General features: G+C 33.8%; 1 pseudogene; it reads left to right on the top strand.

Moving 5' to 3' along the window:
* The first annotated feature begins 109,969 nt into the window (after window positions 1-109,969).
* LOC127541479 (myosin light polypeptide 6-like) lies at window positions 109,970-110,469 on the top strand (annotated as a pseudogene).
* Window positions 110,470-576,716: the final 466,247 nt, after the last annotated feature.

The following is a 576,716-nucleotide window of genomic DNA, read 5'->3' as shown; positions in this document are numbered from 1 at the left end:
GAAGAAAGATGACATTGATTTTGTTTGGCCCTAGGTGGTAGAATTTGGAATATTAAATATAAGTTGCTAAGAACAAGATTTAAATTTGATTTAAAAAAAAAAAAAACACTTTTTAACAATTAGAGCTGTCCTAAAATGCTATGGATGGCCTTGGGAAATGGTGGATTTTCCTTCCAAGGTCATCCATCACATTTTCATGAAGAGGGGCTTTTATTTCCTCTATTTTACAATTGAAGAAACAGAGGCAAATAAATATTAAAGATTAAGTGTCTGGGAGTCTATATGAACTCAGACCTTACTGACTCCTGGGCTATTTTTCTAATTACTTCATCACTTAGCTGCTACATGTTGGGGAAGGGGAGATACAGCTATACGCACACATATATATGTATACACACACACATGCATATGTATATATACACATATTACATATATGTATAATTTGTTAATGAGAGACCTAAGAGTTTTCATGTGACTAGAAAGTAGTAGAAACTAGGAAATGATGGACTACAGAAATACAATCATTAAGATTGACCAGTATATTCTATGACGTTTTCTGGTGTGAATCATGTGAGCATTAGGCAGCAAGAACCACAACATGATAGCAAAACAAAACTTTTATAGAATGTATTTAAGGTCAAGTTTCAAAGAATGGGGAGGAAAATGTGAAGCAGTAACCCATTAAGGAATCTTCTGGATTTCTGGCATCATCTGGTGAGAGATTTTGAAGAGATTAGAGTAATTTTTGCATTTTTTTCTTTTATCCATAAAATAAAATAAAATAATCCAAAAAATAGAGATTTTTATGCAGACCCTTCTTAGATATGCAGTCACAGAAGTTTTTTTGGTATTTACAGATAAGGGAATTTCTCTGGACAGATTCATGCCATAATACAGCAGAGCAGGCACAGGATTTAATTCTGCTGCCCAGTTTCAGATGAGTATCATTATTGGAAATGGAAACAGAAAAAGAGCCTTTTGTTCTTCTTGTCTTTTTGTATTGACCTGCTTCCGTTAACTGTCTCTGGCTATTGGACAACCCATTAAAGTCATTGTGTTGAGAGAGAAAAAGATGTTAGAAGAAATTCTCCAAAAGATGAAAAAAAGCTAAGGCCCGGAATTGGTAAGGACTGTATCTCAAAGCTGACAATCTTGCATTTTGAGTTGAAAGATGCTATTAATATAGGAAAGTAAAGAAAACAACTCTTGAGGAAAATGAATCTTGCTATTGTGTACTGATAGTTCGGAAAAGATATTCCATTAGTCTTGGCCAGTTGTTGGAGTCCCAGCTCTGCCACTAACTTTGATAAGAGACTTTGATAAGCCATTTAATCTATTCATGTTTCTGTTCACTCATCTATAAAATGAAAATAGCATAACTCTTACTATTGTAATTATCTAAAGTAATATCAAAATTCTAGATCATTCAGCTATAACAACTGGCTTTAAGTGGCTTAAACTGAAATTATTGCAAGTCAATTCCAAGATGAGTTCTAGTACTGGGATGCATGGATAGTTGTGTCACTCATTTAAAGATTCTTGAAATGGAGAAAGAATTTTGCATAATGGATAAAGGAATGACTGAAGCCTGAAGACCTGCATTTATTTCTCACCTCTGAAATACACTGGCTATACAAGGTCCTTAATCTATGCAACTATGATTGTAAACTGCAAAGAAGATGTAGACTTGCATTGGTAGAGGTGGTTTCCACAATTTAGAATTCCCTATACCAATGAAGCTACAGGTGCCATTCCTATCCCTTAAAATTCAATATTAATATTTCTGGAATATACCAATGGAATGAACTTAAGAAAAGGAAATGTTTCAAATTAGAATGCTATAAGAAAGCTCTGGATTGGTAATTTTAAGGCTACATTTCTTGTTTTTAGCAAATCTGTAATTTCACTGATACGGTGACATTCTCCCAAGATAGAATAAATATTTGTTTTATTTGGGAATTTTGAAAATTTTAATATGGATTATTCTGATCATGAATATCCATGCTAATGAGTTTTCAAATTTCCAAATAAAATAAACATTAAGCAAACATATCTCTTAATTAATACAATTCCTAATGGTTCAACCATATGATTTAGAAATGAGCATTTGTTTCATTGGAAATCTTTTCTAATAGGATTTGTTCTTTCTGTAGGGATGCCCAAATATTTTGGCAGTTGGTCTGTGAAAATGTTTCCAAGTTGTCTCTGTATCCCAGTACTCTTATTGCTCCTTCTTATCTTACCCATTTCTGCTATGAATTAGTCAGTCAGTAAATATATATAAAGTGCCTATCATGTGCCATACATTGTGCTAAGTACTAAGAATAGAAAGAATAACAAAAGGCAATTCCTTATCTCAAGAAATTTGTAATTTAATGGAGAAGACAATCTGCAGATAAATGTGGACAAACATGTTATATATAAGTTTAATAGGAATTTATTAACAGAGGGAAGATACTAACTAGGTTTAGAAGGAATTGGAAAAGGCTTCTGTAGAAAGGTGAGATTTAGTTAGAACTATGAGTTTTATCATGAGTGGGAAAATGATCTTCTAATTTTTTGTTTTGGAGGCTTTTGGTTAGACATGTTTACATAGCTACAAAGATGTGAACATTTTAAATAATTTCTAACAGGCAACATTTAGATTTGTCCATTCAGGTCTCCTTAATGGGTGGTAGAGATCTGAGAGATCTGAGTCACTCAGGTACACTTCATTTGGTTAATATAAATGCAATTTTACCAGGCCTGCCAAAGCCAATAAGAAGGCTGCCAAGTTATTGGGTCAATTAAGAATACATATCATCACAGTCTACTTTCATGGAGACTTACATAGTCTCTCTGATTTGAATTAATATTTATTGGTCCAAATTCACTAACCAAAAATATAGTTCTTTATCTTCTGTGGAAGTATCAACCTAATTGTGCTTTTCAAGGGATATGTTGAAAACAACATTGTTAATGACTGTTCAAGCAAAATTGGAGAAAATATTTGAAGTTGAATTGACATAAGAAATCCTGTTCTTATACAATAGCGGGCCACATGCTTTCATTTCTTCCTTGATTTATCTTTCTTTTAGAAATGCGGTGCTTCTTTGAATCTGCTCTGAAATTATGTAATTCTGAACCCTTCCTGAAGCTAGGCTGATAAAACATCTGTAGTAGGAGATAAAATATGAGCCACATGGGGATCATGATGTAGTAGCTTCAGATCTGAAAGATTCAAATGATCTCATTTATGAAAAGGGATGATTTCATCAAATCTGTAGCTCTACTTAGGTTTAGACTGTCAATGTTCAGTGAATGTTTATTATCTTACTACAAATTTTAGTTAGCATCCTTAGTTAGTTCATAGGTTAGACAAGTTCTTGACATTACATGACAGCTAGAATTATCAGGTTGTATAAATTTAACAACTGAGTTATAAATTAGAGGGGGAATTCTATTCTAAGGATTCCAGCAAGATTTTAGTGCCAGGTGCTTAATGATACCCTTTTAAAAGAGCAGTGGGTATACTAACTCACTTACTCAAGAAAGAGGAAGTTATGTTGCATAGAGAACATTATACTCTGTACTGGTGTTTGAGATCCCTTTCTGTCTTTGGCAAGTTCTCTGGTTCTTGAGTACTGATTTTGCACAGCCTGTCATCAACAACTCCTTCTCTCACCCTTATAAAAGCACTCCCCTAACCTTTCTTCTTTTTCCAACTTCTAACTTACTTCATATTTCTTCAAATAATCATAAACACCCATCTCTTTTTATGCTATGCTATTGTTCAATAACTTTCAGTCATGTCTTATTCTTTATAACTCCATTTGGGGTTTTCTTGGCAGAGATGCTAGAGCAGAGATGCTGGACCTCTTCCAGCTCATTTTACCCTTGAGGAAATCAAGGTAAACAGAGTTAAGTGAGTTGCCCAGGGTCACACAGCTAGTAAGCATTTGAGGCTAGATTTGAAATCAGGAAGATGAGTCTTCTTCATCCCAGGCTTGGTACTTGAGCTATATCTTCCCTGCTCCCTCCCTCTCCCTTCTCAATTGGTATGTATACTCTTTGAGACTAGATTGCTTTTCATTTGAATTTGTATCATCATAATCTTTCATGTAGCAGAGAGTGACACTGCACTTAAGATTGTATTGGTATAGGGAACTTTTGGGTAAGAAAACCCTATCTACCAATGAAGGCTACCATAGTCCTTGCCACTTAGAGTCACAGAGATTTGTATAGATCACTGAGATCTTAAGACAGTTACATAGGGTTAAATAAGCCAGAATGTCTTTTAAGTAGAACTTGAACCCAGGTCTTTTTGGATGTAAGGAGAGTACTCAATATGCTGCTGTGATAGCCCCCCTCTAGTATATAATAACTACTTAATAAATGCTAATTGTATTGAATGATACTATCCATAGCTTAGCACAATACCTGCCACATATTAGGTACTCAATAAATATTAATTGCCTATATTATATTGTATTGTATTTGGAGCATATTGGAAAACATGACCAAATAGGTTTTTTTTATCTATAACTCATTAAAGGCAAAATTCTGCTACAAATATATTACCCCTTGAATGTAGCTCTTCCTAAGAACTAATGATTAGAATACTTATGAAGCTCATAAAGACTTCAGTCAAAATGAAGGAAATATTATAGTGTCTCTTTTCTTTTAATTTGCTATTAAAATAGGCTGAAACCCTAAATGATTTTTGGCAGCTGATCTTACAACTGACTAAATAGGACCTCAAGGTGCTCGAGGCACCTTCCTTAGAATTCTTTGGATCTCTTTTTTCACTTTGGCAGTCTTGGAATGATAAATTGCAAGTGTCAATTAATTACTGCTTGCTTTTGCCTCTCCAAATTCAGAGAAAAAGCCTCATTTGCTGGGGCATTATTGCCTTAAATCTAGAACTCTATTAGCCATTTCTTCAATCAAATATGAGAATAGAAGGGAAGTAAATAAAGAGCACATAAGAAAACATACTCCAGATTCCAGAGTATGTGCTGTTATTGTTGTTTTTATGAGCTAATGAAATTTAAGAATAGAAATATAAAAGTTGGTAATTAGAGAAGAATCATCATGTGCCAAGTAACTAATAATGGCTGACTTTATAGAGCACTTTAAGGTTTGCAAAGCACTTTGCATACATTATCTCATAAAATCCTCACAACGGCAGGGGAAGGTAGATTCTATTATTAACTCTATTTTGTACTTGAAGAAATTGAGACTTAGCAAGGTGGTCTTCTTCAGAGCCACCCAGATAGTAATTGTTCATGGCATGATTTGACCCTAAGTCTATAGGAGTCTAAGGCTATTTTTCTTTTGTACTTTTTCTCTCTCTGTCTCTCTTTTTTCTTTATCTCTCTCTCTCTCTCTCTCTCTATATATATATATATATATTCATATAAATATGGATATATACATATCCACATATATATGTATATCCACACGCACACACATACACACACATATATATATGCATTTATACATACATACTCATGTGTATATTGTGTTTGTGTCTATGTCTATATATGTAGTCAATCCTCAATATTTGTGCATTTAACTTTCTCAATTTCAAGCATTTGAGTGATTTTATTAGTAACTTTAGTTTCACTTTCCTGCTAGCAATTGAACACATTCTTGTCTATACTGAGTAGAGAGAAAAAAAAGAAAGAGAATATAGACAAGTTTATGGAGTGGCTGGTCTTCTATTAGAGTGGTTTGGCCATATTTAACCAGCTGGCTAGAGACAAGGCTGCCACCCCATAATCAGTGACCCCATAATCAAGGTTAAACCTTGAGTAAAGAGTTACTCATTTAATTAAGCAATTTGCCAGTAAACTTAATGTGATGGTTAGAGGACCAATTTCCAACTCCTGCCTCTGACATATCTGTATGATTTTGGGCAAGTTACTTAACTTATCTAAGGTGACTTTCTTCAACTTTAACTTACAGATATTGTAGAAGGAATTTCTATACTGGGAATTACTGATGTGAATCACCTCTGGTAATGCTCTCATACTCTGAGACCCTTAAGGATCTAAAATAACTGATGCTGCTGATAGATTATTTCGAGCTGGTGTGCCCTTTATGATATCTAGTGCTATCTACTATTTATAAAGGATAGAGAGTCAGAAGTGTTGCCAGGACCTTCTCAGTCTCGGTGTCTTCCTATAGCAGGAACTAAAATCTCAGCAATCTGTCTTTTAGCTTTTAGCCAAGGTAGAGAGGTTTACAGTAGTACAGTATACAATGTAACATCCAAACATAGCCATCTAACACAATATAAGGTAAAATTCAGGTTAAAAATGTTTGAATTTAAGAATTTTATTTGTTATATAGTATTTGTGGTACTATATATTTCATGTGTTATGAAAAATGAATATTATCTGAAATCAACCAAATTCCAGGGAATTTGAGCAAAAATGTTTTGCATGTTACCAATTTTATTTTGTATATTGTGTTTTATGAAAATTTCTTTGGTTACTGTGTTAGGGAAAGTGCATATTATTAGAATTAATGCTTTGTTGTTGTTTTACTGTCTCATTTTTCCCTCTTTTGATCTAATTTTTCTTGCACAGCATGATAAATGTGGAAATATGTTTAGAAGAATTGCACGTGTTTAACCTATATTAGATTACATACTGTGTAGGGGAAGGGAGAGAGTGGGAGGAAGGGAAAAAAATTTGGAACACAAGGCTTTGCAAGGGTGAGTGTTTAAAGCTATCTTTATATGTATTTTGAAAAAATAAAAAGCTATTATTTAAAAATTTAAAAAAATAATTATTTGTTTAAAAGAATTGTATGTGGAAAAGTGTATTTTCAGAAATTTCTAGTGAAAAATTGTTTTTTGGTGGTCAAGAGAACCTAACCCCTATTTCCCATAGGTTTAATGTATCAATATTTGCACTTTTTTGTCTTGAGCTATTTTCTAGTAATGTTATTCCTCAAAAGTTGTGGTTTGACTCTATATAAATACACACACATTTATGTGTATGTATGTATATACATATATATGTCTGTGCATGAATGTATGTATAACATTCATTTCCTCAGTAAAGAATTCCTCATTTAATTGAGGAATTTACCAGTAAACTTAATGTAATGGTTAGAGAACTAGTCTTCAAGTAAAAATGACTTGTGTTTAACTCTTGCCTCTGACATAACTGTGTGATTTTGAGCAAGTTACTAAGGCAACATTATTCAACTCTAACTTACATATATTGTGGAAGGAGTTTCTATACTGGGAGTTACTGATGTGAATTCAAAGCTGCCTTCTACATATATGTGTATATGTACACACATAAATATATACCTGTGAATGTGGTATATATACATGTTATATATATATACATACATATACATGTTCTCTTTCTCTCTCTTCTCTCTTTTTCTCTGTCTTCCCCTTTTTGTCTCTCCATACAGATATCTATATCCATATACATACAGATACATACAAGTGTGTGCCATACTCTCTGCTGTCTTTTTCATAGTAAGTGTTCTTTTTTATTTTACAGAATAGGATATCTATATGCAAATATTTAGGCAAATTGAAATTATTGTCAAATTATAGATTCATAAGCTTAGAGCTAAAAGGACTTCAGAGACCATCTTTTCCAATTCCTTCATTTTAGAAATGAAGAAATTGAGAGAGGCTAAATTAAGGACCTTGAAAATAACTATGATCTTGTGAGCTTTAAGAAGTTATGAAAATAAACTATCCGGTATCTACCTGCCAAGACAAACCCAGGAACTATATGAATGCAATTACAAAATACTGTTCGTACACATAAAGTCAAATTTAAAGAATTGGAAAAATATCAATTATTCATGGATAGGCTGAGCTCATATAAAATAAATGACAATTCTACCTAAATTAGTCTACTTGCTCAGTGTCATACCAATAAAACTGCCAAAAAATTATTTTACAGAGCTAGAAAAATAATTACAAAATTCATCTGGAATAATAAAAGGTCAAGAATATAAAGGGAATTAATGAAAAAAATTACAAAGGATAGTGGCTTAGCAGTATCAGACCTAAAACAATCATTAAAACCATCTGTTACTAGCTAAGAAACAGAATGGTGGATCAGTGGAATACATTAGGTGCAAATGACATAATTATCATTGGACTATAGTCATCTAGTACTTGATAAATCTCAAAATGCCAGCTTCTGGATAAAAAGCTATTTCACAAAAATTTCTGGGAAAACTAGAAAATAATATGTCAGAAACTCAGCCTAGGCTCACACCCCATATCAAACTAAGGTCAAAATGGATACATGATTTAGGCAGTAAGGGTGATAATATAAGCAAATTGGGAGGAAAAGGGTTAATTTACCTATCAGATCTTTGGAAAAGAGAGGTTTTTATGGCCAAAGAAGAACTGGTGAATAATATGAAATGCAAAATGGACAACTTTAATTACATTAAATTTATAAGCTTTTGCACAAACAAAATCAATGCAGCCAAGATTAGAAGGGAAGTAAAAAGCTGGGGAAAAAAACTTTTTTACAGCCAGTGTTTTTGATAAAGGTCTCATTTCTTATATATGTATATATATATAAAGAACCCAAGGTTCAAAGTTAAGTCCACACTAGATTTTTTCAGTCCACCCAGTTTCAAGCCTTAAAGAACAACCTTTAGGATCCATGCAGCCCAAGATAACTGAGACAAGTGTTCATTCAGGAGTAATGGTGCATTTGGATATAAACTTGGTAGGTCAATGTTACATAGAAACTGTTCAGTTTGAGCCATTTCTGCCAAAGACCTAGAAGGTATATGTGAGAGTACTTAATCTCAAAGTGTGTGAATATGTTTTCACTTCTTCCTTTGTTACACTTTTTAAAGCAAATATCCTTTTTTACAATATAATTTATATTGTTTAAATGGAACTGGGATTCTAATCCACTAGTGGTTAACAGTGGAAAGACTACCCTTGATGGGAGCTTAAGCCAATGAGAAAGACATTCTAATCTTCAGGTATTATGTAGCCAGTTTTATTCTGAGAGAGTAAGGCCAGAAAGTATTAATTTAAGAATATTCAACAAGACAATTGTTTTGAAATATGGAATAAATGTAAAATGTAAAAATAGGATTTAATAAATAAATAATAAAAATAGGATGTTCTCAATTCACTCTTACTTGGCCCATCTGAATTAAAATAAGTGTAAATTTCTTTTTCCTCTTTAATACTTAGGTTAAGCAGATTTAAAATTTTTCTGTCCCACCTGACTATAATGAACTTACTCAAGATATCTTACCTGTTGAATTCAACTCCTGAAACATATTTTTTCTTTTTTCAACTTCTCATCAGTCTCTGTGATTGCATATAATTTTGATTCAGACATATGAAAAAAAGATTCTGAAAGGAATCAACTGTTTTTTTGACATTAATTAAAGAAATCTATAAATTTTAAAAGCATAAACATTTTGTTTATTCATGTTGAAGCATTTAAAAACATGCATTACCAAATTCTTCCAAAGCTATATATAGACATGCTTTGTGGCAATCAACTAGTTAAGCTCTTAAATTAATCCAAGTGTCCTGTTGGTGATTTGGAGCCAAAGACTACAATAAACCATCTGTTGGCTTTTCCATATGTTATTCTCTTTGATCATAACCAGCTTTCTTTACATTATTTTAAAAGATGTCTTTTGTGATGAGTAATTTGGGTAATTCACAGAAGTGGTTATTCACAATTCATTATTTGAATGATCTTTATTGCTATTCATTGGTAATAATAAGTAACATTACAATGAGAGACAGTAAAGTCTCTCCTCAGCTATATGTTGAACATATGATCTTGGGAAACTCACTTCAGCTCTCAATGATTCACTTTTTTTTTTCATCTGGAAAATGAGGGAGATGGACTCAATGGCCTCTAACTTTAAATCTGTAATTCTTTGATAATTCATGGTTCAAGTGTTACCTTTGATACATATTGGCTGTGTTACCCTAGGCAAATCAGTAGCCTACTCCAAGCCCCAGGTAACTCTCTAAGAGTATAAATCATAGAAAAAGAGCCAATCTTCACTGTCAGAGACAGTTTTCTCATTAGAAGTTCCCAATAACAATTATCTCCCAAGTTCAACCTCATTCAGTCCCATCATCAAAGTTTACATGTAGTACATTAAAGTTTACAAAGTGTGAGGGATGATGAAGACCCTTTGTTGGTCATATAAAAAAATACTGATGATTTATGTGGATTTTATCTTATGTCCCACAATGTTGCTAAAATTATTAATTCAAGTAATTTTTTTTTTAGTTGACTCTTTAGGGTTCTATGATAGGTATGCTATCATATCATCTACAAATAGTGATAATTATGTTTCCTTATTGCCTATTCTACTTCTTTTGATTTCTTTTTCTTCTCTTGTTGCTTTAGCTAACATTTCTAGTATTATATTAAATTATAATGGTGATGATGAGCATCAATGCTTCAACCCTTATTGAGAAGGCTTTTAACTTATTCTCATTACAGATAATGTTTGCTTATGGTTTTAAATAGATACTGCTTATCATTGTAAGGAATTTCCCATTTATTCCTATACTCTTTAGTATATTTTAATAGGAAAGGGTATTGTGTGTTGTCAAAACTTTTCCTGAATCTTTTGAAATGCTTGTTATGTATCTCAAAATGATTCCTCAATTATCTTTTGTACTTTTTTATGTAGCAATTGTACTTTTTAAGGAGTCTTTTTTTAGTACATTATTGGAACTCCTTTTTCATGTGTCTAATTCTATATTTTTTAGCAGTTCTTTTCTTTCTCCAGGCTGTTGATTTTTTTTTCATAATTGTCTCATATCACACTCATTTCCTCCAAATTTCATAATATTTTATTTATTCCCTTACTCCTCTAAATATCTTCCACATCCTTACTGTTCATAAAGTTCTTTTTATTGTCAAGGTTATCAACAGAAAACCTGTTCTGCAAGTTCTATGAGGTCTGAGTCAAAAATCTACTTTTTTACCATGGTTATTTTTGGTATTTGCCCTTGCCAATATGCTGCTGAATGAATATGGAGAAAATCATGTAATAATTATGGTTGGATCCATAAGAAACTTATGTGTACAATCTTGACTAGGCTGTTACTGCTTATTATACTTCCCTTATCAACTCATTATTCCATTCTCCACAGCAGCTCTTCTAAACCTTTTCATTCCTTCTCAGACCCCTTGCTCAGCTCTCTCTCAGCTCAGAACCTTGCATCCTATTTTACAGGAAAATAAATGAGACCATCTGTTAGGAAAATAAATGAGACCATCTTTCCTCTTCCTCTTTCACCTCCTAGATGATGAGAGGTCCTAAGGTCTTTCTTTTCCATAACTCAAGTTGCTTCTGCCTCTTTTTCCACCTTCATCCTATCTCACATGATTATGTTTCCTTACTTCTTACCAAGGTTAACTAACTTTTCTACTTATTCAAGAAATGCCATTCCAACCCATCTCCTCTTACAGATTACCCCCTCTGTCATCTTTGCCTTTTCACTTATTTTTAATCTTTCCCTATCTACTGGCTCATACCCTACTGTCTACAACTATGCCCATGTTTCTCTCATTCTGAACAAACTTATTTTTTTCCTTCCATTTTTGCTATAATGCAATATCTCTTCTGCCCTTTGTAGCTAAACTCCTCAAAAAGGTCACATATAACAGATACCTCTACTTTCTTCCTTTTCACTCTTTTCTTAATCCTTTACAACGTAGCTTCCAATTTAATTGGTTTTCATTCTTCATTTTCAGTGAGGACTACTGATAAATTGGGTGATATCTTCATTTGCACAGGAACTGAAATGAGTCAAAGTTACCAAAAATCTTAGCCTCACTCTCTCTTCCAGAGGAATCAAAGCCAAGATAATTGGCTATGACAGTAGATGACCTTGATATCTTTGATGCTATACTGAGCTCTAGGTCTTCCACAGCATCTCCTTCAGCCACCTTCATGCTATTGGAACACTGGAACGTTCAGTCAAGGGAAATCTTCATATGTTCCAGGGAGATATCCCCCTATAGCTTCGATGGATTTAAAGCCTATTGTTAGCTCTCAACTATAGCAAAGAGCTTTATTTGTGTGTTTTGTGCACATTATCAGATTATCTTCTAGTCTTTGCTAATAGTCAAAGAATCATCTGGCAGTCACTTGATATCTGTCTCCTGACTAAGTGTCTTTAGGCATCAACTGAAATCTCCATGAACCTTCACCCTCATGTACTTACTCGAGGGTTCACAGAAGGAGAGAATGCTTACAGCTCAGAGCATCAATGTGGGAGGTAGACTTTTGCTAAGTCTTGAAAGAAACTAAACATTCAAGGGTTGGAAGTGAAGGAGAATAGATTTTGTGAATGTAGAATACTTTTACAAAGGCATACAGGTGAAAGATGGAAAGTCAAGTTTTTGGGAATAGGATAATCTGCTTCTTTCATAGTGTGTAAAATAAGTCTGGAAGTGTAGGGAAGAAAGACTATTTGCTATAGTTTCCCCAGCATATTCTCTCCTTAAGGAAGTGAATGTAATTGCAATTACATGAGGAAGTGATAGATCAATAAAGCTTTATTTATAGGCAATGGAACTTGTATGTTCTAAGTGCTATACCTCAAGCCTATCTTTTTCCTTAAATGCTATAATTTTTAATTATTAAATTATTATTAATAATTAATAAAATATTAAATTATTAAATTAAATTCAGTTGTGGAATGGGGCTAGCTTCTACTGCTTCTAGAAAACTGACTATTTTCTGTGATAATTTATACTTCAGAAATTGGCAAAGACTATGTATCAGGACTTGATCTATTGTTTTGTTGATTTGTATAGACTTAAGAAAGTGATGGAAGAAATGCTGATAATGTTAATTAAACTTAAAAATGTGTCAAAACAATTGTTATGATCTGTGCTCAGGTGATATGGCAGACATTTTGCTAAATCTCAAGTAAGTGGACCAAGATTTAATTCTGATGCTGTCATTTATCATATAAGTGAAGTTGGGTAAGTCATGTCTTCTGCCTTTAAATCAAGAATGTTCATTTTTATCTCTACGTTTTCCTTTCCTGGCTTTTATAAAGTCTCATATGAAATTCTACCATCTTTCTTCATCCCTCATCATACTAGTACTTTCCTCTGTTGAAATAATTTTCTAATTCATAGTATATTCAGTTTGTATACAGTTCTCTGCCTGTTTTCTCTTCCAATAAATTGTGAGACTACCTTTCTTTGTAGCTGTGGTGCTTAACATAGTGTCTGAGCAATACATGTTTATTGGTTGACTATAACATAAAGTACCCAGGAACTTAGTAATAAACAAGAATAGCATTAATAGAATTAGCATCCTATCACAATGAAAATGGAATATAATGGACAAGAAATAGAATAGGAAATAGCTGGTGATGTAGTGGATAGAGTATCAGACCCTAGAATCAAGAAGAATTGAGTTCAAATTCAGCTTCAGATATTTACTATCTATATAATCCTGGGTAAGTCGCTTGACCCTGCTTGCTTTAGTTTCCTCAACTGTAAAATGAGCTGGAGGACAAAATGGCAAATATTTCCAGTATCCTGGCCAAAAAAATCCCAAATGAAGTCACAAAGTGTTGGTAACAACTGGGCAATGACAGCAACCTGATTAGTGTAAATAGTAAATCCCCTGAAGTGGTGCTATTATTCAAATTTTCATAAAATATTTGCACTGGACTAGAATCAAATACCATGTTTTATACAATTAGAGCTTTGAATAGTGCCAATTATATTGCAAGTGATTACTTTGTGGGATTCATCTTTCAAATCATTCAAAAGCTATAAATAGAGGTAGACATTAGTTGGTGATTAATATCATGATTAATATACATGTATTAAATTTAAAAAATGGAAAAGTATATGTGTATATATGCATGTACACATTCACATACATGCATTGGAGAAGCAGTATACTGCCATAGATAACAGTATAATGTATTTGATGGTAGTATAATTTGCATAAATTACAAATTTTTACATGGAAAGCAGGATCTAGCTTTAATTGGACTTACTTTGTCTTGTTATATTCATTAAAGCTGTTTTGTCTAGGTACAAAGCAACATAGTCATGTTTGAATATGTAAAGATAAACTTTGGGATCAGTGGGGAGAAATAACTGAATATATTATAAATGCTGACTACATAAAGAAATTCTTGTATTTTCCTTCTCTTAGTTATAAGGAGGAGACTGTGATTTCATTATACTTTTAGAAACTTCAGAGTGTTCCACATAAGAAAATAGTGCAGGAGAATATTTTTTCCCTTTTTAATCAAAATAAAATGCTGGTAAATGTTTCTTTTTCTTGATTCTTTGAGAAAAAAAAAATCCATTAATATTTCCACATTCTGGGAATTCCAGGAACTCTATCAATCCTGGATAACCCTTTCCTGAAACTTAGTGAATCTTGGAAATCTGGTTTCCTAGATAATTGAGAGGTTAAGTGATTTATCCAGTCACATAACTAATATGAGGACAGATTTATGACAAAGTCAAATGTTCCTAATTCTGAGTCAAGTTCTCTATCTACTGTACCAGTACCTATTTTCTTCCTCAAGTCAATATTTATTAAGTACTTATTATACATCAAGCATGAGCTTGAAATGAGAGGTGGGGATAAAAGGGAGGTTAGGGATACAGATGGCAGAAAAGAAAGATAGCCCTTATTCTCAAGAAGCTTATATTCTAACAGGGGAAGACAATACATGAAAAAAAAACTGAAAAAAGGGAGGAGGAGGGTAGAAAGTTCAGAGTAGAGGCTGAGCAGGTTTAAAAGCATGGGGAGTTTTCCTTAAAATGGAGTTCCTGGGCCAATCAGAGGAAGGGGCCATAGGGGCAGAATGTGCTTCCAGCGTGCCATATCCAGAGCTGAAGAAACATATATATATATATATGTATGTATGTATGTATCTATTTATTTATTTATTTATAGTGGTGTCTTTTGAGATTGATTTGTGATATTTCTTCCTTTCTTCTTTTATTTGCATTTATAAATGAGAAAACAAATCTTGACATAGATCTATGATGTGTGAATTTTTTCTAAATCTTTAGTGTAAAAAGAATCAGAGATATTGCAAGAAAGTGTTTTGTTTTTAATATTCTGTGGATGCAAATTTTGTCCTGTGTTAGTTTCTAAGCAACACTTATTATTGGAAATGGAGAGGTCATGAACATGATGAAGGAGAATGAAGGAATGTGACTTGAAAATGTTTCTATTAAACTATAGAGTTCAAAGCAATTTGATTGTCAGTGGTGTTTATATTATAATTGCTCTTAGCTAGAGTTCATATATCAGGGAAGGAAATTTCACTTAATGTAAGAAAGAACCTTTATTTTATTTTTTCAATAGTATTTTGTTTTTCCAAATATATGTAAAGATAATTTACAACATTCATTTTTTTTAAACTTTGTGTTCTAAATTTCCCCCCCTCCTTCCATTACTTTCCCCCTCCCCAAGATAGCAAGCAATCTGGTATTGGTTAAATATGTGCAATCCTTTTAAACATATTTTTATATTTGTCATGTTATGTAAGAAAAATTAGATCAAAAGGGAAAAAAATACAAGAAAAAAAACAAAACAAAAGATGAAACTATTATGCTTTGATCCACATTCATTCTCCATAGTTTTTTCCCTGGATATGATCGACATTTCCATTCTAAGTCTATTGGGATTGCCTTGAATCACTACATAGTTGAGAAGAGCCAAGTCCATCACAGCTGATGATCACCCAATATTGCTGTTACTGTGTACAATGTTCTCCTATTATACTCACAAAAAAAGAAGTTTTAAGCATGAAATGGACATCTTGTTGTAAGAGTATCTTAGGTTGAGAACTGGAAGAAATCTTATAGATTATATATTTCAACCTTATTTTAAAAGTAGAGTCTGTTTGAACATCCATGGCATATTTGTACTGTGATATTTTTTGGAGCATGTCACCATATATTTGAGATCCTTATTCCATTTGGATGCTGCATCAGTCATCTCCTATCACAATGACAAACTACTTTGGTGAACATACACCTTTCTATTTTCTACCTCATTTGCTATTAAAAATCAGAAAGTTATAAAAGCTGAATTTCAATAGCACCAAGGAAATGTGAGCTGTGCAAATCCAGAGATATCTCCATCCCAAATGTACTAATGATACTCATGTTTGAACTCTTATTGGACTAATGAGCCACAGTCAACACACTGTACCCTAACCCCCAAATTATAATGAAGAAGGGACCCCGAAACTCTAAAAATCTTTGAAGGAGAAAATCTCCTTCAACTCTGCCTCAGTGAGGGACCTCACCTGAGAGAAACAAGACAGTTTCATTCTGTTATCTAGGTAGGGTTGGTTCTAGTCCTTAGGAAAATAATTCCTTTTTTTTTTTTTTTTTTAATAACTTTTTATTGATAGAACCCATGCCAGGGTAATTTTTTTTTTTTTTTTAACAGCATTATCCCTTGCATTCACTTCTGTTCCGATTTTTCCCCTCCCTCCCTCCACCCCCTCCCCTAGATGGCAAGCAATCCTTTACATGTTGAATAGGTTACAGTATATCCTAGATACAATATATGTGTGCAGAACTGAACAGTTTTCTTGTTACACAGGGAGAATTGAATTCAGAAGGTAGAAATAACCCGGGAAGAAAAACAAAAATGCAAGCAGTTTATATTCATTTCCCAGTGTTCTTTCTTTGGGTGTAGCTGCTTCTGTCCATCTTTGATCTGAATTAGCTCTCTTTATTGAAGAGATCCACTTCCATCAGAATATATCCTCAAACAGTATCATTGTTGAGGTATATAATGATCTCCTGGTTCTGCTTGTTTCACTTAGCATCAGTTCATGTAAGTCTCATCAGTCCTCTCTGTATTCATCCTGCTGGTCATTCCTTACAGAACAATAATATTCCATAACGTTCATATACCACAATTTACTCAACCATTCTCCAATTGATGGACATCCATTCATTTTCCAGCTTCTAGCCACTACAAACAGGGCTGCCACAAACATTTTGGCACATACAGGTCCCTTTCTTAGGAAAAGAATTCCAACTCTATTCAATTAAAGAAACTCATTCAATTCAAATTCTAGCTCAAGCTAAAACCCAACAAGTAGATGAGCCAAAGGACTCCACGAGTTCCCTTCAGCATGTAGTCAAAGCTTCTATTATAAAAGAGCCAATCTAAAATCCTCTCTTGGCAGAAGTTCTAAACATGCCATGCTATGCCAAGGAAGCCTCTGCCCGCTGGAATAATATTCTTTTCCAGTGCAATGCTCTCTTTACTCTCACCTATTTCCCTAATGAGACTTTATGCCTCTCTGTCAGGATTTCTAACCTTACTTCCCAATCCCTATAATAAACCTCTTTTATCCATCTAGGTTTTTGGGTTTGTAAATTCCTTTACAGAGAATCTGCACCACTAGAAGGGGATTTCCCAAAACCCTCTATCCTTGCACTGAATCCCAAGGAGGTGCAGGGATGCCAAACCTCTCTGTTTGGGTCCCTGAACCCTCAACCTGCCACTAGACTTTATCATTTAACTCCCTGACCACCAGAAACCTTAATCTCATTTTGGTTCCCTAAATCTAAACCTTGTCATTTGGTTCCCTATGAAAGGGAACCCCAAAATCTAAACCTCATCATATTTTTGGTTCCCATACCAGGAGCTCCCAAAACATCAATAATGTCATCATTCCCTGTCCAAAACAAAGGATGAACAATATTTGCATATTATCTCTCCCAATTATGAGATTACAAGTTTTTTGAGTTCAGATCAGGGTTGTACTTACTCTCTCTCCCTCTCTCTCTCTCTCTCTCTCTCTCTCTCTCTCTCTCTCTCTCTCTCTCTGCCTTTTGTCTTTCTTCATATCTTTAAAATGCTAGATGCAGTGCAGGATGCTGTACTGGATACAAGGCTGGGTATATTGGCCGACAGCTCATCACTATGCTAAGTGCCAGGAGATAAAACAATAGATAAAAGCAAGATAGTTTCTGCTCTCAGGAAGTTCACATTCTAATAGGAGGAGATAATACATACATACATACATACATACATATATATGTGTATATATATATGTGTGTGTTTCATCTGTTAGGTGGAATTAATATTTCATAATTGAAAGTTGTTAGTGTTATTATTTATTATAACTAATTAATTGTATTTGCTCTAGAGCTGTGATTTCATTAATATAGGGAACTTAGCAAGAAATTTCCTCTGTAAATTCAGATTAGAGTCTATCCTTCAATTTATAATCTTATATGGTTGTTTGAAGTACTCAGACATTGTGACTTACCCAGATAGTTTGTGCCAAATCAAACTGGAAGTTGATTTTTTTCTCATTCTGAGGACCAGTTATGCTGTGTTGTTTGACTAATTAATACATTATTATACCATACTCATTAATATTATAATCATAATAAGATCAAGTCTATCTTTCATTTCTGCAAAAATGAAAGAAATAGGTGGGGGGGAAGGAATCTGGTATCACAGTGAAGAGAAAAATGCTTCTCAGCATTTCAGATCCTTCTTCCCATTTTACCAATTAAGTTAAGTATTCATATGTTTATATAGGATGTAGAGGTTTGCATTTATGTGGATAGGTATGAAAGTCTTTCCTTCTTTTTTATATTATCCTAAAAAGTGGGGAAGGGGGGAAGCCAAGGACTTAGGAAAAAAGTTAATACTTATATACCACTTTATACAAATGTTATCTCATTTTATGCTTGCAACAATTGTGGGAAGTACCTAATAATAGGTACTATTATTATTATCAATGTTTTATAGACAAAAAGACCAATCTAGATTGAAGATAAGTGACTAGCCCAAATTCACACAGCTAGTAAGTGTCTGAGGTGGAATTCAAACTCAGGTTTTTTTTACTCAGGGTCTGGTACTTTATTCATTTACCTCCTAGCTACCTAAAGACAAGTTGTTTATATGCGTATTCTAGGGGATAATAATGGTAACTAACTAACTTACTTCTTTACTCTTTGTATTTGTTCTATATTCTGACCCATATAAATGAAGGAAATGATTTAGATTTTAAGAGGTAGGTCCTTTCTAATTAATGTCTACCAGGTAGGACATATCCTCTCTATGATTGGCCCATTAGAAATGTGCTCTGTTCCTGTTATGTTCTCTGTTATGTTTTTAATCTTTAATCAGAGAACTTTAGTGATTGGTAAAAATATTTTGGGGGAAATAGGGCCATGAATTTTTTTTTCCATAGCCTGGGAAGTCTGAGGCTAATTAATGTAGTCATTTAGGGCCTAATGAAGAATAAAGAGAATGTTCACACCCAGGCAATTGAATTGAAGCCAAATGAAAACTGGTGTTTTAATGTTTGAGTGGTAGTTCCTCTTGATTCACCTTCACTGAACAAGCTGGCCCTCATTGCTTTTTATTGGGATTCTCATGGAGTGTCAGTCTGATGGATGAATACAGTGTTTACTTGAAGGCACACAGTTAGAATGCATTAGAGGTATAGTGTGGGGTCATTTTGCAATGTTTGTAGCATGTTTCTGGGTTATTTTATTCCTCTTTGATATTTAAACATGCAGTCTACATTTCATTCCTATTTCACATTATTTTCTTCAATGCAGTGAACACTGAAGCATCTCTTCTCTCTCTTGCTCTTTCCTTTGATCTCTTTATTTCTATCTACCTGTCTTTATCTCTGTTTCTGTCTAATTTATATGGGATAAACTGAGTGAAGATCTGTCATGGGAATATAGCCTGAAACTACCTTAATTGTGACTTGAGCCTTAATAATAGCAAGTAGAGCTATAGCTAAAAAAGTTGCAGGTGTTCATCCCCTATTTCTCAGCATCTCTTAATTAGCATTTAAGTACCTCTTTAAAAGTAACTTATTCTTTTATTTCTGGAATAGATTTTGTCCATTAGAATATAATCCCAAATGAGTGTGAACCACAACATAGCATTTCCTTTTTTTTTTTTTTTTTTTTTTTTTTTTTTTTTTTTTTTTTTTTTTTTTTTTATAATAAATTTTATTTTATTTAATAATAACTTCGCATTGACAGAATCCATGCCAGGATAATTTCTACACGACATTATCTCTTGCAATCACTTATGTTTCGTTTTTTCCCCTCCCTCCCTCCTCCCCCCCCCCCAGGATGGCAAGCAGTCCTATATATGCTAAACATGTTGCAGTATATCCTAGATACAATACATATTTGCAGAACCAAACAGTTCTCTTGTTGCACAGGGAGAATTGGATTCAGAAGGTAAAAATAACTCGGGAAGAAAATCAAAATTGCAAATAGTTCACATTCATTTCCCAGTATTCCTTCTTTGGGTGTAGCTGTTTCTGTCCATCATTTCTCCAATGAAACTCAGTTAAGTCTCTTTGTCAGAGAAATCCACTTCCATCAGAATACATCCTCATACAATATCGTTGTCGAAGTGTATAATGATCTCCTGGTTCTGCTCATCTCACTTAGCATCAGTCCATGTAGGTCTCTCCAAGCCTCTCTGTATTCATCCTGCTGGTCATTCCTTACAGAGCAATAATATTCCATAACGTTCATATACCACAATTTACCCAGCCATTCTCCAATTGATGGGCATCCATTCATTTTCCAGTTTCTAGCCACTACAAACAGGGCTGCTACAAACATTTTGGCACATACAGGTCCCCTTCCCTTTTTTAGTATCTCTTTGGGGTATAAGCCCAATAGAAACACTGTTGGATCAAAGGGTATGCACAGTTTGATAACTTTTTGGGCATAATTCCAGATCGCTCTCCAGAATGGCTGGATTCGTTCACAACTCCACCAACAATGCATCAATGTCCCCGTTTTCCCGCATCCCCTCCAACATTCATCATTGTTTTTTCCTGTCATCTTAGCCAATCTGACAGGAGTGTAGTGATATCTCAGAGTTGTCTTAATTTGCATTTCTCTGATCAATAGTGATTTGGAACACTCTTTCATGTGAGTGGTAATAGTTTCAATTTCTTCATCTGAAAATTGTCTGTTCATATCCTTTGACCATTTATCAATTGGAGAATGGCTTGATTTTTTATAAATTTGAGTCAGTTCTCTATATATTTTGGAAATGAGGCCTTTATCAGAACCTTTAATTGTAAAGATGTTTTCCCAGTTAGTTACTTCCCTACTAATCTTGTTTGCATTCGTTCTGTTTGTACAAAGGCTTTTTAATTTGATATAATCAAAATTTTCTATTTTGTGATTGGTAATGGTCTCTAGTTCATCTTTGGTCACAAATTTCTTTCTCCTCCACAAGTCTGAGAGATAAACTATCCTATGTTCTTCTAATTTATATATAATCTCGTTCTTTATGCCTAGGTCATGGACCCATTTTGATCTTATCTTGGTATGTGGTGTTAAGTGTGGGTCCTTGCCTAATTTCTGCCATACTAATTTCCAGTTATCCCAGCAGTTTTTATCAAATAATGAAATCTTATCCCAAAATTTAGAATCTTTGGGTTTGTCAAACACTAGATTGCTATAGTTGACTATTCTGTCTTGTGAACCTAACCTATTCCACTGATCAACTAATCTATTTCTAAGCCAATACCAGATGGTTTTGGTGACTGCTGCTTTATAATATAATTTTAGATCAGGTACAGCTAGACCACCTTCATTTGATTTTTTTTTCATTAATTCCCTTGAGATTCTCGACTTTTTATTGTTCCATATGAATTTTGTTGTTATTTTTTCTAAATCATTAAAATATTTTCTTGGAAGTCTGATTGGTATAGCACTAAATAAATAGATTAGTTTAGGGAGTATTGTCATCTTTATTATATTTGCTCGGCCTATCCAAGAGCACTTAATATTTTTCCAATTATTTAAGTCTGACTTTATTTGTGTGAAAACTTTTTTGTAATTTTGCTCATATAATTCCTGACTTTCCTTTGGTAGGTAGATTCCCAAATATTTTATGCTATCAACAGTTATTTTGAATGGAATTTCTCTTTGTATCTCTTGCTCTTGGATTTTGTTGGTGGTGTATAAGAATGCTGAGGATTTATGGGGATTTATTTTGTATCCTGCTACTTTGCTAAAATTATGAATTATTTCTAATAGCTTTTTAGTAGAATCTCTGGGGTTTTCTAGGTATACCATCATATCATCTGCAAAGAGTGATAGTTTGGTTTCCTCATTGCCTACTCTAATTCCTTTAATCTCTTTCTCGACTCTTATTGCAGAGGCCAGTGTTTCTAATACAATATTGAATAATAATGGTGATAGTGGGCAACCTTGCTTCACTCCAGATCTTACCGGAAAGGTTCCAGTTTTTCCCCATTGCATATGATGCTTACTGAAGGTTTAAAATATATGCTCCTAACTATTTTAAGGAAAAGTCCTTTTATTCCTATGCTCTCAAGTGTTTTTATTAGGAATGGCTGTTGGATTTTATCAAATGCTTTTTCTGCATCTATTGAAATGATCATATGGTTTTTGTTTGGTTGGTTGTTGATATAGTCAATTATGTTAATAGTTTTCCTAATATTGAACCAGCCCTGCATTCCTGGTATAAATCCTACTTGGTCATAGTGTATTATCCTGGGGATGATTTTCTGTAATCTTTTTGCTAATATTTTATTTAAGATTTTAGCATCAATATTCATTAGGGAGATTGGTCTATAATTTTCTTTCTCTGTTTTCAGCCTACCTGGTTTAGGTATCAGTACCATATCTGTGTCATAAAAGGAGTTTGGTAGGACTCCTTCAATCCCTACTTCTTCAAATAGTTTATTTAGCATTGGAGTTAATTGATCTTTAAATGTTTGATAGAATTCAGATGTAAATCCATCTGGTCCTGGGTTTTTTTTCTTAGGGAGTTGATTGATAGTTTGTTCTATTTCTTTTTCTGAGATAGGAGTGTTTAGGATATTTACTTCTTCCTCTGTTAGTTTAGGTAAGCTATATTTTTGGAGGTATTCTTCTATTTCATTTAAGTTGTCGAATTTATTGGCGTAAAGTTGGGCAAAGTAACTCCTAATTATTGCTCTAATTTCCTCTTCGTTAGTGGTGAGTTCTCCCTTTTCATTTTTAAGACTAACAATTTGATTTTCCTCTTTCCTTTTTTTAATCAGATTTACTAAGGGTTTGTCTATTTTGTTGGTTTTTTCATAGAACCAACTCTTAGTTTTATTAATCAATTCAATAGTTTTTTTACTTTCAATTTTATTGATCTCTCCTTTTATTTTTTGAATTTCAAGTTTAGTGTTTGATTGGGGGTTTTTAATTTGTTCCTTTTCTAGCATTTTTAGTTGCAAGCCCAATTCATTGATCTTCTCTTTCTCTATTTTATACAAATAGGCCTCTAGAGATATGAGATTTCCCCTTATTACCGCTTTGGCTGCATCCCATACATTTTGGTATGATGTCTCATTATTATCATTTTCTTGGATGAAGTTATTAATTATGTCTATAATTTGCTGTTTCACCCAATCATTCTTTAGTATGAGATTATTTAGTTTCCAATTATTTTTTGGTCTACTTTCCTGTGGCTTTTTATTGAATGTAATTTTCAATGCATCATGGTCTGAAAAGGATGCATTCACTATTTCTGCCTAACTGCATTTGAGTTTGAGGTTTTTATGTCCTAATATATGATCAATTTTTGTATAAGTTCCATGAACTGCTGAAAAGAAGGTGTACTCCTTTCTGTCCCCATTACATTTTCTCCAGAGATCTATCATATCTAATTTTTCTAGTATTCTATTTATCTCTTTGACTTCTTTCTTATTTATTTTGTGGTTTGATTTATCTAATTCTGAGAGTGCAAGGTTGAGATCTCCCACTATTATAGTTTTACTGTCTATTTCTTCTTGCAGCTCTCTTAATTTCTCTTTTAGGAATTTAGATGCTACACTACTTGGTGCATATATATTTAATATAGATACTTCTTCATTATTCATTCTACCCTTTAGCAAGATATAGTGCCCTTCCTTATCTCTTTTGATTAGATCAATTTTTGCTTTAGCTTGATCTGAGATCAGGATGGCTACCCCTGCTTTTTTGGCTTCACCTGAAGCATAGTAGATTTTGCTCCAACCTTTTACCTTTAACCTGCATGTATCACCCCGCTTCAGGTGTGTTTCCTGTATACAACATATTGTAGGATTCTGGCTTTTAATCCATTCTGCTAACCGCTTCCTCTTTATAGAGGAGTTTACCCCGTTCACATTTATGGTTAAAATGACCAATTCTGTATTACTTGCCATCTTGTTGACCCCGGTTTATGCTTTTCTCCCTTCTTACTCCCTTACCCCCTCCCTTACCCCCCTTCCCAGTATTAAGCTTGTGAGCTCCCCTTGCTTCTCACAGCCCTCCCTTTTTCAGTATCCCTCCCTCCCCTTAGAGTTCCCCCCCCCCAACTTACCCCTTTCCCTCCCAGTTCCCGTATTCCCTTCCACTTAGCTTATTCCTTCCTTTTTCACTTTTCCCTTCTCACTTTTCAATGAGGTGGGAGAAGTTTCACCATAGATTGAATATGTCTAAAATTCTTCTCTTACTGCCAATTCTGAAAGCAGTAAAATACTCACTATTTTCATTCCTCTCCATTCTTTCTCTCAGATATACTAGGTTTTCTTTGCCTCTTCATGAAATGTAGTACCCCCACTTTCCCTTTTTTCTAGTACAATGTCCTTTCCTCAACTAGTTTCTAGAACAAGGTATACATGTATTTTTTATACATCTTTACAGCCGAAATATAGTTCCCAAGATTAATCTTTACCTTTTTAGATTTCTCTTGAGTTCTGTGCTTGTAGATCAAATTTTTTGTTAAGTTCTGGCTTTTTCATCAGAAATAGATGAAATTCGCTTATTTCGTTGAATGACCATCTTCTTCCCTGGAAAAAGATGCTCAATCTCGCTGGGTAAGTTATTTTTGGTTGCATACCAAGTTCCTTAGCCTTTCGGAATATCATATTCCAGGCCCTTCGATCCTTTAATGTGGATGCTGCCAGATCCTGGGTGATCCTTATTGTGGCTCCTTGATACTTGAATTGGGTTTTTCTAGCCGCTTGCAGTATTTTTTCCTTTGCCTGAGGGTTCTGGCATTTGGCCACTATATTCCTTGGTGTTTTGATTTTAGGATCCCTTTCAGTAGGGGATCGATGAATTCTTTCAATGTCTATTTTACCTTCTGTTTCTATGACTTCTGGGCAGTTCTCTTTGATAATTTCCTGGAAGATAGTGTTCAGGGTTTTTTTTTCATCATACTTTTCTGGAAGTCCGATGATTCTCAGGTTGTCTCTCCTGGATCTGTTTTCCAGGTCTGTTGTCTTCCCCAGAAGGTATTTCACATCCTTTTCCATTGTTTGATTTTTTTGGATTTGCTTGACTGATTCTTCTTGTCTCCTCGAGTCATTCAATTCCAATTGTTCGACCCTGATTTTCAGTGAGGTATTTTCTTCACTCACTTTTTTAAGATCTTTTTCTAATTGTCCAATTGAGTTCTTTTGTTCTGTGGAATTTTTTTCCATTTCGCCAATTTTGTTTTTTAGAGAGCTGTTTTCTGTTTCCAGTTCACTAATCCTATTTTTCAAGGATTTGGTTTCTTTATCCACTCTCTCTTTAACTGACTTCTCCAGGCTCTTTTGCCAAGCCTCCCTCTCCTTTTGCAGAGCCTCCCTCTCCTTTTCCCATTTTTCTTCTAGCTCCCTTGTGAGAGCCTTTTTAATTTCCTCCATGAGATTCATCTGTGCTGAGGGATATAAGGTCTCCTCCTTCGGGGATTCACCTGGGGACTGTTTGTTTTTAGTCTCCTCAGGGTTTGGAGTCTGCTCTTTATCTGTATAAAAGCTGTCCAGGGTTAAATTCTTTTTCAGTTTCTTGCTCATTCTGTCTATTTATCAAAGAAACAGAAGGAAAAAAAACCCCTTGAATGGAGGCTGCTTTCTTTGGGGGAGGGGCAGGGTATTCGTGAGGCACAGGTCCTACTGTGCTATGGCGCCTGCGCACTGAGATCCGAGCGCTCTGAGATCCGAGCGGGCTAAGACACTGTGGGGGAGGGGTGGCCAGGTCCCTAGAAACTCCAGCTGTTTGGGATTGTATTCTTCACCCCCGGTGTTTTTAGCTTCTCTGCTGGGCTGCTGACTTGCTCCTATAGCAAAGCTCTCACCGCAGAGACGGCTGCGGTCCTACCCCCTCTCCGCTCCACCGGTTCTGAGCTGCTATCTGTGCTCTGGTTGCAGCTGCTGCTACCCGCAGACTGCTTCCAAATACCGTCCCCGCCCTCGCGCAAAAACAGACCTTTCTTGACGAGTCTCAAGGATGGTTTCTCTTGGTAAGTAATTGTATGGTTTTTTTTTCAGTCGAGCATTAATTCAGAGGCATGAAATGAAATGAATAGTGAGAGAAAAACACGGAGATTACACAGAAGTGTATTTCCTCTCCGCCATCTTGGCCGGAAGTCGCCCACAACATAGCATTTCCAATCCCTCTGTTTTTGTCTGCTTGCATCTTTGATTTCCTTCTTAAGTTAATTTTACCTTATTTCTAAGTCCAGTTTTTCTTGTGCAGAAAAATAACTGTGTGGCTGTGTGTGTGTGTGTGTATACATACATACATACATATATATATATAATATATATATATATATATAGTATTTAACATATATTTTAACATATTTAACAAGTATTGGTCTGCCTGCTATCTGGGGGAAGGGGGGGGGAAGGAAGGGAAAAGTTGGAACAGAAGGCTTTGCAAGGGTCAATGCTGAAAAATTACCCATGCATATATCTTGTAAATAAAAAGCTATTTTAAAAAAAGAATATAATCCCAGACTCCCCCAAATAATGGGAGAAAAAGCCAGGCAGGGAATTGGGGGCTTCTGCATTCAGGCTATTTAATCTTGTGTTTTTCAGTTTTTACCTTTGCACTCCTTTTACTGACAAACATTTTGCATTTTCTCAGAAAGATCTCACAAGATCGTAATAAATCTCTTTTTACTTTTTTCTTACTCTAAGAGTCTCTGATTTTTTTTTTTTTTTGTGGTCTATACTATCCCACACAGTTTGGGGGTTCATCTGGGATGTTTCCTGTTACTGAGGTATCTCTCCTATACTGAATACTTGGGCAGGCACTTTCCAGAGAGTTCTCTGGTGGTCCTTGGACTTGATTCGGTAAATCCCACAAAGATAGAGGATTAATTGCCTAGGAGATAAGGCAGCTCAGTCAGACAAATTGTACATAACCCAGATGAGCAAGAACTGGTCAGGGGGGAAGAGACTTTATCCCTATTCATAAGAGAACTTTCCTCTACCTGAGTAACTGGGATTGGAATTGTGAGAATTTAGGCAGTTAAGAGTCTGTAAGGATTTCTCTTTGATATTGGAAAATCCTAGTTGGTTTGAGTCTGTAAGGATTTTCCCATTTTTCTTTGGTAAGATCAGATGAGTCCTCTATTAAAAGAGGATAAAATATTGTGACCCTTGGGGGAAAAAAAAGGTAGCTGGCTCTAAACCTATCTGGTCTCTTGGGAAGATAGCTCTTTAGGAAGAATTGGCAAAATGTATAGGGAAATACTCTTGTTTTGTTTGAGTAGATGCTCCACTCGTTAGGAGAAACTGTCCATCCAAGGGTTGAGTATAAATTCAAAAGAGTTTTTAATACCTGGCCCACAAGTTCCTAAGGCTTTGGTTTTGGGATTCACCTCTTGGCTTCCACTTCAAGGTGGGGCAAAGAACAAGAGCCTGATTGATTTAGAAAAGTAGTGTGTGTCCAGCCATTCTGGAGAGCAATTTGGAACTATGCTCAAAAAGTTATCAAACTGTGCATACCCTTTGATCCAGAAGTGCTACTACTGGGCTTAAACCCTAAAGAGATACTAAAGAAGGGAAAGGGACCTGTATGTGCCAAAATGTTTGTAGCAGCCCTGTTTGTAGTGGCTAGAAGCTGGAAAATGAATGGATGCCCATCAATTGGAGAATGGTTGAGTAAATTGTGGTATATGAATGTTATGGAATATTATTATTCTGTAAGAAATGACCAGCAGGATGAATACAGAGAGGACAGGTGAGACTTACATGAACTGATGCTGAGTGAAATGAGGAGAACCAGGAGATCATTATATACCTCAACAACGATACTGTTTGAGGATGTATTCTGATGGAAGTGGATCTCTTCGATAAAGAGAGCTAATTCAGTTTCAATTGATCAAGGATGGACAGAAGCAGCTACACCCAAAGAAAGAACACTGGGAGATGAATATAAACTGCTGCATTTTTGTTTTTCTTCCCGGGTTATTTCTACCTTCTGAACGCATTTCTCCCTATGCAACAAGAAAACTGTTCGGTTCTGCACACATATATTGTATCTAAGATATACTGTAACCTATTCAACATGTAAAGGACTGCTTGCCATCTGGGGGAGGGGGTGGAGGGAGGGAGGGGAAAAATCGGAACAGAAGTGAGTGCAAGGGATCATGCTGTAAAAAATTACCCTGGCATGGGTTCTGTCAATAAAAAGTTATTAAAAAAAAAAAAAAAAGAAAAGAAAAGCACTGTGTGTGTGCCCGCATGGAGGAGAGCTGTTTGTTTTCTGTATTTCTCTCAGTTAGTCCAATTAGAAAGGAAAATATGTGGCTATTTGGAATTTTAAAAGTACTTGTTTTGCATGTTACTTGACTTATGCAAGTAGCTTTTAGCTAGAGGGAGGAAGGATTCGTTCTCAAATAGGAAAAGCTTTTAACTGCCACACCAAAAAGAAAAAACAAAACAAAACAAAAGTGACATTTCTGTGGATCTAGAACTGCTTAATTTGAGTCTGCAGAAATAAAGTTATGAACTGTTAAAATATTTTAGCAGATTCTGGGGTTTTTAAGACTAAGTTTTAAGTTGCTTGGCACTATCAGCTAGATTTAGTTGGTCTATTAGCATTTTTAAGTTAAGTCTAATTTACAAGATTTAAAGCCTTCTGAGGGCCAGAATTTGAAGTTTATAGGGGAAAAAAAAAAAAAAAACTGCTGAAGCAAAAAATACTCTCTGGGATTTTCCATGCTTCTCAGGTTTGTGGAAGCTATTCTGGCTAGGGTGGTGTCCCTGATTCGGTTGAATTTTTCTGGGATTTGTGCTGGTGCTCCAAATCTATGACATGTTTCCCCCTGCCCCCTTCCCATTTCTGGAATGGAGGGTGACGTGCCAGGGTCCTAAAGTCTGCCAATTTCTTAAAGCCCTGTGGATGGACTTGAAAGGCCAATTTTCTGCTAGCTTAAATTTTTTTTTTTAGATATTTCTGCCATATTTTATTTATATATTTCTACCTATTGAGATGCTGAAATGTATAACTTTAAGTTTTAAAATCCAAATTTTTCTTTCTTTCTTCCTTCCTTCCTTCTTTCCTTCTTTCCTTCCTCCCTCCCTCCCTCCCTCCCTCCCTTTCTTTCTTTTCTTTCTTTCTTTCTTTCTTTCTTCCTTCCTTCCTTCCTTCCTTCCTTCCTTCCTTCCTTCCTTCCTTCCTTCCTTCCTTCCTTCCTTCTTCCTTCCTTCCTTCTTCCTTCTTTCTTTCTTTCTTTTTCTTTCTTTCTTTCTTTCTTCTTTCTTTCTTTCTTTCTTTCTTTCTTTCTTTCTTTCTTTCTTTCTTTCTTTCTTTCTTTCTTTCTTTCTTTCTTTTTCTTTCTTTTAAATAAGGTGTACAGGGTAAAATAGTCAGTGGGAAAACTCTGGGTGAGGTCAGCCCAGAGGGAACCTGCTAATAATGTCTGGTTCTGCGCCCCATCTTCCCTAAGGGCTCTCTGCCTTCCTGAGAAGTCAGGGGGCAGTGACAACCTGTGTTGTGATTGAAGCAGAGTAATACCAGGTGGCAAACTATGTACAATAACAAGTTTTGTTATGCCACAGTTCTCAGGGCTGACTCAGTTTCCCTAATTATCTTGACTCAGCCTCCCTAAATTGTCCTAATTGCTCTACTCAATCCTGCAAAACCATTCCTCTCTCTTAATCATCAGAATATTTGATATGGATAAAAGATCTTATGTTTTAGAATATTAGAATGCCTCTCCCCATCTTAAGCTATCGGAATGTCAGATACCATCTTATCAAGATGCCTCTCCCCATATCCAGGGGCCTCCCCCTATTATGTCATCCCATCTCCGGTGGCTCGCCCCACCCTGTCAGAGTCCTGTTCCTGCTCTCAGCATCCTGACTCCGCCCCTGCCTCAGTCTACCCTCTGTGTGTATGTATGTATGTATATATATATATATCATTGAGAACTCAGTTTGCTGAATTCTTGAAGACAATAGTCTCATTCAGCCCTGGGACCAAACCATGCATCCATTTGGTCCCAGTAAATCTCTCCCTTTCAAATAAAATATTAAATACTCTTTAATCTCTATCTTGGCAGTTTCTCCAGCATTACAGTTTATGTGGTCCCACGTGTGCAGTATATACTGGGTGCATGCCCAGTGTTTTTGTTACTTAAGGTTATGGTGGTATAAAAGGGGAAAAGACCTTGCAATAAATGGATTCCATTTTTCCACCATTCTCAGGAGTCTCCCTTATCACTTCTCACTAGGAAGTATATTTTAATCATCGCTGCCTGGAGGCTGTAGAAAGCAGGACACAACAATAAGGCTTTTTATTTTCAAAACATATGCATGGATAATTTGACAACACTGACGCTTGCATAGCCTTGTGTTTCAGATTTCCCCCCACCCCCTCCCCTAGATGGCAAGCATATATGTTAAATCCAATATATATATAAACATATTTATACAATTCTCTCATTGCACAAGAGAAATCAGATCCAAAAAAAAAAAAGAAAATAGGAAAACAAAGTTCAAGTGAACACCAACAAAAAGAGTGAGAATGTTATGCTGTGATCCATATTCAGTTCCCATAGTCCTCTCTGTGGGTGATGATGGCTCTTACAAGATTACAAGATTATTGGAACTGGCATCAATCATCTCATTGTTGGAAAGAATCATGTTCATCAGAATTGAACATCATATAATATTGATGTTGTCTGTACGATGATCTCTTGGTTCTGCTCATTTCACTTAACATCAGTTCATGCAAGTCTCTCCAGGTCTCTCTAAAATCATCTTCCTGATCATTTCTTATAGAACAATAATATTCCATAACATTCATCTACCATAACTTATTCAGCCATTCTCCAACTGATGGGCATCTACAAAGCCAGTTTCTTGCCATTATGAAAAGGGCTGCCACAAACATTTTTGCACATGTTGGTCTATTTCCTTCCTTTAAGATCTCTCTGGGATATAGGCTCAATAGCAATACTGCTGGATCAAAGGATATGCACAGTATAAATCTAAGTTAATTTTTTATATATTTTAGAAACGCCTTTATCTGAACCCTTAAATGTAAAAATGATTTTCCAATTTATTGCTTCCCTTCTGATCTTGTCTGCATTAGTTTTGTTTGTACAAAAACTTTTTAAACTTAATATAACCAAAATTATCTATCTGGAATTCAGTTATGAGTTCCAGTGCTTCTTTGGACACAAATTCCTTTCTTCTCCATTAATCTGAGAGGTACATTATCCTATGTTCTTCTAATTTGCTTATAATATCACTCTTTATGTCTAAATCATAAACCCATTTAGATTTTACCTTGGTCTGTGGTGTTAGGTGTGGATCAGACCCTAATTTCTTTCATACTAGTTTCCAGTTTTCCAAGCAATTTTTGTCAAATAGTGAATTCTTATCCCAAAAGTTGGGGTCTTTGGGTTTGTCTAACACTAGATTGCTATAGTTATTGCTATTTTGTTCTGTAATCCTAACCTATTCCACTGATCGATTACTCTATTTCTTAGCCAGTACCAAATGGTTTTGATGACTTCTGCTTTATAATATAGTTTTAGGTCTGGCACAGCTAGGCCACCTTCATTAGCATTTTTTCACTAATTCCTTTGAAATTCTTGACCTTTTGTTCTTCCAGATCAACTTTGCTACTATTTTTTCTAGATCTGTAAAATAATTTCTTGGGAGTTTGATTGTTATGGCACTAAATACGTAGATTAATTTAGATAGTATTGTCACTTTTATTATATTTGCTCAGCCTACCCATGAGCACTTGGTATTTTTCCTGAATAAGTCTAACTTTATTTGTGTGGAAAGTGTTTTGTAGTTGTTTTCATATAGTTCCTGACTTTCTCTTGGCAGATAGATTCCCAAATATTTTATACTATAGACAATTTTAAATGGAATTTCTCTTTGTATCTCTTGCTTCCCACCACCTCTTAATTAGCATTTAAGTACCATTTTTAAAGGCTAGTTATTCTTTTATTTCTGGAATAGATTTCCTCCATTAGAATGTAAGCCCAGACTCCCCCAAACAATGGGAGAAAAGGCCAGGCAGGGACTGGGGGCTTCTGTGTTCAGGCTATTTAAATCTTGTGCTTTACAGTTTTTCTTTGCACTCTTTTTACTGACAAACATCCTGTCAGATGGGAAATGCCCTTTCTCATGCGATCATAATAAATCCTTTTTTGCCTTTTTCTTACTCTGAGTCTCTGTTTTTGTGGTTAATACTGTCCTATATACAGTCTTTCTAGTTTTCTGAATCTTCATCTCTCAATGGAGTTGAAGTTGAAGATTTTATCTGCTTTACCCAATAGTCTTATTTATATAAAGAAGTGATAGAGGAATGCTTTCTTTGCTCTTTGAGTAGTTTAAAGAATAAGGAAAAAAACTAGTCTAGACAAGTCAAAAAACCCTTTATTAAGCCCTTATTATATACCAGACATTTGCTGGAAATACAAATACAAAGAGTCCCTGCCCTCAAGAAATTTATATTTTAATTAAGGAAGATAGATAATGTAGTTCTTAACTTCATAAAAGATAAAAGAATAGTATGAATGAAATGAGCAAATACCGAATCCTGGAGAAAAATGAGGACATGGTTGACAGACCTTCTTTGGGGGTGCTGGATGGAAACAGTGAAATAGAAGGAGAAACTGCAGGGATGGAAGGTGATTCCAATGTGAGAAATAGTCCAAGACTGGAGTGCATTTCCAAGGTCTAGGGCTTTTTAATGGCATGGTAGGCAAAGTCCTATGGAGGTGAGTCAGCAGGGAAGCCTGGGGAAGATCTACACAAAATAATATATTATATAAATTATGCAAAATAAACTAACATTGTTCATTTTCTCTGAGAAAAGAAAAGATTTCTCTCCTTTAATCTTCATAGTCAAGATTCTTTCTGGGTAGTTACAATAAGCTGAACTATACCTCTGCTAGCTCCCTCCAATAAAGATCAAATAGCCATAATAAAATAAGATTTGATGTGTAGAAAAAAGTAGGATCCAAATAATAAAAACAATTAGGGAATAACAAAAGAACAAATTGTAATGGATGCTGGTCAACAAGAAGTGAATGAATAAGGTGGCTTTGAGAAATAAAGCTTTGTAGAGTGTCCACAGAATTCTCACTTAGGTTGGGAGCATTGGGCAACACCATTGGTTACTCTGGATTAAGGTGGGAGGCTGAATCTCTTTGGTCTAATAATAATAGTGTAAGGTAAGTCCTGGGTAAGTCTTAAAGACTGGTGCAGTCTCCTGGCTCTCCCAGTCACTTCCCTATTTTTTCCAGTTCTTGTAGTATCTTTCTTCTTTTATGTTTTTCTCTATTTCTGTATCTCTGTGCCTGCCTGATTGCCTATCTTTCCCCTTTCCCCTAAGTATAGAGCTCAACATTGTGGTTCTGTTCCCAGATGTGAGTGCTCTGTCCCATCCCCTGTCCCACCTCCAACCAGTCTCCTCTGGTGGATACATCCCATACCACTTTTACTCTTTTGGTTTAAGCTTTTTGAGGGTGTATAATCTTTCATAATTCAGTCTAAGGCTTATTCCTTGTTTCAAAAGTTGGGCAAAAATACCCAAATCTCATAATTATTAGTGAGAATTGAAGCAATTTCTCTCAATTAATGAAGTCACTAAAACTATCCTCTAACTACAAAAAGATGGCCCTTAAAGGGAGTCAGACACCTTGTCACATATGAATCTTTTAGTCCATTTTATTTAAAACCTTCTGGACATTTAGTCTTGTAACCTAAAATGGAAAGGACGGGAAAATGTGAAGGGAAAAAACAGGCAGAATGCTATTAGTGGAGCCTTAAACTGATCTAGCTAACCTGGAAAGATATAGGGTACCATAGTTCCCCTCTGACCTGGCAATACCACTATTAGGCCTATACCTTAAGAAGGTCAAAAAAAGAGGAAAAGGACCCAAAAGAGAAGAAATATTTATAGCAGCTCTTTTTTTGTGTGTGGTAGCAGAGAAATGGTAACTGAGGGGATGCCCATCAACTGATTAGTAGCCGAATCATTTATAGTATGTAAATATGATGGACTATTACAGTTATGTCTTTCATATCACAACTTTCTTCTTGGTTCTTTATGTTGTGGATTGCCATAAGAAATTAAATGGAAATTTTGGGGGAATTTTACAAAAGGCATGGACAAAATATGAAAGCCAGTAGATGACAGAGAAAAAATTTAGAAACTCAGAAATGAATCAAATATATGTACAGTATTACATAATGTCGGCACAATTTATCTTTTAAAACCAATTCAGATTTCTCCAGTATGGGGGGAAAGTCAAAAATTTTACCTGGATTTTTTAGATTGCCTTGGGATAGGGATAGGAGAGTACTACCCTCCTCCCTGCTCCCAATTCCCTTGATTTAAAAGGTTTAAATGTATTCTGCTTTAATAAATGAAGAATATGGGAAGACTTATAAGAACTGAGGCAGAGTAAAGTGAGTAGAGTAATTTATAAAATAGAGGAAGGGAAAGGAACTAATATTAAGCATCTATTTGGTACCAGGCACTATGTTAAAGTACTTTACTAATATTACAACTGTGTTGTGAAAATAAATAGCCCTGAAAAACATAAGACTCTAACTAATCAGACTTCCAGACAACAATTTAATATATTACCCATTTCCTGATAGAGGGGAGGATGATGGAATCAAAGATTTAGACTTTTTGGAGGTATGAAGGGGTATTTCCAATGTGAGATTTTGTTTTGCTTGACTATATATAAATATTTGTAACAGGGGTTTTGTTTTTCTTGCCTTCTTCATTGGTGAAAGAAGGGAGAATTTGTAGAGAGAGAGTGAAACTCTGAAAATACTATTTAATATAAAAAAAAAGAGTGATAGGGATGAATAACTGGAAAAGAAGATAAACAGTTCATCTATTCCTGGATTACTAGGTGGGATTGGCAGAGAAAGCTTATAGTACTGAGGCAAGCAGGGAAGGACATTGATGGAATTCAGTTCAACATTACAGTCCCATTCCCTGTGGAAGTCTTGTGTAATTCTATTTTATTGTATCCAATCAGAAAGCCAAGTTATGATGTCAAATCTTGTTTGTTGAGTTAACAAACTGTTAACCTGTTTGTTAAATTTCCTTTATAAATCCATCCATGGCCTATATCATCTTTGTTAAATCTCTTTTTGGGTTAGCCCAACATGGCATTGTGCCTCATGGTGTGTTTCTCCTCACTTCTTCCTCATGTCTCATGATATTTTTTCTCTCATCTCCTCTCCTATGCCTCATAATATCTTTTTCCTTATTAAAGCTAACTAACTCTTTTAGGACGCTAAATCTCTTTTAGGATTTTAGCCTGCCAGTCAATGGCATGCTCTTCCCTTATGGTATATTCCCTTTCTCCTGATTAATTGTGAGTTTCCTTGGGAAACTTGTTCCTTGTTAATTTGTTTTTGTTATTGTTAAATATTGCTAAAAATTGTTTAAAAATATCTTTCTTGATGATATGCCCTCCCAAATCTGTCATATTTATTACTTCTGGTATCTATTTTACCTTTTTATTTTGTCTGTAACCTCTTCTCATAAATAAATATACTTTTTGGCAAGGAGAAGGCCTTTATAAATTCTTCACATGTTAATTATTACCAAACCCCATCATTTGGTATGCCTACACTAATTTCAACATTTGGTGTCAATTGCTCTTCTCAATCTCATTATTTGGGGCTGCTCCCAAATCTCATCACTATGGAAACTATAGTGTCAAGAGTAGAATAAAGTCCCTGGTACATAGAGTGGAAGATTTTTCAGAGGACAAAGATAAGGATCACACAATGATGAGATGGAGCTGTTCATTGCGGCATGCCTCCATTAATGAGTCATGATTCAACTGTCAGTCTGTCAACATGCATCTATTTATCAGTCATTCAATAATCAAATTTGACCACATTATTCCCTGCCCAAGAATCTTCTGGGTCCCCACTTTATTACCTTGAGAATAAAATATTAACTCCTCAGTGTGCTAAGTAATGTCCTTCAACATCTAGCCTAAATTTTTGGAATTATAATCCACTTCACATATATAACATTTTTTGTCAAAATGGCCTAATTACTGTTCTCCATTTCATCTTTTGTTTCCACCTCTGCCCAGGCTGTCTGTTATACCCACTCATATGTTCCTGCTTCTGCTCCTCTACAGCCTCATTTTCCTTCAGGGAAGAGTTTTTCTCCTCAAAACACTTTTCTGATCTCATTTTTGAGGTTCTTCCCTCCTTAGCTGATCTTGTTTTTACTACTTTATACTCCTGGAGAACATAAACTACTTGAGAAAAGGACTGTTGTTTTTCAATTATTTCTTACACATATACCTTTTTTTTTTTTTGGTCTAGACTAGGAGTTCTTAACTTGGGTGCAAGAATTTGCTTTTTTATCTTTTCACCGTTATGATTCCTGCATTTCAATGTAATCAATTTACTTAGCAACCTTTTTATTTTATTATTTTATTTTACTTTATATTTTTACTATTTTGTTTTTATAATATTTTACTTCATTATTTAAAAAAAATTTCCAAATTCATTTTCCAAAATTTCAAAAGATTCCTTTGAAATGAATGATAAGAATAATGAGGAGGATGATAACTATTAAGGTTCACAAAGTGTTTTATATTTGTTAATTTCTGTGATCCTCATAGCAGTCTTGTGAGATAGGTACTATTATTACCTATTTTATAGATGGAAAACTGAGGCAGAAAGCAATTAAATAATTTGCTTATGGTTTACTCAGTTGCTGAAGAGAGAAATGGCAAACCACTTGAAGGTCTCTGCCAACAAAAGCCCATCTGAGATCACAAAACCTTGGATGCAACTGAAAAATGCCTAACCACTCAGTTAGTAAGTGTGTAAAGCAGGATTCAAACTTAGTTCTTCTTAACTCCAAGTCCTGGATTTTATCCACCAGGTTATCTAGTTGTTTTCTGGTACCTGCGGTTTATCTATAGCTTATCATGTTAACAAGTTATCAGAGAGCACTGAGCAGTTAAGTAACTAGTCTATCATCACTTGTCCTTATGACCCATATGAATTAATCACTAGAATCTCAATATATGCTCTTTGATACTCTTGTCATACATCATACATAATTCTCTGATCTCATCCAGTCATTTATATTCATATCTGAGTTTTCACAACAACCTTTGAGGTTTTCTTGGCAAAGATACTGGAGTGGTTTGCTATGCACTTCTCCAGCTCATTTTACAGCTGAAGAAACTGAGTAAACACCTGTAAAATGAGATGGAGACGGAAATGGCAAATCACTCCAGTATCTTCACCAAGAAAACCCCAAAGGGGGTTGTGAAGAGTCAAACAAGAATTAAAATGACTCAACAACACCAATAGATGAACTAAAACATGGAACTATGTAATAGATAGAGAGCATAGCACACAGAAAGAGAAGACTTGGGTTTGAATACTGCCTTAGACACTGACTAGTTATTTGAACACTAACAAATCTCAATCTTTTTGAGACACAGTTTTGACTTCTATAAAATTAGGATAATATTTACTGCATTTGATTCACCAATTTGTTATGAGAAAAACAATTTTTAAACTTTAAGGAACCGTAGGAATGTGAGTTATTTTAGAGATAATGATCACATTCTGTCACCTACTGACGTTTACTGTTAGATGAGTAGCCAACAGAATGAAAGTCTATGGAGATTCTCTGAAGCCCCCATGGAGCTCCCCAATATTTCAGTGATAGAGGTATGAGGAAGAAAATTTGTCCTAGCCAGTCAGCTGACAATTCTAGGTTGTGACTGGAGTCTTTTGTTTTTCCAGGATAGTGTAATAGACTGAAGGAGCTCCACAAATATTTGTTGAATAAATAAATTAATGACAGGACAAATGACTGACCCACCCCACCCACCCCCAGCCCAAGTCTTGTCACATTCTTCAGAGCTCTCACTAAAGAATAATAAACAATATGAGGAGACAGGGTAAGGATTTGGAGTCAGAGTACCAAGATTTGAGTGCTAATTCCTTTATTTGCTTCCTTGGTGACCTTTAGGGAACCATTTATTCCTCCTAGAACTCAGTTTTCTCCTCTATAAAATATGGACATCCTATTAAGTGACAGTTAAGATTAGTTGCAACTCTAAATCCTATGAATTTATCTAAATCTTGTCTCCAAAATGTGTCTTTTGCAGTATCTAGACATCTTTTCTATATATTCCTTTCTTTCCATTCACTTAGCTCCTACCCAGATTCAGCTCATCACTGGGACATATGAAAATATCCTTTGTTTTGATCTCTCATCCTCAAGTCTCTCCCTACTTCTTCATTCAGTTGTCAAGGAGAATTTTCTAATGCATATTCTGATGATGTAACCCCAGCCCCCTCACCAATACAATAAGGGAATGCTTCCCTATTATGTCTGGGACAGAATATAACACCTGATTGACATTTAAAATGTGGGTCCTTTTTACCTTTTGCAGGCTTCTTATAGTTAATTCCTTTCTTCCCCTGAACTCTGGCATTCATTTGCATTGTCTTAACTTAATGTTCCTCACTTATGACATTCTATCCACTGTCTCTATGAAAAGTCTGTGTTCCTTGCCTGGAATGATCTCCTTCTTTCTTTCTACCTCAATTACTTTGATTTTGCAATTCCATCTCCTGGAGTCAAAAAGACCTGAGTTTAAATCCCATCTGAGACGCCTCCTAGCTATGTAATCATTAACAAATTTTTTAATCTATGTCTGCCTCAATTTTCTCATCTGTTAAAATTAGGGTAATAATAGCACCTACCTCTTTGAGTTGTTTTGAGGATAAAATAAGAAAATATTTGTAAAATATATAATGTATTTTAAGAAGTTGAGGAATGGAGTCATAGAGAAATAAGGAGTACTTCCGGCCAGGAAAGCTAAGGAAGGTAACCAAAAAGAGGTAGGTTGTCCTTAGAATAAATGGAAAAGTTTGACATATCAAATGACCTTTTATCAATCCTCTTCCTTCTTTATCTCTCTACCATTTTTGACATTGTTGTTTATCCTCTTCTCATTGATAATCTCTTCTCCTGGTTCTCTTCTAATCCATCTGATGCATCCTCTTCCTTCTTTATCTCTCTACCATTTTTTGACATTGTTGTTTATCCTCTTCTCATTGATAATCTCTTCTCCTGGTTCTCTTCTAATCCATCTGATGCATCCTCTTCCTTCTTTATCTCTCTACCATTTTTGACATTGTTGTTTATCCTCTTCTCATTGATAATCTCTTCTCCTGGTTCTCTTCTAATCCATCTGATGCATCCTCTTCCTTCTTTATCTCTCTACCATTTTTGACATTGTTGTTTATTCTCTTCTCATTGATAATCTCTTCTCCTGGTTCTCTTCTAATCCATTCTGTTTTCTTTGCTACATATTCATCCAGGTCACATATATTAACTGACTGTCCCATTGCATTCTGTAATATGCCCTCTTCTCTTCTATACTGTTTCACTTAAGTATTCTCATCTCTTTTTTAAGGATTTAGTTATTGTAATGTTCCTCTAAAATGTAATGTTCTTTGTTGAGGTTTTTTGGGGTCTCTGGAAGCAGCCTTCATTTCAATTCAGTAATCACCACAAGTGCAGCCAGGTGTTAAAGTCCAAATCCTTTATTGTCTCCTTCAAAGTCTTATCTCCTTCACCAGTTTTCTGGGGGCCTTCTGGAGCCTTGGTTTCAAAGGAGAAGCGAAGGAGACCCTGCCACCAAGGTAGTGTGAGATGGGATGAATCTGTCTCAGCCTCCAAGAGCTTCTAGTGCTCTTGCCCCTTCTGGCTCTGAGAGTTTCTAGTTTATATGCCCCACACTGAGTATATATCAATCATTATATCACCAGGAAACCATTATTTGTGGTAGGATTAAATCAATGCTAAACTAGATTTAACCATTGCCTCCTCAATTCCACTTAGTACTGAGTTTCAAGTTCTTGGCCCATAACATCTTCTTGTAGGATTAAACCAATCATACTGAACCATGCTAAATTAGATAACTATTGTCTCTATCAATTCCACTGACTTAGTATCTTGTAAGAATCCTTTGTTCCAAGTTCGGAATTCTGGCCCATAAGAAGTTATCTTCTCTATGTTAATGATTCTCAGATCTACTAAACCAGCCCTAACCTCTTTGCTGCTCACTTCTCTATTAAACATTTTGAACTGGATATTTTATAGATATCTTAAACTCAATATGTCCTACCTTTCCTAACTTACTTTTTTCTCCAGATCCTCTCCTCTTCCGAACTTCCATGGTACTCTGAGCATACTGCCATCCTCCTAATCATCCAGATTTGCAATCTAGATTTTATTTCTTGACCCTTTACTATGTCTCAACTCTCCCAATCTCTATATCCAACTTTTTGATAAGGCTTGTGACCTTCCAAACATCTTCTTCATTGCCTTTTTCTATCATCTGACTCTACCATCACCTGATAGATGTTTTAATCACATTATTCCTATCCCATTGCAATAGCCTGCTGGTGGGTCTTCTTACTTCATATCTCTCCCTACTCTAGTCTATTCTCCACTCAGCTACCAAACTTATGTTCTTAAAATATAGATCTGAACATATTGCCTCCCTACTCAATAAACTCCAGTAACTTCCTGTCACTCTCAAGATTATATATAAAAACCTCTATTTTCCATTAAAAGCCCTTCATATTCTACCTCCTCCCACCCTACGCCTTTCCAGTCTTTTTACACTCTCCATCGTTCTTCCTCTATGTACTCTGCTGACCAGAGACGCTAACTTCCATGTCATTTCTTTCACAGGAAATTTTATCCTAAGACTCTAGAAATTTCCCCTAGCTATCCCCCATTTACTCCCTCTTTATTTCTGCCTACTGACTTCTTTCAAGTCCAGATTAAAATTCCATCTTCTACTGAAGCCCTTTCTTATTGCCATTATTTCTAGTGCTTTTGCTCCTTTAATTATCTCTAATTTATTCTCTAATATCCATAATTCTTCACATGTTTTTCCCCTATTAGACAGTAAAGCTATTTTTTGTCTTTCATTACATCTCTAGTACTTAGCACACGACACATATTGGTATTTAATATTTATTAACTTGTTTAATGGGGGTGTGTATAAAGGAAGCAAGATACAATGGTTATGCCATGAAAAGAGAGGCACCTAAAATGTATAGAGTTCATGTTGGAAGTGGAGGAGAGAAAATAGGAGAAATATTTATGTAGCACCTGCTATGTTTTATGCACTGTGCTAAGCACTTTAAAATTGTTATCTCATTTGATCCTCACAACAGGCCAGTGGGGTGGATGCTGTTACTTCCTCTATTGAACAATTGAGAAAAACCAGGAAATCAGAAGTTAAATGACTTTCCCAGGGTCATACATATAAGAATATCTGAATCTGAAGTTGGGCTGAGATCTTCATAGCTTCAGATCAAGAGCTTTAGACAGCATTAGAAATAGCTAAAAGATGTCAGAGCAACTAATCACTTTAAAATTCATGAAGTCCAATTCTCTTATTTAATAGATGAGTCAATTTAATGAGAGGACTCAATGAATAGGACATTGGGACTGGTATCAGGAAGACCTAAGTTCAAATTCAGCCTCAGATACTCACTAGCTATGTAATCATGGACAAGTCACTTAACATCTATTTGTACTGGAAACAGTCCTTTTATAGGTGAAGAAATTAATGCCATAGGGATTTGTCCAGTCCCATTGTCAATAAAGGTCTGAGACAGGATTCAAATTCAGTTTTCTGGATGCAAGTCCCAGGCTTTGTCCTCAAGAAAACCTAGCTGTCTCTGGTTCAGGTATAAATTTTAATCCACATAAAAATTGGTGATTTCTAATAGCATAATGTAGAATCTCTTCGGGGTTCCATCATGGCTTAGCTATGTTTTCTATGGATAACTTAAAACTAACTTAACCTTTTATTGATGCAATGAGATTACAAGTTTCTCAACACTCTTACAAAAGCATTAGCAAGGAAATACCCATATATCTTTGATTCCCTCTGAGACCATGTGCTATTTTCCTCTTTATCTTATACTTCTCTGTTATATGAATCATACCTCCCTCTCCTCCTACTTCCAAAGGGATGCTGACTCATTGAGAAAGGCCTTATAATGGTCTAGTGGGAAGAGTACTGAGCTCTGTGTAAAGAAAGGTTTGGAATCAATGGTTTTTAATATCCTTTTTATTTCCAAATAGGGGATCAGGAAGACCTGAATTTGAGTCCAAGCTCTGACAGTGCCCTTGAGCAACGAAGATGGGGGGGAGGGGGGAGTGAATAGGGCATTGGCCCTGGTGTCAGGAGAACCTGAATTCAAATTCAACCTCAGACATTAGCTATAAGACCTTTACTCTACCCCCAAAAGCTATGTCCTTATCTGAAAAATGAGGGGGCTGGCTCAAATGGCTTTGAGGTTTCCTTCCTACTCTAAATCTATGATGCTGTTGTTTATCCTTCATTTTTGAAGATGACCAATAACATCATGGAGTGATGTCTTGACTTTCATGTGAAATAGTTTTAAGTGAGACAGAGTTTCACAGAGTCATAAGCCTTATTCTGTCTTCCAGAAACACAAAAATTCAGCGATAAGACAAAATTTAGGATCACTGGTGATGGCCTGGGATAAAGTCCTAACTCATCTGGTGAAATCCTACCTCATCCTAACTCACTGATGAATTAAAGGCTTGTTTACTACCCTCAACCTGGTTTAATCCATCTTCTGAGAGGTTTTAATGGGGTGTGGATGCCGCTCATTCTATAACTTCTTAGAATGAGAATGACACATATACTAAAATATTAAAATAAGGACTACATAATCACCAATTAGGGGCTTATTAATAGGGGCTAAAATCCATCCAGTTATCAAGGAGGACAGCACCTAATACTATAATTAGAACCATACTAGTCTTATTTCATCTCCCTAGATGCCTTGTTTAATTTCTACCAAAAAAAAATATTATGAAGGGGGAGGGTCAATAAATTAATTAGTTAATTCCAAAGACCCCCACATGATAAAGAAGGCTCTCTGATTTGTGGATGCTTATCAGGGTGTGTAAAGAAAGCCAAAGGATGCCAAAAAGTCATTCTATAGTAAGGATGTATAATCAGGAATTATTCAAGCTCACACAATACATCTAATCAGCCTGTGCTAAGGTACCCTAGAGAGTCTGATATATTACAGAGGCATAGCTGCTATGCCCCAGCTGTGACTTCTAAAGTTTACAAAGGCAATGTTTTTAGAATTCTATCTTCTAACTAAGATTTCACACCCACTCAGCCCTTTGAGAAAACTCATTTATAGTTTTTTCTGTTATATTGGACAGATTGGCTATGCATAGACATAGATGAACTCCAGGTTTTTATTGTGTATTAAAAGTGACAAAGATGTCCCCTATCTCATACTCCACCCTCAATCCCCCAACTTTAATTCCCGAGTTTCCTTTTTTAATGAAAAAAAAAAAAACTACATACCATTTTTGGTGTCCAGATGTTTCTCAGAAATGCAAATGGGTCTTGTCATTGAAGATCCACATGGTTCTCAGATTTTCTTCATATTCACTGAGGAGCAAATCCCTATCAGCGAGGAAGAGGATAAATGAATGATGTTTGGGACTAGCATATGGCTCATTGGGCTCCACAGCCTAAAGACCACCAGCGTATTGCAGACTCTTGGACCTAAAAATACTGAATTTTGCCAAATCAGTCGCTAAATGTGGTCATTACATTCATTTGTTTATTTATTTTGGCAACTCATTCAAATGAAATTAATGCCCTACAGGAGGCTAAGAGGCAGCATTTTGTAGTGGGTAAAATGCTGGATCTGGAGTCAAGAAGACTCCTATTGAAGTCCTATTTCTTTGTTGCCCTGTTAAATTCATTAAACTCCTCTCAACCTCTATTTTCTCCTCTGCAAAACAAATGGTTGAACTGGATGATTTCTAATGTCCTTTCCAGCTCTCAATTTGTTATCTTATAAACTCTGACAGTGATAATATTCACACAGGGAAAATAACAATGGGTATCTATACAGGAAATCTGAAAAGTCTTAGTGTAGTTTTAAGGTATAATAGCTTAACAGTCATAATTTTATATCTGTATTTATAAGCTTATTATATAATACATAATGATAACAAAAATAACAAATATCAAGAGAATATAATCAAAGTTCTAAATACAATAATATAAAATAATAGCTTTAAACTCCACTAAGACTTTTAGAACATTGTATTATTGGACATATCAACTTGAAAGTAAAAATTCAAATATTGACTGATATTCTCTGATAAATAAAAGAGCATTTGTAATATCTTTCTTTCTGCATGTTTATTGCATCACAAAATTTTAGAGCTAGGAAAAATTTCAGGGATTATGGAAGCCAACTTCCAATGGAAACTAAGATCAGTTATAAGCCTTCTGTTTATCCTCTTCTACTCAATATTGTGTAAGCTAAGGGAATGATATAAGTGAAAAGAGTACCTCAGATACTCAATATGTCCAACATCTCTATTTACCACAATTTGGGGTAAAGTGAGCTATAACTATAAAGTTAGCTTATATGTTATGAGACAAGTTTTAATCAATAGCGCATCTCCAGTCTTCTGCCCAAGGTGTTTATTGTCTTTCTTTTATTATTTTTAAACAGAGTAATCTTTATTCATTAAGCATATTCCTTATCATGTCGTTTTGTAAGGCAAAAAAAAAGTACAGAAAATGAAAAGAAAAACAGGAAGTGGGAAGGGAAAAAAAGGTAGTAAAAAGGAGAGAGAAGGGAAGAAGCAATAGCTATAGCTCTAGAGAAGGAATTCAACAAATCACAGATCCTGAAATAAGTCAAACACTCAGCTCAACCAACCTGGACTTATTAAATAAGTATCCTTCTCTTCTTTCCCATAAAATTACCAAGGAAGGTCAAAAGGTAATAATTATTTGAGTCTCCTCAGTGTTAACACACATCTACACATAGATATTCATATAAATAAAATCCAGAAACACATATAAAGTAATACCTCAGAAATATGAAATCATTAGGGAGAAAATGGGTTTCTCAACTTTGTTAGTTACGTGTGGTACTCTAAGCATGGTAGTGGTGGTGGTGGTAGCCAAAGCCCTGCTACTTTTAGAATCAGATACAACATTTAGAGTTAGGAGAGTAAATATTCTGTCAGGACAATTTCCTTCTGAGATATTTTTACCACTCTTTGTGCATCTTCTTGACCCATTCTCCTTTCTTTCCAATGATGCTTCCAACTTCCTTTCCATGCAGAAGTAGCTGAATGGGAGAGTGACACTGAATCTCCCTTCAATCACATCGGTAGTGTTCAAAAGAATCTTGACTTTGTAAAGTGATTAAGTCTTTATTGGTGGGAATAGAAGGTAAAAATTTGATACACTGGGTGAATGAAAGGGAAAGAGGGAATAAATGGGAAAGAAAGGATGCTGGGGACAGAAGAATAGAGACAGATGGGAAGGTAAGGGGTTCCTACAGGCTGGCAGAGGAGAAATGGGGAGAGAAGAAAGAGTGAAGAGTGACTCTGGGTTGGGTGGAGGGTAGTAGAGGGCAAGCAGGTTGGAGAGGGTGAAGGCTATGGCTGCTCAGGCTAGTGGATCTGTTGGTCTGAGCTTTCTATTGTCATATATATAATTTGTACCAGATTTCTGGTTGTAATTTCATTCTGATATGTTTGTAACCACAAGGAAAACATATGAATAAGAGACACATACAGTGCTTTAATGTATACAAAATTCTTTGTATACATTTTGATGTAAATTGTCACAAAGTGATACAAATTAATTTGCATACATTATCTTCTTTAAATCTCACTGTCCTGTGAGATAAGAGGAAACTTTTGAGCTGAATAATTTTCCTGTTTGTTATTATACATTTGGTATATCATATGAAAAAAATATCATGTTAATCTTCATTAACCAAGCTTTGTATGTTGCAAATATTATCTTTTGATTATGATTCAACATGCCAATTGGTTTCAAAAGATTATTTGTTAGGATGCCCTAATGAAATGAATTATTCATTAGAAAGTTATGGTCAGATGTGAAATGAAACGTTCCTTCCCTTAGCATCTTCCTTTTTTCATATCCTCACGCTCTAACCATTACTTTTTTCTTATGTAAAATAAACAAATGCACAGAGAAACAAACAAAAACCTTTTTAGAGAATTGAGTAAAGATTTTTCCTATTCACAAAAGAACTGATGGCTAAATCACTTTATTTCTTCTTTGAATGCCAGATTTTCAGAAACAGCAGTTGTTTGGCCCAAAGCTGAAGTGTTTAATTTGAAATAAAAAAAAGGAAAATATGTTTGATCAATGCATGTGTCCTAATGGCATTTCGTCATTATGTAATGAGCAAATGACATTACCTTCACATCACTAGGAACTAAATATAGCTGCTTTTATTTTAGGACACAGAGAGTAAGCTATCCTTTTTCTCTTCTGAGGGGCTTGCCTACAACTTTACAAGGTGATGGGATGGGATGGGGAGGAAGATAAAAAAGTCCACTACACTTAAGTGGAAATCATAATGATTGTCAATAATTGCAGCAATTTAAGGGCTGAGTGGTGAATGCCACTCATCCTTAATCAGCCCAGACTGGAAGCACAATGTTGTATAATGCAAAGTATTGAGCACAGCCTAATTAGAATTGCCTATGCATACAGTTTTCAAAGATGACATTGGCAAGTGTATTTTTACTGTGTTCAGTCTATCCAAGAGAAAATAGCAATCAAGGAGTCTGTAGATTTTTTGTTTTTAAACAAGTAACACCCTCTAAATGTACTAGAACACGAAGTAGATTCTTTCAGCTGTTAGCTGGTAGTATCAATGTCAGGATTTTAGAATTCATGCCTCTTTTATTTTCAAAGGGTATTTTTTTCTAGTTGTAAAATGGATACAGATTTGACAGATTAAGGCACTCTTTCCAACTACATAACATTTGTGATGCTTATCTATCTCCCTTTTCAAATTATACAGTATGACCACAAGTCAAAGAATATTATTATAATCTCCCCAGAATTAAAGTGGAAAATAATAACATATTTACATAGAGTTTTAATATTTGTAAATCACTTTAAAGATCTCATTTGATTCTTTTTATGTCATTATTTTGCTTATTTTATAAAAGAAGAAACTGAAATTGAGAGATGCTGAAGGACTTTCTCATAGATAAATTCTAAGACAGAATCTGAACTTGACCCCATGTTCAGTGTTTTATTCGTTATGCCATGCCACCTACTTGCTTCAAAATGAAGCAAAGGGCAGTGGAAAAGTCCATGTTCATTGTGGACAATCTATATTGTATTACAGTTAAGTAATTAACAAGAAGAGATAAAAAGGATGTCATTGAGGCAACTAGGTAGTGTGGTGGATAGATCACTGGCCCTGGAATCAGGAGGACTTGAATTCAAATCAAATTTACTATCTGTGTAACCTTGAGCAACTCACATAAGCCCAATTGCCTCTTCCCCTTCCCGCCTTGCCCCCCCCCAAAAAAAAAAAAAAAAAAAAGGAAAGGATATTATCATTAGCTAGTAACATGTGAGTAGTACTCTATTGAGATGCTTGTGATATTGTCAGATAGTAAGAAAGATGCATATTGGATAGCTGGAATCCTGTGGCAAAGGCAGTTTTAATGAATTCAAGTTCATATGCCCAAAGGGCTATAAAACTGTCCATGTCCTTTGATCCAGCAGTGTTTCCACTGGGTACTATCATCCCAAAGACATCATAGAAGAGGGAAAAGAACCCACATGTGCAAAAAAAAAAAAATTATAGCAGTTTTTTTTTTTTTTTATAGTGGCAAGGAACTAGAAATTGAATGGATGTTCATCAAGGGAGTAGCTGAATAATTTATGATTCATGAATGTAATGAAATATTATTATTTTGTAAGAAATGATGAGCAAGATAATCTCAAAAAAGCCTGAAAAGATTTAATTGAAATGAAGGTAAATGAAGTGAACAGAACCAAGAGAACACTATATACAGCAGCAACATGATTTTCTGATGTCAGCTGGGATGGACTTAGCTCTTTTCAATAATGAGATGATTAAAGGTAATACCCATAGACTTGTGATGGCAAATACCATCTATATCCAGAAAGAGAACTATGGAGAATAAATGTAGATTAAGGCCTACTATTTTCACCTTTTGTTGCTGTTGTTTGCTTGCTCTTTTTCTCATGGTTTTTAAAGATTCTTGATCTAATTTTTCTTGAATAATAAATATGTAAATATGCTTAGAAGAATTTCACATGTTTAACTTATATTGGGTTGTTTGCTGTCTTGGGGAGTGGGAAAAGAGAAAAAAAATTACAGATTCAAGGTTTTGCAAAAGTGAATGTTGAAAACTATCTTTGCATGTATTTGGAAAAATAAAATACTATTAAAAATGAATCCAAGTTCAGTATATTCAACTGAAGGACTTATTCTGCTCTTACTATGAGCTAAACTCTATGCTAAGCATGGGAGATACAAAGAAATGCAACACAGTCTCTGATCTCAAAGAACTCAATCAAATGTGGAAGATAGTCTATTAGTAACTATGTATAAATGAGCCATGCAAATACTTTGTATATATACACACATGTGCCATGTATTGTATATTATATTAATATATACACAAGTATACACATGTATGTTGGAAATCATCTCTGAGGAAAAGCATCAAAAAGTCTAGAAATTCTTCCTATAAAAAGTGGGACTTTAATTGGGAACTATTGGGAAACCAGAAAGTGTAGCTGAGAGAATTCCAAGCAGAAGGGGAAAACAATGAATGTGCAGAATTAAGAGATGGAGTGTCTTGTACCAGAAACAAGAAGTAGATCAGTATCACTGGCTCAAAGTGCATAGAAGGGAAAAAGGTAAGGGAAGATTAGAAAGGAGGATAGGTAGCTCTTTAAAAGACCCTTAAAAGCTATAGCGCTTTCTATTTGATTCTGGAGGTAATAGGAATATGTTGGATTTTATTGAATTTTATTTTATGGAGTCAGGGGCATTATGGTCAGACATGTATTTAAGGAAATTCAATCTGATAGTTATGTGGAAGATGGACGAGGATAGAAATTGACTTGAAGCAGAAAGACCAAACTAAAGACTAGTTGAAGATGTGAAGTGAGAGCAAAAGCTAACAGATAGATAACCTCTGGGCTACTAAACAGATCTAGAAGAAGGCATCAAACCTTGGGCTTTTTCTTCTATGGAAGAAAGTGGAGAAAAATCTCCCAGAATGGGAAACTGTGGTTGTATTCTTTTCAGCACTAACCCAGAGACAGAAAGACAGAGACACCCAGAGACATCATGAACACCATAGAAACACTGAATGAGTTTAGTCCACTCTCTATAAGTTTAAAGCCACCATTCTAGTATCCAGTCTTTTGAAGAAGGGAAAGATCTTTTGAAGCCTTGGACTGTGGTTCTTGGACTGCTAACCCCTTTTCTATTGTTTTCTTCTTCTTGGGAGGTTTACACACACACACACACACACGTCTATATACACACTGGTATATATATATATGCGCATTTGATATACATATGTGTATTCATCTCTGTATATTTATATCTATAATTGTGTATGTGTATATGTACATACATAAATATATAAAACATTTTATATATTCTATATTACATATTTATGATATATAACATATAATGTATGTGTGTAATGTACCCACATAAGTTTCATATATATGTATTGTGTATATACACACATTATATTATGACACATGTTCATAGCTTATGATCAGATTTTACTTTTGTTTTTTAGATATATCTTAAAGTCTTCATCTACAGCTAAATGGTCAGATAATAAATTTAGCATTGGAAAAAACATTACAGGCAATCTAGCTAACAGAAGGGACAAAGATGACTGGCTGATGAAGGCTGAGGCTTGGGAACATGTACAAATGCTTGGTGAGCCTCCACTTCAGAGCATTCACATGTATTCTGTGACTATTTCTTTTTATCTTACTTCATAGGAAGAAAGGCCTTTTTGCTTGGCTAATGAGCCAGAACTGTGTGTGCATATAATAGGCATGAATTGGCCACATCAAATTCTTCATGGCTGTATTTGAATAAAGGGATGAACAGCTGGGGGAGTGGGAGGAAGGAAGGGGAGCAGTACTTCTCATGTCCCAGCCTAGAAGGATCCTGCTATAGGATCATCTCTGGGTTGCCCTACAGAACAAGATCTCTTCCATTTCTTGCTTTCTAAGATTTTCTTCAGGATAAGCAAATCACCCTGGTCTCCCAACTAGCCTCGCAGCCAACTGTCCTTGACTGCCATGAAACTGGTCCATTTGGCCAAGGGCACAGCATCTTTCTTTGCTAGAAGACTAAACTTCAAGAAAATTGACTCAAACAGTCTAAAGTCCTTTCCCCTGCAATGAATTTTTCTGAAGCCATTGTTTCTCCACCTAAACTCACTTATTGCTCAATAATTATCATGCTTTTATCCCTTCACACTCATGATTTCAGTGATCTTCAGCCCCAGGTAATTGATCATGATTCCAATCCTCCTTTCACTGATCTCGTAGGTTTACCTACTTCATTAACCAATATGCTTTTGAGATATATCTACCCCAGTCTACTGAGTTGTTTAGAATGTTGGCTCATAACTAGCAAGCTTTCTTTTATATATTTTTAAAAAATATGTAATAAAAATCATTTCTATAACATAGTAGAATAAAAAGAAAAGATTACACAAAGTTTCCATGTAAACTTCTTTTTCCCCTTCCCTCCCATCCTAGAGATAGCTACCATTAGACACAAATATATATGTTTATGTAGATATGTAAGTGTGTGTGGATGTATATATATATATATATATATATATATATATATATATATACACACATCATTAGTATGAAGGCATAAAAACATGCTAACCATTGAGTGAGTTTAGGTAGAGAAATAATGGCTGCAGAAAAATTCATTGCAGAAAAAAGGAGCTTAGACAATTTGAGTCAACTTTCTTGAGGTTTAACCTCTTAGCCCAGAGAAATGATATACCCTTGAGATCCAAATGTGCCAGCTTCATGGCAGGCAAGAACAGTAGGATGCGAGGCCAGCTGGGAGGCCAGGGAGAGTTGCTTATCCTGAAAAAAGTCTTAATTAACTAACAAGGTTTCTTTTATCTTAAACCTTCTTTAAGATACAACTCAAATCTCTTCTTATATAGGAGATCATTTCTGATTGTCCACCTGCTCTTTCTTCTTCTCTCAGTTTACCCTCTACCTACTCTGTTAGGCATCTCGCATATACTTTATATTTTTATTTACTTTAGATGTGATCTTCATTAGAATGTGAGTTCCTTGAGTGGAAAGGACTGGAGTTCTGTTGACCTTTTTTGTATTACCCTTCCTTAACACAATATCTAGTCCATCAGCAGCAGTTAATAAATTTGTTGTTCAGTCATTTTCAGCCATATCTAACTCTATATGACACGATTTGGAGTTTTCTTGGCAAAGATCTGGAATGGTTTACCATTTTCTTCTCCAGCTTATTTTTTACAAATAAGGAAACTGAGGTAAATAGGTTAAGTGATTAGCCCAATATTGCACAGCTAGTGTCCAAGGCCAGATTTTGTCACAATGATTAGTTTTCCTAACTGCAGACCTGGCCATTCTCTGTATTGTGACTGGCTGTTGTCCTATTTATAAACTGTTAAGCCATATGTAAAGGACACTAGTTCTAATTAAAGTATTCTGGGACATTTTGTTGACCTTATTTACTAGGTAATATAAATCATGAGTGCAATGATAAAAGCAGCACATAATTTTCTAAAACCCTTTTTTCATTTAACAAATATTTTTTAAGAGACTACATGAAATCCCCTAGTGTATTTGTTTTTCTATTATGTTTGATCTTCCTGTGCTCAAAAGATTGAACCAAGCTGATGTGCTTTTCATTTCCTAAGTTTTGACATATCTTGCAAGCTTATTCCAGCGGAAAATCATAATTCGATGTACAAATGAAGAGTTGATGTGGTGTAATTTGTGGCTTTCCATGAAGCATAGAAAGACATCAGAATAAATGTTCATTTTCTTTTGAGCTCAAGCATAGTGGAATTGGATTTTTTCCCCTTTAAGTATGATGGGTTTTTTTTATCATTTGGCAATAAACTGTTTTTTGTGTGTTTTTACTTTCTGAGAATATTTTCAGAAGAATGCTCCTGTTTGAAATAATTCAATCCAAGAAGTATTTATTGTTGTCCTGTTATTTCTAACTCTTTGTGATCCCATTTGGAGTTTTCTTGGCAAAGATATTGGAGTGGTTTGTCATTTCCTTCTATGGTTCATTTTACAAATGAGTAAACTGAGACAAACACTATTAAGGGACTTACCCAGGGACACATATCTAATGAGCATCTGAGGACAGATTTGAACTTATGCCTCTTGACTCCAGGCCCAATGCTCTATCCACTGTGCCACTTAATTACCCTGGGCAAGTAGGGCAAAAGAAATATTTATTAAGTGTTCGCTATTGCCATACATTAACTACAGATTAAAAACAGAAATAAAACATTTTTTACCCTCAAAAAGTTTGCATTTTCTCAGGAGAAATAATATGCCAATATTAATGACACATTAGTTAAAAATAACAACAACATTAAAACAACAATAGAAACCAAACTATAGACAATTATCTCTTCCACATTGTAAAGATTAAAGGCGTTAATACCCCCAGGATCTAGAAAATCCACTTAATTTTTTTTTTTTCATACCAGAAAAGAAATCTTAATTTTTAATTTTTCTATTATGTGGTACATCTAGTACTGTATGATTTTTTTTTTTTTGCATTTCTGAGTTTCTAAACTTTGCGTCATCAACTGTCCTTCTTGTTTTCTGCAAATTTCCATAAAAATTCCTATGAAATTTCTTATGACAATCTTTGATACAGTGAAACTGAGATATAGTGAAAGTCACAATGTGGAAGCGACATACATAGAATACAAAGTGATGCAAAGTGATTTTAGTGGAAGGATGAGAAGCACAGAAGAGGCGTCAAAAAATGTTTCTCCTAGAAGATCAATGAATTGGGCATGCAACTAAAAAAAAGCTAGAAAAAGAACAAATTAACATCCCCAATTAAATACCAAATTTAAAATTCTGAAAATAAAGGAAGAGATTAATAAAATTGGAAGTAAGAAAAATATTGAACTAATAAACAAAACTAAGAATTGGTTTTATGGGAAAAAAACACCAAAATAGATAAACCTTTAGTTAATTTGATTAGAAAAAGGAAAGAAAATTAAATTGCTAATATAAAAAATGAAAAGAGTGAACTTTCTACCAATGAAGAGGAAATTAGAGCAATAATTAGAAGCTATTTTACTCAACTGATTTATAATAAATTTGATAATCTAAGTGAAATGGATGAATACTTATAAAAATGTAGATTGCCCAGATTAATAGAGGAGGAAATAAATTACTTAAATAGCTCCATTTTAGAAAAAGAAATTGAACAAGTGATTAATGAACTCCCCCCCCCAAAAAAAAAATCTCCAGGGTCACATAGATTTACAAGTGAATTCTATTAAACATTTAAAGAATAATTGTTTCTAATACAATACAATTGGAATATTTTTGTTCTATAAGAAACGGATGATTTCAGAAAGGCCTGAAGGGACTTATTTGAACTGATGCTAAGTGAAATGAGTAGAACCAAGAGAACATTGTATAGAGCAACTATGAGATTATATAATGATCAAGGCTGATGTATGTGACTCTCTTCAACAATAAGATGATGCAGGCCAATTCTAACAGACTTGTGATGGAGAGAGCCATCTGCATCCAGAAAGAGGACTGTTGGGACTGAATGTGATTCATAACATAGCATTTTCACCTTTTTTGTTGTTTGCTTGCTTTTTGTTTTCTTTCTCATTTTTTTCTCCTTTTTGATCTGATTTTTTTTTTTTTTTTTTTTTTTTGGTGCAGCATGATAAACGTGGAAATATGTATAGAAGAATATCCAGGGGAAGAGGTGGGAAGAAGGGAAGGAAAAAAATTTGGAATACAAAAGTTTTGCAATTGTGAGTGTTAAAAATTATTTTTGCATATATTTTTTAAAATAAAAGGCTGTTATTAGACAAAAACAAAATAAAATAAAAGTATCTTATTTCAATCTCAAAAAAAAGTAATATCTCTTCTAAGAGGGGCCACTAAAATTGGTGGGAAACTAGGGTTTACAACAAGTAATGGATAAGCCATGTCTGTGTAAAATCAAAGAGGAATTGAAGAAACAAAAGAAGGAAAGTCCAAGATCAGACAAGGGATAAAGAGAATGACAGATTAAGTGGGTAGTTGTGTTTAAATAAAAATAAATTAAAAAATAAAATAAAATAAATTGTATAAATAAATCTAATAAGACTAATATAAAAAGGAAGCAATTAACTTAGGAGGAAAGTTTTCAACAAGTTTCTGTGATAAAGATCTCATTTCTAAGATATATAAAAGGAACTGATTTAAATTTTAACAAAAAAATCAATTGCCTCATTGTTACCAGTTTAAAGGTATGAACAGATGGTTCTAAAAAATCTACTTATCTATAATTATATTAAAAATTATTCAAAATCACTATTTGGAAAAATGAAAATTCAAACAAATCAATTTCATTTCACAATCATGAAAGGGACAAAGATGACAAAAGAAAAAGAAAAATGAAACTATTAAGCTTATGCAAATGGAAGATTGAAACACTGGGAATGAATTTGAAGATGGACCTAACAATTTTGGAGAGTAATTTGAAATTATATAGAAATTTACTGAAGAGTATGTGTCCTTTGATTTAGTTAGACTACTCACTGATAGGACTATATTCAATAAAGGTCAAAGAAAGAGGAAAAGGTCCTTTATGTACAAAAATATTTATAGCAACTCTTTTAATGGGGGCAAAACATTGGAAACTAAGAGTGAAATAATTGAGGACATTCATTCTAATGAAGAAGACTACATGTAAAGTACTGGTATATGCAAAATGTCTAACAGAATAGATAGAGGATAAATAAAGAGAGGAGGGGAGCAGCCCAGAAATGATTAAGATTTGAATTAAATTTTAAAGGAGTTTTAAGATAAAAGGAAGTAATGATTAAAACAAACAAATAAACATTGAAAGTCTTATATGAACTAATTCAGAGTAAAATGAGAACCAGTAAATAATTTATATAATAAGAACAGCATTATTTAAAAAAAAAAAAAAACTAAAATTATAGGAACCATGAGTAATGTGATAATCATTCATGGTTCCAGAAGACCAAAGAAACATGTTATTCATGATAGAGAAGTGATGGATTTAGAGGGCAGAATGAGATACACACACACACACACACACACACATACATACATGCACATGTTTGTATATAGACCATTAAGGGAATTTGTTTTGCTTGACTATTTTTTTTTTTTTAACCATTTTGTTTATTTATTTGATTATTTGTTAGATTTTTTTTTTTTTAGTTTTTCTTTATTTTTTTTCCCCAATAGAATGGGAAGGGAGGGAGGGGGAGAGAAAAAAATAGATTTTTGTTCATTAAAAATAATAAAAAATAGGGGTGCTTTAAAGATGTTGGTGAACATTAATAAAATATTACTTTTACTTAACTGTTCTCTTATAAATCATGAATAATCTGTAAGTATATCAATGTATAAGTTAAGATATAATAACAAAATATCAATAAAACTAATCAAAAACCATAAGAGGTATTCTCAATAGCACAGTGAACAAGGCATAATGGGTACTTGATAGATATTATTCATTTTAAATAATGTGCAAATGGGGAATATTTTCACAATGAGAAAGTTTCTACAACAAAAAAAGGCAATATAGAATAAGAACCAGAGAGACCTGTTTTCAAGTCCCATTTTCCTATGTAAAACTGTGCTACCTAGAGCAAGTTGCAACTTCTTAATGGTTGTGTATATAAGGTAAATATTCTAAGCATATAAGTTGCAGAGAAAATACCAATCTGATTTCATAGAAAAAAATTCCTTTTTGGGAGTAGTCACTACTTTTGAAGACATAATACTAGTCCCTATCCAATCCCCAATCCTTCTCTATTTCCTCTACAAATTTCCTCTATATTTCCTCAATAAATACAATAACTCTTTCACTTCCTGCCATTCATTTTAATTCCTGTATATGACATTCCATCTAGCATTCCATGTCTTTGTACAATGGTTCTCTCAAACTTGGAATGCCCTCCTTTCTCCCTTCTGATAGATAGAATCACTAATATATCAAATCATATCAGATGATCTTTGAAATCTAAATCCTTTCCTAATCCTGCAATTATTATCTTTCTTTTCTTCTTAAATTAATTTTATATACACTTTGTATTTGGGGATCATCAGTTTAAAACTGGAAGGAATGTTAGATTTTGAGTCTAGTCCATTCATTTTTTACATATGAGGAAAAGAGAGATTAAGTGACATCTCCAGAGTCAAACAACTAGTTGATGTCTCAAAGTGAAATTGGAAACCAGGTCATTGTGACCGAAAAATCTAGGGTTCTTTATAACATGACTCATGGATAAGTTATATCTCTATTAGAAGGCAAGCCTTTTGAGTCAGAGGATACCTAATTTTAACATTTTCATCTTTAGTATCTAACACAGTTTTACACACATAGCACATGCAGATACATAGACTCGTAGACATAGAGACACAATGTATAAAATAGATATTTAATAAAATTTAAAATGACAATAGAAGAAGACATAGTAAAAAAAAAAAAGCCAACCTTAAAAAATTACAGATTTTAATAAATATTTGCAACAATTTTTTATCTTTACTTGAAAATATTCTTGAAAGTTTCACCAAGAGCACTGTGGGTTATCATGTTCTTGGCCTTCAAGGAAAGTCACCTGGAAGTTTCAGATAAAAATGGAAATTCTAAAATGAAAGTGAACATTTGTATAGTTCCTCAAACTGACTAGTTCTAATTGCAAGCAACTGAAAAAGTGACTTAATGTATTAGCCTAAAACAGTATGAGAAAAGATAGTATGGAAGGAAATTAGATGAATTAAGAGTGAATTAGAAGGTTCCCAGGAGAATTAAGAATTGTGTTAATAAAGACAGTTTGAAACCTTATACTTACAACAAAAGCATGTAGCTAAGAAAATACACCCTAAGTGAAGTATGAACAATAGAAGGATGGGAGAACTATTTTGAGAAGACCTTTAGTATATAAATTTCAAGGTCCCAGTGGTGAAATGTCAAGACCATGTTGTTTCTAAACCTAACTAGAGAAAGCTTTTAGTGGGAAAGAAATTTGGAGGACAGAAATATAACAACATTTTAAGTCTTTATGATTTCATTCATACAAATACTCCTTCTACCAATGCAGTTCACAACTCCTCTGTTCTCTAATGGGCATCTAGATTGACATGATGGATAGAGTGATGGACTTAAAGTCTGGAAGATGTGAGTTCAAATTCAGTCTTAAATACTTAATAACTGTGTGATCTTGGACAAATCATCTAACTTCTCCCACCTCGGTTTTGTCTTCTGTAAAATAGGGACAATAATAGCATCTGACTCCCAGGGTTATTATGAGGATAAAATGAGATAATAACTGTAAGGTGTTTTGTAAACTTTAAAATACTATATAAATGCTAGTAATTATTGTTGTCATCATCTATTAAGAGATCTTTCATTTTCAGAACTCCCACCCTAGGGTCTTGCTGATTTGATTGGTGAGTTTCTCCTAGTGCACCAACTGTATGACTACAGGACTAGAAACTGTGTCTTGAGTACTTAATTGTTTCCTCCCTCAATCAGTATCCAAGAGTTTGATTGATATGTTTACTTTGGGTGGGTCCAAGCATGCTGGCCATCATCTTACTAGACGCCTTACAAATCCTCTCCTTTTTCAGGTTCTGGAACAATAATGAAATTAAACATTATTATTACTTCTAGAAAGGTCCAGTTAAGATGACCGTGTCAAGGAATTTCTGGGCATTGAGATAGGGTAAATGACCAAGCCTGGAGGACCATAGAAAACAGCAGCAAAGCAGATGGTAAAGTCTGGTGCTCCTCCATTTCATTAGAGTAAAAGGAGCTGATGGCTACTACTTCATTACAAATTTTGAATAGCAAGCAGTCTAGGTCAGGGGTGAAGTCATCCCCAGTGGTGATGTTCTTTCTGCCCAACAATTTTAAGTGGGTACTGAAATGACCCCACTAAAGGAGAGACCAAAGGAACCTCTTCTTCACTTTCTCTAGCTGCTGCTGCTGGTAAACAAAAAAAGCTACCTACTTTCAAGATTTTAAGGGGTACTAACAACTGACGGGAATAGGAAACTTTCATGGAGGAGGTACAGCTTCATGGACATGGATGATCTTACAAAAGACTCAGTTTTTGAAGGAAGTAAGAGAAAAGAAAGCAGAATATAGATAACTTTTTTTCTGAGTATGATTCTTCAAAGAACGGTTCATAGATTTTTCATCAGAAGGAACTTTATAAATCATCTTGTCTAATTTCTCACTCTTGTTCAGGCTCTGTTCTCCCAATGGTTCAAGGAATAATTCAAGTCAGAACTCCTATAGTTCATGAACCCCAACTGGTGAGCTTGTTTTTTAGGAATCAGTTATTAGATACAATAAACTCAAAACAAAGGCATATACTAAAATAACATGGCATCTCCCTGTAAGCCTGGGCATACTCTTCCAAAAATACCAAAAAGACATCTTTTTGAAGATTGGGCATAAACCTAGAATACATTGAAAATGAGTTATACACATGAGAAATGCATTTGGTCAGGTCAACTCATGTGTCTGGTACCAAAGATTTTCGATATCTTTGTTGTCCTCATGGAGTCTTCATTTTCCTTTCTCATGGGTACATTGGTGAGAGCAAATTTTGACCCCACTTTTGGAAGAATTCTCCCATAGAATGGGACTAATATACTTAGAATTCCAGAATGGGGTAATAAAAGAAAAGTGCAGGTATTGGAACTAGAGTATAGATGGTGAATAGGGAGTTATTTGTTCATAATGGACTAAGCAAAAACTCTCCTTTTAGATCTAATAGGCAAAATTAGAATATGGCCAAGAAAAATAAAAAATTGATGCTATAACCTGAAATTAGTTATGTACTTGAAAAAATGCTGGATTTAGAACCTTAAGAACAAAGGTTCAAATCTTATCTCTGCCACTTACCATCTATCAGACCTTGGCTAAACCACTTTTAAGCCTCTAGATATGTATTTTACCAATAAATTTAGGTGATTGAAGTATATGACTTTTAAGTTACTTTATAATTTTAAATCTATGATCCTGTGAGTTTTATGAGTTTTATATTCTCCAGATTATGAAAGAATATATCAAGAAATATTTATTAAGTACCTTCATTGTGCCAAACTTTATGCTGTGCTAGAGATGTGAATAGAAAAGCTAAATAATCTTTGCTCTCACTTTTTAATGGGAGATACAACACATATGGTTCTTCTGCAAAGCAGATGGAAAGGTCCAAAGATCTCTACACTCCAGTGACAAGGTAGATGGTAATTTATCTTCCTTAGTATCATTTCTATTGATAAAATCTTATGTTTTCCCTAATGTTGAACCATTTCATAGAGCTAGGGTTCATGATAGTGAGAATTTTCTTCTCTGGGTCTTCAATAGCTATCAGTTTTAAGGATGTAGGGACTAAAATGCCTGTAGAAGCATTTCATAGAGCTCCACAAGTATTATTTCCACAGACAATAGCTATAGAAATCAATTTGTTAGCAGGTTTGGATATTTGGGGGGCATTATTATTTCTGGGGCACTTGGTCCTACCTGCTTATTGGTTTACTTGATTAATGATGTGTGATGGTAGCAGTTGAAATGGCAACTCACTTTTCAATAGAGCTTGCTTGTCCTAATGTTGATAATTTGGGTTGGTCTAGAAGCAGATCTAGTGGTCTGAAAGGCTTGATATTCCCAGAGCTCTTTGACGCTGGGTCCTCGCCTATTTTTATGAAAGTTTGAGGGGAAATGAGAGTCAAGGTGATGTCAGTGGTTTGAAGAGCATGGGATATGCTGCCTCCTATCTCTTTAGCTAGAAGGCTCATTTGCCCAAGCAGTGGCAGATGATTGGCATCTGGTGAGAGATAGAATGATAGTCCTTTTTGTCCCCCAAAGAGGAATACCTAGAGACTGGAGAAAATCTGGAAGCAGGGCCAGTGACCTCTGTGATGCTACTATTCATGAGGTTTTTGGATTACCTGCCTTTCAGTAGTAGTTGCCTGAGGTGGTGATAGTAATGAGGATGCTATTTCCCATCTCTATAAAATTTGTTCTTCTTGATAATATCTGCAAGGATTTTTGTTTTTCTTCCCGGGTTATTTCTACCTTCTGAATCCAATTCTCCCTGTGCAACAAGAGAACTGTTCGGTTCTGCACACATATATGGTATCTAGGATATACTATAACCTATTTAACATGTAAAGGACTGCTTGCCATCTGGGGAAGGGGGTGGAGGGAGGGAGGGGAAAAATCGGAACAGAAGTGAGTGCAAGGGATAATGCTGTAAAAAATTACTCTGGCGTGGGTTCTGTCAATAAAAAGTTATTTAAAAAAGAAAAGATAATATCTGCAAGGCCAGGCTGGAAATTAGACAGATGATCTGTAGATATTGGGGCTCTTGAGACTTGGGCTCTAGATTATAGCCCAAGAGAATTCAAGGACATAGGACTCATAGTAGAATTCATCTCTGTAGTAGAGAAGTGGGCAATGGAGTATTCAATAGTCCCATCTGGTAGCAAGTAGCTTCCTCACAGCAGCATAATATTAAAAAAACAAACAAAAAAAACTAACAAACTGCAGTTTAATAGACTATCTAGGCTTGAGTCCTATCTTGGCCACTTACTAGTTGTGTTACCATGAACAAATCACTTGTCCTCACTATATTTTAATTTCTTCATTTGTAAAACAAAGATGACAACGTTTCTCTTTTTACATTTTAGCTAGGAAGGCACTTTGAAAACCGCACACAACTGTAAACTATTTATTAATCTCAATATAATCGCAAGGACATTAGAATCAAATTTCCTTTGGGCATAGCCAGAGCTTACTTTTAGAATAAGGGTGGAAATTCCCAAGATATTCTTTTAAGAATAAGATGATTTCTTGATACAAACAAATTATAAAGCTCTTCAGTCCTATCCTTTCTATCATTATATACAGAATACCCAGAATAGAAGAGAAAGGAACCAAGGAAAGCATCTGCCTCAAGCAATCATTAGGAGAGATTATAGGAAATTGACTGGGATCTCTGTTTAGTGGAGTTGGTTCCTGGGGAAGGTCATTTTTCAAGAAACTAAACTTTTCTCAGATACTAGAAAGAATTATCCCTGTGTATCAAGATTTCGTATTCATTTCAGGGTAGTCTGTGAACTTGGATGGGGAAATATAAATCTTTATTTTAATGTAATTGCCTTTCTTAACAATCCTGTGTATTTTAGTTTTTACATTTAAAAATATTCTTAGAAAATATCCCTAGTCTTCACCAGATTGCTGTGGGGTCCTTGACATACAAACAGGCTGAAACCCCCCACTATATATCTGAAGGATTTTTTCATTTAATAAATAGGAAATGACCCCACTGACGTATTCCTTAACCCTGTTACTATAAGCAGATAACCTTCACTTTGAAGACAGGATTCCTTTTGTGTATTCATTCAGGAAACTGATAATCCTAAAAGATAGTATGACAGAACACTTAAGGGTTCTAATGTGCATTGTACACTTATTTGCCTGTAAAATAGTGATTTTAGTTAAAGGAAGACTCCAACTGAAGATTACAAAGGCAGGATTTTGGGGTTTGCTTTTTCAGTTTTTCTTATGGATGTTTCCAAATATAGCCTAAACATTCACATCCATGTTTCCTGGAGAAGGAGGAGGTGATGCAATTTTCCTATAAATACCCCTCTTCTCAAAGCAAAAGAGTGGAATTTAGAACTTGTCTTATTCTTTTCCTCTTCCTTTTATGGGGCTGCCCATTTCTGCTGAGCAGCAAAAAATCATATCTGAGAAAAAAAAAGAAAGACAGCTTGGCTTTTAGAGATAGAAAGAGGAACAGGGAAAGAATAAGATAGGAAAAATAATGGCCTGTTTACCCAGCTTTTTCCAGGAAAATTATGGGACAATTTAAATAGGAAGACTTATGGTCTTTTGTCTAAGACAGAAAAATATGGAAGCAATGTCTTTTGGACATATTGCGAACTTTGGAAAGCAGTGTTTCTTTTAAGTAAAAATGTCTATTTTTTATCATGGTGTTTCTAAACTCAATATATTTAATAATATTTTGTAATTATATATAATATTGCTAGTCATACTACATAAATTATAGATCGTAAACCTAATTCAACAAGCATTTATTAAATATCTATTACATGCCTAGTATTATGTCAGAATGAGGATACAAAGACAAAAATGAGAATAGTTCATGACCTCATGCAACTACCACTCTATTGGGGGGATAAAGCATACATGAAGGTAAGGTACAAAGAAAATTGAGGCGAGTGAGAAAATTGAGGTTTTGCACAAATGTAATTGACATTTCTGAATTTTCTCTTTGATCTTCACAACAATCCTGTAGGGCAAGTATGTAAAGTACCATTATGATCTCAATTTTATAGATGAAGAGAACGAAGTTCAGAGACATCAACTAATCCACGGTCACATAGCTAGTAAATGTTACAGTGAATAGAGTTTGGACTTGGAGTCTGACCTCTAATATTTACTTACTGTCTATGAGATTCTAGGTAAGTCACTTTGCTTATTTATACAATAGTACCTCCCTTATACAAATGTTGTGAGAATAAAATGAGATAATATTCGTAAAGTTCTTTGCAAACTGAAAAGTCCTATATGTCAGATGCTATTCTTATTACTACCACCACCATTAGCACTACTATTTTCACTACCACCATAAGAATTACTACAACTATATTTCTAAAGCTAAGCATAGTGGTCTGATATTTAATCAATGCTTAGTAAATGTTTTTTTGACTTCATGAATTGGAAATGCAGAGATAAAAAGCTCTAGGCAAAAGGGCTCAAATTTGTACTTAAATAATACAAGATATTTTAAGAAAAACGAAAATTTTAATTCTTCCTTGGCAATCTGACAACTGTAGATCTGATTGCCAAATTAAGTGAAGAACAAATAAATTTTTTGGAGGTAGGAAAAAGGAAGTTTTTACAGTTTGGGGATTATGTAAACATTTCTTACTACAAAATTATTCTTAAGCTAAATTAAGGAGGAATATACTAATTTACAAGAGAAATAGAAGTAGTAGGAAATTAAAAAGGAATTAAAATAGAAAATTCTAGGCGAGCTTCCTGAGGCTAATATTAAGAAGGAAAAATATTGTGCACAATCTCAGCTGAGACTCTGATGGATTGCAGAGAAATCTAAAGTGATAATTGTACTGACAGATGCTCTGGAAGAAAGTAGCAAACAAAAGATCATAATAGAAATCAAGAAGGTAACTATAAACATTAAATACCCAGTGAAATTGATTACAACCTTCTGGCATTTCCTTCTTATTATATTTATATCTGAATAGATAGATAGATAGACATAGATTACAGATATGTCTACATATATAATCTATATCTATCTAGCTATAATATTTAAAAAGATGAGTCATAATTGTATAGAAAAACAATTGTGAAAGTAGAAAAATGGTAACTAATGGCAGTGAAGTAACAGAAAGAGATGATGATGACTAAAAGACTGCAAATCAGAATAACTACTGGAAGAATATTTGGTGCTTTCACAAAAACATGAATATTTAGAGAATTTGAAACACTTATAAAACATTCATGTAGAAATGTCTGTCAAGAACTCAATATTGGTGCACTTGAATTTAGGAGAGTTGTTGTTTATCATTTAATTTTGAAGAGGATCAGTGACATCACAATTGATATCTTGATCAGCTTGTGAATTGGATTTAGGTGGGGCAGAGTTGTGCAATGTTGTCAGCTTCATTCTTTTTTCCTGAGACATCAAAGTCCAGTAGAAGACAACATCCAGGTTGCAGTGGATGAAAATGAAAACCTTCAATGCCTGACCAAGCTCTAAGTACGCCACAATACCTGCTTCAGTTGCCTTCATGGCTGTTGGAACAAGTTGTTCTTATTGGTTCATTCCTCCCCAAAAGAAGTCTTTCCATAGTTGGGGTAGATATCCCTCTTTCTGATAGAGCTGAAGTTTGTCATTTACCCTGAAACTGATTTATCCTTTTTGTGGAGATACAGTTTATTGGGATCATAACTGTTGAGTATGCAATAGCTTCTCAGAGCTACAAGTAAGAGATGGGTGAAGGTGGACATGAAAAGTGAATGGAAGGCACTCTGTTCTGAAAAAAAAAATTTAGCAAGCCCTCAGATCAAAGTTGCTAGATCCTCTTGAATACTCCATACACCCTTTGAGAGTTAAAGGATAAATACAAAGAGATGACAATTATCTAATTGAACTCATGGTGTAGGTAGTCTCAGGGGTCCTCAAACTTTTTAAACAGGGGGCCAGTTCACTGTCCCTCAGACTGTTGGAGGGCCGGACTATAGTAAAAACAAAAACTTTGTTTTGTGGGCCTTTAAATAAAGAAACTTCATAACCCTGGGTGAGGGGGATAAACATCCTCAGCTGCCGCATCTGGCCCGCAAGCCGTAGTTTGAGGACCCCTATAAGTAGACCATCAGGGATAGTAGGTCATCAGGAATAGTTTGTAGAAAAAACAAAGAGAGAGGCTTTGAGATAGAGCTTTGAGGAGCAGTCAGTAGGACAAATGGAAAAAAATAGGTAAGAGGAGACCTATGGAAAGAATATCATATAAGCCAAGGAAGGAGAATGTACTCAGGAGAAGATTTTTTTATTTTTTATTATTATTATTTTTTTGATCTGTCAACAATGTCAGAGGTGTCAAGAAGGTGATTGGATGAGAAAAGGCCATTGAATGTTAACAGGTAAGGGATCATTCCTAATGCTAAGAGCACTTTTAATTCAGTGGAAGTCTGATGGCATGAAGTGGGAGTTGAAATGGCAACAATGAATCTATGAGCCTTTGAAGAGTTTGATGAAGAAAGGGAGAAGAGAAATATGTTTTAGCATGAGAAAATAGCAAAGTCAAATCAAAGTTCTTTTAATTTTTTTTTTTTTTTTAAGGATGGGGACACTAGCTTGTTTGTAGATAGTGAGGAAAGAACCATTAGGTAAGGAGAAATTGATGATGAGAAAATAAAAAGGATGGACGATTCAAGTTCTCAAAGTAAATGGAAAGAGTTGGGATCTAGAACACTAGTTAAAGACCTATCTTTGGCTTGAGTTATGTAAAAATCTTCACAGAATTGCTTATAAGACAGTATTTCTACAGACATTTTTGTCAACTTCTCTTTAACATTACTTTTTCTCTTTCTTCTCCTTTCTCCATCCCTTCAGCCTTATCTTCCTTCTTTCCTGTCTGCTTGTCTATTTGCCTAAATGTCTACCTGATTATCTGTATAATCTGCCTGTTAGCCAACCTGCCTACTTCCTTACATGCTTGCTTCCTTCCCTGTTTGCTGTCTACATGCTGTTTTTATTTAAGTGGACTTCTGGAATTCACAAGGCCACTGTTAAAGTGGGGAAATTTGTATCTTTCCCCATCAGGGCTTACTTAGAGCAGTAAATTACAATATTTATAGTTTATTGTTATCAGTAGGATTAGAAAGACAAACTAATAAGATGTCATGAATATGCTGCAATCTGAGAATGATTTTAATGGAACCATCTTCACAAGTTTCTGAAGGAAAATTAACTCCCCCTCCTCCTTCCATGCTTCCTTTGTAAATCTGCAATTTAAGCAAACAGCACCAGATCATTTCTTTTCTTTTAGTTTTATTTCAGACATTCAAAAGGATTGCTACCAAATGGAAATTAAATTGTACCAGGTGTTGGGGAAGCAACTCTTAGATGCTATGAATCACAATCCTGGAATTTAGAGAATAAATTATTCTGATAAGGAGTGGATTTCTTGGACTTTTGATTTCTTAAGCTTAAATTTCATGGAAAAAGACAATAGTTTGAATTCAGGAAAACATTTGAAATTTCACTTTTCCTTTAGTCTGTTGTGACTCATGTGGAGTCACAGACTGTCTATTTATCTTTCTGCATGTCTGTCTGTCTGTCTCTCTCTGCCTTTCTGTCTCTCTATCTCTGTCTCTGTCTCTGTTTGTCTTTGTCTTTTTCTCTCTGTCTTTTTTTGGCTCTCTGTCTCTCTCTAGTTCTTTTTCTCCCCACTTTATTTAAAAAGTCTGCAAGATTCAAGATTACTTATAGGATTCTATTTTCTTGTTTCTTTGTTTTGCTTTTATATTTGTCTGTGTTTTTCTTTCATCATAGAAATCTCAGAGCAAGAAGGCAGTTCAGTTCCATTATATCCAATCCCAACCTGATTTGAAATATCCTCTACAATCACCCACAAGTGATCATCAAACTTCTATCTGAAGACTTCCAATGAGTCTAGGACTTCCCAAGGCAATTCATTCCCCTTTTTGACATCTCTAATTGTAAACTAGTTTTTCTGACATTGTGTCTAAACTATGCTATTCTCTTGGAATTCCACTTTTCTTTGAGTAGAATCACAGGTTATATTTCTACTTCTGTGCAAGTGGGTGAGTATGTGTAATTTGGCCTGCAACTGAAACATCTAAAGAACCCTTGAAAACATTTCTGCAGATGCTAAAATAGCTGTTATAAAAAACAAAGACCTCCTAGAGTTTTCTCTTTCTTCTCTTCTTGTAACATGGAATAATGGGAAGGTTCCCACTTCTTTTATTTGACTAAGCAATCCTATATGATGACAGTGTTTGCTAAACTAAAGCTGATGAATGTTCAGTCAAGTTTTCCTGAAGGAACTTACTGTTTTTCAATAAAATATCTCCACTAAAAATAAGCAGTAGATAACATTCTCATCACATCTATGTAAATATTTATCTTGGTTAACAGTTAGAAGCTCCTTGGTCTTGTAATGATTCTCAAAGGAAATTCCTTTTTCCTTCTTTCTTCTAGAACCTTGTTTCTCAGCAGTCTGGGAGTCCAGGGACATTTCCAAGATGTTTCAGGGGATCTTCAAAATCAAAATATTTCCTAATAGCACAAACACATTTTAATTTCTAATACAGTAAATTTTAGTAGATATAACCTATACAAACACAAGCTCTTTGGAGTTAAGGAATCCAGAGATCACAAAGTTTGAGAAGTACTGATGTAGAAAAAGGCTTCTCAATCTGAGGAACTTTGTCAAGGAATTATATGGACTATTTAATTACTATATTAGATTGCAATTAATCTCTTGCATTTCTTATCACTAATTCTGTGTACATTCTAAATTTTATTGCCTTTCATATTGAAGTAGGGGTTCTAAAAGTTAACTAAAAGCCAAGAAAAATAAAATAGACTCTAAAAAAAGATTTGGATCTCCCAATGCAGAAGGAAATACAAGAAGTTCTCAGTTGAAGATGAGTAATTAAGCTCCAAAGTTCCATTGTATCATATTTCTCTAATTCATCAAGTTCAAATTCTCCCAAGCTTATTGTGGGACAGAATGAACTCTTAAAAAATTTTTATATTTCGTTTCAAGCTTGATTCTGCTGACCAATAGTCAGTAGCAATCTTATAAGCTCTCAAGATTGGGGGAGGAACTGGAGGTTTTAATTGTTTTCACATGGGAATATAAAGCAAGAGCAGCCCAGCTCATAATAAATTCAAAACTGGAAGGGACATGAGAGGCCATATACACCAGACCCCTTCTTTTATGGAGTCAACCAAGAACTGAGAAAAATTAAATCATTTACTCCAAGCTAATAAAGGAAGCAAGCAGTAGCTATATCCTTTGCCTGAAGATCTAGTCCTTTCTCCCAACTGCACCAAGATGATTCCCTAAAAATAATGAATGATGTAATAAATGACATCTAACTATGGCATCCTAGTAAGATGGTATCTTTTTAATGGGAGCCACATTTCCTCAGTATGGAATTTACCTGCAGAATCTGCATACATTCTGAATGCTGATGTGCATTTTTGCTTTCCCACAGACATCCCATAACCATTTCAACCTGTAATTAAGCTTTGGGTCACATGGTCATTAAAGAAATTTTAGAGGTCCTCATTTTAATTTCTTTCTCATTAGGTATTTTAAAAACTTGAATAGAGTTCTGTCTCTAATAATCTCAGAATTATGAGATCCTTCTGGCCATTTGGAGGCTAAATACCTCTTCTCTCTATCACTTCCAATAAATAGTTCAGTAAATCCTATTTTCTAGTATCAACCTTCAGCAAAACACCTCAATTAATTTTGTTTTGGGTTTCTTGTCCATAAGATAATAAATTCTTAGCTGGAACATAGAAAGGGTAACTCAAAGGAATAAATCTTTCACTCTCCTAGTTAGTAAAACTTTTCTTCTTCAATCTTATTCAACACTTGGTTGACATTTTCCAATGTGCTATCATGTAATTGTGTGCATTATACTCATTAGAGCTCTTGAAGGTCATGAATGATTTATTTTTAACTGCCAAGGTTCATAGCCTTTTCCTCAATTATCATTCTTTTTCATCAGAGTTCAAATCCAATCTTAGTCACTTATTAACTGCAACTTTGAGCAATTCACTTAACCCTGCTTCCCTCAGTTTCCTCGTTTATAAAATGAACTGAAGAAGGAAATGGCAAATTAGTTTAGTATCTTTGCTAAGAAAAACTCAAACGGAGTAACTGAAAGTTAGACATGCTGATAAAAGACTAAAAAACAACAACTATGACTACTCCATTCTTCTTGAATATAATTTTCCCCTTATTTTCATGGCACAACTCTATCCTAATTCTCCTACCTTGTCAAATTCTTCTTGAAGGGAAGCCAAGAATAAATGGTGAGTATAATGGTGGATTGATCAGTGAGATGCATGTTCAAGAACATGTGCAGAGTGCTTAGCTGAAGCAATTGTCATGAGGATTTTGAAACCCAGTAGAAATTCTGTTTTTGTCTGCTAACCACTTGATCTCTTTAATAGTCTTTAGACCTAGAAATGGGTAGGGAGTCATAGGAAGCATTCAAAAAGCATTGATCATTCAGAGCTCAGGTATCCCCTTTTTTGAGGATTCCTTTAAGGAGGAAGAGAGACAATGCTACGAAGGAAAAGGTTTTATGTCCTTACTTTCTGTGACTTATTAATAGACATTTTGTTTTGCTGTGTTTAGTTGCTTTATTTCCCCCCCTTTTTTATTTTTGGTGAAGGATATTGCAGGGTAAGAGCTTGTAAGTTTGAAAGTTCAGGAGTGTGGGCCATCATGGAGTCCAACAGTGAAGTCTCTTCAGAGGTTGGCATTCAGCTGGTCCAGTTTTAAATCTCAAGGACAACCTTTAGAACCCAGTCCAGCTATAGCCTAGTCATCAATAATAGAGTATTTGGATGTGAACTTTGGGGTTCAGTGCTGCATAGAAAATGGGTAAAGTTTGTCTCAGAGGCTGAGGTCTTACAGGAATAGTATGCCCCTCAACATAGTTGGAGGGGCCAGATTTATACTTCTTGATATTATTTTGAAGTAAATATCTTTTTGCAAAAGCTAATTGGCATTAATTACATAATTGAAATGGGATACTGGCCATTGGCAGTTAATAGTGGGGTAAACAACACTAGAATGGAGAACCAATTTTATAGAATTAGAAAAAGATGCACACCAGATGTTTTACAATATGAGGGAAAGTTATTGCCAGTCCTGCTCCATGAGAAGAAGACCAAAGAACTTGTGAGCTATGTTTATGACTACTCAATGAGGATCTATAATTGACTTTCTGAGCTATCTCATTTCAATTAAAGCTACTCCATTTACAAATGAGGAAACTGTGGAGGTGAAATGTTTTGCCCAAGGTCATACAGCTAGGAAACATCACAGGCAGGATTTAAACCCAAATCTGATTCCCAGGAGTAAGACATGACTGAAACAATTGAGCAACCACTGTTGACTCAAGAATCAGGGTGTTTCCCACTGTGCCAGGTCACTTGAAATCCAATCCCAAATCTACAAGTGTTTGTTGATTGCTCCCTTTAGAAAGAATTGCTATCGTCATCAACTCACCCATTCCTAATGTAAAATAAATCTTTCCTGCATTCATCAGTGAGTCAGTGGAGTTCCTGAACCTCTTCTTGGCTCCTTTGAATAATAGCAAAACAGAAAAATAGAAGATGACTCTAGTCAACATGAACAGAAGCCTCTACAGAGAAGACTGAAGAGAAGATCAAACTAGAAGAATAGCTGAAACAAATTTTGGAGAAGCTAGTCTCACCAGATATAGAGAACTTGTAGTGGCAGAGCCAGAAATTGGTAGAAAAAACAAAATTATATAGCATTCAAGGTTTCTGTAAAGATTTATTATAAATTGCTGACATTTTGGAAAAGGCAACAACAAGTGTCCCAAAAGATGAAATAAAGGAAGAAAATCTCCTTTTGAAGAACTTGTATGCGGGTCTTGTTATGACTGAAGTCCAAATTCAAAAAGTATTCAAAAGGCATAGTTTGCTCACACTAAATCCTGTTGATGCTAGATTTGATCCCTATGAACATGAAGTCTTGCTCCATACTCCAGTAGGGGGGAAGGAGTCTGGCAACATTGCACTAGTAACCAAAGTTGGGTATGAAATACATGGGAGAACCTGATTTGGCGGGTATTGTTAAAGAACCATAGCAATCTGACTTCTGACACCTAGATGCTGAATAGCTATTCAATGAATATTTTTCCTTCAAATAGTTTTTACATTTTCTCACCCTTTGTGGAAGGCTTAAAGTAACTAGTGGCTCAACAGAAAGTTCACCTAATCTTGAAATCGCATTATTTAATGAACTGAATAATTTGAAAGGTCTGCAAATTGATTCTAATATTACATATTTAAAAACACAGAGTCTCTAAAGTATTCTTGGAGTTGTATAGTATCTTAAATAATGATTTATCTGTTAAAAACCCTAACTTTTTTAAAGATATGTTCAGATAATAAAATAGCTCCAGAAATTCTTTAAAAAAAATTTTAATGCTCCCTAACTCTAATTATTGTATCAATAATAAAAGTAACTTGGCATTTCTTAAATCATTTTCCAAATAACTGATTTATCCTTCAAAATCAGTAACACAGTGAAGATTATGTAATAAACACTAAAGCCATTCTTGGCTAATTGACTGATTTATCAGTAATCAATTGACAAGCATTTCTTAAGGTTATTTATTTAATATATATTACCTTTGTGCTATGCACTGTTCTAAGCTTTGGGGATAATACAAATGTAAATAAAGAAACAGTTCCCATTCTTAATTACCTTTTGCTCTAAAGGAGAAGATAAAATGTACATGTAAAAATTAAAAACTACCTATCCATAAAATGGATTTATAAATGCATATCCATTGATACATGCATGTATGCATACATATACATACACATATATATGCATATTTTCAGGTGTGTTGTTCAGTGTCCCTATTTGAGATTTTCTTTTTTTTTTTTTTATAAAGCTTTTTATTTTCAAAACAAATGCACAGATAATTTGACAACAATGACCTTTGTATAGCTTTGTGTTTCAGATTTTGTCCTCCTCCCCCCCAACCCCCTCCCCTAGATGGCAAGCAATTCAATATATGTTAAACATGTTAAAATATATATTAAATCCAATATATATAAATGTATTTATACAATTCTCTTTCTGCACAAGAGATATCATATTAAAAAAAAGTAAATGAGTAAGAAAACAAAATACAAGCAAACAACAACAAAAAGACTGACAATGTTATGTTGTGATCCACATTCAGTTCCCACAGTCATTTCTGTGGGTGTTGATGGCTCTCTTCATCACAAGATCCTTGGAACTGGCATTATCATCTCATTGTTGGAAAGAGTCATGTTTTTTGACAAGGATTTTGGAGTAGTTTATCATATATTTCCTTCTCTAGCTCATTTTACAAATGAGAAAACTGATGTAACCAGAGTTAAGTGACTTGCCCAAAGTTACATAACTGTTAACTATATGAGGCTAGACTTGAACTGACAAAGTAGAATTTTCCTGATTCCAGATTCAATGCTCTATCCACTATACCACCTCACTGCCCTACAGACATATATAGTAATTAAAGACAATTTTCCATATATGCTGGGTGAGTGTGGAGGGCACTAAAAGTTAGAAAATACTTCAAACAGAAAGTGTTTCCTGATCTGCATCTTTTTTAAAAAATAGTTTTTATTGTTTTATTTTTTTTCCTGGGTATGTATGCACATTAATTTTTTTAAATACACATATTTTTTTTTAATGAATTATGTTGGGAGAGAAAAATCAGAATAAAAGGGAAAAACAATGAGAGAAAAACAAAACAGAAGGAAAAGAAAAAAAAGTGAACATAGCATGTGTTGATTCACACTCAGTCTTTATATTTTTATCTCTGGATGCAGATGGTGTTTTTTATCCAAAGTTTATTGGGATTGCCTTGGATCATTGAACCACTGAGTAGAATTCAAGACTTTCATAGTTGATCATTTTACAATCTTGCTGTCACTGTGTACACTGTATTCCTGGTTTTACTTATTTTGTTCAGCACTAGTTCATGCTGAACTACATATTAAAGAAAGACATGAATTATATGAGATTGAAGTAAAGAAAAATTCAAGGCAAGGGAAATGGCCAGTGCAAAGGAACAGAAATGGGAGGCGTGGTGCTGTGAGTGAGAATTAAAGAGTAGGCCAGTCTGTCTGGTTGAAAGAGTGTGGCAACTACAGTGAAGTAGTACAATAAGGCTGGAAAGATTGGATGGGGATCAGATTGGGAAAGACTTAAAACCAAAGTAGAAGAATCCTAAATTCAATAGGAAATAATTGAGTAGGTTGGGAAAGACTTAAACCCAAAGTAGAAGAATCCTAAATTCAATAGGAAATGACTGAGTAGACAGAAAAAAAAGATGTCCTTAAGTATTGTTGCTTAAGGAAAACTACTCCATAGTGGATTGGAATAGGGGAATTTAAGGAAGGGAGACCAATTGCAAAAGTCTAGGGAAGAGGTGATATGGGCCTATAAGATAAAAGTTGTCCTACCTCTAATAAGATCAAAGGTCTTGTTTTGACTTGCTAATTTGATTTAAGTGAGACAGAATTGTGAAATGGTTCAAAAATTAGCTAAGACATAGATGATAAGGGCCTATGAAATAATAGTAATTATTTTGGAATCTGAAGGTCTGGGTTCAGATTCTAGCTTAACTTATTTAAAAGTTTCATCACCTAATTAGTCACTTTTTTTTTTTTTTTTTTTTTTTTTGTACTGAGGCAATTGGGGTTAAGTGACTTGCCCAAGATCATGTGAAGTGTTAAGTGTCTGAGACCAGATTTGAACTCAGGTCCTCCTGATTCAGGGTTGGTGCTCTATCCACTGTGTCACCTAGATGCCCCAAGCCTCTTCATGTTTTGAAGCCTCAGTTTCCTCATGAGAAATGAGGGTAATTTGAGGCAGCTAGATGGTGCAGTGGATAGAGCCGGAGGACCTGAGTTCAAATGCGACCAAATTTGCACATTTAACATTTTCTAGCTGTGAGATCCTGGACAGTTACTTAACCCTAATTGCCTCATGAAAAAGAAATTATCGGAATGGAATCAGCGATCTCTAAGTCTATTATTATTATTTTTTCTCTTAAGGATTTTTTTTTTCTATAAATGTAGTGGATTTGATATCAGGTTACCTGAGTTTTAGATTTTGGTTTTGCCTCTTGCTACTTGTGTGACTTTAAGTCAATCATTTGCCCTTTCTAAGACTTCGTTTTCTTATCTGTAAAATTAATTTGGATTTGATGGCCTCTAAATTCTTTATAACTCTAACTTTTTGATCTTGTGATACTTTCTTTTTGAGGGGAGTGAGGAAGAGACAACCTTCTACATGAATAGGCTAAAGCATAACAATATTTGAAGTAGAGATAGTACATTCTATAGATTTTTTTTTTAAATAATAGTATCAAATAACCGAGAAAAATTCAATTTAATTACACCTTTCACATGATACTTCTCTGGATCCAACCTCTACAGATCATGTGTTGTAAAGCCGGCTAAATTGAATGCTCCGATTCATGACAGAGTGTTTGGTTTGTGGTTTCTCTGACCTTTGTTAATGATGTGTGTAATGATAGGTTTGCTTCTTACAGTTTTGCAACATCGAGTGTCTTCCTTTTGGGGAATGTAAAGGCTTTACTTGTTTAAAAAAAATCCATGCATGCAAATATACATAGCTGTATTAATTATTAAGGCTTTTCTTCCCTTATTAGGGTGTTTGTGCCTTGGAAGTTGAATCTTTTTCTTATTGAATCTGAATTAGCCATCCCAAAGAGAAACCCATGGGAAAAAGCTTTAAGTGCCTCAATTTGCCTTTGATTCTTACTCTGGGAGATCATCCTGACGCCTGAATCCTGACACTGGGCAGGCAATTTTTAAAAAAGAGCTCCCTGGGAAGAATTATGCCAAATTAACCATCCATTCTACTCTATAGCTACATGGCTTTAATTGACTCTTGCTTTTTTTTTCCTTCTTTAAAACCAGCCTAAAAGGCCTGATCCCCCTGTTTTCCAATGATCATTTCATGGATAAGTGTCCACCTGAGCCCAAGATTTCTCAAAGCATCTGGCAACATATAGAGGTATGTGAATTAACTGGGAAAAAGTAAATTAAGTTTATTGACATACAATAAACTTTAAAACTTTTCATATCCTTACAAAACTCTTAACATGGATTTGTTCTTCTTTGGTTAAAGTCACTGACTTTACACAATTTGGTGTCAACTTCATAAGATTTTGACACGTGCCTTTTAAAGAATTTTAATTAAAAATTTTAATTCTTTATTGCAAAATCATATATCATATTGGATACTATAAATATATCCTTAACAAATGGTACAGTTTTTCTAAGTTTAGTGTTGATTACCCATTTAAAAAATAGAAGTATTGTTTTAACAATAATAACAATACTATAATAACAGTAATTTTAGTATTAACAATAGTAATAATCATAGTAGACAAATACACCAAAAGCCTATTTTCTTTCATGGACAGAACAAATCCCTATACTAAAAATACAGATTCCAAAATTTTCTTGAGGATTTAACCAATATTGGAAACAAGCCATTCTCATGGGAAAAAAAAACAAAAAAAAAACAAACCTGTCCCCTACAATCTCCTAGACATAATATTAATCCATAAAAAACTTAAGAACAATGTTTTTTATACATGTCACCATCCAAAATACTCATAATCTCTAACTTACTTGGGAAAAAAATCTTCTAAAATACAGAAAACAGGCAGAGAAAATTAATAGCATATGGGGACAGCATGAGGTACGCATCCCATCCATCATCCAGTCTTCTAGTAGAGGAGTATTCTGAGTACTTGTACTGAATTTAGAAATCATGAGCTTACATTTGAAGACATTAACCTTCAAAGTCATTCACAACTTAAACCCACATGTAGATTTTTAAAATGGGTTTTATTTAATTCAGGTGAATTACATATACATATGCACAAATACACATGAGACAATACAGATTGAATGAGAGCTCCCTTTACAAGCTCAAAGTTTTCCAGTGAGAATTTCCTTGTTGTCTACTATAGGAAGCTAGGAATAGGGATGTAACAGACACTGCTAGCTCTTTCATGTCAGCTTCTTTCCAGAATTATTTTCTCCCTTCAGTGATAGAAAAAAGGTTTGGAATCTTCTCTCCATTTTCTTTTTCTCTCCATTTTGAAAGCCAGAAGAGCCCAAGAGAACTCTTTGTTTTTCTCTCCTACACTAATCAGTTCTGTCACTCTTTATTCAAGTTCTGGGTATTGAGTAACCAATCTTCACCAATGAGGAGAGAGTCCTATCAATTGTTCCTTTGAGCCAAAGATTACAACAGCACTGATTGGAAGCTATTTTTATTTTACTGGATTTTTTTCTGCTCTCCTAAATTCAGGAAAGTCATGGAATATCAATGTGGAGGAATAAAACAAACAAACAAATAAAAAACAAAAACAAAAACTCCTTTAGTTATCCAATCTCTCTGACATTTTTACTACCTTTTTAAGATTAATGAGGATATATCATCATAATACTTTGTAATTTTTGATATTATTGTTAGTTTTCAATTGTACTTTTCTTTGTACTTTCCGGTGACTGGTTTTCTTTCATTGTGGGCTTGGATGATCCTCAAAACATTTGATTTCCTCGCATCAACAATTGCTCTAATATCTCTGAATGTACTCTTCAAAAGCTGAAGCTTTTACATGTTTTCTTGCAGTAACATTTATTCTTTTGTAAAAAATATGAAGAATTTAAAAAGCAACAGAAGAAAGAGAATTGAAATAAGTATATAGCACAAAACCTAACATTCACCTGTCATAGCTCTATCTAAAGATGGGGGAACTAATTCTAACCAAAGACACATAATATAAAAGGAAACCAACATCAAAATAATTATCCTTGCCAAATAATTCCATTGTAGAGAAGATCCCCAACATGTATCTTATTCACTAACAGGAAGTGAGTGGGCACCCTTCCAGGCTGATAGTTATACCTCTCCTCAGCCACCTACTGCTCTTGATGATCCCACAACATAGATATTAGAGTGGAGATAAGATATTAAATTTCACTCCCCACAAATTATCATCCTAGAGTCTCAGGAGGAGGGAAAAACTCTAGCATACGTCATAGATGGGACTTTCCCTGTACAAAAAGGGAAAACTGAGAAGCTATTTTTGGTTATACCAACATTCCAATATGGATCCAGATTTGGAAACCCACAGTATTCCATTTCCAACACCAGTTGTCCTGTGGCTTTGGTTAATTGTACAGAATACCTTTAAGATATTTCTCTAAGATATAAAAATTTTGTATGTGGGTATCTTTCTTCCTCTCCCTGCCCCCTCTTTCTAGTGCAGATTTGAATTACCATATACTCATTCATTTGGAGAGCCTTTCCTAACAAATGTAGGAACTCACAGGCAGCCTTCCACTGCAGTTAGTGTCCCTAGTTTATCATGCCCTAGCCAAGTCAAAACAACTAGCATTTATTAAACACCCACTATATGCCAGACAGTATGCTAAATGCTGAAGATACAAATAAAAGGCAAAAAAAGATCCTTGTCCTCAGGGAACTTACAATCTGACACATGTCTATCTTTGTATAGAGTTTATTCTGAAAAAATGAAGACTTAACAGTATGGTATAAGAGGAATATCTTGAGGCAGAGAAAAGCCTAATAATCATTAGAGTTATTCAAAATGGAATGAATCACCTTGAGAAGCATTGAGTTGCCTCTCCCTCGAGGTAGCCAAGAAGAAATTCAAATGATTCTAGCTTGGATCAAGATTTGGAGTCAGGTTTAGTTGCAATACACAGTTTATGAAATTGCTTTAAAATTCAGTGACTTCTTTTCCAATGTTCAATTCACTGAGGTTGAATGAGTGTCATTCTAAGAAGTCACTTTAGTTTCTTCACCTATTTTTTTCATCTATAAGGTGAAGAAGTTTGGTCTCATAATCTCTAAATTTCTAAATTCTGGGTTATATTCTGGGTTCTAAATCCTCTGACCTCCTTTAACATACATCCTCTTGTATCCTCTTCCTCTCTTTGCATCTTCTTTCTCAGTCTCTCATGTAACTTCCACTATGGTTCAGCTGAGAATAACCCATCATTATACTATATAGAGCTTTAAGTTGTATTTTGGCAAGAGATTTTCATTTCTACAGAAAAAGAGAAAAACACAGTCTATTTCAACAGTCACCTTGGCACCCAGAAATGTTATCTATAATGCTAGTCTGATTCAGTTTCACAAAAACACCAGGGAACTGGACAGTTTCTGCCATTCAACAGCCCAGACTCATTCCCTGAATAAATACTCCCCTTTGTCTATTGATACAGAAAGGAATCAGCATTGTTTATGAAAGTGATGTAAGGCATTTAGTTAAGTGGGGGTTAAGTACTGAAGTTGTAAATTCACTCTGTGCCCCTAGGAGCTGTTATTGAGAGCATCGGGAAGGGAGGAAGGGAAAAGAGAGGATTCACATGTAGATGTACTCTGCTTATAATTCTGATCAATTTAAAATTAATTTTTTTTGATATTTAAGTTTTATTGCCCCAGTGGAACCATTTAGAGCCAAAAAGGACCACAAAGGCCACATAGTCTCCCACCCCCATCCATTTTACATGTGAGGGTACTGAAATCCCAGTAATTAAATGACTATCTAGAAATACACCATATAAAAAGAATTAGAGATAGAATTAGGCTTCCAGTTTTCTGACTCTATACTCCCTGTTCATTTCACAGTGCCATGCTGTTTTCCCTAATTTGACTTTCTGGAGTGATACATAGTACTTGTGGTTTCCCTCATTCTTTAAACTCTTTCAGCTTTTCCTTTAGCTTTCCCTCTGTTCTCTCAGCTGTTTACCTCTTGTCTCCACTGACTTTTGTTTTTCTCTCACTTTTCTGATAGGGAACAACTGTGATAACTCCTGATGGTGACAGAGTGACTAGACTAAAATAACTAAACCTGAATACTTGATGTTAATGATGGTATCCTGCCCCGCCTCTGAATGACTATTTATTCATACATAAGTAGTGGTCAGAGATCCTTAGTACTTACACTGATATGGTCTTATAGTTGTCAAAAATAATTAAAGCAGGAACTCCAGTTTGTAAGCCAAAAGACTTAATCTCTTTACATATAATTAATGTGACCTTGGTTGAGCCATAACTCCTTGGACTTAAGTTTTCTCATCCACAGAACGAGGGCACTGGGCTAGATGATGTTCAAGATTTCTACTGGCTGTAATTCAAATTATCCTATAACAATTTAGAGATGAACCAAAGTAGCTGAATAGCTGAGAAAATGTCTTGTTGGCTTATCTATGACCATGACCTCTTTCATCAGCTTGAGGATAAGAGCCTTGTTCTAGTTCCCACCAACTATATGTAAATGGTACTTGATTTCAATCTGGAAGCTTGAGCCTTCTAGCTACCAACTTTCATTCCACATACATTTCTGTCCCAATCTTGTGTACATTTGATTGTTCTAAAAATGACCATCAGGGTATGTGGTAACTGAAAAAGCTCAAACATTCTGAATCATATGCAAGTTTTGATTCAAGATTTTCAATTGTGTCTATAATTGTTAGAAATAAACACCAGATTTTTGTGTTGAAGATTATAGTAAAACATTCCTTTTTAGAGTGAGGCAAATTTCTCACTTGCATTGGCCATAAGGACCAAAGCACATTCACCTTAAGCAGTGTCTCTTATGGTTTTTTTTATCCTTGCATGACATATTTGCTTGATTTTTCTAAGGACTCATGTGCTAGTCAGTGCTCATGACTCACCATGGTATGGAAGGTATTCCTCCTTGTTCAGACAGCTATTCTACTTCTGGTTTTCTTACTTCAAATTTAGATTCCTCTCATACTTCTAAGGCCAGAAAATGCAACCTGTGTTTCTTGTAAAGCTCATGTGCTCCTTTTGTGTTATCTAAAAGAGTCTATGAGGATATATCTAAGATGTTTTCAAACATGAAGAATAAAATAGTTCCAATTCTTATAGCTTACAAAACACATTCTTCACAGCAATCCAGTAATATGTATAAGGATTGTTCTCATTTTGCAGAGAGGGAAACTGGTCCTCACATAGGTCAATTGACTTGCCCTGTATTACACAGGTCAAATGGGTGTTATGATTTGAATCCAGATATATCTTGTCTCTAAGTCCAGAGCACTCTTTCTGCTATTTAAAATATCTGCTTCTTATAATCCATAATTTTAGGTATAGAGTTGGACAATTTTCTTCATTGAGAGGGAAGTAGATTGAACCTTGCACTTGGAGTCAGAAGATAGATGGTATCTTTCCTCTGACACTGACTGTCTTTGTGAGTCTGGGCAAATCATTTCATCTTTTGAGAGCTCTGGTGTTCCTATCTGTACCGTGGTATAATCTTACCTATAATATGATACTTACCACAGAAGAATGTTGTAGGGCTCAAATGAGGTAATGTCTATAAAGTTCTTTGCAAATTTTAAATAAGAACAGAATCTGTGATTTAATTGATAGGAAGAACTTCTGGATGAAGAAACCACCTCTACCTATACAGGACAGCATCTTCTCTGCAATTTATATTCCTATGAAGTTGCCTGCAGAACTGAGAAGTTGTATGATTTGCTAACTGTTATGTATAGGAATGGGACTCCACCCAAATTACCCTGTCTCTCTGTCCACTATGTCATATCTCATTGTACTTTAAAGTTCCATATATCTGTTATTATTTGCTTTTCTTAAAGTAGCAAACATTTGGTTTTTATAAATATGTCAGAAACTAGAATAGTGATGTACTTTTCATATGTAAATTCTGTTCTCAAATGTGCATTAAAATAATACCCTTCCTATGGCTTCTCAGACTATCAATATATTTTGTATAATTTTCATATAGGAACTTCTACCCTATTTTGCCAAGATCTATCACTTCCCCAAACAAAACAGTACCCATTCATAATGCCTTGCTTCTCATTATTTGCACTATGTGAGGTGGGAGGTTTCTTCTCCAAAGAAAAGCAAGATAAGCAAAATTTTCTGGACTAAGTTATTCCAAGTTCAGCAGTGTTAAGAAGCAAGCTTTCCCAATTATCATTCCAATATTATTCAGTTACTTGCTTTGAATACTTTGGAGACCGGCCACTGCTTTGTTGACAGTATTTCTCAAAAAGTGGCCATTGAAGAAGTAACACTCTCCAGTTTGATGGGAATTGTTTATTGTTTGTGGCCGCGGGGAGAAGCAGGGTTTGGGGCAGCCTGCAGAGCCTGTCAGACTGGCTTGGCTTGATGCTAAGGCTTCTGAGCTGTAGAAGGGAAAACCCTGAACAAAACATTTACCACAAACTATAGAGCCTTCCATTTATAAGGGCTGATAACCATTGATGAGGAATGAATTCCTCAATGGAGAAAGACATACTTAACACATGATGGAATGAATCTAAAATCGTTGGGGTTTTTTTGGTGATTATTCAGGTATTCAATTCTATCTCTGTTCCATTGTGGGAGAGATGTCTGGTCATGTTGTTCAGTGGGAGGGAAACACAGACACAGACACAGACACACACACACACACACACACACACACACACAATCGACTTTCTGTGTCACAATGATAAAGATGGATTGTGGACTTTTTCTTTCCTTTTCCTCATTTGAACTGTCCAATAGAGATCATTTAAACCATCCCTCTCACTATTACAGTGGTTCAAAGAGAGGAAGTGACTTGACTTGTTCGACATCAAACAGGTAGAAAGTGATTAATAATAGCAATCATTGTCATCATCATCTTACTATCTAGGATGCATATGATTAGAATATCTGTATATGTTTATAGAATATATAAAGCTAAAGGGCTTTACATTTGCAAAACACTTTGTAATTACCTAAAAGAATCTATATACACAAGTTCTTTTATAGCAACTCTTTTCTACATTTCTACAATTTTAAAATTTTAAAAATCCAACAGCATCTAATTGGTAAGAGAACTAATGGTCAGATCACTGATGTGTTTTCCTGGCAGCCTAAGCACAAAATTTTCTGAAGAGCTCCAGTTGGGACCTGAAGCTTGACCAAAGGGCCATAATAGTTAGCACAAAAGCAAAAAAGCTATTTTCAAGGGTCTGAAGGGCTGTCCTGAGGGAGAGGGATTAGATTTGCTCTTTGTTGTTCAATCATTTCAATCATGTTTGACTTTGTGACCTCATTTGTGGTTTTCTTAGCAAAGACACTGGAATGGTTTGCCATTTCCACTTCAGCTCATTTTACACATGTAGAAATCAGGGCAAAGAAGGTTAAATGACTTTCCCAGAGTCACACAACTGTAAATAATTGTTTGAGACCAGATTTGAAGTTAGGAAGGCAAATCTTCATGACTCCAGATTTGACACTCTATGTTTCCCTTCTTTGTTACTTAACTTCCCTAAGAGGGCAAGAAATTTGCTCTGCTTGGTCTCAAAAGACAAAATTAGGAAATACGTTAGAAACTATAGAGTGAAAATTTAAATTTGATGAAGATAATTGAATAAACTGAATCAATATTGAATCATCAGCTGAAAATCCTTTCTCTCCTCTGAAGGTTCATTTCCCTGCTATGGCTGTTTCCTTTTGCTAACCGTCAGAGAGACAAAAGAGTGTCTCATTTCATTCCAGTCTCGAAATCAGTCTGACCTGGCCCGTCTTGGATTATTACACCAGGGTCACATAGCTAGTTATGTGTCTGAAGCAACATTCAAACTCATGTCTTCCTGACACCATTCCAATGCCTTATCCATATGCAACCTGACTGCCTAGCAGCGACATCCATTCTTCTAATATAATAGCAACCATATCAGCAGAGTTAGCTTTTATTCTTGATAGAAATGGTGGTTATGCCTAGTTGAGAGATGGAAACAAAGAACCTCTCTTCATTAAAGAATTGCATCATACCCTGGGAGTGCTAATACCAAAAAGAGTTAGAAGCAGTGTATGACTGTGGAAAGAAAAGTTGATATAGAATCTGATGACCTGCAATTGAAAACTGGTCTTACTTAGTACTTGCTTGAAACTTATTGAGATTTTTAATTTCTTAAAGATAGACTTTTCTCAGCTTTGAAATAAAGATGATTTCTTTTTTAAATTAAAAAAATAATTAAATAATTTAAGCTATTTGTTTATTTTTAAAGAAAAAAAATTGAGTTCTAAATTTGCTCCCTTTTTCTAGCCCCTTCTACTTCCATTAAGAATGGAACATATCAGTTACATGTGTAAAATAATGCCATTCACATTTCCATATTAGTCATATAAGAAAAAGGCAAAAAAAAAAATAAAGCGTGTGTGTGTGTGTGTGTGTGTGTGTGTATGTGTATGTATGTATTATCATCAATATGCATTCAAAATTCATCATTTATCTCTGGAAGTTGATATCATTTTTCATTATAACTCCTTCAGAATTTTATAGGATCATTGTCTTGATCTGAATAACTAAAATTTTCACAATTGATCATTACAATATTGATGTCACTATGTATAATATTTTGGTTCTATTCACTTCACTCTGCATAGATTCACACACACACACACACACACACACTTATTTATTTACTTATTCCCAAGATTTTTTGAAACCACCCCCTTGTTATTTTTTATAACATAATATTACATTATAATCTTATACACAACTTGTTTATCCATTCTCTAGTTAAGTATTCCTTCAATTTTTAATTCTTTGATAACATAAAAAGAGCTGCTATAAATATCATTTGACCATTTATCAATTGGAGAATTGCCCTTATTTTAATAAATCTGGCACAATTCATGATATATTTGAGAAATGAGGCCATTATAAAAGAAACTTGTTAATGCCACCCCCTTCTGATCTCCTTCTAATTTTGACTACATTACTTCTGATGCATTTTTAGTTTAATGTAAACAAAATTATCCATTTTACTTACCACAATTCTCTCTGTCTCTTTTTTGGTCATAAACTTTTTCTTTAGTCATAGCTCTGACAAATAAAATGTATTATGTTCCCTTATTTTCCTCATGATATCACCCTTTAGGTCTAAATCATGTACCAATTTTGATCTTATTTTGGTCTATGGTGGGAGATGTTAGTCTATGTCTGGTGTTTGTCAAATTGCTTTTCTGTTTTTGCAACAATTTTTGTCTAATAGTGAGTTCTTCCCTCTAAAACTTTGACCTTTAGCTTTATCATATAGCAGACTATGATTATTTACTACTACATATTTAAATCTATGTATTAAATATATTTCTGCTTGCCATCTGGGGGAGGGGGTGGAGGAGGGAGGGGAAAAATCGGAACAGAAGTGAGTGCAAGGGATAATGTTGTAAAAAATTACCCTGGCATGGGTTCTGTCAATAAAAAGTTATTTTAAAAAAAATAAAAAAAGAATGATGTAATAGAAAAAAATATATATATTTCTCTGATGGACCATTCTATTTCTTAGCCAGTTTCTGATTACTTTGTACTATAGTTTGAAATTTGGTACTGCTAAACACTTTCCTTCATATTATTTTCCTTGCTTCCTTGCTTCCTTGAATTTTTGTTCTTTCAGATGAATTTTCATATTATTTTTTTCTAGCTCTTTAAAATAATTCTTTGGCAGTTTGATTGGTGTATAAGTAAACTGTATAAATAAATGAATTTAGGTAGAATAGCCATTTTTATTATATTGACATACTATTATTTAGATTGATTTTTATTTGTGTGAAAAGCATTTTGTAATTGTATTCATTTAATTCATGGATTTGTCTTGGCAGATTGTACCCCAACTTTTAAAAAAATGTCTGCAGTTATTTACAATGCAATTTCTTTTCCTATCTCTTTTTACTATGTTTTGCTAGTAATATATAGATTAAATATAACTACATAAAAATCCTAATGATTTATGTAGTTTATTTTATATGCTGCAACTTTGCTAAATTTGTTATTTCAGCTAGTATTTCAGTTGAGTTTCTATGGTTCTCTAAATATACCAGCTGATTATCTGTAAGAAAGGATAGCTTTATTTCCTCATTGCCTATTCTTATTCTTTTAACTATTTTTTTTGCTATTATTGTTATAGATAGCATTTATGGTACAATATTGAATAATGATGGTAATAAGAGATATCCTTGTTTCATTTCTGATCTTATCAGGAAGGCTTCTAGTTTATCTCTGTTACAAATAATGATTTCACTTACTTATAGATAAAAACCATTTTAAGAAAGACTCCATTTATTTCTATGCCTAGTAATCTTCTTGCTAAACATTTAATTAAAAAATCTTTGATTCATTAGGGAAATAGATCTATAATTTTCTTTCCCTGTTTGTACTCTTTCTGGTTTAGATATTGAAACCATATTGGTCTCATAGAAGGAATTTATTAATACTCCTTTTTTCCCCCTATTTTTCAAATAGTATATATAATATTAGAATTAATTGACCTTTAAATATTTGGTAGAATTCATTTGAGAATCCATGTAGTTTGGGGAAATTTTTTCTTAAGGAGTTCATTAATGGCTTGGTCAATGCCTTTTTCTAAGATAAGATTATTTAAATATTCTATTTCCTCTTCTGTTAACCAGGGAAATTTATATTTTTGTAAATATTCATTTCACTTAGGGTGTTAGATTTATTGGCATATAATTAGGCAAAATATCTAACAATAGTAGAATTAATTTCATCTTTCTTAGTAGTGAATACACCCTTTTTGTTTTTGTCACTGGAAATTTTGTTTTCTTCTTTCCTTTTTTTTTAAAATCAAACTAACCAATGGTCTATATATTTTATTAAGTTTTTTTTTTCATAGAATTAGCTTTTAGTTTTGTTTATTAGTTCAATGGTTTTCTTATTTTCAACTTTATTAATCTCTCCTTTGATTTTTCAGGATTTCTATTTTGGTGTTTAATTGGGGATTTTAAATTTGTTTTCTAGTTTTTTTAGAATGAATTTCTAATCTATTCTCTCTCTCTCTTTTTCTCTCTCTCTAAATTACTGTGAGCATTAAGAGATATATTTTCCCTTAACAACTTTGGCTTCATTGTACAAATTTTATTAGGAGGTCTAATTTTTATTATTCTCTTTAAAGAAATTATTGATTGTTTCTATATTTTGTCCTTTGTCCCACTCATGCTTTAATATTTAGTTTCTAAATAATTTAAATCTGTGTATATAATTTTTATTGCACTATAGTTCAAAAAGGGTGCATTTAATAATTCTGTTTTTCTGCATTTGATTGTGAGTTTTTTAATGCCCTAATGTTGTTGTAGTTATTGTTATTATTTAGTTGTTTCAGTCATGTTGAAATCTTCATGACCTCTTTTTGAGGTTTTCTTGGCAGAGATACTTTAGTGATTTTCCATTTCCTTCTCCAACTCATTTTTACAGATGAGGAAATTGAGGTAAACATGTTTAAATGATTTCCCCAAGGTCATACAGCTAAAAAGTATCTGAGGCTGGATTTGAATTCAGGAAGTTGGCTCCATGTGTCACGTAGCTGTCTGTACTTTTAGACTCTAAATATATAGTCAGTTTTTGTGAAAGTGCCATGTACAGCAAAAAAAAAAACTATACTGCTTTTGTATTCCAATTCCATTTTCTATGGAGGCCTATCATGTTTAACTTTTCCAAATTTTATTTATCTTCTTAACTTTTTATTTATTTTATCATGAAATTAATCTAGAAGGTAAAATTGAGTACCATCACTAGTATAACTTTACTGCCTATTTCCTCCTATAAATTATTTAACTTTCTTTTAAAAATGTAGATGTTACACCATACAAAGATATCTTTGAGTGTATTTATTTTACTTCATTGTCTATGATACCTTTTAGCAAGATGTAATTTCCCTGATTATCTCTTTTATTTAGTTTTGTTTTTGTTTTTGCTTTGTTTGGTAATCATGATTGGTACCTATGTGGGTTTTTGTTTGTTTTTTTACTTTAGACTGAAGAATAATAACATCTACTCCACTACATCATTTTAATTATGGGTATGTCTTTTTATTTCAAGTCTATTTTTTGTAAACAATGTTTTGTTGAATTCTGCTTTCTACTTTTGTTTCATGGGTGAATTTAACCTATTTACAGTCACAATTGTGATTACTAATTGTTCATTTTACTCCATTCTATGTTCTTCTCTTTCATTTTACCTTGTTTCATAAAATGCATTTTATTTATGACTACTGCTTTTCATATTCTTTCCTAACTTTTATTACCATTTTCTCCTTTCTTTTATTTTTTCCCCTTTTGGGTGAGATATGTACACACACAGACACACACACACACACACACACACACACACACACACAAAATGAGGTTCAAATGTTACCTGCCAGTGAACCCCATTTCCCTTCCATTGTAAAAACTCTTCCTTGTGTGCCTCTTTTATGTAAGATAATTTCCCCTATTTTTTCTCCCAGTACGTACCTCATTCTTATCCTTTCATTTTTAAAATTCCAACACAATTGATTTATATCCATAGCCTCTATCTATAGAGATTCTTAATAACTGCCCTAATAATGATAAAATTATTTGGAATTATATACATTATCTTTCCATTTAGGAATGTAAACGATTTAACTTTATTAAGTCCCTTGTGATTTTTAATTCACATTTACCTTTTTATGCCTTTCTTGAGTCTTATATTTGAATATCAGATTTTCTATTCAGATTTGATTTTGTCATCAGGAATGCTTGTATGTCTTTTATGTCATTAAATATTCACTTTTTTCCCCAGCAGATTATATTGTTTCCTTCTGGATGCTTGCAATTTTTTTCTATTTGACCTGGGAACTCTGGAATTTGGCTATAATATTCCTGGCAGTGATAATTTTGATATCTCTTTCAAAAAATGATCAGCAGGTTTTTAAATTTTTATTTTATTCTCTGCAAGGTATCAGAAATTTTTCTTTGATAATTTCTTGAAATACTATGTCTAGGTTTTTTAAAAAATGATTTTCAGGTAGTCCTATAATTATTGAGTTATCCCATTTTGATCTATTTTCTAGTTCAGTTCTTTTTTTTTTTCTATGAAATAGTTCACATTTTCTCTTATTTTAATAAAAATCATTTAAAATGTTTGTTTCTTTATGTTTCATGGAGTCATTAGCTTAATTCTGATTTTGGAGGTATCATTTTCTTCAATGAAAATTTTTATTTAAAAAAGAAAAAACATTTGGACAATTCTTTCTTTCAAGATGTTATTTTCTTCAGCATATTTGTTCCTATTTTACCAAGGTATTAATTTTCTTTTCATAATTTTCTTGCACCATTTTTATTTCTTTTCCCATTTTTCCTCTACCATTCTTATTTTTCTTTTGCTCTTTCAGGAATTTTGTTTGGCTTGTGTCAAGTTTTGCATTTTCCATTTTCCTTATAACTATTTTTGTGTTACTATCTTCTGAATTTTTCTTTATGTTCCTTGTCTCCATGATATCTTTTCATGGTCAGATTCTTCATTGGTTGTTTGCTTATTTTTTTCTAGTCTATTTCTTGATTTTGAATTTTATGTTAAAGTTGATCTCTGCTCATCTGTGAGTGTAAAGGTACTATTCTAAGCTTCAGATTTTTTCATACTGTTGTTTTCAGTGTTAGTTCTGGAAATCTGTATATTTTTGGTGCTTCTAGTAAGGTATGATATAGGCTAGAGCTGGGTTAACTATTTTGATCTGTATTCTATATCTAGGAATGCCCCCTGATTCCATATAGCTACCAGTACTAGTTCCCTTTTCTGCGCTAGAACTGCGATCCAAAACTGCTTATGGGTTTTGGAGCTATCAAACAACATTCAGTCCTGTACCCAGTGCCAACAGTCCCATGTAATTTCTGTATAACCAGTTTTATAATTCCTTTTTGTTTCTTGCTTAAAAGCTCCTGAAGCAACCCTTATAGCTGTCATATCCACGTCCTAGGCCTATGAATGTTGTTGTTTCTATATATGCTCTTGGACTAGAAAATTTCTATGATCCCTTCTAGCTCTACATCCTATGAATTTAGAACCCCATGTAGTAGATCACTTAATATATCCAAATGCCTCAAATATCTTTATTTTTAATATCTTTAACATCTCCCAAGAATAAGAATCAATCATGTTCCAAAGATTTTACAAAAAAAAAAAAAAAAAAAAAAACAAAAAACAAAAAGGAAGAAATTCATCATTCTTTTTATTTGAATATTTCCTATTAGTTGTCCTAGAATTAAATTCTAATACATCTACCTCCTACAAAGGTGTCTCTCAGAGAAAGATCCAGGCTTTACTATTATTCCCCCTTATAGAGGAACTTAATTACTGATGATTCAGAGAGAAATGGATTTCTTGGTATTGAAAGTTTTTGATGTAAAAATTCAACCTTAAAAGTACAATTGGAAAATGAAAGTTTTATTCTCTACTACAATAAATGATGTAATCAGAGAAAAAAATAATAGAACAGGTAGATATATGGTCATATGGTAAGATCTAAGAACAACTTATAGAAAACATTAGTATATCATTGGTCGCTTTGTTTTATCAAGAGAAAGCAAAAAAAAAAAAAATCCTTAGCACAGTAGATAGGCTTATCATATCATGGTAATGAGAAGACATGAGTAAGGGTTATATAGGATGTGCAAATATGGATGATCTCCAATCTGTATCATTTAAGGATATTTCTATATTAGAGAGATTTCAGATACATTTGATTCTACTTCCTTTTACATCACGTGTAAATATACACATACATGCGTGCACACACACACACACACACACACACACACATACACTTTCAGGGAGGAGGAAAATAATAGGGTCAGATGAACATAAAATGTTAGAACTAGGAGAAACTTAGAAGTCATCTAGTCCAACCCTCTCATTTTACAGATAAGGCATCTGACAGATAAAATGATTTGTCTAAGATTACAGCAATAGTAGTAATGATTAAAAGAAACTAAACAAGTAAATAAGGCATAATTTATGGTCACTTACCATCCCTAGATGATTGTAGGATCCATGTAAAATATAAGGGGGAAGAAAAACTGCTCATTTAATTCATATGTAGATATCAATTAAGATGGACTTAAAATAGGCTGAATTATTTGGCTCACTGGTCATTAATAATAATATTAATATTTATATAGTGCTTTAAGATTTACAAAACCCTTTATAAATACCATCTCATTTTTATCCTTACAAAAATCCTAAAGATTATTGTTATTATTCTCATTTTAAAGAAAATATTGAGTCAGACAGAGGTTAAGGAATTTGCTCAGAGAATCAAAACAAGAAAGTATCTGAGGCAAGATTTGAATTCAGGTCTTCCTGACTCCAGAGTCCATTTCTCTTATGAAGTGAGTCATTAACCTTCTTTTTTTTTTTAGTGGTTTTCTGTCAGCTTGGAGTGACATTTCTCATTGAATTCCCCAGGGTTTACTCCTTAGTTCTGTGTTATTTAGCACTTTTGTGAAAAAATTGACCAAAGATGGCATAGTTGTTACAGTTAAGGAGAGTGAGCATATTTATGTCAGTCAGATCTCAAGAGGATATGAACAGGCTCAAGTAAGAGCCTGAAGGAAGAGAAAATATAACAACAAGGAATAAAATGCAGTTCTATACTTGGATTCAGAAGGTCAACATATGTACATAGGAAGGGAGAGGGGGAAAGATAAAATATTTTAATAGAATATAAGCTGAGTATTGTTTAACGATATGACATAGAAATAATAATTACATTTTTTAAAAGGGGGTAATCTCAGGTTCCATCAAGAGCCCGGAGGTGATAATGTTGACTGTGTTCTGTCTTTTTCAGACTACATTGATAGATTTGGAGGATGTCTACTCCAAGCATATGGAATTTTTCCCTGATGGAATGAGTGGATAAGAACAATTTATTTCAATGTCCATGAAGGTAGCTGAATACTTAGAGCTTGGTCAAACACTAAAGACGCAAAGATTATCTACCAGGCCATCATCAGTTATTGTGAATTTTGTCTTACCACTGAACTTTGATAACTCTGGATAAGATTGTAAAGTTTGAACTTTGTGCAACTCTGTCTCATATGTAAATCCATTTCAGTCATGAGTCAAGACATGCTCCGCAATGTCGTTGGGCCTCTCGAAAATGAAGGATGAAAAAACAAAAACAATGACACCTGGGGAATTGCATCCAGTTATAAGCATCACATTTCAGAAGAGCATTAACAAGCTGAAACATGTCCAGAAGAGAGGAACCAATATGGTAAGGGAGATTGAAAAAGGCAATGAGAATAGCTTCTTTATATTAGGGATATTTGTTAAGTCTAAAAATCTCCAAATCACAAAAAGGACCTCACATGGAAAATAAATGAGAATTCTGTTGTGCCTTAGAAAACAGAGGTATAAGCAATAGGCGAACTCTTGTTGATTACCTCCAATTTGTTCCATCTATATCTTGTTTGCACATATTTGTTTGCATATTGTCCTCTCATTGAGATGGTGAGCTTGAGAACACAGACTTTTGGGCTTTTCTTTGTAACACAATGCTTAGTACAGTGTCTAGTACATAAGAGTTTCAGAGAGGATGATTTAGGCTCAATGTCAGGAAAAGCATCCTAAAAATTCCAAAGGTAAATATAGACCATTTCAGTAATGAGTGTGCTCTTCATTGAAGATTTTCAAAGGTGGAATGATTAAGTTTAGGGAATGGTTTTGAGGAGATTCTTAGTCAAGTATAGGTTGAATTAGATTTACAATTTTCAACCTTTTGGTCTCAGAATTCCCTTCTAAAGATTATTGAAGACATGTCCCAAAGGACTTTAGTTTATGCTGTTTATATATGTGGACATATTAGAAATGAAAATATCTTAGTATTGTTATAAAAATAATTTTGATCTCTATGACTCTTTGAAAGGGTCTTTGGGTCCCCTAAGGATCATTGGTGCAGATGAATGGTACAATGGATAGAGGCTAGGACTGAAGTCTAAAAGACTTCCTGAGTTTAAAAATTGAAGAGGAAACTGAAACTCTGAAAATCCTTAAAGACGAAAATCTCCTTCAACTCTGCCTCAATGAGGGACCCCACCCCGAAGGACAAAGAGTTCCATCTTTGTTATCTGGGTGGGATCCGCTCAGTCCTGAAACTCATTGAATTCAAGTCAAATTCTACCTCTAACTGAAACCCAGCAAGGAGCTAACTTGGGACTCCACCCATGGCCCCCCTTTAGCTAAATCTCTCATAAAAAGAGCCAAACTAAAATCCTCTCTTTGCAGAGGTTCCAAACATGCCATGCTATGCCATTCTAGGCTATACCATGGTATGCCAAGAGCCTCTGTCCACTGGAATACTCTTTCCAATGCTATCCTCTCTTTACCCTCACTTATTTCCCTAACCAGACTTTATGCCTCTCTGTCAGGATTTCTAACCTTACTTCCAATCCCCATAATAAACCCTTTTATCAATCTAGGTTTTTGGGTCTGTAAATTCCTTTACACCTCTGCTCTGCTTTGCCCCATTTCTCTGCCCCACCAGAAAGGAGTCCCCAAAACTCTCTACCCTTGCGCCGAATTCCAAGGAGTTTCAGGGGAGCCAAACCTCTCCATTTGGTTCCCTGAATCCCGAACCTGCCATTAGACCTTATCATTTAACTCCCTGACCATCAGAAATCCAAATTTCATTTTGGTTTCCTTTTGATTTGACACTTACAAGTTATGTAACCCTGTTTGCCTTAGTTTCCTCATCTATAAAATAGCAAACCATTCCATTATCTTTGCCAAGAAGACCCTAAATGAGATCACAGATTCAAATATGACTGAAATGGGTCAATAACAATAACAATAGTAGAAAGGAATCCCTAGACCAAACTTTGAGAACTGCTGGTCTAAGTTATCCATCTAAAACTCTGTGGTTCTTTTTAAGCTCTTAGGTTGTGAGATTTAGTGTTTCTGAGCCAGGAGCTGTATGATCATAACACCTCTAATCAGGATGTTGATCTGTTGTCCTTACTGTAGCGTGTTTAAAACCAGAAAGTTATTTTAGGAAACATCTTCCTTAGAGATCTAGCAGAGCAGAGGGAAAGGAGAAAACAAATAAGACTTTCGGATTCCCATGACCAGTGCCTGCTGATAGCCATAGACTCAGGTCATGAGAAAGTTAGTGGGGAAAATGGCCTTGTGTCCTGTTTGAATTTGTAAGGCTTAAAAAATGATGACCTGAATCAATATGTGTTTTGATTCTGAAGAATCTTTGCCCAATTAGCCTTTTAAAAAAATCTGTGGCTGCTAAAGAAAAAAAACACCAGTGTTCCTTACTCTTATTCAGGAATAGATGGGAACACCTCAGTACAGATGAAAATCTATTTGGAATCTATTGATAATCTGGGACACTGACCTTCTCAATATATGTTTACAGATTGTATTGAGTCCTAATATGATAATTTTAATCATTATATCATGGAAAGGACCCCAGATTTGGAGACAAAAAGTATGTTTTTAATTTCTGCCTTAGCTACTTGTATTATTGTATGTTACTTTTATATTGTTGCATATTTCCTTGTATTATTTTATACTGCCTTGGGGAAATCATTTAAGTTATCAATGAGTTAAAGTGAGTTTCAATGAGTTCAGTGAATCAGTTGGACTATGTAGCCTCTGAGGACTCTCCTTATTCTAACTCCTTTCCTCTGTTGAGTCTATGAATTTCCCCAGGATGATAGTGAATGGCAATTTAGGAAAAGCAATTTCAAAAAGGGGAACAAGCCATTGCCTGGGTTAATTCTAGCATTCAAGGTAGTGCCCAGCTGGAACTGAATTGAATTGAATTGAAAGATTTTCTGGCTTAGGAAGAACCTATTTTCATGACAATTTGCCTCTATCAAAAGGTGAATTGTAAATTATAATTGTGGCAGAAGCCTGTTTCAATTTTTCTGTACAGTGGTCAAAGCTTGATAACTTTAGACCAAATACTATTATTAAAGCACAATGAATCTATTAGATTTTCTATTGTGTGAAACACTTTAGAGAACTATCAAATTCATTTATCTCCTTGATTCATCACCAAATTCATTCTTATAATCTTAAAATACAGGATGTCTGGGGTATACGTGGATATTTTGTCATTAATTATTGAATGAAAATATTTTTCATTAATTATACAATCAAGCTCTGATCCCTCATATCAGTTTTAAAAATATTGCTTATTTAATAAACTAGAAAAATCTTTTTCTCAATAAGTAATTGCTCACCTCTCTATGCATGTCAAAATCCTTAATTTCCTAAGACTAAATAAAGACTGAATTTACTCATTATTTATTTTATCAACAATAGAATTGTTGGGCTTCAGGAGTATTGGGCCCATGCACATATTGGGGTTATAGGCTGATATAGTGAGATGGCTCACAAGAATTCGTAGACTTAGACCTCCAAATTAAAAGACAAAGATTTTATTGTGCTACTTACAGTGGATTAAATCCATAATGGTTTTTAGTAAGGAAAGGACTTTTAAGAATTAACAAGGAAATGATTAGAGCTAAGTACTCTAGCAGAACTCACATTTAAGAAGAAGAAGATGCCTTTTAGGGGTAAGACATCATTATAGGGAAGATATCATTAAGGCAAGGCAAGTAGGGGATTATACCATTGATTGATTGGCTAAATTCCTAAAAAGTTGGGAGGGAGGAGAGGTTTACAGTATGAATAGGTCTTTTAAAAAAAATTATGTTTGGGGGTTATCATAATTTGGTTTTCTGATTGGATAAGGTGACTGTGGGGTTATGATGATTTTGTCTATATAAGGTATTCACAAAAAACAAAGGGCTTACTTACGAACAAAAGGCTCACTTAAAGTTCAAATGATCCTATCTGTACTCCTTTCTGTTGCTTCTAGGAGTAGCTAGACTTCCATTTTATACATAATAATTCTGACTTTATCAGTGCCCATATAGCTACTCTGGACCTCATCAGAATTGATAGCAACATAACACATGTATTATTATTTACAATATTTCTACTATAAGAAAAATCAAAGCTAGAATCACCTGTGATTCTATTATTCTATTCTATAATCTATAATGGTGTTCCACTTTTACCATGCATTCCATTAAAATAAGAAAGACATCACTTTTCAATAATAGAAGGAAAGTTTGTGTAGTGCTAAGTACCAAGGTATTGTGAATAGAGTTCAAGAGTTGGAGCAGAGGAAATTGAGGCAGACTCCTTAGAGACTGACTACCTTGATGTAAGTCAAGTCATCTCTCAGAGTCTCAAGTTTCTCATCTGTGAAACAGAGATAATAGCTCCAAGGGATGTTATAAGAAAAATGCTTTGAAATAAAAGTGACATGAACATTGTAGCAATTATCAGAAGAAAATATTGCATTAGGCACATCTATTAATTACTGAACCTTCCAGAATCTCCAGTCCAATATTGAACACTTAATTACAGGCAATAAAATGTAGCTAAAAGTCTATTTGGAGCCAGATTTGGGGGGCTTTTTTTATATTTCAATAACTTAAAGTCTAGTGCTATCAGATTGCAAAAAATATATTTGCATATTGTTTACTCTGGCTAAAAAAGAAAAAAGACAGATGGACAGCATAGGAGGCTTGTTAACCTCACATGGCAAAATGCATGTTAGTATTTTGGGCTTTGCTGCTTCAAATACGTATACACATGAAAGAGGAATAGAAAAGATGCAGAAAAGTGGCAGTGGGTGGTGGAGGAGGGGGGAGATCACACATTTATTCATAGCTTTGTCACTCAGATTCCTCTGATTCTTTTCAGTAACATAAAAAAGAAAAAGCATGTCCCATCCATTCGGCAAGACTAACAAATGCCTCACTTTTGCATTAGCAAGGAACAGAAATGAGAGCAAAACAATGACCCTCAATGTCTCCAAGGAACATTCCTCATTGCTCATTCAACAGGCTGTGAATATCTTTGCCACAAGTCACTTGGGAATTTGTGGAAAGAGAATGGGTTTATTTACTGCCTCAATGAATTCCCTTGTGATATCTGACACTACGAATAATAGAGGGACAGCAAAGTTAGAAGCTCACAAGTATGGGTATTTATATTTGCAACATCAGAAAACACAGTAGGACTTCATGTATGTGACTTTCTCATTCCCCAACTCATCAATTTTTATTTTCCCTGAAAGAGAGAAGACAGGAATCCAGAAAGGAAAGAAATGAATGGACCACAACTCTCAGAAAGTGTCACTGTTGTTGAGTTTCTTTTATTTATTTATTTTAATTTTCCAGGGAGAGAGTTGGGAAAAGTGGTAGGCCACCAAAAATGGATGTGCATAAATGTGTACTATCTTGCTGAAAAATTTCCAGATTGTATTAATTGGTTATTCATTATCTCATTGACTCAACAAATATTTAATAATAAGAACTCAATATTGCCTGTACAAGAAACAGCTTTCATTTATTTGGTTTTCTGTAGAAGATGGTTGACCAAATCCCTGGGCCCTTATAATTTAGAAGATTTTGCAATGTTCCAACAAGTGATACCATCAGTAGAGTGTCATTTGTAACTGGGAACTTCTGGAGGACCTTGACAATTATAGCAATCTCTCTTCCATCTGAACTCTAAGCTAGATATACTCTTGTGAGAAATGTATGGACATTTGTTTTCCACAGTTATGAAAATGAAATTGGAGAAACAAAACTTAAATTAGAAAACTGAAACCCATGTAGACATCAAGAGTGGAGTTTATCATCCCTCAAAAGAATGTAAGCTCTAGGGTGCAGGGATTGACTTTTGTAATCAGGGGTCGGGGCTGAGATTTGAAAAGAATCTTTTTGTTCTTTTCCCTTAGTCCTTCTCTGCTATCCTTCCCACTTTTAGAATGTAAGCTCCTTGGGAGCAGGAACTAGCTATGTAATGATTGGTGGAAATTCATTACATATAATTTCTGTAACATCCAATTAATGGGGAATGAGTGGTGGTGGTGGTGGTGGGGAATTTATGCTATTATGCCACAGTTCTCTTTTATTATCCTGACTCAGTTTCCTTAATTATCCTGACCCAGTCTTGACTCAGTTTCTCTAATTGTTCTGCTTCACTTTATAATTATCAGCTCAAAGCTCAGTCCTGCAAAATCTCCCCTTCCTTTTTATCAGAATATTTGATAAGGATAAAAGATCTTATGTTTTAGAATATCAGAATGCCTCTCCCCATCCCAAGCTATAGGAATGTCAGATACCATCTTCTTTTGATGCCTCCCCCCATCTCCAGAGGCTCACCCCACCCTGTCAGAGTCCCATTCCAGCTCTCAGCACCTGGACTTCCCCCCCTGCCTCGCTCTACCCCCTGAGTCTGAGCCATGTGTATATAAATCATTGAGAACTCACATGGTTTGCTGGATTCTTGGAGACCATAGTCTCATTCAGCCCTGGGACCAAACCATGGATTCATTTGGTCCCAGTAAATCTCTCCCTTTTAAGTAAATTATTAAATACTCTCTAATTTCTACCTTGCCTCAGTTTCTCTGGCATTACAGTGCTTCAGGATAGGAAATAAAATTCTGCCCTTGGAGTCTCAAAGGGGTAACTAGGCACTCATTTTTGCAAGAATGTAAAATAATCTTTTCTGCATTCATCAGCCAGTCAGTGGAGTTCTTGGGAAGATACTCTTGTTACACTCTGTAACAATAACAATAACAAGTGATTTGGGTACTATAATACCTGTAATATATAAAGCATAGCTTTTTCAATTTAATTTTTATTTCTATAAACTTCTAAAAAATATTATTTAAGGAATTAATTAAGGAATTATTTAAGGAATAAGAGTGGTTGATGTCTACAAAGGGAAGCACAGATCACTTAGAGCTAATATGGTGTTCTAAGAACAAATAGTTCAAAAGAGCTTTTATATGAACAGAATCAATGTAGCTAGAAAAAAGGAAATAAACTATCAAGTGGGAAGAAGATAACTTCATTAAATTGTAGATAAAAGTGTGATAGCTATGTATAGTATATGGAATTAATACTATATTTAAACCTAAGAATCATTCTTTAAAAATAAGTAGTATAGGTCATCAAAAGAAGAAAAGCAATTTATTAATAACTACATGAGAAATGTTTTAAATCTCTTAGAAGAAATGCAGATTGGGCAACTCAGATGTCACTTCACCTTTATCAAAATAGCAATAATTATAGGATAAAAGATTTAAATCTGAAGAGTATCTTAAAAGTCATATTTTGCCTTCTCATTTTTTAAATAGAATTGTCAGTGTTTGAAAAGCTACAGGAAGATACACTAATACAACATTGGTGGAACTGTAATTGGCCTACATAATACTGAAAAACAATTTGAAATCTCACCAAAAAAGTTATCAAATTATTCATACACTTTGACTATTCTTTGTTAAAAATGGAAACAAAGGACAGGAGATAATAAAAGACAAAATTTCTTCCTGCAAAAAAGAAAGAAAGAAAGAAAGAAAGAAAGAAAGAAAGAAAGAAAGAAAGAAAGAAAGAAAGAAAGAAAGAAAGAAAGAAAAAAACTATAATATTTAATAAAAGAAAAAATGTTATTGTAGTTTATCCCTTGACTCACTCCATTTTTCTTTTGGGAGCAGCTTTTGTAGTAAAAAATAGTGATGTGTGAGACAAAGACCACCGACTCAAATAAGTCAAACAAATTAAGGAGATTTCTCAAGGCAAAAGCAGAAAAGAATTTTATTACCATCTCTCAAGAAAGGGAGTCTCCTTCCCCACAAGTAGTTAGGCAAAGAGAGGCAAGGCCCAGTTAAGAGACAAGAATTATATAGGAGCCTGGGATAATACTCCATATAAGCTAGAGCTTTGCCCTGAGTAGCCAGGACAAATGATTTCACTTTCTAAGTCATAAATGAGGAAAAACTTTCAACCCAATTACCTCTTTAGTGTTACTAAATTACCTTATATGTGAATTTCAAAGCCAAGGTGGCCCCAACTTAGTCTTCACAAAGAAAAGGTCTCATTCCTTGTAAACCCCGTAGTTTCTGGAGAAAGAAACCTGGCCCTGGGGCACAGCCAACCTTCCTCAGTCTTTAGAACACTGTCTCCATCTTGTGAGACAGCTTTCATAGTTCACTTCATTCAGTGGGATGATATAGATATATAGTCCTAGATTTCAGGAAAACATTTGGCAGCCTTGTGAACAAGGTGAAAAAATGTGGGCTTAATGATATTTGTAGGTGGAGATAAACTGCTTAAATGAATGGAACTTCAGAAATCCATAACCCATTTGGAAAGAATAGTTGCTACAACTCCTTTGGTCTTGAGGAGTTTGGAATTTCTAACAATGATTTGGAAGATATTAAATATGATTGTTGATAATTGTTTAGTTCATAATTTCAAACTTTTTTTTTAAATAGTGCTACATATGGGAAAAGATAAACTGCTTTCTTAGACCAAATAACCTCAAGTGGAACTAAATCATCATTAAAGTCTTTTTGCTATTAGTATTTTAAGAAAAACTACTAGAATTAATAAGATTTTAAGGATTACAAAATGAATGAAACCCATGTTAGGGCCAAGGAACTTAGTGTGAGGGAGTTATAGATGAAATCTGTGTTCACTTTTACTCTTTCTTTCCATAGAGCTATCATAGATATTAATATATCATTAAGAATTATCATTATTATAGTGCTTTAATGATTGTAAAAATACTTTACATGCATCATTTTGTTTGAACCTTACAAGAGTCCTGTTGAATTCTCAGGGCGAAATAATGGATAAGTTATAGGTTCAACTTACATATTAGTTTTATGATCCTGGGCAAGTCACTTACTTTCTTGGCATCCTAGGCAACTTTCCTAAGACTGCTATGTGTAGAGAAAGTAGCCTACATTGGTAGAGGAAATTTTCTATAACCAATGAAATCACAGAATTACATAAGAAATGTCTGAGGTGGCTATTATTCCCATTTTATGGTTGAAAAACTGATTATTTCACTATTTTATTATTGCTGGTCAGTTGTTTCAGTCATGACTGACTCTTCATGACCTCATTTCTAGCTTTCTTGGTAAAGATACTGAGGTAGTTTTTCATTTCCTTCTCCAGCTACATTTACAGATGAGGAACTGAGGCAAATAAGTGACTTAAATGGCTTGTCCAGGGTCACACAACAGGTAAATGTCTGATGCTAGATTTGAACTCAGGAAGGTGAGTCCTACTGCCTGTAGACCTGATGTTTTATCCACTAAACCACCCAGCTGCCCTATTTTATGAGGTCACACTGTAATTAATAACAGAAGCAAAATTTATACTCAACTAGCTGTCTTTTGACACCAAGTTTAGCATCTATTTCTCTATTTCATATTTCTTCTCATACTAGAAACACAAAAAAAATTTTTCATCATAATTTAGGTTCTTATTTTACATATATTAAAATAAAAATATTCTGGTTAAAGAAAGATTGACTTTGTATACTGGGGGAAAGGATGAATTATTTATTGATTTTACAGTTGTCACTAACATTATAAGTAGTTCATTTCTTTTCTTATACCCACATACCCACTTAAAAATAACCCAGTGATAATATGATTCAGGATGGAAGATAATTTTGTTTAATATAAGGTTAATGAACTTGTCCTGAACTCCAAGAAATTTGTACGTTTGATTTATTGTCTTTTATGGGGACCTTAAATTACATACTTTTACAAATAATTACTAATGATTTCATGGATATACTTAATCAAATATGATGAGCATTAAGAAGATTGTTAATCATTCTTACAACTTTAATTGTTTCAAATATGCCTCACTTTACATTTTTTTAAAATTGGTACTTAATTCTTATAGAGCCTCAATCCTGAGTTAATAAACATATTTTATTCCTAAATGTGGTTTGCTGATTGAAAAATTAAATATTTATTACCTAAGAATGCTTCAACAGAACATTCCATCCATCGACTTGGACCATTTCATTAGCTTTCCCTTACACTGTTGCGTAATAAAATATTTCTCCATAGTCACTACTATAAGTGTTGTCTTCCCCTATTAGCTTGGAAATGTCTTGAGGTGAGAGATTTTCTCTTTTTAAAATATTTGCATCCTTGACACTTGGTACAGAATTTGACACATAGTGGTTACTTAGCAATACTTTCAATTCATAACCAATGATATCATATTAGAAACAATGACAAACTGAACAAGCAAATCATAGATGTACAGAATTATTGAATGTTAGAGATGGGAAGAGATCTTAGGGATAAAGTCCTTTATTTAATAGATGATAAACCTGTTTCCCAGTATGAGGAAGGAACATGTTTAATGTTTCTCATAGCTTGTAAATGTCCAAGTAAATGTAAATGTAAAAGAACAGATACTGGAATGTCCTTTCAAATGTTAGTTACTAATCAAGTATATTTCTCTTTGTTGATCTGAATAAGAGGAGAAATAGTGAATTTTTTCTTAGAATAAACTCTACCATATTATTCTGTGATAGTAACTTTCAGAAGATCCTTAAAGTCATCTATACATTGGCTTGAGAAACCTTTATTTTCTTTTATTCATTTATTTCTCTCCTCTTTTTCCTTCCACTGATAATATAACCTTGCCTTAATGGTCTATCCCAACAGACTATAACCCTTTCTATATCTCTATAATTATCATGAATATGACAGTGGGCATGGAACCAAAGACTTTTTTTTCCCATTATCTTTCTTGACTGTTGATAAGACAGAACTCATTAACAATGAATAGATTCAGGAAACTTAGAATCCTAATTTTACAACTAAGATTTAAATAGTGAAGAACTTGGGAAAGAAGGAAAGAATTACTTTTGTCAATGTCATCAAATATGTCAGATGTTGAAAATTCTCTGGAGGTTTAAGCCAGGAGGACCAAGAGCACTCTCCCCCTCTGCCTCTTCCTTTCTCCCTCTCTCCCTTTCATCTTCTCTTTCTCTTTTTCTCTTCTTCTTCCTCTCCCTCTGTCTTTCTTCCTCTCCTTCTCCTTCTCTCCCTCTCCCTGTCCTCTCTCTCTCTCCTTCTCCTTTTCCCACTCTCCCTCTCTTCTTCCTCTCCCTCTCTTTTTCCTTTTCTTCTCCCTCTCTCTTTCTCCATCTCCCTCTTCCCGTACTTTCCCTCTCTTTTTTTCCCTCTTCTCCCTCTCTCTTTCTTCCTCTCCTTCTTTTTCCTCTCCTTCTTCCTCTCCTTCTCTCCCCTGTTTTTCCTTTCCCTCTCCTTCTCCCTTTTCCCTGCTTCCCCCTCCAATGAAATAGATATGGAACTTGACTCTTTGAAGTCTGAAATTTTGTTATCATGGGAACCCAGGACAGAGGCTTAGGAGGCATCTGTTTTTGAGGATTTAGAGGTTGCTAAAGATAGTCAAATAGTTCAGTGGATACAGGATTAACCTTGGAGTTAAAAAGCCCTGACTTCATCCTATTTTGGACATAATAGCTGTATATTACTGAGCAAGTCACTTAACTTTTCTTATCTTCAGTTTCCTTATCGATGAAACAGAGATGATAATAGTAGCATCTATCTCTTAGAGTTATTGTGAGGTTTAAATGAAGTAATATACATAAAATTCTTTGCAAACTTTAAAATGCTATGTAAATTCTGGATATTATTCAATTATGCAATTATGGGAAAGGCTTCAACACATAACTTTTATGATTTTTATAATGTGTCTGGAGAGAGTGGATTGGACACTTCTAATGGAGCTAGATATATACTCTGGTCATACTGAGTTCTTTCTCTGAACCTTTTTAAAGACATTTTTGGATCCTTATTAAAATATGCACATGATGCAGTGACTTCCTTGGTCCTCGTGACCAAAGGTATATTTAAGAATATTGACCACAAAATCAAAAAAATAATGCTCTCTTGGTCAGCTATAAATGAGAGGCTCTGGTCCTCTTTTAAATACATTACTTTTGGACTTTGTCATGTCACCCTTGAAATTAAAGCAAGAGAAGAGAGTAAGGTAATTTTTTTTCCTTTTCCGGAATGCACCTTCCTTCTTGACTCACCCCAGCAGTAATGCCAGTCTATAAAGCTCAAGAATAATGTGGTAAGAGCATGTACTTATCCTCATGGCTTTGAGTTAAGAGCTCAAGTTTATGGATTCCTCTTTTGACTTAAAAAAAAATTTTTTTTCCCTCTCTGCATCCTGGTCAACAAAAAGTCATTCTAAGAAAGGAATATTTCCTCTTAATAAGATTGTATATAGAGTGGTCTGGAGTTCCTGAGAATCAGCTTCCCAGAAGATGCTTCCTGCAAGTACTTTGCTTTTCATAGATGACTCCTAAAACACCATCTTAAACCTGAACAGATCAAAGAGCCATGCCAAACTGCCTAGGAGATTTGAACCTAAAGAAAATTATTTAATTTCTGTGTGCCTCAGTTTCCTTTTTTTTTCTGGTAAAATGAGAGGATTTGACCTCTGAGGTCTTTTAAAATTTCAAATCAAAGATCCTATGAAAAAGTTCACATTTGTCTTGAGTGATTGGGAGTTCCTTAGCAGAAGTAGCAGGAAAGCAGGAATTCAGTGCTTGTGCAAAAGGGTTGAATCTGTGATATATAGCATGGTTAAAGGCTGGATTCTTGGCACTTAGAAAGAGCCAATCAATGAGTGATGGATGAGGAAAGAAATCAGTGAGTAAGAAAGTGAATTAGAAAGGAGTGTTTGGGCATGTTACTGAATTGGTAAAAGATTGGCCAGGACTATATGGGGCATGCTGGGTCATTGCCCCAGCCCATCCTATGCCAACAGAGTACATTAATCAAATCTGGATTTTTGCACCCATCTGAGTTCCTATTTTGTGTCTTGTGAAAAAGAGAAGGTCCATGAACAAAGTTTGGAATAAGGTATTAAATGTTTTTAAATTAAATTACATGGCATTAAGTTGAATAATTAAAATTATCTCTGTTAACTTTCACCTTAAAATATAAAGTCAATTTATTTCTTTTAAAATGTCTCTACTTTCAAAATTTCATCAAACTGATATATTTAAAAACTGACAATTTCTACTTAGCTATCATTTTTGGTTTATATATTCAATTTTCTTTATTTTTAATTAAAGCTTTTTATTTACAAAACATATGCATGGATAGTTTTTCAACAATGATCCTTGCAATTTTTTCTCTTCTTCTCCCACCCTCTCCCCTAGATGGCAGATAGTCCAATACATTAAATATATTAAAATATATGTTAAATCCAATATATGCATACATATTTGTACAGTTATCTTGCTGCATAAGAAAAATCAGATCAAGGTGGAAGAAAAAAAAAACTGAGAAAGAAAACAAAATGCAAGCAAACAACAACAGAGAGAGTGAGAATGCTATGTTGTGGTCCACACTCAGTTCTCACTGTCCCCTCTCTGGGTGTAGATGGCTGTCTTCATCACTGAGCAAATGGAACAGGTTTGAATCATCTCATTGTTGAAGAAGCTGTGTCCATTAGAATTGATCATTGTATATCTTGCTGCCATGTATAATAATCTCCTGGTTCTGCTCTTTTCATTTAGCATAAGTTCATGTAAGTCTCTCCAGGCTTCTCTGAAATCATTTTGCTGTTGTTTCTTTCTTTCTTTATTTTTTTGTTAGGGCAATTGGGGTTAAGTGACTTGCCCAGAGTCACACAGCCAAGAAATGTTAAGTATCTGAGACTAGATTTAAACTCAGGTCCTCCTGACTTCAGGGCTGGTGCTCTATCCACTATACTAACTAGCTGCTCCTCCTACCCCTCTGTAATTTTTTACAAAACAGTAATATTCCATAACATTCATATACCATAATTTATTCAGCCATTCTCCAATTGATGGGCATTCACTCACTTTCCGATTCTTTGCCACTACAAAAAAGCTGCCACAAACATTTTTGCACATGTGGGTCCTTTTCCTTCCTTTAAGATCTCTTTGAAATATAAGCCCACTAGAAACTCTGCTGGATCAAAGGGTATGCACAGTTTGATAACTTTTTGAGCATAGTTCCAAATTCTTGGCTATCATTGCATCCAGAAGTTTTAATATTTTTTGTTTTACATTGAGGTTTCCATCTTGTTATAAGACTTAAAAAATCAATGTCAAAAGTTCTGCTTCTGACTTTGCATTTTGAAAAAAAAAATTCAAAAGCTTTTCCATAAATAGTTATAAACTGAGTCTTCTTTGATACCAAATATAGTGAAAAGGAAACTGTTTAAGCCTGGATCAGCTGGAAGAGATCATTCAAGGTAAATGACTCAGGTTATTTCATTAAATTGAGAACCTGAGTATCAAGGAAGTGAAATTTTATTTCCTCCCTGAAAATGAATAGTCAAGTTTGCCTAAAGTCCCTGAGAGAATTCTCTTTTGGCAGTCTCTTCACCTCTGGAAAATGGAACACTTGCGGGTCACACATTCATCACCCAAAATAGATGTGTCATGAAGAACGAGAGAAGTTTTGCCAAGCTTAGCACGCATTTGGAAATTGAGTTAAGAATTTGCTGTATTTAATTTTCAAAAGTTTTTTGCTATTTCACAAAAAAGAAGTCATTAAAATTTAAAGTTTCTATTAGAACCATTGAAATCCCTGGATCTTTATTCAATTCAAACCAGATCAATCACTACTAATTGAATACAAAAATGTAGAAGGAACTGTGCTGTCCTATTTTCTTCTGTTATTTCATTCCTTCATGCTTATTCAGTCAGAATCATTTACATTTGGGAAAATTGACTTTGATCATTTAGAAATGTGATTGTCTTCTCACTTTCCAAAATACAATCATCTCTTAAACATTTTGTAGCCATTTTCATTTATAATATATTGTGAAACATGGAAACATCATCACCTCAAGAATAATTCAGAATGTAAACAAATCAGAGTACAATGGAGCCATTTGAAACACATTTTACTCCTCACCATAGAGATTTATCCAAAAAAATGTCACGAAAGCCCCTATTAAGAATCTGATCCAAAAAGGAGTAGATCTATTCCATTATCAAAATGGTGGGAAAAAATAGAACAGCTCAAGAATTACAGGGGTCCTATGAAATTTTTAAAAATCTCAGAGACAAAATCTTGTATGGACATGAAATGGAGGTAGACAAGATTCAGGAAGTGCTGTCCTTGGAGCATGCACAGATATTCCCTGCCTGTTCCTTGTGAACAGTTGGTATAAAACTACCTGTGGTCATGATGAGTCAGGGGAGGATACTGTGTGAGGCTGGGTTTTATAACTGGCTGAGCAACAGAAAAACCGATGATTCAGGGATTACTGATCCAGAACTCAGTGTGCTTAAAAAGAAGTGTTCTATCAATTTTTCACTTCCTTTTCTTTAAATCTAATGAGGAGTCAGAATTTCAAGCTTCCTCTGAGGATGAGGTGCTGAAATGGGCAATGCTTTATGAGCCACCCTGTGAGCATGTCTCTGTTTCTCTGTTTGTTTTTTTCCCCCTGATTTTATATAAACAGATATTGTAAGATAGACATTTATAAATTAATTTGTGAATCCAAGAAATAAAGAGATCCTGTCAAAAAGAGGCACTGCCATATTTGTGAGTGGCCCCTTTATCAATGTGCTTTCTCTACACATATGCTTCTCTACCATTGTATAGTAGGCTTTATCCTACTCTTTCCATGTTTGGTGCCAACTATTTCTTGCTAGAAACACAACTAAAACCAAATAAATACACCTCAACTAATGAATAGTTAAGCAAAGTGTGGTAAATGAATATATTGGAATATTACTATGTTGTAATAAGTTATAAATATGATGAATACAGAGAAACATGAAAAAACATGTACTGCTACAAAATTAAATAAGTAAAGCAGGAAAAATATATAATAACAAAATGTATGATGTAGAAGTAAAGAATCTCCCCCACAAAGCTATTAAAATTGAATGCTTTAAAAATGATCAAGAAAAAGCTTGACTGCAAAGAAAAGCTGGTAGCAGTCCCTTTTTGCTCCTTGAGAATGCAACATTGAATATAACAGTAGATTTTTAAAGTGTTGATTGATTTTATTGAATTTTTTCTTCTTTTTTCTAAAAAAATCTATTTTCAGGGAGTGTTCTATAGGAAGGAAAAGATAGAAATCCAGGCAATGTTAAAAAAAATAAAATTTATTTTAAAAAATCTAAATTAAAAAAATGATTGAATAAACAATGATTTCTAATCCTGAAGGGACTCATGAGCTCCAGTGTTAGAAGCATCTTTATTTTTTTATTTTTATTTTTATTTTTAGCTGAGGCAATTGGGATTAAGCGACTTGCCCAGGGTTATAGTTAGGAAATGTTAAGTAATGAGGTCATGTTTGAACTCAGGTCTTCCTGACTTCAGGGCTGGTTCTCTATCTACTGCGCCTCCTACCTGCCCCAGAAGTATGGTTTCTTATGGTTATTCTTATAACCTTGAATAATAATAAATAGCAGTTATTGCTTTGGGAACTCAAATTGCCAGTATTCTCACTGAAAGTTGTGGGAATGCTGCAGAAGAGATATAGAAGGATATGGGCAGGAGATGCGAGGAAAAATCCTGAAAGGCCAACATATATGTATATTACTTTTACACTTACAGTTAATATTTACAAATCTTCATATAAGTGGGGTTTATATTGGTATTATGAAATTTGTAGTTTTTTTTTTTCAATCCAGGAAGAGAGAAGATCTATCCAGACTGGAAAGATTATAAATTTCATAATGCCAGTCTGAGTACCAAGTACATTTTAAAATAATAGATAAAAGAATATGGTGAGCATAAACCAAATAAAAGATGAACACACTGATGAATAAAATACATATTGGCTAAGTAGAAATAAAATGCATCAAGATGCTTTGATGGATAGAATGATAGAATTGGAGCTAGGGAGATCTGTATTCTAATCTTGCATCTAGATGCATATTACATATAATAGTAGCTATTATGTCTCATCAGGCTTTGGATCATGTCCCCTTTTCTTACAATATTTGCTAACAGTTTTATATTTTCTTTGAAGATTGTCTACTTATTTTTCCTTCTGATTTTAGATTCTGCTCTATTGATTAATTTGCTTAAGATTTTTATAAAAAATCTCCAATTATCCACTTTTTGTTTCACTCCCTTTGTTGGGTGATTGTGTTTCTGAGGATGTGCTGCAAAACTTCCTTAGCATCCTTATATTAGTGATATAAAATTCACTATTCTAGCTTTGGACAGTTAGATGGCACAGTTGATAGATCATTGAGCTTGGAATCGGAAAGACATATTCATGGGTTCAAATCCATCCTCGGACATTTACTAGCTGTGTGACTTAAGGCAAGTCACTTAACCTTGTTTGTCTCAGTTTCCTCATCAGTAAAAAGAGTGAGAAAAAGGAAATTGAAAACCATTCCAGGATCCTTGGCAAGAAAACTCCTGATGGCACTTATGAACAGTGGGCACAAGTGAAACTACTCAACAAAATCTAAGTTAGTACCATAAGACTTCCCAGAAAAGACTTCCCCCAACTAAGATTTAGTCCTTTTACCTTCAGACCCAGGGCAGCTGAACACACTGGTAAAGCAGTCCGATTCTTACCTCTGATATCCTTTTCTTTTTGCTAGGATGATTCAACTTTTTGTGGTTTTGGGTGAGGTTAGGGAGTGGGGGGACAGGTTTCAAGCAGAGTCACCTTTCCAGCCTTGTAACTACCTAACCTAGGGGCAGCCCTTAATCAAAATCAGCACCCTTCTCTCCCCTCTCCCTAACCTTTCCCCTTCTATTTTAATTATACATACATATCTAGGCAGAATCTGCTACTCCTTAATAAGTGGGAAAGGTTAAGATGTTCCCAAAGAGTTTCTATAGCACCAAACAATTGCAGGTGGCTACTATGCAAATTTTTGAATTAATTTGTGCTCATTAATTTGTGATTGATTGATTGATCTGTTTTTGGAGGGTAGAGAAAAGAGTGCTGAGAGATCACTTTTAGCTTTAATATTCTCTGGTATTAATTGCTAAGGATTTTACCTTAGAGGTGTCTTTTGTGTGTGTGTGTGTGTGTAAAAAAATTTGAATTTAGCTAGAATCACTCTACATGTGGTATAAAATTCTCCCTTTTTTTTGTTGTTTTGAAGGTTTGAAGAGTTTGAATGGTTTTGAGAAAGTGATCAATATACCATTTTGCAGGTAATATGACTGTATGGATAAATTTATCTAAAAATAGTGTAATGTAGGAAATAAATTTAAAATATTGTTTGTTCTAATGTAAAAATTTGATAATTGTCATAATTTTAAAAAATTAAAAATACAGAAATAAAATAATCAAATTCCCTATGAGAGGGAATTTATACATTCAACAAATAGTTAACTAGTAAACATTTATTATGAGTCAATTTCTATGCTATCTCTAAGTGTCTCTAAGTGAAGAATTAGACAGCCCCTCTCCTCAAGGAGATTCTATTCTGTTGGGATGTGACTACTAATCAATGAGGCTCATATATATAAAAAATTTTGAACTTTAAATGAGGATAGAAAATTTAAATCTTAATTTTGATTCATTAGTGTGATCAGGGGCAAATCACTTCATGTTTCATCTTTAAAATCATCATAATACAATAATAAATTATACAATACAATACAATAATAAAATAGTATTAATACAAAGTAGTGGAAAAGTCCCTTTTTTGTGGTGTTAAAAAATTAGAAACTAAAGATGAGGTTCCATCAATTAGAATGGTTGAACAAATAGAGCAATATTGGTTTACCCTAAGAAAAGATGAAGAAGGAAGTTATTGAGAAATCTTGAATGAATTAATGCAAAGGGAAGTAAGAATCAGGAGAATGATCCATACTTTAATAACATTGTTAAACGTTGACTATCTTTGAAATCAACGTACCAATGAGCATTACATGATTCTACAGGACTGATGATAAAGAATGCTACCCATATCCTAATAGATGGGAGATTAAAGGAGACATCCATTTTTGGATCTGGCTAATATAATACTTTGTTTTGTTTTGTTTTGTTTTGGTTTTGACTATGCATTTTTACTACAAGTTTTTAGTTTTCTTTTTTTTTTTTTTTTCCAGTGGGGAGAGAGAGAGTAAGTAGGAAGAAATGTTTTTTACTTGGGATAAAAACAAAGAAACAAAAAGGCACTACTAATCTTCTTGTCTTTCCATAGCCTCTCCAACATGGACTATTTCATTCTTTTTTCTATTTTTGCTAATTTTCTAGGTATGAAATAAAACTACAGAATGTTTTTGATTTGAATTTCTCTTATTATTGATTTTATTCTGTCTTAAAAATATAAAACAAAATGGTAATAATAGCTATAACAGCAGCAGAAGGACTGAACAGCATGACCATGATATATGATTTTACTGAGGATCAGAAAGTGGAATTCATGGAAGTCTTACAGCTGTTTGATTGAACAGAAACTGGAAAGATCTTAGACAGAATGGTATTGTGATATGATCCCTGGACCAGAACTCTACTAATTCTGAGGTACTCAAGGCCTTAGAGAATTTTAAAAATCATAAGATAAATATGAAGGTACAAGACTTTGAACATTTTCTGCCAATGCTGCAGACCATAGCAAAGAATAAGGGCTAGGACATATACAATGACTAGTAGAGGTATTTTGGGCATTTGATAATGAAGGGAAAAACATGGTCACAGGGGTTGAACTATGACATGTCCTTATCACTCTGGATGAGATGACAGAAGAACAAGTGAAAAGTGTTATTGTCAGAACATGAGAACAGCAATAATTATATCAACTCTGAAGAGTTAGTCTGGATATTGTTAAATGGATGAGAATAATTTCCTTTTCCACAAAGAATCCCTCTAATTTTCTCAGTGTGAAAATAATCTTCTTGACCCTAATGCAGTTAGCTACATTTTCAAAACTACCAATTCCTATCATATTGCTCTTTGGACTATTTACTCTCTCTTTCTACCAAACAGAGAGATATTATTTATATGCTCCTAAAACAATAGTAATAACAATTTTAATGGTACCAACCTCTGTAAAAATGGAAGTTAGCATTATATACATCTTTTCTCTCTCATCCCTGAGGATTCTATATTAGATTCCTAGAATAACTTAGATGAGAAATAGGTAGCCTTAAGAAGCTGTAAATAGTAACAAATTTCTGGGTTCCTACTCCAGATTTTGGGGCTTGTGAGAACTCTTTTTGGAAAGAATAGAAGAACAAAAGAGGAAGGACAGCATGTCCCATTTCTGGTTGTGCCCTTTGCTTGCTGACCTGAGGCAACTGGGGATACTCCTTCACTAATAGATTTAAAGATAAAAGGGACGTGAGAGACATCAGATTCAATCCTCTCATTTTTTATATAAGGAAACAAAAGTCTAGCAATATTAATCAATTTTGTTAAGGTTACATAGATTACAAGTGTCAAAATTGGCTTCTCTGCCTCTGAATGTCATCTTCATGCAATTAGCATGCATTATCTCTCTAGCCCATGATGGTCTGATCCCTATTGCTCAGTTAGATAATGTTAACAGCATTTAGACAATCATCCCATTTTCTCAAGGTGTGACCTCAATTAATGCCCATGAATGGGGAATGGGGGGAGAGAGACAGAGAGAGACATAGACAGAGACAGCCACACACACACACACACACACACACATACACACACTCACACAGATAGAGATTGACAGAGAAAGAGACAAAGACAGATTCAAAGGAGACTGAGACAGTTGGACATAGACTGTGTGTGTGAGAGAGAGGGAAAGAAAGAGAAACAAGAAAAGAGAAAGGAAGAGAGACAGGGAGAGAGAGAGGAAGGAAAGGGAGAGGAGAGGGAAGTTTTAATCATCCCCAAAAAAGAGAGACAGAGACAGAGACAGAAAGAGACAGAAACACAGAGACAGAGAAAGACAGAGAGAGAGAGAGAAACAGAGAGAGACAGAGAGAGACACAGAGACAGAGACAGAAAGAGACAGAAACACAGAGACAGAGAAAGACAGAGAGAGAGAGAGAGAGAGATAGTGATACAGAGGTAGTCAGAAAAAAAAAAAACTGGCTATATGTAAGAGAAAGAGAGAGGGAGAGAGAGAGAGAGAAAGAGAGAGAGAGAGAGAGGAGAGAGAGAGAGAGAGAGAGAGAGAGAGAGAATGAGAAACAGAGAGAGACAGAGAGAGACACAGAGAGAGACAGAGAAAGACAGAGAGAGAGAGAGAGAGAGATAGTGATACAGAGGTAGTCAGAAAAAAACTGGCTATATATAAGAGAAAGAGAGAGGGAGAGAGGGAGGGGGAGAGAGAGAGAGAGAGAGAGAGAGAGAGAGAGAGAGAGAGAGAGAGAGAGAGAGAGAGAGAGAGAGACAATGAGAAACAGAGAGAGACAGAGAGAGACACAGAGACAGAGAAAGACAGAGAGAGAGAGAGATAGTGATACAGAAGTAGTCAGAAAAAAACTGGCTATATGTAGGAGAAAGAGAGAGGGAGAGAAGGAGAGAGAGAGAGAGAGAGAGAGAGAGAGAGAGAGAGAGAGAGAGAGAGAGAGAAGAAGAAGAGAGAAGAAGAAGAGGGAAAGAGAGAGAGAAAAGGAGTAGGAGAAAGGTTTCAATCATCCCCAACAAATATTACACAGTTCCATTTTTCTATTCATGCCTCCTTCGAGAGCACAGGATAGATGTAGTTTTAAGAGCTCAGGCTTCTCTTGCCAACTCCACATCTTATATAAAAACCAATTATTTCTGTTGGGAGAAAAGAAATCTCATTAATTTTTTTTTCTGTTAATAGTTTCATTGGTTTATAAAAGAGACAGTTATGCCTGAGAGAAGTCATTGCAGTTTAATTAAAGTATGGATACCTGAAAAGTTAAGCTTATTAACTCTTTTAAATGACTCTGGTCTCTAATATACTGGGCCTGTAGCATGCTTAGCCATAGTTAGAGTATAGTCGATCCTGCCTTGGAAATTATCAGCCCAAATGTTGTTAACACAGGCATTATCAAAGGAAGTATGGGTTAGGAACAAAGTTGAAATCTAGGAGTTCAAAAACATAGATCAAAGTCAAAATGTTGGCCTTCCTCATCCCTCTGCCTTCTGATCTCTTGGGACCTCCCTGATCGGATACATGTTTTTATCAAATAAGATGACCTTTTGTTTCCAGAGGTCAGTTATGCACACATGGTCATACAGAGAGATCAGGGTGTTAGGATTTCATGGTGAGAGACCACTAGAAAGGCAGAAATTAGACACTGCTATACTGTTCTTATACCAGATACAAAAAATGAAGACTTATTATAATCACAGTGTATTATGAAAAAGCTGAAAACTATTAGAGCCCCTCTTAAAATTTAACTTTGTTTTTAAAGATACCAAAGAATAGGAGGCTTCAATTTTTTTTTCTTGAGATTTCTTTGGTATCAAAACAAGATGTGACTTCCTTTCATTTTTTATTTCCTTGAAAATTTAAACTCATTGATATGTCAAGAATGCTTATAAAGAAGTTCCTCATGGAATAAATAAGGAAGATATATAGTGTAATGGATAGAGCCCAGGACTTGGAGTTAGGATAAATATGAGTTTTAATCCCCATTCAAACATTTTAGTTGCGTGACCTTGGATAATCCATTTAACCTCGGAATGTCTATTTCTCCATCTGTAAAATGAGGATAATGGCATGCAATGTTGTGAGGATTAAATAAGATAACATTCGTAAACCACTTAGCATGATGTTCAACACAAAGTAGGTCTTAATCGATATTCTTTTCCATCTAGAACCAGTCTTCTTCCTAATTTTTCTATTTTTGGTAAAGATAGTACCATTCTGTTAGTCATCCAGGTTCTTAAATGAGATAATTTTTGTAAGGCAGTGCCTGGCACATAGTAGATGTTTAATAAATATTTATTTTGTATTTGTATTGTATGCTCCCTGTCCCTTTCCCCCAGTCCCACAGAGTAGATGGATAGAGATTGTAAAAAACATTTACATGTAAGAGATTATATCTTGCACCACAGGCAGCAGGGAAATATAAAAGCTTCTAAAGTAGAAAACTGATGAGGAGAAAATTGTATTTAAGGAATATCAATTTGACAGTTATGTGGAGAATGAATTAGAATTTCACCCTGTTGTGAAAAGTTCTATTTATTACTATATTTTCCAGGTAGTTCTGTTTTGTTTTGTTTTTAGTTATGTCTTTTATTTTGTCAAAGTAGTTTTCTGCATCTAATGATGTGATCATATAATTTTTGCTTTTGTTATTCATAGTCAATAATACTTATAGTTTTTTCTAATATTAAACCAATCCTTCAATCCTCATATAAATTCAGGCTGATGATAATGTGTGGCCTTTGTAATCCTTGCTGTAATCTTCTTGCTAGTGTTTTATATAACTTTTTTTGCCTCAATATTCATTAGATGCTAATAGTTTTCTTTCCCTATTTTGGCTTTCCTTAGTTTATTTATCAAAACCACACCTCTGTCAGAAAAAAAAAAAAGCTGTCAGAATTTCTTCTTTACTTAATTTTTTTTAAGTTTGTATAATATTGGAATTAATTTTTCTTTAAATATTTGATAGAACTTTCTTGTTAATCCATTTGGTTCTGGGGCTTTTACTTAGAAAATTCATTTATGGTTTATTCAAATTAAAAAAAAACAACTGGTATTATTTAAGTATTCTGTTAATCTGCTCAATTTATATTTTGGTAAGTATTTATCCAATTCATTTATACTGTTAATTTTTATGGGGGGGGAGGATATAATTGGACCAAATAGCATTTAGATGTTTTCATTTCATCTTCATTGGTTGTACATTTTTTTTTTTTGAAACTGGTAATTTGATTTTGTTTCTTTTTTTAAAGCAAAATAGTCATTTTAAAATTTATTTTATTCCCCTCCCACACCCATGAAATTAGTTCCAATTTTATTTTTTAGTTCAATTAAAAAAAATTTTTTTCCCCATTCCATTAATCTCTTCAATGATATTCAGGATTTCTAATATTTTATTTTGAATTTTAACTTGTACATCTTCTGGTTTATTTGTTTGCATGATCATTTTATCGATTTGTACTATTTTTATATCCTGTTCTTATCTATTTATTTTCCTATGTCCCCTTCTCAAAAATCTGTTCCATTTCTGATTATTTAATCTACTTACTCTCTAAACATCACACCTCCTCTTTCTCTTAAATCTTTTGTCTCCTACTTCCCAGTTGGATAAGATGAATTTCTATGCTCAACTCTATGTATGTATATGTGTGAGTGAATTCAAGCATTACCCACTTTCCATTTTCCATTTTCCCTTTTTTATAAACTCTTCTTTGTGTACATATTTTATTTGAGAAAATTCTCCCCATTCTTCCTATATTGTTTAGTTTTTTCCCAATGCAACCCTCTTCCTCATCTATCCATTATTTTTTGGAGATCATCCCAACATAATAGACCCACACCCATGCTATCTGTTTAAGTAGACTCTTTCTAATTGCTTTAATGAGAATAAAGTTCTTGGGAGTTACATGTATCATCTTCCCCTTTGGGAATGTAAACAACTTAACCTTATTAAGTTCCTTATGACTTCTCACTCCTATTTACGTTTAATGTTTGAGTCTTGTGTTTATCACATTTTCTGTTCAGCTCTAATCTTTTCATCAAAAATTCATGAAAATTCCCTATTTCATTAATTGCCTATTTTTCCTTAGTATTCTTCTTGGTTTTGCTGGTTTAGATTATTCTTCTTTGTTATCCTAGCTCCTTTGTCTTTGGAACATCATATTCTAAATTCTGTGTCCTTTTACTGTGATAGCTGCTAGATCTTGTTTGATCCTGACTATGAGTCTATTGTATTTTAATTGTTTCTTTCTGGTTGCTTTCAATGTTTTCTCCCTGACTTGGATACTTTGGAATTTGATTGTAATATTTCTGGGAATTTTCAGTTCATTTTTTCTTTTAGGAAGTGGTTAGTAAAATCTTTCAATTTCTAATTTTTATCTTCTGTGTCTAAGATATCTGGACAGTTCTTTCTAAGTTCTTGAAAAATGATGTCTAGAATGCTTTTGTAAAAGTCATTGCTTCAGGTAATCCAATAATTCTTTATCTTTCCTTGACCTATTTTCCAGTTGAGTTTTTTTTTTTTTTTCCTGATAAGGTTTCACTTTTTTTTTTTTTTTTAAACCAACTATAGGAACTGCTTCTTGCCATCTCAGCTACAGCCCACATCCTGTACTGTACATAGTTTTCTTGGTGTCCAAAGTATTTTTTTTTTGTCTTCTAGATTTTGTTTTCTAGATTTGTCTGGGCAGAAAAATTAATAACTCAATGTTATTTTTTGTGGGTTTCTTCACTCAGAAGTGTTTTTGTTTTTTTTTTTCCTGGTAGAGGTTTTGTAGAAAGTTTGGTAGTTGTGACCTTATATTGTTCCATCTTGGCTCCTCTCTCAATTTACCCCTTTTTTTAGAAAGAGGACTTATGAACAATAATTCATTTAATTGCTAACTCATTCTTCTAATTTATATTCTTTAAAAGAGGGTTCTTCATGAACTCAAGAGGAAGAACTGGAGAGCAAGTGGGTAAACATTCAGGAGGGAAGAATACACACAAGCAAGGTCTAATTTTCCTGGAGGGATGGACAACCATGTGGGCCCTGCTGAAAATTTTGAAGCCTCAAGGGAGGCAACAGTCGAGAGTGAGGTTTCTGTGAATCAAGCACTATTTCAAATGTATAAGAAATAGCTGGTTCAAATATTAAGAGCATTATTTCATAGAAGGAAAAAAAGTATTAAATTTATTCAGTTTCATCCCAAAGGACAGAACTAGTTAATTGCAGTGGCTGGTGGTTGGTAAGGCTGATTTAGGAATAATGTCAGGAAGTTATTTTCTAACCAATAGAACTATCTGTAAGTAGATGGGTTTTCCTTGGGTAGCAGTGACACAGTGTATAGCATGCTAGATGTGGAGGTAACAAGGCATCTTCCCGAGTTCAAATCTAGCCTCAGATATTATTGGCTATTTGACCCTGACCAAGCCATTTTACATTGTTTGCCTCAGTTTCCTCATCTGCAAAATAGGCTTGAGGGAAAAAAAAGTCAAATTGCTCTAGCATTTTTGCCATGAAAACTTCAAATGGGGTCATAAAAAGACAAATATTACTGAAATGATTCAACAATGAGTTCCATCTCAGTTGAGATCTTCAACAGGAAGCCAGATGACCAGTTGTTGGTTATGTGAGATGTTTTCTGAGAAGTGAAGTCAGGTCTTTTCCAATGATAAAATTTTATGATTACATGAAAATCAGATGGATTTTATTATTGTATTGTAATATGTGCATATTTTCATTTTCTAGCAAAATATTCATTTTGATTCCTGATTTTATTATTGTGATGGTGGTAGACTTCTGGTTTCTTTGTAGAGGAAACTCTCAGTGCAGAAATTCCCTGTACCAAGGCAGATCAGCTACTTGTGATTTTAGGACTGCTTGGAGTATTGAGAGGTTTGGTGACTTCTTGGGTCACGCAGAACTCTACTTGTTGCTAATTGATTCCTGACTTGCTTCTGGGAAATTGAATTTATTATGATTAAAGTAAATCCAAAATAAAACAAAACAAAACTTCTCCTGGTAAGATAATGTATGGTTCTTCCTTCAAAGAGGGAAAGAATAGTAAAAAAAAGTAAAATAACTATTTCAGACTAACGAGTGAGTGGAATTTTTGTTTAGATGCATGAATGTAACAGATGGTTAAGCAGAAGGATAGCTAGCTAGCTAGCTAGCAAGCTAGCTAACTAGCGAGATATGCATGCATTTAAAGCAGGATTTTTAAAATCTCCCAAATGGCACATTGCTTCAATTTGCCAAACCTCTGTTCATTTTCAGTAGAACTTCTACAAAGGCTGTAAAATTATGCCACTGTTGAATTCAAAGACCATCTTTTATTGCTTTTAATAAACTATTTGACAGCTACATTATGATTTACCATTTAGGGAGATGAACTAGAAAATATTGCATTCTTTCAATTTCATATTATATTAAAGACTGGACAGATGAATGACATAGTTACAAGTTCTCCTTTCCATCCATTCACCCCTTTAAATAATATATTTAGTATATTGATGTCCTCAGTGTATCTCTTTAAAATTTATATTGGGAGCAATTTAGAAGATGATTTTTTTTTTTTTTTTGGTCTGCCCTTAGATTTTCTCCAAAAGTGGTACCAATGAATACTTTTAAAGAGATACTCCAAAATGAATGGATAATGAATTGCTGTGTGTTAAAATTTAGCTTCATTTAGCCTCTGGATTCACTTCAACTTTATCCTTTGATCTGAAATTCAAGATCTATGATTTATTGCAATGGCTAAGAATTTAAAGACTGCTGTAGTCTTATATTCAGGGGCCTTCTCTTTATTTCTAAATTGTGATTAAGTAACATGATAGTTCTGACTTGGTCAGTCTTAATCCTTCTATACATTGATACATCATGGGGGGTGAGGTTTGGAAGGAGTCTTCCGTCTTCCTTGTCATGCCTTTTTATCTCCTGGGATTCTTGCCCTCTATCATCTACCGAATAGGTCAGGAGACTTTCTTCAAGGTTGTTTTTTAAATATTCTGACAATGTCAGTGCTACACTTGGCTTAGCTAATATGTTAAAACAATTTACTATAGTTTTTCTCAGTAAATGTGGGCCTAAGTAAAGAATTATTAAAATATACTGAATTTCAGTACCATTTTCTTGAGATGGAAGAATCATCTCTACTTGGACATGGTGGTCATAGGGATTGTACTTAGCATATTCTAGATCTCATAACCCAGAATAAGTCACTGGAATGGGAAATTTACCATTCTGATTGGAGTTAATATAGTTACTATTTCCATAGGATTCAGTGCTAAAAAAGAATCTTAGATAAAACCCACCAGTCAATGGGATCCAATAAGGAGTTTCCACACTATGCTATATCAACTAACAAGAAGCTAGGAAAGAATTAGAATGCATGTATAGCTCCATGGGAAATACCTCAGACCAGAAAATCAGGGGTTCCCTTGACTACTCATTATATTTATTTTCTAAATATATTATACACCCACTAGATATAAATATATCCACTTCATGTCATCCAGAGTTATCTTTGACTCAATCTTCCTCAGTTAACATATTGAAGAGATTATCAAGTTTCATCAATTCTATTTCTACAACCTCTCTCCCATTTGTACCCTTTTCTCCATTTACATAGCTATCACCCTTGTTTAGGAGCTAATTATCTCTTCCCTAAAATAGAATCCTAATTGCCCTCCCTGACTCAAGCATCTGCTTTTTCTAATCTACCTTCCATACTGTTTGCCAAAGATATTTTGCCAAAGTGTAATGCAAGTCTTTCCAGGTCACTCCCCTACTCAATAAGTTTCAGTGAATTCCCATTATCTCTAGGATTAAGCATACATTTTTATACTTGGCATTCTGAACTCTTCATAAACAATCTTATACACTGTTTAAACATTCGATGGTCCAGTCAAACTGTTCATTTCTCTGTTTCTTATACCCAAATAATCCCTTTCCTATCTCCATATCTTTTCTTAGGCTGTCTCCATATCTACAATATACTATTTACCTCTGCCCTTTAAGATCCCTTCATTACTCGCCCCCCCCCAAAAAAAATCTCACTTGAAACACTTTTTCTAATAGGTGATCTATTGCCCTTGTGGGCATCCCCATCCCCTGGACTTATAGCATATATAGTCTACCTTTATTCCACTTTGTATGCACTTGTGGATCTATGTATATATTATATTCCACATTAGAATGGAAGTTTGTTCAGGACATGGATTATTTTTGTCTTTCTTTTGTATCCCAAACACTTGGTATACTACCTAGTACACAGTGACTGTTTTTTTTTTTTTTTTTTTAATTTTGATAATAGTTTTCGATTTTCAAAATACAGGCAAAGACAGTTTTCAACATTTACCTTGCAAAATCTTGTGCTCCAAATTTTTCCTCCTTTCCTTTGCCGCACTTCCCTCCCTTAGAAAGCAAGTAAACTAACATGTTAAACATTCAATTTTATCATGCAGCACAAGGAAAATCAAATCAGCTCAAAAAAGGGTAAAAAAAATGAGAAAAAAGCAAGCAAACAACAACAAAAAAGATGAAAATACTATGTTGTGATCCACATCAGTCCCCACAGTTTCTCTTTCTATCTCTCTCTCTCCATCACAAGTCTTTTGGAATTGGCCTGAAAAGAGCTAAGTCCATCACAGTTGATCATCACATAATTTTGTTGTTGCTGTGTGCAATGTTCCTTTGGTTCTACTCACTTAGCATCAGTTCATGGAAGTCTCTCCAGCCTTATTGGAGAAATCAACCTTCTGATCGTTTCTTATAGAACAATAAATAATATTCCATTACATTCATATGCTATAACTTATTCAGCCATTCCCAACTGATAGGCAGCCACTCAGTTTCCAAATCCTTGCCACTACAAAAAGGGCTATTAAAAACATTTTTGCACATGTAGGTCTTTTTCCCTTTTTTATGATCTCTTTGGGATACAGACTCGTAGAAATACTGCTGGATCAAAGGTATACACAGTTTGATAGCCCTTTGAGCATAGTTCCAAATTGCTCTCCAGAATGGTTGGATCAGTCATGGTGAGTGCTTTATTGATTGATTAATTTTGTCTCTTATATTAGAATGTAAGGTTTTTGAGACCAACATTCATAACATTTCTTTATTTAGAACATCAGCACTGTGCTTAGTGCCTGGCACATAGTAGGCACTTCATAAAAGCTTATTAATTGATTAATAACGTTACTCAAGCAGTAAATAACACAGCCAAGTTTTTTTTCTAGTTTTTCACTGTAGAAAAATACCAGTCTTTGTTTTCAGATGATAGATACCTTCCTCACCTTGCTGCTTGTGGTTAGAGGAGAATATCTCCAGACTTCAGAAATGTGGATGACAGTGTGATAGTAGAAAAGTCCCAACTCCTTATTTCAGTACAAGTGCTCAAGTAAGCAGAGGCAGAAAGTAATCACATCAACTACAGGTGACTACAGAGTAAGAATCCGTACAGTCCTAGAGACAGATATTTTCTCACATTCACTGTACAATGTTAACACGAAAGATACAAGGTGCCTGTGCATACCAGCAGACATAAGACAACAACAGGTCATTCACAGCTCCTTCAGCAATGTCAAAGCTGCTGTTTGCTGCCTGGGACAACTTGTTATCACAGCAGCTGACAGAAACAGCTGTGAAAGCTTTGTAGCTTTGTTGAGTGCTAAGGAGGAAAAACTTCATGACTAGCTCAGGGATTATTATCAGAGCATTGAATTTCAAGATTGTATGCTTGTATGAAAGGTCTGGCTATGTAGTAAAATGGGTAGATTGCAGAGAATTAGCAAGATTCAGGTTCCAATCTACCTCAGACATTTATTAGCTGTGTGGTCCTAGGTAAGTCACTGACTCTGTGTCTCAATCTATTCATCTATAAAATAGGGATCAGAAAACCTACTCTATAGGGTTGTTGTGAAGATCAAGTGAAATAATATATAGCAAAATTTTTGTAAACTTTATCCAATAGATAAGAAATGAATATCTATATGTTTCATGTCTGATAGGAGAATGCCAGTGCATAATTAGGGCAAAATCAAGGGATCTCTTTGTTTTGTTTTCCTGCTTTATGTATCTTTATTCTTCTGTACTTAATGGGGGCCAGAAGTGCTATAGTTGGGGTCCACAATTAAGAGGATTATCTTCCAAAACAATCTGTCTTTACAGAAATATGGTAAGAGAGACAGAGAAGAACAAAGAGACTAAGAGATAGAAAGACACATACAGAGAGATACAAATAGTGCGAAAGAGAAACACACAGAAAGCAAGTCAGATACTGGGACAGTGAAAAAGATATATAGAAAAATAAGGATAGGAAAATAAATATAGAGTGAAGGGAAAAAAAGAATGAGAGACAGACTAGACAGATAGATAGATAGACAAACACACAGAGAAACAGAGAGACAGAAACAGGGAAAGAGAGATAGAGACAGAGATAGATAGATTATTCAAATCAAGAGGTCCAAAATTCAGTAAGTGGCAAGCAACAGCTAAAGTAAGGGAAATGAGAACTATGCTCCAGCTGTAAGGAATGAATTCAGAAAACTATGCTATGGGTAAGATGGGAATATTTTTTACACTATTTTTCCAAGGAAATTGGAACAAGCCCCTTCCCTGAGAACATGCATTTCCAAAAGTCACATGAGACTTCTCTTTAGCCCTGAATGCCTGTGGGAGACACCACATTTTTAAAACAACCTTTGGATTTATGCCTCTGTCAGAGAAGACATTGTCAACATTTAGAATAATCCTGGGTATTTGTGCTCTGAAGCATATTTCCGTTTGTAAACTATAAGGCATGTATTTTAATCCAAGGCATGGATAATATGGAATACTGTCATATACTAAAACTAGTTTGAGTAACAGAAAGAAACATGGTGAGAGCCTTATGAAAGAAGAGTAGAAAAGCAAAACTAGAGCCCTCTCAGACCCTATTCAGAGAGGATTTATTGAAAATGAATGGACAAAGAAAGAAACCATGATGAAGACCCAGGGGAAAATAGCTATAAAAACTGGTATTAATTTTTGTCTTGAAATTTTTTTTTCCAGTTCTGTAATTTCATCAGAGTAGGTAACTCTAGCTTCAGAAATTACCTCCTGCATCCACTGATGGAAACTAATAGCTAATCTTTAATTTATAATCTTAGTTGCTTGAGTGTACCTATAGGATAAGTTATTTGCCTATAGCCACAAAATAACCAAGGCAGGATTTGAACCTGTCATTAAATTTTTTAATTTCAAGACCTGCTCATCATGCACTATTCAATAACATTCTATATTATGTTATATATTGAAATTAATTTTAATGACTTATTTATTTGATTGAATCAATTTTATTTAAAATAATCAGATAATTGATGTATTTATGCAGACATTAATTTAAATACACTAAACAAGTTTATTAGTTATATTGCTGTTTAACATTAAATTTAGATTTTTTTTCTTCTCCACAAACATATTTTTCTAGAGAAAATAACATATACACACATAAGAAAATAAACAAAATGTGCGAAGTAAACATAAGATTTTTTTTTTTTTTTTTTTGAGGTAAAAGGCACTAGAAGCTTATAAGATCTGGAAAGGTCTCATATAGGAGGTGACATTTAGGGTAGTCTTGAGTTAAGGTTAAGATTTTTTAAAATTACTTTTTGAAAGGCAAAAAAAAAATTGTAAGCTAAATTCCATGTATTACTTCAATTCTGTTTTTCTTATCTGTGCTTTTCTCTGAAATTCTTTCTGTTCTCTTCTGTGCTTTAAACAAAACAAAACAAAAAGTTAGAATGATCCTCTTTGAGAAGTCATCACTGTCGCTAACTCTCTGTCTCACTAGAGGCAGCAAGATGGAACAGTGAGTAGAGTGCCCAATATGGAGTCAGGAAGACTGAATTCAAATCTAATCTCAGACACTTACAAGATGTGTGACCATAGGCAAATCACTCATCCTCTGTTTGCCCCAGTTTTCTCAATAGTAAAATGGGGATAATAATAGCAACTCTTCTATAGAGTTGTTGTAAGAATCAAATAAGATAATATTTGTAAATCACTTAGCATAATGCTTGGTAAATATTAGGTGCTTAATAATTGCTTGGTCTTCCTCCTACCAACACCCCCCAATTAAAAGTCAAAAAAAAATGGTAAAACTACCCATAATAAATAATCACAATCAAACAAAATAAAGTCAACAATGGCAATGTTTAAAAATGAATGTCATTATGATAGATTTTTGTATTGATCAGAATTCTCAAGCTTTTCAAAGTTTTTTTTTCTTTCTTTCCAACACTGGTATCCTTTTAAAAAGTATTCTTCTGGTTTTGATTACTTCATTGTTTATGTTATTAGGTTTCTTTGAAATCTTCTTTTTGTGAATTCAAATCTGGCTTTAAACTTTTATTAGCTGTGTAATCGTGGGTAAGTTACTGAACCTTATTTGCCTCAGTTTCCTCATCTGTAAAATGAACTGGAGAAGGAAATGGCAAACTACTTCAGTATCTTTGCCAAAAACAAAACAAAACCCTAAATGAGATCATGAAGAGTCAGATATGACTGAAATGATTGAACAACAGGACTCATCATTGAGAAAGAAAAAGAAAATCTTTGCAACAAACATGAATAGTCAAGTCAGATAAATTTGAGCATTGGCCTTGTCCTATGAATATATGTGTCATTCTGCATTCTTCTTTTATCACTTCTCTTTCAAGAAGTGATTGCATACTTTAGCATAGGTCTAAAATCAGTCAGCCGTTTCATTGAATTTTACTAGAATTAGGCTTTTCTGTACAAACACTTTTGAAATTTTATATAGTCAAAATAATCCACTTCATTTTGTGAAATCTTTTTTGTTACTTATTTGATTATGAAATGTTCTCTCCATAAATCTTATATGATGTCTTTTATGCCAAGACCATGTATATATTTGGAGCTTTTTTTGGATAATATTAAATTAAAACACATAATTTTAAAAATCTTTGAGATTGAATTTCTTTCAGAAATTTTAGAAATCTTTATCCTATGACAAAATCTACAAACCAAAATAATACACAAACAAAAGAATAAATAAAACAAAACAAAGAAAAACTTCTTAAGAAAAAATCCTAAAAAGAAAACCAATAACTAAAAAAATTTGGAGAAGAAAAGGAAAAGAAAATTTTAACTAATCACTTAGCTGAGAAGGGAAGGAGAAGAAAAAAACCAGGGGAAGAATTATACATAGCTTTTTAAAAATGAGTGAAAAATAAATTTAAGTAAATCCCCTAAATTGAAGAGAAGGTAGGTAAATAGTCAATAAGCAAGACTGAGAAGATATTATAATAGGACAAAATAAAATATTTTAAAAAGAAAAATAATTGCAGATTAAAGTATTGACAAAAGAGGAAATGGTAAAAATTTCTAAAAAAAAAAGAAAAAGAAAATTTTAATTTGGATAGATTAACAATCTGTTACAATGAAAGAGTTGAAAAATAGATTATAAAAAGAAAGTCACACAAATTGTTATATAAAAGAAACATATCTTTTTTAAAAAAAGGAAAAGGAAACAAAAACAAGAAAAAATGCAAAGAATCAAAGTAAGAGAGTTGAATAAAATTTAATATTTATCAAATGAATTTTTAAAAGTCAGAGCTAAATGATCCTAACAGACAAAGCAAAAATAGAATTCATTTCTTGCATACAACATATATAGTGAACCAATATCAATAATAAATATGTAAGCATCAAAATGTATCTAAATTTCTAAAAAAAAAAAAAAAGTTAACCAAATTGTAAAGGAAACTATACACATATATTAGCAAAATAATAGAATATTAAAAGGGGCCTTCATTATTGACAGGAGAGTTTAATATTCTTCTCTCAGAGCTGGACAACTGTAAGAGAAAATATAGAGAGGAACAAATAAGTGTAGAATTTAGAGCTGAAGATTTATGCTATTTTCCAAATGGAAGCTTTAAATAATATGAATATTTCTCAGCAGCATAGACAGCCCACACAGTAGAGAACAATGATATAAATAAAAGAAAGTTCTTATATGCACCAAAATACTTATAGCGTTCCTTTTTGTAGCATCATAAAGCTGGAAACAAAGTAGCTAAATGCCTGGCATTTGGGGAGTGAAAAACAAGTGACACATGATTTTAAATTTTTTATACATTGGGTAAAGCAATTTACAGCTTCACTGACAATGTGGAAAGTGTCCTTCTTTCTCAAATCCTTCCAATATTGGCCAACCTTTTTTTTTTTTTTTTTTTTTTTTTAATGATCCTTTCCTCTATTCTGAAGGTTAGGGAATGAAACCTCAGAATTACTTTTATTTACATGTCTCTTGTTAGTAGGCATTTGGAGCATTCTTTAGTTTTTTTTTTTTTTTTCATTGCTAATAATTTGTAATTATTTTCTTAAGAATTGTTCATAGTCTTTGACCACTTATCTGGTGGGGGGATAAATTTTAGTCTTATACATTTCTATTAGATGTCTATATATCTTAAATATCACACCCTACTTAGAGATACATGATCCAAAAATTATTGGATTTTTAAAAATCCTAGTTGAATTAATGTTATGGATGTGAATGTTTTCTTTTTTTTTTTTTCTTTTTCTCTTCTTTTTTTTATTAATATTTTATTTTATTTTATAATAACTTTATATTGACAGAATCCATGCCAGGGTAATTTTTTTTACAACATTATCCCTTGCACTCGCTTCTGTTCCAATTTTTCCCCTCCCTCATTCTACCCTCTCCCCTAGATGGCAAGCAGTCCTATATATGTTAGATATGTTGCAGTATATCCTAGATACAATATATGTTTGCAGAACCGAGTAGTTCTCTTGTTGCACAGGGAGAATTGGATTCAGAAGGTAAAAACAACTCAGAAAGAAAAACAAAAATGCAAATAGTTCAGGATGTGAATGTTTTCAACTTCAAGTAATGGACATTCTCTTTTTCAGATTTTTTAAAATTGCATTATTTATTTCAATCACTTATTTCATCAATTTCTACCTCTTATTAGGTGAGGAATAAATTTCTTTTCCATAGATTTTAAATGTGTATGGTTGTGTCCACCTATTCTGAGTTTATTGTATAACATTTTAGAATATATTGGTCTAAACCCAAATTGGTCTAAACTTTTTTTTCTGAGGACTTTCCATTTTTTTCAACATTAATTCTTGTTAGAGAATTCTTTTCAAGGTAATGTAAGGTTTTATTTTTGTCTTATACTCAGTTATGTTCAATTAAGATTCTTCATTGTCTATTATGTTCTATTGAGCTGCTTTCATGTTTTTAATTAATATTAATATATTATATCTTAATTAGTATTAATTTCATTGAGAAGAAAAATATACAAATTTCATGTCAAACAGCAATACAACTAATAAAATTTGCTTAGTAACTAGTTAGTAACTGATTTAATGCATAAATGAATCAATTATTTGATTAATTTGAATAAAATTGATTGATTTAAATAATAATTCATTAAAATTAATTTCAATGCATAATGTAACATAGAATTTAATTTCATAAATGAATGGTGAGCTTGTCTTGAAATTAAAAAATAAATGACAGGTTCAAATGCTGCCTTGGTTATATACTTATTTTGTGATCATATCCAAACTACTTATTCTGTTGGTGTACCCGGGAAACTCTCTAAAATTTTAAATTAAAGAATAGTTGCTATTTTCCATCAGTGGATGCAGGAGGTAGTTTCTGAAGCTAGAGTTATCCACTTTGATGAAACTACAGGAATGGATAAAAAAAAAAATCTCAAGGAAAAAACAAAACAAAACAACAACACCAGCTTTTTATTGCCATTCTCCCTGGGTCTCCATCATGGTTTCTTTCTTTGCCCATTCATTTTCAATACATCCTCTCTTAATATGGTCAGAGAGGGCCCTAGTTCTGCTTTTGTACTTTTCTTTCATAAGGGTCTCACCATGTTTCTTTCTGTTATTCAAACAAACCAGTTTTAGTATATGACAGTATTTATCATATGGACATATTATCCATTCCTTGGATTAAAATATGTGCATTACACTTGTAAATTAGTTTTGAGAATTGTAGAGTATGGGCTAGCTCCCTGGAGGGCTTCAGGGTCAGCAGAGTCAGGATGAATTAAAGTTCTTGGTCTTTAGGGGGAGAAGTAAAGGAGGCAAGCAAGCAGAATCCTGGAGTCCGGAGTCACCAGTTTCTCTCCTCCTCATCCTGCCACCAATTGACTCTGGCCTCCTTCTCTACGCCCTCCAATCTTTGCTTCTGATTATCTTAACATCAAACATTCAGCAAGCACCAATGGTGAGAAGAGCCATTTATCCAAATATATGCTAATAGAGTCATTGTCTCATATCGGATAGGTAATTAGCTTTAAGTGTTCCGTTGTCTGATTCAAGCATACCACCTTTTTGGAGTTTTAACCTCTACAGAGATTATTATTATTATTTTTTAATTTTGTTGGGATGGCCCAGTCATGAGTGCTAAATATACCACCAGCTCTTTGTCATTCTTTACTTCTTTAAGAACTGTTTCCTGACTTTATTTATACAAATCTGGAATATGCTTTAGACCAGGGAATGGACTGCCAATTATTATGTACACTTTATGTTCATTTTAAGTAAGGCTTTCTTTTGTATTGCAGCTTTCTGAATCTTGTTTTTGGTATATAGAAATGCTGTTCATTGAGAAGATAAATATTTATTTAACTGAAGCTATTATTAATCTAAATTAATTTCTTTCTGATTTCTTTGGACTTTCCAAATAAATCATATTGTCAACAGCAAATAGGGAAAGTTTTATCTGTTCTTTTTCTGTCTTCATGACTAAATTATTTCTCTTATTGTAATTTGTCTTATTTGGTCTTGAGCAGATGCTCAATCTTATTTCAAAAGAGATTTCTGTGACTATACTTTGTAGAATTTTTAACAACACAAATGTTTATTCTTTTTAAAATATTTTTCTCTATATAAAGACATTTTCATGTGATTTCTGTCTTTAAAATTTAAAAATATTAATAATGTTATTTTCTCTAATGTTGGTTTATACTTATATCCTAAGCAAAACTTTAACTTGATCTTAATGAATGACTCCTTGGATAAATTGATGTAGATTTTGTGTTGCTATTTAATACAAAATTCTTCAATGAATTCAATGATATCACTCTATAGTTTTTTTTTTTTTTTTGCTCTATCTTCCCTAATTTAGGTATTAAGATAGTTCCTATATTCTCATCATTGATATGTGTTGGGTTTTTTAATATGAAGATTTTGTAAAGATGAAGGAAATCTGTAAAATGTCCTAATAGTCCTTAAAAAATTCATCCATCTTGTTTTTCTTTAACAGTCATTCTCTTTAAATTATCATAATTTATTTTTCCATTATGTTTCATTTTTAATTTTTTATCAATTATATGTAAAGAAAAATTTTAACTTTGAAGTTTTAAAATTTTGAGTTACATATTCTGTCCCTTCTTCCCCTCTCTCTCCTTGACAAGACAAGCAATTTGATATAGATTACATATATGTCATCTGTAATAGCCATGTTGTAAAAAATGCAAATAAAAATAAAAACAGGAATAACCTTTGTGTGTAAATATATAAAATATATGACATATTTTATATATATGTATATATATATATTATATATGTGTATATATAATCTGCATTCAAGATCCAGCAATTCTTTCTCTAGATGTGAGTAATTTTTCATCCTATGTGCTTTAGAATTGTCTTCTATAACTATTAATTCAATATAATTCTTCTAAAATTGTGTTTTATTTGCGTCGATTTCTCTTGTTAAAATTTGGTCATCAGTAGCTGATCTTTTCAATTTCTTTTCAAATGCCATCTCCATTTCTCCATGAAGCCTATGAGATAGTAATGAATTATATTCTAGAGGTGATAGTACTATTGTCATCAAAAAAAGAAAATAGTGTTTCCCTATAGAAACATTATAAATATGTTCCACATCTTGTCTACTTGTGGTTCTCCTTCTAGTTTTATTTATAAATTGTCTTGGGATAATCCAGTTTAGTTTGGTCTCATACCAAGTTGTTGACAGATTTTTTTCTCTTCCACTCCTTTCAAAATTTTGTGTGGCAACACATTTTATAATCTTTCCTTTCTCTTGTGTAATACTATGCAAATGAGTTTGTGCTTTAAATGAGAATATTCTTTGATTTTCAGATCTTTCTGGCAAAGCAATTGATTTTTTTTGACAATTTCTGGGCTCTTTTGACCACCTCATTATGGCAGTTACTTTACACTGGTTAAATTGAAATGAAAGAGTTATAACTAGAATTGATGCCTTTAATTTTTTCCATTTTCTGTTTCATTCAAAGGCAGGCTTATTGTTTGTTTAATTATGTGTAGTTTTATCTCAATTCTATCTTTTAACTTTTTCTTGAACTTGACTCTTGCTTTAACAAGTATCTACCTACCTTCACAATGAAGTCACTAAACATCTGTTCACAACTTCAGAGCTATTCTTGATTTCACATTATTTATCCTTTATACCCCCTCCTATTATCTTGTATTTATTATGTATAAGCTTATATAGGTAGGTACATGCAACATCTTTTTGAGAAGTTCCTTGAGGGTAGGAATTTTTTTCATTTTTTTTTTTTGTATTCTTAGAACCTAGTACAGTCCCTGACAAAGAGTAGATAAATTATAAATTTTTATTGAATGAATGAATGGTTAAAAAAGAAGTTTTAGAAATGTGGAACACCTAGATGCTACAGTACTGGTCCTAGAGTCAGGAGGATCCAGGTTACTAGCTGTGGGAAGTCATTTAACTCTGATTGCCTCAAAAAAAAAGTTTCAGAAGTATATAGGTAAAAATCCCTTCAAAACAGAGAATATGTCATAGACTAGGGCACTGAGAAGGCTTGAATTCAGATTTTTGCCTAACAACACTGCCACTTCTATTCTCAGATACTGACTGTAACTTTTTAGCTCATCTCTTATATTGGGACCAAAACAAGGTGGGTGATTTCTTGTAAATAGTCACTATGTATAGCTTCCCCCTCTCATGTATATTTTTAACAAGAAGCATGGTCTAGTGAACATAATATTGAAATTGGAGTAAGGTGAAAAGGTATATAACACCAATACATATTGTAAGACATCAGCTTGAAGCTAGAACCATCCTCATTCAAATTCAGTTTGAAGGGGAAATAAGACTGTGCTGTATCATTGAAAAAAATATTTTTACTGTTATCCTGCTGGCATAGTTGACTCTGAAATGGCTTGCTATAATATATATAAGGTATATTGCACTTCTTCAGCCAATCTCCAAAACTTCCAAATGGTGGCACCTGATTAAATCATAATCAAAGTTCTTTCCTCTCAAAGTTAGGAATCCTTTTCTTCGAGGTTTTACATGTAACTGGTCTGGACTTACTGTGTGTGATTGCAGCTTTGGGGAGAATCCATCCCCTTGTGTCTGTCTATATTTATCTAATGATAGATAATATTATGTTCACATAACTTACCTAATTATATATTTTTTTTGCCTATATAGAGAAAGGCAAGGGCATTTTTATAAGAAAAATATTCAAGGTCAGCAAACAGGTAATTGAAATTTTTTTTGTCTTTAATTTTCAATAAAATGTTGGTACACAGTGAGGATTCTAAAATGATTTTTCTTTTTGCTGAGGCAATTAGGGATAAGTGACTTGCCCAGGGTCACACAGCGAGGAAGTGTTAAGTGTCTGACAGTAGATTTGAACTCAGATCCTCCTGACTTTAGGGCTGGTGCTCTATTTTCTACACCAACTAGCTGCCCTTAGATTTTTAAAAATATAATCCGTGGTGATGTCAAAATATTAGGAGACATCGTATGTTCCAGAGCTACTTTCCAGCAAGAAGCTGTGCCTTGAACTTGGCATAACAACAATCCTTTGCATTCACCATCAGGATGAACTCACCCTTTGGCAAAATCACATAATTATTGTATTGTTTTTGCCAGTACCAGGTGTTCTCTCAGCTTAGACAAGCACCAGACAAGCTTGGAGAAGTATTCATGTTTTGGTCATGAAGTTCTAGTATAAACCAAATGAGCCTTATTGTGACCATTACCCTTCAGTGCCAGGGGTAGCTCACTGCATAGCCATTGATAGAAATATTGAGGTCTCCCCACACTGCCTAGAGTTCCCCCAATACAGGCAGAGCCCCGCCAAATGTGTCCAATCTCCCCTTTTTGCTGCAAGTCATTTCTCTTACTTTGAAATTAATTTATGTTTGATTTCTGAGTCTTCTGTCTCTAGCATTCTCTGTTTACCTCTGGCTTCTCATACGGTAGAGGCCAGTTCGGTCCGATTGACAATGGAAAAAATGAGTAGCATTCGCTGGAATTTGAAATTACCTCAAAATGAGTAATGTTTCTCTCTTGAGACATATAAAATATCATAGTGTTTCTTGACTTTATTTATGTACTTTCTATATGTAGTTGTCATTAGAGGATATTGTCTTACTCAATATAGACTTAGTCACATTCAATACAACTGAGGGTAGAACAGAACAGAAAGTGGTTTAGAATAAATTGCCAAACTTAGCTGGTGGCAAGACCAGATTTTGAGCTTAGCTTGGTTTATTCACTTTCTCATGGTTGGCTGCCAAGCTGACTGACATATTGGGCAAGTCATTCAGCTGCTTTGTAACCTAGTTTTATTCTTGTCTGTGAAATGAGTGAAAATGACAATAAAACTAATAAAATTTTAAAAAGTATAAAGTTTGTAGGGAAAACTATATAAGATAACCTGTGTATTATTTAACAAAATTTAAAGTGTTATACAAATGTAATCTTTTTTTTAGTATAGTCTCTTATTTTCTTCTACTCTTTTAATTTGAATGTTCTATGGATGTTTTTTGAAGGTGAGTAAAAGATCTGCTTTTCATAGTTGAATTTAGGTATTAGGGTATAAGCTCATGCTCTTAGAAGGTCATTGAAAACATCCTTGGTACAATTCCAGTGACAAAAAGGATGGCATATACCTCACCTTATTCTCATGTTTTCCCCCTCTATATTTTGAAAGGTTTTCATTCTATGTAGCTTAGAAACCAAGTCTGTGGTATTTTTCAGAATAATACAGTTTTTGGTTTTATTATTATTATTTTTTTCTTTTTGCTTTGTGTCATTTTATCAAACAACTTGGATTTACATAGATTTACCTCATATGTAGTCTATTTTATTCCTGCCTCTGATTTTTATTTTATTTTATGTATGACCTTTTAAAATTTGTTAAGCAACACATTTTGGGAATTTGTTATACAATCTGTCACTGTCTTTACTTTTAGTGTATGGCTCAATTCATTTATCTTTAAAGGTAACTATAGTTTTACTGTTTTTTTCTAAATTGTGTTTTTTTTTTTTTTTTGGACCCCATTGGTTGTCCTTCCTCATTTAAATCTATACTTTGTCTTTATGACTGGGATTTTTTTTTCCTGTTTCTTTTTAAAAATAAAAATTTACTATAATTCTGGATATTCTGGCCTCACTGTCTTAAGGCTTTACAGGCTAGATTTCACCTCACCATCAGAATTCTCCAGATTCCTGAAGGGAGTCTAGGTATCTAGATTCTCTGCAAATGTCTTCTGTTCTCATCAAATGTTCCCTCCAATTACAGGAATTCTCCACACCTTAGTATATAGTCACTAGTTATTAGATTAGCTTTTCTAAAGCAATATTTACTTTCAAAAGATATAATCACAAATATATAAATTTACTTCCCCAATAAATGTGAGACATAATCCCTTCCTGTCATACCACTTCATTCTCTGGGAAGGGAAAGAGGATTAGATTAATATTTTAGCTCAGTTACTATAGAGAAGAATCCCAGTTCCAAGTCAAAACCTACCTTAGGCATAAGTCCAGGCTTCTCCCAGGATTTCTTGTCTGATTGCAACATTTCACCTATTATCCTGGCTCCAAGGTCTATATGGCTCAAACTCCCAGGTCCAGCAGGAATCACTATAATACATGAAACTGAGAAGGACAAATGAAACAACGGAAAAAAAACAAAAAAAAAAAAAAAAAACATACTCAGGCCTTTTTCTCAGAGCCTGGATAAAAGAGATGGAGACAAGGCAAGGGAATCTTTTATTTCTCCTTAGATCAGTGTTTCAGTTAATATTGTTTGTTGGATGAATTAGCTATCTACCCTCTACACAGAGTAGGAAATAATGTGCAATATTTTTACTGCATGGCCAATCAAAGGAAGATGTACCCATCCACATAGAAGAGGGGAAAGAGTGTCTCTCTCTTAGGAGATTTGGCAAACTTCCCTCAAGACACATTCATGTTAGGTGACCTGTGGGCATGCTCCAAAAACCTTTGTAATACTGCTTTAAGGAAATCCTAATCCTACAAATTCTTATTGCCCCCAATCAATCCACCTTCCATGTTGAAACTTTTATTCTAGTTTTGAAGTTTTATTTCACATGTTGATTTCTTTTTTTAATTACCTAATTATTTTCCTCTCTTTTTCTTCTCTGGTTTCTCTCCTGTCTTTTAAATGATTAGTTTAAAATCTCCAACATCTTCTCTTTCAAAATTATTTTCTTAGTTTATTTTTTCCATGACTTTTTCTAAAAAAGGGGTTCTTTACCACATTGTCTTCATTAATTATTTTCTCTTTTGGTCTGTTTCAAACATTTAGCTTTTGTTATATTGTCATGTATAATTATTTATTCCTGGTGTATCTTGCTTGAGTTTCTCATATAATTAAAGTTTCTGAAGTTTTGAGTCCCCTAAATAATCATAAGTTACTTCCTTTGCACAGATTGTCTCTTTGTCTCCTTTCTCTGACTTTTTCTGTTGTGTCTTCCTCTTTGAAGAAACAATTCATGATGGAGATAATGAACCAAATCATGCTATCAGTTATTACTCCTGCAGCCATTATGATTATTTATGTCCCATTTATCATTCTATCTACTATCTCGATCCATATTCTCCCACTCTTTCTTCAAGATAAAGTTTTCCTCTAGGAACTCTAAATTTCCTTTTCCTGAATAGGGATATTTTCCAGGGAAGCAAAACGTATTCCTGGACAAGTGATTACTCTGTGTACTAACTCACAACAGATTATTGCCATTATAAAGTCCCCAACTCCAAATTTACATCTCTCCTGCCATATTGCCCATTTTTCTTTATTTTTCCTCTGAGAGAATGTAGGAGTTACCTTTATTCACATTTTTTTTCGATTATATTTGGAGGTCTTTCACAGGGCTGCTTGCAGATGTTATTTATCATTGGAAACATTAAATTTAACATTACATGCATATTAATTTATTAGTGTTCATATTAATTTATTAAGTATTTATAGTATACCAGATTCATAGTATCACCTGCTAAAGGATAGGAGACAAATATAAGTAGATCACCCCTGCCTTCTTACATTCTAATGAGAAAGGACAACATACACACACATGCACACACATACAACTGAAAAGCAGAGGGGGTAGAGAGAGAAATTCTGGCAAAGGAATAAAGGATGACTGCTCTTTTCTGAAATGAAGATCTTAATAAAAATTCAACAATGTGAGAAAGAGATATGATGTACCGGAGAGAGAAAGCCACAGATATCAAGGGAACTTAGTTCCCTTAGTTGAGAAGGCTTGAATAATTGAGAAGGCAGTTGAATAATGATGGCAAAGTTTGGAGAATTTCTATGTATCTTGGAGTTTGAACCGTAAGTTGTTTAAAAAATGTTTTTGGACTCTTTAGAGTTGTATTTTTCTGTTTTCAAAAGTTCTGGGTATTTTTCTTATATTTCTTTTTTTTCATTTTAGTTTTAAAAGTTTTGACTCATCATATTCTGGCAGTTCCGGTCCTAAAATTGTCTCTATGTATTCCTTTTTACAAATTATTGTGTTTTGCTTATAGAGAGCTCATATGTTCTTTTTATCACTATTAGTTTTTGCTTCTCTTCTTTCAGATCATTCTCCACTTCAATATATTTATATTCCCAACCTTTTGTTCTCTTTCACTTCCTTGAAAAAATTCAAGACTGTAAATTCAAATTTTGCTTTTTGTCTATTTGATTCTGCTTATCAGGTCAAAAAAACCTGCCATTTTTTTCCTCCTAATTTCTTTCAAAATTCTGAAGGGCTCTGCTTAATAGGAAGAATTTGTAAGGAAATGGATAAATTAGTGGAACACTGTAACTTTGCTCCCCTCATCTACTTAGCCTACTGAATTAGCACTACAAGTATCTAAGAGCATTGTTTTGGAGCATTATAAGGGGCATACACATTACATTATATTAGCATTGTATTGTCTCTAGGTAAGCCTTTGAATATTGGCTGTCATATTAGGCAGGGAGAACATTTCAAACTTATTTATTTTTTATAATAGCTTTTTTATTTTTCAAAATATACACAAAGATAATTTTTAACAGTCACTCTTGCAAAACTTTGCATTTCATATTTTCCTCCCCTCCCTCCTTACCTTACCCCTCTCCTACATAGCAAGTAATCAAATATAGTTAAACATGTGCAATTCTTCTAAACATATTTCCACACATCATGCTGCACAAGAAAAATCAGATCAAAAGGGGAAAAAACGAGAGAGGAAAAAACAAGCAAGCAAACAATAAGAACAACAATGGTGAAAATATTATATTGTGATCCACATATAGTCTCCACAATCCTCTCTCTGGATGCAGATGGCTCTCTCCATTACAAGTCTATTGGAATTGGCCTGAATCAATTAATTAATCTCATGGACAAAGACCCATGTCCATCATCAGAGTTGATCATCACATACTATGTTTAAAAGAAAAAATGGTAAGGGATGCATTGAGTCTGGTGCAAAGAGATATTCAGCAGGAAAAAAAAAAGCTGGAGAGGAACCACTTATAGTAGAGTAAGGATATGACCTTGGTGGCCATTTCTAAGCCAGTTAGAAAAGATTAAAACCAGCTAAAGGGAGGATCAAACAATGAATAATCTTCATCTCAATTCCAAATGCTATGTCCTTTTGATATCATGCTTGGCCCCTTGTGATGTCTTTAAAATATGAGACTTGAAAAACAGGAAAGCCTTCTTTGAAACACCTGAATTTATCCTGGGAACCATTAAATGTATTGAATAGGCTTGGCATGGCAATGAAATTTATGGGAAACTTAACCAGGATCTGGCTAAAAATCTGGCATCCTTCCTTGGTAAATGCAGATCAAGTTTGTTTAAAAGGTCTGTGAACCTCGGGAAAACTCCCAATAACCCTTATTCCAGTTGGATGAGTTTTCATCCAGACTGAAACTAAGCATGTTATGAGTTGCTTTTGACTTTTGTGTGGAAAGCCTCATCCATTTCTAGTTATTGCCCAATAAATTAAGTAACTAGGTAATGCTTTTATTCCATAAGGTGATATCTGCAAGAGATATATTTTTCACTTATAAGTATTATGATACTTTTATTTATTGTGTGTAGATAATTGTTACTTTCATAGGTTCTCAAGTTCTGAAGAGATGTTCTAGTTCAACTTCTTCAGTCCTTCATGAGGAGACAGAGTTCCAAAAGGATGGAGTTACCTAAGGTCAGATTGTCAGAACTGAGATTTGAATTATCTTTCTTTGGGTCCAAGACTTTCCCCTTTATACTATGCTACCATATATATCTATATATCTATGCAATAGGCATATATATATGCACATAGATGAGATGTATTGTATATGTATATATATAATGTATATATATATATATATATATATATATATATATTTAATACATACCTATGTCTGTGTGTTTCTGTGTGTGAGAGAAAAAGAGAGTAAGAGAAAAGAAGAAGAGGAAGAAGAAGAAGAGGAGGAGAAAGAAGAGGAAGAAGAGGAAAGAGAAGGAGAGAAAGGGGAGGAGAAGGGGAAGAGAAGAGTTGAAGAGGAAGAGAGAGAGGGGTAAGAGAAGATGTAAAAAGAAAGCCAACTTTAGTGTGAAGACCTCAGTTGTCTCTGACAGAAATTGGCAGAACACCTATGTGGCTCTGGTGAAATCACTTAATCTTTGAGTGTCCTAGGCAACTAGACTAGATATTGCCAAGAATATGGCAATCTCCATTGGTAGAAGAAATAACTCACTGGGAGCTCCCAAAACCAATGAAATCACAGGTTCAGTTCCATCCCATACTCATATGTATGTATGTGGTAACTTGCTTATTAAAAATTAACTAAAATTATTAAAAATAGGTGGACTCAATCCCATGGAAATTTTATATATCATTTGTTGACTTGAACTCCAAATTAACAAATATAGATGGAATGAATTGTCATAGAAATGGTAACTGATCCAAGCTAATGAAGGAAGGAAGGAAGGAAGCATGTATTAAACTCTTACTGTGTGCTGGGCACTATACTGAGCTCTATAGATATAGTCAAAAATGAACAAGCAAATCAGTCCCTGCTTATAGCAGCCTACATTTTAAAGAGGTGGAAGACAATATATATGTGTGTGTGTGTGTGTGTGTGTGTGTGTGAGATATATAAGGGGATATTGGTTAGAGAGGAGTCTTCTGGAGAGAGAAGCCATAGGACTGGGGATTGCAGATATAGGACATTGATTAACATGTTCTTTCTGGGAATGGGAGAATGGAAGATAAATGACATGTTGTGAAAATTTTCCTGAAATAGGAAGGTAGATTGATGAATAAGATTTAGTGATCAAGACATAATATTTATTAATCAACGCCTTGGGCTTGAAAGGTAGAGATAAAAGGGGAGTATAATTCAGGAAGTGGGGAAAGTTTCTGTAAACGGGTAGAATTGTATTAGTACTATGATAATAATAAAAAATAGTCAGGCATTTGCTCTGGAACAGTGAATGATTGAAAAGGAATAGTGAAAGACATAGCTAAAAAGTTAAAGTTAAGCCAGAAAGTGGAAGGCCATAAGTGCCAGAGTAAAACATTACAATTTCCCCCAAAAGGGAGACACTTGGTGGTTTTGCTTTGTTGTTGTTTTAGTAGTAAAATAACATGATCGGTCCAGCACATTAGGAAAACCTTTTCTTTCTATTTGGCAATTAGGTCAAAGATAGAATGGAGAAAGACAAGACTGACAGTAAAGATACTGATCAGGAGGCTATTCTGCTAATCTAGGAGAAGTAATAAAGGCATGGGCCTGCTTATTAAATTATAGATGATTTTATGTTAAAGAACATTTTAATGGACACCTCATATATCATATTAATGTTTTATCTGTGTCAAGTTGTATTTGAGCTTTTCAAAGTGGGTTATACTTTATTCCTTTACAACTCATAGCTTCAAACTGACAGCCCAAATTTCTGAGCACTTAAGAAAGGATAGAAGGAATATTGATGAAAGATATGACATTAAAACATAACAATATCCCGAAGCAAAGTCATGCACTCTTTCATATTTTCTAGTCAAGCTGTGTCTCTGGAGATACTGGGATGTCTACATCTTTTCCTCCTCACAGTCATTTAGCTCAGTAATTACCAACTAGACACAACTGGCCATGGAAAACATTTAAAGTTATTTGGAGCCTTGTTCCCTTGCACAGGTCTTTCTTGGAAATGTTTTCAATAAGCATTGAATGTGAACAAAATGGCAGATTGATAGTCTTGAGATTCACCAGAATGAAGTCAAAGGCAATTCAGGTTTTCTGTTCTTGCACCTTCATAATGTGCTGGATTTTCCTTTGAATTTTCCATTGATGATAGTTACAATGTCCCTGACTCAGCAGTAACTTACAGCAACATCTGGATTGAAAGTTGTTGACAAACTAGACACTCTGAAAAATCAGCTTCAGGACTCTATAAAGCATCAACTCTCAGAGCCTAGAAGGAATTACACACATAAAAGGGGAAGTTCATCTGGGTTCCAGAAGAGGAGAGAGAGAATTGTAGAAACCTAGAATTATGAATTACCACCCCCTTTGCTAGTTGTGGGCCCATTTCCCTAGGGATGTAGTGTGAATAAGGAAAATAATATACCCCTGTTTTCTGATGGGAATGTTTCTGTAACAACTCTTATCTTTTTCTAAAAGGTAATTATTATTAACCCATAATGGTGGATAAGGGGTTTATGAGGAATAATACCCCAAAAAATGTTATTTCTCACAGTTACCTCTAGAATCCCAATAAGGGAAGGAGCCAGACTCTTTCAGGACTCAATCCAATGACCCTAGTGGGAGTTGGAAGAGTGAGCTCAGAGGGAATATTACATAGAGAAAAATAATATAAACAATTAATACAACATTAATTCAAAACATTCAGATTTTAAGAGGAAGAGTAATAGTAATCGGAAAGACATCAAATAGAAGTAAAAACTTGATGGGAATGAGATTCTACAAAGTAGAGATAATGAGGGAATACATTTCAGGGAGAACCTAATAGTATACAGAAAGGAAATGTGGACAGGAGGAAACAAAGAAGCCAAATTAAGTGAACTTTAGAAATTGGGGAAGGTGGGAGAAGCACAGAGAAAATAGTGTGTAAAAAAATCTGGAAAGGAAGTTTGGACCAAGGTTGTGAAGGGCTTTAAATTCATATTCATGAATTTAGTTCATATTTCAAACTCAAAACAATAGGGAGCCACTGAAGTTTCTTAAATAGGATGGTAGCATGATCAGACCTAAAGATGAGAAAAATCAGGTTGACATCTAAGTTGAAGATGGATTAGAATGGGGAATGACTAGAGCTAAAGGACTCTAATTAGTCTTGGAAGTGTCCAGATGAGAGATGCTGATGAGCCAACTGAGATGGTAGCTATTTGAATAAAGAGAAGGAATGATGTAAGAGATATAGATAAGTAATTGGATATGTAGAGAGGGAGAGAGGGAGGAATTGAGGATCAATTGTAGATTTGGATCAATTGTAGATTTAGGTGATTGAAAAGAGGGAAAGAGTAATTATGACTCAGATACAACCATGGAGCTCAGAGTCAGTTGGGGAGTACCCACACATCAAGGGTACCTGTAATAAAAGGTATGGATGGGGAAGAGGAAGGAAATTTTCTCAACAACTTCTGAAAAGGTGTTATGGGTTCCTGAGTCATGTGACCACTTTGAAGTGCTAACCTTAGCACCGAAGAGGAGAGCTTGGAAGCTTACATAGCAAGGGAGGATAAAGGGAGTTTTAGCACATAAGGAAACAGAGATTAAGTAACTTGTTGATGAGCTGTGTGACCTGAGACAAGTCATTTAATCTCTCTGTATTTTTATATGTCATCTAAGGATAACAGTAGTATCTACTTCCCAGGGTCATTAAAAATATCAAATGACAATATGTAAAGTTCACTGCAAACCTGAGAAAAGCTGGATTCAATTTATGCCATTCAGTGCCATTCAGATGCCCAAACAATATTTTTTTCACAATTAATTTTCAATGAATATGTGGTTGTGGAAAATATATAAAAAGAACATTAAAGTGTTCCTATTTCCTACTCTCTGAGACAGCCCTTTCCCAGCTCATGAGTAGGAATCTTTTTCATTATTTTGTCAGCAACCTCAACTGTACTGAAAAAATGCAAACTACAAAAGCAGGAAGCTAAAGCAGGTAGACTTGAATATTTCAGCCTTTTCCTAAGGGGAGATGAACAGAACTTTCTCTTTATATCCATTTTCAAAACAAGATTATCACATTGCACTTTTCTTTCCCCCCAACTTAAAAAAATTTCAAACAGGACACACAAATAGTTGTCAGGAAGTGGGAATTCCATAAAATCTTGACCAACTCAGCAGGTGAGTCTGGAGATGAATGGGGTGGGTGACTTTCCTATCTTTTTGGAGATAGCCTAAATCTTAGAATCTCATGATTGTACTTGTATGCAGTCTTTATCTTCTTTCTAATTACATACTCTATTCAATGCACTTGTAGTGGAAAGAATCTTGGCTTTGAAATCAAAGGACTAGTGTTCAAATTGAACTTTGCCACTTATTACTTTTGTAACCTTCCACAAGTCACAATCTTTGTGCCTTAGTTTCTTTACTTATAAAATGAAGGGAATTATCCTCAAAGACCAAATCTATGACCCTTGCTTTCTTAGGCTTTTAGAAAGCTACAAGGGATCTGGAGATGCTTTTGGTAAGTCCCCTCATTTTTTCTAGTGAAGAAATAGAAATCTAAAAAACTGTAGTGGCTTAAATAAGGCTACATGAGAATTTAATACCTAATAATTCCCAATTAATTAAAATTTTGCATTGCATCATACTGTTCTTTGAATTAGCCACTTGGTGGTGAGGGTAAAGCCGTAGTCTTAATAATATTAATAAATAATTGTTAACATTTACACAATGCATATTATGTGCCATACATTCTGCTAAATGTTTTATAAATAGTATTTCATTTGATATTTATAACAAATCCCAGAAGTTAGGTGCTGGTATTATTCGTATTTGTATGATTGAGGAAACAAAAGCAAGCAGAGGATCATGTAGCTCATAAGCATCTGAGGCTAGATTTGAACTCAGATTTTTCTGACTCTAAATCATAATGAGCCATACAGCTGTTTTTTGTTTGTTTCCCCTCCCTCTTTCCCCTTGATGGAATGTGAAAAGCAGTGCATGTTAATTAGGACCAGTACCGGACTAGGGTTGCTGAGTGGTGAATAGAATAAGTGTTGGGAAAGGTCTTAAACTTCTCATTTTTATTGCTGCTGATTGATAACAGATGCTATAGTTATATCAGCTTTAAAGAGTGCTTGAAGGTCACAGATCATTCATAAGGCTATAGGATTTCAAGTTGGGTATTTAGGAATCATCATTTTACATATGGGTAAAATGAGGCATGGGAATAATTTGATTGAATAGTGAACAAATGGGGCTGGGAATCGGACTATGGTGTCTGGTCACAGATCTAACATTTTTCCCATTAGATCCCAGTAACTTCCATGGGGTTTGATGGATAAGTAAACTGTATATTCTAAGTAGTTTAATCCTTTGGACCAGCTGTTATTCCTAGCACTTCTATACTTGCCTTCAAGAGCATTGGGCTACACTTCTGGGCAGCTGTGAACAGGAGTCATTAATTGTATATTTCTTTCTTTTTAAAGGTCAGTGCTTCTCACCTTGACAGCAACATTTGTAAAATCTCAACTCTAATTTCCTTCCAAGTAGGGGCTTTCTTTTATCTTTTCTTTAAGAACATTGTGTTTTCTTTCCTTCTCAGCCCAATCTTCTTTATCTCTTTTCCTCTTTGCATCACCCATGCAGAATCCTTTCAAAGAGTAGATTCTTAATGAGTGTTTTTTTTTTTTTTAATCTATATTGAATTAACAAAGGCTGTTGCTTAAGATTTAATTTTGAATGGAAGTGTACCATGGAAACTCGAGGGATACAGAGGGGGAAAAGCCTAGTAGGAAGTGTTGTAAAGCCAAAAGAAGCAGTATACTGGCATCAAGGAGCAGGAAAAATTCCTGATTTGGGGAGTAGAGGATGTGGGTCCGAAAACCTAACTCTGTTGCCTGTTACCTATCTTCCTTTGGGCAAACTCCTTTACCTCTCTGAAATTCATCTGCTAAATGTGGGGGGCAGTAGATTTGCTGATCTCCAAGATTGGTGGGAACTCTAAATCTTATATTAATAATATGTGTGTATATTATATTAATATAAACAATATTAATAATAATAACTAGCATTTATATAGCAGTGTAAGACTTTAGGGACATTTTACAAATAACATCTCAACTGATACAACTGTAGGAAGGAGGTAGCTATTATTACTTCCATTTTACTGATGAAAAAACTGAGGCAGGAAGAGATTAAGAGACTTGACCAGAATTTGAGGCCAGATTTGAACTTCAGGTACATTATTCCATAGACTTCTCCACTTAACACCCTTTGATTCTATTTGGGTCTACAAACTTTCAAGGCTGGCCAAAATTCATGAGGTAATTTGGGATCTAGTGGAAACTTATTTGACATGGGTAAACCTCAGTTGTTCTGAGTGAACTGAAATATGTATGAAATATGAAAGACTCCTTAGAAGGATAAGGATCCACATTTTCCCCATTTTCTCCCCTTGACCTTAAGGCAACCACACTAGTTTCTCTAGATCCAGATTTCATAACCTTTTTTGTGTCATCAATCCCTTTGGCAGTCTAATGGAGTCTATTGACCCCTTCCAAATAGTGTTTTTAAATGTGTAAAATAAAATACATAAGAACAAAGAAAATAAATAATAAATATGTACATATATGCCTATATGAAATACATATACATATACATGGTTATTCATATAAACCCACATGTGTTAAATATACATATATGTAGATATGTGAATGGACATTATGGCTTTTTTTTTTATTGTGGACCTCAATTTTCTCATTGTAAAATAGACTATAAGATTGCTTCCAGAAAGAATCCCTCCAAATGAAGAGTTCCAACATAACTGACCCTTACTTAGGTTGTAAAAACATAGGTTTAGAGCTGAAAATAATCTTATGATCTGTTTTATAATGAAAAAATTGGGGTCATCAGAGGCTAGAAGGTTCAAACTCCCATTTTACATATGAAGAAACAGAAACATACAGAGAGGAAAGGGACTTGTCCTGGGTTTCAGATGACTAGTGTTTCAAGTAAGATTTGAATTTTGGTCTTTCTCATATTAAGTCTAGCATTCTATCCATTCCTCTGTCTTTCAGAAACTACTCTGGAAATTTAAAATTTTCTCTCTGTGTGTCTCTTTCTCTTCTTCCTTCCCTCTTTTCTCTCTTTTTAATAGACACATACACACATATATACATACACATACATTGAGGAATTTACAGACTACATCCCATTAATCAATAGAGAATAACAGAGAAGGGATACTAGGTCTGTATGGCATCTTGGTGGCATACAGCAAACACAAATAATAAAGGACCCCAGCTTTTAAGGTAACTTTTCAAGATTCTATCAGGAGTAGTAGCAAGGATGAATCATTTTCCCAGGTAGAAGCCAGGAAGTTCAGTATCACAACCATAGCCTGGAAATGGGAATAACTATAAAATGAGAATACTAATGTTACTCACTTCACAAGATTGTGATTACCATAAAAATCAAATGAAGTAACATTATAAAAATATTTCATGAACTTTGGAGCAATAAATGCTAACTTTCGTAATCATCACTATCACCACCATCATCAGTTTCATTAGTTTTATCCTTATTATCTATTGGACTATGTTTTAAGAGTGAAAAATATTTGAGAGAGACTCTAAAGGAACCAGAGTTTTCTCTAGAGTAGCCTTTGCTAAATAGAAAAATCAAAAGATTCTTTTGATGTCCAAGGACTTGTTTCTTTATTAGGCAAAGGCTTTTATGTGGTAGTAGATTGTTTTTGGCCCAAAGAGGATCCATAATAATAATAAATAGTAATTATGGTGCTGTTCAATGATCTTGTAGGTGGTAATTCAGTAGGCCAGCCATATACTTGTCAACAGCATTATTATAAGGTGTTAATGAATGATCTGGAGTGCTTTGGTATTGGTGAAATAGAATCTCTATAACTGACAGCATATTAAGCAAGCCTGGAAGTAGTGGTAGATTGGGTTATTTTCAGCTTTCACAATTTACTTTTTCATTTCTTTCTATCCATATATAGCTCATAGGTTGCTCTTCTCATAGAAATAAATAATGAAAGATATTAGAAGCCATTTTGGAAGTCATCAAGTTCTCCTCTCTTCCCTGACAAACACTTCCACTTAATAGATAAAGAAACTGAGGTTCTAAGAAGTTGAATCATTAGTCTTAGTCTTTCTTGCTTGTTGATTAGATTTTCATTGTTCTTACATAGAATGCTGCATCTGGAAGAAATGGTGGAGACCTTCCAGTCTAATTGATTACCTAATTTTTTAGAAGCCCCAAATGGCTATGGATTTATATACAGTGAATCTGCTACTTGAGAACAAAACTAGGTTGATCTTACAGATTTCCTTACACCCAGTTCACTGCCCCTTCCAATCCTGTGTTGCCTCTCTATTCATTTTTACCCCTTTCAAAATAAAATACTCCCTCCAGCTACCATTTGCTACTAAATGTTGTCTCTCCCTATTAGAATATAAGTTTTTGAAGGCAGGGACCATTTTCACTTTTATGTGGCATATACAGAACATAGCACAATGTTTGAAAAAATACTTTCAAACTATCCCGATTTGTGACCTTTTTTTGCATACCCCATGCTTAGCTCAGTGACTAAACTAAAGCAGACACATAATAAATATCGACTGGATGATTTGACTTGTTGACTATTTGATTTACATATTTTAATTGCCATCTTCTCCTTGTCATCTTTGTAGTGAGGTGACTTAGTGGATAGAGCATTGAGCTTAGAATCACAGAGACTCATCTTTGTGACTTCAAGACCTCAGAAACTTACTATATATATATATATATATATATCAATGAATGAATCTGGGACAGTCAGTTGACTCTGTTTGTCTCAGTTTCCTCAGAGGAGATGGAAATGGTGAACCATGCCAGAATCTCTGCCCAAAATAAAAAAATCCCAAATGGAATCATAGTTAGACACAACTGAACAACAGCAACAACAATCTGTGTCATCTTTAAAGATTCATGAGAATTTTTTCCCAGCTAGAGTAGCCCAAGTACTTTACTTGTGTTTTCTCTTCAGACATCTGACTGTTTTTATTTTTACTGTTTCAAAAATGAGTTTACACAATTATTTCTGTCTTGTTGACTCTTGTTTTCTCTTAATTAGCCTTCTATTTTCCAGGCATTGTACTAAGCACTTTATAAATATTAATTCAATTGATCATGGCTTTTTTTAGAATAGTATTGCTTCTATTATTATTGTAGCTATTATCATGCCATTTTTAGAGACATCAAAGAATTATTAATATTCTAATTCCTATCCCTATCCCCACACCCTTAAATGTTAACATCTAAGAATCAAGAACCACTGTCTAAGAGTAATTGAGTTACATCCTAAAGGCAGGTCCCATGCAGAATTAACAATTGATACCACAAGAGCTGGTTGGTGCTAGGCAAAAGTATCTCTCCTCTCCTTTCACAAAGTATCTTACCTTAAGTATCCCCTTTAAAGAATGCTCACATCCTAGGTTTTCTCCTCACTTTCAGCTGTGTTTTTCCCCATTGAATTTTTTTGACAGGTACTTAATTCTTTCAGTGCCTACTTAGTCACAATTTGACTGGTCCTTAATCTTCTCAGTGCTTAACTAGCCAAACTGAATAGACAGAACATCTGCCTTGGGAAGAGCTGTCCATTTTGAAGATAAACTTTAGGACTGTTTGCTTGGTGGGATAGGCAGATTTTGTAGTCTTCTAAAATCACATCATATAATTGTAGAAATATGTAGAGAAGAATTGCATATGCTTAATATATATTTGATTACTTGCTGTCTAAGGAATGGAATGCAGATAGTGGGAAGGCAGGGAGAAAAACATTTGGAACACAAGGTTTTGCAAGGATGAATGTTAAAAAATTATCTATGTATATATTTTGAAAATAGAAAGCAAAAAAATAAAATCACATCATATCTGTCTTTCATACAACCCTAGCCTCAACTCCAGAGATTTCTCTCTAATTTACATTGATTACTTTTCAATAATATGATGGTATTCATAGCTGCCATTTCCATAGATCTTTAAGGTTTATGAGGCAAATTATTTTGCTCAGTTTGTCTTTTGCTTTTATATAATTTATATTTTTCTAGTATCTTTTCCTTTCTTCCCATCACAAATCATCTCATAGAAGAAAGAATATTTTTCTAAAGAAAAAAAAATGAACAAAACTGATAATTACATGGAAAACTTGAAAAATATGTGACATTTGTATCCATGGAATCCCCTTTCTGCAAAGGAGAGGGAGGGAGATGTTTTCTCATATCTTTTTGGAACCAAGCTTGTCTGGGAGGGAGAAGGAAGGAGAGGAGGAAGGGGCGAGAGGAAGAGAAATAATAACAATGTAAAAGTGATGTAAACATTTCTTCTCTGGCTCTATAGTGAAGATTGTCCATTGGTAAGTTTATCAGCAATGTGATACATTAAAAAGTTGAATGGATTTGAAACCCAAGAGCCAGGTTTGTCATCTCTCCTTTGTATGCCCTTATATAATACTCTTAAATGATTTTTGTGACCTCAATTTCCCCCAAGAGTTAGGGGTTGGATTTTAGCTTTGTCATCTCTACCTATATGTCCTTATGTAATGCTCTTAAATGATCTCTTGGAACCTCAATTTCTTCTTTTGTGAAATAAGAGCATTGGGCATGATGATCTCAGAGATCCCTCCCAATTTTCATGTTTGTAACAGACCCTATAGTTAAAATCTAGGGAAAAAACAAAACCACAAACCACCATTTCTATGTTCTACCTTAAAGAATTGGGGAAGACAAACCCATATAGTTCATACTCCTTCGGGCAAAGAAGCAAAGAGGAATGGTGGTAACTGATGACTTAGCAGGAGACCTTAATTTGAACCTTAGGTTTGCTCTAACTTGTGAAAATTAAAATAAATGGTTCTCTTCCATTTTTCAAAGAATAAAATGCAGATACTCCCTCACCTCCAGCTCTTCAATAAGGTTTTTAGTTAATAGGGCGGTTGTATCTGTAAAAATGCTTTGAACTTTGTAAGGAGAATATTGTATTTGGATACAAGGTATAATTAATTATAAAGACTGTCAGTCAAGGAGGCTCCATAATTTATCAGTGGGAGAACAGCAGATAGAAAACCAAGAGAAAGATGCTGTACCTAATTGGAATGCATGCCTGCTGGGGGAACATTAAGGTTACTATAGGAATGCTAACAAAATATTTCTCAGCTGGAATCATCACCATTTTCTAGTAGCATATTTGTCTAGGAATATGAATATGAATAAAGAACTGACTTTTGCTCTCAGATCTACTTCTGGAATTTTCCCATCACTTTTGTCAACTATATTCTTGCTATTTTTTTGGGGGGGGCAGGCTATAGACTTTTGATTTTATTGAAATGGGGAACTCCCGGTTTTTAATTTTCCTTTACCATTAACAAGTGACTTCCAAAATCTATAGGCTTGGAGAGTACCTGGAGTATAGAGGGATTGAGTGGTTTGCTGATAGATGCTCATATAGCCAGGATGTATCAATACCATGGCTGGCTCTACATCCAGTACATTAGGTGATCTCTTCTTACAATGATTTGTGTGGTTCATTCATTTCAGTTATGTCCAACTTTTTGTGACTCCATTTGGGTTTTCTTTTTTTCAAAGATGCTGAAATGGTTTTCCACTTCTTTTTACAGCTAATTTTTACAGATGAGGAACCTGAGGCAAATAGGGTTAAATAACTTGCTCAGCGTCACATAATTAATGAATATCTGAGGCCAGATTTCAACTCAGGAAGATGAATCTTGATGCTGACTTCAGGACCAAGGTTCTATTCACTTTGCCACTTAGCTGCTCCTGTTACTATGATATGCAACATTATTAGGAATAGGAATTGGCTAGCCCCCACATTAGGCTAGGAAACACATAGAATCAATCTGTAGAAACACTTTTTCTTTGAGAGTGAAGAATCCTCAAAAAATTTCTACTACTGCTGCTGCTGCTGCTACTCCTCCTCATACATGTACTTGTTACAACTTCACAGTGATTTTTAATTTTAATATCATATAGTTCTAGGTCAGACCAAACTTAGAGGAATCTAGTCATTTAGGCTCAGAATTAGAATTCAATGAAATGATCCTGGAATATAAAATGCAATGAAAAAATATTATTAACAAAGGATGAATAAAAATAATTTCAAAAAGGAGACTAACTCAAATAAAATGCTCTCTCTCTCCACTTTCATATTTGGCAATTACTATGGCCAATATTATCGCTCTTTATATTTTTAGTGCTGTAGTCATTGTATATATTCTTCTTATTTTGCATACTCCACTCCATATCAGTTCATATATGTCTTTCTACACTTCCTTGAAATCTTCTTATTTACCATTCTTTATATTGCAATAATATTTTATTTTGCTCATATCTTATGATGTTTGTCATTTCACACTCAAAAGACATCTAATTCATTTCCAATTCTTTGCTACCACAAAAAAAGTGATGCTATGAATAATCTAGTACCTATAATTGGACCCTTCTATTTGTCATTTTCTATATACTGCCTAAGAATGATAATCTCTGGAATATTTTAGTGATATTTCAGTCACTTTTTAAAGCACTCCACCAAAAAAAAGTATTTGTATTTATACATCATCCAACATTGACTTTCTATTACCAGTCTTTCCAGTTAGCTGAGAATGAGGTGAAATCTTGGAATTTTTTCTTTGCATTTTTCCTGTTTTCGTGATTTGGCACAGTCTTTCAAAAGGCTGCTAAAGTTTGCAATTCTACTTTAAGACTTGTTCATTCATTTCCCTTGGCTACTTATCCATTGGGGGAACTAGTCATTTAATTTTCAGAGAGACAGGTTTTCCAAGGAGATACCGTTATCCCTGAGGATTTACTCTGCATGTAAAGCAAGTACTGTGTGGAAACAGGGTTATAAAGGCAAGTCTGGCAGTAGGAATTCCCCAAAGAGCCAAGGCCAAGGCTGAGTGTAGAGATAGCCACAGCTGCAAAGACAAACCAGGCATTTTTCAATCAATGATAGTTTTCAAAAATCTCATTTGTTAGGAAAGAAACCTAGCCTGCTTAGACAGAGGATAGCTTTTCTCTTTGGCCTATTTTGAACCCCCAGATCACACATTCCTTTTACTATAGATGTCTATTTTGTCAGACAGATGAGAGAGCATTTGTCTGTAACCCATTTGAATATTTTGAGAACTGGAGGTGCTCATGGTGAGAACTGGGGGTCCTACTGGCCAATATCTGAGTATTTCACCCTGACACATTTTCACTTTTCTATAAGTGAGATCCTTGAATCCTCCCTACCCCTACCCCACCTTGTTTGTTTCTAACAGTCTACATTCAAGCCAGAATAACTTTAGTTAAAATTTGGCTTCAGATACCTACTAGCTATGTGACCTGGGCAAATCCTTAATATCTGTTTATCTAAGTTCATTCATCTATAAAATAGTGATAATAGTAGATCTACTTACCAATGTTATTGTCAGAATAAAATGAGTTGGTATTGTAAAGTGCTTTGCGAATTTCATTACATAAATGCTAGTTATTATACAATTATTGTGGTGGTAGTGTTTATCAAAATGATTTCAGCTTTAAAAAGTCAATCAGAAGTACTTATTCAATACCTACTATGTATGCCAGGATTAATGTTAGGTTACAAAAAAGAAAAAATTCTATCATTCAAGGCCTTCTATAATCAGGTTTCTACTTATTAGTCCAGCCTTCTCTGCTGTTCTGAACAAACTGGGACACCATTTCAGCTTCAGAGACAACCACTTCCTAAATCCAAAATTGAATACCAGTTATGTGAAATGCTAAAAGAAAGGGAGAAAATTCCAGATTTGGTCAAACCAAGTGACAATAGAAGAGATGGGTATGAAAAAAGAGGAACATATATTACAGATTTAGAACCAGATGGGGATTTTCAAGTCACAGAATCTAAATGCAGAATTTAACAAAGGAGAAAACTGAGATTAGAGACTTATTCAAGCTAACACAACTAGTAAGCTTGTGAGATAGAATTTGAATTCAGGTTTTCCTAAGTTGTAGTCCAAGAGAGAGTAACACATAGATCTCAACAGAAATGATATTGTAGCATAGTTAAAAATCAAAATTTTACTTTTTTTAACCAGCCTTATGATTTCTTGCCTCATATCTACCACAAACATATTAGTTTTTAGAGTAAAATTTTGTGGGCTTGGATGTCAGCCAAAAATAAATGCCTTTCACTAATCTTGATTAAAATCCACTCAGTTATTTTAATGTTCTTTGAATATGTGGAGAAAGGTATTCATTGGTTTCATTTTATGCTCAAATAACTCTCAACAAGGTTTTTGCTAATGCTTCCAGACCTGGTGGGTGGGTAGGTAATTTTAAAAGAGGAATGTGTGCTTGACCTTGCTTAAAGAAACTTGGTATTGAAAAAACAAATTATAGATGTGTCTAAATACTTTAAGGAACTCCTAGACATGGTATCCGAGCACATAGCTAAAATTATTATCCTGAATTTTTTGTTGTTGTTCAGCTATTTTCAATTACATCCAACTCTTTGAGATACCACTTGGGGTTTTCTTGGCAAAGAAAGTGGAGTTGTTTGTTGGTTTTTTCTCCAGATCATTTTATAGATGAGGAAACTGAGGCAAATTAGATTAAGTGACTTGACCAGGGACACACCACTAAGATTTATCTGAGCCCAAATTTGAACTCAGGATGATGAGTCTAACTCCAGGTTCTGCCACCTCTATCCATTGTACTGCCTAGCTGTCCATATCCTGATTTGCATTGTTTAATTTTCCCTAATTTCACTAAGGCCTAACTCTGTGTATCTCTTCTAGTATTGATAAAGTTGGAATGATCAGTCACATTTTCATTAGTGATATATTTCTACAACTATTACTTTATTTTCTCTTTATACAACTCCTTTTCAATTTTCATGCATATATATGTATTACATATACATATATATATGGGGGGGCCAAAACAGATTCCCCAAAAATGCTGCCATTTTCAATCCAGGAGCAATATTTGCTTAGAAGATCAGACTGCATCTAACTATTGAGTTCTGCCTTTTGGAAAATTCCAAATTGGTCCTTCATTTGATCTGGTTTCATGTATACTTTCTCTTTGTCTATGACCTCTTCCCTTTTATATTTTCCCTTTCCCCTTTTACACTTTTAATTAAATTAAGAAAATATTTATTAAAGCAAAGCACTAGGTGCTAAGGATATAAAGACAAAAGTAAAATCTCTGTCCTACAGAAAGTTAAAGTTTATTGTGGGGAAACTGCTCAAATACAGCCAGTTAAGCAATCAGTCAACCAACATTTATCAACCAACAAGTAGGCACTGTGCTAAATAAACATTGGGGATATAAAAAAAAGCAAAAAACCTCCCTGTCCTCAAGGCACTTACCTTCCAATAGGAACAGTAAACATAAATCAATGTGTGTTTATCATATATATATATAAGCTACTAATGGTTCTACTAATATTTGTCCATTAATGAATTGATTCATTTGAGGAATCTGGGCCTTTGTGATTACATCAGTCTGGTTGAGGTAGAATCTCCCCTTTATACAAGTATAAAGATTTACATTTATCCCTATTAAATTGAATCTTATTAGAGTTATCTCAAAATTCTAGTTTTTCAAGATTTATTTGAATACTAACTCTGTTATTCAACACATTAACTATCTTTCTAGTTTTTATTCAAATTTCTGATAAAAACCCAAGGATAGATGTTAGAAGCATTCTGTTAGAAACCTTAAAAATTTCATTGACTTACTAATGATCATTCTTTGGAATTAGTTATTCAGTCAATTTTGTAAACACCTATCTATAAAATTATCAGTCTACATTTTTCTAACTTATCCACCAATACAGCATATGAGAAACTGCCAAACCCTTTGTTGAACTCTGAGGATGCTATACTTATGGTTTCATGACTCTGGATTAGGATTACAACCAAGTGATATATTTAAAGACCATATGACATTTTAAAAAGACATTTACTTAACAATAGCATGGGGGGGGAAGGATACAATATAGATTCTTTACCAACACTTTTGCCATGGCTGTATGCCTAGTTGATTGTATGTTTGAAGCTTAGCAAATTCCAATTCCTCATAAACAAACCTTTTATACTTAGGAGAATTTAAAAAAATAGGTACATCAATGATACCTTTGTCCTTTGTAATCTAGATTAATTAATCTGTGGATATGTTCAGGTTCATGGATACAGAAGCACTGAACCCTCACATTTATATTAGGTTCCAGGACTCTCCCCATATGGGTCACCAAATGATGAGGTATAGAGTTGAGCTCCCAAAATTATTGGGGCTTCAGGCTGGTGTCATGACGTACCTCAAAAGAATTTGTATACTTATACCATCTCCAAATCAAGAGGAAAAATTTTTTGTTTTGCCCATTGACAGTGGGCTAACTTCCAAAAAGAAGCTTAGTGCTTAAGAAGGGGAAAGGCTCAGCTAAGTTCCCTAGCAGAACTCACTATTAACAAAGGAGAAGACGTCATAAGATGGACACAGCTCCTAGTAAACTCATCATAAGGAGAAAGATGTCACAAGGCAGGCAAAGAGAACTTGCTTGAAATGTGGGCAGTTCCTAATGAATCCTCAAAGAAATGGGGGACAAGCAAGTTCTTTTATAGGAGAAAAATGACTCCTGGAATTGTTATCTATAGCTTAGCCTTCTGATTGGGATACACTAACTGTGAGATCATGATAATTTTGTCATGCCCACTGCACCAAAACCCACTTAAATCCTACAAAAGTCTTCTCCTATCACTGCCTCTCCTATGATCTACCCAAGTACAAAAGACCTGGGGTCTTTTGGCTGGGGTCTTGTTTATTCCATCAGATAGTACCATTTACTTTTAGAAAAACAAAACAACATAACATTACCTAAGCCTAGAAGCTTATGGTGCTCTTGCTATACTTGCTGTCTGGTAACCCTTTCCAGTAAAGGAAATCAGATTAGTCTGACTCAAACCATTCCTAATCAAGCTTTGTGGATCTTTGGTAATTCCCTTTCCCTTTCTATTTAGCAGGTTTTGGGGTTGTCATAAACATTTGTAGTAGAGTTTAGGTGAATGCTATGACACTGGTATAGATCAGAATTGTTTATTGATATTCATAGATGGACACAAAATCAAAGAGCATGTAAAAATAGGCAGGTATAGTCCATAGAGTCCTCTGACCATTCAAGGAACCTCTAACAAGAAATTACTGTTTATTTTTCTCAATTCTGAAAACAGTTCCACCATTCAACTGTCTCAGGATGCTATTGTAACTGTGTTTCTGCTCAAGCATTGGGTGTTGTGCATGAGAAATGACTCTTTATCTTTTGAGAAGTTGCTTAAGAATTCTCCTCATGCATCTTTTCAAGATAAGAGTAAAACTCATTTTTCTTAGGAAATAAGTTTTCTTAGTTTTTTTCTATATGTCTTCTCACAGTTAATAATCGCTCTAGAATGGAATTAAATGCTCCATTTCTTCAGGACACCTCACAAAAATGAGTGAAGCCCTTAACTGTCCAAGATATAGTCAAGTAAGAATTACATACCCCATTTTGGTTCTGAGCTATTGTTTCTTATATGAGTCTCAAAGAAAATGTACTATATGCATAATGAGAGGCAGGGGGGAACTAGCTGGATAAAGATTTGCAGATGACAGCAAGAATAAGGAGGTATGAAGGGCATCTGTGTGCCATCCAGTGATTCATCTGTAAACCTATTAATCCTAGCACAAATCTGTTTTAGGCATTTTGCAAAGTAATAACTACTATGTTTTTGAAAAAGCAAGAAAATTATAGAGCTGCTAGAAGCTGGTAGCATTAATGCCAGTAATGGTTGAAAAGCATATCCTGCCTCACAAGGCCCTGCTTATAGGAACAAAGATGAATCACTTCTATTTTGCCAGGTCTGCTGGGATTCATTCAGAAAGATTACATAATGACTTGTTGTGTGATTAGATGAAACTAAAAAAAGAAATCCTCAGCCAGCTGCCTGGTCATTAATGTCAAGGTTGCTGGGGACCCTAATCCAGTGTTTTACCTTCATGATATATATCATTATTTCATGGGCCTACTTGCAGATATCTGTGTGTGAGTCCATTTGTGTGCATGTGCCTTGTAGAGTAATTCAAAGACCTTTTAGGAGATACCACGTGAATCTGACAAGTCATCTGGGGTCAAGTGTTTTATTTACATTATATTTCAGTTCATATCCACAAAATTAATTTTAACATTTATTTATCCATTGAGAACCTTTGCTATTTATTCAATAAATAAACACTTATTGAGCTGATGCTGTTGCAGTTGTTCATCTTTCATTTTCAAAGACCAGTGACATCATAGCATAATGTCTTAACTTGTGTGTGAATTGGATTTGTGAGGCAAAATTGCACAGTCATCAATTATAATCTCTCTTCCAGAGTCAATGAAGCCCAGTGGGAAAACAAAAATCAGGACCACCGGTGATGGCCAGAATACATTGGATATCCTTGATGTCTTCAATGTCTAACCAAGCTTGAAGTGTTCCATACTATCTGTTTCAGTCAGCTTCGTGGCTAATGGAACAAATTGTTCTTGGCTACTCCTTGTGCAGAGAAAAGTCTTTATACAATTGGGATAAACATTCCCCTGATTGGTTATGTGGTGTGAGGGAGAAGAAGAAGTCAAAGAGAATATCAAGGTCATAGAACTGGGAGACAAGGGAAACTGGTGGTGTTTTGCATAGAAACATGGTAATATGCTTTTCATGTATTTTGAAAAATAAAATGCTTTAATTATTTAAAAAAATGAAATATGGGAATATGGTAGAAGGACTGGTGTGGGGAAGGAAATAACGAGTTCTATTTTAAGCATGCTGTCCATTTTAAAAGTTTTAATAGACAATTGGTGATTCAGGAGTCAAGTTCAAGAAGGAATCTGGGACTGGAAATATAGATATGTGAGTCATCTTTATAAAAGTAACTAAGATTATTGGGAGCTTATGAGATCATGATTAGAAAATAGTATATACAGAAAGAAGACAGTCCTGGACAAAGCTTTGAGGAAAACCGAGTTAAAGGGCATGAGATAAACAAATAATCTTATACATATACACATATATATGACATATGATATACATCTTTATCTATCTGTGTTAGAAAAGAAGACTGAAAGGGGATCAGACAAGTTGGAGAACTAGGAGAGAAGAGCATCATGAAAATTTAAAGATGTGAAAACATTCAGGAATATGTGGTTAATCTTGTCTAATGTAGCCAGGAGGTCAAGACAACTGAGGACTGAGAAAAGTCCATCAGGTTTGGCTAACTTTGGAGAGAGTAGTTTTAGTCAAATGATGAGGCCGGAATCCAGACTGGAAAAGGATGATGAGTAATTGGATGAGAGGATGAGCAGCAATTAGCATAGACTGCTTTTTTCTAAGAGTTTGGCTGAGAAACAGAGTAGAAATATTAAAGTAATGGTTGAAGGATCTGATCAAAGCTTTTTTAAAAAAAAAAAAAAACCTTTCTACTTATTTTTTATATCTTACCCTCTACAACAGCTGTTCTAAACTTTCTTGCCTGTTCCTTGGCCTTCTACAGATGCTCTCAGATAAGGTATTAATTCCTATTTCACTAAAATAATTGAGGCTATCTATTGAGGTTCACCTTTCTTCCTTCCTACTTCACCATCATTTATATCATTGTTAGTAACTTCTTTCACTTTCACTCCAGGTGAGGAGTTGACCTTCCTTCTCACCAAGGCAAACTTTACTACATGTGCTTGGACATTTCATCTACTCCACAAGGTTGTTTCTTTTATTATCCTTACTCTGTCTTATCTTTAATTTCTCCCCATTTATACTGCCAACAAACAAACCCATGTTTCTCCAACCCTTACAAAAAGAAAAAAAAAAGGTTACTTGAGCCTAGAAAACAACTTTTCTATATTTTTCCTCTTCTTAATGAAATTTCTTGAGAAAACTACTTATAGTTGGTAATTTACTTCTTCATCTCTCACTCTTTGTAAACCCTCTTCAGTCTGGATCTCAACCCATCCTACTCTCTTCAAAGTTGCCACTAACTTTAATTATCAAATGTAATAGTCTTTTCTTCAATCCATATTTTTGGAGACCTCTCTGCAGCCTTTGGCATTGTAAATTATTCTAGCAGGGGTCCTCAAACTATGATCCATGGGCCAGATGTGGCATCTGAGGACGATTATCCCCCTCACCCAGGGCTATGAAGTTTCTTTATTTAAAGGCCCACAAAACAAAGTTTTTGTTTTTACTATAGTCCGGCCCTGCAACAGTGAACTGGCCCCCTATTTAAAAAGTTTGAGGACCCCTGCATCTATTCTCTTTGTTATCCTGTTATCTGAGTGCTCACTCTTCATTTTCTTTTGCTATTTTTTCATCCATGAAATGCTCACTAATTGTGAGTATCCCCTAAGACTCACTCTTTGGTCCTCTTCTCATTTTCTGCTATAACATCTCACTTGTTATTCTCATTGGCTCCCATTAGTTTAATTATGATCTCTATGAAGTTGATTCTCAGATTTATTTAGGCCAGATTTATCTTTACCCTCTTTCTTGATTTCCAATCTCACATTTCCAACTGCCTATCAACTATGTTTAATTTGATGTCCCAAGGATATCTCAAACTCATTATGTCCAAAACAAAACTTGTTATTTCTTCCAATCCTCAACCCTCCCATCATTTGAACCTCCTGGTACTATAAAGAATAGCACCACCTTTACAGTCACCCAGATTCACAACCTAAGATCACTTTACTCCCTTTCACATATTCTACAATCAACTATATTGGCCTACTTGTATTTCTTTCAATATGACCCAATATCATCCATCTCCCCCTCTCCCTGCCTTTGTACAGAATATCACCACCCAAAATCCTCTGTTATCTTACCTCAGCCTTTTTCTTTTTCTTTTCTTTTTAGTTTCCTTACCTTCCTTCAAGACATATGAAATTCCACACTCTTCAGAAGATCTTTCTTATATTTGCTCCTACTCCTACTAGTGCCTTTCTTTCTTTCACTACAAAGTTTTCTGTTTTGTCTTGTTCGTTTTTGCATACTATCTCCCTCTTTAGAGTGTGAATAACTTGAGGACAGAGATTGTTTTTGTCTTCCTTGATATCCCTAGCTTAGTATGATTTCTGGCATATTTGTTGAATCATTTCAGTCATATCCAAATCTTCATGGCCCTATTTGGGGTTTTCTTGGCAAAAATACTGGAATTGTTTCCAGTTCATTTTATAGCTAAGAAAACTGAGGCAAACAGGTTAAACCTCTGCACAGGATCGCATAGCTAGTAAGTATCTGAGGCCAGATTTGAACTCATGAAGATGAGTCTTCCTGACTCCAAACCAGTCATCTATTTATTGTACCAACTAGCTAATAGATAGTAAACCTTTAATAAATGCCTATTGACTGATAGGCTGATTGACAAACTAATGGTGAAATTGATGTTGTAGCCATCTCTCCACGTAGGTCATGGAATTGAGAACATTGAGGAATCAGGGGATTAGAAAGTAGAGGAAGAAAGAATGAATCAAGTACAGAATTTCTTGAGAAAAGAACAATGACCTTAGTGTGGATATGCAAAAGCCACTATAATCTAAAAAGATTGGATATTTTAATGGAATGAACTTCAAAGGAGGAATATTACAAGAGACTTTGGAAGTCTCAATGGGGAAAAGGGAATATTCCAAGTCCTTCCCAGAATTGGTATGTCTATGAAGTGGCAAGTTAAAAGAGATATGGGTAGGAGTTGAATGAAGTTATAGCCAGTACTGGAGTGAATGGCAAAAGCTGTGTGATCCTGGGCAAATTATTTAACTACTTTCTATCTTAGTCTGTAAAATGAGAATTACAGTACTTCTTACTTTACAGGAATGTTTTAATTTATTCAATAAGATAATTTGAGAAAAAATGCTGTGCTCCCTTAAATTTGCTATATAAATACTATATGTTATGATTATGGATATGGGGGTGAGGATGCAAAGACAAAATTGAAATATGCTTTGTTAAATGTTTTATGTGATAGTTATAATCTATATCAAATTGCTTGCCTTAACAAAGATAGGAAAAGATAGAGACTGGAAGGAATTTGACATTCAAAATTTTAGAAATAAATATTAAAATTTTTGTTTACATATAATTTAGAAAAACAAAAGTTAAATGTAAAAAAGGGAGAAATATTCTTTGTCCCCAAAAGGCTCTCATTCTAGTGATAATATATAGGATGTATGCAAATTGAGAAAGGAAAGAGAGGAGAAAGAAGGAAAGACTTTAAAGAAGAGATGGTATCTGACTTGAACTTTTTGGAAGACAAGTTTTCTAAGAACAGAGATGAGGCTGGAGTATATTGCAGAACAAATGCTTGGAGATGAGTGATGATGTATTATATTCTGCAAAAGGATAGTAGTCCATTTTGGCTTGAAAAGTGAGATTGTAAAGAAAAATAATATGAAATAAAACTGAAAAGACAGGTGGAAGTAGAGGGTCTTAAGTGCTGGATTAATAATTTTCTTTATACTCTCTAGATAGTACTGAAGAGTTTTAAAACATGTAATAAAATGCTAAGACTCAAGCATCAAATGACTGTCTGGAGATTAGATTGGAGTGGGGAGAGATTAGGAAAATTAGGGAGAAAAACCAATTTTATAGCTATTGGATTGTTACCAGTGAGAGGTGATTGGAGGCTGTAGTAGGGTGGTGGAGAGAAGACATTTGAGAGATGTAGTAAAGATAAGGTTGAGAGCCTTGGTAATCAACTAATTATGAATGGAAATAAGGGAAAAAGGAGTTTAAGAATGGTTCCAAGTTTTTGAATCTGAGTGGTCAAGAGGATGGTGTACCCTTAGCAGAAAGAAAGGAGATGGAAAGAGGACTGTTTTGTAGGAAAAATAATAAATATTATTTTAGAGATTTTTATCCTATGGGATATATGGAAAGAAACTTCCATTAGGCAATTATTGGCATGTGAATGGAATTCAGAAGCAAGATAAAGGTTGGGTTTTTGGAAGTGTCAACTACATTTTGAACTCTCCATATACAGCTACATTAAAACATAAATAACTGAATACATATATGCATATATAAAGTAATATATAAACATGCACACATATACATATATAAATTTATTTCTATGTATGTATATATACATACAAATACACATGTATGCGTATACATATACGTATGCATATAACACAACCTGGTGATAGAAACTACAGCTTATCTTGTTGTCTGTACATCTTTGCCTAACTTGATGTTTTAATTTCTTAAAAATATTCCTATAGTTCTGTCAGATAGTGAAGAAATGAAATCATCATTTTAAAACAAGGAGAAAATTTGAAGAAACAAGATACTGAAGTATTTCTGATTTATCTGAAGCTATTAATATTAATGCAAATGTTAATTGAACTCTTGATATCACATTTAAATATCAATAATTATTCTCCTAATGTAGAATTATAAAATGTACATGTCAGTATAAATCTCACTTTAATCTCAGCAGATGGCCATTAAAGATTCCTTTTTACACTAATTATAGTGAATTGTCCAGGAAAAACTATCTGGGCTTTCTTTAAAATGTGTGCTATGTAACAAAACCATAGGAAGATTAGAGGAAAGAAGAGAACTTGAACTCTTCACATAAGTCCATTGTTTGGTTAAAAAGAAAACATTTGGACCAACTTTCATTGGATAAAGTAGTTTGGACAATTTGTGAATCTCACTTCCTAATTTCTTGACTCCCATTTTGTACCTGATAGAGCCAAGGTCAGTGTGCTAGGAATGGGGAAGAGAGTCCAGCCTGATATGAAATCACATGTTGGCCTGTGAGTCTGACAAAATTTTTTGATCATTATTTAAAGTTGAGTGTGACCCAGCAGTTAATTTTTCTTGGTTAAGTGTGAAAGTCTAAGTAGGGCCTAAGAATACCAGCAATCATCCCAAATAGTGATTTGCTACTGATCTTTGGTCACAATGATGCCCTTCATTCAGGCCTGTAAACATTAAAGCTTAGCTCCTCACAGAGAAGAGACTGATGCATCTTCTTAGTAAATATTATTTTTGTGTGAGTGATAATAGTTTCAATTTCATCATCTGAAAACTATCTGTTCATATCCTTTGACCATTTATCAATTGGAGAATGGCTTGATTCTTATAAATTAAAGTCAATTCTCTATATATTTTGGAAATGAGGCCTTTATCAGAACCTTTAACTGTGAAGATGGTTTCCCAATTTGTTGCTTCCTTCTAATCTTGTTTGCATTAGTTTTGTTTGTTCAAAGGCCTTTTAATTTGATATAATCAAAATTTTCTATTTTGTGATCAGTAATGGTCTCTAGTTCATTTTTGATCACAAATTTCTTCCTCCTCCACAAATCTGAGAAATAAAATATCCTATGTTTCTCTAATTTATTTATAACCTTGTTCTTTATGCCTAAATCATGCACCCATTTTGATCTTATCTTGGTATATGGTGTTAAGTGTGGGTCCATGCCTAATTTCTGCCATACTAATTTCCAATTATCCCAGCAGTTTTTATCAAATAATGAATTCTTATCCCAAAAGTTAGGATCTTTGGGTTTGTCAAACACTAGATTGCTATAGTTGACTATTCTGTCTTGTGAACCTAACCTTTTCCACTGATCAACTAATCTATTTCTTAGCCAATACCAAATGGTTTTGGTGACTGCTGTTTTATAATATAATTTTAGATCAGGTACAGCTAGGCCACCTTCATTTGATTTTTTTTCATTAATTCCCTTGAGATTCTCGACTTTATTGTTCCATATGAATTTTGTTGTTATTTTTTCTAGATCATTAAAATATTTTCTTGGAAGTCTGATTGATATAGCACTAAATAAATAAATTAATTTAGGGAATATTGTCATCTTTATTATATTCGCTCGGCCTATCCAGAGCACTTAATATTTTTCCAATTATTTAAGTCTGACTTTATTTGTGTGGAAAGTTTTTTGTGATTTTGCTCTTATAATTCCTGACTTTCCTATGATAGATAGATTCCCAAATATTTTATGCTGTCGACAGTGGGAGCCTGATTTTAAGAAAGCTAAGACAAAGGCTTACCTACCAGGGCCTGGTACATTGATGCATTGTTGGTGGAGTTGTGAATGAATCCAACCATTCTGGAGAACAATCTGGAACTATGCCCAAAAAGTTATCAAACTGTGCATACCCTTTGATCTAGCAGTGCTACTACTGCACTTATACCCCAAAGAAATACTAAAAAAGGGAAAGGAACTTGCATGTGCCAAAATGTTTGTGGCAGCCCTGTTTGTAGTGGCTAGAAACTGGAAAATAAATGCATGCCCATCAATTGGAGAATGGTTGAGTAAATTGTGGTATATGAATGTTATGGAATGTTATTGTTCTGTAAGAAATGACCAGCAGGATGAATACAGAGAGGACTGGCGAGACTTACATGAACTGATGCTGAGTGAAATGAGCAGAACCAGGAGGAGATCATTATATACCTCGACAACAATACTGTATGAGGATGTATTCTGATGAAAGTGGATATCTTCGATAAAGAGAGCTAATTCAGTTTCAATTGATCAATGATGGACAGAAGCAGCTACACCCAAAGAAAGAACACTGGGAAATGAATGCAAATTGTTTGCATTTTTGTTTTTCTTCCTGGGTTATTTCTACCTTCTGAATCCAATTCTCCCTGTGCAACAAGAGACTGTTCGGTTCTGCAAACATATATTGTATCTAGGATATACTGTAATCTATTTAACATGTAAAGGACTGCTTGCCATCTAGGGGAGGGGGTGGAGGGAGGGAGGGAAAAAATCAGAACGGAAGTGAGTGCAAGGGATAATGCTGTAAAAAATTACCCTGGCATGGGTTCTGTCAATAAAAAGTCATTATAAAAAAAAAATCAGGCTCCCACTCCACTTCCAAGATACCTCCACACTATGCTATCACTTCCTCTAACTTTTCAGTCCCTACCATTCTTTTATAAGCTTATTGACTGTCTTTTTTGCTTATATCCTTAGTGCTTAGCACAATGCATGGCATACAGCAAGGACTTAATAAATGTTTTTTCTATCTGTCTACTTATCTATATCTGTCTATTTTTGTGTCTTATCTGTCATCTATTTACTTGAATATCTATCTGCTTGTCCATCCATCTATCATCTATCTATCTATCTATTTTTATCATCTACCTAGCTGGCTAGCTACTTATCTACAAAAACTTTTCATTTTATAAGTGAGAAAATAGAAACCCCAAAAGCTGAAGTGATTTGCACAGAGAACCCCAAGCAAGACAGATCCTAGATCTTCAAATTCTTACTTTAATCTACCTTATACATTATTCTGCCTTTATCTTGGAAAGTAGGACTCCTGAATTCATACATTCTAGGGAAGAGGAATGATGTAATGGAAAGCATAGAGCCTTAAGTCTGAGGTCTTATTTCACATCTTGGCTGTTCCATCTAAGTGACCAAAGTCAAGCCATTGAAACTCTTCATTTCTCCTTTTTCCTATTTGTAAAATGAGGGGATGGGACCCAGGGACTGGTAAGGGTGCTTCCTGTTCTAAATCTAGGCTACTGTTTGCATAAAGAGTCTTTCTTTGCTTTTCTTTCCAAAGTAACAGCTGACCGCCACCTGCCTCTAGGTCAAAAGCTTTTCTCTATCTGTTTCTCTCTGAGTTTGCTCTCTTTGAAGGAGTTCACAGCCCTGTAAGAGGCTCCAGTGTTTGCCCACTCTGCTTGTGTCAACAGAAATCTGGGAGATCTGAGCCCCAGTTTGACTGAGAATGCTGTCCTTTGACAGTTACATGAAACCCCCTCTTCTAGAATTGCTTCCTGACAGTGTTCTTTCTTGCCCTCTAAATAGGGAGGCACAAAGAAATGAGGATAGCTCAGCTGCCCACTCAGCAAACATCAAAGACTCAGGTCTATAGGTGATTGCAATAAGGTTCCAGGAATGGATTTTAAGGAAAAAAGGAAAGAAAAGCAGTTTTAAAAATTAGGACAGTAAAAAAATGGTTCTTTGAGAAAAAAAAGAAATTTAAAAAACTTAAATTTTGACTCATCAATGTAACGGACACTGGCAATCTTTAAGGATATTTTGCTTAGTAAAATCCAGATACATAGACGCAGTACGATCAGAACTTACTTTTTCCCATTATTTATTCACTATTCCAATATTTATAAAGCAATTTACTCATGTATTATAATTGAACTAAAGTAAAACCTTAATATTTCTAACATAAAATAAATCCATTTTTTCAGAGAAGTTCAGTATGACTAAATTATGAACCTTTCCTTTGGTTTGAATAGTATGTGTATATATTTGTAATATTCATTATCATTAGTCCAGGAGTACATATCTATAATTCATTCTTCAGGAAATAAACATATATCAAGGGTACATGTTCAAAATGTTTACAAATGTAGGTGTGTTTATATGTATATACATCTATTTATAAATTTTAAAATCTTCATATGTTTTATTTATATATATTATAAATATTATAATGAAGAATATACTTTATGAATTTATAATACCCATTTATATTTATATTAAATATACTATATAGTATGAATTCACACATGCATACAGATACACACACACACACATACACAAGTAGTGGAGAGGGAAGCTAGCCTCAGTCAGGAAGACAGGTTGAAACATTGTAAAGCTAATGGGTAGTCATCCTCTACTTTCTTTAAAAGGATCTATAAGCCTTACTTGTGACCATCTGGTTCTTCAAGACTAATGAATCCAGAGTTGGGCTTCTCCACTGCCATCCCCTGCTTTTCACCTGGAGTTTCTCCCATTCACTCTTGGAATAACAGCTGAAGGCTTTTATTTTATTGTTCTCACTCTCAGTGGGAAGCATTAGACAGTGGATTCTAATGGTATATCCTGCTGTTTCAGGTCAGATGCCTTAGTTCTTGCTGCCATCCCCACTCACTATCCACTTGAGGATAAAACTGTTTAATTCCCATTGGTTTCTCCAAAGTCAAAATAGGGCTATTCAGAAACTTTAGATTGTAGAATTTAGGAGTATATAGATTTTGAAATTATGAAATTATTTTTCATATTTGGGATGGTTTACAAAATAGAAGGACCTTCTCCAAAGGTTATTCTTCTGCTTTTCCTGAAAATATTTATATGAGATCAGTGGGTGTAATAGAGTGCAAGTACTAGAATTAGGAAGACCCTGGTTCAAATTCCAACTGGAACACTAATTAGCTATGTGATTTTGGACAATACTCTATAATCTTTCTTTGCCTCTGTAGCTCTGAATGAAAAATCATAATAATAACACCTGCAGTACTTATCTCATGGAGTTGTTATTAGAATCAAATGAAATAAAGTTCGATTATAATTATAAACAAGATATATTTCTACTATTACTATCATTGCCACCATACTACAGCTGTGGCTGCTAAACAAGGTTGGTTGAAGATATGGGAGAAGGTATATAAATATATGAGGAGAGAGGCAAATTATAAGTAATAGGTTTCTCTACAGTGAATGAAGTAGTAGGAAGGGAGGTAGTGAAAGGCTAAGTGATATAATAGACAGAATGCTGACCCTAAGATCAGGAAAACCCAGGTTTTTTACACTTATGAACTGTATAGCCAAGAGAACATTTTTTTCATTGACCTTAAATATTCTCATTTCCAGAATGGAAATAAGAATACCTATCTAGCCTGCTTCAAGTGTTACTAGGTTTCCATGAGATAAAGCATATGACATGCTCTGAAAACTTTAAAACACTATTTAGATAAGGTGTAAGGATTGAGTATTTTATTCTGGGGGGGTTGGGGTAACTTTCCAGAGGAACAGATACCTTTAGACATGTATAGTCATTTTGTGTGAAAAGCAGGAGCTAAACTCATGCCTTCTTGACTCTGAAGCAGGCTCTCTACTTGATCCCACATACTCTTTCCATAGTATTGTTCCATTAAAAAAAAGCAATAGAATCAGAGAAACCTGGAAAGATTTGTATGAACTGAGACAGAAGGAAATAACCAAACTATGATAACAATTTATATATTGCTCACAATTTTGTGAAGGAAAATAATTGTAGAAAATATAACAATTCTTATCAATAAAATGACCAATCTCAAGTCAAGAAGACTAATGGCACTCTTTGGCAAAACAGTGAAGAACTAGAAATGCAGAAAGGTTTTAAATATAGCCAAAATCTGGATTACTTTACTATTTCTATTTGTTATTTTCAGGCTGCTCTCTCATTAGATTGTAAACTTCTTGAGGGCAGAGATTCATTTCCCTTTTTTTTTCTATTCCCATACTTAGCACAATGTTTGGCACATAATAGGCATTTAATATATGTTTATTGATTGATGACAAAAGACGGCTTTTATTTTGGAGAGTGTTAGGGATGGGAATTTAGAAGGAAGTAATGGAATAGTGATAAAATTGTTAAAAAAAGAAAAAAGGAGAAAGATAAAATCTTCAAAGAATCACTTGTAAATACATAAGAGAAAAATGAATTTCAGGAGACAGACAATGTAACATAGTAACTAGCATGTTACATTTGGAACTGAAACAAGGAAAAATTAAGAACATGAAGCTACATATACTAAAAATTGATGGTATCATATAGAATATTTTTTAAACCAATTCTTTGCATGGAGAAATGTTTGTTATTGTTGATGGTTATTAATTACATAATAATATAAAAGGGGGGAATTAAATGATCCAGATTAAGAAAACTATTTGGAATAGTTTAAAAGAATTGAAGAATCCTAAACCAAGTGTTCCTGAGGGCATTCTCCTAAGAGCTACATGAGGTTGGTACACTCAGATTACCAGGAAGCCTAATAAAAGATCACCTTTTTATTTGACTATGTCATGAATTAAACTCTGTCTGGGGCAAGATGACAGAGGTGTCTGGAAGTATATTTAAATGTTAATTTGGATTCCAGTCATATTAGCTCAGTGAGTTCAAGAGTTCAAAATAACATAATCCACAAATAGCCTATAATGGGATTTCTGGAGTCAGAAGTGATTTATGGACTTTGAGATACATGAGTGAAATATGATGATGAAGTCGTAAGATCTTAGACCAGGTAGTCTGAGAAATGAGTTCCACCATGACCAGTTTACCAAGTTTAGATCTAGTTAGACAATGCAAAATGATTTGTAGGGCATAAAGGACTATGCAAACATGAATTCATCAATATTTTGTTTTTGTTATTTTGAAGTTAATTAGAGTACATGCTATAAAATTAGTGGTGGTTAATATAATTCCATTTTCCATCCCTCCTTACTTGGTGAGTCATCCCTTGTAAAGATTAAAAAAAAAAGAAAAAAATACAACTTCAGCCAAACCAACTCCTCTATAAAGTTTGATGGTATATTTAATATTCTGTGCCCATGTAATGAAGAAAGAATTGTAAAATTTCTCACTCATTTCTAGGATCTAATTTGGTTGATATACAGTATTTAATTTGTTTTTCTTGGAGTAGTACTTTCCAAATATTCTATAAATAAATTTATTAGTCCTTTATATACATTTATATTCTGTCCCTCCTATTGCATCCCAGGAGCAGCTAGGTGGCAAAGTGGATAGGATGCTGGGACTAGAATCAGGATGCCTCATCCTGAATTCAAATCTGACCCTACTAGCTGTGTGATCCTGGACAAGTCATTTAACCTTGTTTGCCTCAGTTTCCTCATCTGTAAAATGATCTGGAAAAGGAAATGACAAACCATTCCATTCTCCTTGTCAAGAAAATGACAACTGAAGTCATGAAGAGTCAATTATGGCCGAAATATCTGAACACTAAAGCATCAAAAAAAATTATTCCTCTATTGGAAAACAACAAAATAATATTTGATTGCTCTTCATAAACATTCATAATCCGATAAATTCTCACATTAAACTTTCTTTTAAAAGTATGTGTCACTCTGCATTTTGAGTTATCAGTCTGTTAGGAAGCAATGATTTGCATTGCTTCAGCTTCAGTGTTTTGGACTTATGATTTATCATAGTATTCTTTATAATAACTGTTACTATTTGGTGGAGCTGTCATCTGTTACTGGGAATTTTTCCTCAAAGGGAATGTTACTGTTCTTTTATGAGCCCAGGCAACATGCCTGGGGCTAATCAACAGATTTTTGTTTTCAGCTTTACTGCTGTAGTTCAGTAACCATATAAAAGGATCCAATAGGCTACCATTTTCAGCCTTCCTTTTCTTTCAGTTAGTTTTGGAATAGATAAATTCCTTTTAATTTCTGCTTGGTTCCTGGCAACTATTGTTAGGGTCATGGTCATAGAAATTCCCTTGAAAAGGCAAATAACTTCAAGAAGTGTCTTAGCAAATATGGAGGGATTAGTAGAAGAACCAGGAACTTTTGTCCCAATTTTTTTTTCCTTTTTAATTTTTTTCTGGTTATACAGGTACATTCATTTTTTTTCTTAACAATTTAACATTTCTTTATGAATCATATTGAGAGAGAAAAATCAAAATGAAGGGGGAAAACCATGAGAGGAAAAAAATGAAGAAGAAGAAAAAGAAAAAAACTGAGCTTGGTATGTGTTGATTTATTTTCAGGCTCCAATTTCCTGATATTGTGGCCTGTGCCCATGTTCCCTCACACTTATTGCAATAAGGAATGAAACCTGAAAAGGTGAGAGTCCAACTCATCTACTGGTTTGAATTAAAAATGTTACAGGTCAAAGAAAGAGATATAATAAGAGATGAGGTAAAAAATAAATAATGGTCTTTGAAAAGAATTTACATATTTAATTTTATTTTAAGATTCTCAGGGATGGTTTAGTGATAGTCAAGAGCAATGGAAAATGAAGTGATAGTGGAAAATGTTCAAGCCTTTCTGAAAGCTACAATTCTGGAATATAATCCCCACTGACTCATAAAATTTTTCTTGCTAATCTGTTTTATTAATAGCTGACAATGAATGTAGTTCTACATGGTTAAGAAAGAACTTTGCATTCATTACCAAATTTACTCCTCAAAAGAATTCTGGGAAATACTCCCATTTTACAGAGTAGGTAAGTGGATACCAGCTTCTTTCATTGTGGTAGAACTGTATCACTTTTGTTCTTGACCCTTTAGAAATTGGAACAGCTCATGGCACATTTATTGAATTGTATTGTAGTGTTAGGAGCATCATTCAAACCCGTCTTTCTTGATTATAACACTACTTCTTTCACTTCATCAATTGTGTCACCTAGCTGCCAAGATGCTATATAAATGATAGCTATTATTGTGAATTTTTTAAAATATGAAAATAAGAAAAAAAACTTAAGAATGATGACTTTCCTCAGAATTCTTTAAAAATCAGATTCTTTCTCTGCAGGAAGCTGTATGTATATTTAGAGAAAATAAATTAGGATCATGGTTCTCTCCTCTGGCAATTCTAATGTGATATCTATCAGCAGTCAACAGCCAGATCATTGTCTTATTTGATTAGCAAAGAAATGTTCAGAATTTTCTAAAAATCTTTTTTTGTGGAATTAGCAAATACAGATTTCTCATCATGTTATGAGAACATATTATGAAACAAATCCAAAAGCTAATTAATAGAATGGACAAATTAATCTATGACTTTGAAACATTAATTAATGTTTATTAGTTTGTTTCATGTACTTATTGATGCTCTTTGATTTCTGCTGCCTTGACAAGAAGCCACAATAAACCCATTCAGACCTGTGTAAATATGACTAATGTAAGTAAAGGTGTGAGCTTGCTAGTGTTTCTTTCCTCCCCCTTGCTCCCACTGTCTATAAAAATAAATAAAATTTGGGTTTCACCTGCTGGTAGTGGTCATTTGAAGCTAACAATATATTTTTCTGCTAATAGGATTTACAGATGATAGGAATCATATCTGCTAGTAATCTTGAAATTTACTACCAAATATGAATCTTGCTGTCTGTGATTACCTGGTTACTCTTTATTCCTCTTTGCAGGAACTGGAGCAGAGGCTTTGGACAGAGACTTATGGAAAACCAGATCCACCGTTTATATATTTTAGTATCTAAAGATAGGTTCATTTTAAACTCTAAGCAAGAATTTTGGCAATATAGTGATAACATTGGATATATTTATTCATTGATCTCTGGGTTGACAATGTGCTTTCTCTCAACAGCTCTGTGAGGTCAGGAATGCTTCAAATCATTCCCAGTAGTCAGAGGCAACAGGACATAAAGGAGAGAGAAACAGTTCAATTTCAGGAAGATCTTGCCTCAAAATCCTGACTTCCATGTCTGTTGGAAGTATGGAGATGGACAAGCGAATTCATTGCTCAAGATTCTAAATGGAAAAAATTTTAAGTTACAGAGAAGCTTTGACATGTATTAGTAGAGGGAATTTCCTTACCCAAGAGTTCCCTATATCGATGAAAGGACAGATTCAATTATTCCAAACATTTCCAGGACAAAGGTAATTTTCTTTGTCAGAGACAGCAAGCAAAATACAAATTGAGCCAGTCTGCCTTTTCTCTGTCAGTCACCAAGAATGCATTATTTGCTTGTGTTCTTATCAGGGGCAGAAAAGATGGCATAGCAAATAAAATACAAAACTTGAGGTCAGAAAGACTCATCTTGATGAGTTCAAATTTGACCTCAGAGACTTATTAGTTGTGTGATCCTGGGCAAGTCATTTAATCCGGTTTGTTGAGTTCCTTCTTCTGTAAAAAGAGCTGGAGAAGGAAATGACAAGTCCACTATTTTTGCCAAGAAAACCTCAAATGGGAGCACAAAGAATTGTACGTGACTGAAACAACAAAATGTACCTGGAATTATGCTTAATCTTGGGGACAAAGAAAGGCAAAAACTGTCTGTGAACTCAGGTTATATACTAACGAGGGATGGAAGAAATAACTATAAACGTTTTAGCTTTATCCCTTAACCCTGTTTGCCTGCACAAGTAACTGCTTAATTTACTCATGTGTAAAATGAGTTAGAGAAGGAAATAGCAGGCAAACCACTCTATTCTCTTTGCTAAGGGAACCTCAAATAGTGTCACAGAGTTAAACATGATTGAAAAAGACTCAATGGCAACAACAATAACATACACTCACAGCAATATATGCTACATGACCATAGATGTGAGAAAAATCTTAAAATGAAACCTTGTCATTGACCAATCTACTACAGAAAAATGTTCTTTGATCCTCTTTTTTCTTTAATGAAAGGACCAAAGTTTTTCTGATTTAATCTCCTTCCACCCCAATGGAAGGGCTCTGGTTTCCTTCCCCAACACAACCCAATTGACTCCAGCTTCCCTGATTCACCTTCCTGTTCCAGAAGCATTAAAAAGCCCATCCAACCCCTCTAGTCTGGGACTCTCAGACTTGGTGGGTGCCTGAGATGACAGTAGTCACCATTTACTAATGACTTACCAGTGCAGGCAGTGATCCAGAATTTTGCAATGATTTTACAAACAAGGATGGTTGAGTCCCTCTAAAGGGCAAATTCTAGGGACCCTGAAATAGGTACTGAATGATGAGGTCAAGTATAGAATAATATTTGTAATGTTAAGATTAGTCCAAAATGCACAAGGTCCCAGACCTAGCTATTTTGAGGCCTGAATTGAAACCTTTGGGTAGAAGTGTCCTACTACTGCCATAATTTCCAAATGGAGAAGTGGGTGTTTCCATCCAGAGGAGTCAAGAGGTACTGTATCCTTTTGCATGTTCTTACTATGTTAAGGCAAAATAACCTTCCGCTTTTGTTAAATAGTAAGTAACTCTTTTCATCAAATCTGAATGAAGAAGGTGCTGATGTTAAAGCTTCACTTAACAACATTTTCCCATATAGGAAGACAGAACAAATCAAAAGAAACAACCATCCCAAGTTTTTGTTGCCCATAGCTTGCTTCCCTCATCAGCATCAGCTTGGAATGAACTTTATATTTCCTGAAACTATTATTACATTATGTCACATCCATATTCATCCACTGTTATCTAACATTTCCTTCTTCCTGTATTTTTCCTGAGTTGGATAATGATTTCTGTGTGCAGTTACATTGGTCTTTTTAGACAATCACATTTTTTCCTCCTTGCTAGTATTGTTTTCCATTATGTTTTGAGAATTTCAGTATTGAATATCTCTCATCCCTCCTAAGGCTAACTTCCCCTGTAACATTTTCTATCCATTGTTTCTGTTCTTTCATTCCTCTGAAAGTTTGAAATCTGCAATCTAAAGTAGATAGATATCAGGTTATGACCAGATTAAACATGAACTTTTAGGATGGAGTAGTTACTTTTCTCTTGTGGTTCCAGTAATTTTGACCCAGTCAACAATTCTTCCCTATCAGTAAGATGTCAATGAGATGAGTATAGGTGTAAAGAAATTACTTCTATAAATGCATGTTGGCAATCCTCTGCCTCTTATTATTGCAGAGTTACCTAAAGCAGTCAGAAGTTAATTGAATGTTCAGGATCACCCACGCAGTAAATTTAGGAGGACAGAATTGAACTCAAGTATTCCTGGTGCCAAGACTGGCTCTTTCTCTACTATGCTTCCTTGATTGTTAAAGAGTAGCTATTTTATTAATGTTTGTTGAACTGAATTGGATTAAAACAAACAAATAGCAAACTTGAAACCAAAAGAAAAGTTGTGGCTACAAGCAGTCAGAAGTGTCAGAGTAAACACTGCAATTTCCCAAATGTATATTCTTTAACTCTTCCATTCCAGACTAAAGTCATTGGAAAACTAGGAATAAGAGTTCTGAGTTCAAATTCTGACTTTCACCTGATCTATAATCTGAATATAATTTATGACATGGGGAAATCTAGTTCAATGTAAATAGCATAATAGATTTACAGCTCCAAAGGACCATAGATGGTATCTAATTCAACCCACTCATTCTCCAGATGAGAAACTGAGGTGAAAGAGTTAAGTGATTTACCAAGAGAACCCAGATCTGCTAAGAGCAAACTTAATTTTTTCTCCATTGAACTCCATTACCTACCAAAATACCGGTTCCCTTATTTATAAAATGAACAGACTTGAGCTAGGTGGCCTCTTAGTTCACTTCCAACATTCCATTTTTTGCTTTAAATATTCAATCTTAGACATTGATATTTCCTGAAGTTTTCTGTTGAGTTCTCAAAGACTACAAAAGATGATGTTGGAATTACAAGAAGCATGATTAGGGGAAGGGGAAAAGAAGGAGTCAGGTGCTTTTTGTTTAAGTTTATAGGCTTTAGACTCTTTGGTTGTAAATGGTCTGTGGAGGAGTAAATATTTGCCACCTGAAAGTGAAGAAATTCTGCAGAAGCTATAATGAGTCTCCCTTACTATACAGAAGTGATTTGGAGGTTAAAAAAAAAAAAGAACTTATGGCTCTTTTATAGATGGCCTTCGACAGAGAGCCTTTAAGACAGTGACTTTCTTTACCTTCAACTGTATTTTACTTTATTGTTTTTATAAATTTATTTTATTTTTATTTATGGAACAAAATAAACATTTCCAAAACATAATGCAAAAAAACAAAAGATGATTGTACATTAAATTGCAAATCTACTATGGACAACTTACTTTTCCTTTCAAATACACAACAAAATGATAATGTAAATTTCTTTTCTCCTCCCTTTATTCTTCCCTACTTTAAAACTTTGCAGAAACAGGGTCTTACTATTTGAGATCTTGCAAAGCACTCAGTGATGATTTTTTGACTATTGACTACTAAAAATAATGTGAGAAACTTCTTGCTCCTTTGGAGAACTATAAGACATCACATTTCACATTCTCCAATGATCTCTCAAGCAAAGGGTAGTGTCAAGAACACTGAAATAGGACTGAGAAAACTCCTAAATACCAGTTCCACTTGTCTTTGACAAGACATGGTACTTCACTGAGCCTTAGTTTCCTCCTCTGTTCAATGATTTTCAAAATGTTAAAATTCTATGCAGTGAGTTGAAAGTATCACAGTGACTAGCAACTCCCCACAACCCATCCAACCACATTCTGTTGTTTACAACCCTTCAGCATAACAGCTGTTATAAAAGCACATTTCACACACAACCTGGCAGGCATCTATAAACCTTGAGAGAGACAAATGGAGATGCACCAGGTGTCAATGATCTTTTAGAATGAGTAGTAGCAACTAATTGCAAACAGGTTATTGATACAGAAAAGGGATCGGAGGGTGAAGGACAGCTTTCGGTCATAAATACCCTTTCTCAATTAATGCTATTTACCTGAGAAATAATTCAGGAGACCTGCTGCTTTATTATACTATTCCCCCCTGGAAGGCTGTTAGCACATTTCAGTTACAAAGGACAGAGAAGAAAGGAAGAGCAACAAACAAGAATCCCCCTTTTAGTTTGATTTTTATGTTTTACACTGTGAACTTACCAATAGCCTTCACCTGCTTATTTGCCCTGAAACCCTCAATCTTCTTGTTCAGCACAAACACTGGATCCCAAGGGATGTCTTCTTAGTAGGGACAAAAGTAGATCTTTCTCAGCTATTAAAGCTCATTTGAAATAAAACAAATAAGCAGGAATAGTCTGTTTTCTTGTAGTGTCCACAATTTAGTGCAAAGACTAAGACTATAACATATATGTAGACATACATACATACATATTTATCTGAGGCTCAATTTGAACTCAGATTTTCCTGATGCCAAATCAAGATCTCTATGTACTATGATATCTTTCTTTTCCAATATACCCTTCCTTAATCCCATAACTAGCTATCTAATTCTCTTAATAAGCCACTGAAAAGGAAAAGCAAAGCAAAAATAACAAGCTATTTAGCAAAACTAAACAACACCAAACATGACATTATATGCAACACTCTATACTTATAGTTCTCCACCTCTGCAAAGAAAGGAAAGAAATGCATTCTCATATCCCTTGGGACCAAGTTTGAGAATCATGAATACAGTAATGTAACATTTGTTCTTATTTTTTTGGCTATTTCCAACTACATTTTTTATAGTTGATGGAATGTTGTTTTCTTGTTTCTACTTCATTTTACATTAGTTCATAGAAATCTTCCTATGGTTCTCTGTAATCTTTACCTTTTTAATGTTTCTTACAACATAGTGATATCCTATTACATTCATGTATCACATATCACACTTTATTTAGACAATTCAAAACTGACACAAAAAATGTTGCTATGGAGATTTTGGTACCTATATGCCAAAAATATCTAAATTAGTATTCTCTCTATCTCTGATTTTTTAGGGCACTAGTTCTTAACTCATGTTCTCATTATAATCTTTTGTGTCCTGCTTTCTAAACATACTGTATTCCGTGCTTTCTAGAGCCCCCATGCCGGGGTGATTAAAATATACTTTCCTAGTGAAGAAGTGATAAAGTGGGACTCCTGAGGATGGTGGGAAAATGGAGTTCATTTATTATAAGGTCTTTTCCCCTTTTATACCCTCATACTCTTAAGTAACAAAAAACACTGGGCATATGCTAAGTATCTACCTGGTATCACTCTTCCACCTGGTATCACTCTGCTTCAATCACAACACAGGTTGTCACAGCCCCCTGACTTCTCAGGAAGTCCAAGAGCCCTTAGGGGAGATGGGGAGCCAAACCAGACATTGTTAACAGGTTCCCTCTGGGCTGAAGGGTCTTATACTTTACCTAGAGTTTCCCCACTGTCTGTGACCCTCTACAATAATCCCTTTACAGTCTTAATTGTTTTTCAGGGACCCCAAACTTTGGCTTATTTGGGTTATATCTATCAAAATCTGCCATAGTAGAAATTAAAAGACAGTATTATTTTTAAAATAGTTTTGATCTCATGGATCCAGACTTCTGCCTTAGAATATATGCATATATGCTTTATGGAATATGCCTATATTCAGTCATATGTCTAGATCAAAGGGTGAGGACATTTCAGTCATTTTCTTAACATCTGTCTAAATTGTTTTCCAGTTTAGTTTAAAGAAAAAGGAAGGAAAGGAGGAAGGGAGGAAGGGAGGGAAGAAAAGAGGGCGGGAAGGAGAGAGAGAGGGAGAAAGGGAAAAAGGAAGGAAGGGAGGGAGGGAGGGAGAAAAATAAAGAAGGAATGAAGGAAGGAAAAACATGTAATCAGCAGCATATATCAGAGTGCTCATCATTCTGCAACAACTCCATTGTTCTCATTTACTGTCTTTGAAAATTACAAGATAGTTTTAAAATGAAAAAAAAATTAGAGACTAATTTTAGATGAATTCTCTTCTTCATGCTCTACCATTATATATTACTCTACATTTGAAATTTTCTACTTTTACTATATAGTTCTGTTTCCAAGGACCTAATCTTAGTACTTATCTTTCAGTGGAAAGAAAATTAAGTGGATATTTCCTTAAAAAGCAAAACATTTAATCCATTTTATTGCTGCTTTAACACCCCTTTATATCACAGACACTTCTTTCATTTCTAAATGAATCCTCCAATGAAAACCAAATAAACAAAATATATGATATGGAAACTGCAAATCACTATGTAGGAAATACTCTATCCTAGTAGTTATCTACCTCTACTGGAAAAGAGGAGGTATGTTTCATTATCTCTTCTCTATGATTTTATTACTTATTTTTAGATATTTAAAGAGCTCTTTTTAGTTACAAATTGTAGTCACTATTTATATTATTCCCTCAGTTCCGTTTTCTTACTTTGCTTATTTTATAAGTTAATTTGTACTAATCTTTCCAGATTTTTCCAAATTCCTTAGAGTCATCATTTCTCACCCCCAATACCAGCCCCAGACCTGTAAATTCATTTACATAGTGAAATATTATTGAAGACTTTTTACTAAATGCAGAGGTACAGATATTCTTCAATTTATAAAACTAGAATGATGACTGAGAGATGACTTAACTGAGGCATAGAATCAGTATATATAGGAAACATAGCCTGAATCTAAGCTTTCATTCTCTGACACACTATCTATTATGCCATGATGCCTTATCACTTCTTGATGCAGAATAACATTTCATTATATCCACATACAATACCTTTTATATCTATTTCCCAATCAATAGAGTTCTAATTTGATTCTAGTTTTTTTGGCTACCACAGAGGATGATGATATTGTCATTATTTTGTTATTTATTGGAACTTTGTTTCCATATTTAACTCTGTTGGGATTTCTGGACCAATGAAATTTGGAAAATTTAATCATTTTCCTGGCATAATTCCAAATTGATTTTAATAAATGTTAAACCATTTTCACAGCTTCACCACAAACAACTCATCAATGTTATTGACTTCATTGACTGCTCCCATCTTTTGTGATCTTTGCCTATTTGTTTAGCAAAAACAAGCAAAGAAAAATTCTCATACAGAGACAAAATCTGTGTTAATTTAATTTACATTTATCTTGTTATTAATGATGTAGAACATATATTTAGAATTGAAAGTTAAAAGTAACACAAGGGATAAATTGGCATTTTTTACAATAGCTGCCTAGGCTCTTTTTAGTGAATTTTATTTTAAATTGAAATATATAAACAGAAAAAAAAAACTTGCATTTACTTGCTTTCTTGGGCAGTTTATAGAGATCCTTTTAAGGATTGTTTAGATGTTCTTAAAATAAATTTAGATCTGTAACATCAAGGCAGGTGACAAGGACATGATTTTGATAATTTTTCATTCTTATGGAAAACTAAAGACAATCATTTATTATGGGCCAGTCCAGACTCAAACTAGGCTGTTGATTCCTTACTGGAATTGCAATGACATAAGACACTCACAGACCATATAAAATTGTGTGGGGTTGGTGGGAGGACAAAAGAAGGTTTGCTTAACAAGTGCATTGAAAGGATATTCAGCAAATATAGCATATCTCTTCTCACCTCCACATTTGTATGCTGGTTTAAAAAGGACTTACATGTTTGGACTCCCATGGCAGAAGAGTTCCAGGAAGGCTCATATGAACTTTTATGCTTTAAGTTACTAGAAAACTAGGCCAAAAATTTGAACCTTAGTTCCATGGACTAGTTACAAGTCATAAGAATGGTTTCATTGTTTTTTTTTTTTTTTTTTTTTTTTAAAGGCAGAAAAGTTAGCGTGCATGTCAAGAACCTTCCATTTGTTTTCATTAGTAGTAGATATTGTTCATACCATCTCCCAACTGTTAGTGGAAAGATGTGAAGGTCTTTGCAAGTTTCCACCACTTAAATAACCTTATGACTATTGGTCACCAGATTTGGACAAATCTAAGCATGGGTATGAAAGAAACTTAGTGTTTATGATTGTTGTCCTTCATTCACAAAGAGGACCAAAAAGACATCATTATTTGAGGGTCAAGGACATAGTGTGTCCAGCTGTTTCTGATCAGGCCAATATGAGTTCAGAAGGCTCTACCACAGGTTGGGTACAAATAGTCCAATATGAATATTTCAAGTAGAGATATCTCTACATTTGCACATCTCATGTTTCTTTTTTTATTAATTTTTAGGAGCAACTAAGTTTTCTTTCTTTTTTTAATTATAGCTTTTTATTTTCAACATATATATAGAGAGAGATTGAAAATTTTTGACATTCACTTTTACAAAATCTTGTGTTCTATTTTTTTTTTCTCTCCCTCTCACCCCTTCCCCAGTCAGCAAGTGATCTAATATATGTTAAACATGTGCAATTCCTCTACATATATTTCCACAAATATCATGCTGCACAAGAAAAATCAGATTAAAAAGGAAAAAATGAGAAAGAAAACAAAATTCAAGCAAACAATAAAAAAGTGAAAATACTATGTTATAGTCCATATTCAGTTCTCACTGTCCTCTCTCTGGGTGTAGATGGCTCTCTTCATCACAAGATCATGGGAACTGGCCTCAATCATTTCATTGTTGACATGGGTCATGACCATCAGAATTGATCATCATATAATCTTGTTGTCGCTGTGTATAATGATCTCCTGGTCCTGCTCATTTCACTTAGCATCAGTTCGTGTTAAGTCTCTCCAAGCCTCTCTGTATTCATCCTGCTGATCTTTTCTTATAGAACAATAATATTCCATAACAATCATATACCATAACTTATTCTGCCATTCTCCAATTGATGGGCATCCATTCAGTTTCCAGTTTCTTGCTACTACAAAAAGGGCCACCACAAACATTTTTGCATAGCACCTCTCATGTTTCATTTGAACTACTACAATTCTGCTTTGCTCATGGAGCACAGTGCCTTTTTAAATGCAAATACACCGTGGTGCATAATCCCCTGTCAGTGTCTCCCATGTCTCAAAATCAGTTCCAAAGATATGTGAAGAGACCTTGAGAGTGTCCTTTTATTGCTTCTTCTGACCTTCCTATGAGTGCTTGTTGTGTGAGTTCCTTATTAAAAAATAGTCTTTTAGGTAAATATGCATTTGGCATTCAAACATTATGTCCAATCCATCGAAGTTGTGCTTTTTGCAGTAGATTTTGAATGCTTAGCAGTTTAGCTTGAGAAAGGAGCTCAGTGTCCATTACTTTATCTAGCTAGGTTTTCTCCAAAATCTTAAAATAATTCAAATGGAAGCAATTCAGTTTTCTAGCATGACAATGACATACTATCCAGACACACAATAATGAAGTCAGCACAAAAGCTCTGTAGTCATTCAAGTTGGTGAGCAGTCTAATATCTCTTCTCTCTCATACTTCCCTTAGAGACCTCCCAAACAATAAGATGGATCTGGAAATGTGTATGTCATCCTCATCATCTATATATACATCCCTGGGAAGTATAATGCCAAGATAAATAAACTTATCTGCAGTACTCCAAATTTCTCCATTCCACATATAGATGGTGTGGTGCTGACTGATAGTGAACATAAGTTTTCTTGGTATTAATTGTCATGCCAAAATTAAAATAAATAGGAGAAAAGGGATCCTTACTTCATTGCATCTTTGCCTCAGAATCTGAACTGAGTGCAGAATCATCTGCAAACACAATTTTTGTTTCCCTCCACTTTAGTCTTAGTTTGTAGCCTTTTCAGGCTACTATGTCATTTTCATATTTATTCATGGCATCCAACAACATCATAAAAAACATCATGTTAAAAAGAATGGAAACAAGCACACAACTGTGCCTCACTCTATTGGTGACTGGGAAAGCCTGAGTATGTAGCCTACTATCCAGAACCTGTAAACATGTTGTCATGAAACTAAAGTTCAATATTGATTGATTAATTTCTCTGGCAAACCAAATTTTTCTATAATTTTCTACAAACCCTTACAATTGATTGATTAGATCAATGGATGTTGTGCATAGATCTCTGTTCTGCTCCCGGCATTTCTCCTGGAGTTGTCAAACATCAAACACTATATAAACCATTCCTCAGCCCTTTCTGAAGAGCCACACTGGCTCTCAAATAGATGAACATCTTCTAAGTGAAGCATCAGACAATTAGGGAAGACTCTGATCAAGAATCTTGTCAGCCATGAGTTAGAGAGAGACTTAATTGTGATTTTCACAAAACATTTTTCCTTTATAGTGATGGACAATGGAGGCATCCATGAACTTTGGTGGGGATAACCTCCTTTCACCATATAACCCAGAAAATTTCTACATCTTTTGTATGGGCAGTAGATCCTCCCACTTTACAAATAAAATCAGCACCAGGCACTTTCCCACACAAGAGAAGTCAATTGACATGCAAAACCTCTTCTTCAGTCAGAAGTTCAGCTAGAGAGATATTAACTTCACCTTGAGTTATAGAGTCAATGGCTTCAGCATTGATTGGTGATAATTTGTTGAGAACAGTATAGAATTGTTTAGGATTTTGTTCTTATCATTAATCAATATGGTTCCATTGTTACTACGTACTTGAGATGCACCATAGGCCCATAAATAGACTTCAATGCTTTGAATTATTACTATAAGCATAAAACTGAATTTCATCTGCCTTCTTACTGAACTAAGAATAATTCTGCATCTCTTGTACTTTACTTTTGAAGAAATTATACACTACCTTCTTAGGGATGGACAAACCATCCTGTTGGTAAACCCTGCAGAATTTTCAATTTTTGTTTAACAGCTTCTGAAACTTCACTGGTATAGATAGTAGTGGAAAAAGAGACACCAGAAAAGAATTGCACCCTTAATCAAACAGATCAGAAATACCAGGCTTTTGCCACCATCTTGAAAAGGATTCCATGATATTTTTAATACTCTAATCTATGAAGGGAGTTATGTTAGGGTCAGTCCCATAGCAAATTTCCCAATGTAAAGCAATAATTTGGAAGCAGCAGAAACTTCAGGGTCACATCACACAGGATGATATGTTTTTCTTTTTCTTTTTAAAAATTGTTTATTGATATTAATATCTCAATCTTAAACACTAGATTAAAACTTCTGCAGGTAATTATCATATCTTTTTATTATAGTTTTTTTTTATTTACAAGACATATGCATGGGTAATTTTTCAGCATTGATCCTTGCGAAACCTTCTGTTCCAACTTTTCCCCTCCTTTCCCCCATCCCCTCCCCTAGATGTCAGGTAGTACAATGCATGTTAAATATATTAAAGTATATGTTAAATACTATATATATATATATATATATATATATATATATATATATATATATATATATATATACACATTTATACAGTTATCTTGCTGCACAAGAAAAATCGGATTTAGAAATAAGGTGAAAATAACCTGAGAAGGAAAACAAAAATGCAAGGGGATAATAACAGAAGAAATGGAAATACTATGTTGTGGTCCACAGTCATTTCCCATAGTTCTGTGTAGCTGGTTCTCTTCATTACTGAACAATTGGAACTGATTTGGTTCATCTCATTGTTGAAGAGAGTCACGACCATCAGTATTGATCATCATACAGTATTGTTGTTGAAGTGTATAATAATCTCCTGGTTCTGCTCATTTCACTCAGCATCAGTTCATGTAAGTCTCTCTAGGCCTTTCTGAAATCACCCTGCTGGTCATTTCTTACAGAACAATAATATTCCATAACATTCATATACCACAACTTATTCAGCCATTCTCCAATTGATGGGCATCTATTAAATTTCCAGTTTCTAACCACTATAAAAAGGGCTGTCACAAACATTTTTGCACATACGAGTCCCTTTCCCTTCTTTAATATCTCTTTGGGATATAAGCCCAGTAGAAACACTGTTGGGTCGAAAGGTAGGCAGTTTGATAACTTTTTAAGCATAGTTCCAAATTGCTCTTCAGAATGGCTGGATTCGTTTACAATTCCACCAATAACGTATCATTGTCCCAGTTTTCCCACATCCCCTCCAACATTCCGCATTATCTTTCCCTGTCATTCTAGCCAATCTGAGAGGTATGTAGTGGTATCTCAGAGTTGTCTCAATTTGCATTTCTCTGATCAATAATGATTTGGAGCATCTTTTCATATGGTTAGAAATAGTTTCCATTTCTTCATTTGAAAACTGTCTGTTCATATCCTTTGACCATTTATCAATTGGAGAATGGCTTGATTTCTTATAAATTAGAGTCAATTCTCTATATATTTTGGAAATGAGGCCTTTATCAGAATCTTTTATTGTAAAGATGTTTTCCTAGTTTATTGCTTTCCTTCTAATCTTGTCTGCATTTGTTTTGTTTGTACAAAAACTTTTTAACTTGATATAATCAAAATTTTCTATTTTGTGATCAATAATGATCTCTAGTTCTTCTTTGCTCACAAATTCCTTCCTCCTCAACAGATCTGAGAGGTAAACTACCCTGTGTTCTTCTAATTTATTTATAATTTCATACTTTATGCCTCGAACATGAACCCATTTTGACCTTATCTTGGTGCAAAATGTTAAGTGTGGGTCAATGCCTAGTTTCTGCCATATTAATGTCCAATTTTTCCAACAGTTTTTGGATGACATGTTTTTCAAAGTCACTTTCACTCATTATGGATCAGGGGTGTTTTTCATAGTCAAGTCTGTCAAGAAATCATAGTGCTCTTGTATATAATTTGTCTCTGGGCCCAAGTCTTGCTCCATAATAATTTATTCACTTATTGTTCCTCTTATCACAGCTAACTATCCTCTCACTAAGAGTTCTATGATGGTGGTGGTGAGAATATTAAACATTTGCCTCTTTCGAGACTTTTACTGAAATACCACCCATCACTTCAGTGGAGGTTGGGTAAGGACTCTCCCTTATTCTCTTTCAGAGATAAATGATTGCCACTGAATAAACTAAGGGATTACCTTTTCCACATAGGTTTATCTCTCCCATCTTTTTAGAGAGCAAGACAGTCTCCAGTAATCCCAATTATTTTTCATCCAAACTCTAACTCCAAAGGGATTGTCTGGCCATCCCAAGGGAAAATAGACCTATATAAAAGATTGAGCTCTATTTTTATAGTATAAACAGAGATCTCTGAGGGAACAGAGAACATGAGGCCAAAAAAAAAAAACCCACAAAGAAGATAGGATAAGGGAACTTTGTTCAAAAATAGCCCATCCACTACAGGTTAGTATTCTTGAAAACTAAAACCAATAGAATCTATTGAATGAGAGCTCCTTCCTTCTTCCTTGTGTAGTACTGGTTCTATGAATATGGCTTCTGGGTGTGGGACATGGAAATCACTAGTAAGGAGCATGGTGATGCAATTGTTTTGGTAATTCATTCCTCTGTCAATCTGTAGTTCTATTTCCACTCCTTCATCCTTGGGTAGATGATGATTATGGGCTTAGACATTTAGTACTCCTCTGGCAGCAGAATAGAAGTATCTGATAAGTACCAGATTATGAGAAAAATACTATGATTATCCAGCCTGTGCAGCTATGCCTATTGGTGCCTCTGTGACTCTCTGCACTAGTATCCATATATTTCCTCTGTTGCTGCCTCTTTCATTAACGATCATACCAATACTTTTTACTTCCATCATACTGATCACTTTTTCAGAGCCTGGTTGCTGTGAGGGTCCAATGTCAGTGCCTGGGACACCGCTTACTCTGTTAGGACATGTAGACACTTCTCTCTGCTTCTTACTACTTAATGAAAGCCAGTACATTATCAGCACTGGCTGGTTGATAAACTCAGAATTGGCTAAGTAATTTTCATCAATTCCTTCTGGCCATTTCTAAAAAGTGGCAATAGAGTGGTCCTAACAAGGTGATATAAGGAGAAGAGGCAAAATAAAGCACTCTGTCCTCCTTCATCTCCATCACCAGAGAGGAACTCCTTCTTGGGACCAGTACCATTTGGTAATAACACAGGATGGCTCAGACAACTCAAAGGGCTTCCATTTGATCACGCCCACCATAATTAGCAAAAAGGTTACAGTCGATGATCATACAGAACATATAGTAGTCCCAATTACTCACAATATCTGTTATCAAAATGTACTTACCTTTATTAACTACCATATTTAGGGTTCAAACCTTTCAATTCTGCATGAATAAAAATGACCTTTCTGTTGGTCCTATCCCTTAAGTTACTGTTGGAATTGAGATTCCCCAGCATGCCTTTTGGGAGATCCTTAGTGCCAACTTAGCTGCTGGTATCCAGCAATCCTTTATATATATGATAACTCTTTCCTTTCTTGGCTAAGTTTACAAAGGCATATAGCCTCTGTCTCCTCATGGTCCTGTTGTCCCTCAAGTATGAATATAAGAACTTGGATAGATTGGTACCATTGAGTGAGGTAGGGACTTTAAGGAGTATCTTAAGCTTAGATGGTATTGAAGGTCTTGTATAACCTTTTCATGTATATTATGATATAATTTTCTCAGCACTCTGCCTAGACTGGTCATCAAACTCTACCTCATCAATATCAGGTTCTATGTCCAAAGTTCTTAACAAAGAAGTTGTCATCATCTTCTCCCCACTGAGTGGAGTGGCAAGCAGAGTGCTTCATCTTAGCATGCCCAGTGTCCCAAACCCAGATCTATTAAGGCAACCATATAAGTATTCTTCATCTATCTATCTCTCAAATTTCAACATTGCCTGTACTGATAAGGTAGTGCAGTGTGGGAAGCCCAACATCTTTATATCACTTGGATAGGCTCGACTCAAAAGGCAATGTCTCAATTGACATCTATTCCAAGTTTTTGAGAGCTGTGATAAGAGAGCATAGGACAAGCTCATCAAATCCATATCTTAGGAATTTCAGCACAATTCACAATATATGACCAGAATTTTGGGAACTGTAGAGTTCCAAGTCCTGTCAAGCCATTCAATGTATCAAGGCACTCAATGACTCACAGCTTCCCTCCCTTCACATCACCTTTCCTCTTCTTCAACCAGATCATCTACAAGACCAGTTCAAAGCCATTCTTTTAGCTGTACCAAATGTTCTGGGTCATAGAACAACTAAACAGTTATTTAAATATATTGTTTGCAAGTCCACAAACTATAAATGAGTATGCTTGCTTTTTATTATTCTGTAAGAATTAAATTTGCTTCCCCCCCAATATAGTGACTCTACATCGGTATGTAAAAGTTGTTTATATGTATAAATACAAAATCACTTTAGTGGTGGAGATATATTTGGGAAGGTTCCTAACATCAGATATTTCAGGAAAAGTTTTTTGGAGGAAATTCCACCTTCATTGAACTTTGAAGGGATGTGTATTCTGGGGCAGAGGAAATATGGAATCATTGTAGACATGGGGAGAGCGCCACTTGTTCAAAGGTACAGAAGCAAGAGATAAAATTTCAACCACAAATAGTCACATTTATCTGGAAAATGGAGTGCATGCGGGAAAGTAATATAAAATCAGCCAAGAGAAACAATTGCAAGCCAAACACAAGTGGTTTTAAATACCAAACAGAAAAGTAGCAATATGAAGTGTCTTTGAACAGGGAGATAACACAGTTCAAGCTGTACTATATTGAGATCAATTTGGCGGTAGCATAAAAATGGGCTGGACAGAAGAGAAGTTGGACTGAAGAAGACCTATTTCAGATTAATTCAATAGAAAGTGTCCATTTTCTGCTAGTTTCTCTGAGTCTTGTAGAGTAGTTATTCCAGTTAAAGCAAAACTATCAATCAATAAGAATTTCATATATCTTTTTTTTTTCATATAAACTTACCCATAGAGTTTTCTGTAATCTGAAAAGAAACTTCTTTATTCTTTTTGTCAAACTCCTCCCTAATCCTCAATTTTCTAACATTCAGGTTTCTCCAGTAACAGTTAATAGAGCATAGAGGTTTGCCTAATGATGTGGTCAATTAGAAAGCTCTTGTCTAATCTGGTTTAGTTTTTTTTTTTCCCTTTTAGGAATTATGAAGATAAAATCAAGAGCCTCCCAGGGCTATATTTCTGAGCAGAATTCAAGTGGCTGAGATTAGGGAAGATATTCACCTCATTATTTAAATCGGATCTGAATTCCTGTGGAAAAAAAATCCCATCCAAGGGAAATAAATGGACTTAGGTAGAATTTAAACTATTGTACTTTCCTCTCAGCCAACAACCTTGACAGAAATAATTGGAAATGTCTTTGTATGGTAAGAATAGAGTCGATCTAATGTATGTGGGAATTCTAAATATGCTGTAAAAACTGTATTCAGGAGATATGTGGGGATTAGGGCAAGAATTTTTTTAAAAGCTTGGAAATTTTTTCACATGAAATATGTATAAACATACACTCACATTTGTCGGCTAAATAATTTAGTGCAATAATGCTAATGGTGAAACATACTGCATTTAAAACATTGAGGGCCAAACACAAATTTTATTAATCTTTAAAAATGCCTTTTTCTGCCAGAGATAAATGCCTAATGAGTGCACAGCAGAGGCTTTTTAGCTCCACCAATTTCTCTAACCATCTTTAATAGATAACATAATAGCCGTCTTTTGACCATCAAGGAGATACTAGTGAAATTAATTATATTTGTAATATACAAATTCTAGCCTTTTGTATAATTGGAAATATACATGCAGCACAGGCTGTAGATGTCAGTTTTTCCACTGACATCTCTCCAAATAATGAATGGTATTTAGATGCCAGAGTAGAGACTGGACAAGCATTACCCAAGTGCCTATTTTAGAACAAAGCCAACATATGCTGATCATGTTTATTACAGCTGGAGATCTCAAATTACTCTGTTACCTCCTGAGAAGCAGAATCTACAAAGTTCACATGACCTTGATATAGCTATGGACTTTTCCCCACGATAGCTTTTTGCATAGAGTCATGTCCGCTGTCTTATCTTGATAGGTTTCAGGGACTCTGGCTTTTGTCCAGCAGTGCAGCCCCAGTTGTTTGCCTATTTGCAAGAGACAAAAAAATCTTAGTTGTTTATTATGGACTATTTGTTACCCTATGCATGCTGGGTAATTTCAAGTCCCCAGATTTCAGTATTTGTAATTGTATCTTGCATACAAAAATAATTTAACTTTATAGCCATTAATTGCTTCACATATAAGAAGGACCAGAGTTATATGGATGGCAAGTGTGCATAAATCAAAACAAGGAGACATTTCAAATTATCTATGATGACTTCTTAGAGAAGTTGTGTTTTCATTTGGGTTGTGTGTTCATTTTATTTCATTTAATTTCTTTTCTTCTTTCTTTTTTTTTTCCTTTGTTTTATTTTGGGTCTGATCTATAATTTCCTTGGCAAGAGAAATTCTCAATAAAGAAAATCTCCTTATCAGTGCAAAACTGTACCTACCTGGCATTTTACAATCTTAGATTATTGTCTTGTGCTCCTCTTTTGTTCTTGAAGAGAACCAATGGCATCAGGGGGGTGATGTTTTGACCTGCAAATGAATTGGATTAAATGAGACAGGACTATGCAAAGACATGAACCTCCTCTGTCCTCTAGCCACTGGAGTCCAGGGAAAAGACATCTATCAAGATGACTGGTGGTGGCCTGCAATGTAGTGAGAAATCCCAATCTTCTTAAGCTAGAGTCTTTCCCAGGTCTTAGTTTGTCTGAAGCAACACCAATTCAGCAATTAAAGAAAATTAGAAGTTAAGACAAAATATGTCCTATGAACTTTGTTCACAAAAAAATCAGTTTGGATCAGGAAGACTCTCAGAGATTCTCATCAGAACAAATTCCAATTTTCACTCTGATCCATCAAAGCCCAAACAATGAGCAAGTGAAGCTTGTGCTGGGACTTATCATTGGCCAATTAGTGAAAGCCAGAGTGATTTGATTTTAAAGCTATAGTCAAATAACTCAATTTCAATCATAATGGACTTTAATAAAGCCTAGTTTTCCCAGAGCTTATGTTTCAGAAAATCATAAATGAAAACTACATGAGACAAATGAGTTAATTGTCCTAGTTTTAAATCAAACAAACAAACAAAAGAAGGAAAGAATAAGAAGGGAAAGAAAAAAAAATCTGGACTCCAAGTCCCAAGATACCTTATAAAAGTGATCCAAATTTATATTCCTTTGAACATAATTACCACATTATGGGTATGACTTCCCATGTGGACAGAGGGAGATGAGGAAGGGCACTGGTGTGTTAAATGATTTGATTTAGGTCACATAGACAATGTGTCTCAGAACTGAAACTGAAACCCAATTCTTTCAAGTACTGTGATCAGTTTTCTATCTAGAGAAAGTTTTATCTTGTTGGTCAGTCTAATATTTATAAATTACTTTGCAATTTAAGGATTGTGAATTATAAGGTTTCTGAAAGCATGGACAACATGCCATTTTATACTAGACCAGAAGCCAGGATCATGTGGGGTTCTGATCCCAACTCAAATACATATGACCAGGATGACCATAGGAAAATCATTTAACCTGTTTCAGAGTGCCATAGTTTCCCCACTCATCAACAAATCATAGACTCTATGGTCTATCTTAGCTCTGATTGTCCAGTCCATTTTCCAGAGCTCTTTTCCTTCTTATACCTCAGATTCTTCATCCAAAGAACGGGACAACTGCTAATACTATTTAGAGCAAAGAACATTACAAGGATCAAATAAAATAGTATGTAAAATGTATATGTGTGTGTGTGTTTGTGTGTGCATGTATAAGTGTATATGTATATATATATGTATATATACATAATTATATGTGACATGTTAGTGTGAATTATTATTTTTTATACTACATTGGGAGTTAAAAGGGAAATGTATTGGGGGAAGGGAACACATGCCCATTTTCCCATTAAGTTGACTGATCGAGGCAGATAATTTTTTTTCTAGGTCCAGAAACAACATTGAGTTTTACATTTTTCATTTTAGCTTTCTGCAAGCAAAACTGAAATTGACCAGCTTTTATAAATACTTTCAAGGCCTGAATGACTTTGATTATATGATCAGTTAAGACAGAAGTTAGCTACGTCCTGATTTGTAGTAAGAGGATGAAACTTCACCTATAAAAATTCCTAGAGTGTCATATTTACCTGCTGATTGGTCAAATAATCAAAAAAGTCATTTTTTCCTTTTCAGACTTTTTAATGAGAGAAAGGCTACCAAGGAAAAATCAATATTAAATTGACTTTTTCAAACTAACTCTTTTGGATCGTTATATTAAACAGAATTCTTAGCTTTCCCTTTATGAATACTGCCCAATGAGTTTTATTGATGATGGGCTTCTGTAGGTGACATTTTGATAAATTGCTGCTGTAATTCTAATTTTATTGGTATTTAGAAGTGTGGATATTCAGAGCTAGAAAGGATTTTGGAGGTCATCTACCCCAACCTGTTTGTAATACAGATGAGGCTCTTGAAAACCAATGGATTAAGTGAATTGTTAGAGATCATATAGCTCATTAGTAGCAAAGACAGGACTGGAAACTAGATTTTCTAATTACTTGTGACATTTATAATATTACATCTTATTTAAAAGATTTATTTCTAATTACCCAAAATAATCTTATAGTGATAAAAATTCACATTTGCATGGTACTCAAAATTTATTGAATGTTTTCCTCATAGCATCTTTGTGTAGTAAGCTCTTGAGTGAGATAAGGGAGACCCAGAGAAATGAAGGAAATTACCCAATAACTATAACTGCCATAGTTGAAGTCAGGGTTCACACTAAGATCTTCTGACTTTAAATCTAGGGTTCTTCCCACTCACCAGGCCAGTAATGTCATGAAAATTCCCAAAGCCTCAGACAGTCAAAAGCTTAGTTTTACTCTGAACTTTGCCTAAGATAACACACTGAACAACAGAATAAAAACTGGGGCCCCAAATGTCCAGCCTGACAGAGAGCTGAGGGCAGGTTATATGTATGGAATATGTCCTGGTTCTGTTTCATCAGCATTAATCTCAAGGTGAAATGACAGAGTTTGGAAGTTCAGTGAATATGGTCCCATATATTTCCCAGAACCTAGATTAGCCTGAACTTCTCATTCTATCCTAATCTCAGCTCCTGGATCATTCTCTGTGTTACTTTCTGCACTCAAATGTAAGACTCCTGAAAACAGAGACCTCTTCAAATCTCTGAGCCTCAATTTTCTCCTCTATTAAATTTTTTGTTCTGTTGGAACCCTTGCTCTCTCCAATAAACATTGCATTCCTGGATGCCCTCTTCAATACCTTCTTTCACCACCATCCCCATCCCTGTCTCAATACAAAGGGACAAGAAGAGACAAGATATTCCAATGCCTTCACCAGACTCCTCCTTTGTCATTATCATTTAGCATTTCTCCTCTGATAGATTGTTTATTTATTCATCTATATCACACTGTGTGACTAATGTTTTGCTTATTGTTCTAATAATCTCATCAACTATCCCAAAACTTTTCTCTTTTGCAATCTCCATTTCTTTCTAAATAGATATTTCAGTCTCCTACATGAGGAAATGGAGAAATAGAATGCTAGCAGATTGTAGTCAATGAGAAAAATGGCATAATTTCATGGAGAGGATACTATAAGAAATGATAATAAGGACTAACCTATAAACATTTCTGTTTATGGATGTGAGAGAATAAAGGTATACATTCATGGGAAGAAAGGTTGATGAATTAGGAGACTAGGATGTTGAAAGGAATACCAGTAGGTTTATGGAAGTCCCCAAGTATATGGTAGACCAATAAGTATATGCATCTCCAAGGCCGATTTTTAGGGTAGAAAGGAAAATTGCTATATAGAAACTGAAATTAAGAAGGTATTATATCAATACTTTATATATATACACACATACAATTATGCATAGAAATTGTTAACCTTAGAGTTTGGTCTAAGAAAGACCGAGTTAATCCATATATGTGCTTTATTCCTTTCAAGAAGGCAGGCAAGCAAGTGGAGTTAGAACTAAGCTTAGGATGGGGTAAGGCAGCAGGAGTTCAATAGATAAAAACCACAAGTGTGTGTGCACATTAGGTTCAACCTTTGGTTCCCTTCTACCCTACCTGGCAGTTTCTCAAAAATAGCTTTGAGCCTAATCAGGGTCAGTCACTGGGCTAGGCTGTTCTTAGAGATTACAATATATTTTCTGATTACAGGTATGTGGGTCAGAGTGGAAGATACTCAAGACCCCCTTAGTTGGTTGGCATGAGTCAGTGTGAGCCAGTTCTGTGGCTACTGGCACAGCAGAGGGAGTTTGGGGTTCAGCAAGTAAACACTCCAAAGAATTTCTGCTCTATCCAGGGTAAGGAAGGCTCAGTTTGACTGATTCTGATTCCCATGTCAGTTCAATCTCTTTTGCTTAGTAAGGTAGCTCAAACAAATCAAGATGTTTAGTGAAGTCATTAACCATTCAATTTTCACAAAATATGCATATGTGTATATATGTATGTATATATCTATGCACACACAAAATATATACAAAAAATTCATGTTTGTGCATACATATATATGCAAATATATGTATATTTGTATATATATATATACATATATATATATATATATATATATATCCATGTACACACACATACACACACACACACAAAATGAATAGCATAGCATCTATGTATTTAAAAGGAAAGCTAGAAAATTAGGTTTCTATCAGGAGATGATATTTGCATAATTGAAACCAGATGAGATCACCAAGTGACAGTAGAAAGAACCAAAAAAAAAAAAGATTCTGGGGAGTAATAATATATAAAAAGGAGATGGATCAGGGAGATGACCATGTTTGGAAAGAATGAAAAAACTGATAGGGAGTGAAAGAAGATGAGACATATAGTATCATAAAGGATAGGGCAAGACCCAGGAAGAGACAAGACAGGATGTGATCAAGCATACAAGGAGAAAGGGAAGAAAGTTCACTTCTTCCTCAAAGACTGAGGAGAGAGGAAAGAATTATTGAAAATGAAGATGAGCTGATGGGATAGCTTGTTTTATGTTTTGATTATGAAGTAGGCAAGTAGGTAGCAAAGATTTAATATATGCAGTGTACTTTGCTAAATTCTGAAGATAAAAAGAAAAAAATGCAAGTAAAAAAAATAAAAATCCCTACCTTCAAGGAGTTTACATTTTTTTATTAAAGTTTTTTATTTTCCAAACATAAGCAAGCATAATTTTTCAAAACAGACTCTTGCAAAACTTTGTGTTCCAAATTTTTCTTCCCTTTCCCCGACCCCTCCCCTAGATGGCAGATAATCCAATATATGTTAAATATGTTTAAAATTTATGTTAAAGCCAATATATGCATATATTTATACAATTATTTTGCTGCAGAAGAAAAATCAGAACAAAAAAGAAAAAATGAAAAAAGAAAACAAAATGCAAGCGAACAGCAACAAAAGAGTAAAAATGCTATGCTGTGATCCACAATCACTTCCTACAGTCCTCTATCTGGATGTAGATGGCTTCTCTTCACTGAAACTGGTCTCAATCATCTCATTGTTGAAAAGAGCCACATCCATCATAAGTAATCATTATATAATTTTGTTGCCATGTACAAGGATCTCTTGATTCTGCTCATTCCACTTATTACCAGTTCATGTAAGTCTTTCCAGGCCTTTCTGAAATCATCCTGCTGACTACTTCTTACAGAACAATAGTATTCCATAGCATTCATATACCATAATTTATTCAGCCATTCTCCCACTGATGGGCATCCACTTACTTTCCAGCTTCTTGCCACTACAAAAAAAGCTGCCACAAATAGTTCTGCAAGTGGGTCCCCTTTCCAAGGAGTTTACATGCAAATGAAGGGAAAAATAAAATAAAAGAGCTGAAAAATCTAAAGAGATAGGAGATAGCTAGAAAGGGGATGGAGGATATTTGGTGTGAGCCCAGGCTTATCCCCCAAATGAGGACATCTCAGAAGTAAATCACCAGTGGAAGAACTGGCATCATGGAGGGATATTCCAGAGTGAGAAAACCCCAGGCAATGAGAGATAATTCAATAGTGAGAAGGCAGCTGGGATGTGATAAACAAAGTATTGTGGATCAGCACAGTTGGGAGGGGAATAACATGTAACAAAAGACTAAATTGATGAGTAGTTTGAAAAATGACAGGAATAAATATACCTCTAATATATCTTTCCCCCTCCCTAAGAGAGGCTTTAATTCCTTCCAGGGTCTAAACATGAAAGAAGGAGATTAGGGGTAGAGACTCTCCTCAGAAAGGGTAAGTACAATATTAAGATTATATCAATTTGCTCCCTTAAATAATATTAGTCTAGACCGGGTCCTCAAACTTTTTAAATAGGGGGCCAGTTCATTGTCCCTCAGACTGTTGGAGGGCCGGACTATAGTAAAAACAAAAATTTTGTTTTGTGGGCCTTTAAATAAAGAAACTTCATAGCCCTGTATGAGGGGGATAAACGTCCTCAGCTGCCTCATGTGGCCCGCAGGCCGTAGTTTGAGGACCCCTGGGGGATGTAGTTTTTAGGTTCAAGCTCAACCCTTGATCACCATGCATTAATGCGGGAAATATCCAGTGTCAAACTTCCATCACCTCAAATACCAGTGCCACAGCAAACACACATAACAAAAAATAAAGAAACTTAAAATTCAGCTCAATTACAAAAGAGAAATCAGAGAAAGCACACATTTGAAAATATATGCCAAACAGTACAAATTGAATGAGCTTTTCCATTGGGAATGAGGTAATTCAGCTGAACCAAGAAACAGAGTCTCTGATCTTATCCAGAGGAAAACTCCTCAGTCTGTGATATATTAAACTGGAGATAGAGACATAATGGAGATTGACAGCTTCTCTCAAGTTAGCTTCTTCCCAGAATCTTGGTTTTCTTATAAAAAGATAGGTTGGCATCTTCCATCTTCTTTCTTAAACCTGAAGGCTAAGAGACCCCAAAAAGATTAAAAACAAAGAGAGTGGATCTCTGTTCACCCCTCCTCTGCCCCTTCTGCAGGTATAGGGCATTAATCTCCATCAAGGAGGAGAAAATCTCATACCAAAGTATCCTGAGCCTTGGTTTACAGAAGCATCACTAGTATAGGCCTATCCCCAAAAGGAATATTGAAAAAACTCAGTGGTATAGTACAGTGGGAAGCAATGATAATAAGAACAAAGTAAGAAGAATAAGGCTACAAACCCTAACAAGACCACCAAGATCAACAACAGACATTTTAAGTAAAAAAAATCTGGACTTAAATCCTAGCTCTGGCATTCACCTTAGACAAGTCATTTTAACTGTCTCAGTTTCCACACAGAAGGAAAGTGAGACTGGATGACCTGTGATATCTTTTCTAGCACTCAAGGAATTTTATTGATTCAAAAAATAAGTGTTCTTAATCCTCCTGGGATAAGACAGTCCAAACATGGCCAGGACAGTCCTGCTCTGGGCTTCCCTTTTAAAAATATCAGCAAAATCCTCTTTGAAAAATGCTGCCAATTCCCATATGCAAAGATAATTGAAATGTCAATCTATCTTTTATATATATTTTAAGCTTATATTAAGATTCATTCATTCTATTTCTGTCAGTGTGATATTTTAATCTTCGGCCTTTTTTTGTTTTGTTTTTTAAAACATATCTGTAATTTCATTGGTTCCTTATGAGAATTCTACTCCATCCCACATCACTGCATATATGCGATTGTTTTGCAATTTACACTCTTTTTTTATTATAGCTTTTTATTTACAAGACATATGCATAGGTAATTTTTCAGTAATGACTCTTACAAAATCTTCTGTTCCCCTCCTTTCTCCCACCTACTCCACTAAATGGCAGGTAGACCAATACATGTTAAATACAATATATGTATACATATTTATACAGTTACTTTGCTGCACAAGAAAAATCGAATTTAGAAATAAGGTAAAAATAACCTGAGAAGGAAAACAAAAATGCAAGTGGACAAAAACAGGAGTAGAAATGCTATGTTGTGGTCAACACTCATTTCTCATAGTTCTTTCACTGGGTGTAGCTGGTTCTTTTCATTACTGCACTATTGGAACTGATTTGGTTCATCTCATTGGTGAAGAGGGCCATGTCCATCAGAATTGATCATCATAGTATTGTTGTTGCCGTGTATAATAATGATCTTCTGGTCCTGCTCATTTCACTCAGCATCCATTCATGTAAGTCTCTCCAGGCCTTTCTGAAATCATCCTGCTGGTCATTTCTTACAGAACAATAATATTCCACAACATTTATACACCATAACTTATTCAGCCATTCTCCAATTGATGGGCATCCATTCAATTTCCAGTTTCTAGCCATTACAAAAAGGGCTGCCACAAACATTATGCAATTTACACTCTTAAAGAATTGTTTAATTCTTTAATTAAATTAAATTAGTCACATAGTCAAAATTGATTAGTGGCAGTTCTTGACCCAGCACTTTTTGACTATAAGGCTGCCTTTTATTAACTATACCATCCTGCTTCATACATGTGAAAATATTGATTACATTTTCTCCTTTGAATTTCTTCTCAATGAATCATCCTTGAAGTACTAGTTGGGCAAAAATCTTCATTGAGTATTGTTTTTTAAGTTAAATTTTACTTATTTCTCTCCTCTCTTTCCTAATTCTTCTCACCTTTTATTGAGAAATTAAGGAAATTAAAGCCCCTGTTACAAATGAAGAGATAATTAGATTGCCATCTTATTTTGAGAAATTCATCAGAATTGATGGCTGCAGGGAGGCATCTACTTTGTTAATGGACAGCTGCCATGATACTAAGAATCTTAGACTTAGAAGCAGATAGACCTGATTTAAAATCCTGTCTTTGACCTATCTGAGTCATATGATGCTATAATGATCACTTAGTTCTTCTAAGTTTTCCTTTTCTTATTTGTAAAATAAGAATGTTGTTTTCCCTTCATTTTTGAAGAGGACCAATATCATCATGGGTTTTACTTTGACTCATATGTGAAGTGGATTTAAGTGAGGCAGAGTTGCACAAAGTCATCAGCCTCATTCTCTATCCTGTAATCATCCAAGTTCAGTGGCAAGACCAAAAACAGGATCTCTGGCGATGGCCTAGAATGCAGTGAATGACCTTTGTATCTTCCATGTCTAACCAGGCTCTAAGTGTTCCACAGTATCTGCTTCAGTACTTTCATTGCTCTTGTAATAAATTGTTCTCATCTGATCATTTCACTGGAAGAAATCTTCACATGCTCGAGGTAAACAACCCTCTAAATCACTGATGGGTTTATAGCCCATTGGTTACTCTTAAAAATGGGTATGAAATATAGTATCAATACCCACATAATCATTGTGTTTTCTGGAAAAGTGTTGTATTTCAATTATTGTTATTCTCATTATAATTAACATCATTATCATTATAATTACTATTATTATTATTATTATTATTCATAAATATTCACAGTGGGGTGAGACTGGAGAATGTTTTTAGATCTTCTTCATTTAAGTCACTTTTTCTCCTCTTTCTATAATTGCTATTGGTGCCCAGAGCCATTTCTATTGTACTGTAAGCAGAGCCAGGCATGTGGTGCCTTTCCTGAAGGGCTTGCTGACTCAGAGGAGCACAGAAAATTGGAAATGGGCTACAGTCAGACACAATGATTAATGCCTCAGCCAGCCACTGCCTTCTTGCTGGAGGAGCTCACAATGCTCATATCTTAATAGTACTATTCAGCTTTGGAGAGCTTTAGGATACTGGTATGTGTTTTCTATTCCAAAAGTGACCTGCCTGCTGGGTTCAAGAGCAAAGAAGGCTAGAAGAGGAAAACATAAAACTACTGAAAACATTTCTAATCAACAGCATCATTTTTCAAAAAAACAAAAACAAAAAAACTTTTCTTGCAGCTTATTCACAATGGCAGTGGAAAAAAAATCAATATAGTCACTGCTTCTCTGATGCTTACTGCTTATGTGACCTTGAATAAACAACCTCTCAGTGATTCAGTTTCCTTATCAATAAAATAAAAAAAATAGATTGGATTAAATTGTCTCACAGAATACTGCTATTTCTAAATTTATGATCCTATTAGCCAACCCTCTCTGCAAAGAGATTATCATGGATATTGCTCTTTATTTTTATTTTTCTTTATTTTTCTAATGTTTATATATATACATACATACATATATATATATATATATATATATATATATATATATATCAGTAGTTTAAGTATTAATCTTCAGTTAAGTCATAAATTCTGGTACTTACTAATGGCTAACTGGGCAAGAGCAACATTATTTTCCATCATTTGGATGTGATCATGAGAAAAAAAAATGGCACCCTCTTGAGATGAAGGGATTTTTGTTGTTGTTGTTGTATCACCTATGACTAACAGAGTAATGACTAACAGAGAACCATTTATATCATGCATTTCATTGGTCTTCATGAATGTATATTGAATTGAATTTTGTTACTTGAAAAAGGGTAAATACTAGCCATTTCTTTTATTTCCTGACTCTGGAGCTTAATGACCTAAATTTACCTTAATTCAAGGACAATTTATCAGTTTGTTAACTACTATATTCAAGGCACTTGTCAAGAGAATGGAGATTCAAAGTCATAAATGAAGCAATCTTTCCGCAAAAACTAAACTTGGTAGAAAGGTTTAGACAACCTTAGAAAGAAATCAGTTCACCTTTAAGCTTGCTTTTAGGTTATTATTTTGCTCCTTTTTCAGGCATGTCTGACTCTTCATGACCCAATTTGAGGTTTCTTGGCAAACATACTAGAGTAGTTTGCTATTTGCATTTTCTTTACAGAGAAAGAAACTGAGGCATAAAAGGGTTATTTGCTCAGAGCCCCACAACTATCTAAAGCTATATTTGAACATACAAAGATGAGTCTTCCTGACTCCAGGCCTGATATTCTATCCACTGTACCACTCTGATACCTCCTTCCAGATAGCCAATCTGTTAATCAAACATTTATTAAGTACCTATTAAGTGCCAGGTATTGTACTAGGTACTGGGGATTAAAGGGAAAAAAAACAAAAACAACAACAAAAAAACACAAACCTGTTCTCAGGGAGATTATATTCTATGAGGGAGAAATTATGCGCACATATATATGTATGTGTTTTTGTACAGAATAAATACAAGATAAGCACAGAGTAATTAATTAGATTGTGATTAGTGAGGAAGGGTACTATTAATTAAGTAGGTCAAGAAAGGCATGAATAATATAGAAGAAACTCCATCTTCTAGGACATGAGAAATTATATTAATCATTCTTTTTTTTTTTTTTTAATTGTTTTTCAGTCACGGCCAACTCTTCATGATACCATTTGGAGTTTTCTTGGCAAAGATAATGGAATGGTTTGCTATTTCCTTTTCCAGCTTATTTTATAGATGAGGAATTGAAGCAAACCAGGTTAACCTACCCAGTGTCACATAGCTATAAGTGTCTGAATCCAGATTAACACAAAAGGATTAAGGATTTAGTTTTTAAATTCTTAGGTATTTATTTTTTTAGTGATCATTTTTGGAGCCTTTAAAAACTTGGCCTTGACTCATTTTCCCAATCTGATTTTGTATCACTCTCCTTCCCTCAAAAGAGCCTGGCCTGTCTATCTATATGGGAAAATTAGGATGAATGAAAATCTCTTGTTCAGATTTTAACATGTGTTTGAATGGACAATCTATAGAATAAAAGTTTTTACTTTTTTAACTTTTTAATTTAACTTTTTTTTTTAACCCCTTTGAAAGACAGTTGAAGTCAATGGGTCCTTATTTAGAATGTTTTGTTTCCTTCACCCAAAAGAGAAGGAAATGTGAAAGTTCAGCCAGAGGTTAATAAAAATCAAAATGGATTTTTTTCCTCCATCCAAGTTCACAGATCTCCTTCAATCTTTTGCTCAGATCCCAAATTAATAATCTCTTTTACAGTTTATCCAATAATATGTATGTCTTGGATAACCAATACAGAGCAACATTGAACCCAGGCCAGAAAGAAAAAGGAGGACTAGGGTGAGTAGGGCTGTCTTTCAGGTATTTCAAAGTTCTTTTACTAATAACAAACTTCCCATTGAAATAAAGATCCAACATCTGAGTACAACTATGCTAGTTTTTCTTTGTACCAACAAAATGTGAAGAGGGTGGAGCTCCAGATATTTGATAGCTCAGTAAGATAGCTAGGAATGGCATTATCTGGAGAAAGCCACAATTTTACAGCTTAAACAGCTCCCTGAAGCAGACAGGGAGGAACAATGATTATCTTGACCTTTTGATTTTAATTGGATCTTTTCATTCTTTATCATAGTCTCACACCCTTGGTTGAAACCTTTGGTAGAATTCACAGTTAAATTCCTTGCATTGACAAAACCATCATGGCTCCACAAGTACTGTATCCAATCAGAAAGCCAAGTTATGATGGTCCCTCTCCCAGGTGATATTTCCCTTATAAAGGACCTGCTCTACTGTAATTTCCTTGCTAACTCCTTTGGGGGTTAGTGGGCTTGCTAAAAGCTATGCTTATTAGGTCCCTAACTCTTTTTAGTTTTAGCCCTCCAGTCAATAGTGTAATCCCTCCTTAAGGCTGTTTTCTCCTTGTTACAGAAATCTAGCCTGCGGGTTGGTGATATAATCCTGCCTTAATGGCATCTTTCCCTTAATGGCATTTTAGGCCCCTTGCTAATTGCTAAAACTCCTTTCTTTGCTAAAAACCCTTATGGATTTAGAACACTGTTAATAATAAAACCTTTGTCTCTTGATTTGGAGAAGATCTATATCTATAATTTTTGGGGGGAACTTCATGACACCAGATTGTAACCCCAATATACTTTTGGGGTCCAACATCTCTGAAAACCAACATTTCATGACCCATACTGGGGGAGTGTGACTGTATCCCCATAATCTTAATAACAGTATTAGCTCTGAAAATTGAAAATGAATTTGGCACTCTTTTTTTTTCAGCAGTGTCCAGCTCTTTGTGACCTGATTTGGAGTTTTCTCAGTAGAGATACTAATATGGTTTGACATTTCCTTTTCCAGATCATTTTAAAGATGGATAAACTAAGATAAACAGTTAAATGACTTGTCTAGAAGTCATTTAGCTAATGAGTGTTTTGAGATCAGATTTAAACTCAGGAAGATGAGTCTTTCTGATTCCAGGCTTGGCTCTTAATACACTGAACCACCCAGCTGCCCATTATCACAAACAAAGGACAATGGAGTGATATTTTTATTCATCCTTAGACTCCATTGTTGACAATGAATTTTTTTCACAGCAGTTTCACTGTCCTTGGAAAGTGGCCTTCTCACTGGCCTTCTCACACTGAAAGTACACTTTACTTCTTCTGGATCAGTTCTTCTTCTCAGAACTTCCATTTTTCAAAGGAAAATATCTAGGCTTGCTGCCTTCACTTCTGTCCAGGCTCTACCTCTGAATCTCCAGGCTTTGTTTATCATATAAATTTGTGAGTTTATGGGTTTCCTTTCTCCATAAGAAAATAAACTCACATTGAATTTTAAAAATCTTTTTTAAAAATTAATGTAAACTCCTTGAAAGTAGGAGTCAGCTTTCTTTTGCATTGTATTTATATTCCTAGAACTTGGTACAGTGTCCTGAACACAGGACATACTTAATACATACTTGTTGACTTTGACATAGTGAGTGTGGGAAGCCATAAAATCAACAAGGAGATTTGAAGAAGGATTAGAGTAAATAAGGTCATCAAGAAATGTATAATTGAACTAAAAGCTGGCCTGGTGATATGCCAAAATCAAGGAACGACAGTTAGACACCCAAAGGTCTTCATTGCTAACATCAGGAGAGAGATAGAATGACCCCCAGAACATTGGAAGGACCCTTGCCTCACCTCCATCTACTGTGGCAAACTTTGAGATAACATGGATGAGGGCATTTTACATAGGATTGCCATAGCTGTGATCTGCAATATTAGTGAGAACTTTTGAATTTATAGAATTATGAATTTATTTGATATACTTAAGAGAGTGTAAAATGATTACCATTAGCAAGAGATTTCAAAATAAGCTTTTTGTTTTAATTTCTGCAGGTGAAAATAACATACTTGTGTTATCCATAAAATCCTTTAAATCTGCACATTTAAATAAAAACTTACAGAGAATTTTAAAGTCTTCTAAATAAAGAATTCAATGGGTTTTCACTTTTTTAATTAAATTAAACATTATAAATATTCAATGCCTTTAAAATATTTTGTAAGCAATTTATAACTAAAAAACCTCGAGATAGATGGAAATTTACTAGCTGAATTTCAACAAAAAACTTCTGCATAATTTGTAGATGGAACTGAAATAATTTAATATTATAGTGAAGATCACATTTTATGGATCATATTTAAAATTAACCTGTTAATTTCCAAGAATATATGTAGTTCAATACTGTAGTTGCTTTATCAGTTAAGAAAGGGAGAATGAGGGAGGGAAAACCTCTGCTCTCTGCCTTTTTACTTGGGGAAAATCTATGACAAATGTCCCTAGATCTGACCATGAAGGATTAAAAAAAAAAAAAAAATCCTGATCTTTTTCTCTTACCCTGACAGAAATGGCTGTTCCCATCACAGTTATGATCCTGGCCTAGGTAAGCCTGAGACTGAATTTTAATTCTGTATTTGCCTCTTCTGCTTTGCATTTTCCCCCCCTGAGCTGATGGAACAGAGATTCTGACATGGACATTGACAACTCTGGAATTAATCTTGTGATTTGAGAGGTTGGGAGCATTTGGGTCCATAGTTTTTCCTGACTGAATTTCAGAAGTAGCTCCTGGCAACTCCTCTAGTACTTCTTAGAGATGAATATCAATTAGAGGATGGTTAAACCATGGTCTAAATATCTAGAAGACATAGACCTAGAGGCAACTGTTTGGACTGTGCAGAGACAAGATAAAAGTGAAATAGAGATTCAACAGCCTCACAAAATGCTTATTATTTTTTTTTAATATCAACTAACAAGTAGGGCAAAATAATAGTTTTTACTGTTTTTTTTTATCTTTGCTAATTTATATCTTTGCTAATCATCACATATGAGTATCTTAAGCATTTCATTTATTTGGAAGAAATAATTGATTGACATTTTACCTGAGTGCTTTTCTATTTTCTCTTTTGGAAAGATCCTATACCTGAGACAAAGCTAAACTTTCAATGATTCTTCCCTTGACCCCTGAGAGTGATAGGGTGGGAAGCAGTGTAAACATAATAGACTTCAAGGAACAGAGCCTAACCAACCCCTCTCTTTAGAATCTAAAGGACAGATTTCCCTTAGACTGAATTAGGTTTGCACATGTCTTGGTCAAAATTGAGAGGGGCCCCTGAGTGGAGAAGAAGGTGAGTACCCCAACCCCTTTTCCCTAGCAGTGTTTTTTGTTATAGCATTAAGGCAAACCAGCTGTTTTTGTTTGAATAGATATATGACTCAGTGCATAGAACATTGGGTCTAAAAATCAGGAAGGCTCATCCTTGTAAGTTCAAATCTGGCTTCAGATACTTACTAGCTGAATGATCCTGGATAAGCCATTTAACCCTGTTTACCTCAGTTTTCTCATCTGTAAAATGAACTGGAGAAGGAAATGGCAAACTACTCCAATATCTTTCCCAAGAAAACACCAACTGGAGTCATGAAGAATCATAAATGATACTACAACAACAAATTTTGTGAGTCAAGTGTGAAATAAGTTTAGAGACTAGAGCAGTGAATTTATTGGTATAAAGAACTCCCAAGTAACAAAATACCCCTTTACCAATGTAGAATGAAGATCTAATCTTTTCTGCAATTTACAGTCAGGGAGCTGAAAAGCTAAATGACTTATCCATTTCTAGTCACAAAGCTAGAATATTAAGAGTTCTTCTTTAGTCTAAGGAAAACCTTCTAATCATCATGTAAAATCAAATATTTAAATAAATTGAACCTAGGATCAGATCTTTGAATCATAAATCACAAAGTAGAAAAAATGAAGTCTTTCCAGTCACATTGCTTCCACAAAATATTATCTTCAACATAAAGTTAATGATAAAATGTAAAATTAATGTTACTGACATTCTTTGGTGAGAGGGAAAAGCTTTCAATATTAGAAAGCAAAATTAATTTTAAAATATTTATTTTACCTTTATCTCATTTTTTCATCTCTTTTCTTCCCCTCTTACCTGGGGCAATTAGGGTTGTCACACACATTTAGCAAGTGGGAAATATCTAAGGCTAGATTTGAACTCAAGTCCTCCTGACTCCAGGGCTTGTGCTCTCCCCACCATGCTATCTAGCTGCCCCATCTCATCTTTTAAAATATTTTATTTCTACATGTATAAATTATATTCATCTATTATTGTATACATATAATTTAGGAACATATAATTATGCAAATTTTACTATTATTTATTACTATCATTTTATTATTTTGGATCAATAATATTTGCAAGCCATTCTTGTATACAATAAGAATAGGGAAGCTCTTAAGAGATCATTCAGACAACTTATTTGTTTTTTTTAAATTTACAGAGAACTATACCTTTCAGTTGGTTCTTTTGAAGCTTTTTGGAACCAGGAGGGCACAGAGAAATTCTCAAATTTCTATGTAAGACAAAAACAACAAGCTAAACAAAACAAAAACTATAAGCATGCAATCCAGTATTTACTATACCATGACAACTCCCTTATTGGAGGGGGCAGGGTTAACATATAAATGAGAATCCAAATGATTGTATTTCTATATAGATATTTCTTTGTCACAAAATCAAGGAATTCTAAAATCAGTAGGGAATGAAAATTATATCACTACCATTGTCTAACCAACATGGTAAAGTAGGAAGGACATGGAATTTTGGTCCTTAACAAATCTAATTCAGAGCATGACTCTGGGTAAACTTTTCATGCCTTAGAGTTTGTTTCAATCTCATTTAAATGGAGACCACAATACTTTCAGCATTTAGTCTGTGAGATTGTTGGAAAGTAGCACTTTATTAAACTTTAACATAAAACCTTAGTGCTTAGCATGCAATGCTGGCACACAGTAGGCGCTCTATAAATATTTATTCCCTTTCTCCTTCTCTTTTCCCCTATGGGGTTAAGGATTGGACCAAAAGTTTCATTGATATAGAGGCCTTGCATATTAGGAAACTCCCTCTTTCAAAGCCAGTCAATAGATCTCTGTAAGCCAGTCTTGGAAAGTTGTCTAAGATCTTTGATCACATAGCAAACATAGGTCAGAGTTAGGTCTTGAATCCAGATCTTTCAAATTCTGAGACCAGTCTTCTAGTTTTAATGCTACATTGTCTCTTTAAAGAGAAATTATTTTATTTTCTAAACCAACTAAGCACTAATGACAGAATTAAAAACCAAATCACTGATGAGTCTCCATTGACACATGCAAGCATGAAAAATGAAGATAGTGTATTGTTCCTACATGAGATGGGAGCATAGGGAGAGTCTGTTGTGGATGAGCTTTGGAGAAGAGCCAAGAGCACCAGGTTGAATGAATGAATGAATGAAGCGTTTATTAATCACTTATGTGAAAAGCACTATGCTAAGTGCTGAGAATATAAATAGAAAAGCCAGACAGTCCTAATTCTGAAGGAGCTCACATTCTAATGGGGAAAACAATATATAAGAATGCTTCAATAGCATATCTCATATTCCTGGGAGTGAAGTGGAAAAATGTCTTCCCTATTTCCAGCAATTAAATCATATCTGTTTCTGATGTTGAACCATTTACTCATATTAAGGATTTTGGTGACAAGGACTTTCCTTTCTGGAGTTTCAATAGCCATAACTATGACTTTGGCAAGAGCAGTAACAAGGCTGCATCTCCACAGAGTTTGCTTCATAGAATGATGGCTAATGGTAGTAGACTACAATTATTATTATTCCCAAAGCTCTTAACTTGACTCCTATTTCCAATTACCAATGGAGATAAAGATGGTGATGGTGATTTGATTTGCTTAGAATTTGCTGCTACCTGTCTTTCTCTCAGGACATCTTACTGCTTCAGGTCGGCTGGTTTACTTGCCTTGTATATGGTTCTAATCTGCATTTTGCACCTTAAGGTATGTGATCTTGGGGAGGTTTTATATTCCTCTCAAGTAAAATGAGATAATCCTCTTATTCCCTTCTAATTCAAGATTCTTTGATTCTATGACACAAAGATATCAATATAGAAATGTAATCATCTGGATTCTCATTTATATGATTTCCAATAGATATCTGTCCTATGATTGAATGAATGAAAACATTTGGTCAAAATAGCTAGAATCTTTCCCCTTCCTTCTATAACATGGGGATAATTATATTTGCCCTAATTCCTTTGAAATCTGTCAGGAACAAATAAGATAACTGATGTAAATGTTCTTTGAAAGAAGTAACTATTCAAGTTAAACTAGTCCAACTTCTGGTATATCACTGTCTATCCCTTCTACTAAACTGGTGAGAATACCAGTGATATAAGCAAAATCAGGAACATCTAGATTTCAAACATACCTTAGATATTTAATAACTATACTCAGCCTACCTGAATCTCAGTTTCCTCATGTGGATAATAATTTCTATAAGCCTTACTTCAGAGAGTTGTTACAATAAAATTATTTCATATAGGGGAATTGTTTACAAAACTTTCAAGGTCTAGGTAAATGCTAGCCATTGGTTATTTTTTCTTGTCACTTATTATTTTTAATTTAAAGAATAAAACAAGCATTTCCATAATGTAATCTAGAAAATTGATTACAGATAAAACTGCAAATTTATTATGTATAACTTACTATTCATTTTTAAATATAAAATAAAGTTATCATGTAAACGTCATTTTTTCTTCCTTTCTTTTTTTTCCCTTCCCCACTGACCTTGGATTTGGCTCCCATTAGATATAAATAGGTGTGTGCATGTGTAAACATACACAATACATATATATGTATATATGCACATGTGTGTATGTATATGTATGTGCAAAATTGATCAATACAGACTTCTATTTATCAGTTCTTTTTCTGGATACAGATAGAAATTTTCTTCATAAGTCTTTTAGAGTTATTTTGGGTATTTATAACAGTCAAAATGATTTAATGGCTCTTATTACAGTTATTATAAGGAATTGATAGATTTTCTATTAACTTAAGTTTTAACTTATTTTTCCCACCTTTGCCTTTCTGATCTTCCCCTCATCCCATCTCCCAGTTTTTCTTTCCTATTGATCTCTTATTAATCTTATTTTGTATCTCTTAAATTGACTCATTATTTTGTTTCAAGAAATATTTAAAGCACCTCTTGAAAATTACAAGCAACATGAGTGCTTAAAGCATGCAGTGAACCTAGTAATACTTGGAAATAGAGGCAACAGGGAAGCTGGAAACAAATTGAAGCATGAATTCTGCCGATTGGAGGGACAGTGGGTAGAATAATAATTTGAAGGTCAAGTAATTGTATGTTCTTGGATTTTATTCCTTTAAACTTTGTAAGATTTCCAAACTGGGGAGTGTGTGTGTGTGTGTGTGTGTGTGTGTGTGTGTATGCGCGTGTGTGTGTGTGTGTGTGTGTGTGTGTGTGTGAGCAGGCTTCTCTGGAGCTGTTTTTGTGTGTCTGGAAGCATGGGCATTGATCCATCTTCGAAAGCACTGCTTGGTTAAAGCCTTCAATTGATATTCTTGTCGGTTCCTCATTTATCTTTGCATGACTCTAGGTGATTGACACCTTGACAACAGAAACAGATGCTACCCTGGGAAGTCCATGAAATCTGTGGGGAGGGAAGGAGGAAGGGAATGAGAGAAGCTCAATCTTTGCTTCCATTAGGGCAAACCCCCTTCCTTCTGAGCTCAGGAGATTTGGCCAGATGGGTTCAGCTGCAAATGGGAATATAAGAAGAGAGGGGATTAGGGCTTCATGGGAAAAAGAAAAGGATATTTCAAGCAGCTTTTCAAGCTTATTAAGGCCACTAAGAAGCATTTAAAGTATTTTTTCCTAAACTTAAAAGAGCAGTATAAATGTCAGATATGAGCATTATTATTATGATGATAGAGTATAAAATAATCTAATATAAAATTATACAATATGAAATGAAATGTATAATAATTACTTCTAAAAGTACAATTTAGCATTTATAGTATAAGGGTGAGGCAAAGGATTGTAGATTGAGAGCTGGAAGGAACCTAAGAGTTCATCAAGTCTAATGGTTTCATTTTATTTTACTTTAAAATATATATTTTTCCAATTACATAGTGAATCAATTTTGACCATTTTCTTTTGTTTTTAATTTTGAGTTCTGAATTCTCTTGCTTCTTCCTCCATGTCCTTGAAAAAACAAACAATTTGATACAGGTTATAAGCATGTGGTCATGAAAAACCTATTTCCATATTACTCATGTTATAAAAGAAAACATGGACAAAAATAAAACAAGGAAAAAAGTTTACAAAAAAGTATTCTTTGATCTACATTCAGACTCAATCATTTCTGTTTTTGGAGGTGAATAGCACTTTTTAGCATAAGTCCTTTGGAATTATAGATCATTGTGTTTCTGAGAAGAGTTAAGCCATTCATAGTTGTTCAATAGACAATATTGTTACATGTGTTCAATGATTTCATGGTCCTGCTCATTTCATTTTCATGTGAAATGAAGTTCTTTCAGGTTTTTCTGAAATCATCTTCTCTTTATTTCTTACAGTATAATAGTATGCCATCACAATCATATGCAAGTTGTAAAGGCATTCCATAATTAATGGGTATCACCTCAATAGCTAATTCTTTGCCACCACAAAAAAGCTCTTATAAATATTTTTGAAGATAGAGGTTTTCCCCCTTTCCTCCCTTTTTTTTGGGAAACAGATTTAGTAGGAGTATTGCTGAATCAAAGGATATGCATGTTTTATGACACGTTGGACATAGTTCCACATTGCTCTCTAGAATGCTTAGATCAGTTTACAACTCCAACAACGATGTATTAATGTTACTGTCCCAATTTTCCCATATCTCCAGCATTTTTCCTTTTCCTTTTCCTTAGTGTTAGCAAGTCTGCTAAGTGGGAGGTGGTACCACAGAGCTGTTTTAATTTGTATTTCTCTAATTAATAGTGATTTAAAGCATTTTTTGTATGAGTATAGTTTTTTTTTCCTTTTTTTTAATTTAATAATAACTTTATATTGACAGAATCCATGCCAGGGTAATTTTTTTTTTTTTACAACATTATCTCTTGCACTTGTCTCTGTTCTGATTTTTCCCCTCCCTCCCTCCACCCCCTCCCCTAGATGGCAAGCAGTCCTATATATGTTAGATATGCTGCAGTATATCCTAGATACAATATATGTTTGCAGAACCAAACAGTTCTCTTGTTGCACAGGGAGAATTGGATTCAGAAGATAAAAATAACCCGGGAAGAAAAACAAAGATGCAGATAGTTCACATTCGTTTCCCAGTGTTCTTTCTTTGGGTGTAGCTGCTTCTGTCTATCATTTATCAATTGAAACTCAGTTAGGTCTCTTTGTCAAAGAAGTCCACTTCCATCAGAATACATCCTCATACAATATCGTTGTCGAAGTGTATAATGATCTCCTGGTTCTGCTCATTTCACTTAGCATCAGTTCATGTAAGTCTCACCAAGCCTCTCTGTATTCATCCTGCTGTCCATTTCTTGCAGAACAATAATATTCCATAACATTCATATACCACAATTTACCCAGCCATTCTCCATTAATGGGCATCCATTCAATTTCCAGTTTCTAACCTCTACAAACAGGGCTGCCACAAACATTTTGGCACATACAGGTCCCTTTCCCTTCTTTAGTATTTCTTTGGGATATAAACCCAATAGAAACACTGCTGGATCAAAGGGTATGCACAATTTGATAACTTTTTGGGCATAATTCCATATTGCTCTCCAGAATGGTTGGATTTGTTCACAACTCCACCAACAATGCATCAGTGTCCCAGTTTTCCCGCATCCCCTCCAACATTCATCATTATTTTTTCCTGTCATCTTAGCCAATCTGACAGGTGTGTAGTGGTATCTCAGAGTTGTCTTAATTTGCATTTCTCTGATCAATAATGATTTGGAACACTCTTTCATATGAGTAGTAATGGTTTCAATTTCATCATCTGAAAATTGTCTGTTCATATCCTTTGACCATTTATCAATTGGAGAATGGCTTGATTTCTTATCAATTAGAGTCAGTTCTCTATATATTTTGGAATGAGTATAGTTTTTATTTCTTCATCTTAAAATTACTTGTTCATATTCTTTGAGCATGTATTGATTGGAAAATGATTCTTGTTTTTCTAAATTTGACTCCATTTTCTATATATTTGAGAAATGAAGCCTTGATCAGAGACACTTGGCTATCTTTTCTACTTTTCTTCTAATCTTATTGCCAATAATATTGCTTAGCCAATTTCTTTTAAATTTGATATAATGAAAATTATTTTTTTTATATCTCATGGTGTTCTCTATCTCTTGTTTGTTCATAAATTCTTCCCTTATCCACTGATTTAACAGAAAAGATATTTCATGCTCTTCTAATTTGCTTATGATACTATCTTTTCTAAGTCATGTATTCATTTTGACCTTATTTTGGCATATGATATGAAATGTTGATCTATACCTAGTTTCTGCCCAACAACTTTCTAACTTTCCCTACAATTTTTTTGTCTAAATAGTGATTTCTTGTCCTAAAAGCTTGGATCTTAGGGATTATCAAACACTATGGTCATGTATTATCATGTATGGTCATTACCATCATGTATGTTGTACCTTATCTACTAATCCACCACTCTATTTCTTACTAATTTCTCCTTCTATTTCTTAGCCAGTACCAGATTGTTTTGATGATTACTGCTTTGTAATACAGTTTGAGATTTGGTATATTTGGCCTCATTTTATACAGGGGAAAAAAAAAAAAAACTAAGGGCTTAGGATCATACAGCTAAGAAACTTCTAAAGCAAGATTTGAATTCATGTATTCTTGATTCCAAGTCCAAGTTTCTATCCATTATACCACTCAAAATAATAGAGTAAGTACTAGGGAATTTTTGTCTACTGAGGAACCTCCTTGATAATGCAATGATAGATGAAAAGGCCTGGCCAGTGAGGTTCTGCCAATATTATTGGGCTCACTAAAGTGAGCATTCATGAAATGGAGTGGAAATATGATTTTTAAAAACTATGTGACAGTACTACATCATAAGAAAACATCTTAGTAGCAATAAATATGGAATCCATATTCTTTTTTTTTGGTCAATGTTATTTTCAACTCAATTATACAAAAATATATTATCAATATCTACTCAGTAGTCACAACAGAAAACTTGTGAGCCATGTTGTCCAATTAAATACAACAACAATAAAAAAGAAATATATGCAATGAAATCATGGAAATAAAGGCACATAGGAAAATATTTTAAAATAATAAAAAGCATATCAAAATTTTGATACCCTTAATCAACAACTGATAAAAAAAGTTAAAATTTATATAGTGCTTTAAGGCATGCAAAGTTTTTTACATATGTTATTTCATTTGATTAAAAAAACAGCGTTATAAAGTAAAAGCAAGTATTATTCCCATTTCACAGGTGTGCAAACTCCTATAAAGAAAAGTTAAATTAGTTGCCTAAAATGAAACATTGTAAGTATCTGAGACAGGATTTAAACTCAGATCTTCCTGACTCCATTTTCAGCATCTACTTTGCCACCTGGCTGCACTATATTGAAAACAAAAGTCAAAATGTTAACATGACAGAGTAGTCAAATCAGTGCAAGTAACAAAATAAGCAACTTAATGTAAAAAAAAGAACAATTTAACAGCAAAAAATACCACAGAAACTTGATAATCAAAGAAATTAGAGGAGAATTAACTCCCAAAGGAAAAAAAAAAAAACATGGAACATTTCTAATCCTAAAGACCAATTTAAATAAAACATGGTTTGGAATAATTGAGAAATTATAAAATAGCATTTATATGGTGCCACTTTTCTAAGCATTTTTAAACAGTTATCTCATTTGATCCTTATAAGAGCCTTGTGAGATAAATACTATTATGATCTCCATTTTATAGTTGTGGAAACTGTGGCAAGGAAAGGTTAAGTAACTAGCCCAGAGTCGTGCAGCAAATAAGTGTCTGAGGTCAGATATTACCAGCTGTCAAAATGGTGACTGAAACTCTAGCTTCTCTGCAAAGCTAAAAAGTTTGGGATTGACAGGGAGAACATGAATAGCATCCAGAGCTATTAGGAAATATGGTAATGCTTGAATTATTAACAAAGTATCTAACCAACTTCTTTGAGGGAAACCAAGTCAATTTTTATTAACAGAAGACATTGCAAATATATTTTCAAAATGTAAGAACATCAGGGCAAAGAGATGATAAAGTAGATAGAGCACCAGCCCTGAAATCAGGAGGACCTGAATTAAAATCTGGCCTCAGACACTTAACACTTCCTAACTGTGTGACCCTCAGAAAAAAAAAAAAAAGTGAGAACACCAAATGATTCTTACAAATACAGGTCAATTATTTCTTTAGGCGAATTACAAAAGGCATTCACAACTTGTATCACAAGACAGATGATATAAGATAGACATTTGAAAGAAAATAGTATATTGGCTGACAAACAGAAAGGGTGTATCAAAACATCCCAGACATATAAAGATTAAATTACTTTAAATTCAGTAATTGATGAACAAGATGTCTGAAAATGTTTTCCATTCACACCATTCTTTTTGATTGACATAGATCTTTTTACTTAAATCTGTGTCTTGTTCATTTTTGGCAAATGAACCAAATAGGCCAAATGGTGAGTATATATACATTGAATATTTAATATCCATATGGAAAATCTTCTCTAGTTTATATATGAAGCCAATACAGAAATATGAACAATTAGTATAAAGCATGACATTTTTTTCAGGGAGATACTTTATTATGGTTCTGCTTAGCCTTAATTTCAATATCATCTCTCTTAAATAGAACTAGGGATGGTTTCCAACTTAGAGAGGTAGTTGAATCACAGCTTATTAATCAAATGATATACATGGATGACCTTAAGCTATAGAGAGCTAAAGGGGGAAATTATTAATAGCTATAACTAATAATTATTAAAAGTGTCTAAAGTTATTAATATCTACAACAATATAAATTTTTCTTGATATGTATGAAATTCTCAACTAATGCTACATAAGATAGAGATTAAAGACTTCAAATTTGAATCTGGAGGTGAAATTGAACTGGTAGATATAGACATCATAAATATTTTGTTCTCCTTCAGGCAAAACACATCTGTGATAAATTTTTCATGGAGCAATCTGTGACTGAATATATTAAGAGTCCTACTTGGAATCCTGAAATCAAAGCTTAATGGGAGGAATATGTTTATAGGAATTAACACCCCTACATTATATTTAGTCAGTGTCAGTATCAGTAAATATTTAAGTACTTATTATTTGCCCATCATTATATTAAACACTTAGGATACAGATATAAAAAAAAAATAGTTTCTGCCCTCTAGGAGCTTACAATCTAATTGGAGAAAACAATATATAGAAAATTGAAAATCCAGGGGTTAGTAGGAATGATGGAGAGGCTAGAGAAGTCTCATAGTAAAGCAACTAGAAGAGAAAGGAAATGTCTGAGCTGAGCTTTTTCCTTATATGGAGGTTTTAGAAATCATGACTCCTCAATGAGAGAGTCAGAATGTATTGAGACAGAGGAAAAATTGTTGATGCAATTTTGTAGGTTGCTGTGACCACTTTGAGAACTGTAAAATAGACCATAACAGATTTGGAAAATATCTTGACAAAAATGAGGGCAATATTAAGGAATCATGAGGTCTAGAATGCTAAGGTGTTGTTTTTCTTTAGTCATTTTTGTTATATCTAAGTCTTCGTGACCCCATTTGATGGGACGGTTCTTGGCAAAGATACTAGAGTATTTTGCTAGTTCCTTCTCTAGCTCATTTTAGAGATAAGGAACTGAGTCAGACATGATTAAGTGATTTGTTCAGGGTCACAAAGCTAGCAAGTGTTTGAGGCCAGATTTGAGCTCACAAAGATGATCTAAGCCCAGGACTCTGTCCACTGTGCCAGCCAGTTTTCCCAATACTAAAGTAGCTATATGAATATTGACATGTCTTCATCATTAAGAAGGAAAATAATTGATAGACATTTACAGATCACAAGGAAAACAGACCATAATCCTATAATGATTCTTTTGGACCAAGCAGGCATCACTACACTACAGAATGAAGAATAATAGGTATTTGTTGAATCTAACTGAAAATGATTTATCTCCATCCCAATATGTAATCAAAATGGCCTGCATGGGAGCTTGTTCATGAACTTAGTCAAATATATGTCAACAATTAAATATCAAATGCTTAAGTCATGTGGATTTATTGCAAACCATGATACCACAAGAAATTGTAAAATAGTTCTTCTTGAGGAGCCCAGTCTTAATGATCAATGGAGATTGTGCAAAGAACTAGTAGAACTAGTAGGGGGAAATCGGAACAGAAGTGAATGCAAGGGATAATGCTGTAAAAAATTACCCTGGCATGGGTTCTGTCAATAAAAAGTTATTTAAAAAAAGAAAGAAAAAAAAAGAAATTATAGGACCTCATCATCCAGTGAGAAATATTCTTCAATTTTGATTTCATCATAGTGCGAAATAAACACCTTAGCTAAATATACATCTTTCTGTTTATTCCTTGATTGATGTTTAAAATTATTGAACATTTTTCTTTTGTTATATTTTTCAAAGAATCTATATTTACCCAGAAGTTACTTTCATGCACAAAAATTCAGTATCACAGAAGGAGCAATGGAGAAACAAACCCATGGCAGTGTAAATAGGGTGCAACATGTTGGCAATGAGGATCTTTAAAGCCAAATGGGACAATATGTCATTAAACAAAAGTGATTGTTACTTATTTGTTTTTTCATCCTTCAGTCTAGAAAAGGAACAATGACATCAGGAGGGAGATGTCTTGATTTGCAAGTGAATTGGATTTAAGTGCTGCAGAGCTGTGAAAAGTCATCAGTCTTACTCTTTCCTCCAGAGTCATTTGAGTCCAGTGGTAAGATATCAGTCAAAACAACTGATGATGGATCAGCCAAAAAAATATAAAAGGGGAAAGTGGAATGATATATCATATGATGAAGGTAAGGAATGGCAGATGAGTAGCCAGAGAACTCTTACAGCTTAAGGAGAAAACAAGTCCTCAAGTACATTGGGAAAGACTTGAACAAAATTTACACAAAATGAGTAAGTATAATGGACTGTGATCTATATTTATGAACCCTCAAGCTGATGAAATTTATTTGAACATTTAAATATTTGGCTTTTTTTTCTTTTTCTTGACTTTTATTTAAACTTTGGTCCAGTTTCACAAAACATTAAAAAAAAAAATGATGGTTAGCACATAAAGTTAAATTGTCCAAGTTGCTTTCACAATGTTCAAATTTTGAGCCTCTGTTCAAAACTGCATTCTCTCTCATAAATTTAATATAATTGAAACTCTATGTATTTCTCCTCTTCTGCCCTTCTCATATCATGTCACTAATATGCTTTCTGACACTATTTTCTCTCCCACCCCTATTACACATGAAAGTAGACAAGACCGCAAGCATTGACATGTATATGACAGGCACTGTGGTATAACTAAAGATACAAATAGCCAAAAAAAAAAAAAAAAAGACAATTCTTGCCCTCAGGGAGCTTATTTTCTAATGGAGACATTCAACACACAAAATGAGGCTGTATATTTGGGGGTAGGGAAGAGGGAGGAGTGCCTGCACAGAGGCATAGTTTTGAAGTTCCCAAGTGAATAGCAGAGTCAGATAGAAAATGAAGGCTTGGCCACTTGCGTCCTTCCACAAAAATGAAACCCTTGGAGGAAGACACTGATGAGAGAAGGGAAATGGTGGGTGGATGTTTCTAGGTAAGAAAACCAAAAGGATAGGTAAGCGATTACTTTGGTAATGCACATACAAAAATTAAAATGATATAGAGAAAAAAGAACATGTGGCTGTTCCAGCATGAGGAAGCACTGAGATTGCAGCAGAGACATGGTTGAAGTCCAGAGCTAGGAGGATAATGAAAGTGATTAGATCTGGATTATTCTCTATGCCAAGGCAAACTCTTCTACATGACAACATGATTTTATTATAACTCTTCTTCTCTACTAAATTGTTATCTCTATCCTCCCAATTCTCTTATTAATATTCAGTCTCTCTGTGTCTTCTTCTGCTTCCCCACCACCAACAAATAAATCCTTGACTCCTCTGTTCTCAAAAAAGTCTCACTTAAGTCATCTACTACAACTAGCTTTCCTTCCTCATCGCTCCTCCCTACAAGTCAATGCTTCCACTTCTTTTCGTCTTGCTTTCTTCTTTAACTTCCTGCAGTTTAGCTTCTGAGGTCATCGTTTAATTGAAAATACTCTCTCCAAAATTACCAGTGATTTTTGTATTTTCTCAATAATTATCTGTAACCTTTGACACTGTTAATCACTGTCTTTTTTTTTTTTTTGATACTTTCTTTTCTCTAGGTTTTCCTGACACTGATCTTTCCTGATTCTCCTCCTACCTATATGTAGCTCCTTCATCTCTTTGTCTGAATATTCATCCAGCCAATTCTTTCCAATCAAGGCTAAGTGTTGGGCCCTCTCTCTTCTCTCTCCATAGTATTTTACTTGATGATTTTATCAGCTCTCAGAGATGCAATCATCTACCTTCAGATTTACTAATCCAGTCCTAAACTCTCTCCTAACCTCCAGAAGTTAAAATTGTCTATCAAACATTTTGAATTAAATGTCACATAGACACTTTAAATTCAACAAGGTTAAATTTGAACTTTTCTTTCCCCCCTCATATTCTCCCTGCTTCTTAACTTTCCTATTACTGTCAAAGCACTACCCTTCTTCCAGGCACTATATTCATAATCAAGTCATACTTGACTCCTCTTCTTCGCCCCCAACTTGCCAAGTCCTATTCATTTTACCTTCATAATTTTTCATATATACTCCCTTTCTTTTCTTTGACACTGCCACAACCTTGATACAATCCCTTACCACCTTGTACCTTGATTATTGCAATATAATTCTGGTTAGTTTTCTTGCATCAAGTCTTTCTCTGCTCTATTCCATCCTCCATGCATCTGTCAAACAATTTTTCTTAAGTGCTCACCATGTTGCTTCCCCCATTCTTCCCTTCCTTCCCCTCCCACTTCATACAATAACAACAACAACAACAACAAATTCCATTGGATCCCTATCATCTAGAAGATCAAAAATAAATTTCTTGGGCATTCAAAGCCCTTCCTAACCTCCCTTCCTACTATTATAGTCTTCTTAAATTTTATACTCATATCCTCCATGTATTCTGTAGTTCAGCGATTCATGTTTCCTGGTACTTTTTCAAATGATATAGTCCCATCTCTCAACTCTAAACATTTTCACTGGTTATCCTCCATTCATGGAATACCCTCTTCCTTATATTCACTTTCTATTTTTCTTAACTTCTTTCAAATCTTGTCTTGCACAAAAAAGGTTTTTCTAATATCCCTTAATGATAGTACCTATCCTCTATTAATAATCTCTAATTTATCATTATATATACACATATGTTTATATGTGTGTATATGTGTATATGTATAACACATGTATATATTTATATTCATATGTGTTTTTATGAAGAGTTGTTTGCGTGTTGTGTCCCTCATTAAATGATAAGCTCCTTGAAAGCAGAGACTATTCTTTTTGTGGTGGCAAAGAATTAGAAATTGAATGGATGCTTACCAAATGGGAAATGGTTGAATAAGTATGTGGATATAATAGAATATTATTGTTCTATAAGAAATGATGAGCAGGCTGATTTCAGAAAAGCCTAGAAAGACTTACATGAATTGATAATGAGTGAGGTAAGCTGAACAAGGAGAACATTACACACAAGATTATGTGATGATCAACTATGACAGACTTAGCTCTTCTCACCAGCACAATGATACAAGAAAAATACAATAAACTTTGAACAGAAAATATCATTCTCATCCAGAAAGAGAATAATGCATACTGAATGTGGGTCTAAGCCTACTATTTTCATCTTTGTAATTGTTGTTTGTTTGTTTCTTTCTTTCTTTCTCATTCTTTTCCCCCTTTTGTTCTGGTTTTTCTTTTAGAACATGATTAATATGGAAATATGTTTAAAATGATTATACATATATAACCTACATCAGATTATTTTTGTCTTGGAGAGGGGGTCCTTGGAGAGGACCTTGGAAAGGTCCTTGGAAAGGGAAGGAGAAAAAAATGCAATTCAAAATCTTGCAAAAATTAATATTGAAAACTATTTTCACATGTAATTGGAAAAATAAATTATTTTTCAAAAAGAGGCTGTTTTTGTTTTTAATTTTGTTTGTCTTTTTTTGCATGCCAAGTGCTTAGTGCAGTGCTTGATCCCTAGTAAGTAATAAATGCTTGGTCGATTTGACTTTATCTCCTTGATTCCCAATTTCCTTATCTGTAAAATAAAGGGTTTAGGTAGAGGGACTCTAAAGGTCTCTCTGTGATCCTGATCCTAAAGTTTCAGTATTGGATCCTAGAATAGCTTCTAGGGAATTCCACTTAGAAATTTCTTAAGTGCAAGACAAAAATGGAAATAATACCCAACTAGAGCTACTCAATAGCTTGGATGCTGGAAATTTTGTTGTTTTTTGGATTTTTTGTTTCTAGTCAATGGTTATAAAGCAAGAAATATTTTTAAAAGTGGAAACTCCTTTTGTTCTAAAGAGCAAAGAAAATATTTTTCTTCAGAAAAATGAACAATCTTATAGTGTGATTTCTACTTATGGTATATGAAATCCATATGTTTCAGTTTTTAAACAAAAGAAAACCCCCAAAATGTGAAATTAAATAACCAAAGGAAGAGGAATATATCTTTGATGATCTTTGAAAACAAATAATATTAAAGAACTATTCAGAGAAAGGAAATTGTTGGCAAATGAGTGTTTCCATCAAGCACACACACACACACACACACACATACATACATGTATATACATGATAGTTTGTATGCTAATTTTGAATCAAAGCAAAGAAGGAATTGTTTGATTCAGTTAAATCAGGTGGACTGAATACACATTAGCTGTAAGACTCTGGGAAATTATTTAGCTTTTCACTGATCCAGGCAACTTTCAACTACTGGAAATTGCAGACAATCTCTATTAGTAAAGGGAATTCCTTGATTCTGAGTTTCCTGTTGTAATGAAATCACAAGATTAGCTCACCCCTCACCTCTCAAAAAAAGTCATGTGAATAAGAATATATAATCAAAGTAAAAATATTTGCTCTTAAATTTCACAATTAAAGATTGATATTAAATGGATATTGCTTATAAACTAGAGAAAGCCGTGGATGATGATAGTAGAATTAATTCTGCATCATTACAAAAGGACGAATCCAGAAAGCCATGTTGTTGTCGTTGTTCAATCATTTCAATCTAGGAAGACTCATCTGGGATTTTCTTAGAAAAGATGTTGGGGTGGTATGCCATTCCCCTTCCCACCCCATATTTATTTGATGGGGAAACAAGGCAAACAAGGTTGTGACTTGCCCAGGGTCACAGAGCTAATAAGTATCTGAGGCTAGATTTGAACTTAGGAAGATATCTTCCTGACTCTATTTCCAAAAGTAGACCCATTGTACCATTTACTTGCCTCAGAAGTTTACTTAGTTCTTTTAAACCCATTTCTTTCATGTTTGTGCCCCTCCCCCCACCTGTCACTGCTGCATGATACTTTCTACCTTTCGATACAACAAACTCAGTATTTTCTCTTTGAGATGCTTAATAATTTTTTTCCCCTATAATGGAGATGATGATGGAGCTGTTGGAGAGACAAAATTAAATTTGGTTAAAAACAACATAAAACTAACTTTAAAAAATCAACTTAGATTTTGATATAATCAACAACCAGGAACATCTATACAATCTTACCTTCCACCAGGATTTTTTTTTCAACATAGACTCAATGGCAAGAATGAATACCTTTGATGATCATACATTACTTTTTTTCTTTTTCTTTTTCTAAAGATGGAAGAAAGTTTATTTTTATTGTTTTATTTTTCTGGTTATACATGTATATTAACTTTTAAAATGCACATTTCTTTATGAATCATATTGGGAAATGGAAATCAGAAAAAAAGAAAAAAACCACAAGAGAGGGGGGAAAAATGGAAAAAGTAGTAAACATAGCATTTGCTGATTTACATTCAATATCCATAGTTTTCTTTCTGCATGCAGATGACGTTTTCTAAACAAAGTTTATTAGAATTGCCTTGGCTCACTGAACCACTCAGAAGAATCTAGTCTTTCATAGTTGAGGTAATCATACATTTCATAATTTTGTGCCTCACTTGTTGGTAAGAGAAATGATTACTAATAACTAAAGATGTGGGAAGATCCAGTCTTCCCCCCCACCTTTTTTTTCCTAAAGTTCTGACCTTAAAAATTTAGTCCTTTGAAGGACATTTCTGAGAATGAGATAGGGCTAGTTTTCTGATTTTGACTACACTGAAGTAACCATTGTAGTCTCAGGCTTGGGTAAGGCATGAATTCATTTAATAGATTGTCTAAGGCTGGAATGGTCTGAATACAGAGATAAATCTGTCCAAGGGGGAAGCTGGGCATTATATTAGGCTTTGAGGACAAAGTCTAAAAGGACATAGCTACGCCCCTCCAAAATCTTACATTCTATGTGGGGAAATAATATGTACACATGAATGTAAAGGGACATTTGTACCTGCTCAGATCACCTAAGATGAAGGCACCCACGTGAAAGATGCCAGGAAATTTCTTCTGGGAAAATATATTTTGAGTTGGTCTACTACATTGTTAGAAACAATTTTTTTTCCATATACATATATATATATATGCATCCATATGCAATTGCCTGAATCTTTAAAACAACCTGATTGAGGCACTTGGATCTCTAATTAGTGGCAGAAATGATAGATTCTCCATTGTCTAAATCTTATGAACCCTAGGTAAAGGAGTGAAATGTAACACATTTGTCTTCAGGCATGTTAGGGTCCAAAATTCCTCAACCAAAAGAACTCTGAGCCCCCTAACTTTACCTCCCAAACAAGGGGCAAACTAATTTTACCGAAGAAAAAGAGAGGTAGTTCCATTATAATTATATAAATGGTTAATTAAGAATACAGATTATTTAAGTAGGGGCTGTCTGAGAGTGGCCAGCAGACAATTAATTGGATCTCTGATCCCTGCCATGCAGTCTAAGGTGGTAGTCAGACTATGTAGTGGTTCCCCACAAATACTCCCAAAAGTCTCATGAAATTTATAGAAGTCAGACAAAGGGAGGAAGATATATAAAGCATCACATATACATTAATGTGGATTGGCTAATGTTTTGATTTACTACTTGGGAACTGGGCCTGGTTCTAGAACCTGGGGTACAAGACCAGTACAGGTGGTTAGATGTTTAGACATATAAGGCTGTGTTTTAGTCAGTTTAAGTAAATTCCCAAAGTTATTTGCTGGATACTGTGGCCCCATAATGTCTTTTATCTACCTTGTTATGGCTTTCACAGATTGAGATCCCATAGGCAGTAGAAGCCAGAAGATCACTGTTATATATTTATATACAAAATATCTAAATCATAAATGCAATAAAATACACATGTGTCATATGAGTAATTATTATTGTTATTATTTGCCCTTCATTTTTGAAGAGGACCAATGACATAATGAGTAATATTTTTACTCATTCATGAATTGGATTGAAGTGAAGCAGAATTGTACAATGTCTTCTACCTTACTCTTTCTTCCAGTCATCAGAGTTCAGTGACAAGACAAAAATCAGGACATATGGAAATGGTTTGGTATGCACTGGATGACTTGGCGTCTTTGATGCTTGACATAGCTCTAAACTCTCCATTCTGCCTGCTTTGGTGTTCTTCATGACCATTGGAACAAATTGTTCTCACTTGTCCATTCCAAGGGAGATTTTCACATGCTTGGAATAGACATCACTCTAATTCACTTATGGGTTTGAAGTCCTTTAAACCCAATCTGATTTAGCCTATCTGCCAAAATAGTTTTACTAATGGTGGCCATTATGCATTTTATGCTTTGCTGAAGTCATAGGTGAAAATTGAGTGTCAGGTGGACACTAAAGGTAGAAAAGCAGCCTTGAATAAAGGTTCAGCAAACCCTCACACTAGAGGGCTAGTCTCCCTAAACATCATGTGCATTCTAGTGGCTATGTGGATCAGGAAAATAATATATATCATGATGCTTGAATTCAATTTTGAAGGAAACTAGTCATTCTAACATATGAAAGTGGTGAGTGCAAACCAGAAATGAAGGGTGGCCAATGAAAAGGCATAGAGCAATGGGAGCTGGAGTGTTGTGCATGAATAATAGCTAATAGGTCAATCTGGATGTACTATTGAATATGTGAAGTAGGATGATACCTAAAAGGGAGGAAAAGATAGATTGGGGTCAGCTTATGAAGGGCATTAAATGCCAGATAGAGGAATTCCTATTTGATATTAAAGGAAACAGAGAATATGAGGGAGCTGGACTTGAGGGAGAGGGGTAAATGGCAGTTGTGTGGAAAATGGACCAGAGAGGGGAGATACTTGAGGAAGAGAGATCAATTATTTCAATGCTTAGGGTAAGAGATGATGAGGGCCTGAAATGATATAGTAACTTTGAGAGGGAAAGGGATGTATGAATAAGATATTGTAGAAATATAACAGGTAAGATTTAGCAATTGAGATTTGACATTGTGTGTGTGTGTGTGGGGGTGAGAGTAAGGACTCAAGTCTCACATCAATTTTGAAATTATATTATAGCAGGGAATATTCATTCTATTGAGATCATGGATCCATTGGAGGCCTAGACCACTGAAATTAAGTTTGATCTATTGTTCTTTAAGGAAGAAAGATTATATATTATCTCTTGCTTTATGAAAAGTTACTGTTGTAATCAATGAAATATAGCTTCTCTAAAGAATTATTTACTTAATACATCCCTCTTCTCTCATAGTTGAGATATAACTGATCTATATTTTCAATCTAAACAAATCAATATATCATTAGCTCCTTAGAAACAAATGCTAGTTCCTGTGAAATGTTTCATTTCACAGCTGATGAAAGAACAGTGTGTGTGTGTGTGTGTGTGTGTGTGTGTGTGTGTGTGTGTGCTGGGAATAGGGATAATAGATGAGGGAAGTGATGACTAATTTATATTCCCCTTTGCCCACTTGAACAAATTAATGAATGCAGTGTACAAATAGCAGGCACTGGAGGTATTGAGACTTTAACTAGAATATAAAGAACTGGCTATAGTTTGTTACTCATTTAGGAAGAGGGGAAATGTTCTTCAATCAAACATGATGAAATTATAGAACAGTTGATCACTGGCTAGATAAATAATCAGCTACAATCTTGGTCATTTTTAAAAAGTAGGAGAGCCTCTAAGGTGTGAGTGAAGGCCGGCGAGAACTCTGCTGATCATGAGATTTGGCAATCAAGCAGTGAGCCAACTGAGGAAGGAAAAAAAAAAACCACATAAGAAAGCTCTAATAAGAGTGAGCTTCAGCAGTCAAGAAGGGAGCCAAATGTAATAAAAGAAACTTATTCTTGAGGTAAAATTTCCTTACCCCTTAAACAGAGATTTCTCTCTCTCCTCACATTCACCTAGATAATGTCTTATAGTGAAATTACTTATCTAGTAGGAGAAATGCTGACCCAGCAGGGTGAAGACTCAGGGAGCCAACCTAGCTAAGTTATCTGTCCAGTAGAAATGCTGTGTCCAATAAGTACCAAAGTGAGGAGACCAATGAAAAAAGAAATGATAGCAAATATCATATATGCTAGAGATAGCAGAGCCCTGAAGTATCAGATAAATGAATTGCTCTTGGACCTTATTTTCCTTAAATACATGCCTCTCTAATGTGTTTGATATTTTATGTAGTTATTAAATAATGCACCTCAAGTTATTGGTGGGGTATGTCTTGTTATTAGTAAACCCATTTTGTTTAGGCTAATTGTGTCAACTGCCTAATTCATAAAGATAAAAATTCCATTGGGATTCTTGACATACAATTTTAGAGATATGGATCAACAGAGTACTTTAAACTATGAAAAATCATTTACCCTTCAAGTAACATAATCTGTGATTGCTCTGATGGAAGACTCAGAGGACACACTTCATAGAGACTGAGGAACCCACTCTTACTCCAAACAACATAATCTATTATCCATAGAACTGAAAAAAGCACAAAATGGAACATATTCCATGTTTTAAGTTAATTGTCCACGAGAAAAAAGGATATGTACTTCTATTTTTTGGCCAGGAGGTTAATCTCAGTAGAGAGCTTCATTTTCCTAAAAAAGAAGAAAAATGCCTCTCATATGGTCCTTGAGGATGATGAGCTCAGGATATCATTAGTAGAGGGATTCTTAAATGTTGTATATCTTCATTGAAAAACTGCAGCATCTGTTTTCAGAGTGATGGCTTCCCTTGGTGGCTGTAAATTAAGAGAGGTCACTATTAAATTTAATTAGTTTCTGTACCAGCATGCAGCTGGGGAAGATTCAGCTTCCCAAATGAGAGTGATTACTCAAGGAGGGAGGCTCTTAAACAAAGATCACAGCATCCTGGTTCTGTGCATTTATAGAATGGTGATGGGAAAAGGCTATACTCATCAGAGTAAGAACAGCTAGGTTAAAGGGATGGGAGGTTAACTCAACTTGTTCTGAGTACAGTGAAAGCAATACAAGTCACAGTGCTGAAGGTTCCTTTTCAAGAAATGATTTCAATATTATTTTCATTTTGTACTATATAAAAGGAGTTGTTTAATATTTTATTTTTATTAATTTATCTTATTTTAAATTTCAAACATTCACAAGGTAATCAGAAAAAAAAGCAATATAAGAACACTCTCAAGGTATCCCTTAAGAACTTTAGAATCAATTGTAGGACATGGGAGACACTGGCACAGGACTTTCTGGCATGGTATGCCCTCATCATAGAAGGTACTGTGCTCTATGAGCAAAACAGAATTGAATTATCTCAAAAGAAAGACTAGATGTACAAAATTAGAGAAGTACTCCAAATGTTGATCTAGATTATTTGTGTCCAACCTGTGGCAGAGCATATGAGCTCATAGTGGTCTGATCAGCCACAGTCAGATATACTGTAACTCGATTCTAACATAGTGATGTCATTTTGGTCCTCTTTGAGAACTAAGGACAACAACCAAACAATTTCTGGAATAAAACAAAAATTTCCATGACATAGCATTACAAAAATATGCCTGCATCTGGAACTACAAACCTACTATGTAACATCTTATTGTTACTTTCAAATATATGACAAAATTATCATGTAATTTTTTTCTCCTTCTCTCCTCCCCACCTCTATTCTAGCAGTAGGTACCATCCACACACACACACACACACACACACACACACACACAGACACATACAAATACACACACACAATTAAATATATATATATATGTAATATAGGTAAATGTAAAGTTATTCTATCCATTTATCTATTTTATCTATTTATCAATGTTTTCCTCTGGTGATGTCTTTCTTCATATGTCCTTATAGTCAATATCTTAATTTATAAGAAAAATTAGTATGGCATTCCTCACAAACTACCCACTAATAGAAAATCTCAAGTACAATATACAATAATCAATATCATAGGTTCAATATTGATTTAGGTTTTCTTCTGAAAGACTGAAAAGAATTTATCAACACTTGAAATCCTACCTGTTATTTCATCACGTTAGAGAGCTTCTAAGATTAAAAACCTTCTGTGCTTTCTCCTTTCTCTCCCCCTCTTCAACTTCAGAGTTATTACTGACAAAATAAAATCCAGTGGTTTTGAACTATCCTAGACTATATTTCAAACTCCCTTGACATCATTCTCTGCTCCTCAGAGTTAAGATCAGGAAGATCTTGACAGGCTATAGTACTGGGCTGAATTTAATAAAATGAAATTTAATAAGGATAAATGTAAAGTCTTATATATGGGTATAAAAACCCCTAGTCTCACAAGCACAATATAGTAGAGGAATCAATAGACAGCGATTATTTTGTAAAGGGCCTGGGGATTCAAGTAAACTCATTACGAATCGAAGTGTGATGTTGTAGCTTTAAAAAAAAAAAAAAAAGGTTACTATCATCCAGGGCTTCCTAAACACAGGCATAGCTTCCAAGAAAAGGAATGAATAAAAGAAAATACATTTATTCAGTGCTTACTATACTGAGGGCTAAGTATATTTGTATCAATAGAAAGACACAATAGTCCCTACTCTCAAGGAATTCATATTGTAATAATGTGGGAAGACAAATATTGATGGTTTCTAGCGACAAATGAGATGGAAAGGTTCTGTGGCCCTTAGGGTAAATTAGCTATTCTGAATAGAATACATCTTTCATTGACAAAACCATATCTATATTTATGATGTCAAACCATTTGACAATGACAAGGATTTTGGTGGTGAGAGCCCTCTTTTCTAGGTTTTTAGTAGCTAGAGAGGCTAAGGAAGCAAGGGACTGCACTGCTCACAGAAGCAGTTAGAGACTGCATCTTGATTCCTTGGCTAACACATATAAGAGTTGTACTGGAAGCAGGGCTAGTACTGTTGTTCTCAGGATTTTTGAGCTCTTCCACCTTTTGGAGTCACTTGGTGGGCAGAAAGGGCCCCATGATCATATATATCAACTGTAATGAGTTCAGAGTTCTAGTTCAAACAAGGTAAATAGTCTTGATGTTGCTGCCATTCCCAGTTGTCTTGACCTAGATTATTTTCATAGGTGTGTGATGGATAGTCATTTGAGGTATGATGGTGGTCTAAGTGGTAACAGTGGTTTTTAAGCACTTGTATCATGTTACCTTTTGCCTCACTTTTAGGAGTTCTTGCAAAACTAGGAATTTTCATTCTTCCACCTAAAATTTTAGAATTTTCAACTATAGAATTTGCAAAATTCATTTTCACTTATGTCAGGTAAACAACAACAATAAAACATATTTCCTCATAATGAGGGATGTCCAAAAGAAGAATGTTTTTTTCAAGAACTGATAGGTTTCCCCTACTTGCTGATATTTAAACAGAGGTAAGATAACTACTATCTGTTATATTATAGAGGTGATTCCTTAAACTCATGTTTAAATTGGACTACATAAAAACTGAGGTCCCTTGAACGTGCAGGTTCTTTAATCTATCACTTAATATATACCCATTAATCTTATCAGATGCTATGGGAATTACATCTGATTATAGTTGAACATACATCCTGCTATAGATTCTGTCTTGATCTCCAGTCATGTGTATATTCTTGGATAATTCAAATAATAATTCAAATTAGTTGCCAAATCTTACCATTTCTGCCTCTGATTCTCTAGCCAGCCACAACCTTCTTTCAGGCCTTCATAACCATGTGCTGGGCCAATAGAATTTTAATTGGTCTCCCTGTCTCCATTCTTTTTTTTTTTTTTTCTTTTTCACAGAGCTGTCACTCCCCCTCCCCCAAAAGAGATCTAACCATCCTCATTAAACTAATAGTTCCTTATTGCCATTAGGATAAAATATAAGCTTTTATATTTGACTTTGGCAGGGAGAAGAGCAATTGGGTCTAAGTGACTTGCCCAGAGTAACACAGCTAAAAAGTATATGAGGCCAAATTTGAACTCAGATATTCTTACCTCTAGGCCTGTATTCTATCCACTGCATTATTTAGCTGCCCCTTTAAACAATGGAGAAATGAGCATATTTGTATTCAGCAAAGGAAGTAATCAGCTGATAAAGAGGGAACATGAGATGACTATTTCAAAAAATTCTAATATAAAAGATGGTTTTTTGAATAAGGAAATGGGAAAACAATTATTTGGAAAATAAGGTAAAATAAAAACAAAATAGGTAAGTAGAAGATTTGTTCCCCTCTCCCCCCCCAAAAAGGGGGGCTGTATGGCAGGCAGGTTTTCTGTATGAGAAAAAAAGGGGATATGAACAGAGAGACAAGGTACCATCTCATTCTCCAAGCCTAAAGAAAAATAAAAGTATATAGATAAAGTTTTTTGAGAATTTTTGATGTAGGAAAAAAAAAAGGTCTTCTATATGGATGGTCCAGATTTTTACAGTAGAGTAGATTGTTGTTCTGTCATTTCAGTCATGTCTAATTCTTCATGACACCATTTGGGGTTTTCTGGCAAAGATATTAGAATTGCTTGCCATTTCCTTCTCTAGCTCATTTTAAAGATGTGGCACTGAGATCAATTTAATTAAATAACTTGCTTAGGATCACTTAGTTAATAAGTGTTTCAGGCCAGATTTGAACTCATGAAGATAAGTCTTTCTATCTCTGGGCCCAGTACTCTATTCACTGAAGCATTCAGCTACCCATTCAAGCAGGAGGTGATGTCATTTTCTTACAGACATAGGGATGAGAATATCATTGATGTTTTGAGAAGTTTAGAAATTTGGAATAGTTTGGAATGGTTGCTGTAGAAGTATGATTCTTGTAGATCATGTAGAAGTAATGAGAAAAAAAATTAAGTTAAAAAAACTTAGATACTATAGTAACATTTTAAAGTATTTATTAGTTGAAGGAATTAAGATGTTTAACCTGAAGAAAAGACTCAAGGGCAATTCAATTATGTGAACTTGTTAAGTTCTTACTATATGACAGACATTTTGCGAAGAGCTGGGGATACAAAAAGAGATAAAAGACAGTACCTGACCTTAAATAACTTACAATGCCAAGGGGGAGACAACAACGAATATATACAAGGCAAGCTATATTCAGGATAAATAGGAATTAATTAAAAGAGGGAACGAACTACAAATAAGTTGGGTAGGGAACCTCCCTATAGAAGCAAGGATTTTAGTTAGAACTTGGAGGAAGACAGGAAGGAAGAGAACACATTTTAGGCATAGGAGATAGTCACAAAAAATGCCTAGAACCAAGACATGAGGCATCTAGTTTATAGCACAATTATGAAGCCAGTATCACTGGATCAAGGAATACATATTGGAGTGTAGGGTAACTGGAAAGGGGACTAATCTATGAAGGACTAATATACAAAAGTTTGAATGTGAACCACAACATATTATATTTGCTCCTGGAGGTAACAGAAACCCACTGGAGTTTGTTGAATAACAGGACAACATATACAGATACATTTTAGAAAAATCACTTAAGAGGATGATTCCACAATGGATTGGAGTGGGGAGAGACTTAAAGCAACATTTTACTAACAGTCTATTGCAATAATCATGAAGTATTGAGGGTCTGCACTAGAGAGATGGCAGTGTCGGATGAGGTAAGGGGATTTATTAACTTCAATTTTAATTTCTTTTGAAATTGAAAGGCCTTTCCAATAGGTTGGAGGTGGAGTGTGTGTGAGAGAAAAATAATGAAGACTCAAGGAGAGCCCCTGAGGGACTAGGAAGCTGGTACTGATTTTGACAGTGTAAGAGAAGAAATTAGTTCTATTTTTAGATATATTGAATTTAAGACATCTGAAAATATTTGGAGATATGAAATTGGAAGTCAGTAGAGAAATTGGTACAAAAAAGGGATATTTGAAAATCATAGGCATAAAGATGGTCATTAGATCTATGAGAGTTGATGGGTTCACTAGAGAGCGAAGCAGTATAGAAGGAGAAGATAAGAGGACTCAGAACCGAACTCTGAGAGATACCTGCTATTAGAGGATGTCTTCTGGAAGCAGACCCAGGAGACAGAAAAGTGGTCCAATAGGTAGGAGAAAAACCAGGAAAAAGTCCTTGAAAATCTAGGAAGAAGAGAGTGTCAAGGAAAAGAAAGTGATTAACAGTGTCAAAGATTACAAAGATGACAAGGAGAATAAGAATTGAGAAAAGGTCACTTGATTTGCTAACTAAGACCTCACTGGTAACTTTTTAGGGAGCTGTTACAGTAGTACTATAACAATAGGGAAATTATGGGAACATTTGGAAACAAACAGTAGGAAATGAGCTCCTAGATAAAGATAGATTGAAAAGTGAAAGAGTAAATACGACAGAGGAGGAAGTCTGATGAAGGAGAAGAGATGGAATAAGATTACTTACAGAGGTAGAAGGGTTAGCCTTGGTAAGGAATAAGACAATCTCACTGTGTGAGATGGGGATAAAAGAGGAAAAAGCCCCAGAAAGCATCTGAATGATAAGAAATGAAGAGGAGAGAAGAGGGAACTTATGGATGATGGATTAAATTTTTTCTGTGAAACATGAGGCATTATTCTCAGATGAGGTATAGAGGGAAGGAGACCCATGGGAGGGTGATAAAATGGTTTGATGAGCCAGTGTGGATAGTGACCTCATGAATTTATAAAAGATGTGTGGTAAGATTTCCTAGTAGTAATAGTGAGGGTCCCAACACCATTATATAATATAAATTTGCAGTGGACCTAGTCAGCACAATTGCATGATTTTCTCTTGCATATTTGCTCAAGAGCATGTGTGTAGGTGCAAAGGCAAAGTACTGGTCCAAGCTTGAGTCTTGACTGGGCATAAACAGCAATATAATAAGGGGACTAGAGATTCAAAAAAGGTGAGTATAGAGTTGAAATGATTAATAAACACTCAAGATGGGAAGAAGAAGATGGAGTGCCTAGTACAAGCAAGATGGTCTAGGAGAAAATAGAACCATCAAGAGACTGGAGTGCATAGTGAGGATGAAGAGCAAAGTTATGAAAAGGAAAGCAGAAGGAGAGGTGAAAAGTGAATAGATTTAGGTGAGATAAGAGGATTTCAGAATTCTTGAATGTGGAGGTGGTACATTTGTGGATTATGGCAAAATCAAAGAAATAACCATTTTTGTGTGTAGCTAAAGGGGATAGATGATTACCTCATGGGAGAATGAGAAACTGAGCTGTTAGAATATTTGTGGAAGAATCTATATGTGTGTTGAAGTTTCTTAGTATGAGTTGGAGAGGACAGAAAAAGTGTAAATCAGGTATCAAATCTTTTGCAAAAAGAAGAGAAGTGACCTAGGGATCTGTAGACAGCCACGACCAGGATTTTGACTGAGTAGTAGATATGAATTGTAGTAACCTCAAAGGAAGAGAGGTTGTTGAGTGAAGGAGAAGGGGAGAAACTAGAAGTGTCAATGAAGAACAAGGAATATTTTAACTCCTCTGTCTTGGACAGTTAGTTGAAGAAAACTAGTTAGAACTCAAAAGAATAACCAAGGAGCTAGTGCTGCCAAAGGAAATCAAAATTTCAAGAAAAATAGTAAATAGAAGGAGCAGGAGAGAAATAGATATACTAAGGGAAGTTTGTTGACTATGGAACCAAAATTCCAGAGGGCATTGTGGAATAGTTGAGTAGGGTTAAGATGAATATTTTTGGGGGGGTAATGTTGAGAGAAATGGAAATGAGGAATTGAGTCATAAGGAATGCTGAGTGGGATTTAGATGGGGATTTACAGGCGTTCAGAGTTACCAAAGTGAAAAATATGACAAAATATGAAAATGTTCATCGAGTGGAGAGTGCCACATCTATCTACCTTCAAAAGATAGATAAAGCAGGAGATGAGAGGTCTGAAGATGAAGAGATGGTTGATCTTCTTGCCACCAAAATTGAGATATTGTGCTTACTACAAAGTGAAAGATACCTTGTGATGACATAAATGAAAGTGACTGCTTTGAGGAAGATAGAAAACACTTAACCCAGCCTCAAGAGCCTTTCTTTAGGGGATTTGTTGTGCCTGTGTTGTACTCTTATGTACATATATATAAGAAAGCCTTATGTAAGGTTTTCTTATATAAGGCAGCAGCAGGAAATGGCTGACTTCCTGAGCAGATGAAAGACACTTAGCTTAGCCCCTAATAGGCTTTCTTCAGGGGCCTCAAACCTGAGACTTTTGATTACTGAGTAGAAGTTGCAAAGACAACAATTTTAGCTCTAGGCAATTCATTTATGTGGAAAAATTAGTTTTCATAATTAATTTTCAAGGAAACATATTGATTATCAAGTTGTTAGAATTTTTTTTTCCCTATATATAATATTCCAAGCATCACAGAATGGTGAGATTAGAAAAGGAGCTAGTTCAGCTCACAACCCTAAAGCAACCTCCATTAGAATATACCCAATGAATGATCAGACAACTTCAAAGAAGGAAAAAAAAAGAACATGCCTTCTCTCCAGCAGCCCATTTTCCTATTAAACAACTCTAATTTTTAGGAAGTGCTTTCTTGTCTAAAGCCTAAATTGTTCTTTGCAACTTCTACTAATTATTCCTGGCTCTACCCTCTGGTACCAAACAGAACTAGTCACTAAGGTCTCTATTCTACTTTTGGTTCCAAGAGATCAAATAATAATAAAGTTGTTAGAGTTTAATTCTATTTTTCACTGTCACTTGTTTTCCAAATTGATTGCCTGGAACTTTTGATTTATTTCTTGAAACCAAAACCAAGATGGAGACCCTGGTGGCCATGAGAAATTAATACTTTTTCCTTTTCTTTAATAACTAGTATATTAGAATCAAGGTTCTTCTCCTTTTCTACTCCTCCATCTAAAAATGAATAAATGTGAGAAATCTCTTTTAAAGATTTGCTAAGATCAAGATATGATCAGTAAAAGAAATTCTAAGTTTAAACTAATGGGTGTATTTTTCTTTATTGTGTTTACTCAGACAGGTCTAGGAAAATATTGTTACTTTTATCAAGACAGGTGATTTGGAAATTGATGACTCTTTGACCAAGATTTGAGTGAGCTAAGACATATACTCCAAGATTATAATTTTAAAATAGCCCATCTTCCATTGTGTTAACTAATCAGAATTGATTCTGCCTCTTTTCAAGATACTTATTGTTCAAAGAATATATAAATGTTGAACCACTGCCATTGTCTTTGGTCTAAAAGAGATGACAAATGATCGTCCTTTAATTAAGATGTTGACATTATTAATAAAATGATAAAACAAGACATAAACTTTATCTCAGAAACATTTTTATTATCACATGGCACATGTGTCCATTTGCCTTTTTTCAACAAGGCTAATTTCTATACTACTTATGAAATTCAGAATTAGATCCATTGAGTATAAGATTCTCTGTACCTTAAAATATCAATCTTGACTGGCAGATAAATAATGGAAAGGAATAAGTAACTAAAATAACTCAACTTTAGATCACTTTATGATAGCAATAGTCAATTTTTCTCTAGATGGAGGGTTAGTGGTCCCCTGATATATCCTGTCACCATAGAAGCTAATGGACTTGTCATGGATGACTTCATGCTCTCAAAACAGTGGTATTGAAATAGCATAAAATATTTGGGCTGAGGATATAGATGCCCATTAAATGCCAACACAAAGAAGAAACCAATCCAATTCTGGCTTTTTATTGGCTGGTTTTCTCATGATATGACAGGGACATAAAACAAAATAAACCTATAGTTAAATGCTATGCTCTATTTCCTATATCGAGTTAATGATTGAATTTTAAAATCCTATCTGCTTTATGAGGTTTCTAATAATTTTTATTTTCTCTGACTTTAAACAACTCAGAAATAATGGGAAAAATTATTAACAATGCATAGAGGGAGATGGTGAAACTCAAGTTAAATGTTCAGATGAATCTCAATATGGAGACTAATTTTGTCTTTTCCCCCTCCTTAGAAAACAAATATTTTATTTTTAAAATTTTATTCCCCTTTCACTTTCTGATACATGTCTCCTTTCAAAACATTCCCTTGTAGCAAAAAAAAGAAAAGAAATTAATGCCAAAATTATATCTAACAGGATAGACAACATTTAACATAGAACAGAGAAAAGAATGTATCCTCACTGGTCCTCTGGAACCACAATGAATCACTATATTTAATCTGAATTCTGATATCTTTTGCTATTTTTCATTTACATTATTGTGAATATTGTTCTTTTGGTTCTACTTTCTTTACTCTTTGTCATCTTATGTCTTCCTATGTTTTTTTCTCCACTTCCTCTTCTTGCTCTTCCTCCTCTTTGTCCTCCTTTCTTCTTCTCCTCCTCCTCCTTCTCCTTCTTCTCCTCCTTCTCTTCCTTCTCTTCCTCCTCCTTTTTTCTCCTTTTTTTGTCTTTCTTCTTCTTCTTTTCTCATCTTCTTTCTTCCTTCTCTTCTTCTTCCTTTTCCTCCTATTCCTTTTCTTCTTCATCCTTTTCCTTCCCACCCATTTCTGCCAATAGCTTACCCATCAATTTAGACTTCACAGTTACATGGTTTATAATATATTTTAAATAAAAAATGTTTTGGTCCTTTTAAAACTAGCATTAAGAAAGAGAAGAAGCTAAAATGCTTCTAATTTCAGTTTCCAGTGATTCCTGTAAATTGACACGACAGGATTTCAGTGTCCTCCTTCTGTCTATATACCTTCAGCAAATGTTGAAATCAATCACAATTCTTCTCAGGCAGTTTTATTGTATTCAAAAGAAAGCAATTGAAATGTAAATAAAAAAAATAATTCCAGGAATCCAAGATTGCATCCCTGCTACCCTAAATTATCCAAATAATGGAAATTTTGTTTTTAAAATGCTTGTTTACTTAGAAGGAAATACTGTCAGAGACAAAAACAAACAAAGAATTACTGACTATCTATTGCCTTCAACATTTCATCATGTTTATCAATTTTTTCCCTTTTAGAGAAACTAGGGAGAAAAAGAATATCAGAGCTGGAAAAGATTGTAAAGAACATTTAATTTTTTAAATTGTTGATGAAGAAATGAATGAAAAGGTAAAGCAATGAGATTTTTATAAGAGAAAATTTAGAGATGGTTTCATTTAATTTTCTTCTTTTATATGCAGAAAGCTTTGTGACATATGGATGGATAACATAAGATTCCTCAAGTTCACTTGTGAAAGAACATATGAAGTCTTCATCTCTCAAATTGGGACTGCCTAATCACATGACTATTTCTTTGTTCCTTTGGATTCAAAAGATAATCTAGGAGCATAATTTAGAATTTTGAGATTATAAAAATTTGTTCATTTCTCTAATCAGTTTTGCTTATGCTCCAATCCTGACAAATGAAAACTTGGAGGAATCTTTCCTCTCATAAGATATCCCTTCTTCCTCAACCTCAAATCCTAAATCTGTAGTCTTTAACAGTCATCACAATACTTCCATGAGATTTGTTAACAGTAATATAATAAAAAATCGATAAATATGTAAACAACATATTGGCTGGCTGCTATATCATAGATTTATCTCTATGAAAGGAGAAAGTAAAACATTTTTCATTTTTGTTTTACCACTAATGCCCAGTTATTGGTTCAGCCTGATCACCCATTCCATTCATATCACACTGTTATCAATGTGTAGCTTAGCTACATTTCTGGGAAATATATATCTTCCTTCAAAATCCTTCTCAATTCTCCTTCACATAGAATACTGTTAATTCTGCCAATATGTCTCTTAATTTCTTCCTCCCAAAATGACACTTACTTCAATTCCAAAATTTTTGAGTAAAGTTCTCCCAATTTTATATAATCCAGTTAAAAAGCACATTGACATTTCAAAAGACTTTGTAGGAAAAGCTCTTTGAGATATAAGTATAGCAAAATGGAGACTCGTGGAAAAGAAGTAAGTTGCTCAAAGTAAATGCCACTAATCTTATGTGACTGAGAGAATCTTATGGCTCTTGGCTTCAGTGTATTCATCTGTAAAATGATGTAATTGGACAAGTTAGATACTAAGGTCTTCTGGGTTCAGATCATTGGTAATTTGTTCTGGAATGAATGCTGCTCCTATAAGGAAGTATAGTATATGGGAATGAAAATGGCTTCTGAGTCAAATTTTCTTCTAGTTACCTGAGTGACCTTTGGTAAATTACTTCCCCTGAGGTTCTCTCTGTTCCTCAGTCTCCTCATCTATTAAATGATGGAATAAGGTCAGAACAATCCTCCAGGCTTCCTTACAGATTTATATCTGAGACCCTCTTATTCTATAATCTCAAATCAACTGTTTTTTCCACTACCTCACATTCCCTCATCCAACTAATTAAATGCATAATGAAGGGTGAGAATCCCATATCAGCTTTTTTTTTTTACTCCTAAAACAACATTAAAAAGGATATTTTTATCTCATTTTTTCATCAGCTATGATCATTAGTTCTGTACTAAAGCTTATACAACTAAGAATCTCAATAAATATATCCTAAGAAAGAGCCATTGTGTACTTGCCTATACAGAGCATCCCTTGCTTGGTGTGGGGGAGAGGAGCCATAGAAAACAGAAAGAAAAAATGACCATTAGATAAAATAAACAAACTAACCTCCAGATACATATTTTCCAGAAGAACCCATTCAAGCACTTTATTTTTTAAATACTAATTTCACTTTAATTAATAGGCATTTATTTTCTCTTACCTCCCACTCCCTCTTTTAAAAAAATAATCAGGAAAAATAAATTATGACTGTGACCCTATCAAAAATAAGTATGTGACATTTTGTACAAAAGGAACCATGGAGCTCACAGCAAGATAGTAAAGCAAGCTAGCTTTTCTAAGGGGTGCTACTTACAAAATGAGTGGATGTAAGGGACAAATTTGGAAACAGGTCTATTGGGCATCGTATTGCATTTCCAGAGGATCAACTCGTAAATCGGCAAAGTCTGGAGGATTTTTATAAAATTCTTAACTGAGCCTAGCATGACCTTCTAGGGGAGAGGAATGAAAAGCCAGAACCTGAGGGATGCTGCTAAATCATACTGAGATGCTTGGGGTAGGGAAGGGAAAACTCTAAGGGAAGTGAAGGACAGTTGATAGTCAACTGGTTTTATTCTGACAGAGTGACTCAATTTCCCTGTCAACTATTTTTGATCTTCCCCAGGGCTTCTTTTTTTAGTGTGTCAGGGAGGATATTACACTATACAAAAGAATTGTGGCTTTATCACCTTCTGTGTTTCTCATCCTATTTTGTCTTTTGACTTTTAAAATAGCTACATAGAGGTATCTGTGATTTCATTATTACAGGGAAGTTACAGATGGGGAGGTAGATTTCTTCTCAGCAATTTATAATAATAGAGAGTTTTCCTGGGCACTGAGCAATTAAGTGACTTTCCCAGTGTCGTTTATTTAACCAATATTTGTCAGAAAGAGGATTTGAACTAGATCTTTCTGGTTTTAAGACTGATTAGTCACTATGCCACACTGCTTTTTCAAAACATAGAGGACCTTAATAAATGTTTGTTGAATTGAATTGAGTTCATTTTTTTTTCTGCTGTTGTCTTTCTGTTGACACACTGAGCTTACAGTTCATTACAATCCCCAGTCCCTTTTCACATTATGTATTATCTCGTCATGCTCCCATAATTCTGTATTTGTGAAATGGATTTTTGGAAGCCAAGTGTAGGACTTAATTACATTTATTTTCATTAAATTTCAACTTATTTGATTCTGCCCATTAATTTAGCCTGTCAAGATATTTGATGATTCAGATTCAGTCATCTAATGCTTTTCTGCACTGTTTTATCTGCAAATTGAATACAGATGTCACCTATGCCTTTATTAACATCTGATTGAAATGTATAATAGCACAGGGCCATATGCCATCTCTTTATTTTGCTCTGCTTTTTTCATTTCTTCTCATTTACTTTATACACCAAAGAAGAAATAATCCTTCTCTTGCCATAACCAATTTGGTACTACAGATGATGATTCCATCTCTTCATATCTCTGTAGTAATTGTGTTTTGGGACATTGCAAACTCTCTTCCTCTCAGTTTCTTTCCAGCTAATGGCTTCTTCTCTGATGCCTACAAACATCATCAGCTCTAACTCATCCTTGAAAAACATTCATTTGGACCAGCAGGATGACTTCAGAAAGTCCTGGAGAGACTTACATGAATTGATGCTGAATGAAATGAGCAGGACCAGGAGATCATTATATACTTCAACAACAATACTATATGATGATCAATTCGGATGGACGTGGCCCTCTTCAACAGTGAGATGAACCAAATCAATTCCAATAGAGCAGTAATGAATTGAACCAGCTACACCCAGCAAAAGAACTCTGGGAGATGAATATGAACTACTGCATAGAATTCCCAATCCCTCTATTTTTGTCTGCCTGCATTTTTTATTTCTTTCACAGGCTAATTGTACACTATTTCAAAGTCTGATTCTTTTTGTACAGCAAAATAACTGTATAGATATGTATACATATATTGTATTTAAATTATACTCTAACATATTTAATGTGTATTGGTCAACCTGCCATCTGGGGGAGGGGATGGAGGGAAGGAGGGGAAAAGTTGGAACAAAAGGTTTTGCAATTGTCAATGCTGAAAAATTACTCATGCATATATATAGCAATAAAAAGCTATAATAAAAAAGAAAAAAAAAAGAAAAAAAAACATTCATTTGGATTTGGAATCACCTCAAAGTATCACCCTCTATTGTTTCTCTCTTTTCAGTTGCCCAGTACTTAAGGTGAATTCCCCTGAACCACTTCTTCCTTCCAGTTCTATCATTGTATTGAGATGTTTTACTCCCAGGTTAACAAAGATTTTTTAGATGCTAAATTAGATGACTTTTACTTGGTCTTCCTCTTTGACCTGTCTTGTCTTTTTGATGCTCTTACTTACTCTTTTCTTCTAGATACTCTTTCTTGTATTGATTCATGTGATATTGCTTTTTCCTGATTCTCTTCTTTCCTGTTTGAACAATCATCAGTTCATTTTGTTGGAATCAATCTCATGCTTTAATCTGTAGTCAGATCTCTGCCTAGTGATCTCTTCTTTATTTTTTTTCACTCTTTCTTTGGTGATATTGATGTTTCAAACACTCAATTATCATTTCTATACCAATGACTTCTATATCTCTATATAACCCCAATCACTCTGCTAACTCCAACATGCCTTTTGCAGTTATCTTCTAAGTATCTATGTGGATCTTCTGTCAATATCTCAAACTCAACATATCCAAAACAGAATTTATTTTCTATTTCACCCTCATCTTCCACATATCATATCTAGTCCTTATCCAAATTCTTCTCTATTTCTTCTGAGAGCACTACCATCTACTATAATCTCTCTCTTACTCTTGACTCTTTCCTTTTATGCAGTCAATGACTGTGAAGTTCCATTGATTTAAAACATATATACATATATATATATATATATATATATATATATAAAACATATACACACACATAGATGCATACATATATACACATTTACATACTCACATATATATATTCTGCTGTTTATTCTCATAGCTATTATTTTTAGTTATTATTATTATTATCTCTCTTAGATTACCATAATAACCTTATAAGTATTTGTCCTACTTTCAGTCTTTTTCCTCTTCAATCTATTTACTATACTAATGCCAAAATAATCTCCCTAAGGCACAGGATAGCCATGCCAGTCTTCTATCCAAACCCCTTCAATAAGTCCTTGTTGCCATTACTATGATTAAAAAAAAATTAACCCTCTTCTACTTTATATTTATGGTCTTCTTTTATCTGTGTTCAACTTTTCTCCCTTTGTTTTACATTACTCTTTCATTTAATTGATTGCCCAAATGGACTATGGCTGTCCCCTAAACTTACTATGTCATTTCCCAACTCTATGCATGGCCATCTCCCATACATAAAAAAACATCTCCTTCCCTCCTACCATCTACAGATTATTTTCCTTTAAGGCCCAGCTTTCATGCTCTCTCATCTAATGTTTTCCTGATCTGATTTCAACTTACTGGATATTTCCTTTTTTGTACATATTCTATATAGTCAGGAAAATGTAAGATTATGGAGGGTTGGGATTGTGTTTTGACCTTCAAATTCTGAATGCTGAGTAATAAAATTAATAGCTAGTATTGATATAGAGATTTAAGATTTTCCAAGCATTTTATAAATGTCATCTTATTGTATCCTCATAGTAATCTTGGGAGGGAGCTGCTATTATTTTTTCACTCTTTTAGAGCTGAGGAAACTGAGACAGACAAAGATTATGAGGCCAGGGGTTACAGATATTTAATATGTATTTGATTTTATACTTTATTATGTTTATCTATATATCTATATATTATTATGATATAATAAAATATTATAATTATATAATATATTAATATTTAATATTTGAGACTAAGTTGGGACTCAGCATTCTAGTCTCTATGCCACCTTGATGCTCCTCACACACAGTAGGCATTTAGTAAATGATGAATTAAATTGGAATTACTTGTTCTTGATGATATCATTTTGATCCTTAGTAATCACTTTAATTTCCTAATCAAATATTTCTAAACCATCCCTTTAATATGTTCTAGATTTTTTTTTCGAGGAATTGAAGTCTAGATCATTAGTTCATATTATTCCTCATCCTCTCACTATTTTCAAAACTGGAATATTCTTTGCTCTTCTCTAGACTGATAACATCTATGTCAGCCAGCCTCTTCAATCTTGTCAAGATCTCCAAACCTGGCTTATGAATCTCTTTTTATCTATGGAAATCTGACTAGTACAGGAGTTTGTTAACTTAAAATTATCAGCTAGATGCTGTCCTTTAGTCTTTTATGTATGTGTGTATAATTACATGATTTCAGAATTTTTTCCTATTATCACTTTTTTTGTCAATTCCAATCCCAAAATAATTTAGCTTTGTAGATAAAACAGAAAGGAAATGTTTTGAGTAGATTTATCTACTCTCCAGTGTCTGTTATGATTGTTGATTACCCAAGCATTGTATCCTTTTCCAATCTTCAATTTTCTGAGAAAATAGCTAACATAAATTCTGATTTGGTTTGGATTAACTAGTAATCTGGGACATCAAGTGAAAAGTACTAGCTTGTCAAAGAAGGCTTGTTTCTCAACCAAATTATTCTTCATTTTTCTTTCCCTCTCTATCCAATATAAACAAAAAAACCCAAACAAACAAAACCCAAGAAATTTATAAGTTTTTATTTTGTTCAGTAACTTATTAATTTTTCCTTCCTCCTGTTTCTCTAAGGATTGAACATCATCAATTGAACAGGCACTATGCTTTGATAAAGTCTAGTTGTAGAATGAAAAGATGAAATATAGACTTTTATAAGTCTTTTTCCTTCCTTCCTTCTTCCTTCCTTTCTTCCTTCCTTCCTTCCTTCCTTCCTTCATCCCTCTCTCCTTCTCCCCCTTTCTCCTTCCCTCTCTTTTTCCCTCCCTGTCTTCCTTCCTTCTTTTCTTTTTTCCTCTTTCTTCCCTTTTTCTTACTTCCTTTTTATTTTCTTCAAAACTAAAGAAGATCCTATAGTTTCTGAACAAAGATTCTAGTTTGAAATGAATCATAAGAAGCCTGTTTTGAATGACTCTGAAAGTAGCCAGAAAGATCCTGGTAAAGGGAAAAGAAGTCTGAAATCCTGGTGGATGTTTATCCCACTTACCAGGAGACAGTGGACATAAAGAATTTTAATTTTCTACTGTCTGATTCCTAATTTCCATATTGTGGACAATGAAGTAACACATAAGAGAAGGAATTTCCAAAATTCAGAAAGCTTAGCATGTAGTTCAGTTGAGTAGTTTGTAGCCTGATCAAGTCAGAGGTCAGCAGCACTGGGTTAGAAATTTCAGCTGCTCTTCTGGTATTTCTAATAGAATTTGAGGTCATCAACAGCACACAAGTGCTTTCTTCCAAAGAAGAGATTTTACATTTTTGAGGCTGTTGCTACCTCACAAGTTTTACATTTGTGCAGCCATGGAACATAGTATGGCTTAAATTTTTGTCAAAAATAGAAGTGATGTATAATAATGCAAAACACAGAAAAATCTCTACTTGTGGTGATTCTGGATAACAAAAATTAAAAAAAAAATTTAAAAAAATTATTGATATATTTTTCACATTCATTTTTTTAAATTTAAGTTTAGAAATTTTTTCTCCTTCCTCCCCTGTCTTCCACCCACTGAGAAGGCAAGAAATATAACATCACTTTTATATACAAAATCATTCAAAACACATTTTTATATTAGCTCTGTTACAAAATGAACAACAAGAAAAATAAAGTGGAAAAATTATGCTTCAATTTGCATTCAAATTCCATAAGTTGTCTCTCTAGAAGTAGATAGGATTTTTCACCATGAATCCTTTGGAATTGTTTTAGATCTATTTATTATTGAGAATAGGTAAGTTATTCATAGTTGATCATCATTACAATATAACTGTTAAAAGGCACTATGTTCTCATGGCTTTGCTCCCTTCACTCAGCATCAGTTCTTATTAGACTTGCCAGTTTTTCTTTTCCTGAAACTATAGTCTTTGTCATTTCTTACAACAACAAAGCATTCTATCACAATCATATACCACAACTTTTCCAGCCGTTTCCCAATTGATGGGCATTCCTCTCAATTTCCATTTTTTACCATCATAAAAGAACTACTTTATTTTTATACATATGGATCATTTCCCTTTTTTCTATCTTTTCTATCAACTGGTTGTATTGCTGCATTAAAGGGTATACTTTGTTATATATCCTTTTGGGCATAGTTCCAAATTTTTCTCTAGAATGGTTATACCAGTCACAACTTCACTAATAATGCATTAGTGCCCCAACTTTTCCACATCCCCTCCAACATTTATCATTTTGTTTTTTGTCATGTTAGTCAATCTGTTAAATTTGAGGTGGTACCTCAATTGTCATAATTTGTAGCGCTTTAATCAATAGAAATTTAGAGCATTTTCACATTTGACTATAGATAGCTCTAATTTCTTCTGAAAACTGCCTCTTTATGACCGTTGACCATTTATCAGTTTGAGAAAGTTATAATTTTAAAAATTTGACTCAGTTCTCTATATATTTGAACAATGAGGACTTTATCAGAGAAAGTTATAAAAATTTCCTCGTTTCCTGCTTTCCTTCTAATTTTGGCTATATTGTTTTTGTTTGTACAAACCCTTTTTAAAATAATGCAATCAAAACTACCCATTTTATTTTCTGCAATCCTCTTTATCCTTTGGTCATATATTTTTTCCCTTATTCATAGATCTGACATGCAAAATTTTCCATGCTCCCCTAATTATGATTTTATACTTTAATGTCTAAATCATATACTCTGGTATATCTTGGTATATGGTATAAGATGTTGGTCTATACCTAGTTTCTCCCACGTTTCTTTTCAGTTTTCTCAGGAATAATTCTTGACAAAAAATGAATTCCTTTCTCAAAATCTTGGTGCTTCCAAGGTAGTATATTCCATGGTCACTGTTCTCCTGTTCAATACTCTAGTATTTACCCAGGAAGAGACTCTGATATCCTGCAGCCACAAACACTAATGCTTCTTTGCCTTAAAACTGCAACCAGGACCCCTGCTTCCTTGTGACTGACCTTCAGTATTCTTTTCATCACAGAAATTGTGACCCAGAACTGCATCTGAACAATATAGTTATTATTTAGTAACAGCTATACCTAATGTTAGCAGACTATTCTCTATAATCTCCTTTTGACCAGTTGTTCAAACCCTTTTATCATTTCTTGGCTGGAAGCTTTTGATTTCGTTGTTGCTGTGATTACTATTGTCACTACTGCCTAGGAAGGCCAGAGACACTTTTCTACCCAGTGTCACAAAATCTTTTTGTCAACCATCCAAGTTATTTTAGGCCAAAAAAAAAAGTCTCGCCCTAACTTTTTTTTTAATTTAATAATAACTTTATATTGACAGAATCCATGCTAGGGTAATTTTTTTTTTACAACATTATCCCTTGCACTCGCTTCTGTTCCAATTTTTTCCCCTCCCTCCCTCCACCGCCTCCCCTAAATGGCAAGCAGTCCTATATATGTTAGATATGTTGCAGTATATCCTAGATACAATTTGCAGAACTGAACAGTTCTCTTGTTGCACAGGGAGAATTGGATTCAGAAGGTAAAAATAACCTGGGAAGAAAAACAAAAATGCAAATAGTTCATATTCGTTTCCCAGTGTTCTTTCTTTGGGTGTAGCTGCTTGTGTCCATCATTTATCAATTGAAACTCAGGTCCCTTTGTCAAAGAAATCCACTTCCATCAGAATACATCCTTATACAATATCATTGTCGAAGTGTATAATGATCTTCTGGTTCTGCTCATTTCACTTAGCATCAGTTCATGTAAGTCTCGCCAAGCCTCTTTGTATTCATCCTGCTGGTCATTCCTTACAGAACAATAATATTCCATAACATTCATATACCACAATTTACCCAGCCATTCTCCAATTGATGGGCATCCATTCATTTTCCAGTTTCTAGCCACTACAAACAGGGCTGCCACAAACATTTTGGCACATACAGGTCCCTTTCCCTTCTTTAGTATCTCTTTGGGGTATAAGCCCAATAGTAGCACTGTTGGATCAAAGGGTATGCACAGTTTGATAATTTTTTGTTGCTCTAACTTTTTTTGTTGATTCTGTCTCTCTCAAATTTGACCTGATACATCAGTTTTAAAGATGTTTGTAGGAGAATGTTGAGAGAGTTCAGCTGAATTGCCTCTTATTCATTTTTGTACCTTTTACCATTAGGCCAATTCTGTTTTTTAAATTGCAGTTTTCTCCATTTTTATGTGTGTGTGTGTGTGCTCTTTTACTAAGCTGTTTAGTTTCCTTTCACATTTTTTGCATCACTGTAATTTATTTTTCCATTCTTTTCTTCTATCTCTTGTATCTGATATTTAAATCCTTTTTAAGCTCTTCTGGGAATTCTTTTTTAGGGAGTGTGTACAAATCACATTTTTTTCATTGAAGCTTAACTTGTAGGCTTTTTTTCAATTTCTCTGCCCTCCTTGCTTAGTCTTGGATGAGAGCTCCTGAAGCTGCTTCTGCTGCTTTTGGAGCTATCTCCAAGGCCTGTTGCTTTTAATGTGGCCTGATGTGGTTCACTTCACTTTAGGTCAGTCACTACCCCTGAGGTCATAGGCCTTTTCTAATGACTTCCAAATTTGTCTTAGACTGCAATAATATTTAATCCTAATCTTTGTTTAATCTACCTCCTTCCCTCCCACATCAAATTTTATTTGAGGCATATTTTTATTTTGTTTATTTTATTTTTATTTAAAATATTTTTATTTACTTATAAATAAAATTTATAAAATTTTTATTTTATTTTCAAAACATATGCATAGATAATTTTCAACACTCATCCTTGCAAAATCTTGTAGTCCAAATGTTTTTCCTCCCTTCCTCCCACTCCCTCCTCTAGACAGCAAGTAATCCAATATGTTAAACATGTGCAATTTTTCTATATATATTTCCACAATTATCATGCTGCACAAGAAAAATCAGATCAAAAAGGAAAAAAAAATGAAAAACAAAACCAAAATTAAAGAAAACAATAACAAAATAGTGAAAATACTGTTATGATCCACACTCAGTTCCCACAGTCTGAATGCAGATGGCTCTCTTCATCACAAGACTATTGGAACTGGCCTGAATCACATCAGTGTCAAAAAGAGCCACATCCAGAATTGATCATCATATAATCTTGCTGTTGCTGTGAAAACGTTCTCCTGGTTCTACTCAGTTCATGTAAGCTAAGGCATTATTTTAAAGGTTTGTTTGTTTTTTTTTGTTTGTTTTTTGTTTGTTTTTTTTGAGGGGAATGTTAGGAGAATTCAGCTGAGTTGCTATCTCTTTTCTACCATCTTGGCTTTGCCTTTCATTTTTTAAAAAAGGAATATGAGTGAAATAAGCAAATCCAGATCCAAAAGTGTGTATTGTTACACAGCAAAAATAGTTATATTATTTGATTAACATTTAGGTGACTTAGCTATTCTCAGCATACAATGAAAGACAATCCCAAAGGACTCATGATGAAAAATATTATCTGCCTCTAGAGAAAGAATTGATGGCATGTGAATGCAGACTAAAGTATACTATTTTTCTCTTACTTTTTTTCTTTCTTTCCTTTCTCTCTCTCTCTCTCTCTCTCTCTCTCTCTCCTCTCTATTTCATCCACAAAATGACTCAAACGAAAATATTTTACATGATTACATATATATATATATATATATATATATATATATATATATATATGTATATATGTATATATAAAAAGCATCTCAGGAAACAGGAGATAAGGAGGAATAGAAATTGGAATTCAAACAAAACAAAACAAAATGTCAAATTGTTTTTACATGTAACCAGGAGAAAATAAAATAGTATTAAAAAGAATTTATATGATTAATGATAGTTTATCTTATTGTGCATACATTAAAAAAAATTCCTTGCCATCAAAGAATTAATATCCTATATCTCTGATCAAGCAACTTGTACCTATTATTGCGTATCCACCCTCAACTTTGATTATAGGAGGTACTCAAAAGAATTGAATGATTTTAAGAGGTCTAATAAAGCAGATTCATGTTTCACTTAAAAGGATTGGTCAAGAAGAGGTACTGAATCTTTTTGTATCTAAATTTTATTTAAATCTTCCAATTGTCTGATAAATGGTCAAAGGATATGAACAGACAATTTTCAGATGATGAAATTGAAACTATTACCACTCACATGAAAGAGCGTTCCAAATCACTATTGATCAGAGAAATGCAAATTAAGACAACTCTGAGATATCACTACACACCTGTCAGATTGGCTAAGATGACAGGAAAAAATAATGATGAATGTTGGAGGGGATGCAGGAAAACGGGGACACTGATGCATTGTTGGTGGAGTTGTGAACGAATCCAACCATTCTGGAGAGCAATCTGGAATTATGTCCAAAAAGTTATCAAACTGTGAATACCCTTTGATCCAGCAGTGTTTCTATTGGGCTTATATCCCAAAGAAATACTAAAGAAGGGAAAGGGACCTGTATGTGCCAAAATGTTTGTAGCAGCCCTGTTTGTAGTGGCTAGAAACTGGAAAATGAATGGATGCCCATCAATTGGAGAATGGCTGGGTAAATTGTGGTATATGAATGTTATGGAATATTATTGTTCTGTAAGGAATGACCAGCAGGATGAATACAGAGAGGCTTGGAGAGACCTACATGGACTGATGCTAAGTGAGATGAGCAGAATCAGGAGATCATTATACACTTCAACAACGATATTGTATGAGGATGTATTCTGATGGAAGTGGATTTCTATGACAAAGAGACCTAATTGAGTTTCAATGGATAAATGATGGTCAGAGACAGCTACACCCAGAGAAGGAACACTGGGAAACGAATGTGAACTATTTGCATTTTTGATTTTCTTCCTGAGTTATTTTTACCTTTTGAATCCAATTCTCCCTGTGCAACAGGAGAATTGTTCAGTTCTGCAAATATGTATTATATCTAGGATATACTGCAACATACTTAACATATATAGGACTGCTTGCCATCTTGGGGGGGGGTGGAGGGAGGGAGGGGGAAAAAATGAAACATAAGCGAGTGCAAGGGATAATGTTGTAAAAAATTACCCTGGCATGGATTCTGTCAATACAAAGTTATTATTAAATAAAATAAAATTAAAAAAAAATCTTCCAATTGTCTTTAGTGGAAAGAGTTTCTGTAACAGGAGTTCTCTGTGCTGGTGAAATTCTACAGAATTCTATATTTTTACCTTGATAAGTGTAATGTTCAGGCTAGCTTTCTGAAGAACCTCAGGATCAGCCTGAATCCTTGGTCTTAGTGGAGAAGTGATGAAGGCAGGACAGCCACCACAAGGCTGGTCAAAGATGGAATGTTTCATTTCCGGTTCTTCTCAGCCTTTATATACCTTAATACAATTACATAATTACAGCATGCTGAATATGTATGAACTAGAGAACCATTACATTATTATACTAAGTACTAAGTATATATGTGACCTAGAGAACCATCATCTCATCAATTCCACTGAGTTAACATCTTGTTTCAAGTAAACTTCTCTAGAATTTTGGCCCTCTACATCTCCTGCTTTCTTTTGTTTTAGAACACAGATGGTTATGCCCTCATTGACTTCTCAGGGAGGTGAGAACACCAAACCAGATATTGTTAGCAGGTTTCCTTTGGACTGAAGGGTCTTACTTGAAACAGATATACATAAATCCATCAACATGGAAAGTATTACAAGCACATAGTAATATAACGCAGGCTAGTAGTAATATAACACACAACATGAATCAACATAGTGATATAACAAACAATATGAATATACATGTCCATAAGTCCTAGAAGGAGGATATATAAATTACAATCACACATACACCTCCTTCAGCAACCAAGAGATAGTTTCTCTTGTATTGCCTGTTACTTTACCTGTCAGGGAATCCAATGATCCCTATAAGTTTTTTGAAGTCCTGCAACAGTCTCATCAACAAGTTTTGATGTTCATTGTCATGCTTTTTCAGTGGTCCATATTGTCAGAGACTGAACCATCTGATGTTTCTTGGGTTTTTTCCTTTATTTCAAGTGTCTTTTCCTTTTCTGTCTTTCTTCAGTGGACAAGGCAAATACGGCTTGTTGGTACCCATCTGATTCCTTCTCCACCTGTAGAGATACAAACAAACTCTCTCCCCCAAGCAGTCAACCTATCTGGTCCCTTGAATTCACCACTTTCTGGGTCTCTCCACATCACCTGGTGATTATCTAAAGATAGTGGAGCTGCTGGCATTGGACACTGCCCTTCCAGTGGGTTATAAAACCTGTCTGCCGGAGCCAGTGCATCTTTGTCAAAAAAATAATAATAATAATAATAATAGTGTAGACAGCTAAATTTAAAAGTTCTCTAGGGTTATCTGTGACTCCCTCTTTTTTTTTGTTTTTGGAGTGTCTTGATGTCTCTGTTTCTCCTCTCTACTATTGCCTGTCCTTGAGGATTAAAAGATATGCCAGTGGTGTGTAAAATGTTATACAGACAAGTGCTGTTTTAGGCTTTAAAAGGGGGAAAAAAGAAGTAGAAGGTATGCTATTTTCTTTATCCCTGACATAATCAAACTTGTGTTGTACCTGAATGTGGTTAGAATGTAAATAAAGACCCTGCTGATGACAACAGGGTACTAATAAAGCCAAACTCATGAGTTCTGGCCCCTTATCATTCATTTAGGTTTCCTTCATCATAGTGTTTGAAGACACTATGCTAATTCTTCCCTGTCTTCTTTTTTAAAAAATTTAAAAAATCAATTTAATTTATTTAAATTAATTTAATTAATAATTAATCATTATATATAATTAATAAATTAAATTAAATTTTAAAATTAAAAAAATTTATCAAGTGTAACTATTCCCATAGTCCTTTGAACATTGATGATTTCTTTCACATGTCATCTTGGGCAATTTAATAAATGTAGCTCAAAATCTCATATTGGTTTTAATTTATGTATCTCTTCTTAGTAATTTGTAAACCTAACTATCTTAGTAATTTAAAAATAGAACTATGAGGTCATCTTGCATAAATATATATGTATAAAGGGATTAAGGCAAGGATTCAGGTAACATATAATGATCTTGATTTTCTTGCTTCAGAAACGAGCACTCTTTCTACTACTAACAACACTATTGCACTATTAGAAATGGTCATTGTCTTTATTATGTGAATAGAAGAAATTTATGAAATGTATCTCAACTTTTATTCAAGAGCAAGACATAAAAGGGTACCATTAGAAGGTGAGTACTTAAGGCTCCTAGGTGGCTTAATGAATAAAGCACTGGTGTTGTTGGACCTGAGTTCAAGTCCAGACTCAAACACTTAGTAGGTGTGTGATCTTAGGCAAGTCATTCAATCCTAATTGCCTCCTAAAAAAAGAAGAGGAGGAGAAGAGAAAGGAGGAGGAAAAAGAAAACGAAAAGAGGAAGGAGGAGGAGGAGGAGGAGGAAGAGGAGGAAAAAGAGAAGCAACAGAAGCAGAAGAATGCTTCTCACTATTTTAAGTCTTCTGATCCAGACTAATAGTGAATACTTAATGTGGTTATTGATTTTTATTGCTTTTGATCTTAAAGGAATCATGGACAATGAGAAAACTGCCAGGAGACTTGAAATAGGGAAAGGTATTGACTTTCAAATGGAAAAGGGATATTTCAGAACAACAGAATTGTGATCTTCATATCTATCCTTGGCAAAAAAATATAGCATTTATTTATCATTGGATAGTTTACAAACAAAACAAACAAAATACCTAAATTGCCAAATAGATTTATGATCTGTTCAGTTTGAGGGTTCATAAGAGCAGATTACTACCTATCCATACCTATCAATCCTGAGCAAATCTTGTATAAATTTTGACATAAGAGAAAGAGCATCTCATACTCCTCTGAGTAGAGGTTTGGACTCTACTTTGTAGACTTTTAGTCCTAATAGTTGAAGTTTTACTCAGGCTACAGCCTATGTAACACATCCTTCCCACTCCCAGAATCTGTTATCTGCTTCCATTAGAATTTATGTTTTTTGAAAGCAGACGTTGAATTGTTTGTATTTGTATCTCAATGTTTAGCACAATGTTTGGCAAATCATAAAACTTAATAGTTGATTTATTTAACTATCAATTTATCTAATACTGTTATTATAGTTCATGTATATGACTCTCTGTGACCCCATTTGGAGTTTTCTTGGCAAAGACACCAGAATGGTCTGCTATTTCCTTTGCTAGCTCATTTTAAAGATGAAGAAACTAAAGCAATCAAGGTCAGGTAATTTGCACAGGGTCACACACTAGGAAGTGTTGAGGCCAGATTTGAACTCAGGAAGATGCATCTTCCTGATTCCAGACCCTTCATTCTATCCACTGCACCATTTAGCTGTCATTTCTGCTCTATTGTCCTTCTTACATTTATTTCCCTTCCTCTACTTCCATTGAAGGATTTTACTTTTTGTTTTCCTTTTGTTTTTTTTTTTTCCTTTTTGTTTTTCTCATTTTGATTACCTTTTCATGCTTCCTCCCCAAAACAGCAGAGAATTATTTTTTCTTTATATTTGCTCCTTCACCTATCCCGTTCTTCCTCTTAAATTATCCTTCATCCTGTTTCCATCTATTTCCCTATTGATTTGAAATTATTTTATTCCATACTCTTTGAGAATATATGTAAATGTGTTTGTGTGTATATGGATATACATGCCCAAAAGTATGACTACATTCAATCTTTCTTTCTCCAGTTCAGATGCAAATTAAATTCACTGATGCCTCTTTCCACCCCATTCTTTCCTCTGTGTTTGTATACCATTCAACTTCAGTTCTATCTTGTGGATTATTTTCTTCCTTTCCTTTTCTATTCCTTTCCAGTATATTGCCCCCCTGTCGCATTTCATACTTTTATTAAGACCATCAACATTCAGAATCCTCTCTAATAATACTTATGTAAAGGGGGAGCATCATACTAAAAGGGCCCACAAATATTTATGTTCAGTTTTAAATCACGTAAATTTATGGACAAATTTTCTTTTAGGTTGATGCATATCATAAGCCAATGAACATTTTTATCTCACTAAATGAGCCTGTTATTTAGAGACAATTCATTGTTTTGACATTTATGTTGGTACACGCTATTATTAATTTTTGGTAGCTTTATCATTTCACTCAAAATTTAAAATAGGGGACATATTTGCACATGAATATTCACAGAATCTATAGTGACTTCCATAAATACAAATGTAAATTTTATTTATTTTGAGGAGAAACATAATTCAACTTTAACATTTCTTGGGTTATCTCCCAGAATGTGCTACAAATCCTGTGATCATTATTTTCAAATGCCCATACATTAGTGTATAAGACTATAAAATCAATTTACTTTGCAGGAAACCATATCAATTACAAATGCAGATTTTTATGGCTTATGTTTATTCCTGTTATTAGTAATCTTTTATGATGAGGAAAGGAAAAAAGAGTATAGGAATTTTACAAACATTGAGTAGAATATTCTTCAGAAGTGTTATTCTAAATCTTTATTGACAAGTCAGTCTGCTAATACTTATTATGCAATGTATTGTGCTAAGTATAGGTACGAAAAAGTAGTTTTGCTGGTAGTGTTTAACAACTAGTTCTACATATATATGTGTATACACACATACACACACACACACACACAGCATTTGACATATTTTTAATTTGATTTACATTATTAACATTTTCATTATTGCTTTCTATATTTAGAATTATCATCTAACAATATAGACCTGATTTGTTAATTTCCAAGATGTAAATATTCATGCTGAAACTTAATGTTTTTTTTTTAACCAGTTCAAGTTGGCTTCAGCACATATCTGGATACAAAATAAATAAATATCTGATCTAAAACTCCTTATATACCAATGGAAGAGACAATATGAAGAAACCACACATATACGTATGTATGTGTATAACATACCTATTCATATATATATATATATATATATACATATATACATATACACACACACACACAAACACACACTCATACACACACACACACACGCATATATATATGGAGAAAGAGAGAGAGAGAGAGATTATATACATAGTTCCAATGGAAGGTCATTTCATTTCAGAGGAAAAAGGTGGTTATGGAGCAGGAAAAAAAAAAAAAAAAACTCCTCTTGAAGGAATACAAGGGAGAAAGGAAGGAACAAAGGAAAGGAGGGATAGAGGGAAAAAAAAAACCCATATCCTAAGAATAGAGAAGAACTAGTAGAAAGGTATAGAGATATAGAGAAAGAACTTGGAAAGAACAGAAAATGGAGCGGTGTTGCCATGGTATAGAAATGAGGACTTTAATATGATGTCATTAAGAATTAATACTCTTTAGCACAACTAGAACTAAAGTATAATTAGGTAATAATTAACAAAATAAATAAAAATATAATAGAACATTTGTTGTTACTTGTTTAAGTCATGTCCAAATCTTCATGCCCCATTTGGGGTTTTATTAGAGTAATTTGCCATTTTTTGAAATTAGATTTGAACCCAAGAATTTGAGTCTTCCTGATCCCAAATTTGCTGCTCTATGCATTGTATTAACAACTTCTAAAAGAGAATAGATAATGTTAACACTTGTTTTGTTGAAACAATATGTGGTCAGCAGGGACCCTCATGTGTGATTTAGTGGAGTTAGTAAGGGCAAGAAAGAGTAAGAAAACTGGAAAGGAATAAAGAGGCCAAGTTAGGAAGAGTTTTAAAAGTTGAGGAACTTTTATTTTTATTAAGTTTTTACTGATGATTTTCTTCTTTTTAAACATCATCAGAGTTTTCCTCAATGTCTGTTCTTTTTGTTACTCCCAGAGCCATCCCGTATAATAAAGAGTACTTAAGAGAACAAAAAGAAAAGATAATCTGGATTAATTAATGCATTGAAAAAATCTGAATATATGTGTAATTTTTCAATATTTGTATAGGTACTACTTTCGAAGAGGTGGACTGGCAATATCTTTTTATATCTCTTTTTTGAACAAGACTTATTCTTAATAATATTGCAATATTCATTTTACAATTTTGGACAATTATTCTTTCCATTTATATTGTTGCAATCATTTTGTATATTGTTTTCTTTATTCTGTGTACTTCACTTTTCATCAGTACATTTAGATCTGTTCACATTTCTCTATATTCATCACATTTGTCATTTCTTATAGCACAATAATATTTCAATATACTCATGAACCACAATTTATTGAGTCATTCTTATATTCTTATATAGATAAAAGAAATCACCCATACATTCTCCTTCACTTCATATCAAGGAAGCAAGACCTCCAACTGTCAAACAAATTGGCTTATGCACAACATTTTATTTATCTCTCTAAAACATAGCAAAAATATCTGTCATCTCTTTGGTAGAAACAAATCAAGAAAGTATTACTAGCATTAGTATCTCTACCAACTCTGATAAATCTGCTAATTTGTTGATTAAGTCAGAAATATTAAATATCAGAGAACCAACCACAGATCTTTGGGGGAATTCCATTTGAAAATTCCAATCATGTAGACATGGAACCATTAATAGTTAATCTTTGATTTCCATCTTCCAAATAGTTCTGAATTCATCTAATTATAGTATCTTCTGATATACATCTCTCCATTCTTCTCTGGAAGAATTTCAAACACAAATAATCGAAAGCTTTAATAAAACATAGATATGCCATATTTATACATTTTTCTTACAAGCTACTTAAATAATAGTATTTAAAAAAGGTCATGAGATTTCATCTGGCATTCTCTGTCCTTGAGGAAGACAAGCTTTACAATCAACTCTTTCTTTTCTATATGTTAATCAATTACCTCTTTTACAAACTGTTTTAGAATTGATTCAGGAATCAATGTCAAATTCACTGGCCTATGGTGTGACAATTAATTTCTTCTTTTTTTAAAATATCAAACATTTGTATCTTTCCATTTTCCCATGATTTTTCAATGGCTTAAAAATTGTCATGGTTCCAGCATCTGAAAATGTAATTTTCTTTGGTAGAGAAAATAGAAGAAAAATAAAATTGAGCATCTCTATTCTCTCTTTGTTTTCAATTATCAACATCCCAAGCAAAGATCACACTTTCAGTACAGTGAAACAAAAACAAAATTACACCACTCAAATAACAACTTTTTTTCTTGTCTTTTGCTTTTTTGTCCTGTTTCAATTGATCTAGAATATTTCTGCCATTACAGGCATGCAGTCAGTGAATCATTTCATTTATGTCTGACTCTTTGTGACCCCACTTTGGAGTTTTCTTGGCAGATACTAGAGTGGTTGACATTTCCTTTTGCCACTCATTTTACAAATGAGAAATTGAGGCAAACAGGGTTAAGTGATTTTACCATAGTGAAATCTGAAGCCAGATTTGAATTCTAATTCCAAGTTTGCTGCTCTATCCATTGTACCAACTAACTACCCCATTAAAATCATAGAAGGCTTCTGTATTAATGCTTACTCATCTTCTATTACTTTCCTTTGTTTCAACCTTCTTTACATTTGTTTTTATTTCCTTCTTTTACACTTAATAGTATTTTATTTTTTCCAAGTACATGTAAAATAGTTTTAGACATTCACTTTTGTAAGATTTTGAGTGTCAAGGGGTAGCTAGGTGGCACAGTGGATAGATTAGCATCCCTGAAGTCAGGAGGACCTGAGTTTAAATCTGACCTCAGACACTTAACACTTCCTAGCTGTGTGACCCTGGGTAACCCCAATTGCCTCAGAAAAAAAAATTAAGTGTCAAATTTTTCTCTCTTCCTTTTCTCTCTCTATATGTACAATCACATTAACCAAGTTTCCTTATTAGTCATGTTTGAAAGAAGAATCAGAACAAAAAAGAAAACATAAGAAAGAAAGAAAAAAAACAGCAAAAAATTAAAATAGTATGTTTTAATATGCTCAGACACTATAATTCTTGCTCTGAATATGGACAGTATTTTCCATGACAAAGTTTTTGGAATATTTTAGTATTATTGAATTGCTGAGGAGAGCTAAGTCTATCAAAGTTGATCATTATGCAGTGTTGCAGTTATGTGTACAGTGTTCTGTTTTTTTTTTCCACTTCACTCAGCATCAGTTTATGTAAGTCTTTTCAGATTTCTCTGCTAGTCATCATTTCTTTTGGCAAAATCATATTCTATTATGTTCATATGCCACAACTTGTTCGGTCATCCCCCAATATGCTCATCCCCTCAATTTCTAATTCTTTGTCATTACAAAAGAAATTGTTATAAATATTTTTACATGTAAGCCATTTTCCTTTTCTATGATCTCTTTAAGATATAGAACAAATGGTGGCAATCCTGGATCAAAGGGCATGCACTGTTTTAAAACCCTTTTAGCATAGATCCAAATTGCTTTCCACAGTGAATGGATCAGTGCACAAAGTCCAACAGCAGTGAATTCATGTTCCAATTTTTCCACATCTTCTGTCATATTGGCCAATCTGATAGGTAGGAGGTGGCACCTCAGGGTTGTTTTAATTTTCATTTCTCTAATAAAAATCTTTTAGAGCATTTTTATATGACTAGAAATAGCTTTAATTTCTTCATCTGAAAACTGCCTATTCATATCCTTCGACCAATGGGGAATGACTTCTATTTTTATAAATTTGTTTCAGTTCTCTATATATTTGAACAATGAGCCTCTTATCAGAAACACTGGCTATGAAAATTCTTTGCCAGATTTTTTCATTAAAGCTTTGGAATTTTCAAAAGATATGCATGGATAATTTTTCAACATTAACTCTTGCAAAACCTTGTGTTGCAATTTCCCCTCTACTCCCATCCCCTCACCTAGATAGCAAATAATTCAATATATGTTAAACATGGTAAAATATATGTTAAATCCAATATATGTATACATATTTATACAATTATCTTGCTGCACAAGAAAGATCAAATCAAAAAGGGAAAAAATGATAAAGAAAATAAAATGCAAGCAAACAACAAAAAGAGTGAAAATGCTATGTTGTGATCCACACTCAGTTCCCACAGTGTTCTTTCTGGGTGTAGATGGCTCTTTTCAATCACAAGATCATTGGAACTGGTCTAAATTATCTCATTGTTGAAAAAAGCCACATCCATCAGAATTGATTATCCCATAATCTTATTGCTGTGTGCAATGATCGCCTGGTTCTACTCATTTCAAGTAAGTCTCTTCAGACCTCTCTGAAATCATCCTGTGTAGAGGGTTGAAACTCCAAAAAGGTATGTTTGAATCAGACAATCAAACACTTAAGGCTAATTACCTATTTGATGTAATTCAATGACTATTAGCATATATTTGGATAAATGACTCTTCTCACCTTTGGTGCTTGCTGAATGTTTGGTGTTAAGATAATCAGAAACAAGGATTGGATGGTGGAGGGAGAGAAGGCAGAGTCACTTGGTGGCAGGATGAGGAGGAGAGAGGCTGGTGACTCTGAACTCCAGAATCAAGAATTTTGTTTATCTGCCTCCTTCACTTCTTCCCCAAAAGACCAAGGACTTTAATGTATGCTGACTTTGGAAGACTTTGAGGCCCTGCAGGGAACTAGCCTGTACTTTATAATCCTGCTGATCATTTCTTATAAAAATGATAATATTTCATAACATTCATATGCCATAACTTATTCAGCCATTCTCCAACTGAAGGCATCCTCTCAATTTCCATTTTCTTGCCACTACAAAGAGGGTTGCCACAAATATTTCTGCACATGTAGGGTCCTTTCCCTCCTTTAAGTTCTGTTTGGGATATAAGCCCAGTAGAATCACTGCTGGATCAAAGGGTATTGATAGTATGATAGTCCTTTGGGTATAGTTCCAAGTCTCTCTCCAGGATGGTTGGATCTGTTCACAACTCCACCAACAATGTATCAGTGTCCCAGTTTTCCCACATCCCCTTCAACATTCATCATTATCTTTTCCTGTCATCTTAGCCAATCTGAGAGGTGTGTAGTGGTACCTCAGAGTTGTCTTAATTTACATTTCTCTGATCAATAGTGATTTAGAGCACCTTTTCATATGACTAGAAATGGTTTTAATTTCTTCATCTGAAAATTGTCTATTCTTGTTATTTGATCATTTATCAATTGGAGAATGTGTTTGCCACATTTTTTCTCTTCTTCCAGTCTTGGTTATATTGGCTTTGTGTAAAAAATTGTTCCCTTATCTACAATTTTGAGAGGCAACTATTCATTGCTCTCCTAATTTGCTTTTGATATCACCCTTTATGTCTAAATCATTGATAAATGGTGTGAGATGTAGGTCTATGCCTAATTTCTGCAATACCATTTTCCAGTTTTCCCAGCTACTTTTGACAAATAATGAGCTCTTGTTTAAGTTCTCTGATAAAACACCTGTCAGATTGGCTAAGGTGACAGAATATATTATAGAATATTATTATTCTATAAGAAATGACCAGCACAATAATTTCAGAGAGGCCTGGAGAGACTTACATGAACTGATGCTAAGTGAAATGAGCAGAACCAGGAGATCATTATACACAGCAACAGCAAGACTATAATAGGATGATCAATTCTGATGGATATGGCTCTTTTCAACAATAAGATAATTCAAACTAATTCCAGTTTATTCAATGATGAAGAGAGCCATCTACATCCAGAGAGAGGACCATGGGATCCCATGGGACCATGGGAGGTATGAGTATGGACCACAACATAGCATTCTTACTCTCTCTGTTGTTGTTTGTTTGCATTTTGTTTTTTTTTCCTCAGTTTTTCTTTACTTTCTTGATTCAATTTTTCTTGTGCAGCAAGATAACTGTGTGTATACACACACACACACACACACACACACACACACACACACACACGTATTGGATTTAACATATATTTTAACATGTATTGGACTACCTGCCATCTAGGGGAAGGAGTGGGGAAAAGGAGAGGATAATTTGGAACAAAAGGCTTTGCAAGAGTCAATGTTGAAAAATTACCCATGCATATGTTTTGTAAATAAAAAGCTTTAATAAAAAAAAATTGCTGGCAAATTTTTTGTTCATCTACATCAGTACTTTTAGAAAAATATTCTATTTCTTCCTTATTAAAAATTATCTGCCTCTATGTCTTTAAGATTCCATACCTGATTTTCTCCCATTCTTCTTGGATTGACTTTGCCGCTATCATTTTAGCTTATCAGATCATTTCTATTCTTCTTCTGAATGCTTTGAAATCTGCTTTCTCCTAATGTAAGATGCTTCTCAGTTTAAATCTTCATTTACTCTTTCCTATCATAAATTACAGGACATGGTAATCTCTTCTCATCATCCCAGTGACATTTCAGGGCTCCAAGCATTTATATTCTAGCAACTCATCCCTCCACATTACTGGGCATCAGATCCAGATTAAAATTACCTCCATCCTTTGAAATATGAAATTATTAGACAAGTAAAGAAATTATAAGATACTATTGATTGAGAGAGTGAACTCTAGCAGATGTCTATACAATTGTTGTTCTCCATCAATAGTATAACATGCATCTGCTTCAAGTTTATAATCTGCTTTCTAAACTCATCTAATTTTTTTCTGTCCAAGTACTTTTTGTACTATATATTGATAGAAAAAAAAAAAACTTTTCTAATTCTCCCTCTGTTGACCTTTATCCAAATTCTCTCCATAGCTCTTCCCTCTTCTGTTACTTAGATTTTTTTGAGAGTGAGGGAAGGTGAAAGGGAAAACTTCCCAGATCTCTTTCTCTGATTATATCTTCTTACTATCCAATGTCACCCCTACCCCTTTCTCTTTTAATTGTTTTTCTTTTAATAGCATACATTGCTGCAAAGTCATGCTTCCATTCTTGGTTTCATTCTACAAAGTTTCAGTAATAGCTATGAGGTGTTTTTTTTTTCTTTTTATAAAAACTTTTACTTTTTCTTATTAACAGGTATAGATATTTGAGCCAAAGGCTTTTACAACTGACTCCTTTCTTAGATTGTATCTCCTGTGAATATCTGACTGTTTTAATGACCACTCTTTCCTCCTCATGGATATTATATCAAACTTGATCAATATACATAGGCAATGTTCTTTCTCCCCATTACACACACACACACACTCACAAACTTTTAAGCAATTTTGTTTGGATTTGTAGGTCAGGTGGCACATAAATACCTTTGATATGTATGTGCTGATCAGCACAAGGAATGTGTTATTATGGTATTTTAAGCAGTGTTTTAGAAATCCAAGTTAAAATCCCAAACACCATTTTTTTTTTTTTTTTGGCTGAGGCAATTGGGGATTAAGTGACTTGCCCAGAGTCACACAGTGAGGAAGTGTTAAGTATCTGAGGTCAGATTTGAACTCAGGTCCTCCTGACTTCAGGGCTGGTGCTGTGTCCATTGCACCACCTAGCTGCCCCTCCCAAACACCATTTTCTTAGCCAGTTGTTCATTTTCAGAATTAATTCCTCCTCCTCCTCCTCCTCCTTCTCCTCCTCCTCCTTCTTCTTCATTCCTTGCTTTCAATGCATAACAAGGAGAAAAATACCATGTGTTCTCTTATGTTATTTAGTTTCTTACTCATCATTTGTTAATGTTTGGTAATACTTTTTAGGTTCCTTCTGGGAGGAATGAAGCTGAAATAAGAGCAATAAGACATGAAACAGATTTATAAGCATTTGTATAATCAACTTTTCTAGTATAGATGAAAACAGATTTAAATGTAAACTTTTTAATACTTGGTGTACTATGTGAAAATTGAAATTAGCATTCAAGATAATAAATTTGGGAAAAGAAGTTATATTAGTCCAAAGATACCCTCTGGAGGAAATATTTTCTGGACATGCTGCAGTTCTGAAAACATTCAAGGATTGATTTTTCAAGGTGCAAATACAAGAGCTATTGAATAGGGGGGAGAAGATAATATTATTCTTGCCTTAAAAAAATGTGATTCATCGATCATCAGTAACTACCTAAATTCCTTACTTCGTCATCTTTAAGCAATTTTCTAAAGGCATGTCCTTAATCATAGTATGTCCTTAATTGTAATAAATATTCTTATTATAATTCCTACCTATACAAGAGAATGGACAGAATTTATAAACAAACTGATAATAGCTGTAAGTAACTTCAAAATCACAAAATGAATTTGAAAAATATAGAGAAAATGAAATCTAAGTATATTTATTGTTTGTTGATGATAAGAAAATATTTTATCTTATAAGGGATAATATCACTCTGAGGATTCTCTCCCAAGAAGGACTATTGCATATATATGTTAAGATGACACAGATTACCTTGAAAGCAGTGCACTATTGGAGTGCTCTAAAGTTGGAGTGATGGAATTTGAATTCACAGGGCAAATCCTGTATATACCATTTACTCACCTTGTAAAATCTTGAGCCTATTTAAGGCTTACTCAGTCTTACTGAGCTCATTTACTGTTACTGAACCTCATTTTCCTATTTATAAAACAAAGGGGTTCAGTTCTTTGCAACTTGAGTTATATGATTCACTCATTGATAGAATCACTGTTAGGCATTTGTAAACAAACTGACAATAGCTGTCAGCAACTTCAAAGACACAAAATAGATTTGAAAAATATAGAGAAAAGGAAATCTAAGTGTATTTATTGTTTGCTGATGATAAGAAAATATTTCACCCTATAAAGGATAATATCATCCTGAAGATTTGGCAATACTCTGAATGCTAATAATGGGCAATGCATTAAGCCATGTGATATCTGCTCATCTAAAATAGTTGCCCCAATTGTAAATGATATACAAAAAGAAAAAAAAGTTTTCCTATACAATAATATATATGCATATATATATATATATATATATATATATATATATATATATCCATATTACACACAGACACACACACACACACAATCACACTCTTTGTCTCAGTCTCTGCCTCTTTCTGGTCCAGAGTCAAGAAGATATAAGTTCATATCTGGACATAGATTTTCTAGCTGTGTGACTTTGGACAAGTCATTTAACCTATGTTGACCTTAATCCACTGGAAAAGAAAATGGCATTCCAAAATTTTTGCCAAGAAAACTCCCTGGACAAAAAGATCTGTGTGATTATGAAGAATCAGACATGACTGAAACACTCAACAACCATAGCAACTGCTCTTGGCTATGGATGACACTGTACTCATTTTATTAAGTCCTATTCCAAGAAATCCAGAGACTTAGGTAAGATATGAGACTATGCAGAAGAGATTTTTCTAACAATCCATGTAGGAAAAAAAAATAGATGGATTGAGAATGAGTAACCAAGTAGAGTATGTTAGATGGATACGCCCTCTTAAAAATGATATTTTGGACAGTTAAATCAGTCAATGACATTCCAGGTAAATGAGCCTATGTTTAGAACTTCAAAGCAGCAAAAGGGTTGATTGAATTGCATTTGAAGAAATGTGTAGTATTTTCAAAGACCCCAAATTGCTACCTGGCAGTTACATATCTAGTGAGTCTTCGTGACTGTGAACCATATGTAATGGTTACTCAGTCAGAACCAGTTACAGAAAGTATATGCATGCTTCAATGTTTCTTCAAGGCTCTTCCAATTCACATAATTATGAATCTCCTAGGAATAGGCTTAGTAGAACAAATGCTTTATTCTGTCTTATGGGCACAAAGAAGTAATTTTTGCAAGAAGTATTTTTTCTTACTTTATAATTATACTAATTCAAGCATTTCTTGTTAAAGAAAAGCATAATCTAAATAGAGTCTCCTTGTGCCTTAAGATAACTCTCTAATGCATGATATTTTGAAGTCACATTAATAGAATTCTCAAAGAAGGAAAAATTCACAATAAGATGAAACATAATTCCACATCTCAGTGTAAGGTAATAGTTAACATGTTATTGTATCAACCAAAATAATAGTCTGCTTCATCTTTTGGCACAAACTTGGAATAACAAACCCTCAATTCCTTTATGAATATACCTCCCCCAAAATACTTCTTTCCTCCTTAGTGGATCAAAGCAGAATTAAAATAATCAAAAAGACCTTTTCCCTCTGATCAATACCTTAATCTTTTTGAGACCTCGGGAAGAACATAACTTAATTAGATATGACTTTTTAAAGTTCTAAATTTGATTCCCACTCATTTTTATTAATTTCCCAGAACCTTAATTTACCTTAAAAGGAAGGTATCAAGTCAAAGGGGAAAAAATGACCAAAGTCATCACCTCCTTAGAAGTTTTAAATAGGGATGCAATTCTTTTTATTGGTATCTTTTTGGAAAGGATTTTAGATTGGAAAACATAATTTCTTAATATTTTCATTATTAAAATGATAATAATAGAGAGAAAGGGAGGGAGGGAAGGAGGGAAGGAGAGGGAGAAGGAGAGGAGGAGAAGGGGAGAGGGAAATGGAGAGGAAGGGGGAGATGGAGAGGGAGGGGGAGAGAGAAAGGGAGGGAGGAAGAGAAAGAGAGAGAGAAAAAAGAGAGAAAGAGAAAGAGAGAGAGAGAGAGAGAGAGAGAGAGAGAGAGAGAGAGAGAGAAAGAGAGACTTTAATATAATTTCAGTCAAAGAATATCACCAAATTTGAGGAACTAAAATTATATGTGACAGTCACTAATACTCAGTTATATTTAACACAGCTTTTAAAAAGATATTTACTTTGAAGATATAATAAAATAGAATACAAACATTTTCTTTTGATTCCTCAGGGGTTACCTTTTCCCCTACATCACCTGAGTCTATGAGGAAAGTGAGCTCAAAGTAAGCTCGGTTTTTACATGACATGCGTCATGTAAATTCAAATGGGAATTCATGTTAATTCAAATTCACATTCAATTGTAGCATCACTCCTTGTCTGAGTGATTATTTGGCAGGATTCCAAAGGTTTCTCCTGAAAGTTATTCATCATTCCTCAGGACTTTGATGCTGAGATAGATATAAATTCTAGAATAAGCTTGGACTCTCCAATTCTGAAAGCTTGCTCTTCTGACTTTTTGAAACATATTTGATGGAAGTTTCCTTCACCTATAAAGAGAAAAATCCCCAGCAACATAAGAAGATGGAGACCTGTTTTAATGGGATCACATATCAGCCTTATATGAGAGAAGTCCCAAAGTTCTTAATGGGCATCATCAGTGAAGTCAAACCAAGGAGCAAAGTAACCTAGGATTTAATAATTAGTCCTTTTCAAATGCCTTCACCATAAGGTATTCAGTCAGAAACAGTTACAGAACAACTATATGACATACTTCAATGTCTCTCCAAGGCTCTTCCAATACACATAATTATGACTCTCTTGGCAATAAGTTTAGTTATCTCTCCTCGTGGCAAGAAGTCATTGGAGTTACTTGGTCCCTATTACACATAAAATAAAATATATAGCATGTGAAAGAAGCCAATTATATTGAAATAGTTATCAAAATATTTTTTTAAAAACAAGTTCATGGAATTCAGATTAAGGACTCCTACGGGATCAACAGAAAGACCTGTAGTATTCCGGAAATATCTTCTAAGGAGGATTTTCAAAATGATATAGATTTAAAAAAAACTCTCACGGAAGGTGATGACATTATAGAAGATAATCTGTCCCATTTAAGGAAGTTCCTTTAACAGTTAAGAGATCACAAATCCATTTAATTTCATAAGTGGAAGTCATGAAAAAGTATTTTTTAAATGTGAGTGGTAGGGTATGTGTGAGAAATGCTACCCAAATTATTCTTCACACCATATTTTTACCCTAGGAAAACTTATTCTTCTGACAAGTAATATTAAATATAGAACAAAATTTAAGAAGTAATAAAAACCTTTTGACTTTTCAAGCTTTTTCTAAAAAAGAAAATAAGGGAATTACATTAAATATATGAAGTTACAATTATTTACAGCTTTTTCTTAAATAACAGGAAATAAACTAGGCCTTCTATTTTATTACTGCCTACAATGTCTCTTCTCTCTGCCTCTCACAATTTTTAAAAATAAATCATCCAGAGTTCTCCGGTTTCTCACTCCAACACAATTATTTTAAAAGTTATTTAAGTAGTTCATTTAAAAAATCTGTTTTTGTTTATTGAAACTAAGCTTTGTGGCAAATGGGATATACTTGTCCTTTTGTTGCATGAAATGGGCCTTTAATCTATAAATAATGAGAATGATGCATAGCAGTGTCTTTCATGGATTCCAGGGACAGGGCAATTTCTATTGTGAGAGAATGGAAACAGTGCTGATGGGAATGAATGAAGTATTTGCTACATATCCAGGGCACAATACTCTACTCTCTTTTCATTGGCCTGAAAGCAAAGTTTGCCCATGGTTGACTTTTTAAAGTAATATTTCAAAAAGTTTTGGCTCCACATGAAAATGCACATATCTCAAAGTGATGGATGATTCTTGATTTATTTTTATTCTTTTTCATTTGTGTAAATATGTATTTCCAGCTGTTCTTCACAAAATTCTCTGTTTCCTCTTTGGACCTCCTGGGTGCCTTTGTATCTTCTCAGTTCTTAAGGATGAAAATATTTTCATTATATACTGGGATTGTAGCCCTCTGTATATAATGTCTTACATTAGCTTAATTTGGTCATGATGTTCAATGACCATTGTTAGAACATAGGACTAGAAGGATTCATGGGGTTATAGAATTTGGAACAATAGAATACTCTTTGCTGTTCTTCAATCATTTTCAGTCATCTGACCCTTTCTGTGACCCCATTTGGGGTTTTCTTGGCAGATACTGGAATGGTATGCCATTTCCTTCTTCAGCTCATTTTACAGATGAGGAAACTGAGATGAATAAGGTTAAACACAGCTAAGTAAGTGTCTGAGGCTGGATTTGAACTCAGGAAGATGAGTTTTTATGACTCTAGGTTCAGCACTCTATTTATTGTGCCAGCTACCTATTCCATAATAGTCATTAGGGATCATCTAAGCTAAATGCCTCATTTAACAATGAAAAAACAAAAACATAGACAAATGATTTTCCTAGGACCACACAACTAGCAGATTCCAGTATTCTTACCAGCTGTTGTTACTGTTACTCCATGTTTGATCATGAATCTGTTATCTCTATATTTTTAAAATGGTTCAAATAGTTCAAACCCCATTCTCAATTCCCTCATTTTCTAATTTCAAATACAGTTCTATTTCCACTTTAAAAAATTCTTATAATAAGAGCAACATCTACATGAATTCAATCAATGATATATAGATGAAGAAATATTGGATAGGTAAGTCATGTGGATGTGTTTGTAATATAGAAAGATTTAGTATTGCAATTCAAGATTAGATCATTGTTAGTAGAAACCACCCAAGAATCATGACAAATGAGTATTATGTAAGGGAGAAAGATATATGAAACATATCACTCCAAACTGCAAAAAATAGAATACATACTAAGTACCAGTGAGATGTCAACTGATAACCAAAATTATACTAAGTAGTTCTATAACTTTTATATTATGATAGATGATAGATTCCCATGGTATATTTATACCATTATTATTATTATTATATAATATTATTATTAATTATTCAACAAATAAACTCTACTAGAAAACCATTATTGCAAAACAGAACTGTTTTTGATCATTGATTAACATAATATTGATCTAAAGATTTAGATTTTTTGCACCAAAAATTGTCTTCAAGGCATATAGAATAAAAAGCTTCAAACTATATACACCTACTTTCTGACTTCCTTTTTGATAGAGGTTTCCCAAGGATTAGAATTCAAAGCTATCTCAACTCACTTACTGCTAAATTGGAAAATCATTTTTCACTGGTCTCAGGCTTTATTTCAAGTGATTTCTTGGAGAACAGAATTGATGTGAACTGTATACCAGTCCTCTTTTCCTTCATATATAATGCCTATGTGCTCATTCTTTCTGTTCCATAGTTCACTGACAAACTCCTATTGCAACACAGTGCACTGCCATTTCAATCAAAATAAGCTTCATCTTTCCCATTTCTCCACTTCTTTCTCAAATGGTGAAAGCTAAAGGGAAGAACCAACTTTTGTCATTTATTGTCATAGAATGATGGAAGGAGGGAAGGAGCATAGGGGTGGGGCTATCAGAGACTTCAGCAGTAGGAACAGATTTTCTGAGTATATCTTGGAGAACAATCCCATGCTTTCCATAGTGTGGCCCTACCTGATTGAAAGCACTTTGAAGGACAGGGCAGTATGAATGAGTATGTTGGGGATTTGTTTTCTCTCCTGCTAATTCAACAGGTTACTTGGTTGGCATTCCTATGTATCTTAGTTTTTGGAGATAGTTATAATTAGTTTTTCTTTTGTGCTTAATTCTAACTTTGGGAAGGTTAGAGAGGCCCTGAGGATCCACGAAAATGTCAAACACTCCATCTTGTCAATCACATGATCCAGAAATGTTACTTCTAATTATAACACTGCCTCCATGCCCCATGAAAAGGATTAAAATAGGATGAAAAGGATAGCTAATAAGGGACTCTCTCCCTATATTTACATAGGAGACAAAGGTTAGTTTAGAACAATTAAAAAAATTATTGTTATAAAATTTATATAATTAAAATTTTGAACTCACCAAAAATTTATTAAATACATACTATGTTCCAGGTAGAGATAGCTAGAAGTCTGAGTAGAGAGAGTATTGTGCCTGGACTCAAAAACCTAAGTTCAAATTCAATCTCAAATACTTTGTTATCCTTGGCAAGTCACTTAACTTCTGTTTGCCTTGATCCATTGGAGAAAGAAATGGCAAACCATTACAATATCTTTGTCAAAAACAAAACAAAATAACACAACAACAAACTAAGCAAAGGAAAAAAGTATGACTAGTATTTGGTGTATTATGGTCTATAGGGTCATGAAGTGTCAGTCAAGAGAATAACTGAACAACAACAAAGTACAAAATACTGTGCTAAGTTCTGAGAATATAAATACAAGCAGAATGATGATGTTCTTTGCCATCAAGAAGCTTATATTCTAATAGGGGAAGATATCACATAAAAGGAAGGTAAAAAAGAGGATTGGGGAAAGTACTCACCCAGGGGTATAATAGGGAAAATCTGTTGATCAAGAAATGGAAACTGAAGAAGATTTCCATGGGTATTTAAAAATATATATAAATTCTGGTCCAAAATGGCAGAGAAAAGCAATGACAGAATTGGCTCAATAGAAAAAAAATTCTCTGGGAGATAAAAAACTCTTCAAAAAGTAGAATTGACCAAATGAAAAAGGAGATAGAAAAGGTCAATGAATGAACTAATTCCTTAATATATATATATATATTCTAGAGGGCAAAAGAGCATATATATATGCTCTTCTGGTCCTGTTCATTTCACTCAGCATAAGTTCATGTAAATCTCAGGAGAGATATTTTTTTAAAAAATGGATTACCGAAAGTCATGATCAAAACAAGAACCTAGACAACACCTTTCAAGAAATTATCAAGAAAAACTGCCCTGATATTCAGGAACTAGAGGGTAAAATAGAAATTGAAAGACTCTATCAATCACTTCCTAAAAGAGATCCCAAAATAAAAATATTCGGGAATATTATACTGAAATTCAAGAGCTCCTAGGTGAAGGAGAAAATATTACAACCAGCCAGAAAGAAACAATTCAAGTATCATAGAGCCACAGTAAGAGCAACACAAGATTTAGCAACTTCTACATTAAAGAATCAGAGGGCTTGGAATATGATATTCTAGAGGGCAAAAGAGCTAGAATTACAACTCAAGAATCACCTACCAGCAAAATTGAGCATGATCTTCAGAAGGAAAAATGAATATTCAATGAAATGAACTTTCAAGTATTCTTGATGAAAAGCTGAAGAGCTAAATAGAAAATTTGACTTTCAAATATGTCTCAATAGAAGCATAAAAAGGTAAACAGGAAAGGAAAATTGCAAGGGACTTAATAAGACTGAAGTGTTTACATTCCTACATGGGCAGATGATATTTGTAGCCAAAAAGAACTTTCTCATCACACACACACACACACACACACACACACACACACACACACACACACACCATTCTACCATTAAGGGGAAATAAAAGGAGAGGGAGAGATAGAATGGAATAAATTATCTCACATAAAAGAGGCAACAAAAAAAAGTTATAGTAGAGGGGAAGAGAAGGAAGTTAAGGGGGAATGAAGGAACCTTATTCTTACCAGAAAGGGCTTACTGATAATAATAATAAAGAAATGGCTTAGAGAAAGAATAACATACATACTGATTTGGAGGTAAAAATCCATCTTAACCTATAGGAAAGTAAGGGAAAGAGGGGATAAGAGAAGGATTGGGGGGTTGTAGAAGTGAAAGCAGATTCAGGGAGAGGATAGTCAGAAGGAAAACACTTTTGAGAAGGGACAGGATAAAAGATGAGGAAAAATAGAATAAACAAAAGGGAAATAGTATAGTAATTGTGAAAAAAATTGAAGCAAATTTCTCTAAAAAATGCCTCATTTAAGATAGAGAACTAAATCAAATTTACAAAATAAAAATGTCATTTCCCAATGATAAATGATTTTAAAAATAATAGTTTTTAGGTGAAGTAATCACAGATATAGTCAAGTGAAAAAAAGGCTCTAAATCACTATTGATTGGAACAATGAAAATTAAAATAATTCTGTGGTACTGCTATCTCATATCTGTTAGAGTGACTAAAAGGAAAGAAAAAGACAATGAGAAGTGATGGAAGGGATGTGGGAGAATTGAGACACTAATGCATTGTTGATGAAATTGCAAACTGATTCAACCCTTCTGCAGAGCAATTTGAAACTATGCCCAAAGGGTTATAAAATCATATATATCTTTTTGACTAGCAATACTACTCCTTGATCTATAGTCCAAAATATATTTTTAAAAGGAAAAAAAAAGACCTAGGTATGCATAAATATTTATAATACCTCTTTTCTGGAGGCAAAGAATTAGGAAGTGAGGGGATACCTATCAATTAGGAAATGGTTGAAAAAAAATGTGACGTGATAAAGATGGAATACCATTGTACTAGAAAGAATAATAACAGAATGCTCTCAGAAAAACCTGAACATGAGCTGATACAAAGTGAAATGTACTGTGCACAAACAAAACATACTATTGTAAGATAATTCGCTGTGAATGAATCAGCTATTCTTCGCAAAACAATTATCAAAGACAATTCTGAAGGATTTAAGATGAAAAATGCTAACTACCCCTACAGAAAGAACCAAGAGAGTCTGAATACGGATTAAAGCACACTTTTGTAAAATTTTTTCCTGAAACAATTGGGGTTGAGTGACTTGCCCAGGGTCATACAGGTAGGAAGTATTAAGTATCTGAGGGCAGATTCAAACTCAGGTCCTCCACTTCAGGGCTGGTGCTCTATCCACTGCACCACCTAGCTTCTCCCCTTGAAGCATGTTTTTTTAAAAGCCTTTTTTAAATTTTCCTGGAGGTTTTTTTTTTTTGTTGTTGTTTTTTTGTATATTTTCTTTCACAACATGATAAAGGTGGAAATGTTTTCATGATTTTGCATGTGTAACCTATATTAGATTGCCTGCCTTCTCATTTAGGACAAGTGACAAGGGAGGAAGAAAGAGAACTCAAAGTTTTAGAAATAAAATGTTAAAGAAAAAAATTTTTACATGTAACTAGTGAAAAATAAAATATTAAATAAATTCAAAAAAATAAATAAAATGTAAATTCTGGGAGGAATTGATCAATCAGAAAAGTATGTGACAGGGACAGAATATATTTTCAGTAAAAAAAACTCCAGAGTTAGAGAGAACTTTCATCGGGAGAAAGTTTTTTTTTGCAATGGCAAGAAAAAAAAATTATAGAGAGTCAGGAATAGGGCTTGGAAAAGAATGAAGACATATTTATTTCTCTCTTAGGAGGGTTTTGGTCCTGTGATAGATCAATGGTTATACTGCTATAAGCTTTTTTTTTTTTTTAATCCAGATCACATTTCCTTCCATGTACTTCTCATCCAAAATAAGAAACCTATTTGCTCTTTGCAAAGAGCCTTGATAAGTGATTTTCTTTCTAGTTTCCTGTAGTAGCTATATTAAAGGGAAATAATTTAATTTGAAAATTAGGGGGAAAGAAAAAGCTTTGGTTTTGAATTTAGAGGAAAAGAGCTTCAGGAGAGCTTTACAAAGAGAAATATTCTTTGGAGACAGAAACAGTGATTGGGGGAATGATAAGCATATATATATATATATATTTTATTATAACTTTTTGTTATTTACAAGACATATGCATGGGTAATTTTTCAGCATTGATTCTTGCAAAACCTTCTGTTCCAACTTTTCCCTCCTTCTCCCCACCCCCTCCCCTAGATGGCAGGTAGATCAATACATGTTAAATATGTTAAAGTATATATTAAGTGCAATATATGTATACATATTTATACAGTTACCTTGCTGCACAAGAAAAATTGGATTTAGAAATAAGGCAAAAGTACCCTGAGAAGGAAAACAAAAATGTTAAGTGGACAAAAACAGAAGGAGTAGAAATGCTATGTGGTGGTCCACACTCATGTCCCATAGTTATTTCACTGTGTGTGAAATAACTTCATTTTGAACAATTGGAAATGATTTGGTTCATTTCATTGTTGAAGAGAGCCACGATCAGCATTGATCATCAAATAGTAATATTGTTGAAGTGTAAAATGATCTCCTGGTTCTGCTCATTTCACTTTGCATCAGCTCATTTCACTTTGCATCAGCTCATGTAAAACTCTCTAGGCCTTTCTGAAATCATCCTGCTGGTCATTTCTTACAGAACAATAATATTCCATAATATTCATATACCTCAATTTATTCAGCCATTCTCCAACTGATGGGCATCCATTCAATTTCCAGTTTCTAGCCACTACGACAAAGGCTGTCACAAACACCTTTGCCCATGTGGGTCCCTTTCTTTAAGATCTCTTTGGGATATAAGCCCAGTAGAAACACTGCTGGATCAAAGTGTATAAACAGTTTGATAACTTTTTGGGCATAGTTCCAAATTGCTCTCCAGAATGGCTGGATATATTCACAATTTCACCAACAATGTATCAGTGTCCCAATTTTTCTACATCCCCTCCAACATTCATCATTATCTTTCCCTGTCATCCTAGTCAATCTGAGAGGTGTGTAGTGGTATCTCAGAGTTGTCTTAATTTGCATTTCTCTGATCAATAATGATTTGGAGCATCTTTTCATATGGCTAAAAATAGTTTCCATTTCTTCATCTGAAAATTGTCTGTTCATATCCTTTGACCATTTATCAGTTGGAGAATGGCTATGATTTCTTATGATTTTTTTTATTAAGAATCTTACATTCTTAGAATCAATCCTCTATATATTTTGGAAATGAGGCCTTTATCAGAACCTTTGACTGTAAAAAATGTTTTCCCAGTTTATTGCTTCTCTTCTAATCTTGTCTGCATTGATTTTGTTTGTACAAAAACTTTTTAACTTGATATAATCAAAATTTTCTATTTTGTGATCAATAATGATCTCTAGTTCTTCTTTGGTCACAAATTCCTTCCTACTCTACAGGTCTGAGGAATAAACTATACTATGTTCTTCTAATTTATTTATAATCTTATTCTTTATGCCTAGATCATGAACCAATTTTGACCTTATCTTGGTATACAGTGTTAAGTATGGGCCAATGCCTAGTTTTTGTCATACTAATTTCCAATTTTCCCAACAGTTTTTGTCAAACAATGAATTCTTATCCCAAAAGCTGGGGGTTTTGTGTTTGTTACAAGCACATATTTTAGCATCATAGTTCCAGAAGGAGAAGGAAACAAGAATGGGATGGCTTTGAGGCCATGTATTTCAACCCCTCACTTTACATCGGCCAGAGGAGTGAAGCAATTTGCCCAAAATTCTATAGATTCTAAATAACAGAACTACGATTTGGAAACAGATTCTTTTCATCCAAATTCAGGGTTCTTTCCCCTGCAATATGTTGTAAGGGTAGTACTTTTGCTTCAGGAGAAAAAATAATGCTAGTATTTGTATATACACACATATTAGCATTAAAATTTATGTATATGTATATGTATAAATGAGAACTAAAACATTAATCATGAGAATAAATTAATTCTAATCAAATACATATTAATAGAACATGTGGGTAAAGGTACCTCATGCATCATTCTTTATGACCTACTAATAATAAATAATTGTTGTATGTAATTTAAAGTTTTGTAAAGTATTATATTTCATTTATATTAACACATTTAATCTTCATAATGATCTTACAAAGCAGGTCTTGTCATTATTCCCATTTTAGAGCTGACAAGGCTGAGGGAAATTAAATGAATTGCCCAGAGTCACATAGCTAAGAAGTCTTTAAGGCAAAATTTGAATTCAGGCCTTCCTGATGCTGGGGCCAGTGCTTTATTCACTATACTACCTAGCTGTCTCAACTGGAAAATGTCAATCTGAATAAAAATATTTCTAGTTCTTGTTAAATAGTTCATTAGAAAGCAATAATAAACCTAGAAGGAAACTTTTTCATCATTTAGTCTCAATCTTCATCTTATTTCCACAGATGAAGTATTTGAAATAGAGTCATTTCTTTGTGCTCACATATGCCTTAGCAACAGACTTTATTTTGAATGATTATCTGAAGGCACAGCAGCTAAAGGAGTGATTTTCTTTCTCTATCCCCTTTCTTTTACAGCTTTCTCTACCTTCTTTGTTTTACAGTAACAGGTACTGAATCAATCCCCAAATCTGCACAACTAAGTCAACCCAGAGTATATGTATCCAGCCAGAAAAAACATCTTTGGAGTTTAAGCCCTCCAAGCTTTCAGTTTAGAGATTCGGGTATAAATATGGCAGCTTGCCAAAGCAAAGCTCAGAGCACTTCTTATCTGGCCTAAGTTTGGTGATGTTGCCTTTTTTGGTGTCATTTTTCGGGGACTGTTTCCCTTCAACAGACCAGTCTTGGGCTCTGAGTGGATTTGCCCTACATGGTTTGCTGCTGTTGAGAATTCCACATTTTCTGGCCTGAAGGATGGATGGCCTTCAAGAAAAATTGTTCATGTCAGCAATGTATGGCAATGCATTTGTAGTGATACACCCAGATGCAACAACATCATTAGGCCAGGGAGAAAGCCCAGTATTCCCTGGAATTCCACTCCAATCACATGACAAAACATCAAGGGTCTAACCACCACCTCTGAAGCCTGGACTTAGAATCAGAATCAAATTATCTTTGGTCTTCTTAGCCTTACTTTCTTCATTCATAAAAAGAACTTATTAAATAATACTGGACCCCCTCACAACAATATTGTGAGGAAAGTGTTTCATAATAAAAATAGCCAATAGGGACAGCTAGATGGCATAGTGGATAGAGCACTGGCCCTGAAATCAGGAGTTCCTGACTTCAAATCCAGTCTAAAATACTTAATACCTCCTAGCTGTATGATCCTGGGCAAGTCATTTAACCCCAATTACCTCAGGGGAAAAAAAGTGAATTATAAAAGTAGCTGACATTAATAGAGTGCTTTTTTTGAATTTTCCAAATCATTTTAGATACTATTTTATTTGTATTCTATCACACTACATTGGATTAGGTTCTGGATGTATCTGTTCTCATATTATATGTGAAACAATTGAAGTTCAAATAGGTTGAATGATTTGTCCATGACTACAAAGTTAGTGGAACACAAACCCAGGCCTAGTCCTCTACTTTGTCATGCTACAGAGAAGGTAATTTACCAAGAGAAACCTGGTTCTGAATTAAAAAAACTTTAAGGGAACAAAGAAAAAACAGAACCTTTCAGAGTAAAAATACGGCAAATTGAAAAATTTCACTTTAGCACAGAGTCTAAACCAGCCATGTGATTGGCAGGCACAAGAAAGGCAATCTTGGGCAACATAAAGAGAAATCAAGTCCAGGTCAAAGGAGGTTGTGATTACTCTGCATGCTGACCTGATTAGGTCCCGTGTAGATTTCAAATCTAGGTGTCACATTTTAGAAAGGACATAGATAAGCTAGATCACATCAAAGAACTGCTGTTCTAAAAGGGTGAGAGAAATGAAGATCATACAATGTGAAAAAGCAAAGAATACTACCTAGAAGAGAAGATTTAGGGGAGATATGCTTGATGCTCCCAAGTATTTTTAGAACAAAGATTAGGATGGTTTTATTTGGGTCCAAAGAGCAGATTTGGTAAGCATGATTGGATATTGCTGATTAACCAATACAGACTTAATATTTGGAAAGATTTTTCTAACAACAACAAAAAAATCATCCAAGTGTGAAATAGGCTTTGCAAGAGGTTGATTCCACTTCTCTAGATGTGTTCTAGACCATATTGGATAACTATTAATTAGGTATATCATGTATTAAATTGATTTTCATGGAGTGGGTTGCAAATAATAATTACAAAATTAACATATATTTACAAAGTTTACAAATATGATGTCAATTGATCTTCACAATAACTCAGATAAGCAGATAGTATTTTTTATCTTCATTTTAAGATTAGGAAATTGATATTGAGAAAGCTGAGATAACTTATCAAGGATCACACAATTGGTATATATGTAAAACCAGATTTTAATTCAGGTCTTGCTGACTCCAGATCAAGTACTCTATCTACTGTGTAAAATTTCCAAGTTTCCCCTGGACATGTCAGCAGTGATCCTGAATTTCCTAGTCATTCAAAAACTATTAAATCCTATTATGTGCAAAACAGTGTGCCAGATAGTCATGATACAAATACAAATAACTTTGTGCACTGAAAGAGCAGATATTTTAATAGAGACATATGTATCCAGAGAAACATAAAGTATATATACATTGATTTCTAGGGTATGAAGTATGAAAAAACTGGAAAAGAATAAAGAAAAACTTGTTGTAGGGATAAGCAGCTGAATTGTGGTAAAGACAACTAGGGATTCTAAAAAGGAATTGTGAAGAAAGAGTGAACCCCAGACTTGTGAAACAGCATACATACTGGTATGAAAGAAAGAAATAGAATTTTCCATTCATTTACTCTCCTACAGAAAACTTGCTATGTTTCAAATTCTGATATGGAATCCAAAACATCTCTTTCAATCATTCCTCATCATTTCATTCTCAACAAGCCAATATACTGGTCTTCAGGAGTACAACTACTGAATTGTAGGATACTAAACTTAAAAAATAGCTTTAGTTTATACTTTTAAGTTGTTTTCTTTTGTACATTTATAACTTATAGCCTAGTGTCCTTGACTTTAGGCTTACAAGAGTTCAATTTGGCAGCTGCTTTCCCTTCCTCCATGTCAAAAGCATATCTCTTTGACTTATTTGGCCTTAACCTGTAGTTTCCTCTGGAAAATTTTAAAATATAATTCAAATACATCTTGTGTCCAGTTCCCCACAAATATAAGGAAAAAGTCCCCAGCAATCATATAAACATGAATTGGACCAATTTAAATATTGAATATGAGGTCATCTTATTCGTTCATGTATAGTTAATACATTTCTCCTATCTCAAAGATTATTAGAATAGAAGTCAAGTTCCAGCAGTTCAATCAAGTGGGAAAGCTTCAATATGGGCCCAATGATAGACTATATTTATTCTCTCAAGACTACCATAAATAAGTCCAGAAAGGCTCATTAACAGTCACCAAGGGTTCTACTTTTCCTTCCTTCTTTCTTTCTATCCTTCCTTCCTTTCCTTCCTTCTTTCCTTCCCCTCCTTCCTTTCTTCTTTCTTCCCTTCCTGCCTGCCTCCCTCCCTCCTCTTTTCTTCCCTCTCTCCCTTCTTTCCTCCCTTCCTTCCTTCCTTCCTTCCTTCCTTCCTTCCTTCCTTCCTTCCTTCTTCCTACTTTTGAAGATTGAAGGAAGGAGGTTCAACATATATGAAACCATACATCTTTGCCATATCAATGTATAAATTATTTCAGAGTATCTTTTTGTGAGCCTGAAACTAGATTTATATTTTTCTACTGGGTTTGCAAATTAAATCACAAGCAAAATTTCCTTATTTGAGGTTAAAGACTTTTTTTTTTATCACACTGGGAAACTACGTTTTAATAATAAATCACTTCTTTAGCAAAACTGTTTATGTGGTTCTCCTTTTGAAGAAAGTTAAAGATTTTATTTCCTCCCCAGCTATATATTAAATTGGCAGCTAAACTAACAAATGCATTCCTTTTGAAACTATGTCTCTTAACTCTCAACGTTCAGAAAAATGACAGCATTATTGGTTAAGGTATAGAGACAAAAGCTTGGATTGAGGACCAGAGACCCCAGATTCAAATTCTATCTCATTTACTATGTTACTTAGCCAAAGATATTTCACTTTATTAGTCTTTTATTAGAGGGATTTGATCTAATATTCCTTATAATGTTGAAACTTGTACTGATAGGAACAACTTTGCTGTGCCTTAAAATACTGCCTTTTAGTTTTAGAAACTATTGTCATTCCAAACTTGGAAGTGAGAAGGAAAATCTGGTCTCCCTTCAAGACCAAATGGGAACCTAAATTTCTACCTAATTACAAAAAATGGCATATATATGATAATGGTGGAGGTTTTAAAGAATAATCTCTAAATGAGAAACACATTTGCTAAGGCCATCTGACCACAAAGTTTCTGGACATGGGATCCAGGAAAAGCTGGATTCACATCCAGCATTTACTAACTGTGTGACCTTAAGACAAGTCATTTAATCACTCTAATTCTACTTTAAAAATAAATAAAATAAATTAAAATTATAATATTACCTGTCAGGGTTGAAATAATACATGCAAGTGGATTTGCAAACTTAAGATATTATATAAGTATTTGCTACTATTATTGTTATTGTTACTATTACTAAAAATTAAATCCTATGTGGAAAATTGAGGATGAAAATTTAAATTTTCTTTTAAATCTTTCTACATAAAAAACTAATTTGTGCCTAAAGATAACTTGTAATTTGGAACTGTGAGCTTTTACATTTTTTCCTAGTTCCTTCATATTATACAGTTGTTCTCCTATATCTAATCAACTTTTCACATTGCTAGCCATTTGAATTTTGGCAATCACTAAACCTGTAAGAGTCTCAGTTTCCTTAAGTATTAAATGGAATAATAATGGTAACTTCTGTTGTCTCCACTGGTCCCAAACTGCACAGAATGACCAGTTTTTTCAGCTATATTGCCATGTCCTCTCATAGTGGCTACCTCCTCCCACTGACATACCATAATTCTGTGCCTTGTAGGATTCCAGAAACAGCAATGGCAAAAAGCAGCACGTGCCAACCCCACTAACATCAGCTTCTGCATTTTCTGTGGCCCCTTCATTCACCATTCCAACTGAATTTGTCCACATGCCTGAAGAGCTATAGTGGATACTTGCACTATCTACCTGACAGGGTTTCTGTGAAACAGATCTTGAGAGCTGAGATGAAATCTCTAAGGACATGCATCCAGTTAGGACTAGAACTAGGAATAGAAGCTGGAGTTCCCAAGTTCTAGGTTAGTATACAAACATGCCTTATTTTATTGCACTTTATAGATGTGGAGTGGGAAGAAAAGGAGTTTTTTTTTTTTTTTTTAAACAAATTGAATACCTATGGCAACACTTCATCATTGTGTCTCTAGGTTACATTTTGGTAATTCTCATAATAGTTCAATTATTTTCATTATTATTATGTCTGTTATAGTGATCTGTGATCAGTGATCTTTGAAGTTATTATTGTAATTTTGTTTTGAGGTACCACAAACTATGCCCATGTAAGATGGCAAACTTAATTCATAAATGTAGTGTGCTTGACTATTTCACCAACCTGGCCATTCCCCCATCTCTCTCCTTCTCCTCGGGTCTTCTATTCCCTGAGACACAACAATATTGAAGAATATTACATAAACAGTTAGTAAAGTAACAGAAGGGTTTGAGAGGATTGATTCCAACTTTGAAACAAGTTCTATTATGGGTAAAATGTTATTAAACAGCATTGTTTGCTACTGAGAAATCTTTCATGACAGGAAGAGTCAATCAATGTGGTGAAATTCATTGTTATCTTATTTCAAGAAATTGCCAACTTTCAGCAACCAACCTTCAGCAAACACTTCCCTGATCGGTCATCAGCAATTAACATCAAAGCAAGATCTTCCACCAGCAAAAATCTTTGCTTTGACTCAGTGAAAGCTCAAATGATGACTAGCACTTTTTTAGCAAGAATATTTTTAATTAAGGTATATACATTTTTAAACATAATATTGTGCACTAATAGACTACACAGCACAGTGTAAACATAATTTTTATATTCATCGGAAAACCAAAAAATTCATGTGACTCATTTTATTGCAATATTCACTTTATTATGGTGATCTGGAACTGAACCCAGATGTCTTCAAGATATACTTGTATTTTGTACAAAAGATGTATTAATACTACTGCCCAAAACAGACTAAAGTGTAATTTGGAAATGCTTAACAAAAATAAATGAAAGCCTTAATAATGTTAATTTTCAGTTTTTTTTTAAGTCAATCAGCAGTAGCAGAGATGGTTTCTATTTGAGTTTGACACCAACATTATAAAACATTACTTATACCTCTAATATTTAAAGTCAAGTAATATTGACATGTTTTCTTGTTTAATTCATTGATTAAATTCATATTTAAGAAATATGTCTGTGGTTACAATCCTGTTTTCAATAATACCTTTTTTGGGTGTTTTAGTCTTAAAAATTATTTTTATAAGTTATGGTATATGAATGTTATGGAATATTATTGTTCTATAAGAAATGATCAGCAGAATGATTTCAGAGAGGCCTGGAGAGACTGACATGAACTGATGCTAAGTGAAATGAGCCATATCAGGAGATCACTGTACATGGCAACAAGACTATACAATGATCAATTCTGATGGACATGGTTCTTTTCAACAATGAGATGATTCAGGCCAATTTCAATGGTTTTGTGATGAAGAAAGCCATCTGCACCCAGAAAGAGGACAGTGGGAATGGAATGTGGATCACAAAATAGTATTTTCACTCTTTTTATTGTTATTTGCTCATTTTTTCCCTTTCTAATATGATTTTTCTTGTGCAGCATGACATTTGTGGAAATATGTATAGAAGAATTGCACATGTTTAACATATATTGGATTACTCGCCATCTAGGGGAGGGAGTGGAAGGAAGGGAAGGAAAAATTAGAACACAAGGTTTTGTAAGAATGAATGTTGAAAATTATCCATGTATATATTTTGAAAATAAAAAAAAAATTTAAATTACTCTTTGGGTGTCATGTTATTCTTAGATCTGAAACTGTGGTATTTTGGCAAGACTGAGTGTGTCCAGTACAAGAAGGAAACTTATGGATCCAAAAACTTGATCTTGGGAATTTTTCCTTAAAGATTAATGAATATATAGTTTGTATATTCACATTAAGAATTCAGTAGTATGTGAGATACTAGGAAAGGAAAGAATTAAGAAGCTTAGTATTCTCACCAAAAAGGGTTTGGCAAAGAACAAATATTTCTTTATACCTTAAAGAATGTTCACCAGTTCGATTCCACTTTCCATTTTTACAAGTCATTTTTAGCTTCCCTTAACTTTCTTTCACCTTTAATGTATTTTGTGAGGCTAATGACATAGCACCGGTTTGTTTCACTCCAGTGAAGGGGTCAGAAAAGTTGTTAAAAATCAGACATGCTTTTTGAGTCACTACCATTCATTGTGTGTGCTGTCATATCATTTTATCAGGAATGCTTGATACTAGAACCCTCTCCTCTAAGATTATCTTCTATCTACACCTATTGTAAAGCCCGAGAACTGAACATGACAGAGATTAGAGAGTAATTAATAATTTATTAAATGGGAGAGATTTCCTGGGACCAACGGATCTATGTTTGGTCCCAGGGCTGGATGAGACTATCATCTCAAAGAATCCAGCTGTGAATGTCAGATACAAGATTCTTTTATAGGATAACAAAAACAATGACATAATGGGGGAGGTACCTGGATGGGAATGACTTAATGGGGGGAGGCACCTAGGATGACATAATGGGAGATACTAGAGAAGCTCGTGCTATTCTAATGATGTCTAAAATGGATAAAGATCTTTATCCCATTAAACATTAAGAGGGAATAAGTATAGCCTAAGGTCTAAGATATAAGACCTTTATCCTATCAAACATTAAAAGGGAATAGTTATAACTCAAGGCAGAATTAAACAGGACAATTAGGGAAACTGGGTCAAGACATTAAAAGAGAACTGTGGCACAACACTATAAGCATGCATTTTTCTCTACTCTTATAGAACTTAAGTTCTGTGGGAGCAGGATTTTTTTTTTCTTTTCTTATTTTTCTTCTTTTTTTGTTTTGTTATCATGGTGCCTAACACACAGTGAGCCCTTTATAAATGTTTGCTTGATGGGACATCACTGTTTTTTGTTGTTTTTCCCAGCAGAATGTAAGTTTCCTGAAAGCAAGGACTTTCATTTCTGTTTTTTTTATCAACTGTACTTAACTAAGTTGATAGGTGTTTATCAAAATGAACTGAATGACAAAGATAAAGGATGATTGCAAAAATTTCAGTGAAAGGGAGTCAGTGTCATTTTAGGGTTAAGAAAATGAAAAGATGGGTGAAGACAACACTACTGAATAAGTGAGTGACCAAGAAGGTAAGAATTTCAAGTTCCAGAAGGAACAATGGACCAGCAACTTTCAAATTAAAGTTGTTGATGTTTGAAATGATTCTTCTGAATCTTCTTCAGGGAATATATCAAAGAAGGGAAGGAATGATGTCATTTCATAGCAATCAATCAACAAGTATTGGTTAACCCTAGGTATTAGAGAAAAAAAGAGTAAAACTAGTCATTGTCTTAAGAAACATATTCTAATAGTAGAGATAAAATGTATAAAATATTACATCCAAGATAAAGTCAAAGTAGGTGGAAGGTGTTTATATAAATGGGTAGCTAGATAGTGATTTGATCACCAAAATCAAAAGTCAGGAATAACTGAATTCAAATCCAGCCTGAGATACAAGATTTTGTGATTCTGAGCAAGTCACCAAATCCTGTTTGCCTCACTTTCCTCATCTGTAAAATGAGCTGGAAAAGGAATTAGCAAACTACTCCAGTATATTTGCTAAGAGAACCATAAAAGGGGTCATGAAGAATCAGACATGACCAAAATAAATAAATAAATCACATAAGAGAAGGCTCTAATGATAAGCATTCCTTATAGTCCATACATACAAAATACACATGTGTATTCATAAATGTTATATGACATATTTTAAAAGAAGGATAAAAGAGGTACAAGGGACCTTAGGGCATATTTAGACTGATTTATTCATATTACAGATAGAGAAACTGAGGTCCAAGGTTGACCTAATGCCTCACAAGTCTATGTGCCTAATAGTACTGGGATTCAAATTTTGGTTTCTTGACTCCAAATTCAGTGCTCTCTCCAGACTATCATGATTTTTTCAATTCTACTTTGAGACCAGAGAGATGGCTAGGTGATAATGGATAGAGTTTTCAACTGAGAGTAAGGAAAACCTCAGTTCTAATCCTGCCTCAGATGCTGCCTAATTATTTGACCCTTTTGTTGTAGTTCACTTGTTTTTCAGTCATGTTCAACTCTTTATGATGCCATTTGGGGTTTTCTTGCAAAGATACAGGAGTGGTTTGCCATTTCCTTCTCCAGCTCATTTTACAGATGAGGAAACTGAGACAAACAGGGTTAAGTGACTTGCCCAGGGTCACAGTTAGGTAGTGTCTACTTTGAACTCTGGGAGATATATCTTCCTGAATCCAGTCTCCACACTATCCACTGTACCATCTAGCTGTCTAAGGAAATTATTTAATTTCTCTCTTTTTCTTCATCAAGAAAATGGAATAAAAATAACAGATACCTTACTAGATGGTGATGAGAAGCAAATGAGAGAATATTTGTAAAGTACTTTGTAAAACTTCAAAAAATTTATATAAAAATTAGTGATTATTATTATAATACTCAAGTGTCTGGCTTTCAAATAATCTTCCTTACTTTCTGCATATTAAAAGAAAGTGAAAAAAGGGGTTTTGATTTATAGAACAGAGATATTGTTGAAATTCTCAGTTTACACATTAAATCCATCCTACATCCTCTAAAAACAATTTTTTGTTGCTATGTTTCATGTTTGAATTTTGTAACATTATATATGCTACAGGCCCTTTTAAAAATTGCCTCTCAATTTCTGACTTACTGTGTGAATGAAATGAGTTATTGCCTTTTGAGAATGTGAAAATTTCTTGTGAAAATGTAAATTCCAGCTGATCTCTCAAACCCCTCTGCTATTCTCTTCTTGCTTTTGAGAATCCAGAGAAGGCTCCACCTTTTCCTTTGTCCATGACTCCGAGACCCTGCCATCATTTCTTTCCCATATAGAAAAACATTTTAAAATGCATCCTTTCTGCATGCAAATGGGGTTGGCTTCTACACATAGGAAACCCATCCCCCTTTGGGGAACTGTGCCCTGCTAAATGCCACGCTTCCCCAGATGAATTACAGCCCTGCGCCTGCTCTTCCCCAGTGTGGGCTGGGCTATGTGGCCAGGAAACAAAGTAAACCAGAAAATGGCCTGGCAGCTGGAATGTGCCCTCTCAACAAGAAGCTTCCACAAAAGAAAAAAAGAACAAAAACTGGAGCACCAACTTAAGTAGCTACTGACCAGTTCTTCTGAGGGGCAGAATGTTATATAGGCTTGAATAAGGCAACCTTTCAACTACTTTTCATAGAGTCAAAGGTTTAGAGCTGGAAAGGACCTTAATTCATCTAATTCAGCCCTGTCTTTTGCAGAGAACGATTCTGAAGAATAGAAAAGGCGACGTCCAAAACTATACAAGTAATAAGGTGCAGAGACCAAGCTTCTGGCTACAAATATGGTACTCTGCCCACTCTACTACTATCGAATGGATTTAAAACTCTGCTATTCAGAGAAGGAAAGAAGTAGGAAGAGATAGACAGAGACAGAGAGAAAGACAGAGAGAGAGACAGAGAAACAGAGAGAGAGACAGAGACAGAGACAGACAGAGAGACAGAGAGACAGAGAAACAGAGAGAGACAGAGAGACAGAGATGGCGAGAGAGACAGAAACAGAGAAAAAGAGACACACAAAGAGAGACAGAGACAGGCAGAGAGAGGCAGACAGAGAGACAGAGAGGCAGACAGAAAGTTACAGATAGACCAAAAGAAGCAGAGATAGAGACAGAAAGACAGAAAGAGGTAGAAAGAAAGAGACAGAGGCAGAGAGAAAGAGACAAGAGACAGACAGAGAGACAGAGCGAGAGATCCAGAGACAGACAGAAAGAGGCAGAGATAGAGACAGAAAGACAGAGGCAGAAAGAGACAGAAACAGAGAGACAAAGAGTGAGAGACAGGAGAAACACACACACATATACACGCACACACACACACACACAGAGAGAGAGACAGAGAGAGAGAGAGAGAGAGAGAGAGAGAGAGAGAGAGAGAATGTTTTTTGCATTGAACACTCCATCTCCATCCCCAGCACCAACAGTCTCTAGTTCCTTCATTAAGCACTAAGCAAAAGATACATTAGATTAAAGTGAAGCAGAAATTTTAAGCAAGCTGGCCACTGGAAAAGGATTTATTGAAACATAGCTCAAGACTCCTTATGATGTCATTCTACTTCTAAGACATTGTACCTTGGAAAATATATTGTAGCAAAAGAGTCTGAACACCAAGATACTTTGTCACACATCAACATCACTTCTGTATCATTTTGAAGCTTGTTTGCAAAGCACTTTATAAATATTTCATTATATCCTCCCCAAAACCCTGTGAGTACATGCTATTAATGTTCTTATTTTATAGATAACGATGTAGGACAGACAAATGTTAATAGATTTGTCCAGAGTCATGCAACTAGAAACTGTCTTCTTGACTCCAGATATGATGCCTGAAGATCTATTAAATCAATGCTTTAAATTTTCAATTTAACATTTTCAATACCCCTTCCTTCTGAGTAAGTTTTGTATTCCTATGCATCTGTGTTTTTTACACAATGCCTTAAGACGTAGTTGCAGTTTTGCATCTACAGATTCATTTTTATAACATGATGATTTCATCAAGGGATATCATAATAGTTAAGAAACAAATCTCTTTAGTGTAAAGGTCTGAAACTCTGAATAGGTGCACTTGAATCAGACAACCAAGCACTTAAGGCTAATTACCTATTCGACAATGACTCTATTAGCTATGTTTGGAATTGCTCTTCTCACAGTTAATGCTAGCTCAATGTTTGGGGTTAAGAGAATTGTAGAGAAGGATTAGGAGTGGGGTAAGAGAGGCCAGAGGATTTCACTTGGTCCGAAGGACATGGAGGAGAGAGGTGGTGACTTTGGACTCAAGAATCCAGGAGCCTTGTGTCAGTTTTGTCTATCTCCTTCACTTCTCTCCTTAAAGATCAAGGGCTTTTACTTATCCTAACTCCAGCTGTTCCTGAGGCCTCCAGGAGCTATTCTGGACTTTACACTTTAGCTCACATTGAAAGAAATTATTTTTCTATTGTATTAATAACCAATTAGGATTCAGGTTTTTTTTTTTTTTTCTCTCTTCTGTTCCTTCATTAAGGTCCAGTCCAGTGGAAGGTGGTTGACCTCAAGCAATACTCCTAACCCTCAGGGAAATGGTCTTGGACGAGACCCCACCCAATTAGGAGACCTTACTTCTGTTTTAAGTATAAACATAAACTAATCTAGGCAACTTCTTACCCTGAAGATGATGAACTCCTGTCTTTGGATTCTTAGAATTAGGAGATGAAAGTTCACAGAGATGAAAGACAACCAGAGTTGTCTAGGTGAAGATGAATTCATTCCTCTGTTTAGATTGCTAGAGATAGCTGAATTTCATAGTCAAGTCATATTCTCAGTAGTCAGAGCTAAAGACTTCTCTCTCCCTCACTAAATGTCCACCAAAGTTGATTTTTACTTGTGGGGCATTCCCTTTTGCAAAAGGTATTTTAAGGCATTAAGTGTGTTTAATGAGAATCTTTGGTTATTTAGGAAACCACTGATCATTAATTTAGTGATTATGAATCGATTATGAATTACTCAGAAATTCTCTCTCTCAGATTTTTTCATTCATCACAACACTGAAATTTTTATTCAGTCTGAGCAACACCTTAAAGATTGTTGTTGTTGTTTGTCCTTTGTTCTCCAGGAGGCCCAGGACATTGGAGAGATGATGCCATGACATTCAAGTGAATTGGACTTAAATGAGGGAAGGCTGTGCAAGCCCTCACTTTCCCCTTTAGATTCATCTGAGTCTACTGGCCAGATATAGATCAGGACAACTGGAGTTGGCTCTGCATGCAGTGAGAGACCTGGGCCTTTTTAAGCTAAGGTCTTCAAGCAGTCTCAGTTTGACTGAAACCATGCTCATTCAGTAATTAAGGCTAGGTAGCAATGGAGGCAAAAAAATCTCCCTTTTCACCTAGCCTAAAAAATTCTAAACATATGAATGAATAAATTAATGAATCTGGGACGGGAAGACTCTTAAGATTTCTGGCCAAAGCAGAAATGACTGCTGTATATATTCAATCTGAGTCAATCAGGACACAAATAATGATCAAATGGAGTTTAGCCTAGGACCTAAGTGGCCAATTAGAATCAGATTGGTTTTGCTTTGAGGTCTTGTTCTTATAAAAGAAATCTAGCCAGTAAACCCCAAATCTATCTTGGAAGTGTTCAGAGGTACCACTTAGACTAAGCTAGTTTCTTCCCCAAAGGCAAAAATTAGTCCTGAGACTTGATTTGTCCAGATGGCTGTAGCTTCCTGCTTACCTAAATACAAAATCCCAGTCACTGGGGAGTTGAAAGCTCTTTCTGCTTGCCAGGTGCTTCTGACTAGGCACAACAACAAATCAAATATAGTGGTGGGGTTGTGAGTTGAATTGAACTGCTATTGTATCCTTACTGGATAACCTTTCCATGTTATTACGCCTAAACTTCCATTTAAAAAAAGGTATGATAGATGGTTTACAAGAGAGTCATTTCATTCCCAATCCTAAATCTGAACCACAAGACCCACCTGAGTGAAGTTGGTTCAGAATACTTGTTTCATGGAGTCTTAAAATCCTAAACACTGAGATAGTTTTAAGATCACAAATCATCCTGACCCCATCCCCCAAAACCTTACACTTTTGCACATTCATGATAACTACTTTCTATAACCACTGACTTGGAAGTTATATCTTTTTCATTTCTCAAGCAGCTGGTAATAAATTTCTTTGCTAAGTTATGATGAAAAGAGATTAAAATAAATCACTAAAACGTTCCCACCTCACAAATATTCTAATGAGGCTATGAATAAATTACAAGACATGAATTCCTATTTCTTCAATTCTGTTCCAAATGTGTATCCTCCTAAAGGATAGAGAAGTATGAAATCAAATCAAAGCCAGCTGTGAAAACCGTTTGATTCCTCCTACCACCATGTCCTTTTCTACAATCTTATATTAAAGAATCTTAGACAAACACAGATCCTCCTTTTAGGAAAAAATGCCCTTTATTGTAATTCTAACAAGGAAGAAAACACAATACTTTTGTGATCACAGATGCCACATAATATGAAATTTTTTCCCAAAACAGCTCGTCATCTATCTCTACTACCCCCAATAAAATCATTCCTCAATTTTTTTTTTTATTGCAGATAGATTTATAAACCTGAAGTCATCTTTGACCTTGCCTCTTCCTCACTTCACACATCTGATTAGTTGTCACTTTCTATCTCTGTAATCTCTCATTTCTGACCTCTCTTTGCCATTTATACCATTAACATCATGCTTTGAGTACACTTATTTTTTCACCTGTACCATTCTAATGGCCTTAAAACTAGTGTCCTGCCTTCAGAGTCATCTTACCTGTTTTCTTGACTGGTAAGAGTGGTTTGTAATATGCCCATCCCATCCCAGTTTCTACCCCTCTTCATGATATGTCTCCATCAATGTTCTATGCCCTGTCCCCTCTCTCACATTCATGACATTTCCTCCATTCTTGGAATAGATCCCTCCACCACACATATATAACCCATTTCTGTCTGTTTAAGCATTTCCTTTCTTTAAGGCTCAGCTCAGAATCCAACTGCTCACTGACTCACTCTAACACTTTTTTAGGTGAAAATTTAAAAACAAACAAAAAGACCAAAGTTTTTCTTGGAAATATGCCTTAGACCTCTCTTTTGTACTAATTTCACTTAACTTATATAATTGTAAATTGAATTCATGTCTTTCCCCATATTGGCTTACAAGTTTTTCTTTACAAAAATAAACTAAAATTTGTTATAAATGTATTATGGAGGTTGGAGAGGAAAACAATTTCTAAAACTGAGCATGGCAGTGAACAGCAATATATCTGAAAAAAAGAAATATGGAATTTTAAAGTTGTAGTAAGGTCAGTAGGAATCAAGCCAAAATGATAACTGGATCTTTAGTTGTATTAAGAGAAGCCTGGTTTCTAGGACTGAGGAGGTAATATACATAGAATCACAGGTTGAGAACTGAAAGGGACCTCACTGGTCCATCAAGTGCAGTCCATTTTATAGATGAGGAAATCGAGACAGTGAGAGTCTACTAACTTAATGAGGAGGGTGCCATCATCAGACCATCACTTTATGGTTGTGTTCAACTCTACAGAACTCCTTTTGAAGAAGGACATTGGCAAGGCTTTATGCCTAGATATCCATCTAGGATGTAGATGAGTCCCAAGTATGAGACATATAAGAACTGGTAGAAAGAAATGGGGATGTTGAATGTGAAGAAAGCAAGAATCATGGGGACAATGATAGTTGTCTTCAAGTGCTTCAGAGTTTATCTGTCATGTGGAAAAGTAACTAAACTTAGGCTGCTGGACTTCTGAAAATAGAACAAATAATATGGGTAGAAATTATAAAGAGGCAAAATTTAAGCTTGATGGAAGGGGAAAAAATCCTGACAAGTCTTCTTGTTGAGTTGTGTTACATCTGTCTGACCTTTGGTGGCAGGTTCACTGGGCCTTGATCCTTGGCAAAGATATGGAAATGTTTTGTCTTTTCTTTCTCTAATGGCAGACAGAAGTTAAAGGACTTGCCCAATGTTTCATAGGTAAAAAGTTTCTGAAGCTAGATTTGAACTAATCTTCTTGACTTGAAATCCTGAGTTCCATGGCCACCTAGCTACCCCTATAAGAAGAGCTCTCTGAAAGGAGAATATTGTTATTGGAAATAGTTGATTTTCCCTAATTAGAAGATTTCATGTAGAAACTGAATTATGGGTGTATGTATACTTGTGTGTGTGTGTGTGTGTGTGTGTGTGTGTGTGTGTGTGTGTGAGCTAAGTGATGTAGAAGATGTAAGAGTGCTGGATTTTGAATCAAGAAGACCCATTTTCTTGAATCCAAATCTGATTTCAGACACTTTCTAAATATGTGATTCTGGGCAAGTCACTTAACCTGTTTGTCTCAGTTTCCTCAGTTGTAAAAGAAATTAGAGAAGGAAATGGCAAACCACTTTAATTTATTTGCCAAGAAAATCCTAAAAGGGATCCTGAAGAACTAGACAGGATTGAAACAATAAATAAAACAATTTATACACACACACACATATGTATATCCATGTGTGTATATATTTATATATATACACACATATATACATATATATATTCATATGCTGCCACTTATACAAAACTTCTAAAATTTTTTCTTTTTCTTTTTTTTTTTTTTTTTTACACAAAATCCTTCCTGATGCCATTATCCTATTTGTTAGCACTCTCTCTTCTCAAATTATGTTTAACTTTTTAAAGAATGAGTTTGATTGAGTAGATCAATTAACTACAAACCTCCCATCCCACAATCCCATACCTCAAATAAAATGCCCTGCTATTTTAAAGAGATGAGAAGAAATCACAATCAACCAGTCTTTAATTTGTGTGAAAAATTCTTACATAAACCGCAGTGTTATGGAGATTCCTGCCTCAATAGAAGATCAATTTCAGAACCCAATTTTTTTGAGCATCCTGCAGAAATTCAGATTCTAGGTATTGAAGATCAAAGAGAACATCTTCCAGATAAAATCTTGTAGAGGTGCTTATGGAAAGGAGAGGAACATTTCAATTTTGGCCTTTCCAGCCCCTTGGTTGGAGGGACATCTTACAAGCTTTGAGAGGGTCTGAAGGATTTTGAACTTTCTATTTCTTCTTCAGTCTTAGCATTATCCCTCAGGATAAGCACAGGCTGGAAGCATTATCTGCAGCAGGAGCCAAGGACACCTTGGGTACAGCTCTACAGAGAGTCAATCAAAGAAACTATAATATGTTTTATGGGAACTTCTTGAATATTCTGACAAAAGAAAGAAAAGGAATTAACCATCAGAAGCCAGGTTATCTCTTTGCCACAAGTGCTTTCACTTGAATATACTCTTTCCTATACTCTCTTTGTACTTGTGGGATAGTATAGTAGATTATCCTTTTTTGGAGGAAAGGATATTTTGTTTCAACCATTCTTTTTGTACCATTTAAGTAAGTCCCCTCTTTCTACAAGGCACTGAATATGGTGGATAACATAAATGATTCTCAAATGATAATTTATAGCAGAAAAGATGGGATGCAGCATGAAAACTCTATAGCAGTAGGAAAATGGTCTCCTAAGTCCCTAAAGTCCCTTAGAGCCCAAAAGGGATTGAATGATAATACTCTGGGCATCCACCCTGACAGTGGGAATGAGAATTGGGTTAATAGCTCCAAAGTACTTCTGCAAATCTTTTCTTACCCTATATTTCTGCAATATAACTCCTTGAAATCAGGAATTTATTCTTTCATTTATCTATTTATTATTCTATCCATTCACAAATTTATCTATTTCTCAAGCTATACATTTATGCTTTTGTTCCATACTTCTCATCCCCCCACCCCAATACATCATGCATAATAGGAGATTAATAAATACTGAGTAGATTGGATTCACTGTGGCTTTTCCATTTCATTATAGATTTTTTGAAGCTTTGATGCATCAAAAAACAATAATGATGACATTGATGTTAAAGATATTGACTCTCCTATCCAAGATGGGAAATGGAGAATTATTAAGCACATTGATGTGACAAAAGTCACTGCTTTATTTCATATGGTCTCTACCTTCAGTTACCAAAGAAATATGACATGTATAACTAGGTGCTGACCTTTGAATAATATAATTTTGATGAGGTAGGCTCCCTATCTTTTGCTCTCTTCTCTGGCACATTGACAAGGCTTTTCTTTCCTGAGAGAGTCTCATAATCCATCCTGGATGACTTATTGATCAGCCTTTCTGCCCTTGCTCTGCTCTTTCTGGTGTTCATTTGTCTTACTTGACTTAAAAAAATCAGCTCCACTTATCAGTTTTGTGGTGTTTGCAAGCTATTTAATTCTTTCCTGAGCTCTCTATTTTTATTAGCTAGATAGCTGATACTATGACTTTAATTATTGGAGAGGCAGCAGAATATAGTCAAAGAATGTCAGATTTGGAATCATGAGAGATAAAGCTTAACATTCTCCCTCTGAAATATACCTGCTCTGTAGCCAAAAGCACATCACTTCATTTCTCAGATCCTCAATTTCAAAATTTGTAAAAATGAGGATGATAGTCTTTAACTCATAGTTGTCATGAGAAACAAATAATATTTCAGTTAAGGGTACTTTTTATAACTTTAAGCACCATAAAAAGATTAAGCCTTTATTTTTATATGAAGCTTCATTCTAAGTACTAAAAATTGGAGCTAAAGAAGTAAAAATATTGTAGCCATGAGGTTGTACCATAGCTAAGAGTATTGGTATAATACACTGCTAGTAGACAATTCTGAGCCATTGGCACTTGAATGGCATTTCATGGCATGATTGCACTATGGGGAAAGTTATCTTAATGAGGGTATTTGAAAAACATGAAGGATTATTACAGAGGACATTAAATTTATTTGAATTATTTAGATTGATTTATGATAAATAATTTATACTTTACTTAAATTATTTAGACTTATTTGTAATAAATAATTCATATTTGTCCACTTGTGTGCTTTTTGGAGAGCTGGATTTATTTTTTTTTCTTTAGAAAGTTTTATTTTTTCTCAATTACATGTAAAAAACAATTTTTACCATTCTTTATTTAAAATAATTTTTGAGTTCTAAACTCTCTCTCTCCCTCTTCTCCCTACTTGAGAAGGCAAATACTTTAATATAGATTATACATGTGCAGTCATGCAAAGAATATTTCCATATTAGCCATGTTACAAAAGAGAATATAGATCAAAAAATAAATATATCAAGAAAAATAAAGTTTAAAATATGCTTTGATCTACATTCAGCCTTTCTCAATTCTTACTCTGGAGGTGAATAGCATTTTTTATAAGTCTCTCAGAATTGTCTTGATTCTTGGTATTGTTGAAAATAGCTAAGTCATTCATAGATGATCAACTTGTAATATTGCTATTATTGTATACAATGATCTCTGCTCTGATCACTTAATTTTGTATCAATTCATTAATGTCTTTTCAGGTTTTTTCTTGAAACCATCCTGCTTAATATTTCTAATAGCACAATAATATTCCATCATACTCATATATTAGAACTTATTCAATCATTCCCCAATTGATGGGTATGCCCTCAATATTCAATTCTTTGTCCCCACAAAAATATTCTTGTATGATATGTGTGTGTGTTTGTATGTGTATTATTCTATAAATATTCTTGCACATATAGGACATTTTCCTATTTTTGGTTCTCTTTGGGATGTATACTTAGTAGTAGTAGTGCTCAATCAAAAGGAATGCACAATTTTATATCTCTTTGTCATAGTTCCAAATTGTTCTCCAAAATGTTGAGATCAATTCACACTTCCCTCAAGAGAGTGTTAGTGTCCCATTTTTCCACATTCCCTTCAGTGGGTTGGATTTTTTAAAGAGCCAGAGTGAAAATCAGGTGGGATGCTGAGCTCTCAGAAAGCCTTAGATTTCCCCAATGTGGGTATGTCTTTGTGTATATTGGGAAGTGTGCAGACTGAGCACAGGAGCATTCTGGGGATATGTATACATGTTACTGTCCTGAATATTATGATTTTTGTGGCAACACTTGGTAAGTAAAGTAAGAAGTCAGTGTTTTGATAGAGCCAGAGTCTTTGATGAGAGGGTCTTTCAGAATTAGCTTTGACTATATTTTCAAAAGAACATTGACTCTGACATCCTGCCGATCTCCCTAAGGATATGTTCTGAAACTCAAATGAAGGTGGAGACTCTTTAACTACTGAGTATCTTGGTGAATTAAGTTTCTGATAAGAGGAAAATAAGATGACTCTGACAACTTTGGTACTGATTTCAGTAAATAATGTCAAATCTCTTTAAAATATAATTCACCACAACATAGCCTTAAATATCTTATCCTCTGCTTGGCACATAAGAACAAAGTTTTACTGTTATAAGGAGTTAAGAGTCACAAATGGTCTTTATGTTTATCCCCACTCTTTCTAGCTCAATTGAATAGACTAGTTCTTCTTTGCTGGCATTTCCCCCCATAGTATAATTTATTTATTATGATTTGTCAACTTTTTAAAGATCTAGTATTTCATCAGTGTGGCAGCTCCTTCAATTCATGTGTTTTGAAATCATTCTATTTTGAGAGTCTTCATAAGTTATTCTGACTAAATTTTTTTTTAAATTAAAAAGGATGGGAGGGGGCAGCTAAGTGGCACAGTAGATAGGGCACCAGCCCTGATGTCAGAAGGACCTGAGTTCAAATGTGATCTTAGACACTTAACACTTAATAGCTGTGCAAGTCACTTAACCCCAATTGCCTCAACAACAATAACAACAACAACAAACATTGTGATCTTACCATGCATAATGGGAACTTCACAGCACCTTTTGTTGCAGCCAAAGTGACCTTGCTGAGCCTTACCCAAAATGCTTCATTTCTTCCTTCCATGGCTTTGCACAGACTATTATTCCCCATGCTTGAAAATTTTTTACTCCTTTCTGCCTCCTATGATTTTCAATTTCTTCCAAAGTTCAGAACAAAGGATACCAGCTGCCAGTAACTTGATCAATAAGATATATAAAATGCTTTGTGAAGTTTAAAATACTATACACCTGCAAGTTATTGTTAGTAGTAGTAGCAGTAATAGTATCCCTCCTGAAAAACGAATTTGTGATAATTTTATATAATTATATATATTTGCATATACCTATTGTCACTACCTATAGCATGTAAGGTCCCTAAGATAAGGAATTGTTTATACTATGTGTATTTAGTCAGTGGCACTTAGTAGAGCCTTACTAAATGCTTGTTGATTGATTGACTTAGCATCCAACATTCTGGTCATGAGATTTTCTGACTTAAGTTCTGTAACGACAGTCATGAACAATTAAGTGGCACAGTGAATCAGGAGGACATATCTTCCTGAATTCAAATTTGGCTTCAAATACTTACTGACTGTGTGACCCTAGTCAAGTCACTTAATCCTGTTTACCTTATTTCCTCCTTCGTAAAATGAGCTGGAGAAGGAAATGGCAAAACACTCCAGTATCTTTGCCAAGAAAACTCTAAACGGAGTCACAAAGAGTCTGGTGTAACTGAAATGATTCAACAACAACAATGATGCAGTCATAAGTTGATTGAGCCAAAGTAAATTGGGAGAATCTGCCAGGTTTTTAATGATGAAGCCTCGTTGAACTCAGGGCCCTGGAACTGTTACTCACAGTCATGAATCCTCTGTCCTACATCGTTCTTTCCTCAGGCCCTCCATGCTCCATGAACTCTTTTCTAAAAACAACTGAAGAACTCATAAAATGCCTGAATGTAATAAAGTTTAGGAGGGCAAATCTGATTTATGGTCTGTCATCACTGCTCTTCAGGACTAGCATATCCATCGTGTAGGGTGGACTCTCCCTGGTGTGGAGATCAACAAATAGTTCTTCTTGGCATGAGGTTCAATGCTTAGCTAGGGTGTGTCAGCTCTACATTTTCTCTGGCACTTAAATCTTATTTTCTCTTCTATATGCTGACCAAATTCTCTCTTCCCTCTTTACTCTCTCCTCATTTTTTCCAAGTTTCCTTTACCACTCCTATCCCCATGCTACTCCTTTTAAATATAGACTGACTTCTGAATTCTCAAGTACCCAACACAAATCTTAGTCTCTGCACTCCTCTCATAACTCTTTCACCACTTTCCGGTCTCAAAAAAGGATCTAGGCAGATCAATGAATAGAGCATTGGACTTGCCAACAAGAAGACCTAACATCAAATCTGGCTTCATATTCTTACTAGTTCAGAGATGTCTAAGCAAGTTATTTCACCTGATGTCTCAGTTCCCTGATAAAAACAGAATAGTAATAACACTTCCCTCCTAGAGTTGTTCTGAGGATCAAACGAGATAATATTTGTAAACTGCTTTGCAAACATTAAATGGTTATATAAATGCCAGTTATTATCACTAACCTCAGTCCTGAAGTCTTTGGGGGAGAATATTGACAGTGGTAGGGACTATGACTTTAGGCAATACTGGTTCCATATTGGCCATTTGAACCTATCTTGTCTTCAACTTTTAACATTTATGGTCACAGGAGAACTAAGATGAGGCATCAATGTGGAATTTAAATAGAGGGTTCAAATGAATAAAATAATTTTAGGTCTCAAGGCATCTACAAACTCCCCAGAGTCAAAAATCAATATGATTGTGTGACTCGGTAGAAGGAGTAGTGGACACAGAGGCAGCAGACCTGATTTCTAATCCTCCCTCAAATAATTACTAGTTCTTTGACTTTGAGTATTTTTATGTGGTTTCAAATGAAAAACTCAAAAACCACATAAATACATGATAAAGCAAGAGTTGGCAAGGTCTCCCTGCTACTACAAAGTTTCAGTGTAACAACCATATACAGTTTCTAGATATATTTATACATAAATATATCATGTAACATGAAATGGAGCAGAATGCAAGGGAAAAAATTGGCCTCAGAATCAGGAAGTACTGGATAATTTTCTGTTTCTGATATAAATGCTGGCTATGGGACAACTGGGCAAATCAGTTAATCTCTCAGTGCTCAAGCGACTCTTGACTATAAAAATTCTGAAAAGGTGACTTCCTTCATTGCTACAAGGAGTTTTCTTGCCAAGGGATTCCTTATATCAAGGAAATCACAAACTCAGTCCATATCCCATGATAAATCAATTCTTAGAGACTGAGTTTCCTTATCTATAAAACAGGAGTAACAAGTTCTATAGTAACTACTTCACAAATTGGGGCAGTTAGGTGGAACAGTGGATAAAGCACTGGAGTCATAAAAAAGTTCAAATATGATCTCAGACTCCTACTAGGTGTGTATCCTTGGGCAAATCACTTAACCCTGAATGCCTCAGTTTCCTCATCTGTAAAAGAGTTAGAGAAGAAAATAGTAAACCACTTCAGCATCTTTGTCAAGAAAACCCCCAAGTGTTTGGACAAAAAAATGAATGCAACTAAAGGACTGATGGGCAAAGTGCTTTGTGAACCTTAAACACCATATGGAAATGAACTAATATTAATAATGTTGATGGTGGTGGTGGGGTCTATGATTGAATCACTTCAAGATACTCCTTTTATATCAGTATCTGTCACTAGGCAGACAAATCAATGAATGAATAAATAAATATCCATTTATCTATGTTCAGCTCATTTGTAACTTAGAGTCTCAAATCTTCCTAGGGTTACACAGAAAGTTTATGTCCAGAGGTACAGTGAAAACCTAAGTCCTCCTAAACCCTGGATCAGCCCTCCATTCACAATGGCACATTGCCTCTCTTATTAATTTATTTTATATAACTATAAGTAACTATACACACACACACATACACACACACACACACACACACATATATATATATATATATATATATATATATACACATATATGTGTAAATTAAATTGGGTCTTTCTAATAGCAAGGAGTCCTTGGCAATATTCATTTGATCATACATTCATGTGGTAACAGGGTTCTTTTTTTGCCCTATCAAGCCACATTAAATATCCATAATTATCTAAAATTAAAGTTTCAACATTTAGTGGGCACACAGGCTATGGATTATAGAATAATTTACCAACCAAATCCATGGGTTATAATGATAATTCAGCACCACATAGAAACAGCATTACTGGGTGATAATCTCAGATTACGGATAAAGGTAAGAAAATCACCATAGACCTAAAAGGCCATTCTGTTGAAGTTAAATCTTAGAGACACTCTTGGGCTCATTGTCCTCATTTATAAACTGAAGCAGTATTTTGTAAATTTGAGGGGCCATGGATTTTTATATGGAAAGTGTAAATTATATCAGGGCTCAAAGAGAAGGAGGAGGAGGAGGAGAAAGAGAAGGAGAAGGAGAAGGAAAAGGAGGAGGAGAAGGAGAATTAAGCTGAGGAGGAGGAGGAGGAAGAGGGGGAAAGAAAGAGTGTAGGAAGAAAGAAGTCTGCTTGACTTCTGATGAGAGAACTAGAAAGTACATTTCTCTAGATGACACAGTAGATAGGGTGCCAGACAGAGTTAGGGAGACTCATCTTCCTGGGTTCAAATTTGACCTCAGATAATTATAAATTGTATGATCCTAGACAGTGGCTTAACCTTGTTTGCCATAGTTTTCTCATCTGAAAAATGAACATGAAAAGGAAATGAGAAACAATTCCCCCTGTCTTTATCTAAAAAATCTGAAATGGGGTCAGACAGATGAAAATAATTGAATAACAATAACATTTCATTGGGCTACACACCAGGACAATTCCCTTCCTTTCTCAGTAGGGTCCTTTTCTTTTCTTCCCTTTTTTCTCTTTCCTTAACAAACAACAAAAAACAAAGTTCTTATCCTGATAATCAAGTTCTTTATTTACCTTCCAGACTACATATCCAATTGAAATCTACAAGGTCTTGCTAAGCATCTAACAATAATAGTTCACACATATACAGTGATATATTAAATGCCTCTATTTCTCAATCAAATGAAATCCCATAACTTCCTTGTCCTCTGCTCTACCTTATACATACACAGAAAAGGTTTATCCTGGATTTTGCACAATCCACAATTCTTTCATTTCCATGATCATGAATTATGAAAGTCTTTAATCTAACCTAACTTTGTATCATTCCACTTTTCCCTTTGCATCTCTATTCTTAAATTTAATATTCCTCTTTGCTTTGATTTCCAATCCCCAATCCCTCAGTATATTTTTAGGTCATCTTCTAAACTCTGGCTTTATTTTCCTCCATTCCAACTTTTGATTAAATTTAATCCTTCTGAGTCCTACCAAATTCCTTTTATGACACAAACATGGTATTGATACCTAAACCAGGTAGGTTGAAAACAGAGAAAGAAAATTATAGACCAATCTCCCTAATGAATATTGATGACAAAATCTTTAATAAGATATTAGCAAAAAGACTACAGAAAATCATCCCCAGGATAATACACTATGATAAAGTAGGATTTATACCAGGAATGCAGGGCTGGTTCAATATTAGGAAAACTATCAGTATAATTGGCCATATTAATAACCAAATTAACAAAAATCATATGATCATCTCAATAGATGCAGAAAAAGCATTTGATAAAATCCAACATCCATTCCTATTAAAAACACTTGAGAGTACAGAAATAAATGGACTTTTCCTTAAAATAATCAGTAGCATCTATTTAAAACCATCAGTAAGCATCATAAGTAATGGGAATAAACTGCCCCAATAGTCAATAACTTTAATAGTCTTGTGTTTGATAAACCCAAAGACCCCAGTTTTTGGGATAAGAACTCATTGTTTGAAAAAAATTGCTGGGAAAATTGGAAATTAGTATGGCAGAATCTAGGCATTGACCCACACTTAACACTGTACACCAAGATAAGGTCAAAATGAGTTCATGATCTAGGCATAAAGAATGAGATTATAAACAAATTAGAGGAACATAGGATAGTTTACCTCTCAAACATGTAAAAGAGGAAGGAATTTATGATCAAAGAAGAACTAGAGATCATTATTGATCACATAATAGAAAATTTTGATTATATCAAATTGACATTTTTATACAAATAAAACTAATACAGACAAGATTAGAAGAGAAGCAATAAACTGGGAAAACATTTTTACAGTCAAAGGTTCTGATAAAGGCCTCATTTCCAAAATATATAGAGAATTGACTCTAATTTATAGGAAATCAAGCCATTCTCCAATTGATAAATGGTCAAAGGATATGAACAGACAATTCTCAGATGAAGAAATTGAAACTATTTATAGACATATGAAAATATGCTCCAAATCATTATTAATCAGAGAAATGCAAATTAAGACAACTCTGAGATACCACTACATACCTGTCAGATTGGCTAGAATGACAGGGAAAGATAATGCAGAATGCTGGAGGGGATGTGGGAAAATAGGGACACTGATACATTGTCAGTAGAATTGTGAACACATCCAGCCATTCTGGAGAGCAATTTGGAACTATGCTCAAGAAGTTATCAAACTATGCATACTCTTTGATCCAACAGTGCTACTACTGGGCTTATATCCCAAAGAGATTTTAAAGAAGGGAAAGAGACCTGTATGTGCAAGAATGTTTGTGGCAGGTCTCTTTGTAGTGGCCAGAAACTGGAAACTGAATGAATGCCCATCAATTGGAGAATGGCTGAATAAATTGTGGTATATGAATATCATGGAATATTATTGTTCCGTAAGAAATGACCAGCAGGATGATTTCAGAAAGGCCTGGAAAGACTTACATGAACTGATGCTAAGTGAAATGAGTCAGGACCAGAAGATCATTATATACTTCAACAACAATACTATATGAGGATCAATTCTGATGGACGTGGCTCTCTTCAACAATGAGATGAACCAAATCAGTTCCAATAGAGCAGTAATGAATTGAACTAGCTACACCCAGTGAAAGAACTCTGGGAGATGACTATGAACCACTACATAGAATTCCCAATCTCTCTATTTTTGTCCACCTGCATTTTGATTTCCTTCACAAGTTAATTGTACGCTATTTCAAAGTCCGATTCTTTTTGTACAGCAAAATAACTGTTTGGACATGTATACTAATATTGTATTTAATTTATACTTTAACATATTTAACATGTATTGGTCAACCTGCCATCTAGGGGAGGGAGTGGGGGGAAGGAAGGAAAAAGTTGGAACAAAAGGTTTGGCAATTGTCAATGTTATAAAATCACCCATGCATATAACTTGTAAATAAAAAGCTATAACAACAACAACAACAATTTAATCCTTCTTTCTTTGGAGAATTTTGTTTAACAGATGACATGATGCAAAGCAGTGGCATAGTAATTTGTTGTCGATGGTGCAGTTTTTTCTTTCTTTCCTGATATCTCAATATCCCGATCATATTTGAAAATTTTAGTTGTATTTTTGTATAAGCATGAAAAATTAAAAGGACAGCTTGGCCAGATTATAAAGCATTATAAATAGAAATGGAATTCACTATTACATACATAAAGATCCCTACAGGCTGAAAATTTACTTAGTTTTAAAATGTATTACTATCTATGACTTATTGTTTTTGCATTCATGTCCTTAAATATTTCCCAGTTATATTTTAATTTGATTTAATTTATTTGCCACACACAGGAGTGTTGTGGGCTTTGTACTTAATAACTGCTGTAGAATATAAGAAAATAAATGATAGATAACAAAGGTGGAAAGGAAGTTTGGGACAAGTAAAGATAAAGCAAGTCAACAAGCATTTATTAAGCACTTACTATGTATCAGGCATTAAGTGCTGGGAATACAAATACAAGCAGAAAGACAACCCTTGTTCTCAAGGAGCAGACATTCTAATTGGGGAAGACAACTCAAAGAAAGGGGAGATTCTTGCATGGGAACAAGGGAGAAAAATGTTTGGAAAGAGGAGAATTTAGCTAGGAGAGAAATGAAGAGTGACTGGCTCAGATTCCTCCTTAGAATGGAGGTTCTAGAAGACTCAGCCAACCAATCAAAGAAAAAGGCCACCAGGTGGAGAATACCTTCAGTGTGAGAAATCCAGGAGTTAAGTGAACTTCCAGATTGATGAGTTTTTGGTAGCATGGTAGAAAAATCTAAAGAGTCAGAAGTAGAACTTGGAGAAGAAAGGGACATATACAGGGTATAAAAGGCTTTAAATGCCACAAAGAAATTTGAATCTGACTTTAAAAGTAATAGGGAGACAATGGAATTAAGGAGATAGTGGAATATCATAACAAATTGTCCTGCTTATCAGGAAAATTAATTTGGCAATTGTGTGAGATAATTGTAGTGTGGAGAGACTGGAGATAGAGAGATCAATTAGGGAACAGCTGTTTGATGACCTGGGGAGGGGTAATTGGGCATAATGAGAAGGGAGATTTTTCTAAAGACATCTTTGAAGTTGGTTTCCTGAGACCCATTAGAATATTACTGCCTTGAGAGTCCAACTCTGGGCTCTGAAGGGTGGAGGCAGGGAATTTAAATGGTGATAATGAGTGAAAGATAGCTGTGGCTTTGTTGCAGATAAGCCCCTTTAGCCATCTTGGGGCAGTTGGCCAATTTTTACACTTTGATGATTTGGTTATATATTGCTTGATATCATGTTATAATCCCAATTAGGTCAGTCTCCCATTTTAGAGATCATTGATTTATAAAACCAATTATAAAATCTTCTGGCATTTTAATTGTTGTTCAGTCACTTTTTAGTCATATCTAACTCTTTGTGACTCCATTTGGGTTTTCTTGGCAAAAATACTGAAATGATTTATCATTTCCTTCTGCAGCTCATTTTACAGATGAGGAAATAGAGGCAAGCAGGGTTAAGTGACTTGTCCAGGGTCATAGAGCTAGTAAATATCTGAGGTCAGATTTGAACTCAGGAAGATTATCTTCCTGATTCAAGGGCCTGCCTGGAATCCTATCCATTTTGCCATCCACTTGCCATGGTATTTAAATAATATGGCCCAAACCTTTCTAGTCCTATTGAACATTATTCCTCTCGACAGTCACTTTGGTCCAGTCAAACTGACCTTGTTTCTCTTTCTTATTCCTGGAACCCCATCTCTATATTTTTGCAGAGACTCTCTCCTATAACTAAATTCCTTCTTCTTCACCTTAGAAATACTAATTTCTTTTAAAAAATTCTTTTCATTTCATACTTGAATAAGACTCAGTTCCACATTATACCTGTTATGACATTATTTAGCCTTTGCCTAAAGATTTTTGCTGAGGAAAAAAAAAAAAAAAACTTTCTTATTTTTCTCATTCCACTTCAGGATAGCTCAAATGGGTAGAAGACGTTTCTTTATCTCAAATTTTAATCTGTTTCTCTGAAACTTGCATTTATTTCTCATAGCTCTGCCTCCTGGAATATCCATAGTCCCTATCTGCTGAATATCATTGAATAAAAGGTTTCTTCCTGATAAGAGCAGGCTAATAAATCTTTACTCACTTCAAAGGCCATGAACCATAATACATAACTTTAAGCCTTACAAAATTCAGGCAAGGTAAATATAGGCTAAGATTGTCTACTTAGCTGAATAGAAGCTGAGAAAGACAGACACACAGAGAAGAGAGGCAAAGAGAGAGACAGACAGAGACAGAGATAAAGATACAGAGACAGAGACAAAGACAGGGACAGAGAGAGAGATAGAAACAGGGACAAAGAGACAGAAACAGACAGAGCAACACAGAGAGAAACACACAGAGAGACAGAGACACAAAGAGAGGGAGGGGACAGAGAGATACAGAGACAGAAACACAAAAAAAAGGAGAGACAGGAAAAGAAAGAAAGAAAAAAAGGAAAGAAAGAAAGAAAGAAAGAAAGAAAGAAAGAAAGAAAGAAAGAAAGAAAAAAGAAAGGAAGGAAGGAAGACAGGTAGAAGGAAGGAAGGAGGAAGGGAAGAAGGGAGGGAGGGAGGGATAAAAAGAGGGAGGAAGGAAAGAAGGAATGAAGGAAAGAAGGAAGGAAGGAAGGAAGGAAAGAAAAGAGGGAGGGAGGAAGGAAGGAAGGAAGAAAAAAGAAAGAAAGAAAAAAGAAAAAGAGAGAAAGGGAGAAGAAGGGAGGAAAAACAAAGAAAGAAAGAGAGGGGGAAGGCAGGGAGGGAGGAAAGGAAGGAAGGAAGGAAAAAAGGAAAGAAGGAAGGGAGCGAGGGAGGGAAAGAGGGAAGGAGGGAGAAGGAAGGAGAGGGGCGGAGATTCAATATTGGCTCATCGTCTAAGTCTAGAGTTCTTGAATTATGGATTCCCTTTTATTTTTCAGTGTATTTTGTGGTACATTCCTTGATAGCAAATGCAATAAAATGCAGTAATAAATATCAGTTTAACTCTATCTGCAACCCACACCCATTATAAAAGAACATATAGCAAATGAAGTTTAAAGAGAACAGGAAACTCCTAAGGGTAAGCAATGCCAGTCTGCCAGGTGGAAATAAGTTAGGGGAATCCAGGAGAAAGTGCAGAGGGGATAAATTCACCACATCTCAACAGCACCAACAATCAGAAAAACATCAAGATTTTGTCTACCCAAATTACTCTTTAATTGAGTCAGTGAGCCAGATAAGGCTCGTAATCATATTCAGTCTAGGATATCAGCTCCCTTAAGTTTTAATTAGCTGACTCTCAGTACTGGCATATGTCTGTACCCTTGAGCTTTTCTCTATGTAATTCCAAAGTTCCTGAATGCTTGCTTTTGCCAACCAAAATTTTCAATCTGGTCAGGAAAAAAAAAATTAAACATCTCAGAAACTTTTTAACTAGGAGGTTCTGGGCAAGTCCCTTAGTCACTTTACCCTGTTTCCCTCAGTTTCTCATCTGTAAAATGAGCAGAAGTTCAGTTTCTTTTCCGAGAAGATCCAACCCCCCAAATGGGGTCATAAAGAATCAGACTTTTCTTACTTTCCAGGCCAACCTCAGTTCCCTTGCAAGGAGGAAAATGCAATTTCTATCTGACCAGGGACAATTATTTCACCGTGTATTCTTTTTAAATCTTAATTCCCCCTGGACAAAAATCCAGAGATACCTATCCATGACTCTTCATCAGTTGAATTTAGACAACTTAGATGGACAGTTACACATAATCTACATGGGCAATACACATGCTAAGTATACTTAATCATTTTATGCATCTTTATAGATATTTTCAATGTCTCACCCTCATTAAAATATGAGCTTCTTTAGAGGAGGAATTGTTTCATTCTTTGTATGTCTCTAATTCTTAACATAATTCCTGGCACATAGGAGATACTTAATAAATTATTTTGATTGTTTAATTGATTTTCTATCAAAAGAGGTAATTAATTAGTAACAAACAGATTAGTTGACACAAGAATTTTTAAAAAGCATTCTACAAATTGAGAAAAGCAAGATCTAACTTGAGAATCAAAATTTAATAGTTCCACATTGATTTAAAGCATAAATCACAAAAATACTATATATGGGTTCTTAAATTGAAAAAAGCTCTGTCTGAACAGGGTGAAGAACTCTTAGCTATAGAGAAGCTTTTAAAATATTGAAATTGGACTAGACTCAGGAGCCTAAAGGGATAGAACTAAGGGGTTTTCACTGTGCAGGCTGAATGAGGACAAGAAATCAGCAAACAAGGGACAATGCTTGTCTTCCTCCTCTGTTTACAGGAAGCTTAAACTTCAAAAGAATATATGTTGAAGTGATGGTCCCTGTTTAATTAGAAACTGCATTTTCCGATAGCAATTTGGCTTTATGTGAAAACTGGATCTGTCCTAGGCTAACAGAGACAAGGGAGAAGTATGGCATTGGTCAGTATTTTGGAGTATAGTTCATTGTTATATTTCAGTGGAATGATTGATGGGTTTGGAGCCAGAGGATTTGTGATCAAACCTCAACTCTGTCACTTATTACCTGTAGTAAGTAATCACTGGGGCAAGTGATTTAACCTTTCCACGACTCAGTTTTTTTTTTTTTTTCATTTCTAAAATAAGAAGATTGAGTTAGATGCCCTTCAAGGTCATTTCAAATTTTAACTGTATGTTTTTTTCAAGGCTTTATGAGAGTGATCAGAATTGAGTTAAGTTTGAGTATGTCTTGACTCTCCCTTGATGGATCACATTTTTAGGGCTCTCCTGTAACAATAGCTGTACAATAGTTTTAGTAACAGATATTTAAATAGAATTTCATGATTTCAAAGTGCTTTCCATAAATAATCTCTTCTAATTCTTATAGTAGTCCTATGAGGCACCCATCACACCCCCATTTTCTGGAAAAAATTGGGATCTAGAGAGATTTTGTCCCTTTCCTCATTTACACAGATTTTAAGTGACTGTCAAAAGCAAAATCTAAACCCAAGTCTCTCCTGAATCCACTGCTGGAAGTGTGTAAATTATTCTGCATTAAGAAGTGGCCCACTTATACCTGAACCTGAGGTGGAAGGGTTGGGAAAAAATTGATGAATTCTTATGAAAAATATCCTGAGTGTCCTAGTGGAGAAGAGGAAGGAACTGGGCATGTGTAGCCTAGAAAAGAGAAAACTCAGTGGGGAAGGATGGGGAGGGACTTGATAGCTGTTTTCATGTGTTTGAAAGCCTACCAAGGGATGAAGGGATTAGACTTTGGAGTTTGATTCCATAGGGCAGAACCAGGAGCAGAGAGGCAATATCTATAGTTTAGATGGAAGTAGATTTGAAATCAAGAAGAATTGGATTCTAATCCTTCCTCAGATACTTGCTAGCTGTGTAACCTGAGCAACCTTTTTTACTTCAGTTTCTCCATTTGTAAAAAATGAGAGAATTGCAATTAATTAATTGCCCTAATCTAGGGTCCATTCCAGGTCTGTGTTGTGATTTTAAGAGTCCAATTTAGGCTGATATCAAGAAAGAACTTCCTGACTGTGAGAGCTGTTCAAAAATAAGATGAATAGACTCAAGGAATCATGAGATTCCTCCTTGGAGGAGTTTCAAAAGCAGAGAGTGGATGATCACTTGATAGATATCTTGTCATGGGAATTTACTTTTTGGGTATGTTTTAATCATTCTTTCTCAATATGGTTTATTGTCAGGAAGATCTGAGATCAAATCTAGCTTCAGACACTTGCTAGCTGTGTGACCTTGGGCAAATTATACAGTCTTCCCCCTCCCCCCCACCCAGGGGACCAATGGACAAACCTCATTAGATTTACTGTCTTCCTTTCACTCACAGTTCTTGTCTTTCTAACTCCTACTGCTTAATCCCACCACAATTCAGTTCAACCTTCAACTCTTGCATGCATGCCACCTGATTGAGAGAAATAAAAGTAATCTATGTCTTTCTTAGAATGAACTCTGAGACTGACAGTATTTTTGCCAATAAAACCCACATTCTATAACTAATGTTAAACTATAATCTAAAGTTTTATGTGACTGAATAACTATACAGTAAAAACAAGGGTTGTCATAGATAGCTATGGAGTCCCTTTCAACCTTTCAACTTTGAAATTCAATCTGTGATGTAGAAGCAGAAAGAGGAAGAGGAAGGAGGAAGAGGAGAAGGAAGAAGGAGGAAAAGAGAAAGAGAAGGAAGAGAAGAAAAGGAGAAGGAGGAGAAAAAGAAAGGGGAAGCAGCAGCAGAAGAAGAAGGAGGAGGAGGAGGAGAAGAAGGAGAAAGAGGAGAAAAAGGAGAAGAGCAAGAACAAGAACAAACACAGTTAACCAAGAATTTCTTTAAGCTGAATGGAGACTGGAGAAGTGAGCATTTGAGGCTAATCAGACAATGTCACTTTTAGCCTCTGATTATTCACCCCTTCAGAAATTCCCAAGTTTTCTTTATGCACTTTTACTTATTATGAAAAACAGTTTCTTCAAGAAATTGTGAGATGCTTTATCTTGTCACCTACAACCTAGTCATTCTCTTTGCCTTAGTACCTATGTAAACTCTGAGCTTCCTCCTTGTTAAGCCTTATGCACTTATAAAGCACTCTGAATTGCAACTCATTTGCTTTGATTAAAGCCTTCCATTTGATTATATTGACTGTTTTTATTTCAATTCAAAGTAATACTTCCTAGACTTTAATAGAATCTAGAGTCAAACCAGTGGTAGTACTTTTATCATCTGATTAGGTTTTAGGGACCTGATTCACATTGGTCCCCCAAAGTTTAGGTTGGATTTTGGAGCTGGGGTAGTTTATAAAAGGAGATGTACTTAACCACAAAAGAATATTCAACAAGGATATTTAAGGAGGACACTGTTGATTCATATTAGTGAGAGGATTCATAATTTGAGTAGGCACTGGACCTAAATGGATGTTTATTTTAGGTGAGAAGGAAATCTTTTTATCTAGAAATGTTGAACGTCTATGGAAAACTCACTATCATTTTGTAGTTTAAATGGAATTGCATTATTGAAAATGTTGATATAATAGATTAGTTTCCTTAAGCAAACAATTAACTGTTATTGTACAATTACCATTGTTTAATTCCTTTTAAGGAATTACATTTACCAAGACTTCTTTCAATGTTGAATTGTGTTTCGAGGGCCATGATCTTGTTAAATCTTACAGTAAAATAAAATTTAATAGATCACCAGTATAATGTGTCTGCAAGGATTGGGTTGCTGGCAGAAATCCACATGCCACCAAGCTAAAACTATTGGATAATAAAAGACATATGGCAAATGGATTGGGAAGGACAAATTTGGATATAATGTCCTTTAGCTTCACATGGAACCCCTACCTCCTGCTTCCTGCTTTCCATGGAATCTCATAGTTGGAAAGGATTCCAGCACTCATCTGTCCTACTTATACCTAAAAACTAATCCTAGCCAAAATATCCCCAACAGAGAGTCCCTGGTGATAGGAATGGGGAACTCAGTGTTTTCTGAGACAATCCATTCCATTTTTGGACAGCTCTAGTTGTTAGAATTTATTTTGTTTTGTTTTGTTAATATCAAGCCTAAATTTACTTCTCTGAAAATTTCACACATTACTTCTAGTTTTTCTCCCTGAAACCAAATAGGGAAAATCTAATTCTTTCTCTGATTATTCATCAAGCACTCAATGACAGCTGTCATACCTCCTCCTGTCTTCTTTTCTCTGCACTCTGTATTTTCAAACTCTTTTAATTCCACTTAAAATTATCACTTAATTTTTCCCCTTTACATTGCTGATGAGCAGTCTTTTGCATTGATCCTTGTATGCCTTGATTGCTAGTCCTAAAAAGAACCAAAACATAAACAGTCAGCATTGACTTTATATCAACATTAAGGATGAAGAGAAATGAATAGGCAAGAAGTGGGTAGAAGTTATGAATTCTTGTTACTGTTTGTTGTTTTTCTTTATTTTTGTTATTATTATTATTATTTTGGTGAGAAGGATACTTGTTAGGTGTTTGAAGGCAGATATTGAATTGGTATTAAGGCACTGGAACATTAAATTCTTGGGCAAGTAGATTCACATAATAGGGAAAATATTTCACCCCCTAAATACTTGGGGGATGGAAAGGTGTTCTTGAATGGACCTGTGATTTCACTAACTTAGGAAAACTCCATTGAGAAAATTCCATCTACCAAGTCACCTCTGCTCATTTCATCAATTGTAAACTAGGACACTGAGAAAATAAGTGGCTTGGTCACATAGCCAGTATATCTGATCAGAGATATGATTCAAATGCAAATCTCTGAATATCATACTCTCTATTTAATATAATTGGCTTAAATTCAACTTTCTAAAAAGGTAGCTAGGTGATGCTGCAGTGAATAGAGTCCAGGATCTGGAATCAGAAAGTCTCATCTTCCTGAAGTCAAATCTGGACTCAGATATTTATTAACTATGTGACTCTGGATAAGCCATTTAACCTTATTTGCCTCATTTCCTAATTTATAAAATGAGCTGGAGAAGGAAATAGCAAACCAGTATTTCTGCCAAGAAAATATCAAATGGAGTGATGAGGATATAACTGAGCAAGAACAAAATCAATATGAAACCTTAGAGAGCTATTTGATTTTGAGGTTCCCTGCTCCAATGAAAAGGCCCAGATAGGCTCAGACCTTACCTAAGAAAATAAGTTTAACTAATTGTTTAAGTAAAGGTGGTAATCTATTCTTCAACACAATATATTGACACAGCGACTTCAAATACTCCATAACATGATTGATAAAACTTTTGAATAAGGTGAAGAGTTCTATACAAAATAGAGTTTACATGGTTAGTCTCATAGGCAAGATTGGGCCCCTTTTCCCTCACAAATACAACTTATAAACTAGAGTAGTATATTATAATGGATAATGGATCAGAAAGACGTGTTCAGATCCTACCTACACATATAGTACCTGCAAAATGCTGAGCAAAGTCATCTGATTTTTTAATATCTCAGGATATGCTAAGTCTATAAGTCATGGGACTGTTACTATTTTTTCCTCCACTCAAACAATTAGGAGGTATCAGTTGTTAATAATATTATTGCTGATATTGGCTAAATTTAGGAAGCTTCATAACAGTGTTCTCTGTTAGTCAATTGATCAAGTCCACAGCACCACAAGTAAGTAGTTGACTTCCTAACATTCTGTTAGGAAGAATGGCAACAATCTTCTATTGGTGAGTGGTAAGTTCAATCTTCACAGTTTCTATTCCATAAATAAGCATTTAATAAATATTTTTTGACTTGACAATTCATGGACACACCATCAAAATAAATAACTTTTACCTGATAAAAAAATCCTTTCTTAAATATGAATATCATGCCTTAATAACATTTTAAAGAATAATTCAAAGAATTTATAGACATGAATTATAGGCATCAAATAATTTATGAATAATTCAAATAAAAAAGAGAAATGTGGAAGATTCTTTAATGAGTATAACTACAAAGAAGCTTCTGATTACTGAAATCAAGCAAGGCATAAAACAGGGAGACAAAGTGTTCACCATTTCTATTGAAGATGTCATGTACGTAGATCAAAGGAAAAAGAGTTTTCCCCTACACAATGTTATTGTACATCTGTTTGACATAAGAGATTGGGCTGATTTCCCCAAGCCCAAAAATATTAAAGGGCTTTCCTTTCTCTCTTAAGATCCATGACTGTTAAAAAGAGAGAGACAGAGAGACAGACAGAGAAACAGTGACGATAGCAAAGAGAGAAAAAGACAGAGAAACAGAGAGACAGCGAAAGAGAGAGACAGAAAGAGACAAAGACAAAGACAGAGAGAGAGATAGAGACAGAGACAGACAGACAGAGAAATAGATTCAGAGACAGACATACAGAGAGAGAGAAAGAGAGAGAGAGATTGAGAGTGCCAGAGAGAAAAAGAGAGACAGAGGAAGAGTTAATTAGAGACAGATAAAGACAGAGACAGATTGGTTTATTTAATAATACATTCAGGAATAGCACAAATTAATGAAAAATTTCTGTTGTTCAGATTAGAGGTGTCCTGCAAAACAAAGAAAGGAAAATTCCATAAAATATATTTATGTAATGTTATATATTAATAAATATAAACATTTGTCTTTTTCTAAGTCAATATGTAGCTCTGAGGCTTGCAGGAATCTATTCTTATTTGAGTTTGACCCCACTGGTTGGTTGGTTTGTTACCCAGTTCATGGTGTTCACCAAGTCAAAATTACAGAATCATAGAGACTGAGTTTTGAAAGTGAGATAAGCAGCTTTCTGAAAGCTACCGGAACTATATCATACCAGACAAGGGATTTTCTTGTCTGTGCTTTATTACTTACAAAGAAGAGGCCTCTTTAATCAACCCATTATATGGTGAGATAATTCTAATCGTTCTAATCTTCTAAACCTATGTTAGCTTTTTAAAAACAACTTTTTGTCATTTAGTCTAAGTCTAGGTCAAACAGACACAATCTAATCACTTTTCTTCATGTTATTTGTTGTTTTAGTCAAGTCTAACTCTTCTTTGTAATCCCATTTAGAATTTAGTTGGCAAATATACAGGAGTGGTTTGCCATTCCTTTCTCCAGCTCATTTTATAAGTGAGATCATGAGGCACACAGGGTTAAGTAACTAGCGCAGATCACAATATAAGTAATATTAAGTATTTGAGGTTGAATTTAAACTCAAAACTTCCTGATTCCAGGTCTGGTACTCTATGAACTATGCTTGTAGACAGCTATCATATCTCCCTTATGCTTTCCCTTCTTTAGACTAACCATCTCCCAAATCCTTCAGCTTTTCTTCATGCAACTTAAGGCTCTTCACTATCCTGATGGCCCTCCTATAGAAACCCTTCAACTAAAATGGTGGGGTCCAAAACCAGTTATACAATGCAAGATGAGATCTGACAAGGACAGAGTACAAAGGCACTATACTTTCCTCCTTATTCCTGGAAGAATTTTCAGGTAACTGAAATGTCTAAATCTTTTCTAGTCAAACTTCTCTCTAACTATGCTCCTTCTATATTGTACATGTGAAATTTGATTTTTGGAACTAATTAAAAGAGTATGGAACACACATATAAATTCATACACTTATGCCCCATTGAATTTCTTCTTATTTGATATACCCTTTCATTGTTCTTTCTTGATACTGACTCTATCATTCATGTGTTGGTTCTCCCTCTCAGCTATACATATATATACATATACATATATATATGTTATATATATATACATATGTGCATATATATATTTTATATTATGTGTATAAGATTTGTGCATCTCCAAGTCACTGAAAAAAATTAAACAGTGCTGGATCAAGCACATTGTCATGAGAGACATTTCACTGGAGACTTCCTGCCACACTGCTATCAAACCATTAACAATTACCCCTTGAGTCTAACCATCCTATCTCTTCCAAATCCATCTAACTCTGTTATCTTGTCTCTACAATAGCATAAAGTAATTTATTAAAAGGTTTGCAACATTTCTCTCAACACTGACCACTTTAATAACCTTGTCACCAAAGGAAAGTTTTTCTGGCATGATCTCTATTTGATGAAGTCATGCTGGTTCTTTATATTCCCTAAGTGCTCTTGAGATGTCCACTAACCATTTCTTTAGTGAGATCTTGTATAATTTTTCCTAAGAATTAAAGTCAAATTTATTGGTCTAGAGTTCACAGACTTTGTCTTTTTTTGGTGAAAATTAGAATGAATTTGCTCTTCTGTCAGTCTTGTAATAGCTTTCTAATTTTCAGGCTCTTTCAAATATTATTGGCAATGATTCAGCAATCACTTCTGCTAGCTCTTTTAGTACTTAATGGTATAACTTATTTGGGTTAGATGACTTGAATTCATCAAAGGCAACTGTACTCTTTTCCTATTCTCTTACTTATTTTGGACATGAAGTCTCTTTTAGACACTTTTATTCTTTTCTTTCTAAGTTGAAGTCATTTTTCTTGGCAGAGAAAACTGAAAGAGAATACAAATTGATATTTTTGTTCAATATCTTGTCAATTATTATAGTCCCATCTATCACAAGCAAAAGTCTCATTTTTCTTTAAGCCTCTTTTTTACTTTATGGATTAAAAACCTCTCTCTGTCTCTCTCTGTCTTCGTGTCTCTCTGTGTTTCTCTCTGTCTCTCTCTGTCTCTCTCTGTCTCTCTCTGTCTCTCTCTCTCTTCCCCTTTGTACACACACACACACACACACACACACACACACACACACACACACCCCAAGAGAATTCCTGCCCTCAAGAAATTTACAATCTAGTAGGGAAGAACTACATACAAAGAGAAGCAAAAAAAATAGAGCAAAGAGGAAAAGGTACTTGGCATAAAGGATTAATGAAAATGTCCAAAAAAGTCGAGTGGGATAAACATGAAGGCATGACTGGCTTGGGCAAAGGCTGTGGTGGAGGTTTTGAAAGGAGCTCTTCACTCTGCCCTTCTGTGCAATGGACACTGAATTTGACCCGGAATTGATTAGGAAAAAAATTAACCTAGATGGATTATCCTGGAGAAATTGTTCAGTGCTTTTAATTATTCCTAGCTCCTTATGCTATTCAAAAACCCATTAAAAAGATTTTCCCGATGAATCTTGAAAATCTTGCCTAGGAAAAACTCAGTTGAAGATGACATCGACATCAATTGCAATGAAGAGATTTGCATTGAACAATAATATATTTCCATTTGGAACCTATGTACAAAAAGTGATTTAAAATGCAATTTCTAAAAATTATATGATATGAAAAGGAGGCAATCTGGTAATTTAACACTTATTGAATATCTACTATATCTACTATGTTCCAGGCAATGTGCTTAGTGGTAGTATACAAATAAGAAAAAACAAAAACAAAACAAAGATAATCTCTTCCCTCAAGGGGCTTACAGTATAATAAGGAAAGTCAATATACAAAAAAGTGAAAAGAGGTGAGGGGGAGGCATCTAACTTGGGGCCATCATGGAAAAGTCAAAGAAATCCCAGAGTAGTGAAATTGCGTGGGAAATAAGAAAATAATTGAATGATCTACCTCCTTAAATGGAGGTTTTAGAGTCCATGATTCCACCTCTAATCAAAGAAATAGAGAATGGTGATGGATTGAGTACCAAGGCTGATGAGATCTTATAGTGTGACAAAGTTTTTTTTCCTAATAATTTAGTTTCCCAGGACATGGTGGAAAAATCAGAGATGTCCCAAAATAATGCAGCCAAGTGAGAATAGAGATGTCTAAGATGAACTACCTACTTAAATGGAGGGTTTGGTATTCATGACTCCACGATCCCAAACAGAGGGATTCAGAGTGGCAATGAGATATAGTATCGATACTGGAGGGATGAATGGGGGATTACAGATACTTCTTGATTAAATAAGTGCCCTGGAAAGGCAGAAAAATCTCTGAAGAAGTTCAATTTTCACGAATATGTAAGATAATATGGTAAGACTCAAACAAGATGAAGAAGTGCTGATGTTTTATGTCCTGGATTGATGTGGGAAGATGTTGCTTATCTGAGCGTATAGAAATCAAGGTAATTGGGTTTCTTTACGCGTATGGGGAAGTCTTGTATCATAAATAGAAAAAAAAAACAAGAAGATCTGGGTGATCCTAGGCAATTCCTTTAGCCTTTCATTGTTCTAGGCAACTTTTTAAGAAATAAAATTGGAGTAAGTAAGTCAGTTTCACTGGGAGAGGTTTTCTGTTTATCTGGAAATCTCCCAACCCAGTGAAATCACAAGTCCACTTCCTATCTCCATTGGTAAATGTACAAAAGTCACTAATTCCATTAAAAGACAACTGGTAAATTGTAACCAAAATAATCTCATTCTATGGTTGTGGAATGATGTGTGTGCCTTCATAAGCATGAAGGTACTTACATGTATTAATCAGCTCTGAGAGTTTTTCTTTTCATTACAAACTTGGGAACTTAGCTCCAAACTTGGCTGATTTAGAAATGTCAGATTAACTGATTTTCTTAATATCAATGAATACTTCTTCAGACTGCAAAGTAAACTATAATTGAGGAAGGGTTTAGGGAAGCCCATTAGGTCCAAGGGGATATGAATTATGTATAACAAGTACAGAACAAATTATCTCCAAAAGTACAGAGTGCTGGCATAGATCCTTCTCTGTCCCCATTTTCCCTCTGCTAATCATTGACATTTATGGCATATAATCAACATATCAACAGCCTAACAAGATTCTTTGAGACTTGTTCATTTCTATTTCAGAATTAAATTATTTCTGAGGAAAAATCACTTTGAAGCTCAAAAACATGATGTGATTTTGTATATGATTGAATTCAAGCAGCTTGCAGCCTCCTGTTGCCCTAAAAAATCTCTTATTTAGACTTGGATATAATAATGAAACAAACAAACAAACAAACCAAAAAAAAAAAAAACACAACCTCTTATGCCAAAAAAAAAAAAATCCCTTAAATATATTTCTATTAACAAAAAAAATAATAATATGAACTAGAAGAAACTGAAATCTCCTTTAGTCGAAGTGACTATCATTTTTCAGATAAGGAACTTAACCTTCATCCTCTTTCCTATTATTCTTGCTATTTCTTCTCCTTCCTCAGTTTCCTCAAGACTAAATTCTTCCAATTAGGTTGATCACAATATTATGAGAGAGATAACTTCCAGCCAAAAGTACTTTTAGACAGGTCTTGGAAAAAGAGAAGGGGAATAAACAGAATTGTGCCTATTGACAAAATGTCTCTTCACTTCATGTATATTACAGCAACAGAAATATTTAAATCAACTAATTGTATCTTATTATCACTTATTTGGCCTTGCAATTTTTAGTTTTTTTAAAGCTGTACTTGGAAAACAATGATTTACTTAATAATAGGAAGAATTGAAAGATTTGTAACAATAAATAGTGACATTGCAGTAAAAATTTTTATATTCTGAAAATGATGCAAAAATATTTAATACACATTACTATTTCCAAAGATGAAATAAAACTATAACTAGTGACTTTTGTGCCTGAGCTGGTGACATATAGAGCTGGATGTGCTGGATAAAGATCCAGCAAAGGAGTCTGAAAGGGATTGTTTTCATGGGTGGAGAACCAGGAGAGAACAATGTGACAAAGCTTAGAGGGGAAAAGAAGCTGATTATCAGTGACAAACACTGAAGAGAGAGAGACTAAATAGGATGAGAACTGAGAAGCACTAGGAGATTTGGCAATGAAGAGATCCTTGGTAACTTTGGAGAGGGAAATTTCATTTGAATGATGAAGTGAGAAACTGGATTGGAGAGGATTTAGAACTGAGTTAGAGGACATGAAGGAATTGATTACAGTCAGCCTAATCAACAGATTTATCCAAGAAAAGGAGAGAAGTAGGAAAACATTGAGTGGAGATGGTCAGATTAAGTGAGGCTTATTTTGATGATAAAAGGAAACATGAATTTTTGCAAGCAGCAGAATAGTTAAAAGTAGACAGGGAGAGAGTAAAATTAGTAAGAAAACAAAGATAATAGAGGAGATATCTGGTAAAGAATTTAGTATACGACTAGATTTCTAATTCTTAAAGTGATTAGAGAAAAAAATAAAATAATCTATATGTTCTAAAATATTGATAGAAGCTCTCTGGCAAAGAACTAGAAATTGCAGGATGTGATGTATAAGAAGACTGAAAAAGCAAGGAGATGGTGTGTTACAAAAGGTTTTGAACACAAAAGTGAAAAAGTGTTATGGATGATATTTAACAGAAACAGAAGATAAATTTGGATGACAGTAAGGGCAATTTGCTGGAGAGAGCACTTGTTCATGTAGAGTGATTTGTTTTATCAAAAGGATCCACCTCATTCCAGTTTATTGCTACAATATAATGATGCTATATGCAAATAACTCTAATGAAGGTCTTATTTTTAAGATACATAGTGAACTGATTTCAATTTATAAAGGTAAAAGTCATTTTGCAAGTAATAATTGGCCAAAGAATATAAATAGGTAGTTTTCATGGGAATAAATTCAAGTTTTCAAAATTTATCTTTAAAAATGAGATAAATTAATAATTAGAGAAAGTGATAAGATACTATAGAATTGCAGGAAATGATGAAGGGAAGGGTTTCAGAGTAACCTAGAAAGACTTATTTGAACTGATGCAAAATGAAGTGAGAAGTAGGAGTAAATTTTTGCCATCATAATAATATTGTAAAAACAAATACCAATGACAAATTTAGGAACTAATGAACATAGTAAATCAATACCACAAATACAAGGACTTAAGATGAAACAGCTGTCCATCTTCAAACAAAGAAGTAATGGACTGAGGACTTATTGAGGCAAAGGCAAATTATTGCATTGTGTGTTGTTATCTTGTTTTGTTTTTTGGACATGGTCAGTGTTGATATTTGCAATAAGTTTTGTTTTTCCAACTTTCTAGTGGGTGTGTTGAGTCAAAAGGAAGTAGGGGAGAGAGAATTAAGATTTAAAAATAAACTTGAATTTTAAAAAGTGATTTTATAAATATATTGATCTTTGGTCTTTTGAGGGATATATACCTAATAGTGACATTTCTGGATTAAGATGTTATATTAGAAGACATACTATTTGTTTAGCTAGATAATTTTTGTTATCACTTCATAAGTAGCATTCCCAATAGTTGGAATCTATGATTACATTAACTCAAATCTTTCTGGGACCTCAAGAAACTAGGTATTTTATTTTCTTAAGGAAAAAAATGTGATTGAATTAAAACATTGCCAGATTTATATTTCTTTTTCAATGGATATATCTGTCTCAATGGTTTTACATCAACTTAAAGAAAAAGCTATTTCCTTTTCCAAGAGTTAATTGCTTTCACAGTGTTAGGGTTTTAGATTTAAGGGGGAATATAGCCTGTAAAATTTCCATACTCAAACATTTTAGTCACTTTATTTAAATAATTCCAAATTTCTTTCCAGAAAGGTTGGATGAATTTATTGCTCCATTAATATTGTAATTTTTACTTTAATCTTTCCACAGCCCCTCCAACATTGACTTTATCCTAGGGGATGCTGAAAACTAGTTAGAGAGAGTAAATCAAGGAAGAAGTCTCTAAAAGAGATTGGAAGTGAGGGGAACAAGACAATAGTTAAAGAGGTTGGCATGGGTAAAGAGATGGGTCACTTCATTTTAGACTAGAGAATTGGAGAGAATTCTGAGGGTGATATGTGTGAAATTGGGAAGAAAAAAGAAAAGCTTCCCACAGATGATCTTTTATTTTCCATTTTGTTCTGGTAAAGTATGAAATGCTCCTGAGGGAGTCATGTTATCGATAGTGTAGGGAACTTAAGAAGATAAGTAATTGAACACTGTGGGGAATAAAATATAATCAATTGGAACAGAATAAAAAGGACTTCAACATAATGGGAAGGACTCAGTTGAGACAGGATACCATAAATTTATAGAGGACCCAGCTATTATGATTATGAGAATGGCTTCATTTATATAGGCAAAAAGAGTAGAAAAGACAGGTAATAGGTGTAACCCCATGTTAGTGTTTGGAAAGGGATGATAAGACTATAGATGAAAAGATTCAAGAGTCAAGGAAAGCAAAACACTCAACTGATAAATCTGAGAATAAACCAAGTTGGTGGAGTGAATTCAGCATTTTGTTCAGTTATTTACAGTAACTTTCAATTCAGTCATTTAACTGGGTTCCATTGACTCTTCATGCCCTCATGGATCATAGCATGTCATGTACCTCCATCCTCCATTATCTCCCTTACATCTGTTTAAACTGATTCTTAATGTTTCTGGATAGTATCCATATTATCCATCCCTTTCTTTTGCCTTCAATCTTTCCCAAAATCAGGGTTTTTTCCAATAAGTCTTCTCATTATGTGGTTAAAGTATTTAAGCTTCATCTTCAATATTTGTCCTTCCAGTGAATAATCTGAATTAGTTTAAATATTGGCTGATTTGATTTTCTTATTGTCCAAGGGACTCTCAAAAATCTTCCTCAGCATCAGAATTTAAAAATGTTGATTCTGTAGTATTCATTTTTCCTTTAATTCAACTCACACAGCCACACATTATTAGGGGGAAAAACATAGCTTTGACAATACAGATCATTGTTAGCAAGATGATGTCTCTACTTTTAAGTATGCTGTGCAGATTTGCTATAACTTTCCTTTCAAGGAGCAATCATTTTTAAATTTCATGGCTGCAGTTACTGTCTGCAGTGATCTTTGATCCCAAGAATACAAATCTGACCATCCTTTTTTTTTTTTTTTCTTTCCTCTATTTGGCAGAAAGTGATGGAGCCAGTTATCATGATCTTAGATATGTTTTTTTAATGTTAAATTTCAAGCCAGCTTTTTGCTTTCCTCTTTCACCCCCATCAAAAGAATTTTTTAATACTTCTTTCTTTTCTCCCTTCAGAGTGGTATCAATCTGCATATCTGAGATTGCTGATATTTCACCAAGCAAACTTAATTCTGGTTTTTCATTCATCCAAGCTGCCATTTTGCATGTTATATTCTACACATAAGTTAAATAAATAAGGTGACAATATACAGCTTTGTTATACTCATTTCCCAATATTAAACCACTTAGATATTCCAGTTAGAATGATTAAACCAATTAGATTGTTTGGTTTTGAGGCCTATCTACAGATTCTTCAAGAGACAAATAAGATGGTCTGGTACTCCTAGCTCTTTGAAGATTTGCCACATTTTGTTGTGGTCTACACAGTCAAATGCTTTATTGTAGTCAATGAAGAATAAATAGATATTTTTTCTAAAACTCCCTTGCTTTCTTCATAATTTGGTGAATGGTGATAATTTAATATCTAGTTCCTCTGCTTTTTTGAAAATTAGCCTGCACTTCTGGTAATTTTCTATTACTAAAGCTTCATTTGCAGACTTCTTAAGCATAATGTTACTTGCATGAAATGAACACATTTATTTAGTAATTTGAACAATCTTTAGTATTGTCCTAATTTAGAATTGTTATGTAAATTAATTTTTTCTAATCCAGTAACCATAGTTGAGTTCAGAACTTTGACAGAATCATTTATAGGATTTTAAATAGCTCTACAGTTATTTCATCACCTCCACTAGCCTTATTGTTAATAGTGCTTCTTAAGCTCCACTTGAATTCATTATCTAGGATAATATCAGTAACCATATCATCATGGTTATTGGTGAAGCGAAGACCTTTCTTGTATAGTTTTTCTGTATATTAATGCCACCTCTTCTTAATCTTCTATTCTCATTGTCTCTACCATTTTTATCTTTTTACCATGCCCAGTTTTGCAGGAAAAGTTCTCTAGATAGCTCTGATTTTCTTGAAGACATCTTGTCTTTCTATTTTTTTGCATTACTCATTTAAGAAAACATTTTTTATCTCTCCTTGTTATTTTCTAGAATTCTGCCCTCACTTGAATTTATCTTTCCATTTCTCTTTCCTTTTTACTTTCCTTGTTTCTTCAGGTATTTGCAAGTCCTTCATCAGAAAGCTATATTGCTTTCTTGATCTTTTTATTTGAAATTTGTTTTTCTTCTGCCTCTTGTAAAATATTGCAAATCCTTGTCCATAGTTCTTCAGGCATTCTATTCACCAGATTTACTCCTTCTAAACATTCATCACCCCTACATCATTTTCATAAAGGATGATATTTAAGTAATATCTAAAGGTTTGATGTTTTTGATAACTTTCTTCAATTTAAGTCTGGGTTTTATAACAACAAGTTCATGATCCAAGTCACAGTTAGCTCCACATCTTGTTTTGACTGACTATAGAACCCTTCTCCACCTTTGGATTGCAAAGTATATAATCAAACTGTTTTGATATATTGATTATCTAAAAATGTCCATGTGTAGAGCTGCCTTTTGGCTTGTTTAAAAAAAATGTTTGCTATGACTAGTGAGTAATCTTGATAAAACTCTATTAGTCTATGCCATACTTTGTTTTTGTTCTTCAAGGCCAAAATTGCTTCTTTGTCTAATTATCTTTTGATTTCCTATTTTAGAATTTCAGTCCCTTATGATAAATGTGATATATATATATTCTTTTTTGATGTTATTTCTAGAAGATGTTGTAGGTCTTCATAGAATTGAGCAATTTAGCCTCTTCAACACCACTAGTTGAGTCATAGACTTGTATACTGCAATGTTGAATAGTTTGCCTCAGTTCCAAAAAGATATTTTGTCATTTTTTAGATAACCAAGTGCTATTTTTCTCATCCTTTTGTGGCTTATGAGGGTTGCTCCATTTGTTTTAAGAGATTCTTGCCTACAGTAGTAACTTGCCCATTCCTATCCATTTAAATTCATTGATACTGAAGATGCTACTGCTTGCTTAATCTTTCCATCTCCTGTTTGACTACTTCCAATTTACCTTGGGATCTTATATTCCAAGTTCCTACACAATATTGATCTTTACAGCACTGGATTTCCCTTTCATCAACAAGCAGATCCACAATTGTACTTCCTTTTGGATTTGGCCCAGTCACAATCTTTCTGGGGTCACTTGTAGTTGTACTCTAATCTACCCCAGGAATGTATTGGAAATCTTTTGACCTAAGGAATTTATCTTATATCTTTATTATTTTAATACTGTTCATGGGAGTTCCCATTTCCTTCTCCAGTAGATAACTTTTTATCAGAACTCTCCTTTATGACTTGTCAATTTGGGGTAACCTTGCAAGCAACAGCTCATACTTTTCATTGAAATAAGCATGTTAATATCATGACATAGGAGGGGTTTTAAAATGTGCCAAACCAAATTCTGAATAGGAAATACACAAAGAAAAAACAAATTTCTTGGATGGCCAGAATTCAAAGAGTAATTGTTGATTATTCAGTGTCAAAATGGAAGGAGGACTACAATGGAGGACCTCAGGAATCTCTGTTTGTCTCTATGCTGTTTGATTTTTTTTTTTTATAATTAATGACCTGGCTAAGGAGATATATGGCATGTTCATTAAGTTTATAAGTGATACAAAGTTAGAAGGAATGGCTAATGCACTGGATAGTAAAGTCAGATCTTGAAAGGCAGAATTTTAGCCTGAGTCTAATAAAATTCAATTAAGATGAATATAAAAATGTTCTTTTATATAAAAAATCTTTTACAATACCATGTTGATTCATATTGTTTCTTATATTACTATTTGTATGTACAATTCATGTTTGTTACAACACATTGAGCCTGTACCAGCTGTGGGGAAAGTCATCACTAATAGCCTGTGCGTTATTGCTATGTGCTTGTGTAATACCCACCATGCTGATGGGTTTGTGCATACCTGTTTCTAATAAGAACCTTCAGCCCAGAAACCCATTAACAATATCTGGCTTGCCTCCCCACTTCCCTTTGGTGTTTTTCATCTTTCTTCCTGAGAAGTCAGGGAAGGCATGATCACCTCCTTTTTGGTGTTTTTACCTCCTTTCCTGAGAAGTTGGTGGGTTATAAGGTGATCACTTCCCTGAGAAGTCAGAGATGGTGTGACCCCCTGTGTTCTAAAACAAAAGAAAGCAGGAGATGTAAAGGGCTGAAACTTTAAATAGTTGCACTTGATTAAGACAACTGAGCACTTAAGGCTAATTACCTATTTGAAATAAGACAATGACTCTCTTAGCATATTTTTGGATAAATGGTTCTTCTCACCATTGATGCTGGCTCAATATTTGGTGTAAAGATAATGGTGGGCGAGGGTTAGAGGGTAGGGTAACAGAGGTGAGAGCTCACTTGGCAGCAGGATGAGGAGGAGAAAGATGGAGATTCTGGACTCTAGAATCAAGGAGAGATCCTTGGCAAAACTCCTGGCAGTTTTGTCCATCTCCTTCACTTCTCCCCCTAAAGACCAAGGACTTTTGCCTATCCTGACTCTGGCTGATCATGAAGCCTCAAGGGAGCTGACCTGGACTTTACATGTATGTATGCATACATGCATGTATGTAGCTTTGTATGTGTGTGTGCGTGTGTGTGCGTGTGTGTATGTGTGTGTAGCTGTAGACATCACATGGGTCACGGTAATATAGTCCATATTATAGAAAAAAAATGTCTTCTTTAGTTCTGTCAAATTATTTTGGTATTTCCTTTGCCAAAGATGAATATAAGCATATCCATACAAGTAGACAGTGATAAGTAAAGATAGGAAAATAGGAATTCAAAGTCAAATCCTGCCTCAAATATTTACTACGTAGCCATGTAAACATCTGAGTCTGGGGTTTTATCACCTGATAAGAGCAGCATCCATAAGATTTTACATGGCATGACATTTAACAAAGATAATTACAGAAAGGTTCTTGCATACCTTAAAATGCTATAGAGATGTGAGCTTCCCTGCCCCCCAACACTGGAAACTAGAATTAATTGGTAAATCTGAGACAAAACCAATGTCTTAGACCATGAATACCAACTTCCAAATAGCATAGTTTATTTTTCAATTAAAATTCAAAGCAAAGTGTATTTCTTTGAAATACCAACTTTGGATCTTGAGGTCAAAACACTCCACTAATTGCACAAAATGTAATTTCTGCACAGCTTAAATTCTTCTTGAGGACTTCGTTTAAAGACTAATATAAACTACTTAAAACAAAAACCTTATCAAAATCTAAAAAAATATGGAGAAAAGAAGACTAGTTCAGTACTTTGTAAAATTCATCATAATATAAATTATCTGAAACAGAAACATGTTCATCCTTTCCTTACATGTGGAAAGTTTTTTAATTTTTGTATTTCAAAGCCTATTATTAAGGGTAATTAAATATAGCACATTAAAGAATTAAGTGGTTTTATGAGAACTGAGGTTATTTGTGTGGTCTCCCACCCACTCTCCTCCCTCCAGTTCAGGGGTATGGGGAAAATTCTGGAATATTCAATGGGAGGATTCATTGAAAACAATACATGTTTTGTCTGGAATTAATTAAACTGATTGTATGCAGGGCATATGGGAAGAGTAATTTAAGAGAAGTGGCAAATAATTAAAATGAGAAAATATGGATGGTTTGGATTAATTTTCAATTACTAAGCATTTATTAATTGCCTATTATTTGCCTAGAACAGTGCTAAATAGGGATACAAAGACAAAATTCCTACCATCAACAAGCTTAAATTCCATTATTGGGGGAGAGGAAGGGAATTCAATATGTTATTCATATAAGCACAGTACTGAACCCTGTCATCCTCCCAAAATCATGATGATGGTGACTAGGTGGCCTAAAGACATTGCTCAGATTTCTCTAAGTTCTGTTGGTTTGTTGCTGACCTTGTAAAGACTTTTTAGTGTGGTCGTGGCAAGAGAACACAACATGTTGCCTGATAAGACACAGTGAGAGTGATGGGAGAGAAAGAAAGACCATTAGAGACTGACAGGGGTCTGGGAAGAGTGACCTTCAGAACTGTCTACTGACAATCTGGTGAAAAGGGACTAATGGAAGTGACTGGTGTAATCCAAGTGAGAGAGCTGATTGATCATATCTAGGCCACAGGCTTCAGGAGCTATGACAAGTGGAAAACCCTCCCTCTATCCAGAGATGAGGATCTCTGCCTCCTGACTTTTAAAGCTTTCTTCTAGACAAAGCTAAAAATCATGTTCTATATGAAATCTTTCCCAAACCCTCCTTTCCTTACTTGGTTATTTCTGATTTATATTGTTATATAGCTTATTTGTACATAGTCATTTGGTTTTTTGTTTTCTATCTTTTGTCCTTCTTTATATTCCCAGTATTTAATACAGTGCCTATCAAAAAGTAAATGCTTAATAAATGCTTACTGACTGAATGATTGACATTTTGGGACATATCTACAGTCGTTTCTTTTTTTCTTTTTAAATAATAAGCTTTTATTATTTAAAGATAGTTTTGCAAAGATAGTTTTGAACATTTATTCTTTCAAAACTTTGTGCTGCAATTTTTTCCCTCCCTTGTCCCACCTCCTTATCTAGATAGCAAGTAACCCAATATGTATTAAATAGATACAATTCCACATTTATCATGCTGCACAAGAAAAATCAGATCAAAAAGGGGAAAAATTGAGAAAAAGAGCGAGCACACCACAATAAAAAAAGTGAAAAATATGTTGTGATCTACAATCCCAACAATCCTCTTTCCAGATGCAGATGGATGGCTCCATCACAAGTCTATTGGAACTGGCTTGAATCATTTTATTGCTGAAAAGAGGCACATCCCTTAGAATTGATCATCAATTTTGTTGTCACTGTGAATGATGTTATCTTGATTCTACTCACTTCACTAAGATTAAGTCTTGAACATTATCTATCACTGAAAAATGCAAACTATTTGGAGAATGGATTCTTGCAAAGTATCAATCCCAATTGCTAAAAAACTTTCATCAATGGGCAGCCAATTCCAAGAAACTTATGAGTTACAATGCCCCACCTCCAATAGTGATTGATTCTTCTTACAGGACAACATATTTAAGAAAAGAGAAGAGTGGACTGAGGACAGAATTTGTGTGAAAGCATAAACTTAGTGGATAAGAGGAATATGATAAAAAAATGATTAGATTGGTAGGAAAATATCTAAGAGTGGACAGTGTTAGAGAATCCTAGGGAGGAGACTCAAAAAGTAGAAAATGATTGACAATTTCAAATGGTGAAGACAGATCAAATAAAGACTGAGGAAATGTCATTGGATTTAGAAATTAAGAGATCATTGGCATCCTTGAAGAAAATAGTTTTAGTAAAGTGATGTGGGAGGAAATGAGATTGCATAAAACTGGGAAACAAATTAAAGATGAGGAAATGGAGGCAATAAGGGCAGCTGATAATTTCTAGCACTTACACCATTAGAGGGACTCAATGGGATAAAAGATCTCTCAAAGTATCAAATATGTCTCCATGATTCTCTCCCTTATTATTCCCCTCTGGGAAAAAGATAAAAAGGTCCTTTTAAAATAAAATTGGAGAAATTGTGACACTGATTCATCGTTGGTGGAATTATGAACTGATCCAACCATTCTGGAGAGAAATTTGGGATCATGGATACAGAGCTGTTAAAGTGACTATAATCTTTGACCCAGAAATACCATCAATTGGTCTACTTCTTTCAAGATGATTAGGGAAAAAGAAAAAAGAACCTCTATGTTCTAATATGTTTACAGTAGCTCTCTTTGTCAGGGCAAAGAACTGGAAATGGCTGAACAAGTTGTAGTTTATGATTGTGATGAAATACTACTGTGCTATAAGAAAGGATGGGCTCAATGATCATTACAAAAATGGAATGATGTGCACAAAATAATGAAGAGTGAAATAAGCAGAATCAAGAGAAAATCATCTACAATAACAGCAATATTGTTTTAAGAATGACATTGAGTCACTAAATCATTTTGAGTATTATAGATATCCAAGTTAACAACAGAGGACAAGAGAAAAAAAGATGCTATCTGCATCCAGAGAAAGAACTGATAAAAGTTTGTAGTTGATGTGAAATTGTACTACATTGTGGAAATGTTTGATTTATTTCATAAATTAAAAATAAAATAAAAATTTAAAAAATATTTAGAAAAAAGTTCAGTCTTTAAAAATAAAGCAAAATGGATTCCTAAAACAATGTTTATGAGCCATGAAAGTCAATATAGTCTGTCATTGAAATTCATTCTTGCAAAATGCTCTATCTATTGTTTGGTCTTATCTATGGCAGATATGTTTGAATGTTGATTTAAAAGTCTGCTTAGAAAGTTTAGAAGCTGCTTATGGAAATACTTAGGGTTCATGCAAAGAGGAAGGATATTTTTTATTGGATGGAAATGTTTCTGATATGATTGTACTTTAGCTTAAAGTCTTAAAGCATTTTGTTAATTTAAATGGATTTAAATCAGAACCAAGTAAAATATACAAATAGCATTGCAGAAAACACTCATACTAAAACTTCTGTTGGAAGAGTTCATCATTCATTTTGTGACAGGATTTTATCCAACATACAATCTTTTTTTTCATGCTTCAGGAAACTGGGATACATTCTCTTTATTCTATTGGCTATAAGTGTGATAAATGTAATATAAATGTGCATGTATTTAGAATTCCCCAAAATGACATTTTTCCAACTCAAATAATTAGTTAAAGTTATGAATATGTAATTGTTTTGTGAAATGCCTTAATAAGAAGAGATTTTCTTCTTGCTGTTTCTCTTCCCCTTTCTGTATCTTTATTTATTTATTTTTCCTTTATCATTTGTGTGTGTGTGTGTGTGTGTGTGTGTGTGTGTGTTTGTTGTCTTCCTCCTTTAGAATATAAGTTCCTTGAGGGTAAGAACTGTCTTTGTGGTAATTTTGCATTGGGTAAATAATATCTTCCTTGTTGATTTTTTTTCAATTTTAATAAAGCAGTTTTCATAAGGCAGTTATTGCTATGTACCAAGTATGAGGCAGCTAAGTGGCACAATGGATAGAATACTAGGTCTGGAATCAGAAAGACTCTTCTTCAGGAGTTCAAAACCCATTTCAGATACTTACTAAGTATGAGGCCTGGGCAAATCATTGTTTATCTCAGTTTCCCAACTGCAAAAATGAGTTGGAGAAAGAAATGGCACATCACTTCAGTATCTTTGCCAAGAAAAATTCAAATCTGCTCATAAAGAGCTGAATCTGCCTGAAGAACCTCAACAACAAAAAGTGTCAAGATATTTTGAAGAACGTACATTCAAATGGGATTATGTAAAAAAAAAAAAGACTATATATATATATATAATTACATATAAATGTATGTTTTCTTATATATGTGTATATATATACATATATACATAAGTAATGTATATAAAATATTACATGTGTAATTACATATTAATATTACATTTATAATCTTAACACAGTAGCTAGATGCCTCAGTGAATAAAATACTGGACCTTGAGTTAAAAAGAGATAAATTCAAATCTGGGTTCAGATTTTTACTCAGCTGTGTGACCTTGGGCAAGTCACTTAAATTATCTTTGTCCTGGAGGCAGCCAGGTGGTTCACTGAATAGAGAATTGAACTAATATCAGAAAAAAATTGAGTTCAAATCTGCCCTCAGACACATACTAGCTGTGTGGTCTAATCAAGTGACCTGTGTTTTTCTTACTCTACTAAAAAGGGAAATGGCAAATCACCCCAGTATCTTTGCCAAGACAGTGTGGTTTATGGGGTCACAAAGAGTTGGACATGGCTGAATGACTGAACAAAATAATATTAACAAAATATGTTATATAATACAATATGTTTTATAGAATACAATATCAGTAAAAGATAGTTTTGTGAGGCAGGGCACCAGGACTTGGGGGGAGATCATCATTATTATTATTATAAGGCAATTGGGTTTGCCCAGGGTCAAACAGCTAGTAAGTATTAAGTGCTTAAAACCAGATTTGAACTCAGGTTCTTCCAACTTCAGGGCCAGTGTCCTATGCACTGCACCATCTAGTTGCCTCCAGGAGGAGAGGATCAAGAAAGATTTCATAGCTAAGGTGGTACTTGAGCTGAATCTTAAGGGAAGCCCAGGATTCCAGAGGTGATGCTGAGGAAGGAGGCCATTCTAGGCATGAGGGATAGTCAGTATAAAAGTACAGAAATGAGACATGGAACACTGTATGTGTAGAACAAGTAGGACAGTAAGGAAGGACTATGCTGTGTGAATTAAAGCAGTGAGTAAAAAAGACCAACAAGGACTGTGAAGAACTTTAATTTCTAAAGAGAAGAGTTTATCAATGACTCTAGATATAGTAGGGAGCCATTTAATTTATTAAGGAGTGTAATATGGTTATATGGAGTATGTCTTGGAGCAGGGAAAGGTTTGAAGTAGAGTCTGAAAACAGAAGGTTATTGCAGGAGCCTAAGAGAGAAGTTGAGTCTTAAATTAGCAGAGTGTAGTCATTGTGCACATGGAGAAAGAGATGCATATGGTAGATGGAGATGGGTGGTGTTGTAGAGACAGTAGTGACAAGATTTGATAATTGGTTGGATTATGAGGTAAATCAAAATGAAGAGCTTCGGATGAAACCAAGATTCCCAAACTGGGCAAATTGAAGACTGGTAATACCCTTGACATTAGTAAGGCAATTTGAATAGGGAAAGGGTTTCAAGGAAATGATAATGAGCTGTTTTGAAAGTGTTGAGTTTTGGTTGTCTTGGAATGAGTCTCCAGTAAACAATGCCCAACAGGAAGTTGGTAATATGAAAATGAAAGTCAGAAGAGAAACTAGAGCTGGATGTATAAAACTGGGAATTATCTGCCTAAAAGATGATAATTGAACCTATGGGATCTTGTTGGAATTTTTACAAACTGTTAAGTCATTAGAGTTGATAGAGACAATAATTATCTAATTTAGCATGGTTCAGTATCACTGATCTGATCTTACAAGGGGATGTTTTGGGCCAGAACCTGAAACAAGGTACTAAGTGGAACTAATTGATACAATGCTTGTGTTGACATCTTTACTCATTGGAGTTCACACATTTGAGAGATATCCGAATTCACACCTCCCTTGAAGCTCTTAGGGCCAGAGAGCACTATGGGAGAAAACCCATAATCCCACTCTCTGATATATAAGAAGAAAGCAGAGGCCCAGTTAGGAGAGTTCAGCTGAATTTAGATTGAGAGGGGAGTGGCAAGTGATTTCAGCCAGAAGCCCTCTCTGAATGAGGAGTTTTACTTTGGAACATTGACTGGGGTCGGAGAGGAGCACTCTGGGAGATTGAGAGCCAGAAACCCTCTCTCAGCGGCAAGACAGAGTCACCTTTGTGCTGGCTGGGCTGAAGGACAAACCTTTGGATTTGGAGACATTTGGAGGGAGCTCTTGGAACCAAGCAGAGAGATAGGCCTCTAAGTTACCTGGGCTATATTGGAGACAATAAAAGATCTGAACTTTTATCACCTGGCTGCGTTTTGAGGTGATTATGCAACTAAGGCTGCCTCCAGAAAACCTCCCCTGAGAAATCTGCTCTCTCTCAGAGAGAACCATCTTATATTATATTTTAAAGAAAAAAACACCACAGGATCTGATGAAATCATCAAATTAAGGATTATAAAAAGAGAAAGGAGGGTCTAGGAAAGAATTTTCAAGGTCCCCACAATAATCAGACATGACATGGAAGAGGACAGAGGAGACACAAGACAGCAATATCACAAAAATCTAGTTTGAAGAGAACATCCAAGAGCAGAGAATAGTCAGTATCATCACAAGCTATATAAAGTTCAAGATGAAGACTAAGAAAAGTCATTGAATCTGTCAATTAAGAAAATCATTGTTGTTGTTCAGTCATATCTGATTCTTCATGACCCAATTTGGGATTTCTCCAGCAAAGATACTAGAGAAGTTTATCACTTCCTTTTTCAGCCCATTTGACAGATGAGAAAATTAAGATAATCAGGAGCAAGTGATTTGTCCAAGGTCTCACAAATAGTGTCTGAGGTCAGATTTGAATTCATGAAGATGATTCTTTCTAACTTCAGACCAGGAACTATATCTACTGTGCCGCTTACGTTCCCAAATTTGTATGCAGCAGTTTCAGTTGAATTATAAGGTTGGAAGCCAGGTTGACTTGACAACTTCCATTCTCTTATTTACAATTTGCCATTTAGTCATATCCATTTCTTCATCATATTTAATGTTTCCTTCTGATTCTTCACATTTTTAGCTTGATTTCCTAGATTGTGACTTTATGCCTGACTCTGGCTTTGGATTAGATAGACAAGCCCTATTCGGTCCCATCTATCTTCGACTGATTTTGCCATCTGTCATGTGCTGGCTGCTACTAAGTCCCACTGTCAAGTTCAATTTCTCACTTTTGTTTCAGTTACTTGGTGAAACCATTGTACAAGGGTGTCCTATTGGCTTTGGGCCTGCTCCTTACTACACCGCTATATGTGGGACTTCCTAGTCTCCCTCAACCCCTCAATTGGAACTGGGACAGAGGATGTATCATACTGTGTGCCCTCACTCCCAACAACTCCTTGTTCTTTTAGAAGAAGATGCTAGCCTCCAAAAAGTCATACATAGTATTTGGGGTGGTGTCCTAATGATGGGGGAAATGAGGTCCAGAGAAAGGAATTGACAAGGTGGAATAGAAAGCAAGTGAGAAGGAGAATAGATTCTAAGTCTACAGCGGTAAAGGTTTTCTTTTCCTCTTTCCTTTCTTACTTGTTTTCAATCAGGTGGTTTCCATTAAAAAAAAAAAAAATGATTTTCTATTGATTTGAAATTCATTGAATTCAGTGAAATTTAAATACAATGAATTCCATTTCATTTCAGTTTAACCACATTTTATTAAATGCCTCCTAATTTTTAGGCATTGGAGATCCAAAAAACAAATTGAAATAACCTTGCCCTAAACTAGCCTATATTCAATACCATTACTGCTTAAATAAGAAAACACAGCTTAGCCTGTTTATTGAAATAGAGGGACAGCTTCAATCTGTGCATCTCGAAGACAAAGACAAGGAGTTCAATAGACCATTTAACCACTAAATGAAAGAGTTTATAGAATTGTGTTGCCTTTCCCTCGGCATTGTATCACAATTTCTTCATTTCCCTCTTCTTGTGAGACATAGTGAAGTCCCCTAAGAAGTGCTGAATTTGGAAACTAGCTTCAGATCCCTGCTCGCTGGACAAATCGTTTGAATTTGCCAGGTCACTTAATCTGTAAAATGAAAATTAAATGTTAACAGCCACCATATAGATTTTTTGAGGAGAATTGAGAAGGGTAATAAATTTAATATGCTTTGCAAACCTTAAAGTCTTATCTAAATGTCAAATTATTTGAAATTGATCTAATCTGTCCTTACCTTCAATATTGTGTAAAGCCATTCTTTCCATAAAATTCTCCCATCAGTGTTTTTAGAGGTTGTTTCTCTCTCTCTCTCTCTCTCTCTCTCTCTCTCTCTCTCTCTCTCTCTCTCTCTCTCTCTGTTTCTGTCTTTCATTCTCTGTCTGTTCCTCTGTCTCTCTGTTTCTTTCTCTGTCTCTCTTTTTGTCTCTCTATCTGTCTCTGTCTCTGTCACACACACACACACACACACACACACACACACACACACATCCCCCATTCATGCAAAAATAGGACCCTTCCCCAAAATGCACCATTTTCTTTATAAATTGCCAGCCTTCAGCAATAAACTCACGATTAGTGTCATGGCTCAGTCGTACTAAACTGTCAAGGCCATTTGATTCAGTGAAGGCAGTCTGTGATGAAAATGCTACAAAATGACTATTTGAGCAATAAAAATGTTAAAAAAAGAGAAAGTGATTTCATAACTGTGGCAATAACCTTGTTCTAATGAAATAAACACATTCAGGTCTATTATCATGTTTTAGTTGCCATCTGTCACTAACTTTCTTTTAGATGATTCCAAAACTGCTTCCAAGTCTTCAGAATAAGTTGGTTGACTGTGGAAAATAATTCTCAAAGGAAGTAGAGTCCATTTACTTCTTGAAGTTCTTATCTTAATTCACAATGATTCTGGCAAACCACAGAGGGTAGCTTCATTTCTCTTTCAGTGTTCTAGGGACACTGTCAAACTCTGGGGCACCTTTCTAATGCTATCAGCTCATATTCCATTCTGATATTTCCCCAGTATTAATTTAATCAATTACTATCTTCTCAATATCAATTAAATTATATTAAATTAAATGACATTGACAAAGAAGATGTAGCAAGAACAGAAGTAAAAACAAATCCCCCCACACCAGTTTCTGGAGAGAATAGGTTCAAAATTAATGTGATCAGTACAACACATTCCCCACACCAAAGGTTACTTTGAAAGGCAGCATTAAATATGGAAAGGGTTACCCCCTTGATTACAGGACAAGATATTTTGATTGTTGGGCTGAATAATTTAGGTCACTCCCAAGTTCTATTGGCTCCTCCCAAGACTCAGTTTTGATGGCCTCTATATACAACAGTATCTTCCATAAACTCCTATCTCTAAATACTCTTTCATTTCAAGCTAGCAAAGAATAGGTCCAACAAGAACAGAGTCAATATCAGTGCCATATGGCTTCAAGGCCACATGGTGACCAGCTGTGGGTGAGGCTCCCTGATTAGATTTGCTTTGGCAAAAAAAGTGGGAATTGTGTCAGTTAGTGACTTTGATACATATCCTCAGTTGTGCCTTGGCAGTCTATTAAAAGGTTTTTGTTCATAAGAATTATCAGTCACATTATTGTAGTTGTTTGTTCTTCCTTCTGGAAGAGGACCTTGACATCAGGAAAGTGATGCTATGATGTTCAAGTAAGTTGGATTTTCGTAAGGGTGTGTTGTGTAAAGTCACCAGCGTCATTTGCCCACTTTTTCCTCTAGAGCCATCTGAGTCCAGTGGCAAGATAGAGATCAGGATGACTGGAGATGGTCCTAGGAGACCTTGGCCTTTTTAGATTAAGATCTTTAACAGGACAGTCAATGGATACCTGTGCATATTCTAAAATAGAGAATTAAGGCTCTCCATTCCATGTCTTCACATACTTCCAGAAACTGATTCACTAGATATTTGTGAGTCCTTGTGCATCCTCCTAATACTGTACTATTATTGGTCAGTCTTCCTTTAGGAAAAAAACAAAAACAAAAACAAAAACAAAAACAAAAAAAAGAAGTTACTCAATGAACTTTCTGAGTCAATGCAAACTCTAAAGGTTGACTGATGGCAGTATTATGAATGATTGCTTTCTCACCTTTCTTCAAATTAAAAAAAAATACATTATTATGATAAAGATTTAAGACTGGCAAAACACTTCTTCCTCTACAACAACCTGGGGAAGGAAAATGGGCAGGTTGAAAATTCAATATGATTCAATTTAACAAGCATTTACTAAATATTTACTAAGTCCAAATCATTGTCCTTTATTAAGTGATATAAAGCTAAAAAGAAATAGTCCCTTGTCCCATTGAATTTCCATTCTACTAGAGAGGGGAAGAAAATACATTGATAAAGAAAAGCAAAATCCACCTCTACTTTCCCCTATTCAATTTAACAAGCATTTTATCAGACATTTACCAAGTGCAAGGCACTGTTCTTTATTAAGTGGTATAAAACTAAAGAGAAATAATCTCTAGTCCCTTTGAATGGTCATTCTACTAGAGGCAGAAAATGTACTGATCAGGAAATGCAAAATTCTACCCTTCCCTGCCCCCCTCCTCTCCTCCCATCTTTTTCCCTTCCCCTCTCCTCCCATCTTCTCTCTTCTTTCCCCTCTCTTCTCTCCTCTCTTCCCCTCTCCTCTCTCTCCTCTCCTCTCCTTTCCTGTCCTGCCACCCTTTCTCCCCTTTTCCGCTCTTTCAGCTCCTCCTTACTTATCACCTCAGCACTCTACAGAAATCTCCATCCTGCAGCGACAGATTTACTTTTAAGCATTTTGATTACAAATTCCAGGCTCTTTCCTCCACAACCAAATTATATATATTAGGCTTGGGCAGGATAGGCCCTTCTGTTCATCTTACACTTCTTCCCCCCCCCCACCTGACCACCTGAGATTCGAAGACCTCCTGCCATATATCGTTCTCAACTTTTAGTTTTCCTCTTCCTTTCACTTTTACTAAGAAAAGAAAAAAAAAGAAAGCTGTTGGCAAATGTCAAAATCCTATTATTTCTTTGTCCAACTTAATCCTCTCTATAAGGAAAATGATGGGTAGAAAAATCATTTTGTCTCCCTTGTATAAATGTGATGGTACATTTTGTGTTAGTTTTTAATAAATTATCTGGGCTGCATGTGAAATAGCATTTTTAATGGCTACACAAATCTTTGCTAGGTCATTGGTTTAGGCTGAATAATTTTCTCAGGCTTAATGGGAAATTGGAGAAGCCTCCATAGGGAAAGATGTAAATAATTTGTTTGGGAAATTAGAGCATAATATTACAAATAGTAATTACAACCTTTCTGTATTAAGTATGGCCTTCTACAATTATCTGTTGAAAGAAAATAAATACCTTTGTAAAAATTATATCTGAGGTCTACAATTATTTCTGCTTAGATGCATTCTCTAAAATGTATCCAAATGGCAATTGTCCTTGCCTTACAAATCATAAATAAGTTAAATTGCATATATTTTAATTTTGACTTTTACTGATAAATCTGATAATGACATAATTAGATAATTTAAATTAATAAATTTTGAAAGTTAAATAGGAAACAAGATAAATCAGAATTCCCCAGTTATCTACCATGAATTGTCAGAATTTAATATCCATTAGCCTATTTAATTTTCTTTTTAGATCTTTAGAATATCCTCCATACACATTTTGTTTAAGAAAATGTAAAGCCAAAGTTTATGTTTTTATTTAAATCTTGCCTCCTATTTCTCTGTTTACATTTTCCCAATTATCTACAGTATTGGTAGAATCAGTTATGCATGGGAATTGGGTTGAGAATCTGAGGAGTTGGGAATGAATACCAACTTTGACCTTAAATCTGATAATGACATAAATGTATAATTTAAATTAATAAAATTTGAGAGTTCAATAGAAAACAATATAAATCAGAATTCCCCAGTTATCTAGTATGAATTTTCAGAATTTACTATCCATTTGCATATTTAATTTTCTTTTTAGATCTTCAGAATATCCTGCATACACATTTTAAGAAAACATAAAGCCCAAATTTATGTTTTTATTTAAATCTTGCCTCCTAGTTCTCTTTTAACATTTTCCCAATTATTTACTGTATTGATAGAATCAGTTACTTTATATGAGAATGGGTTGAAAATCTATGGACCTGAGAATGAATACCAGCTTTTCGCTAATATATATGTGAACTTAAATCACTTTATCCCTTACTATTATCTATGTCCCATAAGCAAGTGTGGCAGAAGCAGGATTTGAATATGTCTCCTTGAAAGACATATGGTAAGGAAGAAAATTTAGTGGATTGGAAATCAGAAGACCTGTATTCAAATTCCCCTGCCACCATTTACTATCTGTTACCTTAGGCATGTATTTTAGTTTCTTAAGGTCTTGATTTCCCCATTTGTAAAATGTTCATATGTCATTATCAGATTTATCAGTAAAAGTCAAAATTAAAATATATGCAATTTAACTTATTTATGATTTGCAAGGCAAGGACAATTGCCATTTGGATACATTTTAGAGAATGCATCTAAGCAGAAATAATTGTAGACCTCAGATAAAATTTTTACAAAGGTATTTATTTTCTTTCAACAGATAATTGTAGAAGGCCATACTCTTCAAATTCTAAAATAATGGCTGATAAGGTTCTATTTATTCACCATAACACACTGGCTCTCCAAATCTCACCCACAAAGGCTTGGTAGATACAGCACTGGCCTGGGAGGCAGGAGGACCTGAGTTTAAATCTGATCTGACACTTTTTGCTGTGTGACCCTGGGCTAACATCTAACTCTGATTGTCTCATAGAGGGAAAAATCTTACCCATAATTTTCTCACCTTGATTTCACTCTCTCCTCCTACTGTAAACTTAAATTTCATACTTGGCTTTTTAATCTCCCTATCCTCCTTTAGATTTGTTCTTGCCTTATATTCTCAGAGTATGTCTCCATGCTGTTCTTTACTGACTCCTTCTAGATTCCTTCATATGAATATTCCTTCTTTTCAATTTCCTTTTATGTGTAGTTTTCTTTAATTAGAATATAAGCTCCTTGTGTGCAGGAACTGTTTTGCTTCTTTTATATTTGTATCTCTGGCACGGTGACTGACACATAGTATTTAATAAATTCTTGAATTACCTATATATTATCTCTCTCTGTCTTTCTCTGTCTCTTTATTTCTCTCTTTATCTGGCTCTCTCATCTATTAACTCTTGATCTCTACCTCTCTATCATTTGTCTATTTAATCTATGTGTATATGTGTGTGTGTGTGTGTGTGTGTGTGTGTGTGTGTAATGTAATAGGTATATATAATATTTAATTATCTACCTATTACCATAATCAATCTCCATCTCTTCATCTAATCTATCTATACACAAACTTATGTGTATATATAAACTGTTCTTATCTGTATCTGTATACGTACATGTATATATATATTTATATATATATATACAGACACATACATATATCCTTTAAGAACTTTATTTTTTTGTTTACTAGAACAATTTAATGAAAGAACATCCAAAGGTTTAAAATTTGTTATAATTCATCTTTACATAAAGAATTCTTTTCATAGGTTGGGTTTTTTTTTTTCTTTTCTTTTTTTTGGGGGTGGGGTGGGGGGTGGGAGGGAACTTTTCCTATGGATCCAAATAATGAGATTGAGATATACTTTGAAAATTTATGAGGGATTTTTTTTTTTTGGTATTGCTAGGTGATTCTAATATGGGGCAATAATTTTTTTTAAAATAATTTGTAACCTTCATAATCTCTAGTGCCATTATGATGTTTGTTCTTTCCTTCAATCTATGTTTCCATGGTTACTGAAAAGAGAGCCCTTCTGGCTGGCCAGTAGTCTTTGCAGTGCTGCTGTTCATAGCCACAAAAGTGTTTTTAGTACTGCCTTCACTTTCCAATTCATGCAGGGACTCACGAGGAGACTGAGCTGTCAGTCTTGTTCAGAATTTCAACACTGAATTGAATACAAATCATCAGTTTAGTGAAGCAGTGTTGACAAGAATTTGTTCAGGGATCCAGAAGTGGACATGACTTGACATTACTTTAAAAAAAATAGTAATATGAGATTGCAAGGAGGATTTTTATAATGAGGTTTTTAGGGCTTTTTTTTTTTTTTTCTAGGCTAAATTTTCTTTTTCAAATGAAATAAACAGTTCAGGTGCAAAAAAAAAATATGATATTACATTTGAAAGCTGTGTTCAAGAAGTCATTTAAGATTTTATAAGAACATAATACTTAAGTTATTTTATTTTTGTTTTTACAAGGTTCTGAGGTTGTTCTATGTGTGGTATAGTTGCATTAGAATTCTGGACTCAGAGTCAGGGAACTCCGTTTCAAATTCTAGCTTTTTCACTTATTAACTGTGTGACTTGAGACAAATCATTAGTCCCTTCTGGGCTTCAGTTTCCTTAATTGAAATTCTTGGATTAGATAATTTTACAGATCTCCTCTACTGCTAATATACTGTTTTCAATTAGGATGCAACAAATCAAATAACTATTCTCCTTTATTCCATAAGAAAATTATGGGGTAATGCTATCCCTTGGATTCAAGACTTTAATTTAAGTCCCACTTTAGACATTTACAAGCTATCCTATTCAAATAAATAAGACAAGAGTACATTATAATATTGTGATAATTTGAATATAATAAAATGAGTTTTCAAGGGGAAAATATATTCTGGTTGGAATCCCTGAGAAAGACTTTGTAAAGGAGAGAGAAAATGTAGTTAGCCTTGTAGGATTGTAAGGCTAGAGAGAGCTATGAAGAAGGAGGAAGACTATTCCAATCAGTGTTTTGTTCTATGAAATGAAGAGCTAAAATCCCTAAGGATTTAAATACCCTTGCTTGGAACATACTCCATTTTTATGTCTATCTCTTACAATTCCTAATTTCCTTCAAAGAACCTGTTAGAGAAAGCCTTTCTTGATTCTTCCTTGCTTGTTAATGTTCTCTCAGTGTCTCTCTATCTGTTTGTCTTTGTTTGTCTCTGTCTCTTTCCCTGTCTCTCTCTGTCTCTGTCTCTGTTTCTCTCTAAATTACCTTATATAACTTTGAAAGACCTAAACTCTGATCATTGCAATGATCAACCATTATTCTAGAGGAATAATATCAAAGATTATTGATACTTACCATATGATAGAGGGAGATACTAAAGAATGGGATATGTATTTTTAGACATGGTCAACATAGAAATTAGTTTTATTTGAGCATGCATATTTGTCACAGTTTTGCTTTCTTTTAACTTTTTTAAAGATAGAAAAAGAAAATAAATGTTTTTTTTAATTGAAAATAAATTTAATTTTAAAAGATATGACTTTGGCTGCAATCAATATTTACATAATCTTGCATATGTTTTTCTAGTACAATGTAAGTTCCTTGAAGGCAAGAATTGCTTTGTTTTTTTTTTTTTTTTTAATTTTGCACCTTCAATGTCTAGCCCAGTTCCTGGCACATGGTAGGTGTTTAAGAAATATTTTCTGAAACCAAGAAAGACTTACATGAACTGATACAAAGTGAAATGAGCAGAACCAAGAGAACATTGTACACAATGACATCAGTATTATGCAATGGTCAACCATAAATGATTTATCTGATGAATGCAATGGTACAAGACAATTCTGAATGTCTATGATGAAGAAATTCATCTACTTTCTGAGAAAGAACTGATGAAGTCTGAGTACAGATTGAAGCATCATTTTTTTTTCACTTTATTTTTCTTTTTTTTGGTGCCTATGTTTTCTTTTGCAACATGACAGTAATATTTTGCATGGCTGCCCATAGCATGATTTGAATCAGTCTGGATATACTGAGCCAAGTGAAACATTTACTGATCAAAACAGTAGGTCCCCACAGTAAGAATTCGGAAACTAAAAAGATAAAAAGATAAATTTATATGAAATTTCTTGCCTTCTCAAAGGGGAATTAAGGAAAGCTCAAAATTAAAAAAAAGTTTTAAAATGTTTCAAAACATTTTTTCTTCAATTACATGTAAACAAAGTTAATTAGATAAATTAGAATAGAATACATTTAAATTGAAAGGAAAAAAATGAGATTAAGTCTTTGGGTAAGTAGAGGAGAGTAAATTGAAATGGATGGGTTTTGAGAATAGATTTAAAGAGAAATGAGTTATATAAGGTGGGGTACAGTTATAGAAAACTCCTTGTCAGGGTAAGGAGTTTGGATATAGATAATGGAAAATTATTGCAGTGTATTAGTTAATGGATTAGGAACCACTTATCTGTGGCAGAGTACATTAAATTAGAAAGGGGAAAAATCAGTTGTAGGTAGTTCAGAGTCTACCATAGTAATCCAAGTCTAAGGTACTGAGTGTATGGTTCAAGGTAATAGAAGCAGGGATTGAGAAACAGGATGAATTGAAGAGAAGCTGATTAGTAAAAATTGAAAAAAAAATCTGATATAGTTTATGGAACTTCATTAAATATCTACCATCTGTAGGCATGCAGTCAAGACTAAACTGTTGGCTTTGGGACACACCAAGAGGACCTCAATTTAAGTCCTATCTCTGATATGTACTGGTTTCTTCCATGTAATCTTCCAGAGTCTTAATCTCTAAAATGTAAATTATAGACTTGCCTTAGTTGCAAAGAAATTCAATGACTTCCCTAGATTCACATATTCAGGATGTAGAGTCTGAACCCTGGTTTCCAGGTCTTCAAGGTTGATAAAATATCCACTGTGTCATGATGATTTTTCATAATGTAAGCATTTTCTTTACAAATCTTCTTTTATATAAATTAAGAACAGTGGTTTAAATTTAGCTGTTCTATAAAAGTGGGGAGCTAGTTCACACAGGGGATAGAACACTGGGCTTGGAGTCAAGTAATCCCATTTTCCTGCCTTCAAATCTGACCTCAGACTCTTATTAGTCGTGTGAATCTGGGAAAGTCACTTAACCATAATTACCTTAGTTTTTTCAACTGTAAAATGAGCTAGAGAAAGAAATAACAAGCTACCTCAATATCTTTGAATTGAATTGAACAACAACACATGGGGTCATGAAGAGTCAGACAACACAACAACATCATTTTTTAGAGAATGAGATCCCAGCTTAGTAAAAGCTCCTGACTGGAAATTGTAGAAAGAATACTTGGCAATTAATACATGTAACATAGAAATCTTCTTGGTGTTTTCATGACATATTATTCTTTGTATAATGATGACTGTAAAGTTCTCTCTAAAATGTAATGTTCTCTGTTGAGGTTTTCTTGGGGTCTCTGGAGGCAGCCTTTGTTCAGTTCAGTAATTACTACACGAGTAGGTGAGGTTAACGTCCAAATCCTTTATTATCTCTTTCAAAGTCTTGTCTCCTTTCACTTGGGGTTCAGCTAGTTTTCTGGAAGCCTTCCCGAGTCTTGGTTTCAGTGGAGAAGCAGAAGAGGAGAGTCTGCCACCAAGGAGGTGTGAGATGGGATGAATCTGTCTGAATCCAAGTGTTTGTGCTCCAGCCTTCAGCCTCCAGCCTCTAGCCTTCTGTCTGGTTGTCTCTCTGAATCTCCCTGGCTGAGGCTTCTAGTTTATATGCTCCACACTGAGTACAAACCAATCATTATATCACTAGGAAACCATTATTTGTTGTAGAATTAAATCAATGCTAAACTAGATTTAACCATTGTCTCCTCAATTCCACTTGGTACCTTGTTTCAAGTTCTGGCCCATAACATCTCCTTGTAGGATTAAATCAATTATACTGAACCATGTTAAGTTAGATAACCATTGTCTCTATCAATTGCACTGACTTAGTACCTTGTAAGAATCCTCTGTTTCAAGTTCAGAATTCTGGCCCATAAAAAATGATGATGATGATAATATGACAGAACAAAAACTGAAGTGCTTAATAAATGCTCATAGACCAACTGTCTGAATGAATAAATTGATAATTGAATGAACCAATGAATAAATAAATGAAAAAACTACTTAACATTTGCTAAGCACTGAAAAGAAAAATATCAAAAGAAGACAGTTCCTGCCTTCAAGAAGCTTATCTTCTAACCAAGGAAGACAACATATAATGGGGATTGGTGGCCAGGAAGATATGTTTTAGTTTGGAAAGTTACAGGAATGGTGATTGGAACCAGAAGGGAAATAGATTAATTTTTTTTTAAAATTAAAGTAGCACAGTAATATTCATTTGATTTTATGGTGGGGAGGTAGCTGTTTTAAAGACAGCCAAGGACCAAAGTAGCATGACTTGAATCAGTCTGGATATACTGAGCCAAGTGAAATATTTACTGATCAGAACAGTAGGTCCCCACAGTAGGAATTCAGGGACTAAAAAGATAAACAACCCCAGCTATAATACATTGTGGTTCTCCAAGCGTTCTCTCTTTGAATTTATACTTGGATGAAGTTAAATACCTTAAATGATGTACCACATTTTATTGTAAAAATTTCATATTGTCTATAATGTATTTTAAAAATTCCTTCTAAAGAAATAACTACCATTTATTTACAAAGTGTAGTGAAAACTTAAAGCACTTATACATATTATCTCATTTGATCCTCATAAGTATTCAGTGAAATGCTATTATTATCCCCATTTTATGGATGAGAAAACTAAGAGAAGTTAACTCAATTTTCAAACTTGGGTATTCCTAAATCCAGCACTCTATGTACCATGGTACTTAGTTGTGAGAAAAGTGGCAGTCCATTGTCACACTTCATCAAACATCAGTTGTTTTTGTTTTTGTTTTTATTTTTCTGGAAAGAGAAAATAATTGTTCCTAACTCATTTCACACAATTTTATTCGATGCTTTTTAAAACTTTGGGAACTTACTCAGAAGAATCTGAGAAAAATCAGCTATGCCAAGAAGCTTCCTGAATGCAAAATGTTGAACTTTCATATTGTTCAGTCATATATATGACTGTATTTGGAGTTTTCTTGGCAAAGATACTAGAGTGATTTGTCATTTCTTTCTCCAGCTCATCTGACAGATGAGGAAACTGGTTTAGGTTATTCACCTAACTTGTCCAGGATCACACGGCTAGCAAGTATCCAAAAGCACATTTGAAATCAGGTCCTTTTTAAGCAAAGTCCATGTTTTATCTACTGTCCTTAAATTAAACTTGGTCAAAAACAATCATCCTAAGGAAACCCCATCTTGTAGTTATTGGCCAATGCTTTCTGAAGTAATTATGACTGATGTCTTACTTCTCTGTGGCTCAGAATGTGTCCTGAGAGATCTCACCTCAATCTAATTCACTTCATACATATTCTACTAGAATTTCAATTAGAAGGGAATTCAGAGATTCTTGAATCCAAAAGGTTCTTATGTGCCATGACCCCTTTTGGCAGTCTGGTAAACCTTATGAACCCTTTACCAAAATAGTATAGTTTAAAATAAGCATCAATTAAGCACATTCTATATGCCAAATATTATCTAAATGCTGAGAGTACAAATACAAAATATTCCCAGTCTTCAAATAAAGTTTTCTTTCTTAATGGGAGAAGATAGCACATAAAAGGGAGCTAAAATGGGAGTGGGTGAGAGAAGATACTTATTACAAAGCAAGGTAGAAGGTGAGCATGTCATGCTTACCACTAAGGACATTTTCTGAAGAGCACTTCATTCATAATGCTCTCAAAATAATTTGAAAAACAAATTCCCTGGAAGTAAGGTTAAGAATCCCTACACTAGACCATCCTGAAATTGGTCAAGACCACCCTCCATTGCATTGCTAACAAATAGGCATCAAATCTTTCCTTCAAGTAATTCATACAGGTCAATCTTATCTCTGTAATCAGCTCATTAACAATTAATTGAACAACCCATGCTCTTCACAAATAGCAGTCTAATAACTGCATCCCTCCCATTCTCCACTTAGATCAAGCCTTTATCTGCCTCTCAGTAAACTTCATCCATAATTCTTAGTTCTGCCCAACAGGATCACACAGAAAATGTCTATTCACTTTTCCACATGACATCCCTAGAATGTCCTGGAGACAGTTGAAAAAGGTCAACTTCCTCTGGTCCTCCTAAGTTCACAGGGTCCTCTTCTTGTCTTGGGGGAGGGGGGCCCAGGAAGCTAGGAGAAATATAAAGACAAGGTGACTCTCTTGAAGGTTTGGTTAGGATTTTTTTTTTTTCCTGGCAGCTACTCAAATGATGGGGTAAGTCAATGGCTTGTAATTTTATAGAAGCCCCAGAGTGTGAAAGGAGGTCCATTAGTTTAATGTCTTTGGTGGAGTGATTGATTCATTCATTATAAGTGGGATGAGGTGATTTACTGATTGATTCAATCAACCTACACTCTCAGATTTTATGATATGTTCTCAATATTGTTTCCCTACCTCTGGAAGTGAGATGATGGATAACAAGTTGTTTTTTTTTTTTTTTAACATGACTCCCCCCAAAAAAAATTCCTGTATAATACATGTTAAAACAAATATATTTGCAATCATTACAATCTTTATTATTTATATAGCAAGTTGTTTTGTTTTGTTTTGAGTTTTCAGTGTATAATTATGTAGCTAGGTACTATACTGGAGAGACCATTAAAGATGGAGTCAAGAGACCTGAATTCAAATAAGGCCTTAGATATTTATTTCACTGCTTAATTCTGGAAAAGTCTCTTTACCACTTTATCACTTATTGCCTTAGTTTCCTCAAAAGCCCCTACCTCTCAAGGAAAGAGGGAAAGGAGCAAACATTTATTAATTGTGTACTATGTGCTAGATATAATTCTAAGCATTTTAATTATGTTGACACATTTGATCCTCAAAACTAATCTGGGAGGTAGATATTATTAATTTCCCCATTTTGGAGCTGAGGACACACATTAGTTTTCTAACTTCTAAATAATAAAATTAGTTTTTACAATGTTTTGTAAATATTAAAGGGCAATATAAACATTAGCTATTAATTATCATCATCATTCAGGGAACTGCTGAATAAAATGCTATAAGAAATGAGGAATTCAATAAGCTTAGAAAAATTTAGAAAGATTTGCACAAAATAATGAAGAGCAAAATAAGCAGAACCAAGAGAACATTGTATATAGTAACAACAGCATTGTTTTAAAAATGTTTTAAAAATGACTTTGAGTAAATAAATTATTTTGACCATTATAAATAATCAAATTAACTACAGAGAAAAAAACTAATAAATAGAAGTACATAGAGAATGATTTTACATATGTAGATTTATTTATGTCTAATGGTAGCCATTTCTAGGTGAGGGGTGGGGTAAGAGAGGCAAGAAGCAAAGGGAAAACAAAATTTAGAAAGAGCAATTTGTACATAATAAATTTGAAGTTTCATATGCAGTTATTATTCTATGTTATGGAAATTCTTGTTTTATTCCATAAATTAGAAAAACAAATATGAAAAAAGAGAAAGACAAAAAAAATTACTTATAGACATCTAGATGGCCTAGTGTATAGAGCTCAGAATTTGGAATCATGAAGATAGGAGTTTAATTTCTGTTTTAAATGCTTACTAGTTATGTGACCCCAAACAAAACTATTTAATTTCATCTAGCTTCAGTTTCCCCTCCTATAATGGGGATAATAATAGTACCCATTTCACCGAGTGCTTGTGAAAATCAAATGACATATGTGTAGTGCTTTGCAAATTTTGAATATAAATGCTAGCTAGGAAGATGATAGCTTGGGGGGAAAAACTTTTTCAAATGCCTCTATATTTGCTATCCTGGGACATTAGTCAAAGGAAGGAATCCATGGAATTTACTAGATACCTTTTTAAATCATTTTCTTCCTAGTATAAAAGGCTAGGGTTATTGATTATAATTAAAGATGAAAATATGCTGGCTTCTTTGGACCTTCTAAGACAGACGGCTTGAAGAATGTAATTTTTAGTCTCTGATAGAACATTAAAACAAATAAAGAAAAAGAACCTTGGAATCAAGTCTTGAAACTGGAGTGATGCTGAAGGGCAAATCATACCCCCGCAGTGCTCATAGGCAAGGAGGGAAGGGAAAAGAAAAGCAATAAAAATCACTTCACAGGCAGGTGGCTCATTGATTCCAAGAGCTGAAAAGTTGCTTTAAAAACAATGACAGAATTGTGCCTGAGAGAGAATATGACATGAATAATATCTTAAGATTTATTCTTATACTTGCATTCTAGTTTCATAAGAAACCTGAGAATTTTAACTATACATGCATGCATACATGCCTATGTATGGGCATATTATGTAGCCAAGTCATCTTGAAAGATTTCCTTTTATCTCTTGATGGTTAGAATTAAATTATAATAGCTTCTAAAGTCTTTTAAGACTTTGTGGTTTTTATAATGTTGGGGGAGGGTGTTTGGATATGTTTTTGATTCCATCCTTTCCAATAACAATTTATGTTTATATTTACATTTCCATAATGATTTATAAAAAGGAAATGATGAAATTCAAATGAGAAAATAGGATCATAGTTCTTTTAAAAAAAATTACAAGGGGTGGAGTAGGAAAGGCATAATGTAATGCTTGATAAAGATCAGTTTCCAATAGATTGCTTTGGAATGTCAGAATATTTATCAAAACACCTTAGTGATTTGGTCACCAATAACTTAGCCTAATATTTTGCTTACTATATTTGCGTTAAGCATTAAAAATAAAGATAAAAACATAGATCCTCCCTCAAGGACCACAGAGTTCCCCCATATTCCAATGAAGGAAACAATGTGTTAAGGATTATTACATACAAGATACATACAGAGTAAAAGGCAGACCATTTCAAAGGAAAGTCATCAGACAGGTTAGGAGTCTAGGAAAGGCTTCTTGTGGGGGCTGGGATTCATGGTCCTTTAAAAAAAAATCAGGGAAGATAAGAGAAAACCTAAAACAAAAACAAAGAAGCCTTAGAGATCAACCTTAAAGTCCAACCCCCTATTTGGATAGATGAGGGAGATAAGATGCAAAAGATCCCATTTAATTATAATCAATAATCCTACCCTTTTATACTAGGAAGAAAATGATTTAAGAAGGTATCTAGTAAATTCCATGGTAACACAGCTAGTAAGATGTCTGAACCTGGGGATGAGAAGAAGCCCATATTATAAACCATTGCTGAAAAGGAATCATTTTAATTCTTGTCTTGATCACATTATGTTTCATGTTTGAATGTAGAAAGAAGCATATTTATATAGCAAGTTTTTTTTTTTTTCTTGAGTTTTCAGTGTATCCAGAGCCTAGTTCCTTTCTAAGTGCAGGTACAACACATTCATACTCATACTTAGGTCCCTAATCTGTCCTAACTTCACTCCTTTGTTTCTATCCTGGCTTCTCTAGAAGAGACAGGAGTAAGTACTTTTAAAATAATATTTCTTAGTCATCTCTTAGTTAAATGCTGATAAAAATGCATTTGTTGTCCGGAGTAATCTTCCTGGAGCAGAAAATGAATTGCCCCCTCACCCTTTTATTTTTTTGATAGCTCTTTCCAAAGTTATTTCTACAGTGTTGATGTTTTCTGTTAGATTTTGATTGCATCATGACCATTCAATAGAGAAACAGAGATTTGGTCAATGTTACACCCAGGAAATGTCATCACAAGTTGAGGGGCGAGTTTAGAAGGGGAAAGGGGGAGGAAGAGACACAGAGACACAAAGAGAACACACAGAGAAAGACACATAGAGACAGAAAGAGAACACAGAGACAGACACACACACAGAAAGACAGAGAGAGACACAGAGACTCAGAGAAACACACACACACACACACACACACACACACACACACACACACAGAAAAAGGCAGAGACAGAGACAGAAACAAAGACAACCAGAGACAGAGAGACACAGACAGACAGACAGATACACACACACATGCATACACACACACACACACACACACACACACACACACACAGAGTTCTTGGTTTGTTTCTGTTAGATGTTTTCATTTCCAATGAGATACAATATAAATATCACAGACTTAGGAGTCAGAGAACCTGAATTCAAGCTCTGTCTCTGATACTATGTAAGCAAGTAACCTAATCTTTCCAGGCTCAAATTTCTTTTTCTATAAAATAAAGGGTTTAGACTATGCTCTTTAACTTTCCAGCTCTAAAACTATGAATTTATTAATGTTTTTTAATTCTTAGTATCTTAACTTCAAAATAAGAGACCTATCACTTGAATCCCTGCATTCTTATAGTGATTTTTTACTGGTACATGGTGAAAGCAAGCAGCTTACAATATATTCAAAAATGAGAATTACACTGGAGACAGTTTCAAGGATGTCATTAAAGAAATGTGAAATTGAACAAAGAAATGAACTATTCATATGATGATAGTGAGGAATAACAAAATGGAAAGCTTATATAAAATTCACTGGTAAACTCATGAAGGCAGAATAATCCAGTGGAGATAAAAGATGGTGGTAAGCTTTCAGAAAGACATGTATGACAAGTCACCAATAATGGATGTTATAATTTGTATCAATGGAGGGAATATCCACAATGATAAGATCACAGATTCATTAAGTTTTGATGTATTTTGATAAATTGACTTCTGTAAACTGCAAATATTAAACTTTCCATATTATCTATATTAAAAAAAGATTAAAATCAATGGTTTTACATAATGGTTGAAATGTAATAGGCATGTTAAGAATCAAATGACTAAAACCACTAATAAAAGAAATGGTACAAAATTAATGCAGCCATCACATCATTGAAAAATTTCCAAAAAGATGTTTTTAATATCTCTTTCTGATCAAACATTCCTAGGTTTCTCCCCATTCTTACTCTCTCTAGAGTGATATGAATGTGCAGAAAACTGCAACCTGGAACAGTATGGAACAAAGGGGAAAATAATCCTTTTGATAAGATGGTTAATGCATTTTTATTACTACTATTACCTCAAGTCAAACAATGTGAATAATGGGGAAGTTGTTCCTGCTCTATCATAAGGAAACAAGAAATCACTTGAGATTTTTGTCTGAAATGAATGCACAGCAACTTCATAAACAGCAATATGATTTCTGTAAGCATATATTTGAATAATACTTATCAGTTAATATTCAGCTAATTTATTTTGTCTTTCAATCACAGGATTTAGGATGAACAGAGACCTTAGGGATCATAGGCTCATAAGACTAAAGACTTCAAATAGGACAGGATTCAGAGGCAACTGGGTTCAATGCATAAAGTACTTACCTGAATTTAACCTTAGTCCCTTTTCTGAGTCTGTTTTTCTTCATCTGTAAAGACATTTTGATGGTGAGATATGATTTCCAAAAAAAGCTGATAGGACATTAAGCTGTATAAGAAAAGAGAGTGTCCAGGATTATGAAGATGATCTTGTCATGTGCTAATAAGACCACACCTACAATATTGTGTCTGGTTCTGGACACCACAATTAATAAGGCCACTGATAAGCTGGAGAAGTTCTCAAAGAAAGCTGACAGGATTGTTATGGGCCTCAAGTTCATGCTACAGAAGGATCAGTTAACAGGACTGAGAACCTTTAATATTCATTAGACAAAGCTTAGGGAATAGTTGAGGAGATATCTGGAAGAAAATGATGTGAGTGTCAAAAAGGCAAATTGAGACATAAAGAAAAAGATAAATAAATTCCTAACAATTAGAACTATCTGTAAATATATTATATTGGCTGCCCTGGAAACTATAAGGAACTTGTTGGTATAGTAAATGAAACACTAGATTGGTATCAGGAAGACTTGAGTTCAAATTATTATTCAGGTAATCCCTTCCTGTCCAAGCTATTATATTTCTCTGAACTTCAGTTTTTCATCTGTAAAATGAGAATAATAATAACAAACTTTAAATTGCTAATTTTCATCTTCTCCAAGAAACTTTTCCCACCCCTTCTTAGGGATAATGCCTCTGTGTGTTATTTTCAACTTATCTTATATACATGTCATTTAGTTTGTTTGTTTTTTGTATATAGTCGTTTGTATGTTGTGTCTCCCCTAAAACGATGAGCTCCTGTTGGAAAGGAACCAAGTTTTGGTTTTTGGTTTGTTTGGTTTTTGTTTTTCCCTTTCTTGATATCCTCAGAGCTATGAGTAGCTTCTCAAATATGGTAGAAACTTAATAAATGCTTGTTAATTTAGTGACTTACCCCTATCTGGAAGTGCTCAGGCAAAAATGACATTAGGGATTCTGTTTTGATACAAAGATTGGATTATTGAGTCTTTGAAGTTTTTTAAGAGTCAAGAAACTGATCTTTAGTTGGAGAATTCTAAGATCTCTTCCAGCTATGAATTTATGACTGTAGTTACAGATCGCCAACAAGATCTTTTCTGTAATTAAAGAATTTAGGTGACCTGAAGTTAAACTAGAGGAACAGAGATAATAAGGTCAAAGTATTTAAAGGGAGATAAACTCATATCTTTTTAAGTTACACCCTTGGAAAATTCCATAATCTATTTTTGCAGGATCCTGACAAACCTTTTACTTATATCTGAATTTTGAATGTTATAATCAGAAAAGGCCTTTTGAGTTATCAAATGCAATTTCCTCTTTTAATTAAAGGTGTCCAAAAAAAAGGAGAGACTTGCCAAACATCATCTAGCTAGTAAGAACTAAAGCTATAGGTGGCACAAAGTGATAGAACACTAGACTTGGAAACAGGAAGACCTCAGACACTTTCTACATATTCTAGTTACATGAACTCATGTAATAGCTTCCTTGTCTGTAAGATAATATCACCTACCTTACAGCTATGAGAATGAATGATGAATCTAAGTACTTCATTGGTCTCAAAATGCTATACAAAGGCTACTTGTTATTCCCAGTTCAGTGGCCTTTCCAGTGTCCCTAGAGAAAGACCATGTCAAATTATTTGGAATGTTTCCTCTCTTCTCTTTCCTTATCTTTGAATTTCAGGTAGGTTAACTCCCTTTTATTATTCCTTCCATCTGCTACATAGGGCAGAAAAGAAGTCATAGTAAATATGTAACCTGTTCCATGGTAATATTCAAGCACATTAATAATAATAAAAATGACTTATCATAAAAGGAAATATAAGGTAACACCTGAAAAGATAAAATTAGAAATGAGTGCTAGGAAAGGAGTTAGACAAACATCACTAAAACAAGTGTTGGAAGAAAGCCATGTATACATAGAAATATGTAAGTAGGAAAGAAAAGCAGCATCTGAAGTCAGGCCAGAACTAGGGAAGGAAGGGCCAGAACTCACACTGGAAAGACAAATAAAAGGAATTGTAATGAAAAAAAAAGTTTTTAAAAATGGAAAGAAACAATAATAACTCTGTTGAGGGAAACAAGATCAAATAATTTTTTAGTGAATATGATTATCATCCCCATTATCCATCCCCACTATCCAAGTGGGTAGGAGGAAGATTAAGGAGTTCTATCCAGAAAAAAGAAAGAGATCCCACTTTTCTTGGAAATTACATCTCAGATTTTAGAAGAATAAAATTGGTATACAGTGCAGTGGAGACTGAAATGCTGAGCCTGGAGTCAGGAATCTGAGCATAAATGTGAATCTGGTCTTACTCTGCTAGTTGGGTGACTCTTGGCAAATTACAGTTACCTTCACTATAAAATGATGATAATAATATTGCATCAACTATCAAATTGTCACAAGACTCCAATGGAGAAATAATGGAAAAGCATTTTGCAAAACTTACAAATAATTGCTAATTATACAATAACATAATATAGCAGAGCACAACCCAGCACAATCTAATGTAGCAAACAGTACAATCTGTCACAAAACAACAAAATACAATTATACCATATCATATAATATATGATACAATATGTAATATAAAATAATATGACATAATGTGACAAATTATATATTCTGATATAAATATATACTATGATTTAATGTAATCAAACATGATGATAGAATAGAATGTTGCAAACTATTATTATTATTATTATTATTATCTAAGTACCCAGACTTGAGAGGATTCCCTCTATCTTTCCAGCTATAGCTGCTCCACAATTTAGCAAATGTTCCTTGCTATAGCCAAAACAATTTACTGCCCTGAAATTTGCCACTTTTAGGAAGAAACTGAGATTCACAGAAGTTATCTTGGTCAGAGTTTAACAGGGAGGAAATGCCTGAGGCAAAATTTGAATTCTGGAATTCAGGTCTTCTCAACACCATTCCAGTTTTCTATTAACTAAAGCAACAAGTTACCTGATCGCTTCCAGTTCATACAGCCTAATGCATTTAAAGATAACTCTAATGGTAAGGAATATATTTATCATTTTTTTTCCTTAATGTTTCAATTAGCTTTTGGGCACTTACATCATTTGCTCCCAGCTCCATCTCATCAACTATTACACCATTCCTAAACTTTATCTACTGAAAGTTAAAAGTTCCTAGTCTTATTAACTGATTCTTCTGTGCCATGAATTTTAGGACCATGACTATCCTGTTCCCTTTCTTTAAGAACCTCTGCAGCTTATCAATTTTCTCCTTAATTATGGTATACAGAACCAGATATGATACTCTAGGTGAGGTCTGATCCATACAGAGTTTAACATGATTCAAATATATAATTCCTTCGACATGTTAATATCTATAATGGAGACATTTACTTTATGAATTGCTTCCTACATTTCTATTGAATACATTAAATTTCCAAATAAATTAAATGTCCAATTAAACATAGCAGATACAAACAAAAAATATAATGGTGAAGGTCATGATTTTAAAGAACTTTTTTTTTCTCCCCTCTTTTCTTCACTATTCTCTTCTCGTCCCCTCTCCTCTCTTCTCTCTTTTTTTCTCCTCTCCTTTTCTCTTCTTTCTTTAATTCTCCTCTCCCCTTTCCTATTCTTCTTCCCCATCCTCTCCTCTTTTTTCCTCCCCCATTCTAACATAGGATATATATATATATCAGGAAATACAACATAAATTCAGAGTTTTTAAGATAGCTTTAAAGAGGAAAAATGATAGTGGCTGTGAGAGATGGAAGGAGCCCAAGAGAAGTTTCCTGTAGGACATGGACAGATGATATTTAACCTGAAGAGTCCTTTCTTTACATTGAAGTCAATTATTACAGTTATGCCAGGATGACATTTAGGGTCACAAAAACTATTTCTAATTCTATAATTTGAAAAGTGCCACTGCCTTCACAAGTAAAAATCAAAGTACTTGTCCATTCCTGTAAAAATTCCTTCTTCACCTCCCTTTCATTATATAACAACATTCCTTGATCCATGCCTGGTTAATATATTAATACCCATGATCTTATATTCTCAGAACTTCATATCCACTTTTTCCTCTCTTTTCCTTTTATAAATTGAGTCCAGGTAGAAAAACTCAACTCAGACTTCTCCCTATCCTTCTTTTTCCTTAGCACTCTTCACTGAGTCATTCTTGTGAATTTCTTTGCCAGACTCCTGACTCATAGAAAGATATAAAATTCCTTTCCTTCTACCAGCCATCTCATCAATGCCTTTTCCATTGACACATCTACCAACCTCAACCTCTTACTTTGCAGAAGTAGGAGACTATATATGTCAAATATTCCAAACCTTGTTAATTGAAGTGTTGGTTGGTAAATAAAGTGCTTTTCTTTCTCTCTTTCTTAACTCTTGTTATAGTTGGTAAGAGAAAAGAAAGGGAGGAATATATTTTTAAATGAAGATAAAAGAAAACAAAAAAGATATTAATAAAAATGAGTTAAAAGAAAAAAAGAAGAAAAATAAATGGCCCACCTGGACCTGAGATCACAACACAAATGTAAATGTATTGCCCCATTGTAAACATATATGTATGTTAAATATAATGTTAATATCCCATATAGGTGACAAATTTAACTCAAAGACAACCAAATTCTCCAATTCCTGAAGATGTTATAGTATCATATGGCCATAGAACGATACGTTTTTTTTTTTTTTTTTTAGCTCTGGGAAACAACAGTTAAAAAAGAGGATGGATAATGACATATTATTAGCCTTTACATTAAGAAAGCCTGTAGCGGTGTTTTAATGTTATTCTCTTGTGTAGGTATTATGGAATCAAGGAATCCATACTCATCTAGTCGCTTCTAAATTTGTTGAGTCAAATTGAATTGAATTCTGGTGTCCTTGTAATGATTTTTGCATGTTAATGAACCATCATCAACTGAGAAGACATTTTAATGAAATTTACTGAATATATATGTAATAATAATAATTATATTATCAATGTAGTTTCTTAATTGAGGATGCAATTTGGTTGAACAGACAAGGAATTCCATTTTGAAAGAAACTGCTCAAAAAGGCACAGTTGGCTAATCATTCACAAAGAGAAAATGATGGAGATTCCTCCCTTCGAGCTCCTTTATCTTTCTCTACCTTTAAAGGCCAGATTAGATCAGAGAGGAAACAGGATGGCTGTTTTTGTCAAGGGGAGGGGGGTAATGAGCTAGGATGGGACTAGATCAAAAACCCAAAGAAATGGGGTCACGGAGAGGTTTGTCTTCATGAATTTATTCATTGGGATGCAGCTTGTGCCCTCAAATGAGATGGACTCATTACCATATGGGAAGCACTGATGTGCAGAGCTAGTGCGTGAGATGACTGGAAAGTGACCCCAAATGGGCATTAAAAATCAGGGAAAGTCTGAAGCTTCAGGGGAGAAAAAAATCAACTGGACATTCCTGAAAATATTCAGTCTCATTGTTTTATGCCATTGTAGCAAGGAAATAAGGATGCTTTCCTGAGAACAAAATCTAGGGAATAAGATGTGCAAGGTTAATAAAAATTCAGACTCCAATTTAAGTTTTAAAAATATATCAGTCTGCCATCAGTTTTCCATAGAATCGATTTCTTAAATGTACCATATCTTACTGAAAACAATAATATCATAAAAGTCTGCATATACATACATATATCATACACATATTGAATATATATACATATATATATTAGGTGCTTACTATCTAAAATATAGTCATATATATATACTTGTGTAACTATAATGCATATATATATATGTATCTATCATCTGATGAGAATAAACCAGCTCAAGAAGTCATTGGTTACAACCAAATAGCCCATTTTAAACCATATTATAAAAGATGAATAACAAGGAGATACATGAGCTTTCCCAAGTGCTCTTGAAGGTTAATTTAAAAAAATAAGATTGGGAAGATTTGATTTCTTCATCTTTACACCCATTAAGGGTTGAGCATTTGCCTATTACACCTAGGGCCTATTGCCTTTAATGTCAACTCAACAATATTTTATTAAAAGCTTATTGAGTCCCAGGCAAGATGCTAAGTGCTAGAGATGCAAAGAAAGGGACAAAAGGGAATTCCTGCTATCAACAAACTTCCAATTTAATGGGAGAGACATAATAAATTAATATTGATAAATAGTGAGTAAATTAAAAGTAACCTGAAAGGGAAAGGCATAACTTAAGGAATAGAAAAGGCCTTCTGCAGAAAGTGAGACTTGAGCTGAGGTTTAAAAGAAGCCAGGGAAACTGAGATAGAGGGGAGAGGACAGAGCTTTCTAAGCATGAGAGGCAGCTAATAAAAAGGCACAAAGACTGGAAATGGAATGGTATGTAAAAAATGGAAGATGCAGATAAAGAATGCATAGAAGGCAATAAAATAAACAATCAAAAAAGATGAGAATCCAAATAATAAAAATGTTCAACTGCAAAACCTAGCACTTTATATTTGTTCCCAAAGATAAAAGGGAGTCATCAAACTTACTGAACAGAGGTATGATATATTAGACCTGTTATTGTTCAGTTGTTTAATTATATCTTACTCCTCATGACATTATTTGGGGTATTTTTGACAAAGATAGTGAAGTGGTTTGCTATTTCCTTCTCCAGCTCATTTTCCAGGTGTGAAAACTGAGACACAGAGGGTTAAATGACTGATGCAGGGTCACATGGCTAGTATCAGAGACCAGGCCTCAGTCTTGTTGACTCGATACCACCAGGCCATCTAGCTGCCCCAGATTAAGCCTATTGCATTAAAAAAAAAATCTTGGCAACAGCATAGAGGATCAATAGGAATGGTGAGAGACTTGATACTTGAGGAAGGGCCTGAATTAGATCTGGGATTATATAAATGGAAAAATTGTTTGAGGTCATTTGGAGATAATATAGATATTTTCCTCATCTAGTAAGGTTTGACCAATTGGCACATTTTTCTTATCACCTGAGGCATTAAATAGTTCAGATTATGGGGAACTTGGGCTTCTGAGATTTGACAGACCTTCCACTTCTACTCAGGTTACCTTTCTTAGTCTTTGTGGTGAATTTGGAAGTGATGGGAATCAGCATTCACTTGAATTAATTATTACATCTTTTTATGAACTATTGTATTTTATATACTCCACACATGACAGCTTGGATGACGATACTGACCTGAGGGTTGGTTTGCTAGGACCAGAGCAGCATTATACGAATATTTCAAAAAGTAACTAACTTTATGCCTATGTGCCAATGACTGTCCTCTTCACTTGTCATAAAGAGTATATTCTATTCATGACTATTCTTCCTGTATCCTTCCATAAATCTTTCAAAGGAGGCTGCTTAATATGCTAGTGCCTACATTTTTGTTATGTGCAATCTACTACAGAAGTATATGTCTATATTTATAGATACGTACTATTTGTCTATCCATTTGTCCATCTATCTGTCCTTATCTAGAACTACTTTGATGTATAATGCATAGAATTTGGAATCAGAAAGACCTGGATTTAAATTTGTTAAAGATTCAAGTACTGTGAACTTGAACAAGTAATTTTTCCTCTCTATGCCTCAGTTTCCCCACATATAAAATGGCCCTATTTCCATGGCCTCTAGGACCCTTATAATTTACCTATGATCTATGAATTATAACTTCATGAGAAGGAAGTGCAAAAGAATTTTCAAAGTTGACTGGTCTACCAAATTGAAAAGATTGAGAAAGATCCAAACTATAAACAATGTCTGTTTTCTGAGCTTGTTTATTTGAAGAAGTCCATCAGAAGACTGGACAGAAAAGTCATGAATTACTATAGCCTCAACAACTCATGAGTTTCCAAAAGGTAATGAACACAATAATTGGAAGGAATTTCTATATTAATCAAATAATTACTCTTCTCTGCATTGAATTACATGTCCATTAATAACTTTATGATGCTATTGCATTTTACCATGAAATACTCAGTTTTTCACTAGAACTCTTAAGAATACCACTTCCTTACAAAATGAATATAGTATAGAGATAGAAAGTATTACTCTCTGAATTTGTTTCCTAGGAAGGACAGTGGAAATAAGAACCATTGGTTCAAAATTAAAATTGTCAGAGAAGCACGAGCTCTCCAAAGTTAGTCCACAGCTGGCATTTGTAGATGCAGAATCCACTGAAGATACATTAGTCAAAATCCTTGCATGTGTATATAGACATGTGTGTCTTTTAATTGCACAGTGGTTTTGTGCTTCTACAAAGCTCTTTGATCAACAGCAATTTTCCTTCAGCAAGAGTGCTGACTCCATTGGTTACCATGGTTTAAATTTTTTAAGAACCACAACAGAAAGGGTATCTATTGTATTTCTCTAGTTTTAGCATGAAACTAGTTTGAGTATTTAACAAGAATGGTTTTAATTCATGACTTGCAATTTCCCCCTCAATATAGCATAATTCTAAACCATAATAATCTAATTTTTTTTAGAACACTTTGCTGACTCCTTATCCTTTTGTTCATATCCATTGTATTTAGGTGTCCCTCAAAATTCTATTCTTTTCCCCCATGAATTCTCTCACTTAGTGATCTCATCCACTATTCTAACTTCTATAACTTGATTCCCAATCTTTTCTCAGAGTTTCAGTTCAGTATTCCAACTCATATAATTTTACCATTTATTAAAGATGAAATAAAATTTGCATACTAATAAAATGGATGAACTTGTTCATTTTTACATAAAAAAATTGTCTTGGTGGAATAATTGATACTTTCTATTATTAGCAAATTTGTTGAGATCCCTACATTCAGTTAAATGACTCCATATGACTCACAGTTTAAAAAGCTTTGCTATAAGCAACATTCTTAGGACTGTAAGTTGCAAAGAAGGTACCAACCTGCTTTGGTAGGGTAGTTCTATACCAATAATTCTATATATCAATAAAATTACAGTTCCAATTTCTATCTTCCTCCCATTCTCATTAATGGCACCCCAATCCTCCAAGTTATCCAATTCAATCAGATAACATTTACAACATACTTTGTCTAAGGCTCTATGTAGGTTCACAATGTCAACTTTGTCTCTCCTTTCTTGTGCTCTTTTATTCCATTTGTTGCTAAATTCAACATTTAAATTCAACATGTTGAATCTACTTGGACATAAATTCTTTTTAGACACACACACTCCTATTTTCTATTCCTACTACATTGAGTTAGGGAACATTCTGAATATACATACATTTAGACAGGCAGATATATAGATGATAGGTAGATAGATAAATAGATGATAGGCAAATAGATAAAATAGACAGGAGAGACAGATAGATAAAAGTTGTACAAATTTCAATTACTATACGAATGTGAAGTAAAATATTGTCTTTATGAAATAATACTATTTTTCAAAATTATGAACTATCATTCTATGGACTTTCACTGACTTAGTCCATTTCTATCTTGGACAGAATATATAGATGATCAATAACTTGGAATAAGATTAAATAGAAAGTTGGGAGTGTATTGAATCACTTGAAACATAGTATTTTCAATGATCACAAGCTGCTTTCTGACAAAAACACAATAACAATATTTTGATATCAATGTTGTTATGGTGATGTATTACTGTACATCATGAAATATAAGCAATAAATAATGTCAATTGTAGGTTGACTAAAAGATAATAAAGATTTTCATAGTGGTCATGCATTAGCTGTAGCATACAATTCAATATTGGCTTGCCACAAGAGGTGAGCAAACAAATAAGCAAACATGTCATGGAAATGTTTGACCAGAGGAAAAGGTCAGCTGATTATACTTTAATAGGAAAAGGTGACAGATGTACTGGTGCAATTTCTTATAGCCTCTTTCCTACACTATTTCAATAACCTTTTAACCCTTTTCTCTAACTCATCAATCCTCACTCCAAACCAACTTTCACTCAGCTGCCAAAGTGATATTTCTCACCATGTGACTCCCTTGCTTAATGAGCTCCAGTTGCTCCCTTCCTTATTGCTACCAGAATCAAATATAAATTCCTCTGTTTGGCATTTAAGTTTTTTTTTTAAATAACTTAGCTCCTTTCTACCTTTCCAGTATTTTTACACTTTACTCCAAGCATTCTATATTCTAATACAACTGGCTTACTTTCACTCCTTTCAATGCAACACTTTATCTGTCTCCATGATCTAGCTGTTCCCCATCCCTGGAATATTCTGTCCATCACCTCCAACTCTGAATTTTTTAAAAACATCCTTGAAGACTTAATTCAAGTTTCATTTACAACAGGAAGTCCTTGATTCCTAATCTTCCCATTTGCTAATACATTCACCTTTCACAAGCCTTCCACTCATGTATATATCTTAAATATATCCTCTTGTTTCCATGTTATCTCTACCACCAAAATATCTTTTTCATCTTTGTTTTTCCCCTCTAATTTTTTTAAACATGTTTTGTTTTTATATTACATTCTTTTACAAATTACTTCCACATTGTGAGAAGTATCTTGCAACAAAGTAAAACTAATAATATAATGAACTGATCTGAAAAGACATATAATTTCTTCTATGTGCTATACCTACCTCACCTCTCTCTTTTTAAAATGAAGATAATACTATTTCCTTTCCTTCTCAACTCCCAAACCCAGCAAACAAAATTTCTTGTAATAAATATGCATAGTCAAGCAGAACACATCCCCTCAATAATTTTATACAAATTTATGTATGTGTTATGTATATACATATATATGTATATTTCTAGATGGCTAGATAGATAGACAGACAGACAGACCTATATAAATATAAAAACATTTAGAAGTCTCTATCCAAATTTCTGGGAAAGAGAGGGAGGAGAAAGAACCCAGGCTCAGTATTAGTGTTGATCTTCGTTTCAATCTCCTCCTACCCTGTGGAAATGGATTGAATAATGAGTTTACTCATCACCTTGATTTGCTTGAGCTCCTTTATTATCCAGGAAAGGCTGAAATAACCTGTGAATCAAAATCAGCCAATCAGGAGGGTTGCTCAAGTTTGATGTGCCAGTGATTCTTTGTGTTGTCCACTGGGTGAAACCAGAACATTTTTCCTGTGCCAGCAATTACCAGGCTAGCTCAAATTAGTTCATACTGGCCCCAAAAGGACAGAGATTGAACAAACATCCTGCTACTATGTATTTTGTATTCTTCCTATTCTCCTGCCTCCCTTTGTTGTAAAGCTGTATAAACCATTTCCTGAATCCCCAATCTTTGGAGCAGCCAGTCCAAGTCTACTGTTCCCCTAACATGAAAGTGCTGTATTCACCCAATAAATGTTTTTGGATTTTTCACTTGAACTGCACCATTGTTCCCTCTGTTCAAGAGGACATTTACTTCAATTAGTCATTCTGTCACAAATAATCAATGCCCTATACCTTGACCAGAGGAAGATTTTGTGAAATTCCAAGGTTTGGAAAATTCAGGCTGCTTTTTTGGTGTCCTACAAAGATAGCAATGGCAAATTAGGAGTTGTGAGTTACTTCTTTACCACATATGCTCTCTAAAGTTGAACCCACCTTCCCTTGGATTTTTGAGGTGATTCTTGCACCAATTGTTCATTCGATATTAATAAAGAAAACTAAAAGTTTCAAGGTAATTCACATCAAGTCAATAAGTCAACACACATTTTCCAGCACCTATTTTGACAAGTTCTAGAAATTTAACAAAAACTCAAAAAAGTTTACATTATAGTAATAGATGTTTAACTATTTCTTTGATCTTTTTTGGGTACAGACTTTTTGCAATAGTCCAAGATAAAGATGATAAGGTCCTAAATTAGCATATTGATTAGATGAGTGGAAAGTAGATGAGAGATATTATAGAGCTAGGAATGACAAAATGTCAATGGATTGGATATGTGGAGTCAGAGTTAGGAGTTGATAGAGATATCAAGGTTGAAAACTTGAGTGACTGAGAAGACAGTGGTATCATCAATAGTAATAGGGAAGTTGGGAAGAGATTTGAGTTTGCAGAGAAATATAACTAATTTTATTTAATATGTATTGACTGTGAAATGTTCATATGACATTTACCAGTTTAGGAACTAACTCAGAAGAGACTATATGGAGATTTGGAAGTCACATCTCCTTAGAAATGACTACTGAACATATGGAGGATGATAAACTCACCAAATGAGAGAAAATATGAAAAGAAAATAAAAGAGGGCCCAGATTCTTGTGTCTTCAGTTAGTAAAAATGGTGTAAATGATAATTTAGTCAGGATGCTGAGGAGTAGTCAGATAGATTGCAGGAGAAGTGAGAGAGATTTATGGCATAAAGACCTAGGGACAAAAGAGTACTTAAAAGGAAAAGATATTCAAAAGTGATAAACACTTCAGAAGAATAAGAATTTTAAAAAGGCCAATAGATTTGACACTTGGCAGAATAATGATAACTTTGGAAATAGCAGTTCCAGTTGCTTGATAAAGTTAGAAATCATATCTCAAAGGGTTTAAAAGAGAGGGACAGTAATAGAAGTGAAGGGACTAAAAATATACTTTTTTTCAAAGAGTTGAGGATAGAAGGATATGCTGAAGTTTGTTTTGTTTTTTTTTTTTAAGTATAGAGGACATGTTTATATAGGCAGCAGTGACAATATTTGTTAGTATATAGATACTAAGATATAAGAAGTGGAGAATCAGACATAATGATAGCAATTTGTTGGAGTTGACAAGAGGGGATAGAATCATGGATACAGAGAAGAGTTATCTCAGTCACTAATAAAAGGTGATGATGTTAATGGATTGTTAAATGAGGAGGAAAGAAGTAGACTTCAATTTTCTTGGTAAAGTATGAGGTGAGGCATTTTCTAAGGGGCTAGGGTTTTTGGAATATTGTCCTAACATGGAGAATAACTTAAAGAAGATAAAAGGATCATTTTGCATCATGGAAGGCCCAGTTGAAATTATTTAACTTAAACTTGATCAAAATGGTTATGAGATATTGTACAATTCCACTGAGAAATATGTGACTAGTAGTAGAGGGATTAGATAGTAGAAAAAATCCAGTGAGTGACAATAAAAAGGGTACAAGGGTTTTGAGAGTAAAAGATAGTATTGAATTGAACAAGTTTACCAATAGCTTGAGATTGAGAAGGGAGGAGGGAGTAGTCATGACTAAGAAAAGAGCTTGGAAAAATATTGAGAGGTTTGAGGGACTGGTTGACAAAGGAGAAAAAGCATAGCTTTAAAAGAAATGAGGCATAGGAAGAGGTGAGTTGAAGAAGGATTTTTATTGAGAAAATAACTTCAAATTTCTTGATCATGAAAGTATAATAAATATTAATAATAGTTAAGGATATATGCAGTACCTGCTATCTTCCAGACTCTGGGCTAAGCTTTTTACAAATATAATCTCATGTGATCCTCACAAAAATATTGAGAAATATATGCTAGCATAATCCCTATTTTGTTTAGGAGAATATGAAGTTGGCAAAAATAAAGTAGCTTAACTGGTAAGTGTCCAAGGTCATATTTGAACTCAAGTCTTCTTGACTCTAAGCCAAGTAGTATATCTACTGTGGCTGCCCCAAATAGAATACCTGTGATTTATAATGGCAAGGTCAAGGATGGTACCATTTCAGTGAATAGATGAGATAGAGTGGAGGATTAGGACATTATGCAAATTGAGTAGATGGTAGATATGGGATTTTAAAGTGTTTGAACATCAGCATTTATGTTTAACTTCCTTCTTATAAGAGCAGGAGTCAGGATAGATGTAAGTCCTGTAGCTAGACACTGAACTCATTCAAAAGGGAAGGACAATGCTTTAGGGGTTAATCATTAACCATTATGGAAGAGGTAATGCATTTGGAGAAAGTAAACCTCAGGGAGAAAATGTTGATAAATAATAGGGATAGAGAGGGAATCAGGTAGTGATGATGCAAGGAAGGACTATTCTTTCTCTTTTTGGATAAGTAACTCATGAATTATATAATAAACATAAAATTAGAGGTCACTAAATCCAGTCCCTTACAAGTAAGGGAAATGAGGTCCAAAGTGGTTAAAGAGCTTACTCAGTCACATAATTAGTGAGTATCTGAGATAATATTTGAACTAGATTTTTCTAATTCTAAGCCCAGCTTTTTTATCTACTATAATATAATGCCTCTCATTCTTGGAATTGATGGACAGAAATCAATTAGTTAACCAGGATTCAGTGAGTGTCAGAAGATGGAAGGACTAAGACAAGAAAAGATGTAATATTTAGAGAAATGTATTCAGTATAGATTAGAAAATCCAGAGAAGGCCACTTGTTCCAGATAAACAGCTGGTAACTAACTCAATGGATACAGCACTGATCTTAGAATCATGAAGACTTAAGTTAAAATTTAGCCTGGATACTTACTAGTTGAACTTAGACAAGTCATTTAACTTCTGTTTGTCTCAAATTCCTCAACTACAAAATGAAAATAATAGGAACACCTATGCTGCATGTTTGTTGTGAAAATCAAATGAAATAATATTTGTAAAAGTCCTTAGGGTAGTGCCTGGCTTAAAGTAGGTGCTATATAAATACTTATTCCCTTTCTTGCCTTGGAAGAGGCAGATGATTTTGGATTGGTCAGGTGATAATTTAGGGAAGAGAAAGCAGGCTATTTTTCAATTGGTGACTTTTTAAAATATAATAGCAGCTTTTAATTTTTAAAAATACATGCAAAGATAGTTTTCAACATTCACTCTTGCAAACCTTGTATTCTAAACTTTTGTTCCTTCCCTCTTCTCCTTCCCCCCTCTCCTAGACAGAAAATAGTCTAATATAGGCTAAACATGTGCATTTCTTCTAAACACATTTCCACACTAATCATACTGCACAAGAAAAATCAGATCAAAAGAGAAAAAATGAGAAAAAAAAACAAGCAAACAAACAACAACAAGGGTAATACTATGTTTTGATCCACACTCAGACTCCATAGTTCTCTCTCTGGATGCAAATGGGTCTTTCCATCACAAATCTATTAGAATTGCCTTGAATCATATCATTTTTGAAAAGAGCCAAGTCCATCACAGCTAATTATCATACAATCTTCTTTCTGCTGTGTACATTGTTCTCTTGGTTCTGCTCTCTTCAGTCAGCATTAGTTCATATAAGTCTTTACAGGTTTTTATGAATCAACCTGTTCATCATTTCTTACAGAACAATAATATTCAATTACATTCATATGCTCTAACTTATTCAGATATTCTCCAGCTGATGGGCAAACACTCAGTTTTCAGTTCCTTATCATTATAAAAAAGGGCTGCTACAAACATTTTTGCACATGTGGGTCCTTTTCCCCTTTTTTATGATCTCATTGAGATACAGACTTAGTAATTGTTTTGTTTTTAGGAATTCAATGTCAGAGGGATTGGGGGAGCAAGGAGAAGGGAGATTACTCAACAGTGAATTTTGCTGAGTATTAGGATAGGAGAAACTCACAAAGACAGGTTAAGAAAAGAGTCAAACTCTCGGTAAGACCTTTTTTAGCACTTACCTAGCCTTGTGGTCCTCTATGTCATTTCCTTCTCCATTATGCTTCTGACTGCCAGCTTCTCACCCTGGAATTTTGTTTGTGCCTAGGGGCCTTTTCACTTTTGATATTTCCATTATGATGACATCTTTTTTCCATTGCTAATTTTCTTCAAGAAACCTCTATTTTTTGGGATGTGGCCTTGCTTAATTCACCTCTCAGCTGTATTGCTGATACCGATTCACTAATATATCTTCAAGTACTCTGTACTCTACTTCATGCAAGATAATAATAAGAAACAACTAATTTTTTTCAATCAGCTGAAAAAACAAGATCCATATGCAACCATTTTTAAATCATTTAAAAATATTCAGGAATTCTTTCCCCTATTTCTAAACTAGTTAAATGATTTCAGAACAAATATGGTTCCACCTGAGTTTGTTGTATGAGATGTTTCTTGATCAATCTCTAGTGAGTTCTTTTTTTCTTCCCTTCTTCCCGTTTCAAAGTCAAAAAGAGATGCCAATCTGTTGCATGGTCCTTAATACCAATCTACCAAGAGAATAAAGGCAAAATCAATAATATAAAATAGAATTATAATGAAATAATAATAATACTATAAGAATAAAGATGATGAAGAAAATAAAAATTGTAATAGCTCTGTTATGAGTTCAGTGCCGATTAGATTCCAAAAGGATCAATTCAAAGTCATGATCTTTTTCTTCCTTATGATGAATGAACCCATAAAAATTATACTAGCAGTTACTTTCTAAGTTTGACTTGGTCTCCACATGTATGTTATATTTGGTCCACACTCTCAATTAGAGGGAATAAATGTGAATTTTGTGCATCATTTTAGTCTTTACTAAATATATCTCCAAATGTGGCAATAAAGTTTTAAAAGACTGACTTTCAGCCAATCTTCTACCACTCCTTTCTCAATCCCTGCCAAAGGCTCTGAGAAGTTTCATTTTTTTCAGAGAGTCATCATTTGGCCACAAACACCCATGGTTTTTCTGACAAGGAAAAACATGACTCTCCAGACTACACCAGTGATTACTTACCACAAACATAATTAGACTAAGTGGTAGTGTTTTTGTTTTTTGATTTCCATATTTTACAGGGAATAGTTATACTTAAAATTCAAAGACAGTTTCTATCATAAGTTCCAATTTGAAATACATTTTCAATTTTGGGAAAGAAAAAATATATTTTTTGTCTGGCATTTCTCTGTCCAGGGGAAAAATGCTTTTGAAACATCAAAAGCTGGAATGCCCAAATGAATAGTTTGAGTGATTTGACCTGCTGCTGTTGCTACTAGAGGTTGAGAAAAAACAAACCAAAACAACACCCCCCCCAAAAAAAAATAGCAACCTTGAAAGACAAATATAAAGTTTTAACTAGAATAGGACAACTTGCTTGGGGACTGACAATGGGGGGACACTGACAATCCTTATTCTCTTTCAGACACAAAAATAATTGGCATTAGCACCTAGTCAGCAAGACTAGTTAGTTCAAATAGGAATACATGAAATTCACTTCTCCAAAGTGAGTTTCCTCTTTGCTAAGTTCCAGGAGAGTAATTTTACAATGTTTATCATCTCTCTCTTCCCCTGTCTTCAAAAAATTGTACTTCAAATGTTGATCTGAAAATAATTTTTTAATTATAATAATTCTAATTAATACTGCCCTCATATGTGAAAAATGTTCATGAAACTTCTGTATAGATATGGCTGTGGACATTTCATCACAGAAATTGCTCCTATTCCATTTTTCTTGAATAGTATTGAGGGCCTACATCTGGACCACTTAGAGCATAAAAACAGCCTTCTATCTCTTTGGATCCCTGTTTTGTTTTGTTTTGTTTTGTTTGTTCTGTTTGTTTTAGCAAAGTGGATATTCTATGTTTCCATTCATAGTATAGTTTCAATTAAATTAACTTAAAACAAAGCCAAGTTGCTTTAAAAAGTATAATAATTTCCCTTTTTTTTTTCTTAAGTTGTTCCTTCAACAGATTTCTAGTGTACATAAAAATTAGTGAGGTTGGTAAACTATTACAAAAAGCAAAAGAGGATCTTTGAGTGTCTTCACTTCCTCCTAATTCAGATCTCCCCATTATGGACAAATTCTGAAAAATCCAGTGGAGAATTTCAGGATATGTTTGAATTGAAGGAAGTCTGTGAAACTTCTCGAGTCAAGACAAAGGTGAAAGTGGAGTCTGTGTGGGAATCAGACAACTATAGGAAGATAGTAGGACTAGAGCTCTTGACATCACTGCACACAGACTGAAGACTATTAGGTGCAGAGGAGAGAGGCAACATCTTAGGAATATCATTATAGACTTGCTACATATTCGTTCAAAAATATACATTGAATTTTTATTATTCACATCTTTATCAACAAAAATTTATTGTTGTAGATGCTAAATTATTTTTGGTAGAATCATAGTCTAATCAATGTATATCCGTTCTTAAATAGTGCTGAAAGAGTTTGGCTCCTTGGTCAGTCCTTATCCCTATCTAGAACTTGAGGAATTATGAAACTTTCTGAGTTTTGTTTTGTTGCTTTTTTGTTGTTTTTTTGTTTGTTTGTTTGTTTAATTTGGGACACCTGAAAAAGATGACATATTATAACTCCCTTCTGTTCTCTCCTTGTCCCCATAGATAGTAGCCATTTAATCCAAAATTCATCTTTGAACTTTGCTCATAATTCCTGTTTTAATTCAAACTTTAAAGATGTTTTACTCTAGAAAGAATAAGATTTATCCCACCTTGTTCTCGTATGTCACTCTCCTTATTTGTGAACAGGAGGTGGCAAAATAAAGGAACAGTCCTTGTTAGATAATGGTATACAGACAGAGGTAGAAAGCCTATGATAACTCTGAATGGAAAGGAAGGACTTCTCCCATTCCCCACATGCCTGGGAGCTCATCAGTGAAATAAGAAAAAAACAATTCAAGTTATTAATTTTTATAAACATTTAAAAGCAAGGTAAAAGTGTTTCTGGGATGTTTCTGCTGTTGGGCTAAAGTAGAGAGTTGGTGTTGGTGTCTAGGAGGGAATAAGTATTTATTAAGTCTCTACTATGTTCTAGGCACTATATTAAACAAGCATGGAGTTGATAGATCACATTGCCCTTCCTATTGTTTTTTTGTTTTTTGTTTTTTTATTTTCCTTTACAGATGGTTAGAAAATAGCCCTCTTTAATAGAATCAGGACTGTGACTAACGAGTAAGTTGTGCTTAGTGAAAGGAGACAAGGAATATGGAGACATAGTCAATAAAATCCACATTCTAAAAAGATTCCCAGAATGGCTGAAGCACTTCACAGGTCTCTCACAGAACATTAGTTAAGGTCTCTCACAGAGAATTATTAGTAAGACTGCCTTCCCAGAACCCATTTAACAATCACCACAATTGTCTTTTAAATCAACTCTGTATGTTTTCTGGGTGTGAGGTCTGTGTGTCAGAATTATTTAAATGTGCATTCTTCTTATTGGTAGTTTGGTACTTTTTTTTTTTTTCAGGTTGCTGAAGACATCTTTCTTCATCTGAAAACTACTTGCTCATATTTCCTTGACCACTTATATTTTAAGGAAAGGTCTTGATCTTATATATTATTGATAAAATATTTTATACACCTTATATAAGACCTTTATTTCATAAATTTGTTAGGTTATTTTCACAAATTTGTTATGAAGATTTCCCCCTACTTAATCTTTTCCCTTTCAAATACAGTGTTTTTGTTTTTGCAAAAAGTAAACTTTTACGTAATTGAACTTGTCAATTTCATTTTTGGTTACTTATGTCAATCAGAATTTTTTCCCTAGGCATCTAAGTTTTTTTTTTTTCTTTCTTGATTACCAAGTAATAAATTTTTTTAGTCAATCAAACAATATGCTACTATGTTTATTTGTTACAGATATTGTCTATCTCATCTATTTCATTGGTTAACTTTTCTGTTTATAATTTATTTCTACTAATAATGAATAATTTTCATGATTTTGGTTTTATACTAAAGTTGTGATCCAGTACCTATGTCAGTTTTCATTCTTGAATATTTTTATTCATTGATTGCCTTGAGATGCTTCAGCTTTTTTTTTCTCTAAATGAATTTTATTCTTTTATATAAATCTTTTTGATGTATGATGTTGAATCTCTAAATCAGTTTGAGTAATTATAATATATATGTATTTTCTAACCATGAGCCACTAAAACCATTGCAATTATTTCTATAAAGTTAGTCTTGTAATTTTATTAATATAAATCCTGCCATAACAGGCAAACTAGCAGATATTTCATAATTTTATGAATAAGATTCATTTTTTCCTATATTTTCTTGATAAATTAAAATAATATAAAAGCTGATGGTTCATGTGAGTTTATTTTATATGTTACTATGCTAAGATTATTGTTTTATACTTTTTGTTAAATTTAAAGTATTCTGTAAATAAATCATTATTTGTTGTATTCAATCATTTCATTTATGTTTGACTCTTCATTATCCATTTGGAGATTTCTTGGCATTTACCATTTTCTTCTCCAGCTCATTTTACAGATAAGGCAAGTGAGGCAAACACAGTTAAATTATTTGCAAAGGGTCACACAATTAATTTCTGAAGCCAGATAAAAACTCAGGAAGATGCATATTCTCATATATACCATACTGCCTTAAATTAAACCATTATAATATCTTCAAATAAGAATAATTGTATTTCCTCTTTGATTATATCTAGTCCTTCAATATTTTATCTTGTCTTATAAAGATAAACATATCTTTTCCTGAACTATATCAAATTAAAATGGCAATTTAGCCATTTTTATTATAAGGAACTGTTGTGTTTACTTATAGAAGATACTGATAATTTTTGGTTTTAGTTGCACATTGTTTTCTCTATTAAGAAAGAAAATTTATTGTCTTTTAAGTGTTTTGATTTAAATATTCCTTAAATTTTTCATCTATAATAATTTTAATTTAATATTATTATCCATAGCATAGTATTAAACCATTTGTAGTGTTTATATAGCCTGATCAGAATGTATAGTCTTTTGAGATATGTCTATAGATTTTCCAAATATTTTCCTAAGTACTTTTTCATTCATATTAATTTCAAATGTCTATGCAATTTTCATTTATCTGTTCCTTTTTTTTTTTCATGGTTCAGCAGTCAGGACCATAAATGTGTTATAAAAGGATTTTTTTTTTAAATAAGATGCTGCTCCTTCTTATGCTTGTTCTTGTTCTTGTTCTTCTTTTTCTTTCTTTCTTCTTCTTCTTCTCCTTGTTGTTGTTGTTTTTGTTGTTGTTCTTCTTCTGTTCTTTACAAGCCATTATATAAGAGTTTAGTTGTTGATTCTTTGAGTGCTCAACAAAATTAATTTGTAAATCACCTCAATCACTGGATAGTTTTCCCTCCTGTTCCTTTTACCATTTATTTATATCTTTGTCAACTTCTTTTTTTTCTGAATTTTAAAACTATTTCTTAAAAATTCAAATTAGCAAATAATTTATGTATTTTATTTTAAAACACTGCTAGTTTTATTTATTGATTTTTAATCTATCTCATTTGATATTTAGAGTTTTCATTTTTAGCATTTTAGAATGAATCATAGAATTCTGATGTTTCATTGAGATTTTAAAATTCATTTACATTTTATTTTTCTTTTTAAATTTCACCACCTAGTTGAGTGATACATTCCTTCTCTCTTCTGTTAATAAAAATGTGTAAAGATCTAAAATTTCCTTTAAGAATTATTTTGGCTTTATCCTAAGAAAAATTGTTATTGTTTCTGTAATATCAATTTATTTTAAAAATTATGTATTGTTAAATAGGGAAAGAAGAACTCCTATCAAATTCCTTTTATGAAACAGACATTGTACTGATACCTAAACCAGATAAAATGAAAACAGAGGAAGAAAATTATTGACCAATTTCCCTAATAAATATTGATTCAAAAATCTTAAATAAAATATCAGCAAAGAGATTACAGAAAGTCATTCCCAGGATAATACACCATGACCAAATAGGATTTATACCAGGAATGCAGGGCTGATTCAATATTAAGAAAACTATTAACAAAATTGACTATATCAATAACCAAACTAACAAAAACCATAAGATTGTCTCAGTAGATGAAGAAAAAGCATTTGATAAAATCCAACATCTATTCCTATTAAAAACATTAGAGAATATAGGAATAAATGGACTTTTCCTTAAAGTGATCAGTAGCATCTATTTAAAACCGTCAGCTAGCATCATCTGTAATGGGGAGAAACTGGAAACATTCCCAGTAAGACAAGGGGTAAAACAAGGTTGTCCACCATCACCATAACTATTCAATATTGTATTAGAAATGCTAGCATTGGCAATAAAAGAAGAAAAAGAGATTAAAAGAATTAGAGTAGGTAATGAGGAAACCAAATATGATGGTATATTTAGAGAACTCTAGAGAATCAACTAAAGAACCATTAGAAATAATCCACAACTTTAGTAAAATTGCAGGATACAAAATAAATCCATATAAATCATCAGCATTTTTATACATTACTAACAAAATCCAACAGCAAGAGATACAAAGAGAACTTCCATTTAAAATAACTGTAGATAATATAAAATATTTTATTTTTAATTATATTATCCCAGACTACCCATAAGCACTTGATATTTCCCCAATTGTTTAGATCTGACTTCATTTGTGTAAAAAATATTTTGTAACTGTATTCAGGAACTATATGTCTTGACAGTTAGACTCTCAAATGATATATATTGTCTACTGCTATTTTAAATGGAATTTCTCTTTCTATTTCTTGCTGCTGGGCTTTGTTGGTAATATATAAAAATGCTGATGATTTATGATTTATATCCTGCAACTTTGCTTAAGTTGTTAATTATTTAAAGTAGTTTTTTAGTTGACTCTCTAAGATTCTCTAAGTATGCCATCATTATCTGTAAAAGTGATAGTTTTATTTCCTTGTTGACTATTAAAGGAATTATTTTCTTCAATGATTTTTTTTTTAACCTTCTTTATCATTAGACCAATTCTGTTTTTTGAAGTATTATTTTCTTGAGCCTTTTTTGTGTTTCTTTTACAAAACGGTTAATTCCCCTTTCATAATTTGCTTGTATCACTCATTTATTTTTCCAATTTTTTCTCTGTGAAGTACGGGCTAGTTCCTTGGAGGGCCTTGGGGTCAGCTAGAGTCAGTATAAATTAAAGTCCTTGGTCTTTAGGGAGAGAAGTGACAAATTGCCCTGAGGCTTGCCAATGATGTATACTGGATTCCCTAGTCCAAAGTCACCAACTTCTCTCCTCCTCATCCTGATGCAAAGTGACTCTGTCCCTCTGCCCTCTAATCCTTGCCTATGATTATCTTAACACCAAACATTCAGCCAGTATCAACTTTGAGAAGAGTCATTTATCTAAACATATGCTAATAGAGTCATTGTATCATATTGAATGGGTAATTAACCTTATGTTGGATTGTCTGATTCAAGTACACCTATTCAGTGTCAGCCCTCTAAATTCCTCTACCATTCTTAAGGTTTTTTTTTTTTTTCTTTTATTCTTCCAGGATTTCTGTGGTTCAATTAGGATTTTTAATGACGTTTATTATAGTTTTTTCACATTGTTATTTTCTTCTGAGTTTGTATTTTAGTTTTCCATGTCACTTTTTGTGGTATTCTTTTTCTTCTTTAAAATATATAATATAATAGTTCTCTCTGGGAGAGAGCAGGTTTCTCAGGGGAGGTTTTTCTGGAGGCAGCCTTAGTTACAATTGAAAGTAATAATCATCTCAAAATGCAGCCAGGTGATAAAAGTTCAGATCTTTTATTCAGATCCAATATAGCCCAGTTAGCTTAGGGGCCTATCTCTTTGCTTGGTTCCAAGAGCTCCCTCCAAATGTCTCCAAATCCAAAGGTTTGTCCTTCAGCCCAGCCAGCACAAATGTGAATCTGACTTGCCTCTGAGAGAGGGCTTCTGGCTCTCAATCTCCCAGAGTGCTCCTCTCTAACCCTGGTCAATGTTCCAGAAGTAAAACTCCTCACTCAGAGAGGGCTTCTGGCTGAACTCACTTGACCCTCCCCTCTCAATCTAAATTCAGCTGAACTCCCGGCTGAGTCAGCTTCTTATATATCATCTCCCAAAAGTTGACTCCTCCTTCTGGAGGCACACCTAAGTTACAAAGTTTGCTTTGTGAATCTCCCACACTTGTGAACTCCAATGAGTACTGGTGTGAACAAAAGCATTAGTTCTACTTAATACCTTGTTTCAGGTTCTGGCCCAAAACATCTCCTTGTAAGATCAGATCAATAATCTATCAACTCTAATGAGTTAGCAGTTTGTAAAGATTCCAACAACTAGTATCTTTTTTATGGTTTAAGCTTTTTGTTTCTTTGTTCACTCATTTTTCTACCCTATTTCTTGACTTGGAACTTTATGTTACAAATATATGTCCTAGTCACTTAAGGGTGGGGAGGTACTATTCCAAGTTTCAAGTCTTTTGTGCTATTTTCAGAGCTAGTTTTGGAGATCTGTAAATTTTCAGTGCTTTCAAAATGGTGTGATCTGGAGAAAGTTGTGGTCAACAACTCCTCCTGGTCTGCATTCTGGTCTTTTCCCATAAAGGGCCCCTACTCTCTTCCAGCCACAAGTGTTAGCATTCCTTTTTGACTTGAAAGTGTGACCAAAGCCCTTTTCCCCCTTGTGAAATACCACAAACATTTCTCTCTACCCTGCAACTGTGACCCAGAACTGTATTTGGGCAATAGATTTGTGAGTAAGAACCAGCAGTACCCATTCCCAGTAAAAGCATCCCTGTAATTTCTTTCTTACATGTTGTTTGAGCTCTTTACTGTCTCTGGGGTGAGATCTCTTAAAGCTGCTGCTGCTGCCATTACACTGCCCAGGCAGATCTGTTGTATATCAGAGAATTCATGCCAGAGAGTAGCTCTAGAAATATGATAAATGTGGATGAGACCTTAAGCCAGAACTCCAACCTTATATAACACAGAAGTCATAGTGAAATCATTAATATGGTAATACATTTAGCTGGATCTGATAAGGTATCAAAAAATTTATCCTACAAATGAAGCCATATAAATGCAATCAATTTCTCAGGTTCATAATTTCTTACTGTCCAATAATGGGAAATGACTTTGTCACCTTGTGTGGTCTCAACAAAACTCAACCCACAGAACTAGTTTTAGTTCTCTCCCATTCCCATCCCCACATAAATTTCAGGCTCCCTGTTAGTATAACATCAGGCTTGCATAGTCTTAGAGTGAATGGTGGGTCTCATTGATGCACAACCACAATATGCATGTATATGTGTAAATATACATGTATATATATTCTTTGGCTTATTCATTTCATTTATCTCTTTTAAAAATAGCTTTTTCTAAATGTTACTCAAGGTAGTTGACTTGATGGGAATCTTTAACTTTGCCATCTTTGTCAGAAGTCTTCTGCATAATCAGTAGACATTTATTAAGCACCTACTATGTGTAAAACAATCTTAAAAGAAATAGAAAGAAAAAGGAAGACAATCCCTGACCTTATGGACTTTAAAGTTTAATGGAGGAAAACAGCACAGAAATGAAAAGTGAAAAAGGAAAGAGAGGAGGAAAAAAAGAAGACACCTTGGTTCAGGAGCATTATGGGGAAGTTGGAGAATTCTAAAAACAGTATATTTGGTGACAAATGAGGAGAATATTGTATTGTACTCTCTCCATAAAAAGATTCTGGAGCCCATGGACATTTCCTTCAGTTAGAGAGTCCAAATACAGGAGCAGAGGGTATTGATAAATTGTGAGTACCAAGGCAATGCTGATTTAATTTAGGAGAATAATAAGATTTCTCAATAATGCGTTTACAATGATGACTATATCATGAATATTTCGTTGAGATAAAGCAAAAAAGAGATTTTATACATATATGTGTGTGTGCATGAGTACGTTTTGTATATATATATATATATATGTATGTATGTATATGTATATGTATATAACATCTGTCAAATGAGGTGGTTGGATTAGATAGATTCCACAGTCCTTCTAATTCTAAAATTTTTATCTTATGATCTTATGCCATTTTCTTTTCTAACTCATTTTACTGATGAGGAAACTGAGACAAATAGTTAAGCAAATTGCCCAGGATCATGTAGTTCATGAATATCTTGAGTCCAGATTTGAGAGCAGCAAGATGAATCTTTCCAATACTCAAATGTACTGTCACCTAGCTGCCCAGTTAGAAAGGTAGGGCATGTAAGTTGAAGAAACTTCCTCTGCTTATAGAATCTAACACATTCTCTTCAACTTGATTTTCCTAAAGTACTGATGAGTTAAGTGACTTATCCTGGGTCATAATGGCTAGTGTTTGTTGGATGTAGGACTGGTGCTGCCTTTTATTTATTATGTTAATAATGATCGCTAACATTTATATAGTGTTTTAAGATTTGTAAGGCACATTATATATATTAACTAATTTATTCTCACAAAAGCCCTATTATTATCCTCATTTTATAGATAAGGAAACTGAAACTGAAATTAAATAACTAATCCAGGATCTGTAACTAATAAGTATTTGTGGCAAGATTTGAACTGATGTCCTTGACTACAAAATGCTATCCACTGTATTACTTTCTAGAAATTACTCTTCAGTTAGTTTAGGGTTGAGCTCTGTTATAGGCATCCTGTTGTAGTGTTTGGTTTATTAGTTGCAGTCAGGCATAGTTAGATAAGAGCTGTGCCTAGAGTCACAAAGACCCAAGTTCAAATCCAGAGTTAGATATTTACTAGATATGTGACCACAGGTAAAGTACTTAACTTCTATTTTTCTCAGTTTTCACAAACGTAAAATAAGGATTACAGTGGTATTTACCTTTTAGGGTTGTTGTGAGGATAAAATGAGAAAATATTTATGAAATAGCACAGCATTTGGTATCTAATAGGTTTTATGTATACATTATATACATATATATTCATACATAATACACATATACAAATATATAATTTTACCTTATATTATATAGAATTATTCATATAAAATAATAATATATGATATAATATATGTATATATAGTAATAAAATATTTATCATATAAATAAAGCAAAAACATTTCCAATATGACAATAACAATAGCTAGTATATATATGTATATATATATACACACACACACTCACATATATTTATACACATATTTCTATCTATGCATTTAGAAATATACATATAAGCTATTATTATCATCATCACCATCATTGAGAATTTTTTTCCATAAGGAAAAAGAATTAGGGAAGAAGAGAATTAGGGAAATCAATTATCCAATTATTTAGTCTAATTGCCAGCCATTTGCTTTAGGTAAACATGACTATCTCAATGAGTCTCCTCAAATTTTCTGAAAGAATTAGAACAATATGTTGATTTAAAAGCAAATCCCAGGAATAGAAGAGAACCATTTTAATGGGTCTTGCAGGAGAGTTCATTTTGCTTTTCCTTCTCTGCACACTGGCATTAGCAGCCGGATGTATTAAGAACATTACTCTCCCTATCGCAATAATCCCTATTATGTTACAGCAAATGCATGAAGCCTTAAATCTTAACACAGTGGCCTTGAGCATTTCAGCAATAAGCACGAAGTAGTCATATCATGTTTTCTAGGATGACTCTTCTATATGATATGTGCAAAGCGTAAGCCATTTAAAGATTGCTCTGAAGGTTATTCTCCAGAGACTCACAAAGTTAAAGTATCCTTTAATCTCAGACTCCTTCTCAAAAGAAGGACTAAAAAAACCCAAAAAACAAAAAACAAAACAAAACAAAAAAAATCCTTTTCTCCCAAGTTTGTTATGAGAATGCTGGTTGAAGGGACTGGGATTTTGGAGGCCTGGGAGCTTATTTCTCTTGTGTTTTTTTCTTTATGTCTGGTCTTATAAAGCACTGTAACTGATTGATAAACTTCCTCTTTTTTTTTTTTATTTTTATCTTTCAATAAATATAAAAGCAAATCGCTAGACCCTTTACAGCCTTTTCACAATAGTGACTCCAAAGTCCACTATTAAATTTAATCCAATCTATTAAAATTAACATTATTAACTGCCTTTTCTCTGCCGAGCACAAGACAAAACAGGAAATTATCCTTCTTACATGAAAGCCCCTGTTTACCTAAGGAAGATTTATTCTACTAGTGAGCCTTAAAACCTTTAAAGAGACAAATAAATTAAATTTTAAAAGATCTTTTAAGCACTTATTATATTCCAAACATTATATTAAGCTCTGGGGAATACAAAAAAATGACCTGGTTTCTGTTCTCAAGGAACTCATAATTAATGTAAGAGAGTTCAGATGAATTAATATAATGCATAAACAAAGAAATCCAGAGTAAGAGGGAGAAAGCACTATTCCATGGAAGATCAGGAAAGATCTCATAAAGCTACAGATTCTATGTCACAGTGGAGATGGTACATTCCAGATAGAAGTGATCACTTCTCAAAAGCACAGAAGAAATTGGATTTTCAACTAGAGAAGATAGCTAGCAGATCAATTTGAATGGAATGACATTTTGGAGAAGGAAGTGAGGACTATACCAGACTGAGATATTCAATATTATTCAACAGACAGTTGGGAGCTTCTGAATGTTTTAAGCAAAGGAATGTCCTGATCAGACTTGATTGAGGAAATTATTTTCAGCAGGAAAGATTGAAGAGGATATTCAAAGTGAGAAGTCACAAGGGATTAAATTTGGATAGTGGTCATGTAAGTGGAGAGAAGGTAAGAAATGTTGTGGGATGTGTATTTGTGTGTGTGTGTGTGTGTGTGTGTGTGTGTGTGTATTGTAATGTACAATACTCAACAACTCAGTGAATGTTGGATACGAGGCAGATGGAAGGTTAACTATGACTTCAAAGTAGCCAGGCTGGAGGATTTAATCACAGAAATGTTTCCTTCTTTGAGCTGTGAATTTTTTAAAAGAAACAAAAAAAAGATGCAAAAAATTTTTGTCTTTAATGGATCAATTCCAGGCTTCTCTTGGAATGTTGATATAAGCATCTGCAGCATAAGTAGCTCTAGTGACATACTCCTAAAAATATGCTTGTCCAACATTTACATTATAATAATGGGTGGTACTCTCCATAGAGAGCTAGGCCACCTTGAATTGTAAGTCCCTAGTCATCTGTCTAGAAATTATATGACATTGATCTCAGGTAGAAGCAGAAGAAGGAAAATGAAAGATTGTGTGAACCAATTAGAAATCTATCACAAATATAATAACAATAATTTGCTTCTGTGATGTCACAACATGCTCTAAGAAACTTTTTTTTTTCTATGTGCTACTGTGTTTTCTAATAAAATTTTACTTTTGGTGAATAAGTATTTATTTTTCTTCCTTTAATTTAACACTAAAACAAACAAATAAACAAACACCTTCCACACCAACAAAAACCTTGAAACAAAAATAAAAGCTGTGTAACAAATATGCATTCTAACCAAACAAATTGGCCATGTCCAAAATGTGTATCTCATCCTATATATTTCTCTCTTGGAAAGTGATATATTTATATCTGTTTCCATATGTCTATATTTATTTTTAGGTAGAAGGTATATGCACAGATATTACATGTGTATACATATGTGTATGTATATATATATATATATAAAAACATATACTTATGAATGATACATACAACTGTGTATATTTCATTTGGAATACATATCTAAATGTTATATATATGCATGTGTACATCTAAAAATATCTATATTAATTTAATATTAAATACATACATATAATATGTATGCATACATATGTACACATATATGCACATCTATGTATGGACATGTACAAGCACACACACACACACACACATATATATATATATATATATATATATATATATACATAATATCTTTTCTCTCTTCTTCTTATTTGGGTTTAGACCTCATAATTGTATCACTTGGCCACAGAATATGTGCAGTTTGGTAATTCAAAGTGAAGTGGAACATAGTTTCAAATTACTTTTGCAAATGTGCCAATTTATAGCTCTATCAATAATTTACCAACATGCCTATTTTCCTATAGTTCTTATAGCATCTGTCATTTCTTTTATTCACTGGCCTTGCTAATCTTATGAGTATAAGATAGAACTTCAGAGTTGCTACAATTTGCTTTTCTCCATTAATGATTTGAAGCATTTCAAAGCATTTGTTGATATCTTGGATTAGTTCCCTGGGTAATTATCAGTTCCTATTCCTTGAGCAATTCTTATTGTTACAATTTGAATCAATTCCTCATATATCCTAAAAATTACAACTGTAACAAAGGAACTTTCTATAAATCTTCCACCCATCTCCCCACCCCAAATATCTGCTTCCCTTTTAACTTCAGCTATATTAGATTGGTTTGTGCAAATAAAAATAATAATCAAAATTTTCCATCTTGTCTATATTATCTTCTCCATCTATTAACTGATCACAAACTTTTCCTGTATTTATAGATCTTATAGATAATTTCATCTTTATCTCTCTAATCTATTTATGAGGTAATGTATAATATATTGGACATGCATCTGGTTGGAGTTTTTGTTAGTATATGGTGTGAGATATTGGTCTAAACCTACTTTCCACCAAATTGCTTTTCAATATTCACAACAGATTTTCTCCCTTTACCTTAGGAGCTATGGTTTTTGTAATAAGTAGCAATTTTTTCTAATGTTTTGTAATGACCGCATATTTAAAATCAGCCAGAGTCAGGAATTCAGGTTAAGGGAAAAATCTTCAATCTTTATTGAAGTGAAGAGGTGAATAAGGATTGCAATAGCAATATAGGCAAGAAAGATTGCGATAGCAATATGGGCAGCTGTGACAGGAAGCCTGCTAACAGAGGGGGATCTGAGCTGAAAAGCCATTGCAATGGCAATGCAAGCAGTCTCTCCTTCCCCTTCCTTTTCCACTCCCCTGCCTCCACCCACCAAAATCGTCATTTCCTATACAATACATCAGGACTTGCACAAAGAGTGGACGGGGGCCATTCTTTCTCCAAGCTTATATATTAATAGAGTATGGTCCAATTACTATTTAGCCTCCTGTGCTTGGGACCTCAGTGCATCAACTCAAGCCTCAGCCTATTACAATGTTTTATTTAATTTTTTTCATTAAGGTTTTCTTTCTCTTTGTTAGATATCAAGAATACATTTATGTTATAAAAGGTATTTGTTATTCCTTTCCTACTTTTGCAAATTCTCTGTATAATATTGGCGTCAATTATCCTTTGAATGTATTTTAGAATTTACTTGCAGATCCATCTGGTCACAAATTTTTTTTTTTCCTTTGGGAGTTCATTTATGACTTGTTCTATTATCTTTTTTGAAGTTATTTAACTCCCCCATTTTTTTTATCTTTTAGTTAATATTTATCCAAATTCATTTAAGTTGTTGGTTTTGTTGGAATGTAGTTGGGCAAAATAATTTAAAAAAATAATATTCCTTTTTGTTCTAATGTGTCTGGGAAATTTTCATTCATGAGTTGTTGAAATGTGATAGGCTTATATTTTGGTTATAACTTTAGGGAATGTATTCTTAAATATCTCCTTTTTATATTTTTCAGGTGAGATGTTCTTGATATGAGAGATTATACTTCTATTTTTTCCATTTTTTCATTTTGTTTTAAATTTGTCTTGTTGTCACATGGAGTCATTAACTTTGGTCAATGCATTCTAATTTTTATATTATATTATGCTAGGGTAAGCTTTTGTACCTCTTATGCTAAGCTATTTATCTTCTTTCCAAAACTTTCTTCTGAATTTCTTATTTCATTTCCATTTGTAAAAAAAATTCTCTTTGAGGACTTTCTGGGCTTCTCTTGGGAATACATGACATCATAACAGTTTTTATTTTCTGTTTGTTTATTTGGTTTGAAAATCTTTTTACCCAATTTTTCTTTTTCTTTCTTTTTCTTTTCTTTTCTTTTTCTTTTTGGTGAAGCAATGGGAATGAAGTGACTTCCCGAGTGTCTCATATCTAGTAAGTGTTAAGTGTCTGAGACTGATTTTGAACTCAGGTCCTCCTGACTTCAGGGCCAGTGCTCTATTTATTGCACCATCTAGCTGCCCCCATGTTTGCTTCTTTACTTATTATTTAAGCTTACTTCATATATTTTGTTAGGGATAGGCAGAATGTGAACTTTTTGTGACTTTATGGCTTTTAAGGTTTTGGACCATATTATCTGGTGCCTTATTACTATATTCTCTGGGTATTAAATGCTATGTTCTTTAAGGATCACAGATGTGGTTCAGGCCAGGGTGCTGCTGACCTTCAGGAAGCTCTCTTGTGGCCTGAGAACTTCTTGTGATCATTCCAATCTTGGGTTTCCTAAGCTGGTTTGGATCCAGGCAATTTAACTCAAGATTTGTCTCTGGAGTTCCAGTGCAAAGTGCTGGTTTAATCTTTATATTTATTTAGAAGGCCCTTTCTATGGTCATTGTAATAGCACTGTTTACTTACACTTATTATGAGCATGTGGGCTGAGTCTGCAATCCAGTCTGAGGTCAGGGCAACAGTGCTGCTAGCTCTGCACTGTTCTGGGTCTGGGCTGCAGTCATCATCCACTTTGGGGGTCAGAGAAATAGCACAGCCATTGTCTATATACCTCTGTTTTGAGCCCAGGAGTTAAGCCCACAATTCACACTGGGTCAGAGCATCTGCACTGCAGCTCTGTTCAGAGCCCAAGGGCTGACTCAGCAATTCTAGCCATCCTGTTCCACAGTTTGTTACTTGCCTGGAGGATAAATTTGTGACTTTGAGCTGGAAAGATGGCTCACTGTGTTTTCTTGTTAGATTTCCCAAACATCATTCAGTTTGGCTCTTCATAAATCTTTGTGGTTTCCCACAAATGGTTGTGAGGGAAGCAAGGATGAATTGTGTCCCTTGCTTGACCATTTTTGCTGGTCTTCAATTCCCTTTTTCAGATGAGGAAACTGAGCCTCCAAAAAGTAAGGTGATTTTTCTAGGACCACAGCTATAAGTGGCAAAGTTGGGACTTTTAAGTCTTTTGACTGATAATCTTTGCATTAAAATAATATTTTATTTATTATTTTTTAAATGCCCTTTGGTATAAGGGAACATTTCCCAATAATAAATCAATAGTCATACCTTGAGACAGAAATTAAACAAACTGACATATTACCCGTGTCTAGCATGTGTCTCTCATTTAACTCACATAATTTTGCATCATCTTTCTACTGAAACAATTGGTATATATATTTTTTTATCAGTTCTCTGGAAATTGATGAAAGTGTTCACCAGAATTCTGATTCCTTCTATGCTGTTTTCCTTTATACCATTTTACTGTTGTTTATAGTTTACTCTGCACTTTGCTTTCTTCTCTTTATATCAGTTCATAAATGGCTTTCTACATGTTTTCTGTATTCTTCATCTTCATCATTATCATAGTATACATTAGCATGTAGAGATGTGCTTTTCAAAGAAAGAGTTAACAGTATACCTTGATGTGGATATATGTACAAATACTTATATGCATGTACACATATAAATATACATATAGATAGATCAGAAAAAGTATTTATTAAGCATTTATGATGTGCCAAGCATTGGGAATATAAATATAAGCAAAAGGGGATGGTTAGTATGTCTTCAAAAAACTTTCATGCTAATTGGGGGAAGATAACAAATTAAAAGGCAGCTGAAAAGTGGAAGCAAGGGAAAAGTGGGGATAAGTAAGAAAATATGAAAAGTGAGGGCCTGAGGTCAATTAGAAGTAAGCACAACTAGTATGGATACCTCTTAAAATAGAAATAATATTCAGACAGATAATATCTTTCCAAAGTTATTGTGAGGATAAAGTGAAATAACAGGCATACTGATTTACTTTATGAAAAAAGGACAGGATTTTGATCTCATCTCTGTTGATTTTTCCCTGCATGATCACAGGTAAGTCAATGGAACTCTAATATTGGTATCCTCATGTATAAAATGAAGGATTATATATTCTCTATTATTCATTCTATCTCTACATCTATTACTCTATGAAACGTTTTGGTAATTTTTTCAGAAATCAAATTCTTCTTTATCTTAAATCTTATTGGCCTCTAAAATTTCCCTTTTCTATTAATATTGTCCCTATTCTATCATTTAGATACGAAATTATGAACATATTATTGATTCCTCCCTCTCTTACACTACTTACAGCTAATTAGTTCCTAGTCTTGTCATGTATCCCTCAAAAATATCCTTCATGTTCATCTTTTGCTTCTCAAACTACTCTAATATTTCTGTCAAGACTACTATACTCTTTTGAGTATATTAGCTCCAACCTATCTTTTGAGTATTTTTATACATTACTCCCCTTTGTATACTGCATAGTTCAGCAACACTTACCTTTTTTCCAATTCTCTGCATAGATACAATTAAAAATTGGAAATTTATTGCTAAAATAGAGTAAAACTTTCCAATCTCATCATCAGCTCTACACACCTTTGCCCTGTTTGAGAAATTTCTGAGGGGAACTATCAATGGATCATTTGAGTCTATTCTAGGAAAGAGAGGATAAGAAACCTACTGAGTGTTGATTGTGGTTATTTTTATAATGTGAATCCATGATCTGAACTTAACTACAAAGTTAGAATTCTAATTCCTGGCTTGACAATTAAGTAGTTGTAAATCAATTAACTTAGCTGGAAGTCTTCCTCAGTTTCTTTATCTATAAAATGAGGGCATTGAATTAGATGATTTCAAGTCTAACTGACTCTAATATGCTGTGAATTTAAAATTTTGTTATCCATTCTTTAAACCAGAGGGTTTCTATGACAACCTGTTACAGACTAATGATTATGATTATATACCCAGAAAATCTATTACAAGACCATCTTCCATCCCAATTAAAGAGCCAAATTCACATGTGTGTGACATTCATACATGCCTGCACATTCTTTCATTGCCATCTTTGCATATTATGTCAACCTTATAAAACAGAAATTTTTGCTGATGATTATATTTGGTGGAATTGAGGTGGATTATTAAACAGTCTTGAAACTAGTATATATATAGCTGTGATGACAATAAAATTTTCACAAATACACTCAGATCTATAATGGTCTCGTGTCTCATGTAAATTCCCTCTATTGAAGCAAATGCAATTGTTCTTTAGTGGAATAGAGGTAGTAGCTTGAGATTCATGTTAAGTGACTGGTTCAAGGTTACATTCGCTACTTATGGTAATCAGTACTTGATTTCTGGTTTTCCTGAATCTAAGGCAACATTCTTCCTATTCTCCCCCATTGTATTTCTTAACTCATACATTATACAATGAGATTTAAACTCAAGCACTATTAACATAATTCATGCTACAAAGAATGTAATATTTACTAGAATTATGGATTCTGGCAAATAATCAAATCCTTGTGATTTCCACAGACTGTGAATTGAAATTAACATAAAAAGAGTTATTTTATTAAGTTAAATGCTACCTTTTTTCCTCAAGAAAGACATTTCTATCATCCTTTGATTAGTACAATTTCAAGCATGAAAACCAATGTATTTATAGTCTTGGAATGCAAAAATGTGGGGGTTTGCACTTATAAATAAAATCAGTGAATTGTGTCTTAATCAAAAGTAAAGGGAATTTTCCTGCAAAGTTAGCACATCTCTCTCAGATTTAGAAACATTATGAGTTTCTAAATTATTCTTTTTTAAAGCTTTTTATTTATAAAACATATGCATGGGTAAATTTTCAACATTGGCCCTTGCAAAACCTTCAGTTCCAAATTTTTCCCTCCTTTTCCTCACCCCATCCTCTAGATGGCAGGTAGTCTTACATGTTAAATATGTTAAAATATATGTTAAATCCAATATATGTGCACATATTTATACAGTTATTTTGCTGCACAAGAAAAATTGAATCAAGAAGGAAAAAAAAAACCTGAGAAAGAAAACAAAATGCAAGCAAACAACAACAGAAAGAGTGAAAACGCTACATTGTGGTCCATATTCAGTTCCCACAGTTCTCTCTGTGGGTATAGATAGCTCTCTTTATCACTAAACAATCCTGAGGATTGTTTGCCTCAGTTTCTTCATCTATAAAATAAGAAGGAAATGGAAAACTACTCTAGTATCTTTGACTAGAAAACCCCAAATGGGTTCATGAAGAATCAATATGAGTGAAAAACAAATGAACAAAATATTTTAGGTGAACATAACACTATTTCAATTTCTTCTTTAACTTGGGAGTCATATTTAATTCTATTTAGAAGAAATATTAATGGACTTAATGCTAGGCAAACCCAAATGGATAAATGCCACATTTTATATGTGTTTCTTTGAATGACCTGGTCATGTTAGGGCACGTCCAATTTAAATATCTTGGAAACACTCTTGAGAGACCTTTGAAACTTGTCCTAATTGACTACCATGGAGACTTCTGTTTTCTCTAGTCTGTATGTGAAGATAGTTGATAAGACTGAACTAATAATGCCTTTTTTTCTGACACTAATTTTTTTTCTTGCTCTCTTTTTGGCTGTGTCCAGAAGGTGAAGATTCAATTTCAACCTCCTGTGGAAATCATGACCTAAACTGATGAGAGAGAAAGGGATAATTTTTTTCTGCTTCCTCTTTTATCCCAACTCCAAGAAATGGGCCTAGGATGCTTGTTTCTTTTCTATGTTGTCTTCTCCATTTTCAGATGCTGGAAATGATCTTCATAAGTGCCAGAAATTTGAGACATTTCAGTCTTGGAACTAGAATTGCAGACAAGAGGGTATAATCATCCAGTCCAACACAGAAATCCTGAGAAACCAAGGTGACTAGGATTTTAACCTGAGGGGAATCTGGGACTTGGAAGCTTTGTGGCCCAGCTTCTTAAACAATGGTTCGCAATCCCATAAAATTCTCCTAATTGAATATGAGGGTTGTAAATCATGATTTATTATCAGTAAATGTTTGATTTGTATATTTCATATAACTATATGGCTGGGGTCACATAAAAATTTCTTGGGCAAAAAGGGGTCACAAGTGAAAAAAATATTTAAGAAACTGCTCTATGATAACTAAGTTCAGCCATGAAAACCAATCCTTTTCCCCTCTTCAGAGACTGAGGTAGTACAAAGATGCTGGTGGTGGCAGTGGTTGTGGGGAAATATGCCTCCCACAAATAGGAAAAATAATACATTTATGAATAGAACTTTAAAAATAAATGTTACTTTTTAAAAGCTATTTGTTAATGACTAAATGTGGTTCAAGGACTCCCCTTCTTATGAATTAGAGCATACCATTAGTGGAGATTGGAGTCAGTTGTAGAAAGCTAAGATATTCCCCTACCTCATCTCCTTAAATATACCAAAGAACTCTGGGGGGAAAGTGAAATCTAACCTACCTGGTCCTCAGGCAGTAAAAAACCAGTATGGTAAGTGATACATTGTCATGATGATGATGATGATGATGATGATGATGATGTATTTTAAAAAGAGAATGGTTTTCCTTATGAAAGTATTCCAGCATTGATTTATTATTATTGTTATTTTAAATTTCATAGAAGATGAAACAGTTATAAAGAAGCATCTGAACCAAAGACTTTATGATACTCTATAAAGGTAATATGAATATTACAGTGCTTTCAGATACATTATTCAATACTCACCAAGTCAATAAAAAGTCATTTTTTTATACTCTAGGAACATTATTGCATATGCATTTTGTTCCTCAGCAAATATGCTGGTTTGTTCTAAGTATTTATAGTTTATTTTTAGTGAGGCAAGCTGTGAATGCTTTTTATAAATTACATAAACATGTAATTGACCTATAATTAGACCTATAATCACTGTCGTTCTTATCCTTTGGTAATAGATATGCTATGTCTTCTGCAAAGAAAGATGGGATCAGGCTTTTGTCCAAGAGAAAACTGGTAAAGTGCTTTGCTGGTAATTTAAGTGCCACTATCAGACCTTTCAGTCAATAATTATGGATCTTATCTGGCCTTACTACTTTTCAGTTTCTCAGAGAAACTAATGTTTCACTTATCTTGCAATAATTGTTCTGAAAATAAAAATGAAAGATAGAGTGGTGGGGAGGAAATGAGAAGTTTTTTCAAATAAGGAAACATGAGGCAAAAAAAAAAAGTACTTTAATTCCAGCTAGCTCCATTTGTACAATGACATAGTTTAGTAATAGAGTTTTGTTTTGCTTTATTTTCCTATCAAGGGCCATGAACTCTTAGAAAAAAGAAACATGTCAATCAAGAGCCATATACAGTACAAAGCAATTTTCTTTTGGAGAGAACAAAAAATAGGTCCCATTTATCCCCTTCTAAATTAAGAACATAAAGTTCTTTTCAGTGAGTGCTTCAATATTTCAAGGGCTAAAATCAAGGGATTCTCTCCACTGACAAAAGATTGATACTCCTTGATTTTATAGTCTTATGTCCTGGAGAGTTGCTATGAGTGAGAAATTTATCAACCTTGAACAACCTAGTGATGAAGCTCCTCAGGCTCAGCTTGGCTTTTCACCAGACAGCAGACATGCCATCCATCATTTGGTCTGTGTTCAAAACTTTTGAGTTTTTGAGCTTTTCATGTCATAGTCAGCCTTCACCCAGGGCCCATGCTATTTTGAGTGATAACAGCCCAGCATACCAAACTTGGTCCGAGCTATGGCATGATGCTTTACAAACTAATCCCCTACGATGCTGTCCTTGCTGCCCAACCAGAACTCCAACTCCCACCTTTGTCATCCTCCCCTAATTGGTGAGAACTCATCATACCTAGGCCATATTTGTCTCTGCTTCATAGACTTCTTCTTGCCATGATATATTTCCCTTCCACCTCTTACTCTGGACACTGTAATCAAATCAATACTATCATTGCTTTTGGAAATTATGCACAAATTTGTTGATCAATTCAGTCTGTATGACTTGTTAGACACAAATTCCCTTCCCTACCATTGCCTCCCCTTTTAGAATATAAGTTCCCTGAGCCCTTACTGTTTCTTTTCTGTATTTGTATCACTAATGCTTAGCACAGTACCTGACAACATTTAAATAAATATTTTTTTCATTAATTAGTTTATATTCATTTATTGGAAGGACTTACCTTGCTAGAGTTTGAGCTCCTTGAATGCAGATACTGTTTTTATGTATCCTCAGTGCTTACCACACTGAATACAACATATGTTTATGCTTAATAATTTACTGATTTCTCTACTGCTTCATTCTTTCTGCCTTCAAATGTAACCATCTTTCCTAACATTAAACATTTTCTATTTGTCCCTACAATCCCCTCAAATAACTGTCTTTTAATTCTCTTCCTTTTCCTAGTCAGACTTTTTTTTTTTGGGTGGGGGGAAAGAGGGGGATATTTAAATTTACTGCTTTCACTTCCCATTTTCCACTCAATTCTCAATCCACTTCGGTCTGATATCCAACCACATCATTCATTTGACACTATCTTCTCTTTATAACACATATCTACACAGAGATGCTTTACCACAAATGAGACTATTAACTATGGGCTCACATGGGGCAATTTAACCTGTGGAGGATTATATCCTCTAAAGAAAAGAACAAGCTCACTTTTGCTGTTTCTGTTTCTTCATTCACTTACCTTAGATTCCATAATCTTTAGGTTGGGTTATTATTTAAGGTCTCACCAAAAGAGATCAAAAACATCTTCAATGTACTGTATAAATCAGGTTTAGAATAACTATTTATCTCTCCACATCAAGGAAATGCTTAAAACATAGCTTTCACAAACATGCTTTGAGAAAGAATTAAGAATATAAAAGAATAACCCACAATATATTCCTATTATATTCTCTCAGAAGACTAATCTTTTAGATATCAAATCATGAAGCATTTTGTGAGATTTTCTTCCCCTTCCTTTTGGCTCTACATTCTGAGCAACTTCTTTGATTTGGAAGCTCTAGGTTTTAACTATGACATTTTTCAGTGTTTTCAATTTGGAATTCATTATACAAAGTAACTAGAATATTTTCCTATTTAAATGTTTTCTGATTTCAATAGCTCTGGGAAATTTTTCTTTTATGTTTTCATGAAATATACTAACAGAATTTTTATTTAGTTACAATATTTTTCTATTCCAAGATTTCCTCTCATTATAGTGGAAACTGTCAGAGCTTGTATGATCCTGAATGTCAAGCCTTACTGTTTAAAATGCTTTTCTTTTAATCACTGAAGTAGTTTTTTCTTGCAGTGAGAGCTCTGAATTTTGACTAGCATTTTTTCCTTTTAGAGGGTTTTTTTTTTTTTTTTGTAAGATGATAATTGTTGGATTTTATCTTCATTTTGCCCTGTGGTTCAAATCACTCTAGGTAGTATTAATTTATGATTTCTTGAATTGGCTTGTTTTAAAATCATGTTTTTAGTGATTCAATGATTTGTTTCAATGCTTCTTTAATTTTCTCTTATCAATCTCTTCCACGTCAATTGTGTTTGATAGACCATTACATTTTCTTCTAATTTGTCAATATTTTGATTTTGTTTTCATTTTTCTTATCTCAGTCATTAAGCTCTCTTTGCTTAAAATTACTTTCATAATGTCTATTATTTGTGTCATGTTTCTATTTTAATTTCTAAATTATCCTCTTTCCAATGTTTTCTTCAGGAGCTTTTGTTCCATTTTTATTTCTCATTTCATTTGTTTCAGCCATTTTTGATGCCTTTGTTTCCTGACTTCCCACACAGACACACAGACACACAGACACACAGAGTCACACACAGACACACAGACACATACACCTCCCCAGGCTTTATTGAACCTAATATGGAGTTTTCTCTTGGATTTACTTCTCAGGCTTCTCTTCATAGTTTGTCTTCATTGTATTTATAGTGTTTGTCTATTTTCTTATTTTTTTTAGTCTAAGTTCTTAGATTTGAGCTTGTGCCAAAAGAGACTCTGCTTGCTCCTATACTCTTGGATGGAGTCACATAGACCTTTGTAGTCCTATCCCTAACTATGGATAATGATGCTTTTCTGTGATTAAGTGGGGTGTTTGGAGTTAGAATTCATCTTCTGACATAATTTCTTGATTTCTCTCACTATTTCCTGATGGTCCAATGAGAACATTGACTTAAGTTCCATTTCTGTCTCTTTTCAAAATCTCTAATTCTGAGTTAACTCCATCCCCTGCATGGCATTGAAGGTTTCAATCCTATATTAAGGGATTGTTGCAATTTCAGACGTCTTGTAAGGTCACATATCCAGCTATTAAGTTGAACCTATCTCCTGCTCTTTCTCTGAATGATCTGAAATATTCATTGTCCATCACTGTTTCCTTGTACAGTGACATATGGACACTGATTTATGGACACTTAGAGGCATCAAACTCTATTTATTGAGGGTTAAGCTATGTGATGTTCATTCTGATGGGTCTCTACTTACAACTCCCATCAGTTTTAAGACTCATCTACTGAATCTTGCTCTGACTTTTATCTTTTATTCTCATCAAATCCATCTTTAACTCAACACAAACATCACTCTTAATTCAGGTTGTTTAGGATCATTTCAATGTGAAGTCCTGAAAAGAATGGAAGATGTAGTGTTATATCTTCTCAGTTTCCTTGATCATTGTTCCATCAAGATTTCTGTTGCTTTGTTTCTAGGAAAGAAAATCTCCTATGGGACCACTCAAGAAACTATCTTCTATGGAAATGGCTTCAACTTAAGGTCTTAAAACAGTACCTGAGTTACTGAGAAGCTATGAGACCTTCTCAGCATGACATAGCCAGTATATATCAGAGATAAGTCTTTAACTTAGGACTTCATGGATATAAGGTCAGCTCTCTTATCTATCACATCATTCTTTCTCTCTTAGTCATGATAAAATAAGGGAAAACACTCAACAGTATAGAAGAATGTGATTTAATACCCATTTGTGTAGTTATCTGCAGGTTTCATAGTTCTTAGTAAGGGAGAAGAGCAAAGGAAGAAAATCAGTCTTGGGCTAGAATTTAATAGTTAAAAATTTTGATTAGTCAAATAAAAGAAGAAAAAGTATCTCAGGATAGAAGAACTTCCATGCTACAACAAAGAAGATGGAAATTTTGGGTAGTGCTCTGCATATGGTGTCAGGTGTGTGGGTATCAGATAATCTTAGTGCCTCTGATACTTATTGGCTATGTTATCATGGGAAAATTATTTAATTTCTTTAGGCCCTAGTTTTATCTTTTGTGAAATGATTATTTTATGCTTATTTTGCAGAATTATTGTTAGGGTCAGATAAGATTATTTGAGTAAAGCATTTTGTATAACAGTACAATTCATAAATGAGAGCTAGTATTATTCATTTTTTTAAAAGAATAAACTTTGAAAAAGAATTTAGACCTCTAGTTTCTAAAAAAGGTTTTACACAGACACATATGCCCATACCTACACCCTAATACACATAGTAGATGTATACATACACATATATAGAATATATATAAACATACATACATATCTATGCATATATGATCATTTAAATAGCTTTCAAATGCAAGAGAATTTGGCCTTCATTGGCAAGAACATTATGCTTCAAAATGCAATGATGACTTATTAAATGGTTAAACTCACTGGCACTCATTGCGGAAATATTGGAATAATCTACCTGAAACAAGCACAAATATGTGGCTGCTATGCATCAATAATGTCAACTTTGTCTCACTTTTCTGAAACTTAACTTCCGAGGAGCACATCCTGCATCATCCATTCTAAATTTTGATTATGGTTGTTATCTTCCCTTTGCCATACTTTGTATTTAATGATCATTGCTGAAATAAAACATGGGAACTTTATTCTTTCAAAGGAAATGGCCTACAAGAACTTTTCAAATTACAAAGAGTTAGTCATGCACAACTAACTAAATGGGGAAAAAAAGCTTTATGTGGATGCATCCCTTAAGAAAGCTAGAATTTGTTCCCATTAAAGTGCCATGGAATTGTAATAGCTGAGTTAAATCACCAAGCCCAGAATTTATTCAGGAAAATTCTGGTGCTTAGTGGATATAAATCAGCTACATGCAGGTGATTAAAATACAATTTGCATTGATGTTATCAACTAATTCAGTGCCTTGTAGGAAAAGGATATTAGTTGAATGCATCACAAAATTGCAAAATCATGGAACTTTAGAGCTAGAAGAAACTTTAGCAGCCATTTAGATCAAAGCTTCTTAAACTGTGGGTAGCAATTTCATAAGTATCATGTAACTGAATATTGGGATCATGACAAATTTTGCAATATAACATATAACACCAAAATTTGATTCTTTATATAAAAATAAACACGCCAATCTCATTAATATGCAAATATTCTTTCATCTTTGGCAAATGGTAAATTAAATGTATATCAAAGGATCATTTTAAAATAAATTTATGATTTATTATCAATAAATGTTTGATTTGTATACCTATTTTATACCTACATATATAGGTTCATATATATGTGTGTGTGTATATATATATATATATATACACCAGGTACATGACCTGGGTTCATGTAAAATTTCTCTGGTAAAAAAGGGTTGTGAGTAGAAAATGTTTAAGAAGCCATGATCTAGAATCAAGCCATATACAATCTCAAATATACCATATCTGATGAGGAGCTTCTGCTTGAAGACCTCCAATGGGAAAGAAAACTGCTAAGTTTAGAGATAGCACATTTTATTTTTTGGGAAAACATTGATTTTTTTTTAATTTTTATTTAATAATTACTTTATATTGACACTCGTTTCTGTTCCGATTTTTTTTTCCCTCCCTCCCTCCACCCCCTCCCCTAGATGGCAAGCAGTCCTTTATATATTGGATATGTTGCAGTATATCCTAGATACAATACATGTTTGTAGAACCGAACAGTTCTCTTGTTGCATAGGGAGAATTGGATTCAGAAGGAATAAATAACCCGGGAAGAAAAACAAAAATGCAGATAGTTCACATTCGTTTCCCAGTGTTCTTTCTTTGGGTGTAGCTGCTTTTGTCCGTCATTTATCAATTGAAACTCAGGTCTCTTTGTCAAAGAAATCCACTTCCATCAAAATATGTCCTCATACAATATCGTTGTCGAAGTGTATAATGATCTCCTGGTTCTGCTCATTTCACTTAGCATCAGTTCATGTAAGTCTTACCAGTCCTCTCTGTATTCATCCTGCTGGTCATTTCTTACAGAACAATAATATTCCATAACATTCATATACCACAATTTACCCAGCCATTCTCCAATTGATGGGCATCCATTCATTTTCCAGTTTCTAGCCACTACAAACAGGGCTGCTACAAACATTTTGGCACATACAGGTCCCTTTCCCTTCTTTAGTATTTCTTTGGGATATAAGCCCAATAGAAACACTGCTGGATCAAAGGGTATGCACAATTTGATAATTTTTTGGGCATAATTCCAGATTGCTCTCCAGAATGGTTGGATTCGTTCACAACTCCACCAACAATGCATTAGTGTCCCAGTTTTCCCGCATCCCCTCCAACATTCATCATTATTTTTTCCTGTCATCTTAGCCAATCTGACAGGTGTGTAGTGGTATCTCAGAGTTGTCTTAATTTGCATTTCTCTGATCAATAATGATTTGGAACACTCTTTCATATGAGTGGTAATAGTTTCAATTTCATCCTCTGAAAATTGTCTGTTCATATCCTTTGACCATTTATCAATTGGAGAATGGCTTGATTTCTTATAAATTTGAGTCAGTTCTCTATATATTTTGGAAATGAGGCCTTTATCAGAACCTTTAACTGTGAAAATGTTTTCCCAGTTTGTTGCTTCCCTTCTAATCTTGTTTGCATTAGTTTTATTTGTACAAAGGCTTTTTAATTTGATGTAATCGAAATTTTCTATTCTGTGATCAGTAATGGTCTCTAGTTCATCTTTGGTCACAAATTTCTTTCTCCTCCACAAGTCTGAGAGATAAACTATTCTATGTTCCTCTAATTTATTTATAGTCTCGTTCTTTATGCCTAGGTCATAGACCCATTTTGATCTTATCTTGGTATATGGTGTTAAGTGTGGGTCCATGCCTAATTTCTGCCATACTAATTTCCAATTATCCCAGCAGTTTTTATCAAATATTGAATTCTTTTCCCAGAAGTTAGGGGCTTTGGGTTTGTCAAACACTAGATTGCTATAATTGACTATTCTGTCTTGTGAGCCTAGCCTTTTCCACTGATCCACTAATCTATTTCTTAGCCAATACCAAATGGTTTTGGTGACTGCTGCTTTATAATATAATTTTAGATCAGGTACAGCTAGGCCACCTTCATTTGATTTTTTTTTCATTAATTCCCTTGAGATTCTCGACTTTTTATTGTTCCATATGAATTTTGTTGTTATTTTTTCTAGATCAATAAAATATTTTCTTGGAAGTCTGATTGGTATAGCACTAAATAAATAGATTAGTTTAGGGAGTATTGTCATCTTTATTATGTTTGCTCGGCCGATCCAAGAGCACTTAATATTTTTCCAATTATTTAAGTCTGACTTTATTTGTGTGGAGACTTTTTTATAATTTTGCTCATATAATTCCTGACTTTCCTTTGGTAGATAGATTCCCAAATATTTTATGGTATCAACAGTTATTCTGAATGGAATTTCTCTTTGTATCTCTTGCTGTTGGGTTTTGTTGGTGATGTATAAAAATGCTGAGGATTTATGGGGATTTATTTTGTAGCCAGCTACTTTGCTAAAATTATGAATTATTTCCAATAGCTTTTTAGTAGAATCTCTGGGGTTCTCTAGGTATACCATCATATCATCTGCAAAGAGTGATAGTTTGGTTTCCTCATTGCCTACTCTAATTCCTTTAATATCTTTCTCGACTCTTATTGCCGAGACTAGTGTTTCTAACACGATATTAAATAATAATGGTGATAGTGGGCAACCTTGCTTCACTCCAGATCTTACTGGGAAAGGTTCCAGTTTTTCCCCATTGCATATGATGCTTACTGCTGCTTTATAATATAATTTTAGATCAGGTACAGCTAGGCCACCTTCATTTGATTTTTTTTTCATTAATTCCCTTGAGATTCTCGACTTTTTATTGTTCCATATGAATTTTGTTGTTATTTTTTCTAGATCAATAAAATATTTTCTTGGAAGTCTGATTGGTATAGCACTAAATAAATAGATTAGTTTAGGGAGTATTGTCATCTTTATTATGTTTGCTCGGCCGATCCAAGAGCACTTAATATTTTTCCAATTATTTAAGTCTGACTTTATTTGTGTGGAGACTTTTTTATAATTTTGCTCATATAATTCCTGACTTTCCTTTGGTAGATAGATTCCCAAATATTTTATGGTATCAACAGTTATTCTGAATGGAATTTCTCTTTGTATCTCTTGCTGTTGGGTTTTGTTGGTGATGTATAAAAATGCTGAGGATTTATGGGGATTTATTTTGTAGCCAGCTACTTTGCTAAAATTATGAATTATTTCCAATAGCTTTTTAGTAGAATCTCTGGGGTTCTCTAGGTATACCATCATATCATCTGCAAAGAGTGATAGTTTGGTTTCCTCATTGCCTACTCTAATTCCTTTAATATCTTTCTCGACTCTTATTGCCGAGACTAGTGTTTCTAACACGATATTAAATAATAATGGTGATAGTGGGCAACCTTGCTTCACTCCAGATCTTACTGGGAAAGGTTCCAGTTTTTCCCCATTGCATATGATGCTTACTGATGGTTTTAAATATATGCTCCTGACTATTTTAAGGAAAAGTCCATTTATTCCTATGCTCTCAAGTGTTTTTATTAGGAATGGATGTTGGATTTTATCAAATGGAAAGCATTGATTTTTATAAGATTTTCTTTCCCCTTCTAATAACAAACCTGAATTTGTTTTTTTTTTCAACTTCCATAAGTTGTTTCTATTTCTGTACTCTAGGGTAAACCAGGGCAGGACTAATTCATCTCCCATGTTAGTCCTTTAAATACAATAAGTTCTTCTAAAAATAATTAATAATAAAAATCACAGGGCCCATGGGAGGAAAACACAGTAGACAAAGACATAGTAACATAAAAAGTGTTAATGATTAATAAAGCATAATTTTATGCAGTATCAAGATACTCAGCATTGTCCTCAGATTCCCAGAGAAAACTGACTTATGGAAGAGAGTAGAAAAGGCATGTGATGCAAAGGGCATGGCTGAAGGTGAAAAGAATGGAGATAAAATATGTGGGTAGAAATGAGATGAAAAAGTGGTGAAGATTTCTGTGATTTCAATATTTTTCCCAGAAAAACCTCTATATAAGCAAAAGTAAAATTTGAGTTGTGCTCAAATTGTTCCCTAATATTTCAATTGTATTGAAACAATTACCATTTTCTTTTATTTTGATTTTTAGAAATTAGTTCATTATTTATAATATTCTTTAAAAAATTTTTTTTGAGATTCCTTTCTCTTCTGTTCTCCATCCATTGAAAAAAACAACAATATGATGCCCATTATATATGTGAAATCCTGAAAAACATAAGCCCATATCAGCCTTGTTGGAAAAATAAAACTTGTGAAGTAAATATATTTACATGTATACACCCCTCCCTTCCCTCCATATATATATATATGTTTCAATATGTACTTCAAGTTCATCAGTACCCTGTCTAGAGGTTGATATTTTTTCATCATGAGTCTTTTGAAATTGTCTTAGATTATTGTACGATTGATCAGAGTATCTGTCTTTCACAATTGATCATCATTTCACTATTGATGTTATTGTGAATAAAGTTATAATTCTGCTCACTTTACTTTGTATTAATTTATACGTCTTTCCAGGTTTTTCTGAAACCATCGGAAGCCCAATTTGTTCAGTCATTTCCCAACTGATAGTCTTCACCTCAGTTTTTTAATCCTTTGCTGCAACTAAAAGAGCTATTTATACATGTTTTTCCACATATAGATCCTTTCCCTTTTTTTGATCTTTTTGGGACATAGAACTTCTAGAGGCATTTCTGGGTCAAGGAAAATCCCTTTGATAGTTTTATATTATTTCAGACATCATTTCAAATTATTTACCATAATGATTGGACCAATTCACAACTCCATTTTAATGTGCATTATTATATCTGTTTCTTCACAACAACTCTAGCATCTATCATTTGACATTTCTGTCATATTAATCTAATAGGTGTGAGGTGGTATTTCAGAGTTGTTTTAATTTAAAGGTATCTAATTATTGGTGGATTACATGGGATTTGTATCACAAAGAGAGGAGGACTCACATGTGCAATTTGTAGCAATCCTTTTTGTAATGGTAAGGAACTGGAAATTGAATGGATGTCCATCAATTGGGAAAATGGTTGAATAAGTTATGGTATATGTGATGTTGTTGCTCTATAAGAAATAATGAGCATGCTGATTTCAGAAAAGCCTAGAAAGAAGAGAGCAGAACCAAGAGAACGTTATATGCAGAAACAACAAGATTATGTGATCAATTGTGATAAACTTGGCTTTTCTCAACGTGGTGATTCAAGGCAATTCCAATAAACTTGGGATGGAAAAATGGATCTGCATACAGAAAAAGAACTACAAAGATTGAAAATGGGTTGAAGTGAAAATACTTTTTGTTTGTTTGTTTTTTTCTTTCTCATCTTTCGCCACTTTGGTATGATTTTTGTTGCACAATGTAGAATATGAATAAAAGAATAGCAAATATTTAACTTATAACAGATTAATTGCTGTATTAGGAAGGGGAGAGGTAAAAGAGAGAAGGAGAAAAATTAGAAACACAAAGTCTCACAAAAATGAATGTTGAAAACTATCTTTACATGTATCTGGAAAATAAAATACCATTGAAAATTAAAAATAGGATAATTATTAGTGACATTTTCCATAAAAAATTAATAAATTTTACTTCTTTTGAAAATTACCTGTTCCTCTCATTTGATCATTTATCAATTGGTGAATAATAGTTTTATGTTTTATGTAGTTGGCTTAGTTCTCCATATAATTAAAAAACGAGGGCTGTATACAATAATTCTGGTAAATTTTTTTTCTCAGTTTCCTGCTTACCTTTTCATTTTGGTTGAATTGGTTTTGTGCAAAACCCTTTTAATTTCATGGATAAAAATTAATCATTTTATTTCTCATAGTCTTCTCTTTCTCTTGCTTGCTCATATACTCATATTTATAGATCTGACCAGTACTTTTCCCCCCAAATTTCAATTTTTATTGGTAATTTCATCATATTGACCATAAATTATGCTCCCATTTTAATGGTATTTTGATTCATGGTGTGAAATGTTAGTTTATGAATGTCTGGTTTGTGCCAGAGTGCTTTCCAGTTTTTTTAGAAGGTTTTTGTCTAACAAAAGCTTATTCTGAAAGCTTGGAATCTGGGTTTTATTAAACATTACATTACTCTGGTTATTTATCTTTGTAATTTGAGAACTTATTCTATTCCATTGATTAACTACTATTTTTCTTACCTAGTATCAAATTGTTTTTTGATAATTACTGCTTTGTAATAGTTTCAAATTAAAACCTGTTAGGCTGTCTCTCTTCACATTTTCAATTGATTCTTTTGATATTCTTGATTTTTTTGTACTTCCAGATTAATTTTGTAATGATTTTTTCTAGCCTCATAAAATAATTATTTGGTTGCTTGATTGGTATAATACTAAGTAAATAAATTTACTTAGGTACGTGTGGCTCAAAATGGTGAGTAATCACTATTTAAGAAAAAAAGCTGGAGAGATCTCTAGCAAAGCAAAAGTTTATTGTACATTCTTGTGAGAAGTGGGTGTCCCTTCCACCCAGCAAGCAATTGAAAGGAGGAGGCACCTTTTGGGACAAGTTTTACACTTTAAATCATCCCTAACACAAATACCCTTCCCACCACCGACTATATCCTCATTGGCTGAAGATCTTACATTCTAAATGGGGGAACTACCCAAGAAATTGAACTTGACCAATAAGTACATAGTTACCCATATTTGATTGAAGTAGGGAGAAAATGATGTCATGGGAGGATAGCAGGAAGGGAATTTAGATATGCCCTTGATTCAATGCTCAAGGACCTTCAGGTCTACTCTAACTTTGAAGTAGATGAAACCTTACTAGATTTTCACAACTGTCTTGAGAAATCTTATCTCATCTCATTCAGTCCTCCTTCTTATTTATACACTGAGATCTCTTCAAAATTTTTGCAACATAATTTCATATTCCCTATCTAATTATTCATCCCTTTCTGGCTCCTGTTGGTCTTCTTGCTTTGTTATTCATACAGTTTTTATGATTATAATTTTCCTACTATTGCCTTACATTCCTGGTATCAATCTCACTTGGTCATAGTATACAATTTTTGTGATATATTGCTAGTACTTTTTTTTTGCATAAATATCCTTTAGGGGAATTATTTTATAGTTTTCTTCTTCTGTTTTGCCCTCCCTGGTATTCAAATCATATTTATGTCATAGATGAAATTGGGATAATTTATTTTTTAAATCTATAGTTTATATATGATTGAATTTAATTTTTAATGTTTAGAATTTACATGAAAATCATCTAGTCTTGGGAGATTTTTCCTAAAGGAGCTTATTTATGACTTGTTCAATTTCTTTTTCTAATATAGCATTATTTAAGCATTCCATTTTCCTATGCTGTTATTCTGGGTAATTTATATTTTTGGAATATTCATTTATTTCACTGAAGTTGTCAGTTTTATTGGCATACAATTGGGTAAAATGATTCCTAATAATTGCTTAGATTTCATCTTCATTGTCAATGGTGATTGTACCATTTTTATTTTTGATACTAGTATTTTGGTTTTCTTCTTTTTGTTTTTAAATCAAATTAACCAATGTTTTATCTATTTCTTATTTTATTAATTTTTTTTATTTTCAAACATATGTATAGAACATTTTCACCATAAACCCTTGTAAAACTTTGTGTTTCAAAAATTTTTCCCTCCCTTCCCCCAACCTCCTCCTCTAGATGAAAAGTTATCCAATATATATTAAACATGTGCATTTCTTCTATACATATTTCTACAATTATCATGCGGCACAAGAAAAATAAAATCAAAAAAAAAATGAGAAAGAAAACAAAATGCAAACAACAATAAAAAAGTCAAAATACTATGTTGTGATCCACACAGTCCCCACAGTCTTCTGTCTAGGTACAGATGACTTTCTTCATTACAAGACCATTGGTACTGGCTTGAATCACCTTGAGGTTAAAAAGTGCTATGTCCATCAGAACTGATCATTGCATAATCTTGCTGTGGCTTTATACAATGTTCTCCTGATTCTACTTACTTCACTTAGCATTAGTTCATGTAAGTCTCTCCAGCCTCTTCAAAATCATCCTACTGATCATTTCTTATAGAACAATAATATTCCATATCATTCATATAACATAAGTTATTCAGCCATTCTCCAACTGATGGGCAATCATTCACCTTTCAATTCCTTGCCACTACAAAAAGGGATGCTACAAACATGGGTCCTTTTCCCTTTTTATGATCTCTTTGGAATACAGTTCCAGTAGAGACACTGCTGGATCAAAGGATATATATAGATTGATAATCTTTTGGACATAGTTCTGAATTGCTCTCCAGAATGGTTGGATCAGATCACAACCCCCCAACAATGTATTAATGTCCCAGTTTTCCCACATCCTTTCCAACATTCATCATTATCTCTTCCTATCAACTTAGTCAATCTGAGAGGTATGTAGTGGCACTGAAGTATTGAACACTGAAGTGTTGCTTTAATTTGCATTTCTCGTAAAAAGTAGTGATTTAAAGCATTTTTTTATATGACTAGAAATAGTTTTAATTTCTTCATCTGGAAATTGCCTGTTCATATCCTTTGACCATTTGTTGATTGGAGAATGGCTTGAATTCTTATAAATTTGAGTCAATTCTCTATATATTTTTAGAAATAAGGCCTTTTTTGAAACACTTGGATGTAAATTCTACCCCCTCCCCTGTTTATTGCTTCCCTTCTAATCTTGTCTGCATTGGTTTTGTTTATATATAAAAAAATAACTCAATATGATCAAAATTATCCATTTTGAATTCCATAATGTACTCTAGTTCTTCTTTGGCTACAATTTTTTTCTTCTCCATAGTTCTGAGAAATAGACTACCCTTTGTTCTAATTTGTTTATAATATCACTATGTCTAAATCACGAACCCATTTCGACCTTATCTTGGTATAGGAAATTAGATGTGGGTCAACACCTAGTTTCTGCCATACTAGTTTCTCCAATTTTCCTAACAATTTTTTTTTTGTCAAATAGTGAGTTCTTTTCCCAGGAACTGGTGTTTTTGGGCTTATCAAACACTAAATCACTATAATCATATTATGTCTTATGAACCTAATCTATTCCACTGATCAACCATTCTGTTTCTTAGCCAGTACCAAATGGTTTTGATGACTATTATTTCATTATCTCGGATATACTTTCCTTCCTTATCTCTTTTAATTAGATCTATTTTTGCTTTTGTTTGATCTGAGATCAAGATAACTCCCCCTGCTTTTTTTTTTTTTTTTTTTTAACTTTAGCTGAAGCATAATAGATTCTGTTCCAGTCTTTTACCTTTACTCTGTAGATATCGCTCTGCTTTAAATGTGCTTCTTGTAAACAACAAAATGTAGAATTCTGGATTTTAATTCAGTCTGCTATCTGCTTCCATTTAATGGGAGAATTCATCCCATTCACATTCACAGTTATTTTCCCACCATCTTATTTTCCCCAAGTTATAATTTTCTCTTTCTTTTCCATCTCTCCGTCCTCCCCAATGTTTTGCTTCTGAGTACTCTTTTTACAATCTCTCCCTCTTTCTTATCTTTTCCCATTCTACTTCTGTTCTCCCTTTTACTAGCTTCCCTCTTTCCCTTGCCCTTTCCTCTTCTTCTCTATAGAATGAGAAAAATTTCTCTGCAAGCTAAATATGTCTGATATTCTCTTTTTGAGCCAAATCTGATGAGAATAAGTTCATATAATGCTCATCACTTTCCCTTCTTTCCCTCAATTCTAATAGGATTTTTTGCCTCTTCATGAAAGGTAATTTATCCCATTTTGCCTCCCCTTTCCTTTCCTCCTAGTACAATTCCCTTTCCATCTTTAGTTTCTTTTTTAGTCATCACAATAAAATCAAATTATACTTACACCCTTGAAGTATACCCATATTGGAGATATAATTCTCAAGAGTTAAATATATCATCTTCCCACATAGGGATGTAAACATTTTAACTTTTAAAAGAAACAATTCTTTTTTTCTTTCCCTTTTTTACCTTTTTATGTTTTTCTTGAGATTTCTATTTGAAGATCAAATTTTCTGCTCAACTCTGATTTTTCATCAGAAATCAATAAAGTTCACCTGTTTCATTGAATGTCTATCTTTTTCCATGAAAGGTAATGTGTAATTTTTCTGGATAGTGGATTCTTGGCTGCAATGTAAGTTTTTTTCTCTTTCAGAATATCATAGTCTAGGTCTTCAATCCTTTAAAGTGGAAGCTGCTAGGTCCTGGGTAATTCTTATGGCAGCTTCTCAATATTTGAATTGTTTCTTTCTGGCTGCTTGCAATAACTAGTTCCTAATTTTATTTATTAGTTCAGTTTTCCCCCCTTTACCTTCTAGTATCTTCTTTGATTTCTGAGATTTTTCATTTCGATATTTAAATATTTTTATTTTTGAACTTTTTAATGTGGTTATTCATTGACGTACTCTTTTATTCTTTCATTAATGTAAGCATTTATAGGATAAATTTTCCTTTAAGTTGTGTTTTCACTATATCCCAAAACTTTTAATACACTCTCTCATTGTTGTTCTTATCTTTAATGAAGTTATTTATTGTTTCTCCAATTTGTTCTTTGAATCACTTATTCTTTAGGATTAAATTATTTCGTTGCCAATGAATCTTTAATCTATGCTTCCCTAGCCCTTTATTCAACTTAATTTTTATTGCATTATAGTCTTTAAAAGACGTATTTCAAATTGCTGCTTTTCTTCATTTGTTTATGAAGTGCTTACACCCTAGTACAGGGTCAATTTTTTGAAGGTGCCACATACAACTAGCCTTTCTAATACCATATAAATCTTCTCTGGAGGTTTATGACATTTAAAACTTGTGAAATGCTATTCATCTCTTTCACTTCTTTCTTTTAAAATCTTTAATAATTAATTGCTTATTTTTTAACTTACAAAGAAAAAAGTTGTCATGTGGCAGAACATTAAAAAAGGATTCAAAATAAAAAGCAATAAATTTCTATTTGAAGAAAACCTATGTTATAAGCACTACACAATGTATTCAAAGTTGCCCATCTTTTCTTTGCTTCTTTGAAGGTTTTCTTTTGTTCTCTTATATTCACTTTTTACTTTTCTTTTTCCCCCTTCCTCCCTCTCTCAAGAAGGTTAAAATTAAGCATTTAAGCATGAAGATTTCCGTGTGTGTGTGTGTGTGTGTGTGTGTATGCACATATGTACGCACATCTTATTTCTACTTGTCATCTGTTTTTCTGAAGGTGAATAGTATCTTCCTTCATAAATCCAAGTCTTTCCTTATTTTCTTAACCTCACCAGCTCATCATTTCCTTTACTACAGCAATATTCCAACATTATATAATGCAGTTATTTTAAATAATCTAAAAGAATGTTGATTTATATGATTAACATATAATATAGTCTCTTCATTTTTCTTATTTGATTAAATTGATTTTGACTTTGTCTGAGATCATGATTACTACTCCCTGCCTTTTTCATGCAATATGTTCTATTCCTGATCTTTATTTTATGTTGTATATATCTTATCATTTTTGTTATATATCTGAAAAACTACATATTGTTGAATTAAAATTTTAAATATACTATTTTTTTCCATTTTATTGGTAAATTCATCCAATTCATATTCTAAATTATAATTTCTTGTTTTTTTCTTCCTATTTTCATCACTATCTTTCTCACCCTATTCCTATTTCTCCTCATTCCTCTCCTTTGTTTCTACTACCTCTCACCCTATTAGTATTACTCTTGACTCCTCTACTTTATTTATATCCACTTCCTTGTCCTCTGTTGTCTCCCTTATCCTATTGCCCTGCCCTTTTATTTCTCTCTGAATTTAGAACACACACATATGTATATATATTGTTCCCTCTTTAACCCAGTCCCAAGGAAAATAAAGTTTCATCAATACCTGCCCTCCTCCCACTATCTTTTATATCAATTTTTTCCCTTTTTTTCACTCATTTGTATGAAATACTTGTTCCTCTTTATCTCTCCCTATACATTTATAAATAGATTGATCTCTACCTATGTGCCTATCTCTTTTAGAATCAGTTCATCATACTCAGCTCAATCCAAGCCTTTCTTTTAAAATATCCAAATAAATGTGACAATCATAAAAGAACTGAAAATATTTTTGCATATAAAAAGTAAATGATTTGGACCTTGTTGAGTCTCTTGTAATTAGTTCTTAATGTTTACTTTATATTTTCCCTGAATGACATATGTTGAATTTTCCTTTAAGTTCTACTGTTTCTATCACAAAATACCTGAAGTCTTTCACTTCATTAAATATCTTTTTTCCCCCATTGAGGATTATATTTAATTTTGCTGGGTAAATTACCCTTGATTGTAATCTCAGCCCTTTTGCTATATGGAATATAATATTCTAAGACCTATATAGGGTCTTTTAATGTAAAAGCTGCTAGATCTTGTATCATCTTTATTATAACTCCATGATATTTGATTTTTTTTCTTGATGCTTCCAATATTTTCTTCTTAACTTGGAAACTTTGAAACTTGTTTATGATATTACTCTAAATTTTCTTCCTAAGATCTCTTGGTGATCAGTGGGTTCTTTTTGTTTCTATTTCTGTTTGTCCTTCTTGTTTTAGAACTTCAAGGCATTTTTCCTCAATAATTTTGTATAATATTCTATCATGAGTCTTTTTTAAATCATTATTTTCAGGCAGTCTAACTCATATTATTTCTCTGCAGTCAATTCTGTCAATTAGTTTTTTTGTAGTGAGATGTTTCATATTTTCTTTTACTTTTTCATTCTTTTGACTTTGTTTTATCATTTCTTTGTGTGTTAGAATGCCATTAACTTCCTCTTGTCCAGTTCTAGTTTTCAAGGAATTATTTTTTCCCTTTTGGTTCTCTTATTTCAAATTGGTTGACTTTCTTTTCATAATTTTCTTGATTTTCTTGGATTACTCTTATTTTTTTTCCTAATTTTTTCTTGACCTCTCTGATTTTTAAAGAACTTTTTAAGTTTTTCTAAGAAATCTCTTTGTTCTTGGGACCATTTGATGTTTTATATTGAAAAAAGAATAGCCTTTTAGTTTCATTATTTTCCTCTGAATGTGAAGCCTGAATATTCTTTATTGTTATGGTTGTTATCTATACTTGGGATATTTCTCCTTTGCTTGCTTATTTTTTGTGCATTTTGTTTTATTTTTCAGCAGTTATTAGTGCTTGAGAGGATACGGGAAAACTGAGACACTAATGCATTGTTGATGGAGTTGTAAAATGATACAACCATTCTGGAGAGCAATCTGGAACTCTGCCCAAAAGACTATTAAACTGTGCATACCCTTTGACCCAGCAGTACCAGTACTGGGTTTATATCCCAAGGAAATCGTAAAGGAGGGGAAAGGATCTATATGTGCAAAAATATTTGTAGCAGCTCTTTTTGTAGTAGCAAAGAAATGGAAAAGGAGTGGATACCCATCAATTGAGAAGGCTGAGCAAGCTGTGGTGCATGAAGGTAATGAAATATTATTGTTCTACAAAAAATGATGAACAAGCTGATTATAGAAAGGCCTGCAATGATTTACATAAACTGATGCTGAAACAAGAACAAACAGGAATACATTGTATGCAATAACAGCAAGAATGCTCCATGATCAACTATGAAAGGTTTGATTCTTTGCAACGGTTCAGTGATCCAAAGCAATCCCAAAAGACTTTGGACAGAAAATGCCAGCCGTATCCAGAAAAAGATCTAAGGAGACTGAATGTAAATCAATACATGTTATGTTCACTTCTTTTTTTTTTTTTTTTTTTCTGCTTTCTTATCTCTCCCATGGTTTTTTCCCTTTTGCTGTGATTTTTCTCTCCCAAAATGATTCACAAAGCAATAGGTATTAAAAATAAAACTTGCAACAATTTAAAAAATAACTAAAAAAATCTTAGCCTGTTTTAAGAGAACAACTGATTTACCTTGCCTTTTCTTTATTTTTACTCTTCTACATTCCCTTTGAAGCAGTGTCCCAGTTTTTCTGTGAAGGAAATTTGAAGAGTGTAAAGTTTTCTGACCTGTTCTTTCTACTTCCCAGAATCTTTCTCTCTCTTCCACTTCTTTATTATTTATTTTGTGATTAAATTTTGTGGTTAAAGTTCCCAGAGGGGTAAATTGAAATTAGCACTAGTATAGCCTTACCATTTCATTCTGTTAACTCATTTAACATTTTTTAAAAAAGAATTTGGATAATATGCCATTTGTTGCATATATCTATTGTTATTATTATTGCTAAATTATCTCTGGTACCTTTCAGCAAAATGAAGTTTATCTCTTTTAATTAACTCTATTTTTACTTTTGCTTTCTCTGAGAATGTGATGGCTAACCTTGCCTTTTATTCTTCAGTTGAAACTTAATACCAGTCCTTTATTTTAACTCTATGTATAAATTTCCATTTAAATGTGCCTATAAATTTTCAGGGCATGTAAAGTGAATGAATTAAGTACTCTTCTGGTCTGCATTCTGGTCTTTACTTAAGAAGGACCACTGCTTCCTTGTGACCAAGCACTACTTTCTTTACCCTGGGAATACTAGAAGATTCTTGATCTCTCTCCATCTTGGAACTGGGGGAGTGAGCAACGGAACTGCCAAGCAATGTTCAATTATGTGCCCAATGCCCACAGGTGCATCTTTTGTAATTTCCTTCTGAGCAGTCATCTAATCCCCTTGCCATCTGTGGATGATGTGAACTCCCAGAACTATTACTGTTGCTCTTGCTCTTGTAGCCTCCAAGCCCCACAACAATGTCCCCCAAACAATGTTGCCACCACACTGCATTCCAAGTTAGACTCTACTCCTTTACCATAGACTTCTTCCAACCTCCCAAGTTGTTTGACCTGGAAAAGTATCTCACCCTGGCCTTTTTTCAGCTGTGCCCTCTGGATTTCAAGATAATATGTCATTATTTAGTTATTTGGAGGGGAATTTTGGGAGAATTTAGATAGAATTCTCCCTCTATTCAAAACACTTGTTTTCAAAACAAAAATTATGGCAAAAAGCTCTTGCTATGTAATACTCAGTCTTTTCTTCCCAATACTAAACTCCCTAACTCCTTTAACCAAATCTCTTATATCCAGTCATCAAGTTAATTATTAATGATTATTAACCACCTGATATGAGGAAAAAATAGTCAATGAAAAAAAGTCATGGATTTGGGGTACATCCTGATCACTGTATTATCCAATATGTTGGGCACAAAATCACTTGTTTATTTTGAGGCCAAAATTTCAGACTGACTTTTGAGTTTGTAACTAAATGCTATTAATGATTAAGGTCCTTAGATTATATATATATATATATATATATATATATTATCTATAGAACTCTCCAACACTATATGGCCATTTGAAAAACATGTCAACACTTTTTGTTATTTATATGAATATTTTGATTACATATTATATAGTTAAAAGATGATAATAAAAGTAATTTCTCTTCTAATTATACAAGTGAAGTTACTTGTATCATAAACAAAATTGTTATTTTCCTGTGGAAAATTTTGTTTTATTAAAAAAATCAAATATTCAGAAAATTATAAAAATTATGCTAAACAGAAGTAGTTTTTTCATAATTAATAAAGATATTTTACAGATGAGTTAAGAGAAGTAATGAGATGTTACATTTTTAGAGTTATCTGCCAGGGGAAAAATATAAAGGAGAAAAAGAGAGGGATGTATTAATCTTGTTGTATTTAAACCCAATTCTTGCTTCATATTTCTGAAACTATCAATTGGCTTACTTTTAAAGCTAATGAGAAGAGTTTTTGTTAGAGTATGAAGTTATTACAATCAAACTTGACTCCCAAAATTTCATGTGCTTAAAGCATGAGACTGTGGGTACATGCTCCTAGGAGTAGTCTCTCATTGTCAGTCCCTCCATTAAATAGCCATACTAGGGAAAGGAAATTTAGAAAGATACATCATGGATACAGCTTATCTGTATTTGTATTTCTCATTTAGCTCTGTCATTTAGAAGCCATATTAAGTCTTAGCCTTAGCACGATGGGCTAATTATATCTTGAGGATATTTTCAATGCTTTTTAAGAAAAAAAAACAACTCTTCTTTTATTCATCTCATACCTCCTCTGCTATTATGCTTTTTACACTTGAATTGTAATGAAATTTTAAATGTAGAGTCTGGAAGTTCTTTTAAGTTTTTCCTGGAAAAAAATATTCTCTCTGATTAAATTGTCAAAATGTTCCACAGCATAATTTTAATATCTTCTCTCTCTTAGAGAAATACAACTTTACAGAGATAAAAGAAGGAAAAAAATCAATAACCAATTATTAAGCATTTAGTATGTGTTGGGAATTATTCAAAATTTAGAGGATACAAAGAAAGTTTTTTTAAAAGTCCTTGCTCTAAAGGAATAAAGTATAATTTGGGAGGAGAGAGAAGTGAAATAGGAGAATTAATTAAGTGACCCAATATTAGGTAATACCTAAGTTAAGTCTAGAAGGAAGCTAAGGATTCTAAGAAAAAGAAATAATGAGAGGCTGCATTCTAAGACAGTCTATTCAAAGGAGAAAAAAAAAGATGCCACTAAGATTACATGAATACCTAGGAGAAAGGAAGCATAAAAGAAAAAGTAAAATAAAACTCTCAAGAAAAAAAATTAAAGGAGCATAACTACCTTAAAACAGAAAGTATTAATCCTGATTCAAGCAATAAGCCCTTGAAAAGTAAAAGAGAAAAAAAGAAATTGATAACTCTTGAAATAGCAAGTCATATTGTAACAAAAATTTTAAATTGGAAAAAAATGGAAGTTACATGATATAAAAATCATTTTATCTGGAAAACTAGACAATGAAAAATTTAAGAATCAAGTGATTCTATGAGTACTATATTTTAAATTTTTTTTTTTAAATATCAGGACATTATATTTCAAGGAGTGAAAACTGCCTAGATTTCTTAGAATTGAAGACAAAATTGAGGATAAACAGAATCAAATTTTCACTTCCTTGTAGAACCCCAAGAGAAAATGTCCCAGTAATGCCATATCCAAGATTCAAACCTCTTACATGGATGGAAAAAATAATATAATGGGAAAAGGGAAAGAATATGCATTTATATAACACCTACAATGTGTCAAGCCCTATGCTAAGCACTTTCCAAACATTATCTCAATTGATTCTCAGAATAATCCTTCAAGATAGGTACTGTCATCATCCCCAGTTTACATTTGAAAAAAATTGAGGCAGGTAGAAGTTATAAGACTTGTACAGAATCTCCAAGCTAAGTATCTGAGGTCATATTTGAAGTTAGGTTTTCCTGACTCCAGAACCAGAATTCTTTTTATAGTGTCTTCTAATTACTTCAAGCATACAAAAAGAAGTAGTTCCAACATAAAGAAATTATAGTTAAAATAACACAACACAGGACACAGAAGCTTTAAATATAAATAGGAGTAGATTTGGGAATGTAGGTTTTCAAAGGAAAAAAAAAAAGAAAGTCTTACAGCCAAGAATAACTTACTTATGAATCTATGAGTATAAAATAAAACTATGAGTTTTAATAACTTAGAGTATCTTCAACCATTTCAAATTGAAAGACCAAAGATAAATAGGAACTTTTTAGTAAAAACAATAATTCAGAAAACTCTAAAATAGGCACTTCATTTGAGCAATTGGAAAAACTATATGTTAGTGCTGATATTCTAAAAAATGGGATGAAAAACAATTGTCCTTTCAGAAGAAAAATGTAACTAAAAAGTATACAGAATGATAAATTTTTATTTGAATTGGCATATATTGATGTGTAAAGGGCTGAAACTCCAAAAAGGTATGCTTGAATCAGACAACTGAGCACCTAAGGCTAATTACCTATTTGTTATGAGACAACTCTATTAGCATATGTTTGGAAAAATGGCTCGTCTCACTATTTGGTGCTGGCTCAGTGTTTGATTTTAAGATAATTGTAGGCAAGGATTAGAGGGTGGGGTGAGAGAGGCGAAAGCTCACTTGATGGCATGAAGAAGAGAAGAAAGGTGGAGATTCTGGACTCCAGAAGCAAGAAGAGATCTTTGGCAAAACTCCTGGCAGTTTGTCTGCTTCTCTCCATAAAGACCAAGGACTTTTACTTATCTTGACTCTGGCTGATCCTGAGGCCTCCAGGGAACTAGTCTGGACTTTACATTGATGTGACCAGAAACTAGAAAATAATTTGTACAAAAATAACTATGTTTTAAAGAAATAAACACAAAAGACTTAAGAAAACTCATCAAGGCTGTATCCTTCAATGCTTACATGTCTCTATGATGAAATATATAACTCATCTCTAACAGAAAGGTGATGAATATAAGGTAAAGTGGGGTACATTTTTGGATATAAAAACCTTGTGAATTTGTTTACTTATCTATGATTACTTGTTACAAAGATGTTTTTTTTTATTCATTTTTTATATACATGACAAATTGGGGAAGGGGAAGCTAGCAATAGTATTGAAAAATGCTATTGAACAATTTTTTAATGCATAGAACATGAGGAAAGTTTGAAAAGAGGCACAAACAAGCAAAATTGGTTGAAATTATCATATACAATTATAGTATTTTAAAAATGGAACTTCATTGTTCATTAAAACATTTTTGTATATTTTAGTAAATATATGGAAATACTTTTTGATTATAAAATTCAGAATAAATTTTAAAAATTAAAAAATAAGATAATCAAATGTTATGATGTCATTACTAAAACAATATTCATACTAGAGAAGAGATGAAAAATATACCTCATTCTTTTCAGAAGTATTCAACAAATGTATGGAATATTGCATATGCTATTAGTTATGACTGTTGAACTTTATTTTTTCCCCTTTGTTTAATCTTCTCTACAAGAGATGACTCATTGAAAAGAAGACTTGAAAGGAAGAGATTTGGCAATCAATGTGAAACAGTAAATGTCTCAATAAAATATGTTTTTTTAACTTCACGGTCAACTGCAAAAAGGTAGAAATATTAAATGCATCCATTTCAGATGAAAATGCAATACAATTTTCATGTAATAAAGCCCATGAATAAATAGAACAAAAATTAATTAGAAACTACATAATCTAATCATAAAAAATGATTGGGTCAAACAAAAAATCATAGAAAGAACCAAAAATTTCATTCAAGAGAGTAACAATAATGAGACAAAATACCAAAACTAATGAAATTCAGCCAAAGCAATTCTTAGAGGAAATTTTATATGTATAGATGTTTACATGAATAAAATAGAGAAAGAGGAGATCAATTAATTGAGCATGTAATTAAAAAGCTAGAAAAAGAAGAAATTAAAAGCTACAATTAAATACCAAATTAGAAATTCTGAAAATTAAGGGAAAAATTAATGAAAATGAAAGTAAGAAAACCATTGAACTAATAAACAAAAAAGTTGATTTTATTGAAAAAAAAACTGTTAGATAAACTTTTAGTTAATTTGATTAGAAAAAGTAAAGAAGAAAAACAAATTACCAGTACCAAATGGGTGAAATTACCATCCATTAAGAGGAAATTAAAACAATAATTAGAAAAATTAAAACAATAATTAGAAGCTATTTTGCCCGACTGTATAACAATAAATCTTATAATCAAGTGAAATGAATAAATACTTGCCAAAATATAGATTGTTCAGTTTAATGGAGAAAAAGATAAATTATTTAAATAATCCCATTTTAGAAAAAGAAATTGAACAACCCATCAATGAACTTCCTGTGAAGAAATGTCCAGGGCCAGATGAATTTACAAGTGAATTCCACCAAACATTAAAAAAAACAATTTATTCCAACACTATATAAACTATTTAGAAAAATGGGGAAAGAAAGATTCCTGTCAAATTCCTTTTATAACACAGATATGATGCTGATACCTGAATCAGGAAGGGCCCAAACAGAGGGAAAAACTTATAGACCAATTTCCATAGTGAATATTGATGCAAAAATCTTAAATAGAACATTAGAAAAGATATTATAGCAACACATCATCAGGATAATACACTCTGATCAATTCTTATATCAAGAATTTAGGGCTGGTTCAATATTAGAAAAACTCTCAGCATAATTAACCATATCAATTAAAAAAAACCTAACAAATCATGTGATTATCTCAATAGATGCAGGAAAATCATTTGATAAAGTACAACCATTTCTAACAAAAATACTAGAGAGCATAGAAATAAATGGAGCTTTCCTTAAAATGTTAAGTAACATCTATCTAAAACCATCAGCAAGCATGATATGTAATGGGAACAAGCTAGAAGCATTCCCAATGTTGCTCATTATCACCACTTTTATTGAACACTGCACTAGAAAGTTAGCTTTAGCAATAAGAAAAGAAAAAGAAATTGAAAGAATTAAAAGTAGATAGGGAGGGGGAAAATATCATTCTTTGCAGATGATACTATGATATATTTAGAGAATCCTAGAAAATCAACTAAAGACTTGTAGAAAAAAATAACCCTAGCAAAAAAAAAAAAAAAAAAAAAAAAACTTTTATCATAGATCATCTATATGGGTTTACTTTATATTCTGCAACTTTGCCCAATAGCAGGAGATAAAGAAATCCCATTTTATGAAAAAAACTAACAAGATAGACAAGCCTTTGCTTAATTTGATTAGAAAAGGAAAGAAGAAAAACAAATTATCAGTATCAAAAGTGAAAAGTATGAACTTACCACCAATGAAGAGGAAATTAAAGCAATAAATAAAAGCTATTTTGCCCAACTGTATGCCCAATAAGTAACTGTAGACAATATAAAATATTTGGTCATCTACCTGTCCAGACAAAAACTATATGAACACAATTACAAAACATTTTTCACATGAAGTAAGATCTAAACAATTGAAAAATTATCAATTGCTTGTATGCAGACTGAGCTAATATAATAAAAATGATAATTTTACCTAAATTAATCTACTTATTCAGTGTTATACCAATCAAATTGCCAAGAATTAGTTTTTAGAACTAGAAAAATAACAAAATTCATCTGGAAGAATAAAAAGGTCAAGAACATCAAATAAATTAATGAAAAATGCAAAGGAAGGTGGCCTAGCCTACCAGACCTAAAACTATATTATAAACTATATATAAATGCATATATAAAAAATATTATATATTATAAAGATGGTTATCAAAACCATTTGGTATTGCCTAAGAAATGGAGTAGTGGATCAATGGAATAACGTAGGTACAAGACACAATACTCAATGACTAAAGTAATCTAGAGTTTGTTAAACTTAAAGACTCCAGTTTTTAGCATAATAATTCACTATTTGACAAAAATTCCTGGGAAAATTAGAAAAAAATGTATGGCAGAAACTACACATTGACTAACATTTAACACCCTAACCCAAGATAAGAAATGAGTTCATGATTTAGACATAAAGATACCCATTAGTTGAACAATGGATAATCTACCTGTCAGATCTATGGAAAAGGAAGGAATTTATGGCCAAAGAATAACTAGAAAACATTATAAAATGCAAAATGAATAATTTTTATTACATTAAATTAAAAAAAAAAAGTTTTGCACAGAGTTAATGAAGCCAAGATTAGAAGGGAAGCAGAAATCAGGGGGGAAAAATTTTATGGCTAATATTTCTGATAAAGACCTCATTTCTAAAACATACAGAGAATTGATTCAAATTTAAAAGAACAAAAGTCATTACCCATTTGACAAAAGGTCAAAGGAAATGAACAGATAATTTTCAGATGAAGAAATTAAAGCCGCTTCTAATCATATGAAAAAATGCTTTATATCACTATTGATTAGAGAAATAAAAATTAAGGCAACCACTATGTGAAGTACCACTTCACATCTCTTAGAATGGTTAACATGATAGAAAAACATAATGATAAATGTTGAAGGGGACATTGAAAAATGAATACTAATACAATGTTGGTGGAGTTATGAAATAATCCAACTGTTCTGGAGTGCTATTTAGAATTATATTCAAAGGATTATAAAACTATGCATGGTCCTTTGATCCAGCAGTCTCACTGCTGGGTTTGTGTCCCAAAAAGATAATAAAAAAAGTGAAAAAGGAATTGCCAAAATTTTTTTAGTGGCAAGAAATTGGAAACTGAGTGGTTGCCATCAGCTGGGGAATGGTTGAATAAGTTATGGTACATGAGGATAGTGAAATATTGCTGTTCTCTAAGAAATGATGAGGGGGCAACTAGATATCACAGTAGATAGAGCATCGACCTTGAAGTCAGGAGGTCCTGATTCCAAATCCAGCCTCTAACACTTTCTAGCTGGATGATCCTAGACAAATCATTTAACCCCATTAGCCTCAGAATTTTTTTTTTGGTTTGTTTGTTTTTAAATGAGTAAATAAATGATGAGCAGGCTGATTTTAGGAAAGCCTGGAAAGACTTACATGAACTGATGCCAGGTGAAATGAGCAGAACCAGAACATTGTGAACACAGTAATAGAAAGATTGACTGTGATGAATTTGGCTTTTCTCAATGATGTAATGATTCAAGGTAATTCCAATAGATTTGGAATGAAAATGTAATCACATCCAGAAAGAAAATTATGGACACTGAATTTAGATGGAAGCACAGTATTTTCACTTATTTATTGGTTGTTCAATTGTTTTTTTCTTTCTTTTGGTCTGATTTTTCTTGTACAACTTGATAAAAATATGCTAATATGATTACAAGGATAATACACATTTCACCTCTGTCAACTTGCTGTCTTGGGGAAGAGGGAAGTAAGAAGGAGAGAGAGAGAGAGAGAGAGAGAGAGAGAGAGAGAGAGAGAGAGAGAAGAGAGAGAGAAGGAGGGAGGGAAGCAGAGAGAGAGAGAGAGACAGAAACAATTTGCAACAAAGGTTTTACAAAAATGAATACTGAAAACTATCTTTACAAGTATTTGGAAGAATAATATTGATAAGATAATGAGATTATTGGTCATTTTGAGAAGAAGAGTTTCAGAATGTATATTTACTTTGACTTCAGCAATTTAGCAAAGTCATCTTGGGCTTTATGTATGTTTTGACATTTTATTTTTAGTGTTTCTCCTCCCCTCCCCGCCATTTACATTAGTGTGATCATCAACTGTTAAAGTTAACACTGCTTTCTTGGCTCTACATCAGTTCATGGACATTTTTCGATATTTCTCTAAGTTTTCCATATCCATTCTTCCCCAGAGCATAATAATATTCCATTGCAGTCATATACAGACAGTTCTCACTTAACATAAGTGAACCATTCTGCATATCACCTTTCTTTCCCCTTGAGGGAACTTATAAGTCTATATCTTTCTCAACTCTGTGGCATCTTGGAGCCAGACTATTGCTTCCATATTCTGCCTTTCCTCAATCATCAGGTGCTTTCTAGCTTTTTGCTACCACAAATCATGTTACATAATCTCCATCTTAATGGCTAGCACACAGCTCAGATTCTGACAAGTATACACAGCTTAATGCCACATGCCCTGGAGGGACACTAGAAATACTTCTTGACTGATTTTTAATAATCATTAACTTTAGTAAGGCACTCATCAACTCTAAAGCTTATGAGAAAGTCAATAAAATGCTTCCTGATAATAGGTTATATGTGCTTATGTATGTGAAAGAAATTCATCAAATATTCTATTTGATGGGACAACTCCTTCCCATTTCCAGTCCCTTCTCTCATTTGTAATCTTTAGAGCAGTCATATTTTCATCTCCCCTACATGATCCTAAGGCATGAATTCTTAATGTGTTTTAATTCACAGATCCCTGTAACAAACTATTGGAACTTAAGAATCACCTTTTCACAATAATGTTTTTAAATGTATGAAATAAAAATATAAATATGTTTGCAAATGAAATACATTATGGGAAAAATAAAGATGTGATTTTTCTCTCAACCAAATTCATGGACCTCTTGAAATTTAATAATGGATCCCCAAGAATTGATGATTTAGAGCTACTCAAAACAAAAAGTAAAACAAAGTTATCTGTAAAAACTCCTGTGACTGAAACTTTTAATATTGAGACACTATTCATATTTTCATTTTAAAATAAAAAACCTGAACAGATTTTTTTTCTTCAACATGACTATGTTTTCCCATTATACTCAAATATTTTGCATGATCAATGGTCTGCCAAGTTAATTATAATGAGAGGTTTTATTTAATCAACATTTTTAATTCTTTGAAATAGATTATTTGCCTTTGGTAGAGGAATGCATCATTAGCAAAGAATAATATTTTCTTTTCTTTTTAAAGTTATGTCCTTTGCTCCATCTTTATTAGACTAAAGACCAGTGTAGCCCAGGAAAGTCAGAGTAGAAAATAGCCTTATTAGCCACTAGAGGATACCTTTATTTGGGATACTTAACAAGAAGAAAAAAGAGGTTTGTACTGCCAGATTGAAGTATATTGAGATTATCCAAGTGGAAAAAATAATTATATATGAAAGATCACATGATAAGCAAATTAGAGGAACAAAGAACAAAATACCTTTTGGAGCTGCAAAGAAGAGTTTTGATTACACATGGGATATGGAAGAACAGTTTTTCAGTAATTTTTTAGTCATCTTTGACTCTTTGTGACCCCATTTTAGGTTTTTGCTTTAAAGATATTGGAATGCTTTGCAATTTCCTTCTCCAATTTATTTTACAGATGGAAAAAAAACTGAGACAAACAGAATTGAATGACTTCTCCAGTGTGACATAGCTAATAAGTATCTGAGGCTGAATTTGAAGAAAGAAAGATGACTCTTCCTAATTACAGCCTTGGCACTCTACTATGCCACCATATTTCCCATAGAAACTATTACATAAAATAAAATAGGCCATTTAACTATGTAAAATTTAAGTTTTCATGTAAAAACTAATGCAATTAAAATTAGAAGGGAAATTAACTAAGAAAAATATTTGTAGCAAGGTTTTTTTTTTAAATTTTTATTTAATAATTACTTTATATTGACAGAATCCATGCCAGGGTAATTTTTTTTTTACAACATTATCCCTTGCACTCGTTTCTGTTCCAGTTTTTTTCCCCTCCCTCCCTCCACTCCCTCCCCTAGATGGCAAGCAGTCCTTTATATGTTAGATATGTTGCAGTATATCCTAGATACAATATATGTTTGCAGAACCGAACAGTTCTCTTGTTGCATAGGGAGAATTGGATTCAGAAGGTATAAATAACCCGGGAAGAAAAACAAAAATGCAGATAGTTCACATTCGTTTTCCAGTATTCTTTGTTTGGGTGTAGCTGCTTTTGTCTGTCATTTATCAATTGAAACTCATTTAGGTCTCTTTGTCAAAGAAATCCACTTCCATCAAAATATGTCCTCATACAATATCGTTGTCGAAGTGTATAATGATCTCCTGGTTCTGTTCATTTCACTTAGCATCAGTTCATGTAAGTCTTGCCAGTCCTCTCTGTATTCATCCTGCTGGTCATTTCTTACAGAACAATAATATTCCATAACATTCATATACCACAATTTACCCAGCCATTCTCCAATTGATGGGCATCCATTCATTTTCCAGTTTCTAGCCACTACAAATAGGGCTGCTACAAACATTTTGGCACATACAGGTCCCTTTCCCTTCTTTAGTATTTCTTTGGGATATAAGCCCAATAGAAACACTGCTGGATCAAGGGTATGCCCAATTTGATAATTTTTTGGGCATAATTCCAGATTAATCTCCAGAATGGTTGGATTCGTTCACAACTCCACCAACAATGTATTAGTGTCCCAGTTTTCCCTGTAGCAAGGTTCTTTGATAAAGTTCTCATGTTTATGATTTGTAGGGAATTTGTTATGAGCCAGAACTTGAAACAAGGTCATAACTCACTGGAATTGATGGAAACAATGCTTGTGTGCTTAGGATTTACACCTTTAGGAGAATTCACACATCAGAGCTCACACCTTTGAGCATTCACACATTAGCTCACACGTTGGAGTTCACAAGTTTGGGAGATTCACAAGTCAGAAACCCACAATCCCCCTCTCTCAGAGGAGGAGTCAACCTTTGGGTTCACACCTTTAAGAGATCATATATAAGAAGCTCTTAGAGCTTCAGTCAGTCAGTCAGTTTAGAAGATTGCCAGGGGTCAGAGTTGAGCTAGAGGCAGAAGCTGGAAGAGCAAAAAGACAAGCTGCAAGAGCTCTTGGAACCAAGCAGAGAGATAGGCCTTTAAGAAAACTAACCGGGCTATTTTGGAAGAGGCAATAAAAGACTGTACTTTAATCCCTGGCTGTGTTTGGGGTGATTATTACTAAGAATAGAAACTAAGGCTGCCTCCAGAAAACCTCCCCAAGAAACCTGATCCCAGAGAACCATCATATATTATAAAAAAGAAGAGAATACCACAGGAATTGATTTAAATTAATAATAATAAAGCAATTCTCAGATAGATATATGACCAAAAGGTATGAACAAATAGCTTTAGAGTTCAAATCACCATAGTCTTTTTTTTTAATTTAATTTTTATTTAATAATTACTTTATATTGACACTCGTTTCTGTTCCGATTTTTTTTCCCTCCCTCCCTCCACCCCCTCCCCTAGATGGCAAGCAGTCCTTTATATATTGGATATGTTGCAGTATATCCTAGATACAATATATGTTTGCAGAACCGAACAGTTCGCTTATAAAGCAGCAGTCACCAAAACCATTTGGTATTGGCTAAGAAATAGATTAGTGGATCAGTGGAAAAGGCTAGGTTCACAAGACAGAATAGTCAACTATAGCAATCTAGTGTATGACAAACCCAAAGCCCCTAACTTCTGGGAAAAGAATTCATTATTTGATAAAAACTGCTGGGATATCACCATAGTCTTTATGTGCTTTTCAGGATTGGTACTAAAACTGGTTGGTCTAAATAGGGACTCAAGTTCTTGCGATTAAATATTCCTACAAGAATATTGCATCATTTAAAGCCATTTCCAATCTGACATTTTCTTTTTCTTCCAGTGTTCTTAAATATTATTCTTCTTGTTCAGTGATCCAGTGACATTGCCCCACTTCTTTTTGTGGGGCATCTCCTAATTGTGCCTGTTCATTTGTTGTCCCCCATTCCCTGAACCTGTCATGCTCTTCTTCCTTTTCTTTGCCTCCTGGGTTCTATAATTCTCTCAAACCTCATCTTCTACAGGATTTCTTTCCTGGTCTTTTTCCTTCACCACTATCCCAACAACCTTTGCTCTAAAATTCCCTTCCATTCATACCTTATATTTCTTGCATGTATAGTTATTTGCATGTGGTTTCCACCAAACAATGCCAGTATCTTAAGGATCAGAGTCTGTTTTTTGGCTTTATATTCCTGGAACTTAGTATAACACCTAGTCCTGAAGGTGTTTAATAAAGTCACATTGACTTCCTGACAAGTCAGATAAGAATCCAAGCAATTTTTAAGGAAATTGCTATTCAAAAAGAAGAAAACACCCAGAAATTTTTCATAAAGTAAACAAAAGAAAATGATTACCCCTCTAATCTGTTACTCCATAGCCTCCTTTTCCCTTTCAAATAAGGGGAAGAATGTTTTTTTTTCTCTTTCTCCCTCCTTCCCTCCCTCTCTCCCTCCTTTCCTTCCCTCCTTCTCTCCCTTCTTTCCTTCCTTCCTTCCTTCCTTTTCTTTCTTTCTTTCTTTTTCTTTCTTTCTTTCTTTCTTTCTTTCTTTCTTTCTTTCTTTCTTTCTTTCTTTCTTTCTTTCTTTCTTTCTTCCTTCCTTCCTTCCTTCCTTCCTTCCTTCCTTCCTTCCTTCCTTCCTTCCTTCCTTTCTTTTAATAATCAGCCACAGAATACCAAAAAGTTTCCATTTTCATTGCTAAAAAATGTTAACAATCTGGTCAGATCAAAATGAAGTGACTTAGATTCTATATCTTTGCTGCAATAGAGTTTCCTTCTTCACATTCCTAGGGAGATCAGAGGCAAGCTCTATAGACAGAAGGGAAGGTTATTCCCTTAATTTAATGATGAATTCCATTATGGAAGATGCTGAGAGTCCAGAAAAGTTATAATTTCAAAGTGCAGAATGAAACATATTTTGGAAAGAGAAAACATTGGTAGTTATTTTTCTTGACTATGCAATTTGTTTTTGAATATTTTCTTTTCTTTTTAAGACTTGGTGGGTTTGGATGAAAAAGTAAAAGCATATTAATTTTTAAAAAGATAGGATAGCTAGGTGGTACTGAACTTGGAGTCAGGAAGACTTGAGTTCAAATGTAACATCAAATACTTACTAATTATGTAAATCTGGGCAACTTACTTCACCCTGTTTGCCTTATTTTCCTCATCTGTAAAATAAACTGGAGAAAGAAATGGCAAGCCATTTCAGAATTTTTGCCAAGAAAACTCCAAGTGAGAATACAAAAAGTAAGACATGACTGGAAAGCAAGTGTGTGTGTGTGTGTGTTTGTGTGTGTGTGTGGTGTATGTTGAGAGAGAGAGAGAGAAAGAAAGGAGAAAAAGAGAGAGAGAAAGGAGAAAAAGAGAGAAAGGAGGGAGAGAGAGAGAGAGAGAGAGAGAGAGAAAGAAAGAGAAAGAGAGAGAGAGAAAGAAAGAGAGAGAGAGAGAGAGAGAGAGAGAGAGAGAGAGAGAGAGAGGACGGAGAGAAGAAAAGGATGAAAGAGAGAGAGGGAGGGAGGGAGAAAGAATAGAACTATCCATTACCTCACTACTCCCTAGAGGTCTGAAAACAAAGGCCCAATTATTAAGGGTGTCCTAGAAGAGTTTTCTATAGGGGCTGTAGAATTGGAGCTCCCAAAGTCCTGTACGATGAAATGAGAATCATAATTTTGGACCAAAGTTTTTTTTTTCCTTTTCATAGTGCTTCCTGATCTATTCTTGGGTTTCTAGAGGTGATAAGGAAAAAGTAGAAAACAGTACTCTATTCCATCATTGAGTCAATATTTATTGAGCCAGCTGGGAGTCAGGCCTTAGGCTAATTTGTTCAATTTCAATCTCAGCAAGTATTCATTAAGCAGCAGCTGGATAAGAACAGGGTATGAGGCCATAAGAGGGATGCATGAATTCTTCATAGACTCTCACTGTCACACTGAAAAATTTTGTTTATATCTTTCATACATCTTCCAATGTGGGATATACCCAACATTCCAGAAGCCATCACTGCAATCATTCAATACAACATTCATTTGCTTACCAAGACTCAGTAGTTTACCAAGTCTCAGATCTCTAGACTAGATGCAAAGGCTTCCAGAGCCAAAGAAATACAGTCCTTGATCTCTACAAATAAACAAAAACAAATAAACAAATAAAAAACAAATAAAACAAACAAATAAAATAAATAAAAAACTTTTTCTTCTTTAAAATAATAATGGTGCTCTCTAGGAGCAGGTTTCTCAGGGAGGTTTTCTGGAGGCAATCTTAGTTTCAGTTAAAAGTAATAATCACCCAAATGCAACCAGGTGTTAAAAGTTCAGATCTTTTATTGCTTCCTCCAAAATAGCCCAGTTGATTTTTCTTAGAGGCCTATCTCTCTGCTTGGTTCCAAGAGCTCCCTCTGAATGTCTCCAAATCCAAAGGTTTGTCCTTCAGCCTCCAGCTAGCACCAAGATGGAAGATGCAATGAATCTCTCTTGCCTCGGAGAGAAGGCTTGTAGGCTTCTTCCCAGAGTGCTCCTCTCTGACCCTTCCCAATGTTCCGAAGTAACTCACTTGAGTGGCTCGCTGAAGCTCTATGCTGAGTGTAAAAGATTGATTCCTCCTTCTGGAGGCAGGGATTAAGGGAGATGTGAATTTGGATATCTCATACTAAACCCTGAAATCTCCCAAATGTGTGAACTCCAATGAGTACTTAAATACATTAGTGAGCTAGAGGATTTTCTAAGTACCATGCTAAATTAGCACTTTGTAAGGATTTCAACAAAAAACAAATTTAAAAAAAAGGGAGAACTTATTAATTGAGCTCTATTGCTATCCTTCTGGAACAAATGGACTATTCTTTTAACTGGCTGTGTGACTTTGGAGAAGTGTTTTTAACTCATGACATTTTCCTTGGGTACCAAAAAATGTTGAACTAGATGATCCCTAAGATAGCTTCAAAAGCTATTACAAAATAGTGGAGTAAATTGAAACATATGTGTGCACATACACACATGATTTTCTTCCATGTATCTATAATGTATGTGCATCCACATATAAATATATAGTATCATGTAAATTTCACATGTGCACAAGTACATAGCTACATATCCACATAGTTACAAGCATACCTGTATATAGATATGCATGTGTATGTGTATAGATATATTTAGTGTATACATTACATATATACTCATATACAAATAAACACATATAATAAACAGTTTTAACTGAAAGGCCGAGAATGAAATCATTATTATTGCTTAGAGGAAACACAGAACTGTATGAATATTGAAGATGAACCTCAATGAGTGAATAACAGTTGAGGAATAAAGCTGTCCCAGTATTCCAAGTGAAAGGGAAATTATAGAGCATAGCCAGGGATAGCATAGAGCATGTCTGGGGGATAATGATTTCAACTGCACTGTAATACAGTTCATTCAGTCAGTGAGTATTTATCATGTGCCAGGAATTGTGCTAATGTTGGAGGAAAGTGGTGTGAGATAAAGCTGTACAAGAAATGACTTTTTAAAAATCATTTAGTACTTTCCTGACAACAAATCAGGTAACAAATTATTATTGTAAAAGATTCATAGTTGAGAAAACTGAGTTGTAGAATAAGAGAATTTGAGAGAGAAAGAAGAGCACATAGAATATCTTGGCCAATTTCTACTTGGAACAGAAATATATACCTGTTCCTTCCCCCAGTTTCTCTACCAAATCCCCAATAGATCATCATACAACATTTACTCAGAAACTTCTTATGAGCTAACCTCACTGGTAACAGATACCACTAAATCTGCCCCATAGTATTTTCCATGTATTATTCTTGGATCTACTTTCTGGAACAGAACAAGTCAAATATTCCTTCCTCAATTATTTATTCAATAAGTGGCAGAGCCAGAACACAAAGCCCCAGAAAATAGGGTTTCCACTGCACATCACAATTTCTTATGTCATAGTAGATTTTAGAATGATTTTAATATCACATTAAGAGGAATTAACATTAATTTACAGATATTCAACCATTGGAACCATTGGAACCATTGGAAAAAAATGGAGAAATATTATTATTCCTTTGTGGATGTAGGTGGCTATTACAGTGGATTGAATACAAGACTTAGAGTCAGAAGGAAAAGTTCAAATACAACTTTGGAAATGTACTAGCTCTGTGAACCTGTTTGCCTCAAATTCCTCATCTATAAAATGGGAATAATAATACAATCTAACTTTCAAGGTTATTGTGAGGGTCAAATGAGATAAAAATTGTAAAGCACTTATTATAGTGCCAGTATCATATCTATTTCCCTATCTATTTATCTGACCTATTATTAGGAAGCAGCTGGATAGCTCAGTGGATAGAGTACTGGGTCAGGAAGACCCAATTTCTAATTTGGGCTCAGGTACTGTGGCGAACTTAGGCAAGTCACTTAACTTCTATTTGCCTTAATGCACTGGAGAAGGAAATGATACCATACCAGTGTCTTAGCTAATCCTGGAGAATTGGAATTTACTGAACAATAACATCATTATTACTGCTATTATTAATATTGTATACCCATTACCATTTGAAAGTTTCAAATACCAGTGAATATTCAAAATTTCATTTTTAAGACAGTGCAACAGAAGATGGGGATTAATGCTATTTAGATGAAATGTCAAGTATCTGGATGAGTACTATAAAATTTCATTCTATTTAGAAGCAACTAGATAATATCCCGGAATGCATGTTAACATTTTTTGGCAATAAAAATTTGAAAAATGAAAACACCAAAAAAAGGAAGAAAAATGCTGTAATTTGTGCTGACCAATATTTTAAGTCAAAAAGGAAAATCTACAACATTTTAACACAAAGCTAAAATATTGGTATAAAGAATAGCAAAAGAAATATTGTATACACAGATAATATAAAAATGTTCTTACATGTATGCTCGCACATATAATACGTCTCTCTCAATATTGAGTTAACTGTGCAGCAACTCATGGGTTGAATGATTGCACAAGTAGTGTGTCATTCATTCAGACGTGTATATCACAGGTCATCAGTATTTCTAAGTTGTCCTAGTATGTAGTCATGACATACTATTGTATCAGCTGAAGCCTTTAGTTCTCTAAAAAATTCCCATGTCTTAGGTTATTGCCAGATAATAGCTCTCCCATCTTATACTTTTCATATGTCTTTTATAATTCAAGTTTAGGATTTTACCTTTATATCTTATATATGTTGTCATCTTTAATTTGGTCTATAGTCCTACCCTGTTGAGATCTTTTTGAATACTTAGTCTGGCATCTAGCTATCCTTATAAAACTTTGTGTCATATTCAAATTTGTGTTTTAATCAAGATAATTTTTGAACTTATATATATATATATATACATATATATATATGAATTTGTCAAACACTTTTTTGAAACAGCCCATAAAAACTCAGTCTTCAATATTTTCCTATTAATTTTTTAAAAGAGGAAATCAAGTTAGTCTATCTTGATTAAGTATGTACCATTAACCATTCATTAACCACCCCTTTAATAATACATTCTAGAATATTTTCTAGGAATTCAAAACAAATTCACTGCTCTATACATTTTTTGACTCCATTCTCTGTTGTTTTTTGAAAACTGGGACTACATTTGAATTCTTCTACCTTTGTATTCTCTCCTGTATGCCAGGATTTGTGAGACTACTGAAATTGACTCAGTAAACACAAACACCATTTTTTGGAGTACCCATATAGACTTCATTTGGATCTTACAGCTTGTATTCATTAAGAATAAATAGGTTCTTTTTAATAGCTTGGGTACCCATTTTATTTTGTTTGGGTCTTTTTTCTTTTTATATTGCTACTAGACTAATACAGAATAAAAGTAATTATTAATAAGTAACTCTACCTTTCCTCTGTCATTTATTATTTCTCCATTGACCCTGAACCGTGGTCCTATCACTTCTTTGAAACTTTTCAACATGCAGTTGTTTGGTTCTGGATTCACGATCTCAACTAAAACATCTGGTGTAGTTTGAAACTGCTCTTCTGATACCATTCATGAGAGATGTTGAAGTGGTTCCATTGGAAAGAATTGGCAAGAGATTGTATATAGAGTAGATGATTCTGCCTCCAGTATGTATCTCTTTGAAATCTAATTTGCATTTTTGACAACTTATTTTCCTTCTCATCTGAAACATTCCTCTTTGTGACTTTGGAATGTTATTTTTGAGAGTTTTCCATTCTTCTTTGGCTGATTTCCTCCTGAAGAATTTTTCTTCATTATGTCTTTGTGATTTTTTTCTCTAAATTCTTAGAAATCCAATCTCCAAAAATCTTACATGCATTTCAGACTGTACTCATATTCCCTTTCATGTCTACTACAAATTCTATGATCGTACGGCCATTTTCCTTGACTCATTTTTTAATGAGAAAATATAATCAAATTCCAAGCAAAAAATTCAAAACAAAATTTTGAAACAAAATACATTTTAAGTGGAGAACTGTCTACAAACCAACATGTAGAAAATTTTCAAACAAAGGAATGGCACACAAATAACTTATTTAGATAACTTTTGTACTCAAAAAAGACGTGAGTTCAAATCCTAACTTAGCAGATCTGTGATTAGGAGCAAGTCTCTTAATGTTTCTCAATCTATTTCCTTATCTATAAAATGGGGGATAATATAGCACAGGATTGTAACAACAATACTAATAAATAACATCTAGGTAGTACTTTAGGATTTGCTAATTATACAAATGTTGCCTCATTATGAAATATAAAATGAGATTAGTAAAATTATTTTCCATTCTTCAAACACTCAAATATTAGTTAATATTTATATGATTGTCTAAATCATAGAAGATGAATCTATAAATTCAGAATGAAATGAGCTCTGGCTTCATTTTGTAATCAAGTTCTCAAATGCCTTTCCTCACATTAATATGGGCAGCTAGATGGTAGAGTGTGGATAAAGTGTTGAGGCTGGAATCAGAAAGATCTGAGATTAAGTTCATTCTCAGACATTTACTGTGTGACTCTATGCCATTCACTTCATCCTGTTGACCTCAATTTTCTTATCTATAAAATGAACTTGAGAAGGAAATGGCAAACTACTCCAGTACCCTTGCCAAGAAAACCCCATAAGAAGTCATGAAGAGTTGGACATATGTCTAAACAACAAAACAAACATACATATAAAAATGAATTATGTTAATTCTATATTGATTAATTCTTATGGATCAACAGATGGTATTAATGGATTTCTGGGCCATTGCTTCATTAAAAAACGCAAACAATATTACATGCCACAGCAGTCTTTTCAGTGATCTTTCTTCTGAAAAAATGAAACATGAGCAACACTTACAGAATATAATAAAATATAACAATGTTAATACAATATAACCTAGTTCAATGTAACATAACATTATACCAAGGCATAACAGCATAATATATGAAACAATTTACACATTTAAAGACAATTCATAAATAGTAACTATCATTATTAAAATTGCACAATGTTTCCAAAACAATACTTCCTATCTATCTCTAGGTCAACAGAATGAAAGCAGGAACAAAAATCTTAAGAACATGGTAATATAAATATACTTTTATTTTTTAAGCTCATGGAGTAAAAAACCAAAAACAAACGATTTCAAATGAGTTAATATTTGTAAAGCACTTTAGCATAGCATCTGACACATTTTGTTCATTCAGATCTGTCCATCTCTTTGTGACTCCATGGATTACAGTATGCTAGTCCCTTTTATTGTTCATTATGTTTCAAAATCTGTCCAAGTTCAAGTTCATAGTTTCCATAATACATCTCATTTTCTGCCACCTTCTTTTCTTTTTGCTTTCATACTAGACAAAGTAGTGGTACTATATTATTATAGTAATATTATATTAGTACTTATTAAATACTTGTTCCTCTTCTATAAAACATTTTAATGTTATTCATTTTGTGATTATTTAAGGATTTTTGTTGGTGGAGTATGCATTTAAGGGTTTTTTTGAGGTGGGTAGAAATGAAATAGAAGGAAGAAACAGATCCAATTCTAGTTCTCAGGGGATGAGACTCAGGTAAACTGCTGCTAAATACTCTGCATGAAGGCCCTTAAGGATGATAATCAATATCAGTTCTCTCAGAAATGACTCCATTTTTTAATGCCAGAAGATGTGTGCCAGGACACAAAATGATGAATCACAAATCATATGTGCTTTAGTAAATGCTAAGCAATCCTTCTGGTACATATAAAGAAGACATAATTTTCAAACTTGGCCTAGGCCACACATATCATACATCTTATATTATAGGATCATAATTATACTAACTAAATGAGCTATTAATTCTTTTAATAGAGTTCAACCTATCACTTTACTGAGGAAAAAAATAAGGCAATCCATAAATATCTGCTATAGGAAATTGGGGGTAGTGGTGGTGGCTTACAGTAAGTTTTTCTGATAAAGGTTTTTTTTTTCTTTCAAAAAAAAGTAGGGTGATTGAACGAAATTTAGAAAAAATAGAAGCTATTCTCCAATTGATAAATGGTTAAAGGGTATGAACTGGCAGTTTATGGAAGAAGAAATAAAAACTATCAATAATGATGAAAACATGCTCAAAAACATTAAAAATTAGAGAAATATAAATCAAAACAGCTTTGATATATCTAATTTGATAATTAAAATTAGTTAAGATGATAGAAAAGAAAAATGATAAATCCTAGAGGGGATTTAGTAAAATAGGTACTTTTGGTGAGTTGTGAACTGGTCCAAATATTCTGGAGAACAATTTGTAACTATGTAAAAAGAATTATAAAACTGTGCATATCTTTTGACTCAACAATACAACTTCTAGGCCATTACTACAAGGAAATCAAAGGAAAAGGAAAAGGACCCATGTGTATAAAAATATTTATGACACCTCTTTTTGTGAATATAATGATCTACCACAACTCCAAAGGATTAATGATATAAAATGCTATTTGTCTCCAGATACAGAATTGAGGGACTCAGAGTGTCAAGTGAAGCATATTTTTCCTTTGTTTTTCTTGCTCCTTCACTTTCCATCCTACCCTCCCTCCCAGAGCATGGTTAATTGTGTCCAACCCCTGCTAATCCTAGCTTCTCAAGTGTAATGTATCTGTTTCTGCATCTGGATTTCTCAGTAATTTTATGATTTATAAGAGATATGTTGAAAGATATAAGAATTCAGTCATCTGAGTATTCAACAATGAAGATTATACATGCTCACTTCCATGGTCATCTCTATGTCATACTTCCTACACCTCCCATCTCCTCTTCCTCCTCCTCTTCCTCTTCCCACAGATAGTCAAAATCCCATTCTGGGTTCTAATTGATAAGCTTTTATCTTATCTACACTGTCATCTCAAAGCCAAATGTTTGTATGTATTCTTCCATACTGCTTCCTTTGCAACAAGTTCCCTATATGAGTTATCTTCCCTTATTAAAATACGACTTTCTTGGGACGAGGGCCTTGCCTGCTTCTATTTGTACACACACACACACACACACACACACACACACACACACACACACACATACACACACAGAAGCTCTTCCCCATTCCCGAGAAGAAGCCAAGTCTGAATCCAAGAATTCTGAGTCCAAATCCAGTATTAATCCCTTTGTATCATGTTGGTTGGATAGTACAGCAATGGAAGTTACAATTTCCACCAGAGGTTCCAATGAGACATTCTCAATTAGCATAAGCCATTCTTATAAAGAAAGTTCTTTGGGCCCTCCTAAGGAACTTCTCAAATAAAAATTATCCCACAGGTTGTTGACTGGACAAATATCCCTTGCAGTAGGACCAGTCTGATCTTACGCAGTTGGCAGTATGGAAAGTTGAGAGCTATTACTTTAATGTGTGTGTGTGTGTGTGTGTGTGTGTGTGTGTGTGTGTGTGTGTAGGGAGGATTGGGGACTGGTGTGTGTATAAGAGAGACAGACATAAAGACAGAGACACAAAAAGACATACACACACACATATCCATAAACAGAGACAGAGACATAGACACATAGACACATACCAACAGGGGCGGGAGGAGGTGGGGGGAAGAGAACAGATGGTTGAAAAATGAAATTGCCCAACTCCATACCTCATGGGCCTCTTTCTCTATTGTAGAAGTTAATGACAAGAAAAGGAAATGTAAAGTGAAGGAGAAGTAATTCCATTTCAGTTTGAAAACAGCTATGAGAAGGCTACTTCCAGCTGGCATGGCTTCTCATTAAATATGTTCTTCAGCCCCTGAATATGATTTAGGTTTTAGCTTAAAATAAGATGTAATTGTTTATTCCTTTATAAAATGTGTGTGCCTATGTCTGTTTTCTTGAAGATTTATGTAGTTTAGGCACTAAAAGGATTCTAGACTTCTATTAAAATGAGTTATTTCTTAATAGTAACATTCTATAATCTATACTATATAATTCAGAATATATATTATCTAAAAAAGAATCCATCTACCCCCATCCAGTAACTTGATTTGTTTCTCATAAAATGATTACTTATTATATCCAGCACCTGTTTTCACATGGCAGGAAAAGTGGGCACAATTGGAGCATTATGTGCTGCTTTGTATAAAGGGGGAACATTGCATATAAGAAACAATAAATTATATATGGCTGAATGTGGAGTCAGGAAGACCCAATTTTAAAGCTTGTCTTTGACACTTACAAATATGTGACCACCAGCAAGTTATTTTAGCTCCCCACAATTCACACAACTCTCTAAGTTACCAGTTATAAGCTGGTTGTAATCTGCCAGGGAGTAATGAGTCCCTAATAAAGTTACTCACCAATACTTGACATATTGACTGACATTGAATGCTTTGACGATTTTTGATGGCAATGAGATGTGTACCATTAACTACTCTTGATAATATCTGTGTTTACTGATTTCAGTTTCCAAGAATTGTTGTGGTCAAGGAAAAAAAAAAATCATTGTTGATATTGCATATCCCTGAATTTAGCTGGACTGATTCTTTAATAGCAAGAGACATCTTGCCTGTCACTAGAAGAGTAAAGTCTTTCCAGTTTCAAAGGATCCACTATACATTGAAGTCCATTAATGTAACATTTAATAATCCAGTGAGATCTCTAAGCTATGGTTAGCCATTAGAAGATTTGTCCTTATGTGGCATGAAGAATGATTCTAGGAGAGGCGCAGAATGTTTTTTGTCTTGTGAATTGAATGAGTCTAGGGACAGATGCCTGTATTCTCTGTGATTATATAGGATTTAAGTAGTGGAAGGAAGCTAGATGAGTAAAGAGTAAAAATAAAGAACAGTTGTTTTAGGGCAAGTTTATCCCATCACTACCACCACAAACATCTCGAGTGAGCAATGGAGTCAAGGTGTTGACTAAAGGAGATTCAAGCCCCCATAAAACAGCTGGAAGGAGGAGCTGTGAAAAAGTAACTCCTCCCATACAAAGGTGGATACCAGCTAAGAGTAGTTAGCTTTTCTGTTAACCAAACCATCTCCAGCCTCACACCCTGGAGTATAAATGTACTTTTTATTTTTTCAGGTTCTCCTGTGTTCTTTTGCTTATTATCTTGGCTTTCAGCATTCTGTCTCCCTCCCTCCTTAATACTTATCCAAAAGCCCTTCAGAACTAGTGTTCAAGACCACTGATTGAAAAGCTTTAGCTGTGTAAATTGTCCTAGGATCAAGTGGCTTCAGGAAGTCTGGATTATAATGTTGCCTAGCAACACATTTTCTAACCCCTACTGTACAAGATAAAGCTGTTTTGGTCCTGGAAGAGATATGAATGATAGGTATTGCCATCCGAACAAAGACACTGTCATTTTAGGCTTGCTCAGGCAAAATCATTGACCCTTCTAGTAAGGTTAATAGCATTATAGGTGTACATGGCAGGATTGTTTTGTCTTAAAACTGGTGATGCCTTGTTCCTTGATCTTTGTGAAACAATTATTGGTAATTCTTTGCCATCAAATTTTTCTTTGTTTTTAAGTAAATGAAAAAAGTGAGAGGAAAATCATTGACCTGAAAGCAATAACATTCTATTCTGGGATAAAAACCACACACACACACACACACACACACACACACACACACTCACCACACAACATACACACACACACAGGGACACACTTTAATCATCAGAGAACATAAATATTTATTTCCAGATATTCATGAAGTCTTCCCACCTGTACTGAGCCTTTCTCTGACAGCAAATAAATGATTTATAAAATAATTAGAATGGATTTTTAGCATTCTTATTAAAACACGTCTTTGTGTTTTCAGAAATATTTTACAAACATTTTATTGATATCAATAGTTTATATATCACCTCTATTATTATCATTATTTTGTACATTACACAAAAATATATGTATATTTTTATACATATACATACATATATATGATTGTGTGTATATACATATAAAAATATATACACATATATGACCTAACCAGCTGACCAAAAAGTCTGAGATTGTATGTAGCATTGCACATTCAAAATCTTTTACCTTTGCAAAGAAGAGAGAGAACTCAATAGGGACAAGCTTGGCCATTATCCTTTCACAACAATTTTTGTTGTTGTTGTATTTTTTTTTTAATTTATATCATGTAATTTTATTTTCCTGATTCTCTTATCATCATTTCTTATAGCCTTCCCATGCTATTCTATTTGCATCATTTCTTATAAAAGAAATATATTTCAGTATATTTCTATATCACAATTTATTTGGTCACTAACCAACTGATGGACTTCCACTTGCTTTCCAGATCTTTGTTACTAAAAAAAGAGTTAGTATCAAATTTTATGCATACATATATATGCATATCTGTATGTATATATGTGCATATATTTACACATAAATACATATGTATACATATATGCATGTGTGTATCACATGCATATTTACTTAAAGTTATATCCATTGAACACCTTAGGACTTATACTTAGCAGAAGGATACCTGAGTCAATGAGTATGAATGTTTCTTCATTTTCTTTGCAAAATAACATATTATTATCAATCCATATTTCCATCAACTGTATATTATTTGATATTTCTTAACCCATTCAAGATTGAATATTCCATTTTTGGTCATCTTTATTAATTTGTTGGGCATGAAACCTCAAAGTTGTTTTGATTTTAATTTCTCTTAATATCAACAATTTGTAACAATATTTCATATGGTTGTTAATAGTTTGCAAGTTTTACTTTTGAGAAAAAAATTTCAATTAATTTAACCTCATCAATGTAGTAATGCTTTTTGGTCCTATGTATTTCTATCAGTTACTATATCTTGGATATAAAGTACTTACAATTTCAGTAGTATTTTAATTTTAATTATGTTGTCATGTGCCACCCATATGCAATGAATATACTTCCAGATGTTAAAGTTAGATTTTTCATTTTGCAATTATCTTTGTATACATAATAAGAGTTTCTCAGGATTTTCCTGCCAAATATTGTCTTTATTTTAGAGATTTCCTTTATTTTACTCTGAATTTTTTCCCCATTATTCTATTATTTCTTTCTACTTCCCTCCTACTTCATACAAGGTATTCTCAGTTTTCTTGTTGGAAATTTTCTAAGTATGGTATCATCTCATCAAAAAATAAATATAGTTTAGTTTCTTCTTCATTTGGCTTTCTGGCTTTAATTCCCATCTCTTGTCTTATTGCTACTTATTGCTAGATATTCTTTCTACAGCTATGTTAAATAAGAATGAGAAAAGGAGTTTCCTTGCTTTACTTTTGGATTTGTTAAGGAAGGGTAACATTTCTGTATTAAAGTAATTCTGTCTTTTGGTTTTTATATAAACACTTATCATATGTTTTAAAAGTTCTTCTGTACAACTTTGTGGCACAATAGATAATGTGCTGGATTTGTAGTCAGAAAGACCTGATTTAAAATGTGTACTCAAACACTTCATTTATGTGTGACTGGGCATGTTGCTTAAACTTGTGTTTAATTCACTCAGTAAATGTGTTTGATTCACTCAATAATAGCACCTACCTCTCAGGGTTCTGAGAAGCAAATGCATTTAATATTTGCAAAGTACTTAGCACAATACCTTATAAATGGTAGTCATTTAATAAATGCTTTTTTCGTTCCTTATCAATTCAATTATTAATTTGTTTTTTTATTTTTTCTAATTTTCAAGAGTCTCTTGTGTTTATTTTGGATTTTAAATTTTAAATTGCATATTCTTTTCATTAATTTTACCTCCCCAGCAATTTGTTTATGTACATTTTAGTGGACATCATTTTCTTTTTCTTGAAGAACTACATTACTTATTTTTCAGAACGTTGGGATGATGCTTATCATTATTATTATCTGTTGTACTTTATCTGTCACACATTATGCAAAATGCCCTTATTGTCTATAATTAGGTCAATATAATTTGTTGGTTTTATATGTTTTAATTTCAATTTCTTTTCTGTTCTATAAACTATGTGTTCAGAATATCTCATTTCTTGCATTATTTATAACTTTCCTATTCCCTAATACAAAAAGGTACTATTGGTACTGAGAAATATTTAAATTCTTGAATTTCCCATTCAGAAGAATCTATTGGTCTTTCAACTGTAAATTCTCTAATATTTAATTCTGATTTACCTTTTTATTTTTCTTTTAGTTAGATTTCTCTATCTGAAATAAGTGATCATTAGCGTCTTCTATTGTTACTTGCTTACTATTATTACTCCCTTTATATATATATTTATATTTATAAAATTATTTTATAATGTTAATATTATTTAATGCTCTATATACATATATTACATATATATGTGTGTATATATGCATATATGTGAATACATATGTATAAGCAATTAATTATTTTTTCCTTCATAAATGTAGATACTAGGCTATTTAGTGAATATGTTTAGTATCAATATTGGTTCACTTTTCATGATTCCTTTAAGCAAATTATCATTTCCTTGTTTGTTTCTATTGATATGAATTTTTCTTTTTGTTAACATAGTTGCAATTCTTGCTTTAAAAATTCAATATATAATGATTTTTCCTTCAAAATCTCATTTTAATTCTATATACACCTTTCCTTATCAGAGATGATTATTTTTTAATATAAAAATATGGGGATTCATTTTCTTGTTCATGCCATGAGCCCCCTTTTTTATTTCTTTTTTGTTTTCAAAAATTTTTTAATTTAATTTTTTTTCATATAGCCTATTTTGCTTTTATTTCAGATATAGTAAAGTTGTAGGTGACAAACCTTCTATTGTGTAATAGTTAAGAGAGGTCCAAGTGCTAGTTGCCCAATGTATAGTGCCCCTGACTTTCATAGAGATGGCTACTGTCAGAAGGATAATATAAATTTCTGGTTGACCAGAAAACATGGATCTTGAGAAAGTTGTTGCTCAAACAATATAGATTGAAGTGAAAATGAATCAGTCCCATAAGACTCTTGGAACTCTTTCTTATCTCCCAAGAAAATATAATAGGAATGATTAATTATCATTTCTTATTTTGAATGTTTTTCAATTTATATATATGATTCTTTTTTTTTATATTTTAAGCATCTCTTTTCATAGGAAAAAATAAATAGCTTTTTATAGCTATATCTACTATTTTGCATATTGAGTAGATTTACTAGAATAAAAATCTAGTAATTTTTTAAGGGAGACCTTAGATTCAAGTAAGATATATATTTCACCAAAGTTATTTTCAGGGTTTAATTCTGGAATGGGGATATAATGAGTCAGAGGGAGAAAAAACATTGTTTACTTCAAGATACAAAATAGGTCCTCATGACCGCAGAATTGAGACTCCTTGGTAAAATAAAACAATCCCTGGCTCACAAAATACACAAAATGTATTTCAGTCTGCTTACACTCACTGTGTACATTTTCATTGCCCTTTGAGAGATAATCAGTGACAATTCTTAAGAGATTATAACATTCCATGATTCATAGTCATACCACATCACTGGAAGAGTATTAGATTAAAAGAATGGACTTGTATTATGGGCTAAAAAATGGGATTGTGAATGTAAAGAACTGTTCAATGTCCCTTCTTGAGTCTTGTTCAATTTTATGCTTGGCTCATAATCCATAGAGAAATAAGAGAAACAATATCTATTAACCAAGAAAGATACATATTGCTAATGATATAAAAACCAAACTTAGAAATGAGAATTAATATGAAAGGGCTTTGTTAATAGGTACCAGTATATACTAAATATCAAATATTACTAATATTTTTATATCATAATATTCAATGATTAAAGAGGCAGGTACCTTTTTTCAGACACTGATGTAAAAAAAGTGGGGAGAGAGAAATCTTCAACTAAAATGTCCTCTAATTAATGTAATTCTATATAGTTTAACCAAAATAAATTAATTTTCACTAAAAAGAGATGAAAAGATCCAAAAGAATTCCTTATTCAGCAAACTTCTGAATTATTTAGTAGAAATTTGGTTATTAGTGGAGAGACTAGGTTAGAAAAAAAGTCATTTGGAAAATTTTACCAAGTAGGATGATACAAAATTATGAGCACATAGTGCCATAAAATGAAGAGAATCTGTGGAGTGAAAAGCCATTTTTAAAATACTTGGCAAGATATTTAACTAAGCAAGTTTATCCAAAGATAATTTAAGCATGAAAATGGAAGGGTAACAAATAGTAGAAAATAGAGAAAAAAATTAAAATTTTTTCACAATCAAGTACAATGGGACCACCACATTTGAATGCTAATAAAAAGAGTTATATATGGATTCATAAGGGAAGCAGACATGATATCACAGTGAAAGTCCTTGATATGAATTCCACAGACCAGTAGGGTTCGTGGATATATTTTATTGAGCCCATGAACTTAGATGGGGGAAATGACATCAGGATTTCAATAGATTTAGTTCTCTTTGTAATCTTATGCATTTTACTCTATGTATTTAAAAACATTATCCTGAGAAAGAGTCCTTGAGTTTCACCAGACTACCAAGAGGATCCATTACACAGAAATGATTAAGAACACCTGTATTTGTGAGAACAAAGATGGGAAAAGCAGGCTGAATGAACCAGGTGTACAGAGAGATGTACTGAGGGCAATGAAAGATTGAAATACAAAGTATGTGAAAGAGAGAATATAAATATGGGAGGGAAATGAAAAATTCATCAATACCAAAAATAACCAAGAGAATAACAATGTAATGATGATTGTATTATGGTTGTTATTAATGATGGTGGTAGTGTGGTCGTCGTGGTGGTGGTAGTGATGCTGTAGAAATTAGCTTGGAGTTAGGAAGTACTGGGTTATAAGTAAACCTCAGTTTCTAGTTCTATGATAACAGCAGTATCTTCCTCAGAGACATCTTGTAAAGATTGAAATAGAATAATGCAACTCAAATGATTTGTAAAACAAAGTACTATAAAGACCTTAGTTATTATTGCCATATGGTTGTTTTCTATTTTTTCAATGGTTTTCAGATAGGAACAAGTGTGATATACATCCCTGTCCTCTTGTTATTTCCTTATATTCAGTTTTCAGTAGATTATTGAGCAGTTTCAGTAAATTATTGAGCAGATAAATAAAGAAATCAATCTAAAAATTCTTATTAATCACTTGATGTGTATGGATGATATTAAGCTCAATCCTGAAGAATACATGAAAAAGTTTCATGGTTTTAGGAAATCTTAATCTAATGATATAGAAAAATATCATTTGGCCCTGAAAGATTTAAAATTCTTCACTTAGGATAGTGACAGACAAATTGAACGCTTTGAGCTTTAAGTAAGAGGGCAAACTAAGTTCAAGGATAAAGACTTGCCAGCATTTGGAAATCCAAGAAAAATGAATAGACAATATTAAGGAAACAAATACTCTTGCCATATTGGTCTTAATGAATACTCTTTGAATTAGAACTTTCCACAATACTTTGGGAGAAGCCCTTTGGACTGGATCTATGATTGTTCAAACAGAGAATTTCTTGGTATGATCAGCATTTAGTAGTGGTAAATCACAGCATTTAGACAACTGTCTGAATGAATCTCTGATATGTTATGTGACTTGCCCAGAATCACATAGCCAAAATATGTCATCAGCAAAGGGCAAAGATCTCATCTTAGCATTTGCATAACTTCCAGAGAGTATAAAAATAACAATATTAGGAAGGAAATAATTCTACTATGAAGGACCTTATAACAGTTACATGAGGATTTTATCAATCAATAGATTAATACAAGCCTGTATAATTTTGTAGATGTGGGGAGTCTCTTTACCAATGCTGATTTCTATTCATTTATAATAATAGATGAGTCTTCACAAATTTTCTGATGATCACAGGGTTTTTGTTTGTTTGTTTGTTTGTTTTTTACCATATATCTAGTTTGATAAGAAGCATGAATTAAGTGTATGTTTTTCTGATTTCAAATCCAATGCATTCCATTCACTATGTAGGAGCTGTCCCAGCATATTCCCTATTTTAGATGCTTTGTCATATTTTCCTTAAAGTTTCATCTTATGGTATCAGATTATTCATGAAATGTGCCTTCCTTACCATCAGACTAGTTATGAATACCTTTTCCCACTCCTTTTGTTCAGCACAAAGGAGATTAAATTTATGAAAGTGGAATACTACACTTGCTTTTCTCACCGGTTCAGACAGAAATCACAGGTGGGATACAAAGAATGCCATTTTGCAACACAAACCATAAAAGGGAGGAGGGGAATCTAATCCTTAAAGATTAGACTCAAATTCTATCTAAACTGAAACAGTGAAAAAGCCATTTGTCAATTATCTGTTTATTCTTAATGTGCTTTTCTCATGACATTTCAAATCTAAAAAAACTCCTGAAGAGATTATGGAATTAATATAATGCAAATGGACCCCTTGGAGCAGTTCTGAGTAAAGGCACTTAAAATTTTTTTGAAATGAGAAGGATAAGCATGGGCAGATTAAATTCACATAAATTGGAAGGTACTTGTTTCCTGAATTGTTAGGAAGTAAAAAAAATCATTTTTTCATTTGACCAATGTACTAAATTTTTAAAAATATCCCTGAAGACATTTAATACTGATATTATAGCCAGACTGCTTTCTTAGAGATCCACAGATTCTTGTCTTCCTGTCAACATAAGAATGACAGCTACAGAACATTTTATGTGATGTAGACAATTGTGCTGAGATATTCCATTTATAACTCTTTCATGTTTATTTCATATTTATTTGATATAGAGTTATAGTGATATAGTGGGGCAGCTGTTCTCAGGTTGAGAAAGACTTGGATTCAAATCTATTCTGACACATACTGACTAACTCTAGGCAAGTCCCTTAACTTATCAGTGCTATAATAAACTTGAAAATTATAATTTGCAGAGAAGGTGGCTATCTCATTAATAGAAGGAATTTCTTCATCTTAGGGTTCTCTATGCCAAGAAAATCAAAATGTAATCTCTAACCATTATATATACTTAAATATGTTGTCTCCCTATGTAGATTTTGAGCATTCTGGGAGTAAAGGTTGTTTCATTTGAGGTATTTTTATCCTTCATGATACCTGGCACAGTACTTAATAAATGCTTGTTGATTGATGATGGACTGATTGGCTGCGAGTTGTTCTGGAAGCTCTTTCCAGACATAAATGGGGAGTCACTTCTGTTTCTCCTCTTCAGACTGCATTGGATAGAGACCTGAGGTGCATGTCTCATTCGCTCTCATTATACCCTTCTGTGCAATCTTGGGAGCTCTGAGAGCTGATTCTGATCTAAATTGCCTCTGACTTCCATCATTGCTCACATAATGTATGTAGGGTGTTATCATTTCAATGTAAGCTCAGCTTTCACCTTGAGTTTTAATATCCCACTTGAAAATGAGAGAATGCCTGCTTTGTATATGGATCACACAAGAGAACAGCTGCAGCTCCCATCAATGCAAAGGAGGGACACCCCACATCTAACTTCTCCCATAGAAGGCTTCCAAAATGATGCATTATAGGATTGCAAATTATAAGAGATCTCTGAGATCATCTCTATTCTAATCAGAGCTGTAACTGCATTTGTGGCATTCTGAGATGAAGCAGATTCAATTGAGAGAAAAGGGGGAGAAAAATCATCATTTTAAGGCTAGATAATTCTCTTTTCCTGCTCTCTGAATCCTCATTTTTCAAAGTCAACAATTTCCTAAATGAAATTACGTTTCCCCTACCTGATCTCTTTATCTTTTCCTTCATCTCCATCTATCCCAACCCTTTGTCTCTATTCTATTCAGCCCTTTCTTTCCACTGTGGAAATCCGGAACTCCCTTCTAGTGTTCAGACTTTTGCCTGACACTTCTTATTGTCATACTTTTTCTTCTATCTTACATCTCCAGAAATGTTCTTCCCTGTACATACCTGCCTCAGAAGACACTGTATCCCTAATTATCCTCTCCTTCATTTTTCATTCCCCAAGCACTGAGTTAGGATATGGGGACACACTCTTTCATCCTCAATATCATGTCCTTACCACAATAGTCAGGTAACTAATTAGTATTTATTAAACATCTGCTATGGGCCAAGTGCAGTCTAAGTGCTAAAGATAAGAAGAAATCTAAAATACAGTCCCTGCTCTCAAGAAACTCACTATTTAATAGGCAAGACAACATGCAAACAATTATACAAGTGTAAACTACATGCAAGATAAACTGGAAATAATGGAGGAAAGAATTTCTACTATGTTGAAGTTATCATTCCTCTTGAGGAATAATCTTCCACTCCAATATAACCTCATTTGAATCCCAGTAGCAGTTACTGTCAGCCAAGTTTTTCTTCCTTCTGTTTCAATAAACATATTGCATTATATTGTATTGTATTATGCTATATTACATTATACAAATTATATTGTTATATGTTATGTTATTGTGCTATATTAGAGAGTATATTATTATAAAGGACTTCCTGTTCACCCAATCTTTGTCTTTACCCAAGGACACTTCAATAAACATATCAATGTCTTCTCAAACACTCTAGTCTTACCCTGAAGTACAGCTTCAGAAATGCCTCATTTTCACTCATTGAGGCAGAATTTTTTGGGGGGGAGCAGATCCCTGAACCACCCCACCCTTACCAGTCAGTCAGCTAATGGGCAGTGGTCTCTGCCCCAGATACCTGGGCTTTTCCCTATCTGATACATATCCATTGATATCTTGTTAGCATAAGCACCTACTTCCAAATAGGAGGATCACATGAAATAATTCTAAAATGCTTGCTTAACACAGTTCCTGACACATAGTGTGCCTTTAATATATACTTGTTTCTTTCCTTCTTTCGTTTCATTTTTTCCCTGAACTATCCTCTTTTCAAAGAGACATTCTACAAAAGAGATTTTTAGACTTTATTATGTCATGAACTTTTGTTTGAGAATCTAATGAAGTGTATGGATCCCTTCTTAGTATGATATTTTCAAATAAATACAAAAAAAAGGCCAAGAACTGCAATAGAAACTGATTATATTGAAATCAATTTTGAGAAATCCATTCCAGTCGGCAAAGGACATCAAATCTATACATAAATCTGAAGGTAAAAAACCCTCTTCTACATGAGATCACTCCTGATCCTAAAACTAATAATGCTTCCTTCTCTGAATTGTATTCATTGTTTTGTTTTGTTTTGTTTTGTTTTTTAAACAAAATATGGCCCATCTTAAACCAATCTATTGAATTATGAAAAAAATACCAAATGCATTCAAAGTAAGAGGTAGTGTATTGTTCAATTTTTGCTGGGAGCATTTATATTTCAGAAACTGGCCACCACTACAAATCAGAGCTTGAATCAATTTTTTTAAATCTATACTTTAGAAAGTGTTGAAAATATAAATTAAACTTAAAAATGTCTGGTGATGCTTTTTTTCTTAAAAAGCCTGGTTGTTAAACATTTATTAGCAATCTCTATCTATAATTTTCTATTAATATATTCCTCTTCTCTAAGTCAGAGACCTGCCATATCTTTATTGAATCCATCACAGAAGTCATATCCATTTCCCATGAGACTTCCAGAGGAACACATGGTTTGCTTCCAGAAAATGATGATGTTGGAATTGTAAAATTTTTCTACGAGAATATAACAACATTTAATTTGTCTCAATTATAATTTCTGCTATAACTCTGGGAAGCCATCCTTTGGTGAATTATTTCTTTCTGCTGCAGAAAGACCTATGTGTGAACCTTCTCACAGATGAATTATATCTTTCTAGCTTAAAAATATAATTCAGTTTCCTTGCTTTAAGGATCCCTTTTCTCTTTGCAGTCTCTGCTATTGTAAACAACTCTTCCTTTTCAAAAGGGAGTGTGTCAATCAATTCCAAGGTTCTATCTTCTACTCTTAATGTATCTTGTAATACAGAATACTGAGAGGCCTGGCAAACCCTGAACTTCTATGGATTACTTTGCAATCTTCTAGTTCTCTGAGCATTTCTTTCAATATCTTTATGATATTACCATTTATATTTCCCTAAATCAGGAAATTTTTATGTCTATACAGTTAAAAAAACACATTAAAACTGACCATGCCAGTGTCCATATTGTCAAGGGACTTTGACATAAAATTGTATTTAGCAAACAAATCATGTGAATTAATCCTTAAATATGTATTATATTCATTTGTGTATGATAATAAACCAATGAGGACATGTAGTTAACATGCGTCAAATAAAACAACAATGCAGACACATTAATGTCATTAATCATAAAGACGGCTGCCAAGTGTTTTACATTTAACACTACAAAGATGACAGAGAAAATGCTTATGGAAAAGAAAAGCACATTCAGAAATCACATTTGTTAAGCCCTAACCTATAATAGAGATTAAAGGTCTGATGCAAAACCATCACCAAAAAATATAAAAATAATACATAGCTTGAATACTTATGGGAATTATTAGATTTGTAATTTAGACAAACAAGCATTCTATCTCAACCCTGAAAGATATTGTATTAGTTTTATTTTTGAACTGGACTGGAGTTGAATTGTGTGTGGAAATTTGGGGGGAAAAACACACATTTAAAGCAAGAGGGCAGAATTAGAGAAAAGTAGTGGTGCTATATATGAACTGAACAGCAGCAACTGTGAGGAACATAGTTCCCATAACCACTGATTTTGACTGAGCAGAAAAGGAAAGAAAAACTATAAAAGAAATGGACAATTAAAGAGTTAGAGAAGAGCTGAACAGTGGCAAAATCTATATTATATATTTACATTCTACAATTTGTATGTGTACATGTATACATAGATACATATATATAATAGTGTATTTGTATGTATATATACATATATAGACACACACACACACACACACACATATATATATAGCTAGATAAGTAAATATTTATATACTTTTTAAAAAGCAAAACTATTTCCTCTTTCTGGATTTGCTTCATGTTAGTCAGGAAGACTTGCATTGAGAAAAAAAATGGAGGAAGTCAGTAGTTATTTGGAAATACAGAAAACAAATTAAAACAAAGAGTTTTTATTTTGCCTAAATGTTAGGAATTTTCCTAAGTTCTGACCTATTATGATTTAATTAATACAATTTTGCCTGATATAAACAGTATAAAATAGTAGAAAAAGTAAGTACTTACTCCAGTTAGGCTACATGTGAGTTTGTTCAACTTATGAAAACTCTCTATAACAATAACAGGAAGATTGTATAATGATTAGCTATGATAAATTTAGTTCCTAGTAATACAGTGATTCAAGACAATTCCAATTCACTTGGGATGGAAAATGTCATTTTCATTGAGAGAAAAACTATGAAGATAATGCAGATAGAATCCTACTATTTTCATGTTTTTTGGTTTATTTTTTTTCTCTTGGTTTTTTCTTTTTGTTTTGATTTTTTCATTCACAACATGACTAATACGGAAATATGTTTAAAATGATTGTACATTTACAACCTATATCAGATTACTTACTCTCTTGGGGAGGAGGAAGTTAAGGGAAGGAAGTGAAAAATTTGGAAGTTAAAAATCTTACAAAGATGCTTTTGTCACAGTTTACAGGAGAATTATCTGCTGCATTTCTTTCCTTTTTAACCAACACAGCAATATATTCCCTTATTGTTGTGATGGGACAGGGAGAAAACAAAGGATCCATCTATGGTTTGCTACATTGGCATTAACACCAAGAGCTTTTTGCATTAATCTTATCATACATGAACAGCTGGAAGCAGTTAGGACAGCCGTACATGCTCTTCCTATACTTCTACCAAATTCCTGTGATCTCACTACTAATGAAGTCATCTTTGCCAAGCTCTCCAGGCCTTCCCTCATCTTCATTTCCTGATGCTCTTTTTAATTCCACTTTTCACACAATGATTCTACAAACCTCTATCCAATGAATTCTTCACTCCTATGTCCATCCAGGCCATAGTTCTAATGGAAGATAATGCAGCTACTTTGCTTGTATAATTACAGGTTTTTCTGTGGAGGATAAAGTGCTTTATCCATTCAGATCTCACCTGATTCTTTCCATGGGGCTAATTCAAGATATCATTTTCTCTTCTACCACTGCCCTCTCCTCCTTGCCTTTTTCTTCTCTCATGCTAAGGAGCCACTATTTAATCGATCATACTTCATAACAAAAATTTACTTGATTTCAGCCTTGGGGCAGTACAATGACCTTCTGGTTTTTTTTTATGTTCCCCTTTTCTGTATATAAGTATATATGCAATGTGTATATTATATAGGATTGTTTTTTTAACTTAATATTTTTTTAAAATTTTTTTCCAGTCAAATGTAAAAATAGTTCTGAATCTTTGTATAAAAAGTCCTGAGCAGTTCATTCAGCACAATTCTTAGATAACACCCAATTTTACTGGCTTTTTTGAGGTCCAGGTGTTCTATTACTAGGCGGCCTTAAAATGGACATCAGGGCCAAATGCAAAATCATGCAATTTCATCATACAAATGATGTTTTGCAAAATTTATCATGTTTGTATCATCAGTGTAGTGCTTAATAAGGATCTGTTCCAATTAAGGAAAAAATTGAAATAAAGCAAAATTATTAAGAAAAAGCAGAAAATCAATAAAATATGAAAATGAGCTTCCCTTCATAATAGAAAATTCTAATTCTAAATGGGTTCCTACAGGAGAGATCTTATTGAAGTAACTTTAATCACCTCCAAGTCACAAACTTGTTGGTCCTTGGTGAAAATTTTCCACTGAGTTCCCCTTGTACCTAAATCAACTTGTAAACTTACTCAGTAGATTATGTAGCAATTAATAAGACAATTTAGATGGTCCAGGAAAAAAACCCTTCACTGAAACATGTAAGCATACAAAAAACTAGACTGAACTTATTCCTCCATAGGATAAAGAAGTTTAGATAAAACAAATAAGCCAACAAATGAACAAAATCAAAATCTTGAATCTCATATACATGTGAGGATCTCAAGAAGAAATTAGGCATTCACATAATTGGAGTCATATTCTCAGATCCTAGACAATAAACTAGACATTGATGCTGGCCCAGGAGATAGACACCATCTTTTAATAATGGGATTCTAGCTTTGGGATCGTGTGCTGAGGTTCATTGCTTAAAAAGCCTTTACAACAGAGAAAGTGTCAGAATATTTTTTTCTTTCTTCTTGTCTCATACTCCTGCCTCAGAGCTTCAAAGAAACTAATTTCTTTCAGTACTAGGGTACAATGAACAAAAAAAGATTATCTCTTGTGTTAACTTGGATTCTGTGCTTGTTTCTGAAAAGTTCACATGATTCCTTCTGCCTGAGGTATCCTGATGTTTTCCCTTCCTATCATTTCTGACCTTTAACATGAACAACAGACTGAAGAGTTTCTGTTGTGTGTTTGTATTTTCCTCAAGATCGTGGTACAATTTATGGAAAGGTTATATGCCATTTGGGGTTCAGGACAAATAATAAATGCATATGTATATATACACATATATTTATACATGTACACACACAAGGTGTTGCACCCAATGAGTTCATTGTGCACCTATGAGGAGAGAATTTTTTTTTTTAAGTCTGAATCATCCATCAGGGATGAGAGAGTCTCTCTACATAAAGAATTTTCTGTTGATGTCATTTACAATTTACTGGTCTCTACCACCTTATTAGGTTTCTATATTTATGTTTAGTCTTCAGGATGCAGATTAAAAGAATCAGATGACCATATCATGTTTATCTGATAAAACGTCAAAATACTTCTGTGTTTTTAGAAAGTTAGCTTCATGCTTCCTGTGGGAGCGACCAGAAAACAATGATTGCCTTATTAGAAAGAAGTAGTGATCAGGGAAATGCCACCCTCATGTTTAAGTGAGTTAATTTTCAGGCAGTGATTTTAAAATACCTGTTTTCCTAAACGACAAACAAACAAACAAACAAACAAAAAAAAAACCCAAAAACCCTGCAAAAATGTTTTATCCTCCTCAGCAATTAAATTGTGATGAATGAAGAATATTCTTAAGTACTAAGTTCAGTTTTCTTTAAATGACACTTTGGTGCTATAGAATTATTTCAGAATTTTTTGAGGGTTTTTTCACAAAATCAATCTGAACATATACATTGTTGGTAGAATTGTGCAAATGCAAATGCTATTAATATACAAAGAGAAATTTAAAAAACTATTCACAGCATTAAAGTATTCTCTGTAATTTCAAAAGTTTATTATTGATGAAAATAGCAATTCCAATTTTATGCACACACACACACACACACACAAATGTAATAATTATTGCATTCATATACACTTGACCTCTGGCAATGATGTTTAATCTTGGACAAGTTATTGTCACCTTCTGGATTATAATTTCCTCATCTACAAAATGAATTCAATAACTTTTATTATCATTAATCTCCTATGTCAAGTTTAGTTTTGCCTTGCTTGAATTTTGATGTCTTTTAATGTTTTCTTTTAATTTATTGTGATCTATTTGTATTATTTTATTGGTTATATTATCATTACACCCCACTATCCAAGTCTTTACATGTTTAGTTCTTTGTATTTGTTTTCTTCTGGGGTATTATGCCCTTCCATTCATATATGATAGTATGTTGATGAGCTCTTGCTTTGTCTCCTGTTTTTTCTTACTTTTTGCTAGGTGTCTTATACTCATGTGTCAAGGCTCAGACTTCAGTTTTCTTCCTTCTTGGCACTTTGTATCAGTGATTGGATTGGGTTTTGGATAAAATTATAAAATCAACATTCATGAATGTATATCTAATATCTCATACCTAGTTTGACCATGTCTACCTAGGAATCATGATAGGTTATATCTCATAACTCAGAATTTCTTTTCTTTGTTTTCTGCTTTGATCTGAGTATATATCTCTGGCTTTTACAATACTAACACAACAACAGCAAACAAAAACAAAAACAAAAATCTAATAGTCATTCATCATTGCAGTCCTTATGCACTTCCAGACAAAGCAAAGTATGGCATGACATGATATGATAGGTTCCTGACCTATCACGATTCCAAAAGATTCATGATGAAATATGGTAACCCCCTCCATAAAGATAACCGGTGACCTCTGAGTGCAGATTGAAGTGGGTTTTTTTTTCCACTTCCTTTATTTTTCTTGCTTTTTTATAAGATGGATAATATGAAAATATATTTTGCATGAATTCACACATATAATAGGTATCATATTTCTTGCCTTCTCAATAGGGGAGGAACTGGAAGCAGAGAATTTGGAACTCATAATTTTTTAAAAGGCTAAAAAAGTGATATAAGACTAAAGATTGAAATGCCTGTCTTCCTGCTGCTAAGATTAGACAATCAGTCAGTCAATAAGTATTTATTATGAGTTTACAATCTGTCTGGCAAAGGCAAAAGCAAAACAAACAAAAAACCACACAGCTCTTCTAATGTGGGTATATGTAACAGAATTCATAGAGGTTAATCTGAAAAGGGAAAGCTTTAGTAGGCAAGACAAGAAAAGTCCTATTTTAAGTAATCTTTGACTGAAGCTTGAAGGAAGTCTGGGAAACTAAGATATGAGAAGATAGGGCATTGCATATATGGGGGATGAGCCAGTTGAAAGATTGAATGGAAGATGCAAGATAGAGTCCCATTTAAGGAACTGCAAGTAGTCTAATATAGCAGGATCATAAAGTGCACAGAGGGGGAAAAGATAGAAGATTGGAAATGTAGGAAGTAGCCAAGTTATAAAGAACTTTAACTACTTGATTCTGGAAATAATAGAGTGTAAAATTGGACTTCAATCTGCTGGGTGGATGGAGGACTGGTCAAAGCTACTATTTCGAAATATCACCTTGGCAACTGAATGGATGATGGATTAGAGTGGAAGTGGGGTTTGAGGCAGCAAGACCAGTAAAATTGATGTAGTATAGCTATCAGACAATAAGTTTCTGAACTATGTTTTTGAGTTTGTGAATGTAGAGAAGGATGTGTATAAAAAGAAGAATGTGGGGTAGGGAAGAGTGTCTAATATGTTTTGGTTTTTGTAAAAAAAAAAAAAACTTTTAGAGTTTGAGGGAAAGTGAGATGACTAAGAGTGAATTAATAAAATAAAAGTAAAAGATATAGTGGGAAAAATCAAACTAAGTATAAGAAGTGAATTAATATTTCAAGGTTAGGGGATTTAATTTAGTAAATCAATAATACAAGAGTTGAGAAAATACAAATAAAAACATCTTAAATGGAAAGAAAAGATTGTGACCAAGGAAAGATGTAATATCTTAATCAGAATGTGAGAAGAGAAGTGGGTGATTTTTCCATTTGCCTCCTTGTTTTGGAGAGTAGAGAAAATTAAGGTCAGAAGACTTTGAGACAGATTATAGTGGAAGTTGTGGGAGCTGAGCAGAGATAGCAGAAAGTGAACACTGACTACAGCAAAAGTAAACATAAAGCCAGGACTAGGGTAAACACAGTGGGAAGAGAGGGCTTGGAAATTTCAAGAGATGAGATGGATTTATATGGTCATATGTCTTCAACTCTCTCCTACTTTGGGTAGGAAGTTATTGGGTTTCCAGAAAGACACAATTCAAAGAAGACTGAATCTGGGTTCAAAGGTGAAAGAAAAGATGCCAAGATGAAAAATGAACAAAGAATGAAAGAAAATACTTATCATTAAATGTCAATCCCAGAAAAGTGAAAGCAGTAAAAAGTAGGGAGAGGGGGGAAGACTAAAGGTTACAACACATTGTTGAAAGGGGCCTTCAAATTAATATTTGAATAGAAGAATTGATGAGTTATGAGTGGGAGTTGGTGGTATAAAAATAGGGGATCTGAGCTTGAAAAACAAAGAATAAAGCAAACAAAATAAGAGAAATAAAAATAAAAATAAACCAAAAAGAACTTGAGATTTGACACAGTAATGGGAAGGAAGGGGGTGGAGGTGGAAGGAGATTGAGTTCAGATCATTGCAAGCACAAAAAATGTCAGAAACTAAGTGAACACTCACAAAAAGAGGCAAAAATAGCAATATTATATATAACTGCACATTTATGAACATATTATGCATTTAGAGGAAGAAAATTCAAGTGTATAATTACAAATATAACTGTCTAATTTTAAAAAGAGCTAAAACCCCCAACATTTTCCTATGTACAAGAAACACATTTAAATATAAAGACTCTTTTACCATGAAGAAGAAAAGTTAGAACAAAATAGTTTATGCTTCAGAAAATCCTTTAAAGAAGCAAAGATTGCAATCATGAGTACAGATAAGCCAACATTTAAAAACTCATAAAGTTGGAAGGATTAAATGTGGAGTTTATATAAAAGAGAGCTATAGAAAATACAGAAATAACCATGGTATATTTATATCCATATACGTATATGTATTGAATAGAGAATAATAACAAAAATATTAAAAGGAAAGAATAGAAAATTGTTTTTAAAAATTGGCAAGATTCTTTAATCTCTCAAAGCTAGATGTATCCAACAGAAAGATAAACATGAAGGGAAGCATAACCAAACAAAAGTGTTGTGTGGAGAAAATGTAGCATCTTTATGGTAACTTCTGAAAGATAATGTTTAAAAATTCATATTTTTCTCATCATACTTTTATAAAGGAAATAAAGGGATTATAATAAAAGTAAAAGAGGAAAGTATTATAAATATATCTTTTTACAGATGTAACTAAAATAGTATAAAATAATATATAAATAACATTATATATAAAACCCATAATATTATATAATATATAAACATAAATTATATTGTACATTATTGCATATTGTATATTATTATTTAATGCATTATAATATGTAATAAACATGTAAACAAAATAGTAATGAATAAAGGAAATATTAGTAAAAGATACTCCCCCAAATGAAGAAAAAAGCAATGTTATTATAAATAGTGAGGGGATCAGAAAAAACAACAGCAAAGAAACAAGTAATGATTATGTTAAAGACAATGATGAAAATAAAGCAATATGCCAAAATTCATGAGACAGATCTTAGAGTAATTTTTCTATATTTATATTAACAAAATAGAGAAAAACAAGAACAATGAAATATGAAATCTAAAAGACTAGAGCATAAATAAATTTGCAAACCTAAAATGAATACAAAAAAGAAATTATGAGTACTAAAATTGAAAAAAAAAGATTTACAAGGTACAAATTAAGAAAAATCAGAGCTTTTTTTTTTTAATGTATAGTGAAATAGATAAAACCTGATGCAGGTAGAATCAAAACAAAATCCATTAGATGGTGACAGAAGTGCAAATTTGAATAATTTCACAAAGTTTCTCTGGTAAAATTCTAGTTTGTAAAATATATGAGGAATTGATGCACAAGAATTATTCCCCAATTGATAAGTGAGCTAAGGATGTGAAGAAAAAAATACTCAAAAGAAGAAATCCAAGCTATCTATAATCATATGAAAAAATGCTCCAAATAAAATGTAAATCACTTTCATACATCATACACATCAGATTGGCCAAGATGACGAGAGGAAAATGATTAATGTTAAAGGGTCTAACAAAACAAAATTGTCTATTAGTCTAGCCATTTTGAAAAGTAATCTAAAAATATACCCAAATAACTAAATTTATCATTTGATTCATTTATTTTATCACTAGGCCTATATCCCACATGAGAAGAACCTTTATGTACAAAAGTATTTGCTCCAGCTCTTTTTTTTTATAGGAAAGTATTGGAAACAAAGGAAGAATCAATCAATTAGGGAATAGTTGATCAAATTATGGCTATAAATGTAATGATTAAGTATTGTACTGCAAGAAATTATTTTAAAAAAGACAGTTTCAGGTAAGGCTTGGAAGTGTGAACTGACCAAAAGTGTGGTAAAAACCAAAGTACAATGTATACAATAACATTTTAACAACAATTTTGAAAAACCTCAGAGCTCTGATCAATGTAATCACAAACTTTGATCTTAGAGGATTAATGATAAACCTTCTCCTTACAGAGAAGAGATGCACTAAAATTGTCAAATAAAAACACATTTTCAGACAAGATCAATTTATTGTATACATTTACTAAAAGAGCTTTTTAATTTGTTTGTTATTCAATTGGAGAAGTGAAGGAACAGGGAAGGTATACAAGGATAGGGTTGCCAAAAAAATTAAAAAAGAAAATAAAGAAAAATGTCAAAATAGACAAACCATTAACTAATCTAGTTATTAAAAATGAGAAACATCAAATTACCAACATTTTAAAAAGGAATTCAAAACATAGAAGAAATAAGAAACATATCAGGGATAATTACAATGGAAAAACTGAAGTTTTCAAGGAAATTGATGGAGTATCTACAAAGTTTTAAAATACTCAAAATAACAAACAAGAAAGAGAGAGCTTAAATGGTACAATCTTGGTAAAATAAAGGGGAAGATTTTGAGAAAATCATAAATATGAAAAAATTTATGATTTTCTCAAAATCTTCCCCTTCAAAATTGTTCCATAAATCTAAGAAGATGTCTCACTAAGGAGGGATATTCATTGTGAAAAGAAATACTGAAAAAATTGATTTAGTAGAAATTAGGTTTAGGGTTATTATCTATTTACTCCAATGATCTGTTATCTCAGCAGTCCAGATGTTGCAAATTGCTACCCATCTAGATCTAGCCATCCTGAGTGACTCTGATGTATATCTTCTCATAAATATGACACATTATTTGTACCCAATATAGTGGAAACCTTGATTTTTTTTCTCCTCTTATGGTGAGGATATCAGTAGAGTTCTCTAATTAGTCCAACAGTCATGCCCAAACTTTGACACATGAACAACAAAACTATTTTTCCTGTTATTTCCCTGAAGTAATCATTTATTCTTGTTCATTTTTAAAGTTCCTTACTTATTAAATGTTTCATTGTGTTCACACATCTACTATGAGATGTCTCCTCAGCTTCTGAGCAATATTTCTTTCAATTCTCTACATGTCTTGGACCCATATAAAAAAAATTAGGAGAAAACTTCTATTAAAGTTAAGTTTTTGTTTCTGGAATCATCTTGGGGTTATAAAAGAAGCTTTGCATTTTCTATTGCAATTATAGCCAGATCTCCTCAGTAAAATTCTGGATCCAACTCCCTTTCCATTTTCACCAATTATCCAAGATATACATACTGATGTACAAGTACTATAGTTTTCCTATAAAATTGCCCACAATCTAGTCAATCAGTATTTTTATCCCCTTGGTCTTTGCTATGTAGATGATTAGGCCAAATTGTTTTGAATGACTATGGATCACTTTCAGGAGGTTCTACAATGATCCAGAGCTTAATGAAAAAAAGTTCAATGTTTTTCCAAATAGGAAGCCTCAAAGAAAAGCTTCACAAGCCATAGGGAATCTCTCTTAAACTTCGATTCTGAACTGGGTCTTTTCTATCACAAATAGCAACACCTTCCACAAGAATAATTTTCCCATTTTATTGGAAAAGAATCTTTAACATGAACTCTCCCAGATCTAATATTTTATTATGAACAAATAATAAGATATTTTATAGTTTTCATAACTTTCAATCAATTCAGAAATAACATGTAGCAAGAAATGAATGGGGAATGGAAGTGGGAGATTTGGGAATTGCTCCATCAATATCCAAGAGTCAACTAATATATCTCTTACTCTGAGGAGACTAAATGCTTGGCAAATCAGGTGACAGCCTGATTATATAGGAGGGTGACAGAGACAGTCATAGAAACATAAAGAGAGAGAGAGAGATTGAGACAAAAAAGTAAAAAAAAAAAAAAGACAAGTATAGGAAGAGAGACAAAGATAGAAAGAGCACATTCATAAGTTGCGGGATCTGTGGTTATCATGAAGGAGACCTTTCAGTATTACATTTAACTTAATGACTTGTGCAACTTTATTCAAAGAGCAAAGAACTAGGGAAAAAACTGAATTATGAATTTCAGAAATTCCACATTAGTATAGTATGTCTGAACCTATGAGGAATATAATGAGCAGAATGAAGAAAAAAATGAAGTGAATGAACACAACATTATTGAGAAGATCACAGAAGTGAACTTGAACTCTTGGTAACTGAAAAATCTGTGATGATTCTAGACAACAAATAATTAAACTTGTCTCACCACCAATGGTAGAGAGGACTGAATGTGAGAAAATTATTTATACTTCATGCCAACATAAATCAATGATGAGTACAGGAGGAATGGCTGGGTTACTCATCTTTTCTCTCTCCCTCTCATAGTAGAGGGGCCCCTCACTCTGGCCCAATGGACTTGGACCATGTTGGTCCATAAGGAGATGGAGGTCAGATTCAATTTCTCATTGCCTTTGGCTCTTCACACTATCATCTTAGTTCCCTAGGGAAAATCACTTAAAAGTTTAAAGTTGACTCATCAGTTAGAAGGGTTTTTTTAATTAATTGGATACCATTAAATGCCAACTAGAGTATTTTATATTTGATCCTAAACATCATAGGGAACCACTGCTATATTTTAAATAACAATATGGCATAATCAGACTGTTTTGTGAAGCTGAGAGGATGAATTGAAGTAGGGAGAGACTTGAAGGCAGGGTAACAACCCAGAAGGCTATTGCAGTAGTCTAGATATGAGGTGATAAGAATTTACACTAAAATGGTAACTTGATGAACAAAATTATTGTGGCAAAGAGGAAAGATATTGGTGTAGGTAGAAATGACAATGTAAATGTGTAAATGTGGAATGTAAATGTGGAATAAGTAGTAAAGAAAAATTGAAGATAACACTAAATTTGTGAGCCTAAGTAACTAAAAACATGGCAGTTTTTTATCAATGCTAATAAGAATTTTGGAAGAAGGAAAGGTTTGGGGGAAAATTTAATAATGAGTTCTGTTTTGGACATATTGAATTGGACATGACAACATGACAGCCAGTTCAAGAGGTGAAAAGCAAATGGTAATTCAAGGCAGGAGGTCAGAAGAAAGATTAAGGCTGAAAATGAACTGAAGCCATGTGAAACTAATGAGATCACTAAAGGGGAAAATAATGAAATTCAGGACTGATCCTGGGGAGATATCTTCATTTAGCAGGCATGCTTTGGATGAAGGTAGAGCAGGGAACATTGAAAAAAAAATTAACAAATTTTAGGATCACGTGAGCAATGTGGCCCTAAACATGATGAAATTTTAGTTATTCTTCCTATTCCCCATGACTTCCCAAACCACTCCAAAAGAAAAGTCATGTATTAAAAATAAAACAATTTTAATTGTCTCCATGTTCTAAAACACCTAGAATTCAAAAGTTTTTTTTTAAAGCACCATGTATTCAGTCTCATTTATTCTGACTTCACTCAGTATCTCTCCCTCCTTCTCCACCCTCTCCTCCTTCTTATTTTTCTATTTCTTTTTTTCCATGTTCATCTTCTTTCTCTTCCCCTTCTCCTCTTCCTTCTTTTAGATAAGCAGTTTGGACTAGATAAGCTCTAATATCTTTGCAGCTTCAACTCTTGTGAAATAGGTAATTGATGTATGTACATGGAGTACTAGTAGCATACATTGATTTTACACAGGATCACACATTAGAAATTCAAATTGAGCTTTAATCAACTAAAGGTTGCATTATAATTTATAAAGAGGCTAAAAAGGTTACCATTTGAAGTATATTACTTAAAAATTCTAAGAATCATACATTTTCATAATTTTCTGATTCTTAGAAGATAATCAAGGCAATCCTAACTGGTTAAATCAAATGATTTCTATTATTAAGAAAAGTCCCAATCATTAAATGCTTGGAATAAATTTTGGAGCACTTTGCATTATAAAAATTACCATCTGGGAGAGCTCTAATGTCTGATTTATTGCAAGTATAGATATCAGAGTCGGTTTTAGGTCTCTTTCCTATCTCATCCCATTTTAAAATTTAAAATCCAAAGAAGTTAAAACAAAAGAAAGAAATCCCCCCAAAAAACTTCATTGAAATCTTTCTTTCTTATAGGTAAATGTTTCAGAAGCATTTTTCTAAACTTCTTTTTCCTTTGAAAGACTATGTCCCTTTGTTCTTTGTGTGAGTACACACATGTCCTCTTATGCACCACCATGTGTGTTGCATGTTCCAAGAAACAGGCAGTTTTTGTGTTATTTGTTTTCTCCACTATGCTCAGGTCCTCATCTTTTCTTGGTTACCTCCTTTGTCTCATGTCTGGTACCAATAAGCTCATTCATATTCATTTGGCCTCCCTAGTGTCCCAATGGAGTTCACATTCCAGATTGTGGACAGACTTTGTTTTCTGTCCCAGACCAGTGTCCCTGCCTCCTGTGGCTAGCCTTTCTAGAATTGAGCTCATTTCCTTTTTCTGGCTTTATTTCTCTATTCCTTTCCAGGCTTCCTTTACACCTGTTCGTCATTATTTTCCTGCCAAATCTAGCATTGCCTAGTATTTTTTAATAGATTCTTATTAGAACTCCAAACTGAGGAAATGGAGAAAATCATATTTGTTTCTTGGACTTTGATGTTTTAATTTATATTTCATCTTGACAAGGACTAGTTGCATCAAATTTCTTCATTTTCTTGATTTCTAATATGTCAAATGTGCAGTTTTTACCTGAGCACTAAGATCTCATGAGCCCATTGAGGCATCCAAAGGAAATATTGAATCAAATTCTTGCTATTTGGAATCTGTGGATCCCAGGTTACAAACAGAGCTGAAGCAATACAAAATATCCAGTGGCAAGGAAACAAGATTGGTTTTTGTTTTGTTTTGTTGTTTGTTTATTTTTGTTTTTGTTTTTGCTTTAGATCACCATGCTTGATCTAAAGTTTTGCTCATTTGCTGAATCATCCTCATATGTTTTCACTCTTCCTTTAGCTGAGAATTTCTTCACCTTTAATATGGCATTGACCTCTTTAGTAGTCTGGTGAATCCCATGGACTTTTTATCAGAATATTTCTGAATGCACAAAGTAAAATACTGAGTATTACCAAAAATAAAAACCCAAACAAACAAACAAAAAACTAATGATATTAAAGTGCAGGTCAAAAAAAAATAAGCAAAGGTTATGAAGTTGGATTGAGAACAGAATCCTTGTATATTCTAGGGTTTGTCATGTGATAGATATGTGAATGAACCCATGATTTCATCAATATGAGTACTTCTTATTTGTGCAGATCCTAACTCATCTACAAGTTCCGATAATATACCATGCTTGTACTTAAGGCTTTGGATAGGAATAGGGATTGGAAATGTGATTTCATTGGTCTAAGGAATTTTCAAGTTTAGATAGAACCTCTAAAAATACAGATCAAAACTATAATAACTTGCAGTCTTAGGGAGTGTCCTAGTGCACTAAGAATTGAAGTGATTTATATATCACTGGTTCTTTTACTATTTCATGGAAATCAATATAGCCGTTGGAGTGTCCATCTGTAATTCTTTGTTGTTACCAAGATGTTACCAGATATTTCAAGATGACTGGTCCACTCTCTTTGCTAACCCTAATCCTCAAGAATCAAGTCCATCCTGTTGCTAATGAATATTTGATAATATGTTAGAGTTGACTTGGATCTTGCTTATTCCATCTTTCATAGCTCTTACCTCCTTTCCATATATTTTTCTTTTCTTGCCTTTTAAGTCAACTAGATTTTTCTTGTTGTGATTGTTACTGAGATCCCAGAATTGAAGATTCATAACTATTTTTGAAAGAATATTATTGTTAAGAAGATGGATTTTTCACAGGATTTGGGAAAGAGCAGTCATGGGGGCTTATCTTCATGAATTCAAATCCTACTTCAGATGCTTATTAAGTATGAGTCCTGGGCAAGCCACTTAACCCTATTTTCCTCACTTCCTAATCTGTAATATGAGCTACAGAAGAAAATGGCAAACTACTCCTGTATCTTTGCCGAGAAAACCCTAAATGGGGCCACAAAGAATATAACAGGACTGAACAATGATGATGAGTGACTTGGGAATTTTGAAAGCAAAGTACATTCTCCCAAATATGATCCTGACTGATCTTTTTATTTCCAACTAGCCTAATGATCCATCTATGTTCAGTGAATATAGAAGAAATTTATACTGATATACAGATAATCTAAAGCAAAGGTCCTGGTTTTGAAGTCAGGAAATACCAGCCTTGAAATCCCACTTCAAATATTTACTAGCTTTTTGACCTTGTGTAAGTCACTTAAATTCTTTGGGTCTTAATAACCTTAACTATAAAAACCAATCAATATTTATTATGGACTTAATATGTTCCAAGAACTGTGATAAATGCTGAGGGGATTGGATTCAATGATCCTTAAGTATCTACCCATCTCCAAGTCTATCATCAGAAGATCAAAATACATGTCAAAGTCTAAAAAGGTTTTCTCTTTTTTGTTCACTTTTGCTGGCTCATCTATATCTTGACTTCTAAGTAGGAATACCTCATGGTTCTGCCTCGACTTTGTCTTTTTCCATATTCTAACCTTTGGTGATTTCATCAACTCTCCCAGGTTTAAAACTCTTTATTATCCTAAACACCTTCCTCTGCATGGTCTCCATTTTATTAATGTACTCCTCTATGTGCATGATTCTCACATTCCCCATTTTGAGCCCTATTCTCTCTTCAGTTTAATTCTTACAATTCAAAATGTTATTAGATATTTCAAACTGAATATCATAGAGAAATGACAAATTCAACATGTCTAAACTAGGCCACGTTCACTTTACCCTAGGATGCACCCATCTTCTTTAACTTCAAGTGAAACCAAAGTTACAGCATGTTACCAATAAAACGTGTTGGAAATGGTGCAAAAGACATATTTAATGATGTGAATGATTGGAAAAGGACATGAACCTGTCATTTTGTGAGACTGAAAGAGAACAGATGGAGTACTCTGTATCCACAGAATTTGAAGGAAAAAAAAAAAGACCCAGATAACGATCTTCCATATATTTTCTATTAGGGTTTTATGGAACAAGGATAAAGTCTGGGTCTATAGTCTCACTGATATAAGAAACTTTTGCATGAGGAAGCTCCACTTTCAATTCAAGTCAATATCTACTCTGCAACTTACAGTCTTTCAATATATATGCTAGATTCTATTCTAAGCACTGAACGACACACACATACACAAAAACATAATTCTTGCTATAGGGAACTCACAATCTAATGGGAAGACAATATGCAAAAATATATCTATAAACAATACACATACATATAGAGAGAGACATACAAATATGCGTGTATATGCATTATAGATATATTTTTTATCTATACATGCATATATGTGTGTGTTTGTATATATGTATGTGCAAATATACACACACACACACACATAATACTTTAGGCTTAATCTCAGAAGGAAGGCACGATGATTAAGGGAGAGTGGGAAAGGGTTCTTGCAGAAGGTAAGACTTTAGTTCCTTGAAGTAGACAAGGAAAACTAAGACAGAGAAGAGCAAAGTTGTAAGCAGGGACAACAGTCAGTGAAAATACTCAACTAAGCGATATTAAGTGTCAAGTTCAATTAAAAGCAAGTTAGTCAGTGTTATTGGATTGTAATATATTAGCATGTGGACAGGGGTTAAAGTATAAGAAAATGGTAATGGCAGGGAGAGACCAGGAAGAGACCAGAGTGCCAAAGAAAGTGAAACAGATTCTATATTTGATCCTAGAGGTAATATGGTCTCACTAGTGTTTAATGAATGGGGGCATGCTCTGATCAGACTTGCATGTTTTGTAGCCAAGTAAAGAATAAGTTAGAGTGGGAAGAAACTTTAGGCAAGAAATTCAATCAGTATGTCCTTGAAATAATCCAGCCATGAGGTGATAAGGACCTGTATCAAGGTGGAGACGGTGTCAGAGGAGAGATGGAACACTGGGCAAGAAATTATAAAATCAATAGGGGGAAACAGGTTGAATGTGGGAATTGAGAGAAAATAAGGATTTGAGGATGTCACTTACATGTAATCCTCAATGACTGGGAGTACCCTCAATGATAATAGATAAGTTAGAAAGAAAGGATAGTTTGGAGTATTTTCTAATTGTTTCTATGCTACCCCTCACCCCTCCTCCATTAAAATATATAATCCTCCCACCTAAGGGAGAAGATGGGAGAAAAAAATTTGGAACTCAAGGTTTAAGAAGGGTGAATATTGAAAACTATGCATGTTTTGAAAATAAAAAGTTTTAAATTTTGTGTGTGTGTGTGTGTGTGTGTGTGTGTGTGTGTGTGTGTGTTCCTTGAAAGCAGGACTTGTTTTTTGTCTATCTTTGTATGCTTAACACTAAGCTCAGTGCACAGGATATAATAACTACTTAATAAATGCTTTTTAATAGAACAACAGATGTAGGTATCAGGATTCTACATCTCAGGCAGAATTTGGGAGATATCTTTTTTCTTGATATTTGTAAAAAATGGTATTAACTATTCTTTAACTACTTGATAGAATTAACTTGTACATTCTTAAGTTACTTTTTAAAAAATTTGTGTTATTAGTGTAGCAATAAGAGAGTGGACTTTACATGTGCATAGAGACTCACATTAAATCTTGTCCTTATATTGCTCAAAGGAATGTAGAATAGGCTTCTGTAGCCATTTCTCCCAAGTTTTCTCTAATGCATGCTTTCAATATTGCCAGGAGAGGAAGCAAGAGATTGGGGTAAGAGGCTATCACTCTGCTCTTCTCAGAGAGACGTACTGGGCTATTGTTCATCTCCTTTAAAAAATATTCATCTAGGGAATCTGATTGAGTTCCATCTAACTTTTGATTGTTTTGGTATATATATATATATGTGTGTGTGTGTGTGTGTGTGTGTGTGTGTGTGTGTGTGTGTGTGTGTGTGTTTTGAAGAAAATCTCACTTTGGGAGCAGGGCAATTCAACTGAGTTCAACAAAGTTCAACAGAGAGAGGGTCTTATATCTCACTCAAAGGGAAACTCCCTAAAATCTCTAAAGTTGCAAGTTGGGGAAAGGAATATAATGGAAATTTCCTGCTTCTCTCATGCCTTCCCAGAGGCTTTTCCTTCAGCAACCTGAAATAAGATTAGCTTCTTCCAAAATCTTTCTCAGAGCTGAAAGCCAATCCACAGCTCAAAGACTTTTTTGAAGAATTTCTAAAGGGATACTCCCACATGAAGAATTTTCAAAGAGGAGACTATCTGAGAACTGAAGTTCTTTCCTATTGTCAACTCCACCACACCACTTACTTTCACACTTACAGAACTTTCATTTCCACTAATAAAGAGAATACCATAACAATGGACTTTTTGAACAGAGATTACTATATGGTTGTCATTTTGACTTGCTCAATTTTTCTTTATGAGACTTATTTGTTAAAATGTTTATTTTTGTTCTAATAATATAGCCATTTTATAGTTCCATATTCATCCATTTCATTTAAAGCTATCAATTTAGTTATTTGGACAAAATATTTTCTAGTAAATGTCTTGATTCCTCTTGAATTACAGTTTTACTGCAGCATTTTGATTCTCTTTTTTATATTTATCAAATTGTTAATAGTTTATCTATTTATTAGATTTTATTGATTTATATTTTTCAGTTTTGTATATCTCTTTGATTTTTCTGAATTTGTTTTTTGTGATTAAGTTGGAATTTAGATTTGTTGCCTTTCATAGTTTTTTTTTTTTTTAAGATGTGTCAAATTTATTGACCTATTTTTTCATTAGGTACTATTTTGACTCAATTAAAAAATAGTGTGTTATCCAGTTATTGTAGTTTTAATTTATGAAATCATCAGTTATTACTATGATTTATTCTTTGATCCAACAATTATTTTATTTTTGATTTAAATTTAACTCATTCAATTGCCATTTATCATAATTGTTGCTACATTATAATAAGTAAACAAGACATTATAACCAAATCCAAAAACCAGATATATTAAACAATTAAGGCATGATCAGTTTCCATAAATGTGCTTTGTACAGCTTGAAATGTGTATCTTTCTTTATATTCTTATTTAGTAATAACCTAAGAGCTATCATACCTATATTTTCCAAAATTCTATTTAGGAGCTTGATTTCTATTTTCTCTTTTTGTTAGATTTGTCTAGATCTGAAAGATTTTACTCTATTATGTTTATGTATAGATGAGTCTTTGTTTTTAGAGCCCCATAGTATTTGCAGAAGTCTGACAAAAACTGAAATAATATGTAATTTGGATACTGAAAGTATGACTAATTGAATTAACACCTCATCTAATAGGATTAAACTGATTCTATGAATTTAATCAGATGAGGTGGCAGAGAATTGCACTCTGTCCTTACTTTAGACAATTATGATAATCAGCTTGACACAGAGGACAGCAGAGCAAGAATTATAAGAGAATGAGATACATCATATTAAGTCATAAATATAAATATGTGACTTGATAGAAGTGTTTCCATATAAATGACATTAGTCACTACAGCAATTGAACTACAAGTATGCATGAAATGGAATGAAGATATGCTTATTTTCCTTATCTACTAGTACTATGGGCAGCTAGTTAGGGGAGAATATGGGCCTCAAGTCAGGAAAACTCATCTTTGTGAGCTCAAATCTCATCTCAGATACTCTAAATCTAGATAAGAGACTGTTTGCCTCCGTTATCTTATCTTGATCTTTGCCAAAAAGACCTCAAATGGGGTCACAAATAGTCAGACATGATTGACAAGACTGAACAACAAAAAACCAATAGTGTCTTATGGCAAATTTGGAACATATTTTAAGAATTATAGTGGCTTCTCATTCTCAAAAGCTTTTTGTCAGCTTTATTTTTAGCTCTAAGGAACATATAAAATATCTAGTCTGGTTTTACATTTTTAAAAATCAGAACTGCCACTCACAAAGTATCATTATTAAAGATTATTGAAATCCTTAAGTCTAGGATGGACAAAATAAGAGCTGAAATTGAGGAATTATAATCTGAAAGAAGAAGACAATTTTTTGGGAAATCTCTCCAATACATTTTTAAGAAATTATATCTGAGATTAAAACAAGTAACCAAAACAGAACTAAAACCTTAAAATAAGTTGAAAATGATTGAGAATTATTATGGGGTAAGTGATTATCCATTAGACAACCTTAAATATAAAAGAATGATAGTAACATAGTGACTTGTCCAAGGACCACTTCTATCTGAATTCCACTAATAAAAAGATGTTAGGAAAGGACTTTGATTATGACAGTAATGATGATGGTAATGATGATGATAATGATGATGATGATACTTCATGGTAGTTCTGAATTTTTAAAATTTAAAACTAGATTAGATATTTTATACATTTCTAGATAAGATGTTTCCAAGCTTGCTTGTATTTATTATTCTATCCTTGTATGTTAAACTGATTACTCATATTCCCTGAACTTCAAGGCTTTCCTCTCCTGTATTCCCCTTATCATATGAACACCTGCTCAAGGAAGACAGCTGAAGACTCACCAGCAGCTGAACTTGGCCTTATTTCTTTTTAATCAAGTTCTATATTTATGGAATCTTGAGTTACGCAGATAAGTATTCTGTCTCCCTTCCTCTCTCCCTCTCTCCCTCTCTTTCTCGTTTTCTCTTTCTTTTCCTCCCTGTGTCCCTCCCTCTCTTCCTCTCTGTCTCTCTCTGTCTCTGTCTCTGTCTCTCTCTCTCTCTCTCTCTCTCTCTCTCTCTCTCTCTCTCTCTCTCTCACACACACACACACACACACACACACACACACACAGACACACACAAAGGAAAAAGAAAAGAAAAAAAAGAAAGAGAAGAAAAGAAGGGGACTCTCACTTATATGAAAATTCTATTCACTGGAAGAATTTTAGAAACCTTGAGAAGGAAGAAATAAAACAGGCCCTGGAAAATTCAAAAAATTCATATTAAAAAAAAAAAACTACTATAACATAACCAGATTTTTTCCTTCTACCATACTGAGAATTTTTATATTTGTGCATGCATGTGTGTGTGTGTGTGTGTGTGTGTGTGTGTGTGTGTGAGAGAGAGAGAGAGAGAGAGAGAGAGAGAGAGAGAGAGACAGAGACAGAGAGAGAGAGAGAGAGATTAATTCAATTTAGCAGACACTTATTTGTGTAAAACTCTCTTGTAGGAACCTGGGATACAAAGACAAAACTACATCCATCTCTATCCTCAAAGAATTTCTATTCTTTAAGAGAAAAACATTGTAAAGATGGAGAAGCAAATACAAAGTTTATTCTAAGTAAACAAGTAATTTCTGGAGACTGAGAGTAGTAAGGGAGGAGATCCATAAAGACTTCCCAAAGGAGCTGCAGCTTGAGCTTAGCCTAAAAGAAAGATGGGAATTCTAAAAAGCAGATGTAAGGGAAGGGATCATTCCAGACTTGGGGATCAGCCGAGGCAGAGGCCCAGAGACAGATGGAATGTGCTGTTAGGGGAATGGCAAGTAGGCCAATTTGGCTGGCATATGATATGAATGTAGAATTTTTCCAGTATATAAATACAGGAAAAAACTTTATATATGTATAATATGCTTTCCATTACACCATCACATATAATAGTGATAAGTCTTTTAAGGTAACCATATTATTACTTAATTACTAATCTCACATCCCCAAATGTGGGGATCCAATAGCATCATTATGATATAAAGCAAACTTCTTAAGCTTTTTCCATTCCATTCCATACTTCTCTGATAATTACTAGGTGTGATCCTAGGAAAGACATTAAATTTTTGTCTACCTTATGTATATGAGGAAGAGGAGGAAGAAAAAGAAGGACAAGAAGAAAAAGAAAAAGAAGAAGAAGAAAAAGAAGAAGAAGAAGAAAAAGAAGAAGAAGAAGAAGAAGAAAGGAGGAGGAGGGGAAGGAGGAGGAGGAGGAGGAGAAGGAGGAGAAAGAGGAAATGAAGGAGGAGGAGGAGGAGGAGGAAGAGGAGTAGGAGGAAGAAAAAGAAGAAGAAGAAGAAGAAGAAGAGAAGAAGAAGAAGAAGAAAGAGATGAAGAAGAAGAAGAAGAAGAAGAAGAAGAAGAAGAACCACCTACCTTACAGGCTTGTTTAAGAATCAAATAAGAGGGTATCTGTAATGTACTTTGCATACCTTCAAGTACTATAGAAATGTGATTTATTATTATTACTCAAATTTAGTGGTGATCGAGGTATATACAAGGATATTTTCTTATGAATAACTAAAAATTAAAAACAAAAAATTGACAGAAAAAGAAAGAGACAGACAGAGAGGAAGAAGGAAGGAAAGAAGTAAGAAAGGGAGGGAGGAAGGAAAGAAAAAGAAAAGTCTCAAAATCTGAATTCATAGTTTAGGTCATTGGCATTACTAGTCATAGTTTTTATTAACAGCAACCAATAATATAGAAATATGGAAGAATATTTTGACAATAGATTTTTTGTGAGAAAAGTTAATGCTGAGCAAAAGCTACCCCTGCTTATTATTCAGAACACTGGCATCAAAATCCAACAGTTCATTTAGCTCAGGATTGTGGTCAAGTTTCTCAAGAATTCTCCAGAAAATATTCTCCTATGTACTGACCCAAGTATGAGGCAAACTTAGTTTCTTCAACATGTCTCTTTAAACTCTCAAAAATGACACTTAATTTTCTTAAGTCTCTCCCAGAATTTTTCTCTATGATAGTTAACTCACCAGGTCTCTTCACAAATACATTTTGTATTAGTCTTTGAATGTCTCACTCACATGTTCTCAAAGATATAAGGTAAATGTCCCCTCTACACCAGAAAGATTTGATTCTCTCTCAAAAATATACCACTATCCTAAGGCTTTCCAAGAGGGATTGTTGAAGAAGAGATTCTATATTCATACAAAAAGTATGCTGACTTACATAACAAATAAAATTAGAAGAACACAGATGTTTATTTTTTGGTGAATCCAAAGTAAAAATGTGAAACTGTCTTAAAATCCACTTTCCAAGAATCTTTTTAACAGATGTTATTTGTATGGAGTGAACAGATAAGTTTTCTTGTTCAAGGTTATTACCCTCATGGGAATTGTTTTTTATCTTTTGCCTAGAACATGTTCCACAAAGCTGACTATTCAAAATAAACTAGACTCATTGCCAGGTACACGGAATGAAAGGAAGCTGCATCTCTTCAGGGGATACTAGACCCCACCTTCAGGTCCTTCTGGTTCAACTCATGAGAATGTTTGAATCAGTTCCAGAGGTATGATTAGGAAATATGAACAACAGTTTCCTTTATGTGTATAAGTGGTCAGCTTGCCTGAATAATAAATAAAAATATGCATAATCTAAATAAATAGTTGAGGTCAGGCACCATGCCTAGTATTGTGTTTAAAAGCTTCTTAGATACTCACTCCAACATTCCATGATTTCTTTTAAGCAAGGTTTTGTACAAGCCCAGATCACCTAAAATGGAGGCACCCATGTAGGACATGATGGACATCTGCTTCTGTGAGAAGACATTTTTTATTCTCCTTCCACAGGGTAGAAGCAGCCTCTTTGCAATGCCTTTGTAGGTGTGACAAGATGCATTTGAAAACTACCAGACTGGGACAATCTCAGTCTTTCTCCAGCAATATCCAGAAGATGAAAGTGCACCCATCCATTAAATGAGCACCATGAACTAAGCTGGTACGAGAGTAATGTCCACCTCCTTTTGGGGGAGGAGGAGAAGTAGTTTAGTGGTCCTAAAAATTAGGTTTGGGTTTTGGTCTATTTCATTTGTCTGTTTCAGGTCTGGGAACAGAAAAGGATTGTGTCAGTCTTAGCTCAAAGCTTTGGAGTCAGGATTCCTGGCTGTATGCTGCTGTCAGCCCAGCAGGAAAGCCTTGGGTACCAAGACTCAAGCCTCAGAGATATTTTAGATTTAGAAATTGATGGAACTGAAGCTATATAGGAAGAGATCTAATCTAAGATGGAAACCTAATTCCCTCTCCCCTCCAGACTGAGATGCTATAGGAGGAAGCCCTGCTCCGCCCCTAGATGTGTATAATGAAGCTGGAATAGAGTGGGATGAAGGGGTAGGCTTGTTTGTATATTTGTTTTTGGCATATCTTTGAAGTAAATATTCTTTTGTAAAAGCTAATCTATTAAGGGGAACTGGAGTGCTGGGTGTCTCATAAATTGAGGGAACACTATTATAGGACTAGACACCTCCTCCTCCCCATTACTTTTAAAGCTACTGGAGAAACTGGAATGGGAGGAAGTAAAATGTAACACACCTGGCCTTCAGGCAGTGATGGGACAGAGTAATAACTGTTATACTTTGATGTGGCTATTCTCTTTGCCAATACAAATCCAAATGCCTCTAAGACTTGGCAGTTGTCTTTTGAAAACTGCTGTGGCTAAAAGATGATTCATCCTGCAGCTAACCCTGTGCCAAACACCTCTGAGCTTAGCGAGTCTGGACTTCCAGAAGCAGACATACAATCCATCACTAGGCCTGTTCTCAAAGTCTTTCCAGTTTAACTGGACCTACCTGAAGTGGGCTACTTTGTCATTGTTCCTATGATGAGAAGATGAGGCTTCAGATGATAATTTGTCATGCTGCTTTAGAAAGATGACTGGATTTGGACTCAAAGGCCTGGGGTTCCAATCCTGCCTTGCTTTCTCCCAAATGACTATTTGGACCTCTCTGAGACTAACTTTCCTCATTTATACATGGCACGGGTATTCACCACATAGTCAAAGAATTTGGAACAATTAAATGCCACAGAAGTTATTCCCTCCTGGAGGGGACCTGCATAGAGCTATTAAAATTGAATTTCAATTAACCCCTCTGGTGGTGGTAGGTGGAGCCAAGATGGCAGAGAGGACACATATGTCTTTCTGAGCTCTCCTCTACCCTTAAACTATTTTTACAAAACTCAGCCTCTAAATTAGTACTTGACTGTCAGAACCCATGAATATTGGGAATATAACACATTACCAATAGATGATAATATCAAAATTCACCAGAAAAGTTCTGTTTTTGCTCACACACAGGGACAGAATGACCTAGACCAGGTACAGACTCAGGCAGTTAGGCAGTGAGAGCATAGAGAAAAGCATAGAGAAAAAGCAGACCAGAGGGGCATGGCGGGGGTGAGGGTGGAAGGAGTGGAGTGGTTTTAGACAGTGGAAAATCTGTGGTGAGAACTTTACCAGGAGAACTTTACCACAGAGTCAGCTACTCTGCTCTGGCAGCAAGTTAGTGGATTAGCAGACAAGCTATAAACACATATATAATCCCCAAACTATAATCCCAAAAGCTAGAGTCTCTCAGGATTTAGCCACATATCCCCAGCACTGGGAGGGACTCAGCACAATTAAAGTGCACAACTTCTAATCCCAGAGCAGCTGCTGATCCCAGCACTACTGCTGCCTTCTGCTGCCACTTCATGTTGTCTGTTGAGGAAGCTTGGTAACACCTTATTGCCCCAAAAGCAGACTGTAGCTTTTTTTTTTTGTTCTTGTTGTTAAAATGAGTAAAAAGGCAAAGTGGGCTCTAACTATATATAGCTTCTATACTGAAAGAGAGCAGATTTCAAACACTGAGGATACTAAAAAAGAGTTTGTCTCTAGATCCAAAGATTGATATGATCTGGTCCCCATCACAGAAAGCTCTCATAGAAGAAATTAAAAAGGTTCTTAAAGAGAGCTAGAAGAAAAATGGGGAAAGAATAGGGAAGCTTTGGATATGGCATATAACTCATTAAAAGATAGAGTGGAAAAAGAAAACAACTTCCTGAAAAACAGAATTTTTGAATTGGAAAAAAAAAATAACTCCTTAAAAAATAAAATTGGCAAAATGGGAAAAAAAAACATTCCACAAAACAAGAAAACTCATTTTAAAACTCAATTGGACAATTACAAAAAAGAAATAAAAAAGTAAATGAAAATAATTCATTAAAAATCAAAATTAAACAAATGGAAATGAATGGCTTGAGGAGACACCAAGAATCAGTCAAACAAAACCAAAAAAAAAAAAAAAATAGAAAAAAAATGTTCAGTACCTACTTGAGAAAACAACAGACCTTGAAAATAGATCTAGGAGAGATAATATAAGGATTATTGGACTCCCTGAAAATCATGATGAAAAAAAAGAGCCTTGACACGATTTTTCAGAAAATCATCAAAAAGAACCACCCAGATGTCATAGAATCAGAAGATCAGATAGACACTGGAAGAATTGATCAATCACCTACTGAAAGAGATCTTCAAATTAAAACTCCAAGAAATATTGTGGTTAAATTCCAGAACTATCAGACCAAGGAAAAAATACAATAAGCAGCAAGAAAAAAAAAATTCAAATACCGAGGAAGCACAATAAGGATTATTTTGGATCTAGCAGCATCCACATTAAAGAATTTAAGGGCCTGAAATCTGATTTTCTGAAAGGGAAAGGAACTTAGTATGCAGCCAAGAATAACTTACCCAGGCAAACTGAACATTTTTTTTCAAGGGAAAAACATGGACATTCAATGAAATAGGTGTATTCCATTTATTTCTGATGAAAAAAACAGACTAAATAAAAAATTTGACCTCCAAATATAGCACTCAAGAGAAACATAAAAAGGTAAAAAGAACTCTTGAGAACTGTATTTCTGTTATAGGTATACATAAAGAGTATATGTATAATTTGGTTTTACTGTTATAATATAAAAAAGGATCTAGAGGTGAAAAAAGAAATTGTACCAGAAAAAGGGAAAGTGGAGGCACTTCATCTCACAAAGAGGCAAAGGAAACCTATTATATCTAAGGGAAAGAAGGGAGGGGGATGAACATAATGTGAATCTTACTCTCATCAGAATCGGCTCAAAGAGAAAATATTAGACATATTCAGTTTACAGAGAAACTTCTCTCACCTCATTGAAAAGTGAGAGGGAAAAAGCAAAAAGGGAAAGAGTAGGATAAATAGAAGGGAATACAGAAATTGTAAGGGAAAGGTTTAAGAAAAGGGGAAGAACTCTAAGGGGGAGGAAATAATCTTAAAGAGGGAGGGCTGAATGAGGCAAGTGGTGCTAATAAGTTTAATTCTGGGGTGGGAGGAAAGGAAAGAGAAAAGCATAATTTAGGGTTAACAAGAGGGCAGGAAATACAGAATTAGTCATTTTAACCATACATGTGAATGGGGTAAACTTCTCCATAAAGTGAAGGCTGATAGCAGACAGGATTAAAATCCAGAATCCTAAATATGTTGTTTACAGGAAACACACTTGAAGCAGGGAGTACATACAGAGTAAAAGTAAAAGGTTGGAGCAGAATCTACTATGCTTCAGGTGAAGTAAAAAAAAGTAGGGGTAGCCATCCTGATCTCAAATCAAGCAAAAGCAAAAATTGATCTAATTAAAAGAGATAAGAAAGGGCACTTTTCCTCGATAAAGGGTAGCATAGATAATGAAGTAATATCAGTACTAAACATATATGCACCAAGTGGTATAGCATCTAAATTTTTAACGGAGAAGAGAGCTGCAAAAAGAAATAGACTGCAAAACCATAATAGTGGGATATCTTAACCTTGCATTCTCAGAACTAGATAAATTAAACCACAAAATATAGGCTTCCCAGATTAACAGAGGAGGAAGTAAATTGCTTAAATAGTCCCATTTTAGAAAAATAAATAGAACAAGCTATTAATCAACTCCCTAAGAAAAAATCCCCAGGATCAGATGCATTTACATGTGAATTCTACCAAACATTTAAAGAACAATTAGCCTCAATGCTATATAAACTATTTGAAAAAATAAGGATTGAAGGAATCTTACCAAATTCCTTTTATGACACAGACATGGTACTGATACTTAACCAGGTATTACAAAAATAGAGAAAGAAAATTATAGACCAACCTCCCTAAAGAACATTGATGCAAAAACTTAAATAAAACATTAGCAAAAAGATTACAGAAAATCATGCCCAGAATAATACACTATGAACAAGTAGAATTTATACCAGGAATGCAAGGCTGGTTCAATATTGGGAAAACTATTAACATAATTGACTATATCAATAACATATTAACAAAAACCTTATGATCATCTCAATAGAAGCAGAAAAAGCATTTGATAAAATCCAACACCCATCCTATTAAAAATACTAGAGAATATAAGAATAAATGGACTTTTCCTTAAAATAGTCAGTAGCATCAATTTAAAACCATCAGTAAGCCTCATATGTAATGGTGATAAACTGGAACCATTCTCAGTAAAATCAGGAGTGAAACAAGGTTGCCACTATCACCATTATTATTCAATATTATATTAGAAATGCTAACTTCAGCAATATGAGTTGCAAAACAAATTAAAGGAATTAGAGATAATGAGGAAACCAAATTATCACTCTTTGCAGATGATATGATGGTATACTGAAAGAACCCCAGAGATTCTACTAAAAAGCTATTAGAAATAATGCACAAGTTTAGCAAGTTTGCAGGATACAAAATAAATCCACATAAATCCTCAGAATTTTTATACATCACTAACAAAATCCAATATCAAGAGATACAAAGAGAAATATCATTTATAATAACTGTCAATAGTTTAAAATATTTGGGAATCTATTTGCTGAGGGAAAGTCGGGAACTACATGAGCAAAATTACAAAACACTTTCCACAAAAATATAGTCAGATCTAAACAGCTGGAAAAATATAAAGTGCTCTTGGATAGGTTGAGAGAATATAATAAAGATGAAAATACCACTCACACTAATCTATTTATTTAGTGCTATACCAATCAGACTCCCAAGAAACTAGTTTACTGACCTAGAAAAAAAAAGCCTACAAAATTCATTTGGAAGAACAAAAGGTAAAAAATTTCAAGGAACTAATGAAAAAAAAAATCAAATGAAGGTGGCCTACCTGTACCTGATCTACAATTATATTATAAAGTAGCAGTCACCAAAACCATTTGGTATTGGCTAAGAAATAGACTAATTGATCAGTGGAATATGTTAGGTTCATAGGACAAAATAGTCAATAACTATAGAAATCTAGTGTTGGACAACTCCAAAGAACTTCTTTCTAAATCCGATCTTTCATATGCAAGATAACTTATAAATATGTATACATATATTATATTTAACATATACTTTAACATATTTAACATGTATGGGACTATCTGCCATTTAGGGGAGGTGGTGGAGGGAAGGAGGGGAAAAGTTGGAAGAGAAGTTTTTGCAAGGGTCAATGTTGAAAAATTACCCATGCATATGTTTTATCAATAAAAAGCTATAATAAAAAAATACAATAAAACTCCTCTGCTGCCTAGAAGATGCTGTAAGCCTTTAAAAGCTGAACAACTGGATGTTTCCAGAGAGATTAAATATCCCTTTCTGGTAATGTTAAAGACATAATCTGTTCCACCTACACAGTCAATAGAATATGGCTGCTTTCACTCCTGTTGGGGAACATTTTGATATGAGGCAAGGGAACTCCAGTTGGTTGTTGTTTGGGTTTTAATTAACTCAGAGTGAATGTAAATAGCAACCATTCCTCTTTTAATAAGAAATTCTGAGGGTCTTCCCCTCCAAGATTTATTAATTTAGATTTTTTAATATTAAGTAAAAAAGGCCATTCATTGCATCAATTGCTACTTAGCTTTAATCATTGAATGATATGGCCTCAGTTAAACTGAGACCTGTTGAATACCTTAGCTTATAAAGGCCAAGGTCTCCCACTGAATCCAGGGCTATCTCCAGTCATCCTAATCTATATCTTGCCACTGGACCTCAATGATTATGAAGGAGAAAGTGAAGCAAGTGACCTTTCACAGCCCTCCCTCCCTTAAATCTAATTCACTTACATATCATGGCATCACTTCTTTGATGTCATGATCCTCTTTAAGAATGGAGAACAAATAACAACAATAGGGGAATATAGAATATCTTCTCCCAGAAGAAGGTCTCTGCCATTTCCCACATGGATGTCTTCATCTTGGATAATCTAGGCATGTGCAAAGTTCTGCTACAATAGAAATCATAAAGCTAAATTGCATGAACTGAACTCTTACTCCATAATGGCTTTTTGGTGTTTTTTGTCAGTTCCCTTTTGTCAGTGACAATAACTCAAAAACATCTTGACCCTTTGAAAACTGTTGGCCTGGTCTAGGATGTAAAAAATTACCATTTTATAACTATAATACTACAATTTCTGTCTCCAGATACCACTCTTTTTTATGTACTAGGCTTGATTTAGAATGGACTAGGGCTTCAGATATGGAATTACAATGAAACAAGAAACTTATAGATTCAAAACAAAAGGAATTTCATTTAGCCATATCAGAGAAAGAATATTTAGCAAGAATGCAGCATTGACTCAGTTGGACACAGCTTCTTTGCAAGGTGTGACCAACCAGGATGCTATATCAAAAAACTGAGTTTTAGATTCCTTATTTAATTACAGTAATTAAATGGTTTCAATATTTTTTTAAAAATTAAACTAACATACTGTTATGTTAGTTGCTCTTCATATACCTTGGGAGCCCCACCTGCCTCATCTTCCATATATAGTTTCTCTCACTCAGAAGTACTCAAGCTATCTTTTCTATCTGCACTCAGTACATGAGACACATTTGATTTCAGTCAGTCCCATTATGACAAATTTGTTATTAAACTTCTTAGAAAAACAATCCCTTCTATACTCATACAGAGATAGGCAGTGAACTTTTAATATTTTTTCTCTTTCTTTCTCTATGTTCTATGCTAAGATTCCATAGTATTATCTTTACCACTAGAAGAGATCTCATCCAATGATAGGGTCTAAGTTGGAACAGACCTGAGAAGTTATAGTCAAATTCCTCTCAAAATACAGAAAGAAAATTGAGGTCTAGATCCTTAAGACCACACAAGTGGTAATTGTCAAAAGTTGGAAATTTCCTTATATAATCTGAGTTTCATAGAGAGGGATTTTCACATCATTTCTTAGAGATGATGGAATCCTGATAAAATCAAGTTTCACCATGCTGATATCTGACAAGAGTTCTGGCAATTCACAATCCTCAACAAACTTTGTAATTTAGGTAATCATAGAGTGTTATCTTCTTTATTTATAGATTTCACCTGGTCAGTACCCACTGCTCTGATGTGCTACTTATCTCTAAACCCCAGAAATGGAAAAAAAAAAAAAAGACTGATAAAGCCATAACATAAATTAAAGCACTGTGGCATTAGACCATTCTTTGCTACACTGAAATTTGTACTATCCCAGAATGGTCTGTTTCAGAGTAAAAGGATGTAACAATTGGATCTGCTTAGCCCCATTCTGAATCATCATAATCCCATTAGTACTTCTCAGAGACAGAATGAAAGGAGTCAAAATGTCCCTGGTTACATATAACATGCTGAAGATTGACTAGATGGCTAAATGGCCCATATAGCTTTCAGTTTATATTGATAATATTATTATAAGTAATGAGACATGGAATAGTTTTTTTTTTTCAGTCCCATGGAAACTTGAGGAACATAGTTATGTATGTTGTGTGGTCCTCACAAGCTGAATATTTGCTAAGTTCCTTTAGCAATATTTATTAATTGACTTCAAATAGGTAGCAATATGAATGTCATATTTTATGGACCTGAAGGGCTAGGAGGCAGCCTTGGGTTATGAGCATCCATCTGGTGTAGGGCACTATGTTCATCTATAATCAGCTATGCTCACTTATGCCCAGTGTTCAGAATGCAGATGAAAATGGCCAAAGTCTTCTCTCTGTTGACAGTAGCTATGGGACAATGGATAAGTCCCTTAAAGTCTCTGAACTTATGAGATAAAAACAACAATAATAAACACTTGTTAAGTACCTGTGTGACAGGTATCGTACTACATGCTTTACAAGTATTATCTGATTTGATCTTCACAATAATTCTGATAGGTAGGTGCCAATATTATACCCATTTTGCGATGGAAGAAACAGGCTTATAGAGATTAAGTGCCTCATTAACTGTCACACAGCTAGTAAATGATGTCAGGTTTGAATTCAGAGCTTCCTGAGCTCCATCCATTGTACCACCTAGGTGTGAAAACCATAAAATAGTAATGGTATAAATATTCTGAAGAGAAGTTCTGTAAGAGAGAAGAGTTTTAGAATCAACAACAAAAAAAAAATCTGAAAATATTTTTAGAGAAGTTAAGATCAGGGGGAAATAGGAGCCTCAAAAACCTCACTGAATGATAGGATTGTAGAATAGAAATCTCTTGAGGATAAAGGCTTTTTAGCTGTAGTGTCCTGGACGTAACAGTAAGAAACTTTTTTTCAATAGTAGCCTTAATAATATTTATTAAGGTAAATTCAGGTAATAAATACCTTTGGATTAATCTAGATTGGAGGTTGCCTGGTCCTTTTATTAAAGTTCAGAGTGATTTTGGTGACTATAAGTGAAAAACAGAGACTTCTGACTGATCAGAGCTAGTTCTACTATTTATATATATTTCAATGTCTGCACCTAAAACCTTCTAGTAGCCAAGTAATGAAATTATCATTTGATTAGCCAATGAATCCAAAAGATTTCAGCAAATTGAATGTTGATGACTTATACAAGAAAATATGACAGCTAGGAGTCTGAAACTCTTCATTGTCCCTTCAGTCTTCACAAGTTGACTTCTATTTTCCAAATTTGAACCCTCCAAAATGCCATCTCATAACTGCCTTTCTGCTTCCATGAAAAGTCAACTCTTAGCCATGCAATGAAGTGAAATTTAGCCCTGATCTAATCGATTCCTTTGCCAATTCATTTTTTATCTTCAAGAAGTTATTGCTGTCATATTCAAGATTATATCTTTTTGCAGAAAATTTTTGATAATTCAAAACATAAGGACCTGGGACAAAGATGAATTCTGAATTAATCAGATTTCAATTCAATGACATTCTTATTAAACAATAGCCCAGCTAATCATGGAAATAACAGTGACATCAATAGTTACTGATGAATAGTAAGTATTCAGAATAAAGTGACATTAAATTTATGAGAGTTTACTGTAGACTATATCAAAATATGGAGTTTTAAAAAGTTTCTTTTTCTTTATTTCAAATCCCTTTAAGTTAATACTTTACTAGAGTAAAAAAAAAATTTCTTCACAGAACTCATGAATAAAGTTCTTTGTATAAGAAATGCTTACTGAGTATGAGCAATCACATGATCAATTGCAAAAGGCAGTGGAATCTATAGGACTAGATCATCATTAATTAGCTTTGAGCCATATCCACAAACATTTGTGATGAAAGAAGTTAAATGATTATAATGTAATCCATGACACAAAAATCCTCCCATCATAAGCTATGGGTTCATATGGACCAAGTCCAGTCTTGGAGACAAACTTCAAAAATACAAAATCCTTTTTGTCTTGTTATTGCCCTCATAGACAGCTAATTGGTAGAGGGAATAGAACTCCAGGCCTAAAGTTATGAAGACCTGAATTCAAATCTGTTCTCAGACACTTATGAGATACATGATCCTAGAAAAGTACCTTAACCTCTTTGTCTCCCTTTCTTAGTTTTTAAAAGAGGACAATAAAAGCCTCTATCTCTCAAGGCTGTTGTGAGGATTAAATAAGAAAATATCTCCAAAGTGTTTAGCACATTGCCTGACACATAGTAAAAATTATATTAGTGCTTATTCCCTTCCCATACCACATTGTTTTTTTTCCACTAGGAAATCTCCAAATATTATTTTTGTGTAACTCATGTATTGTAACAAGATCCTCAGATCCCATATAAGTAGCATATAAGTACTCACAATATAAAATCCATTGTAAGTACAATATAATTATTAAATTGAAAATGAAATAAATAGACTCATAGGTCTTATAAACAAATGAAACATATCAAGAGAGTTATGATAACTCTTTTTTTTTAATTTAAATTTTATTTTATTTAATAATAACTTTGTATTGACAGAATTCATGCCAGGATAATTTTTTTTTTTACAACATTATCCCTTGCACTCGCTTATGTTTCGTTTTTTCCCCTCCTTCCCTCCACCCCCCCCCCAAGATGGCAAGCAGTCCTATATATGTTAAATATGTTGCAGTATATCCTAGATACAATACATATTTGCAGAACCGAACAGTTCTCCTGTTGCACAGGGAGAATTGGATTCAGAAGGTAAAAATAACTCGGGAAGAAAATCAAAAATGCAAATAGTTCACATTCATTTCCCAGTGTTCCTTCTTTGGGTATAGCTGTTTCTGTCCATCATTTATCCATTGAAATTCAGTTAGGTCTCTTTGTCATAGAAATCCACTTCCATCAGAATACATCCTCATACAATATCGTTGTCGAAATGTATAATGATCTCCTGGTTCTGCTCATCTCACTTAGCATCAGTCCATGTAGGTCTCTCCAAGCCTCTCTGTATTCATCCTGCTGGTCATTCCTTACAGAGCAATAATATTCCATAACATTCATATACCACAATTTACCCAGCCATTCTCCAATTGATGGGCATCCATTCAATTTCCAGTTTCTAGCCACTACAAACAGGGCTGCTACAAACATTTTGGCACATACAGGTCCCTTTCCCTTTTTTAGTATCTCTTTGGGGTATAAGCCCAATAGAAACACTGCTGGATCAAAGGGTATGCACAGTTTGATAACTTTTTGGGCATAATTCCAGATTGCTCTCCAGAATGGCTGGATTCGTTCACAACTCCACCAACAATGCATCAGTGTCCCCGTTTTCCCGCATCCCCTCCAACATTCATGATTATTTTTTCCTGTCATTTTAGCCAATCTGACAGGTGTGTAGTGATATCTCAGAGTTGTCTTAATTTGCATTTCTCTGATCAATAGTGATTTGGAACACTCTTTCATGTGAATGGTAATAGTCTCAATTTCTTCATCTGAAAATTGTCTATTCATATCCTTTGACCATTTATCAATTGGAGAATGGCTTGATTTTTTATAAATTTGAGTCAGTTCTCTATATATTTTGGAAATGAGGCCTTTATCAGAACCTTTAATTGTAAAGATGTTTTCCCAGTTTGTTGCTTCCCTAATAATCTTGTTTGCATTCGTTCTGTTTGTACAAAGGCTTTTTAATTTGATATAATCAAAATTTTCTATTTTGTGATTGGTAATGGTCTCTAGTTCATCTTTGGTCACAAATTTCTTTCTCCTCCACAAGTCTGAGAGATAAACTATCCTATGTTCCTCTAATTTATTTATAATCTCGTTCTTTATGCCTAGGTCATGGACCCATTTTGATCTTATCTTGGTATGTGGTGTTAAGTGTGGGTCCTTGCCTAATTTCTGCCATACTAATTTCCAGTTATCCCAGCAGTTTTCATCAAATAATGAAATCTTATCCCAAAATTTAGAATCTTTGGGTTTGTCAAACACTAGATTGCTATAGTTGACTATTCTGTCTTGTGAACCTAACCTTTTCCACTGATCCACTAATCTATTTCTTAGCCAATACCAAATGGTTTTGGTGACTGCTGCTTTATAATATAATTTTAGATCAGGTACAGCTAGACCACCTTCATTTGATTTTTTTTTTCATTAATTCCCTTGAGATTCTCGACTTTTTATTGTTCCATATGAATTTTGTTGTTATTTTTTCTAAATCATTAAAATATTTTCTTGGAAGTCTGATTGGTATAGCACTAAATAAATAGATTAGTTTAGGGAGTATTGTCATCTTTATTATATTCGCTCGGCCTATCCAAGAGCACTTAATATTTTTCCAATTATTTAAGTCTGACTTTATTTGTGTGGAAACTTTTTTTGTAATTTTGCTCAAATAATTCCTGACTTTCCTTTGGTAGGTAGATTCCCAAATATTTTATGCTATCAACAGTTATTTTGAATGGAATTTCTCTTTGTATCTCTTGCTCTTGGATTTTGTTGGTGGTGTATAAAAATGCTGAGGATTTATGGGATTTATTTTATATCCTGCTACTTTGCAAAAATTATGAATTATTTCTAATAGCTTTTTAGTAGAATCTCTGGGGTTTTCTAGGTATACCATCATATCATCTGCAAAGAGTGATAGTTTGGTTTCCTCATTGCCTACTCTAATTCCTTTAATCTCTTTCTCGACTCTTATCGCAGAGGCTAGTGTTTCTAATACAATATTGAATAATAATGGTGATAGTGGGCAAACTTGTTTCACTCCAGATCTTACTGGGAAAGGTTCCAGTTTTTCCCCATTGCATATGATGCTTACTGAAGGTTTTAAATATATGCTCCTAACTATTTTAAGGAAAAGTCCTTTTATTCCTATGCTCTCAAGTGTTTTTATTAGGAATGGATGTTGGATTTTATCAAATGCTTTTTCTGCATCTATTGAAATGATCATATGGTTTTTGTTTGGTTGGTTGTTGATATAGTCAATTATGTTAATAGTTTTCCTAATATTGAACCAGCCCTGCATTCCTGGTATAAATCCTACTTGGTCATAGTGTATTATCCTGGGGATGATTTTCTGTAATCTTTTTGCTAATATTTTATTTAAGATTTTAGCATCAATATTCATTAGGGAGATTGGTCTATAATTTTCTTTCTCTGTTTTCAGTCTACCTGGTTTAGGTATCAGTACCATATCTGTGTCATAAAAGGAGTTTGGTAGGACTCCTTCAATCCCTACTTTTTCAAATAGTTTATTTAGCATTGGAGTTAATTGATCTTTAAATGTTTGATAGAATTCAGATGTAAATCCATCTGGTCCTGGGGATTTTTTCTTAGGGAGTTGATTGATAGTTTGTTCTATTTCTTTTTCTGAGATAGGAGTGTTTAGGATATTTACTTCTTCCTCTGTTAGTTTAGGCAAGCTATATTTTTGGAGGTATTCTTCTATTTCACTTAAGTTGTCAAATTTATTGGCGTAAAGTTGGGCAAAATAACTCCTAATTATTGCTCTAATTTCCTCTTCGTTAGTGGTGAGTTCTCCCTTTTCATTTTTAAGACTAACAATATGATTTTCCTCTTTCCTTTTTTTAATCAGATTTACTAAGGGTTTGTCTATTTTGTTGGTTTTTTCATAGAACCAATTCTTAGTTTTATTAATTAATTCAATAGTTTTTTTACTTTCAATTTTATTGATCTCTCCTTTTATTTTTTGAATTTCAAGTTTAGTGTTTGACTGGGGGTTTTTAATTTGTTCCTTTTCTAGCATTTTTAGTTGCAAGCCCAATTCATTGACCTTCTCTTTCTCTATTTTATACAAATAGGCCTCTAGAGATATGAGATTTCCCCTTATTACTGCTTTGGCTGCATCCCATACATTTTGGTATGATGTCTCATTGTGATCATTTTCTTGGATGAAGTTATTAATTATGTCTATACTTTGCTGTTTCACCCAATCATTCTTTAGTATGAGATTATTTAGTTTCCAATTATTTTTTGGTCTACTTTCTCGTGGCTTTTTATTGAATGTAATTTTCAATGCATCATGGTCTGAAAAGGATGCATTCACTATTTCTGCCTTACTGTATTTGAGTTTGAGGTTTTTATGTCCTAATATATGGTCAATTTTTGTATAAGTTCCACTGCATTTGAGTTTGAGGTTTTTATGTCCTAATATATGGTCAATTTTTGTATAAGTTCCATGAACTGCTGAAAAGAAGGTGTACTCCTTTCTGTCCCCATTACATTTTCTCCAGAGATCTATCATATCTAATTTTTCTAGTATTCTATTTATCTCTTTGACTTCTTTCTTATTTATTTTGTGGTTTGATTTATCTAATTCTGAGAGTGCAAGGTTGAGATCTCCCACTATTATAGTTTTACTGTCTATTTCTTCTTGCAGAAGAGAGTTATGGTAACTCTTAAGCAATCAACACTATTCACCTGATTCTTCAATAGATCCCTTTTCCCCACCTACCAAACTGAAGGTCTACAGAACCATTGTGCTGACCTCATTGTTGTATGCCTGTGAACTTGGACAATATACAAAACTAAATCACTTCCATTTGAATTATCTTAGGAAGATTTGAAGCTCATCTGGCAGGATAAGATAGTAATCATTGAGATCCTTTCTTAAACTACACTACTAAGCATTCCAACTCTGTTGCAGAGAGCACAACTCCACTGAGCTGGCCATATTGTTTGAATTCCAAATGTACGTACACTTGCTAAAAAAAAAAAAAAAAAAAAAAAAATTATGGAGAGTTTCACAGGGCAAGCACTCATAAGGTGGTCTGAAAAAGTGATACAAAGACACTTTCAAATATCTCTTAAGAACTTTAGAATTGATTGTATAACATGGGAGGCACTGTCACAATATTGTCCAGAATAGCATGCCCTCATGAAAGGAGGTGCTGTGCTCTATGAGCAAAGCAGAATTGAATTAGTACGAAAGAAACAGAAGATATGCAAAATTAGAGCAGCTAATTCTCTCTTTCTTTCTTTCTTTCTTTTTTTTTTTTTTTTTTTGCTGAGGCAATTGGGGTTAAGTGACTTGCCCAAGGTCACACAACTAGAAAGTATAAGGTGTCTGAGACCAGATTTGAACTCAGGTCTTCCTGAGTTCAGGGCTGATACTCTATCCACTGGGCCACCTAGCTGCCCTTAGAGCAGCTAATTCTCAAATGTCCATATGAACTTGCTGTGTCCCCCCTGTGGCAGAACATTCTGAACTTGTATTGGCCAGCTCGGGCACAATCAGAGATACTACAACTCAACTCTAATATAGTGATGTCATTTTGGCCCTCTTTGAGAATGAAGACCAACTATCTATCTTTCCTACCAAAGTCCTAAATTTCTTCTGACTCTGCTATAATGTTCTCTGTGCCCCTCCCTGGAAGAGAACTGAATTTGGTTTGGCTAGTGGGACAATTTCTTGAAATTCTGATGAAATTTATATTTCTCAGAGTCCTACATGGTTCACTTTCAACATATAGAATTAACTTTTGGTTTAATTATATTCTCCCTTATGGGAAAACATAGTTTTGAAATGCGAACCAGAAAATCTTTTTTTCATTAAAACCTGTGTTGTTTGAATAGTTCATGGCAATCTCAGGCAACACCACTCATGTTGTGTCTTTGGATCCTTTACTCACCTCTCACCTTCAGAAAGCAATACAGATGATCCAATTCTCTTTCTTTGAAGCACATTGTTTCAAAATGCTTTCTTTCTAAAAGACCAGGACTTTGAATTTTTGAATTTAAGTTGGAGGAAGCTGTTGTGGTTACCTCCAACATCAGTGTTACCAAAAAATAATAAATAAATAAAATACTTTCTTCTCTGGATTCTAAGTTCATGATGGGTGGAATTTCCCTCTCCTCTAACACAGAGACATGTTTTACCAATGCCATTGGCATGAGCTTCCCTCCCAGGCCATGTAGCAAAACACAGAAAACACTTAGGTACTTATTTGAAATAAGCCCACAGTGCTTTATATGTCATTTCTTATTTAGTTATTTCAGGACCTTTTTTTGATAATTAACTCTTGCTTATCTTAAAATTTCCCTGGTCATTACCTTTGCTTAATTAAAAAAAAAATAGCAGCTATTTGTCTAAAAACATTAAATATCCTTGTTATTTCCTTGATCTTTTTTTATCACATGTTCTTTCCCTGATATGAATTTTTATTGACCATCACTGAGCTCAGCTACCCAATTCATCCATTTCTTCTTTCACTAACTCTGTCTTTATTCATTTAGAAAATTTTCAGTAAGTACCTGCTTTTTGCAAGGTGCACTTTCACTTCCTATTGCTGAGAGAGTCAACCCTAATTTCAAAGAATACAATAGATGAAACTATACTGGCCTTCTTCTTCTTTATATTGATCATATATTGGATCAACTCTGGGAGAAATATTGCATTCTGAGGATTACAATGAATATCAACAGACTTATCATTTGAATGTTATGTTGCCTAATGTTACAAAGGGTTAGACAACTGCCTTAACTCTAATAATTTATTCTTTTGATCTTCATAAGCACTCAATGAGGTAGGCACTATTATTATCTCCATTTTATAGATAATGAAACTGAGACTGAAGGAAGTTTAATGACTAATTCATGATCACAAATTTGGTCAGTGTCTGAGACAGGATACAAACTCATGTCTTATTGAGGCCAAGTCCATCATTTTAGAGATGAAAATACATATTTAGGTTAAGCTACAAATTCATACCAAATACAAAAGTTCTAACTCCCCTGAAATGTTACCTCTTATTATACCAAATGGACACATGTAAATGAAATAAAGACCTCCTTTACTAGATAAAAAGGCTATTTGTCAAAAGTTATAGGAAAACACTTAAATTTATGATTTCATGAGCCTCTGTATGTGTGTGTGTGTGTGTGCCTGTGTGTGCAGTGTGGGGTGGAAGAAGGTAAAAAGTGGGAGCTGATTGGGCCCTATAATTCTGTGAATCCTTTGGCTTTTGCATCACGAAAGAGTCACCACTACCTTCTTTCCAGATAGAAAATCAAAAGCTGCTTCTCAACAGTCAACTGCAGCTTGTTAGCTGATAGCATACCAGCGCAGTATTCAAATTTACTTAGTGTTAACCTCTCCATCACCTTCCATCCAATACTGAGAGCATTGCCATTAAAGATAAGTATAATTCTAATAATAATAATTGCTAAAATTCTAATACTGTTGCACTCTACAATAAGGTCCCTAGCTATGAGAATCTGGGTGGGTCATCCAGAGTGCTGTGGTCATCAACTGCCACCTGAGAAACCTGGGCTATATACAGTTTCTCCAAATATTCTTTCTGTCTTTGAAATAGAAGTGAAACAAAGAGACATATTAGGGGAAAAAAAATATTGAAAATGAGAAATGCTATGACATAAAATTTATGCTTTATAGAACAGAGTAACAGATCTTTTTTGTTAATAACAATACTATTCTACTAACATTTACAGAGTTTAAGGATTTATAAAATGTTTCATAAAAGGCCATTTTCTCTGGAAAGGAAAGAGATCTGCCATTTTGAAAAAAAATTGTCTCTACCTTAACAATTTATTGTTACTGGTGTCATTAACTCAGTAGCATGGTTTGCTAGGTGGTATACTGGATACAGTGCTGGGCCTAAAGTCAGGCCTGAGTTCAAACCTGGCCTCAGATAATTACCAGCTGTGTGCCCTGGGTATACTTTACTTTACTTACCTCATTTTTCTCATCTGTAAAATATGAACTGGAGAAAGCCATGACAAACCACTCCAGAATCTTTGCTAAGAAAACCCCAAATGGGAGTCCTGAATTCTAACAGTTCTCATAGTCAATGGTTATAGAACAAGGATTAAGAAAAGAAAAATAAAAATCAAACCAAATGAATTGGTGGAAATTCCATGTAAGTGACTTGGAAACATTTAAACTTGTGACAAAGGGCAAATGTTGAATTTGGGGTAACAAAATGTGGACACAGATAAACTCAATGGAAATAAAAACAGAAAAGAAAATAATGACCTAACGAAATCATTGGGAAAATTAGGAATGACCTGTGGAAATTTGTGAATGATAGCATTAAAGAACACACATAGACAAACATCAATTACCTCCTCCACCCTAATACTAGGAAGCCTGGCATTAATAGGAGCCCCACACATATTCCCATAGTACATGGCATCTCACAATACATTTACCAAAAAAGCAATGGTCATGTGTTCAGACATAAAGGAATCACAAAAAAGTATCAAAAGGCAAAAATAACAATCACATTCTTTACAGACCATAAAGTAATACAATATTGGTCCATAACCTATTTGTATAGGATGCTCCTTATTGATGGAGTTGGTGAGAGGAGAGAGTTCTGGCCTTAGCCAAAAGACTTGTAATTTCTGAGATTCTTTGAAGTCAGATCCACCTTGGGATTCACCAGACTTTCAAATTAAATTAAAATTTCATTCTTCTGTGACTATTTAAATGCTTGTTTTTTCATAATGGTTGTTTATAATAAAAAGATTTAATATCTATCTAAGATATTTATATTTTTTATTTATAAATTTATAAAAAATTATATTTTTCTCTTGAGCCACTTATTATTCATGATGTTTTTAATTAGATTACATTTAAGACTGATTTTTTCTCATATTTCTTTTAGTGTTTTTTTTTTTTATTACTGTAACACCAGTCCAAAGTTCATTGGGTATAAGACTCTCTATCTCTATTTAAATATGCCCACTTAGTATGATAAGAGGTAACATTTCAGGGAAGTTAGAACTTTTCTACCTGATCAATTTAACCAAATCTGTATCTTCATTTCCAAATGAAAGCCCAGCTCTATGTAAGAGGAGAGACCTCCAGCCTTAGTCAAAAAGTCAGTCCTTTTTGAGATTTTTTAAGCTCAGCCTCTGGAAAGACAAGAGAAGAGATGACAGTTTCCAGCATGCTCCTCTCTCCAGTTTTTTCTTTCATCAACCTGAGGTGGAGTTGGCCTCTTTTATTTTCCTTAATGAAGCTGGAAGCCAGAAGTACAGAGTGACTCTGCTTGAAGATTTGAAAGATTGGTGAAAAATATCAATAAAGCATATATTTAAAAACAAACAAAAAAGAAAATGAAAAGACAAAAAAAATGAAAATGAAAAAAATGAACTGATTTCAATTTAAATAGATACTGCCAAAAAATGACCAACAATAAGCTAGGAAAAAAAAAAAAAACCTTGGAAACTAAAGCAGATGAAATCACAAATAAGAGATGATGAAACTGATAAGCAAAACTAAGTGCTGATTTTCCATAAAAGCTAACCAAATTGGTCACCTATTAGCTAATATTTGATGCATTGGTTATTACAAAAAGACATGAAGAAGCTATAATTTCTTCCTCAGAACAAAATCGGAGTTGGGGGAAGAGGAGACTTGTGAGAATTTGGGGCTACATGCTTAATTGTAGAAGTGACAGGATATAGGAGAAGAAGGTTTAACCTGCCTGGTACTTGGTGAAAACTGCATTTGTGTAATAGTCGGATTCTTTTTAGCTATGTGACACTAGGCAAATCCATTCCAAGCCTCAGTTTTCTGATCTACAAGGTGAGGGTAATAACAATTATAGTACTTACCCCACAGGATTGTGGTTGAGATCACATGAGATAACAAGGAATATAAAACACTTTGCAAAACTTAAAACAAGCTATATGCATCTGGTATTTTTGCAATTTAGAGAATTGCCTCAAAACCAGGAAGACTAAAGTTCAAAACTTCTAGCAATGTGAACCAGGGCCTTAATCTTTGTAGTTAGCAAACCAATAGTCAATAAATATTTAGTAAGCACCTATAGGTATAAGGCACTAAACTAAATCTAAAGATACAGAGTCAAAAGGCAATCCTTTCCCTCAAAGAGATCACAATCTAAAGAGGAAGACAATAAGCAATATACATATACATATATATTTATATATGTACATACTATATATATATATATGTATATATATATATAATATATATATGTATATAACAAATACATAACACAAGGCAACTCTTTAAGACTATGAGGTATAGAGAAGCTGCCAACCTGCATGCAGCTAGTGAGTTTTTCCTTACTGGATTTCTTTGTATCAATGAAATTAGAAGTCCAGTTCTGGTCCTTATCCTCATTCCTATTCAGGCTTCTCAATCAATACAAATACTGTCTTGTAACAGCTAGTCTTCATTTTCCTGAGTTCAACAAAGCAGATAAGAAGAAGTCAATGATTTCAATCAATTCCACATCATCCTTTTTTAACATTTTTTTTTTTTGAGGGACAGAATTAGCTGCACTCTCAATTATGAGATAAGGCTACAGGGATTTGGATAGGCAACATTGATCCTTGTTGCCACTAGCAACCAATTGACCATCTATTCTTATGGTACTCAGAAACGAGTATAGCACAACTTCATTAGCAAAGACTCAAAGGCTCTAATATGTCTGTAATCTCATTTGTCCAGATGTTCCCTCAAATGATATAGATGGCAAGCCAAGTAGGCCCACACCATTATGTGTGGCTCTTGTCCATGCCCTTTTATAAATTTGTCACAGGAGATCAGTCCAATATGCTGAGTGTTGTCCATTTTTACTCCTTGCAATAGGGGAATATAGCAAGGAAACACTTGATGCTACCTATTAACTTTCACTCTTGGCATATAACTAGCTCATCTTTTTCAATCATACATTTCTTTAATGACATTTTTCCTCTAGTTGTTCTTCCTAACTCCTAATTTGTTATGTCTTGCAGCCTGCTTATATCCAGCAAGCAGTTCCTCATGACCCACTAAGGAATATTAATTTTTATTTTTTTTTAACTCTCTATTGCTCTATGTTATATGATCATGTAGCAACTTTTGCAGAAGATTGTTATTTAAATGATGTTTTCTTTCTTTTTTTTTTTTTTTAGGATGCTTAAAGGAGTTTTACTATTCCTACAAGGCATCTAGCCCATTCTTCTCATGCTGTTTAATTCTGTGGTTAACTTATTCTTTAGTACTATCAATACAAAATGTAATGTGAAAGGCTTGATCCAATTGCATATTATAATTTTCAAAGTAGATTTTTTATCAGCTTAAGTCTTTGTTTTTTGAACAGTCAAACCAAATTCTCTTGAGTGATTGTGGGTCTCTTCCAAGAACTGATGTATCCAAAACAATGTCATTTCAAAACCGAATTATCTAGAGGACCTCACTATCAACAAAGAATCCCTGTTCAAGTGGGATTCTGAGATGGGGATATTTTATCACAGTGGTAAACATCTTTACTGGGGACCCATCTTCTCATTTTATGCTTTACTTAATATTCACAATAGAGGAACATTTAGTAAAGTCATTACTATTGCAACATTTTTCAGGGAAATTCAAATTATTTTGATGTATTAAAATGAAACTAATTAGGGGAATCTCACTGATCTGATAGAGAGGAGACTTGGAGTAAGAAGAGAGGAACTTCTGTCTTCTGGTTTCTTGCAGAAGTATATAAGCCATGTCTTGCTTTGACAGAATTTCTGGATTTGTGAATTACTTGGAGAAAGGCCTTGAAGAAAAAGAGAACTGCCTTTTCAAGAGTTGAACATATTAAACTAGGAGCCTTTTCTACCTTTCAGAAGAATGGACTTACTATTTCATATTTTAAATATTATGGAAATGTATGTTGATGGGTCTTTTGTGTTTAAAACATTTTCATTTGATGAGAAGGCTAGAAATGGCTTTCTTTCCCCCTGTTCTACATTTTACATTGAGCAATTTTCTAGAAAAGATCCTGTCAATCCCCATTTGAAGATACCCTAATATGACTTAGTTTAAAACTTTGATTTAGAAATTGGCTCTCCTCCCTCTCTCCCCTCCCCCAGCTCAAAGTTCTATTGTGTGGGTGATGGCATAAGAAGACAGAGAGTTCCCCAAAGCCTATATTCTATCACCAAGATTTGAATGTTGCTTGCGTAACTCTAGACCTGGGACTCCATGGAAGGGAGAGGAGAATATATTACCCTATAAAGATTAATTAAACTTTCCCCTCTCTTATAAGGTTTTTTTACCCCTGAAGATTGACATAGTGAAAAGAGGGTTGAATTATAAATCAGAGGACCTCAGTTCAAATTCTTCCTCTTATATTTATCACTCATGTAACCTTCATAACCTTGGGCCTCAGTTTCCACATCTGAAAAATTAGTCGGTTGGATTACCATCTCCACAGAGCTGTCTTCCAGCTCTATGAATATAGGGTAGATGAAGGTTTTTTTGAAAATCAGTAGCACAGCAACTAAAAAATATTGTAATCTTCTGCTATACCAATAATGTATCAATGACAAAATAGCCTATGCTTGTATTTTAAATTCCCTAAAAAGCAGAGAAACAGAGTAAGAGATGTAAGTGATAGATAATAAATATGTGTATATTTATATGATGTGTGTGTGGGGGGGGGGGGTTAGAAATATACTAGACACTGAAAATCAGATATCAAGGAAAAATTATTAAAGAAGAATCCTAAGGAATTATCTTAACATTTTTTGGCCAAAAGCAGACCCCACTCCTCTTTGGAAAGAGGGAGTAAGGAGCACAAAAGTGGAAGAAGCTTGATAGTTGTTAGCTTGGCACAGCCCCTCCCTTCAAAGAACTGATTGGTTCATTTCTTTTAGGTTACAATCTTTCTGATACACCAACTACATGTTTCTCCCTAAATATGGATAAACACATTCTCCCTCCATCATCATACATCCCATGTTCAAAAATGGTGGAAAACTCCTCCCCTAGCATGTGTTGTTTAATATTTAATTAGCCTATTAGACACAATAGTTACATGGTCAAGTCAGGTTACTGACTCTAACTAGTCTGGGCTGAGACATGTTTATGTCTGAACTGACTGAAGCTGGAAGAGACTGTTCTGCTTTCTTTTGATTTAGAACATAAGGTGGTCATGACCTCCCTGGCTTCTCAAGGAGGTGAGAATCCCCCCAAAAAAGGTGATCATGCCTTCCCTGACTGCTCAAAAAAGGAGTGAAAACATCATAAAAAGAAGTGATCATGCCCTCCCTGACATCTCAGGAAGGGAGATGAAAACATCAGAGGAAATGGGAAATCAAATCAGATTAGCAGGTTTCTGAAGGGGCTCACTCTTAAAACAGGTAAACATAAATCCATCAATATGGGAAGCATTACACATAATTACATAAGCACATAGTAACATAACACAGATTAGTAGTGATGTAACAAATAACATGACTCAACATGAGGAATTATACATGTCCATAAGTTCAAGAAATAGTCCAAAAGAAATCTATTGTACATTAGTTCATGTGCCAGGAATCCAATCATTCCTGCAAGCTTTGAAGTCCTGTAATAGTCTCATCTTATATTAGGGAATCCAACAATTCCTGCTGGTTTTCAAGTCCTGCAACAGTCTCATTATCAGCCATGCTCTTTCAGTGTCAGATGTTTCTTAGATCTTCTTTGTTTTAAGGTTTTTCTCCTTTTCTATCTCTCTCCAGGTGCTCATTGCCACCCATCTGTTTCCTTCTCCATCTTTAGGAATACAAGCAAACCCTTTCTCCCAAGCAGTTAACCTATCTAGTCCCTTCTATTTACTACTTTCTAAATCTCTTCTCATCATCTGGCAATTACATTGGAGTTGTTTGCACTGGACACTACTCTGTTGGTATAAAAAGCCTGTATTCTCCCCAATTATAATTCCTTTCTGCTATTTGATTGCTTTTCACTTGGTTGATCATGTAATCCCTTTCTGCCATGTGTACTGAACTTCTTAAGACTCTTTGGGTGTAAAATCAGCTGCCATCATACCTCACCTGTCTTTTCTATGATATCTTGGAACTGGGCCCTGCCTCTCATTTCCCTCTCATTTTGAGGCCCAGTGGAAGCCCTTATAGCATTTTGGCCATAGGGTTTTAGGTCTTCTCTTAGACTCTCTTCTCATTCTTTCTCCATATCTATAATAGGCTCTCAGATATCCTATTTTTCCACACTGAAAACATCGATGATTTTCTCTAGAAGTCTCTTGCCAAGAGGAATCCTGTCTTTCCATGTTCATCATAATCTGGGTATAATAAGCATTTGCGCCCACTGTGGCACAGTGCCTTATGATCTCCTCTAAAGGAGCATCTTTGTGTAGTCCCCATATAATTCTTTTGCAAACCTCATTAGCATTTTTCTTAGCCAGTTGTCTTATCATAATTTTTGTATCTGCATTTTATTCAATGGTTCTTGTGATAGCTGTCTGCAAACATCCCACAAAATCATCAAAAGATTCATTGGGACCTTGTTCTATTTTTGTGAAGGCTTTACCTTCATCTTTCTCTGGGAGAGAATCCCAAGCTTTTGTTGCAGCAGCAGCGATCTGTTCATAAGCTGTTGTGAGGTAATTAATCTGTTCTGAATTCTCCCCACATTAATCTTGGTCAAAAGTGATTTATACATTAACTCCTGTTTGCCTGTTGCATCTGGCTTGAATCCTACATAATTCATGATACTCTGAAAGCCACAACAAGTTTTGTCCAGGTTCTAAACATGTCCTTGTTATGGATTTCTAATCACTCAGGGTTAAGATTTCATAAGCTAAACAATCTAGTAACATCTTAACATAAGATGATGTAGCCTCATAAAGAGTACAACCTTTTTTTTTCAAATCCTTAATTTTTTTTCCAAATCAAAAAGAGTGTATCTTCTCCTTTTTTGACATAAAGAGTTAATCTCTTCAATCACAGGGTATGCATTTATTTTTAAATCAGCTATATCCTGTCCTTCTTTTTTGCCTTAATCAATGCCTTTTATAATATTGTCATGGGCTGCTTAATAGGAGATGTTGATGGTGTTTCTGCCTCTCTCCCTCTCCTTCTCCCTCCACCCATGAAGGATTAATTGAGGGAGGGAGGTCAGGGGATGGGAAATGCTCCTGCTGTAAAATGCCACACTTAAAATTGTACTTAACTCCATTCTTATTTGATTCTTCATCCTTTTCACCTAATTTATTTAGATCCTCTCCCTCCTGCTCTTTCGTCTTTTTCTTTATTCTATAACTTATATAATTTCCTAAAGCCAGTTATATTAAATTATATGCATTAAGTGTGTCTTTGAAATTTTAGTCAGGTCCATTTTCATTGTAGAATTGACATAGTTGCTTTCCTTCTAATTTCCACTCTTCTAGATCCAATTCTTTTTCCTTAGAGAACCAGGGAGATATGTACTGTACAGTTTCTAGAAGTTCAGTGATCTGCTCCCAAATTATAATCAAACTTTGGCTTTTCATAAGCCTGACAATGCTCTCTACACATTTTCCTTGACGAGGAAAAGCAAGCTGTTTTCTAAGCACTTGTCCCATTAGCTGAAATACTATTTTAGCCTTTTAACAAAGTTTCCTTGTTGTACTCACCCTAATTTCTGGGTCACAGATGAAGGTTCTTGGCCCCACATTGGGCACCAAAATGTAATATTCTTCTCTAAATTATAATGTTCTCTGGGAGCAGGTTTCTTGGGGCCCTTCTGGGAGCAGCCTTAGTTTCAATTCAGAGTGAATCACCACAAATGCAGCCAGGAGTTAAAGTTCAGTCCTTTATTGTTTCCTTCAAAATAGCCTGGTTAGCTTTCTTAGAGACCTATCTCTCTCCTTGGTTCTGAGAGCTTTTGCCGCTAGTCCTTTGCCTCTGCCAGCTTCAGCCTCCAGACAGCACAAAGGTAGAAGATGGAATGAATCTCTCTCCTCCTCCAAGAGTGGGCTTGTCCTTTCTGACTTCTGTATGTCCCAGACTGAATCATGGATGAGGTTCCTAGCTTATCTATGCTCTCTTAAAGGTGTGAATCTTGTAGAACTCTAATAAGTACTAAGTACATTAGTGAACTAGAGAACTGTTAAGTACCATGCTAAATTAGATAACTGACTTAGCACCTTGTAAGAATCCTAACAACTATTATCTTAAATTTTTGGTTTTCTCAAAACCACAGGACTCTTTCTGATTGGCTAAATCCACCTGTGTCCTTCTAGCTCTCCAATTCCTTGTTTGCTCAAAGCTTCTATGATCACTTAATTATTCTGAGGAATCTTAATCTTCCTTAACTTCTCACATTCTGAAAATCTCTTGGTCAGTGGCATCCACTATCTCACCCTACCTCAAAGCTCACAACACTGTAGAAACCCAACTTTTCAGAATTTCTCACATGTGTGTGTGTGTGTGTGTGTGTGTGTGTGTGTATGTGTGTGTGTGTGTGTGTGTATACACACATATATATATAAATATATATATATATATATACTTATACATATTTGTGACTATATGTGAATAAGCATTATATATATATATATACATACATACATACATACACATATAGATAGATAGATATGCATGTACACATACATATACCTTTAGATATTAATCTTGTATAGTATCTCTCTTCTCATCTCTCCATTTTCCAATTCAGCTGTCACAGGATATTTTATCTCTGATGATAATGAACTATTGGTTTTAAGAATTGATCTGGTAACTAAATCTAGCTCAAACTTCTCTACAGATGAGTCCAAGGGAATCATAAAATTTGTCTCGATTCCCAAGTCAATCTTATAACTTCTGGATTTAATAAATACTGGCCTTTGAAATGTTCTCTTCTGCAGCTTGGTGAGACAATGAAAAGGAGACAAGATCCATTTTTCTCCCTTTCTTTGTTATTCTTCCACTTTCACATTGCTTAATCTAGATTCCAGGCTTCAACCTCAAATTGATTTGAGAGACAACATTAGAGCAGCAGCAGCAGCAGCCCAGAAGATAGAGATCTAGACCAGGAGTTAGGAAGATTCTTCTTCCTGAGTTTAAATACAGCTAGCATTTACTTAGCAGTATGATTGAGCAAATTATTTAACCAGGTTCACTCAGTTTCCTTATCTGTAAAATGAGTTGGATAGGGAAATGGCAAAGCAATTTCATATTTTTACCAAGAAACCCCAAGAGTTGGGATACAACTGAAAACAACTGAACCACAATAACAAAAAAAAAAAAAAAAGTAGTAATAGTAACAGTGTTTCAAGAATTAGTGGTCTTAGTTGTAGACATCAGTAGTTTTGCAACATGCTTTACAAATATTTTCTCATTTTAACTTCTCAACAACCCTGAGATGTAGGTGCTACTGTCATCCCCATTTTACCAATGAAGAAATTGATGGAGACAGAGTTAAATGATTTGTTTGGGGTTATACATCTAGCAGTATTTTAGAACAGATCTGAACTAATATCAGATCTAGAGTTCTATCAGATGTCAACTCACCACATCAGAAGATCTGAGTTCAAATTCTTTTACTATTATCTATGTTTAAATTGTTTAGATATCAATTCAGATCATGCCTCTCTATTGCATGTAATTCATATTTATTCCTTTTTAAAAATACTTCATAAATATGTTCAGAGGAATTGTACATGTTTAACCTATATTGCATTACTTGCTGTCTAGGGGAAGGGCATGGGAGGGAGTAAGGGAGAAAAATTTGGAACACAATGTTTTGCAAGGGTGAATGTTGAAAACTATCTTTGCATGTATTTTGCATGCATTATTAAAAATTTAAAAAAAATGTTCAAGTAGAAAAAGCAAAAAACAAACAAAAATCCTTCATAGAAGATTTTCCTCATATGCTGGAGGCCTAGCTTAAAAAAAAAAAAAAAAAAGCTATTTGTTAATACTTGTTCTCAATATCTATCTGTTCAATGTCCTTGTCAATTCTACATGTCTTTAATAATATCTTGTATTTTTTTCCCATGCAAGTCATCCTTGCTTTTGGCTTTGGTCTTCTCACTTCTTGACATTCATTCCTCTTAGGATCTTTCCTACTTTTAGTTCTTTGCAGATCATGGCATTCCATAACAGCTGGCCACATAGCATCAAAAGACTGGTATTTGGGCTGTATCATCTTGGAACCATTTGAAATTCTCTTCATTTTCACAAATGAGATACAGCCCACTCTTCTACTCCAAATAATATTTCTCTGCTAATATCAAGCAAGGATTAAAATAGGAAGAAATGTGTTCATCTGTCTCATGTGGCATATCCGTTGCATTTTCCAAGTGGAAGATGAATTCTCTGCATCTGGTGAGGCTCTCTAGGTTCTGCTGTTTGTAGACACTATTAAATTGCATCAAGTCACTGAATTCCACAGGGCCTCTTCAGTGAAATTTATGATCTATTTATGTTGACAAAATCAAATAAAATGTGTTTTCCAAATTATGGAATGAAGTAGAAAGGCAGTTTAATGATTTTCTCTTCCTCTTCACCTATGCAATCATCTCTGGACAAAAATGATGTCTCTCTTCCCCTACCCTCCCACCCTCAGCCCCCTGCCCACAAAATTTTTTACCTTGTTTCTTCCCTTTAGAATTTAAGCTTGTTGATGATAGATTGTTTTAGCTTTTGTGTTTGTATTCCCCTATGCTTAGTATACTAAGTATATACTGGAGTACATTAAGTGTTTAACAAATGTATTTTTCCATTAATTCATCCTTTTAAAAATTGTTTTGAATTATTTACCTTTTGTTTTACTATTTGCTTCTAGCTTAGAGGCACATGGCATAGTGAATTAAAGGTTTACTTTCTTTTTTTTTTAAGGCTGTGATGATTTTTTTTTCATTTTATTATAGCTTTTTATTGACAAAACATATGCATGGGTAATTTTTCAACATGACCCTTGCAAAAACCTTCTGTTCCAACTTTTCCCCTTGCCTCCACCCCCTTCTCTAGATAACAGGTAGTCCCATACATGTTAAATATGTTAAAATATATATGTTAAATTACAATATATGTATACATATTTATACAGTTATCTTGCTGTACAAGAAAAATCGGATTTAGAAAGAAGGTAAAAATAACCTGTGAAGAAAAACAAAAATGCAAGCAAACAATAACAGAAAGAGTTTCCACATTCATTTTCCAGTGTTCTTTTTCTGGGTGTAGCTGGTTCTGTTTATTACTGATCAATTGAAACTGAATTGGATCCTCTCATTGCGGAAGATAGCCACTTCCATCACAATTGATCCTCATAAGTATTGTTGTTGAAGTGTATAATGACCTCTTGGTTCTGTTCATTTCACTTAGCATCAATTCATGTAAGTCTCTCCAAGCCTCTCTGTATTCATCCTGCTGGTCATTTCTTACAGAACAATAATATTCCATAACATTCATATGCCACAATTTACTCAACCATTCTCTAATTGATGGGCAGCCATTCAATTTCCAGTTTCTAGCCACTACAAAAAGGGCTCTCACAAAGATTTTTGCACATACACGTCCCTTTCCCTTCTTTCTATCTGCCAAGGGAAAATCAGAAACTTTATGAGCAAAACTACAAAACACTTTCCACAAAAATTAAGTCTGATCTAACCAACTGGAAAAATATTAAATGCTCTTGGATTGGGAGAGCAAATATAATAAAGATGACAATACTACCTAAATTAATCTATTTATTTAGCAGTATACCAATCAGACTCCCAAAAAACTACTTTGATGAACTAGAAAAAATAACAACAAAGTTCATATGGAAAAACAAAAGGTCAAGAATTTCAAGGGAATTAATGAAAAAAAAATCAAATGAAGGTGGCCTAGCTGTACCAGATCTAAAATTATATTATAAAGCAGCAGTTACTAAAACCATCTGGTATTGGCTAAGAAATAGACTAGTTGATCAATGGAATAGTTTAGGTTCAAAGGACAAAACAGCCAATAACTTTAATAATATAGTGTTTGACAAACCCAAAGACCCCAGTTTCTGGGATAAGAATGTACTATTTGACAAAAATTGCTGGGAAAATTGGAAATTAGTATGGCAGAAACTAGGCATTGACCCACACTTAACACCGTACACCAAGATAAGGTCAAAATGGGTTCACGACCTAGGCATAAAGAATGAGATTATAAATAAATTGGAAGAGCATAGGATAGTTTACCTCTCAGACCTGTAGAAGAGGGAGGAATTTATGACCAAAGAAGAACTAGAGTGTAGTCACTATTGACCACAAAATAGAAAATTTTGATTATATCAAATTGAAAAGTTTTTGTACAAACAAAATAAATGCAGACAAAATTAGAAGGGAAACAATAAACTGGTAAAACATTTTTACAATCAAAGGTTCTGATAAAGGCCTCATTTCCAAAATATATAGAGAATTGACTCTAATTTATAAGAAATCAAACCATTCTCCAATTGATAAATGGTCAAAGGATATGAATAGACAATTCTCAGACGAAGAAATTGAAACAATCTATAGACATATGAAAATATGCTCCAAATCATTATTAATCAGAGAAATGCAAATTAAGACAACTCTGAGATACCACTACACACCTGTCAGATTGGCTAGAGTGACAGGGAAAGATAATGTGGTATGTTGGAGGGGATGTGGGAAAACAGGGACATTGATATATTGTTGGTGGAATTGTGAACACATCCAGCCATTCTGGAGAGCAATTTGGAACTATGCTCAAAAAGTTATAAAACTGTGCATACCCTTTGATCCAGCAGTGTTTCTACTGGGCTTATACCCCAAAGATATACTAAAGAAGGGAAAGGGACCTGTATGTGCCAAAATGTTTGTGGCGGCCCTGTTTGTAATGGCTAGAAGCTGGAAAATGAATGGATGCCCATCAATTGGAGAATGGTTGAGTAAATTGTGGTATATGAACGTTATGGAATATTATTGTTCTGTAAGGAATGACCAGCAGGATGAATACAGAGAGGACTGGTGAGACTTACATGAACTGATGCTAAGTGAAATGAGCAGAACCAGGAGATCATCATATACCTCAACAATGATACTGTTTGAGGATGTATTCTAATGGAAGTGGATCTCTTCAAGAAAGAGAGCTAATTCAGTTTCAATTGATCAAAGATGGGCAGAAGCAGCTACACCCAAAGAAAGAACACTGGGAGATGAATATAAACTGCTTGCATTTTTGTTTTTCTTCCCAGATTATTTATACCTTCTGAATTCAATTCTCCCTGTGCAACAAGAAAACTGTTCGGTTCTGCACACATATATTGTATCCAGGATATACTGTAATCTATTCAACATGTAAAGGATTGCTTGCCATCTGGGGGAGGGGGTGGAGGGAAGGAGGGGAAAAATTGGAACAAAAATGAATGCAAGAGATAATGTTGTAAAAAAAATACCCTGGCATGAGTTCTATCAATAAAAAGTTATTTAAAAAAAAAAAAAAAAAAAAAGAAGATCTCTTTGGGATACAAGCCCAGTAGTAACACTATAGGATCAAAGGGTATGCACAGTTTGATAACTTTTTAAATATAGTTCCAAATTGCTCTCTAGAATGGTTGGATTCATTCACAACTCCACTAACAATGCATCAGTGTTCTAGTTTTCCCACATCCCCTCCAACATTCATCATTATCTTTTCCTGTCATCTTACCTAATTTGAGAAGTATGTAATTATATTTCAGAGTTGTCTTAATTTGCATTTCTCTGATCAATAATAATTTGGAACACCAAAGATTTAGTTTCAAGACAACTTGGGTTCAAGTTTTTCTTTTGAAACTTATTATTTTCATGATCTTGATATATTATACTATGCATGTGTAAAACTAATTTATATAAACTTGTGTTTATATAGCTTATTATATATAAGCTTCTTAGAGCTTATAGCACACTTTAGACTTACATTTATCAATGAACACAATCAAATTTTATTTATTATTCATTGATACAAACCTCAACTGCATTAAAAAAAACCCACCAAAAATAAAATAAAAAACCCTGATTCCTACAAATCCTGGTGAGCCTTTTTCATACTGGTGCTCATGACATGGTTTCCAGCTGTTGGCTTCTTCCAGTGTAGAATTCTAGTAAATCTCCATGCTTTCTGAACATTCTTGGAATGGTCTAGTTTCCAAGTTCTAGAAGTGCAGAAGTCTTGGAATGGTCTAGTTTCCAAGTTCTGGAATTTCAGGAGTCTAAACTAATTATGATACATTAGTAGAATGCTGGCTGCTTCTAGCTAAGGACATTTACAAAGTATGCCTAAGTTCTGACTGGTGATTTATGAAAACTTATGAAAAAGAAAACTACCACCCAAGTTACCATTCAAACAAATATTTATTTATTTATTTGGTAGATTTGTGAAACACTTATCATTAGCAGATGTTTAGATGTTGCTTATGAAATTAGAGAATAATACATACACCTTTGTAGTTATTTACAAGATTCAAGGACTATCATAAGTAATCCCTTACCAAATTTGAGAGATAAACATATGTCATTAGAATCTTTTTTTTAAAAAATCAGATTTGTGTGAAATATGCATGTCATTGCCAAACTAGATATATTGTTTTTTTTTTCCTGAAACAACTGCTTACTCACAAAATAAAGTTGTTAAATTAACATACATACTTATTCCATTACAACTAGACAATTCATTTAACCTCTATATTTCTCAAATTATTCCTAAAGATGTAACTACAAAGTCATAGAGGGCTGCTGTATGCATTAATGGAGGAAATTCCCCACACTGGCAAAATCATACATCATTTGTATTTCCTATCATTTTATTTTTACTATATTTCCCTTTTTAGATTTTTTTTGTTTGTTTTGTTTTACTTGGCCAGAATTCTGAGATTAAAAGTTCCAGAAATGGAAACTAAATTATTCTAGCTTTAAAAAAGTTATTATAAATATTCATCTTGGAAAAATTCCTTTTTATCTGTGTTATCTGTACTTAAGTTAAAAACAAAAACCCAAATAAAGAAAGCTAAGTAAAAGTGCTTCTGTGAGAGATGAGATTGCTGGAACTCTGCAGTTTCAAAACCACTTATTTTATGGACCAGAATTCTAAGGCAATATGTTTTTCATATACTGAAGTATTTGAAGAAAACTATATTATTTCTTCATTAAAAAAAAAATCAGGAACTATCACTTTCAACCATCAACTTTCATCCTTATGTATTAAGAATAACAGTGCAATTTCCCCCTTTAAAATAATAATTAAAATACTTAGAGTAACCATTTTACATAAAAATATTTATGTAAAACTGAAACATGAATCTTTTTTTTAAAATAGCTTTTTATTTTCAAATATAAGGATAGTTCTCAACATTCACCCCTGCAAAACCCCATATTCTGAATTTTTCTCCCTCTTTTTCCCCCACTCCATCCCCTAGACAATAAGTAATCCAATAGATGCCAAACATGTGCAATTCTTCTATACATATTTCCATAAGTATCATGCTGCACAAGAAAAAAATCAGTTCCAAAAAAAAAAAAAAATAAGAAAAAAAGCAAGTAAACAATAAGAAAAAAGGTGAAAATACTGTGATATGAGCTACATTCAGTTCCCATACTCCTTTTTCTGAATGCAAATATCTCTCTCCATCAAGCTATTTTTAATACAAAATTTTTTTTTGGAATTTCTGAAAAATAATGCTGAAAACTATGAAATTTATTTGAAAAGTTTTCAATTCGGACAATCTAGCTTTTCCATTCTATTACATATCATACTCTTCCAGCAGATCTCAATTATCTTTTATATTAGGAATTCATTCATTATCAAAAGTGAAATTTAAGTAATGACTTCTTGGGCAAAAGTGGAAGAATGAGCCTTCTTTTACTATTGTTAATTGCAAGATAAGTGATTTTCAATGGAGAGAGCCTCTTCCTTTCTGAAATTGCTTAGTTTGTAGTCTCACTCTGGTTTGCTCCTTTGAGGGTACCAAACTCTCTCCATTATTTCATGGGTCATCAGTCTTGTTGATAAAAAGTGATCTCAAGGTCCTTTTATTCTTGTGACTTAGCCATATTTCTTTAAATAAATCCTCAATGATTTAGCAAGAGATAAATTTACAGAATATAAGAATTGTGAGCTTCAGATGGGCCTAAGAATATGGGATTTGAAAAGTGAATCCTCATATTATTGTTCTGTAAGAAATGACCAGCAGGATGAATACAGAGAGGACTGGCGAGACTTACATGAACTGATGCTAAGTGAAATGAGCAGAACCAGGAGATCATTATACACTTCGACAACGATATTGTATGAGGACATATTTTGATGGAAGGGGATTTCTTTGACAAAGAGATCTGAATTTCAATTGATAAATGACGGACAAAAGCAGCTACACCCAAAGAAAGAACACTGGGAAACAAATGTGAACTATCTGCATTTTTGTTTTTTCTTCCCGGGTTATTTATACCTTCTGAATCCAATTCTCCTTATGCAACAAGAGAACTGTTCGGTTCTGCAAACATATATTGTATCTAGGATATACTGCAACATATCCAACATATAAAGGACTGCTTGCCATCTAGGGGAGGGGGGCGGAGGGAGGGAGGGAAAAAAAATTGGAACAGAAACGAGTGTCAATATAAAGTAATTATTAAATAAAATTTTTTTTAAAAAGTGAATCCTCACTTTTCATTTTAACATCAAAATAATGATTATCAAAACTACAATTGATTTCTAATAAGAAATTTCAATATTGGAAAGAATCATTTAAAGATGATTTAGTCCAATCTTCTCATTTTATACTTGAGGAAGATGAGACCTAAATTAAATGAAGTAACTTTCTAAAGATTTTACCCTTGTGATTAGATTTCAGAAATCTGATGACTCCTCCTCCTTCTCTGGTTTGGGGATTAGTTTTTTTTTTTTTTCTCCCCTCTTTCCTATGCATTTATCTTAGATTTTTCAGAAAAACTGGGACAACTGACTCTTGTCTCACTTAGTTTTCATTTATAATTTCTTAAAATATTGTTCTGGAAAATCATATTTTTATAAAGCCCATTGTGATTCAAATCATACTATTTGACTATGCTTCAATCCAAATCATTCTGGCTTCCACTGATTCATCAATAGGAGCTGCCAGCCCAAGCCTCAGTTGGTCATTCTTTGGGTTCTGATAGCTTAGAGTTGAATATAAATAGCAATTGTTTCTCTTCTGGTCAGAAACTGAGGGTCTTTCCCTCCCAGAATGATTCTTTTGTAAAGGCAAATGGGGCCATCTTTTGCCTTAAATCCCTACCTGGATTTTAATTACTAAATGTGCTTTGCCTCAGTCAAATTGAGACTGGAAAAGACCTTAGCTTGAAAAAGTCAAGGTCTTTCATTGCATCTGAGGCCATCTTGATCTATGTTTTGCCACTGAACTCTGATGACTCTGGAGAAGAGAGTGAGGGTGATGACTCTGTAAGTTTTGTCTAACTTAAATCCCTTTTATTTGCAAGTCAAAACAGCATCCTGCTGATGCCTTTGATCCTCTTCAACAAAAAGGACAAACTGCAATATCTTTCCTTAGAACATGTATAATATCATAAGATTTTGACATGGAAAGAATTATAGTGAATAAATCCGTTTTTATTTTTTTTTTAATACTTTTTGGTGCTTTCTGGATATCACTGTAACCTGATTTTCCTCCTATCCACTTGACTGTGAAAATTGAATGAGGGTCTAGCTCAGTTTGGAAACTGAAAAATAAAACTGAACCCAGAGGAATAAAGGGTAAGCTAACTTGGAACAAGGAAACAAAAACTTATGGAAGGGAAAAAAAGTAACTGGAGCTGGGGACTCAGCCTTGCAAATAGAAGGAAAATGTAATCAGAGGTGGAGACAGACTAAGAAACATATTGTAAAATGTAATTAGAAGTGTAGAGGAAGATATATAGTTAGGGACATACTTTTTTTTTTCTTTTTTTGCTGAGGTAATTGGGGTTAAGTGACTTTCCCAGGATCACACAACCAGAGTGGTGTTATGTATCTGAGGTCAAATTTGAACTCAGGTCCTCCTGACTTCAGGGCTGGTGCTCTATCTGCTACACCAACTAGCTGTCCCAGAGAATGCTCTTGAGCAGAGAAGGGGAGATATAATGATGTAATTAGAAGTAAGACTCCTATTGGGCATTTAGAATCTCCTGATAGATAGGTTGTAATCTTTGTAGTATCTAGTCAATAGGGAATTAGGGAAAGGATTGCATTACATCAGAATAAAGTGAAAGCCAAAAGAGGAGTAATAAAGTAATCAGGAATGGAGATTCACACTGACCTGAAGGGATTAAATGCTCTAAATTGGGGGAAACAGGGGAGGGACTTGCATTTCAGGATAAGGAATAAAAGACTTCTTTTGCACTCTAAGCATATCTATTCTATTAGATACTTGCTGCTGCAATTGTACAATAAAATGGACTTTTAACTTTACCCCTCCCTTGTCCAATTGAGATATTTCTCATACTGACCACTCCTTCTCTTGTCTCCCTTGCTGAAATCTCCCCCAGATCATTTCCTCTAACTGTAGGTATCCTTCAGTGTTCTGTGCTGGGTCCTCTTCTTTTCTCCATCTATACTACTTTACTTGGTGACCTCATCAATTCCCAGGGATTTAATTACCATCTCTATGCCTAAAATTCTCAAATCTCCCTGCCTGTTCCAGTCACTCTGCTAATCTCCAATCTCACATGTCCAAATGACTTTCAGACATTTCAAATTGGATGTCTTGTAGACATCTTAAAATCAATATTGCCAAAGCAAAATTCTTACCTTTTTCCTTAAGCACTGCCACTTCCCCTACCTTCCTTATTAGTATAGGAAGCATTGCCATTCCCCCAATTGCTCATGTTCTCAACTTGGGAGAAATTCGAGACTGTCACTATCTTTCACCTTCCCTAACCAGGGATGTTGCCAAGGCTTGAACACTTTTGTAACATCTCTGAATACAATCCCTTCGATCTTCTCCTGGACACATTGTTTTAGCTGTTTCACAGTAAGACTATCTCTCTATGCTTCAGGTATCTTTTCTGGCCATTCCCCCATAACTGGATACACTTTCTCCTTCACTGCAACTACTGACCTTTGTGGCTTCCCTTAAGTCCCAGATAAAATCCTTCCTTCTACAGGAAACCTTTTCCAGACCCTCTTAATTTCAGTACCTCTCCTCTTTTAATAAAATTTTATTTGTTTTTTATTTGTTTGCATGTTATTTCCCCCAATATACTATAAAATCCCTGAGGAGAGGGATCACTTCTTGCTTCTTTTTGTATCCTCAGTTCTAAACACAATGCCTGCTACATAATAGGCATTTACTAAATGTTTATTGATAAATATTTTTTACTTTACTACCATAGTCATTCACCAATAGCATAGCACTTTAGTAGCTTTCTCATAACAAAACAAAATAGTAGATTAAAAACAGTTTTAAGTGCCTATGTTTAAAATTTTCAATAATAATAAAAAATCTAATATTTATCTAGCACATCAGATTTTGTAACGATGTTATCTCATTTGATTCTCACAACTTTCGGAGAAAGGTACTATTATTATACCCATTTGATATGAAATTGAGGCACAGAGAAGTGACTTTCCCCAGACCACACAGCTAACATTCCTGAGTCCAAGTTCAACATTCGATCTACTGTGCTACCAAGCTGCTTCTTTCATATGTTGCTTTAACATTTTAGAATTGATTGCTTGTATTGTAATTGTTTGTTGTTGGGGTATGGGACAGAACAATCTGTGACTCCTTTGGCATAGAAGAAACTTCACTGATCAAGGGCATTAAGTTACTCAGTGGTTAGAGTGCTGGACTTGTAGCAATCAGATTTATATTGAATTCTGATACTTATTAGCTATATGAAACGTCATAGATGACTTATCCTTTCTCAGAGTCAGTTTTCATATCTGGAAAATGGAAATAATAATAATTTCACATATATGAAGATGAAATGAAATAATAAGTGCAAAATGCTTTGCAAACTTTAAGGGTTTATCTTAATATTATCTATAATCAATAATGTTGATTAGTTATAGATATTTTAAATCCAATTTCACTAATAATTAGTTAATTATAAAAGAGATCAAATACTTCATTCATAATTACAATACTTAATATTTATAAGCACCCAAAAAGGGTTCATTATCATAATTTTATGAATGATTAAACTAAGGCTCAGAAACAAAAATCTAAAATTCAGTTTTTAACATTATTGTCAGCGATTCTCCTAACCTCCATTGGTTCTTTTGGTTCATGTCTTTTACATTTTAAGGAGTTAAACTCTGAGTGATACATAGTCAAAGAATCAAAAGTTCACAAATCTAAAGTAGGAATAGTCATTAAAAGTCAGTCTTTGGCACATAGTAAGTTATAGTAAATACTTTTTCAATCATTCAATGACTTCTACCACCTTAATTTATATATGAAGGAATGGAGGGAGGGACAAGTTAATGGATACTAGCCCAAGCTTATGCAGGTTAGTAAGAAGAATCAACATTTCAATTCAGGTCTCATACTTCAATTTCACTGTTTCCTTCATTTCTTGTTGCTGTTCAATTGTTTTCTGTTCTGTCTGATTCGTCATAACCCTATTTGAGGTTTTCTTGTTAAAGATACTGTAATGGTTTGCCATTTCCTTCTTTAGCACATATTACAAATGGGAATCAGAGGCAAACAGGGTTAAGTGACTTGTCCAGTCTCATATAGCTAGTAAGTGTCTGAAGCTGGATTTGAACTCAGGAAGATGAATCTTTCTAACGAGATTCAAAATTTTATCCACTGTGTCATCTAGCTGCCACTATGTTTCCTCCATTACTGTGTTACATAACCAAGCAATGGATTACAAAAGTGGTAGTTGGCAGAAACTTTTAACTTGGTGACTTTTTAAAAGAAATGGAATTCCAATATAGATGTAGAGCTGCTAAGTGTTCATTTTGACAGTTAATAAAATAAATTGTCTGCCCTGTCCTAGGGAAGGGATGAGTGCTCAAAATGAAGGTTTTTATTCTATCATTTTTTTCCCTTTGTCTTTGCGTTATTTCATGTTTAATGATCCTTCTTTTTTTAAAAAAAAATTTTATTATTATATCTTTTTATTTACAAAACATATGCATGGGTAATTTTTTTCAGCACTGACTCTTGCAAAACCTTTTGTTCCAAATTTTCCCCTCGTTCTGCCACTCCCTCCCCTAGATGGCAAGTACTCCAATACATATTAAATATGTCAAATTACATGTTAAATCCAATATATGTATACATATCTATACAATTAACTTGCTACACAAGAAAAATTGACAATCCTTGTTAAAAACAACTCAATTGTCTGATGAGATAACAAACATGCACACAAGTCCAAAAGAAATAGAATTCTTATTCATTCCAGAAATTTATATGAACATTACAAAATCTCAAGGTTCAATTTCTTATAGGCCCAAGTACATATGTAATACACAGAACAGCATAGATGAAAGACTCATGGGGTTGGAAACAGGGGATATAGGTTCCAATCCCAACTCTACATCTGTATGACCTGTATGACTATGAACAAGTTATTTTATTTCCCTCAGTCCCTGTGATCTTCTCACCCTGGAACATCTCTCTTCCACCCTGGATCTCTTCTCCCATTCTTGAGTTCTTCCCAGTCTTCCATTTTGGGTAAGGGTCCAGGGTTATCTTCATTTTCCCCTTCTATCTCTACTTCTGATTTCTCTGACTATGCTACTATTCCTAATCTGCCACTTCACTCTGAAAATTCTCTCAGCACCTAGAACTCCTGATCCTGGAACATTCCTTTCACTTCAACTTTCTAAGAGGTCTCTACTTCTGGGGCCTCTACTTTGGGAAGGGGCTCAGTCTAATGTATCTTCACTCTTCTCGCAGGTATGTTTTTGGAGAACTTTGATTCTTATCTTCATACAACATGAAAGAATACGAATGAAAGAAAATAACTCTCCCAGACTAGCAGTTTTTAAAGATACCATCTTTTCTGGCAATGCAGCCATTTAAGTGTTCACTTGATTAATTAAGTTAATTAATTAAGACAATTAATAAGAAAAATCTTCTGCCCCATCCTAGGGAAGAGATGAGTGCTTAGTGTAGTATTCTATAATTTTTGTCCATCCGAGTGGTAGGTAACTCAGAGAACTAGGGAAATTCCATATTAGGTAATGTGGTTGTGCTCCAAATCCCTCGTTGCATATGTACAGCATGGCAATATGCCTTAGCACACTGGTAAATCTTGAAATCAGGAAGGCTTAAATATGTGTAAGTTGTGTAACCCAGAGTAAGCCACTTAACCTCTTAGATTCCTCAACTTTCAAAAACTGTAAAATATACATTGGTCACCAATACACATTGGAGGGAGTTTCCAAATACTAACCTCAGAGTCAGTGAGATCTGGTTTCTGACAAATTCTGACTATAATTTTTTCTTGTGTTGCTCTTAGGAAAATCTCTAAAATGCTAAGTTCAATACCACAGAATCACAAATTTACAGCTGGAAGGGACTTCAGAGGTGTGAGTAGTTGATATATATGTGGATAGAAGTGTTCCCTGCTGTTGTAATGAACTCACTGTTCCAAAATGATGAAGCTTAACATTATCAATAAAAATCATTAAATTCCTACTACATTTTTGTAACAATATTTTTCATCTATTTATATTTTAAAATTAAGCTTGCTATTGTTATATCATTAAAAAGTGTGATGATAACAATAATCAGATAATGGCATTCTGTGACTTATCAATGACAGCCTCCATCTTAACTCCAAGTATGAAGATAGTAATAAAAAAGTAATAGTAATAATTATAGTAACTTCAAATTAAATATGTCTAGTGGCAGGAAAGCAATAATGAAATAGAGAATGAAAGCAAGTGTGATATGCCTTAGGGTTTCTGTGTGCTCTAAAACTGCTACAGTAGTTGTAGAAGTCTGACAGGAATCCTAAAACATCAGTGGATTTAATTCTGGAAATGCCATGGGTCAGGTTACCATCTCAGTCAATGTAATGAGATTGTTCCTAGAAATTTAAGAAATTGACAAGACAGTATAGGGTGGCAGACTGGTCCTATTTGGACTTGTCACAGTGACAAGCTTACTGCATATATCAGGGAAAAGAGTACTTTTTGTGTTCTATTATCAGAAAAAAGCTATATCAGAACAAATCAGAAATGCTGAACTACTCCAACCTGTTACAAGTCCTTTTGTACAGATGGTATTGATCATTAAAATGGACAAACCATGAGTGTGTATGAGATGGATTCTGCCTTTTTCTTTCTCTGCCTTTCTCTCTTCCTGGCTCTCTCTGTCTCTCTGTCTCCTCTCTGTCTCTGTCTCTGTCTCTGTCTTTGTCTCTCTCTCTCTCTCTCTGTCTCTCTCTGTCTCCCTGTCTCTCTCTCTGATGTCTGTCTATTTCTCTGTCTCTGTCTCTCTCTGTATATATGTGTCTCTGTCAGTCTTTCTCTGCTTTTTCCCATTTCTCTTTCTGAAAATAGCTAGATATAGATAAAATATATAAGTATTACACTATAACTTAGTTGGTAATGGATCTTGCAAGCTTGAGAGAAGATCTTCATATGGTCTTGTCAACAATGTTCTCATCTTCAAGTTATACAATAATGTACTGCAGAATGAATAAGAAGAATACTTAGAAATAACTTTGTAGCAAAAGAATATTTTAAAAAATCTTTAACATATACCTCATACTTAAACAAATGTAAAAGACACATAAACAAAAGGGAAAATATAGAATAGAATTAACTGCCAGAGAAAATAGAACTAAATGACACCTTTTTAGGATTTATTAAAAAATTTAAAACTACTAATAACTTGTGGGTAGATTGACTAAATAATGTATACATAGTTCTATTAGGAAACCTCATTAAAAGTGACCTTGGAAATACATTTATTACAAAGGACATAGAGATATCGTAAACAAACATAAAAAGGAAGACATGCTTATCATATTTTTTAAAGACCATGATCATGATAAAATAATGACGGATTCAGTGAGAACAAACAAGTGAAATGCAACTAAATGGAAATTCAGTAATGAAATTCTAAGGAAATAAAGAGTGGAACAAAAAATTAATTAAAAATAATTAGCAATTGTGTGAAAATAAATGGTAATTATGAGATAATGTACCCAAATTTCCAAAATGCAGTTAAAGTAGTCCCCAGAAAAGGAATTACTTATTAAGTGCCTAATATTTGTTATACACAGCACAAAGTACTTTATGAATATTTTATAATTTGACAATCCTAATGATAATTGCTGTTATTATTCCCATTTTACGGTTGTGTTATTGTTGTTATCTGTTCTTCATTCTGGAAACAGGACAATAGCATCAGGGAGGTGATACCATGGCATGCAAAAAAGTTGGATTTAAGTGAAAATGGGCTGTGCAAGGACACCAGTCTCACTTTTTCCTTCAGATCCATCCAATTGAGACAAATAGAAGTTAAATGAGTTTTCCAGAGCCATACAGCTCATAATTGTTTAAGGCTGAATTTAAACTCAAATCTTGATTCCAGACCTAGCAGTTTATCTAGCTAAAGGGGAAAAGGGGGGAGTCCCCTAAAAGCATACATTAACAAAATAGAAAAAGATAATAATAGTTTCAGGTCTTAATGTGATATTCCCTCCTAAGTCCCAATCTTCCTCCTATCATGAATATTTCTTATTATTCTGTGTTCTATGTTTCTCCAAATGAAATTTTGTTAACATTTTATTTAGCTCTGTAAAATATTTATGTTTAAATTTACATTTATATATACATATGTTGTATATACATTTACATGTATGTATATGTGTTTATATATTTACATATACATCCATTCCTAAATCTAGATTAGATGAAACAAGTGTAATTAAGATGGTAGCATCTCAAGGGAGAAAGGAAAAATGGAAAAATCTGATGACTTTGAAAATTTAGATGCTCAAAATTCCAGAAGCGCTACTTAATAATAAAACAGATGGTGAAAATAAAACCAATGTCTTGAATGATTTGGAAAAGTTGCACGCTAAGCGTGGATTTTTGTTTAAAAAAAAAAAACCTTTAAATTTGATTACATGAATCCCACTAATAAACCAACTGTGCAAAAACAAAATAATTCAAAAAAGTTCATATCTGTTGTAAGCATTATAAATGATTTCAGGACTAGCATGCAACAAAAATGCTACTATTGCCAAGGTAAAGACTATAAGAGGAAAAACTGAGCTACATAAAAAATGCTTAAGGAAAAAGGAAGGTTTTTTTAAATCTCTAAATACTCATATTAGTAAAAGCAAGAGAAACAGTTCAATAAAGTGGGCATTTAACTAAAAAAATAGGAAAAAAAACAAACAAAAAATTACCAATTTAAAACCAAAATAGGAATCCTGAAAATCAAAGGATTCTCAGATAAATTAAAGTTAAAAAATAAGATGAACTAAGAAATAAAGTTAGGAGGTAATTTTAGAAAGCAAGAAAATGGTAAAACATTGATGAGATTTAAAAAAGAAAAAAAAACAAATTATTAGTGTCAAAAATGAAAAGACTGCCAATAAAAATAAAATCAATTGTTAGAAGTTTTTTTTGCCCAATTACATTCCAATAAAACTGATGATCTAAATGAAGTGGAGGAACACACACATACACACACAACCACACATACACACACATACTTATACGTATATGTCTGGATGTGTATATATGTATGTACATGCATATGTGTGTGAACAGATTAAAAGAAGAATTTAGAATACTTAAATAAGTCTACACTAGAAAAAGAAATTGAACAAACCAACAATAAGTTCCTTAAGAAGGGAAAGACAGGAACAAATGGATTTACATGTGAATTCTACCAAATATTTAAGGAGCAACTAATGCCAATGTTATAGAAACAATTTGAAGAAAAAGTCTTTCTGAATTCTTTTTATGACACAAATATGTTTTGATACCTGAACCAGGGAGAGTAAAAATAAAGAAAACAATAAACATATTTCCCTAATGGATATTACTGCAAAGATTTTTTAAATAAAATAGTAATAAGGAATAGAACACACAGTTCATACACAATGATAATGTGAGCTTTACAACAAAAATACAGGGCTGATCTATTTAATCGTAGGGAAATTGACCATATCAATAACAAAAATTATATGAATATATAAACATATGCAGAAAAGACTTTAGAGAATACAACAATCATTCTTTAAAAAATTAGAAAGCAGATAAAGGCCTCATTTCCAAAATATATTGAGAATTGACTCTAATTTATAAGAAATCAAACCATTCTCCAATTGATAAATGGTCAAAGGATATGAACAGACAACTTTCAGATGATGAAATTGAAACTATTACCACTCATATGAAAGAGTGTTCCAAATCACTATTGATCAGAGAAATGCAAATTAAGACAACTCTGATATACCACAACATACCTGTTAGATTGGCTAAGATGACAGGAAAAAATAATGATGAATGTTGGAGGGGATGTGGGAAAACTGGGACATCGATAATGTTGGTGAAGTTGTGAATGAATCCAACCATTCTGGAGAGCAATTTGATGTTATACCCAAAAAGTTATCAAACTGTGCATACCTTTGATCCAGCAGTGTTACTACTGGGTTTATATCCCAAAGAAATACTAAAGAAGGGAAAGGGACCTGTATATGCCAAAATGTTTGTGGCAGCCCTTTTTGTGGTGGCTAAAAACTGGAAAAGGAATGGATGTCCATCAATCGGAGAATGGTTGGGTAAAGTGTGGTATATGAATGTTATGGAATATTATTGTTCTGTAAGAAGTAACCAGCAGGATGAATACAGAGAGGCTTGGAGAGACTTACATGAACTGATGCTAAGTGAAATGAGCGGAACCAGGAGATCATTCAAAAACAATACTGTCTGAGGATGTATTCTGTTAGAAGTAGATATCTTCAACAAAGAGAAGATCTAACTCAGTTCCAATTGGTCAATGATGGACAGAAGCAGCTACACCCAGAGAAGGAACACTGGGAAATGAGTGTAAACTGTTTGCATTTTTGTTTTTCTTCACAGGTTTTATTTACCTTTTGAATCCAATTCTCCCTATGCAACAAGAGAACTGTTCAGTTCTGCACACATATATTGTATCTAGGATATACTGTAACATATTTAACATGTATAAGACTGTTTGCCATCTAGGGGAAGGGGTGGAGGGAGTCAAGGGAAAAGTCAGAATAGAAGTGAGTGCAAGGGATAATGTAAAAAATTGCCCAGGCATATGTCTGTCAATAAAAAGTTATAATTAAAAAAAAAAAGTTGAAATAAAGAAAAAAGAGAAAAAAAATAGAAAGAATAGGAATCAATGGAACATTCTTAAAATGATAAGTAGTATCCATCTATGGAATGTTCTTGCTAGCTTTCTGGATGTCCTCGGGATCAGCCTGAGTCCTTGGTCTTAGTGGAGAAGTGATGAAGGCAGGACAGCCAACCACGAGGCTAGTCAAAGATGGAATGTCTATCTTCCAGTCCTTGTTGGCCCTTATATACCTATAGTAATTACATCATTATAATATACTGATTATGTGTGAACTTAGAGAACCATTACATCACCATGCTAAGTACTAAGTATATATGTTAATTAGAGAACAATCATCTCATCAATTCCACTGAGTTAATACCTTGCTTCAAATATACTTGTTTCAAGTATACTTCTCCAAAATTCCACTCTCTATACATCTATAACCAAGAACAGGAATTATCTATGATGGGAATAAACTAGAAATCTTTCTAATAAGATGGAGGGTGAAGTGAGAATATCTATTATCTACATCAGTAAGACAAGAAAAACAGTTTAAAGGAATAAGAAAAAAACAATGAAGAAACAAAATTACCCAACACTCTTTAAAATGATTTGATGGTAGACTTGGAAAATCTAGAGAATCAACTAAAAGCTACTTGAAACAATTAACAACTTTAACAAAGTTACAGGATACAAAATAAATCATTAGCATTTCTATGTTAACAACAAAATCCAGCAGAAAGAAATCAAAAGAGAAATATCATTTAAAATAAGTGCAAATAATATAAAATATTTGGTAGTTTAATTACCAAGACAAACTCAGAATTATATGAACACAATTACTCAACTCTTAACACACAAATTAAGACACTTCTCAGTAATTGTTGAAATATTAATTACTCATGAGTAGACCAAGCTAAAATGTTAAAAAATGATGATTCTAATTGAATTAAGCAATTATTTAGTGAAATGTCAAAACTATTACAACAAACGATAGAATTAGTTAAAAAATAATAACAAAATTTATATGGAAAACAAAAGATCAATTATATCAAAGGAATCAATTTTTTACAAAGGAAGGAAGGCAGCCTAGCTGTATCAGATTTCAAAAAAAAATGGTAATGTTCAAAATAATTTGGAAATGACTACTAGAGCTATATCCTAAAGACGGGATAGTGAAGGAACCTATTTGTACAAAAACATCAGTAGCAGTTCTTTTTGTAGTGGCTATAAAATGGAAATCAAAAGGATGCCTCTCAATTTGAGAATGATTGAACAAGCTATAGTATATTATTATTATGAAATATTATTGTGCTATGAGGAATACAAGCAAGATGATTAAAAAAAAAAGTACAAAGACTTACATGAATTGACACAAAGCAAAGTAAGCAGAATCCAGAGAATATTGTACACAGTAACAGCAATACAATGAAGAATTATAAATGATTTAACTCTTCTCAACAATAAAATGATGCAGGATAATTCCAAAGGACTAATGATGAAGCACACTGTCTCCAGAGAAAGAACTTATATTGTTTGAATACAGGCTGAAGAATCTTATTTTATATTGTTTCTTTCATTTAAAAAAATAAGTTGTGTTTTGTACAAAATGACTATTTATGAGAATGTTGTACCTTACTGCAAAAAAAAAAAAAAAATCTGGTAATGACTATGAAGAGTGATGGCTCAGATGAATAGATTAAGTATATAATGGAGAAACAAATTATTTAGTAATCCAGTATTTGAAAGTCCAAAACTCAAGCTTTGGGGGATAAAAACTCATTGTTTGGCAAAAACTTGTAGGAAAAGTAAAATAACAGAAACTAGTCATAAACAGATATCTCACAACTATATTAAAATTAGGTCAAACAGTCATATGCTTTAAACCTATAAAGGATGATAATAAGCAAATTAGGGGAGAATGAGAAAAAAATATTTGTTAAATAAAAGTTTATGTCCGAGGAGAAGGAGAACAAGGAAAAGGAAAGGGAAAGGAAGAGGGAGAAGAAGGAGGAGAAGAAGAAAAAGAAGAAGAAAAAAAAGGAAAAGGAAAAGAAGAAAGAGTCATATGTATAAATATATTTATAGCAGCCATTTTAATGATTACAAAGATTTGGAAATTGAGGGGATGTCTTTTGGGGGAATGACTGAACAAGATGTGGCATGTGACTGACTATGTTAGAAAAAGTTGTATTGTACTATAAGAAATGATGGCCATGAACTGTCCAAAGTGTGAAGTGAATAGAACCAGGAGAATATGGATGCAGTGATAGCCATAGTATAATAATAATCAACTTGAAACACTTATTCCGCCAATACAATAATTCAAGACAATTCTTGTGATGACCACGTATTTAAAATCAGCCAGAGTCAGGAATTCAGGTTAAGGGAAAAATCTTCACTCTTTATTGAAGTGAAGAGGTGAAAAAGGATTGCAATAGCAATATGGGCAGCTGCGACAGGAAGCCAGCTAGCAGAGGGGAATCTGAGCTGAAGGGCCGTCACAATGGCAATGAACAGCTGTGTCAAGATGCCAGCCAGGACTCTCTCCTCCACCAAAAACGTCATTTCCTATACAACACATCAGGACTTGCACAAAGAGTGGGTGGGGGCCATTCTTTCTCCAAGCATATATATTAATAGAGTATGGTCCAATTACTATTTAGCCTCATGTGCTTGGGACTTCAGTGCATCAATTCAAGCCTCAGCCCATTACAAATTCTAAAGAATTTATGATGAAAAATGCCATCCACTTCTGGAAAAAGAACTGAAGAATTTTGAGAGCAGACTGAAACATTATGTTTTCTCCCTTTTCTTTTGTTTTCTTCTCCTTTTTTTTTTTTTTCTTTGCTTTCTTTTGGTAACATGGCTAATATGGAAACATGATGACATATACAATGTACCAGGATCATATTGTTTTCCTTCTTAATGGGTGGGGAAAAATCTAGAAGGAGGGAGAGAATTTGGAATTCAAAATTCAAAAATAAATGTTAAAAATGAAAATATAAAAATTATAAGGAGTATTAAATATTAAGCAGATGTTCCTTGACAAATTTATTGAAGAAATGTATACTTTGAAATATTGTATTGGTATCTAGCCAGGACACTTAATAGAAAATTCGAAAACAAAATTGTCAAAATAAAAGGAGCCAAAAAAGACACATAAAGTATAACCTGGAAAGTGTAATCATTTTACAAACTTTTGCCACTCTTAACTGAACAACTGAAAAAGAAATTCTAAGTTTTTTAATATTAATAAGATTACAGAAGTCAATCAAACACAAAGAACAAAATAAATAACTTATCATCAATCAAAACGTATGCTATCTATCAGGGATTGAAAACCAAAGAAATTAGATGACAGAAAGAATCCTGATGGAGGATATGGAAAATTTCAAGTCCTGTGGTCTAAGAAATTCAACAGAGTGGGAGTTTAAACTGGACCGCCAAACAGAAAACAGAAAACTTTTATACCATTAAAATAGAATGACTTTGTCCAAAGATGTAGCTAGAATTATAGTTTCTTTGAAGAACTAGAAAGCAGCAGTTCCTGAAAAGTTAATAATTATTGGTTCATACACTATACATATTAGTAAATGTATAGCAAAGCATTTGATCTTATTCTTCTATGATATATATTTGATGTCATACCACGAGATATCATATATTAACATATTAATTACCAATCAATAAGAATATGTGCAACTTTTCTAAATATAAGCCAATAACACATTTATAAATTTTATTCAAAGCATGCTTAATTTGTATTGTTAAAAGAATCTATAAATATTTAAAAGGAAACAATACATTGATCTAAGAACAAAAAGAATGCACACTAAATTCTAGGGTATAAATAGTAAATCACTTTCTTTTTATTGGTCACTGAATAAATCATTTCAAAGAATTCAAACATTTATACTATTTTTTACTGACTTGCAAAGCCTTTGACTCAGTTCTCCATATTCATGACTTAATGTTGGATTACAAATATATGTGTATGCATATATGTGTGTATGTGTAACACCAAAATACAATGAGAAAATTAGTGTTTGACCTCCATATGAATTACAATTTCCTGTTTACAGTATGCCAAACATATAATATTTAGATACATTGATATAAAATGTGATGCCTTCCAGGGAAAAACTATAAGCACATTTTTGTTTTGATTATCCCTATTATTTTCACTTCTAAACAGAAATAAATGTAGTTTATAAATCATTGAGGAATTGTAACAAGATATCACATCAAGAACTTAATGTATGTGGTTGAATCAAATTTTGTGGTTCCAATGAAAGCATATTCAACATTTCATTCATGTGGGGGAAATTGTTTCTAATGTTATAAAATGTCTTTTGGACCTGATGTTTTAACTTAGTGATATAACCAAGGAAAAGTCAAAATTGAGAGCATTGAAATCAAGAGAACAAATAAAACCAATAGATCAATACTTAGAGGCAGAGCCAAGATAGAAGAGTAAAAGCAGGAATCAAATTATTCCCCAAACCAGTCCAAAGACCTTTAAATAATAACTCTAAAGTTTTCCTGATATTGAACCAGTCTTGTATTCCTCATACATACTCACTTGGTGATGGTGTATTATGATACTGATAAGTTGTTGCAATCTCCTTGCTATTATGTTATTTAACATTTTTACACCAATATTCATTTATTGCAATTAATAGGTGTGTAATTTCTTTCTCTGTTTTGGCTCTTCCTAGTTTAGGCCTTCCTACAGTATTTGTGTCATAGAAGAAACTGGGCAGAACTCCTTTTTTACCTATTTTTTCAAATAGTTTTTGCTTTACCTTCTATCTTATGGGGAAGGGAGGTGCAGGGGGGAATATAGTTAGCAATAGCTATTGTGAAAAAAACTGAAACCATTTTCTCTGATAAAGACTTTCTTTCTCATAAATACAGTCAAATTTATAAAAAGAAGAGTCATTTCCCAATTGACAAATAATCAAAAGATATGAACTGTCTTCAAATGAAGTAATTAAAGCTAGCTATAATCTTATGAAAATATGATCTATTTTTTCTCAATAGTATTTTATTTTTCCAATTACATATAAAAATGATTTTCAGTGTTCATTTTTGTAAGATTTTGGGTTCCAAATTTTTTTCTCTTTCACTTCCTTACCTCCCCCCTCCCCAAGAAAACAAGCAATTTGATATAGATTATACATGTAAAATCATTTTTAAAATATTTCCATATTAGTCATGTTATAAAAGAAAATTTAGAACATAAAGGAAAAAAAAAACATATGAAAGAATAAGCAAAAAGAAAAGGTGAAAATAGTGTGCTTCAATCCGCATTCAGTCTCCATAGTTCTTTCTCTGGATGCAGATGAAATTTTCCCTTCTAAGTCTATCAGAATTATCTTGGATCATTCATTGTATTGCTGAAAAGATCAAAGTCTATCATAGTTGATCACCACATGATCTTGTAGCTACTGTGTAAAATATTCTGATTCTGCTCACTTTATTCAGCATCAGTTACTCTTTTCAGACTTTTCTGAAATCAGCCTACTCATCATTTCTTATAGAACAATAATATTCCATTACATTTATATAGCATAATTTATTCAGCCATTCCTCAATTGACGGACATCCACTCAGGTTCCAAACCTTGCTACTACAAAAAGAGTTATTATAAACATTTTTGTACACGTGGGCCCTTTCCCCTCTTTTGTGATCTCTTTGGGATACAGAGTCACTAGTAACACTGCTGGAATCAAAGGATATGCACAATTTTATAGATCTTTGGACATAGTTCCAAACTGCTCTTCAGAATGGCTGGATTAATTTGTAATGTTCTCTCTAAAATGCAATGTTCTCTGTAGAGGTTTTCTTGGGTTCTCTGAAGGCAGCCTTTGTTCAGTTCAGTAATCACCACAAGTGCAGCCAGATGTTAAAGTCCAAAATCCTTTATTATCTCTTTCAAAATCTTGTCTCCTTCACTTGGGGTTCAGCTAATTTTCTGGAGGTCTTCCAGAGTCTTGGTTTCAGTGGGGAAGTGAAGGAGGAAAGCCTGCCACCAAGGTGGTTTGAGATGGGATGAATCTGAGTCCAAGGGCTTGCACTACAGCATTCAGCCTCCAGCCTTCTGTCTGGTTGTCTCTCTGAATCTCCCTGGCTGAGACTTCTAGTTTATATGCTCCACACTGAGTACAAACCAATCATTATATCACTAGGAAACCATTATTTGTTGTAGGATTAAATCAATGCTAAGCTAGATTTAACCGTTGTCTCCTCAATTCCACTTGGTACCTTGTTTCAAGTTCTGGTCCATAACATCTCCTTGTAGGATTAAATCAACCATACTGAACCATGCTAAATTAGATAACTATTGTCTCTATTAATTCCACTGATTTAGTACCTTGTAAGAATCCTTTGTTTCATGTTCAGAGTTCTGGCCCATAACATTAATTCATAACTCTACCAACAATGCATTAGTGTTCCAGTTTTCCCACAACCTTCAACATTTATCTTTATTTATTTATCTTTTTCCATCATCTTAACCAAACTAATAGGTGTGAAGTGGTACTGCAGAATTAACTATTGATTGGAGAAGTACAAATAAAAATAACGCTGAGATATTTTCTCATGCTCACTAAATTGGCTAATAAGGCAGAGGACAAAAATGATAGTGTTGGAGGGAATGTGGGGAAAATGAGAAAATGAAGCAGTGTTAGTGGAATTGTGAACTGATTCAACCATTCTGTAGAACAATTTATAATTATGCCTACAGGCCATGAAAATCATGATTGTCCTTTGACCTAACAATACCACTACCAGGTATGTAATTTAAAAAAGGAAAAATATGGGAAGCTTTTTACTGGGGGCAAAGAATTGGAAATTGAGGGAATGTCCATTTAAAAGGCTGAACAAGTTATGGTATGTGATTATAATGAAATACTATTGTGTTACAAAAAATGATGAGCAAGAGGCTCTCAGAAAAACCTGAAAAAGAGTTCCATGAACTGATAAAGTAATATGTATTTCATACAAAGTGAGTATTAGATGATGAGCTATGAATGATTTAGATTCTCTGAGCAATACAATGATCCTAGACAACTATGATGGACTTAATAATTTAAAATATTATATATACTCAGAGAAAGAACTGATGGCATTTCAAAATAGATTGAAACATACTTTTTAAAACTATTTTTCTTGAGTCACATATTTTGGGGAGAGCGTCTGTGTTTTCTTTCACCATATGACTTCTATGGAAATGTTTTGCATGACTACATGTATAACATATTCAATTGCTGGGTAGAAAGAGTGAGAAAGAATTTGAAGCTAAATGTTTTAAAAACAAATTTCAAAATTTGCTTTTATATGTAACTGGAAAAAAATCAAGATACTAAATTATTTTTAAGGGAATACTTATAAATACTTAGTGTTTTCAAGGCAAGACATATTGAATAAAGGCTTTGATTTCAGGTTGCCAATCAATCTCTTAACATTCTCACCTTTCCTTTTCCTAGATGTGTTACACTGCATCACAAAGATTTTAATTTGTTTTCTTTGACTTTAAACTTCCAATATCCTGCTGTGCCCATCTATTAAGGGCAAAGAAAGAGTAAAGTCAGTGGGAAATTGTATTTCTTTCTCAAGCTATTCAAGTTGGTTTTCATTTTGTTCTAATCTACAACTTTCACAAAAAAAAAAATAAACAATGTAGTAAAATGGGGTCTATCATCTTATTATATGATCATATGCTTTCCATCTTTTCTTGGATTTTTCTCCAGTCCAATCTTCAGCATTCTTGGGGAAGAGGAGTGGCACCTTTCATCAATGCTGAACATTCTCACACCAGTTATACGCTAAATATCCCAGTGATTCTAAACCTCTCAAGGTCATCATACAAACCGATCTCTCATCCCTCACCAACTAATTCCTTATTCCTATCCTGCTCAACTCTTCCACCTCCAACTTTCAGCCAAACATCATCTTTACCTTCCACTATGTTCTCTCTCTCTCTCTCAAACACACACATACACACACACACCAGATTTATTTTTATCTTAAATCTTTTTCTCTACCATTCTTAATAGAAACTTGACTCATCCATTAATGACACAGCCTCTCTTTCCCATACTGTCTATACTTTCATTCATTCTCCTTGGTGAACTAATTCAACTCTTTACAGATTTCTCTTTAGTCCTTAGTACATTTATCATCTCACTGATTGATTCCTGTAACTGAAGTCTTGCATGATTTCCACCATTCATTGACTTTACTCTTACATGCATATTATTGAGTGAAAGCAAAGAAAATCTTGCAACTATTCTCATTGGTTCTAGTACAAATTAATGGATGGGCACAGCAGGATATTGGAAGCTTAAAGTCAAAGAAAAAAAATTAAAATCTTTGTGATGCAGTGTAACACATCTAGGAAAAGGAAAGATGAGAATGTTAAGAGATTGATAGGCAACCTTAAATCAAAGTCTTTATTCAATATGTCTTGCCTTGAAAACATTAAGGTTGTTCTATCTGCCTCAAGTCAACCTCTTCATCATTATCAAATAATCAATGGCTATCCCTTTCCTCACCATCTTATCAGAGAACTTTGCTTCATATTTTACAGAAAAAAAATGGAGACTATTCACCATGAATGGTCTTCCATCTTCATCCAATTTCCTTCTTCCTTCCACTTCCTCATCTCTTATCATCTATATGCCTTTAACCATTATCTTTTCCTTCACCCAGGTCTCATATGATGAGGTGGCCTTATTCCTACAAAGGTTAACTCATCTCTACCTGCTTAAGCAATCTTATTCCATCCTTTTCCTCAGATGAATTGCTCCAATTGTAATCTCCACTTACTATTTTTAATCTCTCCCTGCCTATTGATTTCTTCCCTATTGTTTACAAACATTCCCATGTCATGTCCATCCTCAAAAATCCTCCCTTGATCCTTCCATCCCCATTTACTACATTCTTGTATTTCTTCTCCCCTTTGTTGTTAAAGTCCTTGAAAAATCTCCCGCAATAGGTGCATTCACTGTCTCTTCTCTCACTCTTTTTATAATGATTTATAATCTGGCTTCTGATCTCATTTTTTTCCATTGAAATTACTCTCCAAGGTTACCAATGATCTCTTAATTTCCAAATCAAATGGACTTGTATTAATTTTCATTCTACTTAATCACTATTCAGCCTTTGACACTATTGATCATGATCATTTTATTGACACTCTATTTTCTCTAGATTTTCAGAATGCTCCTTGTCTCTCTTCTTTAATGGATCCTTGCAGATCATGCCTTCTAAATCTAGATATACTAAAATTTCTATCTTAAGTATTTATTTTTCTTTTTCCTCTATATTCCTTTGTTTGGTGATCTCATTAGTTTCCATGGTTTTAATTATCATTTATTGGATAATGATTCTCAAATCTACTTATTTCTAACCTCTTTATTGACCTTCAATTTTGCATTTCCAATTGTCTTTAGACATCTCAGATTGGATGTTCAGTATACATCTTTAACTCAATATATTCAAAATTGAGTCATTTATCTTCCCCCAAAATACTCTACCTATCCATCCCTTTTATCTTTCCTATTACTATAGAGGACTACTGTATCCTTGGTGTGATTTTGGCTCAACACCATTTTGGCGAAAGCTCTCATCCCAGCATAACTGGACTGTTACAATATCCTGAAGGTTGTTCCTTCAGTCTTTACCCACTGAAATCCATCCTTCAGCCATCCATCAAATTGATCTTCCTATAATATCACCCATTTGATTAATTAATTCTAGTGTCTTCTTATTGTCTTCAGGATCAGATATAAAATGCTATGTTTGGCATTTAAAGTTCTCCATAATCTAGCTCTCTTTGATCTTTCTAAGTCATATTATATCTTCCTCCCTGCCAGATACTCTTCCATCAAGTGACTATGAACAAGAGACTCTATCTCTTGACTTGAGGCATTTTAGTAGACTATTACCCATTTTTGGGATACTCTTCCTTTTTATTTCTGACTACTGACTTTCCTGACTTCCTTTAAATCCCAACTTAAATTTCACATTCTATAAGAAGTCTTTACCAACTCCTCTTTAATTTAGCCTCCTCTCTCTTAATTTGTTCAGATTTATTTGGTATTTAGCTTATTTGTCTCCTCCATTAGATTGTAAATTACTTGCTGGCCAAGACTAGCTTTTGTCTATCCTCAGCATATAGCATAGCACCTGGCACATAATGGGTGTTCAAAAACTGTTCACTGATCAACTAACAATGACTAGGCAGCATTGCATATACATTTCTATCATTTGAGACTCAGGAATAGACAGGGGCAGAAATGCACCAAGACAGCCCATGACTGATCCAGCATTCAGCAGCCCTTGCTCAAACCTGAGCTCAGGCAGCCCTTGCCTAAAATACATCAAGAAAAAGACCCAAGCCAGTACTAATAAGCCCATGCCTGGGCTACAAGAGAAGAGGTTAGATAAAATCTAGAAAGCAAAGTACTCTGTAGTAGGGTCATAGTCTGATCTTATGACCAATCAATTGCATATAGTTAAATACTGTTAGGGTTATACCAAGAAGCAAAACCAACTGAGTTTAGGTTGTTACTGCTGTTGTTTGTCCTTCATTCTCAAAGAGGACCATGATTTTAGGGAGGTGATTCCATGACCTGCAAGTGAAATGTATTTGTGACCTTGCCATGCAAGGTCATCTGCCTCAATTTCCCTTCCAGAGCCATCTGCTTCTAGTGACCAAATATAGATCAGATTTAGAAATATACAAAAAAAAGAGAAGAAATTGAGACCAAAAACAATGTCTCTCACAGAATTACCAATTGAATTGGTGTAGTGTAGAAATAAATTTGGAATTAGGCTCCAAATAATACTAATCTGTTCCTGTTTTTCATCCCACAATATCACTAAGTTAAAATACCAAAGAATTGAAAGAAAGAGAAAACAGGTACATTTGTACAAAAAATTGTTATAGCAGCTCTTTTTATTATAGAAAAGAATAGGAAAGTAAAGGCATATTTGCAAATTGAGAAATGGATAAACAAGTATGTTTTATGAGTTTCATTAAAATTATTTTGGATAGATGGGAATTATGAAAAACATTGTTTCAGAGAAATCTGGGAAGAGCTTTATGAATTATTGCAGGTGATGTCAATAGGACCTAAATAATAAGTTTAATAATAACAATTCAATAAAGAGAACTGCTTTGAAAGACATAAAGATCCTGTTCATTACAGTGAATAATCATGGTTTCAAGGACTGATAAAACATGCAGCCCATCTCCTGACAGAAAGGTAATGGACTTCAGAATGAGACATACATTTTTATACACAGTCAATGTGGACATTTTAAAGCATAATTATGCATGTTTGTTTCAAGGGTTTTCTTTTTCTTAAAATTTTCAATCTAAGAAGAGAATTTGGATATAATCCATTCATGAAGTGTGAAAAAAATTTTTCCCACAAAATTGGAAGGCTAGCTTCACATTTATTTGCTGAAGATGGATCACATTCATTTTGTTATTTAAAAAATATATATTTGCTAGAACTAAGACTTTTGAGGCTGGAAACAGTTTTGTGGAGTGTGAAGTTTGGACTCTTACCAGAGCACAGATTTCTGTCTCCTTCCTCCCTCCATTGGCCACAGTGTAATACAAACTAGAATTGATAGCCCAACAGGAAATACTATATCTATAGGGAAATTGGAAGACTAATACAAATTCTTAGGGTCAGTGTTATTTTCAAGAAGCATGACTTCTGGCAACAAAGAAAAAAACAGACTGGATTCAAGAGAGGATTATCACTGGAAGTCTAGAATTGAACTGCAAGGAAGAAGATTAATTTATAGATCATAGTTTAGCAATTCACTAAGAAGTGGAACCATGGGGATAGGACATTAATCTCTACAATAATAAGAGTTGTGAGCTACCTGTTATACAAAACTGACTATATAAAACATATACAATGATATAAATAACATTTTGCTTGGAGTCCTCAGATTTGGATTCAAACCCTGCTTCTGCTGTATTCATATTTAAAAGTAATACTTTTTAAAAGATGTCATATCAAGTACTCATGATCTCCAAGTTATGTGATATGAAAAAAATTCCAAAATGAAAACACTTAGAAATAATTAGAACTGTTTCAGAACAAGATATAATACATGTTATATCTGTTGTTCTATCTTCCACTGGAAGAGTTCCAAAGATACTTTCAACGATCCCATAGAAGATGAACTTATACCACAATATTCATATTTAATTCCAAAAGGCAGGCATTTTCTCCCACTGCACAAGAGTGAACACTGAACATTCAAGACTATTAATTAGTAGGAGACTGACTTAGTCTTGGAATGTTTCCATCTAAACCTTTTTTTTAAAAGATGAGCAGAATGAGGTAACCATAACTATAATCATAACAACAACAATAATAAAAATTAAAAGTTGAAGTTGAGAAAGATGTTTTTGAGACCAGGAAAACATGAGTTCAAGTTCTGCCTTTTATAAATATAGGCAGTGTGACGCTAGTCAAGTCATTTAACCTTCAAGTGATACAACAATGATAATGATAATAACAATAGAAAGTTGCACAGTTGAGACAGATATTTTTAAAGTCAGGGACACCTTTCCCTATAAGTCAATAAATATCCAAATAGTATAATAATGATAAGGATAATAAAAAGGATAATTATTATATATCCTATGTATAAAACTTTAAGGTTGTTAAAAAATTTTATGAATATTATTTCATCTGCACAATAACCTTATAAGGTCTGTTTTACAGACAGGCAAACTAGGGCTGAGAAAGGTTAGAAGATTTACCTGGAAACTCACAGTGAGTAAGGAAAGAATTGAACTCAGATTTTCTTGCCTCCAAGTCTAGCATTCAATCTGATATGCCACTAAATTCCCTAGGCAATCTTTTAAGGCTCTAACCTGTAGAGAAGGTAATGACCTACATTTGAAGAAGGCATTTACACACCTGGGAATTAATTGCCTATGGTAATGAAATTACATCATCATTGTTGACAATATCCTAGTTGTGTTATTACTTTTATTGTTTTTGTGTATTATTTTTGTGATTGGTATCCAATAGATTGAAGGACAAATAATTCATATACATAAAATATGACTACATTTTCCTGATTGATGATGCACAGCTGATGGAAAATCCCTGAAGCTCAGATTTGGCTGGCTTAAAGGATATTAAAATCCTGTAATCTTGGCTTGGACCTGAATGCTTCCAGGCTAGTCAGGAGGTCTACTTCCTTTCCCAACCACTTTTACTGAAAACTCCCAGGATGCATTCCCTTCTACTCAAAGAAGTCAGTTGAATCTGTATGAGGCTGAGGGTGAAAGGATTTCAGATGCATTAGCTGAGCAGCAGCTGTTCTCTCTCCTCCACTGGCTCCGGCTCCAAGTGTCAGATGTCAGGGTCCTGAACAAATAACTAAGTCTTTGTTTTCAGTTACAAAATTGGGCTCTGATCCTGTGAAATATCAGAGTCTGAGTGAGTGCATGTGCACTCACACAGGCTCATGCTAGATGCCTCCTTTTCTTTTTTCAGGGAATTAAAGGCAAAAGGCTAGTGAGACTCATTGAAAATGAGTGTTCTTGGCATTGATAGCCAGCTTAGTTGTGAAGACATAAATGGCTGATATTTTGCTTAATATAGTTTTTAATTATTTAATTTTTTTATTTAATACATTAGTGAAGTCTCTATCAAATTTCAACTTGACATTTTTAGTCCCTTTGCTTTTCAGTGCTGAATATGATTTTAGTCCTCTGCTCTATTACTTAACAGTTGTATGATTATTTCCAGTCTTTAAGTGATGAGTAGGATATGCTGAGCCAACTTCCCATTTATTTCTTTACTGGACAAAAGGAAAACCTGAGTAAGGAATCCAGGTTTCTCAAAATATATAGGACAATTATTTTAGTAAGTTTTGAAGAAAGTAGATATTCAATTTGTAAGACTTGAGTTGATATAACAACAAAAACGCAAAAGAAAGCAACCCCAGCTGATTTCTGGGTCATTCATTGTTGTGCTGAGGGAGACAACTCCAGCTGGAGTGTTACAGAAGGACCTAAGGCCCATGGGAGCTCTCAGCTTACAGGGAGCTTGGCTAGACTCTTGTCGGCTGATAGTAGTTGATAGTATCTAGGACTCCTATGCACTACAGGGACTCTGGGAAATGAATTTGCCACAAAGATGTTTATTCTATACAGCCTTTGCCAAAACCCACAACTGATAAAGGGCCTATGAGTTTGAAATCAATCCATGGTTTCCCTGCCATGCTCATACAACTTTTATTCCAAGCTCTGCCTGAAAGCTTCATGGAAAGTGAGATGTTTTTGCCTAACAGTGAAGGAGACATGGAAACATGTTTTCTATAGATAGAAATAGTTAACAGTCAGAAGCCATGAGTACAGGGTAGAAGCACAGAGAGGGCATTGATTAGAAAATATACGTGTTTTGACCTTTTCAAATGTCATTCGTGGAATGTTAATAAATATAGCAAACAGAGGAAAAGAATTCTTAAAGAAACAGACTCTGGCTTGGTAAATGAGGGGCAAATCACTTGCTTTTAAAAAAAGAAATTGTTAAGATATAAAATGAACAACTACATACTTCTGACCATTCATTGTGAATCCTTTTCAATGATTCCAATCAAATAATGCCACTGTATGTTGAGTTTTATACATTTATACATTTTACATATTTGCATCTTGGTTGAATATGCTAGGAATTAAAGTGCTTCACAAAGAGCCCAGTTTCCTTTGGGAAAAAATGAATTTATTTAAAATACAGTAATAAGCACAGCTTTAAAATGTATGAGATTTTTTTTAAACACCCATGGATTTAAACAAAGGGAGTTGTGAGAATTGTTTATGCAAACAGACCATTTTTTAATGATTTAAACATTTTGTGGTATAAGACAAAATCATGGGTTTCAACAAAAGCAATCTGGGGAAATATATCTTTTGTGAGGGTGTCTGTATCTCTTTTTTCATCAGAGCTATATTTTTATTGATGTAGGAAACACAGAAGGAGGAAGATCATTTTACCCCTGAAAATCAACAATTTTTCTACAACTTTAAATCACTGAGAAGTTCTTAAGCTTCTAAGAAGTTAAGGGAATTATGCGAAGTCTCATAGTCAGTACATCAGAAGCAGGGTTTGAATCCAAATCTGAGGACTCCAAGCAAAATGTTATCTATATCATTGTATATGTATGTTTAGGGTATATGTATGTATATGTAAATATAGGATATTCCAAAAAAATCTTAAAGAAATTTTAAGCTTAAAGACTTTTAGGATTCTGTGTGTATATGTGTGTGTGTGTATGTGTGTGTGTGTGTGTGTGTGTGTGTGTGTGTGTGTGTGTGTACTGTTCTTTAAACTTCTTGAGCATAGAAATTTCATCATTGTGTTTATGTTTTTATTTCTTCTAGTGAAAGGTAGTGTGATATAATGAATAAAGAGGAATCCTAAGAATCAGGAAGATCTCAGAGAAAGCCCTGATTGACATATACTGGCTGTGTGATCATGGAAAAGTCATTGAACTTTTCAGTGTTAGTCTTTAAGACTATAACTTTCACAAATATTTCTGAGCCACAAGAAGTCTCTTTTCCTACTAAAATCAATCCCTATCCCCTATTACTTTTACCATTTGAGGGATAATAGATAGAGAGCAAACCCCCGACCCAATACTCCCAGGAAAACTTCTAAAACTAGAAATTCTATAAGAGTGACTAATATACATCAGTGAAATTAGTTGGAGTTAGAAGGGATTTGAAGGTTCACCTAGTTTATTCTTCCCTTCATTTTGCAGAAGCAAAGTAATGAAATACCTTGACTACGTTTGCACTGGTATGAAATGGGATAGTTGATATTCAAGCTCAGGGTTTCTCACTTCAAAGGTAGTGCTCATTCCACTATACTCTGCTGGGAATTCCTCATGCCAATGGAATCACAATTCAGATTCATCCTCCCCTTCCAAAAAAATCCCACATGCTAAGTTCAGTGCATTGTGCCAAGCTTTTCCTTATTAAATGTTTTCCTGAGGAAATTAATCTTTTCCCATTTTTGTTTGTGACATTGGGAATTGCATGTACCATCTACTTCTTCCTCTCTACAGACACCATTTACAATTTCCCCTTCTACTTATGTTCATCCTGCTCTAAACCATTAAAAAAAATTAATAGCTTTTTATTTAGACGTTATATGCATGGGTAATTTTACAGCATTGACAATTGCCAAACCTTTTGTTCCAATTTTTCCCTTCCTTCACTCCACCCCCTCCCCTAGATGGTAGGATGACCAATACATGTTAAATATATTAAAGTATAAATCAAATACAAAATAAGTATACATGTCCAAACCATTTTTTTTGTTTGTTTGTTTTTTGTTTTTTGCTGTACAAAAAGAATTGGACTCTCCTAACCCATTTTTTAATTACTTTCTACACAAAGGTGATTAGCTATTAAGTATTTTTAAAAGTTATTTTAAAGTCAGATTTTACTTTATTTTAAATTTTCAAGTAATTATTTTTCTTCCCTCCTTCTCCCCCCCCCAAAAAAAAAAAAAAACAAAGATCTTGTTAAAAAATGCATAGTAACTCAGAACAAATTGTCATACTGACCTTGGCCAAAACTTATTGTTCAATCATGTCTAATTTTTTGTGACTCTATTATCTTGGCAAAGATATTGGGATGGTTTACTATTTCCTTCTCCAAATCATTTTACAGATGAAGAAATGGAGGCAAATGGGATTTACTAACTTGTTAGGATCATACAACTTGTAAGTATCTGACACTGGATTTTGAACTTAGAAAAATGAGCCTTCCTGATTCCAAGCCCAATGCTCTATTCACGGAACTATTTAGCCATCGTTAGCCAAAACTACATGTTTTGTTCTTCGTATTAGTTCATCATTCTCTGTGAAGAGGTTTGTAGCATTCTAAAAACTATGGAACATTTCATTAAATTGTCATCGTCATATGAGTTTTTCTATTATTATAATTTTAGTAGATGGGCTACTGAAGCAAAGCTCAATATGTTTATATTAGACAAGCATTACAAATAGACAATTATTTAATTCTGGGATGAAATGACACATACTGTATCTGACTAAAAATTTCATAAGTTTTTCAAGATATTATCAGATCAAAGAACCTATATTTTCAGCATCAATATTTTCCTTGTAATGCTATATGTTTGTGTATCATGACATCCCCATGACCTCAGAAACATTAGAATGGCAGATGATGCCAAAAGATGCCGAAAGAAAGAAAGAAAGAAAGAAAGAAAGAAAGAAAGAAAGAAAGAAAGAAAGAAAGAAAGAAAGAAAGAAAGTCACAGAGTGGACATAATTTTCACAGATGAAATCCTTCTTAAGACATCACCATTATAATGGATTTTTTTAAAAACAAAAATAGGGATGGATCAATTAATAATAAGGGTTGAGAAATAATAAATGGATAGTCAAAGGCACATCAGAGTAACTAGGCAGTATGGTGCATAGCATGTTGGATGTGGAATCAGGAAGCCTTCTCTTATGAGTTCAAATATACTTTCAGACACTTACTAACTATGTGACTCTTAAGAAGTCATAGCCATATTTGTCTCAGTTTTCACATCTGAAAATGAGCTGAAGAAGGAAATAGAAAAGTGATAGCTCAAGAATTCCTGTTATATATCAAGAAACTGTGGGACATGGAATAGTAGAAAGGTTCTCTTGTTGTAGATAACCCTAAGTCTAAAATCTTCTTCCTCCATAAATGTGAAATTTCTGGACATTTATTCAGGGAAAAGACATTAAATTCTTCCCTGTTGGGGCATAAGTTGATAAGAGATAGCACTTATTTGTGTGGGGGCTGTAAAGGAACTGAATATGTTTCTTTGCTTGATTTTTCCATTTCCAACAATAGCCATAACTTGATGACAAAAATAACTTTTGCTAAAGTTGACAAATTAAATGGGGGGTTTAAATTTTCATGAGTGAAACACTGGCAATATTCCTATGAAATAAGAACCAATACAAGAATTGTTCAGTCTTACTCATCTCAATCCAAGTTTTTTATTAATTTAATGAGCCAATGTTAGTTGGCTACTCTATTATTGACATCTAGCTTACTGAATTTTAGTGAGATGTTTTTAGTCCTGAGATAGTCTCCTAAATCTTGGAATATTACACTATGTACTATAAACATATGTAAACTATGTATTAAACTATGTAACATCATGATAGCCATGATGGTACATGCCTCTAATTCTGCTACTAGGGAAGCTAAGTCTGGTAAGTCACTTAAATTTCAGTATATTGAGCTGCAGGAGTAAAGCTGATTCAGTATCTGCTGTTCTTGCATCAGTATGATGCATCTCCAGGACCCAAGGGCCACCAGTATGCTTAAGGAGAATGAACTGAAGTTAAAACCAAAGCAGGCCAAAGCTACTGTATTGATTAGTAATGGGATTTTGACCACAAGTGGTCACTAAACTTGTAACCTAGGCAAGAAAGAAGAACATGTCTCAAAATGAAATGAAAGAAAAGAAAAGAAAATGAATTAAAATTAACTATGCTATATTGTTTTAGGAGATAAGAAAAGAGAAAAAGTATTTTTCAAAAAGGATTCATCAATGATAAAGTTTCACTATCTAAGCCTCTACACTAATTTGTTTTGGGTTTCAAAAACTTGAAAATGTTGATTCTCTGTTCTTTTTTTTAATTAAAAAAAAGAAAGAAGGAAAGAGAGAAAGAAGAAAGAATGAACAAAAAAAAGAAATATTAGAAAACTTTATATCCTGTTCATTTTAGAAATGAAAGGAAAAAAATATGTGAGGAGAGGGAGAGAAGGTATGCCTGTTATGAGACCCTTAAATGTGAAATGGAGAAATATTGCTCCATGCAATTATTAAGATAGCTCCATAGCTAAAAGTTAAAAAAAAGCTTTGATGAATGGAGGTGAAATTAGATATTTCAAAGAACATGGTAGAATAGAAAAAGTACCCAAGTTAGAGCCTGGAGATGGGGGTTTCAATATTCTTTCTTCCATTTGATAACCAAGTAAGTTCAGGAAAGTCACTTCCCTTTCCAGATCTGTTTTTGTCTATGAAACAAATGATTTGGATAAGTAGTCCTTTCTAGTTCTCAATTTCTAGTCTTAACTTGCATTAATGAGCATGTTTAAGAGCAGAAATTATGTCACAATAGGACTGAAGTATTGGGTGTAGATATTTGTTGTTTCTTTTGTAGGGAGAGGAAGAAGCTACATGGCACTATTCATGAAAGTCAGACCTAGAATCAGGAGACTCTTTTTCCTGAGTTCAAATGTGGATAATAATAAAGTCTACATAGATTAATAATAATCTCAGTTTTCTCATTTGTAAAATGTTATAATAATAATATGATAATATGTTGTGAAGAGCAAATAAAATAATGGAGCTAAAATATTTTTTGAACTTTATATAAATTCTAGCTATTATTTACTGAAATAAATCTGCTGAAATTCTAGAAAAAGTAGTCTATATACTACTAGAAAGATTAGTCTCTACTTGTTACTTTACTTCCTTATCACCTATATATTCTTCAGCCCCTTAAATTTTGTTTCCAATCTCTTCATACTACTACTGCTGCTCTAAGCCTGGTCATTGTTGATCTTATAATTGACAAAATCTATTGCTTTTTCTCACTCTTCTTACTCTTTGATCTTTTATGTAGCAAATGGCACTGTGGTATATTCCTTCCTTCTGGATATTCTTTCTTTCCCCCAGTTTTCATAAGTTTTTCTCATTTCTCTTATCTGTGTGATCATCCCCCTCATTCTGCTATACTGATTCATTGCCCTCCTGCCATCTTTAAGTTTTTGTCTGCGGCTCTTTTCTTTATGTTGATCTCACAGAGATATTTGTTTTACTGCTCTCATTTGCCCTTTTGTGTCTATTATTTCTTCTCAGGCAAAATAGAAATCTATTGATTTGTCTATCATCAGTTATCTCTATAACTAGCTTTCTATTTATATAAGAAATTTATCATCTCATATTTATGCATATCTCTATATTTGATATTATTCCATCTATGTATCTATATATCTATTTGTCCTATCTATTTATCTATTCATCTAGAGATCTCTTTCCACAACCTCTGTCCTGAAATCCTTCCATATCTCTGTGTCAACTTGAAATTTTTATGAAGTTATTCCATATACAAGACAAAATCATCACACCCAAAACAGAACTTATTTTATCCCTCTTCCTCACTTGTCCATTCTTACAACTTCTCTTAATAGTAACATCTAGCTCCAGGTCATCTAGGTTCAAAATCTTGACATTTTTTTTATCCCTTTGTCTCTCACGTACCCCACAATCCAATCATTTGCTAAATCATGTCAATTCTACTTCTATGACATGCTCTACACCCGGCCCCTTTTTTCCAATGACATTACTACTGCCCTAGTGTAGGCCTTCAAATCTTCCACTTGAATTATTACAATACTTTCCAAAGCAGTGTCCCTCTTTCCAGTTTCTCTTTTTTCTGATATATTCTTGACAGAACTAGCAAAATAATTGCATTAATGTGCAAGTCTAACCATGTTACTCCTATGCGGAAACTATGTCAGTAGTTCCCTAGTAGAGTCAGATGTAAATTTCCTTAATGCCTAGTATTTGTCTTCTCTTTTTCATGATAAAAATCTCTTACCTTGAAGTGATGTTGGTCATTTTCCTTTGGATGGATTTCAATTTATCACTTTTATTCTTGTCACCTCTACTTCTTTACTTCTCCATATTCACAATTACTCACTTATAAGGAAAGTATCCTTTTCAAATTTATTCATTTAGTCCCTCTATTAATGTAGCTTCTACTTTGTTTGTCTGGACAAATATAAAGACTTTGAAAGAACAAAAAAAAAAAAAATAAAGGTATATTTAGAAGTGGAAAAATACAGGAGTACCCTTTGTGAAATAATAAGATAAATTCATAATACAAAGAGTTACTTTTTATTGTAGATTCTTGATATGAGATAAAACTAACTGTGGTTGTGGTATCCTACTGGGCTTGGACTAGGTGATTTCAAAAGTTTCTTTCAGATGTATAATTCGAAAACTCTAGTAATCTTAGAAACTGGAAACCAAAAGAGACTTTGAAATCATTCTGTCATCCTTCTTCATTTTGTAGATGAATAAACTGAGGTCTATCATGGTAAAATAAATCACTTGAAGAGGCAGCATATCATGATGTATAGAGTTCCCTTGGAATCAGGAAGACTTGAATTTAAATCTGCCTTGGAAATAAGTTTTGTGACCCTAGGAAAGGTCTTTGAAGTTCTCTGAATTTCAGTTTCTTTATTTGTAAAATGAAGAGAAAATACTTAATACTTAATTAAAAGTAATTTTAGGCTCAAATGAAATAATTAGGGATATAGTGTTTTGCAACTCTAAAAAGGCCATTTCAGAGTTTGATCTGATTGCTTCTTAGTAAGTTTGTTGGGTTTTCTTGGTTCCTTGTTGTTGATGTTGTAGCAGAATAAGATATCAAAATCAGATATTAGTCCAATACTTTCGATGAAGATTACCAAAATCAGTATATAATATCAGTACATAAAAAGTACATTTCTATCTTTAGGTCACATGAGTCAGAAATTCATAGAAGTGGTGGAAAGGATCTTTGGCAAACTGCCACTAATCTATTAGACAATTCAAATCTTAAACTAAACGTATATTTGCTACACGAAAGGGACAATTCAGTTTAATTATAAAGATAAATGGAAGGAGAGGTGGAAGCAAATTGAAAACAAAAGTGCCATTCAAGTCTCTGTTATCTTTCAATTCAATAGCCATCATTTTCCCCCTACCAAGCAGTCTTTGCTCACTGTACTCTTCTTAGTATTATCTTTTACTTTTTTCCATTAAATTAAAATATTAGTTTTGTCAGGGTGAAAAGGGAAGAAATTTATCTTTGTTTTATTTTTATAACATTCAGTAAGAAATTGTTACCCTGTGGATGCTGTGGGACCTTAATAAAAAGAAAGGGTCTCTATTATTTCTCCACTTAGGAGAAATTTCTGAATTGGACCATTGTTGGGACCAGAAGCCCAACAATTGTCTTCTTTTCCTCACCTCCCTTTTATCTCTTTTGATTATGAATATCCTTGATTATCCTGGAATGGTTCAAAGTATTCTACTTGTGATCAGCCCTGGTGACAAGACAAAAAGTAGCAGCATACAATGGAAAGAGATCTAAATTTAAAATGCAAGGATCGGGTTCAAATCTTTCTATTGTGTGGTCTTCAAATGACTTAAACTCTGAATTTCAGTCTCTTCATCTATAAAATGAGAGAAGACCAGCAAGATGCCTTCTAGTTTTGAAAAATGTGATCCTCATTATATACTTCAACAACAATACTATATGATGATCAATTCTGATGGACATGGCCCTCTTCAACAATGAGATGAACCAAATCAGTTCCAACAGAGCAGTAATGAATTGAACCAGCTACACCCAGCAAAAGAACTCTGGGAGATGACTATGATTCACTATATAGAATTCTCAATCCCTCTAGTTTTGTCTGCTTGCATTTTTGATTTCTTACACAGGCTAATTATACACCAATTCAAAGTCTGATTCTTTTTGTACAACAAAATAACTGTATGGACATAGATACATATATTGCACTTAACTTATACTTTAACATATATAACATGTATTGGTCAACTTGCCATCTGGGGGAGGGGATGGGGAGGAAGAAGGGGAAAAGTTGGAACAAAAGGTTTTGCAACTGTCAACACTGAAAAATTACCCACACATATATCTTGTAAATAAAAAGCTATAATAAAAATAAAAAATAAAAATGTGATCCTCTAAGGTAGCACAATAAAACCAGTAAGATTGTTTTAAATATTTACACTGTATAGACACTGTTAAAGGGTTTTCTACAATGTATAGTAATGTGATGAAACATAATGTTTTGAGTTTTATATTCCAGATATTCCTAAAAATAGCCATGTGATAGGAATGGTTTATAAATTTACCTGACTAGCAACAGAATTGGAAAATATACAGTATATATTGGAGCAATCATTATGTAGATGAGAAGTGGACTAACAACAACAACAAAATCAAGAAGGTAAAGAAGTCATTCAATTTTGTTGTTGTTTGTTTTAAAGCCTAAAAGAGAATGGCATTATAAACAAGATAGCTTTGAAAGTTACATATTTAACAACCTTGAAAGCCTTTAGAACTCTGATCAATGCAATTAAAGAGTCTTGAGAATTTTAGATGAAATAGGAAACCTACTTCCTATCAGAGGACTGATGGAATGAAATCTATATACATGAGGGAAAGACAGGAAGCAGCATGTGACAGGCAAATCAAACCATCAGCATCACCTTCTGTTGACCACCAGTGGTCAACATATACCATTGGAGAAGGTCCAGATATTGAATCCCAAAACTTTAGAAATAGAAGTATTCAGCTACAATTCTAAATGTGCTTCTAGTTCAGCTGTTACAGCCCTTATTAAAGGAAATATCATTGTGGATGGGAAGTCCACATATTTCATCACCACTAAGAAAATGCTAATTAACAGCTATCAGTAGTCTGAAGAAGACAGGAGACGTGGCCATCATCTGCGGAACATCTCTAATGGAATGGAACCAATCATATTCACCAACTAATAAACTATTAAAATCCAACTTAGATGAAGCAGCAAGCTATTCTGACAGAGAGACAGGAAGAAGCATGTATCCACCAAATCCATCTACAACTACTACCTTGACTATCATCTCTCCCTAAACTTGGGAAGAATTCAAGCTCCTGAATTGAAGAGCCTTGGGAATAGTCATGCTTCCAGTCCAGTTCCCTCAACCATTGTTCTTAGAAGGAATCCTAGTGAAAATATAACTTCTTCTGCAGGTATTACATCTACCACTACAAGAGAAAAGTTTTTGTCACCAGAGTCCTCAAAATGATTATCAAATGGTCCAACATTAGAAATACATATGATTTGATCAGTGGAAATGATATTGAAGAAAAGGTATGACCTGTACTCTAACTTTTCTGACTTGAACCTTTTTTTTCTTTTTTCTCCTCCATTAAAATATGAGTTTCATAAGAGGAAGGACAGTCTTATTTGTATCCCTAGTACACAAGGATAAAAAGTACATTTATATCTCTGACATTTATTTGACATATTTGTCGAATAAATTTTGGCATTTGACATATATTTCCTTCATTCATTTATTTGTTACTCTTTCTCCAAAACCAATTGGTATGGGACTCTTTCCTTAATGGTAGAGATAAAAGCCTTGCCCCTTGTGAGGAGCTGGCAGCATTGCTGAGAGTAGAAGAGTTTTAGTTCTTAAATAATCCCTCTTGTGGGATGATGGTAGAGAGGAAAGCTCTTCAATGAGGAGTCTTCATTTAGGTCTCTCTAAGCTAGAATCTTCTTTCAGTATAGTGTCAAGTCAGCTTCCAGTTTCTTTTTTAAATTTTTCTTTCAAATAGTAGCTTTTTATTATCAAAATATATGCAAGGACAATTTTCAGCATTCACCTTTGCCAAACCTTGTGTTTCAGATTTTTCTCCCTCCTTTCCCTCATCCCCTCCCCTAGAGAGTTAGCAATCCAATATGTGTTAAATATGTACAATTCTTCTATACATATTTCCACATGTATTTACATTATTATTATTATTATTATGCTGCACAAAAAAATGTCAGATCAAAAAGGAAAAAAATGAGAAAAAAAGTAAGTAAAAAAACAACAAAAAAGTGAAAATACTATGTTGTGATCCATATTCAGTCCCACAGTTCTATTTCTGAATGCATATGGCTCTTTCCATCAGAGGTCTATTGGAATTAGCCTGAATTACTTCATTGTTGAAAAGAGCCATGTCCATCAGAATTGATCTTTGTATAATGTTGTTGATGTGTACAATGTTCTCTTGTTTCTACTCATTTCACTTAGCATTAGTACATGTGAAGTCTCTCCAGCTCTTTCCAAAATCATCTTGTTGATCATTCCTTATAGAACAATAATATTCCGTAACATTCATATAGCATAACTTATTCAGCCATTCATCAACTGATAGATATCAACTCAGTTTTCAATTCCTTGCCACTAAAAGATAGAGCCTCAGCAAACATTTTTGTACACATAAGTCCTTTCCCCTTTTATGCTCTCTTTGGGATATAGGCCCAGGAGAAACACTGCTGGATCAAAGGGTATGCACAGTTTGATAGTCCTTTGGGCATATTTCAAATTGCTCTCCAGAATGGTTCACAACTCCACCAACAATGCATTAGTGTCCCAGTTTTCCCACATCCCCTCCAATACTTATAATTATCATTTCCTGTCATATTAGCCTTACCTCAGGTTGCTACTCTAGAGATTTGGGGAGTTTCTCCTTGTATGAGATCCAGGACTTTCCTCATAGTTGAGCTGAGATACTTCATTTCCAAATGGAAAGTTGCTTCAGTATGTATTATCTAGTCTATATATTTCTCTGTATACCTTGTCTGATTTCTGTTTTGCTATAGTGTGGATAAATTTAGGGGTCCCCTTGTCCTCCTTGTCAATGGTTATATGCCTAGTAAGTGTTTGAAACCAGATTTGAACTCATGAAGATGGTCTTTCTGACTCCAAGTCCAATGCCTAATGTTATACCTTTCTAAAGAAAGGCAAGCTGCACACAATAGAGATTAGTAAGTTCATTTATAAATCTTTTTTATGTTCTATAATTTATATGAAAATGTTCATTTTATTTGTTTTTGTTAAGTTCACATTTTTAATTTTTTTTCTTAAAAAAAGATCATTGGATTGAGGGTCAGAGAGGTTGAATTCAAATCCAAGTAGTGTCAGTTACCCTGTTTAATATTGGGTGAGTTATTTTATCTATGTCTAGTTTTTTTCATCTATAAAATCAAAAGTTTCTTTTAGATGACTTCTGAAGTATCTTTCATTCTATATTTATATTTCTATATTAATTTCTTTAGGGCTTTTGTGTTCTAAGAGTTGGATAATTTCTAAATATGATAAAATAGGGGATTTAGACTTAGCTTATATAATTTCCCTGGCATAGTCCCATTACTCAGCTGTAAAAACATTCTCTGATCATCTCTACATCCAATTCAATATAACTCTAAATTCTGAAAATATTCAAATTTCTGTTTAGTTTTTTTTTTAAATCAGAAAGCAATCTCAATTATTATGAATGAATAAATGAAGTTTATGTCAACTTATGTTAACTTATTAGTATGTACCAAATAATAAGGCATTTCAAATTTCCTATTTTTATTGAACTGTTTATCTCAAAGTTAGGTTTGGAATCCTACCATAATTAATTTCATGTCAAGTTTATATAAGGAAGGACACCTCCATTTTTCATAAATATGCTACATACTGCATACTCTTACACTGTAAGAAAATATCTGCTATTTTTCGGGGGCAGTTAAGAAATAAAGAGCTTTTACTAGCCATCAAACACACAAGATAAAGACATATTGTCTTCCTCCAATCTTTAAAGAGAGATACATTCAGGATTTTCAGACAGACCTTTCCATTCATTTCACAATATACCAAGGAAACTAAAGGACAATTCTGCCCTCTACTGTTAGCCATCTCTATCACTAGAAGCAAAAATCAGGCATAGTCAAACAGTAGTTAAAATGTCATCCTAAGGCCAATTTTCAAACTTGTCTAAGAATTCTGGGAGATAGAGAAAGTATCTTGTTTTCAATATCTTTTGACATGTAATAAAAATTTGACATGTAATAAAAAATAAAAATAATAAAAATCTGACATGTAATAAAAAAAATGTAATAAAAAAACAAATTTGATAGGATTTGCTCCAGGTTAGTATAAGTAACAAAAAATAATTGACATGGGCACTCAAAGAAAAATATAAAATGAATTGGAGGAAAAATCTGTCATTTTCAGAAGGAGGAGGAGGAGGAGGAGGAGGAGAAGGGGAAAAGAACTAGGAGGAAGAAGAAAAACACTTTTGTACCCTGTTGAGTCCTTCATCTGTGTGATAAGTAAATCCTGTTAGCAGTCTCATCAGCTCCAGAGAAACTGAAGAAATTGCCTCATTATTATTATAATAAGAGGAACCAGCAAGAAGAAAGAAATAAGAAATAATAATAATAATGATAAATAATTTTAGAGTCAGAATGACATATAATAAATAGGATTCTAGATTTTGAATCAGAAAGACCTGTATTTCAATTCTACCTCTGACAGTTACTTGCTGAGTTTTCCTAGGTAAGTTACCTAATCTTTATGAACTAGTTTTCTTACCTGAAAAATAAGAGTGGTGTAAAAAATGGCATCCAAAAGTTCCTTCTCAATCTATGATACAATGTCACCTGTTACATAGCTAAGTATATTCATATTTTCTAAGACTTCTTTTACATTTTGAAATAAATCAGCTTGAAAATCTATCATTTTTTTTTCTAAAATCTGCTTATAAAGAAGAGACAAACACTAGAAATCCTCTGAAAACACTGGTGGTTAATCTTTATAAAGAAAACAAGACCCTGGAGAAAGGAGCATTCATCAAATGAAGACATTTCTGTGAAGAATATGTAATTACAATGAGAGTTGCTAAATGATGACATCATTTGTTCAATAGACTTGAGAGTTTTACTACAATTTTTAAAGGATTTTTAATTATCAGCCTAATATTTGTTAGTTGATACTGTCAAATTTCATAATAACAAAGAAAAACATGGTTCAATAGGTGCTTCTCTTTGAAAAAGTAAAGGGAGATGCTCTATTTAGAAATGTTTGCCACTTTAAAAAAACTATTCCAATAATAATGTGAATTATGGATGACAGAATCTAAGTCAGAAGGGGCCTCAGCATCCATCTAAATACAACCTAAATTCAAATGGCATCTTCTGCACTATACACACAACAAGAAATTGTCCAGCAACTACTTAAAGGTTGACTTACTGGATAGAGCAATGATTCTTAAACTTTCTACTCTTAACCATTTTTTACCTCAGAAAGTTTTATCTAACCCTGTCAGGAATTTGAGCCAAAGTGTTTCTGGTAGCATGTTTGCATGATTAGTGCAAAGTGTGCATGTTATGTACTTAGAACTAAGGCTGAAGTGAAGTTGTGGGATGCAATGGGGTAAATGTTGTCAGAAACAACTTAGATTTGTTATATATTTGATTTTGAATTAATTCTTGGTCATTATGTTCAGAAATCTTTTACTGTTGCCAAATTTTTCATAATTTTTACATTCAGTTTCAGTGCCCCATAATTTAAGGATCTTGGGATAGCTCACAAGGCCCATAATCAAGAAGATCTGAATTCCAACCCCATCTCAAATATTTATTAGCTGTATGACCTCACACATGTAATCAAGCACTGTTTTTTATAAGATTTTTCACATTCTCTTCTATTTTTTCATTCTTTATATTTTATTTTATTTTTTCTTGATCTCTTATAACTTCATTGACTCCCTTTGCCCAATTCCAATTTTCTTCTTTTTCTGAGGAAATTGGAATTTAGTGACTTGCCTGGAATCACTCATCTAGTTAGTGTTAAGTATCTGAGGCCAAATTTGAACTCAGGTCCTCCTGACTCCAAAGCTAATGCTCTATCCACTGTACCATATAGATTCACTCAATTCTGATTTTCAAAGTATCATTTTCTTTATTAAGTCTCTGGATCTCCTTTTCAGTTTGGTTGATTTTCTTTTCATAATTTTCTTGTTTTTCTTGAATTATTCTTATTCATTCACTGATTTATTTTTAGCTTTTCCTCAGTCTCTCATTTGGTTCTTTTAGTTCTATGAATTCTTTCTGATCAGGTAGCCATTATCATTACTCTTTGGGATAGGAGAGGGTTTTTTTTTTTTTTTAACTTCACTATCCTTCTTTGAAGATGAACCCTGGTCTTCCCCACTTTCATAGTTACTTTCTATGGTTACATTCTTTCTCCTTTATCTGCTCATTTTTAAAAATAAGAACTTATTAGTCCAATCACCTCTAGTCCTAGGGTGGGAAAGATAGTGCCTCTGGCTTCACTCCAGTTCTTCTCTCTGACCTGGAACCCCAAACCAACAATTCTACCCTCCTGTAAATGCCCATAGACAGCACTGTACCTGCCACACTGCTTCTGTACTTACCCAATGTGCTGGTTCCTTTTCACGTAGAGCCATATTTCAACACAGTTGGATTTACAATTTCTTATCAGCAGAGGTTCCCTCAGTCTTCCCAAACTTAAAACCCTGATTCCCATGCTGAAAGTTTCTGTGGTTCAGGCTGAGCCTACTTTCACATCTAACTAGCCCAGGGTTCCCAGGTTAGCCATTTCCGTGGAGCTAGTCTGGAGATGTTTACAAGTCACAGGAGTTAAACCTATCCCGGATGTCTCAGGTAGTCCCAGGAGGATCTCTGTTCTGTAAACAGTCTTATTTATTTTTTACCAATCTACACTTGCTCTGAGAAGCATTTTTGTTTTGTTTGTGGGAGAAATCTGGAGAGCTTGGAATTCTGACTTGCAATGTAATCTTCCTACAATCCTCCCCACTCAAGCACTTTTACATTAATTTCTTCATCTGTAAATTGGATATAATAATAGCTACTATTTCCCAGAGTAGTTGTGATGATCAAATGAAATAATACTTATAAAAGGCTTAGCACAGTGTCTAGAACATCCCAAGTACTATATACATGTTAACCATTACTATTATTAAAGATTTGCAAGTTGGAGGAAACTCACTACCTATTGGGGAAGCCCATTCCATTTTTATATGTCTTTAATTGTGAAGTTCTTCCTGACATCAAGCCTTTAGCCTCTGTAATTTTCATATGTTGTTCCTGGTTCTTCATTCTGGAGTTTAAAAGAACATATATAATTCCTCTACATAGTTTCTCTGTATAGAATTCAATCTACATTATTCAAATATTTAACAATAACAAGCACCTTTATAAATATTCTCTTCTCCAGAACAAACTTGTCCAATTCCTTCAACTGCTACACATGAGGAATGAACTCACACCCTTCCACTATCCCAGTTATCGTCTTCTAAAATGCCTTTCATTGTGGTGCCCCCAACCTGAACACAATATTTCAGATTGGATCTAACCAGAACTGATTTCAATGGTATCATCATCTTCCTATTTCTAGAAACTAAGGCCAACTTAATTTAGTCCAGGGTTATACTAGCATTTTAACTTCCAATATCAACCTACTAATTAATATTAAGGTTCAATATAAACAAAACTCCAAATCATTTTCCCTCCCAGAACAATGGCTATCTAACCATGTCTCTCCCAGATTGTACTTGGAATTCTGATTGTGTGTGTGTGTGTGTGTGTCCAAATCTAATGTTTTACTTTCACCTCTATGGAATGTCATATAATTTAATTACACCCAATAATCTAGTCTTTCAAGGACTTTTTGTATTCTAATTCTATTGTGTTATCAGTTCCAGTTTTAGTCCATCTACAATGTTAATGAGAATACTATCTGTTCTTTTATCTAAAAAGTTGATGAAAATATTAAATAACACAGGACCAACCACAGAATACTTGTGTACTCAATGGCAACTTCCTATCATGGCATTAAGGAGGAACACAGACATTTTTAGGTCTTCTTAACAATTTCAAATTCTTCTCAAAGCATTTGGAGCTAGCCCACATCTCTCCATCATTAGCAAAATAATTAGGTATTTTATCAAAACAAAAAAAATTTTTTCCATAAAATTCTAGTTTGTTAAAATCTAGTTAAGTTATATCTTCAAAATTCCAGTTCAGTGATTTTATCAAAAAAGGAAATGAGATCAGTCTGGCATGACTTGTTCATGATGAAGTCATGTGTAATGTGCAATGCATGCACAAAACCAATTGACCATGACAAACTCATTAGTGCAATGGAATCATTAATTAGATAAAGTTCTCAATGCTAGCTAGCAAACTTTGTTAGTCAAATACATTCAAAGATCAATTATATTTTCTATTAAGTGATATAAATTAATTATTTATATCTACTAGGAACAAACCACCAATCTGATTTCATAAGATTTCTCAGGACACATATCTCATATTGGTCTTCAACATCAACATTCTCTCTCTGACCAGGCTGAGATCCTGGGTCTCCCTCTGAAGTCACTGTCTGGGAAGTCAAAAAATCTCAGTCAATCAACACTACACTCAAATAAACATGGCTGATACTTGAATTTCCAGGATTCAGGAGATGCCTCAAAATGATCCAAAGCCCAACTGAAGGCTGGAAGTCTTGGATAAGTTTCTTAGTTTTTTAGTTAGAGATCTTTTCTAGTTGTGCCCAATTTGAAGTTCCTGACACATAATGGGCACTTTGTAATTGTTTGTTGATCAGTTGATTGACTTAATTTCTTCAAAGGATGGTTGCTTACTATCTCATTTACCTTGGATATCAATTTCCATGTTCATTTTTGTCCTGCAATTTCCAGTACATTAACTAAGAAAATGAAGGAAGCATAAGAATTGTACAGGTTTATCTTTCATATATTATCATTTATAGTCACCTCATCCTATGTAGACTCTTTCCCTTCTTTCATTCTTTTCTCTCCCTCCTCTCTCTCTCTTTCTTTCTCTCTTTTTTCTCTCCTTCTCTCTCTCTTTTCTCTCTCACTTTCTCTATTTTCTCTCAACTCCTCACCCTTTCTTTCTCCCCTCTCTAGATCTCTACATATATGTATATACATATATGTATATATGTATATGCATATAAACACATATCTATGTAGATATGAATATGTATAAAAGTTTATGCGTGTATCTAAGTGTGTGTGTGTGTGTATTAGCCTTAAACTCCTTTCCCAGGCTCTTCCCATTCTGAGATTTAACACTACTGAAGATCTGTATAGGACCATACTTATGTCACACACATATTCATTCTCCATAAAATAATAAAATATAGAAGAACAAAAGGTAAAAGTTTTGAAATTGTGGAAATAAAGTTATGAAATAGAAAAAGAAAACTAAAATCACAGTCAGTGGTGGAAATGGAATGTGAACCCATGCTCTTTGATGCCAAATTCAGCCCCGTTTCTAATTTACACTCTTCCTCAGTTCATAAACCATCAGCTGTCCAATATAATAAAAAAAATTTTTTTTGATGAGGTACTGCCTTCCTCTTTTGAATAAAAATTCAGTACAATGTTCATTTTCTATAAATTGTCCTAGAATATTCATGTGAATTAAGGCTTCATTTGTTTCGTTTGAAGCAGGTTGATGAAGGAATGATATCATCACAATGTGGGAAATTAGAAGTACCATCCAGAACAGGAGATGCTGTGCAAGACATTATCTACCGAGGAAAAAAAGCTGTTAGACCAATAACCGTGATTGGCTAATGGAGGAAAAAAGAATTATCAGCAACCTGATGAATGATTTATATGCTAATTTCATGACTGATTGCATATAGTTATGCAGATTATTTTCCCTCAGTCCATTCTTTAACCACCCACATCACTCCTCACTAGTTTCTCCTTTCCTCCTTCCTTTCCCCTCCATTTAATCAGAATTCTTCCTAATCCTTTGGCTTCACCCCTTGGTGATCACTCCAGCTGTGTCATGTGAGCAGAATTCATTTACTCAGGATGTCCTCCTTCCTACTTTTGTTTAAAAGTTTCTTTGGTGCTGTGGTTCATTGGCTTCTAGCCCTCACCCTTTTCTATTAATGATTGATCTGTTGTTGGATTGATGGATGTAGACAAGTCTATATATATATATATATATATATATATATATATATATATATATATATACAGATGTCAGTATCTAAATAATTTGAAAACATCCATAGATCATATCCTAATTTTTAAATAATAAATGTCACTGTATTTAAAATTTTAAAATCATCCCTTTAAAATTATATGCTTATATCTATGGTCCATCTAATGAGTTCAAAAAGACTATAAAGACAAGTAGCAGGGGGAATGAGAAGAAGAGAAATTCTGAGGAGCAAAATTGAATCATAAAACTAATTGATTATTTTTAAAATTCATCTTTTAATAATTATTTAAAAAATCATATTTATAACCTGTCTTTGCTAGGTTTGAGATAATGCTTATGTTGTGATTTTGAGCTGCCCCCTTCAGCATCTTAAATAAGAGTTCAGGCTAGATGGCCTCTGATGTGCCTCGCAGTCTGTATCTCCAATTTAAAGACTATGATTTTGAGAAAAGCAATAATGCGTTTCTTATTTGATGTTGCCCCTAACTATCTGTGTGAACTTCAACACACCAGTTAATATCTCTGCCTTCAGTTTATTCATCAGTAAAATGATGAATAGGGCAGTTCAATGATGCAGAAGATAAGAGTTTTGGAAATGCTCAGGAAGATCTGAGTTCAAATGCTGCCTCACACACTTATTAGCTATGTGACCTTGGGCAAATTACTTAATCCTGTTTGCTTCAGTTTACTCAACTGTAAAAAGAGTTGGAAAAGATATAAAAAGTAAATTCTAAATGGGGTCATGAAGATTTGGACACTACTGAAAAAAAATGATGATAATTTGTTCATAAATAAATAAATATAAATACAAAGTAAAATTAATATATAAATATAACATAAAACTAAAATAAAGTAATATATATGAATAAATTTAAAGTAAATTTATATATAAATATAAATGTATAAAAATAATGTAAAGTAAATGCAAAGGACTGGAACTCTGAATAGGTGTTTTCTGAGTTTTTTAATGTTTCAATTAGTTGAGTTTTTTTGGAGGGGGGAGTCTTCTCAAGATTATTATTTTCATATGGAATGATTCTCTGGCAGGGAAGTGGGGATACATGGGATATTATAAAGATGTAAGAAACAGAGAATATCAACAAAAAACTAAAAACAAATAAAAAAATCCCAACAACTACATTTTTCTTATTTTATCACCTATAAAATGAAGAGGTTGGTCTAGATGCTCCCTAAAGTTCTTTCTGGTACAGTAAGTTTGTCATTCTATGCCACTGGAACATGTATTACATTACTAAAATGGAAACTGGCAAGACCTAATCAGCTAACATATATTGCTTTCTGTATGTACACAACTATCATGTATCACATAAAAAAACTCAAGACTTAAATCATAGCCTATGATTCATACTTCATTATCATGTCAATTATCACACACCATTGTTAATTCATTTATTCATTCATTCTATATTTACATTAAAAAAGGCATAGCAGTCATCTACTATTTGTTCTATCTCCAGCAAAATACTCTGAGAGATAAAATTGTTTTTAGTACTGGCATAAGGAAAATACTTCCCAATGATTAGAGTTATCCAAGAGTTAAAAGGATTTGCCCTGGGAGGTGCCAGATTCTCCATCCACCAAAGGTATTTAAAAAGATTGAAGTACTTTTTTGCTCGAGGTAAAGTGAGGATGCTTGCCATGCAGATTAATACTGGTAAATGTTAGCATCTTTAAAATGAGCCTTTGGTTTTATGGGAAACAGGGAACGCTAAAAAGCTCTGCAATCTCCCAGCTCACTCTCTTACCTCTTTTCAAATCTGGTCACAGCTCATGGCCCATCCATACTATCTACACTGGATATACATGCTGTTGGGCAAAAATCTAAAGGTTGTCTATCCAAAATGCATGCAAAAATCTTGGCAGTAGATTTTTGTTAATTCATTTGATCTTTCCTGTGTGAATCTATAAAGAACACTTTTTTGAATATTTATATATTTCTTCTAGGAGGGTTCCCAATATTCTAGGGATTTTATATAAACAGAACAATGTAATCTGGAAGTAGGTATGTCTGGAGGACCTCACCAGCTACAGAGAATCCTAATCTGTTTACTATATCTCCTTTATTGTAAATTCCTTTGGAAATCATGCATCTCTCTGTTTTATGCATTGTCTAATATTTATTATTAAAGTGTTCCTGAAGAGGATTATTTTTGTTGTCTCATCTTCTAATCCTGTATAATTATTATGGATGGGCAGGAGACACCTTTTTGCTTATAAAGTGGGATTTTTCCATCATTATGTATTTTCATAATATACACATATTTATATGTGTGTATATATATATATACATATATATGTGTGTATACATATATACACATGTGTGCACATATTTAATTAATTGTAATATGGTAAAGATAATCTCCTTTGTTGAATATTTGTGGAAAGCTTGGTACTTCCCTATTAACAAAATCACCAAAGATACAAGTTTAATATCTCTCATGAATATTCTGAATAATTGGGAGAATAGGCATCTGACTTTATAGCTACTGTTTTTTCTTTCTTTTTTTTTTTTTTTAAGTAATTTTTAAATGGTAATAACATTTGGCATCTTTTACACGCCTTTGGTATCTTCAGATACCTAGTCTAACATTAATGCCTTTATAATTTTTATCATGTCTAGCATGGAGCTCCATTAGTTATAATTTAATATGACTTTTTCTCTTTGTTCTTTTTGGCTTCTTTTTTCTATAGCCCCCTTATAAGAGGGACTATGATGCTATAATTCACATATGGTAGTTCTCCTCTTGGTTGGGTAAAATAATTGCAAAAGGGCTTTTTGCCTTATCTTTTCTATTTTTCTTCTGTTTGTAGGCCTTCCACTCCATCTTTGGATATCCTTAGGATTATTTTAGTTGAATGTCTTGCCAAGCTTTCTTTAAACTGTTTTTACCCTTTACTAATTCTCATTGCTTTATGAGATATTAGTAGTCCTAGTCATTCAAGCAAAATACACTTCAGGCAATTTGAAAAGTACCTTATAAAAGAACATTTATCTGTCTTAGCCAGTTTCCTCAAATGTTTGTGTGCTTTGCTCTGGGCTTTATTTATCTCTTTTGCTCTCATCAAACATCAAGCTTTTAAATTCCACTTTTACTGTTACTACTTACAAAATGTTTAAAAAAAAAAAAAAAAACTATTGCTACTTGTTTCAAAACTTGGAGAGGTGGATTGCTAGAGATAACTACCAGATGTGGTACATTCTCTCTCTGCCTCTCTCTGTGTGTCTGTCTCTTTCTCTCTCTCTCTCTCTTCTCTCTCTCTCTCTCTCTCTCTCTCTCTCTCTCTCTCTGTGTTTGTGTGTCTGTCTCTGTTTCTGTTTTTCTGTCTATATATGAAAGGGTACCCAAGAAACACAATTTTTTTTTTTTTGTCATTATAGCTTTTTATTTACAAGATATATGCATGGATAATTTTTCAGCATTGATAATTGCAAAACCTTTTGTTACAATTTTTCTCCTCCCTCCTCCCACCCCCTCCCCTAGATGGCAGGTTGACCAATACATGTTATATATATGTTAAAGTATATGTTAAATGCAATATATGTATACATGTCCATACAGTTATTTTGCTGTACAAAAAGAATCAAACTTTGAAATAGTGTACAATTAGCCTGTGAAGGAAATCAAAATGCAGACAGACAAAAATAGAAGGATTGGGAATTCTATGTCGTGTTCATACTCATTTCCCAGAGTTCTTTCTCTGGGTGTAGCTGGTTCAATTCATTACTGCTCTATTGGAAGTGATTTGGCTCATCTCATTGCTAAAGATGGCCAGGTCCATCAGAATTGATCATCATATAGTGTTGTTGTTGAAGTATATAATGATCTCCTGGTCCTGCTCATTTCACTCCGCATCAGTTCATATAAGTCTCTCCAAGCCTCTCTGAAATCCTCCTGCTGGTCATTTCTTACAGAACAATAATATTCCATAATATTCATATACAACAATTTGTTTAGCCATTCTCCAATTGATGGGCATCCACTCAGTTTCCAGTTTCTGGCCACTACAAACATTCTTGCACATACAGGTCCCTTTCCCTTCTTTAAGATCTCTTTGGGATAACACTGCTGGATCAAAGGATATGCACAGTTTGATAACTTTTTGGGCATAGTTCCAAATCGCGCTCCAGAATGGCTGGATCCAGAATGGATGGCTATTCACAATTCCACCAACAATGTATCAGGAACATAAAACTTTTTATCTATTAACAGGATATATTAGTGGATGGAGATTCATTAATTCCACAGTCATTGAAGATCTTTAAGAGATGTTAGATTCCATTTAGGAGGAATGTTTTTAAAACATACTCATTGTCAAACATTGGTCAAACTAGACAGCCTCCACCTCATCTTCTATGATATAATAATGTGCGCAGCACCATACAAAATACTGTGGGAAATGTCAGGGTAAACAAAAAGGAATCTCTGTTCTCAAGGATCTTACAGTCTATTACAGTAAGTATGGAACCACAACTAAGAATCATGCATAGTGTTGCAAATTCAGATGATGTAAATGATTAGAAGTTCAGCAAAACTATGATTACACTCTCACAAAGAAAGTCATCTTTTCATCAAATGTGGGTATAGAGGAAAGGAGACAAAAGTTGGATGACTCCATGGGAAGATCTTAGAGATACTGACATAATATAAGACAAAGAACAAAGATATGAGATATAAGAAAGTAGAATTTTAAGGAAAGATGCTTGTAAACCCTGTGTCAGCATGCTGGCACATAAATCACAATTTATACTGTGCTGTGTATGATTTTAGTTAATTAAAATAAATTCATGAAAGAATCTAATAACATCTGAAGATAACTAGTAAAGAAAAAAACATGAAGAATAACTAAATAATTCCTGAATTTGAGAGTTGGAAGGAATATCAATAGTGATCTACTCTATTAAATTATATATATATATATAAAATATGATCACCAAGGTTAATTCAATCTGGGAAAATGCTGAATTTCATGATAATGTTCTCTGGGAATATAATGGAGTACATTCCAAAAAGAATTTATCTAGCAAAAAAAAAATGATAAACATAGAAAATAGCATAACAATTAATTAGCCATCTCTTTACCTAAAGCACTCACCAAAAATGTTAGAACAAAAGACAGACACTCAAATATGAGACATCCTGCCAAATTAACAGTGAATTATAAACAGCTATAAACAGTCAAATGATAACTACATGAAAGAACCTTAAATTTTTTTTAGAAATGGTTATAAAGGCTTGGACTTTATAACTGCCTCACTGAAATTGTTTTCCTTTCTTTTTTTCAGAATATTATTCTTGAGCATTCCCATCCCTGCTGGACTGACTTGCAGTCAGAAATGCAGATCATTTTTATATAAAGGACGGGGGAGGAAGAAGATGGCCCATATATATTCATCAAATTAGATATCACAGAGAATCATTACAATGAGGGGAGAATCAGTTAAAATGCCCAAAATCTTAGATAGAAATCAGCAATATGACCATTGGCCTCATATGTCTGTATAAAAATCCTTGAAGTTTCAGCACTAAATGAAGAATTAGAAATCATAATGCAAATAACAAATTTGATTATAGAAGCATTACTATATAATATGATATCTAGACTCTGACTTTTCTATGAGTACCATATTAAAATATCATATTTATGTGTAAATAAAAACAATAGAATAGGTTAGATGTAGACTTGAGCAGTATTGTATGTTAAGATAATATACTAATGGGATGAAATACAGGACCCTGATTGGGGAAGCATGGCGGTAAATATAGTGGAGCCTCATTAATTGGTCATTAATTGGTTCTAGAAGGTTTGACAAGTGGTGAAAACAATAAATTATAAATAAATGATTTTTTTCCCATGAGGAGTACAACTTCAGTCTTTAGTCTAACTCTCTTTCTCCATCCTAAGCCAACCCAGATCAACTCATCTGGGCCCCTCTGTTTTTGACCAAACTCATTTCTGAGAGGAACCATGACTTTTATACTCTTTCCAGCTGTCCAAGTTTTTTGGGGGGAACAGCACTGGATGCGGAGGTAGAAGTTATGGTCCCACACCCAAGGCTCTGGCTGCCATGTGGTGCTCAAAGATGCCAGGAGTCTGGGGTCCCTGCTGCTGTGGAGACCTGAGTTCCTGCCACTGCTATTCTCACCACAGTTACTGTTCTACTCCTGTCATTTCTTCTCCTGCTGAGCACTCTGGCAGCTCAATGCCCTATCCATTACTACTGTTTTGGGAGCTGGGAAGATGACAAAGAAGTTCTGTAGTACCTGATGTTACATGGAGATATGGGCACCAGTAACAAGGTAAAAAGCTTATCTATCAAAACCATGGGAGCCAAGTTTAGAGTCCAGCTTTCCAGGAAGGAAGATGGCCAAGGTGAGGATATAAGAGAAAGTTGAACATCTGCTAGACTCTCTCAAAAGTAAGAATCTGTATTCTTAACTGGACTTAATGATTACTTTATCCTTCAAAAGTTAAAAGAACCAATAAAAGGAAACTATCCTGGATCTGATTCTCATTGAGAGATAAAAATTGGTTTTAAAATAAAAAAATAAAATAATAGGACTAAAATAATAGGGCAGAGTGAACATCCCCTGCAAGTACAGTTTGATTTGCTCTGCCTAAGATTTCAGGAAACCAGACTTCAAAGGTTCAGAGAATAGGTAACTTTTTGTGATCTAGTATGCTGGAAGAGAAGTCGGTTCAGCAGGGATGGAAATGCTCAAGAATAATATTCTGAAAAAAAGAAAGGAAAACAATATCAGTGAGATAGAAGGATAGAGTTTATCTCAAGAAGATTATGTGGAAATGAAGGGAATTTTCTAATCAACTAGGATTTTTTTTCTTTTTTGCTGAGGCATTTGGGGATCAAGTGACTTTCCCAGGGTCACGCAGTTAGGAAGTATTAAGTGTCTGAGGCCAGATTTGAACTCAAGTCCTTCTGACTTCAGGGTGGGTGCTCTATCCACTGTACCACCTACTGCCCTTCAACTAGGAGTTTTAAAAGAAATGTGCATAAAGTGAAAGAAAACTCAGAAGATAGGATGAATGAATATGTCACAGTTTGTAGTAATAAGGTTAGCCATGCTAAAGATCAGACTGAGCATAACTTGGTAAGAGAAGCTAAATTTATTGTCTTCCATTTTGCACTAAAAATCCCAGAAAAAAAATAATGTTAACTTTCAATAAGGAGATAATAGGAGAACACCTAGTAGCTATTGATGATTCAAATTGCTGATTCCAGGTGAATTATCTCCTTAGACCCTGAAAGTATTAGCTGTTATGATTGCTGAACCACTTTCATAAATCCATTAATGATGCTGGGAAATGGAAGTGATGCCACAGAATTAGAGAGGGGAAAATATTGTCATAATTTGCCCCCAAAGGAAAGTTAACAGAATGGCAAATGGCTATCTAGCAAGAAAAAATTTGATTCCTGGGGAAATTCCAGAGTAGATTTGTAATATGAGTTGTAAAGCCCTATGGGATTCTCCCTCATTGGTGAAGATCAATTCCAGGTGTGAGGCAGAGCTGATGAGAATTAAAAAGAAAATTATCAGTCTCTTTGAGCTCTGCAATTGATTCAGGAGCTTTTGATTTCCAGTTTCAAAGAGAGAAGATGGATGATACTAGTCCCACTTCAGGTTGTTAAGCAAACAGTAAGACTTTGGGAAGAAATCAATACGAGAGGAGCTAGCAGTTTCCCTCATGTCCTTATTCCTAGCTTGTTATACTAGACAATTTAAGGAATTTCCCCTTGGGTAAGATCTGAGAATATCTTTGTTGGGATCCCAGTGGGAAAGTTTCTTCACTCTGTATTGTCTGGTATACATTATGCTATTTGCACTTCCTCTGATGCATTTTTTGCTATCAACAAGAATAAATGAATTTCTTTCTACTTACTATATGGGTTCACTGTGGAACTGGAAAGGAAGTAAAGTCTTGGCTATAATATTTAAAGTCTTCTTCCTTTTCTCATTAATAAACATCGATCAGAAATTTAGCTTGAACTTGGGAAATATTTGAGTGAGCAAATAGATATTCTAGTCTGGTAGTCCTTCTCTTTTTTCTGGGGAGAGCAGAATTACAGTCTTCCAACCCCAAACTCCTAGTTCCCTTCTTAGTAGGAATTAAAGTTTTTCTTGAAGAAACATGGAGGAATAAGAGGCTAGAGACGTGTATCTCTTTGCTATGTGGAGAGGACAGCTTCACTACAGATCATTAAAAAGATGGTTGATCAATATCTAGAATAGGAAACAGTTATTTCAAAGAGTCACTGTGATTTTATTGAGTATATATCCTGACATTAATCCTTTAATATAAAAGAATAGGATAAAAGAATACTATATAGTTTACTAGATTTCATGAAATTTTCTGATAGTTACCCATACTACATTTGTGTGTGTGTGTGTGTAAAGATGGAGATATATGTTCCACATGATAGCATAAATATATTCAGAACAAGTTAGATCCAAAGCTTACTCATTAATGATTTCCAAACAACACAACAAGAAGCATCTAGTAGAGTCCTCCAATGAACTGTAATTTCAGCAATATACTAGAAAGAGTCTTTATCAAAGAAAATAATCCAAATCTCTGGAAGAGAAACTCTTCCCTTTATCCCTAATAATATGAACTCTCAATATTTATTAATACCATTATGGGGCCAAGATTCTCATGATATTATATCTATTCTAAGATGTTACCTCAACTCTCATTCATTTTGAGGAGCTAGGTCCCAATTGTTTGACTATTATACCTTCTTTGGTCACCAAGAATAGTTCTTAGAGCATAGGGTGTTCACAAAAAGGCAGCTACAAAAGGTTACATAGTAGATAGAGCACCACTCCTGGTGTCAGGAAGACTGAGTTCAAATCTGGCTTCAGATACTTAGTAATTGTATGATCCAAGATAAGTCACAACCCTATTTTTCTCAATTTCTTCATTTGTCAAAGAGTTGGAAGTGGCAAAACATTCTAATATCTTTACTAAGAAAATAGCAAATAGGGTCATGAAGAGTCAGACAGAGCTGAAAATAACTGAATAATAACAACAGTCACAAGCCCTACCAATTTCTCCTAAGGTTATCAGTAGAGAATCAATTTAATCAGCTAGTCTTAAGTAGTTTTTAGAAAGGTATATTGACTAAGGTTGTATAATGAGTATAAAATATTCCTACAAAAGTCTGTGGCAAATTCTGCCATCACTACATACAGAGTAGTCCAAGAGAAAGTGAGCAATTTGACAAAGGGATCCTGACATTTGCGGGGGCAAGCTTTCTTTATAGGTCTAATCTATCTTCTTGTGCATCACTATCTGGTTTATTGGCTATCAGCTGATCAAGGAACACCTGTAGGACATTGATGGGAAGATAGAAAGTCAAAAATATCCTTTTGTTTTGAAACTTGCATGATCTTTCTTGGGCCATAATGAGGAAGACCAAGTCCAAAGTTGAGCCTTCTCCTTCTCTCTCAAGCAATACTTCCATAGGGCTTTTTAATGGAATGTAGACTCAATTCAATCTGGAGTATCTCAAGTTTTCAATTAGTTTCATATTTTATAAATTTCCCTCCGGGCATGACCCAATTTTTCTCATACTATCCTAACCTTAACATAATTCCTATGTAAGCCACTCCAGTTCTAAGGATTTTATGAACCTAATCTAAATCCTAAAATTGAGACTGGTGCATCTTTTAAGTTAAGTTGGATAGCATGATGATGAAGTTATTCAATCACCTTGTACTACCATTACACAAGTGTACATCTCACTACTTATAACTTGCCTGATATTTATTATTATCAGATTTTTGAACAGAATTATTCTTATTGTTACATCTTTCAAAGATCTCAAATAATTATCATGTAGTGAATAGAGTGCTTGGCTCCAAATGAGAAAAAATTTAGACATTTACTAACTGTATGATCCTTAACAAGTCATTTAATTTCTGCTTCAGTTTCCTCAAAAGCAAAATAAACATGTACCCGTAAAGGGTTGTTAGGAGGATGAGATGAGATGATATTTGAAAAAAAAAAAAAAAAAGATTAGCACAGTACCAGGCATATAGTAAGTAGGTACTTATTAATAATGTCAATAATAATAAATGCTTATTCCCTTCCTTCTTCATGTATAGGTGAGATCCTTCTTGCTATAAAAGGCTTTGGGGCTGTAATTCTTTCTTGAAAATCATTTTTTTAAAAAAATAAATAAACAAGCACAACAGTATTTTACAGTATATTCTTTCTATCCTTCTGTTAATCATGAAATGGTAAACTGGTAACCTATTGTTGAATGTCACTTGCATAAGCTTTCTTATTCTCCACTAATGTCAACATTCAGAATGCCCTTTTTGATGTACACATGATTGTCATAATGATTTTGTATCTTGAGAAAATTAAAACATGGATCATTGAATAGAAAAGCTATCTCAATAGACTTCTTTTCCCAGTATCAATATGATCAAGAATGCTTACCACAATTTTGGCATTTCTTTTCTTCAGATTAATGTTATATTGACCCTTCAATGTCTTTGCAAACTTTGGATTCTCATTTTTTCTCGGTTACCCAAATCATGCTCATAAAATATCAATAAAGATATTTTTCCCTTTCTTAGAAATCCATTACTTACCCAGTTGCTAAAATAATCTTCCTGAAAGCCTAACAATATTATTTGCCTGGTTAAGAATTCTTAGTTGTTCCTATTGCCTAAAATGATAAAATACTAATTCTTAAGACTTCCTTTCCATAAGATTTCCCTTTTTATACACTCTGAGTATCTTACTTCTCTATACAAACTCTATATATCAGCCAACTCATTATTTTCTAGCTTTATCGTTCCATTTTTTTCTCCATGTTTTTGAATACTTTATGACTGAAATGTATTTACTCTTAATCTTTCCTTCTTATAAATGTGCTTTTTTAAGCTAAATCAGATATTTCATCTTCTAAGAAAACTTTCCCATTTACTTTAGTTGTGAAGGGCCCTGTCCCTTTCTGTCTCTCCTTATTTCTCTGTCTCTGTCTCTCAATCTCTGTCTCTCTGATTCTTTTTTTGGCTTGTTTTCTGTCTCACTATGTGTCTCTCTATCTTTGTCTTCCTCTCTCTCTGTCTCTGTCTCTGTCTCATTCCCCCTCTCCTGTCTTTTATTTACTTATCTTTTTAAATATTGTATCCTTCTATAGAATTTTAACTCATTGAGAGAAATTAAGTTTTTCAGGATACTTTCTTTGCATATATAACAGTTAGTACTTTGCAGTTAGCTGTTATTCAGTCAATTAGAATTATTAAGTACTACTACATATACAAGACTGTGCTAAACGTTGCTACATAATATGTTTTTGCTAATTTCTTAAATTAAATTTAAGGTTTTTTTCTACTTCTTAAATAAATTTCTCTTGAGGTGATATTTTTTTCTTCCAAAACAATCTGCATAGCATTAATCAAATATAGTGTGCTTATTGTTGTTGTTTTTAATTCTTTGTCATTATATTACATTGGCTCATGAGGAAAGGCTCTTGGAATCTTTCAGAATGAAACCATTTAAAAAGACTCAGCATATTCTGCATTTCTCTTACTATCTTAGAATTCTTTAAAGTATCAAAGGCACCATCCTTCTTCTAATTTAGGAACTGCTTCCTAAGGAATTTGTAGAAGAACCAAGAGCAAAAAACTAAGCAGTGTGACTTTATATTCAGCTGAATTCTGCCACCGTGTGGCTTTTTAAAAAACTACACAAAATGTCAAATTCTAAATGAAAAGTATCTAATTTCTAAAGCAGAAAAAAAAAAAAATGCTTCTAATGCTCTTAAAATTGCATTTAAAAATCATATGGATACTAAATAGGAATAGAGATTTGTCACGTGAGTTCATTGATCTGAGGCTCTCTTAGGGTAAGGAAATTATCTCTATTACATGTTATTAACTTTAACTTACTAACTTAAAGCAGTTCTTAACTTTTGCATCTGTCTTGAACCCCTTTGGTAGTCTGGCAAATACCTTTATAGAATAATGTGTTTTAATTCATAAAATAAAATACATAGTTTACATAGGAAACAAAAAAAAATCAACCTTTTTTTTTTTTTCTCATCCAGGTTTATGGACCCAATGAAATCTATTAGTGGACATTAAGTTAGGAACCTCTGTCTTAGACATATTTATTTGTAGAACCCTAGGAGGTTAAATGACTTGTTCAGAGTGACACAATCCATATGTGTTAGAAGCAGGGCTCAACTCAAGTCTTTTTGGCTGTAAGGGTAACTGTCTACACTTTATGTTACACTGCCTCTCCTATAGGGATAACTTCAAATGTTGTGTGAACACAAGCAGAGAAGTACATTGATTTTCTACCAAGTGAACAGAAAGATAAATGTCAATACACATACATATTTCATACATATCTGTGTATCTATCGCTTTCTAAAGATATAATATGAAGAAGTACTGAGCACAGGGACATGATACCTTATCTAACTGTGTTCTATGGCAAATGCTACATAATAAGTTTAACTTTACTCAATGAGCTCTTAAATCACCTATGCTAGAAATTGCGAATATAAAAACAAAAATGAAAGAGCATCTACCTTCAAAAAGCTTTCATTCTATTGCAATAAAATGTCTGTTACTATGTTTTCCTAAGTCTATATAAACAAGATGAGGGCAGGGAGAAAAGGACACATTAATCGTAAATTGATTGTCTCTTATGTGACTGGCAAGTTAGTGAAGTAGTTGCCTCCTACAAAGCATGCATCTAATAATTTAATTAAAACAAAACATGCATACAAGATAATAATCTACTGCACAAAATGTTATTGTTCACTCGTGTTCAAGTGGACCATAGCAGGCCAGGTCCCTCTATCCAATGCTAGCTCTCAAAGTTTGTCCAAGTTCATATTTTTGTTTCCATGACACTATCATCCTCTGTCATCTTCTTTTTCCTTTTGCTTCAATCTTTCTTTGAAAAAAATTTCCTGCACAAATGAAAAAACTCATTATTGGAGAACTTTAGTACTTAGAGGTCCTATCCAGCATCTCCACCACTATATATCTTGCAGGTATAGTGATCACAAAATAATTTAAAGACTTCATGTCAAGGTGTCATAGGACATACCTCCTCTTGTCATGAAGTCAGACCTTGAGAGAGTAGCTTAAACAACCCAATCAACTTCTTCCAACCACCTGCTGTTCAGCCTGAACTCATTGTCCACAATTTCCAATTTTCTTAATTCCATCCACTTTAAAATCCTCTCTTCAAAATCTCAATTCTATATCTCCCTATCCCTTCCATTATACTCTTAGGAATATGAGGTCCATAATTAACATACTCCTTTCAAATGAAATCTTTTCCTTCCTTAATCCTTCAATCTTACTGTTATTCACTAATACCTGTCTCCTTTCTGACTTCCCATCCCACATCACCAATTACCTTTTATATATATTATATCATTTTAATCATCTTAATCTCAACATGTCCAAAGCAAGACTCATTATCTTTCCCCCAAAATTCTTCCCCTTCTATGTTTATCTGAATATTGAATTACTTCTTGTTTGGACCATGTATATATGCATGAATGTATGAAAGTATGTATACATGTCTATATCATGGATTAATGAACAAATGAGTGAAAAATTATTTACTGCTTACTATGTTTTAAGCTTTGTGCCAATGGCTATGTCGTCAAATAACAAAAAAAAGGAGAATGTTTGATATGAAAGTACAAACAAAAAAAAACCTTTAATTTAAAGAACTTCAATCTAAGATAAAGAACTTAAAAATCTAGACAACACAAAATAGAAAGTTTAGCTGAAGGACAGATGGAAAGTCTGATGAGGCTTGTGTTGCAGTTGGGAAATTAGCAAGGGATAGGAATCCTTAGTTTACAATAAGGATTCCTATCCCTTGCCAATTTGCCAACTGCAACACCAGTTTACAATGGTGGATTAAGTAAGAATGCCAGGTTTCTGTCAAGTATAGAAGCAGATCAGATGATTTAAAAAATATATAAAATGAAATGTCAAGGTAAATAGAAAGGCCTGGTGATACACCATCTCACTGAAATGAATAATGAGTGACTCCATATAATTCAAACCATGTGAACACTTGATCAATAGAAAAATCTTGTTATAATTGAACTTGCAATCCTATAATTAAATTTGCAAGTCCCTTGTAATCCCTTTCAATATTCTTATAATATTCCCCTTCTGATATGATCCCAGGAAAATATTAACATATTTATGCAGGGCACTGCCATTATGAAAAACATGAAGAGATAAGCCTTGAACAATTGCAATACTAGACAAGTTAGTTTTTAATTTGAGAGCAGAACATGAAAAACCCTTGACATTTAGTTCACATAACAAGGGATAAACATTTGCAGGACAGCATTTAGATGATGAGGCATACGGGGAATAAATGAAGACATTCTTATGTTGTGAAGAATTCTATCTGCATGTGTGCATGTGTGTACATGTGTGTTTGTGTTGCATATGTGTTTGTGTGTGTGTATGAAAGAGAGAGAGGCAAAGAGAGAGAGAGACAGAGACAGAGAGTGAGAGAATGTGAGACATACAGAGAGAGATGACAGAGACAAAGAAACAGAAGTAGAGAGACAAAGGCAGAGGGAGGAGGGAGAGAGGAGAGACATAATCAGAGATACAAGGAATTTATTGAAAACTTAGTGTGTCAAGAAGTGGGTTAAGCATTTAGAATTCAAATATAAGTCAGCAAAACAGTCTCTGCCCTCAAGAATTTTATGTTCTAATGATAAAGACAACAGTTAAAAGAAATTCATAATCTAAGAAAGGGGAGGGGGCATGTACAATACCATGGCCTATTAGTGACATAGGATCCTACTTCCAGGAAATATAAAACCTATTTTAACTATCAGAACCTGGCTCCTAGGGGTGGGGTTCAAGTTTCAAATGATGAGGAACATAGAAAGAGAGTAGGGAAGACTGACCTCCAAAATGGAAAATAAAAATAATCAAAAATATAACAAAAATATAAACAAAATATAAAAATATTACAAAATTAAAATATATAAAAATATTATAAAATAAAGCCTCAAATGACAAAACATCTCACAAAAGTGTACAGATATAAGTTTAAATTAAATAAGTATGAGACTAAAGATAGAGAGATTAAACAGAATACAATGAATCACCATCATGGCTAGCACAACACACACAAAGCCATTCGCATACAAGTTAATCAATATGTTTTATAGAACAGAACTGCAGAGTGGGAGGATGAATAAATGTGGAGAGGAGGAAGGAGAAAGAGATGAAAATTAGTGATGAATTCCTATCAACTTCTTGGATAGATAGTGAAGAAAGTAGGGGTTGAGACATGGCACTATGGATGAGGTGTCAAGGTTAATACTTGACAAACAGATAAAATCTAAAATTAATTATGAGGAGCTATTATACATACCTATGTGGAAATAACAACCAAAAGAAGTTGGAGATTAAAAAAAGATTATTTTATATATATATATATATACATATATATATATATGAACATACACATCAATCACAAATTTGCACAGTAAAAGAAATAGAAATTTGAATCTAAATATAGAAAAGAAAATTGAACAAAGTGTTAAGGGATTTTCAGGATGGGATGGAAGTGAGGTGAGAACTTTGATATAGATAGAAAAAAAAGTTATCAAATTTCTATAAAAACAATTTTACAAATTTATTTACAAATTATTTTCAGAAAGTGAGAATGAAAAAAGTTGATCAAAATCTTCTATGCTATATATCTAAACCAGTATAGGATATTATCTAAACCAGAATAGGATAACAAATTTAGTTATAGATAGATATCATTAATGACCATTATTTTTTAAATTGAAATAAAAATAAAAATCCCCTATGAAAATATAACAGTAATTTGCTAAAAATTCATTATACTAAGCATATAAAATTGGTTCAACATTATTCATATTAAAATTAAAGTATATAAAACTTTGTGACTGTATCAATGAATAAAGGGAAGAAATAAATTTTTAGAAAATATATGTGCTTATGCTTAACAATCTAAAAGACATAATCATAGAAACATCTTTTTAAAATATAACAAAATATATCTCTAACTCCAAAATCAAGCATTATATGCAATGGAGAAACATTAGTGGTTTTCCTAACAAACACAGGAATAAAGCAAGTATATTCTTTTTACCCAACACTATTTGACGTACTTCTAGAAATGCTAGCAATAGATAAGAGTTAGGCAAAAAGGAAATAAAGCTCTTAACATTTAGTAATGCCATTATGTTTTAAAACTCAAAGAAAACAATACTGGCTTTGTGAAAATGGTGGGTTACAAAATGAAAACATATAAATCAATACTAGTTTTATATAGCAATAACAAAATCCTGGAGGCAACAATAACTAAAGAGAAGAACCATTCAAAATAATGACAAATGTATAAGGTATGTCTGTTAATATAACAAAGCAACACTTACAGAATCACAGAATTCTCTAAAAGAAGCTAATAATAAATAATAAGCTATTCAGTCTATAAACTGAAACCATGTCAATATAATAAAATGAAAATATTTCTGAAATTTATTTATATATTTAGTGCTAAGCCACTCACATAATAATAAGTTTATTAGGAGGAATAGAAGATCTAGAATATCAAGAGAAAGTATATTTTACAATTGGAATGAAGGGAAAAGGCCTTTCTATATCTCAAATCATATAATAAAAGTTATCAACAATATTAATTAGAACTAGTTAAAAATGGAAATGTAGCTCACTGCAATAGAATATATAAGGAAGGAAAAAAAATTGAACTCAATAACCTAATATTCAATAAATCTAAAGACAAATTGCTAATAAAGAATTTTCTTACCTGCAGATATTTCTGAGAAAACTGGAAAGTAGTTTGGCAGAAATTAGTTTTAGACCAAATCTTAGAGCAATATAACCTCTTCACCCTCCTCCTTTGTCACTCTCTCTCATTCTGTCTTTGTCTCTGTCTCTCTTTCTGTCTCTGTCTCTGTCTCTGTGTCCCTTTCCCTCTCTCTCACACACACAACATTCAAATATTCAAATTAGACTTAAAAAAAAAAGATGTCATATTGCTTCTTCTTTGAGTTTTAATTGACTAATGGAATTAAAAGCTTAAACTTTTAACTTTACCTCCTGTTCAAATGAATACAAAATACCCTGAGGAGCTGTAGCAGTTCTCTCTCAATAAGTGTCCTTATTGAATATCTTTGCCCTGCTATGGCTAAGTAAATCTCTTTTACTAACTGTTGAATGACTTAACAAATATATCACTTCATTCCCAGATCAGGGTGTAGTATTTTCCTGAGACAGTTCAAACCCAGAACATACCCCAGATAACATTAAACTCAAAATGAATATTTGATCTGAAGAAATAATGTTGCTTACATGGAATTGAAAAGCTTTTTTTTTTTTTTAATGAACAAAAAGAATGTTTCCAAGAAGGTAAGTAGTCAACTGGGGAAAAAATTCAGTATATCATCTTTTTCTGACAAGAGTCTTCAATCCAAGAAATAGTTAACAGAAAGATATATCATAACATCAAAAATTACATTGCCCCAATAGACAAATAGCCAAGGTACACAAATAGATCTACAAAAGAATTGTATGATATAACCTATCACATAAATGAGTATTCCAAATCATTAAAAATAAGAAAAAACAACTCAAAGCAATTTCCACATTTCACTTCACAACACATCCAACAAATTGACAAAGATAACAAAAGAAGAAAAGCTTCAGTATTAGAAGTCCTCTGGAAGGATCAGCACAGAAATTCATTGTTGTGAAGCATTTCCAATATGGAAATACATTTTGGAATTATGCATAGAAAGTTACTAAATGTATATTCTTTGTATCAGAGATATCATTACTAGGCATATACCTTCTAAGACCCCATATAAATGACATCAAGACCCCATATAAAACAAAAGTATTTTTAACATTAACTTTTGAGGTAGTAAGAAACTAAAAATAAAGTAAATGTTTATCTACTATCAACAGAAGAATGGTTAAACAATCAGAGGGATTTGAACATATTAAAATATTTATATTCTTTAATAAATGACAAATATTATGAATGTAAAAAAGTATGGCAGGAATTAGTTGAACTGATGTTGACTGAAATAAGCATGAATAGGAAAAGAAAATTTATGGTGAATTCAAAAATGTGAAAAGAATATTCACAACAATAAAACAATTGAAACAATGCTATTTAATTGTAAAGAGACTCTTTGGCTTCATAGAAGAGATGTAAGATATCACTTCTACTCTATGAGGAAAAGAAGTGTGAGTATACAAAAGAATAGGACTAGAGACATGTAGTTTCATTGGTTTAAGAAAAAAATTTTCTGAAGAAAAAACTCCCTTCACCAATGCAGGACAGAAAATTCTCTGAAATTTATAGTCTTAGAAATTTGCCTAGAGCCCCAAGTGGTAAAATGCTATTGCCCAGAGTAATATAATCAATATTTGTTAGAGTAGTAACCTAGATATAAATCTTCATGATTTCTAAATCAAGTTTATCTATTAAGCTGTGCTGAAAATTCATTAGTATGGAATAATGTTCCATACTGTTTTTATTTTTAAACAGTTCCATACTGTTCCATATTGTTTTTATTTTTAGGTTTTCCAAATTTATGAGTTAGTTTTGCAGAAATGTTTTTATTCCTCCCTTTTTTATCTTAGTTTTCAAGTATTGCTCCGTGGGAAAGAAGAAAAAAACATTGAAAAATAGAGGGTATGCTAAATTTTTGGTGCAGTTTTAAACTTTTAAAAGTTCAGCTCTTTAAAGTTTGAAATTGCAGTAAAACTTTTAAGCACAGACTGTATAAAATATGTAAAATTATGTTACTGATTCACATTTTTCTAAAATATTACTAAAATATATTTGAAAGAGCTCTCAAAAACAACAAAATAGTTGTCTGTTATAATAGCAAAGGGATATTATGCATAATGCAATAAAATGGGAACTATTAAATTATATAGCATTAAGTGAATAATCAAATATATTCAGCTAGTGAATCAAATAATATGTATTTATTAAGTATCTGCTATGTGCTTATCATTGTGCTGAATTCTGGAAATTCAAAAAAAGACAAGGTCATGATCTACTACTGGGAGACAACATTCAGATAATTATATATAATTATATACAAAATACAGGATAACTTTTTTTTTTTTTAAGTAAACAGAGGGAAGGCACTAGAATTAAGAGGGACTGGAAAAGACTTTTTGTAGAAGGTAGGATTTTGGCTGGGAATTAAAGGAAGCCACAGAAGTCAATAAGTGAAGAGTAGGGAAGTACTCCATACATTAAAGACAACTAGCTAAAATTCAGCTAGGTGGTGTAGTGGATAGAACTCTTACTCTGGAATCAGGAACTTTTGACCTCAAGTCTAGATTCAGACAATTACTACTTGTGTGACCCTGGACAAGTCACTCAACTCTTTAATTCATTTTACAGATAAGAAAATTGAGGCATACAGGGATAAGTGACTTATTTAGGATCCTACAACTATTTCTGAAGCCATATTTAAACTCATCTTCTTGACTCCAAAATCAGTGTTCTATTCATTTTGCCAACTAGTTGAAAATGGATTGCCTAGTTGTATTGAGGACTCAGTTGAGATTGTACAACATAAATTTGTAGTGGACTTAGCACACTTTTGTGATTTTTCTCCCCTTTTACTCTTCATCACAAGTATAGGAATAAAGGCAGCAGATAGTGGGAGTGATCCAAGTCAGGACAACATTAATGATATAAGAGAGTCAAAAGAAAAGGACAATTATTTAATTTTATTATTATTAATTAAATCATCTACAATTATTTAAGTTTTAGGAATACTGTCAGACATCAGGGATATAAATGCAAAAGTGACACAATTTCTCAAGAAGCTTATTTTTTTTATTTTATTTGAAAAACAAACAATTAAAAAAAAAAGAAAAATCAGAAAAGGAATATAAAACAAAACAAAAAGAGAACATTATCATGTGCCCAGCAGAATATCATGGAGGATTCAAAATATATAAAATAATAAATTATCAGATCAAGACAGAATATATATATGTGTATATATATGTGTACATATATATATGTAGAACAAATTATATTCATCAATATCCATTTTTTTATTTACTTCCTTGTAAATTATTCTTCTGTGCTCTGCTGTGTATCTTATTTACTTTATTCCTTTTTTCTCCCTTTCATCATCCCAGCACTCCCAAGCAGGCTATAGTTAAAAAAAGATCTATTTAGGTATACATATGTAAATACACAAACAAACACACAAACAAACCCCTCCCCCCCACACACATATTTTTCCTTTCCCTGCTGACTTTGCTTTAGTTGTTCCCCTTAACTTTGCCTTGCTATAACTTAACCTCCTTCCATCCATGAATACCTCCTTTGTCTTTTTTCCCATTTACCCATCTTTCCCCATTTGTTTCTTTATAGATTTTGGAGGGTGCTATACTTTTCATGACATATGTGTAGTGTTGCCTATCAAACCCATTCCTGATGTGAATATGTTTTGAGAACTTCAAGCACTACTTTCCCCTCTAATGCCTCTGTGTCTACTCTCCCTCTGCACCTCTTTCATATAATATAATTACTATTTTTACCTTAACTCTGCCAATCTTTCTTTTGATCTACCTTATTGTTGATGTGAATCTTAAGCATATAGTATACATTTCCCATTAAAAGAAACATAACTCATTTGCCCATGTTGAGTTTCTCGAAATTGGTCTCTGAAATTGGCTCTTGTATATTAAATTTTCTATTAAGTTCAGGTTTGATTGATAGAAACTACAGAAAATCTGCAAGTTCATTAAATGTCCATTTTTTCTCATTCAATATTATGGATAATTTTTTTAATGATATTTTTGGTTGCAGGCCTAGTTCTTTTGATTGTCAGTATATATGACTTCAGGACCTGTGGTTTTTTATTGTGGCTGCTGATAAGTCCTGTACAATTTGATTGTAGCTCCAGCATGTTTGAATAATTTTTTTCTTGTTGCAAAATTTTCTCTTTGATCTGGGGTTTCAAAATTTGGCAATAAGATTCCTGTGTATTTTCCACAAAGTATTTCATTGAGGTGGTGATCGATGGATTTTTTTTTCCTATTCCTACATTTCATGCTCTATCACTGCAGGGCAATTTTCTTGAATTATTTCCTGCATTATTGTGTCAAGGTTCTCTTTTTGGTCGCAACTTTCTGCAGTCCAATTATTCTTATATTTTCTCTTCTTGATCTGTTCTCCAGATCTGTCATTTTTCTTATGTTTCACATTCTGTTCTATTTTCTCACTCTTTATAATCTGTATTGTTATTTGGTCTCTCATCTTTCACTGATTTCCCCTTGCTCAGTTCTAATTTTCAAATAATTATTTTCATTTTTGAGACTCTATATCTCCTTTTCTAGTTGATTAATTTTTTAAAAATAATCTTGTTTTTCTTGATTGGTTTTTATTTTGTTTTTTAATTTTTTCTTCAATGTCTCTCATTTAATTTTAAAATTCTTTTTTATCTTCTACAAATTCTCTCTGGGCAGGGAGCCATTTCCTGTTACATGAGCCATCCTCATGTTAGAGGATATTTTTACTTTAGTGTCCTCTTTTGAAGATGAACCCCAGTTTCCCCTGTTCCTGTATTAAGTTCCTATGATGGGGTTCTTTCTTCTTTGCTGTTTTTTTTTTTTAAAATAAGAGGCATTAGTGTAAGCATCTCTAATCCTGGAGTATGGGGGGATGGTGACCTCTGGCTTCTCTTTAGCTTTACACCTTGACGAGGAATCCCAAACCAAGAGCTCCACCCTCCTGAAAGTGCCAGCAGCCAGCAGCTTCCCTGCCCCACCCCCAGTCTCTGCACTCACTGGATGCTGGTTCCTTCCCTCCAAGGGTCATGGCTCTGCAGCACAGATGAACCTGGTGTTCCTAAACAGTAGAGGTTCCTTCAGTCTGGGAAGACTTCTCAGACTCAGATCCCTGGACTTCATAAACAATCTGGAAAGTGCAAGTCTCTGTGGTTCCTGCTGAGTCTCCAGTTATACCCAGCTCATCCCAGAACTCCCTACTTTGTGTTTCTGCTGTTGCTAGCAGGGAGATGTTTTCACTTCTCATGGGTTAATCCTGGCCTGGGGTCTTTCTTCAGATCTTGTTGGGTTGCACTGAAGGATTCCCGTTTTGCCCCCAAACTTCTTGATTTTTCAGCAGTATTATGTTTGCCCTGAGGTGCAAATTTGTTCTATTTGTGGGGGAAATCTGGAGAGCTTGAAATTTAACAATCTATTCTGCCATCTTCCCAAAATCCTTCCCCCTGTTTATATTTTTAATGAATTTTATTAATAATTATCATTTTAATCTCAATTACATCCCTCAATATATCCTTCCTTCTATTCCTCCCAGGAGTCATGTGTTATAACAAAAATAAATAAATAAATAGGAAAAAGAGTATATCCCAAGCATTTCCATTTTTGTCACCATTTTGCAAAAGTCTGGCATTATCTACAGTGTTCTACTCATATAGACCTTCATCTCTGCCAAAAAAAGAAGGAAGTGATTTTTTCATTTGAGGTCAGAATTACTCACTATAGTAATCTTGCAACATTCCATTTCAGTAATTCTGTTATTCTTTTTATTTCCATTGTGTTAATCTTTGGAATTGATTGAATAACATGGGAGATGCTGGCCCAGGACTACCCAGTATGGCATGCCGTCATCAAACAAGGTGCTGGGCTAAATGTTTCAAAGCAGAATTGAAGTAGCTCAAAAAAACCAAGATGCATATATTCAGAGAATCCATCCCAAATATTCACATGGGTTATTTGTGTCTGCTCTGTGGCACAGCATTCTGAATTCCTACTGGTCTAATCAGCTACACCTGGGTGTACTGTGACTTGACTCTAACACAGTGATTTTATTTTGGTCCTCATAGAAAATAAAGGACAACAACCAATCAAATCTTTGGGTATATAGTTTTCCTGGGTCTACTTACTTCATTTATGTATTCATCAATTTTTATGGCATAATAACATCCCATAATTTTCATTAACCAAAACTTCTTTTGTGAATCCCTAATTGATGGATATCTCCTTGATTTCCAGAAGAGTTTAGATTTTTCTGGTATGTTTTAATGGAATTGTACTATATTTGTACAATAAAATACTGAAATGCAATTAAAACCAAAAAGTATGATCAACATGAAAACAGCTGCAAAGACATTTAAGATGCAAAAATGAAAAAAAGAAAGAAAATAAAGAAACCAGAACAACAACAACAACAAAAACCCCACTAACTCTAGCCACATAAATTGGAAGACAATTGAAAATGGACAGAAGATCTTGATGAACAGTTAAAGCAAGCAACAAAAAATATTTCTAACATTTTGTGGGATGAAATTTTAACATTGAAATGAATTTCAATTTAAATGCTTCATTTAAAACTGTTAACTCTTTCTTCCTCCTGTCTGGGTTTTATGACATCATTCTCTCCTGGATTTCATCTTACCTGAGTGACTAATCATTCCTTCTCATTCTCCTTTCCTTACTTTCCATTCATACCAAGTCTTCAATTGAATCTCTTTTCCCTATAACTCTGTCTTGGGCTCTTTTCTCCCCCTAAACTTCCTCTCTTGGTAATCTCATCAGTTTTTATTGTATTATTTGTTTTATGAAAATGATTCAGATATTTAAATGTTGGGTGGTGGAGGGAGGATTTAGTTCAGTTTTATGCAACTACTTGATGTGATCACAGAAAGCAATGGACACACAAAAAAGAGTATACACATCATAATAAAGTAGACAACAGTCTACACAGTCATTGCTTTATTTTTATTTTTGTAATTTTAAAATTCATTTAAAACTTAAACAGAAAGTGAGAAAAAAATTGCCACGTACATAGCAGAACATAAAGAGGATTTAATATAAAACAAATTTTCATTTCAAGAAAACTTATATAATAAATACTATACTTTGTTTTCCTAGGTACCCAAATTTTCTTTGCTTCCTTTTGAGTTTTCTTTTATTCTCTGCTACGTCCTCAGTTTATTTCCTCCCCACTTTACCCTACAATTAAACAATTATACATAAACAAATGCATACAGTACATACACACACACATATATGTACATATACATAAATATCTTCAAACACACACATATGTGTGTATACATACATACATATATATATGCATAGCATCTTCTTCCATAGTCTGTCTTTTCACATTTTTCAGAATCAACCAACTCATCATTTTCTATGCCATAGCAATATTCCAACACAATTATATTCTTCCTGAAAGATTGTCTATAAATGTATTTCCTCCAATTTTTTGCATTTCTTCCATTTTGGGATACACTTATTTTATTTATACAAGCAAATTTGAATGAAAAATAATTGAAATTATCCTTTTTATACTTCAACAATGCTCTTACCTTTTAATATAGTTTAAGGTCTGATACTGCTGAATCTCCTTCCTTTACATTTTCCCCTTCCCCCAGTTTCTTTGAAACTCCTGACCTTTTGTTCCAAATGATCTTTTCTATTCTTTTTCTAACTCAGTAAGATTTTTTTAAAGCAACTTAATTGGGATGACATTTAATAAATAGATCAGTTAGGTAAAAATGTCATTTAAAAATTATAATTGCTTTAGCTACCCATGAATGATAAATATTACTCCAGTTATCTAGATATGATCTTATGTGTTAAAAACAAAATGTGTTATATTTATGTTCATATAGTTCCTATATTCTCAGATATACTCTCAAATATACTTCCTAATCATTTTAAAAGGTTTGAAAGAATATCAAATAATATTGCTGACATTGTAGTTTCCCTATTTTTCTCTTTTGATTAAGTCTATTTTAACTTTAATTTTGTCTGAGATAATGATTACTAACTACTTTTTTTTTACATAATACTCTACTACTTTCCTTTATTTTATTTTTATGTGTATCTCTCATTTTTATTATGTTTCCTCAAAGCAAGATTTTATTGAATTCAACTTTTTAAATTTGCCATTTCTTTTTTTATGGGTAAATTCATCATATTCACATTCTAAACTATAATTATTTGTTATATATTTGACTCCTTCCTATTTTTTCTTATCTTTCTCACTTATTAACCCTATGCTAATTAGTATTTTGAACTGCTATTCCTTAATGTACTTTTTTATTATTCTCTCCCCCTCCCCTTGTCCACTTTTTTTTTCTGAATGTAGAAGACTCTTATAACTAATATATACATACATACAATATATACATACATATATATAATGTTTTCTTTTTAATCCATTTCCCTTTCTAGCTTCTTCTCTATCAATTCTTTCTGTTAAGTGTCATTTCTATGAGACAAATACTCCTTTTTTTTAAATCTCTTTCTATACAATTTCTTTTCTTAGAAGTACCCCGTCATATACAGTGTAGCCCAAACCTTTCTTGCAAACTATCCAAATAATGATAACAGGCATAAACGTATTAATAACATTTTCACATACAAAGAAGTAAACAATTTGACTTTATTGAGTTCCTTATAATTTGCTTTAATATTTATATTTCTCCTGGACCTATTGAGTCAAAATTTTCCATTAAGTTCTGCTATTTTCGAAATACCTGAACATCGCAGTTTGAAATCTGTTACTGATAGACTGACTTCTTTCACTTTTTTTTTTTTTCCTGTTGATTTGCTTGGTATTTTTTTTTTTTGTCCTTTTGTTCCTCTAGATGAATTTTGCTATTTTTTTCTAGCTTTATAAAATGTTTTTTTCTAAAAAGTTTTGGTACATCAATTGGTATGACATTATATAAGCTAATTAATTTAGATAGAATTGTCATTTTTATTATATTAGCTTGATCTACCCATGCACAATAAGTATTTCTCAATTGTTTAGATTTGTCTTTATTTGTGTGAAGTGTATTGTAATTGTGTTCATATACTTCCGGGCTTTGTCTTGTCAAGTAGACTTTCAAGTATTTTTATATTATCTACATGTATTTTATTTTATTTTATTTATTAAAACTTTTCATTTTTTAAAACATATGCATAGTTAATTTTCAATATTCACCCTTGCAAAACAATGTGTTACAAATTTTTCCCTCTCTTTTCCTATTCCCACCCTAGACAGCAAATGATCCACTATAGCTTAAACATGTGAAATTCCTCTATACATATTTCAACAAATATCATGCTGTGCAAGAAAAATCAGATCAGAAAGGAAAAAAATGAGAAAGAATATAAAATACAAACAAAAATCAACAAAAAAGAGTGAAAATACTATGTTGTAGTACACATTCAGTTCCTACTATCTTCTCTCTGGCTGCTCATGTGTTTCTTCATCACAAGACCATTGGAACTGGCCTTAATCACCTCTAGGATGAAAAGAATCATGTCTGTCAGAATTGATCATTGTATAATCTTGCTGTTGCCATGTACAATGATGTTCTGATTCTGCTCACTTCACTCAGCATCAGTTCACATAAGTCTTTCCAAGTCTTTCTGAAATTTTCTTGCTGATTGTTTCTTATACAACAAAAATATTCCATAAGATTCATATACCATAACTTATTCAGACATTTTCCATCTGAAGGGCATACACTCAATTTCCAGTTTCTTGTCACTACAAAAAGGGTTGCCACAATTTTAAATGAATTTTTTCTTGATATTCCTTCTTGCTGCTCTTTATTGGTAATTTATAGAAATGCTGATTTAAATGTGTTTTTTTAAAATATTCTTCAATGTTGCTAAAATCGCTAATTCTTTTGATTAGTTTTTTAGCTAATTCTCTAAGGACTTTCTAAGTATATCATCCTATCATATGGAAAAAGTGATAATTTTGTTTCCTAATTGCCTATTTAGTTTCTTCAATTTATTTCCCTTGTCTTATTGCTATAGGTAGGATCTCTAGTACAATATTGAATAATAATGGTGATAATGGGCATCCTTGCTTCACCCCAATCACATTAGGAATATAATAGATTTTTGTTGTTTTTTGATGCAAAAATTTGAAAGGAAATACTTGCAAGAACCGCAATAACAATATATCAGAAAGATCATCCAAAATGACTAGAATTCAAGTCTAGTTCAATATTAGGAACATTATAAGCCCAATTTACCATATTGATAATAGAAACAACAAAAATCATAGGATTTTGTTAATAAATTCAGAAAAAAGATTTTGGCAACATACAATAGCTATTCTTATTAAAATCACTGGAAAACATCAGAATAAGCATAGTTTTTCTTAAAAATAATAAATAGTATCTATTTAAAACCAAGAGCATGCATTAGGTCTAATAGAGATAAATTAAAATCCTTCCCAATAAAGTGAGGAGTAAAGCAAAGAATTCCTTTATCATCATTCTTTTTTAGCACTGAGAAAGATATACTAGCAGATAGAATGTCAAGGCTAGAGACAGGAAAACTCACTATTTTTGCACTTTCCTCATTTGTAAAGTGAGCTGGAGAAGAAATTGGTAAACCATTCCAGTATCTTTGCCAAGGAAACCCAAATAGGGATCACAAAAAATTGGACACATGAAACAACTGAACATCATTAGGTATATTTGTTCTAGATATGACAAGAAAATGAAATTGAATGAAGAAGAATAATCAATGAATAACAAAGCTGATATTCTTGTAAATGATAAGATTTAGAGCATCTTAGAGATATTGGATTTTTTTTTTGTAGACTGTGATTTGACAAAAATTGCTTGGAAAATTGGAAAGCGATATGACAGAAACTCTGCATAGATCAACATCTTACCTACGTGGACAAAAAATATATTGATAATTCTTGGATTTTTTGTTTGTTTGTTTTATCTTTGAGGCAGAAATGAATTGGAAACTGAAGGAATGCCCATCAATTGGGGAATGGTCAAACAAGTTTAAATTAAGATTATGATGAAATACTATTATAACATAAGAATTGATGGGCATTATGGTTTCAGAAAAAAAATCAGAGAAGATTTATATCAGCTGATGCAAAGTCCACTGAGTAGAACCAAGAAAACAATGTACACAGTAAAAACAATATTGTAATGATGTTCAACTGTGAAAGACTAAGGTAATTTGATCAGTACCACAGTACAGTCTTTGTACTGAAGACAATCCCCAAAGATCTCATGATGAAAATATTATCCAATTCATGATAGAAAACTGGAAAATTATAAATTCAGATTGAATTGTATATATATTTACTTTCTTTACTTTTTCTTGCTTATTTTTTACAAAAATGATAAAATGGAAAAATATGCTTTCTTTACATGACTTGACATATATAATGGAAATCATTGACATATATAATGAAAACCATCTTCCTTGTTTTCTCAATATGTGGAAGAAAGATTAGGAAGATGGAGAGAATTTAAAATTCAAAATGAAAAAAAATTAAAAATAAATAAAGCACATTCCATCAAGTATTCATATTATAATTTTAATATTGCATAAAGTGAGTTCAAAAATTTTAAAAATCTACCAATCTCTTAGATCTCCTAATATGTGAGTACACATGAAGAAACCTTCATCTAAAAATAATCCGATCACTATTTTTATTTTTTTTAATTGCACTAGTATTTGTAATATGGTTGGTAATATCAATCTTATGTCCTGGATTGGAGATAATAAAAATAGCAAAATTGATCTAAAGACACAAAATTTTGAGAATCTCAAGAAAAATGATATTTTTAAAAGTAGAAAGCAAAGGGATTTAGAATTGTAGTATCTTAAATTATATTAAAAAGTACTTATCAAAACTATTAGATAATGATTAAAAGTAAAATAGGTGGCATAAATTAAGGTTTCAACATACATAAATGAACAAAAGAATCATAGTTTTTGATAAAGCTAAAATTACTAAATCCTAGAATAAGTACTTGATATTTGACAAAAATTTCTAAGAAGACTGGAAGACAATATGGAAAAAATAACATCTTGACAAAGATTTCACACTGTATAATACAATGAGCTTCAAATGAGTATATGATTTGGTGGAATGCAAGTGATAGAGTGCTAAGTGCTAACCTTACCTTACATTGTACAGAATGGGAAAAAAAATGAGGCCATTCATTGAGAATTCAGTATTCTCCCCTCCTCTTCATCTCACATCACCCAGATTTCTTTTACCACTATCTTCTCCTTTACCTCTGTCTCACTAGAAAAGGTAGCTCTTTTCTTATGAAGGGAACCTCTTCTACTCACACAAAAGATCTCATTCTATCTTGTTTCTTCCAATTGATTACTTCATCTATCAACCTCATTCTTTCACTTATCATCCATTTCTATCTATCTAATAAATCCTTCCAGGACAAAATGAAATAATTTTAAAGGTCTTAGCATAATGCCTACCACATAGTAGATATTTAATAAATATACATTTCTTTCCCCTTTTTTTCCCTATTGCATCTAAACATTCCCATATCTCTCTTGACCTCAAAAAACAAAATATAATAAAACAGATACACGCACACCCCAAAAAAATAAAATCCACAAACAAAAAGAAAACTTCACTTGACCCTTCCATCTTCACTAACTGATCTCATATCTCTTCTGCTCTTTGTGGCTAAATTCCTCAGGAAAACTGTCTATAATAGGTGCCTCTTCTCATCAGCTTCTCAGGGTATTTATTTCACTTCCTATCACTTTCAGGATCAAATATAAAAGGTTCTCTTTTACATTCACAACTCGTTAGATTTAAAGTTCCCTCTGCTTTCAGTTTTCTTACACCATATACTTCAATTCAGTAGCACTGCTCTTGCTTCTCAATAAATGAGACATTTCATCTTTCAACTCTCAGCATTTTCTCTGACTGTGCTCCCTGCCTGGAATGTTCACCTTTTCTGCTTACAATTACAGCTTCTGTGATTTCTTTCAACTCACAGCTAAAATCTCTTTTACAGGAAGCCTTTCACAAAACCCATAAATTTTAATAACTTTCCTCAATAAATTATTTCCCAGTTATCTAGTACATAGCTTGTTTGTGCATATTAGTTTTTATATGAACTCCCTATGAGATTGTAAGATTTTTTAGGAAAAGGATTGTCTTTTGGCTTTCTTTGCATCCCAAGCACTTAACATGGTGCGTGGTACATAGTAGGTACTTAATAAATGTCTATTGATTGACTGACTTTTCCTGTTAAGGTAGAAAAAAAAATCAGTGGCATGATTTGTATGTATGACCATACAAACGGCAAGCTGATTGATCTCTATCAAAACCAGAAATCATGAACTTATTTTCAGGGAATAAAGGTACCAAATTTTTGGTTCATCCTTGGAGAAGCATATCCCTTTCTTATTAGATATGCTCACAAGGATTTAATTTCACATACAACAACTTATCTGGGTGAAGCAGGCCTGTTCTCAATCAAATACAAAACATGAAATAAACTGGAGGTTGAACATCCTATGAGGTTATCTCTTTTAAAACCTATACTGACAATAAAATTCTTGGTTGATAGGAAACAGGTTTAGACAGCTTTATTTGACCATTTTACTATTTTGTAATAATAATAAATGGTATCATGTTTTAAATAAAGCATTTTTGGTAAAAAAAAAAACTAATTAATCTCTATTTTATGTCTAATGAATAGATGTATGGTAAACTCTAGAATTTCTTTCATATTGAATAATTTATAAGAGAAGAAAGGCAAGTGATCTAGGAAAACAGAAAAGATTGGGAACCATTGTGCTAGCAACAGGAAATGTGTCAGTACTTAAGAATCTCTGAGGGAATAAATGAGGGGAGCTTATTCTATTGGTCCAAGGGGCAAAGATTTTTCTGTCTTTACTATTTAATGAGACTTAGTTTTTTCACTGGCTGAAATACAACACCAAAGTTCACATGCATTGTTGCTAACAGATGGGCATGATAAAGATGGGAATGGGGACTTAGGTGGGTTGAAAAACATTGAACTTGACTCCTTGGTCTACATTTTTTTCCTGGCTCAATATTTTTTTACAGCTAAGCTAGAGAGGAGTTTAGGAATGTGTGAGATTGTCACAACCCCTAAATGAGATAGTTATCTTTAAGAGAAAACTTTGGTTATTTGGATTAAACATAGAAGTCAAAAATGAAAAAGCTGAATGTTAGCCTGAGGCAGTCTGCCCAGGTTTTGCTAGCTGGATGAAACTATAACTAAAGAGTTATTTAAGAAGGTTTGGCTGGTGCCAAAGAGATGAAACCAGAAGATAGTAGTTGGAGTGGGGGAAACTCACTGCAGAGACAAGCTGAGTCAAGAGGAGCAAAATGACCAGTGGAGATACTCTGTCTAAAAAGAGGAGTAGTGCAATCCCAGCTATAGAAGACATCTGAGTTTATGTACCTTCACAGTAGAATATGGGCCTCCATATGGATCCTTAATGCATGATCTCTATACATACTTTCCTTTCCAATGGCATAATTATTTGAGGATTTGATTGATGGGAGATCAGAAATGAACTTCTTTTCTAAAAGAAGGATATCTTCCTTTGCTATAATCTCTCTATAACCAAAACTTTTGATTGTTTGCTGTGTGCTTTTGCAAATAAATGAAAGTTATGGCAAAGCACAGCTCCATGCCATAGTGGATAGAGCTATGAATTTCTTTTAGGAAGATCTGAGTTAAAATCCACCCTTTTACATACTTACCCAGTTATGTGATTCCGAGTATCTTTCTTACCTTTTCTTAATTTCAGTGTTCTAAAAAGTAAAATTAAGAAAATACATATTTCTTAGATTTGTTGTGAGGATCAAATTAGATAACATGAATGAATAACTTAATGCACTGTGTAAATTTTAAGTATTGGTGCCATTATTGGTTCTGTTGTTCAGGATATAACTTTGAACCAGGAAGAGTAAGTCCCTCAATTTGCTTTAAAAAGAATGATTTTGATTTCTTTCTCTGAGGTGGTAGATAGAGTTTGAGCCCCAGAAACTCTGAAAGCCTGAGTTTAAATCTGACCTCAGACACTTAGTAGCTATGTGACCCTAGGCAAGCCAGAAATGTCTGTCTGCCTCAGTTTCCTCAGCTATGAAATGGGGATAATAATAATACTTACATCACAAGGTTGTTTTGAGGATCCAATGAGAAAATATTTATAAAAAGTTTAGCATAGTGCCTGACTCAGAGTAATGATAAGGCTAAATAAGTTCTTGTTCCCTTCTCTATCTCCCTCTCTTTGAAACATGTAGCTGGGGACTCAGGCTATCTTTCCTTTAGACTCTTAGAAGGAATGGGGGGGGGTAGGGGAGAGGGCTTTATTTCCTCTTCCCTTACCAGGCATTAATGGTGAATTCTCACAAGAATGGGAATGTGCTCACATTTCTCCTCCAACATTGCTATCATCCCTACTCCATCCTTCATTAGGTCTTTGGACTATTGCAATAGTGGCTTGTGGGTCTGTTTACCTCAAGTCTCTCCCCACTCCAAATCATCCTTCAATTGACCATCAAATTAATTTTCCTAAAGCACAAATATGACTATTTCAGCACTCTATTAATTAAATTAGAGTAGCTGCCTATCACCTCCAGGATCAAATACAAAAGTCTCTGTTCTTCAAAAAATTTAAAAACCTAGTCCTCTCCTCCCTGTCCTGTCTTCTTATGTATAACTCCTCATCATACACTATGGTTATAAATATGATAAATAGGAAATAGGAAATGAAGGCCACAAATTTAGGTTTCATAAAGGATTCCTATAGAAGGTGAGATTTTACCTGGAGTCTAAGGAAGTCAAGGAAGGCAGGAAGTAGAAATGAGAAGGGAGCTCATTCCAAACTTGTTTGTACATATCAGCTTATTTGTTATTTCTATCATACTGTGAGTTCTTAAGTATAGAGACTAGATATCTATTTGTCTATTATTTATCTATCTACTTATCCATCTATCTGTCTTTCTAATTTATTTATCTATTTTCTTAGCTCAATGCTTAGCATATTTATTAAACATGTTTATTAATTGATTGACCTTACCCATTCCCACAAGAACATATGATTCTTCCCTGGATGATTCTAGAACTAGGTCTCAAGACCAAAATAAACCCTTAAAATATGTAATTTAAGGCTTTAGATGGCCATTTAATTTTTTCCCTCAATTTTATTATCACATTCCTCAAGTAGAATTATGATTCTTAAAACATCATGCCTTCAAAGTCAGTTACTTTAGTAATCACTTGCTCTTTTAGCAGTCTTATCTTTTGATTTTCTAAATCAATATTTCCCTTATTAGATCTTTTGGGGTCCTTGTTCTGTGTTGTGCCTTATACATCATTTCTTATAGCAAAATAGTATTCCAGCATAATCACATACCACAGTTATTTTAGCCATTCCCCACTTGACAGATATCCCCTGAAATTCTAATTCTTTACCTCCAGAAAAAAGCTGCTGTAAATACTTTTGTATATATACATATATATATTTATATATGTATGTATATATATACAAAAGTGTGTATATATATACATGTACAAAAGTGTGTATATATATATACATACATGTCCTTTCCCTTTTTGTCTCTTTTGGGATACAGACTGACCTAGTCATGGCCATGATAGATTAAAGGATATGCATGGTTCTCCAAATTGCTCTGTAGAGTATTTGAATCAGTTTACAACCCTTTTTATCCCCCAGAATTATTCACTTTTTCATTCTTTAGTTTGATTATTTCTTAATTTTTCATAAAGTCATTAGCTTACATTTGCTCAACTCTAATTTTTAAATAACAATTATCTTCATTGAACTTTATGCCTCTTTTTCCATTTGGCCAATTCTATTTTTTAAGGATTTTTTTTTTGTCTTCAGTGAATTTTTGTACCTGTCTTTTATTTAGCCAATTCTTCTTTTTAAAAATATTCTTCTCATTTTGAAGGAGATGATAAAAGATTTGGACTTTAAAACTTGGCAATTCTTGTGGTGATTACCCTATTGAAATGAAGGCTGCTTCAGAGACCTCCAGAAAACCAATGAGAACAATATATTTTGGCATCCGAATGTAGGACTAAGAACTACATCTGTGACCCAGAAATTAGGGTGAGTACAAAAACAGACAAGAAGGAATCTTTGCTAAGGGTTAAAGTAGTGTTTCAGCTGAAATGGGACAAATGTTTAGAAGACAGACTTCTTTTCCACTTCAAGGAAAATGTGTCAAAAGCAGTTAAACTCATAAAAAGCCAAGGTTTGATTGTAATCTGGAAGCAGATCATTGTACTTTTGAAATATTAAAACACATGTCTCCTTGGTTCTCTAAGGAAAAAGAATTAGATCTAGAGGAGTGGAAATTAGTAGAAGAGCAACTATGTGAATATTAATGATAATGGTCCTGATTGAATTCCTAAAGAAACATTCTATACACATAACTTAAAACAATTGGCTTTAAGCAATTATATCAGTGTTAGAATAAGAAAAAAGAATGAACAGGAGGGGGAGGATACTGACAAACTAGGTGAAAAGGATGAAGGATTAGACAAGAAAGGAGTTAAGTACAATTCTGATGAAATTAAGGAATGTGGTACTTCACAATAGGAGCCATTAGGGCATTCCCCATCTCATGACCCTTCCCCTCAATTAACCCTTTATGGGTGGAGGGAGAAGGGGGGGGACAGTAACACAATCAGCACCACTTATGAAGCACCCTATGACAATATTACAAAAGACACTAAAGCTAAAAAAAAAAAAAGAAGAAGAAGAAGAAGAACAAGATCTTTCTGATTTAATATATAGAGAATTGACTCTACTTTTAAGAAATCTATCCATTCTCCAATTGATAAATGGTCAAAGGATATGAACAGACAATTCTCAGACAAAGAAATTGAAACTATTTCTAGCCTTATGAAAAGATGCTCCAAGTCATTATTAATCAGAGAAATGCAAATTCAGACAACTCTGAGATACCACAACACACCTGTCAGATTGGTTAGAATGACAGGGAAAGATAATGCGGAATGTTGGAGGGGATGTGGGAAAACTGAGACACTGATACATTGTTGGTGGAATTGTGAATACATCCAGCCATTCTGGAGAGCAATTTGGAACTATGCTCAAAAAGCTATTTAACTGTGCATACCCTTTGATCCAGCAATGTTACTACTGGGCTTATATCCCAAAGAGATTTTAAAGAAGGGAAAGGGACCTGTAAGTGCCAAAATGTTTGTAGCAGCCCTCTTTGTAGTGGCCAGAAACTGGAAACTGAGTGGATACCCATCAATTGGAGAATGGCTGAATAAATTGTGGGATATGAGTGTTATGGAATATTATTGTTCTGTAAGAAATGGCCATCAGGATGAATACAGAGAGGTTTGGAGAGACTTACATGAACTGATGCTGAGTGAAATGAGCAGAACCAGAACCAGGAGATCATTATACACTTTGACAACGATACTATATGAGGATGTATTCTTATAGAAGTGAATTTCTTCGACAAAGAGAAGATCTAACTCAGTTTCAATTGATCAATGATGAACAGAAGCAGCTACACCCAAAGAAAAAACACTGGGAAATGAATGTAAATTGTTTGCATTTTCGTTTTTCTTCCCGAGTTATTTCTACCTTCTGAATCCAATTCTTCCTGTGCAACAAGAGAACTGTTCAGTTCTGTACACATATATTGTATCTAGGATATACTGTGACATATTTAACATGTATAGGATTTCTTGCCATTTGGGAGAGGGGGTGGATGAAGGGAGGGGAAAAGTCAGAACAGAAGTGAGTGCAAGGGATAATGTTGTAAAAAATTACCCAGGCATGGATTCTGTCAATAAAAAGTTATAATTATGGAAAAAAAAAGAATAAAAATCTGATAATTAAAAAAGAAAGAAAGAGCATGGCTGATAATGAGATTGTTACAGAACTTCAAAACTCACAGGAATTATTGGTTTCCCTGAGATCAAAAATTGTTGATAAGATTTTTGCAGAACTTCAGAATTAGCAGGAATCACTGGATTCTCTGAGACATAAGACTGATACAGGACTTCAAAATCTGCAGGAATCATTGGATTCCCTGAGATGAAAAATTGTTGATAAGACTCTTGCAGAGCTTCAAAATCTGCAGGAATCATTGGATTTCCTGGGACATGATGAGACTATTGCAGGACTTTAAAACTTGTAGGAATTATTGGATTCTCTGCCACATGAAATAATGGACAATAGATTGGTTTTGGACTATTTCTAGGACTTATGAACATGTATAATTCCTCATGTTGATTCATGTTGGGTTTTTTGGTAATATCTTCCATTTTGATAGATTTATGTATACCTTTTTCAAGTGAGACTCTTCAAAAATCTGCTAATCTGGTTTAATTCCCCATTTCCTTTGGTGTTTTCACCAAAACACCTTCCTGAGATGTCAGGGAGGGCATGGTCACCTCCTTTTTTAGTGTTCTCACCCCCTTTTCTGAGAAGTCAGGAAGGGCTTGATCACTTCCTTTTTGGGGTGCTCACCTCCTTGAGAAATCAGGGATGGTGTGACCACCTATGTTCTAAAACAAAAGAAAGCAGGAGGTGTCATGGGTCAGAACTCTGTACTTGAAACAAGGATTCTTACAAGGTGTTAAGTCGGTGGAATTGGTAAGTTATCTAGTTTAGCATGGTGACTAATAGTTCTCTAGTTCAGTACAAGTACTTAGTACTTAATATTTAATATAGTTCTATAAGATTCACATCTATGATAATGTAACTATAATAGAGCATATAAGCTGGGATTCAGAGACAGATTCATTCATCCCATCTCACATCACTCAGTGGCAGGCTCTCCTCCTTCGCTTCTCCACTGAAACCAAGACTCCTGAAGGAGCTACAGAAAGCTAGCTGAAGCCCCAGGCAAGGAGACAAGACTTTGAAGGAGATAATAAAGGATTCGAACTTTAACACCTGGCTGCACTTGTGGTGATTATCCTACTGAAACGAAGGCTAGTCCAGAGACCTCCAGAAAACAGAACTTCATGCTGTTCTCCTCTGTACATAAGCAGTCTGGGCAAGACAGTCTATGAGGGCTAGTCTACACTCCTGACAGCTCTCCCTGTGATACATGCAATCCAGTTCAAGAAACAGCCTAATCATTTTGCTTCACAGAGCTCTGTAGACTTTATCTCACCACTAGGGGTCAGGACAACACAACTGAAGACTCCAGGCATTCTTGACAAGAGAGGCTTCTGTTCTCCCTTTCTCTAATCTCAGGCTATAAACTTCTTTGTCTTACTTTAGTCGTAGGCAGGATGTATATTTGTGACTTCATCCTCCCAGGGTTTTGTTTTCTGCCTAGACTTTTGTTTCAGAAGTTTCTTCTTTGTTCCTTTGCATGACCCTGGGATCACAAAAAGCATTTATTTTCATTTCATCTAGAATTTACTGCTTATTTTTCACTTCAGTGCTTCTTAATAAATGCATAAGTAAACAAATTAATGCATAAATAAATCATACTTATTAGAGTAGCTGAAGAAAGCTAGACTTTTGGGCTTCCTTTTGCTCAGACATCTTGAATACTGTCTAATGTAATACCTGATTAATGAACTCTAACTTCACTTTGAAATTTTACTCATTCTTTTCTTACTATCTTTCTCTCTCTCTCTCTCTCTCTCTCTCTCTCTCTCTTTCTCTCTCTCTCTCTCTCTCTCTCTCTCTCTCTCTCTCTCTCTCTCTCTCTCTTTCCTTCTCTCTCTCTCTCTCTCTCCCTCTTCTATATCTTTCTCCCTCTCTGAGCCTAACTCTGGAGCTACATTTTTTCAAACTTTTCTACTCTAAAGTTTTGATTCTTCACTT

The sequence above is a fragment of the Antechinus flavipes genome, chromosome 6 (assembly GCF_016432865.1).
Source record: "Antechinus flavipes isolate AdamAnt ecotype Samford, QLD, Australia chromosome 6, AdamAnt_v2, whole genome shotgun sequence".
Taxonomy (NCBI): domain Eukaryota; kingdom Metazoa; phylum Chordata; class Mammalia; order Dasyuromorphia; family Dasyuridae; genus Antechinus; species Antechinus flavipes.
Note: the sequence above shows the minus strand (reverse complement) of the source record. Positions and strands in the feature narration are given on the sequence as shown.